This window comes from Amblyraja radiata, chromosome 11 (assembly GCF_010909765.2).
Source record: "Amblyraja radiata isolate CabotCenter1 chromosome 11, sAmbRad1.1.pri, whole genome shotgun sequence".
NCBI lineage: Eukaryota > Metazoa > Chordata > Chondrichthyes > Rajiformes > Rajidae > Amblyraja > Amblyraja radiata.
The window spans coordinates 20,654,297-21,191,580 of NC_045966.1; the positions used below are offsets into that span (position 1 = coordinate 20,654,297).

The 537,284-nt window shown below is 42.7% G+C and overlaps 1 protein-coding gene and 2 long non-coding RNA genes across 3 annotated transcripts; 1 reads left to right on the top strand and 2 right to left on the bottom strand.

The window, feature by feature from the left end:
• Positions 1-4,933: 4,933 nt before the first annotated feature.
• On the top strand, positions 4,934-433,612 carry LOC116978788 (glutamate receptor ionotropic, delta-2-like; the record flags this gene model as incomplete). Its single annotated transcript, XM_033030081.1, has 15 exons — positions 4,934-4,985; positions 187,033-187,317; positions 189,033-189,238; positions 248,140-248,193; positions 275,619-275,792; positions 293,732-293,893; positions 300,898-301,017; positions 308,136-308,237; positions 334,697-334,894; positions 350,902-351,214; positions 365,259-365,403; positions 374,660-374,855; positions 394,924-395,090; positions 431,417-431,654; positions 433,239-433,612. Coding segments are annotated over 15 exons (2,760 nt in total), but the record flags the coding sequence as incomplete, so codon positions are not given.
• LOC116978361 lies at positions 41,318-43,994 on the bottom strand. The gene is made up of 3 exons (XR_004413445.1): positions 43,984-43,994; positions 42,769-42,778; positions 41,318-41,444 (listed from the first exon to the last, which is right to left on the bottom strand). It is a non-coding gene; the product is annotated as an uncharacterized LOC116978361 (long non-coding RNA).
• On the bottom strand, positions 46,326-63,012 carry LOC116978360. The gene is made up of 3 exons (XR_004413444.1): positions 63,002-63,012; positions 59,198-59,199; positions 46,326-46,448 (listed from the first exon to the last, which is right to left on the bottom strand). It is a non-coding gene; the product is annotated as an uncharacterized LOC116978360 (long non-coding RNA).
• Positions 433,613-537,284: the final 103,672 nt, after the last annotated feature.

Consider the following 537,284-nt stretch of genomic DNA (forward strand, 5'->3'; position numbering starts at 1 on the left):
TTTGCCCATCCTGTGGCCGCGAGGATATGGTCTGTTGGAACGTCCAAATCCTTGTCCGACGATGTTGCCTCCGCCCTGGTGGAATGAGATTTAAATTTGTCGTATCAATTCCTGAATCCAATAGCAACTTCTTCAGCCATCTTGAAATTGTTTGTGTTAACACTTTTTTGTGTGTTTTTTTATGGCTGATAAGTAATGCGGATTCTACACCTCTAAGGTGCTTGGTGCTCTCAATGTAGTGTTTCAAATATGTAACCACACATAGTCTTTGATCTGTAGGATATGCTGAAAAAAACAATTTACACCCCGAGACTCCTGGTCTGCTCTGTTTTAGCAAGTCATAGACATAGAATGTAATTTCCTCTGTTGTCATTCCCATTCTGTCTACCCGTAATTTGTGTAATGTCTGTACTCTTTGGGCTGAGACTAAAGCCATTAACATGACTACTTTCATAGTGATTTTGTCTAAAGACAAATTTGAGATTGGGACTCCAATCCCTAAGTAGCGCGAGTACATCCCTCACATTCCAGATTTCCGTATATCTCGGTCTGGGAGGTTTAGCATTAAAGATGCCCTTCATGTATCTACAAATCAAGGGGTGTGATCCTAGACCTGTTGTTCATGATGTGTTCTCGATAAATATGGACAGAGGAGGGCACTAGGGTTACCTTGCAGTGTTGATCGCACTATAACTTAAATTTAGCCATCAAAATGGTAATGTTGACAATGAATTCTACAACATCTGAAGTTGTCTGCTAGTGTGGTATAGAAATTGTTTTGTGTTGCACAAAACTGCTCCCATTTCTTAATGTAAGAAATGTACTGCTTCTGGGTACTATCCCTCCAGGATCCTGCAATTACATCCATAGTGCGATCTGATAGTCTTCTTCCGACATATGGCCTTTTTAGAATCTGCAAATCAACAAATCAATACGATCATGTAATGGATGAAAATCACCAGTTACAGGGTGCACGAGTAGGTTTTCTTGTCTTGAGATATGCATTATAGGTTTTGTCATCATTTTTAACACTAGTGGATACCATGATTGTATGGGCCAATCTGGGACCACCAACAATCTTGAAGCATTATCTTGTTTGATCTTCTGTAGAAATCTACTGATAAGACAAAAGGGAGGAAATGCATATAAAAACATTCCACCCCAATTTAACGAGAATGCATCTACCCCTGTTGCACCTGGGTCTGGTTCCCACAAAACATATTGAGGTAACTGGTGGTTCAATCTGGATGCAAACAAGTCAATTTCTGGGTTTCCAAATGTTTGCACAATGTTATGGAAAATGTCACGATTTAGCATCCATTCTGTATTGTCATTAAATTTCCGTGACCTAGTGTCTGCAATTATATTGAATTTACCTGGTAGGTAAATTGCAGAAAGCCAAATGTTTCTCATAATGCACCAGTGCCAAATCATGTTTGCTAATCTGTCACATGCTTCTGACTTGATTCCACCCATATGATTGACATATGCTACTGCCGTAGTGTTGTCAATCTGAACCTGTACATGCAAATTTTGTACCTTGTGGCAAAGGGCTTTAAGCCCATGAAATACACTTAGTAATTCAAGATAATTAATGCCATGTGTCTCGAGCAAAGGTTCTTCCTCTGTATTCCATCTACCTCCACAGCTTGAGATGGTATCAGCAGCTCCCCAACCTAGTGCACTTGCATCGGTTTGTAGGATGATAGCTGGTGATTCAACCAGAATTTTTCTGTAAGAACAACGAACATTTTTAATCCACCATTTTATATCATCAATTGCTGTGTTTGGTAGTTGCATGGGTCTATCAAAATGCCCGGAATGTCTTTTCAATGCTAAGACCTTTTGTCTTATTTATTTGTCTTTTGTCAATTGCAGTTGTTGGTAATGCAGTGGGCCAAGCTGAACAGCTGGAAAATAAGCAATTAGTTTGCCAAATAGGCTTGCAACTTGCCTGATTGATGGTTGTTTGTCTGAAATTAGTTTGTTACAACCTTCAATTAGCTGCAGTTTTTTGACCTTGGGTAAGGTCACTCCCATGTGCTCTGAATTAATAGTGAACCCCAAGTAATCAATTATTTTGTTGGGTGTCAGTCTAGATTTATCTGGATGGATAAGAAAACCAAAATTTTGACATGTTAGTTTGACTTTTAAAACTGATGCTGTCGTTGTGGCTTCAGTGTCTCCCACAATTAAAATGTCATCCAAATAAGCCATTATCAAATGGCCTTGGGCTCTTAACAATGTTAAAATTGGTTTTAGCAGTTTTGTAAACAATCTAAGGGCTGAGGTTAAATCATTAGGCAATGCTTTGAATTGCCACATTGATTCATCCAGACAAATTTCAAATGTCTACAATCTTTAACATGCACGGCCACAGAGTAATATGCATCTTGGAGATCTATGCTTGCCATATAGTATTCTGTTGAAATGAAATGCAAAGCATTCGTAAATGTCTCCATTTTGAAATGTTTATACTGTACAAAAGGGTTGAGACTTGTAAGGTCTAAAATGATTCTACAGCCACCATCCTTTTTTGGTCTAGAAAAAATACTAGATATGAACTGGTGGTTTTGATAAATTGTTTTCTCAATTACCCCTTTTTTACTCAATATGTCAAGTACTACTTGAATAATTCTATTCTCTTCTTTAGAGAAAGAATGTATTCGTCTTGGGATATGTTGAGTAGGGGGATTTTCATTTTGGTAGAATTCAATTCTAAACCCCATTATACTGCACAGTATATAAGCATCAGATGTTATTTTTTGCGATTCTTTTAGGAAGAATTGTAACCTTCCCCCAATTTGTGAATAGGAAACATCTGATATGTTTCTATCCGAACCAGAACCACCTACCTCAGGGTTTGCTGGTGTCACATTTTGTACCTTGCCCCTTGTGGGAATACCATGTCCTCCACGTCCTGGGGTCGTGCGCCAATAGCATGTATGCGGGTACGAGCAACTTGTTCCTTCACCAGCTCCAGCCACCCTTCGGTATGGATATTGCCTTCGAACTGTTCTGCCAAACATCGGTGGTTTCATCATACCGATCGTTTTTGATTCTTCGTTTAGAACTTTCAGTTTTTGGCAAGATCTTCTCCAAAGAGTAAGTATGGCAATTGTATATTAGATGGTTTACAGAGCCCTGCAAACTTAGTATGTATGCTAGGTATTATCGCAGTTTTACGAATACAGTTTATTTCAAAATGTGCATTACACATCATCCCCATAACATCCTGTTGTGACGTTGTCACATTTCCTTCTTCCAGGTCTGTGGCAAATGCCGTATTGCTTGACCCCATTAATCTTAGTACCCGCTGTAACCTCATTTCTTGAGCACGTACTGCGGTGCCCATATAACTCCATACTTCACTGTTGAGAGCTGGGACTCCTGGCAGAGCGCAATTCTGCGGGATTTCATATTTGTTCACAATCTCATCCATCGTTGGTTCTTCCAAATGATGGGAAAGCAGGTAATTTATACTTTCTGCTATGTCCTCTGGTAGAGGTTGTCCCTTGTGTCTGGGACTATAGAACATTTGGGCCAGCCCTGGTCCTTTGCGTTTTTGTGTCTGGCTCTGGTCTTCATATGATTCATTGTCAGAATCTTCTGGATATTCCTCCTCATAATGGTTTCACCTGGCATTTCTTCATCAGGTATTTCATGCGCTGGCTATCTGATAGGCCTACGCTTATTTGACCCTCTTTTGGGTATCTCAGGCTCTTCCATAGAACCGTATTCTGACAGCCCTCTTTTGGATGCTGCTTCATACGCTGGCTCTCATGTAGACCAACGTCTGTATTGTCTTTCAGACATTTCTGTTGCTGGCTCTGTGCTAGGCCAACATACATATTCATCATCATCATCAGGCATTTCGGTCGCTGGCTCAATTCTAGGCCAACGTTTCCCAGGACCTCTCCTGGGTGTTCCATGCACTGGCTCTCCTCTCGGCCCGTGTTTTTTATACTCCTTCTGGAGTTTGCCTTTATAAATCATTTTACCCATGAGGAATTCCAATTGAGAAACTCTGTCTGACATAACTTCTGGTTCAGACTCGTCCGAGTCTACTGGCCTGTTAGTTTTCTTTTTGGCCTTACCGTGCGGGCGTTTCAACGGGGCTTTTTTCTCCCGTTTAGAAGTGTTGGTTTTTCTTCTACCGTCGACTTTTTAGTCGGGCGCCGCTACTCTCAGACATTTTGTCTTCTTGAGTGCTTACTGCGGTGTGCTTTCCCTTATTCTCCCACCTTTCTCCATATAGTAAGACTTGCCCGTGTTCTCTGCACGCAGTCTCCACGGAGACAAGAGCCTGAACGTGAAAGTAAAAAAGTACTTACCTTCAGGTTTTCTTTCATTCACCGCTTGGAGGGCTTTGCACCTCCTACCCGCGGTCACAGCGCAATGCGTCTGATGATATGACGCACGTGCGCCTGGACGGGCCTTCTTCACGTAGTCACTCACGTGACTCCGAAGTAAAATCAAGGTTTCAGGATTTTAATGTTTATACAAAATTGATATTAAAAGCCTGGCTGAAAAAAATTAAGATATTGTATTCAGAATTACTGTCTAGGACTAAATCAATGCATCAGTAATAGCCTAAAAGGAACATAGTCAATGTGATTCATGCAAATAATTAATTATTATATTTGTGCAAATCAGGCCCTATATTGTGAATATATGTTGTTAATACGGTCTTTTAAAAATTTAATTCAGATTCTGGAACTGCTGTGAAATTCAGCAGCTTAAACTATTACAAAGGAAAAGCCATTCTCATTGTATAATCAGGCACAAATAAATAGGATTATGTTAATTTGTTTTCCTTCTTCAGGTGCAATTTTTGAGGAGACTGCCAGAAAGGATGACAAAAATGTTTCGATTATAGCCGTGGCCGAAATGAACATGAATGAAGAAATATTACAAAATGAAAAGATAACATTCTCGGTCAGATTTATTGATTCCAACAATCCATTCCAGGCTGTTTCAAGAAGGTAAGAAAACAATTTTCAGCCATTTATTTCATTAACCTTTTCTTTTATGAAATTATTGCAGTTTTTGTCACTATTATTGTATATCCTGTAAGATTTCCTATCTTTTGAGGTGGATTTTAATTATGGATAATTTCCATCAAGAGTAAATCGAAATTTTGAACTGGAAATTAATGAATTCTTGAAATAAATTGGGTGTTACATTTTTAAAATTTTAGTCGGGGGATTTTAACATTTGGATTAAATTTAATGATTAAACTGCCAGCTCCCACTTTGTTTAATAAAATCAATGAAGTTTTGAATATATACTTCCTTCTCAATGGAATGGATGTGAACCTTTAACCTTTAAATTATCTTTCTGTAATAGCCTCCAAGTAATTGTTTAGTTTTCCAGATCTTAATTAAAAGCAAGTTAGTTTTGTTTGGCTGTAAGCTGCCTACTTGTCTTTATTTGCAACTATTGTGAAGAGTAAACATTGGAACTATTTTAATAGTAAACTATATATTTTCTTAATTTGAAATCGCTACAACTTGATCACACCATTCTTCAATTCCTCTCTACCATTGCCCAATGAGTCAAAATGCCATTACCGTTTGCCATAAACTAATCAGTCATATCAAAATAATTTCCATTGATGGCTCTTCTTTCCTCTGCAGTGTTCTCAATGAAAAATTGCAATGAGCTAAGTAAGCCAGTGGTGTTTTTACTGGAGTTGGGTTTTGACGAGCATGATGTAAAAATACTCTGAGGCACCAGAGTATTTGCTTCTAAAGCTCTTCTGTGGATGGAAGCAGGGGCGGAAAACCTGGGGGGTGGGCAGGGCAGAGGGGACACGTCTCCTCCATGTTTTGAGAGGTGGGGGACATCCCCCCCCAAGTTTTGTAATCCAGGTTTTTAGAACCCGGTGAAATCTCCACTTTCCGTGAGACAGTGGGGGTGGGACTGATGATCGACAGAGATTGAACGAGAGAGATGTCGGTCAGCAGGCAATGGGGGCGGGACATGCTTCAGGAGGAGGGAGGAGTGGGGGGGTGGGACTGAGGATAGAGCGCGGTGATTGGAGGAGGGAGACGTAGCACTGACCTGGGGGGGGGGGCACTCGGGACAGTGCCGGAGACCCGGCCAGGATCGATCCTGCCTGCGGATGAGACGCAGGTCCAAAGATCCTATAGGATCTTTGCGTAGGTCTGTGCTACGTCTCCCTCCTCCAATCACCACGCTCTATCCTCAGCTAAAGGATCTTTGGTCGGGAATCAGACTGGGCGCAGTGCCCCCAGGCTCACAGCCAGTGCAGAGAAACAGCGCTAAACCCAGCTCAACTCTGCCTGTCCCGCCAGGTGAGCCCACAGTCTTCCTGGACTTGCGGGAAATATGGCCAGCGCAGAGAAGCAGCGCTGGTAACCCATCAGTCCAGACAGTGCTGTAGTTAACCCGGTGAGACAGGCAGAGTTGAGCTGCATTTAGCGCTGGATTGAGCCACCAAAGTCTCGCGCACGTGTGTGTGTGTGTGTGTGTGTGAGTGTGCGCATGCGCGTGTGGCCACCAAAAAATTGTGTCCCCCGGTCCCCTCCATGTTTTGATAGTGAGTTCCGCTTTTGGTCCCAAGGCAATACACTGCTGTGATTCCATGCGTAACATGGATACCTTTGGTTTGGCCTCTGGCAGAACTGAGGTTTGCGGTGTGGGCTGAAACTTGACACCTGAATGATGTTTGTGTGGAGCCTTTGAGGCCACTAAAAATTCAAGGTAGAAATGTGTATGATGTTGTTGGATTTGAGTAAATGCGTGTAGTGACTTTGTAGGAATGGGAAATTTTACATTACAGTTATAGTCGTAGACTGCCAGAACAAGCAGAACCACTGTCATAGTAATAACATAGCCTTCCGGAGGTGCAGCTGAGAAGCCGAGGTCGGAGTCTCGCGAGTCAGAGGTGGAGCATCGATGGTCGGACCCTGGGCCTCGCGGGTCGGAGATGGAGCTTCGCGGGTCAACGAAGCCTGCGGCCACCAAACTCTCGGTTGGTAGAGACCACGGCTGGGGCCTGAGTCAGAGCCATGGAGGCATTCGGAGAGGAGCCGGCAGCATTAGTGGATGGGTCGATGCAGCCATCGATGATGGTGCCAAACGACGAACGGGGACGGACACGCGGAAGTGAGGACGCCATTGCTGAGGGAAGGAACAACGGAGGACCTGGCGTGGTGGGACCGCCATAAGGGAAGGGGAAAACCAATGGACAGTGGAGGACCTTGCGTGGGGGGACCACTATGAGGGAGGGGGTGGAAGAACAAAGGCGGGGGGGGGGGGGGGAATTTGTAACTTTGCAAGTGACCTTTTTGGGTGACTATTTGCATACTTTGGATATGCAAGCAAAGAATGTCACTGACTCGTCACATGTGACAAAGTATTTAATTCCATTCAATTCAATTGCATGTGCAATTATCTCATTCTTGCATTCTCCCCATTGATCTCAGTTTAGACACCTATTTCCCAACAGCATGTTGCTCCTTGCAAACAGTTCAACTCCATTTATAAAGTGATGACAATCAGCTCTGCTTCACCAGCATCTCTCCTGTGTTTTGTGTTTTCAGGCTGATTGTCCAGCATCTAATCATTCTTGTGTCTCAATTCCCTCATTTTGAAGATTGAAAGTATGTTTGGTTCCTGCCTCCAATTTGATTTCCACTTCCCTGGTGGACTAATTGCAATGTTGGAATCCTGTTTGATTCCAGTTGATTTTCTGACCTTATCACATAGATCTGTTGTTCATCTCAACCATTGCCTCATTCCTGAAACCCTCATCTATCTTTCTGCTATCTGGAATGCTTTCTTGCTGCCTGCAATCCACCACTCTCCAGTAACTTCAAATGATAAAGCATCCTCCTACACTTGTTCTAACAGCAAAGTATCAATCTCAAATCTTTCCCGATCAACTGACTTGCATTAACTTGTACACTAAAATGTTATTAATTTGTATCCCTGCATTATTTTAATCACTCCTTGGTCCTGTGACCTCCCCAGCTCTCTAAGATACTCCAGTCCTACATCCACCTAAAACTTTGTTTTTTTTAATCCTCTATTTCATTCGCATTCTGGGATCTCAAGATGTGAAATCTTCACCTTAAACCTCTGCCTTTGCACACTAGCTACGTTTTATAAGAACCTTAAAACCTGCCTCTTTTATTCAAGGATTTAGAAACTAATCTTGTTATCTCCCTCCTTGGCTTAATTGTTACATTGCTGCAGCCTAACCATATATTAATAAAAACCTTTGCATTCCTAAGTTACAGGAGGGGAGAAATAAAAATTATTCTCTCTGCTCACATCATTGTTTTGCTACAGATTCCATACGCTACACACCACACAAAATCACTTCTTCCCCTTGGCATTTTTAATTATTGATATTATATGTACAGAGGAAGAGAGACTGGTAATTTTATTCAGTAACTGCACTCGGCTTAATTTCTCTTATCTTTGGAACTGGAAGCAATGGAAGTAAATTGAAGTGACACTTACTACTTATAATGTCTCATGCTTTTAGACATTTGAGTTCACTCTCCTCCACTTGAATTTTCTGCCATTGGTCATGTATTCCCAGACTGTGTTCTGTCAGTGTATCATTAATACTGACTTAGCCGTTCACCGGAGGATTATAATTGTAACTAGGTAAAGGCATGTTATCCAGCTCTCTCTCCTCATAAAAATGTCAACTCAATTTCATATACTGGAGGATTCCTTCAGGAATTAAGAGTGGATGGGGTGTTGAATGTTTGGCACCTGTAAAGCCAGGTAAAAAAATGCTTGTTTAAACTTGCAACAGGAAGGCACTGAATGCCGATTGTTGTGCGTGCAGGGCCTCAACAAATTCAGTTATTGAGTATCCCAGTAGCGTCAATGAGAAGTTGTTATAAGCTAAATAAGTCTGGGGTGTTTTTTACTGGAATAGGGCTTTGTGAAGCATGTGAAGACACTGAGGCAACACACCCTGAGCTTTGCTTCTAAAGCACTTCTGTGGATGGAATGGTTGAATTGGACTCCTTACCAAGGCAACACCCTGCCGTGTGCCTTTGCGTAATATGGATCCCTTTAGTTTGGCCTCCGGTGGAACTGAAGTTTGCACTGTGGGCTGAAATCTGAAACCACATTGATTTTTCATTTTTGGGGCACTGGAAATACAAGATAGATGTGTGTGTGTGATGTCGTAGGATTTGAATAAATGCATGTAGTGGTTTTGTAGATATGGGAAATTTTACATTGCAGTTATGGTCTTGAGAATTGTAGACTGCCAGAACAAGTAATACCACTTTCGGGCTGTCCGAACAAGTCCCTCTTTATTGAAGGCAATGTCATAATAATTACATTGCATGTGCCATTGTCTCACCCTATTACAATTTTGTGCAATTTGTTTAAATTTTTCCGCACAAATGTACCATACTACCATTCCTCTTTGTTGGGGGGGGGGGGGGGGGGAGTTTGACCATCACAATGGTCTCTCAATCTCTGATTTTGTGTCATGAATTGAGAAATGCATGAAATCAAGTTTCAGCGTACTGTTGACCTGAATCAACTTCAGTGGTTGCTTCCATATCGTCTTCTAGAACGTGTTTGTCATCACATTTCTCTAATAGGTTTTGATTGCATATCTCTCTGCAATGATCTTGTCATTGTGGAGGCTTCTGACCTTCCCTCCACCATGCAAAATGTATGGGTCAGTGCAATAGATTGGTACAGTTCACCAATATGCAACTTTGGCATGTTCTACTTGTTCAGTAGTGTTAATACTCTCACTTACTCATGTTACTTGAATACTTTTCCATTGTTCAGGTGTGAATCAGGATTTTACTTTTGATTTAATTGCTGACCGTTTCTCCTCCAGTTTGGGCTGTAGGAAAATTAAGTATGTTCAGAATCTGTGATGCGTTAACAACTCTGCTGGGGTGAATCTTGTGAAGAAATATAGAGTTGCATCATAACTGTATGGATAATGAACTAAACAAAAGCAGTTAGACTCACAATCATTGGAAAACATTTATTGGAAAGGAAGTGTTAAGAATACTTTCATTCCTTTTAGGTGTATCGTTGATGGTAAAATGGGATTAATGTGCGAATGATAGTCTCTGGTAACTTTTGTTCTCCAAGTGTTCAGGGGTTGTGATCTGAATTGAACTTCATCATCTACTGTCAGTTGAGAAAATTGATCTTGGTTCCTGAATTGCACATTCTGCCATCTGTCAAGAGTGTGTAACTGTAAGGACCAGAGTGTTCACAGAAATGATTGGGTTACTATGTGATGAGCGTTTGATGACACTGGGCCTGCACCCGCTTGAATTTAGAAGGATGACGAGAGACCTCATTGAAACTTACCGTATAGTGAAAGGCCTGGATAGAGTGGATGTAGAGAGGATGTTTCCACTAGTGGGGGAGTCTAGGACCTGAGGCTATAGCCTCAGAATAAAAGGATGTACCTTTAGGAAGGAGATGAGGGAGAATTTATTTAGTTCAGAGGGTGGTGAATCTGTGGAATTCATTGCCACAGAGGTCTGTGGAGGCCAAGTTGATGGATATATTTTTAAGCAGAGATTGATCGATTTTTTTATTAGGTCGGGTTCAGGGGTTATGAGGAGAAAAAGCAGGATAATGGGGTTGAGAGCGAAAGGTGAATCAGCCATGATTGAATGGCGGAAGAGATTTGAAGGGCCGAATGGCATAATTCTGCTCTTATCACCTATGAACTTATGAAAATTATCATTGTAACTTTTTAATAAAAGTTAATTGTCTGGAATGATCGAATCGGCTATCTCCATGACTGAAAAGGGGGCATTTGGTTATGGTGTTTTACTCTCCAGAGAAACCTTTCATATTTACTATGCTAGTACATTATATAATCAATTGGTTCTTTCATGCAGAAATAAGAACAGTACATGCTGGAAATACTCAAAAGATCAGCCAGAATTTGTAGACGGAGAAGGAATGTTAATATTTTTGATTGATAAAGGTTCAAAGGTTTCTTTATTAGTGAAATTCTTGTTGCCAATGCAGCACATAAAAAAAGAATACAAACATGACAATAATAAGGAACTTTAACATAAAAAACATCCCCCCACAATGGTTTCCATTATGAGGGAAGGCACTAAGTCCAGTCCCATCCCCATGTCCACCCATAGTCAAGCCTATTGAGGCCTCCGCAGTCGCCGCTACGGAGGCCCGATGTTCCAGGCCATTCTCGCCGGGTGATGGTGCTCCGGCGTTAGGAGAATCCTCTCAGCGGCTTGAGACACCTGGAACGGTCGCCTCCTTACTCGAGGCCGCGGCTTCCGAAGCCAACAAGGCCGCACCGGATGGAGCTCCACTACTGCCGATCTCGTCGCGAGATCCCAGGTTCCCGATGAAAAGTTCAACGCCGCCGCCCGCAGCTCCGCGATGTTTTACTCGGCGGTCTTCAGCTCACCGGAGCTCCAGCGCGGCGACCCGGGCAAGGCATCGCCCGCTCCTCAATAGCGCACCGCCGAAGCCGAGGTTCTGGGCGGTCCCCTCAGGACACGCCGCTCCAGGCCGTGAGGACGGGTCGACGGTGCAGCCCGGAGAAAAGCTGCCTCTCCGACCAGGTAGAGACCCTGAAAGGTAGTTTCCCCCTCCCCCCCCCCCCCCCCCCCCCCACATAAAAAGACTAGAACTCCATAACAAAAACACTTTAACTAACTAAAAATAAAAAAAAGAGGTGAAAAGACGGACAGCTGCAGGCTGGGCAGCCATACCATACAGGAATTAAGCATTCTAGGGGAATAAGGGGAATGTCTGTGATAGCTTATGTTGTTTTCTCTCATCTAAACTCGCTCAGCTTCAACCTTCCACAGATACATCAGCTGAATCCGAGACTTAACCACCCTCCCTTGAATGCCACCAATGGCGTTTGTTTAATCTAAATTATTTTGACTTGACTCTTTCATATATATTTATTTTTGCTCTCTCCCTTTTTTGAAAATATTAATTCTGATTCTATCTCTGCAGATGCAACCTGATCAGCTAAGTCTCTGATTTTCTGGTTTTCACCGAAATTTCTGGTTTTCACCAGATTTTCCGCCACCTGCATATTTGCTTTTGGGTTCCATTTCTCTGGTCATGAATTTGACCATTTCATGTCCCCACGCCAATCATCCTTGATTAATAGTTGATGGATATCTTCTGTTGCAGAATTGTTGCAAATCATGTTCAGACCTTAATGTAATCAGTGTAATCTCTTAGAATTTGCTCATAGGCTTGTTTCAGTTGACTTGATGCTTCCTGACCCACTGATTCTTCCTCGCAGATAGTCTTTTTTTTGCTCCAGACTCTAGCATCTGCAGTCTCTCGTGTCCCTTGTAACTGTTGTTGTTTCTGTGATTTCTGCAACTGCGATTGTAAATAGCAGCCTTGATAAAACATGTATTTGATCAGTAAAAGCATCTTCCCAATTGATCCTTCCTCCTTTGTAGGTCTTTGCCTCGTGTCATGCAGTCAGCCACAACTGATTAGCAATTTGAACTATTCATCTTGATAGCATGCCATGCATTTTATTTGAATTTCCTCATTTAAATCCAACACAAATGTATCCCTTATGATTCACAGACTCGCAATGCCCTTCACAGATCATTCAATATAATAATATAATTTCCAGATTTTTTTCTGATTTTGACTTAAATCTTCACAATTTCAAAAGGCTGTGCTTGAAATAATCTTTCAATGTTAGTACAATAAATACCTCCGGTGCACATGTAAGTCTTGCTGCTTACCGTAAGGGCAGAATCTTCTGCTGGTGCATTTTCAATGTGAGCTTCAACTTGCAGGCTTTTATTTGCAAAGAAAAAATCTCCTCCCATTTGCACAATGAAAGATGAATACTCTTAAACAATATATGCACCCCGATTTACAATTTTTGACTCGTGCCCTGCATTGTCAGTGTCACTCCGCTCTGAAGTCTTCTCTGCACTATGTTCAAGTCTCCTGCTTTTAATTCTCTTGTCTCACAATGCCACTGATTGCTGATGCCTTGATAAATGTCACAATCTGAGTAGTTGATATCAGGTTGCTGTCTCCCTGCAAGGTCCTGGGAGATCTGAAAATTACACCTTTTATTCTTTCATCTTCATCACTGGTTGTGGTCCATTGAGAGATGGTGTCCTGCACTGAAGTTGGTGGTGAATTTCATCGGTTTTCATTCCTTTAGCGAGATGGGTTTTGAGGCATGAGAAGTGGTCCACGTTTCCCAGGGAGAGTCTTGATGTGAAAACTGTTCTTTATTTGTTGGAGTACAGTGTGGTACAGAAGGTAGAGGTCATTATTCTTTCAGATGTTGAACTAAAGAACCATAGAAAATGGTTGAAGTGTGGCCACTGAATATGCTTCAGTGCAAAATCATTCTCTGCCCCACTACAGCATGACTACTGAGATATCGATAGCCTGGATAACCTGAACAATGTCCCCAATATTTTTTTTTTTAATTACCACCACTCCTGCAGGAATTCCTTTGGACATGAGCTGCAACATTATGGTAAGAAAGATGTAGAGCAATGATGAGCTCTTCATGGTGGATGGATCTGTTATACACTCATTGCTTAACGTTATGATTTGCACGCGGAGCAAGCAGAGGATGGAGATGGATTTCTGTTAGTAGCCAAACCTGAGGAGGATATTCACCTGTCAAATGTGTAGGAAGGAAATGCAGAGGCTGCTTTACACCGAAGATAGACACAAAATGCTGGAGTAACGTAGCGGGACAAGCAGCATCTCTGGAGAGAAGGAATGGGTTCAGTGTGAAGAAGGATCTCGACCTGAAACGTCGCCCATTCCTTCTATCCAGAGATGCTGCCTGTCCCGCTGAGTTACACCAGCATTTTGTTTATCTTCACCTGTGAATTGATTGGTGATGTTGAAGACGGCCAGATACAGCTTTTCCGTGTAGCTTTTTTTAAAATGTTGGAATTATCACACAGTGATGATTATGTAGTGCTGAACAGATTCCACACTCACTGTGATTCAGCCAAATGGAAGGAGAAGTTGTGGAGAATCCCCACAAAGGTTTGTGTGCCAGATGGCAGGGAGATCTCTTGTAACCAATGCAGTCAGAAGGAAATGGTATTTGAAGATCATAACATTTTTGATCTGAGACAAAACTTGTGGCTGCATTGATCCCTGTCTTTCTTTAATCCTTCTGAGATCTATCTTGCCTTCTGCAACCATCCAAAGGTACTGGTAAAGATCATGAATGCTGTCTTCACAAAATCTTCCACATTTATTGGAAGGATAAGCAAATCAACATCAATCCCTTTGTAATCGTCAGCATTCCTAGTTAACATGTCTGACACTAGACTTTTTTTGAAATGGACATTCTATTTGAAGCTCGGTCATGGGAAGATATAACCAGTTGGACAAGGGAAAAACAAAATCAAGGATTTGTTCAAAGCCTCCTTTAAGAAATGCAACATCCTGACTGAATTATTGGGAATTTCTGAGCCATGACTGCTGAAAATGGGAAGGGAGCATCCAGTAAAAAAAGGCTCTGCATTGGAAACACAGTTGAATTGTTTGGAATTTTGCCAGGAGTAGTGGTCCACTTTATAAACACCTATTAGCTTCTTCTTCTTCTGTCATTATGTATTTAGACCTGGCAGCTCCGTTGAGGCGAGCCATGGCCAAAGTGTTATCGTACAAGGTCAATCAGATCTCGGTCACCATTCGGTGGCGGTGTTGGGGACAACTGGTGATAATTGTGCTCCACTTGCCTGTGTTTGGTCCCTACACTCGCTAGGATGCCACTGTCCATGAGGCCCCCACCTCTTCATCGCTGCTCCATAGCATCCGACGCATGTCCTCAAGCGGTTGAGGGTTGTCCACTGCTTTCGGGGCAGGTCCTGGCCAGGGACTTCCATGGGGTCATCAATGTAATGGTGTAGCCTAGATGGTTCCGCTGACTTCCACTTGTCTCTCCATCTCGTCTTGACCCAGGCGGCCTTGGAAGCGTCAGCCGGTGTTGTGCAGAGCCACCTAATAGCCACTGCCTGTTTCATTTGCGGGAGAGGCTGAGGTACACAGTGGTCTCATCAACTTCCTTGCATGCTTTCCCAGTGGGAATGTTAATAGTCCTCAAGCCCAAGGGAATACTAAAGAAACCGAAGATACATTATTCAAGGGAGGATAAGCATTAAGAGAGAGCAAGAGCTTTAGATGGCGGATGTGCGGGAGTGCGCCAACTTCAAGATGGCGGATGTGCGGGAGTGGGCGCCGTCTGTGTATGGCAGCCTGCCCGCAGTCCGCCTCTACACCTTTCTTTATTTTATTTTATGTTAGTGGAGGTCTTCTATGTGGGGGGTGGGGGTGGGGAAGGGGGAAACTTTATTCTTAGTCCCCTACCTGGTCGGAGAGGCAGCATCCCTCCGTGATGTTTCTTTGCCCCGTCCTCGCGGCCTACCACCGAAAGGGGAGCGGCGTTTTCCTGTTGGGACCGGCTGGGACTACAGCTTCGGCGGTGGTGGCGCAGCGCTGGGATACCAACAAGGAGCGAGCGATGCCTACCGGGTCGCCGTGCAGTAAGCTCCGGAGCGCTTTGGTCGCCGACTTCCAACATCGCGGATCTGTGGCTGCGGGCGTTCGGCCGCGGGCGGCGCTGGATTTGGATTTGGAGCGCCGCAGAGCCAGAGATTGAGTTCGCCGGGTCGGAGCTCCAGCCGGCGCGGCCGGAGGACTACGAGTGCCGCGGTCTCCGCTCTCCGGGGAGGGGACAGCCGCTCCAGACTTTTCCAAGCCGCTGAGGAATGTTTCACCCGACGCCGATGTTTCTATCTTTTACGGCAAGAGGGCCCTGAAAATCATCGGACTGGCTGCACGGCCACAGATGGGCCCTGACCTCGGGATGTTTCACAGAGGAAGAGGACTTAACTTTCTGGTGCCTTTCCCCCGCAGTGGAAATGTTTTGATTCTGCTGTGGGGGGATGTTTGTGTTGAACTCTGTAATATGTTGTGTCCATTTTTATTCATTTTTTTAAAAAACCTTTTTCTATGGTTTGCAATGGAACTTATTATTATTTAAATTATGTAAAGCGCTTTGGGGTCAATGCAAATTGGCTTAAAATGCGCTATATAAATAAAGTTTACTTACTTACTTACTTACTTTAGAGCATCTTCTACCAGCTTTATTAATGATTAATTGCATCACCACTTATGAATATGTCTTGCATGTGATGATGTTCCATTTACATGTTCACGTGACTGATTTAGCTTTATACAACAGAGCTGCAACTGGGCTTCGTTCTAGAAATCTACTCCAAAAAGTAAAGGTCAGTTAAAGTTCCAGATGAAGAGAGAAAATGGAAGAAGGCATGTTTGAAATTTTTATTACACTTCTCAAAGCATTTTCATGTCCAGAACTGAAGTGAGAAATGGTGCATGAATGGCTTTGCTTCTCTGGAGAGCCTATAACATGGCTGTTGAGCAGAATTACCAAACAATTGATTGCTCGACCTTCAATTTTCTCACAGCGGTGAATGCATCTCCATCTCACAAAATTCACCAAGTGTATAAGTAATTTCGAATGCTTTGCTTTCATGCTTTCATTCAACCTGTGAGTATGTGGGTTTGTTGCGGGTGACGTATTCAACACTTTTTCCCCACAAATAACTTGTAAGAAAACATTTAGGGTTGTGGGATATACAATGATTACAATCCTCATCCATGTAATAGAGGCTATTGACTGCATCTCAGCACTTTGCAGGATCCTTCCACACATTGCAGCTGGCTTCATAAATCACAACTTTCGGCTCTCTTAATATACAACTGTATAATAATGGTCAATATCCTGTATTCGGATGTAATTTTAAGTTGCTTCATATATCTATTAAACCTTTCTGCTCAGTGATTTTTCTTATTGGAGGGACAGTTGAAGCCTTGTTTTTTGGGGATTGGGGCAGACCTCGGCGACACGGTGGCACAGCAATAGAATTGCTGCCTTACGGCGCCAGAGAACCAAGTTTGATCCTGACTACGGGTGCTGTCTGTACGGAGTGTGTACGTTCTCCCCGTGACCTGCGTGGGTTTTCTCCTGGATCTCCGGTTTCCTCCCACACCGCAAAGACGTTTTGGTTTGTCGGTTAATTGGTTTATTGTAAATTGTCACTAAATTGTTTGTGGGATAGTGTTGGTGTATGGGGATTGCTGGTCGGCATGGACTCGGTGTTTCCGCGCTGTATCTCTAAAACTAAAACTAATACCTGCTTTATACCTTGTCTTGGGAACCCGCAATCTGCATCCTTTCTATTGTGGATGTTCCAGAACAGCTCCAAGTTGAATCAATAAGTTTCTAAGCCTTACCAGAGGTTCTGATGCAAACAGCTTCCATGTCTCCATGGGGTTGCTTCCCCATTTTGGGCTGCAGATTCTTTTTTTTTTAAACTCCCCTTTCAAAGGCTTCAGGCACTTTTAGAATCTGCAGTGATAATGCATTTCACAGCTTCTTATCGGCAAATTGCCTGTGGGAAGTGCTTTATACAGGGATCTGCCTGAACCATATGAATGACAAAGAAACCAGAATATTACAGATCCCCTGTTGATTTCCCTTCAGCAACCATTGCTCCTTTCAATCTATGATTTGACTGTTTTATGAAATGATGACATAATTATAATCCTACACAGAATGAAATAAGTGTTTCTATGCCACATTAAAAAATGATTATCAGGTGATAAGTATTTCAAAAAATATGTTTTTGTTGTGACATGCATACGAAAGTGCCTGCAATACCTTGCATCTATTTATTTCGTGAAGTTGCTTGCCATAAGGTCATAATTGATAGGAGCAGAATTAGGCCATTCGGCCTATCAAGTCTACTCTGCCAGTCAATCATGGCTTATCTATCTCTTCCTCCCAAGCCCATTCTCCTGCCTTCTCCCCATAACTGTTAATATCTGTAGTAATGAAGAATCTATCTCTGCCTTAAAAATATCCACAGCCTGCTGTGGCAAAGAATGCCATAGATTCACCACCCTCTGACTAACAAAATCCCTCCACATCTCCTTCCTAAAGGAACGTTGTTTAATTCTGAGGCTATGACCCCTGGTCCTAGACTCTTCCACTAATGGAAACATCCTCTCCACATCCACTGTATCCAAGCCTTTCACTATTTGATAAGTTTTAATGAGGTCCCCCTTCATACTTTTAAATTCCAGTGAGTACAGGCCCAGTACCGTCAAACGCTCATCGTATGGTAACCCACTCATTCCTGGGATCATTCTTGTAAACCTCCTCTGGACCCTCTCCAGAGCCAGCACATCCTTCCTCAGATATGGTGCCTAAAATTGATTGCAATGCCCCAAATCCCTTATAGAGCCTCAACATTACATCCCTGTTTTGTATTCTAGCCCTATTGAAATAAATGTAGCATTGCGTTTGAAAGTTTTAATTAGAGAAAGATAATATTAATGTAAAACAATTTCTTTTCAGCAACGCTTGCAACTTCTGTTCTATGATATTTTGAGAATTGGTTTTATTGGATTATTTTAATGCACATTTCAGAAATCAGAACATAGTACAAAGAAAAATACAGCGCAGAAACAGGCTCTTCAGCCCACCATATCTATGCTATACATGATGCCAAGTTAAACTAATCTCAACTGTCTGCACCTGATCCATATCCCTATCTGTTCTTAATATCCAAAGACCCTTGCTAATATCAAAATACCCTTGCTTCATATCCAAATGATCCTTTCTAATATCAAAACCTTAATGTGGTTTTCTGGTGTAGGATAGTTCTAAATATGAGGAATTTTATTTGTTGTTTTTAAGTTTCAACTAGACCAAGTGCAGACCCGTTGGGTCTGTCCCCCCAACGTGCGGTTGTGGGGGGGAGGCGGCATGCAGCGTCACACACACTAACTATCCCCCCCCCCCCCCCCCGCACTCACGCTAATTACCCCCCTGTTATTGTATTAATATTATCTTAATTGCTCCTTATACCCCATAACCACCATATCTATGACGCTAGCCCCCAACTTGCAGTCCACACCTAGAGAGGGGGGAGGGGGGGGGGGGGGGGGGGTAGAGAGTGAGGGCACAGAGAGAAGGGGCAAGAGACACAGAGAGAGGGGGCAAGAGGGAGAGGAGACGGGTGGCGAGGAGGAGAGAGGGAGGGGGTGGTTGAGAGGGGAAAGGTGGGGGTGGAGGGGAGGAGAGAGAGGGTGAGAGAGAGAGGGGGGGATGGTGAGGGGAGAGGGGAGGGGGCGAGGTGAGGGGAGGGGGGAGAGGGAGGAGCAGGGAGGATGGAGGGAAGGGGGTAGGGGGTGTGGAGGGGAGTCGGGCGTTAGGGAGGGCCGGTGGGGGAGGGGATGGAGGGGAGGAGTGGAGAAAGAGAGAGGGGAGAGAGGAGAGGGGGGGAGGAGAGGGGGGGAGGAGAGCGGGGGGGCGAGAGGAGGGGGGTTGAGGACGGGGGGAGGAGATGGCGGAAGAAGAAGAGGGGGGATAGGGGGGGGGAGAGGAAAGGGGGGAGTGAGGGGGTGTGCTGAGAGGGGGATGAGGTGGGGGAGGGGGAGAGGTGGGGAGCGGGGAGGGGGGAGGAGGGAAGGGGTTAGGGGTGTGTGGAGGGGAGGGGGATTTAGGGGAGGGACGGTGGGGGAGGGGATGGAGGGGAGGAGGGGAGAAAAAGAGGGGGAGTGGAAGAGGAGAGGGGGGGGGGGTTAGCGGGGGGGGGGGGGGGGGGAGAGGAGAGAGGGGGGGGGAGAGAGAGAGGGGGGGGAGGAGAGAGAGTGCCTTTTTATTTCAACCCAAACCCCCCAAACAACCATTTGCAGGCAGTGCTTTTTTACTTTAACCATATTTTCATTTTCAAACCACATTAAGGGTACTTACTCACAGTTCGGTGAACATATGTTCAGTGTTATTCACAGCTCAGAGAAACGTGACCCTCTGCCTTCCTCCAGCTTGCAGACTCATTGAGGCACATCACTTCCTGGTTTTATAGTCCATCCCCCCTGCCGCCAGCGGGGGCAGCAGAGAGAATGGGGAATTTTGTAAAATCATTAATATCTCTGTCATTTTACATCGACTGGAAAAATCCTCGGCACACATGCGGCGAAGGGGGGCTCTGAGCGAGGTGGCCAAAAATGACGGCCGTAGGTGGCGGCGTTCTCTCGGAAATCGCAGCACAGATCGCCAAAACCGGTCAAGAACACACTTTTAGTAATATAGATTGAGGGTCTCGACCCTGTATGATCCTGAAATTACACCAAAACGCTACACGATAGTGCTACAATTTTTGGCCCACCTTACACCACAGGATAATGGTGCGTATCAAGTTTTGTTCAGATTGATGGCACAAGTGATTCACATTTTAAACTTTACAAAGAACCACGTTGACAAAAATCTCTTCCATCTGCACTTGCAGTTAGCAGCGCTTGACATCACAATGAGATCTCATTTCATAAACTGACCATCAGCAGTGGGATCTAATTTACATTTAAAAAACTCAGTTTTCTAAAACACAGCATTGTTCTACCATTACATCCAAATGGGATCTCATTTACATTAAAAAAAATCAGTTTAAAAAAAACATAGCATCTTCCACCTCACAATAACCTCAAGGGGGTAGGAAGGGAAGGGGAGGGGAGGGGAGAAGGGTTGTGGAGCAAGGGAGGGAGGAGAGAAGGGGAGGGGAAAGAAAAGGGAGGGTGACAAGGAGGCGAGGAAGTGCTGGGAATGAGGGGGAATGGAGGAGGATAGGAAGAGGGATAGCGAGGCGCACTTGGGAAGGGTTACCGTGACTCGCTTCACAACGGGGATCTCTGGCATCACAATGGGAACCCATCAGCCTGTGCAGTTGAGGGCTACGGGTGAGTGGTAGAATATTGCATTTGGGGACCAGCCCTCCCGTGTGACAGGGACCCAATGGAGAGAGAGAGAGAGAGAGACACACACACACACACACACACACACACACACACACACACACACACACACACACACACACACACACACACACACACACACACCCCCCTAAAACTCTCATTTTGTTAGTTTGTTCCCGAAACTCCGCAAAAACGGCACACGATAGCGCGACAACTGTAGGCCCACCTTACTCACCATTGTCTTGCGAAATACATTAAACAAGTTTCGTTCAGATTGATGTTATATTTTACAAGTTATTGACATTTTAAACATTAATAAACCTCGCAGTTGCGTCCCACTTGCTGGCTGCGCCTGCGCAGTTGGGGCAAGGTTGCCGGGCCCGCTATCAGCGCGTGCGCAATTGGGGATTGCCGGGCCCGCCGCCATTTTGAGATTGTCAGCTGCGCCTGCGCAGTTGGCCCACTGCCATCTTGCGATTGCCATTTTAACATCCAGCGTCGTGTGTAGGTGAGTGCTACTGCGGGAATATTGCAATGGGAGAGGGGGACCCAACAGGCCCATGCTTGGTTTAACTTAATATTCTTAATTTGTTCAGACCACTTATCTGCACTATCTTTGTATACACTATCTTTGTATTCAAAATCTCGAATGCTGATAGCCCTGCATGCAGTTACTGGTTTATGCCTCTGAGCCAAAGTTGAATGACTCATCCTCCTGGAACTATAAATTCCGTTATTCATCAGTTTCCCCCTTGGTATAATTTAAACTTGAATTACCATCATTATCCCTGCATATGCCCAAAACTTAGTTCTTCGGTCTATTTTTGTTCACCTCACATATTTTATCTACACCGTTTTTGCATAATTCTTCTAACCTCCCAGCTAATTGTCATCAAATTTAGTTTATTCTCATACTTAAAATGATATAGCAAAGAAAGTAGCCTCTAGTCCTACTGTATCCATGCCGATCATTAAATGCCCATCTATACTAATCCCATTTATCAGTACTCGGTGAGTCAAATGCTAGTTAGTTAGTTAGTTTAGTTTATTGTCACATGTACCGAGGTACAGTGAAAAACTTTTGTTCCGTGCTATCCAGTCAGCAGAAAGATAATACATGATTACAATCGAGCCATTTACAGTGTATAGATACATGATAAGCGAATAACATTTAGTGCAAGGTAAAGCACGGAAGGTCCGATCAAGGGTAGTCTGAGGGTCACCAAAAATGTAGACAGCAGTTCAGTACTCTCTGGTTGTGGTAGGATGATTCATTTGCCTGATAACAGCTTGGAAGAAACTGTCCCTGAATCTGGAGGTGTGCTTTTTCTCACTTTGATACCTTTTGCCTGATGGGAGAGAGGAGATGAAGGAGTGGCCAGGGAGTGACTCGTCCTTGATTATGCAGCTGGCCTTGCCAAGGTGATGTGACGTGTAAATGGAGTCGATAAAACGGGGGTTGATGTGATGGTCTGGTATGCATCTATAATTTGCTGCAATTTCTAGCGGTCTTGAAGAGCTGTTTCCAAACCAAGCTGTGATGCATTTTTCCCAATTTTAAATACTCTGAGTGATTTTTGCCTCCATCACCTCCTCTAGCTGTACTCCGATTCCAACCACCCATGAGGTAGAATAAAAAAACTCTGCCTTGGACTCCCACTAAACCTTCTATCCCTGCATTAAACCAATGCTCTTTGGTTTGACGTGACTGCTGAGAGGAAATGCTTCTAACAATCTGACCTCAATGTTTGATACATCATTTAACAATTTGGGTATGAGAATAGGTGGTATGATAAGTAATATTGAAGATTACATTAATTTGATATTCTAATGTGAAATTATTGTTATTTGCAGTGCAGAGGATAATCATAGCCTACAGGAAGATATTGATTAGATGTTCAAATAGTCAGAAAAATGGCAGATTGGATTTAATTCTGATGTGTGAAGTGATGCACTTTGCTGGACTAATAAGGGTAAGATGTGCAGAATGAGCTGTAGGGGTCCGAGGGAATATTGACGACCAGAGGAACTCTGTACAAGTCCTAGGATCCAAGATGTTAGCAGAGCAGGCACGATTACAAAGAGCATATGTAGTGTAAACAGGTGTTGGAGAAGATGGGAAATGAAATGAAATAAAATATGGAAGTGTGACTATGGGGATCTGGGTAATTATTCCTCCACCTCAAGAGAAATTGAAGAAGGGTCAGTCATCGAGGATGTTAGGTTGGGCTTGCTCCAATGGGGTTGGTGGTCAGGGTAGAGGAAAGGGGTTATGGGAACATGATGATAATGGCTGGATGTTTGACAGGCATTTGTTGTTCAGGGAGGCGTTACTGAGGTTTGTACTGGAGATACCCGAGGGCATTTCAACTGGAGGGTAGTTGGATACTGGGATGATAACTATTCAATGGGAGATCTACCTACAAGGGAGTGCCCAGCAGTGAAAGAATCGAGGTGTAGAAACAAAGAACTGTACATGCTGGTTTTAAGGGGAAAAAAGGACAACCAGGTGCTGCAGTAACTAAGCAGTTCTGGCAGCATCTCTGGAGAACATGGATGGGTGATGTTTTGGGCCAGGACCCTTCGTCAGACAGGGGGTAGAGGAGGGGAAAGCTGGGAGAGAGGAGAAGCAGTACAAGGCATGGCAGTTGATATGTAGACTCGTGCAAAGGATTATTTTACTAGGCAGACAGGCAGATCGTTGGCTTAATGGCCAGAGAATAAAACTGAAAATGTGAGACAAAATGATTAATGAGTTATGAATTGTGAAGACAGAGGAAGGAATATGAGGGGAGATGGGGAGGAGAAAGGTGGGGGGCAGGTGAGGGCAAAGATGGGGAGGCAAGAAAGGGGATGGGGGGGTTATATGGGTTACCTAAAGTTTGGAAATGTCAATGTTTATTGAATCATGGTTAAAACATGTGTTTCAGAAATAAATAAGCTTTGATAACTGACACTTGCTATGCTGAATTTGTCTTGACTTTTCTTTTAAGGATTCAATGCATACCTACCCAGCTTCAAATTGATTTCATCATACTTTAGTTTAGAGATACAATGCAAAATCAGGCCTTTTGGACCATCGAGTTCGCACCGGCTAGTGATCTCTACACATTAACGCCATCCTACACTAGGGACAATTTTTACATTTATACCAAGCCAATTAACCCGTCTTTGGTGTGTGGAAGGAAACCGAGGTTCCCGGAGAAAACCCACATAGCTCACGGGAGAACGTACCAGCTCCATACAGACAAGCACCCGTAGCCAGGTTTGAACGCAGGTCTCTAGCGCTGTAAGGCAGCAACTCTACTGCTGCACCACCTTGCTGCCCATTTAATCCCCATCCATTTGTACATGTATCTATTAATTTGTCTAATGCTAACCTCTGTTCTCTTTTGAGCCAATTATCTCTTCCCTTCTCCCAGATACCTATTTATTATTTACTGCATGAACTTAAGTGGGGTGTTGAATGGATAACTAATATAATTATCTCAGTTTCTTGGTGACTACATAGAGTTTAAACATATCGGGGTATTTCTAATTCACAGCTGTAAATAAATTACATGTTATTTGGTTTAAATGGTCTGCTTTAAGTAACTACCTTTTTGATTAATGCAATATTTCTAATTCATCTTCTGGGCTTTTAATTTCAAGTTTTTTTTAACTAAAATCTCCCAGCTTGTGCTCTGTCAAATAATATTTACCACCATGGAACCAAGTGCATCTTGTATGCTTGCCAAGTTAAAATGGAATACAGAGGCAGAAACTTAAGGTTTACCTTAAAGGAGGAGGTATTTGGAAACACTGCCCGAAAACCTTACCTAATATTTTACAACTTTCATAAGTTCAGAAGTTATAGGAGCAGGATTAGGCCATTCAGCCCATCAAGTCTACTCGCCATTCAATCATGGCTGATCTATCTTTCCCTCTCAACCCCATTCTCCTGCCTTCTCCCCATAACGCCTGACACATGTACTGATCAAGAATCTATCACTGCCTTAAAAATATGCCACCTGTCAATGGCAATAAATTCCACAGCTTTGAGTTAAATTTAATATCTAAAACTTTGATTTCAAGTTTCCAGTAAGGATTCCAGTAAATCTCCAATAACCAGCAATCCGACTGTTTGAATATCCATGGTTTGGTAGTTGGAGCACTGGGTTCTGATAACCACATTTCTTCTACCAGACAGACCCATTTCTCGCCCTACCTTGGAATTTATTGGGGCCCTGGTTCCTATGGCCCTTTAACAATTACCTCGTTCTGGTTTCCATACTCCCTTGAAACCTGCTGAGTTAAATGGGAACATTATTACATTGTTATACTGAAAAATCAATGGTTCAATGTTACTTTATAGTCATATGTGCCGTTAAATTGTATTTTTTTTATATACAGTTCTGTGAAAATCCTACTCTACATTAGACACTAAGTAGAAGCATGTAAGACAGTAGACTGCACTGAGTATGTATGCAAGAGTCGCCACATATAAGCTGCCATCTTGTATGCTTCAAGTTCAATGTTTTTTGTAATGTTAGTCTTTCCTTGGCCATAAAGGCTCGTTGTCCTGGCGATGGCTGCTCTGTGACGCTGCAGTCGGCATCCAATCCAGGAATCAATGAGTTTTCAATGGGCCTTCACCTCTGGTGTGGAGCACTTCAACTTCACTGCTCTCTTGGTGAAGATAATTCATCTTGTCTGTCTTAAATGCCCCATTCCTCATTCTGAGACTGTTGTTCCTGTTTCCTGACCCCTCAGACAGAGGAAGCATCTACTCTATATTCAGTCTGCTGAGTGCAGTATGATTTTCTTCACTTCCGATGATGGTCTAGTCTATCTTTGAATTATTATCGAATATCACAACTATCGAAGGAAAATCCTCAGGCTGCAATTACGGAAGGTATATTATGCCAAATTGAATGAAGAATGTTTGAGAACATTATCAACTAGTCCAGGAAATCTGTCTGTTCAGTATCACCAATGGTCCTGATTTTTCTGGATTAAGGGAGTTTCATTATGTTTGGATATCAGAAATGTAAAATCATCTTTATCCCAGCATAAATGACTATCAAAATAGAACATAGTCGATCATTGCCTGTTTTAAATTAAAATGTATTCACTGGTGTGTTGAATGAAAACCCAATCCATTGCTGACAATAGTTCTGCCACCAAATATAAGCATTTTTACATCCACCTATTTTAAAAAGAGCCGTATTTTTTCAGTATTTTAGTAAGTAATTATGATTGATGATAAAATACTTTGGACACATGGACACAAGCAGAAATACTGTTAAAGAAAATTAGAATTTTCAGTAATTAGTGCACTGAATATAAATGTAGAATTGTGTTCTAAGGGCATGGTGGTTTTCTGTTTTGAGGCTTATCTGACAAATTTAGTTTTAAACCAGCGTTGAAAGTTGTAGAAAACCAAACAATGCTTTATCAACTGTATTTTAAACTCCCAGTATTTTGCCTTTGTTCAGTCCGTTCCCTTTGCTCTAAAGATATGAAAACTCTACATTAAATTGTTTACATTTTAATCAGTGTTCATTGGAATAACGCCATACTGTATGGAAATGGGCCTTTTGGCCCAACTCGTCCTTGTCACCCAGGTTAGCTAGTCCCATTTACTTCATATCCCTCTAAACCGTCCCTATCCATATACCTGTCCAAATGTCTGTTAAAGATTGTTATAGTATCTGCTTTAATTACTTCATACCACAGCTTATTCCATTTACTCACCATCCTCGGTGTGGAAAATAATTGCCCCTCTGGTTCCTATACCCCTCTCACTAACCTATGCCCTCTAATCCTTGACTTCCCCTATCCTGGGGAAAAAAAGAAAATCTCTGTGCATTCACCATATCTAGTCCCCTCATGATTTCACACATCTCTAAAGATCACCCCAGCCTCCTGTTTTGCAAGGAATAATCCCCTAGCTTGCCCAAACTCTCTGTATCGCTCAGGCCCTCAAGTTCTGGCAACATCCTCGTAAATAATCTTGCATTCTTTCGTAGAAACAGCTTGTCATGAGTGCCGATGTTCAGTGAAAAGCTTACATAGCATATGATGTAGGAAACTATGTAAAGAACACTGGTATTAACATTTACAAAAACATGTAAAGCCCCTGTCCCACTTAGGTTATTTTTTTGGCGACTACAGGCGATTGGACTGTCGCCACATGGTCGCGGGGTGACGTCTGTATGGTCGTGAGTAGTCTCCTCAAGTCGCCTAAAGAGTTGTAACATTTTTCTGGTCGCCGCTGGATTTTGAAATGTTCAAAACTTGGGCTTGCGTAGCTTGTCTTCTCCTGTCATAGGTGCTGTCGTAGGTTGTCGCCAGGATGACGCCAGGTGACATTGGTTGATGCCGGGTGCTGACTTCGGTGAATTCCATTGGCGACTACCAACGTCAACCTACGTCAACCGGCGACAGGTACCGGCGACTGAATTGTCTTTAGTTGTCTTCATATGTCGCCGACAGGGTCGTTGCTTGTCGTAGCTTTTCGCGGGTGTCGTAGGTTGTCACCTGTGTGGTCATAGGTAGACGTCCTAATGGGTCACCGGTTTTCGGTAGCTTGTCGTAGACATTGTCGTGGTGGGTGGGGCTGGGGGGGTGGTCCAGTCGCCACTTTTCTGGTGACCTGCTACGACGGTGGCAGTCGCCGAAAAAAACGCCTAAGTGGGACAGGCCCTGAACTAGATTTTTTTAACTTGGATGTACTAATACTAGTTTCTGTACCACTGTAGGCCTTTCATTCATACACTGGACATTTCTGTGTCATCAGATAGGTCTTCTGACCACAGTAACGTCAGATGTAAGCCAGATATTCGATCAGCACTTGTTTCTATCTTGACTCCAGTTAACAGTGCACATAAAATAATACGGCGCCACGGGTGGCGCAATGGTAGAATTGCAGTGTTAGAGACCCGGGTTTGATCCTGACTATGGGTGCTTGTCTGTACGGAGTTGGTACGTTCTCATGACGAGGGTTTCTCCTGCATCTCCAGTTTCGTCCTACACTCTAAAAACGTACAAATTTATAGGCTAATTGGCTTGGCATTATTGTAAAGTGCCCCTATTGTGTGTAGGATGATGTTAGTGTATGGGGATTGCTGGCTAGTGCAGACTCAGTGGGCGGAAGGGCCTGTTTCCGTGCTGTATTTCTAAATTGAAAAAATAATCATAAAAATGTATTCTTAATAAATGCAATAATCGACTTTGAAAGCTCCCTTGAATCACCCAACTACTTGTTCAGTGATGGATTCCACAATTAATTTAAGCAGATGAAAAATCAAATATTTACCTCTAGGTATCTTCCATGGACCAAATATTATTGGCAGCTAACATTTCAAAGACTAACCACAACAAATATATAAGGGAGCATGTATCTACTCTAAATGATGATGGTCATCAAACAGACATTTCATATCCTGAAGGATGCTTGTGTGGCCTCTGGTGAAGAAGGGGATGAAAGGCTTGAAAACGTTTCTGCTTACCATAGAAAATATCATGGGAATAATTAGATGCACCTCATGGTTAACAATGCTGTAGAAAACAGTGGGAAATATGAAGTTGTTTCAACCACTGACAAAGGGAGAGATAGATTTCAGCTTAGTGGTAAATGTAAAACAAATTTATGGGGAAGTAAACAATGTGCTTCTGAACAGTTAGTTATTTATAATTTTAACTGTGAAGAATATATTTTAGCTTTAGGTCACTAACTGTATCGATAATTAATGTGTCATATAATATATATATCATGCAAATGCTGATCATATAATTACAATTATTGTTGCAATTATTAGTGGCACCGACATCAAGTAACGATGAAAGAATTAATTAAAAGGTTGAATTAACATTATTTTCATTCTAAATAATATTGTACTCGTATTGAATTTATGACTGTAAAACATGTTGATTCACTGTCAGTCATGATATGCACTTGTGAACTACAGTAAAGCCTTGCAATAATGGACCACGTGGTGGGGGAGATGGTGTCCATTATTGCCGATTGTCTGCTATAGCTGGGTCTGGGGCGTAAATATTAATGTTTAACCTAAGGCTGATGTTGGAAGGGGGAATTAAACCAGCAGGAATTCACTGGCCGAGGAGCTGCAGAGCCACAGGCCCCACGCGCGGAGCACCGGGAACGGACCCGGTACTCGCGCCTCCTTCATACTGCTCGCTCTCTCTGCTCCCGCAACCGGAAGCAAGCCAGGTAGGGCCAGGTCCCTGGGTAACCTGCCGGACGTTGGGGAGCGGTGCAATGGGAGCCTTGTACCGAGGCACGTGTTGCCAGCTAAACGCCACCTTGAACGGACTCCTCAGTCCGCTATAACCAAAAAATGTTATATTGAGGTCCGTAATTGCAAGGGTTGACTATACCAAGTTTCTGATGGGGAAGTTATCAATGATACCTTGATGCAAGCTCGACTGTAAAATTTCTTGAATACAGACTATCTCGAGCACCAGCATATGCTTTCAAGAGAGAGTTGGATAGAGCTCTTAAAGATAGCGGAGTCAAGGGATATGGGGAAAAGGCAGGAACGGGGTACTGAGTGTGGATGATCAGCCATGATCACAGTGAATGGCAGGGCTGGCTCGAAGGGCCGAATGGCCTACTCCTGCACCTATGGTCTATACCTAGTATTTGTTAAATTCCTCAATTTTTGCCATTATTAGGGTGACGCGCTGAATGCATTGAAGAGATTAGAATACAATAATATTGACTGTTCATTGAAATACAGTGTTGTTTTAATTGCAGCCATGTGAAATATCCACTTAGAGAAGAAATGGAAGTTTATACATATTAAAACAAAACTTAAAAATATATATTTTGTAGTGAACAATCTCTGAGATATTTGGAATGGAACCATTGTTGGGGGAAAAAACGCACATAGTGGGTTGATGCCAGCATAGAAAATGCTGATGTGAGGAGTATGATATATATCTGTGAATATGTGAACAGGTTTGTGGTTCGAGCCAAGTTGTCATCAGAGGATCAATGACATTTTGACCACAGAAGAAAAGTCTCCATGGCTAGCATTGCTCCTAAAACACAGATAATCAAACGTTCAATTGGTACAGTCACTCCACATCAAAAGGCAGATGCATGCTGCCTTACTGCTATGACCATATTGTTGCTTTGCCATTACCTGTCTCTCGTACGTAAAAAATACATTGATTTCTAAAGATGCAGTTGCAGAGAAACCGAATATGAAACCATTTCCCACAATTTGATATCATCCCAATGTGATTGTGGGTCCTGATTTGCATACAAGCATTTTGCAGTGAGGTTGAGACAATGCTGTAGTCCACTCAAGCCTACAGTCAGGAGAGAATTATTTGTTTGGGGTCACAGATGTCTTATCTGGTAACCACTCTCATCACTTCTGCCATTATCTCCTGGAGGCAGTGGGATTTATTTGCCAATAATGCCCACCTCTTTCACTGTTGTGTCTGCAGTGTGATTATAACATTCTATTCCCAATCTCATTTCCGTTGTGTGCCAGCTCCCTCTGCAACAAGTGTAGAATTGAATTAATGTGGTTTTGTTTATGGGTTTCCAAGATTGACGACACAGTTTAATGTAGTGTAGATGATGGCAAGAAGAGGCAGCATTTATCGGTCTGACTCGACCACAAGGTGGAATATACAATTTTCTCAGATGACTTGAGGAGAATCTAATAAATTTTGAAACCGAAATTATTTAAAGGGAAATGTTCATGTTGTTTAGTGTATGGATCTTTCTGCAGAAGCATTCGGGAAGATGAAAGATGAAGAAGAGTTTTACTCTGCACCATGGCCAGTCCTTGAGAATCATGCTGGGAGCTTTGACATTTTCTATAGCTGACTGTATATTTTTTTATTTTCTGTCTGTGGTGCTTCTGTCTGTGGTGCTTCTGCAATTGGGTGAATATTATTCTTTATGTACCTTTTTCGTGTGCCTTCGCATTGTGATCCTATCGCGCTTACTTGCTAGAAGTGATATTGCTGTAGACATTTGGTCTGCCAGCTTAAAGGCTTAAAATGTAAATGGTTTAAAATGTGCTTTCTCGCAAAATAAGAAAGGATACTTCATTGGACTGAGATATGCTACATCTCAATTCACCAGGGATATTTGCGTCTTATCTGTTTACTGTCACAACTCTGGAAAGCTTGTCGTTGTACCTTTTAAGCTATGGCAATCCTAATACATTCCCTGTCCTGTCAATTGGTAAGTTACAAATACATAGTACATTTCGTGCTGTGCCAATGTATTGTAAAAATTACAGTAAGTATAAATGACATACCACTTAACATGATACCAATTTAATGGGGGGTTTTCACCCACATATACAGTATCAATTATTTTCTCCTGTGTTAAGCAACTTAAGCCCCTGCCCCACTTACGTGTCCTTGGCATGCTAATTACGTGACCTCGTGGTCACGTTGAGGCGCGACGGTCCCGCGAAGGTCGCACGCGACTTCATGCGTACGCACAGCTGTTTGGAGCGCATGACGTCATTTGGAGATGGACACAAAATGCTGGAGTAACTCAGCAGGACCGGCAGCATCTCTGGAGAGAAGCAATGGGTGGTGTTTTGGGTCGAGATTCTTCTTCAGTCTGAAAGAAGGGTCTTGACCCGAAACGTCATCCATTCCTTCTCTCCAGAGATGCTGCCGGTCCTGCTGAGTTACTCCAGTATTTTGTGTCTATCTTCAATTTTCTTGGCCCCACTCTGGGAGTAGAAGTGGGGGCGGATCCAGATCCACAACGGCCGTGATCCCCAGGCCGAACTCGGCAATCATTTGGCTGCTTCTGCTGCTGTTGGAGGCGAGATGTTGCGTCGCGCCAGGGTCTTAGGCCTGTCCCACTTTGGCCGTCAGTTGCGCGACAGGCCGGTGGCTCATGAAGATTTCGTTCACTACAAAATTTCGGAACACCGTGCGATACCGCGCACAACTACATACCCCTCCGCGCTTCTCAGTGGGACCGGCTCCGCGCGGCCACACGATGCCCGTGCGCCTCAATGCGACAACGAGGTTGTGTAATTTGCGTGCGAAGGAAATGTAAGTGGGACAGGGCCTTTAGTGTCTGTCTATTCTACGGTATGTGGAGAAGGGACTTACTTGGGAAAGGTTGATAAACTCTTCATAAACTTCTTCCTGCATATTATTCTTTGCCAGGGAAGCCAAGTATCACATTAATAAAGAAAACGTATATTGTTTGCAATTACTATAAATGGAATAATAAAAGCTTTTGAAGCAACATAAATGCCAATTTTGTAAGATGCTGGGCTGGCTCATGCAGACACACTCTCACACTCACACTCACACAGTCCTCGATATGCACTTAACAGGCGTAAATCTGAGGTATACCGAGTGAAAAATTACGTTGTTTCTATCAATTTGCTCTGCCTTGACTACTCTCTTTTCCAGCTTTTCTGCCCCCACCCCTACCCAAATCTGAAAATATATCGCCGTAGATGCTGCCTGACCCTTTGAGTTCCTCCAACACTTTGTTTTTCCCTTAAGTTTCCAGCATCTGCAGTCTCTTGTCTTTACTCTCGATCTTGTTTGGCTAGCTCAGTGCTGGTCAGTCAGTTAGTTAATAATTGTAATTTAATTGAATGTTTTTAATTATTTCAGCATCAAAATGTGCTACCAATTACAATTTAAAACTTTATATTATCTGAATTATATTTATTTAAATGCTACTTGTAAAAATTGTTAAACAACTTGGCTTTTTATTGACAATTTCCAGTTCAGGAATAGAGATTATAATACTCTGTCAGGCCTGAGTGACTTTGGATCACAGAGGCAGATTCCACCAAGGCTGTCAAGTTTGATTCTGCATTATGTCATCTGAGGCTTCCTCACTGCTAAGTTCAGGGGGCCAGAGACCCACGTTCGATCCTGACCATGGGTGCTGTCTGTACGGAGTTTGTACGTTTCTCCTCTTCCCCCCCCCCCCAATGACCTGCGTGAGTTTCTCTGGGTGCTCCGGTTTCCTCCACACACTCCAAAGACGTGCAGGCTTGTAGGTTAATTGACTTTGGTAAAAATTGTAAATTGTCCCTATTGTGTGTAGAATAGAGTTAGTGTGCGGGGATTGCTGGTCGGCGCGGATTCGATGTGCTGAATGGCCTGTTTCCACACTGTATCTCTAATTTAATCTAAAGTAAATTTTTGTCGAGGTGTATACATCTGGCAGAGACTATAGGAGCCAAATCCAGGCAGCAACTTGATTTGAATCTTTTTAAATAAACAATTCTAAAAATCGTCCATAAAATATGGCAACCACATTGGACTGTGCAGTCATTAAGCTCACCAAATTTCAAGCCCACAGCAGCAATGCTACTTTTATAAATCAACGCAAATCTTGAGTTCTGCACGATAAAATCTATAAGCAAGGAACAGCTGTGTTTGACATTTCAGCTGAGTGAGCTAGACATCTATTAACAGATGAGTTAGTTCGAGCTCTAGGGGCTAGTGGAGTCAAGGGATATGGGGAGAAGGCAGGCACGGGTTATTGATAGGGGACGATCAGCCGTGACCTCGCGTTAATCACAATGAATGGCAGTGCTGGCTCGAAGGGCCGAATGGCCTCCTCCTGCACCTATTTTCTATGTTTCTATGTTTCTATGTGATTTTTGAGTTGTGAATTGAAACTATTTAATTCTCCTCTAATAATTCCAGCATTTCATTTGATGATGCGCATTTATCACTCATTCCAAATTTTGGACCCCTTGCATACAATCAACTGGAGTAGTCGTTAAATTGTGGACTTTACATTGTTCCTGATTGATGTGTAGTAATTTGTATAAAGGTTTTGAACAAGGAATGAACTTGTAACATTTAATTTTATATTGCAATAGGGTGTTTCTGCAGTAGTAAAACACAATTTAACTTTTGAATATACAATGCAGCAGGATATCTTTAAATATGTCTTACAGTGGAATTTTATTTTTATTAGTCTGTTTAGCTATTTTCTTCGGGCGACACAGAAGTAGAGTTGTGGCCTTACGGCACCAGAGACCCACTTTTGATCGTGAGTCCGGGTGCTGTCTGCACTGTTTTTATGTTCTCCCTCTGGCCTCGTGTGTTTTCTATGAGTGCTCTGGTTTCCTCTCACATTGCAAAGACGTCAGCTTCGTAGGTTAATTGGCTTTGGTAAACTGACCCTAATTTGCCGGTTGGAACTAGTGTATAGGTGATCATAAGTCGGCGTGGAATCGGTGGGCTAAAGTGCCTGTATCCATGCTGTATCTCTAAACTAAAGTAAAGTCAACTGTTATAAGGAACAAAGATGTGATTGTATTCCCCTAAAATGGTGTTTGATTTGAAATCTTGTAGTTTAAAACTGTTGATATCTTTATACAGTCCATTGGTCTACCACTGGATAATAAAAAGTTTAAGTACGCTGTGCATTTTCACATCCACTTCCTCTGCAATTAGGTTGAAATTTGTGTTTTTGATTGCCGAGTTTCAACCTCCAAGTCATGACAGAATGACGTTGTGAGTACATTTCGACAAAGCTTGGACTTCATGATAGAGATTTCTAATAGCACCCCAGGGACAGCTGCTGATGGAGAATTGACAGGAAGGGAGGAACTCGAGAAAACTATAATGGCCAGGAAGATTCTTGGAACTCTGGTCTGACAAGTCTGTGGATCCAACTGGAGTTCATGGCCTCAAAATAAGTACCTAGTGCGAATGCATTGATGTGCCTTGCTGCATTGAGTTTAATTTTGCTAACGACACAAGATTTGCAAAGGTTTCATTGTATTGGAAATTAGCAAATGTATTTCATTTCTTCAAAAAAAGAGAGGGAGGCAGAAAGCAGGAATCTCTAAACCACTTAGCTTAATATCTGTCTGAGGAATTGTTGGATGCTTATTGAATAGGTTTTAACATGATACCTAGATAACAGGATACCGAGCTAAATATACAAGGTAATAAGAGAAAGTCAATATGGTTTTGTGAGAGGGAAATCATGTCCAACCAATTTATTTGAATATCTTGAATAACTAATATTTTAGAATAGTGAAGGTTAATTTCTGGGATGGTGGGTCTGTCATATGCTGAGAGAATGGAATGGCTGGGCTTGTATACTCTGGAGTTCAGAAGGATGAGAGGATATCTTATTGAAACATATAAGATTATTACGTGTTTGGACAGGCTAGAGGCAAGAAACATGGTCCTAATGTTGGGGGAGTCCAGAACCAGGGGCCACTGTTTAAGAATAAGGGGTAAGCCATTTAGAACGGAAATGAGGAAACACTTTTTCACACAGAGTTGTGGAATTCTCTGCCTCAGAGGGTGGTGGAGGCCAGTTCTCTGGATACTTTCAAGAGAGAGCTAGATAGGGCTCTTAAAGATAATGGATTCAGGGGATATGGGGAGAAGGCAAGAACAGGGTACTGATTGAAGATGATCAGCCATGATCACATTGAATGGCGGTGCTGGCTGGAAGGGCTGAATGGCTTACTGCTGCACCTATTGTCTATTGTCTATTTTTTATTGTCTATTGTCTATTGCTTAGATAGAGTGGATGTGGAGAGGATGTTTCCATTAGTGGGAGAGTAGGACTGGAGGTCATAGCCTCAGACTTAAAGGACGTTCTTTTAGGAAGGAGATGAGGAGACGTGTCTTTAATCAGATGGTGGTGAATTTGTGGGATTCTTTGCCACAGAAGGTTGTGGAGGCCAAATCAATGGATACATTTAAGGCAGAGAGATAGATTCAAGTTCAAGTTTACATTTATTGTCACTGCACCGAATGGTACAGTGAAATTTGGGTTGCCAAACAGCCATACGAATAAAAGGAACACAACACACGATAGAACTTAACATAAATTCTTGATTAGTACAGGTCCCAGCGGTATTGGGGAGAAGGCAGGAGAATGGGGTTAGGAAGGAGGGATAGATCAGCCATGAATGAATGGCAGAGTAGACTTGATGGGCCAAATGGCCTAATTCTACTCCAATCACTTATGATCTTGTGTTGCAGGATGTTAAGGTATGAATACATGTTTGGCTGGCCACCAGGAAAAGAAGTGTAGACCTGAACCGCTATCTTTTCTATTTGAGAAATAGCTGGGATTAATGCTAGGGTCTAAGCATCTTATGGTTTGTATAAATAGCAGCGATGATCGTATTGTCACTAAATTTGCTGACGACATAAATGCTGGTAGGAAAGTAAATTTTAAAGCAAACACAAGTAGTCAACGAAGATATGCAGATGAGCTGAGCGAATGAGCAAAGTAAGGGAAAATGTGAAATTGTTATCCAATTCTGCTCCAAACGTTATTCAACAAGGCAACAAGTTATTGGTCTCTATTTTTAAGTACCAAACTATCAGAGCCTTCTTGCGTCCACATGTACTACAATACTGTGTATGAATTGAATTTCCATGATACAAATTCACAAGTGAAGTTCCACTAAGTGTTAAATGCGAACTAGCCTCACCCATGTGTGTGCTTGTGCATGACATACGCATGGAAGTGCCTTATTACATTTTCCACTTTAATTGGACTATTTCATCATCTTTGTGGGTTGTGATGAATTCAGTGCAATAAATTATTCACATGCCATTTGAAAAATGAAGGAATTTCAGGTCTGTAGCTATTCTGCAAAGGCATGTGATAATTAATGCCAGAAGCCTGTAATTTGATTTTTTTTTAATTGAATATAATCAATGCATAATTGTGTGCGAAAGGTCCAATTGTTACTGGAATGGCATTCTCCCTGTTAATATTTTTTGGCTCCATTACCAATTTAACGTGCCACATTCACCATCATTTTGTAGCAGGATATCTTGAGTGTATTCTGACTGCAAACATTATCTACGAAATTGTATATTATTTTGAAAGTACAATTATCTTGGATTTTATTGACTTGAGAAAAGAATGAACGTGAAGTAATTCTGCAAGGCCAGTACCCTTGGGAATTTTTATTTTTTATTACTGATCTTATCTTGGGTCCTATTACTTCTGTCTGCTATTCTCTGCTCATTTTTTTGATGGCTAGTAATACAAGCAATGGAAAGAGAAACTTACCGTGTCACTTGTTACTTTAAACACTGCTCTGCACAGAAAAAAACCATAATGCAAATTAATTAATCTAAGACCTGTGCTCTGAACGTTCCTTTTACAAACACAAATTCATCTTGTAACCAGATTGTTGAGCAATTTATTTCTGAGCTGTTTATTGAAATAATTGGCAGCCAAAGAATATAGGAAAGTGATTTTTTAGATGCACAGTAACTCCATCAATCTTGGGGATCAGAAAGATATTGTTCTGATTTACAGATTTATTTATTTTTGAACATCAACAAACATTCTGACTGTTTTGCATATAGGTGGAAATCAATCACTGTTAGTCATCTAGTATGGAAACAGGCTCTTCAGCCTACCAAGTCTGTGCTGACAATTTACATCTATCCAAGAGTCTCTTTCCCAGAATAGCTGAATCGAGGAACAGAGGACATTGGTTTAAGGTGACAGGGAAAAGATTTAATAGGAATCTGAGGGGTAACATTTTCAAACAACAGGTGGTGGATGTATGGAACAAGCTGCCAGAGAAGATAGTTGAGGCAGGGACTATCCCAACATTTAAGAAGTTAATCAGATACATGGATAGGACAGGGTTGTAGGGATATGGACCAAAGTAGGCAGGTAGGACTAGTGTAGCTAGGACATGTTGGTCGGTGTGGGCAAGTTGGGCTGAAGGGCCTGTAAATTAAGCCAAACTAAACTAAACCCACGTATCTAAGGGATGTGGGAGGAACCCAGGTCACTTTCTGAAGTCAAGATGGCCACAACGAGTACATGCAAAAGGGGAAGTACAACGGGATCTGGGGGTCCTGGTACATCAGTCTATGTAAGTAAGCATGCGGGTACAACTGGCAGTGAAGAAAGCGAATGGCATGTTGGCCTTTATAACAAGAGGAATTGAATATAGGAGCAAAGAGGTTTTTCTGCAGTTGTACAGAGCCCTAGTGAGACCACACCTGAGTAATGTGTGCAGTTTTGGTCCCCTAATTTGAGGAAGGACATTCTTGCTATTGAGGGAGTGCAGCGTAGGTTTACAAGGTTAATTCCCGGGATGGCGGGACTGTCATATGCTGAGAGAATGGAGCAGCTAGGCTTGTACACTCTGGAGTTTAGAAGGATGAGAGGGTATCTCATTGAAACAAATAAGATTGTTAAAGGCTTGGACACGCTAGAGGCAGGAAACATGTTCCCGATGTTGGGGGAGTCCAGAACCAGGGGCCACAGTTTAAGAATAAGGAGTAAGCCATTTAGAATGGAGACGAGGAAACACTTTTTCTCACAGAGAGTGGTGGGTCTGTGGAATTCTCTGCCTCAGAGGGCGGTGGAGGCAGGTTCTCTGGATGCTTTCAAGAGAGAGCTAGATAGGGCTCTTAAAAATAGCAGAGTCAGGGTATATGGGGAGAAGGCAGGAACGGTGTACTGATTGGGGATGATCAGCCATGATCACATTGAATGGCGGTGCTGGCTCGAAGGGCCGAATGGCCTACTCCTGCACCTATTGTCTATTGTCTATTGTCCACATAAACAACAGTAGATGTGAGGTTTGTACCATAGTTATTGGCACAGTAAGACTGCAGCTCTGAGTTGTGTTAATGATCTTGAAATCAAATATAATCCTTGCACAAAAAGCCGTAATGTACACAATATTATGTGGGGAATATAGCTCGGTATATCACATATCTGTGGGTAATTACAATATCATGCTGGAAAATGTTGCATTAAGTGGCTGTAAACAATGAGCAGAAGTGTTCCCTTAGTATCTTGTATAATATTTGTCTTTCAGTTAGATCCTTGGTGTTAAATGTGACCTATGATACTTCTAACATAGGTTCTTTCATAACTCCACCATCGACCTGTCTTCACACAGAACATCACTGTTAATGAAGGTCCAATCCATTTTTTTCTGACAACCAACTGGGTAAAAATCTGTCCTCCAAAGTAATCTGCAGTGTGAACCTTAACAAAACTTCTGAAAATTCATATAAACAACGATGAATCTTTTCTGAGGAAACTTTTATTGGTCCACAGCTAGTCTTTTATTGCCCACAATCTTCCATTAAAGCTATGAAATATAATTGACCCTGCAATTAATCACTATTACCTTTCCTTGGTGTCTTATGGTTGTTTTAATGGCAAATGTTGTTGAATTGAGCTGACGTGAACAAACTTCTTTCCATGTCACTCCTGTCAATTAAAAAAAAATAACCCCTGTGTTTGGTTTGCCTTTTTATGTCCATATTAAATTGAATACTTGCTTTTAATGATCTTAGAATGTGAGAATCAGGATACCTTTGCTCTTACTGACATTTAGGGTTATAATTTCATCTCGGTCAATGAGGCAAAATGAACTGCACCAGTTGAAAAGCACTTCATGCAATTTCATGTAATTAACGTGTTGCATTTTTGATGTAACTGTCAGATGCCGTGTCTGTTCTTAGTCTCATTATCCCAGCAGAATGTGGGCTCTTTCTTCTTCTTACCAACATTCTTTGCGCTCGGAGCAAGGACCCCAGCTATTTAGACCACTGCGGCTTGCAGGAGGGGGTAGGTCAGTCGCCGAGTCAGTCCCTGCTCGTCCCCTGTGGACAAATGCAAGACCCTGTGTGCTGCGGCCTGAAGGGAGGGAGCCACCGAGCTGGTTCCTGCTCATCCCCCACAGCTGAATGCAGGGTGGAGGACCATGGCCTGCAGGGGGAAGCTGCCAAGCTGGTCCCTGCTCGTCCCCTGAAGACCAGAGACTGGGAGAATGGACCCGGTGTCTATGACGATGATGGGCGAGGAGTAAGGCCGGTGCTGTGGGAGGCGCTCCCGGGGATCAAGCTGGACGGAGGAGGAGAGGGATGTTCGTTCGCTGGATCCACACGTCCAGGAAAGGTGATGGCTGGAGGCCCACAGCTGCATGGAGATTGCTTGGACCAGAAAATGCTCATTACACCTATAGCTTGCACTGGACTTTGAAAATGGTGCCAAAGGACACCTCTTGCAGGCGGGCTCAGTAGACCATATCTGTACATTTTGCTAATCTGGTTGTGCTTGGGTATGACAATACTGTACTGGACCATATGCAAGAAAATAATTTCACTGCATTTGCACGTGTAACAATAAAAGCACCTTTGAAGCTTTCATTTTTATTGTTTTGTAACGTCCAAATTTTTGAGTGTCCATTGGATTATGACCAGTTACTATTCTGTCTAAATAACAAACCTTTAGTTAAATTAGAAATCTGGGAGAAATGAATGCTGCATGCAGTAGGATTGAATTATTATGCCCCTTTTCACTGGTTATGGGATTAAACCTGGAATCTTTGTTCAGTAAAAAGAAAATGTAATGTTTATCACTAGTCTGCAACATCTTACCTTGAAACTGTACCAAAAGACAAAGTTGCCGTTTATATTTCTGCTCAACAGAATGTGAAAAATATTTCAGTAACTAGGAACTGCTGGCGCTGGTTTACAAAACAATGATACAAAGTGATGGAGTAACTTCTAGTCCCAACCCGAAAGGTCACCTATTTCTGTTTTCCAGAGATACTGTCTGACTCACTGAGTTACTCCAGCACTTTGTGAAAGAAATTGTGTTTTGAATAAGCTATATAACCTCTTCTAGAATAATTCCAATATTATTATTGTAATGTCACATTGCATCTTTTAGATTGAGCATGTTCCTTGTTCTGTAATCTAAAGAATATCAAATCAAGAACCTTTAAATAGATTAATGTATTTTGTTCCCTTTTGACTGACAGGGAATGTAGAAATGTCACAAAATTTTGAGATTTTAAAAATCAAGTCTGAAATTTATACCATCAGATAAAGCATAAAAAGAAGTTTAATTTGACTCCTAATTCACTTTCATATCTTCAGTATTTAAAATGTTATGGCCATTTTCATACTCGGAAATTAGCATCTTGTTCCCTATTGCTTTTCCATTGACTTAACTCAAAAGCTGTGATCGAGGACAGTCAAAAGCCCATAACTTTCTTAAAAATTAAGGGAACTGAATGACATTTTCAGTTATCATAGATTGAAGCATTCTGAAACAAATATAAAACAATCCTACTGGGATGACCTGAAATTAAAGCATATAATTAGTTAGTTACTTAATTGTAACTAATTACAAAATTGACCATTGTGACGGAAATAGTAATAAACAACCAGACTGCTATGAAAATTCAAAAATGCGATATTCTCAAGATCAGAACTTTAATATTATTGTATTATATGCTGTAAGTCCGTTATAGATAGGTAAATAATTTACAATTTCAAGCAAAAGACCAAGTCTTTATGGAGATGATCAGTTCCTAGCTGGTACATTGGTATATCAAAATCAGTAGCATCATCATACTCCTCAGATTGCAATCAATAAGCAACACTGTACACTTTGTTTTTCCTCAACCTTTCAATTTTGGCATTGTAAACTACACGTTTTTGCTCTTCAAACCACGCTTGACATGCCTTTCTGCCCACTACTTTCCCATTAAGAATGTCCTGTAGATCATCACATTTGGAGTAGTCCAAATTTGGATAATCTCTGCGAATGCTGTTTAAATCAGTCTCTTTCAATTTTTTCCCTAGGTTTTTCCTCTCTTTCGTGTCCTGAGCATGCTCCTTGCCTTTCTGTCGCTTCATGATATCTGCTCTCAATTCCTTCTGTTTTTTCTTCCGTCTGTTCCTCTGCACTCTCCCCCATGTCACTGCCTTACAGAGCACCTCCTCCCTACGATGCTCCTCGAGATTATCAAGGTAATTGACTGTTTTATTCTTGCAGGCCCGCATCCTACATGACAAATAACACATGGTGGCATTGGGAGATTTCTGTTTCGATGAGCTAAACATCCCCATTATCTCCTCCGCATCAATGTTGTGTGATCTTGCTGATGCAATCTCCTCCTTCAGTTTCTCAGTTACATCAAGTTCAAAGTATTTACTATACTGCCTCTCCAACACAGTGATGGCAGCTTGAAGACAGCTGTTCATCTTTGAACTGAACTGTGGATGTACTGGTAGCTCCCAAAGTTTTGTCAATGTGGCGTCAAAGATGTACCTCCTCACCGAAGAAATCTTCCCTTGCCAATATCAAGTTCTCTGGATTTTCTGTGGCTTCCTTTAGAGCAGCAATCACCCCTTTAACCACTTTGATGCCATCAACATGGTTGATCTGATTCTGGCTTGAAGTGTAGAAGCGCTTCACCCATTTGCCACGCAAGCCCAATATCTGAAGTTCTACGTTTGCTTCAGCCTGGGTGGCGCTTTTCAACCTTTCAACGCTTCAGCATGGAGGATGGCGCTTTTCAACCCCCCACAGGATGTTCCGCTATTCAGCAGTGCAACAAAGTCAAGTTCAAGTGAGTTTATTGTCATGTGTCCCTGATAGGACAATGCAATTCTTGCTTTGCTTCAGCACAACAGAACATAGTAGGCATTGACTACAAAACAGATCAGTGTGTCCATATACCATTATATAAATATATACACAAATGAATAAATAAACTGATAAAGTTCAAATAACAGATAATGGGATATTAATGTTCAGAGTTTTTTCCGAGCCAAGTTTAATAGTCTGATGGCTGTGGGGAAGTAGCTATTCCTGAACCTGGCCGTTGCAGTTTTCAGGCTCCTGTACCTTCCACCTGAAGGTAGCAGGGAGATGAATATGCGGCCAGGATGGTGTGGGTCCTTGATGATACTGCCAGCCTTTTTGAGGCAGCGACTGCGATAGATCCCCTCGATGGAAGGGAGGTCAGAGCCGATGATGGACTGGGCAGTGTTTACTACTTTTTGTAGTCTTTTCCCCTGCAGGCTCAAGTTGCCGAACCAAGCCATGATGCAACCGGTCAGCATGCTCTCTACTGTGCACCTGTAGAAGTTAGAGAGAGTCCTCCTTGACAAACCGACTCTCCGTAATCTTCTCAGGAAGTAGAGGCGCGGATGTGCTTTCTTAATAATTGCATCAGTGTTCTCGGACCAGGAAAGATCTTCAGAGTTCAAGTTCAAGTTTATTGTCATGTGTCCCTGATAGGACAATGAAATTCTTGCTTTGCTTCAGCACACAGAACATAATAGGCATTGACTACAAAATACATGAATAAATAACCTCACGCCCAGGAATTTGAAGCTCTTGACTCTTTCAACTATCGACCCGTTGATATAAAAGGGATTGTGGGTCCCATCCTACTCCTTCCAAAGTCCACAATAAGTTCCTTGGTTTTGCTGGTGTTGAGGGCCAGGTTATTGTGCTGGCATAATATGGACAGTTGCTCGATCTCTCTTCTATACTCTGGCTCATCCCCATCAGTGATACGTCCCACAACAGTGGTGTCGTCAGCGAACTTGATGATGGAGTTTGCACTATGACCGGCTACGCTGTCATGAGTATAGAGTGAGTACAGTAGGGGGCTGAGCACGCAGCCTTGAGGTGCTCCCGTGCTGATTGTTATCGAGTCTGACACATTTCCACCAATACGAGCAGACTGTTGTCTGAGAATGAGGAAGCCAAGGATCCAATTGCAGAGGGATGCGCAGAGACCCAGTTCTGCGAGTTTGGTAACCAGCTTGGAGGGGTTGATTGTATTAAATGCCGAGCTGTAATCAATGATTAACAGCCTAACATATGACTTTTTGTTGTCCAAGTGGTCCAGAGCGGAGTGGAGGGCCAGCGAGATCGCATCCACTGTTGATCTATTGTGGTGGTATGCGAACTGCAGTGGGTCCAGGTTTTTGTCGAGGTAGGAGTTGATTTGCACCATAATCAACCTCTCAAAGCACTTCATCACCACAGGCGTTAGTGCCACAGGTCGATAGTCATTGAGGCACATAGAAACATAGAAACATAGAAAATAGGTGCAGGAGTAGGCCATTCGGCCCTTCGAGCCTGCACCGCCATTCAATATGATCATGGCTGATCATCCAACTCAGTATCCCGTACCTGCCTTCTCTCCATACCCTCTGATCCCCTTAGCCACAAGGGCCACATCTAGCTCCCTCTTAAATATAGCCAATGAACTGGCCTCGACTACCCTCTGTGGCAGAGAGTTCCAGAGATTCACCACTCTCTGTGTGAAAAAAGTTATTCTCATCTCGGTTTTAAAGGATTTCCCCCTTGTCCTGGACTTCCCCAACATCGGGAGCAATCTTCCTGCATCTAGCCTGTCCAACCCCTTAAGAATTTTGTAAGTTTCTATAAGATCCCCTCTCAATCTCCTAAATTCTAGAGAGTATAAACCAAGTCTATCCAGTCTTTATTCATAAGACAGTCCTGACATCCCAGGAATCAGTCTGGTGAACCTTCTCTGCACTCCCTCTATGGCAATAATGTCCTTCCTCAGATTTGGAGACCAAAACTGTACGCAATACTCCAGGTGTGGTCTCACCAAGACCCTGTACAACTGCAGTAGAACCTCCCTGCTCCTATACTCAAATCCTTTTGCTATGAAAGCTAACATACCATTCGCTTTCTTCACTGCCTGCTGCACCTGCATGCCCACTTTCAATGACTGGTGTACCATGACACCCAGGTCTCGCTGCATCTCCCCTTTTCCTAGTCGGCCACCATTTAGATAATAGTCTGCTTTCCTGTTTTTGCCACCAAAATGGATAACCTCACATTTATCCACATTATACTGCATCTGCCAAACGTTTGCCCACTCACCCAGCCTATCCAAGTCACCTTGCAGTCTCCTAGCATCCTCCTCACAGCTAACACTGCCCCCCAGCTTAGTGTCATCCGCAAACTTGGAGATATTGCCTTCAATTCCCTCATCCAGATCATTAATATATATTGTAAATAGCTGGGGTCCCAGCACTGAGCCTTGCGGTACCCCACTAGTCACTGCCTGCCATTGTGAAAAGGACCCGTTTACTCCTACTCTTTGCTTCCTGTTTGCCAGCCAGTTCTCTATCCACATCAATACTGAACCCCCGATGCCGTGTGCTTTAAGTTTGTATACTAATCTCTTATGTGGGACCTTGTCGAAAGCCTTCTGGAGTCCAGATACACCACATCCACTGGTTCTCCCCTATCCACGCTACTAGTTACATCCTCGAAAAATTCTATAAGATTCGTCAGACATGATTTACCTTTTGTAAATCCATGCTGACTTTGTCCAATGATTTCACCACTTTCCAAATGTGCTGCTATCCCATCTTTAATAACTGACTCTAGCAGTTTCCCCACTACCGATGTTAGACTAACTGGTCTGTAATTCCCCGTTTTCTCTCTCCCTCCCTTCTTAAAAAGTGGGGTTACGTTTGCTACCCGCCAATCCTCAGGAACTACTCCAGAATCTAAAGAGTTTTGAAAGATTATTACTAATGCATCCACTATTTCTGGAGCTACTTCCTTAAGTACTCTGGGATGCAGCCTATCTGGCCCTGGGGATTTATCGGCCTTTAATCCATTCAATTTACCCAACACCACTTCCCGGCTAACCTGGATTTCACTCAATTCCTCCAACTCCTTTGACCCGCGGTCCCCTGCTATTTCCGGCAGATTATTTATGTCTTCCTTAGTGAAGACGGAACCAAAGTAGTTATTCAATTGGTCCGCCATATCCTTGTTCCCCATGATCAATTCACCTGTTTCTAACTGCAAGGGACCTACATTTGTTTTAACTAATCTCTTTCTTTTCACATATCTATAAAAACTTTTGCAGTCAGTTTTTATGTTCCCTGCCAGTTTTCTTTCATAATCTATTTTTCCTTTCCTAATTAAGCCCTTTGTCCTCCTCTGCTGGTCTCTGAATTTCTCCCAGTCCTCCGGTATGCTGATTTTTCTGGCTAATTTGTACGCATCATCCTTCGCTTTGATACTATCCCTGATTTCCCTTGTTATCCACGGATGCACTACCTTCCCTGATTTATTATTTTGCCAAACTGGGATGAACAATTTTTGTAGTTCATCCATGCAGTCTTTAAATGTCTTCCATTGCATATCCACCGTCAACACTTTTAGAATTAATTGCCAGTCAATCTTGGCCAATTCACATCTCATACCCTCAAAGTTACCTTTCTTTAAGTTCAGAACCATTGTTTCTGAATTAACAATGTCACTCTCCATCCTAATGAAGAACTCAACCATATTATGGTCACTCTTGCCAAGGGGGCACGTACAACAAGACTGCTAACTAACCCTTCCTCATTACTCAATACCCAGTCTAAAATAGCCTGCTCTCTCGTTGGTTCCTCTACATGTTGATTTAGATAACTATCCCGCATACATTCCAAAAAATCCTCTTCCTCAGCACCCCTGCCAATTTGATTCACCCAATCTATATGTAGATTGAAGTCACCCATTATAACGTTTTTGCCTTTGTCGCACGCACTGGTATAATTGATGCCCTTTTGAAGCACGTGGTAACCTCAGACCTCAGAAGTGAGAGGTTGAAAATGTCCGTAACAACTTCAGCCAGTTGGTCCGCACAGGTTTTTAGAACACAACCAGGTATACCATAGATTTGGACAAGGGTGATGAAACCATGGGCCAAATACCAAGTGACAGTACATAGTGAAAAGGAATCTCCAGGGGGAGATCAATAAGCATCAGAGGGCATGTTGTCCCACTGTCCGAAAATCACAAACTAACCCTAACCCTAATGCCCTAACCCAAAACACACCTTCAGGGGTATCGTTGTCACAACTGACCCGCTGCCACCGTATATGTACAAGAGAGGAGGACTTCAACCAGGCCACAAGCACCCTCTTCACCGCCCTCAGACAGAGAGGTTACTGCAAACGGAAATTAAGACACATTAAGTCAGATTTTCTAAAAAGCATACAAGGGCCCAGACCTAAGCCGGGGACGACACTGAACTTGCCACTAATAACTGGATATGGCAAGATGGCTGTCCAGGCCCACAAAATAGTCAAGGGCCGTTTTGAACAATTCCAAAGGGGATTTGCCACACTAAAGGGGTACAGAGTAATGTCAGCATTCAAGAGGGCTAAAAATCTGAAGGACATCCTGGTCAGTACAAGTCTACACACAGGCTCAGACTGTGGGCAGAGACGGTGTGGAGCCTACACCCACTTGGTAATGGCCAAAAACATAGAGAACAGTGTGACAGGGAAGAGAGGCCAGATAGCACAGAGGATAACCTGTGAGCAAAAGAATGTGGTGTATGCAATTAGATGTAAAGAGTGTAACTTACTATACATAGGCGAAACAGGTAACAGCATCAGAGTCAGACTGACAGGACACCTCAGCAACATCACAAGGGGGGACCAATTAGCAGACACTTCCAGCAACATGGGATACAGTCCCTCGAGATCATGGGCCTGGAAACAAACATAAATTGGACAACAGGGAGATGAAAGAGAGCAGAGAGGTTATGGGTAGATGCGCTACAGACGAAAGAGCCTAATGGCCTAAATCTAGCATAAACTCAAACCTGGGGTGGATCCTGACTGACTCCCACAAATCTATGGAAGGGCAAGTGGAAGGCAAATAGATTTGGACAAGGTTGATGAAACCGTGGGCCAAATACCAAGTGACAGTACATAGTGAAAAGGAATCTCCAGGGGGAGATCAATAAGCACCAGAGGGCATGTTGTCCCACTATCCGATAAATATGAAACAGTATGTGCAATCTGTTGCCACGGTACCATGGGAGGACACCTTGGGGGATGTTCCTGTCATCTAAACAGGCGACAAATCCTTTTGGGTACCATTTTCCGTTTTTGTACCGAAGTTTGCTCATCTGCAGAATGGCATTTACTGCTAGACCGTCTTTCCCAAACAAGAATTGTCCTCCAAATTGTTTCTGCATTTTGAGGGCTGAGCGAACTGATGTAGCAATGGAGTCAAGAGGATGCAAGTGGCAGTAGAGCTCGTCCAAAGATTTACCCCCACTCACTACTCACAATCCTAATAGCAGCATGATTAGCTGCACACCTGTCACTCATTGTGTTTGAAATGTTGTTGATTATCTTTTGTCTGGTATCTTGAAAATTTGCTTGCTCAGTGAACTAAGTGTTAGTTTTACACAGATTTTTCCCATATCCCTTGATTCCCTCAGCACGAAGACCTAAATCTAACTCTCTTGAAAACATCCAGTGAATTGGCCTCCACTGCCTTTTAATAATAATATAATAATAATATATCTTTTATTGTCATTGCACGTCAGTGCAACGAGATTTAGTGTGCAGCTCCACTGATGTACAAGAAAGGTAAATAAATACAATACATAAATAGACAAGCTGAATTGATTGACGTGACCATCTGAGGGAGACTGTCCAAAGGGGGTGGGTGGGGGGGGGGGCACTCATTAGGGCCGGTTCAGAGCCGCTATAGCTCTTGGGATAAAACTGTTCCTGAGTCTGGAGGTTCGGGCGTAGAAGGCCTTGTAACGTCTGCCGGAGGGAAGTAGTTGAAACAGACCGTGGCAGGAGTGTGATGAGTCCTTATGAATGCTGAGGGCCTTCCTGAGGCACCGCGTGTGGTAGATGCCCTCCAAGGCTGGTAGCTCTGTCCCGATGATCCGCTGCGCTCTGTTGACGACGCGCTGAAGAGCTCTCCTCTCCGCCTCCGTGCAGCTGAGATACCACACAGAGATGCCATACGTTAGTATGCTCTCTGTGGTGCAGCGGTAGAACGTTGTCAGCAGCTGTTGGGGCAGACCAGTCTTTTTTAATGTCCTCAGGAAGAACAGTCGTTGCTGTGCCTTCTTGACCAGCGTGGCGGTGTTTGTGGACCATGTGAGGTCTTCTGAAATGTGAGTGCCCAGAAACTTAAAGCTGGACACTCTCTCCACACTTTCCCCATAAATGGAGATTGGGGCATATTCTCCAGAATGGGACCTCCTGAAGTCAATAATCAGCTCCTTGGTCTTGGAGGTGTTTAGTGCCAAGTTGTTATTGGCGCACCAGTCCGCCAGGTTCTGCACCTCCGCTCTGTAGTTTGTTTCATCACCGTTGGTGATCAGCCCAATCACTGTTGTGTCGTTTGCAAACTTCACGATGGTGTTGGTGTCGAATGCAGGGACACAGTCGTGAGTGAAGAGGGAGTAGAGCATGGGGCTTAGTACACAACCCTGTGGTGTGCCGGTGCTCAGGGTGATGGTGGAGGACAGGTGCGGGCCCAGTCTCACTGCCTGCGGTCGCTCCGTGAGAAAGTTCAGGATCCAAGCGCATATCGGTGAGCTGAGGCCTAGCTGGTGGAGTTTGGTGGTGAGCTTGGTGGGGATGACCGTATTGAATGCAGAGCTATAGTCAATGAAGAGCATCCTCACATATGTGCCCTGTCTGTCCAAGTGAGTCAGGACAGTGTGAAGGGCCAGAGAGATGGCATCCTCTGTCGATCTATTTGCCCTGTATGCAAATTGATGGGAGTCTAGTGAGGCAGTGATGCTGGATTTAATATGGGAGAGGACCAGCCTTTCGAAGCACTTCATGGGGATTGGAGTCAGGGCAACCGGCCGGTAGTCGTTGAGGTTGGTGATTTTGGACTTTTTCGGCACCGGCACTATGGTGGCTGTTTTCAGGCACTTGGGGACCGTTGCCAGAGATAGAGAGAGATTGAAGATTCTCGTGAATACCTCCGCCAGCTGTCCAGCACAGTCCTTTAATACTCTTCCCTGTACACCATCCGGGCCTGCAGCCTTGCGTGGATTGATCCTACGCAGAGCGCACTGTACCTCCTGAGTGCTCAGTGTTAAGGCCTGTCCCTCCGCTATGGCCGGGGTTATTCCACACCTGGTGGTGTTGCCAGTATCGAACCGGGCAAAGAAGGTGTTTAGTTCGTTGGCCAGTGTGATATCACCGTGGGGGCAGGCGGGGCTGCTCTTGTAGTCAGTGATGTCCCTGACACCCTGCCACATGCTTCTGGTGTCCGCGGTATTGAAGTGGTCTTTTGTGGCAGAGAATTCGACAGATTCACAACTCTCTGGGTGAAAAAGTTTTTCCTCATGTCAGATTAAAATATTGTCGTGGAAGAAAGTTTTAATCCTGCGGCAGTTTAGTTGTCAAATTCTATTTTCTTTATACCTTCAATAATTTACCAAACTTTATTTTCATTTGACATTCACCCAGCCGCAGAGTTTGAGTCTTTTACCTGATTTTTTTTAAGGTTTTATTTCCATTCTGTCCCATTCCAATTATTAATGACGACAACCTGAATGTGATTTTTAACACCGGGGATCATTTATTAATTCTAGGAGAGATTTGCTGCCACTTCTCCATGACTCTTTTGCCTCTCCATCGTAACTCTTCTTGGCTGCTGAGAGTCAGAGCCATATTATATGCATATAAAATCTCGAGCTGCATTGACAAATGGGCAGGCTGGACAGAAGTTGGAGCAGAGCTGTGCTCAAGTAAAAAAATAGTGTTGGAAATGTCATCCACTGTGTACTGTGTTCATACTTGGTTCTCTGACAGATTCAATTTAATGGGTAAATTGCAATGTAATGTATCGTGGACAAAAGAATGAGAGGCAAGAGATATAAAATAGTTTACCTGTAAATGGGACATAGAAAGAATGAGCTTCACATACAATAACCTTTGAAGCTTGCAGGATAATTGATAAGTGTATGACATCCTTGGTTTTATTAATGGAGGCATGCAACTTGATATTAAATTTCCATCCTAAATAGAAGTAGATGAATGTACTACACATGCCGAAAAAGAGGGGTAATTTTACTGATGTGATTAAATAATTAATAGCCTGCTATCGAATTCAATGTTGTTGCATGAATTTTCTTGGGATCAGGATATGAGACAGTGAAGGGAATGCAAAAGGTTGGGGTGAGGCTCAATGTGAATGGATTTGAGCCTTCCAAGTATTAATCAGACAAATTAAATGCTCTTGATCAAGTAAATAGCTTTAATTTTTTCAAAAGACAATTATGTTAGCTAAACTGAACGTATTAATGAACCACTTCTAAATCAGACAACAGGAACATATACATACTGAACTGCCTATCAAGAAGAAGAAGAAGAAGAAGCCCTTTTGATTAAACACTGGCACCCCTTCATGATACACAACAAACAAAATGTATTCTTGAACAGTGGGAAGCTATTGTGCTTCTTAGATACGATCATTGCTGCCAGATTGTCCAGGAGCAGAGGACTTTTGTGAACTACTGGTGATTTATCACCAGTGCCTTTATAATAAAAAGTCTTGTTAAAAATGGAAGTAAGCAATGGGAATATTTTAAACCCACAACAGTTAGAATTTGTTTTGATACGCAAGGAGCTATTGGTTTACAGAAAAAGACACAAAGTGCTTGTAAAGAGGAGTCATAACACACTGTGTCTTTACTACTGTTTATTCATGATACACATACATTGCTGCCCTAGCTGTTCGTGGTCTGTCACCGGAACCAGAGAGAGAGATCAATGGGTGGGAAGGTTGTAATTATACTTGTGATATGGGGAGTGGTTAGTAGTGGTGAGGTCACTATGTTAAAGGTACATGCACATGTCATCTACATCCTTCCCCTTGGAAATGAAAAGCAATACAGTGGTGACAGGGCGACCACGTCTCATACACTACGAGCAGGTAAGCAAACAGTTAAGCAAAATCACCATAACGGACAGGCGGCTTGACCACCCGCCCGGACCGGGTACGCAGCTCGCCATCTCCCCCCTCTGCAGGAAGAACAGGAGCAGGAGCAGGGGTGGGTGAGCGAACCGGGGACCCGGGAGGAGAAGGAGAAGACGGAGACGGAGGAGGGGATGCAGGCCAGGGGATGATAGACCTGAGAAGGCAGGGAGAAGGCGTGGAGTGGCAGGCAATGTGGCAGACAGCGGGGGGGCAAAGGGGTCAGCAGGCGGTGGTGGGGGCTCGTTGACAAGCCGCAGATGTTGGCGGGACCGGCGGTAAATGTTACCGTCATGGTCGACTAGATAGGACCGCGGCGAACCAGCAGTATCAACGACGATGGCAAGCCTGGAGTGACCGGAGGGGGACTGCATCCGGACGACTTGGCCAGGGAACAGACACGGGAGGGGACGGCAGGACTTGTCGTGGGAGGCTTTTGGATTTCTTGCTTGAGGGCAATGCGCTCCTGAACGGCAGCGGGCTGGAGAACAGAGGGCACGAGGGACCGCTGGGTCACCGGGATCGGAGGTCTCGTAGTGCGAGACATCAGCCGCTGTGCCGGCGAGCCCAAGGCAGGGTCGCGGGAGATGTTTCGAAGGTTGAGGACGGCCAGGTAAAAGTCAGAAAGGGACAGTCTACAATGTTCCAGCAAGTCCTTAGCACTGCGGACAGCGCGCTCCGCCAGGCCGTTGCTCTGTGGGTACTCTGGGCTGCTGGTATAGTGTCGGATGTTCGAGGAGGCAGCGAAACTCCGAAATTCGTCACTTGAGAACTGGCTGCCGTTGTCTGATTGAAGACTTGCCGGGAAGCCAAAGGTTGCGAAGTGGCGGCGCAGCTTCCTGATAATGGCCGAAGAGGTGAGGGAGTGCAGCTGGTCAACCTCGAACCAGTTGGAGTACGAGTCAACAAGGACCAGGAAGTGCTTGCCACGCCGCTCGAAAATGTCAGTGGCGACGGCCATCCAGGGCAGCTCGGGGTCAGGCTGTTGCAGAAGCGGCTGCGGTTGCTGATGGGGAGCGAGGCTATTGCAGGTAGAGCAGGCGGAGACCCTCTCCCGGATGTCATGGGCCATGCCGGGCCAGTAGAACTGACTCTGGGCCTGAGACAGAGTGGCCTGGGCCCCAGGATGACCGCGGTGGGCGGTCTGAAAGTAGTGGTCTCGCAGCGCAGCAGGCACAACGACCTTGTGTCCCTTCACGACCACGCCGTCGTGCAGCACGAGATCGTCACGGACCAGGAAGTAGGGCACGGCACCAGCCGGCAAGGATGAACGAAGGTCTGGCCAGCCCTGCCGGATGACGTCGGCAAGCTGCTGCAGGGCAGGATCCCTGGCAGTGTTGCTGACCAGGGACTGCATCTGCTGTGAAGGCACAATGTTAACATTAAGCGCCATCAGGTCAGACGATTCATATTGATGGCGATCGGTGGACGTTAGCGGTGCGCGAGACAGCGTGTCGGCCACGAACATGTCCTTGCCCTTGCGATATACAATTCTGAATGTAAAACGCTGGAGCTGCAGCATCATGCGCTGCAAACGGGACGAGGCAACGTGGATCGGCTTGTTGAGGATAGAGACCAGCGGCTGGTGGTCGGTCTCGATCGTGAAGCTGTTGCCCAGAATATAGTCCTTGAACTTGGAGCAGGCAAACACCACAGCAAGCAGCTCCTTCTCTATCTGAGCATAGCGCTGCTCGACAGGGGTCATGGTGCGGGACGCGTAGGAAACAGGCAGCTGCAGGCCATCGTGGAGCTGCAGGCAAGCAGCACCAAGACCGAACTTGGAGGCGTCGCAGGTGAGAACAATGGGACGCTGTAGATCGAAGAATTTGAGAGTGGGGGTACTGACCAGCCTGGACTTCAGGACGTCAAAAGCTTTCTGGTGATGCGGGAACCAGGCCCAGGCAGTGTCCTTCTTGATCAACTCCCTCAGGGGCGCGCTCAGCGCGCTGAGGTCGGGGATGAACTTCCCCAGGTAGTTAACCATGCCCAGGAAACGCTGCAGGCTGGGCACGTCGGTGGGTGAAGACATCTCGGAGACCGCAGCCGTCTTTTGCGGGTCAGGCTTCAGCCCCGAGGCAGTAAAGACGTGGCCCACATAGGTGACCTCCGGGACGCGGAAACAGCACTTCTTTGGGTTGAGCTTGAGGTTGATTTCATGGGCCTGGTCCAGGACTTGACGGAGGTGGAGGTCGTGCTCAGCAACGTCCTTACCGTAGACCAAGATGTCGTTAACAATGATGGCACACGGCAGACCGGCGAACAGCTGCTCCATTGTCCGCTGGAAGACCTCGCTGGCAGAATTGATCCCGAATGGCATGCGGAGGAATCGGAACCTGCCGAAGGGCGTGCTGAAGGTAGTCAGGTAAGAGGACCGCTCGTCCAGCGGTATCTGCCAGAAGGAGCTCTTGGCATCGAGAACCGAGAAGACAGTGGCCGGGCCAACCTGTGCAGCGACGTCCTCCACTGTTCGCATGGGGTAGTGCGGGCATTTGATGGCAAGGTTCAGGTCTTTGGGGTTGATGCAAATGCGAATTTCACTTTTGTCCTTTTTCGCAGCAACAACCATGGTGGAGACCCACCGGGTGGGATCGCTCACCTCCTTCAGGATGCCCATGGTAACCATGTTGAACAGCGTTGACTCCACCTTGTCCTTCTTGGTGAAGGAGACGCGGTGTGGTGGACGGATCACAGGTTCAACACCGAGGTCGACAACGATCTTGTAGCTGCAGGGCAGCTTGCCCAGCTTGTCATCAAAGCGGTCAGGGTATTCGTGCAGGGGGTCCATAAGGGTCCGCTCCTAGTGGATATCACGGTGGAAAGAGACCAAGCCGAGGTCCTGGCACGCCTGGGCGCCCAACAAGGTGATGTTGTTTGTATCCAGTAGATAAAAAGTGAGGGGCCGAGAGGCCTGCAGTACCTTGCAGTGCAGGGTAGCCCTCCCCACAGGAACGAGCACGCCTCCCCCGTAGGCATGCAACAGGGAGTTATCGGGAGTAACTTTCTCATCAGTCCTTATCTTCCTGAAGAGGCTTGTTTACATTACATTTGCCACGGCCCCCGTGTCGATTTTTGCGGTGAAGGTCGAGCCGTTGACAGTAACGCGAACCGAAGGGTCCGTTATCAGTGCAGGTGCATCCAACAGCGAAAATATGCTGGTCTCCCCCTGGGAGGAACTTGTATCAGACAAAGGGAGTTCGTCAGGCTGGTACTGGGAACCAAGCACGCTATCAGCCAGAGCAAGGTTGTTTAACATTCGCCGTGGAGCAGGAACAGGCTTCCCACGGGAGCGGCAAGCGGCAGAGAAATGGTTTAATTTCCTGCAAAAGTTACACGTTTTGCCCAATGCAGGGCACACATTAAATTGATGGGAGGCAAAGTTGCAGTTAGGGCAACGCTGTGGGCTGCTACCCCCGGGTGCAGGGGAACCCCGTTGCCGTTGTGGGTCAGCGTACCGCCGGCGGCCAGCAACACTGGCAAAGTTAATGTCATGATCAGCAGGCGACACCGCCGAGGCGACAGCCTCAGCCATGCGGGAGGCGTGCAGAGCCTCGTCCAAAGACTGGTCGTGCTTCCGCAGAAGTTCAGCCCTTAGCTTTTCATCCTGAAGGCCATACACTAGAATGTCCTGGGTCAGTTGATCGGGGATCAGCGCGTCCAGGCGGCAACGCCTGGCCACGTGCCGCAACGCGGCGATATATTTATCGATTGACTCTCCAGGGATCTGATGCCGGGTGAACATTTTAAAACGCTCTAAGATGCAGTTAGTGGGGATGTCGCACATTGCGGTAAACTTAGTCATAAGACATACCGGGTCCCGAGCATCTTCATCTGCACCATAGACAAACGACTCAGACCGTTCCAGGGCATCGGGACCAGCCAGGTTGAGAAGCAGAGAAGCCTGTGTCGCAGGGGTGGCAGCAGGATGGGCGATCGTGACGTAGTGTTGGAAGTCACGTCTAAAGATACCCCACCGATGGGCAATGTCTGAGTCGAAGACAAGCATATCGGGCTTGCGGCAAGAGGTAGCCATGGCACGGGAGATACAAAAAAACACACAGGATAGGGAACTGGGTCAAAAGTAAAGAAAACCCAACAAACAGGAGGCGCAAAGGTACGATTCTGACACCATGTAAAGAGTTATCACAACACACTGTGTCTTTACTACTGTTTATTCATGATACACATACGTTGCTGCCCTAGCTGTTCGTGGTCTGTCACCGGAGCCAGAGAGAGAGATCAATGGGTGGGAAGGTTGTAATTATACTTGTGATATGGGGAGTGGTTAATAGTGGTGAGGTCACTATGTTAAAGGTACATGCACATGTCATCTACAGTGCTGGAGTAACTCAGAGGGTCGAGGCCACCTGACCCACTGTGTCTAGAATTTCTATTCATTGGGCACATGGCAAGAACCTTCTGGAAAGTAGAAAATCTCTTGTTCCCCTTTTCCGTGACTTTCAGTTTGAAGAAGGATCTCAACCCGAAACATCACCCATTCCTTCGCTCCAGAGATGCTGCCTGTCCTGCTGAGTTACTCCAGCATTTTGTGTCTAAGAACCTTCTGGGTCCTTGGTATCATATTGCTTTCAACTGTGTGACAATTGTATGGCCATTATCCAAACATTTCAGATGAAACACTCTTATTTTATATTACAGGCATATTAAGGTTTGTACATTTACAAGGCTTTTCTTGAGGCTCATTCTTTGATATGGAAATGAACCATATGTACCATGACTACCGCATACTGACATTTTTAGCAAAATCAAAGTCAGTGAATTAAAGGGTCGGTGAAAGAATGCATGCAAAATTGATTGAGCAACAAAGCAACGGATGGTAATAAACTGTGTATTTTAAGACTGAAGGGTAGAGAGGTGTTATGTGTGTGTCGCTATGAGGACTTCCTGATTCCTCAAGTAGTATTAATGATGGTACCATTCTTGGAAGCAGGATTTCAAAGTTTTTTTAAAATGTGACATTTTGCAAATGTTATAAACAGTGATGAGTGATGTAGAGGAAGCAGAAAAATTCAAAGTAATACTTTTTGGTAGAGGAATGGGATGAGATTGTAAGAACATATTATACAGTGCATTTTTAAAGAAGATTCCGGAAATGAGGCACCTGGTTATTCACATATACAGATCTTTGCAGGCTGCAGGTCAAATTGTTAAGCATATGGCATCCTCAGTTATTAACCGAGACATTCAGTGCAACATTTTAAAACCCCATCACTCATAAGAAGAGTCTGGGTAGGTACTAAATGATAAAATGTGCTAAATATAATTCTAATCAGCCACTTCCCATTGCCATTTTATGGTAGAATCAAGAATCTGAATCGCTGGTTTACAAAAAAGGACACAAAGTGTTGGGAAATGAGAAAAGTGTCCAGAGCTGAAACATCACCCGTCCATGTTCTCCAGATTTGTTGCCTGACCCGCTGAGTTACCCCAGCAATTTGTGATTATTTTTATGGTGATGGCTTTTGTCCCATTGTAATGTCCTGTGGTGATAAAGAGGGCTATGAAGAGAAGACAGTTAATCTGCACATTTCAAATGGATTGTTATCAAGCATTGAAGAGTCAAGTTTAAAATCGGCTGTTGCAGTGTGAGTTTTCCAGGCATCGGGAAACTAGGGATAGCTATGATGCTCCAGGCAGATCCACATTTACTCTATCTTCTCAAGGAACCATTGAACCTCCTCTGACAACCATAACATGCCTTTGAACTTTTTAAAGTACTGCTCTTCAACCTTGTCCCGTGAAATTATGTCTGCAGATGTCCATACTACATTATTTGAACTATCCTGAACCATACTGCACTAAACACTGTACCCTTTATCCTTCTGTACACTGTGGATGGCTTGATCGCATTCATGTATAGTTTTTGATTGGATAGCATGCGAAGAATAGCTTTTCATTGCACATCGTACACATGACAATAATAATAAACTAACTAATGTCTTCGAGCCCTTCCCTTCCTCTTACCGGAGATCTTATAGAATCGTATAAAATTCTAAATGGATTGGACAGGCGAGATGCAGGAAAAATGTTCCTGATCCTGTGCGAGTCAGGAACCAGGGATTATAGTTTTAGAATAAGGAGTAGGCCATTTAGGACTTAAATGTGGAAACACTTTTTCACCCAGAAATTTGTGAATCTCAATGTTTCAAGGTCAAGGTTTCAAGGTAAGTTTATTGTCACTTGTACTAGTTAAGGTACAGTGAAATTTGAGTTACCATACAGCCTTACGAAGTGAAAAGCAACAAGCAAAAACACACCCACGTAAGTTAAAAGTTTCCATAAACATCCATCACAGTGGATTCCACATTCCTCACTGATGGAAGTTCAAACTTCTTCCTTTTGTTCTCCGCGGTCGGGGCAGTCAATCCATCGGCAGTTGGGGTGATCAAAGCCCTCGCAGCCGACGATCGACGCCCCCACTGTGATCGAAACTCACGTGTCGGGGCGGATGGACCTCCGTGGCATGGAGCTCCCTAGTCGGCCTCTTTTTACCAGAGACACTGCTGGCTTCACAATGTTAAAGTCCACAGGCCCCGCGGTTGCAACTTCGATCCCCGGCAAAGGGATCACAAGCTCCGCGATGTTAAAGTTACGCAGACTCCTGCGGCTTGGAGTGCCGGGTTGGTCTCCAGGAAAGGCCGCACCACTCCACGATGTTAGGCCGCAGTGGGGACGCAGATACGATAAGGAAAAAAATTGCATCTCCGTCGAGGTAAGAGATTAAAAAAAATGTTTCCCCCAACCCCACCACCCACCCCCCACATAAAACAAACCAAGGAACACTAAAACATACTTTTACCACATACTTAAAATCACAAAAACAGAAGAAAGGGCAGACAGACTGTTGGCAAGGCAGCCACTGCTGGTGGCGCCACCTGGTGTGGAATTCTCTGCCACAGAAGGCAGTGGAGGCTAATTCACTGGATGTTTTCAAGAGTGAGTTAGATATAACTCTTGGGACTAATGGAATCAAGGAATATGGGGAGAAAACAGGAACAGGGGACTGATTTAGGATGATCAGCCATGATCATATTGAATAGCGGTGCTGGCTCGAAGGGCCGAATAGTCTACTCCTGCACCTATTTTCCATGTTTCTGTTTAAAGAGTGTCATGTATCCATTTTGTTATTTTCAACCTGGCACATGCCATGCAAGACTTGCATTACCAGACCATCCTCATGAAGATGGGTTCCTCTGTGATAATTGCATTACAGTACTTTGCTCTGCTCCTTGTGCAGTCAGTTCAATGATCAGCTTCTGTACTGTCAGCACTGAGAATGCTGAAAACCAGCTCATTCCTCCCTTCCTGATGTCTTCCTACCTTGGTAGCTCTCTGTAGCTATCAATCAACTCATAAAATTCTCAGCTTCCCATTTGCTCTGTATCCCTGATCCTGTCTCTTTCTATTTTAAACCAAAAAATCTCATTATTTTTTCAGTTTACCTAATTATTGTTTAAGGATTAATAGTTTAATGCAATTTAGATCCCTTTAATGTTGGTGTCCCTTACCTATTCATTCGATCCCCATTATTTAATTAAATGCTCTGATCATTTGTTTACTGTTGTCTTGTGATTTTAATTAATTAAGAATTCCTTTGTTCTCTGAAATTAATTTCAACCCTCATCAAATTCCAGTTTCAAACCGTGATTCTGTTCTACAGTGATACCCATTTCAGTAGCCTGCTTGTCCTCTGCTTTGTGGTTCTCTTCCAGCACAATTTTCTGACCTTCCCACCCCAATTTTCACAATGTCCGATCTTCAATAATCTCTAACTGCTATTTTGCGATGTTGCTTCTGTTGGCAAATAAGAGGCAGAACGAGCAATAGATCACCCTTTATTTGAAGGCAATGACTCTTAACTACACAGCCATAACTGGTAAAATAATACATCAAAATCATATCACATGGTAATGCAGTTTTTGAAGATAAATTTATACTCTCATAAAAAATACTGATCGCCCTTCTAATATAAAAGTAATAAACACTTTCAAATCTTCAATTATTTACATATATAAAATTGTACAATCAGTTCTTTATTTGCATCAGGATGCAGCTATAAATTCAACCAATAATATTGCTTAATCTCTTGGTCTTTTTGTTCACTGAACTATTCATTGGTACAGGTGCACAACCTTTTATCCGAAAGCCTTGGGACCAGACACTTTTCGTAATTCAGAATTTGTCGGCCTTCGGAATGGAAATTTTTTAGCGTAGATTTTGATGGCTGGCTCAGTGGTAGAGTGCTCGGCTCATATCCGCAAGGTCGCGAGTTTGCGCCTCGATCCTGGCAGTTACTCGGTCGCGAGTTTGAGTCTTCAATGTAGTTTTTTCTTGCAGAATAAATGTTTGTATGAAATGCAGTGTAGGAGAGGTGTACTGACTGTGTGGGCAGAACTTTGGAAGTGATTGCCCACCAGTCTAAAAAGCCGCTGTGTCTCCCTGTCCCTGGGATAGCAGGGGGCGATCAAACAGCACAATACCCCCCTCCCCCTCCAACTCCAGAGGAATCCGCTCCACGATGCGCCGCTACGGCGACAAGTGGTAGTTTGCCCACAGCCCGATCTGCGCCCCCTCATCCGCCACCCCAAGAACAAGACGTACCTTGCACACCATCAGCTTCTGCCCCTACGTGTTCCTCTGGAGTTGGAGCGGGGCTGGGCTGGAGTTGCTGCTGGCTGTGGGTCTCTGGGATCTCCGTGCTTTCAGTGGGCCTGGGGGTCGGTGTCCCGTTGGTCCTGATGTCTCCGGCCACCCTCCTGGACTGGAGCTGAGACTGGGAACTGTACCGCCCTTGCCCCCTCCCTCTGCAACTGCAAACAACCCCACTCTCCTGCAAGGGCGGTACAGTTCCCGGAGGATGGCAGGTGGCCGGAGACGTCAGGACCAACAGGAACCCGTTCCCCGATGGGCCCCTACGACGCCCCGAGCTGCGCCCTGTCATCCGCAACCCAGGTTCCTCTGTAGTTGGAGCGGGGCTGGGCTGGGCTGCTGTTGGCTGTGGGTCTCTGGGATCTCCGTGCTTGCAGTGGGCCTGGAGGTCGGTGTCCCGATGAGGGGGCGCAGCTCGGGGAACGGCTTCTGGTGGTCCTGACGTCTCCGGCCAGTTTGCAGTTTTCCTCTGGAGTTGGAACGGGGCTGGGCTGCTGCTGGCTGTGGGTCTCTGGGATCTCCGTTCTTGCAGTGGGCCTGGGGGTCGGTGTCCCGTTGGTCCTGACGTCTCCGGTGACTGGCACTGACCTGCTGGTATCGCCGACGTGAAGACAGTGCAAAGCCCCCGCGCCGGTGCAATGAGCGGGGAGCTGGAGAGGGGAGGGAAGGGGTCACACACATGGCCGGGAAGCAGAGGGGCATAGGTGGGGTGAAACTGAAGGGAGAGACAATCTGCTGCTGCCTGCCCGCTGAGTTAAAAAGTTCCCACGCAAGACTCACGATACACTGTGTATCGTGAGTCTACCGTGGGAACTTTTTAACTCAGCGGGCAGGCAGCAGCATATTGTCAATTATTAACCCTCCCGCGCAATATACCCTCACCTTCACTTTTATGAATGGGGATTTAGTTCCCCTTTCTTCGAGGACCGACCAGAGGTTCCGCTGTCACCTCTGCGGGCCGCCCTCGGTGAACAATTTCAAGGACCTTTCTTCAAGGACCGAAAAAATGTCCGCTATTCGGAGGTTTTCGTTATTTGGATCTTCGGATAAAAGGTTGTGCACCTGTAGTTGCACTTGACATTTCGAAAGATCCAGCTCAGGCCCCGGTAATTCCAATCATCACTTCTACAGATAGTCATTGTACACATCTGGTCACATATTCCTTTCTGTTTTTATTGCAACAAAATAGTTACTTTCAGAACTGAATGCATTCTTTTGCATCCTTCGGGATCACCATCTTCTGATGTCACCTGAATAAACTGTCCAGATCAAACTCATCACAGAGCCTCGTAGTTCGTAACGGTAATTGATAGTAGTTCAAAGTGTATGTTGTTATTTAATACATTACTTTGGAGAAGAACATGCAAGACTACAGACATCATGTGAAGTGGCCAAAGTCCAACAGCAAGAAAGAGTGGGCAACAATCGACGCAGACCTTAGTAAGATCCTAGACTGACTTCAAGGAACAGTGGAGACGAAACTGGAGAAAATTAGTGATCTGATCTACTTCTGCATGGCAGAAAGGTTTGTAACCAAAATGAAGGAAACAACAACCCCTCCCAAGCTCAGAAGGCAGCGAGAAATCGAGCGCCTAATCAAAGAGAGAAGGGAACCGAGGAAACGGTGGAAGAAATCCTCACTGGAGGAAAGAGTGGCCATCAACCTCCTGCAAGCAGATCTAAAGGAACGCCTGGGAAGACTGCGGAGAGCAGAAACCCTCAGAACTCGATGCAAGAAAAAAGAGAGGGCAAGAACATCCTTCTACAAGGATTCCTTCAGATTTGTGAAAGGACTCTTCTCAAAGGAAAAGAGGGAATTGGAGAACCACCTGAAATCAACGTACACAGACAACTAAAGATTTGAGCAGAGGGGGATACCTCCAGACATGCCACCCATTCCTCAACCAGAACACCAGTTGGACGACAGCCTCCCAAGGTGGAGCGAAGTCGAGAAAGCCATAAGGAAGGCAGAGGCAGCTTTAGCTCCAGGTCCAAACGGAGTTCCATACCGGCTGTATAAAAATGCTCCAAATGTTCTACAGTTCCTATGGAGGCAAATGAAGACAGCATGGAAAAAGCTAACCATTCCTAAAGCATGGCGAAGAGCAGGGGGAGTGGTGATCACCAAGGAAAATTATGCCTCAAGCATTGACCAATTCTCGCAAATCAATTTCTTGAATGTTCAAGGGAAGATCTTCTTTAGCATTGTTGCTCAAAGGATGATAACCTACCCGCAACAGAACGACCTGATTGACATTTCAGCACAGAAAGCTGGTATACCAGGCTTCTCTGGATGCTTAGAACAAACAAGCATGATATAGCATCAAATCCAGTCTGCAAAAAGGTAAGGAAGAGATCTGCACGTCTTATTCCTGGACCTAGCCAATGCTTTTGAATCTGTTCCCTATTCTCACCTCTGGACAGCCTTTGAGTTCTTCCATGTGCCAAAGACAATTACAAACCTGGTCAGAAACTACTTCCAAGATTTGCAATTCTGTGTTACAACAACAGAATATACAACCTCATGACAATCACTGGAAGTGGGAATAATGGCAGGATGCACCATCTCCCCGCTAGCCTTCACCATGGCGATGGAAGTGATCATTCAAGCTTCCAAGTGGGTCGTAGGAGGAGAGTGGCTGTAGTCTGGGCAGTGGCTACCCCCCATTCGCACCGACATGGATGACATGACCTCAATCTTTGCATGCACCAAGTGCCTGCTGGAAAAGCTTCATGCGAACATAACATGGGCCTGGATGAAGTTGAAACCCAGTAAATACAGGAGCATATCCATCATCAGAGTAAAAATTGTAGACAAGCGATTCCACATTGATGAAACACCCATTCCGATTGTGTCAGAGCTGCCAGTCAAGAGTTTAGGACGGCGGTACAATGCAAGTCTCAAAGATTCAGACCAGTGTGACCAACTGAGGGAAAAACCCCATCAAAAGCCTTGCTAGCATAGTCAAGACCTCGTTTCCCAGTAAGCTGAAACTGTGGTGCCTGCAGTTTGGATTGCTCTCCCGTCTGCTGTGGCCTCAGACGGTCTACATGGTCCCCATCACCAATGTCGAGAAGCTGGAGAGGACAGTCAGTTCATATATCAAGAAGTGGCTTGGCCTCCCGCGTTGCCTCAGCAATATTTGCTTGTATGGACACATCGCTCTGTAACAGCCTGTCTCTAGTCTCACAGAAAAATACAAATGCACCAAAGTGAGGCTGGACATGACCCTGACTGAGTCTCAAGATGATGCGGTATGCGCGGATGCTCCCAGACTGGCAACTGGGAGGAAGTGGACCCCATCAGAGGCTGTACAGCAAGCAAAATCTGCTCTCAGGCATGGAGACATTGTAGGACAGGTGCAACAGGGAAGAGGTGGGATTGGATTCGGGACAAGCCGGCCCACATGGCACAAGGCAACATCCACCCAGAGAAGAAAGCTGGTAGTTGCTGAGGTCCGTCAGCAAGAAGAGGCGGAGAGATGCGCAAAGGCAGCCTCACAGTCCAAACAGGGCCAGTGGACTACCTGGGAAAACCTGGAGCATCGTAAGCTTACCTGGAAGGATCTGTGGGAGCTGGAAGGAAGCTGCCTTAGCTTCATCATCAGAGCCACCTACAATGTTCTTCCCACACCCAAGAACCTAAACCAGTGGTTTTGAGAAGATCCATCTTGTTCTCGCTGCCAAACCCCAGCAACATTAAGGCACATCCTCACTGGCTGCAAAACCAGTCTTCCACAAGGGCCGCTACACCTGGAGGCACAATCAGGTCCTGCGACAACTGGCGATTACCTTGGAAGGAAGGAGAACTACCACCAATGCCCTCCCTCCCCCAACGCCTGGTTTCTCGAACACCACCCCTTTGGTAAAGGCAGGACAACTTCCAGACGAGCCATTTGCAAGAAAGGAACCGACCCTCCTGGACACTGCCTGGGACTGGAAAATGCAGGCTGATCTAGACCAGAAGCCCATCTTTCCACCAGAGATCATCACAACTAATCTCAGGTCGGACCTGTACTTGTGGTCAACATCACAGAAGTCCCTGTACATCATGGTGTTAACTGTGCCTTGGGAGGCTGCAGTTGGTGAAGCGCATGAACGCAAATGTCTGAAGTATTCAGACTTAGCAGCCGAGGCAGAACAACGTGGCTGGCATACTCAGGTGCTCCCTGTAGAGGTTGGTTGTAGAGGATTTGTAGCCATGTCAACAACCAGACTCCTGAAGGGAATGGGAGTTCAAGGACAGGTCTTCCGGCAAGCCATCAGGTCACTGTCAGAGGCTGCTGAGCGAAGCAGCAACTGGCTGTGGCTAAAGAAGAAGGACTGCAACTGGGCTGAAAAATGACCAGCAAGAGGGGTAAAACGTAGGGGAGCACACCTGGGATGCCAGATGTTTCTGCTGAGCCCTCTGGAGGTGTCGTGGGCCTATCAACGAAACACCAAGGATGGAGGGTGCCCACCTGATGACCCCAATGAAGTTTTTACCCCTACCCCCACTCAAGATATTAAGAAGGTACCAATTATAGTTGGGATTGTAATATCGTCCTATAAGCTCAACTGGAAACCAAGAATTTAGTGGCTACACTTAGTTAAGAGTCAAGAGTGTTTTATTGTCATGTCCCAGATAAAACAATAAAATTCTTACTTGCAGCAGCACAACAGAATATGTAAACATAGTACACTGTAAACAATATAAAAACTAGTGAGAAAAAAGTTCAGTGTGTGTGTATATACACATACTCACAAATACACCGTTCAGAGCACACTGTATGAAATTCTCCAACTATGCATGTCTGCCTTCATCCTGACTCCTTTTAGACACCATACCCTTCTTTTCACTTACCATTCCTTTTCACTCACCATTCCTTTATGAATTAATCTTTTCTGACATTAACTCCACTAAGTATTTTCAATATCTCATTGCACACCAGTGAAACCGCATTGGATAAACATCAGTCGGTACATACCTGTTGTGACATCTAGCAAAGCTTTTCAATTGACTACACACTATAACGCAGCCCTCTTAAAACATAGAAATCAATCTGCAGTTGATTCATTTCATTCAGTAGTTCTGAAAACAATGAGTCTTGTAGACATGCTCAGCTCTTGCCCATAGCTCACATTGTCTCATCAGTGCCAGAGGTAATGCCATTTGACTCACCTTGTGTTCATCCTTTTGCTTATCGACTTGTTCGTGTACTATCAGAACTATTGTTCGGAAAGTCTTGTGATGTAGCTCTTTCAACAAATGACAAGAAATTCCTCTGAGATGCTTGCTAAATTGGTTTGTGAATAGTCTCATTGTTCTGAAATAGCTAGATCACTGTCCAAAAGTAATATCATTGACTCAGGCACCACATAATGGATCTTCTCCCATTGGCCTTGAACTTCAAAAATCTTTTTCATCTGAGATAGTTTACACTGATCCAATTCTTTGACCATTTTGGATCTTTACCAGTCTTTTTCTCAATCTCACAGATGCTCATGTAATTGACACCATCTGCCCCAGTAATTCATTGGCATTGTGATGCAAAACCCAAATTCTATTGTTGAACCATGGTTAAGACAATGTATTGTATATCCAGCCATTATTGACTGACAATAGAGAGAGTACAGAGGAGATTTACTAGAATGTTGCCTGGGTTTCAGCAACTAAGTTACAGAGAAAGGTTGAACAAGTTAGGGCTTTATTCTCTGGAGCGCAGAAGGTTAAGGGGGGACTTGATAGAGGTTTTTAAAATGATGAGAGGGATAGACAGAGTTGACGTGGAAAAGCTTTTCCCACTGAGAGTAGGGAAGATTCAAACAAGAGGACATGACTTGAGAATTAAGGGACTGAAGTTTAGGGGTAACATGAGGGGGAACTTCTTTACTCAGAGAGTGGTAGCTGTGTGGAATGAGCTTCCAGTGGAGGTGGTGGAGGCAGGTTCGTTTTTATCATTTAAAAATAAATTGGATAGTTATATGGATGGGAAAGGAATGGAGGGTTATGGTCTGAGCGCAGGTATATGGGACTAGGGGAGATTATGTGTTCGGCACGGACTAGAGGGGTCGAGATGGCCTGTTTCTGTGCTGTATAGTCTGCACTGTAGATCTTTGACTGCAGATCTTTGACTTTTGAATACTATCCTCAATGTAACTTTTATCTGAAAATATATTCTTAGTTAACATCACATACCAAAGGCATTCTGAAGATGTCACATTTCCATTTCCTATCAAGGTGCTTCATTAGTGTTCCAGGCTTTATATTGTGTTACCTTCTCTTGGTATTTCCTTGACGTGCATTATCTTCATGCTTCAGACAAGATCTTGCATTTAGCCGTTGTTCTGCCTTTTGAAATGAAGTTTCACACATCTTTTCAGATACTCTTTGCAGTGGTGGTGGTATGTTGCTGCCTGAGCCTTAATCACCATATCCAAACCCAGGGAGAGAGTTACCTATACTCACTGCATTCTCATCCAAGGTAGCACTTTCTCTTACTGTCCCAGGAGTTGTACAGAAATAATTGAACTACCATTTTCCACCAGTGTCCAGATCTGCTGCTGTCAGTTGGCAGATGAGTTATTTGGGATTGCCAACCTAACCTGATTGCTGGCCTGCTCTGGACCAAAGTGCAAAGTGCGAGTGCTTCCTGAATCATGTTGGTGCCCAAAGCAATGATCCTTTCCAAAAACTAATTTCATTTTTTAGCCTTGATTTAATCTATTCCAATGATCAGACATTTCTATATTCATTGGCCATCTTCTCACCATGCAATCCAGCAGTTCACTTGCCCATAAAAGAGGGGGTCATATGCTTACATACCGGCTGGTTTGCTCCATGTCAATAGAAAATGGCTGAACCACTTCAAATATGTATCCTGGCTTATGACCAATTGAATCACTTCAAACCACTTCAAATATCCTGGCTTTTGACTGATTGAACCACTTCAAATATCCGCTTCAAATATTTGAACCACTTCAATTTTGTATCCTGGCTTATGACCGATTGTATTAACCCTGATATTGATAAAAATATTTATGGTTGCTTCCCAAGTCCATATTCATTCTTAAATACAAACTTTCAACACCTTCTTCGGGTGCCTTGGGTACTGTTCAATATTCCCAATTCCGCCTCATTATCTACTATATGTTACAGACTCCATCAGGGTTGCACCTGAGCCAGCTGAGAATGTCCGTCTTTACTGGCTAGTAGCTTCTTCATACAATGTGCCTTGCGGCAATAGTAGCACTAAGCCAAAGATGGACATTTGATGCTGGAGTAACTTAGCGGGACAGGCAACATCTCTGGAGAGAAGGAATGGGTCATGTTTCAGGTCGAGAACCTTCTTCAGACTTCGAGTCAGGGGAGGGGGAGATACAGAGATAAGGAAGTGTAAGGTGTGAGAACGAGACATCAAAAGGGGTGGAGATCAAGGAAGTCCGGGGATATGGGGAGAAGGCAGGAACGGGATACTGATTGGGGATGATCAGCCATGATCACATTGAATGGCTGTGCTGGCTCGAATGGACTACTCCTGCACCTATTGCCTATTGTCTATTGAAAATATGGAATAGATCACTGTTAGCTAGGAGAAGGTAACAACAGAGCAAACAGAGATAAAATGTAAACAGGGACAGTCAGACTGGTGGGAGAACTGGGAAGGGAAAGGATGGAGAGGGAGGGAAAGCAAGGGTTAATTGAATTTCTATATTCTATAAGCTTCTATAAGCTGCCCAAGCGACATATGAGGTGGTGTTCTTCCAATTTGTGTTGGACCTTACTCTGACAATGAAAGAAGCCCAGGACAGAAAGGTTGGTGTGGGAATGGGAGAGGGAGTTAAAATGTTTACCAACTGGGAGATCAGGTACGTTTAGCCGGACTGAACGGGGATGTTCAGCGAAATGATTGCCGAACCTGCCCTTGGTCATACCGATATATAGGAGTCCACAGCTGGAACAGTGGAAAGCAACCGGGAGGTCAAGTTGGTTTAGACAGACTGAGCGGAGGTGTTCAACGAAACTAAGCCTGCTTGAATGGACATTGAGGATATGTAGTTTTCATAACATCTGCAACTGGAGCTTTTGTGTAAACAACTTGTGGTCTTTCAGCCAATCACTTGACCCATTTGTTACCTGTCAAACCCACCGATAGGATCCATACAACTCAACTATGAAGAAGAAGAAGGCGACCACACTACCATTACCAATGTTGCGAGTTTATTCCCTTGGCAATGTGATTCACCTTTGTAAGCACGATATTTGTACTGTGATCTGTTCTGCATGCTCCCTCTAATATTATATTTTGCGTGAATTCTCTGTCAAAATATCCAGCTCTCTCTGTGGCATGAACATTTCCTTTTGCTGAAGTTAGTTGCTGTTTAATTTGATCCCAAGTAACAGTGTGAATAGATACCAGCAAATAGGGCTGTCATCAGTTCATGAGTATCCGGTCATGTTAAAGAAGTTTACCAGCCATAAAATCAGAATGGAATAAGCACAATTTTCAGTTTGTATTTGACACAACTTGAAGAATGCAAGCTTGGAAAATTCACTGAAGATTACATTAGTGGCTACAATATCATAAACATAAGAAAATCATCATAAATACCTAATTCCATGGATATAAATATTTAAAAATATGACACAATGTGATGGAGTAGATGAGTTACTCCAACACTTGGTGTCTTTTTTGTAAACCAGCATCTGCAGTTCCTAATGTCTCCATTTAAAAATATATGAGTAATTTGGTCTTATAACTGATCATATGATTAATATATCCAGCAATAATTATGGATGAGTGAATCATTTAATCTTGCTTATGCTTATCCAATCAAGCGTAACATTTCTAGGATCGGTTGCAGTGTGAGTCATTCATAACAACCTGTTTCGTCTCAAATGTTTCAATTCCTTTGATGACACCCAGAGAACACTGTAAAATAATGCTTGCTGTCTGCAAACAAGGAGTCACTGACATTAACTTCTGAATATTCTGTTTAACTGCACACATACTCTAGAAGTTGCTGTCCGGTTCCCAGTTTGATGAATGTGACTGCTGATCATCTCACCCTCATTAGAGGCACACAACCCAGGCTTTAGTCCTTTGCTGTTGCAATATACTGCCTCTGCCTCGACATTGCCTGCTGTTTTTACTTTATGTTCTGAACCAGATCTGTTTGAGATGTGTTAATGTCCAGGCAATAACCATCCTAGCTTGAGTTATTGAACAATTTATTTCAAGTGAGTAGACCAGATTGATCACTATTGCTGAAACTATCTTTTACTGTATGGAGTTGGCAAAGAAGTACAATATGTGCCCCACAAAATCTTCCCTTTGTAAATTTGCCATATTGTCTTCATTACTTTGCAATTTATACAGTCTAGCTGCCCAAAGATACTGCAGCATAGTGGTTATAATACAGGACTACCCATTCAAGTGATGCAAATTTAAATCCCAGCACAACAGTTTAAAAATTTGAAATGATTTACAGAAATCTCAAAATAAAAATATGTCAATTTTTATCTATCTTCAATTAAAAATTTTTTTTTTTAAATTTAGAGATACAATGTGGAAACAGGCCCTTTGGCCCATTGGGTCGCCGCAGACCAGCGATCACCCGCACACTAGTTCTATCCTAAAAACTAGAGAGAATTTACAGAATACAAATTCACCTACAAACCTGCATGTCTATGGAATGTGGAAAGAAACCTGAGCACCTGAAGAAAATCCACATGGTCACAGGGAGAATGTACACAACACCCGTAGTCAGAATCGAACCTCGGTCTCTTGTTGTATAAGGCAATAACACTTCAGCTGCACCACTGAGTCGCCCGATAATTTATTGATCAAAGTATAGGAAGTCTATTGAAGAGATTCTCTCTTTTATTTCTACATTCAAATCAAATGCAGTAATAGACCAATCTTCATCTACTCCCCTATGTATTAAATCCAACATAATCTTTGGATCCTTCTTTGTGCATGATGACAAAGTTAATGTCTCTGATTTTTTTTTTAAACAACACCTCTATTTTTGTCAGTTACATATATTCAGTACCTTAATTAGATATCCAATTATTGGATTAGAAAAGCACAGTAATGATGAAGCTTTCAGAGGATTGGAAGACAAGAGAAAAGTTGATGAGTGGAACAGAATGGTGCTGGGGAAGATGTTGGAGTCAAATCAAACCAAATCAAATCAACCTTTATTGTCATCTTACAAAGCAACAATTGTACAGTGCAAAATGAGAAGACGTTTCCCAAAGAATACTGGAGCATCGCACATAAAACTTAAACATTTCACACATAATAACAGTAAAAATAATCCAGTCCCTGATGAAATAGTATAAATAGTTAAAAGCAGGTAAAACAGCAACATTAAAATACAGTAAAAACAGTAATTAAAATGTCCAGGGCAGCTGATTTGAGTGGCCAGTGCCAGAGTTATTAAATTGTCAGTGCAACGCAGCAGAATTAGGTGGAGTGACTGTTTAGCAGCCTCACAGCCTGTGGCAGGAAGCTGTATAGCAGTCTGGTTGACCGGGCTTTGATGCTACGGTATCTCTTGCCTGATGGCAGGAGATCCAGATGTGTGTGGAGGGGGTGCAGTTTGTGTTGTGTCTGGATTGGACAAAAGACACACAATTATAAAAGATGAAATAGCGGCACATTTGGATGGCAGTAACAGGATCTGTCCGAGTCAGTAGGGAATTACGAAGCGGAAATCATGCTTGACTAATCTTCTGGAATTTTTGAGGATGTAACCAGGAAAATGGACAAGGGAGAGCCAGTGGATATAGTGTAGTGTACCTGGATTTTCAGAAAACCTTTGCTAAGGTCCCCCATAGGAAATTAGTGGGCACAATTAGAGCACATGTATTGGGGGTAGGGTACTGACATGGATAGAAAATTGGTTGGCAGACAGGAAACAAAGAGTAGGGATTACAGGTCCCTTTCAGAATGGCAGGCAGTAACTAGTGGGGTACCGCAGGCTCAGTGCTGGGACCGCAGCTATTTACAATGTACATTAATGATTTAGATGAAAGGATTAAAAGTAGCATTAGCAAATTTGCAGATGACACAAAGCTGGGTGGCAGTGTGAACTGTGAAGAGGATGCAGTGAGGATACAGGATGAATTGAACAGGTTGGGAGAGTGGTCAGATGCATGGCAGATGCAGTTCAATGTGGATAAATGTGAGGTTATGCACTTTGGTGTCAAGAACAGGAAGGCAGATTATTATCTGAATGGTGTCAAGTTAGGAAAAACGGATGTACAACGAGATCTGGGTGTCCTTGTACATCAGTCACTGAAAGTAAGCATGCAAGTACAGCAGGCAGTGAAGAAAGCTAATGGCATGTTGGCCTTCATAACCAGAGGAGTTGAGTATAGGAACAAAGAGGTTCATCTGCAGTTGTACAGGGCCCTAGTGAGTCCACGCTTGGAGTATTGTGTGCAGTTTTGGTCTCCAAATTTGAGGAAGGACATTCTTGCTATTGAGTAGTGCAGCCTAGGTTCACGAGGTTAATTCCCAGGAGGGCGGGACTGTCATATTTTGAAAGAATGGAGCAACTGGGCTTGTATATACTGGAATTTAGAAGGATGAGAGGGTAACTTATTGAAACATATAAGGTTATTACAAGATTGGACACGCTAGAGGCAGGAAATGTTCCCGATGGTGGAGCAGTGCAGTACCAGGGTCCACAGTTTAAGAATAAGGTGTAGGCCATTTAGAACAGAGGTGAGGAAAAACATTTTCACCCAGAGAGTTGTGATTCTGTGGACTTCACTGCCTCAGGAGGCAGTGGAGGCTGATTCTCTGGATGCTTCCAAGAGAGAGTTAGATAGAGCTCTAAAAGTTAACGGAGTCAAGGGATATGGGGAGAAAGCAGGTACGGGCTACTGATTGTGGATGATCACAGTGAATGCCCGTGCTGGCTCGAAGGGCCGAATGGCCTTCTCCTGCACCTATTGTCGATTGACAATCCTCAATGTTGTGCTTTCTAAAGAGAAAAAGGAGGAGGTGGGGGCAGTTTATTAAAGGAGCTGTTCAAGGTCTAACAAAATTGTTTACAATTTCTTAAGTCATTTGTCTTGGAAACACAAAGGAATGTTTGCTGTCGATTGATTTTGTGTGAAAAGGAACAAGGGACAAAAGAGAGGTTTGTAGATCAGATTATCGGGGAGAGGATTCATAAGATGTGGGTGGGGGGAGCTAGTGACAGTTTAAGGTTGGATGGCTGGAGATGAAGGAAGACATAGTTTAATGAACAAGATGTTGGAAGGAATCGGTAAAAGCCGCTGAAAGATGATCTTCATTTTATTTGCGAAGATGACAATTAATCCATCGCAGAAACATAGAACATAGAAACATTGAAAATAGGTGCAGCAGGAGGCCATTCGGCTCTTCGAGCCAACACCACCATTCAATATGATCATGGCTGATCCATCCAAAATCAGTACCTGCTTTCTCCCCATATTGCTTGATTCCATTAGCCCTAAGAACTATATCTAATTCTCTCTTGAAAACATCCAGTGAATTGGCCTCCCATTGCGTTCTGTGGCAGAGAATTCCACTTTTGGGGAAGTGAGAATTTAATTGGGGGAGAGCAAGGAAGAGGGCTTTAATGATTATTAATATTTTGTGATTAGTACTTTTTGGCTGGTGTAAGATAAATAGATATGTTCAACACAAGGGCACATCAGTGATGGATGGCCAATCTAGTCTTCAACCCCATAGTGTTTATAGAATAAAGGAGGTTTTACTCTGAAGTTTGGCAGGAACCAGGGAATGCCGGGGTGAGAGTGAAATATTATGCTGAGAGTTGGGAAAGCATTTCGGTGGAAATGAGGTATTTGAATACATCAACAACCACGATGGTGTTAAAATGAATCACAAACCAAAGCAGGCATGTCAGAACAGTCGATCAAAATAAGATTATGTTCTGTCACAATCTTGTTTGCAAGTGAGCAGCTTTGATTGCCCACTATTTTAGAGTGTGCTGTCATTACGTTCTTTGAAAATATTAATAAATCCTTTCAACGTTGTACAGAGCTTGACATCCAGTGAACAGCTCTGTGCAATACAATAGGAGATCATTCCTTCCCTGTCATGTGCATGTGAATGTGAATGTGCATTTTTGAAGATATTTAAAACAATGCATAGGCTGTACAACTCGTGCCCACAACCCGTATTTCCTATAATTCTGCTTTCTTCTCAACATGGATTGGTATGATTTGCAATCTAAATTCAGGTGCAAGTTCAGCCTTCCTATGATATTTTTTTCCCCAGCTCAACTGTTTACTGATGCTTCTGTAAATGGAATAAGCTTAATGCCTCAAAGTGACCTTTCTGAAATAAAGAGGATACATTTTAGCATTACTGATATTTTTCCGTGTCAGTCATTTTTTTTTATTTCTTCAGATGTATTTAGCGAGCAGTGAAAGAAATAACAGTTTTCCAGGAGTTAAATGAGTTGATTGTTATTATTAAAAACCCCACCATTTAGTAACATCTTTTATAGATACATATTTATTAAATATAATTTACTTGAATGGTTAATGGAATTTTCATGTTAGATTTTAGTAAAATGAGAATGAGGCATGTTTACTGAAAATAAAACCAATGGATGATAATAAATGAAAAGACTTTCTGAAACTATCTTAAAATCCTCATTTAAATTTTTGTTTTTTATTTGCACAAGAATCACATCATTGATTTCCTTAATATGCATTTCTAATTTTACAAAGCTGTAACGAGGTTCTTAATTGATTGAAAAAATATTTCCTGATCAATTTGCACTGGTAATATTCATATAATTAACAACATCTAGACATGCTATCCCTGACCATGTTGATACAGTTATGAGGTTGGGCATGGGGAATACATAATAAGTAAGTAAGTAAGTAATTTTTATTTATATAGCACTTTTAAATCAAATCACGTTGAAGCCAAAGTGCTTTACAGAGAAGAAATTAGATTTCCATACATCCATAGAAAAGAAAAAAGAAGAAAGACACAGTACACTATAGGATTCAACATGAATCGTCCCCCCACAGCAGAATCCACTGTGAGGGAAGGCACCAAAAAGTTCAGTTCTCCTCCTCCTCACAGTCCACCCGAGGGCCTGATTATTGCCTCCTCAGCCAGTCTGATGTTTTCAGGCCCTCTTGCCGGGAACCTTTGAACATTAAAATAAAATAACAATATTTAGCATGGTGACTGCATTTGGATCCAGAATTATTTAATTGCAATTGCAACACTGAAATCTATCCAACAATGTGGAAAATTGCCCTGGAATGTCTTTCTCATAAAAAGCAGGACAGCATTTTGTTTTTAAAAACAGCTGCTGGAGGAATGCGGCAAGTCAGGTGGCATCTGTGGAGGCAGAGGGATAGTTGACATTTGGATTTGAGTCCCTGCATTGGTCCCAACAAATACCTTGAGTGCTGCTAAAGTACTAGGCTCCAATCACTCATTCTTGCTGCTGATGGTTAGGATACTGAACACTTACACCACCACAGACCACAGACTGGGTATTTTGTGGCAGATGACTCGCTTCCCAATGCTCCATGTCCCGATGTCTAAAAGGCATAAATCAGGAATGTGATGGTGTCCTCCATTTGCTTGGATAATTATTGCTCCAACTCGCAAGCAGCTTGGCATCATCCAGAACAAAGACAGCATTGAAACAGGTGCTTCGGCCCAATAATCCATGCTGACCAAGATGCCCATCTACACTCGTCCCATTTGCCCATGTTTGATCCTTATTCCTCTAAACCTGAACTATCCATGATGTTTTTGTATTTTAAATGTTGTTGATGTACCTGCCTCAACTACTTCCTCTGGCAGTTTGTTCCATGTATGTAACGCCCTCTATATGAAAAGATGTCTCTTAGAAACCTATGAAATCTTTTCCCTCTCACCTTAAACCTGTGCTTTTGAATTTTTGATTTCCCCAAGCCTTTGGAAAAGGCTGTATGCATTCACCTGTTGTATGGCTGTCATGATTTTCTATGTCCATAAGATCACCCCTCAGCCTCTAATGGGCCGGTCCCATTTAGGCTATTTTTAGGCGACTGTTGGCGACTGTTATAGTCGTAACAGGTCGCCGAAACAACAGCGACTGGACCCCCCTTTGACATAACATTTGAAATAGAATCATTACTTTAACAACAACAAAAAATGAAGTTAGCACCAGCGACAACCTACATTAACCTGGTGTAGTGGCCATTTGGCCTGTTTTTCATGTTATTGAGGATGGCATGTGCCTTTAAATTTTAGACTGCCCGTAATATTGAGGGTGGGATTTATGACGTGTTTTTGGGCATGTTTGGAGCTTAGATGCTTGCGCAGAAGTTTAGTCTTTTAGATTAGTTTGGAGAAATCATGGGGAAGGTTAACCCTTCTACCATGTGAGATCATGCGGATCTTGCCAGTGTTACGGAGACATGAGGAGTTTTCTAATGTCTAAAGTAATAAGCTGTAGTTCGAAGAAGATTGTAGTAACGAGTCGGAATAAATTTGGATGTATCTCACTGTTTTCTATCAACAATAAACCATTTATTCATCAAAAGACTTTGGATTGAAGTCATATCTGAGAAGAAACTCTGAAGGTCTCTGTGAGTGAGCTTGCATGCGTTTAAAAGACACTCCCTTCAACCATTCTCATCCAAATAGCGGCTAGGGTGCAAATTACCTGAAAGATTTGAAAATTTGCCATTACACCTGGCGACAACCTACGTTAACCTGGCGACAACTACGACAGCACCTACGTCAGGAGAAGTCAAACTACGCTCATTGGCGTTAAACCCACTGTCGCCGACTGTCTCCGAAAATTATTCAACATGTTAAAAATCAAGCGACGACCAGAAAGATGCTACGACTCTTTGGGTGACTGAGGAGACTACTCATGACCATAGTCGCCTAAAAAAAAATCACCTAAGTGGGACAGGCCCATTACATGCAAAGACATGAAGTGCTTGCCTGCCAAATCTACGCCTATAACTCAATCCCTCGAGTCCTGGCAACATCCTGGGTATCAAGGCTTATGGGGAGTAGGCAGGAAAATGGGACAAGGAGGCAGAGATACTCGATGGACCAAATGGTCTAATTCTACTCCTATAACTTGTGAACTTTTAACTTTTTCCGAGCTATTTCCAGCTTAATAGCATCTTTTCTGAAGCAGGGTGACAAAATGTGAGTGCAATACTCCGTGCCACCTCACCAACTCCTTGTATAACTTGTATAACAGGAACAAAGTCCCAACTTCCACACTCAATCCTTTTTTAAATCCCACCCTGTCCACCTGTGGCACCGATTACAGGGAATTATGTATTGGCATAGGTTAGGTTTATTATTGTCATATGCACCGATGCACAGTGAAAGGCTTGGTTTTGCATGCTATCCAATTAGTCCATTAATACAATACTTAAATGCAATCAAATCAAACTCTAGTACAATAGATAGGGCAAAGTGGAAGATAGTTCTCAGCATTGTAGAGCACCAGTTCCACAGACAAAGTCCAATACCTGGAATAGGTTGAGGTGAATTGGACAGTAGCTCTTCTACCATTTCAAATGAGGGAAGCTGTCACATGGGAACACCATCACCTGTAGATTTCACTCCGAATTACACACTGGAAAAATCCAGCCAATTCCCCATCAGTCAGGTCCAAATCCTAAAATCCTAAACCCTAAATCCTAAATCTCCTTCCCCACCAACACTATGAGAGCACCTTCACCAGAAGAACTGCAGCAGTTCAAGAACATGGCTCACCATGACATTCTAAAGGGTATAAGCAATGGACAATAAATGCAGGATCCTGGAAAATGAATTAATTAAAGACAATTCGATTTCAACTCTACTGAAGATAGACACAAAATACTGGTGTAACTCAGCGGGACAGGTAGCATCTCTGGAGAGAAGGAATGGGTGATGGTTTCGGTCGAGACTGAAGAAGCGTCTCTCCCCAAAAGGGCAACCATTTCTCCTCTCCAGAGATGCTATCTGTCCCGCTGAGTTACTCCAGCATTTTGTGTCTATCTTTGGTGTAAACCAGCATCTGCAGTTCCTTCCTACACAGTTCAACTCGACTGGATGGACAAACATGTTTACACTGTTAAATGCTGAGAAACCCATGAATTTTGTTTTCAGCAGACGCCATAAATTCTCTTTCATTGTTATGTTTTGCCTCTCCCTGATCGCTATTGGTGGATTTTCAGCTGCAGCATCCTCCCTGATCCTGAGATGAATTTCCAAACACATTGTTGCTTATTTCCACCTCAATAGCATTGTTAGTAGCGCACTATGGCTATCTTTTGTTCATCTTCTGAAAACATCATTCACGCCTATCATCTTTGGACTGGAAAATCCTAATGCTCTTCTGTGCAGCCTTCCGCATCCTTCAAACTTAACAACATCCCAAACTCTGTTGCTTGCATCCTAACCAGCGTGCAACCCTGATGTTTACTGACCTACTGTATATTGTCTCCCTTCTCAGTGTAATATTGATTTAGAAATGATCAAGTAGTTTTCAAATCTCTTTTGTAACCTTGTGTGTACACAAAAACATCTCAATCTTGCAGTTTTGCTCAAAGTCATGGAGATAATTTAATTTAACTGACTGTTTTATTGTACTCCGATCTTTTCATTACAATTCCACATGTTATTTTTTGCTGCAAAAATACAATTGATGATTCTACAGAATGTGCTATGTGTCACACACTCACAAAATACCACTGCCTTCAACTTGAACATCAGCCTAGTTCTGAGCATACTGTACAGCATCACTTAATATTCCATATGTAAGATTTGTAAGGCTGTGTGGTCCATGAGTTTTATGAGACCTTATCACTTAGACATGGCAAAGTTAAGAACTGTTTCATGAACCATGAAGTGCGTTCCTCATCTGGCAGTAGCTACAGTGCCATGTTGCTGAAAGGATGCAATCATGGTGGCTGGTGGAATGAGATTAGTCACAAAACACTGAAGATAAGGTATAAGCATTTACAAAACCTTATGCAATCAAGGGTATATTGAGCAGAATATAGTTTCACCTGCTGCAGTGAGTCTGTTGGTAACCAGATGGGCTACGTATTTTTCTCAATCAAAAATCCTTCAACAAGGGATCAGCATTGCTTTGCCTGAACAAATCTTTTTTACAGTTCAACTAGCATAACCACACATGGGTTTGTCTGGTAATCAATATCTATTTTGTGGAACTGTATGCCATTTCGTGTGTGTGTGTGTGTGTGTGTGTGTGTGTGTGTGTGTGTTATGTATAAAGGTATATAACAATTATTGACTGGACAACCTACGGTGACTGTCTCGCCTCCAGAAACTGCCAAATCGTCATACTAATTAAAGTGCATAAATCACCAGGCACTTAAGCACCCATAAAAGTGGACTGGCAGAGTGAAAGTCAAATGATCCTCAACCGCTAGGAATTTGCCTCTCTGTAGTTTTTGTATTTGATGCATTCTTCAATATTGGCAGTTAACAACAATATCAACCCATCATCTACCCGAGGAGGCCACATCAAGGACACCAAAGGCAATAGGTAATTTTGGTGGATTCTCTGATCTCGATGTGGCCTCCACATCAGTGAGACCAATTGCAGCCAAGACGACCACTTTGCCGAGAACCGACACTCTGACCACTGTGGCTATCTGCAACTCCTGCTTTCAAGCCGTTTTAATTCCTCTTTTCATTCCTACAGCGACTTGGCTGTCCTAAACCTCTTCTGATACTGGAGTGATGACAAACACAAATTAAAGGAATTTGAAGCATTGACTGTCCATTTTCCTCCACGGATACTACTCAACTTGCCGAGGTTCAAAATAATGGATCAAGCAGGAAGACAGACATGGAAATGATTTCCATTAGAATGGATAATATTCATGTTTTTATGTCTAGTATAACTGATCTGCTTTGATAGCATGCAAAACAAAGCTTTTCACTGTACTTCAGTACAGGTGACAATAATAAACCTAAACATTGTAACTTGCTTTTGATAGACTGGCATTGGGACAGAGGCAATTTTCCTTTTATACATACATACATACATGCATACATACATACATACATATGTGTGTGTGTATGCATTTATATATATGTATATGTATGTGTATATATATATGTATATATATGTATATAAATATATATGTGTACACACATACACACACACACACACACACACACACACACACACACACACACACACACACACACACACACACACACATATATGTGTGTATATATATGTGTATATATGTGTATATATCGTATGTGTGTATATATATATGTGTGTATATATATGTATATATATGTGTGTGTATATGTATGTATATATATGTGTGTGTGTGTGTGTATATATATGTGTGTGTATGTGTATATATATATATATATTATATGTGTGTATATCTCTCTCTATCTCTCTATCTCTGTGTGTGTAATCTCTCTATCTGTGTCTCTGTATATATATATGTATGTATGTATATGTATATATAAATATATATGTGCGTGTGTATATGTGTGTGTGTGTGTGTTTATATGTGTGTGTGTGTTTATATGTGTGTGTGTTTGTGTGTGTATGTGTATGTGTGTATGTGTGTGTGTGTGTGTATGTGCATGTGTTTGTGTATATCATATATCTATTAAAACAGGGGTAAGGATTTAAATTATGATTTCAGAAATCCACTCCTCTCTAGATTTGGTCAATTATTTCCCCAGATTTTGAATATAATTGTTCACAAAACATCAACAAATTTTAAAATCAAACTGCTGCATGAGTCACAGTACCACCTCACAGATGGCCAATCACAATGGATCTCATTTACATATGATATCACAATGGGACAGGGGTGGGAGATCTCTCCCCCTCCCTCCCTCCCTTTCACCCCGTGCCTTTCACCCATTCCCCCCTTCTCGCTCTCTCCCCCTCCTCTCTCCCACTCAATCTCTCTCCCTCTCCACTCTCTCCCCTCCACTCTCTCTCCACCTCTCCTCTCCCCCTCTTCCTCCCCCTCCCCCTCCCCCTCCTCTCCCCCACCCCTCTCCTCTCACCTCCCCCTCTTCCCCTCTCCTCTCCCCTCCCCTTCGCCCACCCCTCTCTACCCCCATCCCCCCCCTCCCCCCTCTACCACCCCGTTCCCCCTACCCGTCTCCCCTTCACCCTCTACGCTCTCCTCCCCTCCCCCATCCTCATCCCCCTCTCTCTCCCTTCCCCCTCCCCTCTCATCCCCCTCCCCATTCTCTCCCCATCACCCCCTCCCCACTCTCACCCCATCTCCCCCTCTCCCTCCCCACTCTCTCCCCATCTCCCTCTCCCCTCCTCCTCACTGATTTAAGTGGCCACTGCCAGAGTTGTTATTAAATTGTCAGTGCAAAAAAAGCAGCAGAATCAGGTGGAGTTACTGTTTAGCAGCCTCACAGCCTGTGGAAGGAAGCTGTTTAGCAGTCTGGTTGTCCGGGTTTTGAAGCTGCGGTATCTCTTGCCTGATGTCAGGAGATCCCGGTGTGTGTGGAGGGGGTGCAGTGTGTCCTTTGCTATGCTTAGTGCTTTTTTCAGCCAGCGGCTCTGGAACAGTTCTTGTACAGAGGGTAGGGAGACGCCAATGATCCTCTCTGCTCCCCTCACTACCCTCTGCAGAGCCTCCCTGACTGATCAGTTGCAGTTGGAGTACCACATGTTGATGCTTTTGAAACGTATCTCCTCGAAAACCAGATGCCGAAACTGGGAAATTTTTACATATTTCAGTAGAGATTTTCCTTGCGAGTTTAGAAATCCACTCCTCTGTACCTTTGATACATTATTTCCCCGACTTTTTATTAAAATTGTTGACCAATTTGACCTTTTTTAAAAAAAAATCTGACCACTGCCCCGCTGCTGACATTACAATAACAGAGACATTATTACATCTTCCTTATGGTTTCAAAAATCCAATCCTCTACGAATTTGGTCGATTATTTCCTGAGATTAAACTTACTAAAGTTTATAACCAAACTGACATTTTTAAAGAATATTAAGGTTGGCCAGCTGCTGACCTCACAATGCCTTTGCCCTGGCCCAACTGCCTTCTGGCCCCGCCCAGCCCTGCCCCACCCCCCCCCCCCCCCCCCCCCCCCAGCCTGCCAGGTTGTTGATTCCATTGTTTTTCATTGAATTGAATTGAATTATTTCTCACTTAACATCACAATTTCTTAACATTAACTTTTAATTTCAAAGACAGTTTTTAAAATGAATTTGCTGTCTTCATTGACAGCTTAGATCTTGGGGGTGGGGGGATGGTTAGTGTGTGTGTGACGCACAGGCTTCGCCCCTGAATTCCATAGAGCTGCTGACAGCTTTGGTTCATGAGTCGCGCACGCTTCATTTCCGGAACATTCTGAACGTGTGACGCACGGTTGCATTTCGCTCTCTCTGACTCTCCCCCTCTCTCCCCCATCTCTCTCTCTCCACATCTCTCTCTCCCCCTCCTCGCCCTCTCCCCTCTCTCTCTCTCTCTCCTTTCTCTCTCTCTCTCCTTTCTCTCTCTCCCCTCTCTCTTCCTCCCCTCCCTCTCTCTCTCCCCCTCCCTCTCTCTCCCCTCCCTCTCTCTCCCCTTCCTCCCCTTCCTCTCCCCCAACCCCCTGCCCTCCCCCACCCTACCTCCCCTAAACACCCTTCCCCCCTCCACACCCTCCCATCCACCCCTCCAACCCTCCCTGCCTCCTTACCTCCACCCCCTCCCCTACCCCCTTCCCTCCACCTCCCCCTCCCTTCCCACCCCCTCTGCCCCCTTCCCTTCCCCCCTCTCAGCTGCCCTTTCCCCCTCTCTCTCCTCCCACCACTTGTTCCCCTCCTTCTCCACCATCCCCCCCTCACCCACCCTCCCTCTCCTCCTCCCCTCCACCCCCCTCCCTCTGTCTCTTGCCCTTCTGTCTCTGTCTCTCCCCATTCTCCCTCTGCCCTCACTCTCTACCTCCCCCCCTCCCCTCCCTCTCTAGACGCGCCTGCGAGTTGGGGGCTTTGCGTCAGTGGGTAGCGCGGCTCTGGGGTAAAAGGAGCAAATTAATAATATTAATATAATATCAAGGGGTGTAGTTAGCATTTGTGCGTGGGGGGGGGGGGTAGTTAGTGTGCGTGACGCCGCATGCCACCCACCCCCCCCCTCCCCCACAACCACACTTTGGGGGAAACAGACCCAACGGGTCTGCACTTGGTCTAGTATATATTAAAGTTAACTTTCATATTACTTCTTGTCACTATGTTGAGATTGTTTATGGATTTCCTACAGTTTTCTGTACTCTTTAACTCCTATTATATTTAGATAGAAAATATAATAATATATTCCCCTTGTCTTTCTTATCATAATGTGTCATTCTAACTGACTGTTTACTAAGACAGTTGAATCATCGGTTGTAATTTATTTGAGTCGATATTCACTTGATAGATTGTAATTATATTGAGTCAAATTCATGTCTGTTTGTTTTGGTAACTGTGTGCCAAACTCATTGGTTTTGTGAGCTTCCTGAAAGGCCATCAAAATTATGGCAAGAATACATCAACAGATACAAGTTAATAACCTGACATAAATATTTCAGTCTTGCAGCATTGAAGCTGTGTTCTCAAGTGCTGGGCTGGTTCTACAGTTTGGAAAAACATTCTGCTAACTTTCAAAACTTGATTGTCCCTGTTTGGGAACTTGTGAACGTGCAAATACGTTTAGTGCCGAAACAAGTGACTGCGGATGCTGGCATCTTGAGCAAAACGCACTGCTGGAGGAAATCAGGACCCGTCTTCGTGTGTTTATTTCAGACTGCTAGTCTCCATGGAGTCTTCACAATGGGTTATACTCATGCACCAACACCTCGAAAGCCGGGTGAAGAATGGGAAGGACAATGATAGAGGCTTGGGAAAAGGCAATAGACTGTTTCTGACCCACCTGCGATTGGACATGAGATGGCGCCTCATTACAGAATCCCAACACATTGAATGCTGACTGCTGTCCAAGCAGAGGTTAATTTCATGCTCTCGTAATGTTAGTAATGCACCCACAGATCACCCAGGGATGTTCATTATTTTCCAACATCAATCAACTTCTCCAAAGCTACAGGGTGATCTTTCTACAGGTGAGTGTGACCTTCCTCAGCAGTAGCCTTGATTAATAGACCCTGCAGCAGAATGACTTCCCTGATGAATGCAGACCCATATGCAAGTTTTGGGGCTGGTTACATCGCTACTTGCCATTCAACACTTCTAATTGTTGCAGACCAGAACAGGTTGCCAGATTTATTTCTATGCAAGTCTAGTCAAAGGAAACACAGCATTGTGCATACCTCCGTGCACTATTTCACTTTACAATAGGTGAAGATTCATTTGAAAGATAATTCAGTCTTTTCTGAATTTCATTTGCACTGTAAACCCAACTGCCATCAGCATGGAGGCACAAGAGATGGTGGATACTGGAATCTGGAGAAACAAGCAGCCTGCTGGAGAAACCCAGTGGGTTGAGTAGCATCTATGGTTGGGAGGTGGGGGGTGGGGGGTGGGGGGTGGGGGGGGGGGGGGGGTTCAAAAAGCTGCTTCATAACTAATGAGTCCTTTGCAACCCCCTTCCTTCCCTTCCCCTCAGAATCCACACAGCCCAGTAAGTTCCTCAATCTGATTATTTGTTCCCCCCATTAGCATGTTCAGGATCACTTCCTGGCATTGACCTGCCAACATAAAGCCTTGGGTATTAATAATGTATAGGAAATCTTAAAAGGTCGCTGATGATTTTAGTGTTAATGAAGCCTGAGATTGTGAAATTGTCCCTTTTAATATCATTACCTGGGGATCCTTAATGGCTTATCAAAGCAGCAGTTGTAAATAATTGCAGCCACTGATTTGTATGCTTTAACATGATATGAATGCAAAATATTATTCTAGTGGTTTGGGAGCTTTATATAATTATTAAATGTGTTATAATTAATGATTTAAGATACTTATTAACAACATGCAAATTTAGAAATTAACCCTTCACTTTTATCCGGCAACTTCACGAAATGGTAAAACAGAAAAATATATGAAATAAAGGCTTGATTGATTGGTTGATTGAAAGATACAGCATGGAAACAGGTCTTTGGCCCATCAAGGCCACGATGACCATCGATCACCTATTCACACTAGTTCGAGGCTATCCCACTTTTCGCATCCACTTCTTACACGCGAAGGGGAATTTAGTCTGAAGAATGGTCTCGACCCGAAACGTCACCCATTCCTTCTCTCCAGAGATGATGCCTGTCCTGCTGAGTTACTCCAGCATTTTGTGTCTACCGGGGAATTTAGAGGTCGATTTACCTATAAACCCACACGCCTTTGTGATGTGGGAGGAAACTGGAGTACCTGGAGGAAGCACATGTGGTCAGTGAGAGAAGCGGCAAACTCCACACAGATCGAAGCCAGATCTCTGGCACTGTGAGGCAGTAATTCTAACAGTTGCGCTACTGTGCCACCTTTATTTAGTATCTTCCATGATCTTGAAGCCCATGGTAAAAAGGGAAGACACGTTTGTAAATGTAAGGAACAGCAAGCACCAACTAAGGCTGATATATCTATGTCAAGATTATTCATTTTAGTGATGTTGCCTGGGGGATAACATATTGACTAGGATAAATATTGGCTTGTTCTTCAAAATATATGTCCGTGAGATCTTTTGCATCCACCTGAAAGAACAGACCTAATCCTGGTTTGATGTTGCATCCAAGATACTCATTGATGTAGAACTGACAAAATGCTAGAAATTCCTCAGTGCCATATCTTTCTTGGTTTTAAGCAATGTTGGGGATACACGCAGAGTAGTTATATGAATCTCTAAAATGACTGTGATATTGCACAGCAGTGATCTGTTTAAAAAAAATTCTGTTCCTTTCTGTCTACTCTGTAGTTAATTTCCTGAAAAGCTGAAAAGTTTGGTTTTGTTCCGCGATACAACATGGAAACAGGCCCTTCGGCCCACCAGGTCTGTGCTGACCAGCAATCCCTGCACGCTAACTCTATCCTACAGACCCGATTGACAATTTACAATTTTACCAAAGCCAATTAACCTACAAACCTGTATGTTTTTGGAGTGTGGGAGATACCCGGAGCTCTCGGAGAAAACCCACACAGGTCATGGGGAGAATGTACAAACACCGTACAGACAACACCCGTGGTCAGGATCGAACCCGGGTCTCTGGCGCTGTAAGGCAGCAACTCTACTGCTGCGCCACCATGCTGCCTTGATAAGCTGCAGTTCAACTATACACCACCTGCACTTGGCCATGCAACTGTGATCTCAACCAATAGAAGAGAGTACATGCACCACCAAGGGTGCACCTGTCACTCCAGTGTGGTCCATGCTTCCCAGTTATTAAATGGACCTGGATAAACTGGTGGATGATATCACTCACTCTATTCAAATGGGTCAGGAGACTTTCCCCGACTGTTAAAAATAACATGGCATATATCACAAACAAATCGCTAATTTGCAAAGCTGACAATGGATATCATCACAGCACAATAATTCTTCTTTGCATTCATAAGTCTTGGCTTGGCTCCAACAATACAGCTTTTATGGTAGTCAAGCTAAACAGTGTGCAGCAGAGCAATACAAAGATGATCACTCAGGTTGCTGAATACAGCCAAGTGCCATTTGAAGAAAAGGTCTAACTTCAATCCCCTACAATGGTCTCCACTAAACTCCTACTTAGTAGAAAGGAACAGCAGATGCTGGTTTACACCGATGATAGTCATTTCCTCATACTGAGAGTCAGGGGAGAGGGTAACTATAGGTATGAAAGATCTGAGAGGGTAGAAGACCATGCACTGGGGGGAGTCCAAGGGGAAGGGGACCCGCGGAGACGGGAGAAGTGGTCATCACTGGGTGGTGAGGACTCTTTCCCATAGAAAAAGGCACAGAGGCAGAGGCGATGGAAGGAAAGCTGTACATCATGGCGGAACCAGAGTCAAGCTCCTACTCATGATTGTGACATCTAATGTGCCTGGGACAGTGAGTAAAACAAGCAGCTAATTGAGCAGGTGAATCTCCCTGCTCAAAGGTGTTGTGTATGAGAGATGAGAAGCAGCTGTGACTGACCAAGAATAACCAAGCACCATAAGTTGGCAACACTCCTGGAATAGGCCATTAAGATCATTTAAAAGTTTGCCATCAAGTTCATGCAGAGAGGATGTAGTATATTATTATTGAGTGATACTGTGAATTTTTGATGGGAACATCACTGTGCGAGCTATGGTGGGCATACGAATGCAGTCTAATAATGGCTGTAATCGCACTAACTCCCAATCCCAGTCTATGTGGTCTTGGGAGTTATTGGGGAAGTAAATACAGTCTTGTCCTATGGAGCAAAGACCATCAAAGATCTCTTTAATACAGCGATCAGCATCAAACTGATACATGACATGTACTAGAAGGCGTGGACTGGAATGATATTAGGTCTAGAGGTGACTTTAACACTTAAGAGTGAGATGACCTTTACATGGACTGTGAGAACAGTACAGGCATGTGTGTTAGCATTTAAATGATGTTATATGAGGTTTAAAGTCTCGTTGATGCCTGCCTTGCTGAAATGCAGCCTGCATTGTCATCATTCCTTTGAGTAGTTGAGGTAAAAGCACGGCTCCAAATAAACCTTGAATGAGTAATGCCATCAGTGATAATGAGCCTTCATCTTCCTCTTGTGAAAGGGACCCATGGATGCCCGTGGGTTAGAAGCTATCTGTTACACATACCCGTCATCCGTTAAGGAGTAGTATGACAAAACACATTCTCATTGTTAGTCAGTTTTTACTCACAGTATAGTTGTTTAAGATGCAAGGAAGGCTCAGTCTTGTGTCCATGGTCAAGAGTGTTTAATTGTCATGTGTACTGAAAACGGAAAACAGTGAAATTCTTACTTGCAGCAACAGAACAGGTCTGTAAACACAGGGGTCATAGATAACACAATAGACAAAATAAATTTCAATAAATTAAAGGAAAGCCTTATTCGTGTAATATTAGTGAGCTGCCAGATTGGGAGTGATGGGCAGCCATCTAGCTGTGAATGGCGATTTGTTGTTATTGTGGCTCTAAGTTCTGAATGATAAACACGAGGAAAAGCTGGTTGGCCGATGTGTGAATATCGTGTGACATTTTTCAAACAAATGTGGTTAAAAGTGTTGTTATTGAAAACTTTTGAATGTGCGGTTCATAAGGGGAAGAATCAGGCTGGAAAAAAGAAATGGTAATGAATATGAAAATCATACCTAAACGTGATGGCAATGTGGAAATGTGCATAAACTGGCTTCACTCTGTTAGTTTTGTGTTTTTTGGTTTGTTTATTTTCGTTTTGGTTAGTCTAATTTTGGTTTTTAGTTTGTGTTTTGGGGGGGGGGGGTTGAAACGGGGCTTGCTGTCTCTCCCTGCGGGGGAATGCGACTTTTTTGTCATATTCCCCTTCTCTGCCTCCGTCTGCGCTGAGGCCTAGTGGCGGAGCTGGCGACCTCGAGGCTCAGGAGGCAGAGCCTGCCGGGACTCGCACTGAGCTCGCTCCCGTGAGGACGGCCCGGCTCGGGGCTGGAACAGGGCTTTCGTGAGGGGCTGTGACGGCCGGCCCGAGGAAGGAACGGTGCTCCCGTCGGAGTAGCCGAGCTCGGGGAGGTACGGCGTTCCCAGCCTGAGGGAGGAGCGGCGCCCGGTCGGGGCGGCCCAGCCTGAGGGAGGAGCGGCGCCCGGTCGGGGCGGCCCAGCCTGAGGGAGGAGCGGCGCCCGGTCGGGGCGGCCTGGCGCGAGGGAGGAGCGGCGGCCTGGCGCGAGGCTGAGACGGTGGCAGTACTCACGTGAGGGCGATCCGGCTCGGGGCTGGAACGATGCTCCGGGGGCTGGGACGGCAGTTCTGGTGGCGGTGGCCTGAGACCGGGGGTTCGGCCGCGGGCCAGCGGCTGCGTCAGCAGGTCTGGTGAGCGGCAGCTTCGACTACCCCGGGCCGCGGTGTTTGAGCCGCGAGGAACATCGCCCGGGGGGTATCGCCTCAGCGCAGAAGGAGAAGAGGAGGGAAGAGACTGCAGCCCTAAGACTTTTGCCTCCATCACAGTGAGGAGATGTTGGGTGGACTCACTGTGGTGGATGTTAATATGTGTTTGTTGTTGTTTTTTATTGTATTGTATTATATGTAATGACTGCTTAAATTTCGTTCAGACTTCGGTCTGGATGACAAATAAAAGGAATTCAATTCAATTCAATTCAATTCAATTCTACCAGACAATGTTTTGTTTTGAGAGTTGGGTAAATGACCTTTGTGTGCTGATTTTTCCATTTAAAAACTACACTTTTCAGTTATTTTGCTAAGATCTATTTAAAGTATTTTTAAACTATCAGTGTACCAATGTTCTTGCAAACCATCTGCTGCATGTTTAGGTTCGAGATACAGCATGGAAACAGGCCCTTCAGTCCACCGAGTCCACAACGATCATCGATCACCCGTTGACACTATTTCCATGTTAACCCACTTTCCCATCCACTCCCTAAACAATTGATAATAGGTGCAGGATTAGGCCATTCGGCCCTTCGAGCCAGCACCGCCATTCAATGAGATCATGGCTGATCATCCCCAATCAGTACCCCATTCCTGCCTTCTCCCCATATCCCCTTACTCCGCTATCTTTAGGAGCCCTGAAAGTATCCAGAGAACTGGCCTCCACTGCCCTCTGAGGCAGAGAATTCCACAGCCTCACAACTCCCTGTGTGAAAAAGTGCTTCCTCATCTCTAAATGGCCCTTATTCTTAAACTGTGGCCCCTGGTTCTGGACTCCCCCAACATCGGGAACATGTTTCCTGCCTCTAGCATGTCCAGATGCTTACGGGCCAGAGCCACTTAGGCGACTTATCAGTGGACTGCCTGCGACCTTCAAGCTCGCGGCACTCGCCTGAAAAACCGCGAACTGGAACGGGGTCCGTCAGAGCGGAACACGCACACACACAAACACACATCGCAAAGGCGGGGGCCAGGGAAAGTGGGGGAGCGCTGTCTGACATTCTGAACAGTGTAAGGTAAGTCTGTAAAAGAGAGGGAAGGGGAAGTGGGGGTGTTGTGGAGGGGGAGGGGGTGAGGAGAGAAGAGGGGAGAAGGGGGGAGGATAGATGAGGGGAGAAGGAGTGGAGACACTTTTACGAAGCCAGACAACTTTTAATAAGCCAGAGATACACAGCTGTGAACTGTAGCGGGCATTTAACATTACCGGTCGGTTTTCCTTGGTTCTGAAAAGTCGTGCTTACGTTTATTTTCCCCAAAGAGCCAATGAAAATTCCCAGTCAGTGAAGGAGATTAAATAAAACTACCTACGGCTACCTCTAGTACCTACAAAGACATGGCGACCCCACTACTACTGCACCTATGACTACAAAAGTATCGGTTTTCTCCATGGCGACCAATGTTTCGTGGCAGAAATATTTTCAACATGTTGCGCCCATACTGAGGTCGTAACTAGTTCCCAGAATGCGGGAACTCCTCTCGACCATGGAGGAGACTCACCGGAGACCACCAGCGACCATGTGGCGACCATATGGCAGTCATGAGGCGAGCGCAGAGTCTCCTGCACTGCCTAAAAAGTCGCCTAAGTGAGACAGGCCCTTTAATAATCTTATATGATTCAATAAGATCCCCTCTCATCCTACTAAATTCCAGAGTATACAAACCCATCTGCTCCTTTCTCTCAGCATATGATTGTCCCGCCATCCTGGGAATTAACCTTGTAAAACTACTCTGCGCTCCCTCAATAGCAAAAATGTCCTTGCTCAAATTAGGGGACCAATATGCATACAATACTCCAGGTGCGGTCTCACTAGGGCCCTGTACAACTGCCGAAGGACCACTTTGCTCCTATACTCAAATCCTTTTGGTATGAAGGCCAACATGCCATTCGCTTTCTTCACTGCCTGCTGTAGTTGCATGCTTACTTTCATTGAATGATGAATAAGGACCCCCAGATCCCAATGTACTTCCCCTTTTCCCAACTTGACACCATTTAGATAATATTCTGCCTTCCTGTTTTTGCTACCAAAGTGGATAACCTCACATTAATCCACATTAAACTGCATCTGCAATGCATCTGCCCACTCACCCCACCTGTCCAAGTTACCCTGCATTCTTATAGCATCCTCCTCACAGTTCACACTGCCAGCCAGCTTTGTGTCATCTACAAATTTGCTAATGTTACTTTGAATCCCTTTATTTAAATCATTGATGTATATTGTAAATAGCTGCGGTCCCAGCACCGAGCCTTGTGGTACCCTACCAGTCACTGCCTGCCATTCTGAAAGGGACCCGTTAATCCCTGCATTTTGTTTCTGTCTGCCAACCAATTTTCTATCCATGTCAGCACTTTTCCCCCAATACCATGTGCCCTAATTTTGCCCACTAATCTCCTATGTGGGACCTTATTAAATGCTTTCTGAAAGTCCAGGCACACTGCATCCACTGGCTCTCCCTTTGGGGAATGGGCTGCGTTGGGATACCAGGCCTCCTGTGTGACTGGGACCCAACGGGTCCCACTTAGTCTAGTATCAGTTAAATGACATAAAAACACCTAGTGCCTTGAGTCACCTTGATATGAAACTAACAGTATTTTAGCTTACGTGACAGCTTGTTAGCATTTTCATTGGGATTAAAGATTTGTCAATATGAGCAATTCCATTAGTTGGAAGGCACAAATGATTCTTCAGCACCAATTGAATCAATTGAAGATTGAGCCTAAAAAAGCTGTTACAAACAATGAAATAAGTGTCGTTTTCTCTCATGGCACTTTTCACCAGAACTGAGATAGAAATTCAGTATTTCCTAGACCAGACATTACTTTCCGCCAACAGCATAAGTCATTAGTATCGAGCTGATCAAATATTAACCAAAGGCAATCACTGAGCTTTAACATTTAATGGATGGTCCTTTATGGAAAAGGTAATAGTAAAATAGATTGTGTTGAACAAGTGAAAAGGGAGATGGAGCTGAGGAGGTGACAGGAAGGAAAAAATATTCTGATAATGGCTGACATGCCCAGCAAATTATTGTAGGATTAGTTTCTCACACCAACAAATGAATTGGAACAACAACTTAAAGGAGCATTCACATGCAAGAACATGGTTCTGATTACATATGAAGGATTTTGGGCATAGTGATTAGGGATTTCAGTTCTTTTCATGCCTTGTCCTACTTATGCTCTCTCAATCTGTCAGAGCAGAATCATTTGTCACGATGAATGAAGAACAATCTCCCATCCTTCTTAGAGTCTGTCTTAAGATAGAAGCAGATGTGATTCAGCAGATGTTGTCACAGCTGGTTTGTCTATGCGGATGAAGAACTGCCACGTTTATGTTAAATAGAGGGTGGTGGGTGTATGGAATGAGATGCCAGAGGAGGTAGTTGAGGCTGGCATTATAACAGTATTTAAAAGACACTTGGACCGGCAATGGACAAGAAAGGTTTAGACGGATATGATCAGACGTGGGCAAATAGGACTAAGTTAGATGTGGGATCAAATTAGGCCAAAGGCCTGTTTACTGTATGATCCTATGGCTACGACTCTTCTGTACACTGCTGAATCCACTTGATCAATTGATTGATGCAAAATAACTAGGTGTCCCACCAAGCTTCCTGCATGTTTGCATTACTGGAAATCATGTGGCATTACAAGGCTGTAAAGTGTCGCACATAAAGTCCACAGTTCACAGTGATATGGACTGCTACTCCCAGGTAATGTAATATAACATGTAAGAGTGTAGGAAAGAACTGCCGATGTTGCTATATACTGAAGATAGACACAAAGTGCTGGAGTAACTCAACGGGTCGAGCACACCTTTGGAGAAAAAGGATGAGTAGCGTTTCGGGTCACAACCCTTCTTCAGACCCTCAGTCTGAAAAAGGGTTTAGACCTGAAAAGTCACCTATTCATTTTCTCCAGAGATGTTCCCTGACCTGCTGAGGTACTCCTGCACTTTGTATCTATCATAACTTGTAAGGGAATCATTCTGAAAAACTATAGCAACAAGGAAATACATTTAGTACATTGAATATTTAATGCAAACTTTGTGATACTTGCTGAGAAGTTTTGCTAACAAGTACTTTTACCTCTGCTTTTCGAAATAATACAGCTCATTCATATGGTTTCTTTGTTTGTAAGCTAGCAGCAAAGTAATGATGCAAGTAGCAGGGAATGATGGAAGTCCGGGCAGTGTGATGCATGTATCTAGTAGTCACCTCATCTATTTATTGTGCCAGAGTCTACAAATAACTGAACACCATCGAGATATTTCATATGGTGTCAAAAAATGTCGCACACTCCCCCTGATCATGTGGCAGATTAATGGCTTCTGTTTTAATCATAGGTACAGTCTCTCCCACCAGGCCAACTGCCTCGTCTGTTGCTGTGAAGGTGACAACAACATTTAACATTAATGGATTTTCAGAAGTGGAAGGTCACATTAATGTAGCAATAAATCTGAAAGGAACCACAACTTAATTACCATGTCAGTTAATTTCCAGGAAGGCAGAATATGAAAAATGTGCATCGTTTCTTTGTTTTTTAATGGCAGCTACCTGGGGAACAACCTTGACCTGCTTCTACTTTAGTCAACTGTATCAAAGGGACAAATCTTCTGCAGTGTTATGCTGGGCAGCTTGAGAATGGAAGTTCTCAATGCAAAACTAGGTGGGATTGGGAGGAGGGAAGGGGATGTGAAGAGACAACAAGGGGATATGGATAAGCTGTGTGAGTGGGGTAGAACTATAGCAGGTGCAACATAATGTGGAAAAAGGCATTGTTATCCACATTGATGCAGGGCTGCCAACTCTCACGCTTTGAGCGTGAGATTCACGCCCTCAAGCAAACTCTCACGCCCTCACGCTCATCAGAAATTTCTCACGCTCAGTGGTAAGAAATTTTGTGATCAACGAAAATTTAAAAACTCGGATAAACTGCATGATCCGCGGGTGTTGGAGAGCCGGAGCTGCAGGAGGGATGGGAGCAGAACTTGCAGCGGGAACAGATGCGGGGAGCCGGGACGGACGAGTGTTTGCCGGGGCCGGCGTGTCGCTCGCTGCAGCTCTGGCCATGGAGCACTCCGGACAGTGCATGTCCCGGGCGTCGGAGGCGTCGGAGGCGTCGGAGGCGTCGGAGGCGTTGCGCCGCTGCCGCTGCCGCGAGAGTCTCTGTGCTGAAGGGACAGACTCTCAAAGGGAGGTGGAGAGAGAGAGAGGGGAAGGAGACAGGGAGACAGTGGGGGAGAGAGAGGGGGGTGAGAGGAGAGAGAGGGGAGAGACAGAGGAGGCGTGAATGGAGAGAGAGAAGAGGGGGAGGGGAGGGAGAGGGGGGAGAGTGAGGTGGGAGGGGGGGGAGAGGGGGGGGAAGTGAGAGAAGGGTGAGAGGGAAGAAAGAGGGAAGAGAGAGAGGGGGTGGAGAGGGTAGGAGAGAATGGGAGGGAGAAGGGGAAGAGAGAGAGGTGGTAAAAGAGAGGGGAGAGGGAGAGAGGGGGAAAGAGAGAAACGGGGGAAAGAGAGAGATAGGGGGGCAAAGAAAAAGAGATAGAGACAGGAGAAACAGAGGAGAGAGAGGGCAAGGGGAAGAGTGAGGTAGGAGGGAGAAATGTGGAAGAGGAGGAGAGAGGGGGGAAGAGAGAGAGATGAGAGGAGAGACAGAGAGAGAGGGGAAAGAGAGAGGGGGGAGTGTGTGGAGAGGGAGAGAGAGGGGGAGATAGAGAGGGAGGGGAATGAGGTTGGGGGGAAGCAAGGGGGAGAGAGTGGAGAGAGAGGGTGGAGAGAGAAGAGGGGGAGAGAGAGAGAAGAAAGAGAGGGGGAGAGAGAGAGGGGGAGTTAGGGGAAAGAGAGGGGAGAGAGAGGGAGAGGGGGGACAAGAGAGAGGGGGAAGAGTAAGATGGGAGGGAGAGAGGGGGGAAAGAGAGGGGAGAGAGGGGAAAAGAGGGGAAAGAGAGGGGGGGAGAGAGAAGAGAGGGAAGGGGAGAGAGTGAGGAGAGAGAGGGGGAGACAGGGGAGAGAGAGGGGGTGAGAGGAGAGAGAGGAGAGAGAGAGAGGGGAAAGAGAGGGGGAGGGGAGAGATAGAGGGGGTGAGAGAGAGAGGGGGGGTTGAGAGGAGAGAGAGCGGAAGAGAGGGGGGAGAGAGAGAGAGTCTCTGTGTCGAATTTGCCCAGGTGACCGGCATGGATCAGGCTGCGGTTCGGTGCATCCTGGAGGACAACCAGTGGCTGCTGGAAGTAAGTACCAAGCACTGGGTAGATACGGTGGAAGATAGTGGACTTCAAATGGGGGTGGTTGGTGAAAGCATCCTGCTTGCCTGCTAGATTTTCACTTATTATAACTGCAGGAAAAATGTTCCCGATGTTGGGGGCGTTCAGAACCATGGGTCACAGTTTAAGAATAAAGGGGGGGGGGGGACAGTTAGGACTGAGATGAGGACAAACTTTCTTCACGTAGAGAGTTGTGAATCTGTGGAATTCTCTGCCACAGAAGGCAGTGCAGGCCAATTCACTGGATGTTTTCAAGAGAGAGTTACATTTAGTTCTTGGGGCTAATGACATCAAGGGATATGGGGAAAAAACAGGAAAGAGGTACTGCTTTTAGATGAATAGCCATGATCATATTGAATGGCAGTGCTGGCTCGAAGGGCCGAATGGCCTATTCCTGCACCTATTTTCTATGTTTCTATGCTTGAATAAATGGCAATAAAACTCGATCACTTGATTTTGAAGCATTCATGCATGGTGGAGGTATAATGTAGTCATAGAGTGATACAGTGTGAAAACAGGCCCTTCGGCGCAACTTGCCCACACCCGCCAACATGTCCCAGCTACGCTACCTGCTTTTGGTCCATAGTTCCAAAGCCGGTCCCACTGAGAAGCGCGAAGGGGTATGTAGTTGTGCGCGACATCGTGCGGGGCTCCGAAATTTTAGTAGAGAACTAAATCTTCGCGCGCCAACGGCCTGTCACGGAACTGACGGCCAATGGGGGACAGGCGCAAGACCCTGGCGCGATGTAACGTCTCACCTTCAACAGCAGCCGAAGCAGGCAAACGATCGCCAAACTCGACCTGGAGCTCACGGCCGTTGCGGTCCGGATCCGCCCCCACTTCTACTCCCAGAGTGGGGTCAAGAAAATTGAAGATAGACACATAATGCTGGAGTAACTCAGCGGGACTGGCAGCATCTCTGGGGAGAAGGAATGGATGACGTTTCGGGTCAAGACCCTTCTTTCAGACTGAAGAATATCTACACGAAACATCACCCATTCCTTCTCTCCAGAGATGCTGCCTGACCCGCTGAGTTACTCTGGCATTTAGCGTCCATCCTCAAATGACGTCACGCGCTCCAGACGGCTGTGCGGTCGAATGAAGTTGCGCGCGACCTTCGCGGGACCGTCGAGGCTCAACACGACCACGAGGTCGTGTAATTAGCATGCCAAGGACATGTAAGTGGGACAGGGGCTTAAGTCATGCTGCAGTTAGGCTGCATTTGGAGTATTATGTGCAGCCTGGTTGCCCCATTACAAGAACGTTGTGGAGGCTTTGAAACGATGAAGGTGGTTCACAAGGATGTTACCTGATTTAGAGTGTATTAGCCATAAGGTGGGAATGGGCAAACTTGGATTGTTTTCTTTGGAACATTGAAGGCTGAGAGGAGACCTGATTGAAGATTACAAAGTATTGAGGAGTATAATTAATGTAGATAGGGATAGTCAAAGAGTAGGGATTAACGGGTCCCTTTCAGAATGGCAGGCAGTGACTAGTGGGGTACCGCAATGGCTCGGTGCTGGGACCGCAGCTATTTACAATATACATCAATGATTTGGATGAAGGAATTCAAAGTAACATTAGCAAATTTGCAGATGACACAAAGCTGGGTGGCAGCGTGAACTATGAGGAGGATGCTATGAGAATGCAGGGTGACTTGGACAGGTTAGGGGAGCAGGCAGATGCATGTCAGATGAAGTTTAATGCGGATAAATGTGAGGTTATCCACTTTGGTAGCAAAAACAAGAAGGCAGATTACTATCTAAATGGCATCAAGTTGGGAAAAGGGGAAGTACAACGGGATCTGGGGGTCCTTGTACATCAGTCTATGAAAGTAAGCATGCAGGTACAGCAGGCAGTGAAGAAAGCGAATGCCATGTTGGCCTTTATAACAAGAGGAATCGAATATGGGAGCAGAGAGGTCCTTCTGCAGTTGTACAGAGCCCTAGTGAGACCACACCTGGAGTATTGTGTGCAGTTTTTGTCCCCTCATTTGAGGAAGGACATTCTTGCTATTGAGGAAGCGTAGGTTTACAAGGTTAATTCCCGGCATGGCGGGACTGTCATATGCTGAGAGAATGGAGCAGCTGGGCTTGTATACTCTGGAGTTTAGAAGGATGAGAGGGGTCTCATTGAATCATATAAGATAGTTAGGGGTTTGGACACGCTAGAGGCAGGAAACATGTTCCCGATGTTGGGAGAGTCCAGAACCAGGGGACACAGTTTAAGAATAAGGAGTAAGCCATTTAGAATGGAGACGAGGAAACACTTTTTCTCACAGAGTGGTGAGTCTGTGGAATTCTCTGCCTCAGCGGTGGAGGCAGGTTCTCTGGATACTTTCAAGAGTTAGCTAGATAGGGCTCTTAAAAATAGCGGAGTCAGAGGATATGGGGAGAAGGCAGGAACGGGGTACTGATTGTGATGATCAGCTTGATCAAATTGAATGGCAGTGCTGGCCCGAAGGGTTGAATGGCCTACTCCTGCACCTATTGTCTATTGTCTATAGTCTATTTTTTTCCCAGCTTCTGTGTCCATACTCCATACTCCCTGAAAGTCGTAACACAAGAAGATAGATTGCTTAAGAAAGCAATTTGTATGCTTGCCTTCATTGGTCGGTGCAGAGCATGACAGTCTTTAAAGGGCCTGTCCCACTTGGCCGTCATTTGCGCCTCATTTACGCGTCATATGTAAAATAGGTCGACGCATCGTGATGCGCGACGTCGCACGCAAATCACGTGTCATCATGCATCAGCACAGTTGTCTGGTGCGCGTGACATCATTAGAATACCCTGCAGGAAGCGGCAGGAGATTAACGCAAGGACGTAAAGGATTTTAACGCACGGTGACGTAACCATGCGTCAGCACGCGATACACGTGAGACGTCGCGACGCCAGCGTACGATGCCAATGCGTCAGCGATCGTACCCAATGCGTCAGCGTGTGTAAGCAATACGTCACGCAGGTGGCACATGAGGATTTAGTCCCTATACTAAATCCTGGAGCGCCGCGTGATATCGCGCGCCACCGCATACGATTCCTCGCCTCACCATGCGCAACGCATGCGCACCCCATGCGTCACGACATGTCGACCTAGTTTACATATAACGCATAAATGAGGCACAAATGACGGCCAAGTGGGACAAAATGGCGGCGGAGCGGGCACATTGCGACGCCCCGTGTCTCCCAAGAATGGGAGAAATAGCGATAATTCCCCTACCTGCTTCAATGCTGCTCACATGGAGCAGTCTTGTATCCATTTCGTACAGCCGACAGGAACTTCTGGACTTCGGTTCCTGCGGCTGCAACAACTTTCTGGGCGATCTCCGTCTCGTTCCTGAGCTCGTCAGAGCAACGGAGCACCGGAGCCGCGGGGCTGGATAAAGCCAGCGGAGCCGCGGGGCTGGAGACCGCGGGGCTGTAGACCGTCAACTGAGCCGCGGGGCTGGAGACCGCCAGCAGAGCCTCGGGGCTGGATAAAGCCAGAGGATCCGCGGGGCTGGAGACCGCCAGTAGAGCCTCGGGGCTGGAGAACGCCACCGGAGCAGCGGGGCTGGAGAACGCCACTGGAGCAGCGGGGCTGGAGACCGCCACCAGAGCCACGGAGATGCGGAGCAACGGAGCGCCAGCGCGCACCAAACCAGCTCGGCCGACCGGAAGCACCAACAGACGGCAACGCGTATGAAAGCACCGCCGGGGATGCAGAGGTGGGTTAAAGGCCAGGTTAGAGCTAGCCCCACACGATTCCTAGCCTTTTCCTCGCTAACGTGCGCTCACTGGCAAACAAAATGGACGAACTCCGGCTAAGGATCACCTCCCACAACTGGATCAAAGACTGCAACATCCTTATCTTCACGGAAACTTGGCTCAACATCGACGTTCCTGATAGTGCCATCCAGCTAACGGGGTGTCATTTACTCCGAGCGGACAGGACAACAGACTCCGGTAAGACAAGAGGTGGGGGTCTGTGCATTCATGTAAATAAAGCATGGTGCACAGACTCCACCATCATCAAGAGTCACTGCTCAGCTAACCTTGAGTTCCTCTTGGTTAGATGCAGGCCGTTCTATCTGTCCAGAGAGTTTACCTCCACTGTTGTGACTGCAGCCTATATCCCTCCTGATGCTAATGCCAAGCTTGCAATGAAAGAGCTGCATACTGCCATTAGCAAAGAACAGACGCACAACCCCGAGGCAACCTTCATTGTTGCGGGTGACTTCAATCACTCCAACCTGAAGACTGTACTCCCCAAATTCCACCAACATGTATCCTTCCCCACTAGAGTAGACAAGACACTGGACAAAGTCTACACTAACATGGCTGAAGCTTACAAAGCCGTCCCCCTCCCCCACCTTGGTCAGTCTGATCACCTCTCATTGTTCCTGCTCCCTAAGTACTCCCCACTCATCAGACGGGTTAAACCAACTGTGAGGACAGTTAAAGTCTGGTCAGAGGAAGCGGACTCCACACTTCAGCGGACTCCACACTTCTTTTGGAAACACTGACTGGAAGGTGTTTGCAGCCCAGGCCACCCTTGACTCCCACACGGACATTGATTCCTACACATCCTCTGTTCTGGACTTTATAAACTCCACCATCAATAGTGTCACCTCCCTCAAACGGGTGACCATATTCCCGAATCAGAAGCCATGGATGAACAGCGAGGTCAGGCTATTGCTGAAAGCACGGGACACCGCTTTCAGGTCAGGCGATGCTCGAGCCTACAGTTCATCCAGGGCTAACCTGAAGAGGGGCATCAAGAAGGCCAAGCACTGCCATAAGCTCAGGATTGAGGAGCACTTCAACAACAACTCCGACCCCCGATGCATGTAGCAAGGCATCCAGGCCATCACAGACTATAGACCCACCAAAACCACCCCCACATCCAGCGACGAATCCTTCCTTGAGGAGCTTAACCACTTCTATGGCTGCTTCGACAGGGACAATCTACAGACAGCCATCAAGGCTGTGCTCCCTGCTGATCACCAACCCCTCACACTCACCCCCTACGACGTGTACGTGGCACTGAGTAGGACTAATGCATGTAAGGCTGCTGGCCCTGACGGCATCCTCGGGCGCGTGCTCAGGGCCTGTGCTGCGCAGCTGACAGACGTCTGGACTGACATCTTCAACCTGTCACTTGCCCAAGCAGTTGTCCCCACGTGCCTTAAAACCACCTCCATCGTGCCGGTGCCAAAACACTCCACTGCGGCAAGCCTCAACGACATCTGCCCAGTTGCACTTACCCCCATCATCACCAAGTGCTTCAAGAGGCTGGTCCTGGCACACCTCAAAGGCTGCCTACCCCCCACATTGGATCCCTATCAGTTTGCCTACCGCAAGAATAGGAGTACGGAGGATGCCATCTCAACGGCACTTCACTCCGCCCTCTCCCACCTCGACAACAAAGACACTTACGTAAGAATGCTGTTCATCGATTACAGCTCAGCATTCAACACCATTATACCCTCTAAACTGATCACCAAACTCGGTAACCTGGGCATCGACCCCTCCCTCTGCAACTGGATACTGGACTTTCTAACCAACAGACCCCAGTCTGTTAGGTTAGACAAGCACACCTCTTCAACCCTCACCCTGAACACTGGCGTTCCACAGGGCTGTGTGCTGAGCCCCCTCCTCTACTCCCTCTTCACCTACGACTGCACTTATGTACATGGTACTAACACCATCATCGAGTATGCAGATGATACAACGGTGATTGGCCTCATCAGCAACAACGATGAGTCAGCCTATAGGGAGGAGGTCCAGCTCCTAGCAGCATGGTGCGCTGACAACAACCTGGCCCTTAACTCCAAGAAGACCAAGGAGCTCATTGTAGACTTCAGGAAGTCTAGGGGCGGCACGCACACCCCCATCCACATCAATGGGACGGAGGTGGAACGTGTTTCCAGCTTCAGGTTCCTGGGGGTCAACATTCTCCGATGACCTCTCTTGGACCCACAATACCTCAACTCTGGTCAAGAAGGCTCACCAGCGTCTCTTCTTCCTGAGGAGACTGAAGAAGGTCCATCTGTCTCCTCAGATCCTGGTGAACTTCTACCGCTGCACCATCGAGAGCATCCTTACCAACTGTATCACAGTATGGTATGGCAACTGCTCTGTCTCCGACCGGAAGCACTGCAGAGGGTGGTGAAAATTGCCCAACGCATCACCGGTTCCTCGCTCCCCTCCATTGAGTCTGTCCAAAGCAAGCGTTGTCTGCGGAGGGCGCTCAGCATCGCCAAGGACTGCTCTCACCCCAACCATGGACTGTTTACCCTCCTACCATCCGGGAGGCGCTACAGGTCTCTCCGTTGCCGGACCAGCAGGTCCAGGAACAGCTTCTTCCCTGCAGCTGTCACACTACTCAACAATGTACCTCGGTGACTGCAAATCCCCCCCCCCCCCCCCCCCCCGGACACTCCTCCCAAAGGAAAAAAGAAGTCTATGACTGTATGCATGTAAACAGATTTATTTATTGAAATCATATTCTATGTCGCTCTTCCAGGGAGATGCTAACTGCATTTTGTTGTCTCTGTACTGTACACTGACAATGACAATTAAAGTTGAATCTGAATCTGAATCTGAATCTGACAAGCCCTTAAGTCTTGATGCATCTTTATCGGACTTTGGTTACGATGCATCTGGAGTATTATGTGCAGTTCTTGTTGCCCCATTACCAGAAAGACTTGAATGCTTTGGAGGGATGCATCCTGATAAAATGCCTTCTGTGGTGCATCTCTCAAAGTTGTTGTGGGCTGTTGGGGATGTGCCAAAATGTTTAAGCTTTTTAAGGAAGTAGAGGCATTAAAGTGCTTTCTTGGCCATAGCTTTGATGTGGCTGGTCAAGAAAAAATTGCTGGTGATATTTATTCCTGGGAACTTGAAGCTTTCGACCATCTCTACTTTGGTGCCATCAATGGTGGCGTGTAATGCTTCACTTCCTGAGGTCCATTACAGTCTCCTTTGTCTCGCTTACATATGCTGTTTCTCTAAACTAAAACTAAACTAAACAAAAGGAGAGACGAGTAAAGTAGCCAATTTTCAGGTGTTGCTACAAGGATTAATGCTGGGGTCCCTGCTGCCAACAAACTATTAATGACTTTCACAAAAATCCTGAGTGTAAGATACCCCAGTTTGCTAACATAAATGAACAAATCAAGGTAGGTAGAACATGTAAGGTTACTTCTAAAGAATATAGATGAAGTGAATAGGCAAGATAGCACATAGTGCATAACATGCTTAAATGTGACATATAACCATATAACCATATAACAATTACAGCACGGAAACAGGCCATCTCGGCCCTACAAGTCCGTGCCAAACAACTATTTTCCCTTAGTCCCACCTGCATGCACTCATACCATAACCCTCCATTCCCTTCTCATCCATATGCCTATCCAATTTATTTTTAAATTATACCAACGAACCTGCCGCCACCACTTCCACTGGAAGCTCATTCCACACCGCTACCACTCTCTGAGTAAAGAAGTTCCCCCTCATGTTACCCCTAAACTTCTGTCCCTTAATTCTGAAGTCATGTCCTCTTGTTTGAATCTTCCCTATTCTCAAAGGGAAAAGCTTGATCACATCAACTCTGTCTATCCCTCTCATCATTTTAAAGACCTCTATCAAGTCCCCCCTTAACCTTCTGCGCTCCAGAGAATAAAGACCTAACTTATTCAACCTATCTCTGTAACTTAGTTTTTGAAACCCAGGCAACATTCTAGTAAATCTCCTCTGTACTCTCTCTATTTTGTTGACATCCTTCCTATAATTGGGTGACCAAAATTGTACACCATACTCCAGATTTGGTCTCACCAATGCCTTGTACAATTTTAACATTACATCCCAGCTTCTATACTCTATATTCTATACTCAATGAATATTTTTGGCAAGAAAATCTGTTTGTGGATGGTAAGAAAATGGTTGGCTATGTTTGTACTTAAAACAAAATGTGAATATGCCGATGTTACATGTTGGAATCCCAAATCTTATGGTGGTATTTTTTGCAAGGAAGCTAAAGTAAGAATGAAGACAGTTTTTTATAAGAACTTGAAAATGTTGTCAGACAAAATCTAATTACATTGGAATAGTTTGGGATTCAGAAGGTGGTGCAGAAAATATTCCCTAGATTATTTGATGAGTGCACATTGAGAAAGATTGAGATAACCTTATTGAAGCATTTAAGATGCTTGTGGAAGTTTAACTTGGTCGGAGAAGCTTTTAGGCACAAAGTGTTCTGTCAAGAACGATGAGGAGAAATTTATTTACTAGGAGATTCTGAGTTGTGGGAATGATCTAATGCTGAGACCTGTGTTCTGAGTATTTATTCTGAGTATATTCAAGGCTGAGTGAGAATTTTAGTATTGTTGAATAGGGGATCAAGTTTATAAAAGTGCAGCCGATTATTTTATTTTGTGCACTTGAATACTTTAATTTTGATAATACAATAAATATGAATCCATTACATGAATATGAAGTGCTATGGATTGGTTTTGAGTTACAAAACTTGTATTCAAGCTTGGTTATAACCTTGACTTAACCATCAGGGAATCACTAGCTACAGAAAAAAAGTGTTGTGAAGAAAATTATACTTGCAAAGGATTTGGTCTACTTTCATATACCTCAAATGTTGCCTCGATTCAGAAGTCAAATGAGACTTTTGGAAGCAGTCCTCTTTACTTTTTTATTCCAAATAATTATTTATTTCATGGACAAAACTTCTCTTTGTTACAACGAGAAATATTACAAAATGGCAGAAGAGAATGAAAATGGATGGATAATAACCTTGTACTTTAAAATTTCTGCCCAGTGAATTTTCCAATCTTGAATTATATAGCAAGCATTTCAGGATACACATTGGAAAAATCTAATGCATGTTTTGCATTATGCTTAAGTTCAAGTTGGAGGTTGTAAAGCTGACCTCTCAATGGAGTGAACAAACATCAGACATGGTCTAAACATTGTCCCTGCACCTAATGTTGTTGCAGATAGACAAGAATTTGTGGAGTGATGTTGTCTGTGTTAATGCAATAAGTGTTCACCACTTTCTGTAATCTCTTTCATTCCTGGGCATTTGAGTTGCAGAACCATATTGTGATGCAACCAGTCAATATGCTCTCTACCATCCACCTGTAGAAATTCAACAAAGTATTCGTTGGCCTACCAAATCTCCTCAATATTTGAAAGGAAGAGATTTAAGATTCAATTTAATTGCCACATGTACAAATTAAGGTACAGTGAAATTTGAGTTACATTGATTTACAGAGAGGCATTGATGGGCTTTCTATACAATTAGATCAATGTACTGGGCCTATGGCAAATCTTCAGAGATACGTGCACCCAGGAACTTGAAGTTGTTGACTCTCTCCACAACCGACTCATCGACGAAGATAGGTTTGTGGATCCTCCGCCTTCCTCCTCTAAACTCAACAATCAGCTCCTTAGTTAAAATGATGTTGATGAGAAGGTGGTTGTTCAGCACCATTAAATCAGACAATCAATTTCCCTCCTATACTCTGACTCATCAACACCTGTGATTCATCTGCCAATTGTGGTATTGTCAGTGAATTTAATCCATGAGTAGTAGCCCTACACAACAACCAAAAACCTGTAGCCTCATTTTGCTCTGGAATTTTATTTAACTCACATGTTTAATCAATAATGTTTTATTATTAATGTTTAACGTTTTATGTGTCATTCCTAACTGTCACTGTATGTCCTGTTGTCACTTGCGGGTGGAGCACCAAGGCAAATTCCTTGTATGTGAATAATTGGCCAATAAACGTATTCATTCATTCATTCATTCATTCATTAAAGCTGGAGTTGGAACTGTCTCCTGCTGCACAGTCATGGGTATGGAGTGAGTAGAGCAGAGGGCTGAGCACAGAGCCTTGAGGTGCCGGGTGCTGATGGTTATCGAGGAGGAAGTGTTGTTGCCAATTTGTACTGATTGTGTTATGTTGAGGATCCAGTTGCAAAGGGATATGCAGAGACCCAGTTCCCTGAAGTTGGTTACAAGTTTAGAGGGGATGATGGTGTAGAACGCTGATCAGTAGTCAATGAACAACAGCCTGACATATGTGTTTTTATTGTCCAAGTGGTCCAGTGCAGAATGGAGAGCCAGCGAGATTGCATCTCACATTGATCTATTGTGGCTAATTGTAGTGGGTCCAGGTTCTTGCTAAAGTAGTTGGTATGCGCCATAGTCAACCTCGCAAGGCAACTTCATCACCGCTGGCGTAATTAAGTTGGAAAGGGTGCAGGGAAGATTTACGAGAATGTTGCCAGTATTCATGGGTCTGAGCTATAGGGAAAGGTTGAACAGGCTAGCACTTTATTCCTTGGAGTACCCAAACCTGAGGGGAGATCTCTTAGAGGTGAATAAATCATAAATAGAATAGATGGGGTGAATGCTGTCTTTTACCCAGAGAAGGAAAGGACATGTGTTCATGATTTAATAGAAATCTAAGGGGCAACCTTTCACTCAGAGTGATGGGTAAATGGAATGAGTTGCCAGAGGAGATGGTCGCGACAGATACCTCACAGCATTTAAAAAACACATGGATAGGGAAGGTTTCCAGGGGGGAAATGACAACCTATCTCGTATCTCTCTATGTTTTTTTTTTTGAAGAATTTGTGATCTTTGCGCTGCTGCCATGAATTTTTGATTTCCTATAAGAAATATACAACTACAAATTGGGCAACAATCTTCGGACCTGCCGCACAAATTTTAACGATGGAAATAAGACCAGTAAACGTATTTGTGGTTTACTCACTCATTCAGTAAGGAGAGTCCATGTGGCAATGACTGATGGAAACTTAATGCTAGGTTAATCGAAATGGAAGGTACTCGGGCTGATAATCTGGTGACAGATATCTGATACAATGGAGCATATTGGGCACTCACACCATGTTGGCCGATGTACAAGAGCAAATCGTGGAGTGCACCTAAAATGCTGCGAAGGAAAACAACTCAAAGACTTGCAGAGCTCTTTGGACAACAGTTTTTATTCCAATCAGGTGCTGTTCTGTTCTGCAAAGTCATTGAGAATGGCTGTGGTGTGTGAGAAAAAACAACATCTGGCAGGCTGTCCAGAAATATAAAATATTTGAAATGTTAAATGGCATTTTGTATTTGAAGTGCAATTTACAAAAAGCAGCTGCAGAGAGTTAAGCATTTGTGCACTCGTCAGAATACTAAAGGCAGTGTAATGTTAGTTACTCCTGCACTTTCTGTTTTCTGACTTTTCGTAACCTTTTGTATTTTTTCATCCCAGTGATGTAAGAATAAGATGAGTTGGGTGCAGATTAGTTTTGGTGCAGGCAGAATGGTACCAGTGTTAGGTACTTGTGTGTCATTTCCGTTATCCATTCTGACAATACAAAAAAAAACTACCTGCAAACACACAGACTTGGATTAGCCATCTCATAAGAATGCAGCTGTGGCAACGGACTATTATTACCTTAATTATCAGGTGTAAGCCACTTGACCTATACAAATGAATTTTTCTGACTCCCCAGAGGTAGTAAGGAGTAGATAATAACATTCACAGCCACAATTTAAATTCTGTACACTACATTTATGCTTGCCAGTGAAATAACCCACAGAATTTCACATTATCTTCCTGACAGGAGGAACCTCTAACAGTATATCCCTGGGCACTAAAAGCCCCACTGAAGATCATTAACTTCATTGGAATATTATTGTCACCATGCAGAAGCTAAAGCCACCTTTATACCTTTTGCTTTTTTAGATTGGATTCCAGGAGAATGGCAATAGTAAAGTAGCTTCTGGCATTTACATGACAATTTTTTTTTTTTAATCCAAGGGACAGGCTTGCAGGCCTTGCAAATATGATCTGGTACAGTTTTGCTGCAATAATATGAGGTGGAATAAAGTCAAGTAAATTCTGGGAATTGACTTCCGAGCATTTGAAGCAATTCAACTAATGAAAACATCAATAGCATATGACTCAACAATAAAAAAAAACCTTTTCATTTGAAAGTAAACACAGCAATTTAATATTGTAATATGAATGCCAATGAATAATGAATTGGCTATTATGGTGTCTGTTCCTCATGCTCATTCAAATACAATGGATATCACATATTACCATTGTCCATTGCGATACTTTTTCCAGGAAGAGTTAGATGACTGCCTGTTGCACAGGTTTGAGGAACATTTACACTTTTAGTTTAAATTAGAGATACAGCGTGGAAAAGGGCCCTTCGGCCCACCGAGTCCGTGTCGACCAGCGACATTAACACTATCCTACACACACTAGGGACCATTTATATTTATAACAAGCCATTTAGCCTCAAACATGTACGTCTTTGGAGTGTGGGAGGAAACCAAAGATCTCAGAGAAAATCCACGCAGGTCATGGGGAGAACGTAGAAACTCCGTACAGACAGTACCCATAGTCCGGATCGAACATGGGTCTCTGGCGCTATACGGCAGCAACTCTATTGCTTCGCCACCATGCCGCCTTTTTCTCTGTCATAATTTATTTCCCCAAACTAAGAAATAAATGGTGTTCTCCCTGTTCTGGTGTCCTCCTTCATTACACAGCATGCTAGGTTGATACAAGTGAATGAATAGTAATTTCAATGAACACATAATGATAGCACTTTACAGTCAATGTACGAGGTGATTGCTTATTATCCATTTATTTTTGTATTTGATCTGTGTGCTAACTTGTTGAACAAAGACAAAGGTTTGTTTTAAATTGCATCCCATCATTCATGGTTACACAAGATAGTACATGGTTTTGTATGTGGGAGATCGTGTCTCACAAATTTGAATGAGTTTTTGGAAGAATGTCGAGGACCGAGTTGTGCATGTGTAAATGGAACAGCAAGGTCTTTGATGAGGTTTTGCCTGGTTAGCTGCTCTGGTAAGTTAAATCACATGGGGTCCAGGGAGAGCTAACTGGATACCAAATTGGCTTCATGGTAGGAAGCAGAGGGTAGTCGTGGAAGGTTGATTTTCGGACTGGAGGCCTGTGACTCCTTGTGTCCCTCAAGGATTGGTGCTGGACCCATTGCTGTTTGTCATCTAAATCAATGGTTCAGATGAGAATGTAAAAGACATGATTAGTAAGTTTGCTAATGACAACTAAAATAGATGGTATTTTAGACAGTGAAGATGGTTGTCAAGAATTACATTGGAATCTTGATCAGCTGTTTATCCTCACTAAATCAGATTACGTCTCATCCTAAGAATTAGTCTAATGAATCTTGTTTGGACTGCATCCAATGTTACTATATCTTTTTTTGGTGAGGGAACCAACACTGTGTGCGCAGTATTCCAGATGTGGTCTCACCGACAACCTTCCTATTCTTAAACAGCCCTTTGCAATAAAACTGTGACCTCGCACATCTTCACATTAAATTCCATTTGCCAGGTCTTTTGCCAAACCACTCAATCTATCCAACTTCTGTTGCAGAATCACAATGTCCTCATTATGACATGCTCTTCCAAAATTTATTGTGAATGTTCCAACATTGTAAGATGTTTATATTGACCTGAGATTATGTGAAGTTGATGCAGTGCATACATAAACCTCAGGAAAGAATGAATTTGGGTTTTCATAAGCACATGAAAGGTCTGCTAAGCAGAGGTACAGTTGTGTTGAAAGCTATAACCTTTGTACCCTTGTTTTTCATTTTGGTTGACATACGACAATGGTGCTGCCAATGGGCGTTTGCATGGGTTCCATGTGTGCCTGCCTTTTGTATTGGTTACATTGGGTATTTCTTGTTACAAATTTAGACCGATACTATCCCCAACTCATTTTCCGCCACATTGGCAACTGTATCAGGGCTGTATCAGGGCTGCCTCCTGTATCCGTGCAGAACTCATTGATTTAATTAATTTTACCATTAATTGAATTGAATTGAATTGAATTCCTTTATTGTCATTCAGACCTTACGGTCTGAACGTAATTTCGTGCCTGCAGTCATACATACAATCATACAATCATAAACAACACTAAACACAAATTAACATCCACCACAGTGTATCCTCCAAGCACTGTGGTGGAGGCAAAAATCTTGAATCTGCAGTCTCTTCCCTCCTCTTCTCCCTATGCGCTGAGGCGATTCCCCACCGGGCGATGGCACAAACAGTCCCGCGGCTCACCGAACCCCGCAAACGGGCCGGTTCAAACACCGCGGCACGGGGTGGTCGAAGCTGCCGCCCTCCAGTCCAGCGGACGCAGCCGCTGGCCCGCGGCTGAACCCCGGACTCAGGTCACCGCCGCCAGAACGCCGTCCCAGCCATCGGAGCACCGTTCCAGCCCCGAGCCGGATCGCCCTCACGTGAGTGCCGTTCCTCCCTCGAGCTGGGCCGCCCCGACGGGAGCGCCGTTCCTCCCTTGAGCTGGGCCGCTCCGACGGGAGCGCCATTCCACCTCGGGCTTGGCCGCTCCGACGGGAGCGCCATTCCACCTCGGGCTGGGCCGCTCCGACGGGAGCGCCATTCCACCTCGGGCTGGGCCGCTCCGACGAGAGCGCCATTCCACCCTCGAGCTGGGCCGCTCCGACAGGAGCGCCACAGCCCCTCCGGGAGAGTCTCAGCCCCTCGCCAGGCCGCCCTCACGGGAGCGTCACAGCCCCTCACGGGAGCGCCGTTCCAGCGCCGAGCTGGGCCGCCCTCACGGGAGCGAGCCCAGGGTGAGTCCTGACTGGCTGCCTCCGGAGTCTCGAGGTCGCCAGCTCCGCCATTAGGCCTCAGCGCAGACGGAGGCAGAGAAGGGGGATACGACAAAAAAGTCGCATTCCCCCGAAGGGAGAGACAGCAAGCCCCGTTTCAACCCCCCACATAAACACAACCTAAAAACCAAAAACTTAACCAGACAAAACGAAAAAAAAGAACACAAAAAAGTAAAGACAAACGGACTAAAACTTCCAGGATGTCCTCTTTCTAGTGTGAATGTGGTAACGTTCCCTTGATCCTCGCCCTGTACGCCATCAACCTATACGTCCAATGCATCACTTTCCGATATCTCCGCCACCTTCAATATGATCCCACCACCAATCACATTATTCTTTCCCCACCCTTTACCACTTTCCACAGAGACCACTTCCTTCAAAATTCCTTAGTTCAATAATCCATTCCCACCCAAACCACTTCCCCCTGTAACCTCAACAGATGTAACATCTGTCCCTACACCTCATCTCTTATATCCATCCAATTCTCCAGTTTTAAATAACATTCCCAACCCCCCCCCGCCCCACCCAAATTCTCCCATATTCCCTGTTTTTCTCCCATCGTCCCATTCCACCTTTATCGCTCCTCCAGGCTCTACATTTCACTCCTTTTCTCACCATCTGACAGCATTTTGTCTCCTTGTCATCTCTACCCATTGTCCTCCAGGCTTTATCCCATCCCCACCTCTTTTCCAGCTTTCTCCACCCTTCTATCATCAGTCTGATGCAGGAATATGACCTGAAACGTTGTCTATCTATTCCCTCCACAGATGCTGACTAAACCATTGACTTCCTCCAGCACTTTGCGTTTTGCACAAGATTCCAGTACCTGCAGTTCCTCGTGTCTCCTAATTGCGTCTGTTTTTTTCTGAGATTACTCCTTTACTTGCTATTTATTTATTTCTTTAAACGATCTTTTTAATTACTTGAGCATATTTTAAATCACTTTCCCACATTATCTGGCAATTCACTCTATTTTCTACCTGCATATTACCACTTCTCTCAGCATCATATATTCACTTTTATATGCATATGATCACATAAATTGGATACAACAGGAAAATATAGTGGAGTGGAATGATACAGATCATGATTGGTCAATTAATTAACTGTTCCTGCCTGGAGCATTTGAATGTATAAGTCGTACTCTGAATTTATTTTGTAATATATGGGATCTTGCCATTTTCTTTAATGAGTCTGCAGTTCAAGCAATTACCACAATCGATAATGTTTAAGTTATTCGCCTTCAGGCTGTTGCCAGAAATGTTTAAAAAAAATAGATGCTTAATTGCATTGGATAGATGAGACAAAGTGTCAATCCAACTTGTATCACTCATTGTGATTAGTAAGGTAAGTATTCAGACACTCAGTTATTGTTCCTCTGAAAGCAACAGGAATCATTCAATATTTTCATCTGAAAAGGAAGTACCTCCATTTGGTTTAAAAAATGAAATTAGAAGCTGAAACCGGTTAGAAACCAAATTTATGAACTGAAGATGAAATGCTCATCACTGTTCAGTGCTCCTGAAATGGGTCAATGACAATTTTTTTCCACACATTTATCTCTGGGGCTGTATGGATATGGTCCAGAAATCTGCCACAATTTCACAGTTAAAAATTGTTACCTCAGTAATGCCTTGGAGGACATAGGTTTAAGGTGAAGGGGGAAATAGTTAATATGAATCTGAGGGGTAACTCTTTCACACAGTGTGGTGGGTGTATGGAATAACCTGCCAGAGGAGGTAGTTGAGGCAGGGGACTATTTCAACATTTAAGAAACAATTAGACAGGTACCTGGATTGGACAGGTTTGGAGGGATATGGGCCAAAGGAAGGCAGGTGGGACAAGTTGATCGGTGTGCGTAAGTTGGAACGAAGGGCCTTTTTCCAAGATGTATGACTATAACTCTATGATTTCTAGGAGGTTGGGTAGAGTTGGGGGATGGGATGAGTGGGTTGGCATCATCAAATACAAAAGCGTAACTGGCAATCCTGGGAAGGGAGGAGGCGGTCATTGGTAGCTGCTATTGTCATTTGAGGAGGTGACAGTTCGTGTGTTTAGTGAAGATAACTACAATTGTGACCTTGGGGGTAAATCAGCGACGCAGGACACACAAAAGGGACCTAACTAAGTTGAATTGGATTCTGCTCAGATAATTCCCCTTCAAGTTGCACAGATGAAAGTTAGGCAGCCATATTGAAATCCTGCCTTTTCGAAAGGACTGCAAATCAGGTGGGGCAGTGAGCATGGATAGCAGCTGATTAAAGGCCATTGATGTATGATTGCCTAAGCTGGAATTTAGTGTTGTCCTCCAGGCTGTCTTTTTCAATCATGCTACAAATGGACACATCAGAATGAGAGAGAGAGAGAGAGAGAGAGAAAGAGAGAGACGTTGAAATTGAAGCCAATCTGATGTTGCCATTCTATGCTACCGGCTTTTATGGTGGAAAGAATCAAGCACAAAAGGAGGGGAAAAAACAGCTGAAACTTTAGTCTGTGTAAATGTGAGTGGATTTCATGATTATACAGAATTTTAGGAAGTTGCAGTTTTAATTTTGGAAAAAAAAAATCTACATTACAAAGGAAATGTCTCTGCTCTGCAACACCCACTTCAATTTTCACAGGGCATAAAGACATTTGGCCTTGTGTAATATTTTGCATCTGTAACATAGTGCTCATAGAAAACATAGAAAAACACAGAAAAATAGGTGCAGAAGTAGGCCATTCGACCCTTTGAGCCAGCATCGCCATTCAATATGATCACGGCTGATCATCGAAAATCAGTATCCGGTGCCTGCTTTTTCCCATATCCCTTGATTCACTTAAGCCCTAGGAGCTAAATCTAACTCTCTCTTGAAAACATCCAGTGAATTGGTCTCCACTGCCTTCTGTGGCAGAGAATTCCACAGATTCACAACTCTCTGGGTGAAGAAGATTTTCCTCATCTGAGTCCTAAATGGCCTATCCTTTATTCATAAACTGTGATCCCTGGTTCTGGACTCCCCCAACATCGGGAACATTCTTCCTGCATCTAGCCGGTCCAATCCTTTGAGAGTTTTATATGTTTCTATAAGATCCCCTCTCACCCTTCTAAATTCCAGTGAATACAAGCTCAGTCAACTCATTCCTTCATCATATGTCAGTCCCGCCATCCTGGTGAATTAACCTGGTGAACCTACGCTGCAGTCCCTCAGTAGCAAAAATGTATTTCCTCAAATTAGGAGACCAAAATTGCACGCAATACTCCAGGTGTGTTCTCACCAGGGCCCTGTACAACTGCAGTAGGACCTCCCTGCTCCTAAACTCAAATCCTTTCACAATGAATGTCAACATGCCATTAGCTTTCTTCACTGCCTGCTGTACCTGCATGCTTACTTTCAGTGACTGATGTACAAGGACACCCAGGTCTTGTTGCACCTTTCCTTTTCCTAATCTGACACCATTCAGATAATAATCTGCCTTCCTGTTCTTGCCACCAAAGTGGATAACCTCACATTTATTCACATTACACTGCATCTGCCATGCGTCTGCCCGCTCACCCCAACCTATCCAAATCACTCTGTGTTTATCGGCGATGCATATGAAATACACACACATGGTGAAATCAAACTTTATTCCATTAAGTAAACAGGAACATTCAAACAGCCAGCTGCTCGCGTCTGACTTCGCTGGCTTGTGAGCGAGAGAGAGAGAGGGAGAGAGAGAGTCTTTATGTAGTACTGTAATACCATGTAAATGGTGGCATGCACATATATGTGGTGAAAGTTATAAATGGCATGAATTGATAAGGGTTAATCTACATCCTTTCTCTTAAAGAAGTAAAGCATATATAGAGGTTAGTGAAGCATATATAAAACATCAGTATAAGGTGCGGCATATGAGAGCATATAAAACTAAACAGGTCATGCACAGTTCAGGTATAGCCAGTAAATTTTCCAATTAGTGGGTTTGGTTTGCCAACATGACCTGCACGTGTGCGATAATAACCTCCAGCATCCACCTAATCCTTCGCTGAGAAAGTAAGTCCCTTATTGGGCGAACGCGGAGGAGAAGACACCGGTGGAGATGGGGGCACTGGGGAAGGCAGGTATGGCGCTGGCACTGGCAGAGGAATCGCTGGAGCAGCATTTGCAGAGCGTGAGGGAAGATTGGCGGGCTGGTGCGGGTAAGGACATGGAGGTGCCGGTTCATTAACCGGGAGGAGGTGTTGGCGGGTAAATGCCGTTGTCAATACTGACCAAGTACCAGCGTAGTTCCGCGGTGGACCCCAGAATGACACCGAGGCGGTCGTAACCTCGGAGTGACTGCAATGTTCCGTAGGTTGAGTGTCGAGATAAACATCAGAGCCAGCCCTGTGTGAGCGTTCCATTTGTTTTTGCACTTTTTACCACGCGCTCAGCCAGGTCGGTGGACTGCGGGTAATCGGGGCTACTGGTAATGTGGTGAACATGTGGCCCATACAATTCACTTCGTCGACCTGAAACCTGCACTTGAGAGGGTTGAGTTTGAGATTTACCTCCATGACACGATCCAGGACCTGTTTCAGGCTTGAGTCATGTTCTTGTGCATTGCGCCCAGTGACCAGGATGTCACCCACAATTATGTCACATGGGCAGCTATCATAGAGATGTTCCATGATACGCTGGAAAACCTCACTGGCTGAATTGATGCCAAATGGCATTCGTAAAAATCGGTAGCGTCCGAAGGTCGTCACGAATGTGGTTAACATGGAGGATGAATGGTCTAATGGCATTTGCCAAAATACAATCTTTGCATCTAGGACAGAAATAAACTGTGGTTTTACCCAGGTTGGCAACAACCTTGCTGTTGTTGATACTGAGCATTGTCATGGGATCACTGTCTGTAGCCGTAGAATCGGGAATACAAGAATGTATGTGTTGGCTGACTTCTTGCAGGTGCTGCAGTTGTGGTTCTGCTGTTTCAGTCAGTGCCTCGTGGGAAAGTGTGGGCTCAAGTGCATAGAGAGATTGTTGTGACTGGGCCCTGTTGGCATGGGCGCGGCAGCACCGGATAAAGTGGCCTTTCGTTTTACAATAGTGCCAAGATTACCACAGTTATTGACTAAATGATCAGTTACCCTCCCTGGTGGTTCAGGCGAATGTTGAGGGGTTAATGTTTGTCGTGGGGACCTATAGAAGGCATGGACGTCATAGGCAGAGTGTGGCCCCGGTCCCAATGCTTTGGTATGGGTATCAGTGTATTCTGCAACCCAGAAGGCATGTTCAACCTTATCAAGTGTAAGCTCCTCATCCCGGAGTAATTGATTTCTCACCTTATCATCTCACCTTACCATATACGAGTCTTCCGCGGATGAGCACGTCGCGGTCTTGGAAGTGGCATCTGGATGCAATGCTCTTGAGGGCACCATTGTAGGATTCAACCGTTTTGCCCTCTTGTTGGCTGCGGGAAAAAAAATCTTGTGGTGCTCCATAATAACGTTGGGGTGAAGTTGGCACTGGTCTCTGAACTTTCGGAGGAGGCAGACCGGGTCTCTGATGGACTCGTGCTGGGGTCACAACATGTGTTCCGGATTGGTATGTTCCGGGGTGTAGTGGAAACCCTGTGCCCGCAGGGCAGCCTCTGTGCCCACCACATTGAGGAGAATTGACGCAACGGTGTGGGGTGCAGCTGCAGGGTGGGCAGCACCAATGAAAATCATGAATGGCACCTCGAAGCTGCGCAACCGTTCAGCAAGCTCACTCTCGAACACCAAAGGATCTAGTCTCCGTAAGGAACTATCCATGATTCGATGTAAAGAAAATAAACTAAAATAAGTTCATGCAAAATATTTGGAGATGTGATTCAAGACTCTGACACCATGTTTATCGGCGACCCATATGAAATACACACACGTGGTGAAATCAAACTTTATTCCATTAAGTAAACAGGAACATTCAAAGAGCCAGCTGCTCGCATCTGGCTTCGCTGGCTTGTGAGCGAGAGTGTTCTTGGTTCTTGGTTTCTTGGTCCTCCAAAATATTCCAAATGGAAAATAAAACTGTGTGTGAGAGAAAGAGAGAGATAGAGAGAGAGAGAGAGAGAAAGTCTGTGTGTAGTACCGTAATACCATTTAAAGGGTGGCTCGCACATATATGTGGTGAAGGTTATAAATGGCATGAATTAATAAGGGTTAATCTACACCTTGCAGCCTCATAGCATCCTCATCACAGCTCACACTGCCACGCATCTTTGTGTCATCCGCAAACGTGGAGATGTCACATTTAATTCCCTCATCTAAATCATTAATATATGCTAGATCAAATGGGACCCATTGGGTCCCGTTCCCCCAACACAATATTCCAGCACTGACCCATAGCCCCCAATTGTGCAGGCGCAGCTGAGGGGTTCCCCACCCTCTTCCTACCCCTATCCTCCTCCATTCCCCCTCATCCCCCAGAACTCCCTCACCTCTCCTTTACCCTACCCTCAGTCATTCCCTCCCTCCTTACATAACCCCTCTCCACTCCCTGCCCCCTTCCCCCCCTCTATCCCCCCCCCCTCATCCCCCACTCTCCCTCCTCACCTCCTCCACTTTCCCCTCCCTCTCTCTCCCTACCCCGTCCTCTCCCACAGTCCCCCCAGTCGCCCTCCTCATCTCCCCAGCATCTTGATGTAAACCACCGCCAGCCCTGTTTTCTCCAGCAGGGCAGTGATGACGTTGTACTTGAGGCAGGAGCTGTCGGGGAGGGGGAGGTTGCTGGAGCCAGGGGAGGGGGTGGGCTTGAGATGGGGCTGTTGGGGGGATGAGCATCCTGCAGCCGGTGGAGGGGGAGGGCTTGAGGTGGGGGCAGTTGGGTGCAGGGGGATGAACATTCTGGAGCTGGGGGAGGGGAAGGGCTTGAGGTGGGGTCAGTTAGGTGCAGGGGGATGAACATTCTGGAGCTGGGGGAGGGGAAGGGCTTGAGGTGGGGGCAGTTGGGTGCAGGGGGATGAACATTCTGGAGCTGGGGGAGGGGAAGGGCTTGAGGCGGGTGCTGTCGGGGGGGGGGGTGTTTCAATTAAAATTGGAAACTTACCCGTGGAGCCGTCGGGTCGCCGTTGTGACGGGAAATAAGATGGTGGTCTGAAATTGTGCAAAGGCCGCACTGAGGACCCGTGGGGTCCTTTGTGACACTGTCAAGGTGCGCTGAGGGCCTGTGGGGTGTCCTTTGTGATGCCTGTCAAGTAAAGATGGCTAGTGGGTGTGGGGCAAGTGGGGGCACTGTTTTATTATTTTTTTAAGTATTAAATGTCAATAACGTAAAATATACCATCAATCTTAATGAAACTGGGTTGATTTTCATCACAGGACAATAGTGAGTAAGGTGGACCAAAAATTGTAATGCTATCGTGTGCTGTTTTTGTGCAAATACAAACCGGGCAAACAAACAGACAAACAAACGAGATGAGAGTTTAGTAATATAGAGATTGTAAATAACTGGGGTCCCGGCACCGAGCATTGCGGCACCCCACTGGTCACTGATTGCCATTCTGAAAAGGATCTTACTGACAACCTGGCACACAAATCATGCTCCATCATCGCTCAATCAATTTTATCTCTTCATCTCAGAACTTGTCATGTAAGAATCTGCACAGAAGTGTAACTGGACCCGTTTTTCAGGCTGAAAGTTTTAAGAATTCAATTTTCCAGTTGAATCATTGATTTTTATCACAGCATATGCCATCATCAGCGTGTAGCAATGGAAAGCTCTGGAGTGCAGACTTGCACAGTTAAATGTGGAAATTAGAAGCAAATTCCCTGCTCCTCCATAGGCTTCAAGTTATCACTACTGATCAGCCTTCATCAATATCCTTATTTACCTTATAAATCCCCTGGTGCAAAGCCATGTTGACTCACGGTGGTGCAGCAGTAGAGTTACTGCCGTACAGCGCTTGCAGAGCAGGAGACCCGGGTTTGATCCCGACTACGGGTGCTGTCTGTGCAGAGTTTGTACATTCTCCCCGTGACCGTGTGGGTTTTCTATGAGATCTTCGGGTTTCCTCTCACACTGCAAAGACGTACAGGTATGTAGGTTAATTGGCTTGGTATGTGTGTGCATTGTCCCTCGTGTTAATGTACGGGGATCGCTGGTCGGTTGGCCACAGGGCCTGTTTCCGTGCTGTATCTCTAAACTAAACTAAAAATTAACATTTTTCCGAATGAATATAAATCCGGTCCCTCAGACTATTCTTCCACAACTTCTCTCCACTGATTGAATGATCACTGACCTCTCATTTCCAAGGTTATCCATGCTGACCTCCTTAGACAAGAGGACACCATCATCTATCCTCCAGTCTGCTTGAACTTCGTTCATGGTTAATGAAGATGCAAACATCTCTGACATTGCTCCAGCAATCTTCTCCCATGTTTCCCTTAGTATCCCGTGATTAATCCTATCAGGACCTGTGGATTTGTTCATCCGACGTGATCCAATATTCTGAGCTCTAGAATAACTATGTAACTTTCCCTAACTCTTCAGCCTCCATGTCCTTATTCATTTAGAAATATGTATATAATTCCCTGGTTCCACAAATAGATTACCATTTTGGTCCTTGAGGGGACCTTATCCTTTCTTAGCTCAGAGGAGCTTCTAATATTCCGAAAATGCTTTTGCGTTCTCGTTGATCCTGCTGAACATTTCATGGCCTTGTTCTTTCCCATATCCACTCTAAACCTCATGTGACTTGTTTGATACCAATGTCCTATATCTGATGGGCCCTACCTTCTTGTCCCTGGTCAAACCTTTCAATCTCCTTTGTTAACCAAGGTTACTTAAACTTACCAACTTTGTCTCTTGTCCTCGTTGGGAAATGCTGACTCAGAAGTTTTTCCATCTTTCTTTTAAACACCTCCCATTTATCAGAAGTTTTTCCCTGTCGCAGCTGCTCCTAATCTACTTCCACCACATCCTATATTATACCTTTGAAATCCACCTTCCCTCAGTCTAAGGTCCTAACACAAGACCAATTTTTTTTTTTACCATGATGATATTGAAGCTTACCAAACTATGGCCTCTGTACTCAAAGGGTTATTCCATAAACACTGATCACTTATCCATCCTCATTCCCTAAAATAAGATCATATATATCACACTCCTTTGCAGGATGCTCTACATATAACTTCAGAAAACCATCTTCAATGCATTTTATGAATCCTTCCCCACCTCAGCCCCTTGAACTAAGGCAATCTCAGCCAATATTGGTAAAGTTAAAATCCCCTACTACTATAACCCTATTGCTTTTGAACCCTTCTATGGTCTGCCAACTTTTTTTCTAATTCCTGCTTCTATTCGGAGGCCAGTAGGGTATCCCGTGTCTTAATCCAAAGTTCAGCCATAAAGCCTCATAGGCTGATCCCTCTATAATAACCTTGGTGAGAACTGCTGTCATGTTCTCCCTGATCAGCAGTACAACTCCCACAAGCTCCCTCCTACCTGCTCTTTACCTTTGCAACCCCATTGTCACATCTGAAATGTGGTTAACATGGAAGATGCTACAAAAATCAATGAACTGATGAAAAAATCAAATAGTTATGCACTATTGTTTTCCCTTCCAAATCCAAACCTTTTTGCAAGTGATATAAGTGAGCTATTCAATGGTGTTCCAAGCTTTAATTATGAAATATAAAAGTGATACAATGGTACAGCTCATGGAGCCACTGCCTTATGGCACCAGATGTCCAGGTTTTATCCTGGCCTTGGGTACTTTCTTTGTGGAATTTGCTTGTTATCTTGTGTGGGGTTTCTGCAGGTGCTCTGCACATCCTTTCCTTCCACATCACAAATGTGTGTGGATTTCTATTTTAATTAGCTTCTGTGAATTGACCCATGTTGGTTTATTTAGTTCACACCAACCAATGATCCCTGCACATTAACACTACACACACTGGGGACAATTTACACTTGTATCAAGCCAATTAACCTACAAACCTGTATGTCTTTGGAGTGTGGGAGGAAACCGAAGATCTCGGAGCACACGCACGTAGGTCACGGGGAGAATGTACAAACATTGTACGCACAGACAGCACACGTAGTCGGGATCGAACTCGGGCAGCAACTCTACCGCTGCGCCACCGTGCCGCCCTGACCGCTGACATACCACCTGAAATAATCATCTGAAGTATCTGTACAAATCTGTAACATTTGTGGTGGCGCAGCGGTAGAGTTACTGTCTAACAGCGCCAGAGATCCGAGGTTGTACTTGACTACTGGTGCTGTGTGTACAGTGTGTGTACATTCTCCCTGTGACTGCAGGGGTTTCTCCCCGTGCTCTGGTTTCTTCCCAAATTCCAAAGATGCACAGGTTTGTAGATTAATTGGCTTCGGTAAAATTGTAAAATTGTCCCCAGTGTGACAGATAGAGGTAGTGTACAGGGATCGCTGGTCTGCGCAGAATCGGCGAGCCAAAGGGCCTGTTTCCACGCTCTTTCTCTAAACTAAACAAAACTAAATTATTGCACGCATGCTATTTCTGTTAAATTATGTATTTTTTCCTGATTTGTAATGGAATAAGACCCCTCCACCCCCCCCCCCCCCCCCCCCCCCCCCCCACATAGAAGGATGAGGAGGGACCTCATTGAAATTTATGATATAATGAAAGGCCTGGATGTTTCCACTAGTGGGAGAGTCTAAGACCAGGGAGCACAGCCTCAGAATAAAAGGATGTATCTTTAGAAAGGAGATGAGGAGGAATTTCTTTAGTCAGAGGGTGGTGGATCTGTGCAATCCAGTCCACTGACGGCTGTGGAGGCCAAGTCATTGGGTATTATTAAAGTGAAGATTGATAGATTCTTAATTAGGAAGGGTGTCAAAGGTTATAGGGGGAAGGCAGGAGAATGGGTTTGAGAGGGAGAGATGGCTAAGCCTTGATTGAATGGTGTAATAATAATAATAATACATTTTATTTTCGGGCGCCTTTCAAATCTCAAGGACACCTTACAAAGATTAACAGAAGAGAAAAAAACATATAGTAGGAGAAAAATAAATAATAAGGACATCATCAATACACAAATTAAAGATAGAAATCGCTCCAAAAACACAAAATCAATAAAAATAAATAAATAAATAAAATTAAAGAGATAAATAAATAAATAAATAAAATGGAAAAAAATAAATAAAAAAACACAATGTGAAGTGAGAGCAGCGGCAGCTAAAGCGCGCCAGCGTCCACTCTCCCTCCCGACAGCCATCTTGGACACAGACTAACATAGTAACTACACACAGAAAAATCATCCCCCCACAGTGGTTACCACTGTGGGGAAAGGCACAGAGTCCAGTCCCCAACCCCAGTTCTCCCAAAAGTCAGGCCTATTGAGGCCACCGCTATTGCCTCTACAGAGGCCCGATGTTCCTGGCCGTTCTGGCCGGGTGGTCTTGCCCCGGCGTCGGGAGAGTCCTCACAGCAGCTGGGCCACCTGGAACGGCCTCGATGGGCTGAATGGCCTAATTCTGCCCCTTTAGCTTATGGATATTTATGGAGCATCATTTTGGTGGGTTTGGCTGAGTAACACTGCACTGAAATTGGTTATTTTTAACCCATCATTCTGATATTGCAAGATGTTGCAATTGTCGGCACGTGGCTACTGTACAAAGGTGTGATCTCCATAGCTAGTTCTAAAAAGGATGTGTCATAATAAAAACACATTTTTCCAGCTGCAGGGAAGTAATGGTCCTGAGTGAATGGGCAGAGATACGATGGGAAGTTGTAGGAGAATGCTCTCAAAGCCCAGGATATACCAGTGAACAAGCTGTGCAGAGACGCCTCAGGGCTTACAGATAGTAAGGAGGTTACCATAAATTCATTACGAGAGCATGATTTGCAGTAATAAACATTTTCCCTTTTACAAATATCTGCAAATTCATGTACCTGCTTCAATGAGCTAATGGAAAAGATTTCCCTAATGCATCAAGAGTCAAGAGTGTTTAAATGACTTGTGTGCCGACGATAGAACAATGAAATTCTTTCTTGTTGCTGCTTAATAAGTGCGTAAATGCAAAAAGACATGGATAGATACAATGAATCTTTAGATGGTGGTGAATCTGTGGAATTCTTTGCCACAGGAGGCTGTGGAGGCCATCGGTGGATATATTTTAGGCAGAGATAGATAGATTCTTGATTAGTACAGGTGTCAGAGGTTATCGAGAAAAGGCAGGAGAATGGGGTTAGGAGGGATGATACATCATCCATGATTGAATGGAGAAGTAAATTTGATGGGCTGAATGGCCTAATTCTTCTCCGATCACTTATGATCTTATGAATACAAATACATTAAATGACCGTAATACTAGTGTCGTAGTGCATGATCATAGTGTGGCATGTTTGTTGTTCTGGCAACCTTCAACTAGATATTTAATCTTCCTCCTGTACTGTGACTCATCGTTAAGCATTAATCGTTAAACAATATCTGCAGTTGTATCATTGGAGTTGCCTTACAGCTGTGTTTCACTACACAATCATGGGCACATAGAGAGCAGGCTGAGCACACAACCCGGGGGTGCTCCTGTGCTAATTGTTATTGGGGAAGAGGATTGTTATCATGGAGTCGCGAACTGATTTGTGGCAAAGATCAGCAGCAGAATGCTGAAATGGCCCTGAGACTGGAAAACTGCGTGATGATGACCTTGATCTCCAAAAACAAAGCAATCAGGACACAATTGTGAGTCTGAATTTTAGATCACAGGAGTTCACAGATCGCAAAGATTGTAGTTTGAGTGTTGGCCCTTTGAATGTCATGAACTCACTAACTTTGAGTGTGGGTAGAGGGCTAATGGGGGAGGGGAAGAAGCTGACATTGTTTAAGGAATGCAAATGATTAGTGATTTAATATCAGTGGGTGGAACGTTTGCATGGGGGGGGGGGAGCCACATGTTGCATTACTGCTGATATAATTTTTGAGAATTTTACAGCCGGAGAAAAATAAATGCCAGGGAAAAAAAAAACTGGATGAGTCAAAACCTGGCAAAAATTGAGGGGACGTGATTTGTCACAGAGAGAAAGAAGGGACTGTGAACATTACCCTGTTCCCAGTTATGCATTTTTTAAATTAACATAATGCTGCTTTCTCATAGTTGTGCAGATGAATTTCTCGCCCATGGACTTGTATATTATATGACATAGAATAGGTGATCACTTTTTCACATAAAGGGTGGTGGGTATATGGAATGAGCTGCCAGAGGAGGTAGTTGAGGCAGGTATTATTGTAACATTTAAGAAACATTTAGCCAGGCACATGTATAGGACAGGTTCAGAAGTGTATGGGCCAAACTGAAGCAGGTGGGATTAGTGTTGATGGGACATATTGGTCGGTGTGAGAAGGTTGGGCTGAAGGGGTTGGTTACGAGCTGTATGACTCCATAACTGTAATTATTCTCAATGTTTGATATCCCCCCCCCCCCCCATTCATTTTTATAACATTATAAAAGTTATTTCTCTTCAATGTTGAATTTCTCCAAAACCGCCAAACTCAAGGAATGGGTTTGTGTTTTCAAAACTGCTAGATTAGATTAGATTAGATATAATTTAATTGCCACACAACCAAGGTCGGTGGAATTTGGGTTGCCAGCAGCGGTACAGTAATAAAGAACACAACCACAATTAAAAAATTACACAAACATCCACCACAGCATTCATCACTGTGGTGGAAGGCACAGAACTTGGCCAGTCCTCCTCCATTTCCCCCCGTGGTCGGGACCTCCACGCTCCACAGCCGTTGCTGCGGGCGTCCAGATGGTAAGGGACAAAGTCAAAGTCAAGGTAAGTCCAGGATCGGCTCTTCCCAACCAGAGACCGCGGCTTCAGGCTGGTGTAGGCCGCAGGCCGGCGGTCAAAGTTTTAAAGTAGCTGCCGTGCTGCAGCCGGAAGCACCTGATCTGATGCTCTCATCTGATGCTTAAAATGGACGGCATGTATTACTCTCAAGCTCGGGCAGAAACTTGCAGCAGGTTCAGTGAGCTGCCCTACAGAAATTATGCACCTATGGAAAGGGAAAAATTGAACTGTTTTGTTGTTGTAGTAGAGATTTTCAATGCTGTAGGATTTGCAATGTCAATTTGTGTCAGTTTGGTTACTAGTGTCTCTGCCTCTGTGTAAAGTTGCCACCAAGTCCAAAGAACTTGAGTAGAAATGCTAATAATTAGAGCCAGGGTTTTGCCATAGATGCCATAAATGCCCTTTCATGCCTTATTTTGATGATTTCACCACGATAATGCCTTTTTCATGATCGAGTGCCTAAATCAGCCTTTTTTGCCATATTTGCTATAAGGTTGTGCTATTTTCTCCAGCTGTACGGTGATTACAATGACGTTTTCTATGTTAACACGTTAATATTAATGTTATTGTTAACATAGTATAACTTACAAGAAAACTTCCACCACCGGGGGCGAAACTGGGGGCGTCACCATCGGTCATTCATTTGTTCATGCCGCTGCCCGTTGATTCAGTTTTCTCCAAGATCTATTTAAGAAAGAACTGCTGATGCTGGAAAAATCGAAGGTAGTATGTATTGTTGATCTATGTACCACTGTTTGTAGCACATTAGTACCTGCACCAATGTAAAGCACTTTGGTCAACGAGAGTTGTTTTTAAATGTGCTATAGAAATAAAACTTGACAAAAGATGCTGGAGAAACTCAGCGGGTGAGGCAGCATCTATGGAGAGAAGGAATAGGTGACTTTTCGGGTCAAGACCCTTCTTCAGACTGATGTGGGACGGGCGGGAAAAAGAAAGGAAGAGGCAGAGACAGTAGGATTAGAAGGAGAGCTGGGAAGGGGGAGGAGAGGAGGGAGAAAACAAGGGCTATCTAAAATTAGAGAAGTCAATGTTGATACTGCTGGGTGTAGACTACCCAAGCGAAATACCCAAGCTTGTCTCCTCACTACAATTACTGCTGGCTCCAGTCGCAAGTCTGAGTTTTTGAGTGATCTGTACATGCCAATCATTGATGCTGGAATTCCACTGTAGAAAATGGAAAACAAACCTCATATAGGTTTTTTAGAGAAATACACAGAGGAACATATACCAAGCGAGTCATTATTATGGATAAATTATGTTGACTGCAACTTCACCATTGTTGTGCAGAAAATTAGAGATGAAGTTGCATGCAACAAAATATGGATCTCAATAAACGAGACAGCCGATGCTGTGGGGAGTTACATTGCCAATGTGGTCATTGGACACTGGAGGCAGGTCAACCATCAAAGGAGTATTTGTTGACATCGGTAATATTGGAGAAGTCAATCAGTTCAACTATTGCTCAGTTGTTTACATCTTCACTTGCTGTACTTGGCCAGAAGGTATAAAACACGAGAATGTACTTCTGTTTGTGACTTAAAGTTTCATTCCCCAAAATGTTGCATTTGACATACTTAGCTCAAGGACTGGGTGGGAGATTGCAACCTTCATGAGTTCGGCCTGTTTCGACAAACGCAATCAGCCTGGCATGCACAATCAAATAAGATCAAATAGAACAAGCTGTCCCACAACTTTAGGCTGCGCACACCATATGCAAGAAGAAGAAGCTTAAGGACTTCATTGAATTGCCAAGCACATACATAGCGTTTTCCAAATGTCGATCGCCTAGTTTTCAATGTCAAGAACATTTTCCTCAAAGCACCGTCTACAGTTGTTCAAGGAAATGGCACCCGAGATTCCGCTACCTCCCCAGCCCATTATGACTAGGCGGAGTACATGGCTCTCTGCTGTACTCTACTATGCTGCAAATTTTGGAAAGATAAAATAAATCGTTAACTGTTTTGAAGAAGAAGAATCTGCTGCAGTCAGGATCTTCAGTGTAATCATGCAGAAAAAGTCCCTCCACCGCGATCTTGTGTTTGTTGCTTCCAATTTTGCAAACTTCCCACAAGCTATCACATCCCTTGAGAAAAGTGGCGAAACATTAGTGAATAACTTGCAGGTTTTCAACAAAGTAACTGACGATATTCGTAAAGTTCCTGGCGATGTAGGTAAATACATACAATGAAAATGTGAGAGAGTGATTTTAGCTAACAAAGATCGTGAAGAAATAGAAAACATAGCTAAAGTTCTCAAAGGTAGTTGTAATGCACAAGATATCGACATGAATATCGAGTCTGTAGCTTGTTTCGGGGATGCACCAGTGACCTCAACTGAGGTAGAAAGAACACACACACACACACACACACACACACACACACACACACACACACACACACACACACACACACACACACACACCCTTGATATCATATTAAAATTATTTCGTTTCTTTTACCCCATCCCCCGCCCTATCCACTCACGCATAACCCCCAACTGCGCAGGCACGGCAGGGTGGAGGGGAAAGGGAGGGGGGTAGAGAGGGAGAGGGAGGGGGGTAGAGATTGAGGCGTGGGGGGTTGCGGCATCACAGGGGAGGGCTGGTTCCCGAATGCAATACTCCACCACTCACCCATAGGTCCCAATATTCACCACTCCTTAGAGAGGGAGGGGGGGGGGGGGGTAGAGAGGAAGGGGGGGGGGGGGGGAGGGGATAGAGAGGGAGGGGGACAGAGAGCGGAGGGCAGAGAGGGAGGCCCCCTCCCCCCTCTCCCCTCTCTACTGCCCCCTTCTCCTCCCCCTTCTCATCAGGTTTGTAGGTTAATTGGCTTGGTACAAATGTAAATTGTCCCTAGTGTGTAGGATAGTGTTAATGAGCAGGGAACGCTTGTAGGTGCGGACTCTGTGGGCCAAAGGGCCTCTTTTGCGCTGTATCTCTAAAACTAAAAAACTAAAACTAATATATCATGGTTCCTATTGCTAAATGTTGTTAACTCTTCTAAATCCCTGAAACACATTATGGACCATAAGCAGAATCATACACATCCTTTAATATCAAGCTCCTATTTATTGTGCAATATTTTGTGATTCTTCTGTGTTTTAGTTTGAACAGATAAAGATAATTCATTTCAGCAGCACAGAGAGCTTCAACAAAAAAATGTTCTGAAGGAAATAGCACAAACAATTAAAATAATGTACAATACAAATGCAAAAGTGTTGAACGTCAGAATCAATGCCTGGTGCTTGAAAATAAGAGAGCTTAACAGCTAACGGCTAATGTTCATAATCTCACCATTTGATCAACAACTAGATGCATCAATTGGCAGTCAATATCAGTGATGGAGTTAGCTTCTTTTGAGGCTGGTCTGCCCAGTTTTAACCATTGTGGTTGAAACAAATGGTGGCAGTCATGCAAGAAAGGAATCTGGCATGAGAAATCTGTAAACAATGGGAAAGGACTCCAATCTTGAGGAAGTTCAGAACAGTGGAGAAATCCAAGATCTACCGAGGCTGGGGTCAACTAGACGCTCTTTCTGAAAACAAAAGTGGGAATAGGAAACCATGATTGCCAGGGGCTGGAGATGAGTCTCATGCACTTGGATGCCGTGCTGCAATAAAGTTCCTTTGAATGAGTGTGGCGTCAAAGTGCTCCAGTAAACATGAAGTCAGTGGATTATAAAGAGAGCTGTATACTAGCTGGGGAGAGATTAGCGCAAAGAAAGATGGGTATGGTTCTTGGAAGTATACTATATCAGTCCCTGAACATTGGTGCAGGGATTTCTCAATGAAAATAGTACAGAACCATTTTCACTGCTTCATCAGTAACCACATGTAAGGAGGACACTGCCGAGCCATTCTGATTTTTATCTTCGATTAAACTCCACTGATTTATATAACTCTGCCAGCACCTGGTCTTCAATGCATAGGGTCAATACTTAAGGAGACTGGTGTTAGCTCTTGCTTGATGTGATAATATAAATTATAACCTGCACCATCTGTATGGATATCCAGGGACATTTCCCCATCCTTTCCTATTCGTAGGTCTGAGTTTGATTTTGATTAAACTCTGCTGAGCATTCCTTTCCATCTTGCTTTCAATTTTCAAAGCCAGTCTTTGCAAATCAGTGTTTAACTAATGGAATCAGTTACTACAATTGGTAGTTTTATTTTCAGACTATTGTGGCTCAGTCCGCATCTTATCTAGCTTTTAGATCTTCAGTACTTCACCTAAATCGGTTTTAAAATTCATTGCTCTCTTCGTTACTGGTACTTCGATGAACAAACATAAATATCCTTGTCCATAATTGAGCTATCTGTTATAAAATCTCAGGTGGATGTATGAACCATTTAACCTTACTTTAGTCTTGATATGGTTCTATTTTCTGCCATTACTACTGGTGGTGTAAATCCTCTTCAAGCCCTACATTCCATTGTTCACACTGGCTTCAATACTGTATAGAGTTCCTCTCTCTGCGTTTTGAATGCCAAAAACGTCTAAACTATGAAGAAATCACAGGACTGCAGTTCCTTTGATTAACTATCACAGTTCTATTCTTGCTGAGGATATATGCCCTTTTTTTTCGACAGTTAAAAGTTTGCCATTTTAATTTGAGATATGCGCAGTAAATGATTCCGATACAGCTATGAATAGTAATTCATACCAATCTTATCCAAATGCATCAGATTCTGATTGGAATTCCAGTCCTTGTTATTTCTTGAAGACACCTATTTGTATTTAGGTGGAACTCTTTAGCATTCCTCAGTACTATTTCCAAGACACGTTGCAATTTTTTATGCAAGATAAAATGTGAGATTGTGTGTGTTTAATCATTTTGATTGAATTCACATCAATTAAACCCGAACAAACTTGTCACGTAGCACACAGCCGACAAAAGCACCAAATTACACTTCCGTGACAAGTGCTTCAATGAGGCGATATATTCTCTGACAGCCTCGTCTGACTACTGATTCTGTGTTTCAGATTTGTAGCTCTCCAAAACTTCCAATGATTTAGGAATAAATTGATCCTGTAATCTTTATACTACTTCACAAAATGAAACATCCTTTGTTTTCTATGGCATTAAAAGATTAACTAATGCACTGTAGTTTTCAAAGCCCATTTCAGTTAGAATTTTCTTTTAGTGCTCCCGCAGAGCATCATTATGTGCAGGCACATTCTCTCCATCAGCATCAATTTCTGTTATGTTATTTTATTCAAAAAATATTTTTTCATGCTTTCTCTGTATAACTATGGCCCCTCTTGCCTTTTCCACCATTGAATAAGATTATGGCTGAACTTTTACTTTGGCAAGATTCATACGCTAAACCCACATCTTTTAAATCCTTTAATACCTAAAAATCTTCAACCTCTTTCTTGATTTTCATCAACAACTGAGCCTCCATAGGCATCCTTCTTAAAGGTTCACTATCCTCTGACTTTCTCTGCCTCTATCCTGAACACTTTCACCCCTTATTTTGAGACGGATCCTTGGTTCTAGACAGGACAGTCAAGGGAAACATTCTCCTTTTGCAAATGTAATACAATGTTTTTAATATAGTTTAGAGATACAGCGCAGAAACAGGCCCTTCGGCCCACCGAGTCCACACCGACCAGCGATCCCTACACACTAACACTGTCCGACACACAGTAGGAACAATTTAAAATTATACCAAGCCGATTAACCTACATAACTATGCGTCTATGGAGTGTAGGAGGAAACCGGAGATCCTGGCGAAAACCCACGCAAGTCACGGGGAGAACATACATACTCCGTACAGACAGTACCTGTAGTCAGGATCAAACCCAGGTCTCTGGCACTGTAAGGCAGCAACTCTACCATGCGCCATTGTGTCACTTTAACTGTTTGTCCAAAATAATAGTCTGCCATTGTTCAATAAAGGTAAATTGGCTCTAAATGTTTAAAAAAAAAACATTTTAAATTCTTCCTAAATGGTTGCGTGGAAATTCCAACAGTATTTCATGCAATGTCCTTCTTTAATGTAAGGATTATGTATCAGACTACATCCCATTTTTCACCCAGATAGTTGTGAATCTGTGGAATTCTCTGCCACAGAAGGCAGTGGAGGCCAATTCACGGGCTGTTTTCAAGAGAGAGCTAGATATAGCTCTGAGAGCAAACAGAATCAAGGGATATGAGGAAAAAGCAGGAACAGGGTACTGATTTTGGATCCTCAGCCACAATCATATTGAATAGCGGTGCTGGCTCGAAGGGCCAAATGGCCTACTCCTGCACCTATTTTTTTATTTCTATTCCAAAGGATACTGCAGAAAGTCCCCACCAAGGAAACTGCATTTCAATTATCTGGGAAGTAAAGAAACTAATGTTATCAGGGAACGGGAGATAAGGACACGTGATTTTGATGACCTGATATTGATTGGCAACTTGAGGCATGATACAGGATCAGTTTGTTGAACTCATTCTGGATTTTGGCAGATCACCAATATTTCTCCAATGATGAATGGTGCATCTGAGAGAAAGAAAGGGAGCGTTTAATTGTCATATGTACCCACAGTGTAATAATGAAATTCTTAGTTAAAGCAGGAAAACAGGCCTGTAAACATGATATACACAGATAATATATATTAAACAAACTGAAAACATAAATTAATGGTCACAATACTAGTGCAAAAAAAACCCCACGGTCCTTAGTGTAATCAATGCTGGGCATTATGATGAAGCTATCCTAAACCTGATGGTCATGGTTTTCAGATTCCACTATGTTCTACCCGATGGAAACAGTGAAAGGGAGACTTCAGGCCAGGATGGTGTGGGTGCCTTTGGCTGAAATTGGCTGCCTTTTTGAGGCAATGCCTCCTGTACATCCCTTAATTGGTGGGGAATTTAGTACCAATAATGGTCCAAGCAGTGTCTACCTCTCTCTATAATCTCCAGCAAGGTAAATGGTTGGTGAACGTCAGATAGGATGATATGGCTCCATGAGTGTATTCCAGAAGTTGACCCCATGTAGGCTGGAAAAATGACATGAGATTCTGCAGAACTGAGTCAAGAAGTGATTTTTCCAAATTGAGGATTGGATACACTGAATAATGGAAGTTCCTTTGAGACGATCAAAGGGATTTAAAAAACTTGGGCCAATCTGTAAAATGTGTGAATCATTGTGTCTTGTTAAAAGTGGAACACCTGCGTAGTATATATAAATTATGATGGAATCAGGCAGGCACAGCATAGTTGGATAAAAAAAGGTGTTTGCATTCCAACTGCTCACCACGATTCTCAGTATTCCCTACATTACCCACAGATAAAACATGTTCACACAAATTATTCCATTTCATTGTCTCGCCCAAAACAGAACACTTCAGAGACCTCCATCTGCAACTGTGGAGAGCAAATCATGATCTGCTGCAAGCACCTTCAGCCCACCTCAAAAGACCCCACAGGTGGTTGGGCCCAATTCTGTGCTGTATGACATTATGAGATTAATAAAAGATGAGAGATTCACCTCAATCGTAATAGCCACTGGCAACACAGTACCTATCATGTTCTGTGCTGTGTTCTGTGGTTGTGGTGGCAGGTTTCCATAAAGACATTTCCGTTTAGTTACAGACATTCCTGGCATATATTTCCTCACTGAAGTGTAAGATGATCTCCCTGTACACCCTGAGCATCTATGATCTGCTCTCCAGAGTTCTTCCCTTCTTTCGCTCCTCGCGGACAGCATCTTGTCTTTTAGTCTGTGTGTTCCCTGATCTATTTTCCCAGCAGCTGGTTTATGCGGCGATTTTGAGACAACAGAAAATCCTTCAGCATTTGCCACAGCTACCACCGTAGAATTTTACAACTTGAAGCAAATATGAGCAAAGAAAATTACTGGTAGAATCATAGCAACAGTGTAAACTGTGAACCGGCAGTTAACATGCAAGTAGTTGATAACCTCTTGAAAGAGCATTGATGGAGAGAGGTGGTAATGAAGTGCCCTCCCTGTTGAACTCGTGTTTCAGTACACAGGAGGGCATCAGCTGGAGAACTAATCTCAAATTCCAACATAACATCTATTGGTGTCAGGAAGGAACTGCAGATGCTGGTTTAAACTGAAAATAGACACAAAATGCTGGAGTAACTCAGCGGGAAGGCAGCATCTCTGGAGAGATGGGTGATATTTTGGGTCGAGACCCTTCATCAGACCTGAACGTCTCGACCCGAAACATCTCCCATTTGTTCTCTCCAGAGATGCTGCCCATCCCGCTGAGTTACTCCAGCATTTTGTGTCTATCTATTGGTGTCATATGAGCTCTACATGATACTGGTGAATTTCACTGGAATGCACAAATGCCTTCACCTACAAGGCATTCACTTCATTGTGCCTAGGATATTTATGTCAGTGACTGGTTCCATTTGAGCTCCAGGGACTAGTGGGATGCAAAAGACAGGCACTCACAAGTTCAATTTCTCCCGGTTGGTTTCTACCCCCAACATGTTTTGTGAATAATAGCAAGTTGTCAGAGTACAGTACACTTTGTCTTTTGATGTTCAATATGCACTGTGGCATTTATAATAACATTTCAGGATTATTATACTACATTTGTAAATGTTTAAATACACTTGAGCTTAGAAACTGATTGTACTATAAAATTGAAAACATATAAGTTTGCAAAGCAATATATTGCAAAAATAAGAAATAAAGGCATTGGAGAGAATGAAATATAAAACTTTTTATTGTCTTTAAAACAATTTAAAAAAGTGAACATTAAAATGTCATGAATTTATTTATTCTCAGACATAACAATTATTTTTTAACTCATATGCTTCAAGTTAAATATTGGTATACAGTGTAGGCTGTGGGCCGAGCATCAAAAATGTGTCTCGAAATCCATTTTCGTGGCCCACGTCACGGAACTACATGAAATTTTCCACAGATTTAGATGAAATATAATTGAGAAGGAAGTCATAACTTGTCAGTGCCAACAGTTGCACATTAAATAATTCAACTAATTAGAAAATGAGATCGGGAGAGTAAGCGCCATCTACTGGCCAATGCCCATATTACACCATGGGCAGCCTATTTCCGTGTTGCAGTCCATTTAAACTATATATTATTGTAGTTATATATATATATGACTTGTAAATATGACTGTAAACATATATAATTAAGTATAATTATATTATATAAAAATAATATGATCACAATCAATCACAATCAGTTTTATTCATCACATTGCACATAAAGTGCAAGTGAAATGAATTTGCCAGCAGCGGTACAATGAAAAAGAACACACAAAAACACACAAAAAATTTAACACAAACATCCACCACAGCATTCATCACTGTGGTGGAAAGCACAAAAATTGGCCAGTCCTCCTCCATTTTCTCCTGTGGTCGGGACCTCAACCCTCCGCAGCCGTTGCTGCGGGCATCCAGATGTGCAGACAAGGTAAAAAGTCCATGTAAGTCCAGAAACGGTGCCTCCCCCACCAGAGACCGCGGCTTCAAGTTGGTGTAGGCTGCAGGCTGGTGGTCAGAGATTTAAAGTTCGCGCCGCAGCCAGAAGCACCGCAGACCGCAGGGCCGGCAGTCGATGCTCCCCTCCAGGGATCCCCGGCGAGGGACCCCGCTCCTGATGGTAAGTCCGTGCCGCGCCTGCGATAGAAGTTGGCCGCGGGCCGGCGGTGGTGACTTCTTCTCCCCGGGTCCCCCACGAGGGATCCTAGGCTGCGGACGCCGCACCGGCCGGAGCTCTGCAGACCGCGGCTTCAGGCTGCCGCGGGCCAGCAAACGGAGCGCTCCCCTCCGGCGAGCCCCGTCGAGGGCTCGCCCGCTCCACGCCGAGAGTCCTCGTTGCGCCTGCCGCTGAAGCCCCGGGCATGTCTCCAGGAAAGGCTGCACCGATCCTTGTTGTTAAGCCATGGGGGAGGCGACATGGAAAATGTCGCGTCTCCGTGGAGGAGGCGACCAAAACAGTTTCCCCCTTACCCCCCCACACCACCCCCCACACAAGACACACAGAGATACATTAAAAACATACATTAAAACACACAAAAAAATTAAAAAAGTTGAAAAAACTAACACGCTGCTGACAGGGCTGCCGACTTGCAGCGCCCCCACCGACCAAGTTGATGAATATAATTGTGAATATAATTGACAATGATGAATATAATTGTGAGGTTTTTTTAATGTCACTGTCGCAGAGGTCCTGCTCCTGAACCAGCCTAATTAATGGGTGAGGGCAGTTCTTGTGGGTTCCTCCCTTTACTGAACCCCACCGACTGCCAGTGTGCAGAGTGGGGGTCACAGCCATAGTGGGACTGGGGCAGTTCCAGGCTGGGGGACAGTCCTGCAAGGCATCTTCCAATCGCTTTAATAGGAAATTTAGTGAGACTGCTGCAGAGGTCCCAGGTTTTAAGGGCTCATGAACCTGCCTAATTAAAGGGTCAGGACAGATCGTCTGGGCTCCCCCGTTTACTGAACCCCACTGACTGCCATAGTGGGGAGAGTGGGGGTAACGGCCATAGTGGGGAGAGTGGGGGTAACGGCCATAGTGGGACTTGGGCAGTGCCAGGTTGGGTGACAGACCTGTAAGAGACCTGTCTTATTTCTGATGTAAATGTCACATCCTGACCAAGAATCGAATGCTCTGATGTTTACTCGATGAGTATTTATTTTAAGCTAAAATGAGCCTATATTTATGTTAGAGACCCCACGATGGTGCCTTTGCAAATGAGGGCTATTACCTTTAACCTAAAATAACCCTAAAAGTGTTGCATTGTTTGAATATCTGTAGTTTGTGTGAGTGTCTGTGTGTACCCTGTCAAACGTGTATCTGTGGATGTGTGGATGCAAGTGTGTATGTATGTGTGGATGGATGTATGTGTGAATGGATGGATGTGTGGATGTATGTCTGTGGATGGATGTATGTGTGCATGAATGTGTACATGTATGTCTGCATGCGGATGGATGTGTGTGTGTGCGGATGTATGTGTGCATGTATGTGTGTGTGTGCATGCATGGAAGTGTGCGTACGGATGGATGTGTGTGGATGTGTGAATGTATGTGTGGATGGGTGGGTGGACTGTCACACTGTCATTCACCAGAACATCATTACCATAAATAATTCACTCATTGTTTAAATAATTTGACCAAATAAACAGTGAAACGATCGATATTAAAATAAAACTATATAATCATTTATTTCTCCAATTTATTTGTTTACATTACATCTGATCATCTGAATATTCTTCATCAGATTCCAAGTCTTTTGATAAGTTTTGATAAGTCCATTGATAAGTTAGTTCAAGTTCAAGTGGAGGGTCAGGCAGAGGCTATTAAAAAACCCCATCTCATAGTCAAGTCTGCATGGACTTCAATTTATAAAATTTCAACCTCTTCGTAATGTTAATGAGAATAACACTGTTACTACCATAGATAAATTAGTTCAAGTTCAAGTTCACATGCACCAATTCATTTCTACATAAACATCAGCCATTTCTGACCATTTCTCACTCCGATGGAAGCCTATCAAATTCAGTGAATATTCCTCCGTTTTTCTCTCGTGGCCTGGAAACGGCCATTATGGACGGCATTATGTACAGCGCCCCCCCCCCCGCGGCGATGATCCAAACACATTCCGCGGCACCGCGTTCGCGAATTGGCCGCTTCTTAACGGAGATCGCGGCTTCACTATGTTAAGTACCTAGGCCCCGCTGTCGGAGCACTTTTACTCGGTAAGCGATCGCAGGCAGTTCCGAGATTAGATGTTAAAGAAAACTTATTAGACTGCAACAAGCTGGCATTAGTGAAAATGTTTAATTTACTTTGTTATGGATACACATTGTTTAGGCCCTCAACTTCATGAATGAATGAGTGAATGAATGAGTGAATAAGTGAATGAGTGAATGAATGAGCGAATGAATGAGCGAATGAATGAATGAATGAATGAGTGAGTGAATGAGTGAATGTACAGCCTCCAAATCTCATTTTTTCACATTATAAAAGGGTGCAATTAAATTAATTAAAGTCCATACAGATTAATTTTCATAAATTCAGACTTTAGATCTTACCTTTCAGTTCCAGTTGATTCTCAAAGTTTGACTGGTTTCACGACTTGGCTGTCCACTTTGTGTTGCAGCACCTTAGCAGCGACTGCTTTCAAGACTTTCTTCCACTTCTATCCACTAGCTACACATTCTTCAGACTTCTTAATGCCTTTCTCACTAAATTCAATTACCCTGCTGCATGTTTCCATGACATGCATTCCACAGAACAACAAAGAACCTTCATCGGAATCTCCAGTAAAACAGGCATCAGTAGAAGCACTCAGCCATGACGTGTGCTCCCTGCCTAGCTAGCCTGAAACAAAGCACGTGATTGGCCAACTGGCGTCCGACTCAATGTTAAACGTGCTTTGATTGAACTAAAAATACCCAAAAATATTCAGTTTTTTCTCTAATTTAATAAAAATGTGCAAGTTTTGTTCTTGACGAGTTTCAGGGATGATTTATATAATATTTTTACACAATATGTGAAAATTTCATGTAGTTCCATGAGTTAGGTCACAAAACAGCTCCTCGGCCCATAGCCTAATAATACAGTCCTTGCATATTGATACAATACAGAAAGAAGAAAAATACAGTTTATTATTTTGATAAATCCAATCAGTACGTACATCTGTAAAGAGCAATGTGTGGTAAAGTAATAATTAGCATGAAAATAATTCTAAAACTAAATTAAAAATAGCATTATCAAAAGGTTGAACCACAGGAAACTTTCAATACCCGTGCATTTATTTTATGACTGATGAATTTTATTATTAAACTGCCAATACAGCAAACCCTGTATTTAACAGACCACTTAATAATGAATATTGGTTATAGCGGGTGTGATGTCACATGCACTTGCCCTGCCACCCCTCGGATAAAAGCCCCAGCTTCCAATGCCACCCTTGGCTCACAAAGTGCACCAGCGAACCCTTCTCACCTACCACATGGTCCAGTTGATGTGGCTGTTGCTGTGGCTTACATTGTGGCCCTTGAGCTTCCTTTGGGCTGTTGCCACTTACAAGACACCCTCGGTCATCATGGTGCTCCCTCCCCTCTCACCAACTGTTGATTCTTCCTGTGGGGCCGTCTCTGTGACCGATTCCCTCTCCATTCCTGCCTTCTCTTCACTGTCCCGTCTCACTGTCCATGGCCTCTTTTACCCCTGCTCCTACTACACCTCCGACACCGCCTCCCCGGAGACGCTGACTCACTCCACCTTGGAAGATCTCGGCGACTGCGGGGGAGGAGGAGGAGGAGGCAGCGGTGGAGCGTGGAGCGGCAGACGACACATAGCAATGGTAGAAAGAGGTGGCAGTGGAGTGGGGAGCCGACAAAGCGAAGGAAGAAGTGGCAGCTGGTGAGAGAGGAGAGAGCCCCATGCGGACTGAGCATGTCTTATTGGTGGCATTGGCCTGAAGAATGCGTTGCCGGCCATGGGCTGCAACAAGAGCCGCAACAACAGGCACATGAACTGGACCATGCAATAGCGGGTGAAGAAGGGCTCACTGGGACAGAACAGTGGCAGCAGCGCCTAGTTTTAGAAGCAACATAAAATGCTGGAGTAACTCAGCAGATTGAATCAGTCTAAAGAAAGCCCCCGGCATCACCTATCCACGTTCTCGAGTGATGCTGCCTGACCTGCTGCATTACTCCAACACTTTATGTCCTTTTGTGTATTAACCATCATCTGCAGTTCTTTGTTTCAACTGCGTACAATGATAATATCTTCCTCGGTTATAGCGGACAATCGGAATAACGGATAGCATTTGCCCCCCTATGATCCGTTATAATGAGGGTTTACTGTAATTACTTGGTTCTAATCTGTCATGCCTCACATCTTTGCCTGTGTGGAGTAATGTTTTTCACCGTCCTTCTCATCCCCAACTGTTGAGAAGCACTTTAACAGCAGATCTGCAATTCTTCCTCGGCAAATATCAACCAAGCATTCAGAGGTTCAATTTGTTTGTTGGTAGAAATATTTTTATATAAACTGACGATCATGACAAATTATTTTAAAATTAGTATATGAGTCTTTCTTTAATTTCCCCAGTTTCATGCAACATTTTAGCCTTGGACTTGAAAAAACAAATGGATCATTCTGCATGCTTTTCCCCGTGTTCACAAAGTATTTATTTTTAAAAGATGCACTCAAACTGTTATTTGATTATTCATTATTCCCTCACTTTGTGTTCATTCATATTGTGGGTGAGCCATATAGATCAGAAATATCCCTTGGCAACCCTTAATTTCTCCCATTTTATATGTGGAAAGAATTGCTTCTGGTTTGTTTCATGTTGATGCAATTCCCTAGAATATGCTTCACTTTACTTGCTTTCCTAGTACTGATAAATGTTCTTCAACTGAAATGTTTGCTGCTGCCTGTTCTGCTGTGCCATCTAAGCATTTATTCCTTTTATAATATCTCCAACATGTTTAGTTTAGTTTTAGTTTAGAGATACAGCATGGAAACAGGCCCTTCGGCCCACCGAGTCCGCGCACATTAAAGCTTTCCTATACACACTGGGGACAATTTTACATTTATACTAAGCCAATTAACCTACAAACCTGTACGTCTTTGGAGTGTGTGGGGAAACTGGAGCTTCCGGGTAAAACCCACGTGGGTCACAGGGTTTCACAAACTCTGCACAGACAAACACCCATTCGTCAGGATCGAACCCCGGGTCTCTGACGCTGAAAGGCAGCAACTCTACCACTGCACCACCATGCCACCCACGTCTATTATGATCTTGTGTAGGAAGGAACTACAGATGCTGGTTTATAACAAAGTGCTGGAGCGGGTCAGACAACATCTTTAGAGAAAAAGGATGAGTGATGTTTCGGGTCGGAACCCTTCGTCAGAGTGAAAGTAGAGGGGAGAGGAAACTGGTGGTTGGAAAATCCAGAACCAATTAGGGCCCTGTGATCTTGTGCTGGGTTGCTGTACAGATGTTCTTGTTTTAATAATACCAGCCGCCTGGACCAGCAACATTTTATCATAGGTTCATAAGTTCATATGTTATAGGAGCAGAATTAGGCCATTCGATCCATCAAGTCCACTCCACCATTCAATCATGGCAGATATATCATTCCCTCTTAACCCCATTCTCTTGCCTTCTCCCCATAACCCCTGATACGCTGATACGCATACTAATCAAACCTGTACTAACCTGTCATCTCCAAAACCTATCCATCGTCAAAGAGTAGGAGGCCTAAATAACTTGGCATATAATATGTGTCATATTTAGTGTTGCCCAGGGAGTCCGTCATGGTCTTCGTGTGAGACCTAGTGTATTCTAATGTAGTTGATGTGCAATGTGCTGTGTGCTTAGGATGGACAGTACAACAATCTTTAACAGTCGATAGGACCTCTCATCATTGGAGGAGGTATGCAAACAGATGTTTGGTAAGGACCTACAAATGCAATAAAATAAAAGTGACTTCTAGAAGGACGATTCCAAAGGCGTCTGGAATGAATTAAATTGTCATTATGCTTACAGAATCACTGATGGCACACGTTAAGACCTTAAAATAACTGTGTTCAAGGCCTCTCACCATTCAAACAGTACATTTACGTGCCACAGAATTACAATCATGTTTTCAAGTGGTCACCGTTGCACAAGCACGTTCCATGCACAGTTTAAGGCAATTAAGTCTCCTGAAGCACATAGGGCATGCACAGAATTGCTGATTTCATAGAAACATAGAAACATAGAATATAGGTGCAGGAGTAGGCCATTCGGCCCTTCGAGCCTGCACCGCCATTCAATATGATCATGGCTGATCATCCAATTTCAATTAATGATTGCTGTTAAACTAAAACTCTTGCACATACCACATAGTTGTTCTGTGCCACGTGATATAATTTCACCTGAACAGTTGTGCTTTGTGATTAAAATTTCTGCACCACAGTCTGTAGACACAGTGAGGCCCTCTATGGCACGGTGGCGCAGCAGTAGAGTTTGTTACCTTACAGCGAATGCAGTGCCGGAGACCCCGGGTTCGATCCTGACCACTGGTGCATTCTGTACGGAGTTTGTACGTTCTCCCCGTGACCTGCGAGGGTTTTCTCCGAGATCGTCGGTTTCCTCCCACACTCCAAAGACGTACAGGTATGTAGGTTAAGAAGGAACTGCAGATGCTGGAAAACCGAAGGTAGACAAAAATGCTGGAGAAACTCAGCGGGTCCAGCAGCATCTATGGAGGGAAGGAAATAGGCAACGTTTCGGGTCGAAACCCTTGGCTTGGTAAATTAAAAAATTGTCCCTAGTGGGTATAGGATAGTGTTAATGTGCAGGGATCGCTGATCGGAGCGGACCCAGTGGGCTAAAAGGGCCTGTTTACGCGCTGTATCTCTAAACTAAAAGAGGAAAAATCAATGAAAAGCAAAACATCATTGGAATATAATGAAAATGAACTGTAGTTGCTGGTTTATACCAAGTTTGACACAAAATGGTGGAGTAACTCAGCGTATTATGAGTAATTAGATAGGTGATGTTTTGGATTGGGTCCCTTCTACATTGGATATGCTTACAGTCTCTCCTGGACAACCAATGAGGCAGATGTCTGCACAGGAATTATTTGTCCTATGAAACTGAGGTAGTGTATAGTATTACTGCATAGAAAACTAATCCACACATGATCCATTGTTAAATATTTCTGTCTTTCTGGTACTCAAGCAGCACTTCATAATATTTAATGGGATCAACCACAGTTATTTATTTGTCAGTCCCATGTCTCACTGGCCAGAGCACAGGGTCATGCAGCATTACATCATGGATCATCCTTCGCGTATTAGAACAAGAGTTAAGAAACATCCTGTTGCAACTTACAATCTGAATTTATAAGTACACTGTAAGATTGCTTTACTTCTGCTTGTGTGTAACGGTGATATTTGTCAGCTATAGTGATAATATCAGGCATTTTGGGTGCTTGACAAAATGGAGGATTTCTGCTTCTGTAAAACCTGCTTGGCATCTTTTGCAAAAACCGCAAAGACCATGAGGATCATGGCTCCAGAGTGTGTCTGTAGCCTGGGACGAGGTTGAATAAAGGGTGATGTCCAGATGGCCTTTAATTGTTAATATGTATGAGGCTTTGCAGAAGGAGCTAGGACCTGTTGCAAATGCATGCTTGGGATTGGTTGGGAAATGATGGGTTACAATAATGTTGCATGGTCTTCACGCAGTTACTTGTGATTGGTCAAGGAGAGGGGCCTTGCCAAAACTGTTTACTTTGCCTTTTATAATGTTTCTTTACTTAATAGAATTGTTTCCCACTAAGTGCTTTCTATCGAAACTATGTTATGTGATGTTTGGTGATTAGGGAACTTATGGGGTTAGGAAACCCCATAAGTTCCCTAACCCCATAAGTTCCCTAATCACAAAACATCACATAACATAGATCCCACCCCCCCCCCCCCCCAATGTATTTTCGCGCCAAGGGTTCGTAAGGGTACAAAAGAGGGGAGAGCACATTGGTGTGTGCCAATCTTCTGAGATAGCGCATTGGAGTGTGCTAATCTTCTGGAGTTGTTTCTATTCGCACGAGGCTGATGGGCTCGAATGAGTAGAGACATGGATCGGACCCATGGTATTGGACTAGGTATTGTATTGGTGTTGTACAATAAAGAAAGTTGGATACCAGTGTTTTGTATTCAGTGTTTGACTGAACCAGACTAGGACCGGAATTATAATAGTAGGTTCTACACTCCTGCGTTAGATTTTTCCAAGAATACAGTTTGTTCTTTGGTGCATGGTGATCAGTTGTATTTTTAGATTAGACATTTTTAAATGTCAATCCTGGCACTTACAGTGAATGCACAGAGCCTAAACAGCATCAGTCATAACTAAATTGGAAATGTAATTCCATTTTCTAACTTTGAATTAATAGAATTCCTTCTGGATTTTGTCTGTATTCATTTATGAGTCATGCTTGTGTTAATGTATTCTTCTATTGGTCTGTTGTTTTATATCATAATCTTTTACTGTGAGTAATGCATAGTAATTATTTTGCTCAAATAATGCGGGCACGTAATATTTTCAGAACCTTTATGATATTTGGAAATTATCGGTGTTTTGGTCATGGATCAGGTGAGCCTCTGCATTGAGGTAGAGGGAAGATGACTACTTGGAAGATTGTGGGTGTGATTGTACAGTGGCAGACCTATTTTAACTTTTTTAAATGGAATTCTTTATTCAACAGCTTTATAGAAGAGTAGCTATAATGTGAGTCATACATTAATGTCACAATAATACAAATCCTTCAAGCAAGTTGACACTTATTAGCATTGCTATCCTTTTTGTTCAGTAGGTGAAGTTAGATATTGCCAGACATTGCTGATGGCGAGTTGTTTATGGCCAAAGAGCAATCATCAAAAAAAGCTATTCAGGTTAGCATGTTATTCATTTCTCAAATATAATACTTGAACATTCAAAATAATATATTTTCTCTGGAGCATCGGAGATTGAGAGGAAACAAAATAGAAGTATATAAAATGATGAGAGGCATAAGTAGGGTCGACAGTCAAAACTATTTTTCCCAGGGTGGAAATTTCCAACATTAGAGGCCACAACTATAAGAGTGAGATGGGGAAATGTTTAATGGAGAGGGTTGGTGAAGGAGCGGATAGAAAGGATGAAGACAAAAAATCTCTCAAAGACTTTCAAATTTGCTAACTTTTCAGAAGAGCCTTGTGGGAAATGGGGGAACATTTTGAAAGGCCATATGGGGAAAGTGGATAGCCTGATTTTGATAAAGTGGGATTAAATCCTGGAGCACCCCAAAAATAGTAAACCTTTAAAGCAGCCAGGAACAGGTTAGATCCCCATGAACTCGAGTTGCACAAATGTGTGAAAGAGAAATGCTTATGATCCTCAAGCCATTCCGGTTAAAATCAAATTTAATTTTTAACATGTAATAATGCAAAACCCTGGTATAAAATGGTAGAGCTTTTAACTATAATATGCAGAAAATAAACAGTTTTTTAATCATTGTTGTTGATTTAGTGTATGTAATGCAACCAAAATCATTGAATTCAGTTTTACTGGTTGGATGATTTGTTTCACCAGATATTATGTGTTCTGGGCAATGTACTTTAAGTGGTCTCCTGTGCATGTACCAGGTCTGTGTCTCTGGCATGTTCTCATGATGATAATATTGATCCATTGCCTCCAATTACAGCATCATGCAACATAGTGTTGTTGTGATTCAGCATGTATTGGTCTCTCGTTCCCATGTGCACAACAGAACATGCAGGGGATTAGATGCTGCCCCATCTGAGCTCCTACTCTGGACTTGCCTGATCTAGCAACAACCTATTCAACTAAAGGGATGGATATATTTTGTATTCAGTTCCTCAATGAACGCAACCAGCCAATCAACCCATTCAAATATAATTGCTGACTTTCATTAAACAAATCCTTCAAAAATGTAGTGCTTTTACTTGGACTTTGCATCATTGTATATTTATGTTTTTAATTAACAGAACGATAAGTAAGTTTGATCCCAGTAATGATTCCAGAAATGATTGGTTTAACATTTATGATGAGCATTTGATGGGACTGGGCTGGAGTTTAGAAAGATGAGCTTTAGAAGGATTAGAAGGGGACCTCATTGAAACTTGCCGAATAGTGAAAGGCCTGGATAGAGTGGATGTGGAGAGGATGTTAGTGGGAGAGACTAGGACTAGAGCCCATAGACTCAGAATAAAAGGACGTGCCTATAGAAAGGAGATGAGGAATTTATTTAGTCAGAGGTTGGTTTAGTTTAGTTTAGTTTAGAGAGACAGCGAGGAAGCCGGCCCTTCAGCCCACCGAGTCCGCGCCGACCAGCAATCCCCGCATATTAACATTATCCGACACCCACTAGGGACAATTTTTACATTTACCTAGCCAATTAACCTACAAACCTCTTTGGCGTGTGGGAGGAAACCGAAGATCTCGGAGAAAACACATGCAGATCAAGGGGAGAATGTACAAACTCCGTACAGACAGCACCCGTAGTCGGGATCGAACCCGGGTCTTCGGTGCTGCATTCGCTGTAAGGCATCAACTCTACTGCTGCGCCACCGTGCCCCCTCTGTGGAATTAATTGCCACAGAAGGCTGCGGATGGCCAAATCAATTTTGTTGGTGATTGATAGATTCTTGATTAGTACGGGTGTCTTGGGTTATGGGGAGAAGGCAGGAGAATGGGGTTGAGAGGAAAAGATAGATCAGCCATGATTGAATGGTGGAGTAGACTCGTTGTGCCGAATGGCTTAATTCTGCTCCTATAATTTATGAACCTCTGAACATTAATTGTTTCAAAAGAATTTAAATATCTGCAATTGCCAACATTATTTTAAAACAATTATACACAAATGATCAAAAACACAATTCTTCACAAGTTTTCAAAGCAGCAATATGGTGCTGTTGGTGGAACTCGAGAATGACTGGAGGTTTGATCACCACCTGCAGTCCAATTCACATGTGGGACTGTTGAGGGTCTGACGGTCAAGGTTGTTGGGAGCAAGTCGCTTGGGTGGCCGCAGGGCTGAAAAGAAAATCAGATCAAGTGTGATTTGCTTTATTATGAACACCTTTACTTTTCATTTAAAAAAATAATCCTAATGAATTATGAATTCCTCCTGGTGCCATTAACTTTTTTTACTTTGTGCACTAGCTTTTTATGGAACACATTAGTAATTATTTTTATAGGGTTGTTATGTTTATGGCTGGAACCCACCAAAATCTCAAAATGTAGAAGGTCAAGATCAGTACATTCATTCAGGGGCGGAAATCGCTATCAAAACATGGGGGGATACAATTTATTTATAGCCACACACACGCACCCATGCGGCTTTGGAGGCTTCAACTTTCGATGTGGGTCCTATGGACGGTAACATCGGGGAGCTGACCTGTTTAAGAAGGAACTGCAGATGCTGGAAAAATCGAAGATAGATAAAAATGCTAGAGAAACTGAGCGGGTGAGGCAGCATCTAAGGAGCATGTGCAGAAGGGTCTCGACTTGAAATATCACCTATTCCTTCACTCCATAGATCTGTCTCACCCACTGAGTTTCTCCAGCATTTTTATCTACCTTCGGGACCTGACCTGATTGGTGACTGACTCCGAACTCCAGCAACAGCTGCTTCGTCCGCCTCGGTGGGGCTTGAATTGGCCCGTCCGCGGGGCCTTTCATCCCCCGGCACGGCTTAAAATTGCCCGCGGGATCTTCCATCGCCCGGCGGGGGCTTCAACATCGGGATCCTCGATCGCCTCGACACAGCAATTTGATCGCTGGGCGATGGAAGATCCTGTGGCCAATTTTAAGCCGCACCGGGCGATGAAAGGCCCCACGAAAAAGGCCGATTCAAGCTCTGCTCTATGATCTTTGCTCCACCAGGACGTCTCCCTCCTCTAATCACCGCACTCTATCGTCTGTCCCACCCCCGTACATCTGCCTCTGACTGACACCTCCCTCCTCCAATCATCGTGCTGAATCATCATGTTCCGCCCCCCCACTGCCTGTTGACCGACGTCTCTCTCGTCCAATCGTTGCCCTCGATCATCAGTCCCACCCCCACTCTAGCGGAAAGCGGAGATTATTAATAGATTTTTTTTCACCGAATTTCTAAATCCGGATTACAAAACATGGGGGGGATTGTCCCCCACCTCTCAAAACATGGAGGGGACATGACCCCCCCTCCCCCCGGGGATTTCTGCCCATGCATTCATTGTATCTGTAGCCATTTTATGGACAGCCTATGATGTGGGCCATCTTGTCCAGATTTCTCAGCCTTTGGTCGCAATAGTCTATAAATTTTCTCTAGTGACAGTGAATGTTTAAAGTTCCTCCAACTCTTTCGATTGCTATTACGATTTATTTTCAAGACACTTACACTGTGAAGGCAGTCAAAAAAACTGTGCGAAGATCTCTATTCTTTCCTTATTTCTTTTAATCAGTTTCCAAGTCTCATCTCTGTGTGACCGAGGTCTATCTTACTCTTTTATAGATCTTGTTTCCTCCTAAATTCCAAAGAGGTGCAGGTTGTACAGGTTAAATGGCTTTGGTGAAAATTGGCCCTCATGTAAAGGATGGTGCTAATGTACGGGGATTGCTGGTCGGCACGGACTCGGTGGGCCAAAGGGCTCGTTTCCATGCTGTATCTCTAAACTAAACTAAACTAATTGTCAGATTTTATATTCCTCTAAATCTATTTTCTTACTTTTTCATAATATTTTATTCTGCCAGTTTGTAAACTTTTCTACTTCAATTCAATAACATTCTTATTTACTTTTGTTACATACAGATGCCTCATTCTTCTTGCAGCATTTTTATTTCTCAAGGAAATATATCTTTGTTGAGCCTATCTCCTTAATATATATATTTCCATTGTATCTACCCTGTCCTTTTACCTTTGTAATTGCCTGTATTTGAATTTCAAACTCCAGTCTCGAGCTGAAGTTTCTTGTTCTCAAACTGAATGACATTTTCACATTATGAACACCCATCCTATGAAGTATCCTTTACATCATCAAATAATTATGAATCATTAGTCATGACCAGTTCTGAGATGATCTGTTTCAGGTTTGGTTCATCAACATGCTGCTTTAAGATACTATCCAAAATGAACTCTTGGAATTCACCCTCTAGGCTGCTTGGCTGATTTGACTTTTAATTTCGTTTAGAGATAGAGCAAGGAAATAGGCCCTTCGGCCCACCAAGTCCATGCAGATCAACGATTACCCATACATTAGTTCAGTCTTGCACACAAGGGACAATTTACAGAAGCCATTTAACCTATAAACCTGCATGTTTTGAAATGTGGGAGGAAACCGGAGCACCCGAAGAGAACCCAGACCATCACAGTGAAAATGTGTAAACTCCGTACAGCCAGTACACATAGTCAAGATCTAACCCAGGTCCCTGGTGCTGTAATGAAGCAACTTTACCTCTGCGCCACTGTGTCGCCCCAGAATTGTCCATTCTGCTCGAAGGTAGTTGCCGGTGTGTTTCTCAATACCTTTATTTGCAGACTTCATTGTTCATCGGCTTATGTTTGAAGAATTGTTGACATGCTTTTTGATCCTAGAAATTATGGAATGAAATCATTCTTAACAGATCATTTGACTTCAAAGAAAAACAAAATAGAGGATTCAATCATATTCTGTTTTGTCAAATTAAGCTTAATATGCTTTTCAACACACCAATGCAGGCAAGCTGCCAATGTAATTTCATGTGTTGCAAAATCTGAACACGTCATAAAATAATGTAGTCCACTGCCTCGGATGGGCTGTTCGAAACAAATTGATCTTGTTGCAAGTTACTTGATGAGTGTTGAAGTATTCGATGAATTCTGACAACTCGTTAAATCTACATCTTTCCTGGGCAAAGACATAGTCAAGCAAGCTCTCTTTAATAATGTGTGATATTATTGCATTGGAAATTGCTCCATCCTGATAAACACACAGCAAATAATATCCTTTTCATTTCACTCACTTCAGCCAGTATTACAAATCATCCAATGATTAGCCTTGACAAAAATATTCACTGAGATATTGTGTTCTGAGTGTGTATCTGCAAAAATATTGACAGTCAAAACCCAACATTGTGAAGGTAAAATAGTAAAATAGACTGTATTCAATTCTGAAAGTCATGTTACACATTTTCTGTATCAACCCTTGTTCATTTGAAATTTCAAATTGAAAGAATGTAAAGTAATGTTTTTTTTAGCATAATTTCATTTGGTTTGGTTAATTTGCATTGGATAATTATTAATAACACTGCAAGAAATAAAAATTTAATTCACACAGCAAAACGGAATAGTTGTGGAAATATGTACTGAGTCAAGATGATTCATTTAGTGGCTGACATCTTCAATAAAATATGGAGTGGGAGTTTGAGACCTCATAGTTTGCAATGATCAAACTCATACATTCATGCAGAAAATAAAACTGGATGCTATTAAAAAAAATAGCTGAAAACCATGATTGTGGAATGAGGGGAGCCTGTTTACAAAGGGGAAATCATGCTTGACTAATCTTTTGGAATTTTTTGAGAATGTAACTAGGAAAATGGACAAGGGAGAGCCAGTGAATGTAGCGTACCTGAACATTCAGAAAGCATTCGATAAGGTACCACATAGGAGATTAGTGTGCAAAATTAGGGCACATGGTATAACGGGTAGAGTGCTGACATGGATAGAAAATTGGTTGGCAGACAGGAAACAAAGAGTAGGGATTAACGGGTCCCTTTCAGAATGGCAGGCAGTGACTAGTGGGGTACCGAAAGGCTCGGTGCTGGGACCGCAGCTATCTACAATATATAACTGTGAGGTGGATGCTATGAGAACTCAGGGTGACTTGGACAGGTTGTGAGAGTGGGCGGATGCATGGCAGATGCAGTTTAATGTGGATAAATGTGAGGTTATCCACTTAGGTAGCAAAAACAGGAAGGCAGATTATTACCTAAATGGTGTCAAGTTGGGAAAACGGGAAGTACAACGTGATCTGGGGGTCCTTGTTCATCAGTCAATGAAAGTAAGCATGTAGGTACAGCAGGCAGTGAAGATAGCGAATGGCATGTTGGCCTTCATAACAAGAGGAGTTGAGAATAGGAGCAAAGAGATCCTTCTGCAGTTGCATAGGGCCATAGTGAGACCACACCTGGAGTATTGTGTGCAGTTTTGGTCTCCAAATTTGAGGAAGGACATTCTTGCTATTGACGGAGTGCAGCGTAGGTTCACATGGTTAATTCCCGGGATGGCAGGACTGTCATATGCTAAGAGAATGGTGCGGGGATCTTATTGAAATATAGAAGATTATTAAGGGGTTGGACATGCTAGAGGCAGGAAACATCTTCCCGATGTTGGAGGAGTCCAGAACCAGGGGCCACAGTTTAAGAATAAGGGGTAAGCCATTTAGAATGGAGATGAGGAAACACTTTTTCACACTGAGAGTTGTGAGTCTGTGGAATTCTCTGCCACAGAGGGCGGTGGAGGCCGGTTCTCTGGATACTTTCAAGAGAGAGCTAAATAGGGCTCTTAAAGATGGCGGAGTCAGGGGATATCGGAAGAAGGCAGGAACGGAGTACTGATTGGGGATGATCAGCCATGATCACATTGAATGGCGGTGCTGGCTTGGAGGGCTGAATGGCCAACTCCTGCAACTATTGTCTATTGTTCCTAGAACTGTGAGACACCTATGAGCAGACATATATTTGTAAAGGTTACACTACGTGAGTAAAGGTAACCAAAGCATTTCACTGACTGGCAATGAAACATACTTTCCTTTTTTTTTCTCACTTTTTAAAATAGTATAATTACTGTATTTGTTGCAATTAAGTTAACATTTACCAAAGTGTTGTTTGAACCAGAGTAATGTTACATTATTTCCTATGTCAAATGGCATTACAACTTTTAAGCCTTTATTTAAATTGGTGCAGGAACAGTAGCAATTTCAAGTGGAACCTTGACATACTTTTACTTTATTACTTTATTGTCATAGTAGTGTGCATACGACAAAATTCAGGTGCACTGAGCTTACTAAAATACATGTGGGATTGGAAAAGGTAAATAGGTTCTAAAGGGACAGCTATCTGCTGTTGCTAAAGAGAAAATCTGTGGCTGGTAGCATAAATGTGCCTTTTTGCCCTTCCTTGTAATCAAATATCTTTTTCAATTTAAATCCAATTATGATGTGCAATTGAAATGCAAAGCAGCCAAATAACAATTATGCAAAGGGCCGTGTCACAAATATTATCATCATTTATTAGCTCTCACAAGCGGTGCACCTGAGATATGAAAGGACACTGAGATTTAATCCAAGTTCAGCCAGAGGGTTGTCCTTGGAGAACATTCAAGTGGGTTTGGACATTGGTAGGACTACTTGCATGGTCCAGATCAATGAACTCAGTACCAGAGGATTTCATTTGAACTTAAATTAACTCCTGCAATACAAGCAAGTGCCAATGCACTTTTCCACAGATAAAACACTACTCAAGGGCCTGCACCACGAGCATGCGACTCCATGCGGCAAGCGCGACCTAATGTGGTCGCTTGAGCCATACGGCCTCGTGGGGCCGGTCCCACTTCGGTCGCCGGAGCCGTATGGAGTTGTGCGGAGCTGGTCCCGACATCGCGCGGGGCTCCGAAAAACTGACCGTGTTCAAAAATTCCGCGCGGCAACGGCCTGCCGGCCTGCAGCCGCCTCGACGCCGTACACACCGCCTCGATGGGCGTGTGCAGCATCTCGACGCCGTACGCAGCGTCTTGACGCCGTACGTCATGCGCGAACTTCCCTCGGACTTCACTCGAACTTCACATCATTCACTCGACCTCCGCGCGGCCCCCGCTTCCGGTTTGGTCGCGCTCGCCGCATGCAGGTGCATGCTGGTGGGACCGGCCCTGTACGGGAATCACTCGACCTCAGCACGGCCCCCACTTCCGGTATGTATGGGATTAATCGATATCTGTAATTGGATTATAAAGAGATCACCTCCATGTGGTTCGGCCCCTCGAGGTCCCGGGACATATAAAAGTCAGCTACCACGAGGTCCCGCATCGATCTTCTGGGAGAGCGCTTGGGACTGCGTGACCTTCTGGAGTGTCTCTGTTTGAGCGAGGCCTAGAGGGCTTGATCAGGCAGATACAAGGATCGAACCCGCGGTGTGATAGGTGCAGTAGTTGAACTGTAATGGTGTTTTGTCAAAATAAAGATTAGTTGATCAAGTGGTTGATTCAATGGTTTTTGACTGAAACTAGACTGCGGTGGAGCTTAGAATGAGCAATTTACACATACAGACAGCAGCCGAGGGCTGGATCAAACCCGGGTCTCTGCCGCTGTCTCTCGCATATACATATATTTTATAAATATATATGTGGTTGTGTATGTGTTTGTGTGATATATAGAGAAATAGAAAGATAAGGAGCTGCAGATGCTGGAATTAAGTAAAGTATACAATGCTGCAGTAACTCAGTGGGTCAGGCAGTATCCCTGGAGGAAAATGGAATTCCTAAGATTTACTGCCCGCTTGTTGAAGACATTTCTCATTTCTATGCTGAATGACTGATTCCCTGAGTCTGTGACCTTTTGTTTTGAACATACCAGGCAGGAGAAACATCATTTCTTCACCTGACCACTCATTCCCAGGATGTATTTTGTGAGCTTTCATGTGATCACCCCTCTTTCTTCCAAATTCTAAAGAGTGTGGGCCCGGAGACATTAAGCACTCTTCACATTACAAACCTTGCATCCCAAGAAGTAAACTGGTGACTCGTCACTGCTCACCCTCCGTTAGTATATTCTTCCTCAGATAAGAATAAGCTTGTACATAATATTCCAGATGATGTCTTAAAATGTGCTTGTATAATTGGAGTAAGACATCTTAAAATCAGCTTCTAATAAAGGCTGACACTCTTTTTGTCTTCCTACAGTAAGTGCTAATTACATCTTCATATTAACAAAGAGCGATTCATGTACTCAGACATTCAAGTCCCTCTAAACACCAACATCCTTCAATCTCTGAAAATCAGAAAAGCTGTATGTGCTGCAAACCGGAATAAAAACATAAAATAGTGAAACACTCAGCAGGTTAGGCAACATCTGTTGCTAGAGATGCAGTTAAAATTTTGGATCTTCAAACTAAAATGTTCACTCAGTTTTTCTTTGTACAGATGCTACCTGAACTGCTGGGGCTTATACCATTGTCTATTCAATTTCTTACAATGTTTTAAAAATTTGGTGCATGACCTCACATTTGTAATATGCCTATTCTTTCCTATCTCAATATCATCGGAGGTCTTCTGTATCATCCCAAGACCCCATGTTGTCATTTTGCTTTGTATCATTTGTTAACTTGGTGTGAGAGAATGTTGTTAAACTTTAACTGTTCTACTTGTTACCACCTATTGCAAAACCACAGTAAAGATGCCACATTGTTCTTAGGAAAGCCTTGGCCGATTGATCGAGGCATTGTGTAAAGATATCTGTTTCTTTGTGCGTGATGTTATTATTTGTTATCTGCAAAACCAACAGTGCTGATGCACGGGTCTGAGTAATGTAATTTAGGCAGTTTCAATAAAATCGGAACTCCCTGACTAAGCTGTTTAAGGAGCTAAGATATGTGCTAGTCTGCACATACATTTGTTTGTTCAGCAGTATGTAAGTGCCGTCTGTACTCTGGAGGAACTGTCTCTCGGGGCTGTTTGTCATCTACATCAATGATTTGGAGGAGAACATACAGGGCAAGATTAGCAAGTTTGCTGATGATACAAAAGTGAGTGGTTTTGCAGATAGTGAAGATGGTTGTGAAAGATTGCAGCAGGATCTGGATCGATTGGCCAGGTGGGCGGAGGATTGGTTGATGGAATTTAATAGAGAAACGTGAGGTGTTGCATTTTGTGATGTCGAACAAGAGCAGGACCTACACAGTAAATGGTAGGCCTCTGGGTAGTGTTGTAGAGCAGAGGGATCTAGAAGTACAGGTACATGGTCCCTTGAAGGTCAAGTTGCAGGTAGATAAGGTGGTCAAAAAGGCTTTTGCTACTTTGGCCTTCATCAGTCAGAGTATTGAGTATAGAAGTTGGGAGATCATGTTTTTTTTATAAGACGTTGGTGAGACCATAATTAGAATATTGTGTTTAGTTCTAGGCACCATATTATAGGAAAGAGATTGTCAAGCTTGAAAGGGTTCAGAAAAGATGAGGATGTAGCCAGGACTAGACGATGGGAGCTATAGGGAGAGGTTGAGTAGGCTGTGTCTCTATTCCATGGAGTGCAGGAAGATGAGGGGGGATCTTATAGAAGTGTACAAAATCATGAGAGGAATAGATTGGATAGATGCACAGAGTCTCTTGCCCAGAGTAGGGGAATTGAGGACCAGAGGACATAGGTTCAAGGTGAAGGGGAAAAGATTTAATAGGAATCCAAGGGCTAACCTTTTCACACTAAGGGTGATGGGTGTATGGAACAAGCTGCCTGAGGATGTAGTTAAGGCTGGGACTATCCTATTGTTTAAGAAACAGTTAAACAGGTACATGGATAGGACAGGTTTGGAGGGATATGGACCAAGTGCAGGCATGTGGGACTAGTGTAGCTGGGACATTGTTGGCCAGTGTGGGCGAGTTGGGCTGAAGGGCCTGATTTCACACTGTATCCTCGATTGATTTCTCTGAGTTGGATATATTGTATATTCTTTGAAAGAGCATGAACATTCTGGGCCATCCCATTAATGCGTCATCCCATTAATCACTGCCATTCATTTATTCTCACTATATTCTGTATGTTATTTGGTCTTTTAATCTACACTGTTAAATTACCTCATTAACATTCCTGAATTTCTAGTTTTCTGTTGTATTTTAACCAATGTTATACATGTCATGACATATAACTTGATATTTGACATAACTTTCCTTTGACATAATTTTTTGTATTTTATAGCACTTTTAATAAAAAATTAAAGGTTAACCAGCTGATGCAATGTATTTGGACTTTTGGATCGTCCGTCTGCAAGTTCAAATAGTCTGATCAATTTTTTGTCCCTCGTATAATCTGCCAATTACAGCCTAAAAAAAAAATCTAACAGATTTGTCAAACATTAATCCCCTTTCATAAATTCATGAATTCTATTCAGTTCTATTACTATTTTCTGTATCCTAATACTACTCCCTCAATAATAGGGCCCTATATTTTTTATTATTTCTTATGTTGAGCAACAAGCCTATAATTTGCTCATTTCTTTGTCTCTCTCTTTTCTTAACTAATAGAATTACATTTGCTATCTTCCAGTCTGTGGGAAATCTATAATTTCTGTACATATTTGGAAGATGGCAACAATCGTCTCCACCATTTACAGCATCAGTTCCTTCAAAAGCCTGGGTACCACTAATTAGATCTTGTAAAAGTTTCCCTTTCCCTTGAGGGAGTGCAGCGGAGGTTCACGAGGTTAATTGCCGGGATGGCGAGACTGTCATATGATGAAAGAATGGAGCAACTGGGCTTGCATTCACTGAGATTTATGGGCTTGTCCCACTTACGTGTCCTTGGCACGCAAATTACGCGACTTCGTCATCACGTTGAGGTGCACGGACATCGTATGGCCGCGCGGGGCCGGCCTCTCTGAGAAGCGCAGAGGGTATGTAGTTGTGCGCAACTTCGTGCGGGGCACCGAAATTTTTGTAGCGAACAAAATCAATGACCTGTCGCGTAACTGACAACCAAGTGGGGCAGGCCCAAGACCCTGGCGCGACGCAACGTCTCACCTCCAGCAGCAGCAGAAGCAGGCAAACGACCGACGAACTCTGCCTGGGGCTCATGACCGTTGCGGTCTGGATCCGCCCCCACTTCTATTCCCAGAGCGGGGCCAAGAAAATTGAAGATAGACACAAATTGCAGGAGTAACTCAGTGGGACCGGCAGCATCTCTGGAGAGAAGCAATGGGTGACATTACAGGTCAAGACCCTTCTTTCAGACTGAAGAAGATTCTCGACATTAAACATCAGCCATTCAGTCTCTCCGGAGATGCTGCCGATCCCGTTGAGTTACTCCTGCATTTTGTGTCCATCTTCAAATAACGTCACGCAATCCAAACGGCTGTGCGAATGCATGAAATCGCGCACGACTTTCGCAGGACCGTCACGCTTCAACGCCACCACGAGATCACGTAATTAGCGTGCCAAGGACACGTGAGTGGGATGGGCTTTAGAAGGATGAGAGGAGATCTCATTAGAAACATATACAATTATTAAGGGATTGGACACGATAGATGCAGGAAACATGTTCCCGATGTTTGGGAAGTCCAGGACCAGGGGCCACAGTTTAAGAATAAGGGGTAGGTCATTTAGAACTGAGATGAGGAAACACTTTTTCACACAGAGAGTTGTGAATTTGTGGAATTCTGTGCCTCAGAAGGCAGTGGAGGCCGATTCACTGGATGCATTCAAAGAGAGTTAGATAGAGGTTTAAGGGCTAGCGGTATGGGGAGAAGGCAAGAACGGGGTAATGTGGATGATCAGCCATGATCACATTGAATGGAGGTGCTTGCTCGAATGGCCGAATGGCCTACTCCTGCACCTATTGTCTATGTATCTAAGTATTAATATCTCCAATATTAACTTCTAACTCGTGCAAGTTTTTCATTCACTTAACCTGGAATCTACTTTTTTGTGAAAGGTTGTTGTCTTCAATGGTGATAAACACAAAATATTTGCTTAATTTCTCTGCTTTTGTTTTATTCCCAAATATAAATTCTCATGTCTCTGTAAGAGACCCACATTAAGTTTAATTAATTTCTTATTTTTTACATACCTGTTCTGGTTTTTTAATGCCAATCTTCATGTTTCTTCATGCACCACTACAGAATTCTGAAACCGTCCTAATCATCCGGTTTACTGATATTGTTTGGCAATGCTATATATCTTTTCCATTTAACCTAGTACTGTGTTTCGTTTCTCTCGATTGCCATATTTTCTGTTCCGCTTTCTTTGCTTTCAATAAATCTACGTTATTGTTATATTATACATTTAATTGTTAGTTGTTCTTGTTTACTGCCAAACCTGTTAATGTAGTTTCAAAAGTAACCACAACCAATTTGTGGTCTGTCCCCAAACTCCCCTCAACTAACTTTTAGTATTCATTACTAACCTTGACAATGGCAAATAAATTATTGGTGTTTCACCTGTTAAAATAGTAGTTTTTTTTCTATTTCCCCATCAATGAACTAAATGAACTATTTTAAGAATACTAGTAATTATTGTAATTAATATAACAAAAGCCCTAAAATGAGTTTGAACCACAGTGACAGTTTACTTCATATTATTATTGCATCATAATTATATGGACCTACAACCGAAAAGCAGCAATGTTCCGTCATTACTTTTGGTGATAATTTTCCCATATTGTTCTATGTTTCTTTGTTTCTATATTTAGGTGCTTCTTTGGTAGAGAGAATACCAAAGATACGTGGATGGATAGCATATAGAGCTAATTTTCTGTGAGTAATTCTGCGGCCACTATCATCAGTTAATAAACAGTTAGTGCTGGGGGGTCTGCAGGAAACCAAGCAATGAAACAAGCTGGAAAAATGAGCAAAAATAGGGACAAGGCAAATTCTCTCCTAACCTTAAAGCAGGAAAGATCCAGAATCAACCAAACCCCACTAGAAAGCAATACAAATAAGTATAATGGTGAAAACTAGTCCCACAGCAGTGAATAATGAGGCCTGAGATTGCACAGAGTACCCATGTTTGTAAACCAAGACTACCAGAGGCCCGAGGAAGAAATCTGAGAATAAAATATATCCAGCCTGCTCCTGGTGTAGCACTCAGCCATGACAGGACAGCATTTCATTTCCCCCCTTGTACAAGAGATAAGGGTTATAAGACACAATGATCATAAGCTGATCACATTCTGATAATAGACATTGGGTGAAGATGTTGTAAAATGCTATACCATGTTTTTGCTTGTGTGTAGAAATGCCATGCTTTGCACAATCAAGGAGAATTGTCCTTTCCCAATTGCAAGCGCAAGAATGATCAAAATAAAGGCTCTTCTTTTTTACCTGATAAATGAACAAAAATTGTGATTCTTGTCACTACAATAATTTTCCAGTATAAACTTACTTGTTGTTTCTTCGCTAAACCTTGTAATTTTGGATACATTCGCTTAAAATGTATTCATAATATTTTATTTCATGTCAGAAGAAATAATCGATGTTTAAGGAATGTCCTGCTTCACTGCTATCTCCCATTTACAATTCATGAGAATAAATGATAAATTTAAATAACTGTTACTGCTAATATAGAAAAAAACAGAAAATTATAGCTCCCCGATTCTGAGAAATTGTCCAAATTAACAGTAGGAATAAGAACAACATTTTAATAAATATTGGTTATTATGCAGCACAAATCACAAAGTTATAATGTAAATATTACATTAAGAAGTTAGCCACGTGGGCTAAGTTTTGAATAACTGGAACACTTTTGGAGAGCTGCTTTAATGATTCTAATTGACCTTCAGATTACTCCAAAGATAGACACAAAAACCTGGAGTAACTCAGCGGGACAGGCAGCATCTCTGGAGAGAAGGAATGGATGATGTTTCGGGCCCAGACCTTTCTTCAGACTGGTTATGGATAAGGGAAATATGAGATACAGACAGTGATGTGGAGAGATATACAACAATGAATGAAAGATATGCAAAAAATTAATGATGATAAAGGAAATAGGCCATTGTAAGCTGTTTGTGGGGTGAAAATGAGAAGCTGGTGCGACTTGGGTGGGGGAGGGATATTGAAGGAATGCCGTGGCTACCTGAAGTGAGAGAAATCAATATTCATACCACTGGGCTGAAAGCTGCCCAAGCAAAATGTGAGATGCTGTTCCTCCAATTTATGTTTAGCCTCACTCTGACAATGGAGGATACCGAGGACAGAAAGGTCTGTGTAGGAATGGGAAGGAAAATTAAAGTGTCCAGCAACTGGGAGATCAGGTTGGTTCACGTGGGCTGAGCAAAGGTGTTCTGCGAATCGATCGCCCAGTCTGGGTTTGGTCTCGCCGATGTATAAGAGTCCACATCTTGAACAACAGATACAGTAGATGAGGTTGGAGGAGGTGCAAGTGAACCTCTGCCTAACCTGAAAGGACTGTCGGGGTCCCTGGACAGTCGAGGGAGAAGGTATAGCGACAGGTGTTGCGTCTTCTTCGGTTGCAGGGGAAGGTATCTGGGGAGAGGGTGGGAAGGGTGGGAAGGGATGAGTTAACCAGGGAGTTGCAGAGGGAACGGTCTCTGGAAGGCGGAAAAGGTTAGAGATGGGAAAATGTGGGTATTTCTGGGATCCCGTTGGAGGTGGCGGAAATTTGGGAGGATTATGTGTTGTATGCAATGGCTGATGGGATGGAAGGCGAGGACGAGGGGGACTCTGGCTCCGTTGTGACTAGGGGGATGGGGAGCAAGGGTGGAGCTGCGGTGTACTGAGGAGACACGAATGAGGGCCTCATCTATGATGGGAGAGGGGAACACCCGTTTCCTAAAGAATGAGGACACCTCGGATGTTCTAGTATGGAACACCTTACCTTGGGTGCAGTTATGGCATAGGCGGATGAATTGGGAGTAGGGGAAAGTCTTTGCAGGAAGCAGGGTGGGAAGAAGTATAGTCGAGATAATTGTGGGAGTCAGTGTGTTTGTAATAGATGTCAATTTATTGTGATGGAGACTATGAGATGAAGAAAAGTGAGAGTGGTGTCGGAGATGGTCCAAGTAAATTTGAGTGCAGGATGAAAAATGGTGGTGAAATTGATGAAGTCCATGAGTTCTGCATGGGTGCAGGAGGTAGCACCGATGCAGTCATCAATGTAACGGAGATAGGGAATAGGGCCAGTGTCAGCCTGGAACAGGGATTGTTCAATGTACTCCACAAAGCGTCAGGCATAGCTGGGGCCCATGCGGGTGCCCATAGCTACGCCTTGGACTTGGAGGAAGTGGGAGGAGTCAAAGGAGAAATTGTTGAGGGTGAGGACCAGCTCCGCTACAAGGAGTAGTGTGTTAGTAGAGGGAAATTGAATAGTTATGCGGTCAAGGAAGAAACAGAGAGCTTTAAGGCCTTCCTGGTTGGGGATGGAGGTGTAGAGTGACTGAATGTTCATAGTAGAAAGTGGAAGTCATTAAAGAGACGAAGGGCTTGTGAGGTATTTTGGACATAGGTCGGGAGAGATTAGACCAGTGGGGATTGGATGGAGTTGAGTTACGTGGAAATCATTTCCATGGGACAGGAGCAGGCAGAAATAATGTGTCTGCCGGGGCAGTTGTGCTTATGGGGAGAAGGTAAAAGCGAGCTGTGCGGGGCTGGGAAACGATAAAGTTGGAGGCTGTGGAAGGCAGACAGCCAGAAGTGATGAAATCAGGCCTGGTGCTCATCTGTGCGTTAATAGGCCAAGGATAAGTAGGAGGAGGAGTCCGAGAGTTGTCGCCTGGCCTCAGCACGGTAGAGGCCAGCGCGCCAGACTAGCACGGCACCTCCCTTTTCGACGGGTTTGATTATAATGTCAGGGTTCCTGTAGAGTGAGCGGAGGGATGTACATTCAGACGGGGAGAGGTTGGAGTAGGTAAGGGGAGTGGAAAAGTCGATGTCAACTTAGAAGTAAAGAAGAAGGTAGAAGGCTGTTCTGGGGAGTCCAAGAGGAGGGGAACTGGTGGATACGGGAGAAGGGGTCATCACTGGGTAGTGAGGACTCCTTCCCGTAGAAAAGGTCACGTAGGCGGAGAAAAGCTCCACGTCATCGTGGACCCGGAACACATTGAGGTGGGGGGCGGAGGGAAATGAAGGTGAGGCCTCTGTTGAAGACAGACTGTTCCGTATTAGATAGGGCGAGGTCTCAGGGGATGATGAAGACACGACAATGGTGGGGGTTGGGGTCAGAGGAGGGCCGGAGGGTGGACAAAGGCCAAGGCATTCTTGCCATAGAGGGAGTACAGAGAAGGTTCACCAGACTCATTCCTGGGATGTCAGGACTTTCATATGAAGAAATTCTGGATAGACTCGGCTTATACTCGCTTGAATTTAGAAGATTGAGGGGGGATCTTATAGAAACTTACAAAATTCTTAAGGGGTTGGACAGGCTAGATGCAGGAAGATTGTTCCCGATGTTGGGGAAGTCCAGAACAAGGGGTCATAGTTTAAGGATAAAGGGGAAATCTTTTAGGACTGATGAGAAAAACATGTTTTACACAGAGAGTGGTGAATCTCTGGAATTCTCTGCCACAGAATGTAGTTGAGGCCAGTTCATTTGCAATATTTAAGAGGGAGTTAGATGTGGCCCTTGAGGGGATCAGGGGGTATGGAGAGAAAGCAGGTACAGGATACTGAGTTGGATGATCAGCCATGATCATATTGAATGGTGGTGCAGGTTCGAAGGGCCGAATGGCCTACTCCACCTATTTTCTATGTTTCTATGTTGCTTACCAATGATTCAAGATAATTGAATACACAAGTCTAGTGAACAAATCTTGCAATTACTTTCATTCTGTCCATTCCAGTCAGTTTCTCTTCTGTACATTGATCAAATTCTGTGCATATTTTTAAAGTCCACTCACAAACTCTTTTTATTAGTGGATCTCTACGGGAAGTTCTGCTCTATTGCACTTAACGTGTGCATCCCTTTTCACTTCCCACATCAAGACTTTTCATGGAGAACCATCCACTGTGGAATTGAGCTTGGAGCTCCTGTACTCAATCATACAGTTGTGTACAAGGAGAAAATTGTTTAGCTTTGTAGCCACTGGAGATATTGCAGCTTTGGGAACTAAGAGTGGCTTATGATATAAAACAATGGTAAAGGACCTGTCTCATAAAAAGCTAATTTAAATTCCTGATTCCAAACACTTTCTCAATTTGCACATAAATTTGCTTTATTTTTGTGAATCCACCAAAAGCAAAAGCAGTGTAGACATAGAAACATAGAAACATAGAAATTAGGTGCAGGAGTAGGCCATTCGGCCCTTCGAGCCTGCACCGCCATTCAATATGATCATGGCTGATCATCCAACTCAGTATCCCATACCTGCCTTCTCTCCATACCCTCTGATCCCCTTAGCCACAAGGGCCACATCTAACTCCCTCTTAAATATAGCCAATGAACTGGCCTCGACTACCCTCTGTGGCAGGGAGTTCCAGAGATTCACCACTCTCTGTGTGAAAAAAGTTCTTCTCATCTCGGTTTTAAAGGATTTCCCCCTTATCCTTAAGCTGTGACCCCTTGTCCTGGACTTCCCCAACATCGGGAGCAATCTTCCTGCATCTAGCCTGTCCAACCCCTTAAGAATTTTGTAAGTTTCTATAAGATCCCCTCTCAATCTCCTAAATTCTAGAGAGTATAAACCAAGTCTATCCAGTCTTTCTTCATAAGACAGTCCTGACATCCCAGGAATCAGTCTGGTGAACCTTCTCTGCACTCCCTCTATGGCAATAATGTCCTTCCTCAGATTTGGAGACCAAAACTGTACGCAATACTCCAGGTGTGGTCTCACCAAGACCCTGTACAACTGCAGTAGAACCTCCCTGCTCCTGTACTCAAATCCTTTTGCTATGAAAGCTAACATACCATTCGCTTTCTTCACTGCCTGCTGCACCTGCATTCCCACTTTCAATTGTAGTTTACGAATATAATCTATTCCCTGGCTTGGTTCATTTTACAATTTGACCTGCCAACTACAAGTTGTGCATGTTATTGTAGTGGACATGAAGAACTTTACTCATTTTTTGGTGTCTTTCATTTTGTGTTCCTTGCCCATTTCACATCTTTTATCAATAAGTGATTCAATGGTCTGAGCATCATTACAATATCTGGCAGGAATTATACAAAGCACTGCACCGGCCAAGGTGGGCAGGCATGGTGGTGCATAGGTAGAGTAGCTGCCTTACAACGCCAGAGACCTGGGTTCAATCCTGACTACGGGTGCTGTCTTTATGGAGATTGTACGTTCTCCCTGTGACCTGTGGGTTTTCTCCAGGATCACTGGTTTTCTCCCACACTCCAAAGATGTACAGATTTGTAGGTTCATTTGTATAATTGTAAATTGTCCCTTGTGTGTGTATGTTGGTGTGCGGGGATCGCTGGTCAGTGTGGACTCCGTGGGCCAAAGGGCCCCTTTCCGTGCTCTATCTCTAAACTAAGCTAGACCTGAGGAACTACGTGTTTTCTGCAGCATTTTGAAGTTTTGGAGCATTGGGGATGTCTTCTATTTTTCCTTTCACTTATTGTGAACCATTAAGATCAACCCTCAAGCCAAGATACCCTACTTCATGTTGTAAATACACATATTTCTTCGCTTTAACTTTCTTCAGAATCTGAATTCTAATGTTTTAGTAGCGCTGAGCAATAATCCATTCATTGAAATCCTGGCCTGGAAATTCATTGGCAACAACCTTGGTCCGTGGGGTAGCCCCGTCTATGAACAAAGCCATTTCTGCATTTATGTTCATGGTCAGGTGCTGTAAACTATCTTTGTCAACATTTAGTTGTGCATTGAAGAGATGGGTGCACAATTCTTTGAATATTTTTTTGATTCTCCTAATTGCAAGAAGTCTTATAACGTTTCCAGGAAACTTAGTACATCTATGGTCGTCACAAAGCTGCCAGCCATATTGGCATCACCCACACAAGCCTGTATTTATAAACACCATTTTGTTCTCGCCTCTCTTGTTCTTTAATTTGAGCCGATGAGCATGTGAGGCTTTGCACACAGGCAGAAGCAAATGTGCATATTGCAGCTGAATATGCCATTTGATCAGTCTCCACTTATGATCATATCTTTCCAAAAATGTGTCAAAGTGCAAATGTGGGGCATTAATACTGAAAATATTCTAATCTCGCTTGAGTTGTTTTGGCCAGTTTATCTCCATTAACATTGGCCTGGTTTCAGAGTTTGCCAGTGATGGATAACTGTGCAGAATATGTGTTGGGTTACACTGCGTATTCCACTTGTCTGTAAAACAAACGTAATCAGAAAATGTTTCCGGTTTGATGGTACTTTCTGTCAATGGTATCTGGTTGAACTTGCTGGAGTAAGTGCCTTGATTCAATATGAACCTATCTCTTGCAGTGTCAATTTGCCTATCAATTCTTCTATCATTAATGGACACCTTTATGTGAAAGTCAATGTCATACAAGCATGGAATTGGGCCATTTGGCCCAACTCATCCATGCCGATCAAAGTGCCCCGTCTAAGTTGGTATGATTTGCTTGGGTTTGACCCCTATCTCCCTAAGTCTATCCTATCAATGTACCTATCCAAGTATCTTTTAAACATTTATAGTACCTGCCTCAATTACTTCCTCCAACAGCTCGTTCCATATACCCATCACCTTCTGAGTGAAAAACTTCCTATTAATACTTGCCTCTCATGTTAAACCTAAATGCCCTCTAATTTATGATTCCCCAACCATGGATAAAAGACTGTATATTAACCATATATATTCCCTTCACAATTTTATACACCTCCATAAGATACCTCCTCAGACCCCTGCCCTGCAAGAAATAAGGTCCGAGCCTGCCCCACCTCTCCCTATAGTTTAGCAACATCCTCATGAATCTCTGCCTTCTTTCCAGCTTAATGACATCTGTCATCTAGCAGGGTGACCAAAACTGAACACAATACTCCAGATGTGGTCTCACCAACATTTTGTACTACTGTAACACATAACATCCTAACATCTATACTCATTAGCCTGACTGATGAAGACCTATGTACCAAAAGCCTTCGTGCTACATTGAACAGTCTCTCAGTTTTACTGTAACTTTTGTTTGTGACATAGAAACCTTATGATTACAGTTCTTCATTATCAATATGAAGTTCCAAACTATGAATCCTCTTTCGTTTTGTCATTTTGGATTTGTGCTGAAATTGTTTTTGTGCTAGTTTTAGCTGTGGATCTGTCAACGTGTGACTTGGAAAAATTGGCTCTTCAAAACTGACAACAAATGGTGATCTATGACCATCGACATAATAGCAACTGATTGATCTGGTCTCATGGATGCACTCAATTCCATTACCTTGCACTGTCAGATGGCTCCGTGACAATGGACTGTAAATATCTTGTTGGGGGGGGGCAAAATTCACAGGCATATTTGGATGTCTTTTACATCAAACCATTTTTCGTAGGATAGGGACATCCCTGGAGGAATAGCGCCTCATATTTCGCTTGATACATAGAAAATAGGCGCAGGAGTAGGCCATTTGGACCTTCGAGCCAGCATTGTCATTCAATGTGATCAAGGCTGATCATCCACAATCAGTACCCCCCGTTCCTGCCTTCTCCCCCTATCCCTTGATTCGGCTAGCCTTAATAATAATAATAATAAATTTTATTTATGGGCGCCTTTCAAGAGTCTCAAGGACACCTTACAAAAATTGAGCATGTAGAGGAAAAACATGTAAGGGGAATGAAAGAGCTCTATCTAACTATCTTTTGAATGCATCCAGTGAATCAGCCTCCATTACCTTCTGAGGCAGAGAATTCCACAAATTCACAACTCTCTGTATGGAAAAAGTTTTTCCTCATCTCAGTTCTAAATGGCCTACCCCTTATTCTTAAACTGTGGCCCCTTGTTCTGGACTCCCCCAACATCAGGAACATGTTTTCTGCATCTAGCGTGTCCATTTCCTTAATAATTTTATATAATTCAATAAGATCCCCTCTGATTCTTCTAAATTCCAGTGAATACGTGCCCAGTCGTTAAATTCAAGTTCAAGTTCAAGTTTAAGTTCATTGGTCACATACTCAATTATCCAGGTATAACCAGTAATGAAATGCTTAAGTGCCTGTCCAGTTGTGCATGGTTCCCCACTTACACATAACCCACATAAAACAATCCCCACATATAACACATAATAAATATGTACCCCATAGATACCACATAACCCACATAAAACAATACCCACATATAACACATACCCCATAAATATACCACATAACAAGTAGTGCTGTTACAAGCAAAGTGACAAGTGCCGTGGAACACCTGTGATGACAGCATGTTCCATCCAGTTCAGTCCCATGTGTGTGTGTGTGTGTGTGTGTGTGTGTGTGTGTGTGTGTGTGTGTGTGTGTGTGTGTGTGTGTTTGATGGTGGCGGGGCGGGGCGGGGGGTTTGGGCGGGGGTGCAGGTGCTGGTGAGGTGCTGGTGGAGGAGGGTGGGGAGGGTTTGGGCGTTGGGGGGCTGGGGGGGGGGGGGGGGAGCGGCGACACTCAGTCCTCAATTCTTTCATCATATGACAGTCCCGCCATCCCTGGAATTAAACTCGTGAACCTACGCTGCACTCCCTCAATAGCAAGAATGTCCTTCCTCAAATTAGAAGACCAAAACTGCAAACAATACTCCATGGGTGGTGTCACCAGGGCACTGTACAACTGCAGAAGGACCTCTTTGCTGCTATACTCAACTCCTCTCGTTATGAAGGCCAACATGCCATTTGGCAGCTTACAACCCAGTATTATGAATATTGATTTCTCTAATTTAAAGTAACCCTTGTATTCCCTCTCTCTCTCTCTCTCTCTCTCTCTCTCTCTCTCTCTCTCTCTCTCTCTCTCTCTCTATTCCTCCCTCACCCTAGTCATTTTACTATTCACTGTTTGTATCCCTTCATTATCACCTCCTCCACTGCCAACAATGGAGCATTTTTGCTCCACCTTCCTTGAGTCATTGGACTCGCTGTGATTTGTTTCTGTTTCTTTTCATACCTCTAATTACCCTCTCCCCTTACTCTCTGTCTGAAGAAGGCTCTCAACCCGAAACATCACCTATTCCTTTTCTCTGGAGATGCTGCGTGACCCGCTGAGTTACTTCAGCATTTTGTGTATCTTCAGTGTATCTGCAGTTCTTTCTTCCACACTGCCAATGTTGCTATTTATTGCCCATCCATGTATGAGGGAACTGTTATGAATCAATGACATTGATGGATTGCCAGAATGATATTACAGATCCAAGGGGATGTTTAAGACTACTCAGTGTTTCGTGGTTACCATTAGCAAATTTCAGATTTATTTAATTCCTTGAGTTTAAATTCCCTATCTGCTGTGCTGGGATTCAGATTCTTGTTATAGAAAAATGGTCCAGAGCATTAGCTGGTTTCAGTAATTTAACAAATTTGTTGCTATAATAGCCACATACAATTTTGAATATCATCTATTGCATAACAATCTTAATAGAATTCATTTGTCTACTTCTGAAAACACTATCCTGTCACCTAAGGACCATATAAAAAAGCCACCAATTTACAATGCACGGAATCTTTAATGGAGCGACTGATTGTCTCTCCATGCTGCTGCTCCTTGTCCTAAACGTATCCTGTTCCTTCTTCAATCTCCATTAAATTATTCCGACATGAAGAATATGTCCATTTATTTGACATACAAAGGTATCAAAGGTATTTTATTAGTCACATTCACATACACCCAGGTGTAGTGAAGTGAAATGCTTTTTGCCATTTTGCAGCAGCACAAAAAAAGAATACAGACATAACACCATTGAGAGTCTTAAACACAAAGAACATCCCCCCACAATGGCTCCCACCATGAGGGAAGGCACAAAGTCCAGTCTCCAACCCCAGTTCACCCATAGTCGGGCCTATTGAGGCCTCCACAGTTGCCTCTATGGAGGCCCGATGTTTCTGGCCGTTCTCGCCGGGTGGTGGTGCTCTGGCGTCGGGAGAGTCCTCACAGCGGCATGGGAACCCTGGAACGGCTGCCTCCGTACTGGAGGCCGCGGCTTCCGAAGCCGACAAGGCCGCGCCGGTTGGAGCTCCACAACTGGCGATCTCGTCGCGAGATCCCAGGCTCCCCGTGTAAAGTTCAGCGCCACCGCCCGCAGCTGGTCGCTCCACAGTCCCGCTGCTCCGCGATGTTGTTCCCGGCAGTCTCAGCTCACCGGAGCTCCAGCGCGGCGACCCAGGCAAGGCATCGCCCGCTCCACGATAGCGCTCCAGCGCTGTGCCGCAGCCGAAGCTGAGGTTCTGGGCGGTCCCTGACAGGAAACGCCGCTCCAGGCCCGCTGGTAGGCCGCGAGGACGGGTCGAAGCTGCAGCCCGGAGAAAAGCTGCCTCTCCAACCAGGTAGGGACCCTGAAAGGTAGTTTCCCCCTCCCCCCCCCCCCCACCCCCCACATAAAAAAGTCTAGACCTCCAAACAAAACACTTTAACTAACTAAAAATAAAAATAAAACGGTGAAAAGACAGACAACTGCTGGCCAACGTGATCCAACTACGTGATCCAACTACCATCATTTTAGGAATTTCTATGTTCTTTTCTTGCCCTCTCTCTAAATTCCATCATTGATGTGCCAAATGTATGATGCCGCTGCAGCTTATTCCTACACCAACCCCAGTCTAAGCCATCAGAGATATTCCTTCTGGCCAGTCCATCCCTTTGTTACCCGCTCTGCAACTGACAAGGAACAATGTCTTCTCTAGCTTCAATAATCACCTTTTAGGTTTAGAGATCCCACGTGAAAACAGGCCCTTCAGCCCATCGAGTCCATGCCAACCAGTGATCCAGGCACATTAACACAAGCCTACACACACTAAGGACAATTTACACTTATACCAAGTATACAAACCAAAGCCAATTAACCTACAAACAAACATCTTTGGAGTGGGGGAGGAAACCAAAGATCTCATGCGGTCTCGGGGAGAACGTGAAAATTTCGTACAGACAGCACCCGTTGTCGAGATCGAACCCGGGTCTCCGGATTCTGCAAGCGCTGTAAGGTAGCAACTTTACCGCTGCGCCACCCTAAATTGTTAAATTCATTTATTTTCCCACAGAGGCTGCTAGTCCTGATGAGTGTTTAGAATTTGTTTTGGTCTATATTATATTTTCTGTATCCGTGTCTTTACAACATGGGACTTTCCTGTCCAGAGGGATCACAACATGAACATCTGTTTCATAGTGAAGATACATTTCAGTCCTGTATTGTGTAATTTTAAGCATAGAAGTTGGATTTCCCTTATCTTTAGTGCACTAACGAAGTGCTGCTAACACCAAATTGGAAGGTACCATAAAGAATGCTAAAATTGGGACGTTGTTGCTCCAGAAGAAATTGCGTTTGCAGTTTATCCCCTTTCATAAGTATTTAAAGCAGAGCTGCTAATGTTAGGAAGACAGTATCAGCTTTATCTATGCACTGATCTCATGTTGTCGACCTCCCCGTGGTGAGCCCTGTCAACTGAACTCAGTCAGGCGAACGACAACAAACAGAGACAACAGCAGAAACAAACCTCAGTCGCCACAACGTGCAGCTCTAATGCTACCTCAGTCACCACAGCTTGCAGCATTAATGCAACCTCAGTCACCGGGGCTTGCCGCCAACCCGGACGGAGCATGCGCCCTTTTTAGGGCAAGCACCTACGGATATCGAACCGGATGGCATCATCCTGCTGCAGCTGAATGCGGAAGTCCTAACTGATTACAGCGCCTGGCATTACGTAACTTCAAATGCAAGAAGAAGATCTACGGGAAATGGATCATCATTCTTGAAGTGTATTGGTTTCAAGATGTCAGGGAACAGAGGTCAAACCAAATGTAGTAGAGAGATGTCCAAAACAGGAATAAAGTGGGAATGTGGGAGGATACGATGGCACATTAGGCTCCAGGACAATAAACCTCATTTCCATTATTTTGCCTAAGACTGCAAAAAGGGATATAAAGGGCCTGTCCCACGGCAATTTTTTCGGCGTCATATCAGTGTCGCCAAAAGATTTTCAACATTTCAAAATCCAGAGGCGACAAAAAAAAAGTCGCGACACTTGAAAAAATACCACCTTGTCATACGTTATCAGGCCGCATCACGCCACGTATTTTTCGGTGACCTGATACGTCAGTCAATGATGCAGACAGTCGCCGAAAAAATCGGCAAGTGGATCAGGCCCTTAAAATCTACATTAAAATGACCATTGACAAGAAGTGCCTAGTCTAATTCTTGAGTGGCAGGCATTCAATTGGATCTGAGTTCAAAATATGCACAAAATCAATTCATGCATTGAAAAATGGTGCATTTGAAATCTGTTTTCTAGTCATTGTTGTTTTCTCACTTCAGAAAAGACATAGGTACTTTAAAAGGTAAGCAAAAGTCTCCATTGATTCCTGGATCGAGATGAAGGAGGCAGGATAAACTGAGCCTATATACCAGTTAATCATTACCTCTCAAATGGATTAAAAGATACTTTGATCAAAAGCGCGTAGACTTAATATCTTTTGGTGAATTTAGCTATTATATACCACACAATACAATGTTTTCAACTCATCACTTAAAATTGTTATAGAAACTACACACACACAAGTTTGTAAGCACCTTGTACCCATTATGATCAGTCCACTGGCAACAAAATGCTCCATGCGTTTGGTCTTTACAGAAAGGAAAAAAAGGAAAGGGTGAAATTACATGTTACACATTTCACCAGAAGCATATTATTCCATGAATTCTTTACCCATACCTTCTCCTCTCATTTCTATAATCACTAATGTTGAACATAATTAGTCCATTCACTTATTCATTTAAAATATAAGCCTCTGTACAATTCTCACTTTGCTCACGCCCCCACTAATCTATTACTGTTCACCTTTCAAAAGGCACATAAAATATATTAACAGCTCCTATAAACAGCTGGCTCTGCAGCTATGTTTCCATTCAAAGTGAATAAGCTACAACATGCTGGAATTTATAATTAAAAATGTCTTGGTATGCTGCTGATAATATCAATCAAGTGTAAAGATTTAAAAATATATTTAAGACAATATACTCTGATTTTGGTTTCTGACTCTTCTGCCCTAATTTTACTTTGAACTCTAGGCAAAAATAATGTATACTAAACTTTAAATATCTCCATAGATGTCCGACCAAGTTACAAGGGGAGATCAGAAAAACCCCTGCAGAAATGCTACCCATCGTGTATTCCGCACTCTAATCTCTTAAGGTTCTGTTATATTCCTGTCTAATACATTCAGTTAAAACATATGTTTGTTCAAGTATTATTGACTACTGCTCAAAGGTCTTTTTAATTTCCCTTTATAGAATTCTCATAGAACTCATTAAGGTCATGAAAAGTCTGGGGAAAATAGCCATTTTGATGAAAATTAATAAATCATATCTAACAAAATGATTCCCTGGAATGAGGTAGCTTTCAATAAAATACCAAGCATGAACAAATACGACTGTGTCCACTAAATTGCATATCAAATATATTGCAAAAATCATGCAAATTATTTTTTCCAATGTACCTTTTCATATTGGTTAAGAAACAGATCTGTATTTCTTCATATTTTCCTACAAATATCAGCAACAATAGATTGTACACTAATTTTACAGATCCTTTTTGTCAGACATACAATGAGCAATCTACATTAAAAGCATCATTAGCTTCAGCAGTGAACCATGTATTCTCACCAATGACCTACAAACAAAATCACATTTACCGTATGAAATCTCCCAAGATCACCTTGCTAGCTAAAGCCGGCTCCAAAATCAGCAGGGAAATGCAGTGTAACTTCTGTGTATAAATCCTTTCAAATGGGAATTGAGGGTGGTTGGGCAGGAGGGAGCTTTGCCTGGCCATGAGATGCTGAAAATCTTTAACAGAATCTTTCCAACAGTCCAAACCTATTAAAAACATTTACAGCATTATTAATGTGTAGGAAAGAATCAGAGATGCTGGTTTAAATTGAAGGTGGACACAAAATGCTGGAGTAACTCAGCGGGACAGGCAGCATCTCTGGAGAGAAGCAACGGGTGACTTTTCTAGTCGAGACCCTTCTTTAGACTGAAGAAGGATCTCGACCCAAAACGTCACCCATTCCTTCTCTCCAGAGATGCTGCCTGTCCCGCTGAGTTACTCCAGCATTTTGTGTCTACAGCATTATTAAAATACATAGGACTAAAATGTAATCAAAGCATGGATCTAAACATAGGGATAGACAGAGTTGACGTGGAAAAGCTTTTCCCACTGAGAGTAGGGAAGATTCAAACAAGGGGACATGACTTGAGAATTAAGGGACTGAAGTTTAGGGGTAACATGAGGGGGAACTTCTTTACTCAGAGAGTGGTAGCTGTGTGGAATGAGCTTCCAGTGAAGGTGGTGGAGGCAGGTTCGTTTTTATCATTTAAAAATAAATTGGATAGTTATATGGATGGGAAAGGAATGGAGGGTTATGGTCTGAGCGCAGGTATATGGGACTAGGGGAGATTATGTGTTTGGCACGGACTAGAAGGGTCAAAATGGCCTGTTTCCGTGCTGTAATTGTTATATGGTTATATGGTTATATATTTAAAATACTTAAAGAATTTAAAATATTTAAATAATCTAAAACAATTTAAAAAATAATCTTTATATTAAAACCTACCTAGCTGTTCCAATTTGCTGTACCCTAACATGTGTTGAGAAATCATTGTAACTTCACACTTGGTTTGGTAACAGACTGTCTTTGGGAACATGCTGGCAAACATTTTCCCGGATGCTTGCAAGCTGCATTTCTGCACCTATCATGGAATTCATGGTATATTCTGTGCAAAATTCAGGACATTATACTCTGTTTCCAAAGGTAAGATAATATCAAAAATTGATTAATGCAAGAGTGATATATGACTCGCTTTTTGTCACTGAGTCATAGAGCTACACAGCAGAGAAACAGCCCGTTTGGCCCACCAATTCTATGCCAGCAATTAAGCCAACCTTTACTAACCCAATTGCCTATAATAACTCCATATTTCTCTATGCCTTGCTCATTATCTGTCCTGTCCTGTCAAGTATCTTTCCTAATGCCTCTTAAATGTTGCTACCACCTCATCTGGCAGCTCATATTAGATACCCACTAATCTTTGTGTGAATAATGTATCCCTAAGATCCCCTTTAAACTTTTATGCTTTCTAGTTTTAGTCATCCCTACCAAGGAAACAGAGTCTGGTTATTTTTCCCGATTTTCATCTTGCATCTGCTCACAATACTTCAACTGCCACATTATGTCCCAATTCAGAGTTTCATTGCCTCGGGCAATGATGGCAAGCATGCCATATGCCTTTTTTACCATCTTGTATTGGCACTTTCAGGGATCTATGTACCTGTACCCTGCAGTCTGTCTGTTCAATAACATGTCACAGGGCCCTGAAACCTACTGTGCATGTCCTGTCTGGATTTAATTTCCCAAAATGAACTTCTCACTTATCTGAGTTAAATTCCTTTTGCCATTCTTTGAGTTGATTTAGATCATGATGTAACCATAGAAAACATCTTTCACTGAACACTATATCATCAATTATGGTGTCATCTGCAAATCTACTAATCATGCCTTTCTCTCGCTCTCTCTCCTCTCTCTCTGGACCAGCTTACCATGCAGGACTTTGACAAAGGACTTGCTAAAGTATATTCACACAGGGCTTATATTCACTGGAATTTAGAAGGAGGAGAGGGCATCTTATAGAAACATATAACATTCCTAAGGGATTGGACAGGCTAGATGCAGGAAAAATGATCCCCATGTTGGGGAATACAGAACCAGGGGTCACAGTTTAAGAATAAGGGGTAGTCCATTTTGGACTGAGATGAGGAAAAACTTTTTCAGCCAGAGAATTGTGAATCTGTGGAATTCTCTGCCACAGAAGGCAGTGGAGGCCAATTCACTGGATGTATTCAAGAGATAGTTAGATATAGCTCTTAGAGCCAATGGAATCAAGGGATATGGGGAGAAAGCAGGATGATCGGCCATGATCATATTGATGGTGGTGCTGGCTCGAAGGGCCGAATGGCCTATTCCTGCACCTATTTTTTATGCTTCTATGTTTCTATGTCTTCTGCCCTGTCTTGATCTATCTTCTTGGTTACCTCGTCAAAAACCTCAGTCAAATTCGTGAGACATGATTTCTCATGGACAAAGTCATGCTTACTATACTTGATCAGCCTTTGCCTTGCCAAACACAAATAAATCATGTCTATCAGAGTCCCTTCCAATACTTTTTCCACCACTGATGTAATGCTCACCTGCCTATGGTTCCCGAGCTTATCTCTGGTGCCCTTTTTAAATAAACACAGAGAATTAGGCTCTTTAAATCTTCTGGTACCTCACTTGTGGCTAATGATGTTATAAAAATCTCTGGGTTCCAACAATCTCCACCCTTGCATCCCATAACATTCTAGGACACACCTGGTCAGGTCTCAAGGAATTATCCCCCTTTGTCTCCTCCTTACTCCTTCATTGGTATTTAAAAGTAGCATGTAAAACTGCGACTCAGTAATCTTGTAACCTAGCAGGTGCAGCTTAATGTGAACTCCTCCCAGCAGCTTTTCACCTCACCTTGTCAGCATATCACGAGTTCACACTCTTGCGTATGGTTGCATATGGATGTCCTTTCACTTGTTACCAAAGTGCTGCCGTTCCTCCTTCATTGTCACAGATGAGAGTCCTACCAGCTTTCCTGTTTAGTATTTAATATGAAAAGGAATTCAAGAGTCATAGTGTCACGGAGTCATATAACAGGGTGACCAAATTTGAACACAGTTTTAAGCTGAATAAGTGGAGCCTCACCAAGATCTTGTACAACTGTAACATTATATCCCAATTTCTATATTCAATATACTTTCCGATGAGGGCCAATGTACCGAAAGCTTCTTGACCACCCTATCTATCTGCGACGCCATTTTCAGGGAACTATGACCTGGGGTCTTACATCTCTGCTCTACAACACTCTCCAGGACGCTGCCATTCACTGTGAAGGTAATGCCCTGGCTTGATTATCCAGGAAGCAACACCTTGCACTTCTCTGCATTAAAGTCCATTAATTATTCCTCCACCCACTTGGCCAACTGATCAAGATCCTTCCATAATTTTTAATAACCATCTTCACTGTCTATGATGCCACCCACTTTTGTATTAACTGCAAACTTACCAATCAACCTTTTTAGTTACTTTTTCTTTATCATCTTAGAGGGGTGACTGGTAGATCAGAGACAATATTCTTAGATAATTGAGTTCCGTCCTTCAGTCTGGTTGCAGGGTTTTGACTTGAAGTATCAACAATTCCTCCTCCCCCCCCCCCCCCCCCCCCCCCCCCCCCCCCCACACACCCCAAGCCACACACATGCTTGCTGATTCTCCGTCTACCTGGAGCAGATTGTTTGTTGTTCGAGTTTCATTCTTGTTTGCTTGTGCAATACATACTTGCATAGTTTTTGTTGTGCACTGTACTCCCTGTCTGAAATTCAGTTTCTTTGGCTGATCAAGGTACATCTCCATTCTTAAATGTTGCTCCAAAAAGTGTTAAAATATAGCATGCTTAAGGAACCCTGATGAACTCCAGGCTAAAGGGGCTGTAGAAATGTCCTGATTCCATTTCTTTTTTTTTGTGGGAAAATCATTGTTCCTTGATTGGGGTTGTACAGCAATCTCAATTGATATTTGAGGGATGGTGTGTTTTGTTCAAAGAGGAACGGTTGTGGCTCCTTGATCTTCAGAAATGTGGAGGGAAGCTCTGGCATGAAACTTACCAGTCAGAAAATCACTTAACTGGGCCTTTGATGTGTTCCAGTTATAAATGCAGTGTAGACAGCAAATCAAATTCAATTTAAGCTTGTGTACCTACATCTAATTGATAGGAGAATTAATTAATCATATAGGACTTTATTAATGTTATGACCTCAGGAAGCTCCACTGAAATACTGAGAGATGTTTCAGGAACATAGGAACTTGCAAAGTGTAATTCAAGAGTATGTATTCAACAGTGCCATAACGATAAAGATTAACAACTTATTATTTCAGGTTACTCGATGTTTAGAAAAGCACAAAAAAAGGGGGATTGGAATTGGGTTGGCGATGGGATAGGGAGGGGGGCATGAACAATAATAATAAGGGATAGGCAACACGGTGGCGCAGCGGTAGAGTTGCTATCTTGCAGCACCAGAGACCTGGGTTCGATCCCGTCTATGGGTGCTGTCTGTATGGAGTTCGTACGTTAACCCCATGACCTGCAGGTGTTTCTCCGGGTATAGGTGGCTTGGTATAATTGGAAATTGTACCCAGTGTGTGCAGGGTATTGTAAGTGTGTGGGGATCACTAGTCGGCGCGGAACCGGTGGGCCAAAAGGTCTGTTTCCGTACTGTATCTCAAAAGTTAACAAAACTAAGATGGCGCCAAAGCAGTCACGAAGAATGATCTTGGCCCGAAAGACAAAGATGGGCAATGATCATAGGACCACCTCATAATGGGAGATGGAATTATCCAAATCAACCAGTACAGATTGGATGGGGTGAACTACCTCCTTCTGTGCTATAACCATTGCATGATTCTGTGAATGAATGAAAGTAATCTCTGTCAGTGAAGTTGTAACTGTGGTCTGGCAATGTGTGCACTAACAAAATGTCTGTTTTTGGTAAAATGGCAATAATTTAAGGATGTTTATTATTTTCTTTTGTAGAAAGGGGAAAAGAAAATTCCTCTGGAATTTCATTGTAAATTTAAGTTGACCAATTCCTCGGAGGGTAAAATATAAATACCATCCTCAGCTCAGCTATTACTTATCCACCAGTCAAAATTTGTTTCAGAACAAAATAACATATTATTTTATCAGACTAAGATTGGGGAGGGTGGAGGGGGGCAGGTGGGGAAGTGGAGTGGTGAGGAAGAAAGATAATTGTCTAAACTGGGTAATAATTATATTTATATTTAAAGATATTTTCCTCTCATTTTTTTCTGATTTGAAGATAAAAATTTACAAAGGAGAATAAGTTATGGTTATTTTTAGTGCCTGATAAGGGAGCAATACATATTTGAGTTATTCTACAAAATATAGATTTTCATTGAAACAGGTATTCAAGCTTATGAATGCTAAATTTTACAATACATACCCAGATTCGCCCCAATGATTTGTTTTAAATAATCCTACAATGCCTCGGAACAGCTAAAACATGATTAACTGGGCATTTTGCCCAATTATATGACATTGCTAGACCAAGTGCAGACCCGTTGGGTCTGTTCCCCCAACGTGCGGTTGTGGCGGGGGGGGGGGGGGGGAAGGCGGCACGCAGCGTCACACACATTAACTATCCCCCCCCCCGCACTCACGCTAATTACCCCCTTGATATTATATTAATATTATTAATTTGCTCCTTTTACCCCATAACCACCCTATCTACTGACGCATAGCCCCCAACTTGCAGTCACATCTAGAGAAGGTGGGAGGGTGGAGAGTGAGGGTGAGAGTGAGGGGGAGAGAGAGGGGGAGCTGAGAGGGGGTGAGGTGGGGAGCAGGGAGGGGGATGGAGGGGGGAGGGTGGAGGGAAGATGGTAGGGGGTGTGGAGGAGAGGGGGTTTAGGGGAGGGAGGGAGGGTGGGGGAGGGGAAGAGGGGAGAGAGGGGGGAGGAGGGGAGAGAGGGGGGAGAGGGGGGAAAGAGGGGGAGAGAGAGGGTGTGCTGAGAGGGGAGGGGGAGAGCTTGGGAGCAGGGATGGGGAGGGAGGGTGGAGGGGAGGGGGTAGGGATGTGTGGACGGGAGGGGGTTTAGGGGAGGAATGGTGGGGGATGGGATGGAGGGGATGGGGGAGAAAAAGAGGGGAGAGAGAGAGGGGGGAGGGGGAGAGAGGAGGAGGGGGAGAGGAGAGGAGAGGAGAGGGGGGGAAGGAGAGGGGGGGGAAAGGAGAGCGGGGGAAAGGAGAGGGGGGAGAGGAGAGGGGGGGAGAGGAGAGGGGGGGAGAGAGGAGAGGGGGGAGAGAGGAGAGGGAGGGGGGAGGAGAGGGGGGAAGAGGAGAGAGGGGGAAGAGGAGAGGGGGGAGGAGGAGAGGGGGGAGGAGGAGAGGGGGGAGAGGAGAGGGGGGGGGAGAGGAGAGGAAAGGGGGGGAGAACCTAAAAAAAACATTTTAGAACCAAAGACACATTCTGCAAGCATTGTAGAACCAAAAGAGACACTTTTTGCAAACATTTTAGAACCAATAAACACTTTTTGCAAACATTTTAGAACCAATAGACACATTCTGCAAGCGTTTTAGAACCACTAAGGACACTTACATTTGAGTAGACATGTGTTCAGTGTTATTCACAGCTCAGAGAAACGTGACCCTCTGCCTTCCTCCAGCTTGCAGACACTGATTGAGGCACACCACTTCCTGGTGTTATAGTGTCCCCCCCTGCCGCCAGCAGGGGCAGCAGAGAGAATGGGGAATTTTGTAAAATCATTAATATCTCTGTCATTTTTCATCGACGGGAAAAATCCTCAGCACACATATGGCGGAGGGGGGCTCTGAGCAAGGTGGCCAAAAATGACGGCCGTAGGTGGCGGCGTTCTCTCGGAAATCGCAGCAGAGATGGCCAAAACCGGTCAAGAACAGACTTTTAGTAATATAGATATAGAGATTTCTTTAAATCGACATTCCTCCAGTGGATAACTATTCAGGATATCGTTCGTAGTTTCATTTGATTACATTTAAGGTGGAATAAATAAAATCCACTCTTGTTTAATTCATCTTCCCAATTGTGGAGTAGAAAAATAGCGAAACATTTAATATTGGATCTTAATTCTTAATCAATTAAAATGTAATGAAACCGTAATTGTGGATGAAATTATAACAAATATAAAATATTTAAGAAAACACTTTAGTGAGCAACCTGAGGAGGACAGATAATTCTCTAGGTGAAGATAAATTATAACCAATCGGCAACTTCATATAGTGTAGCTTTAGCAGCAGTGTTGTTTACTTGTGGAAAAATTAGCTTTGGAGATGTTAGTTTAAGAGTTCAAGAGACATTTATTATCACATGCACCAATTGGTACAGTGAGATTTGAATTACCATACAGACATACGAATAAAATCATACAATACACAATAGAATTTAACATGAACATTCCCACACAGCAGAATCAACGTTTCCCACTGTGAGGGAAGGCAATAAAGTTCAGTCCTCTTCCTCTTTGTCTATCCGTGGTCGGGGCCTTCAGGCCCTCTGGCCGGGATGATCAGAGCTCTGGAGAACACTCTCAGCCGCTTGGATTTTCCGAATCGGCCACTTCCTACCGTAAACCACGGATCCGGACGACCACAGGCCAAGCTGAGTGGAGATTCAATGATGGCGACTCCGGCAAGGGGTCCCAGGACTCTGCGATGTTAAAGTCAGTGCCACCCACGGCTGGAAGCTCCGCAAACCACAGCTCCACGATGATAAACGGCCCAACATGACGATCCCCGGTAAGGCATCGCCCCGCTCCACGATAGAATCCAATGCTGCACCGCTGCTGAAGCTCTGGCCGGTCTCCAGCAGGAAAGGCCGCGCCAATCAAGATGGTAGGTCGCGAGGAGGGAGTGAAGATGCAACTCAGAGAATAGACGCATCCCGACCAGGAAGTGACTGAGAAAACGGTTTCCCCCTCCCCCACCCCCCACATAAAAAAGACTAAAAGACCTCCAGAAACATACTTTTAGACAGACTAAATATAACAAAAAGAATGAAAGGATGGACAGCTGCTGTTGAGGCTGCCGCACGCGGTGCCACCCAATGACATAGTTGCTCAAGAAATTATAAGTACATTTTACTGTCCAGCAGATAATTTATATTTGAATAATAGAATGATGTAGTTAATTAGGGAATAGAGATGTGACGGACTTCTGAGCCAGAACATCCTAATAACCATATTCCTGAAAAAACATTGCTGTCAAACTAGTCAGTTGAATGAGTGTAAGAGATAGCCCTTGTTATTACGAACTATGGGGGTCGGCTGTGGGGGGGGGGGGGGGGAATGGTCTCCATTATTGGCAATTGTCCTCCATAACCAAGCAAGGGGGGTAAATATGTATAGTATTGGAAAGACACACAATCAACAGGTAAGGACACAAAATACATAATACTTTAAGTATCGTTAAAATAAATTTTAAAATTAATGAGACAAGATTTGCCCCAACCACGTAGGGGTCGCTGTGAAACAACGAACTTGATCCTTTTTTCTCAATATGAACGGACACTTCGGTTACAGCAGATTTAGTCTGCTATAACCAAAATCCATTATAAAGAGCCCCATAATAACGATGGTGGACTCTTAGAGTTCTGGGTATATTTCCAAAGTACAAATGAGAACTTTCCACAAATGCCCTTTTATTTCTCATCTGAAAATGGATGAGCAGCAGCTACAAGTATGGTGGAGAACGTGCACATTCATTTGCATGGGAAGGAACTGCAGATGCTGGTTTAAACTGAAGATAGACACAAAATGCTGGAGTAACTCAGCAGGATAGGCAGCATCTCTAGATAGAAGGAATCAGTGATGTTTCGGGTCGAGACTTTTCTTCAGAACCTGAAGAGTCTGAATAACCTTCTGTCGAAGGATCTCGACCCGAAACATCACCCATATCTCTATCCAGTGATGCTGTCTGTCCCACTGAGTTACTCCAGCATATTGTGTCTATGTTCTGTGCGTATTCATTTGCCTTGCTGGTTGCACTTTCAAATCTCTTAGTTCTAAACAAGCAGAAGGATATGGTAACTGTGAACATTGAAGGTCTGCAGTTGCAACATTTTCAATGGTACTCTATTCTCACGTATGCGCAGTGAAATTATTTTGCACAACCACAAATGCACAATCACCACAATTTTGGTGCTGTTTAAAATTAAAAAAATAGAAAACACAACCAGTCCAAAGTTCAGTCGACAGGTTGGAAGTCCTGGAATGCCTGCGACCCAGCGTACCTCTCCTCTGCCGACCGCTCAGCGTACCTTTCCTCCTGTGACCCAGAGAGTGTCCCGTACCACCGATCTGGAGGTAATACTGGTGCTGGAGTTAATACGCCGGTCTGTCTCCTACCAGTTCATCGCCACCAGTAGCTCCCACAAGTCTTCGATGTCGGGCTTCCAAGTTTACCCAGCAGGTGGCTGTTGGGTCTTTCGGCGGCCAACGGGTTTTTATTCTTTAAGGTACACAAAATTGCTGGGGAAACTCAGCGGGTGCAGCAGCATCTATGGAGCGAAGGAAATAGGCGACGTTTCGGGCCGAAACCCTTCTTCAGACTGGTTTTTGTTCTTTATACTGCGTAGTATATGGACAGCACATGCCAGTCCCATTTTTACATCCAATAAAGTCTAAATGGACCAATCTCAGATTCAAAACAAAGGACATCTATCTTTCTCTCTGCATGGAAGCAATAACACTTGAGGAACTGCAAAAATCCTCTATTACAGTTACATCTTACCTTATAGGCGGATGCCAATTAGCTAATCAGTTTTGCTCTGCAGCAACAGACGAGCTGCACAAGATGTCATGGCCTGTCTGCAGCTCAATGTAATGATGTCTAATGTGAAATATCTTTGTATCTGCCCACGGTCAAATTGGTCAATGGACCATGGAACCATTTGAATTTGGGACATGTTCAGCTGCCAGACATATTATTTTCATTTTTATCATGTCAGTTTAAATAAATATTTGCAGTTCAATTTCTCTAGTCACTTATGTACCAAAGGAAGATAGTTAAAAGTGAATATTTACTTTTCCCACCCATCTAAATTGACATTTTGCTGTGGATTAAGTGCAAGATTTATGAGTAATGTTAGCATATTTAATTAGTGGACAACTAGAAACAATGTATACTTGATCATGGATAAGCAAGAGAGAGGGGGAAGAAAAATAGTTGATTGTGACAGGATACATGCTTGTTTCCAGACCACTTATTTATTATACATTATTATTATTACACTTAAATTGTTTATTCATTTGTCTTTATATAACTTTAACTTAATTTTTGTTGTTCTTTATTAAGGGTATTAAAGAGTACCGTGATTTGCAACGTGATCTCCAACCTCATCTATTGCATCCGCTGCTCTAGATGTCAGCAGATCTATATTGGTGAGACCAAGCGGAGGTTGGGCGATCGTTTTGCCGAACACCTCTGCTCAGTCCGCAATAACCAAGCTGACCTCCCGGTGGCTCAGCACTTCAACTCCCCCTCCCACTCCGTCTCCGACCTCTCTGTCCTGGGTCTCCTCCATGGCCACAGCGAGCAGCACCGGAAATTGGAGGAACAGCACCTCATATTCCGCTTGGGGAGTCTGCATCCTGGGGGCATGAACATCGAATTCTCCCAATTTTGTTAGTCCTTGCTGTCTCCTCCCCTTCCTCAGTCCCCCTGCTGTCTCCTCCCATCCCCCAGCCTTCGGGCTCCTCCTCCTTTTTCCTTTCTTGTCCCCGCCCCCCCCACCCCCGATCAGTCTGAAGAAAGGTTTCGGCCCGAAACGTTGCCTATTTCCTTCGCTCCATAGATGCTGCTGCACCCGCTGAGTTTCTCCAGCTTTTTTTTGTACCGTGATTTGCATATCTGTTGTGCTGCTGCAAGTATGAATTTCATCGTTTTGTTTCGGGACATATGATAATAAAACTGTGTGCGGACGTGGCGTCGAAGGACGAGAAGCCGAAGCAAAGAAGTGGAAGTCAAATAACGGAACGGAAACTAAGCCAAAACGCCAAATAACTGAAAGCGTACGAAGCCGAAACGCCAACTAACCGAAGGGGTGGGACGCCTAAAAGCAAACTAACTGAAAGGGTGGGATGCCTAAAAACAAACTCACTGAAAGGCTGCTCTGCCGAAACGTCAACTCACTGAAAGGCTGGGTTGCCTACAAGCCAACTCACCGAATGGCCGCTCTGCCGATAAGTTAAATAACGGACATGACGTCGCCGGGACTTGACAGCGATTGACCCAGACCCCCGCGTCCATCACATTACATCACATCAGTGGAGATGGGAGGGAGGAGGTCATTTTCCCACACAAGCCATGGGTGACTGGGCACTCTGAACCCGAGCACCAAGTTGTAAGCGGCTGAAGGAGCGCATCCCTCGGGACAGCCCCCACTCTCCCACGGCCATGGCCACCCTCTGCCTCTTCTCCCCCGTGCGGCTGCACTGTGATGGGCCATGTGTCGGCAGCACCGGGTGGAGCAGTGGTGTGTGGCAGGCTGGTCCCTCCAGCCCACCCTGAGTCACTGACCGCGATACACCGGCATCACCCCCCGACACCCACACCGAGTGATTCACCTCCCACCCTGGCCGTGGGGACAGACGGCTCAGGGCATTGGCAGCCATAGTAAATCACTTTTAAAACATGGGGGTGGCGTTGGGGGGGGGGGGGGGGGGGGGGGGGGGGTGGGAGGGACACAAATTCCCTGGTGGGCTGATGACAAGTGTTCATGACAACGAACAATTTTATCTCCTCGCACTCCCTCCCTTGACAACAAGAAGCACGTTTTATTTATTGTTTAAACACAGTAATACCATCTGGTTGCCTTCGTAATGCACGCAAGCTCCCACGCTCAAAACACCAGATAATCTGTAATCTGTTTTAACCGAAGATGGACACAAAAAGCAGGAGTAACTCAGCGGAACAGGCAGCATCTCTGGAGAGAAGGAATGCGTGGCATTTCGTGTCGAGACCCTTCAGACTCAGCCTTCAGGTCTGAAGAATGGTCTCGACCCGAAACGCCAATAGAACCGTATGCTGTTGAGGTTAAATGAACATGTTTTTGTTCAGGAAGGAACTCCAGATGCTAGTTTAAACCGAAGGTAGACACAAAACGTTGGAGTAACTCAGCGCGACAGGCAGCATCACTGGAGAGAAGGAATGGGTGATGTTTCAGGTCGAGACCCTTTTTGTTTCTTGTTTTCAAGAGAATAATTGGCAAGGCTAGCATTTATTCCTCATTTCTGGTTGTTTTTGAGATGTTGCTGATGAGTTGTCATCATGACTACTATTGTCCTTCTGATGAAGATAACCCTTCAACCATAGTGTTGGACAGTGTGCACTGGTACATAGAACCAGCGAATATGAAAATGAAGAGATAGGGTCGGAATGACTATTTCTAAGTCAAGATATTATTTACCTTGGAGGGCAAATTGCAAATGGTATTATTCCCATGTACCTACTACCCCTGTTTCTTGGTTATAGAGGCATTGATATTTAGGAGATGCTGTTGAAGCAGCTTTGGGCAGTAATTGTAGTGCATTTTGTAGATGCACATTGCCTTCGTGGTACATCACTAGTAGAGAGGTGAATGCTTAGATGGTGGATTAGATGTTAATCAAATGACTGCTTTTTTTGCGCTGGTGCAAGCTTTTTGAATGTTGGAACTGCTCATTGTAAATATCTGCATATAAAATAGGTAGCTATGCAGTGAAATAAAGGCTTATGTATTTATTTTGTGTGTATTTATGTGCCTTTAATTAATAATCAATTTCTACCTATTTTAAAAGAAGATCATTTGCTGGTTACATCATGAAACATGGCAAAAGCTGATTTGAATGTAAAGCTAGTTACGACATTTGGATTTATCTAGCTCTAAAACTGTTCAGCATCAAAGCAAATGTGACGGCACAAATGTAGCCTACAGTTACACTTGCAACAGTAAAAATGTGTGATGAATTGAAGAATGTAACAAAAATAAGCTAAATAAAATAGCGTCTTTAATATTCTGTGTCAGTTTCCACAGTAAAGAAAGAGGAAAATATACTTGACATTTAGACAATAATAAATCGTGGGTAGCAACTAATTTGTTAACATAAGCGAGAAAGTAGGATTTATAAAAAATGGTTGGAAAGCAATGACTAGTGGAGCTGGATATTAACAGGAATGGAGAGGGGTAAGCGTCTGAAAGTATTAAACTCATAACTTGTGTCTTTTCTCACTGCCAAATTCGCTGCACACATGTCACCCTGATTAACAGGTCAGGGTTTTAGATTGCTGGGGAAGATTGTGAAACAGGCCATTGGATCTGATGTGTCTGATAAAAGACTCTGGGGGATGTGGAGGTTTATGTTCTCCATCGCAAATCTCAAGATGGGGTGTTCAATAATCCTTAACCTGGTGTATCGTTGTCGGCTGGTGACCTGACAGGGGGATAGGGTGGGAGAGCATACCACCCAGAGTAAAGCAGTACTGCTTGCACAAAACCAGTACTGGGAAAACATTCAGTTGTGGGAGATCACTTTACCTCTCTCCAACTGCCAGATTCCCCAAAGATTGAGGAACCCAACAAACTACATGTAGAACTTGCAATATCAGAGCTCAGAAACGTGTCTCTGGAACTCTCTGCCACAGAAGGTAGTTGAGGCCAGTTCATTGGCTATATTTAAGAGGGAGTTAGATGCGGCCCTTGTGGCTAAAGGGATCAGGGGGTATGGAGAGAAGGCAGGTACAGGATACTGAGTTGGATGATCAGCCATGATCATATTGAATGGCGGTGCAGGCTCGAAGGGCCGAATGGCCTACTCCTGCACCTATTTTCTATGTTTCTATGTTTCTAAATTATCACTCTACCCATTGGAGAGATGTCCGCTCTAGGTTTGTGTTTTATAAGCAAAAAGGATGGAGATTGAGACGGGTTGGCGTGTGCACGATATTTTTAAAAGTGTTGATATTTATAATCAGCCAGATCCTTTTCTTGAAACCAGGAACTGCAGATTCTGGTTTACACAAAAGGACACAAAGTGTTGGAGTAACCCAGTAGTTCAGGCTGTATCTTTGGAGAACATGGATCGCTGATGTTTTAGGTCAGGATCCTTATTCAGACTGATTCTTTTCTACCTTTTTTAGGTGTCAAAATCTCATTTAACGTGTTCTGTGGGATTTAGGTACTGACCTTTAATTATTCACCATCACTTATTAATTTATTAATGACTTGGGTAGTCCAGTAAACTGAAAACTTCCATTCTCTGCTGGCACAAAAAAAAATGATATCATATCATGTAATATATGAATGCACATAATATTATGATAAGGCAGCAATAGATTACACACACAAACCAATAGTGGATGATGTTGAACATGGGTAAGTGTGCCCTATATGGGCCAAAAATAGACAAATTATACTTAATATGGGAAAATATAAGTATTGGAGGTATCATAAGGTCATCTGATCACACAGCACGGAAATACAGAAAAATACAGAAAATTAAGGTCCATTGAAACATCGAAACAATTAATGACCAGCGAGCTGGAATATAAAAGGGATATTGGTTTGTTGCAGCAGCACAAACGCTGGTTAAATCACATCTAGATTTGTGTACGAATCTGGAACCATATCTGATAATATGGTATCGTACAATAAAATGAAATCGAAATGAATTCAATGTAGAATCATCATACAGTCACCAAAGCTCTAAGAGTTAAAATAGGAAGAGAGATTACAAATTAGTTTTAGGTTACATGGAATATAGAAGATTAAGGGTTACATTGATAGAGATTTTAGGGTTTTGAAATCAATCAATTAGATGAACAAAATCCAATGTTTTACTGCTTGGGGAGTCTTGGGCAAGGAGACACGATCTTCAAATTAGAACCAGGACAGTCAAGTAAGAAGTTGCAAAACTTCAACGCATAAAGAGTTGTGCAAAAGAAACAGATGCTGGTCCAATTAATAATTTTAAAACTGAGATCATATTTTTTTCTTTGCCTACAGTATTCAGGGATTTGGAGAGAAGGCGGTGGATGGTATAATACAGATCAGTCATTATCTCAATGAATAATGGAAGAGGCTTGACATGCTCTCCATATAAAATATCTGCATCAACAACAAGTGATTTAATAACTAGTTGGGTGGGTGAAAAAATTTGAAAGAAAGAATAGTAAATCAGCTCATCTGTTTCAAACTTTCACTGAACTGTGCCTTCTCCAATACGGTTTTTTAAGCTGGATGTTGACCAGCGGCTGCTGCAAATTGGCAGAGTGCTACCTGTAAGAGAACAATGGGTTTGGAGATGCTAAGCCTTAACAGCAAGCCACATATTTGTGTATTTATTTAACCTCATAGATCATACCTTATACCATCCATCTCACCTCTCATTTAAAATGTCCACTCTGTTATCACTGCTCTTAATATTGTGCCACTGAAGTACTAATGTCACGGCAGATTTGATTTACGGCAAACTCATTGTTATACTTTCCTCTCTGAATCCTTTATAAATACGTCCCTAGTTTAGTTGTAACACATTTTATATCAATCAATCAATCAATCAATCAATCAATCAATCAATCAATCAATCAATCAATCAATCAATCAATCAATCAATCAATCAATCAATCAATCAATCAGTCAATCAATCAATCAATCAGTCAATCAATCAATCAATCAATCAACCTTTATTGTCATCTTGCAAGCAACAGTTGTACAGTGCAAAATGAAAAGACGTTTCCCAGGGAATACCGGAGCATCGCACATGAAATTTAAAACATTTCACACATAATAACACTAAAAACAATCCAGTCCCTGATGGAACAGTATAAATAGTTAAAAGCAGGTAAAACAACAATGTTAAAATACAGCAAAACCAATCATAAAAATGTCTGGGGCAGCTGATTTGAGTGGCCAGTGCCAGTTATTAAAGTGGCCAGTGCCAGTTATTAAAGTGTCCGTGCCAAGCCGCAGAATCAGGTGACTGTGAGTACAGAGTGACTGTTTAGCAGCCTCACAGCCTGTGGCAGGAAGCTGTTTAGCAGTCTTGTAGTCCGGGCTTTGATGCTGCGATATCTCTTGCCTGATGGCAGGAGATCCAGGTGTATGTGGAGGGGGTGCAGTTTGTCCTTAGCAATTCTCTGAGCTTTTTTCAGACAGTGGCTCTGGAACAGTTCTTGTACCGAGGGTAGGGCGACGCCAATGATCCTCTCTGCTCCCCTCACTACCCTCTGCAGAGCCTTCCTGTCCGAGCAGTTGCAGGTGGAGTACCACGTGTTTATGCAGTACGTGAGTACAGACTCCACCCTACCCCTGTAGAAAGTCCTGAGGATGTTGGTGGGGAGTGAGGCCTGTTTGAGTTTCCTCAGGAAGTGCAGTCGCTGATGGGCCCGTTTGACGGTCCCAGTGGTGGTCCTGGACCAGGTGAGGCTGTCTGTAATTTGCACACCGAGGGACTTTATGCTCTCCGCTCTCTCCACTGTGGTGCCACTGATGTTGAGGGGTGTATGCTTTGGCTGCGCCCTCCTGAAGTCGACAACCATCTCCCGACCACCCACCATTTGTTGTAGAGGCATAGGAAACAGCAGATGCTGGAGTTTGGAGCAAAAACAAACTGTTGGAGGAATTTGGTGGGTCAAGCAGCATGTGCAGGGGCAAAAGGGATATTGATACTTTGGATCAATGCTCTGCATCAGAAACCTCCTGAATCAACCTGAAGCGCCAACTAACCCTTGCACTACAAATGCTCCATGACCCACTAAGTTCCTCCAGCAGTTTAATATTTTGCAACATTTATTGTGTATGTCTGCAGCTGCTGATTTGAGTGTTTGAAAGATACAGAGTGGAAACATGCCCTCGGCCCATCCAGTCTATACCGATCATCATTAGTGTTATGTTATCCCACTTCCTCATCCACTCCCTACACACTAGGGGCAATTTACAGAGGCCAATTAACCTACAAACCCGCACGTCTTTGGGATGTGGAAGAAACCAGAACACCCGGGGGGAAAAATGCAATCCCAGGAAGATTGCGCAAACTCCATCCAGACAGCACACGAGGTTAGAATCGAACCTCGGGCTCCGGTGCTGTGCACAGCAGCTCTTCCATCTGCACCAACCTGTTGCCTCATGCCAAACTACAAATTTTGCACATCATTAGCAGACGCCTTTGATTCCCATCTTGGTTGGCCTCGAAAATGATTCTATCTTTAGATCCTTAGAGGCACATTATTACGTTTAGCTTGGCCCATAACATTAGATAGTTTTCCTTCTGCAAGAACCCAGCATGCCAAGATCATCCTAAAACAACCCAGACTCTTTTTATCTGTTACCAATCCAATAACTCCCATGTTTAGTTCACTAAATTCTTCAAGGTTGAACACCCTTATGACTTTAGCTAATACTACAAGTGCCTAACATCCACACAAAATGCTGGAGTAATTCAGTGGGTCCAGCAGCATCTCTGGAGAAAATGGATAAGAAATGTTTCGGGTCGGGTCCCTTCCCAACCCATAACGTCACCTTTCTTTTTTCTCCAGAGATGCTGCAAGACCCGTTTTCTAGTCAATTATTTTGTGTCTATCTTTAGTGTAAACCAGCATCTTCAGTTTTTTTTATTACTATAAAAGCCCATCTCTTTCTGGACAATATTTTGTTAAGTTTCAATGGCGGTTTCTCCATCAGTTTTTGCTAATGATGTGCAAACTGTGTAGTTTGGTATGGGCAACAGAATGGTGTAGCTGGTAGAGCTTCAAGTTCTCCTGAATCCATTTATTAAGTAGTGTGTCGCTCCAACACCCTTCCACGTCATCAGGTGCACCCAAAGACCAACATTTCTCCTCCTTTTGACTCAGAAATGTGTTGGATCACCTTGAGCCATGGCCCTTTGTTTAAGGCACGGTATTGGGCAGCATGGTGGCGCAGGGGTAGACAGTGTCAGGAGCCCTGACTACGGGTCCTATCTGTACAGAGTTTGTACGTTCTCCCCATGAACTACGTGGGTTTTCTCTGGCTGCTCTGGTTTCCTCCCACACTCACAGGTTTGTAGGTTAATTGCCTTTGGTAAATTTGTAAATTGTCCCTAATGTGTGTAGGACAGTGTTAATGTGTGGGGATCGCAGGACGCCACAGTGATGCAAAGAGCCTGTTTCCGTGCTGTATTTCTACTAAACTATCGAAACTAAACCAAACAAAAAAGTTAATGCAGTTGCAGTTATTCATTATTGATTACTCTAATAGAAAAATGTATTATTTTTTCAGCCTGTGACCTTGCGTCGCAAGGGATCTTGGCACTCGTCAGTTCCACTGGATGCGCGCCTTCTGCCTCACTTCAGTCGTTTGCAGATGGAATGCATATCCCTCACCTTTACATCCAACGCACATCAGCCGGAACTCCCCGCTCACAATGTTCTATCGCAAGGAATATTAGAAAAAACGATTACACCCTTTCTCTACGCCCTCCTGATTATTTCAACGAAGTCATCCTTAAAGTCATTACTGAATTTTCGTGGCAGAAGTTCATGATCTTCTACGATGATGCATATGGTAACAACATGGTTTTCTTGGCCATCTATTTGTATTGTACAAACAATATATGGAATTTATAGCATTGAAATTGATCTTAAACCCATAATGGTTCCGTTTAAACTAGTTTGGTTGATATATCTTTCAGAAAAGGATATTTAAAAGCTTATGTCTACATTCATTTCAGTGTAGTAATACAGTAACTCCACAATTCCAATGTCTGCATGTAATACAAAAAAAGGGAATGAACTGTAAAGTATAGCTTGTCACGTAGGAAATTTGATTTTATTCTGTGGGAAGAAGCTACAGTGATGTGTGATTCTGAAGAAACATAACCATTCTTGCTTTCCCAACATAGAAGTTATGTGGCTTGCCTTACCAATAGCATAGGATAACATATCAGGACTAATACTATAGATTGAGGTGAGAGATGCAATCACTGGTAACATAACACTATGGGCATACAAACATGAGAGGCTTTCTTTTGTTTCTCAGTTTCACATATCAGGTTTGGCTTCAACATCTGGTGCTACATTTTGCTGCATTCAGAATGGGTGTATTTGAAAGCGCAAAGAATATTATGGTATAATAATGTGACATGCCCAACATCTCATAAAAGGAAAGAAAATTACCCGATTTGTTTTGGATTTGGTGAACCTTTCCTATTCCTAAGGCAAAATTCTGATGGTGGTTAAAGGCAATTTTCAAGTAAGCAGTTCTTTTGAAATTATCTTTTATTGCAATTACCCGATTGGATATATCTTCCCGAATATGTTCTGTGGGATTTCATTTCCTTTGGGCGCTCCCTTTAGCATCTGGTTAACATGTTTGCATTGGATTTTGATGCAGTTCGTAGCTAATTTGTTTTACATGGATTATCAGCTGCAATAAAGTAGCGCAAGATATAATTTAGCACAAACATATAAACCCATGCATTAAATAGCTCATAGGAAACCCCGCTGAATACACAGATTGTGGGAGCAGGGGGCGTACTGGTGACTTTATCATGACACCCAGTGTCGGGCACACATAGGATGAGCTATCAACTAGTTTTATAGCCATGTTTTTTGTAATGCCAGGTAACACATCTGCGTTACTGGTTGGACTATTTCTGGGGAAATTGACTGCTTGTTAAAGTACTAAGCAGTGATTATTACGGCTGAGGTCTGATTTGTTGGCTTAAATTCTTTAAAGCTGGTATCATTATACTGCCAATGTGAGTCTGCACCATTTGGAAAACAAGTGCCTTACACATTTACTCTACATTATGAACACATGTTAACAAGATCACCTCTACCAGTTTATCTGTCGTTCAATTCCCTGTTAATAAATTCAGCTGCCAGATGAATTCAAACAATGAGGAAATTAAAGCATTTCAACTTAATTAGCTGGTACCACAAGAGGCCACGAAACCATTAATTAATTAAGAATATTTAAGATTCCCAACATAGAAGTTATGTGGCTTGCCTTACCAATAGCATAGGATAACATATCAGGACTAATACTATAGATTGAGGTGAGCGATGCAATCACTGGTAACATAACACTATGGGCTGTTATGCCAATATATTATATCGTATTTTACTGATATATGAATAGTGATTACTTGCAGTTATCTTGCAGTTATTGTATGTAACAAGGTCATAAAGCAGTTAATAAGACAACTAACTTTAAAAAAATGTTAAATCAATGATCCAAATGTATTCTCACACTTACCTTTTTGATCATTTGAACAGACATTCGTGGGATTCAAGAGTTTTTGGGTCAAGCAGGTCAGCAAGGAATAGAGGTTTCCCTTCAAAAGGTAGAGACCAGCATAAGTAATATGTTCACTGGTCTTTTCTCTACACTTGGATTCGATGAGCTCAGCCGTTTTCGGGACATGCTTCGAAGAGCCCTTCTTTTTCTCAACCCACGTACTGCAAAGACCTTCATTAGTGAGGTAACAAATGTTATTTCAATTGTGAATTTGTCTTATAAATATTGATATTTGACTTTCAGCCTAAATGAGTGGAAGAAACGGAGCTAGTTGTTAAAATGTCAAAGTGAACCAAGAATGGTAGGAAAAGTGCAAAAGGCTATCATCAGAATTAAAGCCAATTGAAAGCAATTTTCAACTAAGCAGTTCTTTTGAAATTATCCTTTATTGCAATTACTCGATTGGATATCTCTTCCTGAATATGTTCTTTGGGATTTCATTTCCAAAAAAAAAACAATTTAAATTTAAAAATGCTCTTAAATAAAAAATACTCTTAAAAAATGTTGAGCAAGAAATTATTTTACATAACACAATATTCTCCTATTTTATACAAAAGAATATCAACAAAATGTAACTGCAAAATGTGATTAGACAGTGCGTGTGTGCGTGCCTGTGTGCGCAACCCCATTCCAAATATGTGATCTAGGTCCTTTGTGCATGAATGGCTGTCAGGCATGAATAGAGATTTCAAATCGTGCACAGTTTTTGATTGGGGAACTTGTTCAAGGCCTGCAAGCGGTGTGGGCCTCAAGTGCTGGAACTAACTTTAGCTGTTGAGTTGAGACCTGCTTTGACATTAGATGAAATGCTCCAAGCTGTCTTTGGCTGTTGCTGAGCAGTCCAAGGCATTGGTCTTCCTCATGGTACTGTCCTTTATACTTTTTCATTCCTTTTATAATATGACCCCTGAAACCCCCCTCAGATCCTTTCCCTAACCTCCCCAATCGCTATTCCAGCTCTGCAGCTCTTCTGTCCATAACCCTGGTCAATATCTCAGCCCTCCTACATCCGAACATCAAGCCCACCCTTCCATATACTATCTTTCCTCTGGGGTACTTTTCCCAACCCAAGCTCCCAGAAGATCATCTCTTCACACCAGTCATCACCAGTAATCATCTCCATGTTCATCCTCCTGTTTAGTTTCCCCATACACACTCCTATAAGCCCACTCTCTGCAACTGCAGGACATTGCAGGAGAAAGGCATTTTGCATGTAATTGTGTTCGGTCCTTGTACTCGATGTATTGGAGTGTTAAGACCTCTCAGTGAACTCTCGGATCTCCTTCTATTAGGTCATTTCAGATTTTCCATCCTGTCATCTTCTGTTTGATCTTGATATTTGGAAGAGTAAATGTGGAGATTACTCATACGGATTCAGAAAATGCACTCATCACTTTTTTTGTGATGCTACACTTAGGAACTCAGTTGATGTATTGTTCAAAAATACCATTCATTTATTACTGCAAACGGTGTAAAAGATTATGATCCAAACACTGTTTCAAGTGACAAGTATAATTTTACATTGTTATTGCTGGTCTATATTATATCACATCAAAATACAATGCAATGTGATATTGATTGTCATTTTCCCAGTTTCTAAAATGTATACACGGCAAAACCATAATTTAACATATTTATTAAATGCAAAAGAAGGCAGTTTGAAACATATATACAGGTATTTGCAAAGAATTACCATGTTGAATCTCAGCATCATAGACCACCTGCATCCTCCAACAATTTTCCTCAATAGATATTTGTTATATTCGTTGTAGCGATGTGAGCTTCATAAACTGAGCCAGGTAGTGAATCTGTGGAATTCTTTGCCACAGAAGGCTGTGGAGGCAAAGTCAGTGGATATATTTAAGGCAGAGATAGATAGATTCTTGATTAGTATGGGTGTTAGCGTTTATGGGAAGAAGACAGGAGAATGGGGTTAGGAGGGAGAGATAAATCAGCCATGATTGAATGGCAGAGTAGAGTTGATGGATGAGGATAGGGCGGTGGATGTTGTTTGCATGGATTTTAAGAAGGCATTTGATAAGTCCCCCATGGTGGGTTGATCCAGAAGACTAAGGTGCATGGGATTAACAGCAACCTGGTCATATGGATTATGAAGTGGCTTGATTGATGGATGACAAAGCATTGTGTTGGAAGGACAAGATTCAGGCTGGAAGTCTGTAAACCATGGAATTCTGCAGGGATCGGTGCTGGGACCTTTTTGTTTATGATATATATATATATATACATATATATATAATATATATATATGATTTGGATGTAAACATAGATGGATTGGATAGTAAGTCAGCAGATGACACAAGGATTGCTGGGGTCATGGACTAGGAGGAAGGCTATCAAAGTATACAGCAGGATATAGATTAGCTACCAAAATGGGCATAGACATGGCAGATGGAGGTTAATCGGAGCAAGTGTGAGGTGTTGCACTTTGGATGTCAAATGTTAGGGGAAAATATACAATTATTGGCAAGATACTTAAAAAAACACTGGCGTAGAGAGGGATCTTGGGGGTCCAAGTTCATAAATTCATGAAAGTGGCAACACAAGTAGATAAAGTGGTAAAGAAAGCATGTGATATGTTTGCCTTCATCAGTCAGGGCATTGAGTATAAGAGTCAGGCTGCAGCTTTATAGGACTTTGGTTAGTTTGTATTTGGCATAGTGCATGCAGTTCTGGTCACTCCATTACAGGAAGGACGTGGAGGCTTTGCAGAGCGTGCATAGGAGGATTACCAGAATGATACAAGGATTAGGGTATTAGCTACAGGAAGAGGTTGGATAGATTTGGATTGCATTACCTGGAACACTGGAGGTTGAGAGGACACCTCATGGAAACATATAAAATTATGAGAGGTATTGATAGGGTAGACGGTCAAAGTCTTTTTCGCAGAATCAAAATATCAAACACTAGGGTGCATAGCTTTAAGTTGAAAAGGTTGAAGTTTAATGATGTGTGAGAAATTTTTTTTTTCACAGATATAATTTAATATTGAAGACCATATGCTGGAATGTGTTGTGTGGCGTGGTGTTAGAGGCAGGTACAATTGTGACATTTAAGAGACTTTTAGATACACATACCGTAGGTATCCAAGGAATTGAGGCATATGGATCATGTACAAACAGATAAGAGTTGGTCTTGGCATCATGTTCAGCACAGACGTTGTGGGCAAAAGGGCCTGTTCCTGTGCTGTACTCTTCTGTTCTGATTTATTTACATATAAGAACCTTGGAATTTGTGTTTTTTAAATATTTTTTAGAAAACGCATAGCAAATTAAATGTTTTCTTATGCAAACCAGTCAATTTATGCTCCTTGTCTTCTTCCCATCCTTCTATACCTAATTCTATCAACATAAGTTTTGATTCTGTTCCCAGCTTTTCTATAATTGCATTTGCACAATTCCTCTGAAGTACTTCCAATGGCATAAAAGTTGCACAGTGACATTACTCTCTGGGTGCTTGTTATTCATGAATTCTCTGTTTGTATTCATGCTATTTTAATATTGAAGACCATAGGTTTTGTTCTTTTCCTTTAATTCTTTGAAAACTTTTCATAATTTATATTTGTGTTAAGAAATTACTGGGGTATTCAGAGAGATAAGATATCCATGCATTTAGATGGAGAAGGGCTAATTAGGGATAGTCAGCATGGTTTTGTATGTGGGGGTCTCATGAATCTGATTGTGTTTTTTGAAGGTGACCAAAAAAGGTTAACGAGGACAGCGCTGAAGATGTATATATGGATTTCAGTAAAGCATTTGACAATGTTCTGCATAGTAAGCTGCTCTGGCAGGTTAGAGTGTTTGGGATCCAAAGAGAGATAGGTGAATGGATAGAAAATTGGCTTCTTGAAAGGAAGCAGATGGTTGGTGTGTGTCAAAGTTTGGTGGGTGAATGGAATGAGCTGCGGAGGAGGTAGTTGAGGCAGGTACTATTGCAATGTTTAAGAAACATTTCGACAAGTATATGGCTAGGATAAGTTTAAGGGATAAGGGATATAGGCCAAACACAGGCAGATGAGACTAGTATAGATAGGGGCAGTGGCGGACTGGCCAGGGTGTCAGCTTGCCCGATGGCAAGTGGGCCCCTGATGAAGTGGGCCCCCTATATCAAATGGGCCCCAGATGAAGTGGGCCCCCTTTGTCTCCTGGCAACCAATATTTTTAGACCCAGTCCGCCACTGGATAGGGGTCATGTTGGTCAGCGTGACAAGTTGAGCCAAAGGGCCTGTTTCCACGCTGTATGACTCTATGATTCTAAAGGCAAAGATATGCACCACTATGCATCCTTTCCTGATATATCCTCACAGTTTTGGTATTACACCCATGTGTATTTCTTGCAGCTCACATCATGTTCGTAAGAAGACAACTAAAATTGTATGCAGTACTCAAAATGTGGTCGAACCATTGTTGGAAGCATTATGTAGTGTAACCTCTCAAACTTTCATTTCTACCTCACTAGTAATAACCTTACATATAGGTTTGGGTGTTTTTGAGATTATTTTTATCTCCATCTAGTTATTTATGTTTATACTTCTAGGTCCTATTGTTCCGAAACTAATTTAAAATCCTATTTGCTGAGTAATAATTGACCTCTTTATATTTCTTGTCAGAAGTAAAATCTTACACTGAGCTGAAATTAGGCATTTGGTATATTCTGGAAATCACTAATATAATTCTGTAATTAATTGCAACCATCTCTATATTGACAATCACCCCCTTTGTAATTTGACATGATTTGGAAATTTAGAAACATTATTTTTGATTTCAAATTCATTAATAAGTGATGCAAACAGTGATTTTTAGACTAATCCTCGTAGGACTTCCCATCTTGTGACTTTTTCAAATTATTTTCTGCTTCATTTTTATGTGCTAGCTAAGTATTCATTCTACTGTCTGCCCTAACAGCAATAGCTCTGACCTTATCCATTTGTCTATTATTTTACACCAAATCAAAAGCCTTCCATTGTACAGATAAATTACATTTACTGCATTATCCTTACTTGCCTTCAAAGTTAACATTTCAAATAATTTAATATGGGTGAGATTTTCCATTCACAATCAATATAGACTAATTTTTATTATATTTTTGGCAAATACGTGTTGTTCTGTTCTTCAGAAGAAATCCTTTTCTTTTTTTTCACCATTGATGGCAAGCCAATTATTCTACAATTCCCCAGACCTGTCCTATCTCTCTTCTTCAATATAGGTTTAACATTAGTTTTCTGAGACTGCATTTTTCTAATAGATTATTAAATATTAAATATGTACCTCTGCTGTCTTCACTATGGCTCCTTTTAAATATAATCTGTCAAATCCAACAGTTTTATTCTTGGAATTGCTCATGTATTTGTATTTTAAATTAAATTACATCACCTTTTATCTCGCTTTCTGATATCATGTCTGCCTGACACATCTCCCAGATAAGTAATGAAGCAAAAATAATTAAAATATTTCTGCTAGTCAGCTATAACTGCCCCTGACTTTATATTCTCCATGCTCTATTCCCTTCAACCCATTTCCTGTGAATTATTATTTTCTGTTTTAATATAATTGTTCTTCTTTATTTTTCTAATTATCGTTTTTTTTACTTTTCATCAAGTTTCTTTGTATTATGTCCAGCAATGTTCTTCCCTGCTGCCCATGTGCTAAGATTTTTCCTCTTTCTTTCTCCTCAATTTTCTGATTAGGTCTTTATTCATCTATAGTGCATAATTAGAGTTCAATTTAATTTATTTTTCTTTGTAGGAAATATTGTCCTAGATTTTGTTTTTTGTTTTTGTTTTTGATGTGTCCCACTCCTTATTTCCTTGGGCTTTTGTGTCTCACAACTATTATATTAAATTGTATTCTATTTGGGTTACTACTTGAAGTGGTTCACCTAATTTTACTCACTTTATCAGCTCTGACACATTTGCTGTTACTACCTCTCAGCTGCACCTTTTGTGAATGAGCTGAGAAAGAAGGCCTGAACACATTCCCTTTTGCTTTCTTCTTCTGTCCAATTAATTACAGCATGGCTTCTGTCACCCACTCTCATTATTCTTTCATATTCATTTACTTCCTTAATTTGTTGTTTTTTTTTCAATTTTATTCTAATATTTGGTGCTCTATATACTCCAATTAATATGATAGGTTGCAGATGAGCTGAGGAATTTGATTACACAGCAATGTGTTTTGTTCAGAATTACATCATTAGAAACTTTTTTTCTGGAAGGAAGCTTGGTAACATTCCCAGATAATTTAATATTGCACTGGAAATCAGACTGGCAATTTCACAATGATTCCCACTGTCATTTGGTGCTATGTTTCCACCAAATGATAGTGGGACATATCATTAGTCCCACTAGTGACGATGCATAACAACCCAGTTACACCAGTCCTCATGCAATACTATTTGTCAATGTCCGAGGTGAAATTGTTTGCATTTTGACAGAAGGCACCAGTTGTTGTACACACAGACCAGAGATGTTTCTGTAATGCTGTTTGCTTCACATAATTATTTCCACAGATGTTGCCTTATCTATGTCATATTCCACCGTTCTCTGTTTTTATTTCTGATTTCTAGTATCTGTTCTTTATTAAAAAATTTCAACATGCCAAACATTACGCCATGTTAAACTAATCTCCACTGCTGCACACTATCCAGATCGCGCCATACCTAGCATATCTAGTAACAGTTCAGGAACCACACAAGCAAATACATTGTGCCTTCTGAATCCTTTCTTTTTCCTTCTTGTGGTTCAAGAGTGATGCAGTGGAGCAACTAATTGAGCTGCGCCCTTGTGATGCCACAGATGCGCGTTCAGTCCTAACTTGATTGCTATCTTAGGTACACAAAATTGCTGGGGAAACTCAGCGGGTGCAGCAGCATCTATGGAGCGAAGGAAATAGGCGACGTTTCGGGCCGAAACCCTTCTTCAGGCTATCTTGTTGGAGCTTGCACTCTCTCCCTATGGCTATGTGGGTTTTCCCCAGATGTACCAATTTATTCTCTCACTTAAAAGATGTGTAGGTTGTTCGGTTAATTGGCCACTGTAAAATGCCCCAATGTATAGGTGAGTGATAGAAACTGAAGGAAGTGATGAAAATGTGGGGAGAATAAAATGGGGGATTAGTGTAAATCATTGGTAAAATGTTAGTGCCGATTCTGTATGCCGAAGGGCCTGTTTCCATGCAGTGCCTGTCTTTGACTGTTTTCTTTGGGCTAATGTTGCTGTGTGGAGTCACCTTCCAATTAGTCAATGTAATAGATGTACTACTCTTTCTGCTTCACTGCAGCTTGTTGGTGCCAAATGTTTCCCTTGAGCACTGTGTCACTCTAACAATTGCCCTGTCCTCTGAGTGCCTGTATCTAAATTGGTGATTAGCAAGGATTGCTGGAGTGATGCTGCATTGCTCTCCATCTGCTGCTGTTGCTCCATCTCCAATTGTTCTTGGACATCTGGGCTTGGCGTGGGGTCCTTGCACACTGAGCCTGCCATTAATAAGAAAAACACCATGACAATACCGAGTGGCCAGCATTCATTTCTGACAAATGTCATTTAATTGAGGGAGCAATAGGGAATAGAAACAATGTGCAACTTCATTCCAAACTTGCTCTATCTCAGCTAGAGTTTTTAGGCCATTGGACAAGATCCTAATCCGTCCCTTGTACAGTGGAATCAAAGGTTCTGCCTTCGGCCCAACGGGTCCACGCCAATCATCAATCACCCGTTCACACTAGTTTAATATGGTCCTAATTTGATCAGTGTCCATGTTATCCCACTTTCTCATCCCCTTCCCTACACACATGGGGTAATTTACAGAGGCCATTTAGCCTACAAACCCGCACGTCTTTAGGATATGAGAGGAAACCGGAGCACCCCTGGTGGACAGCCATGCAGTCACAAGGATAATGTGCAAATTCCACATCGATAACGCTTAAGGTTAGGATCGAATACACGTCTCAACGCTGTGAGGCAGCAGCTCTAAGAGCAATGCCACTGTGCTGCCCTCGATCTGATGGTTTTTTGCTGACTGATGCTGTTAGAAACACGGTTTGCTAACATCTACAATACTAAAAAAAATTAACGACTGTGTAACAACTTTATTTAAAATCATATGAATTATATTCACTAATAAAATGCACAAATATACATTAGAGTGAAGGGAAAAAAACTTGGCATTTAAATGAAGATCAGTGGCCCAGTTCAGATAAATGGCAATTCTAGGGTGCAGTAAGAAGTCAGAAGCACACACATCTGACCTCCTGGCACATTCCCCATGCTCACTCCGCAGTTAGCTGGAGGGTCTCTGTACACCCACTGACTAATTAACAGGGTATCACAGATCATTATCTTTTATCTCTTTCTCTATAATTTCTATTTCTAGCTTACTGATTAATGTGCCACTTTTGTTCTGTGGCATTATGTTAACCCTAATAAAATGTAACTCCATCTCCTCTTTGCCCTCTTTATCATTACTAAATACATTATACCCAGCAATATTTAATTTCTACTCCTTTATCTTTGTCAAATGCTTGTAAATGCTATTTGATTTGTTTTCTTGCAACATATTACTGCCTCCAAATTCTGTTTCATTTACTCAACTGTAAATGTATATGCAGAAAATGTAACACATTTTCTAAAGTTTTACTTTCATTTTATTTTTAACCATCCTTTTACATTTCTGTTGTTTGCAACTATTTATTCCCTAGCTGCTTGTTTCTTGTAGCTGGTGTATTCTGTCTGATTTGATTCCATTCAGTACAGGTAGAACCCATCCACGGTTCCTTGAAAACTCCTCGTCTCCATGCCAACTATTTAGAGTCATGTGAAATCTCGTTATTGCTCATTTTATATGGTAGTTCCTTTGTGATTTAGGCACTAATCCAAAGATTATTACCTTTGAGCTAAACTAACAGAAAGTAAATTAGTTTCTGTCCCTTGAGACTTTCTCGACAGAACCTCCTCCCTATTATGAATGGATACCAGCAACCAGTTTTCCTCTTTCCCAAATGCCTGTCCACCTGTCTCAAGATGTTCCTTAAACTGGCATCAAATTGACAACAATAGTCCAGAAATTGCTCCTATTTGACAATATATGTTGATTTTATCTAACCCTTGCAGGAAGGCAGAGCTTGATGGGTCAGTACCTTATTGACTGGGATAATTGAACAGTAGGATACAATGATCCTTCCCACCATCAGAGGTAGCCCATGGTGCCCATGCCCAGCTTTATAACCTGTAACCGCTACCTCCTGTGATTATTTATTTCCCCTTGCTATGATCGGCCAAGATGAAGTGTCCTCTCTATTTGGTTTAGCTGCAAGCCTGGGCAAATAATTTGGAACACAGACTTGCCCTGCATCTACATTCCCTTCTTGACCTAATAGACTGATTCCAGAGCAACCACTTGGCTTCTACATCTGGGGTCCACTTGGATGCAGGAGTTGCTGGAAGGTGAATGCACGAGGCATCAGTCGACCACCTGTAGGGACGTCAGGTCCAGCACCTTTGGTCTCCTGAGATGTACCCACAAGGCAGTGGTGTTCAATTTGACCCATTGTCATCCCAGCTAGGGGTCAAATAGCACCCCACTGACTTGTAGGTAAGCCTCAGAAAAGCCCCAGTCATTAAGTTACTGTCAACATTTGCCTTCCTCTGTGGGTGCGTGGGCCAACTCAGAGAATGATGATCAGACTGCCTTGGATATCATCGTGTTGGAAAGATCACCATTAGAGAATGGACACAGAATTCTGGAACTATGTATGCAAAATAATCTCTTCATCACATATTCCTTTCTCCAGGGCAAGCCCTGCCACAAGGTGTCATGGCATTATCCCTGTTCTGGTTACTGGCATCAACCTGATCTACTCACCTCTAGAAGAAAGGTTCTGGTTTGTGTAGCATGCACTCAAACTTGCGACACTGTCACTCGCTCATCAAAAGCAAAGGTGAAACTACTCCTGCGTAGGGTACATACATCCAAACAGAAAGGCCAGACCCATATCAACATCTCCAATAACATGGGTGAACATCAACATTTCTCTGAACTGCTCGCCTGAGCGCTCCCAACACAGGACCCTTCAAGGAATGTCAGCGAACTCTGGAAATCCCTAAAAAAGATAATCTGTGAAGCAGCATCACTTGCCTTCAAATAAGAAATGCGTAAGAATACTGACTTTGAGGGTTGCTCAGATGAAATGTCACCCATCATTGAAGCTAAACGTTCTGCTCATCTCACGCATAATGTACAGCCAAACACCAACATGCAAAATGGCTTAAAGCTTGCAAAAGCAGCCACACACAGAGCCCCAAGGCATTGTGCACACAGGTACTGGAGTGAATTGTGCAAAGAAATTCAAGTTGCAAATGACTGTGTAAACCTTTGTGGCATAAACCAAGTTATAGGTCTCTAAACATTCTCTAAAAATTGTGCATTTGAAACCTGCAAATGGTGCCATCATCACTGATGAAAGGAAGGAGATGGGTCACTGTGTCGAACATTACTCTCGGCTATATTCATGCGAGGGTGACACCTCCATCACAGCTCTTGATGCTCTCCCTCAGGTGCCAGTGATGAGTGAGCTCGAACCCGAACCACCCCTGCATGAACTGGATAAAGCCATCAATCGCCTGGCAGCCAGGAAGACTCCTGGAGGTTGGTATATCTGCTGTATCTCCTTGAGTATGGAAACCGTCAACACTTGCCATACCTCCATACCATTCTCCTGGGCTGCTGGAGAGAGAGTGGTGTCCCTCAAGACATGCGTAACTTCCTAAAAGCTCCCTCATGTATAAGAACAAGGAAGATTGCAGCAATTGCAACTACAGGGAGTGTTACAGGAAAGGCGTTTGCCAGAAAGATTCTGGAACAACTCCACAGACTCGCTGACGGGATATACCCTGAGGCACAATGCGGTTTCCGCAGACGTGGATCCACAATAGATCTTCATCAAATACAATTAAATGTAGAGAGATGGAGAGAACAAATCCCATTATACATCGTCTTTGTGAATCTTATGAAAGCTTTTGATTCCGTCAACAGACACGGCCTCTACCAGGTACTGGAGAAGATTGGATGCCCACCACATAGTACAGTGCAATTTGATGGTGCTACATCGGACAGTTTCCCTATGAGAAATGAAGTGAAGCAAGGCTGCGCCCTAGCTCGCACTCTCTTTGGCATTTTCCTATCTACCCCTCTATCCTTTACCCTCCCAACAATCAAGGAATTAATTTGTCTTCACAGCAGAAGCGACCAGAAGCTCTTCAGTGTAGCAAGGTTGGAAGCCAAGGCAAAGGTAAGAACCATGCTTATAAGGGAACGCCTGTACGCCGATGACGCTGCACTCATCGCCCCAATGGAAGAAGGACTTCAGGGGCAAATGAACAGACTGTCAAGACTGTTTTATTGTCAAATGTCCCAAAAGAGAACAATGAAATTCTTACTTGTAGCAGCAGAACATACTTATTTACTTATTTTTTATTACAAGGTCCAGATAACAGATAACAGATATGTAAACATAGTATTTTGTAAACATCATAATAATAGTGCAAAGACAAAAACGATGTCCCCATGTCTATGTAGTTTGTAGCTTATTTGGAGGTCATAGTGTTTAATAGCATGATGGTCATAGGGAAGAAGCTGCTCCTGAACCTGGACATTACAATTTTCAGGCTTGCAGCGAATACCGATTAACGATTAATGTTAAGGCTGTTGTCATGGATCAAGGCACTCCACTCTCCCTGAAATTACTCTAAATACCACTCTGCTGGAAACCTTCAACAAATTCTCCTACCTAGGATCTATGGTGACTGATAGCCACTTCCTGGATGAGGAAATCAACTCGCGTAAAGGAAAGACAGCCATCTTCGGGAGGCTATCCATGTGGGCATGGAATAACTGGAAACTCACAATCAAGACCAAGATAACTGTCCACAAAGAGTGTGTCTTGAGCACTTTACTGTACAGTAGTGGTTTGGATGACTTACCTACGTCAAGAACAGAAACAGAATAATTTTAATTTCCTCTGAATTTGTCGCATCCTACAGGTTTCTTGGCAGGATTATATCACCAATTAGTCTGTACTCTTCCTGGCTAGCACCCCATGTGATCCCAAAGCCAAAGTGTCCCCCCTAACTTGGATATGTGCACAGGATGGCAAATGGACGCATCCATAAAGATGTGTTATCCAGGGAGGCCGCCAACGCACGGAGATCAAAAGGAAGGCCAAAGCTTTGCTTCAGGATTACAATTAAAAGAGATATGAAACATATTTTAACATTGGCACTGATAAGGAAGCAGCTGCTGAGGACCGGGGGAGGTGGAGAAAGGATCTCCTGGTGGGTTTAAATCATCAACACAACATATGGTTCAAGACTCTGGAGATCAGGCCACAAAATGATCAACAGCAGCAGTAACACACTTCTCAAACCAACGGCCAGTGATAACTTCACCTGTGGAAGCTGTGGGAGGTCTGTCTGTCAAGGATCGGACGAGTTAGCCATAGTAGGAAATGCAACCAGAGATGAAACAGTCCCCTCTTCAAACAGGACATCAAAGGCACAACATAATCTCCTGCAGATGGATGGATGCTAACAAAACACCTAACCCTGGATCATTTTATAAATAAATAATTACCTTTTGCTCAATCTTGTGTTTGCATGTTCCCGTGTCACGTATACAAAAAGCTAAAAATAACATATTAAAAAAACTGCTTTATGCTTATTCATAATCAATGAAAGTTTTATTCAAACTACCTATCAATTTGCGATCCAAACTTATGCTCCCATGGGATTGTGGCCCAGTCTTGTTTAAGGGGATGTCCCACTTGGGCGACATAATTGGCGAGTTTAGAAGAGTTTGAAAAAATGATATGTTGAAGACCTCCTTCGACCTCCTTTGACTATGTTGAAGACCAGCTTCGACTAGCTACGACTAACTTCTGGAAAATTGGACATTGAATAGTGGAGAGTGAAGACGACCTCCTTCAACCTCCCTTCAACCTCCCATTGACTATGATGAAGACTATCTAAGACTATCTTTGACTACCTTTGACTACCCTTGATTACCTACGACTAACATGCCGACCTACTACGACTTATTACGACTAAACCTACGAGTAAAAAAAGTATCGATTTTTTCCATGAGAACCTTTTTTTACTTGCGGGCATTTTTAAAACATATTGAAAAAAACGCCACGACCTAGCTGAGGCCTCGAGTACGTGGAGACCACTCTCGAGCATGAAGGAGAGTTAGGATGACCTCCTACGACCTTGTGTCGACCATGCTGCGAATATCAGTCGAGGGCAAACTCGCCAGAACTCGTGGATTAGGTCACCCCAGTGGGACAGGTCCTTTACTCTCCACTCAGCAGGGTGGTCTATAGTTTGTTTTTGTCTGCTCCAGTGGATGTTTCTGCATTTACCTCAGGTTTAGTTTAGTTTAGCGATACAGCGGGGAAACATGCCCTTCGGCCCACTGAGTCCACGCTGACCAATGATCACCTGTACACTAGATCTATCCTACACACTTGGGACAACTTACAGAAGCCAATTAACCTACAAACCTGTACATCTTGAGAATATGGGAGGAAACTGGAGCACCTGGAGAAAACCCAAGAGGTTACAGGTACAAACTCCATACAGGCAGCACCCATAGTCAGGATCAAACCCAGTTCTCTGGCGCTGTAAGGCAGCAACTCCACCACTTCACCACTGTGCCGCTCAGGTTGATGGCTTGGGAAAATGAAATAGCTTCCACATCTCTATTGTTAATTTTAATAACTTGATTTCTTCTCTCAGTGTATGTTAGGGTGGTAGATGCACACCAATTGCATTTGTGAATAAAAATGACACATTATGCACCACTTGTAACCTTGGCCTCAGCTGCAGTCTCTCTGCACTACATTTAAGTTGGTTGTTAAAAGGTGCTTCAGAATAATGCAAGTTGATTTATGTCCCATTTTCATTTGCACCTTCTGAGAATGTACTTAACCTCTACCCCGCCTCATGATTCAGCTGCAGCCAAATCTTGATGTCAGCAGTTGAAATATAAATGTGCTCTATCACCAAGAGGATTTAGTGCAGTGGTCTGACCACCATGGGCAGCAAATACAAATTGGTAGAAGATTAAAGGATCAAATTTTACTGATGGGCAGTTAGCAAATAGTCAAACAATGTAGTAATGAGAGATTGGTGACTCAGTCAGGCCTTAATTAACATTGGCTCCCCAGAGTACTTATAGAGGGGAAGCTCCCATTGGCAACTGCTATTCCCCCACCCGAGCCGCAGGTAGAATAAAAGTCATATGATAACGGCGTGAGAAGTGGCCTTTGCTTGCTGGAAAGAAGATCCAGTCATCTCAATCAGTCTGAAAGAAAGGCCCTTACCGGAAATGTCGCCTATCCATGTTCTCCTGAGATGCTGCCTGACCCGCTGAGTAACTCCAGCAATCTGTAACTTCTCCAGTTGCCTTTTCCTGAACGTCCTGGTCGGGTGCAATGTAAAACTGCCAGAAAGTGGAGCTGCAGATGCTGTTTTATTTACCAAAGATAGACACAAATCGCTGCAGTAACTCTGCAGGTCAGGCAGCATCTCTGGAGCAAATGGATAGGCAAAGTTTCAGGTCGGGACCCTTCAGTCAAACAAATCGTGATATGAATGCAGCAATAGGATCTCTTCTCTTATTTCACTACCTGCTTGCCCAGGTATCTTCTGTAACGGTTACATAAGAAATCAATGCTGCAGTATTAGAAATCCAACTTTAATGAACTAGATTTTGCAGGTGAAGTGCCTGGGGAGGGGGAGGGGTAGGTAGTGAGTTACTCCATTTCCACTGCATCCACTCTTAAAATGAGACTATATACTCCGACATCTGAGAAATCCAATTTCCTCAGCAAATATAGTTTTCATCCCCCTCCACCAAATTTGTGAGTTTTGTCTTTAGTTTACTTTTAGAGAAACAGCGTGGAAACAGGCCTTTTAGCCCACCGAGTCCACGGCAAACAGCGATCCCCGCACACTTGGACTATCCTACACACACTAGGGACAATTAACCTACAAGTCTGTACGCCATTGGAGTGTGGGAGGAGACCGGAGCTTCAGGAGAAAACCCACGCAGTCACAAGGAAATAGTACAAACCCCATGCTGACAGCACCCACAAATTAGGATCCAACCAGTGTCTCTGGCGCAGTAAGGCAGCAACTCTAGCACTGCACCACTGTGCCATCTTCTCCATTTCCCATAGCTTTGCTCTTGCACATTCCCCCCTTCCTCCAAGATGAAACACGGATAGTTTTAACATAAATCATAACCCCTACCTTTCACTAACCCTCCACATCCAACATGTTATTATCTGACATTTCTGCCAACTTCAATGTGATCCCACCACCAGTCAAATTTTCCCTTCCCCATCTATTTCCGCTAAGCTGCAGAGACTGCTGTCTTGGTGACTCCTCGGCTCACTCATTGCCCACCGCAGGAACTTTCCCTTGCAACCAAACGAGATGCAACAACTGACGCTGCACCTCCTCTCTCACTTCCATTCAGGGGTCCCAATGGCCTTTACAGGTGAGACAGAGGTGTACATCCGCGTCCTCCAACCTTTGGGTGCTTTTGATGAAGCTTCTTCTACATCGATGAGACCAAGTGTCTGCGAGGTAACCGTTTTGTTGAACACTTGCATTCCAATGTCATGTATCCCCCTTCTCCAGCTTTTACATCCACCCAGCTTTACTCACATTCCTTCTTTAAACATTCCCGATCCCATCACACAGTTCTCTTCCCCCCTCTACATCTTCAATCCTCTCATTTCCCTCCCCTCCCTACTCTGGATCCTCAATTTTTCTCCCCCTCTACCCCACCCATGACCTGCCCTCCACCATTCCTTTTACTCCCACCATCCCTCCCATATTTTGGTCCCCACCATTTCCACCCTTCTGTCTACTCCAACTCCATCTTTGGTTACAAACTCCACCCTTCTCTCACCCCCACAACCAATTTGCCAATCGAACCTTCCATGATTGAATGGCAGAGTAGACTAGATGGGTCAAATGGCTTTATTGTGTTCCTAGAACTTATGAACTTCCCATTACCTAAATCCACCTATCACTTCAAGGGTGGCACAGTGGGGCAGCGGTAGTGTTGCTGCCTTACAGCGCCGGAGACCCGGGTTCGATCCCGACTATGGGTGCTGCCTGTATGGAGTTTGTACGTTCTCCCCGTGACCTGCATGGGTTTTCTCCGAGATCTTCGGTTTTCTCTCACATTCCAAAGATGTACAGGTATGTAGGTAAATTGGCTTGGTAAATGTGAAAATTGTCCCTAGTGTGTGTAGGAGAGTGTTCATATGCGGGGATCGCTGGTCGGCGAGGACCCGGTGGGCCGTAGGGCCTGTTTCCACGCTGTATCTCTAAAATCTAAACTAAACTAAACTAAACTTCTTCCCAGTTCTTGCCCTGGACATTCCTCACGCCTCTCTCTATCAGCTCTCTTACCTGCTACTCCAGAGTCCTGACCCTGTCTACTTCCTTCCTCAGTTGCTACCTAACACATTGTTCTTCCAGCAGTTTGTTATCTGCTCTACATCACTATGCGTATTTGCTCCATGTTTCACTTTTGAGCTTATTCTCCCAGTGTTGCTGTTTATCATGCAGCACCTAAGTATTGAAATGACCGCTATAATATTCACCGTTCCAATGGATACGATTTTCAAGCGTGTGAACAAACTGAGAAACATGTTTTACTATGTTTCTGAAGACACCCCTGTTGACTATAAGCTGCCAGCTGCTTTGGTTCCCGTGATTGCTCATTTTATATTTAGCAAGAATAATTATTTGAGCAATTTTCTTTTAATATGCCTACAGATAAATCAAAGTGTGGCAAAGAGATTAACTGCTCCAGATGATAAAGCTAATCCTGTGCATGTTGTATGGCATTGCACAAAATTCTCATTAATTTCATGTAATTTTATATGATGGCTGATCTCTTAAAAATTAAAATCAAAATGAGGTAAATTTCTGGTTTGCCAAAGACTTCAAACCTAGCTTCTTTTGTTAGAACGTTGCAGAAAATGTTGTTAAAATTCTCCTTGTTGCAGACCTAACAAGGAATCTAACACGTTTTCAAGCATCTACAAGCAAAAGGTTGAAAAACAGTAGCCTTTTGTTCTACTCTCAGCGGAAGGTGGAAGATTCCTGGAAATCTCATTAACTTCTTTTTCCCAGGTATTCAAAAAGACTGCCAAGGCCAAATCAGCCACTGTTGAGCAGCAGTTAGAATTTTCTGTGAAAGGAGAGAGTTTGAAATTTCAAGAAAAGAGAGTATTTAAGAATCTCACAATAAACAAGATAACTTTCTTGGAATTAAAAAGAATAATTAAGGCTAGGTATTGTCTTGAGTAATGAAGCATCTTTGTGCATGATGTTGTGTACTGCAGTTTGATTGCTGAATGTGATCAGCTCCTTTGTACAAAGTTCTACTAGCTTGATCTGGGTCCCTCTAGTGTACGACTTGCACACACCTGGTGGCTAGCAGGCAAGCATAGTGACAACAAATAGCATGCAACAATGTGCAACTTAAGGGCCTGTTCTAGTTGGGCGTTATTTGCGCGTCATTTATGCGACATTTATGCGTCATGATGCACAACGCGCGTAATGCGTGCGCATGGTGAGACGTGGTGGTGTAGGCAGTGACGCGCGGTTGTGCACGGCGCCCCAGGATCACCAGCATGACACACAAATGACGCCCAAGAGGCCCTTGAGGTATGAGAAAAGACCAAAGGCAACTCACTTTTAAAGCTTACCCTTGCAGGTGAGATTACTTATTGGGGATTGGATTACAAGCCAGTTCGTGTTCAGCCCCCTCTCCAGACCCCAGCTTGATGCAATGATAATCTTCCAACCCTGCTCTTATTTTAATTCCAGTATCTGTAACACTGCCGGCTGCAATGGTAAGTTGTAGATCTTGTGGGTTGGTGAGGCAGGAGAGAAAAGTCAGGTGTGAATTGTGAATGGAGATGAGGAGGATCAGAAGAATCTAGGGTGGTGTATTGATTAATGGAAACACTGGTGGATGGACATTCAAAGTCAGATATTTGATCATATATCAGACACATGATCAGGGTGCGGTGGTGGAGATATCTTCAAGATTGGATTGTAGCTTACTCAGATGTGCAGCAGCAGCCAACGATTACGACGTGCTAGCCATCATGTTTGCAATACTGTGGATAGCATGGATTGCAACATGTTAAGCTAAATTCAGCCTGATAAGGGATCTGCCCAAGCTGGTCTAGCCTCTGCAGTCCAATATTTGGTTCCCAAATCTGATAGATCTTCTTTAGCTTACATACCTCCAGCACTAACGAAACGATACGACACAATAGAACTTTATTTATCCCAGGAGGGAAATTGGTCTGCCAACAGTCATAAAACAGAAGTTACATGAAATGAAATTGACGAGTGGAAAGTCCAGAATTTGGGATGTGCAAAGATTGGGGAGGGGGGCAGGGGAGTCAGTCTACCCCACAGCAGAAGGGGGAGGAGTTGTACAGATTGATAGCCACAGAGAAAGAGGGTCTCCTGTGGCATTCTGTGCTGCATCTTGGTGGAACCAGTGTGTTGCTGAAGGTGCTCTTCAGGTTGACCAGTGTGTCATGGAGGGCATGAGCTATATTGTCCAAGATGCTCTGCAGTTCGAGGAGCATCCTCCCATCCAAGACCACCTCCAGCACCTACCCCTAGAAATCAATACTCCCCCACTACCCAATTACAATCCAAAACATTCAGTAACTTCCCAACCAACAGCCTAGCCCTGGCCCCTCTTAAACAATTGCAATCCTGACCTTTGCTTTTTCTGTTCAGTCACCAGAATGTATTCCTCTCACTCTGTTAAGCTGATCTCTCACCATCCTTATCTGATTACAGGTTGAACCCATGCCATCTCTCATTAACATAAGCCTTATCTTCGCTGCCATCCTTCTTCCCCAATTAAGTTTCTAACTAACCCAATCCTCAATTAGTTAGTTTAAACCCTGACCTTCCCAAACCTCAAGCTCCCAGTACACCCGCTGAAACTATAATCTATTCCATCCTCAACCTTGACCTCTCTTCCCACAGTCACATCAAAATGAAGCAGCAGATAAAGAGACTGGTCGTGTTCAAGGCTGGATCAATGGTTTAAGATATTCGGTTAGTCACATTGAAAAATTCTTCAGCAAAAGTCCTTCAACAAAAATGCACATTGGTTATCAGTGTTTCACATTTTCAGTGTCTCTTTCCAAAAAAAAAATGAATGTGCATGTAGAGAGATATAAAAATATTTTTTCCTGATGTTGAAAAATATTGGTCCCTCCAAGGAAAGGAGTGGAACTAAACAGATGCTAATCTGGGAAAGTTTCCAACAGAAGCACTAATTTGCTTCAATTGACCTCAAAATATATCTGTTAGAGTGACTTTGCCAAAGGTAAGCCCTTAAAAAGCTTAACCACTGGGATTTATATGGAAAAGTGATCATATCAGAATCTTTGGATAGAACCAAGGATTAGCAGGGAGCTAATCGCACAACAGGAGTACATTGTAGAAAATGGAGCACTTGTAGTGAAGTCGAGATGATGTGTGTTAAACATTTTACAGAGGCGTATATTAACAAATATTATAAATGCAGTAGATTTCTACCATGCAGAATATATTGGGATAAGTAAAATGTCTGAAACATAGAAACTAGGTGCAGGAGTAATCCATTCGCCCCTTCGAGCCAGCACTGCCATTCAATATGATCATGGCTGATCATCTAAAATCAGTACCCCGTTTCTGCTTTCTCCCCATATTCCTTGATTCCGTTAGCCCAAAGAGCTATATCTAACTCTCTCTTGAATACATCCAGTGAATTGATCTCCCTTCTGAGGCAGAGAATTCCACAGATTCACAACTCTCTGGGTGAAAAGGTTTTTCCTCATCTCAGTCTTAAATGGCCTACCCCTTATTCTTAAACTGTGAACCCTGGTTTCTGGACTCCCCCAACATCGGGAACATTTTTCCTGCAATTAATGTAATCTGGAATGAAATAAAGATCTTTGTAGTATACAGACAGAGTCTTCATTAAATAACAGAAGCACACTATTATCTCTGCAGCAATGAAATGGTACCTATTTGATTCAAGATGGGGAAATATTTGGAAACCAAAATCTGCCTAAGAATGGAAAATAAATGTTTAAAGTAATGTAAGAATTACTCACTAATAAGAAAAACAGATTATCACAAGGTGAGTAAAATGTGCACTAGGCCTAGACTAAATGTAGGAAACAAATCTGTCAAATAAAGCTGCAAATTAGCAGTGGGTAATAGTTGGACTAAAATTGAGATGTATACAGACTAAATATATTCCCAGGACATATACTGTATACAGGTACATTGAAGGCTTGGGTTTCAATGTTGAAATATCGAAACTGACTACAAATTTATTTTTCTAGTGATCAACTCTTTTGATCAAGTTCTACAAGGTTGATCTGGGTCCCTGCGCCAGTAGAAAAAGGAGCTTAATAAAATTGCTATATAAACATTTTTAATGCAAAATTAGAGATTAGAAAGATGAGGAAATGTAAATAACATTTGGATAAAACATAACCGGCAATCAAATCAGAATAAAGTCGTAAACAATCAAGATGAAATTCAGAGGAATTATAATTTGGGGCTTGCAGTAAATGTACTGTCTATATCAGTGTGGTCAGTCAGCCTATAATGTGCCTTTTATTCAACATCCGTTAACACAAAAGCGTGAACCAATGATGTAACTATAGTACCCTCTTGTGGAATAGTGAGGTATCAGAGGAGAAAGAGGTAGTTATGGGCAATAATAGTGCAAAAGAGCATTAATATTAATTTGCAAAGTCTGATTCGGGGAGGCAAGAAACGTTAAATATAGTTACAATGATTAGAACACACAAATTTGCTCTAATAATGAAATATTGTTATAAAATAAACACCCCATACGTGTATATGATACCAGGAGATTTACTAGCACTTGCAAGCTACTGCAAAGATTGCAGATGGGCTCATTAGCAGGAATCGGAATGCAGAAAATAATTCAACTGTATTTCTGACCATGAATATGCACAGCATAGAACAATGTTGTGCAAAAATGTTTTGTTTATTGGAAGAGAAGTTTTATGATTTGTGGTTTCCATTTAGATCTTTGATTATTTCCACCCTATTACCTGTGCACTCAAATTTGTTTTGTTTGTCTTTAAAGCTGAGAGCATGGCATATTGCACATACATTTGGAGATACAAGGAACAGCAGATGCTGGAATCTTAAGCAAAACACTGCTGAATAACTCAGTGGTCCTGGCAGCATCTGTGGAGGGAATGTATATGTAACACTTTGAGGCACGACCCTACTTTAGTTTTCCCTGGCTGGAGCAATGAGAATATGATCATGATTGTGATCCTGAGAGATGTCTTTTATTAACACATGCAACATGATGCTTGAGAACATTCTAATACGTTTTTACTTTTCAAACATCTTTTTGCAGTACAATTACAGTTTATGAAATAACTTTAAATCATTTTACAAAACGGGGAAGAATGATAACATTTTAAATTATTCATTAAATATAACATTCGTTATAATTGTTTTCATGAATCTGTCTATATTGCATTGATTTTGAGTACCATTAGCTAAAGTTATAATGGCCATAAAGTTGTCTTCACTATAAAATAGTTTATTTCTGGTTAATTTTTTTAAATTAAACTGGACCAAGTGCAGACCCGCCGGGTCTGTTCCCCCAACGTGCGGTTGCGGGGGGGCGGCATGCGGCGTCACACACACTAACTACCCCCCGCACACATGCTAACTACCCCCCTTGATATTATATTAATATTATTAATTTTCTCCTTTTACCCCATAACCGTCTTATCCACTGACATATAGCCCCCAACTCGATGGCCAGTCTAGAGAGAGGGGGGGGGGGGGGGGGAGGTAGAGAGTGAGGGCAGAGATCGAATTGGGAGAGACAGAGAGAAATGGACAGAGACGGGAAAGGGGAGGAGGAGAGGGTGGGTGGGTGAGGGGGGGGGGGTTGGTGAGGGGGGGGGTGAGAGAGATGGGAGGAGAGAGAGGGGAGAGAGAGAGAGGGGGAGAGAGAGGGAGAAGGGGATGGAGAGCGAGAGAGGGGGAGAGAGGGGGAGAGGGGGGGAAGGGAGGGGGAGGAGGAGGGAGGATGGGGAGGGGTCCCCATGGGGTGGGGTCCCCCCCCCCCACACACACACTCACAGCGGGTCCGATCTAAGCTGTGAATGAAGACAGCAAATGTATTTTAATGTTGTGATGTTAAGTGAGAAATAATTAAATTCAATTCAATGAAAAACAATGGAATCAACAACCTGGCAGGTTGGGGGGGGACCCCTCCCCATGGGGACCCCACCCCATCCTCCCTCCCCTTCCCCCCTTTTCCCGGGCGGGGCCAGGAGGCAGTTGGGCCTGGTGTAAAGGCATTGTGAGGTCAGCAGCTGGGCAACCTTAATATTTTTTTTAAATGTCAGTTTGGTTATAAATTTTAGCAAATTTCTCAGGAAATAATTGACCAAATTGATAGAGGATTGGATTTTTGAAATCATAAGGAAAATTTCTACCAGAAGATGTAAAAATGTCACTGTTATTGTAACGTCAGCAGCTGGGCAGCGGTCAGATTTTAAAAATAGGTCAGATTGGTCAACAATTGTAATAAAGAAATCGGGAAAATAACATACCAAATGTACAGAGGAGTGGATTTCTAAAATCACAAGGAAAATCTCTAATGAAATATGTAAAGATTTTCACGCTTTGGCGTCTGGTTTTCGAGGAGATGCGTTTCACATGCAAAATGACACACACACACACACACACACACAAACACACACACACACACACACACACACACACACACACACACACACACACACACACACACACACACACACACACACACACACACACACACACACACACACACACACACAGTTTTAATAGATATATGATATGATATATGATATGATAGATAATTCATACATGCTAACATCACCTATCAAATAATATGCACAGATTTTATTTTAAAATCATTCGGAAATTCTCAAAACCATGTTCGGTCTGCGCTCTGAATTCCCTTGATGCCCGTGGGAATCTTCAAATACCTTACACACTTAAACATCAAAATGAAAAGCAAAAAAAAACATATATTTTCATTTGATATTTATGACATTTAACAGCTATCGCTTTAGATGTAAAGCTTAAAGTTCGAGCACAGGTTTTTTACTCAAATAAAAATCATAATGTACTCTGACAAAATGGTTGTTTTTTTGTAAAGTCTCTTTTGATGTTGCTGTCTTTGTTGTGATATCTCATCTTGAACTTCTGTGTGTTGAGGAAGAAATCACATCTGAATGTTTATTTTTCATCTGAGTGATTGAAATTACTTGATCAAGATACATGGCTGACTTCAAAGAAGTTAATAATGACCAACAAATAATGTTAACCTAAGCTCCTAAATGTAGGTATCAGTTGAGTGGTGAAATTAATTAAAGAGGGGGGGGGGGGTGGGAGGGGAGAAGATGGCAACATTGACACAGGAACCTCGATGTGCTGCTGGTAATAATGGCACAAAGGCAAGCTAACCCAACAATCTACAGCTCAAGACCTACATGACATATCATTAAAGTAGATAAGTCTGCTAATTATATGTTGGCAATAGACAATAGTTGCAGGAGTAGGCCATTCGGCCCTTCGACCCAGTACCGCCATTCACTGTGGTCATGGCTGATAATCCACAATCAGTACCCCGTTCCTGCCTTCTCCCCATATCCCTTCATTCTGCTATCTTTAAGAGCTCTATCTAACTCTCTCTTGAAAGCATCCGGAGAATTGACCTCCACTGCCTTCTGAGGCAGAGAATTCCACAGCTTCACAACTCTCTGGGTGAAAAGGTTTTTCCTCATCTCTATTCTAAATGGCCAACCCCTTATTCTTAAACTGTGGCCCTTGGTTCTGGACTCCCCCAACATCGGGAACATGTTTCCTGCCTCTAGGGTGTCCAATCCGTTAATAATCATATGTTTCAATAAGATCCCCCTCATCTTTCTAAATTCCAGTGTTTACAAGCCCAGTCACTCAATTCTATCAACAAATGACAGTCCGACTATCTCGGGAATTAACCTTGTGAACCTATGCTGTAATCCCTCAATAGCAAGAATGTCTTTCCTCAAATTTGGAGACCAAAGCTGCACACAATACTCCAGGTGTGGTCTCACTGGGGCCCTATACAACTATAGAAGGACCTCATTGCTCCTATACTCAACTCCACTTGTTATGAAGGTCAACATGCCATTAGCTTTCTTCACTGCTTGCTCTACCTGCATGCTTACTTTCAGTGAGTGATGAACAAGGACACCCAGATCTCATTGTACTTCCCCTTTTCCTAACTTGACGCCATTCAGATAATAATCTGCCTTCCTGTTCTTGCCACCAAAGTGGATAACCTCACATTTATCCACATTAAACTGCATCTGCCATGCATCTGCCCACTCACCCAACCTGTTCAAATCATCCTGCATCCTCATAGCATCCTCCTCACAGTTCACATTGCCACCCAGCTTTGTGTCATCTGCAAATTTGTTAATGTTACTCTTAATCCATCTAAATCATTAATGTATATTGTAAATAGCTATGATCCCAGCAACGGAGCCTTGCGATATCCACTAGATACTGCCTGTCATTCTGAAAGGGACCCGTTAATTCCTACTCTTTTTTTCCTGTCTGCAAACCAATTTTCTATCCATTCAGTACCCTACCCCCAATATTATGTGCCCTAATTTTGCCCAGTAATCTCCTATGTGGAACTTTATCAAAGGCTTTCTGAAAGTGCAGGTACACCACATCCAGTGGCTCTCCCTTGTCCATTTTCCTAGCTACATCCTCAAAAAATTCCAGAAGTTTAGTCAAGCATGATTTCCTCTTCATAAATCCATGCTGACTCACACCGATCTTGTTACTGCTATTCAAATATGCCGCTATTTCATATTTTATAATTGACTCCAGCAACTTCCCCACCACCAATGTCAGGCTAACTAGTCTATAATTCCCTGTTTTCTCTCTCCTGCCTTTCTTAAAAAGTGGGTTAACATTAGCTCCCTCCAATCCACAGGAACTGATCCTGAATCTATAGAACATTGGAAAATTATCACCAATGCATCCACAATTTCCAGAGCCACTTCCTTAAGTACCCTGGGATACAGACCATCAGGCCTTGGGACTTATCAGCCTTCTGTCCCATCAGTCCACCCAACACCATTTCCTACCTAATGTGAATTTCCTTCAGCGGTTGAGCCTTGCAAGTAATTGAATTATCAGAAGAGTTTGCTGGTTCAATAATGTCTTTAGCGGAGTGAACCTTTTTGCTCTTACTCTGAACTACATATGACTCTTAATAGATTTGGACAAGGTCTACAAACTCTGGCATTTTAAAAGGCTGATAGTTGACCACAAAATCCCCTTGGTTCATGTTCAGAGAGGCCAAAATCATCCTATGCTCATCACTTTCCAACAGTCCATCAACTGGATTCCTACACATGGAACATATAATAGAATGAAATGTTTTCTAGGTGGAAGAATTTAACACACCAACCAGTATATTACAAGCCATTGGCCTGATAGCTTAGGACTAGGCTTCAACCAAATTAAATTACAACACCAGGTTGTCTGCATTCTATATGCCAAACTCACATTCAGTTGTGAGTGTTGAGCAATGGAGAAGGTGATAGATCACTGCAAACTGTCTCCAGGGCAGATGGCTCTGGGGATTTAGACAAATGAAAGAGTGGAATAATTCCCATCATCAACCATGGGAGAGATGTCTAGTGCAACAGACTAGGCCAATCAGTCTGCTAACATCTTCAGCCACAATTGGCAAATGGATGATGCTATTTGGCCCCTTATCCTACATGTTGGTACCTATCCAATTCATCTCACTGCAGATGGCACGAAAAGATGGCTGAGAAATCTGGACATCGCAAATCCTATGAACCCTTAAACCATACCAGCTGTACTGAAGACCTTTGGATAGGAACTCTCCAATCAAGCTGTTCTTGTGCAGCTGCGATCCTGGCATCGGCTGACATGTGAAAGATTTCCCAATAATACACTATTGGGAAAAATAACTAGACTAAAATATTCAGGTTAATTTTCTGCAGGTTTTTAATAAATCAAAAGTAGCAATGGAAGGGATTTCGTTTTATATATAGTTTATAAATACAGTGCAGCAACAGGCTGTTCGGCCCAACGAGTCCAAGAGTCAGATGTGCAATCCCTGCACATTAACACTATCCTCCACACACGAGGGTCAATTTACACACGTATACCATGCCAATTAACCTACAAGCCTATACGTCTTAGGCGTGTGAGAGGAAACCGAAGATCTTGGAGAAAACCCACGGGGAGAACGTCCAAACTCCATACAGACAGCACCCATAATGGGGATCAAACCTGGGTCTTTGGAGCTGCAAGCACTGAAAGGCAGCAACTCTACCTCTGTGCCACCATGCCACCCCTAAAAGTGCTTATCAAAAGGTTATCAAAAGTGCTATCACATGACAACTACTCACTGTTACCACCACTCACTGCTGTTTAGTTTGGGTTCCGAGTGGCATCACTACTTGATACATTAATGAATGCAGCTGGATCAGGGCAGAGATTAACTGCACACATCATCAGGCCACCATTTAGTTTAACATGGCATTGAGAGCCTCAGAAAACTAAGATTAATGAGTGCCAATGGAATAAACGCAATGTTGGAATACAATCTCTTCTGTACAACACTCTTAGGTTTGACAGGGTAGTAAAGAAGATAAAGATAATTAAATATGTATGGATTTTCAGAAGGCCTTTGAAGTTGCAGTCAGTGGGAAGCAAAGATAAAACCCATTGAGTAAAAGAGTTACTGGCAGCATGGATAAGACATTGATTTGGCAACAGAAGTATGAGTGAGAGCAAATGTTTAATTTTCAAACTGGAAGAAGTTTGTCAGAGATATTTGTTTGAGGTTGGAGCTTGGATCAAGGTATTATTTTTATATACATAGATCCTAGTCATAGGATATCTATGATCTGCTGTCAAAATGCATGATGACACAATGTTCAAAGTTGTGATGGATGAATAGTAGTGGACTTCAGGAGTACAGAGACAGTGCTAATAGAATTGATTGACCAAATTTAATGGAGAACTGTGGAAGAAAGAGGAAATGAAATAGATTCAAAATTGCAGTTGTGCAATGATAAAGCATTTTAAAAGAGTGAGTAACAAAGTATATGGGAGCATGGATTTCATTAATAAAGCAAACATTACCAGAGCGGGGAGTTAATACACAATGTAGACACAAGGGAATGCAGATGATGTTTTACAAGAAAGGACACAATAGAACAAGGGAATATAATTGATTGTATTGTTCTGCAAAGACGCCTAAGTGGGACAGGCCCTCAAATTACCCTCTTTCTGTGCTACATCAAATGTATTCTGTGAAAGATTGTTCTTGACTCCAAATATGTCATCATCTATATTGGCCCACAAAGAAACATCGAAAAATAGGTGCAGGAGTAGGCCATTCGGCCCTTTGAGCCAGCACCGCCATTCAATATAATCATGGCTGATTATCTAAAATCAGTACCCCATTCCTGTTTTTTCCCCATATCCCTTGATTCCTTTAGCTGCCTTATGTGGCAGAGAATTCCACAGATTCACATCCCTGTGTGAAAAGGTTTTTCCTCATGTCCTTGTACTAACCAAGGACACTAATCGCCATGGATTTCCTGCAGAGATTCTATGATCCTGTGACATCCTGTGTAGAGAGGTTATCTTTAAGAGATCATTTTAGCAGACCATTTGTACCTTATCTATACAGCTGAACCTTTTTGCTCAGTGCTACTGCAAATGTTAAGATTCAAGATGGTGACGGACACAGGGAAACAAAGATACCGGTAAATTGTTTGGGTTCTTGCCTCCCACACCCTCACAAATGCTCTGTATCCTATGAGGTCACCTACTGGAGGTCCTCCAGAGGCACAAAGACTGAATGGTGGCTGGGTGAGGTGATGGACGATGGTTTATGGGTCGATGTGTCTGGGTTGAGGCATTAGCGGAGCAGGCTGCTGGAACTCCTGCAGCAGCCTGGGGTTCGAATGCATCGGGCGCCACTCTAAGAGACTGAGAATGCAGGTCAAATGTGGCATGGACCAGTGGTGGAGACACCAATAACTTCACTTGGCCAATGCCACCAGAACAATGGGGATTTATGGCCAAGTTAAGAACTCTACACTTATAACAACTTGGACTTGAATCATGATGAATGATGCCAAAACATGGCGACTCTTGTATACTGACTCAGAGTACTATTCCTATCCACTTATACTTAACAACGATTGCACTTGTGTATAGCAATACTTTTGCTGAACTGTATGATAAAAGGAATTTTATGGTTCATGTGGGTGTGGGTGTCACGGTGGTGCAGCAGTAGAGTTGCTGACTTACAGCGTTTACAGCAGCGGACACCCGGGTTCGATCCCGACTACGGGTGCTGTCTGTACGGTGTTTGTACGTTCTCCCCGTGACCGCATGGGTTTTCTCCGAGAAGTTTGGTTTCCTCTCACACTCCAAAGATGTATAGGTATGTAGGAAAATTGACCTGGTATAAGTATAAATTGTCCCTAGTGTGTGTAGGATAGACTCGGTGGGCTAAACTAAATAAAGTACCATTATACCAGTAAAAAACTACCATTGTACCAGTAAAACAAATTCATCTTTTATAGGGCAGAAATTAGACTTTCACCAACATTGTCTTTACATTTGAAAGTACAAATAACTGTCAGGATTTTTCTTTTTTTTTGCCAACGTCATTTTTGCTCCACAAATCAAAATCTTAACAACATAAAAGCTCATACACTTCAAGAAATCCTTACAGGGTAATTAGGCGTTTCTTGCATTCAGTATTTGAAATGCTTCCCAATCCTCTTAAAATGTTTTTTTTCCAATTCTTCTGGCCGTGTGAGTGTATGCTCACTAGGTTCCATGCAAATTTATCTAGCAATAGTCAAACAATCACCTGCAATTACTTTTCTTACCTTTTCCCACCATTACCTCTGTTGTCTTCCATGGATTTATCGTTGTTGTTGCTTACACAGCCACACCTTGCAAATGCATAGCACAGATATGCTGATATCACTCAGCTGTAGCTAACCACTACCTATCTTGACATGCTCATTGCATCCAGCTTGTCATACTGCTTGCCTGAGAGGTAGCAGTGGAGGAATAGAATATGCGGCACGGTGGCACAGCGGTAGAGTTACTGCCTTACATTGCCAGAGACTGGGATTCGATCCTGACCATGGGTGCTGTCTGTATGTTTGTATGTTTTCCCCGGCTGCTCCGATTTCCCCCCACACCCCAAAGATGTACAGGTTTCTAAGTTAAAATGCAAGTGTATGGGGATTGCTGGTCGGTGTGGACTCAGTGGGCCGAAGAACCTGTTTCAGCGCCTCTCTAAACAAAACCAAACTAAACTAAATCTTGGTAATTTACTGAGACTGAAATAGTCTGGTGCAGTGTGTGACCTCAAGGTGAGTTTAGAACAGCCTTCGACACATCATTAAACCCTTATTTTCTGCCTCCAAAACAATTGCATAACCTTCTTCCTGCTGCAACCTCTCTGCTGCTGAAACCTTCATATGGACATGACTATGGACTTGACTATTCCACTGTTTTCCCACTTGGCTTTTTTTGGCTCTGCTGCTGGTGTATTAATGTGGATCATGTCTCACTAATTCATCATACTCATGCTTGCTGAGATGAATTAATCCCTTGTTGAGAAATCCTATCATTTGTCATATCCTTTAAAATCTCTGTAATCTCTTTCCACCATACAAACACTTCAGATTTCTTCTATATTCCAATCTAATCACTCCTTATCCAAATGCTGAGCTCTCATCAAGCAAGCCTTTCACTCTGAAACTTTCTACACATCTCTATATATTTTAGTCTTGGAGGCATTGCTTAAATCTGGCCTCTTTGACGGATGTTTTGCTGATCAGCTATAATATCCACTGGATGATGAATTTAGTTGGATAATCCAGTGAATTTAAAGGTATCTTAAGAATCGCCTATTGTTTTTGCTTTTGTGTGGGCATTGCCAGTGTCGACCGTATTTTGAGAAATATTTGTAGTCATTATATTCTTGTAAAGTGACTCTCAAATCTTTTATACTGCTTCTGATAAATTTGAAAGTGTATACTGCTTCTGATAACTGTTGAAAGTGTATGCCTTTTGCTAAGTGTATGCTCGACAACTGTTAACATCTGGAATTGTATGAAGATCAATTAAATTGCTTTTGCCATATAACAGTGGGGGCTGGAAATGGGAACAACAATAGCACACTAAACAGTTGCTGTACATCTGGCCAGTAAACATTATGTTTATGGGCCACTGGTTGTGAATTTAACATTGCCGGAGCTGCAAGGTTTTGAATAGGTTAAGTTATGGTCACAACCACACTATGTCCACTTATGTGCAAACATCAAGGGAAATGAGATAAGTTCATAAGCCTGTATATCAGGATCTTGATCCAAGGCTAAAGTGGTTACAGGGGTTGGGTATCAGGCTGGTAAGTAGAGGCTCAACATGATGTTTAGTAGATTACTTGTGCTGCGAAGTATCAATGTTGAGAGGAGAAGGAGGAACTGCAGTTGGGAGGGGGGGTCAATGAATCGAGGTGGGGAGAGTTTCACAGGAATACAAATGTACACGTAGTGTTAGTGGGTGGATCAGTGAATGCAAGGAGGACAAAGGACAAAAGCCAGGAGGAAGCTTGTATGATTAAATTATTTAAAGGCATACTGTGGTGCGTGGGTCTCAAAAGGAAGCACGAAGTCCAGTGTTTTGAGAGGCACCTTTTATTATGTTCCTCCCGGTTGTAGGGAAGACCAAACAAGAGAAAGATGGCACCCAAACCCCTGCCTTTAAACCCTCTGGCTAAGGGCCGCCTCCGGACTGAACCACTCCCGTGCCGAGGGGTTCGACAGTATGATGGCACGACCCTTGGGAGCCGCCACAGGACCCCCCCCCCCCAGAACCAGAGGCACGAAACGCACCGGCGGGCGCACGACTCGGCCGGCCCGCGTGTGGAAGCCAGCCGATCGTGGGGCTTGTGGAGGCATAGGTGGAGGGACAGGTCGAGGGATAGGTCGAGGGACCGGCGGGAGGACAGGTGGAGTGACAGGCGGAGGGAGCCGTGAAGGGGGGCACCCTCGAGGCCGAGTTTGGGCAACCAGCACTGGCTGGTCAATGTCCAGGTGTGCCGGCTTCAAACGGTCAATCGACACGGCCTCCGGCCGGCCCCCCCATGTACAGGACAAAAGTCGACTGCCCGTGTTCCAGCACCCGGAACGGGTCCTCATACGGCCTCTGGAGTGGCGTCCGGTGGGCATCACGGCGCAGGAAGACGTATGGGCAGTCCCTGAGGGCTGATGGCACGTGTGGGCGAAATGTCCCATGGCGGGACGTCGGGACGGGTGCGAGCCTGCCAACTCGCTCGCGAAGGCGCTTTAGGGTGGATGAGGGCGTTCCCTGCTGCCCCGGCGCCGACGGCACGAACTCCCCGGGCACCGTGAGTGGCGACCCGTACACGAGCTCCGCCGATGATGAGGCCAAGTCATCTTTGGGAGCAGTCCGGATGCCCAGCATGACCCACGGCAACTCGTCCATCCAGTCCGGGCCGGAGAGTCGTGCCTTCAGTGCTGCCTTCAGCTGCTGGTGGAATCTCTCCACCAGACCGTTAGCTTGCGGGTGGTAAGCCATGGTGTGGTGTAGCCGCACCCCCAGCAAGCGAGCCATGGCTGACCACAGCTCGGAGGTGAACTGTGGCCCCCGGTCTGAGGAGATGTGCGCTGGAACCCCGAAGCGAGCAATCCAGTGCACAGACAACGCACGAGCACACGTAGCCATTGAAGTATCGGCCAGCGGAATGGCCTCCGGCCACCGCGTGAAGCGGTCCACCATTGTAAGAAGGTGGGTGATGCCCCGGGACAGCGGGAGAGGCCCTACAATGTCTATGTGGAGATGGTCGAATCCCCGGTGAGGTAGACCAAACTCCTGGAGAGGCGCACGGACATGGCGCTGGATTTTTGCCGTCTGGCACGGAATGCAGGTGCGAGCCCAATGGCCAACCTGCTTGCGCAGACCATGCCACATGAAACGAGCGGTCACTAGTGCCGTTGTCACCCGGATTGATGGGTGAGCCAGTCCGTGGATCACCTCGAACACCCTCTGGCGCCAGGTGGCAGGGACGATGGGGCGCGGCTGACCGGACGACACATCGCACATGATTGTCACTCCCCCAGGACCAAGAGGGACATCCTCAAGGCGGAGGCTGGAGATGGCAGTCCGGTAGGCGGGCACCTCATCGTCCGTGAGCTGTGCCTCTGTCAGAGCAGAATAGTCAATTCTGGGTGCCACCTCGAACACGGCGTTGATAGCGGGGCGGGACAATGCGTCGGCCACCCGGTTCTCTTTCCCCTCGATGTAGCAAATAGATGCTGTATACTCGGAAATGTAGGCCAATTGCCGCTGCTGTCGTGCGGACCGGGGGTCGGAAGCCTTCGCCAGGGCGAAAGTGAGCGGCTTGTGGTCCGTGCAGGTGGTGAACGGGCGGCCCTCCAGGAAGTAGCGAAAATGGCGCACTGCCAGGTACAGAGCCAGGAGCTCGCGATCGAACGCGCTGTATTTCGTCTGCGCATGGTTGAGGTGCCGGCTGAAGAAGGCCAGGGGCCGCCAACCTCCGCCCGTCAGTTGCTCCAGCACAGCACCAACCGCCGACTCCGAGGCGTCCACCGTGAGAGCAGTCGGGGCATCTTCCCGCGGGTGTACCAGCAGTACGGCCCGAGCAAGGGCCTCCTTCGCGCCGTCAAAAGCTGCCCCTGCCTCGTGAGTCCATTCAACGTTCTTGTTCTGCCCACCCGCATGATGTGGGCCACGGATGGCACGAAACGATGGTAAAACGCCACCATGCCAACAAACTCCTGCAGGCCATGCACCGTGCGTGGGCGGGGAAACCGACGGATGGTGTCGACCCTGTCAGGCAGGGGAACCGCGCCTTGCACAGTCACGCGGTGGCCGAGGAAGTCAATCTCGGTTAAACCAAACGGCACTTGTCGAGGTTGATGGCCAAACCATGCTCGCTGAGCCGCTGACAGAGCTGCCGAAGGTGGGCGCAGTGCTCCTGCTGCGAGCGGCTGGCCACCAGGATGTCGTCCAGGTACACAAACACGAAATCGAGGTCGCGACAAACCCCGTCCATTAGGCGTTGAAAGGCCTGCGCAGCATTCTTGAGGCCGAACGGTATCCGCGTGAACTCGTAAAGTCCGAATGGCGTGATGATCGCCGTCTTGGGTACATCATCCGGATGAACCAGGATCTGGTTATACCCCCGTACCAGATCCACCGCCCCAGCCAAATGGGCGGTGAAGTCCTGGATGTGGGGTACGGGGTATCGATCCACTGTTGTTGCGGCGTTCAGCCATCGGTAATCCCCGCAAGGTCACCAGCCCCCGCTCGACTTAGGGACCATGTGGAGTGGAGAAGCCCAAGGGCTGCTCGAAGGGCGGACGATCCCCAAGGTCTCCATTGTGCGGAATTCCCGCAGTGTCAGACGCAGTTTATCCGGCGGCAGTCGGCGTGCTCGTGCATGGAGAGGTGGGCCGGTAGTCTGGATAAAATGTACCACTCCGTGGCTGGGGGTCGATGATCGAAACTGTGGGGTCAGAATGTCTGGGAACGTGGCCAAGATCCATGAGAAGTGGGAGTCCATGGACGCCAGGGGCCGTCCCACCGGTTGATACAAACGCAACGTGATCGGCTCCATCGTAGCGGCGTTGACCAAATGCTGATGCCTGACGTCCACCATGAGGGAATGCGCCCGGAGGAAATCGGCCCCGAGCAATGGCTGGGAGACGTCGGCAATGGTGAACTGCCACGAGAAATGGCAGGAGCCGAACACGATCGGGACCATGCGCACTCCATACGTGCGGATGGGGCTGCCATTCACCGCGGTGAGGACGGGCCCCCGCTTACCGGAACGAATGTCGGCCAGCGAAGGGGGCAGGACGCTGAGCTCCGCTCCAGTATCAATGAGGAAGCGGGTCCCGGAGCGCCGATCCCAGGCGAAGAGGTGGTGAATTTGGGCCGGCCGCCGTGGAGACTATTGGCAGCCGGCCCAGGCGTTTCCCGGGAACGTGCACGGCTGGCGGCATTGTCGTGCTGCAGCACCTCAGCGCTGATGGAAATAGCACCAGCGCCTCGTGTTGGTGTTACTTGGTGCTTGCCTGCTCCCGCTGGTGGTGCCTGCAGCTTGCTGGCGCTGGACTGTAAGTGCAGTACCCCTCACTGCCGCTGGGGGCGATCGTACGGGCCGTCGGGCTGGAGCTGTCACTCCTTCCACAGCTCCCCCGCCCCACCGGAGGAAATCAGGAGCTGTCGGGGTGACGTCATCGGCACGCCTGCCGATGGCCAGCGCGTTGACGTCATCAGGGCGCGTCATCCACAGCGCGTCGGCGCGCCTCCCGAGGGCCCTGAGGTCAGCAAAGGAGGCGTCTGTGAGCTGCAGACGAATGTAGGCCGGCAGCAGATGCAGGTAGGTGTACTCGAACAACAGGCACGGTGTGTGCCCATCCAGTAGAGCCACCATCTCCTTTAGGAGGCTAGATGGCCGACGGTCGCCTAGGCCCTCCATATGCAGGATCCTAGCAGCACGCTCCATCCTGCTTAGGCCATAAATCTGGAGCAGGAGCTCCTTAAGGCCGAGATATTTATCAGTGTCCGGGGGGGCTGCGAGGAAGTCCGTGACCTCTTCAACCGTGTCCTGGTCGAGGGTCCCCACCAGGTAATAGAAGCGGGTGGCATCGACCGTGATGCCCCGCAGGTTGAACTGGGCCTCCGCCTGCTGGAACCAGAGGAGCGGCCGGGTGGTCCAGAAGTTGGGCAGTTTCACCGAGACCGCGTCCAAAGACAGGGCCGGGCCGGCCTGTGAGGAGGTAGGACTTTCTCTTCTCTCCACCATGACGCCAATGGAGCGTCGGGGTCACCAATGTGGTGTGTGGGTCTCAAAAGGAAGCACGAAGTCCAGTGTTATGAGAGGCACCTTTTATTATGTTCCTCCCGGTTGTAGGGAAGACCAAACAAGAGAAAGATGGCACCCAAACCCCTACCTTTAAACCCTCTGGCTAAGGACCGCCTCCGGACTGAACCACTCCCGTGCCGAGGGGTTCGACAGTATGGTGGCACGACCCTTGGGAGCCGCCACAATACACCTGAATCAAGTTTGCTGCACCATCTGGATTGAACCACTAATGCAGGCTTGTGGAAGTGTTTTTCTGCATGAATAGTCTGTAGACCACACTTGGACAGCTGTAAATTACAGAAATTATGATACAGTGAAATTTACGACTTGTTGTATGTTGATCACAGAGTCAGTGATTTTGTTCTGGGCACTGCACATAATTGAAAGCCATTTAGAATGCCTGGCTCTTCCAAGGATGCACACCGCCATGCACTTGGAGCATGTTGTACAAAAAAAAAAAACTACTTCATAATGAGCATCTTAAGCCTGGGATTTTTAATGATGGATTATTTTAATGATGGAATTCTCTGCCACAGAAGGCAGTGGAGGCCAATTCACTGGATGTTTTCAAGAGAGAGTTAGATTTAACTCTTAGGGCTAACTTTTAGGAGTGTTATTAGAGGGTTGGCTCTTAGGGGAACTGATTTTGGAATATCAGCCATGATCATATTGAATGACAGTGCTGGTTCGAAGAGCCGAATGGCCTACTCCTGCACCTATTTTCTATGTTTCTATGTTTATCATGGAAATTTGAAATGCTCGGTGCACAAACGCATGGCAATGCTTAATCTTATTCCCATGCATGGGGACTCTGCAAGAACCCTCTCTTAAATATTTCTGGCTCTAGAGAATATCTGTGCTTAGTAATTCTGGGAATATGGCACTTTGCAGTAGATGTATGAAAACGGAATATTATTCAATTTTATGTGTCAATGGTTCTTTATTGCCACGTATGCATGGCACATTGAAATTCTTTTTGCAAAGATCGCACATGCACCCGTCACCACATTTTGGCACCATTAACAAAACGTCTGGCCCATGTGTTCGATGTACTGGAGAGGCATCTAATCCAGGTAAGCCCAAAGCCACTGCAGGGCCTCCTCCATCACGCTCGAAAACCTCTGTCTTCCGGGGACATCTCCTGCAGACAATCTTGAAGGCGCTGGAGGCAATACCTAGGTCCCTCTGCTACCAGCCCACTCCATTGTTGTCAGCAGCTCCATGACTCTCCCTGACCTTCGGGTCTGCAAGCCTCGGCCCATCGGGTCTTCCTTCGCTGTGGCCCGCCGGGTCTTTCTTCAAAGCATGTGCGGCTTTCGAGTAAGAGGTCAGGACACCCACCACCACCCACTCACAGGAATCATTAGATGCACATTCTTTGGGAGGTGAATGCTTGGCATATCCACAGTCAGACTTCAGTTGGAGATCCACAATTGTAGGGTGCATATCAAATAGGACTTGGATGTGTATTGGTTTTCACAGCTAGATTTCTGAAAGATTGATCCAGAGATATGATTGTCAATCCTAAATTCAACTGGGTAATTTAAATTCAAGTACTTAACCTTTTGCAAAAGCCATTCTCCACAATGGTAACCATAAAACTACCAGATTGTCAAAAAGAAAAATGATCAGGGTAACTAATGTCTTGCAAGGAAGAAAATCTACTTTCCTTTTCTTACCCGGTGCAGACCTTGTACGAGTCCTAACACATCTGTGAGTCTGAAGAAGGTTCTCGACCCGAAACGTCACCTATCCATGTTCTCTAGAGATGTTGCCTGAACCGCTGAGCTACTCCAGCACTTTGTGTCCTTTTGACAATTAACAGGCATCTACAATTCTTTGTTTCTACATGTGAGGTTCTTGTCAGTGAAAATCCGAATCCAGTAGCAAACATGGTTGCAACAATTTATTTTAAAATGGGTTTAATCAAGTTTTTCTATTTGCAGTCTTTGAAAAGTAATAGTCTTTGAGTGAAGAAATTAATGCAAATATTCTGTATCTGCCTGGCTGAAAGTACACCCTTCATAAATCTGACCGCATGTTGTTAAGCAAAGATCACGATCACTGCAGACCCATAATTACGCACACTGCCCTTAATGATTCTTTATGCTATAAAAGGGATATAATGAACCAACTTTTGAAAAGTAAGTTACCTTCTAGAAAATGCCAGATGCCAATTTGTTTACTAACTGGGGTGTAACTAATTGACTTGAGCTCCATTTCCTTGCCTCTTATCGTAGATTTCCCTTGTTGATCTTGTTTCGCAATGTGGACACAAAATTAGTCAACAGATATGAATCATGCATCCTGCAACCTAGATCCTGGATAAGGTAAACAGCGCAATCGGCTCAATTATGCCTTCATGCATTAAATGATTCCAGAACTTTGGCAAGTTAAATTTTGTAGTTTGCAGCTCATATCTAAAGGTATTTGAATCAAGCTACACAAAAACCTTAGTTTTTGTAAATACCTGACTCCCACACAGGTAAAGGTTTAAGCATATTTAATGTTCATTCCATTATCATATGAGCCGTACATCATACATTCAGTCTACTGCAGCTACTCAAGACAGTAGGTGAGTTCTTACACTATAAAGCATGCACTAGGCGGAGTTATTATTACTAAACATTCTGATTGGCTAACAATGCAATACCCAATCGACATCTCTTCTTGTAGAAATGAAAAGGCAACTAAGGCACTTTAAACGATGAGCTGAGGGAATATATTGGGGTTAAACATAATTGCCATATCTAGTGGATGGCCTGCTAACCCGCCCGATCCTCGTGTGGTAGGGGGCTGCCTCATCACCCTTTCCTTCCGAAAAGATGGGGACTGGGGTTGGTAATGCCGCGGGAGACCCAATGGGCCTGAGGGGAGAGACCGCCACGCGGGAACCGGGGGTTGACTGATGCGGGGAACCCGGGATACTGGTTACAACGGGAGACGCAGGGGCAGACCGACGCGGGGAGTGAGTGGACTTGGTCGCGGCAGGTGATGGAACGGCTGCAACAAGCGTTGGCGAGAACACGAGCGGTGGGGAATCAGGACCCGGAAGGGCCAGACGAGGTTCATTCACTGGAAGGAGGTGTTGACGGTTGTGTCTGTAGAGGGCACCATCCATTTTAACCAAGTAGGAGCGTGGTTCCTTTGAGGGGCCATGAATGTGTCCCAGTTTGGTATGTCCTTTGTCAGTTTGTTGGTGCACCACTTGTCCTTGTATAAGTGGTTTGGGCGGCTTGCTGGTCTTGTAAAACCGCTTTTGCGTGTCTCGTTTAAACTGCATTCGGTTTTGTATCACGGTGGGAGAGCGGACCTGCGGCTTCAGCTGTTGCTGGGAGACAGGCAGTGGTGGACGCGTCTGGCAAGATATTAGCCGTTGGGCGGGGGAGTCGAGAACGCTATCCCTTGAAATGTTCCGCAGGTTCAGTAGGTCCTGGTAAATGTCAGATTTTGCCAGGTAGGAGCGCTCCATGAGTTGTTTAGAGCTCCAAACAGTGCGTTCGGCAAGTCCATTGGACTGTGGGTGCTTTGGGCAGCTGGTGACGTGTTGACAGTTCCACCGCTTGGCAAAGTTCTTGAACTTTTGACAGGTAGGATACTGCTGGGGGAGATGGCTCATCAGGGGAAGGCAGCAGCAGCCAAGTTCATGGCACCATGGGTGGCTCTGCAGCACAGGAGGGGAGAAAAAAGAGCGCAAGGGCAATAGTAACAGGGGATTCAATTGTAAGGGGAATAGATAGGCGTTTCTGCGGCAGCAAACGAGACTCCAGGATGGTATGCTGCCTCCCTGGTGCAAGGGTCAGGGATGTCACTGAACGGCTGCAGAACATTCTGGAGGGGGAGTGTGAACAGCCAATTGTTGTGGTGCACATTGGCATCAACGATATAGGTAAAATAAGGGATGAGGTCCTACAAGGTGAATTTAGAGAGCTAGGAAATAAAGTTAAAAGTAGGACCTCAAAGGTAATAATCTCTGGATTACCACCAGTGCCACGGGCTAGTCAGAGTAGAAATAGGAGGATATTGCAGATGAATACGTGGCTTGAAAAATGGTGCAAGGGGGAGGGATTCAAATTTCTAGGGCATTGGAACCAGTTCTGGGGGAGGTGGGACCAGTACAAACAGGACGGTCTGCACCTGGGCTGAAATGGAACCAATGTCCTTGGGGGAGTGTTTGCTAGTGCTGTCCGAGAGGATTTAAACTAATGTGGCAGGGGGATAGGTGCAAGAGCAGAGAGACAGAGGGGTGTTAAATGAGGGTAGAAGCAATAGGTAGCAAGGTGAAAAGTAAAAGTGGCAGGCAGACAAATCCAGGGCAAAAATCAAAAAGGGCCACTTTACAACATAATTGTGTAAGGGGTAAGAGTGTTGTAAAAACAAGCCTGAAGGCTTTGTGTCTCAATGCAAGGAGCATTCGTAGTAAGGTGGATGAGTTGAATGTGCAGATAGTTATTAATGAATATGATATAGTTGGGATCACGGAGACATGGCTCCAGGGTGACCAAGGCTGGGAACTGAACATCCAGGGATATTCAATATTCAGGAGGGATAGACAGAAAGGAAAAGGAGGTGGGGTAGTGTTGCTGGTTAGAGAGGAGATTAACGCAATAGAAAGGAAGGAGGATTGGAAGATGTGGAATCGATATGGGTAGAGTTGCGAAACACTAAGGGGCAGAAAACGCTAGTGGGAGTTGTGGGACACTAAGGGGCAGAAAACGCTAGTGGGAGTTGTGAACAGGCCACCTAACAGTAGTAGTGGAGTTGGGGATGGCATCAAACAGGAAATTAGAAATGCATGCAACAAAGGTAAAACAGTTATAATGGGTGACTTCAATCTACATATAGATTGGGTGAATCAAATTGGCAGGGGTGCTGAGGAAGAGGATTTCTTGGAATGTATGCGGGATAGTTTTCTAAACCAACATGTAGGGGAACCAACGAGAGAGCAGGCTATTCTAGACTGGGTATTGAATAATGAGGAAGGGTTAGTTAGCAGTCTTGTTGTGCGTGGCCCCTTCGGCAAGAGTGACCATAATATGGTTGAGTTCTTCATTAGAATGGAGAGTGACATTGTTAATTCAGAAACAAGGGTCCTGAACTTAAAGAAAGGTGACTTTGAGGGTATGAGACTTGAATTGGCAGGGAACATAAAAACTGTCAGGGAACATAAAAACTGACTGCAAACGTTTTTATAGATATGTGAAGAGGAAAAGATTAGTTAAAACAAATGTAGGTCCCTTGCAGTCAGAAACAGGCGAATTGATCATGGGGAACAAGGACATGGCAGACCAATTGAATGACTACTTTGGTTCTGTCTTCACTAAAGAAGACGTTAATAATCTGCTGGAAATAGCAAGGGACCGGGGGTTAAATGAGATGGAGGAACTGAGTGAAATCAAGGTTAGCCGGGAAGTGGTGTTAGGTAAATTGAATGGATTAAAAGCCGATAAATCCCCAGGGCCAGATAAGTTGCATCCCAGAGTACTGAAGGAAGTAGCCGCAGAAATAGTGGATGCATTAGTGATAATTTTTCAAAACTCTTTAGATTCTGGAGTAGTTCCTGAGGATTGGAGGGTAGCTAATGTAACCGCACTTTTAAAAAAGGGAGGGAGAGAGAAAATGGGGTTTTACGGACCAGATAATATAACATCGGTAGTGGGGAAAATGCTGGAGTCAGTTATTAAAGATGGGATAGCAGCACATTTGGAAAGTGGTGAACTCATTGGACAAAGTCAGCATGGATTTATGAAAGATAAATCATGTCTGACGAATCTTATAGAATTTTTCGAGGATGTAACTAGTCGAGTGGATAAGGGAGAATCAGTGGATGTGTTATATCTGGACTTTCAGAAGGCTTTCGAAAAGGTCCCACATAAGAGATTAGTATGCAAACTTAAAGTACACGGTATTGGGCGTTCAGTATTGATGTGGATAGAGAAATGGCTGGCAGATAGGAAGCAAAGAGTAGGAGTAAACGGGTCCTTTTCAGAATGGCAGGCAGTGACTAGTGGGGTACCGCAAGGCTCAGTGCTGGGACCCCAGCTATTTACAATATATATTAATGATCTGGATGAGGGAATTGAATGCAACATCTCCAAGTTTGCGGATGACACAAAGCTGAGGGGCAGTGTTAGCTGTGAGGGGGCTGCTAGGAGGCTGCAAGGTGACTTGGATAGGTTGGGTGAGTGGGCAAATGTATGGCAAATGCAGTATAATGTGGATAAATGTGAGGTTATCCACTTTGGTGGCAAAAACAGGAAAGTAGACTATTACCTGAATGGTGGCCGATTAGGAAAAGAGGAGATGCAACGAGACCTGGGTGTCATGGTACACCAGTCATTGAAAGTAGGCATGCAGGTACAGCAGGCACTGAAGAAAGCGAATGGTATGTTAGCATTCATAGTAAAAGGATTTGAGTATAAGAGCAGGGAGGTTCTACTGCAGTTGTACAGGGTCTTGTTGAGACCACACCTGGAGTATTGCGTACAGTTTTGGTCTCCTAATCTGAGGAAAGACATTCTTGCCATAGAGGGAGTACAGAGAAGGTTCACGAGACTGATTCCTGGGATGGCAGGACTTTCATATGAAGAAAGACTGGATAGACTCGGCTTGTACTCGCTAGAATTTAGAAGATTGAGGGGGGATCTTATAGAAACTTACAAAATTCTTAAGGGGTTGGACAGGCTAGATGCAGGAAGATTATTCCCGATGTTGGGGAAGTCCAGAACAAGGGGTCACAGTTTAAGGATAAGAGGGAAGTCTTTTAGGACCGAGATGAGAAAATCATTTTTTACACAGAGAGTGGTGAATCTGTGGAATTCTCTGCCACAGAAGGTAGTTGAGGCCAGTTAATTGGCTTTATTTAAGAGGGAGTTAGATGTGGCCCTTGTGGCTAAAGGGATCAGGGGGTATGGAGAGAAGGCAGGTACGGGATATCGATTTGGATGATCAGCCATGATCATATCGAAGGGCCGAATGGCCTACTCCTGCACCTATTTTCTATGTTTCTATGTAAATTGAGCTCCTTTGTCAGTTTGAAGGCTGATGGGTGCTCCATGCACAGACAGGTGGATTGATAGTTTTTGGATAACTATTTCAGACGTTGTCGTTGGGAGTAGGTCGATTTCGAACCAGCCCGTAGGAGTCTACCAAAACAAGGTAGTGTTTCCCGTGCCATTCGAAGATGTCGGTGGCCAGTGATGAACACGGAAGGAAGGGAGCCGGCTGAGGCAGGAGTGGCTGCTTCTGTTGGTGTGGTCTCAAGCTGTTGCAGATGGCGCATGATTCCGTCATTTCACGTATGTACCTTGTCATCACGGGCCAGTAGATCATGGTCTGCGCCTGTTTTAGAGTGGCTTCTGTGCCGGGGTGGCCTCCATGGATGTTGTCGTAGTACTCACTTCGTAGAGTGGGAGGGATAACTGCCTTGTGGACTTGGACGATTATTCCGTCCTGTAGCACTAGTTCGTCACGAACCAGGAAGTAGGGTCGTATTTCAAACGGTGTGCTTGAGTGTTTGTTTGGCCATCCATTCCTTATAGAAACATAGAAAATAGGCGCAGGAGTAGGTCATTCGGCCCTTCGAGCCTGCACTGCCATTCAATATGATCATGGCTGATCATCCAACTCAGTATCCTGTACCTGCCTTCTCTCCATACCCCCTGATCCCTTTAGCCACAAGGGCCACATCTAACTCCCTCTTAAATATAGCCAATGAACTGGCCTCAACTACCTTCTGTGGCAGAGAGTTCCAGAGATTCACCACTCTCTGTGTGAAAAATGTTTTTCTCAACGGAGGTCAGCAGTTGTGAAGTTTTGTCCGCAGCTGTGCGTTCGGCAAGGCGGCGTAGACGGTCAGTGAGCACGAACGAGACCTTCAGAACTGAGAACTCATCCTGTTCGATAGAGTGACGTTCGCTGGTAGTGCGCGGGGCTCTGGAGAGCGTGTCTGCGATGTGCATGTCTTTACCTTTCTTATATACGAGGCGGAATTCGAACCGCTGCAACTGCATCATAATGCATTGTAGACGAGCTGGGGTGGCATGGATGGGCTTGTTTACGATGGTGGCTGGTGGTCAAGCTCGACAGTGAAGGTTTTGCCAAAGATAAAATCTTTAAATTTTGAGCAGGCGAAGACGACAGCGAGCAGTTCCTTCTTGATTTGGGCATAGCGTTGTTCAGTGTCTGTTAGGGTGCGTGATGCATTGGAGACAGGCATCACATCGCCGTCGGTAGTTGTCTTTAGGCATGCTGCGCCTAGGCCTTACTGGGATGCATCGCAGGTGATGATGACTGGCAGGTTGAGGTTGAAATATGCAAGTGTTGGTGCGCTGGCTAGCTGGAGCTTGAATGTCTCGAGGACTCTTTGGTGCTGGGGGTACCAGGAACTGCGTTGTCTTTGTGGGTCAATTGTTGCAGGGGGGCCAAAAGTTCGCTGAGGTTAGGAATTAATTTGCCCAGGTAGTTAACCATGCTGAGGAATTGTTGCAAGCTGGTGACGTCGGTTGCAACCGGCAGCTCGTTGGTGGCTGCAGTCTTTAACGGATCATGTTTTAATCCGTTGCTGGTGAATATATGACCGACGTAGATGACTTCCGGAACCCGGAACTTGCACTTAAGAGGGTTGAGTTTGAGGTTGATATCTCCAGCACGGTTTAGTATCTTTTTTAAGTTGGCGTCATGCTCGGCCAGATCGCGGCCGTAGACCAGGATATCGTCAGCAATGATGGCACATGGATATTCTGCGAACAGTTGTTCCATTGCACGTTGAAATACTTCACTGGCTGACTTGATGCCAAAGGGCATTCTTACAAATCTGTAACGGCCAAATGTGGCAAAAGTTGTTAGAGCAGATGATGCCCGATCCAGTGGTATTTGCCAGAAAGATCTTTTGGCGACAAGGACCGAGAACACCGTTGCGTTTCCAATTAGCACCGCCACGTCCTCAGTGGTTCTCATTGGGTAGTGTGGCCGTTTAATTGCTGTGTTCAAATCTTTGAGGTTGATGCAGACCCGCAATTCTACTTTGTTTTTCTTGGTGGTTACGACCATGGTGGAGACCCAGTCGGAGGGTTCGCTGACCTCGGCAATGACGCCGATGGAGACCATGCGTTTCAGTTCGGTCTGTTTTCTTTCCCGCATGCCATGGGGAAAACGGTGGGGTGCACGGACCACTGGTGTTACTGTAGGATCTACAGTAATTCTGTATGTTGTGGGCAGCTTGCCAAGTTTGTTGTCTTTGTACTGGGATAGCAACTGCTGTCTGTTGGCTTGTGGCATGTCCAGAGTCTGTGGACAGCACATCGAAATAAACCAGTCCTAAGTCGTGGCAAGCACCTGACACCAAGCAGGGTTTCAGTGCTCCTGATCTTGTTGAACTTCCTGAGTGACATTACGTTGACCTTTGCACCCATGTCGACCTTGGCGGTTAGGGCCTTGTTGTTTATCACCATGGTCACTGCAGGATCCAACAGTTTGCCTTAGGAGCGCAGGAGAGATAGTAGTTGTCTGTGTTATCTGAATCGTTCCAATGGGAAGCATTGTTGTGTTCTTATGAATCGGAGTCAGACGGCTCTTGTTGAAGCAGGTCCAGATTTGTCCTTGAAGCAGTGTTCCCACGAGATCGACAACATGTAGCAAGGTGATTAAGCTTCTTGCAATTGTGACAAACTTTCCCATGGGCAACGCAAAGCTGGTGCCCTCTAGAGTGGAAATAATTGCAGTTGGGGCATCTCGTGGCGGGCACATTAGGACTTTTGCAAGGCGCGTTTAAAACACTCCGGGGAGAATAGTTGGCAAGATTTACGTTATGTTGCTGTTGTGGGCTGGCAGGGTCAAAATGTGCGAGTGGGCCCAAAACCTCTGCCATTCGACACGAATGAATGGCTTGATCTAAAGTTAGTTCAGCATTCCGAAGCAGTTCTACTCTTAGCTTACCGTCGCTCATTCCCCCCACAATCTTGTCGTGTACTAGTTAATTAGTTAACTCACCGAAATGGCACCATGTAGCCATGTGTCTTAAGTCACTGATAAATCGTTTCACAGGTTCATCGACCTGCTGCTGTCGGGCGAAGAACAATGTTCTCTCGATGATGCGTTTTGAGGGCAGGTTGCATAGCTCTCTAAAGTTTCTGAGTAGGACCGTCGGGTTGTCGATAGTTTCTGCCGGCACCAGGACTTGCCCCTTAGCATCGTTGAGTGCTGGGGCGAACTTGAAGTTGTCTGCGCGAATCATTGCTTCTGGACCCGCTACATTGAGCAGTGGCGATGCCTTCAGATCATCGGGGTCATTCCGGTGAACGATGCGAATGTAGTGAGCATAATCACGTTCAAACATTCGCCATCGCTCGGCTATGTCAGAATCAAACACGAGGTGACTCGGCTTTCTGCAGGAATTGGCTATATCGTCGAAAAAAATCACGAATAAAAACTGATAAAGAAAATAAATTGTGGTTAACAGATGGGTTTTAGACCCAGTTTTCTGCCACCATGGAAATACCTGACTCCCACACAGGTAAAGGTATAAGCATCTTTAATGTTCATTCATTTAACATATGAGCAGTACATCATACATTCATTCTACTGCAGCTACTGAAGACAGTAGGCGAGTTCTTACACTATAAAGCATGCACTAGGCAGAGTTATTATTACTAAGCATTCTGATTGCCTAACATGCAACAGTCAATCTACAGTTTTGGATGGGTAAACTAAGTCCTAATTCTCTGCATAAATATATACACAATATGGCACCAGTACACCAAAAAGTGGTATTGGCAGTGATTTGATGGAATTGACACATATGAGAGGAGCAAATATGGATAGTGGATGTGAAGAGGATGCTTCCACAAGTGGGAGAGTCTCGGACTAGAGATCATAACCTCAGAATTAAAGGATGTTCTTTTAGGGAGGAGATGAGGAGGAATTTCTTTAGTCAGAGTGTGGTGAATCTGTGGAATTCTTTGCTACAGAAGGCTGTGGAGGCCAAGTCAGTGGATATTTTTAAGGCAGAGATAAATAGATTCTTGATTAGTATGGGTGTCAGGGGTTATGGGGAGAAGGCAGGAAAATGGGATTATGAGGGAGAGATAGATCAGCCATGATTGAATGGTGTAGACTTGATGGACCAAATGGCCTAATTCTGCTCTTATCACTTACGATCGTATGATATGAGATTAGTGCAAAAACTGGCTTTAAGTCATTCACTTCAAAATTATTTTTCAATCTTGCACTGGAAATCAACATTTCCCAGCATTGATAATTTATAATTTGCATGTTTTCAATCAATATTAAGCCATAATTTAAAGGGCAAGTGAAGAAAAGAGTTATGGAAATAGGTGCAAGACCAAACTTATTTGCTACTTGTGTTTTTCTTTACTAAACTCTAAAAATTTGTTCTACAATCATTCGGGTTTTTCAACTGAAATGATGGTGCTTTATTGTCAGCAGTTACCACCATTGTGCTGTGAATTTGAATGCAATATCTAGACCTTGTATCTGTTTGGTAAATGGGGGATTCCAGAAGGTAGCTATCATTGGTCGGTGGGGGCGCTGCAATGGCGGCAGCCCTGTCAGCAGCGCGTTAGTTTTTTCAACTTTTTTTATTTTTTTTGTATGTTTTAAAGTATGGTTTTAATGTTTCTTTGTGTGTTTTGTGTGGGGGGTGGTGTGGGGGGGTGAGGGGGAAACCGTTTCAGCCGCCTCCTCCATGGAGAGACGACTTTTTCCAGGTCGCCTCCCCGTGGCCTAACAGCAAGGATCGGCGCGGCCTTTCCCGGAGACGCGCCCGGGGCTTCAGCGGCGGGCGCAGCGTGGACTCTCGGCGTGGAGCGGGCGAGCCCTCGCTGGAAGGGAGCGCTCCATTTCGCTGGCCCGGGGCAGCCGGCAGCCTGAAGCCACGGTCTGCACAGCTCCAGCTGGCGCGGCGTCTACAGCCCGGGATCCCTCGTGGGGGACCCGGGGGAAGAAGAAGCCATCACTGCCGGCCCGCGGCCAACTTCTACCGCAGGCGCGGTGGCGACTTACCATCACCCCTGGAGGGGAGCTTCGACCGCCGGCCCTGCGGTCTGCGGTGCTTCTGGCTGCGGCGCGGCGGGAACTTTAAACTTTAAATCTTCGTGTGCCGGCCAGCGGCCTACACCAACTTAAAGCCACGGTCTCCGGTAGGGAAGAGCCGACTCTGGGCTTACCTGGACTTGTACCTTGTCCTTTTACCATCTGGACGCCCGCAGCAACGGCTGCGGAGGGTTGAGGTCCCGACCACGGGGGAAAATGGAGGAGGACTGGCCAAATTGTGTGCCTTCCACCACAGTGATGAATGTTGTGGTGGATGTTTATGTTAAATTTTTATTGTGTTTTTGTGTGTGTTCTTTATAATTGTACCGCTGCTGACATATTCATTTCACTTGCACTTATGTGCAATGTGACAAATAAACCGTATTGTATTGTATTGTATTGTATTGTAATGATTTCTTTTCTCCCCCACACGATGTACTTTTGTGCACTATCCTTCAGCACAGTCTTCAGGAATGTGTGAAAGGGTAAACACTTCAGACTATCATTCACTAAAATAAACTCAGAAAATCTTTTGGTTTGTTGTATGAAATGTGAATTTTACTAGCAGATAAAATAAGACAATTATTGTTTAAAAATCTCTCTGGCCCGTTTAAAACTAATTTTATGGGTGCAGATTATATTTCACTTACATAAAGCACTCAAAAAGTGATGGATGGTTTATGAAGAAAGTGAAACTTTCTCACTTAATTGTTTGTGGCACTTGTACAAAATATAAATTTCCTCTTCTAAAGCCTCAATAGCCTGAATAAAGCCTGATTATGGGTCTCCACCCATAATCTCACTGTGACAGCATTATTGTTCCATGATTATTAAACTAAAAGAACTGGTATATTGTGGAGTCCTGCTGTGCTTACAGAAATGTCTTTAAATTGCTAAGCTGCAGATCAAAATTGAAGCATGGAAATTGAAGCATAGAATTTGAAGTTGGGTTTTTGCTCCCTGTCAGATATGGTGCAGCCAAACTGTGGGCATAGCCATCTGTCAATGAAAAAATAATTAGCATTTGTTGTGTTAATGAGGTGCCATTCCCACTGTAAAAACACATCCCATTTAATGATTGCAAAGATGCACACACTTTACTTTGTGTATCTAGAAGTTTGTTTACTGATTAATTCAAGTTCTTTTGCGTGTTTTGCTATAATTTTATATTGCAGTTTAGTACATTGTGGAATTGATTTATACTGAATGAGCAAGTTTAGTAATTGGAAAGTGAATCGATTTATGAAGGTATGAATGTAAAGTAACTGCAATATGTTGCAGACTTTTGTTTATTTCACATTAAGTAAATCAACATTTTGCAATAATGAAATGCATAAACATGAAAAACATGTCATTGAATGCCCAACCAAAGATTAACTAATCTCAAAGAGCGTGCAGTAGTAAATCTTTGTAACATTAACATGCATGGCAAAAAGGTTTTCCTTTACCTTTATTTGATGCAGTCTTGCATTTATTGGAGATACAGTAGATAGGTATGTTGTTCAAATAAAATAAAATTCAGCAAATACTAGGCATAAAAACTAGCAGTCAGTACAGTTCAGCAACTCACCATCTTAACTGCCTCTTTAATCAGTACAATATCTCTTATATTTCTCTGAAATGCTCCTGAGCCAAGGAGAAAAGTGTCACTGCAAGTGATAAAAATGGCATGAGGATTAGAGTGATAAAAATGATGGGTGAAGAATTATATACTGAGCAACCTCTGTGGGTCCTCCACCACTTCTTTCTTCATTACTAACTGTACTGCCAATGCTTTTAAAATGATGAGAATTGGCTTTAAACAGTCAGTATCGAATCAACTGTCTTTGGATTTTCTATGGAAAATAGTTAAAATGTCTCAAGATGTGAATTTTAAAAGATCATTCCAAGCAGAAGAGGAACAGAGTACATAAGATAAATATCAAAGGAATATCAATTTCAGCTTTGTGGAGAAGATACAGCATATTTTAATGTAACTTGCCTGATGGAAAAATGAAACCCTATTACAATTGCAGTTGCAATTGTTTGATGCTATCAGCACTGGACAGGTAGCTACTCTTTCATGATTTGGGGCTCATGATTCAGTGATGGGTACCTTAAGGGCCTGTCCCACGAGCATGCGACCTGCATGCGGCAAGCGCGACCAAACCGGAAACGGGGGCCGCGCGGAGGTCGAGTGATCCCCGTACAGGGCCGGTCCCACCAGCATGCGCCTGCATGCGGCGAGCGCAACCAAACCGGAAGCGGGGGCCGCGCGGAGGTCGAGTGTGTGACGTGAAGTTCAAGCGAAGTCCGCGCGTGACGTACGGCATCAAGACGCTGCGTACGGCGTCCAGACGCTGCGCACGTCGAGGCGGCTGCGGGCTGGCAGGCCATTGCCGCGCGGAATTTTTGAACACGGTCAGTTTTTCGGAGCCCCGCGCGATGTTGGGACCAGCTCCGCACAACTCCATACGGCTCTGGCGATCGAAGTGGGACCGGCCCCGCGAGGCCGAACGGCTCAAGCAACCACGTTAGGTCACGCTTGCCGCATGGAGTCGCATGCTCGTGGGACAGGCCCTTAACAACCATGACATGCATTTTGCATTATTGCTATTTGGCCTTCATCAGTCAAGAGTATTGAGTATGGAAGTTGGGAGGTCATGTTGCAGTGGCATAGGACGTTGGTGAGACTGCATTTAATGTATTATGTTCAGTTCTGGACACCGTGGTATAGGAAAGATATTGTCAAGCTTGAAAGGGTTCAGAGAAGATTTACGAGGATGTTGTCAGGACCAGAAGTATATCTGAGCTATAGGGAGAGGTTGAGAAAGCTGGGTCTCTATTCCTTGGAGCGCAGGAGGATGAAGGGTGATCTTATAGAGGTGTATAAAATCATGAGAGGAATAAATCGGGTTGATGCACAGAATATCTTGCCCCGAGTGGGGGAATCAAGGATCAGAGGACATAGGTTTAAGGTGAAGGGGAAAAGATTTAGTAGGAATCTGATGGGTAACTTTTTCACTCAAAGGATGGTGGGTGTATGGAACAAGCTGCCAGAGGAGGTAGTTGAGGGTGGGACTATCCCAACGTTTAAGACACGGTTAGACAGGTACATGATTAGGACAAGTTTGGAGGGATATGGATCAAACGCAGGCAGGTGGGACTAGTGTAGCTGGGACATGTTGGCCGCATTGGACAAGTTGGCACGAAGGGCCTGCTTCCTTACTGTATCACTCTATAACTCTATGACTCTATGAAGCAAGAATATGTAACATAAATAGGAACCCTTTTCCCAAGGTGGAAAGTCAAACACTAGAGGATAGGCTTGCAGGTGAGAGGGGCAAAATTTAAAGGAAATATGTCGGGCATGTTTTATTACAGAGTAGTGAGTGTGAGGAATGCACTGCCAAAGGTGATGGTGGAGGCAGATATAATAATAGCATTTAGGAGGCTTTTATGTAGGCACATGGCTATAGTGGGATATGGATCAATGCAGGCAGAGGAGATTAGTTTAATTTGACATCAAGTTCGCCATAGGGCCTGGTCCTTTGCTGTTCTGTTCTATATAACATCTTGCCTTGCTTTTGAAAATGCATGAGCCAGAGACAGCAACACTTGTTTATCACTTGAATGTAATATAGCTTGGAACAAGTTTCAACCAGATCCATAATTGAAGCAGATCGGTCCACTTTTCACACAGATAAAGGCTGATAGATTTTATTTCCCAATCATAATTAACTATTACTAAACCCGTACTAATAGGCAACATAGAAATGGTGATGAAATACAACACCGATGCCCATGCGACAAGCTGATTTTCCCTTAGCAGATAACATTCATCTCACCATAGTCCAACTGACAATTGGGAAAGAATCTCACAAATTTAAAGCAGATAATGGGGCTATTTTCTATAATGTACTTGTATCAGCTTTCTAAGAGAATATCCATAATCCCATTTTCTAGCTTTTCATTATTTGATTTTTCAATATAAATCCACTATCCAGAGTATAAAAACCACTATAAAAATCGCTCAGTGTGGTCTGCCAGGAAAATCCATTTAATTGCAGCCATTGTTAAAAAAAAATCTTCATTATTATGGATCAATTTATCATCCTTAGTTACCATTTGATATGGTTGCTTTTTGTGCACAACATTGTGCAGATGGCCACATTGGGTGTTGATTGTGCCAATGGAACAGTGCTATTGCAACAAGTGAGTTGATTTGAAGGTGATTGCTTTACAATTATTATACAGAAATTAAACAGCAAAAGTGTCAATCTAGGAGGAAAATTATAAGGAAGAACAGCTGTTCCGCTAAATATTGTGAACCAAATGCATTTGCACCGTAGGACAGTTGTTTATTTGGTTTGATGAAATGGAAAATAAATTTATTGAACTGTCAAGGCTTGGGTAAGTAAAGTGCTGAGTATGGAACATTGTTTTGTACTAAGTTTCCAGTCAATAGTTTCTTACAGTAAAATGCCAATATTTCCTGAAACCTTAACTCTGCATTTGCCATTTTTGACATATATTTGAGCAGACAGCTGTTTGACAGGAGCTTTGAGCTTACTGTATATTTGATACCATTTTGGGCATCAGGCTGATGTTCTGCAGACATAAATCAGCCGCCTATGAAAGTCATATAGTAATGGTCCTCTATTCATGTGGAATAGTTTAGTTTAGTTTAGAGATACAACGCGGAAACAAACCACTCAGCCCACCGTGTCCATGCCAACCAGAGATCCCCGCATATTAACACTACCCTACACACGCACACACACACACACACACACACACACACACACACACACACACACACACACACACACACACACACACACACACACACACACACACACACACACACGGGATAATTTACAATTTTACCAAGCCAATTAACCTACAAGCCTGTATGTCTTTGGAGTGTGGAAGAAAACTGGAGATCCTGGGGAAAACCCACGTAGATCACAGGAAGAATGTACAAACCATACAGACAAGCACCTGTAGTCAGGATCAAACCCGGGTCTCTGGCGCTTTAATGCAGCAACTCTACCGCTGTGCCACCTACATGGGAGACCTACAGAATGAACCCTACAATTAATGTGCTCTATCTTTTACTTCAATGCTTAGCATTGTAGCAAAGTTCAAACTAGCAACTCACAACCGCCACACAACTGCATTAACCATTAATTCTGTAGAACATTCCTTGGCACAATTCCCTGATGCATGAGCAGAGAGCTGGAGGGGACAAACATGTTAAGGGGACAAGCATGCTCGAACATCTGCGGTGGAGGTGATACCAGCCATCTGTGAGAGGGGCATCAGTGAAGTCAAAGGGGGCACATTGGCAATCAGTGGTGAGGGATGAAAACTAAATGTCGGTGACACATAACAGATTAGGCAGCATCTGTGGACAGGAAGCATGTTTCCCAGCTCTGTTGAAGGAAACTATAAGGAGCAGTGAAGGTCAGATTATGCTTCTTTGCATATTACATTGCTACTGATAACGCTATGGGGTCATGCTCAGTAGTATAGGCTGTAGACACTGAAAGAAAAATGGAATAAAACTGAACCAGCTTTTTTTTCCAATTTCCCCTGATTAGTCTGAAGAAGGGTCACGGCCTGAAACATCACCTGTTCCTTCTCTCAAGAGATGCTGGTTGTCCCGCTGAGTTACTCCAGCATTTTGTATCTATCTTGAGCCAAAATAACGATGACAAGCAAAAATTACCAGTTCAGAAACAAACAGGAAAAAAAAGTTTGAGCTACTTCAAGTTGGATAAAACAATATTTATTCCTGGAGGGCACAACATGCCAACACAGAGGATGATGAGTTGTTTCTCGAGTTTGTAATGGATGCATCGTAACAATGCAGGAGGTCAGAGAGGGATGGTGGATTAAGGCAACCGTCCGCACATGCAGACAGAGCAGACGTGCTTTGCAAAGCAGTCACTCTTTCTACCTTTGCTTTCTCCATTGCAGATGAGACCACATTATGAACTCCCAATGCAGTAGAATAGATTGAATGAAATACAGAGGAATTGCAGCACCACCAGGAAAGACAATTTGAGTTCCATCTTGAGGAAAGGGAAGTGAAAGGACAGGGATGGCACCTCCTGTGTTGAACATCTCATGTCTTCTTGGAGGTCTTCATTCACTTCCCGTCAACCGAGGAGCCAGCTTATGAAAACACTAAAAAAGGCAAAGCAACATTGAAAGCGGGCTAAAGCGTGATACGTTTAATTTTTGTTTGCATTTTGCCAGAAAAATAAAATAAAATAGGATTAGAATGTGCATGTTATGAGAGATGTTGTTTATGAGGTGCCAGTATGATGGTAAGTGATCAAGCAATGACCATGAGTTTGGGAAGCTGATGAACGAGGGTAGGCTATGGGATTTGTGTGAGAAAGAACTGCAGACAGGGGCGGAAATCCCGGGGGGAAGGGGGGGGGGGGGCATGTGGGACACTCCCCCCCCCTGTTTTGAGAGGTGGGGGACAGTCCCCGCCAAGTTTTTGTAATCCGGATTTTAAAATCTGGTGAAATCTCCGCTTTCCACGAGCCAGTGGGGGTGGGACTGTTGATCGAGGGCGCCGATTGGACGAGGGAGACATCGATCAGCAGGCAATGGGGGCAGGACATAATGATTCAGCACGATCATTGGAGGAGGGAGTAGTAGGGGGGGTGGGGGTGGGACTGAGGATAGAGCGCGGTGATTGGAGGAGGAAGATGTGCCAAATCACTCTCGGCACAGACCTCATCCGCAGCCAGGATCGATCCTGGCTCTCCTGCGCTGTCCTGTCACCACCTGAGTGCCCCCTCCCCATGGGTGGCCAGAGACATCGGGAGTCAGATGGGAGTGTACCCCCAGGCCCACAGCCAGCACAGAGAAGCAGCACTAAACCCAGCTCAACTCTGCCTGTCCCACCAGGTTAACCTGCAGCCCTGGGCTTGCGGGAAATATGGCCAGCATGGAGAAGCAGGGCTGGTGTCCCGTCAGTCCAGGCAGGGCTGTAGGTTAACCTGGTGAGACAGGTAGAGTTGAGCTGCATATAGCGCTGGACTGAGCCTCCGAAGCCTCGCGCGTGTGTGTGTGAGTGTGCGCATGCGCGCGGCCGCCAAGAAATTGTATCCACCCTGTCATCCCCCGGTCCCCTCCATATTTAGATAGCGATTTCCGTGCTTGACTGCAGATGCTGGTTTAAATCGAAGGTAGACACAAAATGATGAAGTAACTCAGCGGGTGCGGCAGCATCTCTGAAGAGAAGGAATGGCTGACGTTTCGGGTCGAGACGAGACCCTTCTTCAGAATGAACAATGGTCTCGACCCGAAATGTCACCCGTTCCTTCTCTCCAGAGATGCTGCCTCGCCCGCTGAGTTACTCCAGCATTTTGTGTCTACCTCGGCTATGAAATTAATGGATTAGCTGAATGTATTATTTCACTGTGCAGTTCTGGGGCATTGTAACCTTTCCTTTTAATTTTGTTTTACTTCACCTTTTTCTGCTCTTCATGTTTTTGTTCCTCAACTTGCTCACAGGCCATGATGAGTTATTACTTCAATTTGTACAACTGGTCCACTATGTATCTTGTTACTCCATTAAGCTGAATATTGCTGGGCTACTTCAGTCAGGTCTGGTTAGTGAATGAGTTAACTGAGGGTATCAGGTGCATACTCTATAAAGTTCCTTGTTACTGTCTAGATATCACTGCATGGATTCTGGAATGGAGTTATGAAAAATGTCATGAGTCAATACCCCTTGTCACTTAGCAGGTAGCCTTGGGTGAATGTGTGAATATGATTACTGCCAAAATAAGAGGCATTCTTCTATAAGAGGATGTGGTGGAATGAAGCATTGATCCTTCAGGAGACAATTGCTCCTGAAAGAGTTATTTGTTCAGTGACCTTTTCTGCTCTTAGCTCTTCTTAAAGCTTGTCCTGTTCTGCATGGTTTTTATTTATTTTCAATGATCACTGATCAGGTCACAATGCGTAAGAAGGAACTACAGGAATCGGGTGTAGGCTGGGGCCTCCACCGTGGACTTGAAGAATCGAAAGAACATTGATTGGGGTTAGCACAAAATGCTGGAGTAACTCAGCAGGTGAGGCAGCATCTCTGGAGAAAAGGAATGGGCTGCGTTTCGGGTCGAGACCCTTTTTCAGACTGATGTCAGGGGAGGGGGCGGGACAAAGATAGAATGTAGGCGGAGACAGTAAAGGGCTTGTCCCACTTGGGCGTCAATTGCACGTCACGCAGGTCGCGCGCAAAGATTTTGTGAATCCCAAAATCCTGGGGCGACGCATGCGACCGAGCGTCACTGCCTACGTCACCACGCACCATGTGCGCATAATGCACGCCATGTGTGTAATGCACGCCATGCGCGCATCACGTGGGCGTCATGACACATAAATGATGTCGCGTAAATAAAGCGCAAATGACGCCCAAGTGGGACAGGCCCTTAAGACTTGTGGAAGAACTGGGAAGGGGATGGAGAGAGAAAGCAAGGGACTATCTGATGTTCGAGAAGTCAATGTTCATACCACTGGGTGCCCAAGCGAAATATGAGGTGCTGTTCCTCCAATTTGTACTGGGCCTCAGTCTGATAATGGAGGAGGCCCAGGACAGAAAGGTCAGATTGGGATGGGGGGGGTTGAAGTGCTGAATCACCGGGAGATCAGGTAGGTTAAGATGAACTGCACGGAGGTGTTCAGCGAAACGATCGTTTAGCCTGCGCTAGGCGATCAATTGATCGGGGTGGCATTGGAATGGATTATAAAACAAAATCTATCAAAGTTGATACATTAGCTACAAGACTAAATATTCCTCTCCTCTCATTGTTTTCTTCATTCCTAAGCATTGTCATTCATAATATCATCCAAAGGAATCTAAGTGCTGTGTATTTTGTGACTTAAATGTTCCATTTGTAATGGGATTGTTTGTGAGTCAAGACCATAAGAGGATCAAACCTGGAACTTCAGGATGGGGTTGGTATTTGTTGTCTGTGGACTGGGTGGGTTATATATTTTAAAGGTTGGTAGTGGAAGTTTGGATTAGGGGTGGAAGAGAGGATCTGAAGGGCAAATATAAGTCCGCTGACAAAGATCCCATTGTAACATTGTGTTAATAAAGCTTGTTTTTCCTGGAAATAATTAGATGATTGGTAAAACAATTTGAAAAGTGCATGTTTAATCATCTCATTACAAACAGGGCATTAAAGGCAGGAAGGACACAACACTTGGGCGGTCATGGTGGCGTAGCGGTAGAGTTGCGCTGGAGACCCAGGTTCGATCCCAACTACGGGTGCTATTTGTATGGCGTTTGTACGTTCTCCCCGTGACCTGCATGGATTTTCTCCAAGATCTTCGGTTTCCTCCTACACTCTAAAGATGTACAGGTTTGTAGGTTAATTGACTTGGTAAATGTAAAAATTGTCCCTAGTGGGTGTAGGATAGTGGTAAGTGGTACTCGGCCCCCTCCTCTTCATCATCTACATCCTCCCCCTTGGTCAGATACTCCGCCACTTCAATCTGGACTTCCACTGCTACGCCGATGACACCCAGATCTACCTCAGCACCAAATCCCCCCACAAACCCCCCCTCTTCCATATCAACTCCTGTTTGTCAGCTATAAAAACCTGGATGCAACATAACTTCCTCAAACTCAACAGCGATAAAACAGAATTCCTCCTCATAGGCTCCAAAGCCACACTCAGCAAAATCAATAACCCCACTCTCACCATCGACGGCACCATTGTCTCCCCGTCTCCCCATCTCCCCAGGCCCGCAACCTTGGCGTGATCTTTGATTACACCCGCTCCTTTGAGCCTCACATCCGCCATGTCATTAAAACCTCCTTCTTTCACCTCCGCAACATCGCCAAAATCAGATCCTCTCTCACACCCCCCGCTGCTGAAAGACTCATCCATGCCTTCATCTCCTCCCGACTGGACTACTGCAACTCACTTCTCCTTGGCATCAGCTCCACCTACATCAACCGACTCCAACTGGTCCAGAACGCAGTCGCCCGACTCATCACCCACACCAAATCCTGGCATCACATCACTCCAGTCCTCAAACAACTTCACTGGCTTCCCATCTCCCACCAGATCACCTACAAAATCCTGGTCCTCACCTACAAAGCCGTCCACCATCTATCCCTCCCATATCTCACTGACCTCCTCTCCCCTTACCAACCCTCACGGTCCCTCAGATCCACATCAGCCGGTCTCCTCTCCATCCACAAATCCAACCTCCGCAGTTTTGGGGACAGAGCCTTCTCCAGGGCAGCTCCCAGGCTCTGGAACTCCCTCCCCCAACTGATCCGCAATTCTGAGACCCTCACCATCTTCCAGTCCCGCCTCAAGACCCATCTCTTCACCTCTGCCTATCCTTAGCCCCACGTCCCCCTCCCTTTTCATCTGTGCTTGAATTGTTGCTCATTTTTTGGCTTGTTTTGTTTTGTTTTTGTTTTTTGCCTTGCCTTGTAAAGCGACTTTGAGTCCCTGAAAAGCGCTATATAAATTCAATTTATTATTATTATTATTATTAATGTGCGGGAATTGCTGGTCGGCATGGATCTGGTGGGCCGAAGGGCCTGTTTCTACGCTGTATCTCTAAACTAAACTAAACTATACTTAGAATTCTAGGACGACGCTATGAATGAACAATCCATAGAAAAATCATTGAGATGCAAGGAATATTTCATCTTGAGGCTAACAGAGCAACTTTCGTAGATTTCACTTTAATTGATGTGAATTTTGATTGATCATAAGTTATAACCTTGCCATTATGAAGGGTGAAAAAGGAGATCTGAATAAATATATTTATCTCGAGATTCTGGAAACAAGAGCTTTGCCACAGGGAGTGATTGCGGCAGACCATTGAATCATGGAAGCGAAAATTGGATAACTGTTTGAACCAGATGAAGACTGATTGCAGGGAGGATACAAAATAAAAGGATTTGTTTTGTATTGCCGCAGCATCGAGTCAGCAAAGATACAATAAAACAAATAGTTGGCTTCTGGACTCTAAATTCCCTTGACTGTAAAATGGTTTAACTTTAGGCTTGAGATTTAGCTGTATTTTACAGCATCAATTTAATCATTCTATACTTTTGCAGAATATAATAGACTGGAACTTTTATATCACTTTTTTTCTAAACATAACAAAGATATTAAACTGTTTGCAGTTATTGTGTGAAAGTAGGCAAACTAGGATCTTGGTCTTGTAAATTGAAAATTAAAAAATCGAGTAATCCATGTATGATTCTTATACTCATGTTAATTTATATTTTTACTAATTTGCATTGTAGCTATCGGAAATCAATTTTAACAGTAATTTTTTAAAAGAAGCAAAGTACTGTTATAAATTCACATTGCGAGTGGAATATGCCCTATATACATTTATATATTATATATTGGTAAACATACAGTATCAATTAGTTTGATTTGTATTCATCAGGTAAATGTTGTGCTTTCTTGCACACTGAAACTAATTACTGGTGTTCATAGTGCCTGATATTCACTGTGTAAGTTTTTTCTTTCTTCCATTATAATTTACATGGCAGTACAAACTGAACTACCTAATGGAAATGGAGCAAATTACATTTCTAAGCAACAGATCTCATATTTTCCACATGATTATATCTTAAAATGCCAATGCTTGGGCTGGCTTTGATCTCAAAATGGAAAATAAAAACATTTTTAAAATAGGAAGTGAGTTAGCCACGGAAAGATTTTCTTAATGTCCTTGTTGCCTAAAATTAATTCCGTATTTATTAGTTTGGATGTGAAGAATGTCTTGTGGAAGAAATAAGCCTGATTATATGTTGCAAATGTTGTATAACTTATGAATTATTACTTCCCGTTCACAGGCTGTTGATACCAATTTGGCTGCTGTTGATAGTCACTGGATCTTCATAAATGAGGTAATTTGAAGTTGTGTGGAACGTCATACAATGTACCATAACTTTCTAAATTGAGTGTAAATTGTATTTGGGGTTTATATTGTATACCTGGGCAGTATACAAAATGTGTTGCTCATTCCTCTAGAACTAAGTTTTATATCCACATGCAGAGGAATGTTTACTTAAGGCACCAATTTGTCCTCTAATAACCCACTGTTTGCATTTTATGCCATTTGTGAACATGTTCAATTATTGCTTTATTGAGTCCAAAGTTTGTTTTTACTTTGTTGAACTGATTTGACTTATCGGTCAAGTAGTTAACATCAAAGAAGTGTGCCTCTTCAAAAAATGTAAAATTCCTATTTCAAAGCTGTGTATCCTACTTATATTTTGCTTAAATTTACATTTTGGAATAAAATAACAGCAACATACCTTTAAAGCCCTAGAGTTTTTGAAACTATTCATGTGGATTATGATGTATATACATCAATGTATGTTAGTTGCCTGTGGTTCACATACATGAATACTCTTATCCTACTTCAAGTGATCATTCTCAGTTTTTTTTATAAACTCGAAATAACCCTGCATTCAAATATTCTAAGGGATGTGAAGTTCTAGATTTATGTTGTCCTTTATATGTGAAACCAAGTGTCACGCCGAGGACTGTGGTTCATTGTTCTGAATTTCACTGCCAAAAAGGAAATACTTTCTCCTTACCAAACCTTTTAACTTCTTTTTTCCAATTTAAACACCTCAATTGTACAATTTTCTACATTTTTGGTAATGTAAGGCATGAAAGTGCCTTCCTTTGATTTTGATCCTTGTGATGTAGCTTATTTTTAGTCACACAAATATATTGTATTGGAGTTCATAGTGTTAAAATACTGCACTGCACTAAAGTAAACATCGATAGTATTTCTGATAAATGATAAATATCTATAGAACTCACAACAGATTTTTGACTGATATAAGAATTGTTATTGTTCATATACCAAATGGCTAATAATTCCAATAAGCTTCTTTGAACTTGAAGCTGTGCCATCTTATCCCAATCATTCAAGCTGCATTATGACTACATCCCATCTCAAAACCTTGTCGGTATAGTCCTGAACCCATGTAGACCTGAACAATTTCTGTCCAAGCTTGGGTCAGGGACTTGAGGAGGGAGAGAGGAGAAGGTGTAGGTCAGTACTCAAGAGAAGAGTAGATTGAGAGTTGAGAGTTGGGGTCAGCATCACTTCATGGGCTTGGCCAAAGTGTGGAGAATTAGACAAACAGCAGGTTAGAATGGGGAAGCAAAGTAACTCGTTGGAGGCCAAGTGAATCAGACAGTGTGAAATATAGGTACGGTAATTTTGGATGGGATTAGGGAGAGTGGAGTTTGAGATACAATAGGTACAGGAACCATGAGATCCAAGTAAGAGTGGTTGCAAAATCCAGGATTGGAGGGAGTTTGGGAAGGATTTCTCATTCACTGGTCTTACTCTAAAAAAACATTTACCTTTGGCAATTCCGGCAGGTCTCATTGTCCTTTTTGTGGCTTGTCAGTCTCTTTAAGCCTCAGCGCGTCAGAATGGGCAGTCCAGATCCTGTTTCATATTGTTGACTCTCCAGATACCACTTAACAAAGATTACGATGACTTCTGCCTCCACTGTGGTCTCAGATTTGAAATTCTCAATCTTATGTTCATATATCTTCATGAGTTCTCTCCACATCATCCCACTACCTCACTGGTCATTTTGACTTTTAGCAGCCACATAACATTCCCTGTGCTAGACTCTATTTGGTTGACTCATGATATGGTGCAGCTCACCTCCTTCAATCTACTATTAATGACCAAACCTTCAACTGCTGCAGTATTTTGCCCAGAACTTCCCAAAATGTTGCTCTAACTCTCCATCTCTGTCCTCTTTTAAGATCCTCAAACCCATCGTTTTGACTATCACAATTAAAATCTGTCACATTATTGCTTCAGTAAATCAGAATCTAGTCATGCTTTTATCAAGTGCAATGGCCATTTTTCAAGAATTAATGTAAATAAAATATAACTACAATTTGTTGCTTGACATCATTTTGCATTTCATCCTCTTGATCCAAAATTTAACAATGCATAATAGAAAATGATTAAATCACCCATGTTACCTTGTGCTTCCCCTAACCTGAAGGATACTTTCATCTGTCAAGCAACTTGAGAAGAGGATGTTGTTTTCAGTCATTGTCTTGGTTGGGTTTAATTTAGTTTAGTTTAGTTTATTGTCACGTGTACCTAGGTACAATGGAAAGATTTTGTTGTGTGCTAACCTGTCAGCGGATAGACAAATGTATTGATTACAATTGAGCCACTTACAATGTACATGATATACCAAATGTTGAGAATGGACATGTAGCATATCTACAATAAATATAAAATTGCAGTGCCTGCCAAAGTTTCATGGACCAGGTCATTACTGTAACAGGGATAATAACAGGCAAATGATTCAGTAAAGCCCTATATTGGAAGGTTATGAACACTGCTGCACAAAGGCCATCTATTCTGGGAATGTGTCCATCTCAAATTGAATTGAATAATGTTAATTACAAATTTGTCATGGTGGGTTCACTTGCCCAAAATGGTCTTTAAATGTCTTTTTCAGTCTCATGATGGCATAGATGGCAGAATTCCTGAGATTCTCAGGGACACCATCCAAAAACCTAACACCAAACTTGGGTGCCAAACTGAATTCAAATTTAATGAATGCACCAAAGAGGCTACTTTTATCAAAGACATTTATTCAAACTTGTTGTTTCTAAAATTGATCTAACATTATTTTTTCATGACGGGAGCTTGAATTTCTTTTAATTTCTTTATCATTTATTTATTTTTTGGTTTCCAGACATTTATGACAAATTTATGATTCAATGAGGAAAATATGGGAAAGAAACACATGCACTTTTTATTACCATTTTGTTCCTGTGACCACTAAATTGCACGAAAACCACAATGAATGGGATCCTTCCAATGGGTCAGTGTTAAAGCCCTGTCCTACGGTATGAGTTCATTCCAAGAGCTCTCCTGAGTTTAAAAAAAAATCAAACTCGTGGTAAGCACGGAGAATAAATGTAGCGGGTACGTCGGAGCTCGGGGACGTCTCTTCGCGACTCGTAATGCTAACAGCAGGTACTCGGGAAGATTCGCTAACGGCAGGTAAGCACAGGAAAACTCGTGAAGATTTTTCAACATGTTGAAAAATGTCCACGAGAGCCCCAAGTACCGACAAGTGTCATAACCGTAAATCTCCGAGTTTGAATCAGGGTCAAACTCGGGAGAGCTCTTGGAATGACTCGTATCGTGGGACAGGGCTTTTAATACACTTGTTGACAAACTCTGAATAGATTTCGCTCATAATTGCTACTGAATCATTCTGGCAAAATGCTCCATATTTCCATTTGAGTACGAGCAGGATTAGAAACAAGGGTGATGCCCTGTAATCAATTACTCTGCCCTTTTTTCACTGTCAGTAATCACTTATGACTATCTCCTACTTAGACAGCATATTGATGAGTGCATTGCTTCGAACAAGAATCAATGTCATCCTTAAGTAAGAGAAAATGTAATGAATCAAATGTGTGTTAGATGAGTAGGTATCTTTGATTTTTCAAGTTGATTGACTTGAGTGTCTCACAATTATTTTTGTTAAACTAGCCAGGCAGGCCAATAACTCATAAGGCGTTCTATGAAAGTAGTGGTATCCAGGGACTGAGAAGTGGGTCTGTATGATGTGATGATGCCATAACACAATACCTCATAAACCCATTAAGTAATGAACCAGAAGATAATTTAGTTTCAAGTGGCATTAGACCCTAAAATATGTGACGGGCTGATTAGGGACCCAGGACACTTGATAGTCAAGTCAAGTCAAGTCAAGTCAAGTCAAGTCAAGTCAAATTTATTTGTCACATACACATACGAGATGTGCAGTGGAACAATGGGAATGGTTTAGCATAGTGGAGTACTAGGTAATGCAGCTATCTCTAAGCTCTTATGAGTTGGGTTCAATCTTGATCTTCAATGGTGATTTTCTGGAGTGTGCATAGTCTTTCCATATCTTTGTGGGTTTCCCTACTCCCAAAAATGTGCTAATTACTAGGTTAACTTTAAGTTACTCTTAATATAAATATATAGGGAGTTACTGAGAGAGAATTATATATGGGGAAATTTAACAGACTAAATTAACTCCCTCTATGTCATGAGGAAAAATGGTAATATGAAATTTTAATATTCTTTTCTCTTGTGGTGTCAGGTTTAGAACCCAAATTTTTTGAAACACTACTTGCAACCCCCTTCCTGTATTTGGTCCTTCACTCTCACTCGCCAGATCTGATTTCAAAGCTGGTGAGATTAGGAATATATTGGGGCAGTTGTCTAACCTGCCTCACCTCTTGCTGTGTCAGTAGCTTTGGAGCTACTCTTAAAACTGAGCTTTGGACCACCTGGTAAGATACAAAAACAGTAATTGCAAGAAATACCCTGTCAGGAGTTGTGAGATTCAAAATCACAAACGCTCTTGAGACAAACTCAGGCAAAGAAGTGTTTTTATTAAGTTCATATTCTGCAGAATAGGTGCCTCTCCACTGATGTCCCCTAGAGGCACACCGAGGATCGGGATGTCTTCTATCTTTATACATTTCTTTTCACTATTTTCACACCCACTGAGCTTCTTCCAATCATAACATAAAACCCAGATTCCCACGAGAACGTCGTGGAACGCCCACCCAAACTTCTACTGAAGTATTTCTATTGCTACTTTTTATCTAGAATTTCTCTCTGTTCTTTATATCGTTACTTTCTATTCTACTAGCAGTCTGGCTTCTGCTGACATCTTATTTCTTTCTAAGTTATTTTTCTATCCCTAGTCTAAATCAACCATGTCTGTTAACTCTTTCCTCACAATCCATCCTTTTCTTTTTGCTACGCACCCTTGATTTACACTATCTCCTCCTTTTCTAATGCTAGCAGCAGATTCTTCACCTCCCTATCCTCCTCTCGTTGGTCATACTATGTTTTGAAGGCCATTATGGTGGCAGCATTGTTCTTTGTCAGGGCTGTTTCTATCAATCGCTGAGCCAATCCCCGTACGCAGGGAATGATACAACATCCGAACAAACACAGTAACCCCACCATGACTATCACTGATGTTAGGGCTGATATAAAGATGTGCTTCCCTTTCCCAAACCAGGAGTCTGGAAACCCGGTCCAGGAGGTGTCTACTCCAGAGTTCTCAGCCAATTCGATAGACAGAGAGGTGAGACCTGCTAGGGCTCTTGACACTGACCCATCCGGAGCAGTGTTGTTGGGGATGAATGTGCAACATTGTTCGCCAAACATTACACACACCCCTCCCTTCTCAGCCAGTAGCATGTCCAAGGCCATGCGATTTTGCCAGGCCATTTGGCTGGTAGCTGTCAGTTGTTCCGCTAATCCTTCAACTGCATCTCGAGTGTAATTTATAAAGCGTTGTTGATTGTAGTATAAGTAGTTGATCCAGTCCACATTTTTATTAATTGTGGACCACCAGAAGAGTATCACCTCAAAGCCCGCAGCTATCTGATTTCTGGCTTTAAATTCATCGGGTACCGCTCTTGGCACCCCTATCGCATCTATATAGATGTGTGTGTCGAATGATCCTTTCACCTTTCTCTTTTGTCGTCGGCTTCCTTTATTGAGTTCTACAGCATGTTCTACTGCTATGGTGAAGGACATCATCAGTTGTATGAGGGTACAGGTTCCTGTCCATGACCCTGGTAACCGGGGCCACAGGGTATTCTCCCCGCACCACCACCAGACATCGGCTCTACTGACTATCTGCTTTTTCAGTCAGGAGCTATTGAACAGTGGCCCCTGTTCCTCAGCCGTTATGTTATACGTCTGATTGCAGTTGAGCACCTCCCCCATGTCCTGTCCCTCTGGGTTATTTCTTGTATAGCACTCAAACCCCTCCTCCCCAAAAGGAATAGTAAATGGAGGAGGTCGAGGGTCTTCCCTTCGGCCCTTCGTATTGTTGTTGCTGGTCGGAAATAGGTAATGATAACTCTGGCATATTGCATTTTTTGGTAAGAGGGGATTCGTGAATAGCTGTAGTATACATGTCATAGCCCTAGGTGTTCTATCCCAATTCAGGGGAAATGGTACTGGGACCAGCTGAGGCCTAGCTCCAGCGCAGGCGTAACAATTGGTTCGTTGCATCCAGGCAAGCCAGGTGTTGGCTCCTTTTCCCCCTGTTGGTATTCCCTTCTCATACAATTGCCTTAATCCTGTTTCTCCTGCTACTATCATTATCTTCAGATCCTTAGACTCATTTTCCCTGATGACATTGCTGACTACTGGTGGTGCTGGTGTTACCCCGGGATCCCTATTCTGACTGTCATCTATCTTGAACACCTCTCCCCTATCCTCGTATCTTACCATCTTCCCATCTCGCTTTACTTCTATCTCAAACTTCAGACATGCGTCCTTCCCTGTTTTATCTGCACATATCCAATACCTACCACTTTCCTGTATTTGGACACTCTGTATGCTCACATATACGCGTCCTGGCAATTTCTCGTTCGGGTTTTGATATACTCTCCACCTATCAGTTTGATAGGTGGTCCGATGCCACCCATATTTTGATGAAGTAAACACCGCGTGCCAATCTTTACAGGGATGGGTGCATACATACATTCTATGGCCGCACCACCATTTTCCTTTACATACATCAAATGGGATGGTGGTGAACCTTCTATTCTGTGGTATTGTGATTTTTATGCATGTTACATTACTTACAAGTTGGGTAACCACCCAACACACGACCCACCAACACGAAATCTTCATTTTTCCTGCGGGTCCTTGGTAAATATTAAAGTCAATGGTTCCTCTCCTTTGCGCACAGTCCACGGGCTGATATCGTCTGGTGGGGCCTCCACAGGACCCTTAACTCAACTTGCGTGCGTCCACCCTTTCTCTTTTGTTCGTACTGCTGTCTCGGTGATTAGTAACACCAGGTAGGGTCCAGTCCTCTTAGGTTGCAGCTTTTCTTCTTTCCACGTTTTTATTAATACCCAGTCTCCAGCCTTGACTGAGTGAATCGGAAAGTCCAGTGGTGGGCTCTGGGCCAGCAATCCTTTAATTTTTAGTTCTGCAAGAGATTGGGACACTGACAGTAAATAGTTCCTCAGGAACACATCGTTCCCTTGTATTGTTGGGACTCCTTCTACCTTCCCTAAGTATGGGAGCCCGAATAACATTTCATATGGTGATATCCCTATGTCTTTTCGAGGTGCCGTTCGGATTCTCAACAGGGCTATCGGAAGACACTTAGTTCAGGGGAGTCTCGTTTCCTCTATCAACTTGGTGATTTGGGTCTTTAAGGTGCCATTCATTCTTTCCACCTTTCCTGAGCTCTGGGGATGCCATGGTGTATGCAATTTCCATTCTATTCCCAGTGCTTCACATATCATTTCATGTGTTTTGGAGGCAAAATGGGTCCCTCTATCTGAGTATTGTTTCCACAATCCCATATCTGGGTATAATTTGTTCTAATAATATCTTGGCTACCGCCTGTGAGGTGGCAGTTGCCGTGGGGAATGCCTCTACCCATCTGGTGAAATGGTCCACTATCACTAACAGGTACTTCCATGTTCGTACCCGGGACAGCTCGGTAAAATCTATCTGTATTCTTTGGAAGGGCCTAACTGCTAATGGTTGTCCACCTCCTGGGACTACTCTCATGATTTTCTTATTAATTCGCTGACATATTACACAGCCCCTTATGACTTGTTTGGCCATGGTAAACATCCCACAGCAAGCGTAGGTTCTGAGGAGGGTGTCACAGAGGGCTTGTGTTCCCCAATGGCTTTGTCCATGTAATCTCCCGAATAACTCCCTCATTATTTCTTTGTTCAATAGTAGCTTTCCATTTGGTGTCCACCATTTCCCATTTGAAGTACGCTGAGCCCCCATTTCTTTCATGTTCTCCTGTTCTTTCTCACTAAAGATAGGTTTCTTTTCCTCTGGTTCCCTTAAAGGTATTAGTGACTTCATTTCTACCATCTGTTCTGTGGCTGCTCTTTTTGCAACCTCATCCACTGCCCTATTTCCTCTGGCCTCCAGGGTGTTACCCTTCTGATGCCCTGCCACATGTGCTATGGCTATTCGTTCTGGTTTTTGCAAGGCTTCCAGTGTCTGTCCTACCAATTGCTCATGCACTCATTCTTTACCCCGAGTTGTTATCATTCCTCGCTCTTTCCAGTTCTTCCCAAAGGTGTGTACTACTCCAAAAGCGTATTTGGAATTGGTATATACTGTTCCTTCCTTCCCCTCCAATAATTCTAAAGCTCTCATTAATGCATATAATTCACAAGATTGAGCTGACCAACTACCAGGCAGCCTGCCGCTTTCAATTTCCTCCATCGTTTCCCCGTTCACTATACCGTACCCACTATGTCTTTTTCCATCTATGCACCTGGAGGGTCCATCTATGAACCACCGGCTGCCCTCAGCCAGAGGTTGCTCTTCTAAGTCTTCTCTACTTTTTGTCTGTAAATCTATTATTTCACTACAGCAGTGTACTGGGCCCTCTTCCTTGTCACCCTGTTTCTCTGCTGGATACAGGAATTGGGACGGGTTAAGGTTCTTATCCGTAATTATCATCAAATTGTCTTTTTCCATCAGGATGGCCTCATACTTTAAAAGTCTAGAGTCTGTTAACCATCTGTTGGATTTCTGAGTGAGTATGGTTCTTACTGTGTGTGGTGTAGAAACAACCAGAGTGCCTTCAAAGGTTAATTTCCTACTCTCTTCCACCAATATTGCGGTAGCTGCTACCGCTTGTATGCATCCCGGCCATCCCCTGGAGACTGGATCTAATATTTTCGAGAGGAAGGCCACTGGCTGTCGATTTCCCCCTCTTTTCTGGGTGAGTACCCCTAGTGCCACCCCCTTGTCTGAATTTACAAACAGGTGGAAAGGTTGTTCTACTGAGGGCAGAGCCAACACGGGAGCAGTAATCAAACTGTTCTTTAATTTCCCAAATTCCAACTCCTGTTCTGGGGTCCACTGAACTTTGTCTTTTTCTTCTCCCAATTTATCATACAGGAATTTTACTTGTCTGGAGTAATCATCTATCCACAGTCGACAGTATCCTATCAATCCCAGGCATTTTCAGATCTCTTTCTTATTCTTTGGTAGTGGTACTCCCGTGATCCCAGCTATCCTTTCGGGGTTTATTCGTCTCTCTCTGTTCCTGCACTCTTGTCCCCGGCCTTTGCCGTCTTCTTATCGGCTACTTTCGGGAGTAACTCCCTCATCATCCTGTCTCTCTCTGTTCCTTAACATCTACCACTCGCTTTACAGCCTGCATCATAATCAGTGCCTTCCCCTTCTGTTTTATCTCATCTCTCCGCCTGTACACTTTCTGGGCCTCTGTAAGCAACTGAGGTCGTGGTTTCTCATTCCAGTCATCCATCTTTTCTAATTTCTTCCTCACATCAGACCCGGATTTGGTCACAAAATTGGCCCTAAGCAATTGTTGTCCTGTCCCTGAGTCCGGGTCTATTCCGGAATACTGTTGCATGTTCTTCCTGAGTCTCTGAAGGAACACTGTCGGGACCTCATCTTTCTGCTGTCCATTCTCAAATGCTCGTTCAAAATTCTGTCCTTTGGGTACTGCCTCTCTTATCCCTTTTATAATTATATCCCGCAGGTCCTTCATATTCCCTCGTCCTGCTGCTGTTCCCTTGTCCCAATCTGGCTCTTGTATTGGGAATTTATCTGCTGCCGCTGCATTCTGCTGCCCTGGCGGGTTCTCCTGTTCCCACTTTTTCATTGCTGCTGCCCTAATCATTTGTCTCTCCTCTGATGTGAAGAGATTCCCCATAATGGCCATCAACTCCTCCCATGTATAAGTGTTTGGCCCAAGGAATTGATCTAACTGCTCTGCCAGACCTAAAGGATCCCCTAGGAGGCTTTTCATTTCTTTCTTGAAATTCCTCACTTCAGTACTAGTTAAGGGGACATTAACAAACCCCATTCCCCCGGGGTCCTCCCATGGGTACCTCTCTTAGGGGTCTAATTTTAACCGATCTTCTTTTTACTCTGTCTGACCTTCTGACTCCCTCTCCTGGTGACGGGGGATTTAATTCATCTACCCTGACCGCCTCCTGTCTCTTTATTCCCTTTTCTTTCTCACTCCTGAGGTCCGGTAGGTCACTGTCGGTGTCATCACTGTCAGTAACATCATCATTAAATTCTTGTTTTACCCTGACCTTTCTCTTTACCGCCAGAGCGGACCCAGGTGTCACCTCTTCCACTCCCGTCGCCACGAGTGGGGGCGGGGGTTGAATTGGCGGCGCTACTTCAGGTAATTGATGTACATAGGGAGGAGCTAGGTTCTCCAGTAAATTCCATGAGGGTGCAGAGGAATTTGACTGTTCAACACCTTCTTTTAATTTCAACAGATTACATCCCGTTTCCCATACTGCGGCATACATGGTTTCTTCTATCATTGGATTGGGTTTATTTTTCACATATACATTCAATGCCTGCTGTACCCAATCCTCATCTGACCCATCCTCTGGCCACCAGACCGAAGCTCCTTTTATCGGGTGTTTTGGCCATTCAAAATAACAATACCTTAGCATTGTTGTCTTCTCCAACCCCTGGGTATTTCCTGCCCCCCAGCGGTTCAGCATTCGCCCCAACGGACTATTGGGCAGAATGCGGGGATTTGGCTTACGGCCTTTCCCCTCCCTTTCCGGTTTTTCATTGACATTTCCCATTCTCTCGATCGGAATTCCTCTCCGATCTCTTATCAAATTGCCCAGGTAATACTATAATAGTCAAAGTTTCTTACCGGGGTCTATGCACAGAATCACTTGATTTTCGCGATCTCCTATCTCTCTCACTTCTTTGCCGAGTCTCTATCTGGTCCGGATACTACTGCTCAAACAGCTGACGGCAAGCAAGGAGTCTGAGACCGCTGAACTCAGCAGGGTGCACCTTCCCTTCGTCCGTCTACTCTCGTTAGCTGTCCAGAGTATTTGATCTCGGAAACCGAGCCCCCAAGTTGTGAGATTCAAAATTACAAACGCTCTTGAGACAAATTCAGGCAAAGAAGTGTTTTTATTAAGTTCATATTCTGCAGAATAGGTGCCTCTCCACTGATGTCCCCTAGAGGCACACCGAGGATCGGGATGTCTTCTATCTTTATACATTTACTATTCACTATTTTCACACCCATTGAGCTTCTTCCAATCATAACATAAAACCCAGATTCCCACGAGAACGTCGTGGAACGCCCACCCAAACTTCTACTGAAGTATTTCTATTGCTACTTTTAACTTGAATTTCTCTCTGTTCTTTATATCGTTACTTTCTATTCTACCAGCAGTCTGGCTTCTGCTGACATCTTATTTCTTTCTAAGTTATTTTTCTATCCCTAGTCTAAATCAACCATGTCTGTTAACTCTTTCCTCACAGGAGTGAAAGAGAAAAAGTTCATATTATGGACCAATCCTCCCTTGTGAGAAGGGAGGAAAAGTTCACATTATGAAACAACGACCTGATGTGAATTCTTTAAGGGGAAAACTATAACATAGATTGTATTCTGAGGAGCATAGGTTTTTCGAACAAGCTGAATTGAATGAGAATAAATGAAATAGTGAGCTCTGAAACTTCTCCCTTACCCCAGTATAGAATAATCACAATTTAGGCAGTTAGGAATTTAGCATGGGTTCTGATTCTGATGGATTGTCCATGAACCACGATTTAATTGCAGAGATGGAGGAGGTGGAGGGTCTTTCGCTTGTTGGTTGTATCGCAAAATATGATTTGAGCTCAGATCTCATTCCAGTGTTTGAGTTATAGGGTCTGGAAGGATCAGAAGTGCTGAAGTGCCTGTCCCACTAACGTGACTTTTCATCGACCGACCTTCAAGCTCGAGGGCACTCGCCTGAAAAACCTCGAGCTGGATCAACCGTCAGCGATGAAACCGCAAGCTAGACCAACCGCACACACACACACACACACACACACACACACACACACACACACACACACACACACACACACACACACACACACACACACACACACACACACACACACACACACCTGCGATGAACAGAAAGGTAAAAGACCTTTGCCAGCCGTCTTTTACCTTCCTTTTCATCGCGGGTGTGCATTTCAGACAGTGCTTCCCCGTTTTCCCTGGCCCCCGCCTTTGCGATGTGTGTGTGTGTGTGTGTGCGCGGTCAGTCGATCCAGCTCGTGGTTTCATCGCTGACGGTCGATCCAGCTCGAGGTTTTTCAGGTGAGTGCTCTCGAGCTTGAAGGTCGAAGACAGTTGCGTTAGTGGGACAGGCCCTTTACCTTTTTTTTCTCAACGAGCTTTACCTTTTGACTACCTTCAATTATCTTTGATTACCTACGATAGCATTATGACCTACCTCGACTAAACCTACGAGAAGAAAAATGTAGATTTTTCCCATGGTGACCTTTATTTACTCGCGGGCATTTTTCATCATGTTGAAAAAAACGCTGCAACCTAGCTGAGGCCTCGAGTACGTGGGGACTACTCTTGAGCATGAAGGAGAGTTACAAAGACCTCCTAGGACCTCATGTCAACCATGCTGCGAGTCAAGGGCAAACTCTTATAAACTCGCAGAGGGACAGGCCCTTTAGGGTTGATCCATTATGCTGACGTTGACATATTTTACATAATTTTTGGAAAATAATTTTGTTGAGCCTTTACAATGGTTGTCATTTGAGTCTAAAGTAAATAAATAAGTTCAGGCCTCTGTAAATGTAAGCCAAAAATTGAGTGTGATTTTTCAGTGGTTGGTCGGAAGATAAGCTGTCGATAGCCTGCTCTGTTTTGGCGACAAAGAATGTGTTCATAAAACATCATTAGAACTAACATAGGGATATTGTGCAAACATAAAGTATGACTGCTGATGAGAAAGAAATGATCTTAAAGTTTGCCAAGATAAATTTGTTCTCACTTCTTTGACATTGCTTTAGAATACATGCCAGAAAAAAATCTTCATTGTTTGTCTTGTGGAGCAGCACAAAGTAAACTTGCATAACACTTTTTTCCAAATGTTTTGGCATGCCCATATTTTGTAATTTATCAGTTTTTCTACAGTACCAATGCATGTGTAAACATAATGCATGCTTGGAGGGGAAAATGTATTGCCAGCACAAGTGACCCATGTGCAGATATTTATACCTTTGTGTATGATGATTTACTAGTCATATACCCATTATTAGTTCAAAGCTATAAGATTTTAGGTGGTAGGGAGTGTTTAAGTTTTTTTTTGCCTGTAAGTTTGAAAGAACATAAGGAAAGAATCCCATCCTAACATGCGCGGGGTTTGTACCCTTGTTAATTCTCTGCACTTATTAATCTAACCCTACTAGCTAACCCTACTTGTTAATCTAACCCTGCTTTTCATTTAGGAACCTGCTTTATTCCCATCCTCCCAATGGAATGTAAAATGACAGCATCTCACCAGGCCTTCCCCCATTTGCTCTGTAGTAGTGTTCAATTTTCCACACAAACCTTTATGAAGTCATCTGATCCTATGAGGATATCTTTCATAAATTGACATACTTTCCTGAAACTGCCTCTTTGTTTTAAGATTAGAGCTATACATTCACTTGTAATGCTACATATTCCACAAGCCTGGAAAAAAAGTTGTTAAAAAATAATAATGGCACTGGTGTATCAAGAGTACATGTTTTTGGAGAAAAAAAAAATCATGCCAAGTAATTGGTGTAATGCCATTAGGACCTGGACCATTTACAACAAGCACTTCAAAACATTGGAAAGAAACCACCAACACTGTTTCTACAAAATCCTCCAAGTTTACTGGGGGGATAATTGAACAGCAGTGTCTTCCCTCAGGCCAACATCCCAGCTTTAAAGCACTTCTTGTACTCAGCCCATTATGTTTGGCAGGTCACTTATCTCACTTTATTTCCAGCCCTGCCTTGGGAAGAAATTACCTGGTAGATGGAGATGAAGATTCAAGGATGTCCTCAAAACCTCCTTGAACAAAGGGAACATCCTCACTGACTCCTGAGAATGTCTAGACCATGATAACACATAGTGAGAAAGAAGCATTCAGAATAGTATAGAGAGCCATGTATTGAGAGCTCACAGAAGCAGTAGAGCAGACCATCTTATGAGCTACCCATTTACTCATCTCACCTGCTGCCACAGAACCTGTAAAGTAGAAATAAGACACCCTTGATCCTGAGAGCCTAATGGAAAGCAGAAGATGGTGGAATGGTTAAGTTGCTGCATTAGCAGATCTGGATCATTGATTTAGAGGCATGACATGACAGGGAGGCATGAGGCAGTTATTATAAATGCACGGAATTCATAAATCTTAAATAAAAGTGTGTTTCCATGAGCATTGATCATGAAACAACAGGATTATTGATTAGGATGCATTTATATGTGAATCCAGTCTGACAAATGTGGTAGAGGTCAATTAGTGATGAGCAATAAATTTCTTCCTTGCCAGTGACATCCATTTTATGAATGGTGTGGCTAATTTCCTGAGTGCAATTGCATTTCTGTGCTCTTTCTTCTTCCAAAGCTTTGATGCATCCCGATACAGTGAATCAGTAGAAGTTGGTACGGGTTGTTGGAGACGTGCTAAACTTCCTTTGTGTTCTGAGGAAGTAAAGATATTAGTGTGGTTTCTTGACTTCAATGTGGTTGACCCAGGACAGATTGTCGGTGATATTTACACCTAGTACCTTGAAGCCCTCAACCATCTACATGATAGCACTCTTCATGCTAACTGGGGCAGCTACACCATCTCTTTTCCTGAAGCAAAACAAGCATAAAATGCATTGCGCTCATCGGGGAGGGGCACATTGTTGCTAATGATAGGGCCTAATTTCACTTTGCAGCCTGATCTAGCCAGCAAGCCTTGTCACAATCAATCGATGTCCGTATAGTTATCCTAGGAGTCTAACATGGCCCAGATCTCACTCTTGGAATCAATGATGGCTTTGCTAAATTCTGAACTAGATTTTATGTACCGCACGGGATCATTTGATTTGAATGCTGCAGACTTGATGTTCACCTAGGAACAAACTGTTGCTTAACTCTGGTCTCAGGTTGGGAACACTCATTGACTTCCTTGGCACACATTCATAGAACATTGAAGAGTACAGCTCAGGTATGCCCCTTTGGCCCACAATCTTTGTGCCAAACATGATGCCAAGTTAAACTGATCTGCCTGTACATGATCCATATCTCTCTAATCCTTGCACTTCCATATACCTATCTAAAAGCCTCTTAAAGTCCTCTATTGTATCTGCTTCCACCACCGCCCCTGTCAATGAGTACCAAGCCCAACAACTCTGTAAAAAAAAACTTGTAGTGCACTTCTCCATTAAACTTTCCTCCTCCCACCTAAGCCTTCTAATGATGGATATTTTCACTGAGAAAAGCGGTTCTGACTGTCTGGCCTATCTATGCCTCTCATCATTTTATATTCCTCCATCCCCTCAACCTCCGACATTCTAACAAATTACTCCACATATTTACTGTGATGAAATGACATACTCGCTTAGGTTGGCTGCAGAGTCCTTAAATATGAACCATTCCACAAAGTTTAGTTTAGTTTAGAGATACAGTGTGGGAGCAGACCATTCGGCCCATCAAATCTGTGCGGACCAGCGATCCCTGTACAGCAACACGATCCTACACACAAGGAACAATTTAGAATTTTTACGGAAGCCAATTAACCTTCAAATCTGCACATATTTGCAGTGCAGATTCCCCCCAAGAACACACATGCACACAAAAAATGACACATGACAAAGCGGACTGCCTTGATTTAGCCTTGGGGAGTTATTGCTCCCACTTAAGATATTGCAAAATGAAATGTGGCTGCAAGGGGAAGTATACTAAACACATTTAAATGAGGCATGTCAGCCTAGACATTACAATATAATTACATTCTCAGCTTTTTTTGATTAAATTAATCATCCCAGAACAAATATTAAAAAACAGAAATTAGGCCAATTGCCAACATTATCTATATTTATTTAACTAATCTATTGATTAGGAAAGTGATATTCTTGCAATGGTTAAATTGCCTTTTTGGGGTGATAATCTGTGATATTGCAGTTGAAATCATGTTTTGATATCAATCATGGATGAATTCAAGCACTTTGCAACATCCACTGATCGCAGACAGACACAGACGATAGAAGAACTTTTTATTCCCCGTGTGGATAATATATCCTTGATTATATATATTACTAGTTTGCTGCCATAGAAAACTAACTGTTGACCAGAGGAAATTTTTGTAAAGAATAAATCTTAGCTGTGTATTCCTGATATAATAATGATACAGTCTAGGTACAGCTGGCTAGATGAGGGTCTGAACCACAGCCGAGCTCTCTGTGGCATGCTCTAATTATTTTCTAGCAGATTTTGAGATTAATTTGCCACTGGAGGATCATGCAGTACAGCTGTCTACTTATGCTATTTGCTGCCAGATTACACATTGCAGCCAATTCCAGGCCATTATCACGTCTTGTTATTTAAGCCTTCATAGATGAGGCTACGCTGTTGACTGAAGAGAATTCTAAAATAGGTATAAAGCTAATAATGTTGAAGTTAAGAAAAGGCAAAGCCCAGTTTCTGCCCTGGCCTCTGCAATGCTTACTTTTCCTGGGGCAAGCAAGGATTGTTGGTCGTATCCTCTGAATCGGCCAAGAGGGAGCAATTGCTGGAAGAATTATGATGAAACAGAAGGAGTAAGTGGGTTCTCAACCTGATGGCTTGAAAGCCCGATTTCGGGTCTCATTCTAGAAATTCAAATTTAGCAGGAGCTGTCTATGTTAAAACGCTGCATAATGCTACATTTTGCTGAGAATAGACTAAACTAACCAAACAAGCTTACCGTGGACCCATGACTGCATAAACAGCTTATTCATGTTTTCCAGAGATGCTATCTGTTCATACTGACACTTCTGTCCTGGCCCTCCTACATTTCTCGAGGCCACATAAAATCTGGAGGAACAGCACCTCATATTTTGCATGGGTAGCTTACAACCTAACTATTTGAACACTGAATTCTCCAATTTTAGGTAACCTCGAACAAATCCCTCCCTTAGCCTCTTGTTACACCCCCCCCCCCCCCCCCCCCCATCTCCACTCCTCCTCACATAAAAAGCCATTGCCTGTGTCAACATCTTGGCCTGCCTCTTCTTATGTCCAGCTTTTTCTCTCCCCTTCCCCCCCACCCTCCTCACTCCATAATCAGTCTGGAGAAGGGTCCTGACTTGGAACATCACACATCCATGTTTTTCAGAGATGCTGCTTGACCCGTTGAGTTACTCCAGCACCTTGCGTCCTTTGGTGTAAACCAGCATCTGCAGTTCATTGTTTCAAAATGTAACCTGACTCACTGAGTTACTCCAGCACTTTGTGTCCTAATTTTGCAGTCTGTGACCACAATTACACAGCCAAAATTTTACTGTCAGACCCAAATATCCCAATGAAGCTCTATCATAAACTCTGGTGTTTACTGCATACTGCATCATTGGTATGCAATAGGATTTATTTTCAGCATTTATCATGCTGGAAATCAAGTTGTAATGAAATAGAAAATGCTGGAAACATTCTGCAGTCTTTAGACTTTATAGGTACAGAGCAGAAACAGGGCTTTCGCCCAACGGGTTCACAAGAGACTCTCAGTCTGAAGAAGGGTCCCGTCCCAAAACGTCACTCATTCCTTCTATCCAGAGATGCTGCCTGTCCTGCTGAGTTACTCCGGCATTTTGTGTATTACTAAAGAGCCTGTCCCACGAGCATGCGACTGCATGCGGCAAGCGCGACCAAACCAGAAGCGGGGGCTGCGCGGAGGTCGAGTGAGTGACATGAAGTTCGAGCGAAGTCCGCGGGAAGTTCGCGCGTGACGTACCGCGTCGAGACGGTGCGTACGGCATCAAGACGCTGCGTATGCCCATCGAGGCGGTGCGTACGGCGTCGAGGTGGCTGCGGGCCGGCAGGCCATTGTGGCGCGGAATTTTTGAACACGGTCAGTTTTTCGGAGCCCCGCGCGATGTCGGGACCAGCTCCGCACAACTCCATACGGCTCCGGCGATCGAAGTGGGACCGGCCCCGCAAGGCCGTACGGCTCAAGCGACCACGTTAGGTCGCGCTTGCCGCATGGAGTCGCATGCTCGTGGGGCAGGCCCTTTAGGTCGCGCTTGCCGCATGGAGTCGCATGCTCATGGGACAGGCCCTTAATGGTACAGCTGTGAGGCATGCCTGACAGTTGGAATGTACAAAACAAAGAAAAATGAGAAAAAGAGAGAAACTGAGCCAAAATGATGACAGGCAGTGTTGATACAAATGGAAAGAAAGATCGATTTAACTGGAATCGAAGAATTCAATATTGAGTTTTGAAGGCTGCAGCGTGCCAGGCAAGGTGAGGAATTGTTCCTCAAGCTTACATCAGGTTTTGTTGTATTGGTGCAGAAGCCACAGACAGAAAGTCCAAGAGGGAGTGGGATGGTGAGGCACCAGGAAGGGTCTCAACCCGAAACATAACCTATTTCTTTTCTCCAGAGATGCTGCCAGACCCACTAAGTTACCAGACCCGCTAAGTTACTCCAGCTTTTTGTGGCTGTCTTCAGCTCAAGGTCATGCCAGCTGAGCACAGGTACTTCACAAAACAGATGCGAGGTGTGAATTCGAGGTGTGAGTTTAGAAGAAATGCAAAAGGTGCTTCTCTTGGAAGGATTGTCTTTGTTCCAATATGGTGGGCACAGGAGGTGCAAGGGTAGGTGTTGCATCTCCAGCATTTGTCTGCAAAAATGCCATAAGATGGGGGAGAGATAGGTGGGAATGGAAGAGATTACTTCAAAATGCTGAAAGGGACGGGGAAGGGAATATGTGGCTGACTGTGGAGACACTGCAACTTTGGCTTTCACTGATTATATTCCTCTTTAATGGAAGCTGTAACAGGCAATCATTTATTTAATTCCTCTTCAATGGCATATTCATGCACTAGTCTGTGGATCAGCTGAAGGACTGCAGAGCTGCAGGGAATGACAGAATGTGCCTCGGGGTAGTGCACTGATCTATCACCCTGCTGCCAGACCCAAATGCCCCCAGCAGCAGCAGTGATACACAGGCCCAGCTATTCACTGCAGCCACTTACTGATCACTATGCTTGCTGTGGTCAGAGCATCTGGTACCACAGCCTAGGGATCAAAACCATTTGCCGAGGCACATCCTGCAATGAGCAGCCATGTTTCTTTCTATTACATTGGAAACTCACTTGGAAAAGGCATATGTTTTGGAGTTAGTAGGTGCTTCACAAGGTATCGTAAGAGGAAAACATTCACATTTCAACACATAGAGCTCACCTGTAATCACACTAGGTGAATAAATGTGGGCTAATTGATATTCATTTGAGTCTCAAGATAATTTAGGATGAAGCAGAGAAGGCTGGTGATGCAACACTTTTTATGATCGAAAAGGGAAAACTAAGTACTCATCCTATTTAAGTATTCTTGGCACTAAAAGAGAATAGAAAAGATACATGTAAATATTTTACACAACCATCAATTCTATTTTGAGTTAATATTTGCCAACTTAAGAGGAAGCATTAGTTGACAGTCCTAAATGCAATAATTTATGATGGCATATTTGGAATGTATTACCAAGAGACGATGCAGATTGGGAAGACTAGTCATGAATGCTAATTTCGCACAGCGTGATGGAAAACCAAGGTAATTTAACTAACACAAACTGTACTTTTCAACTGATGCAAACATGCTCTTCAGTAGGATGCCCAGCTCATCACAATCCTGCATAGTGTGCAGGAAGGAACTGCAGTAGCTAGTTTAAACCGAAGATAGACACAAAAAGCTGGAGTAACTCAACGGGTCAGATAGCATTCCCGGAGAAAAAGAATAGATGACATTTCAGGTCAAGACCCTGCTTCAGATTCAGACCCGAAACATCACCTATTCCCTTTCTCCAGAGATGCTGTCTGACCCGCTGAGTTACTCCAGCTTTTTGGGACATTCTTGCATAGTATGGATGAGATTCAACACGTGAAATAACTACAGCCTGAACAAGAAAGATTTGCAAATGAACTTTGACAATGTCACATTAGTATTGGACAGACCGCTATAAAGAGAGGATGAAGCACTGGAAAATCCACCTGGTCATTTATGTGTGTACTTGATGCAGAGATGTCAAGCAATCTGATCAAGCACTCGGAAAATAGGAGCCACAACTGGTAATCTAGATGGCGTAAATTGTAAATTGTTTATTGCAATTTTGCTCTTTCGTGCCTCGGGGAAAAAGCACAGAAACATTTATTTCAGAGTTACCTTAAGTGTTTCTGCTGCACATTTTTCAAGCATGCACACAGGATACAGAGTAGGACATTGAGTAAATGACTCATTTGGAATCAGACCTTGAACATGCAAGAGCTGCTACAAAGGCATTGGGTTAGGTTGATTTTCACTCGGGCCACAACATCTTGCTCCTCTTACTATCACCATCTCTCGCACCCCATCACTGCACTGATCAACAATAGGCTGAATGGTAAATCAAAAACAAAATTAATGTTAAACTTGATCTATGTTTAAAGAGCAAAGCAGAATGTAGCCTATGGGATATGACAGTAGGACTCTTTGGACGTTTTATATTACAATAGACTGGCATAGTTAAGGTGTGTTAAATTACTTTCTTCAAATCCACATGATGCTATGATGGCTGGTATACCTCTGTAGGATAAATTGTGTAGCATCTTCTCATTCTCAGATGAATGCGGAATTCATGTATTTTTCCTTTATTTGAGGATGGGCGAGAAAAACAACGCAATAATAACAGTGACCATATTAAACCAGAAGTGACTTTCATAGTCAACAATTATTTTATGATGTCACAAGTTCTCAAATTATATGAGTAGAATTAGGCCATTTGGCCCATCGTGTCTACTCTGCCATTCAATCATGGCTGAGCTCTGCCTCTTAATCCCTTTTACCTGCCTTCTCCCCAAAACCATTGCAACCCATGTCACTTGCATTTGAACTAAATAAAAGTTCTGGTCATGAATTTAACAATATCCACAATTAGCATGTTCAATCACCCATGTGCAAATATTTATTTGTATATGTTATACAAACCACAGCAAGCTCCAACTAGCCGTGATGCATTGGGAACTAATTTGGATAATCTCTGAAACTAAAGCACATTTGAATAACCTCTGCCAATTAATTGCAGTGAAGGCAGTGCGCCAATTCCTTGCTGCCTTGATGCAAACATTATGATTTACTTTGTGTGTGTGTGTGTGTGTGTGCGTGAGTGTGTGAAGCAAAGGCTAACTGCAAAATTAAAGAGATACATGCTCCAGCAGGGATCCAAAATTAACTTGTGAGCATCAGCTGTGCTGTAAGCTTGTCTGTCTGTTTGTCTGTCTGTCTGTCTATCATTAAAAGTCTCATCTTGTTTGTCTGTCTGTCTGTCTGTCTGTCTGTCTGTCTGTCTGTCTGTCTGTCTGTCTGTCTGTCTGTCTGTCTGTCTGTCTGTCTGTGAGATCAAGGAGCTATGTCAAAACGGTACACAATAGTGCAAAAGCTTTTGCAGAATCTTACTCAACTTTTTCCCGTGGTCGTTAGTATCAAGTTTCTTTGCATTTAATGTTATATTTCACAAATTATTGATATTTAAAGTTTTTAAAAAGCCCATGTTGAGAAAAATAACTGACTCTGCGGTGAGAGGTTTAGAGCAGCTTCCAGGTACGACGTCACAATGGCATCTCGCAGTCCTACAATGACAATAGCATTCATTTACATATGCTGCCGTGAACATTTCTGAAGCCGACAATGGCATCACAATGGGATCTCAGCTGCCACAGCCTACAGCCCAATTCCCACTCCCCACAGCCCACTCCCCACAGCACAGCTTCCAGGGGGGTAAGGAGAGGGTGAGATTTGTTTTATTTTAATCTGTCGTGCTGCCAACGGTAACGGCAGCCCCATGTGCATCGCAGTCGCTGCCCTTAATGCAACCAGCTGCGCGCCGCCATCTTCAGTCTGATTGGGTCGCGCACGGGAACGCGGCGTCATCGACAACAAGAGCAACAGCGATGACCAATCGTTGAGAAGCAGCATCAGCAGATACAGAGAGAGAGAGAGAGAGAGACAGACAGAGAGAGAGAGACACAGAGAGAGAGAGAGAGACAGAGACAGGTGGGGTTAGTGTGTGTGGGTGGGGGTTTAGTGTGTAGGGTGGGCTAGTGTGTGTGGGAGAGGGGGTTAGTGTGTCGGCGGGGAGGGTTAGTGTGTGTGTGGAAGGCCCGCTAAACTTTATTAAAAGTTGTCTGGCTTCTTAAAAGTGTCTCGACTCCTTCTCCCCCCTTTCTCCCCCCTTTCTCCCTCCTTCTCTCCTCCTCTCTCCATGCTCTCTAAAGGACTTACTGGAACTGAGGTTAGGAATATACTGGGGCAGTTGTCTAACCTGCCTCACCTCTTGCTGTGTCAGTAGCTTTGGAGCTACTCTGAAAACTGACCTTTGGAGCACCTGGTAAGATACAAAAAACAGTAATTGCAAGAAATACCCTGTCAGGAGTGAAAGAAAAAAAGTTCACATCATGGAACAATTCTCCCTTGTGCGAAGAGAGGAAAAGTTCACATTATGAAACAACGACCTGATGTAAATTCTTTAAGGGGAAAACTATAACACAAATTGTATTCTGAGGAGCATAGGTTTTTAGAGCAAGCTGAATTGAATGAGAATAAATGAAGCAGTGAGCTCTGAAACTTCTCCCTTACCCCAGTATAGAATAATCACAATTTAGGCAGTTAGGAATTTAGCATGGGTTCTGATTCTTATGGATTGTCCATGAACCATGATTTCAATGTAGAGATGGAGGAGGGGGAGTGAGAGTCTTTTGCTTGTTGGATATATCTCAAAATATGATTTTAGCTCAGATCTCATTCCACCGTTTAAGTTATAGGGTCTGGAAGGGTCAGAACTGCTAAAGGCAAAACTTCTAAACACACACACACACACACACATCCACTTGGTCTAGTATTTTATTAAAACTCATCTTGTTTGTTTGCAGGTTTGTGTTGTACCTCTATTTGCGCAAAAACGGTACACGATAGCGCTACAATTTTAGCCCCACCTTATTCACCATTGACCTGTGTTGTAAATGAAACAAGTTTTGTTCAGAACGATTGATGGTATATTTTAAAAGTTCTTAACGTTTAAAAAAAAATTAACTTAAAACAGCGCCCCAACCCCACCCACGCATGAACAGTTGGAGGAGAGTTCCCCTGCGCATCTTTACTGGCATTGCAAAGTGCACCCAACAGGTCCTCAGCTGCACCCACGTAGTTGGGGCTTTTCCAGAATTCATATTGCCACCTTTTTTCACACATGAGTAACATTACTTCAAGTTTACTGTTGCTCCGGCCCTACGGGGATCCACCGCCTTGGCGCTGTGGCTGGGGCTGCGTTTGCGGGCAGCAGTGGCTGCCTGCTCCAGGGGCGAGGAGAGGCCATGCCGACAATCTGGGGCCTGGGCCCTGAGGCTGGCCCTGAAGCCTATGGCTGATGCTTCTCTGGGCCCGCGTGGTGGGCTGAGGCTGTGCCAAAGAAACGAGGCCCGGACGCTGAGCCTGGCACTGAGCACGGCGGTGCAGCTGCTCTGGACACGCAAGGAGGGAAAGGAGCAGCACCTCTTAAGATCCTGGGAAGGTGAGGAAGGAGAGTGGGGGGATTGAGGGAGGGGAGGCATAGGGAGGGAGCGGGGGAAAACTGTGGGAGGGAGAGTGGGGGAGGAGGAGGAATAGGGGAGAAGAGGTGGAGTGGGGGAGGTAGGGAGTGGGGAATAGAGAGGAGGGCAGTGGAGGAGGTCAGGGGGGTTAGTGGGGGGTTAGGGGGAGGTTAGGAGTAGGGTTAGTTGGGAATAGAGGGATAGGAGGGGGGTAGGGAGGGGAGAGGAGTTATGGAGGGAGGGAGTGACTAAGGGTAGAGGGAGGGAGAAGTGAGGGAGGAATTGGGGGAGGGGAGGAGGAGAGGGGAAAGAAGACGGAGGGTGAAGAGGATGGGGAGGGTGTGCTGGGGGATGGGGGCAAATGAGCCGCGTCTGCGCAGTTGATGGCTATGGGTGAGCGGTGGAATATTGCATTGGGGAACGGGTTGTGTTGGAGGACCAGGCCTCCCGTGTGACATGGACCCAACGGGCCCCACACTCTAATATTTTATAAAGGCAAAATGTGTTATTGCCGGAGCAATGTCTGTAAAGCAGGCAATAAATTTGATCTGTAGAACATGGAAAATGGCGCAAAATGAAAGATGAGTCAAAAGATTTTGGATATTGCACTGGATGTCTTAATCGTGAGATAAGGATGGATATGTGATGCCTAGACCCATCTCAGAAGGCAGTAAGGTTCAGATAACTATGGAGACCAATGGCAGAAGTAAGGTGCAGAGTACATTAAGGGGTTCATTGATCTTACATGAGTAATCAAAGTGAGCAAATGCATCTTCAAACACCATTTCCTCTTGGTTTCAACTATAGCTCACTGGGTAGCGCTCTTTGCACTGAGGCAGAAGATTATGGTTCATCCCATTCCAGCAGCAAGAATGTAGGAAATTATAGATCCTTATGGGCCAATCCCACTTAGGTAATTTTTTGGGCGACTACAGGCGACAATCTTCAACATGTTGAAACATTTTTGGCGACAGTAGCGACAGTTTTTGCTGTCATAGGTTGTCGTAGGTGTTGTCGTAGGTTATCGCCAGGTGTCGTCTAAACATAAACAATGCTTTAGACCACAGCGGGGGGGCAGGGCCAGGAGGCAGGTGGGCCTCGATTGGTGGGCATGTGGGCATTGTGACGCCAGCAGCTGGCAAGCGGCGATTATATTTTAAAAATTGAGTTTGTGAACAATTTTATTCAAAATCTGGGGAAATAATTGACCATAGAGTGGATTTCTGAACTAAATTCTAAATTCCTATCGAAATATGTAAAAATCTCCGTGTTTTTGCTTCTGGTTTTCGAGGAAATACATTTCAAAGGCAAAATGATACACACCCACACACGCACACATAATGCGCATCACGTGCGCATCATGCGTAAATGATGTCGCGTAAATGACAGGCCCAAGTGGGACAGGCCCTTTACTTGCATAATCTGTATATTTGGTTTCTATAAGATTCAATAGTAGGTGTGATGCATTAACCCTAAATATTTTCCACCCCACCATTCTCAGCTAATATTACATCTCTGTCTTTTCAATAATTATGTGCAGGTATAAGGAATGTTACAGCTTATTATTGGTGATCCCTTACGAGGGAGTGGTGCAATGGTGTGATTTTGTGTGCTGATAATCAGCCTACCAGAAATAGTCAGAAGCAACTTCAAAGTGTTATTTTAAATGTTTGCTTGCAAGGTTGCAAGGTTATGTTCTCAGCAGAATTTGCCAGTGTAACTCTTTACAGTCTCTGATTTAAGTTGATCATGACAATAACTGCAAATGAGGGTATTCATTAAACCAGACAGCTGGAGTTTCATGGGCTGGTTTGCAGGAGGTACAAAAGAACATATGGAAACTTTGAAGAGTTGTAGTCATGGAGTGAAAAGCCATTGGTGGCAACTTCTGGCCCATTTATGGTGAAGTACAAAATGACACCTGTATATTTACACTGCAGAATGCCACTTTAGTTTCTGGACCTAAGCTTTGTTGGGAACTTTATAATGAAGCTATCCATTATTGTAGATTATATACTGTTGCTGTTGAAAAGAGGTGAAAGGTGTAAGGAGTTTGTATTCCCTGAGATGAAAAACATAATTATACTAAAATCAGAATCTCCATAGTTATTGTGAACATTCTGCCAATTTATTTTCTTGGATACATACAAAGGGTTGGTTTGCACACTAGTCTAAGATTAATAGGTTTAAAGTTTTAGCTAGGTATCCCATGTGAATATTTCCCCTGCTGCTTGGACAGAGCTGCACAACAGTCCTGATCCAATTATAGACTGGATTGAAATGCAACAGTTGAAAATTAATGAATTAATGAATCTCCCCAAGGCTAACTTTTTTACTAACTAGATGTAATATTTTAATTCTGGACTAGATATACTTTCCAATCATCAGCAAACATTAAAGAAGGGACATTAATCCTGGGATGCTTCACACTTTACTAATGTGAGGTTAATCCTCAGTTCTAGATTTACTGGTTTTATTGCTCATTGTTTGTGCAGAATATTTGCATGCAAACTATTATATATGTAACAATTGTGCATTTTCAATCATTAGAAATAGCAAAGTACTGTTCACATATGATATACCACTGTCCACTCGTTCACTTGATAGATATGAAAACAAATCAGAACTTTTGAACACTTGACAAGAACATAAGAAATGGGACCAGGAGTAGCCCACAATTCATCAGGAACATGACTGATCTTCCACCTCCTCCACTGCTTGGCTTGCGCTGTCCTTATGTTCCTTCATTCCCTTAATAAACTATCAATCATGGTTTGGAATGAACACCTCCTGTTATCTAAGCTAGAAAATGCCAAGTTTCACCACCTGCACTTCATCCTGATTATTTGCTGCACCTGCATGTTGGCTTTCACTGACGTGCGGATAAACCAAAATCCCTTTGATCACCCATGTTCTCTACCTTTGTTTAAAACATATTATGCCTCTCTGTGTTTTGTGTATCATGATAATTTAACATTTTACAACATTTATAGTGGGCCTGAATTGTTCATACCTATTCACTTAACTTGCCTACATCCCCTTGAAGATTATTTAATTATACTTACACTCACCTCGTTTTGCATCACCAGAAAACTTGAAATTATAATAGCTAATCCACTAGGCAAGTAGTTGATATGGATTGTGAATAGTTCAAGCCCAAGCGCGGATCCTTGCGGAACCCAACTAATCACAGACTGCCCAACTGAGAAAGGTCCAACATATTCCCATTCTTTTGTTTCTACCACTGCTCATTCCAGATCTGTTTCTTATCCCCAATTCCATGTACTCTGACATTGTTAACCAGTATCCTGCTCAGGATATTATCAAAAACCTTCTGAAATCCAAATACATCCCCTACATTGATTTCCCCCTTGTAAATTCAACTCGACACATTCACAAAGTGCTCCAATCTATTAGTCAAGTATGATTTTATTTTCATGAATACTATGTTTAGCAACTTTTGCATATCTGGGGTGGGGAGGAGTGGCACTAGGTAGGTGCAGCAATGGGATTCTGCTGTTGAAAATTCTCCCAGTACTCTTGCCCCAAGCTTTTCTGTATGACAAACTTTAATGGGATTGAATTTACGAAGTAATGTTGCTTTAACAAACAAATTAGCTAATTTGTCATTCTTTGTTAACCCAAGGAAATAAACGATGCAGATATTCGAGAACTGGCAAGAAGATTGACTGGAAGACTGACTGTCATTCGCCAAACCTTCCCCATGTCAGAAAGCAAGAGCCAGTACTGTTTAAGAAGCAATCATAGATTTTCTTCAGTTATGTGTAATCCTAAAGACCCCTTCACACAGCACATGGAGGTAGGGGATTTGGCTAATAGCATTTTAATGACTTTGCTCTTTAGGTAATATCATATCTGGATGATATTTCCATGGAAAAATAACTAAGTGATGATGATAATTAATATTGGATAAAGAGCAAATGAATATTATGTACAATTTTTAAAGCTAGACTGGATGAATGTACACACGAACGATATTTTCAGATGCTACTGTTTTAATATGAAATGAGAATTGATTAATAATTTACATTAAAAAAACTATGAAGAAATATGTTGCTTCATACCATTAGTTTCAATATAATTATGGAGAGGGTCAGAACTGGACCTAGGGTTGTGATTTTTGATTGGAGAAAGGCTAACTTTGAGGAGATGCGAAAGGATTTAAAAGGAGTGAATTGGGACATTTTGTTTTATGGGAAAGATGTGGAAGAGAAATGGAGGACATTTAAAGGTGAAATTTTAAGAGTACAGAACCTTTGTGTCCCTGTTCGGTTGAAAGGAAATAGTAAAAATTGGAAAGAGCCATGGTTTTCAAGGGAAATTGGACACTTGGTTCGGAAAAAGAGAGAGATCTACAATAATTATAGGCAACGTGGAGTAAATGAGATGCTTGAGGAGTATAAAGAATGTAAAAAGAATCTTAAGAAACAAATTAGAAAAGCTGAAAGAAGATATGAGGTTGCTTTGGCTAGTAAGGTGAAAGTAAATCCAAAGGGTTTCTACAGCTATATTAATAGCAAAAGGATAACGAGGGATAAAATTGGTCCATTGGAGAGTCAGAGTGGACAGCTATCTGCAGAGCCAAAAGAGATGGGGGAGATATTGAACAATCTCTTTTCTTCGGTATTCACCAAGGAGAAGGATATTGAATTATGTGAGGTAAGGGAAACAAGTAGAGTAGCTATGGAAACTATGAGATTCAAAGAAGAGGAAGTACTGACACTTTTGAAAAATATATAAGTGGATAAGTCTCCAGGTCCGGACAGGATATTCCCTAGGACATTGAGGGAACTTAGTGTAGAAATAGCAGGGGCTATGACAGAAATATTTCAAATGTCATTAGAAACGGGAATAGTGCCGGAGGAATGGTGTACTGCGCATGTTGTTCCATTCTTGAATTTTTTGAAGAGGTTACTCGGGAAATTGATGAGGGAAAAGCAGTGGATGTTGTATATATGGACTTCAGTAAGGCCTTTGACAAGGTTCCTCATGGAAGGTTGGTTAAGAAGGTTCAATTATTGGGTATTAATGGTGGAGTAGCAAGATGAATTCAACAGTGGCTGAATGGGAGATGCCAGAGAGTAATGGTGGATGGCTGTTTGTCAGGTTGGAGGCCAGTGACTAGTGGGGTGCCGCAGGGATTTGTGTTGGGTCCACTGTTGTTTGTCATGTACATCAATGATCTGGATGATGGTGTGGTAAATTGGATTAGTAAGTATGCAGATGATACTAAGATAGGTGGTGTTGTGGTTAATGAAGTAGATTTTCAAAGTCTACAGAGAGATTTATGCCAATTGGAAGAGTGGGCTGAAAGATGGCAGATGAAGTTTAATGCTGATAAGTGTGAGGTGCTACATCTTGGCAGGACAAATCAAAATAGGACGTACATGGTAAATGGTTGCGAATTGAGGAATGCAGTTGAACAGAGGGATCTAGGAATAACTGTGCACAGTTCCCTGAAGGTGGAATCTTATGTAGATAGGGTGGTAAAGCATTGGTGAGGCCAATTCTGGAGTATGGTGTACAATTTTGTTCGCCTAATTATAGGAAGGATGTCAACAAAATAGAGAGAGTACAGAGGAGATTTACTAGAATGTTGCCTGGGTTTCAGCAACTAAGTTACAGAGAAAGGTTGAACAGGTCTTTATTCTTTGGAGCACAGAAGGTTAAGGGGGGACTTGTCAGAGATCTTTAAAATGATGAGAGGGATAGACAGAGTTGACGTGGATAAGCTTTTCCCACTGAGAGTAGGGAAGATTCAAACTAGACGACTTGACTTGAGAATTAAGGGACATAGGTTTCGGGGTAACATGAGGGGGAACTTCTTTACTCAGAGAGTGGTAGCTGTGTGGAATGAGCTTCCATTGAAGGTGGTGGAGGCAGGTTCAATTTTATCATTTAAAAATAAATTGGATAGTTATATGGACGGGAAAGGAATGGAGGGTTATGGTCTGAGTGCAGGTAGATGGGACTAGGGGAGAATACGTGTTCAGCATGGACTAGAAGGGCCGAGAGGGATCTGTTTCTGTGCTGTAATTGTTATATGGTTATATGGTTATAAGAACGGCACGGTGGCGCAGCGGTAGAGTTGCTGCTTTAAAACGCCAGAGACCCAAGTTAGATGCTGGCTATGGGCGCTGTCTGTACAGATTTTGTAAGTTCTCGCCGTGACCCGCGTGGGTTTTCTCTGAGAACATCGGTTTCCTCCCACACTCCACAGATGTACGGGTTTGTAGGTCAATTGGCTTGGTATAAATCATTTTAAATATTGTCCCTTGTGTTAATGTGCTGGTCAGTGCAGACTCAATGGGCTGAAGGGCTTGTTTCCGCATTGTATCTCTAAACTAAACTAAACTAAATTTATTTGTGTAAAATGTCAAGCAACCACGGAAACCCATGTGGCATAAGGTTAGAATTGTGATATTATTGCAATAGTTGTCTGGTGCTAAAGATTCATACAGTTGGGCAGCTGAATCAGAAATATGTCTGCAGAGACAGGTGTGCTGAATTTGTGAAAGTGAGCAGAGTTCTTGCATGTACATACACCTCTGGTGTCTAAGATGCTTTCCATAGTTTCCTTGGTCAGTGACTTTTTTTAAGCCATTTCCATTTTTTAAGAATGCACTCATGCTTGGATTATGTAATGTCTTAAAAATAATTGCAAAATATTTAAATGAATATATTATCCATTTACATTATTTGTCCTTAAATGGGTTTGTGTAAATTTCCTGTGGAAGATAAAACCATTAGAAGGTGTAAGTAATTAGAAAATGGACTGTCCTTTTCTCATCATTTTCTGGCAAGTATCAGCATGAATGTTCATCTATGATGAATATCTGGTGCAATTTCTTGCCAGAATTACAATTCAAATCCTATGTGGTAATGTTGCAAGGAAATACCATTAGCTATTCAATTCCGAGCACCATTGTGGTTAGATTATGTATAGCTGTCATCTGTTGCACATGTAGATAGCATGGTAAAGAAAGGCACGATTGGCAGCCCGACCAACAGTCTGTCTGTTTTTTCGTCTTTTTTAAAATTTTAGTGTGTGTTAAAAGTTTGTGTAAATGTTCCCCAGTTTGTTTTATGTGGGGAGAGGGGGAGGGAGTCAGGGGAAACTTAGCTTCAGTTGCCGGAGATGTAATTGTTTTCCGGGTTGTATCTCCTGCGGCCTAACATCGATGGAGCTGGAGGGCTCCTCGGATTGACTTTGAGCCCCATCACGGGGCGTGGACTTAACATCAGAGCGATCCCTTGCCTGGGATCGCTCCAACCGCTGCCTGCGGACTTTACTATCGTGAGCTCACAGTCTCGGGAGAGGCCGAGTCAGGAAGCTCCTCCGAGGCAGAGGCTCGACTAGCCCCGACGCGGGGTCCGATCATCGGAGAGGGGGAGCTGACATCATCGCGATGCAGGAGCTGATTGCCCCGATGCGGAGGGCCCAAACGCTGCCAGCTACGGGAATCAAGATTGTCCCCATCAGCGGAGAGCTTGAGGCCCCCGACCGCGCTGGAGCAAAGAAGCGAAGAGAATTGAACTTTCTTTTCGCCTTCCATCACAGTGAGGAATGTGGAGGAGTCACTGTGGTGCATGTTTATGGTAAAATGTGTTTTGAGTGTTCAGTTGCTCTATATTTGTATGACTGACTTGACAAATGAAATTCCTCGTAGGTTGCAAAACATACTTGGCGAATACAGTATTATTGTGCTTGTGATTATTGTGATTGTGATTGTGATTGTATGGTATGCATGTCTCCATTGGTTGGGGCATTGTGTATAAAAGTCTTGACGTCATGTTTTACTTTGGTTATGCCACTTTTGGAGCATTATGTGCAGTTCTGGTCACCCCGTTCCAGGAAGGATGTAGAGTCTTTGGAGAGGATCCAGACCACTGCTTGGATTACAAAGTATTATCCAAAAGGAGAGGTTGGACAAATTTGGATTGTTTTCTCTGGAACTTCAGATGTTGAGGCCTTTGTATAGTAATACGTACTGAACTGTATGCAAAAATGAATTTCCTTGTACCTCGGTACATGCGACAATGTAGTACCATTGAATCATTGATATTTGAAAGAGGTTTATAAAATTATGAGAGGCATAAATATGGTAGATAGAAGCTTTTATCCAAGTGAACTGGACTAGAGGGCATAGCTTTAAGAATAAATTAATTAAATTAATATTTATTGACCAAGTATGTACACATACAAGGAATTTGCCATGGTTTAAAATTTAAAGGAGATTTCTAGTTTTAGTTTTATGGATACAGTGCAGAAATAGGCCCTTTAACCCACAAGGTCCATTCCGACCAGCAATCCCAACACATCAACACTAGCCTACACACACTAGGGACAATTTTACATTTTATACCAAGCCAATTAATCTATAAACACGAAGGTACACAAAATTGCTGGGGAAACTCAGCGGGTGCAGCAATTTTGCAGCAATGCAGCGGGTGTTTCCCCAGCAATTTTGTGTACCTTCGATATTCCAGCATCTGCAGTTCCCTTTTGAACAATCTATAAACACGTATGTCTTTGGAGTGTGGGAGGAAACCGAAGATCTTAGAGAAAACCCAAGCAAGTCACGGGGAGAACGTACAAACTCCGTACAGCCAAGCACCTGTAGTCAGGATCGAACCCTCTGGTGCTGTTAGGCAGGAGCTCTACCACTACGCCACTACACTGCCCTGTTATTAATTAATTTAAAATTCATTTGGGGGACATTTTTTTACACAGAGAGCAGACTGCCTGGGATGGTGGTGGAGGCAGATACGATTGTGGCATTTAAGAGGCTTTTAGAAAGACACATGGATATGCTGGGAATGGAGGGATATGGATCATATGAAACAGGCCATTGTTAGCTTTACTATTGCCAAAGGGTCTGTTCCTGTGCTGTTGTGTTCTATTTTCTGTTTACTTGTTAGCGAAAATGTTTTTTTTTCTGCATTGTTATCTTGTTTCAACATATTAGAAAGTCTGACAGTAATTGTTCTCTCAGGCCCACAAGGACAAAAAAAACAGAAATGAGTTTTAGAAAAGACAGACCTGAGTGAAAGACAATGTTTGTAAAGAACGTAAGAATTAAATTTGCACTGTCAGACATAACCCACAGGAAAAATTCCTCCTTCAGATTTTTAAATGAGAAATCCATGAAATAAAGTATAATTAGGACACTTTAATGCAGAATATCTAGCAATTAACAGCAGAATGCATGAATGCTTGATGAAGGCAATCATTACAAAGGACACTTTTAAAGTTAATTTGACATGGCAAAACAAAATAGAAGATGGTCTGCAGTTTTAGTCATAATATACATCATTATTTATTATAAGCAAAGAGCAGATACAATTTATTGGATCCTGGAAGCAAGGTTTTCCTCATGCTAACATAAATGGCACTTGAGAATAATGGCATTTGCATTTGTAACGGTTTTATTATGCAAAGCTGCAAAAAAAAGGAATGTGTGTTGATTTTTTGGACAATAATGTTTTTACTGAGCCAAATTTACAGATGTTAAATAATAACTTCCATTTATGCAATTTTGCAGCTTATAGAGATTTTTGTTCAGAATTTGTATTACTTTGAAAAGCAATATTAATGCATGTTGTATTGTATTGTATTAATAATGTATATATATATATATATATATATATATATATATATATATCTATATTACTAAAAGTCTGTTCTTGACCGGTTTTGGCCAACTGTGCTGCGATTTCCGAGAGAACGCCGCCACCTACGGCCGTCATTTTTGGCCACCTTGCTCAGAGCCCCCCTCCGCCGCATGTGTGCCGAGGATTTTTCCCGTTGATTAAAAATGACAGAGATATTAATGTTTTTATAAAATTCCCCATTCTCTCTGCTGCCCCCGCTGGCGGCAGGGGGGAGGGACTATAAAACCAGGAAGTGGTGTGCCACAGTCTCTTCGAGATGGAGGAAGGCAGAGGGTCACGTTTCTGTGAGCTGTGAATAACACTGAACACATGTTACTCAAATGTAAGTGCCCTTAGTGGTTCTAAAAAATGTCTATTGGTTCTAAAGCTTGCAAAAAAGTGTCTACTGGTTCTAAAGCTTGCAAAAAAAAGTGTCTATTGGTTCTAAAGCTTGCAAAAAAAAGTGTCTATTGGTTCTAAAGCTTGCAAAAAAAATGTCTATTGGTTCTAAAGCTTTAAAAAATGTCTATTGGTTCTAAAGCTTGCAAAAAGTCTCTCTATTGGTTCTAAAGCTTGCAAAAAAATGTCTATTGGTTCTAAAGCTTGCTAAAAAGTGTCTATAGTTTCTAAAGCTTTAAAAAATGTCTATTGGTTCTAAAGCTTGCAAAAAAATGTCCATTGGTTCTAAAGCTTGCAAAAATATGTCTATTGGTTCTAAAGCTTGCAAAAATATGTCTATTGGTTCTAAAGCTGGCAAAAATATGTCTCTATTGGTTCTAAGCTTGCAAAAATATGTATATTGGTTCTAAAGCTTGCAAACATATGTCTATTGGTTCTAATACTTGCAAAAATATGTCTATAGGTTCTAAAGCTGGCATAAAAATGTCTATTGGTTCTAAAGCTTGTAATAAAATGTCTATTGGTTCTAAAGCTTGCAAAAAAATGTCTATTGGTTCTAAAGCTTGGAAAAAAAGTCTATTGGTTCTAAAGCTTGCAAAAAAATGACTATTGGTTCTAAAGCTTGGGTGTGGCTTGAAGTTGAAAGGCACTGCAAATTGTGGCTTGAAGTTGAAAGGCACTACTTACTGCAAATGGTGGCATGTAGTTGAAAGGCACTACTTACTGCAAATGGTGGCTTGGGAGCTTTGGCTTGAATTTGAAAGGCACTATTACTGCTAAATGGTGGCTTGGTTGCTTTGGCTTGAAGTTGAAAGGCACTACTTACTGCAAATGGTGGCTTGGGTGTGGCTTGATGTTGAAAGACACCACTTACTGCAAATGGTGGCATGCAGTTGAAGGACACGAATTACTGCAAATGGTGGATTGGTTGCTTTGGCTTGAAGTTGAAAGGCACTACTTACTGCAAATGGTGGCTTGGGAGCTTTGGCTTGAAGTTGAAAGGCACTACTTACTGCAAATGGTGGCTTGGGTGTGGTATGGGTGCATTGGCTTGAAGTTGAAAGACACCACTTACTGCAAATGGTGGCATGGTTGAAAGGCACTAACTGCAAATGGGGGGGGGCGTGGGTGCATTGGCTTGAAGTTGAAAGGCACTACTTACTGCAAATTGTGGCTTGAAGTTGAAAGGCACTACTTACTGCAAATGGTGGCTTGGGTGTGGCTTGAATTTGAAACACACCACTTAATGCAAATGATGGCTTGGGTGTGGCTTGGGTGTGGCTTGAAGTTGAAATACACCACTTACTGCAAATGGTGGCATGGGAGCTTTGAAGTTGAAAGGCACTACTTACTGCAAATGGTGGCTTGGGTGTGGCTTGAAGTTGAAAGACATCACTTACTGCAAATGGTGGCATGAAGTTGAAAGGCACTACTTACTGCAAATGGTGGGTTGGGAGCTTTGGCTTGAAGTTGAAAGGCACTACTTCCTGCAAATGGTGGCTTGGGTACTTTGGCTTGCAGTTGAAAGACAGTACTTACTGCAAATGGTGGCTTGGGTGCAATGGCTTGAAGTTAAAAGGCATTACTTACTGCAAATGGTGGCATGAAGTTGAAAAGCACTACTTACTGCAAATGGTGGCTTGGGTGCTTTGGCTTAGTTGAAAGCACTACTTACTGCAAATGGTGGCTTGGGAGCTTTGGTTTGAAGTTGAAAGGCACTACTTACTGCAAATGGTGGCTTGGTTGCTTTGGCTTGAAGTTTAAAGGCACTACTTACTGCAAATGGTGGCTTGGGTGTGGCTTGAAGTTGAAAGGCACTACTTACTGCATATGATGGCTTGGGTGTGGCTTGGGTGTGGCGAAGTTGAAAGACACCACTTACTGCAAATGATGGCTTGGGTGTGGCTTAAAGTTGAAAGACACCACTTACAGCAAATGGTGGCTTGGGAGCTTTGAAGTTGAAAGGCACTATTTACTGTAAATGATGGCTTGGGTGTGGCTTGAAGTTGCAAGACACCACTTACTGCAAATGGTGGCATGAAGTTGAAATGCACTACTTACTGCAAATGGAGGCTTGGGAGCTTTGGCTTGAAGTTGAAAGGCACTCTTATTGCGAATGGAGGCTTGGTTGCTTTGGCTTGAAGTTGTAAGGCACTATTACTGCAAATGGTGGCTTGGGTGTGGCTTGAAGTTGAAAGGCACTACTTACTGCATATGGTGGCTTGGGTGCAATGGCTTGTAGTTAAAATGCATTACTTACTGCAAATGGGGGCGTGGGTGCATTGGCTTGAAGTTGAAAGGCACTACTTACTGCAAATTGTGGCTTGAATTTGAAAGGCACTACTTACTGCAAATGGTGGCTGGGGACCTTTGGCTTGAAGTAGAAAAGGCACTATTACTGCAAATTGTGGGTTGAAGTTGAAAGACACTACTTACTGCAAATGGTGGCTTGGGTGCTTTGGCTTGAAGTTGAAAGGCACTACTTACTGCAAATGGTGGCATGAGGTTGACAGGCACTACTTACTGCAAATAGTGGCTTGGGTGCATTGGCTTGAAGTTGAAAGGCACTATTTACTGCTAATGGTAGCATGAAGTTGAAATGCACTACTTACTGCAAATGGCGGCTTGGGAGCTTTGAAGTTGAAATGCACTACTTCCTGCAAATGGTGGCTTGGGTGTGGCTTGAAGTTGAAAGGCACTACTTACTGCAAATGGGGGGCGTGGGTGCATTGGCTTGAAGTTGAAAGGCACTACTTACTGCAAATGGTGGCATGAAGTTGAAAGGCGCTACTTACTGCAAATGGTGGCTTGGGTGCTTTGGCTTGCAGTTGAAAGGCACTACTTACTGCAAAGGGTGGCATGAAGTTGATAGGCACTACTTAATGCAAATGGTGGCTTGGGTGCTTTGGCTTGCAGTTGAAAGGCAGTACTTAGTGCAAATGGTGGCTTGGGTGCAATGGCTTGAAGTTGAAAGGCATTACTTACTGCAAATGGTGGCATGAAGTTTAAAGGCACTACTTACTGCAAATGGTGACTTGGGTGCTTTGGCTTGAAGTTGAAAGCACTACTTACTGGAAATAGTGGCTTGGGAGCTTTGGTTTGAAGTTGAAAGGCACTACTTACTGAAAATGGTGGCTTGGTTGCTTTGGCTTGAAGTTGAAAGGCACTATTACTGCAAATGGTGGCTTGGTTGCTTTGTCTTGAAGTTGAAAAGCACTACTTACTGCAAATGGTGGCTTGGGTGTGGCTTGAAGTTGAAAGGCACACTGCAAATGATGGCTTGGGTGTGGCTTCGGTGTGGCTTGAAGTTGAAAGACACCACTTACTGCAAATGATGGCTTGGGTGTGGCTTGGGTGTGGCTTGAAGTTGAAATACACCACTTACTGCAAATGGTGGCTTGGGTGTGGCTTGAAGTTGAAAGGCACTACTTACTGCAAATGATGGCTTGGGTGTGGCTTGGGTGTCGCTTGAAGTTGAAAGACACCACTTACTGCAAATGGTGGCATGAAATTGAAAGGTACTATTACTTCAAATGGTGGCTTGGGTGTGGCTTGAAGTTGAAAGGCACTACTTACTGCAGATGGTGGCTTGGTGCAATGGCTTGATGTTAAAATGCATTACTTACTGCAAATGGGGGCGTGGGTGCATTGGCTTGAAGTTGAAAGGCACTACTTACTGCAAATTGTGGCTTGAAGTTGAAAGGCACTACTTACTGCAAGTGGTGGCTTGGGAGCTTTGGCTTGATGTAGAAAAGACACTATTACTGCAAATTGTGGCTTGAAGTTGAAAGACACTACTTACTGCAAATGGTGGCTTGGGTGCTTTGGCTTGAAGTTGAAAGGCACTAATTACTGCAAATGGTGGCATGAGGTTGACAGGCACTACTTACTGCAAATGGTGGCTAGGGTGCATTGGCTTGAAGTTGAAAGGCACTATTTACTGCTAATGGTAGCATGGTTGAAATGCACTACTTACTGCAAATGGCGGCTTGGGAGCTTTGAAGTTGAAAGGCACTACTTCCTGCAAATGATGGCTTGGGTGTGGCTTGGGTGTGGCTTGAAGTTGAAAGCCACTACTTACTGCAAATGGTGGCTTGGATGCAAATGGTGGCATGAAGTTGAAAACCACTACTTACTGCAAATGGTGGCGTGGGTGCATTGGCTTGAAGTTGAAAGGCACCACTTACTGCAAATGGTGGCATGAAGTTGAAATGCATTACTTACTGCAAGTGGTGGCTTGGGTGCTTTGGCTTGAAGTTAAAAGGCACTACTGTGGCCGTCGATCCAAACATCGCGGAGTTGTGGCTGCGGGCGTCCGGCCGCGGGCGGCGCTGGATTTGGAGCGCCGCGGAGCCAGGGATCGAGTTCGCCGGGGTCGGAGCTCCAACCGGCGCGGCCTGAAGTCTACGAGTTCTCCGGTCTCCGGGGAGGAGGCAGCCGCTCCAGACTTTCCAAGCCGCTGAGGAATTGTTTCACCCAACGCCAGTGTTCCATCTTCACGGCAAGAGGGCACTGAAAACATCAGACTGGCTGCAAGGCCACAAATGGGCCCCAACCTCGGGTGTTTCAGAGGAAGAGGACTTAACTTTCTGCTGTCTTTCCCCACAGTGGAAAATGTTGATTCTGCTGTGGGGGGACGTTTGTGTTGAACTCTATAATGTGTTGTGTCCATTTTCTTTCTTTATTTAATTTTAACCTTTTTCTATGGTTTGTATGTAAATTTATTATTTAATTTATGTAAAGCACTTTGGTGTCAATGCAAATTGACTTAAAATGTGCTATATAAATAAAGTTATTATATTATTATTATTACTGTAAATGCACACTTCCTGTTTGCACTGTATATTGATGTTAGATAAAATGCTACCACATACGGTTGTGATTTTTGGCCATCTTACTCAGTCCCCCTCCGCTGAGCAGGTGCAGAGAATTCTTCCCAATGAAAAATAAAAGTGTTATTAGTTTTTAAAAAAATGTTGAGAATCTCTCTCCTGTCAATCACTCCATGAAAGCCACACCTTTTCCTGTGGGGGGGTGGAGGGGTTATAAAACCCGGAAATGTGGGTGTGGCTCAGTCTCTGCAAGATGGAGGAGGGAGAGGTCACGTCTCGCTGTCATTAGTGGCTTTGCACCCTACTTCAAATGGTATGAAACTGCACTTGAATTTGGTGGCCTTGCACCCTGCTAGAAGTGGTAAGGAACTGCACTTGAATTTGGTGGCCTTATACCCTGCTTGAAATAGAATTTCAAGGATTAGCCGTGAGTCAACTACCAGCCCAACAGCCGTGAGTGAGTGAGTTGCCAGCACAACAGGCTTGGTTGACTGAGACGCCAGCCCAAGAATCCATTTGGCGCACAATTTGCATACTAGCCCTCTGGAAACCAGTCCCTTCAGCCCATAACACACATACTAGTGCTCCAGAAAGCCCCCCCCCCCCACCAACTGGCCATCAATATTAGAATTGGTGGAGAGGTGGAATATTGCGTTGGATGACCAGCCCTCCTGTGTGATGCTGGGACCCAACGGGTCCCACTTAGTCTAGTATATGTATATATGTGTATATATATATATATCTATACATATATATATATATAAGTTGCACTGCATAAATGTGATAACTGATAGGAAAATCAAAACAAATAAATTAGTCAAAAGGCAAAATATTGTCAATGCCAGAAGCTAAAAGAATGAAAACATTCATGAAAAGAAAACAGAATAATTCTGACATTACTCTTTGAAGGAAAATATTACAACATTGCATAGGCGCATGAATATGCAGGGAATGGAGGGATGTGGATTATGTGCAGGAAAAAGGGAGCAGATTAATTTGGCAACATGTTCAGCTCAGACATCATGGGCTGAAGGGTCAGTTAAGGTGCTGCACTGTTCTTGTACTGTGTTCTATTTGAACATTAGTTTAGTTTAAATTGAAGATACCACACAGAAATAAACCCTTCCGCCCACCGAGCCCATGCCGACCAATGATCCTGATTGTGGATGATCAGCCATGATTACATTAAATGGCGATGCTGGCTCGAGGGGCCGAATGGCCTACTCCTGCACCTATTGCCTATTGTCTATTGATCCGCACACACTGACACGATCCTACACACACTATGGACAAGGTTACATTTATACCAAGCCAATTAGCCTACAAACCTGTACGTCTGATGAGGATATTTATAGGCCACGACATATGCTGTATGTACAGGCGAATATTCTCTCACGTAAGTTTGGTGCATGTACAGATGTGGTGAAGATGTCTCTGTTTAGAGCATATTGCACACCACTCTATACTGCACACCTGTGGTCAAACTACGGAAAAACAAGTTTACAGAGACTATATATAGGTGGCTTATAATAATGCCATGAGAACACTGCTAAGGAAACCTAGATGGTGTAGTACAGGTGCACAACCTTTTATCCGAAAGCCTTGGGACCAGACACTTGTCGGATTTCGGAATTTTTCGGATTTCCGAATGGAAGATTTTTAGTGTAGATTAGGTAGGTAGCGCGGGCGGCTTGAAAAGTCTGGAGCGGCTGCCTCCTCCCCGGAGACCGGGGAATCATTGTAAATCATTGCATAAATGTTAGTCAGTTAGTTTGGAGGGATTTTATGTGGTTGGTGGGTGGGGGGTGAAGGGGGAAACTTTAATTCTTAGTCCCCTACCTGGTCGGAGAGGCGGGGAGCTGGCAATGCCTTACCGGGTCGCCGTGCAGTAAGCTCCGGAGTGCTGTGGCCGCCGACTCCCAACATCGCGGAGCTGGGGGCTGCGGGCGTCTGGCCGCGGGCGGCTCCGGTTGGAGCTCCGACCCCGGCAACACTACCCCTGGCTGCGCGGCGCTTCAAATCCAGCGCCGCCCACGGCCGGACGCCCGCAGCCCCAGCTCCGCGATGTTGGGAGTCGGCGGCGTCGCAGCGCTGGGATACCAGCGGGGAGCGGGCAATGCCTTACAATGCCAACATGTCGGCGGCCACAGCGGTGCTGGGGCTGCGGGCGTCCGGCCGCGGGCCGCGCTGGATTTGAAGCGCCGCGCAGCCAGGGGTAGAGTTGCCGGGGTCGGAGCTACAACCGGCGCCGCCCGCGGCCGGACGCCCGCAGCCCCAGCTGGGAGTTGGTGGCCACAGCGCTCCGGAGCTTACTGCACGGCGACCCGGTAAGGCATTGACATCTCCCCGCCTCTCCGACCAGGTAGGGGACTAAGAATTAAAGTTTCCCCCTTCACCTCCCCCCCACCTTTTTTCACATAAAAGCCCTCCAAACTAACTGACTAACATTTAAGCAATGATTTACAGATGTTTAAGTGTCTCCCCGGTCTCCGGGGAGGAGGCATCCGCTACAGTAGTACAGACCTGGGTTGACCGTGGGTCGTTTCGGGTCAAGTTTGGTGCCAAACGCGAGCTTTGGTGTGCAGACGACATCCTGGAAAAAATGGCCGGTTTTCAGAGTTTTTCGGTTTCCGGAACTCCGGATAAAAGGTTGTGCACCTGTACTAGTGAAATGTCTGTGGCTGCAGGAGTAAGTACTTTAGAAGCTATCCTAAGAAATCATATGTATAAATTCATTTGTAGGATTATTGTCTCTGAAAATTTAATTATCGTGGTCTTATCAAACATAAGGTTTAGCACTACATGCTATGAATCCTGGATGTGGAGACATTGCTATAGTTGTCTCGTTGTAAGACACTGATCTTTTTTATTCTGGATTTTAAATCATGTATTGTGTTTTTGTAGATAATTTATGATGCTCTTATAAGTAATTTACTAAGCTTTTATTTGTATTTTATGGTGTTTTTATAGTCAATGTATTTTATGTCGTCTCTTGTCTGAAATAAAGTTTAATAAATAATAAATATGGGTGGAAACCAGAGCTTCCAGGAGAAAACACACGCAGGTCACTGGGAGAACGTACAAACTCCATATAGACAGCCCCCGTAGTCAGGATCTAGGATCGATCTCAGGTCTCTGGCGCTGTAAGGCAGAAACTCTACCACTGCGCCACAGTGCCACCCTAATGTTTAAGGTTTTTTTTGAGTTTCGTATTTTTTCATAGCTTTAATCCTTGAATGACTCATTTCTGATGGATTTGTTCTTTAGACCGTGCTTTAATTCTAAACTCTTACAGTTCACATGTTGTTGGTAAAGACACAGAACTAATAGATTTGGAATCCATTTGCTATTTCCAAGTAAATTTAATAGGGACTAAAACTGAGAGAGAATGAATGTTCTTATCCAGTTGCTGTTTTGATGTATGTTAAAGACTATTTGTTGTACAATTTTCCATCCTAAATGCAGTACTTTATATATTTTTTTTTTCTTCCAATTTCATAGGCACAAATATTATTAACTTAGGCATAAATATGCTATGAATTTAAGATAGATAATTGGCAAGTAGTGGAAGGATTAATGTAGCTCTTATTTTGACCAGGCCTCATCAGCATGTTGACAATGAATGCATGGCCCAAATGGTCAGTTTCTCCAGAGATCCATAAAAACGGTTAAAATTGGGGAATTTAGTTTTGTATTATACATGATGTACACATACAAAAGTCTCCAACTAATTTCCAGCCAATATAGTTTGCAAAGGGACATAGAAGGGATACATGAGCAGGCAGGAATAGCAGACAGAATGTATGCGATGAGCGGAAACATGAGATTGTCCAGATTGGTAGGAGGTCTGAGTGGCGAGAAACTCTATGGTGTTGTAGTACCCAGCATGTTGGCATTTTTACAAAGAAAATTATGTATAAAATTAGGGATATTTTGCAGCTCGAGAATTCATATGGGACCTCATCTGGAGCAATCTGTATATTCTGATATTAAATGATGCATATAATTTAATTGGAGGTATCTCAAAAAGGTTGTTTCCTGATAAGGAATATCTAATCAATTTTCTCTTTTGAGGAACAATTGAGCTGGTTAGCCATTTTCTTTTGGAGGTCAGAAGGATGAATGGTGAATTTGTTGAAATGTCGACATTGTCAAGGAGAATTGACAGACACAAAGTGCTGGTGTAACAACGGGTCAGGCTGCCTGACCCTCTGAGTTACTCAGCACTTTGTGTCCTTTTTAAACCAGCACTTGCAGTTCTGTGTTTCTCGACAGAGATGATGTTGAAAATATGAACTGGCAGGTTTAGTTGTAGTACAGAGATGCATCCATTCATTAGGTGAGGATAAACCTCTTCTCTTAGAGATTTTGAACATTTGGAATTTTCTGCCCCAGAAGTCTTTGGAGACTGAGCTGTAACATTTTAAAGCTGAGAGCAACATATTTTACTTTGGTTGCAGAGAATCATTGCTAATGACAGGAAAACAGAGAACAGTCTAAGGTCGCTTAGTTGAAGAGGCTGGATGATAGATTTCTTCTCATATTTCCTGTGTACAGATGCTCCCCGATTTACGATGCTTCGACTTGCGATACTTCAAATTTACGATCGGCAAACGCTCGGCAATGGCAACGAGCCGCATGTCACCTCCGGTCACGTGATCGCATTGTATTAAATGCATTTTCGACTTGCGATATATTCGATTTACGATGGGTTTATCGGAACGTAACCCCATCAGAGGTCGAGGAGCAGCTGTACATATGTCTGAAATGATACTAATTAAGGGATAAAAATTGGATAATGATCATTGCTCTTGCCTCACTGCCACGAGTCAGAATGTGACTGTTTTCCCCTTGCTGACTGTTTACTAATGCATAATGAAAGAGAAAGTTTGAGTTACTGACCTATTTCTTTCCGATTCATCCCTTCTTTTGCTGCTTCTGGAGGCCAATATATTAAAAACAATCACATATTAGCTCCATAGTAATGCTCTATATTTGGCAGATGAAAGAGAGCCTTTTAGCAGCCCTTTTCTCCCTGAATTCACTCACCAGTAAAATGTCTTGGATTTGATCTTGACTCTCAATGACTATTCAAGATTTTATAATGGTTTAATGCCACATCTGCCTACATCATTGCCAGCACAGGTGTATTTGTCCTCCAATACTTGTCACTGGGATGCATCTTTGGAAAGCCATCAAGAAAAGCCAGACAATTGGGCCTGATAATCATGGCAGGATCGGTGTAGCAACCAGAATGATGGCGCGTGTCTGCAGATGCTGGTTTCCAGAGCTAACAAAAAGAGAGCTGTTGGGGTAACTCAGCATGTCAGGCAGCATCTGTGGAGGGAATGGGCTATTGATGTATGGATAGGATAGGTTTAGAAACATAGAAGCATAGAAAATAGGTGTAGGAGTAGGCCATTCGGTCCTTCGAGCCAGCACCGCCATTCTATGTGATCATGGCTGATCATCCACAATCAGTGCCCTGTTCCTGCCTTCTCCCCATAACCCTTCATTACTAGGCCGAAGAGCTCTATCTAACTCTTTTAGAATGCATCCAATGAATCGCCCTCCACTGCTTTCTGAGGCAGAGAATTCCACAAATTCACAACTCTGGGTGAAAATGTTTTTCCCCATTCTTACCCCTACCCCTTATTCTTAAACTGTGGCCCGTGATTGTGGACTCCCCCAACTTTGGGAACATGTTTCCTGCATCTATCTTGTCCAATCCTTTAATAATTTTATATGTTTCTATAAGATTCCCTCTCATCCTAAATTCCAGAGAAAACAAGCCCAGTCGTTCCATTCTTTCATCATATGACAGTTCCGCCATCCCGGGAATTAACCTCGTGAACCTACACTGCACTGCCTCAATAGCGTTTAGAGGGATATGGGCCAAACGCAGGCAGATGGGACTGATGTAGCTGGGGCGTGTTGGTCGGCATAGACATGTTGGGCCAAAGGGCCTGTTTTCGTGCTGTATTATTCAATTACTCCATGTGTCTGGTCAAGAATTTACATCAAGACTGAAAGTGTAGAGGAGAAATGGCCGTTATAGTGAGGCTGGGTAAAGGGGTGGGTGAAAAGCTCTTCCCCACCGCTTTATACTGGCTTTTTCCCTTCTGTTTTCTCAGATCAGATGCAGGGTCTCGATCTGAAATGTCGGGACAATCTAAAATGTCAGCTCTCCATTCCTCTCCTAGGATGCTGCCTGACCCTATAAGATCCTCCAGTGCTTCTCATTATATTTTTAATCGGAATGCTGTTTTGATTTGTTTGGAAAAGGACCATATTGTGACATTTACTTTTTCTGATGCACCCACATTTGTTTTTTCAGATTGCTGAAAATCTACTGTTATGGACTTGCAACATTCAGACCAAGTTCCTGTCTCGTCAGTCATGAAATGATTTAAGTTGATTGATATTTCAACAAGCTGCAATAATGCAGATGCTACCTTGACCAAAAATCAGAGCAAATCGCATATAAAACTACTTAAAGCAAAATATTGATTATACGTTGACTAATTGCCAAAGTCCCATTTAATTATTTTTATGTGTTTTAATCAGGATTTTTTAGTGAGTGCTCTGGTTGGTGAAATTGTTTGATATTATTAATGCTCTTGGTGTCGACTTCTCAAAGTCATTTAACGGTATGATTCTGTGCTATCCCAGAGGACTGATAAATTTTCACACTCAATCTTTATTGATGTGAGGTGAAGAATTCGTTAGAGAAATTAAATGCTTGTCTTTGGCTTGAGAGTTTCATTAATCTGCAGTCCCCTTGTGTCAGGTAACTCATCATTTCAATATCATTATTTTTGCTGAAAGTTATTCTTTGGTCTAATCCATGCAGATTTCCAATCTCTACGTATATGACAGTGTTTTGCTGCTGGCTGATGCCTTCCATAAGAAGCTAGAAGATCGAAAGTGGCATAGCATGGCTAGTTTGACATGCATAAGAAAAAATTCTAAGCCATGGCAAGGTGGAATATCTACATTTGATGCAATTAAAAAGGTTATGCATGTTTAATTTCAAAATTCAAAAGTATTGCACGTATGTAAGTAGACAATGCATGCAGTGGAATAATGCAAGAGAATCTATGTAGAAAATTAATTCACTCAAGAATATAAACTTGTACAAAGGTTAACGGGGAAAATTTTGCAGGTATGTTTCTATGCACGTGACTTACTACTTTAGGTGATCATCAGCGATATTAAAAATAATACTTGATCTTATTTCTGATTAACTGTCTCTCATGCATCCTATGTGCATAATATATGCATAGGTCCCCAAATTGCTCCGAACTGTGCTAATTTAATGCATATAAAGTTGAGTGTCATTTTTATGTCAACAAGCTGAAACTTTCCTTTAATCCCCATATATATGAAGTGAAAATGTTCATGTCTTTACTCACTTCACATAAAGGTTCCTTAGGTTTGTCACATAATAAATATTTTTCACTGTATCTTGGTACATGTGACAATAATAAATCAACACCAATATTGACTATATGTTTTCATTTTAGTTTTAATTTGTACTCAGTATTTCCAGGTGGCTTAGACACCTCAAGAGTTCAAGAGACATTTATTGTCACATGCATCAATTGGTACAGTGAAATTTGGATTTCCATACAGCCATACGAATAAAAAGAACACAACACACGATAGACTTTAACATAAACATCCCCATACAGCGGAATCAACGTTTCCCACAGTGAGGGAAGGCACCAAAGTTCAGTCATCCTCCTCTTTGTTATTCACCCGTGGTCGGGGCCTCCCGGGCCCCCCGCAGTTGCCGCTACAGGTGGCCCGATATTCAGGCCCTCTCGCCGGGATGATGGAACTCCGACGTTGGAACAGAAGAACATTCTCAGCGGCTTCGACTTCCAAATCGGCCACTTCTTACCGGAGACCGCGGCTCCCGAAGTCTACAGGCCGAGCTGGGTGGAGATTTACACTGGCGGCCCTCGGCAAAGGGATCCCAGGACTCCGCGATTTTTAAGTCAGCGCCGCCCGTGGCTTGAAGCTCCGCAAACCACAGCTCCATGATGTTGAAGCAGCAGGCCCAACACTCCGGAGCTTCAAATGGCAATCCCAGGTAAGGCATCGCCCTCTCCACGATGAATCCAGTGCTGCGGCGCTGCTGAAGCTCTGGTCGGTCTCCAGCAGGAAAGACCGCGCCAATTCAGTTGGTAGGCCGCGAGGACGGGGGCGAAGATGGGACTCGGAGAATAGTCGTATCCTCGCAAGGAAGTGACGAGTAACAGTTTCCCCCTTACCTTCCCTCCCTACCCCACATAAAAATGCTGAAATATTATTTTGTGTTGCACAAGAAGTTATGGGCTTTCTTGCTGTGGTTCTTGTCCTCCATCTGATTGCTTCCAGATTCTAATTCACCTTTCACCAAGCTTCAGTCTCTTTCAGATCATTTTTCACTTTACCTCAAAGTATCCTTTATTGTCATTCAGACCATTCGGTCTGAACGAAATGTCATTGCCTTGCAGTCATACATATAATAAAAATAACAAAAACACACAATAAACACAAATTTAACATCCACCACAGTGAGTTCACCAGGCACCTCCTCACTGTGATGGAAGGCAAAAGTCTTAAAGTCTTTGTCTCTTCCCTCCTTGTTCTCCCTCTGCGCTGAGGTGATCCAGGCCTCCGATGTTGTGACCCCACCGGATGATGGTAAGTATGTCTCTGCGAACGGGCCGGTTCAAAGTCCGCGTCCCGGGGTGGTCGAAGCTGCCGAAGCTGCCGCCCTCGAGTCCAGCGGACAAAGCTGTTGTTGCGGGAGCTCCGGAAAAACAGGTCACCAACCTGTGACCTGCAAGCTCCCGATGATGTCGTCCACTGGGCCCGCGGCTGAACCTCCGAAGTCGGGTCCGCCGCCGGAACGCCAGAACGCAGCCACAGCTCCAAGCTGGATCCAACGCCAGAACGCCGCCACAACTCCGAGTCAGGCCGCCGCCGGAACGCCGCCACAACTCCGAGTCGGGCCCGAGGCTGCCAGCTCCGACATTAGGTCTCAGCGCAGACAGAGACGGAGACGAGGGACATGACAAGAAAAAGTTGCACTCCCCCCGAAGGAAGAGACTAAAACCCTGTTTCTCCCCTGCAAGAGAATTTGGCATGGCTAATATATTCAATACAGTTGATAAAATGATAACTTAATCAATTTTATTACTTTTGGATTAATTAATTACTCTAACAAACAGATTTAGCAGACATCCTGAAAACTGACAAGTTATATAAAAACACACATAAATAGATATGAAAATCCATAATATACCAGAGTAAATAGGCAATATTTGAAAGTTATCTATGCTATAGCCAGGTACAAAGTGAATTTGGGCAATATCGCTGGCAACAGTGTTCCTCCTTGACGAGAATGCATTCTATATACACTTTGAATAAAGATTTGGTGGAATTACATCATCCCCATCAATTGCTTCAGATGCATCTGTATCCCCGGTCAGTGTCTCCGGTCAGAACAGTCTTCCTGAGAGTGAACCCACGGAAAACAACTGCCTGTATGGAGACCCTGACCATGTCCTCAGGACTTGCATGTATCAGTTGTCAGGAGATCTTTAAACTCTCCCTACACCATTCAGAGGATTCCACCCCCTTTAAGAAGGCCACTATTGTCCCGGTGCCAAATAAAGGCAATTAAGTGTGTATTAATGACCACAGTCCAGTGTCGCTGACATCCACCATCATTAAGTGCTTCAAGAGGCTGGTCATAACACACATTAACTCCAGCCTCACAGATGACCTTGATTGCAGTTCATCTAAAGCTGCAACAGATCCACATCAGATATCATCTCCCTGGCATTACACTAATTACGGGAATGTCTGGATATCAAATACAACTATATCAGACTCATACTTATTGAGTACAGCTCTGAAAACTAAATCACAACCAAAATAATCTCCAAATTCCTGGACCTAGGAGTCAGCGAACTCTTCCTCCCTCCCCTCTGCTACTGGATCCTCAACTTCTTGTTCCAGATACCACAATCAGTGAGGATAGCCAACCTCCATGAATATCCTTGGAAGCATGTACCTCCAAATTCAGGTACAGTTTTCCCCCACTGTTATCAGACTACTTGAATGGTCCTCTCATAAGATAACGGTGTAATCCTGATCTCCCAAGTTACTTCATTGGTGCCTTGTACTTTTCTCTGTAGCTGTAACACTATTATGCTGTAACACTATACTCTGCACTCTTTTGCTCTTTGCACTACTTGTTGCACTTGTAAAAGTGGCTTAATTATTTTCATGTAGTATGATTTCACTGGAAAGCACACAATGTTTTCCACTGTATCTCAGGACATGCAATAGTAATATACCAATACTAATTATCATGGAATATGCAACCATAGTCTACAGTTATGCAATACGCATACACGCACTGTTATTTTTTTTAAAATTTGAAGCCAATATAATTAGGAAATAAATTGGTCCTCCTTCACAAATGCTGGATTAGTTAAATTCAAGCTGGCAGTATGTCAGGTTGCAATTTGAACTCAAGACCACCTTCATGATCACTTTATTTCTATTCTCAAGATTGGAGAATTTTGTTTTCTCAGATACCAAACACGTTGTTTCATCTGATAATAACATATTGTGTTGGCACCTGGTGGTAGTCCACGGGCAGAGCGAACCTTCGGCTCTGGAGGGAGGACTTAGGTGTCTCGGTTTGGGAGGGTCAGATCATGTGGTTGACCCTTAGGTGGGACTGGGGTGGTCTCGGTGTGGGAGGTGTGTCTCGGTGTGGGAGGCGCAGGTCACGGAGTTGACCCTTTATCGGTATTTAAGGTCGGACAACGCCGTGCCCATTGAGGAGTAGGGAGCAACACTGTAATAGTAATAAAATATGTCTCGTTCACACAACTTTGTGTTTCGACTGATTCTTGGCTGGACTCCTGCGAGTCCCCGCTATAATATCAAGAAGAGGATCAAGATATTTTTGCTGAATCATTCTGACCATAAAAAAACATGTGATGACTCCTATAAAACAACGAAGCACTTCTAAAGGTAGACAAAAATGCTGGAGAAACTCAGCAGGTGAGGCAGCATCTATGGAGCAAGGGAAATAGGCAACATTTTAGGTCGAAACCCTTCTTCAGAGTACTAAATGCATTCAGACTTCTAAATGCTATTGAAAGCTGTCTGAAGAAGGGCCTCGGCCTGAAGCGTCATGTGTTCCTTCTTTCCAGTGATGCTGCCTAACCCGCTGAGTTATTCCTGCGTTTTGTTTCTATCTTCGGTGTAAAGCAGCATCTGCAGTCCCTCCTACGCGCTATTAAAAGCTTGTTTTTTTTTTGTACAGATTGTCAGCCTCTCTCAAGTTACAAATTTTGCATAAATGTTAATTATATCCTCAAAACACATCAAACTTAAGTGATACTTGCATGGAGAGTCTGATGTTAACGTTAAAACTTTCCAAATCAGTCACATTTCTGTGCTTTCACAAAGCAGCTTATCCTCTGACCAAGGGCAAGTTACCAAGTGTTCTTCCAGATTTAAGGTTATATAGTAATACATTCCTGGTATGCTGTATATTTGTTTATGTTCTGCTGTGTTCAGCAGTATGCTGTAGTAACTCCTCTGTTCATGGCATTGATACTGGGCCTACATTGCAGTGCATTTGTGTTCAAATCCCACCATGGCAAATTGTCAAATTGAATTTTTTTAAACCAATGATTTGTGCAACATCGCTGATTAGATCCCTAATGTGTCTAGCCTGCATCTGATTCTAGTCCACGTTACCTAATTGACTCTGAATGACAGTTTAATAATTCATCGAGGCTCTGGGCAAAAACACTAAATTCAGCAGATTTGTTCAGAAGATTAGACTGTCCTATTAAAATCACCTTAGGCACCATATCACGAAAAATTACTGGCAATCTCAGCCCAGTCAACCCTGCAAATGTTCCATGCTAACAACAGGATATTACGGCTCAAGTTGAGAAGATTGTCTTGCGGGCAAGGCATGCATTGACTTTGCATAATCGGTCTTGCAGATTCCTAACCAGCCATCAATAATCCAAATTCCTCCATTGCAATATCTACACATGACTGAGTCGGAATTCTATGCCGTGGTCCAGCTGGCCATTGTTGAGGGCTCCAGTGACCATACCAACACCAACAAAACCCAAACCAATGCAGGTGGTGCTGAATGCATGAATCTGAGCAACAGGTGGAATTGTCACAGTGTTCTAGCATTTCACAGGGCAGTACGGTGGTGTAGCGTTAGAGTTGCAGTGCCAGAGATCCGGCTTTAATCCCGACTACTGGTGCTGTCTGTGCAGAGTTTGTACATTCTCCCTGTGGGTTTTCTCCAAAGTCTTCAGTTTCCTCCCACACGTACAGGTTTGTAGGTAAATTGGCTTGGTAAAATATTTAAAAATTGTCTCTGGGGTGTGCAGGATAGTGTTAATATGCGGGAATCGCTGGTCGGCGTAGACCCGGTGGGCCGAATGGCCTGTTTCTATGATGTATCTCGAAACTAAACTGAACATCCAGCAGCATTACATTGGAGTGTCACCTCTCCCACCCCACAGCAGGTCAAACTTGAAGAAGAATCAAATACCCATTGATTTCAAAGATTTCTTTGGGTTTGTGGATTAAAAAGCAATAAGGATTGTATAATTTGTAAAATTATATTTTGCTAAATATTTTAAATTATGTCAACGTGTTTTCATGAGATTTAAAGTCTTTTACTTTTCTTATACTTCCAATTTTGATGGTTTTTAATCTTATTGTTTAAAATTATAATTGATTGATATCTTTGACAGCTTTGAAAGATGGCAAATTTCCACCTCCAAATTTGCCTCCTGTCTGTGATTTTCCATGGGTGAGGCCTCTATCTCACACTACCTGAGCCCATCTGCATTGTGGCTTTACTGCCAAACTAAAGCAGAGCAGTGAGATGGGTCTTCGATAGGGTAACTGCAAGGATGAGGGGATTCTGGTTGACTGATTGGATCAGCAGAATTCATCTTCACAAGATCTGTAAAATCAAAGGAAATTTCTTGCTGATCACCAGTCTTCATTGCGACTTCACCACTCCCCTCCTTAATAATAAAATATAATTTTGGGGAAATACTGAGGAATTTATTTAGGGTGTGGGATTTCATGTGGTAACAATTCATCCTTCGCACATGGGCTGGGCTTCCAATTATAGTCAGTTTTGTTTACAGAAGTGAAGCACAACTTGTACACATATACACACACATAGCCCACCCAAATGAGACAAAGGTTCAAACCAGTGTTTCCATACAATGTTAATCTCGTAAATTATAGGAGCAGAATTGGACCATTCAGTCCATGAAAGCCCATCATGCCATTCAGTCAAGCCTGATCTTTCAATGTAAAATTAAGAAGCCACAAGTTCAACCATTCATCTTTGGGCTCGTGTATAGAGCTGTGAAAACAAGTGCAAATTGCACATCACCCCCAATATTGAGGGAGCTCACTGTGCAAAAAGGTCATAAATGATAGGAGCAGAATTAGGTCGGCCTAATTCTCGGCCCATCAAGTCTACTCCGCCAATCATTCATGGCGCATCTAATTCTCCCTCCCAACCCTATTCTCCTGTCTTCTCCCCATAACCCCTGACACCTGTACTAATCAAGAATAGAGTGCAATTTGCATCGGCTTCTGCACCACACATTTAGTACATTATCACATTTATCTTGTGTGGTCCAAAAATGTAATTGTGCCACACTTGCATTGTTCATAATGTTATTAAATAAAGAAATAATTTGAATTATCAACACAAAACATTTTCCTTTCTACATTGAAAAACAATGTTATAATGAAATAGCAGGTCCTTTCACAAGTCGTGAATACCAATGGGAGAGGTTTAGCCTCATGATAAAAATATTGGGTTTTACAGAAAGCAATAATAAGATGTTGTATTTCCTTCTTTTTCATATTTGTTATTTATGTGGATTTTTAATGTCAAAATTCATATCTTATGTTTTTTTTTAATTTTGTTTATAGGGAAAAGTGAATGGATTAACTGGAATGCTCAGTTTTAGAGATGATGGCACAAATGAGAATGTCCTATTTGAAATTCTCGGTACCAGCTACAGTGAGGAGAAGGATAGAGGGATTCAACGAGTAAGTGACATTTTTCACTCTGCAATTAAGCAAAAATAAAATAAAGTCGGGATAAATTATGCTATTTCCAAGAATGTATTTTATCCTGGATTTATTTCAATTGTTAGAACTCTTTTTTAAGTTAAAACACTTTTCAATCATTTTTTGCTTCAGCTGCAACTTCATGTAGATATAATATTAATTTCAAATACAATTAAATAGCAGCCTCCCACTGTGTGTGCAAAATTCTGTTTCAACCCTGAACAATACTCGGGCAGGTGAAAAGCAAAACAGAAACCGGCATCTCAGGGATTCAAATGGCCAACCAATATTATCAAATTGGCCCCAGTAGTTACCAATAATGCTGGCCTCTCATTGACAGTCAACCAGTGATAGGGATCAGAGCAACATTCAAGGGAAAGGGTGTTGTCAGATACCAGCACCCTCTCCACCCTCTTGACGACAATCCCGAGACTTGAGAGAGTTCTTTTTTTGTTACTTGGACACCTTACAACCCGGCGGTATGGATATTGATTTCTCTAACTTCAAGTAATCCTTGCTTTCACTCTCTTTCTGTCCCTCTCTCCGACTAGTTTTACTGTCCTTCTGATTAATTTTACTTATTATATGCCCCCTTGTCACCTTCCCCGCAGGTAACAATGAACCATTCTACATTTCCTTAGCATCATCTGCTTTGATCTGTCGATTTCACACCTTACCCTTTCATATCTCTAGTCTCCCTCTACCCCGACTCTCAGTCTGAAGAAGGGTCTATACCCGAAACGTCACCCATTTCTTCTTTCCAGTGATGCTGCCTGTCTGGCTGATTTACTTCAGCATTTTGTGTCTACCTTCATTTGTCAACTTCTCACCATTTTCTCTTCACATTTTCAGCAGCAATTGTCGAGTTAGTTAGTTAAATATCTCTAAAAGCAGGAAATGTTACTTGGAGAATTCTGGAGATGCAGAGTTCTACTGTGAACATACCCGTGGCAGTATGCTTGCTCAGCAATAGATACTGTGACATCATTCAGCCTCAAAGTGATTTAAAACATCAAGATAACTTTGGCAACCCTCAATTTGAATTTATGACAGAAGCATCCATTCTGCAAGTGGACAGTGTGATCTTAATGATTAACGTATCCATAATAATTTTCTCCTATAATTTTAATTGATTTAACTTGGGGGGAAATTTATTGTCATTCCAATACTTCTCCGTTGGTGGAGTTGTTATAGGAAAATTCTGTAGCCACATACAGTCCATATATACTAAGTAATAAACGTAAATTCCGTAATGTATTTCTCAAATTCAGCAGAAAGTACAAAATGTTCATATTATGGGTATTTAATGTAACAATAAGATACCCTTCACCAAGTTTTGTTCAGCTGATTACATATAAAATGTCCAGATAATTGTAATTGAAGTCCATCAGAGATGAAAGCAAAGATAATTAATTGGAAGTTGCTGATAATTGAGTAGATAAATTCATCATGATGCATGACAGAGGAACAACAAAAGCCAAAATCAAACTTTGCTCCCTGCTCCCTGTTCTGTTCTGACTCCAGCCAGGATAATTTGCTTCAGGGCCATTACACTTAGCAGGTTGAATAATTTGTCATGGTTTCCTTATTTGAATGTTTTGTTCTAAAGGCTGTGCAGTCCCCCTGTGGAAAAACATACATTTATATTAATGTGGTGCACAAGAGACCACGACTTACCTTGCTTGATACTACACCTCTCGACCCCTATGTAATGTAAATATGCATTGTTGATCTGTGGAGATTATACACATCCAGCTGACAGTGTGATGTTGTAAATCAGGTGAAGGTGTCAACATTTCCATTCCATTGGAACTGTGCCCAGTCCTCCCTTCCATATGCTGAAGAACTACACATTCACTTGTGGTGTCATGTTCTTGCCCAAATTAAATGCAAATCTAGGTTTTTCTAAGCACTGCGAGAAGGATCAATTTAATTTTGAGATCCTCAACCTTATCTGGAGCATTATGTGCAGTTTTGGTTGCCCCATAAGAGGAAGGATGTGGAGGCTTTGCAAAAGGTGCAGAAGATAAGAAAGCTGCTTCGATAAGAAGCGTATTGGCTAGAAGGAGAGGTCGAACAGACTTGGACTTTTTCTCTGGAACACCAGAGATTGAGGGGATACATGATAGAAGTAATTATAGAAGGCATAGATCAAGTAGTCAGAATCTTTTTGTCGAAAATGTCAAAAACTAGAGGGCGTACATTTTAGCTTAAAGGAGATGTTTTTTGTAGACAGAAAGTAATGGGTGCCTGGAACGTTCAGCCAGGTGAATGGTGGAGGCAGATTTAATAATGACATTTAAAAGGCTTTTACAGTAAATGAGCACATGGATATGCAGGGAAAGGAGGGATGTGAATCATGTGCAGGAAGATAGGATTAATATATCTTGGCATCATGTTGGGCATTGTGGGCCAAAGGGCCTGTTCCTGTGCTATACTTTTTTTATGTTCTAGGTTTTATTTGGTAATTACTTCCTTAAAGTACTGAAAATCTTTGTGTTCCACAAAGGATCCAATGGAAGTTCAGGTCAAAAATCCTAATTTGTACTCCTGCAGATCAACTCAAGAGTATTTTCTTATATGGTGCCCATGTAAACTCAAGGAATTTCCCTTTACAATCCTGCCTGCTTTCTCAGTAATATACCAAACATTCTGAATCCAGAGTAAACTGGTATCCCAATCTCCAACCACCTCAATAAACCACCTCCTCCCATAAAAAATATGACAAATAGTTAAGTTTGAAATTAACTGATTATTATCAAAAATGCAACGTGAAACTTTGTCTTTTCCTAGAATGCCATTCAGAAAATGAATTGGGCATTACTTCAGCTAAATCCATGCAGCCAGCAAAATCACACCCATGCTTGCCATTGAAGATATTCTTAAGATCTGAGGGTCAATCTAGCAATGACTTGCAATATGGTCCAGCTGCCATGTCAGGTGTTAAAGCAGAGTACGCTGGAAACACTTCAGTAAATCAGGCAACATCTATGGAGAGGAAGACAGAGTTAATATTTCAGCTTAAATATTCTTTGTCAGGCAGCACAGTGGCGCAGTGGTATAGTTGATGCCTTACAGTGCCAGAGACCTGGGTTTGATCCTGACTACAGGTGCTGTCTGTAGATAGTTTGCACATTCTTCCTGTGACAGATGGGTTTTCTCTGAAAGCTCCAATTTCCTCTCGCGTTCCAAAGACATGCAGGTTTGTAGATGAATTGGCTTCAGTAAATTGTCCCTAGTGTACACCATAGAACTAGTGTACAGGTGATCATCGCTCACGCTCCATAAATTCAAGATATAGAATATTATCATGGAATTGATGTGAATTAAAGTAAATAAATAAACACAACATTTTGATTCAAGTAATAATAATAATAATAAATGTTATTTATGGGCGCCTTTCAAGAGTCTCAAGGACACCTTACAAAATTTAGCAAATAGTGTAAAAACATGTAAGCGGAATGAAATAAATAGTAAAGACATCACCAGTACACAAATTAAAGACAGAATTCAATCCAAAGACAAAAATCAAAAACACAATATGAAGAGAGAGCAGCGGTAGCTAAAGCGTGCCAGCGTACACTCTCCCTTCCGGCAGCCATCTTGGACACAGAATAAAATAATCATTTACACACAAAAAAACATCCCCCCACAATGGTTACCACTGTGGGGGAAGGCACAATGTCCAGTCCCCATCCCCAGTTCTCCCATAGTCAGGCCTATTGAGGCCTCCACAGTTGCCTCTACGGAGGCCCGATGTTCCTGGCCGTTCTCGCCGGGTGGTGTTGCTCCGGCGTCGGGAGATTCTTGATTCTTGATGCATGCACAGATGATGCAGCTGTGCATTATGGAAAATTTTCAAGAAACAATCCCCCCTGCTCAAAGGTAGACAAAAATGCTGGAGAAACTCAGCAGGTGAGGCAGCATCTATGGAGCAAAGGGATAAGGTGACGTTTCGGGTCAAGACCCTTCTTCAGACTTCATATCTGGCCACTGCTTTAGGACATCTAGTTACATTTTCCCTGTTCTCTCTTCAATAATGTTATCGCTGACATTCACTTCACAGTACAGGTGCACAACCTTTTATCCGAAAGCCTTGGGACCAGACACTTTTCGTAATTCAGAATTTGTCGGTCTTCGGAATGGAAATTTTTTAGCGTAGATTTTAATGGCTGGCTCAGTGGTAGAGTGCTCGGCTCATATCCGCAAGGTCGCGAGTTTGCGCCTTGATCCTGGCAGTTACTCGATCGCGAGTTTGAGTCTTCAATGTCGTTTTTTCTTGCAGAATAAATGTTTGTATGAAATGCAGTGTAGGAGAGGTGTACTGACTGTGTGGGCAGAACTTTGGAAGTGATTGCCCACCAGTCTAAAAAGCCGCTGTGTCTCCCTGTCCCTGGGATAGCAGGGGGCGATCAAACAGCACAATACCCCCTCCAACTCCAGAGGAATCCGCTCCCCGATGGGCCGCTACCAAAGATCATAGAGGAGCTCCTCTATGATCTTTGGCCGCTACGGCGACAAGTGGCAGTTCGCCCACAGCCCGAGCTGCGCCCCCTCATCCGCCACCCCAAGAACAAGACGTACCTTGCACACCATCAGCTTCTGCCCCTACGTGTTCCTCTGGAGTTGGAGCGGGGCTGGGCTGGAGTTGCTGCTGGCTGTGGGTCTCTGGGATCTCCGTGCTTGCAGTGGGCCTGGGGGTCGGTGGGCGGCGGTGGGAGCTGTGGACCTACGGACCTACCTCCGTGGAGCTAGCCAGCTTCGGAGCATGGAGAGTTGCGGGGGCGAGCTGCTGCGACCCGACTCCGGTGGATGGTGACACCGGGAGCTCGCGGGTCTCCGGTGGGAGACTGCTTTGCGGGGCACCGGCAACGGCGACTTCTCCCGCCCGAATTACGGGGTTGAGAGCAAACATCATAGAGGTTGAGAGTGACCTGGAGGGGGGCCTTACAACGCCCGGCGCGGCTGTAAATTGCCGCGGACTTGCTAGAGCCCACCGGGGGCTCCAACATCAAGACCGGGGCAGGGCCTTACAACGCCCGGCGTGGCTTTGAGTGGCCGCTCCCCGATGGGCCCCGAGCTGCGCCCCGTCATCCACAACCCAGGTTCCTCTGTAGTTGGAGTGGGGCTGGGCTGGGCTGCTGTTGGCTGTGGGTCTCTGGGATCTCCGTGCTTGCGGTGGGCCTGGGGGTCGGTGTCCAATTGGTCCTGACGTCTCCGGTGACTAGCACAGTCCTGCAATCGCCGACGTGAAGACAGTGCAAAGCCCCCGCGCCGGTGCAATGGCCGGGGAGCTGGAGAGGGGAGGGAAGGGGTCACACACATGGCCGGGAAGCAGAGGGGTGTAGGTGGGGTGAAACTGAAGGGAGCGACAATCTGCACTGTGTATCGTGAGTCTACCGTGGGAACTTTTTAACTCAGCGGGCAGGCAGCAGCAGATTGTCAATTATTAACCCTCCCGCGCAATATACCCTCACCTTCTCTTTTATGAATGGGGATTTAGTTCCCCTTTCTTCGAGGACCGACCGGAGGTTCCGCTGTCACCTCTGCAGGCCGCCCTCGGTGAACGTTTTCAAGGACCTTTCTTCAAGGACCGAAAAAATGGCCGCTATTCGGAGGTTTTCGTTATTTGGATCTTCGGATAAAAGGTTGTGCACCTGTACTTGGAAACTCAGCTACACTCCCCATGATCTATCTTTTCAAAACAACATGTTGTATGGGTGCCATCTACACCATATCTTCGCACAGTGGTTCTTACTCAAATTGTGCACGTGGGCGTTTATATGAAAAACTTTAATGCTCCTTGAGTGAGAACAATGCATGAGGTAAATGACTGATTTATGCATGTGAGCCTTTTGTAACTCAAGGTGCTCTTTCCCGATAGAAGATATTCCAAATGCTTCATAGACAACCTGGTCCTATCTCCATTCTGTTATGTATGCAAGCATGGACCAAGCTTAGTGAAGCCAGATATATGCTGATAGTGCCTAATACTTCAGATGTCGCAAGTTCTGCCGTAATATTTTGTGATATCAGGAGTATTTGCAACAACAGAATAATTTTAGTAAGCGTGACTACAGAAAGCACAGGGGATCAGTGCACAGGTCTCTAGATGTTTTAATTTTGTCCCTGCAATACTTCCTTCAAGGAACATGCTCGATCGGAAAGACTTAACTTTACCATTTAGAACTATAACTAAGGTATTGCTTTATTTAAAGAAACCCTTTGTATTTAATGCAGGCTGGTGGTTCTTGATATTTCATACTGTAAAGCAACTCACCACCTGTTTTAAATATTTTAATGTTTTTTTTAAAATACTGATCTACAATGTCATCTTCAGTTGCCCATGCTAAACACGTGATATAGCAACATTTATCTGTTGTACTCTGCTTCTGAGGTTAATGGAGCTGAATTTCCGAGGTAGAGCTTGGTCCACAAATGCTGCTGCATCACTTGTTTGGTGCTTGTGGTGAAGGACGAATATTTATTCCCTTACAGCTTGCAAACTTATTAATTTATCACACTTGTACCATTGACATTCTGCCTCACAATGGGGGGCATGGGATTTACTGATGTCCTTCTCAAAATTATTTTGGAAAATTAAAACAGTTAACTGTTAAGGCTGTGCCAAATTACAGCATTAAAACTTAGCAGGCTGGCAATAATTCCCTGCTCATCACTACTAAGTGCATGATATAATAGCAACAGTATATGGGAGCTGGCGCGCAAAGGCACTGAATATTGCACTACCGCTCTATTATAACATATTTAATATTATTGACTGCAGATTAATTTTGAAACAAATACCTTTTGAAGGCATTAACCATACTCCTGGCAGGAGAACAAATGCATCTCACATGTTATGATTCCTGGATCTCCATAAAATGCAATATATTCTTCAAATTTCTATAGCTAACATTGCAAAGACTGATTATAATTTTATTTGATATACGATTATATATAAATCATATTATTTATTTCTGCCAACAAAATGAGCTGCAACAAATACAGAATTTTTGGAGAGTCAAACAGTGAAATTATATTATCATTGCACTTAACATTATTTTAATACTATTTGTTTACTATGCCCTATGCAGCTTGGTCTTTGGAGTCCGACTGCTGGATTGAATGGTTCTCTAGTTGATCAAAAATTGGAAAACAGCATGGAAGGAGTGACACTGCGGGTTGTAACAGTGCTGGTAAAGTTAAATTCCTTGCCTTGGTGTATGTTTGTATATTTTGCAGCTTCCAATCATGCCAGGTATTGCAACTGCAAGTTATCATTTAGGGTAGGTTAATGGCAGAAGAAAAATCAATGGGGACTTGGTGGGAACATCTAAGAGAGACATGATACAGAGAAATAACGAGGAGGGGAATAGGTCTAATGGGAGTGCTCACCTGGGAGCTGGCATGGATCATTGGGTCAAATTACTGCCTTTTGTGTTGTAAGTATAAGCAATTTTAGAAATAAAATGTATCTAACAATGTGTAGATCAGTATTATTACAATGTAACAAAGATTTTCGGAGTCTAAGCTTATAACTTTGGCAGCTTTTTCACTTTAAAATTAAGAACATGATGTTAGGAAATTATTTCAGACTACCCCAATGTAGTTGAACATTGGACTCTGCTCTTTGTCCTGCCCTAACACGTCAGCTAATATGCTCATCCTGCAGAATAGTCCCCATTTTCCATCGTGAAGCAAGTAGTAGCCAGGGTATGAATGCAAAGAATCACTAAAGACCACTCAGCCAACCATTTTCCATTGACCATGTAAAGCTATATCCTATTAGTTAAGTCCCAAGTAAAGCTCAGGACCCATGATTCCTGTAAGGTAATTAAGTCATCAGCAGAATATTTTCATTTTTACTGTGGGTTATAATCCTTTCTAAACAACAAATTCCATATCCAACTTCTGTTGGAGGCATGTGGTTCCACAGAATATATGACCAATCAGTCCCTACTCTTTCAAGAAACAATTCCTATGTCCAACCAGATTTTTATCAAGCCCTTTTTTTAATCAAGACTTAATCAACTCAATATCAGCAGTTTTTGCACTTAAAAAGAGAAAAAGTGCTAGAGTAGACACAAAACATTGGAGCAAATCAGCAGGTCAGGCAGCATCTCTGGAAAAAAGAATAGTTGATGTTTTGGGTCGACAGAAGGGTCTTGACCTGAAACTTCACCTATTCCTTTTTTCCAGAGATGCTGCCTGGCCCAGTGAGTTGCTCCAGCTTTTTGTGTCTGTCTTCGGTTTAAGCCAGCATCTGCAGTTCCTCCTTACACAAAGTCCTGGAGTAACTCAACGGATTAGAATGGATAGGTGATGTTTTGGGTCGCGTCTCTTCTTTAGACTGAAACATCACATATGTTGAATTACTCCAGCACTTTGTATTTTGTTTTGTAAACCAGCATCTGCAGTACTTTGTGTCTAAGATTTCCCTCTAAATCCCGGAATCCTTGTGTCATCCTCTATGTCTGCTCAGTTCATATCTCTTTTTGAAGGTAGGGTGCTTAAAATATTTCAATTTAACCTCATTAGTATGTTAACTAACTCTCTGACCTATTGACAAACATCCTTGAGTCCTGGCCAATATTGCATTAGCTTTGCTAAATGCAGTCTCATATTGATGGCATTGTGATTTATTTTCAAAATGGTGAATTTTCCATGTTTGGAAATAGATATTCCTTCACATACCTAATGCTTCCTATTCAAATATCTATTGCATTAAATATGCATATTAGGAAAGCATCATTTTCTCACACCACATATAATTTTCTTTGATTTGCCTGATATTTTTTTTAACTTCTTCATGTGGTTTGATATTTTCAATAATTGAGTGCAACGTAATCCAGGAGAAAGATCAATTTGGCTAGTGTTAGTTTAGGACAAAATAAATAATCCCTTTAAAAATAGTTATGTTGAAATTGGCTAAAATTAGAAGTGCTTATAATAAGTCAAGACATAGACAGCGGAAATTGAACTGCATTTTAATCTGCCCATTAGTGCGATGCGGTCTTACAGACCTCAGAGTAATTCAACACAAAGTTAACTCTTTGGATTGGCACAAATCAATTAAAAAGCTACATATTTTATACATACTGATTTTCACAGCTTTAATTTGAGGTGTCACACCCACACGATCATTTCAAAGGAACGTCGCTGTGTGTGGAAAATGGAGAACAAAAGCCTTCAGTGGAAGCCCACTTGTTCTTCTTGCTCTCCAGGCTCTGCTTTCAACATAACTTTCTGCTATCAATCGAACCATCTAATTTGGCATTCATTACATGCTCATCTTTTTGATGCTGAACATTTAACTACATCAAATGAATAATGTCCAATGAGCAGCTGTCATCTTTCAGTATAATCGTTTCCACATAAATCTCAAGTAGATTAATTAAAACGAAACATTCTAGTTTTAGGTAACATCTACAAATAAGCTTGCTCTTCTTCACCTAATCCAACCTCCCTCACCCTTTCTTCCCCCTCCTCAGTCCCCTCCCCTGAACCCCAGCTGACCTTGCACACTTCACTGTGCTGTCCTTGCACTAAAGAAGCAAAAACATCCAAATTTATAGCAAAACACTAAGTGCTAGGATAACTCAGCTGGTCAGGTGGCATCTCAAGATTCCAGCATCTGCAGTTCCTTCTTGCTCCATCCGAATGACAAAGTGTCTACTGGCATGAGTGTGAAAATAGTCCTTCAAATGCCTGATATTCTTGACCAGCACGTCACAGAGCACATTTCTGATTATCTTAAATCAAGTGCGAGTTTTTTTCATTCATAAATCTTTATAAAGAAGCCATAGATGTGTAAATAATTGCAGTATGATGGGAAATGTTCTAAGCATTCATATTCAAAATTAGATGTAGGCCCATTTATATTATCTAAATTATGAATAAGTCTCTGCATCAATGAAGGTCTATCATATATAAATTAATTAAATTGGGAATTCAGAGTGCAAAGTGGCAGGAGGACACTATTAAGAGATTTCAAATGCAGATTTTCTGCCACTGAGTATTGCAGGCAGATATTGAAGTAGCTGATAAAATAAAATTGTAAATACAGTGGAATGGAAGTCATGAGCTTCTGCAGGATCTGCTCAAATTCCGTCAGCTGTCTGAACCGGCCCATTCGCGGAGCATGGTTGAGCCGCGGGACTTACTTACCATCACCCGGTGGGGTCACAACATCGGAGGCCTGGATCGCCTCAGCGCAGAGGGAGAACAAGGAGGGAAGAGACAGAGACTTTAAGACTTTTGCCTTCCATCACAGTGAGGAGGTGCCTGGTGAACTCACTGTGGTGGATGTTAAATTTGTGTTTATTGTGTGTTTTTGTTATTTTTATTATATGTATGACTGCAAGGCAACAAAATTTCGTTCAGACCGAAAGGTCTGAATGACAATAAAGGATACTTTGATACTTCGAGGTAAAGTGAAAAGTGATCTGAAAGAGACTGAAGCTCGATGAAAGGTGAAATAGAATCTTTTGTTCAGACCGAAAGGTCTGAATGACAATAAAGGATACTTTGACTTTGACTTTGAGACTATTAGCAGCAATGTTTCAGGAGGTCATGGTTCATAAAAGGACAATTTGGTTGTGTGCACCACCAGGTTCATAAAGTCTTGTTTAAAATATTCAGAAACCAACAATGCTGGGGAAATGTCTACTGGAATTTGCTACTTCATTAAGTTAATAACTTAGGCTTTGTAGTCATATGGAGCAGTAGCAGCAATAGTATGTGATAAGAATGCTGCTTAATATGTAATGTAGTCCCTGTACAATTGTTCAAGAAAACACTATACTTGGAGAGTATGAGTTTAGTTTAGTTTAATTTAGTTTAATTTAGAGATACTGTACAGTGTGGAACTAGGCCCTCCGGCCCACCGAGTCTTGTACCAGCGATCACCGTACAAGAGCACTATCCTACACATTAGGGACAATGTCAAATTTTTACCAAAGCCAAATTAATCTACTAACCTGTACATCTTTGGGAGGAAACCGGACCACCCGGGGAAAACGTATAAACTCTGTACAGACAGCATCCAACCGGGGTCTCTGGCACTGTAAGGCAGCAACTCTACTGCTGTGCCACCATGCCGCCTCGAGTGGCCCAGAGTTTCCTTGGTATAGTGAGCCATCGAAGCTAACTATCCATAAACACGCTCTTACCTTGAGTGAACATCCCCAACAATGTTGCCAATGCTGAAATACTCAGACAGCTGGTTAAGTCGTGGAGAATCAATTGAGAAAGCTGCCATCAAGATTCACAAATTATTAAGAAATAAATATGCTATTACCATATAACAATTACAGCACGGAAACAGGCCATCTCGACCCTTCTAGTCCGTGCCGTGAATTAAACGTTTTTAAAGTTTAATTCAAACCCTTTAAAACAATATGAAAACATTTGTAAACAATTAAAGGGTGGCACAGTAGTGCAGCTAGTAGAGATGCTGCCTCTCAGTGCCAGAGATCCAGGTTCCATCCTGACCTTGGCTGCTGTCTGTGTAGAGTTTGGACATTTCCCTCTGACCACGTGGGTTTCCACTGGGTGCTCTGGTTTCCTCCCTCATCACAAAGTAGAACGGATTAATTGGCCTCTGTAAATAGCCCCTAGTGAAGGATTCAAAAATGGAACTCATAGGCCTGTTTACGTGCCGTGTCTTCAATCATGTTAAATCATGATTTGAAAATTATCTCTCTTTTGCAATAATGCCTCTCCATTAAAATGAATGATGAACTGACAGGTCCAACCAGGCCAAAGTTTGACCAGGCAGATTCTCCCAGTGTAACTGCTGAGAACTGCAGGATGTTCATGCTCCACCACTGGACTCCAAAATCAGTGCTGTGAGAACAACAGCAGCAATTAGCTCGGGACTTTAGGGATTTCTACATTAGTACAAAATTGTACAGGAATTACATGTTTCCTGGCAGTTTTGGAGGCAAACACGTCAGTGCCATGCAGGTTTGCCAATTCTTTGGTGGAAATTTCAAGTTGTTTTCTGATGCTGATTTGGACCAGGATTCCTCTTGACTTATTTACCCTTTCCAAAATTAGTTCAGCTTGCAAGAGGCTAACACTTGCGTTCTATAGAATGAAAGGATGGCACATTTTAAAATGCAACAACAACAAATATATTTAATTTAATTATGCGGCAGTGATTGTCTATATAATGTATTTTGCAGTTGGATTTGCTATTGAGCCTTAGAGGTTGGCAGAAGAAACAGACAATAATTGAGGAACAGAAATAATAGACGATTAATAAGTTATATGTATGGAGATATGAGTTAAAATTAGTAATGGACTGCATTTCTGAGTAATTATCTTTGCAAATGGTGACGGATGATTTAAGTTAGAAGCTATTTGTCAAGTTTGCATCCGTAGTGATGGCTAAGCTTGTTTTGATTTGGTATTTAAAAGTACAAGCTGGATTTGAATTGGTTGACTTTGCTGCTTGAGTGGATTTAATTAGTGTGCAGGCAAGCAGAAGCAATTGAGCTGTAAGAAGGCTTTACATGGAGGGAGTTTGACTAGAACTGCTGTACATCGCTGAGACACAGTTGTCCTGATTCTACAGGATCAGAGGCTAAATGGAAATTCACTTCAAATATTGCTTCACAAACAATAATGAAACAAATGAGCACTTTCCTCTGAAATAAAAAAAGAAAATGTTAAGAATGCTCAGCATATCAGGCAACATCCATGGACAGTGAAACAGAGCATTAATGTTTCAGGTCTCCGGCTGTTCAGCAGAATTTTCTTCCAGAATCTTCAGATTTTATTTATTGGTTTAATTTAGAGATACAGCGTGGAAACAGGCCCTTCAGCCCACCGAGTTCGCACTGACGAGCGATCCCTGTGCACTAACATTATCCTACACACACCAGGGACAATTTTTACATTTGCACCAAGCCAATTAACCTACAAACCTGTACGTCTTTGTAGTGTGGGGGGAAACTGATGACCTCAGAGAAAACCCACGCAGGTCACGGGGAGAACATACAAACTCCCTACAGACAGCACCTGAAGTCAGGATCGAACCCGGAACTCTGGCGCTGTAAGGTAGTAACTCTACACCACCGTGCCACCCTTGAAGTTTGTATTATTCTTTACAAATTAATTGTTCTTCTTCTCTCCTTCCGCTTCTTCCTCTGCTGTTATTCTGATTTTCAAATAGTTGCTTTGTGTTTGATAACTAGTAAAGACAATTTTATGTAGTCAGTTAGAATATATGGTGAACATTTTAATCTTCACCCAAGTCAACAGTAAATATCACAGGCATCAATTAACTTAATTGCACAGAAGCAGATAATTGACTCCCCTTTATTAATATCAGTGCGATAGGCATCCCCTTGTTTCAATATCTCATCCATCAGATATTTATTTGAAAATTGAGCATTTCTGCAGCATTACAATGAAGCATTTCTTCATAGAAACATAGAAACATAGAAATTAGGTGCAGGAGTAGGCCATTCGGCCCTTCGAGCCTGCACCGCCATTCAATATGATCATGGCTGATCATCCAACTCAGTATCCCGTACCTGCCTTCTCTCCATACCCTCTGATCCCCTTAGCCACAAGGGCCACATCTAACTCCCTCTTAAATATAGCCAATGAACTGGCCTCGACTACCCTCTGTGGCAGAGAGTTCACGAGATTCACCACTCTCTGTGTGAAAAAAGTTCTTCTCATCTCGGTTTTAAAGGATTTCCCCCTTATCCTTAAGCTGTGACCCCTTGTCCTGGACTTCCCCAACATCGGGAGCAATCTTCCTGCATCTAGCCTGTCCAACCCCTTAAGAATTTTATAAGTTTCTATAAGATCCCCTCTCAATCTCCTAAATTCTAGAGAGTATAAACCAAGTCTATCCAGTCTTTCTTCATAAGACAGTCCTGACATCCCAGGAATCAGTCTGGTGAACCTTCTCTGCACTCCCTCTATGGCAATAATGTCCTTCCTCAGATTTGGAGACCAAAACTGTACGCAATACTCCAGGTGTGGTCTCACCAAGACCCTGTACAACTGTAGTAGAACCTCCCTGCTCCTATACTCAAATCCTTTTGCTATGAAAGCTAACATGCCATTCACTTTCTTCACTGCCTGCTGCACCTGCATGCCTACTTTCAATGACTGGTGCACCATAATAATAATAATAATAAATTTTATTTTTATAGCGCTTTTCTAAGACTCAAAGTCGCTTTACAATAGTAACAGACAATAGCAAACGGAGAAGCGGCGAACAAACAGCGCCAGCGTCCTCTCCATGCAGGACATAAAGAAAGAATACAGACATAACAATAATAGACATTTAATCGGAATAACATATAATCGGAATATAACAAATAATAAAGACATCACAGAGACACAAATTAAAAACAGAATTCAATCCAAAAACAGAAAATCAAAAACACAGTGTGAAGAGAGAGCAGCGGCAACCAATTCGTGCCAGCGTCCACTCTCCCTTCACGGCAGCCATCTTGGACACAGACCTACAAGACTACAGTTAGACAACAAAAAAAAAAAAAAAAAAAAAAAAAAAAAAAAAAAAAAAAAAAAAAAAAAAAAAAAAAAACCATGACACCCAGGTCTCGTTGCATCTCCCCTTTTCCTAGTCGGCCACCATTTAGATAATAGTCTGGGCTTAATGCTGGGCTTAAGGCGGAACCAACTCTTCGTTGGAAGCTATCACTCCAATCTTCTCTCTCAGAAGCAGTGCTTCCACACCTCAAAATAAAATCCTGAAATAGAATTCCAAATTACCTGGATTTGATGGTATTTCTCAGCCCAGTAAGCCTTCCTCAACTGCGCGTGTGCAACTGCCGCCCCAACTGTGCACGTGCGGATACCTGGCCCACTGCGCATGTGCGGGGAGTCAGTGTCCCTACCGCGTCACTGGCGCCATTTTCAATTGTGACGTGGCTGACAGGCCTCCCCCAACTGTGCAGGCGTGAATGGTCGTAAATATACAGGTACATACTTTATTTCCGTAAATCATCCCGCGGGCCTGATTGGACCTATAGGCGTCGGATTCCGCGTGTGCGCAGTTGGGGAAGGCTTACCGGGCCAGGAAATTTCCCGAAATTATTTAATTTCCCCAAAATTACCCGAAGACAACCAGAATTTCCTTCAAAGTTGAAACACTGCTCAGAAGTTATCTTTATGAGAAAGCATTGTAACGGGTACTGATGCTATGGCAACTCAACTCCCATTTGTACTGTAGATATTTTCTAGGGATGCTTCTTAAGGAGATGAATATCAGAAAAATAGGTGCGCTGCAGACATTGGGTTGCTTATGGGCCTTTGCAATACTCTATCTTTTTCCACAAATAAATTTTGATCAGAAAAAAGCAACTAAATGAAAGAAAAAATGTATTTCTGTTTGCCACAATCACATATTTTTCTCTTTGGTGCTGGATATATTTGAAATTGCCCGGATTACCTACAATCTTGAAAAACAAAACGATTAGCTCATGCAAATACTATTATTCCGAGTCATTATCCGAATCTTCTTTTTATTTATTTATTTATTTTTATTAGCAGCAGTGTACAAAAGTATAAACCGCGGCATATGACATAATACATTTATTGTACAGCGTCAATTTTAATTTTAGCTAAGATGAAATAGAAAAAGAGAGAAAGAGCAAGAAAGTAAGAAAATGAAACAGATAGTGAATGTGTAAGAATAGAACCCGTAAACTACCAAATGAGTGTAGTCGAAAAGTGGGTAAGTAAAAGAAATAGGAAAAACGTAAAGAAATAAAAAGACAAAGGCGGTAAAAAAATAAAAAATTGATGATATACCCGTTTCATTTCTTTCCCCACCCATCACCCAGTCCGTAAATCGGTTTAATTCCGAAGCTGTGTTGCACCATACTATCCTTGTAATGAATCAATGAATGGAATCCATGTCTTCGAAATTGCTCTGATTTTCCTGCTAAGACAAGTCTCATATTTTCAAGATGTAGCGTCTCAGACATGTTTGTAATCCACATTTTAAGAGTAGGGACAGATGTATTTTTCCAAAATTTAAGTATAAGTTTTTTTCGCTGTTATCAGGCCATAATTAAGGAAATGTCTTTGAAATATTGATAGCTCAGGGCAGGCTTCTGCTGTTCCGAAAATAATCAGCTCTGTATGGGGGTCCAGTTTTGTTTTTAATGTTTTTGAGAAAATTTCAAAAATTCCTTTCCAAAAGTCATGTAGTTTTATGCAAGAGGCAAAGGAATATGTCATAGTTGCTTTTTGAAGGAGACATTTGTCACAAATAGGAGATACATTTGAAAAAATCTTAATCAGTTTAGTCTTTGAGTAATAGAGTCTGTGCAGTGTTTTGAATTGGATTAAAATGTGTTTAACATTAATTGAACAATTATGTATATATAAAAGATTAGACTAAGTGGGACCCATATAACCATATAACCATATAACAATTACAGCACGGAAACAGGCCATCTCGGCCCTACAAGTCCGCGCCGAACAATTTTTTTTTTCCCTTAATCCCACCTGCCTGCACTCATACCATAACCCTCCATTCCCTTCTCATCCATATGCCTATCCAATTTATTCTTAAATAATACCAACGAACCTGCCGCCACCACTTCCACTGGAAGCTCATTCCACACCGCTACCACTCTCTGAGTAAAGAAGTTCCCCCTCATGTTACCCCTAAACTTCTGTCTACCCCTAAACTTCTGTCCGTTGGGTCCCATGTTCACACGGGAGGGCTGGTCCCCTGACGCAATTTTCCACCTCTCCACCAATTCCAATATTGGTGGCCAGTAGGGGGGCTTTCTGGAGTGCTGGTATGGGTTCTTGGGGTGGCAGCTCAGTCCCTCAAGCCTGATCTGCTGGCAGCTCACTCACGGCTGGTGGGCTGGCAGTTGACATGACTATTCCTTGAAATTCCTTTTCAAGCAGGGTGCAAGGCCACCAAATTCAAATCCATGTTCCTACCATTTCAAGCAGGGTGCAAGGCCACCAACTTCAGTGCAGTTTCATACCACTTCAAGCAGGATGCAAGGCCACCAAATTCAAGTGCAGTTTCATACCACTTCAAGCAGGATGCAAGGCCACCAAATTCAAGTGCAGTTTTATTCAATTTCAAGCAGGGTGCAAGGCCACCAAATTCAAATGCAGCTTCATACCATTTCATGCAGGGTGAAACCACCATAAAACCACACAAAACACCAAACTCACACTTCAGTAGACATTCAGTGTGTTCAGTTGATTCCCAGCTCAGACAGAGTCATGACCTCTCATGCCGAGACTGAGCCACACCCACACTTCCGGGTTTTATAACCCCTCCCACACCCCCCCCCCCCCACCGGAAAAGGTGTGGCTTTCATGGAGTGATTGACAGGAGAGAGATTTTCAACATTTAAAAAAATAATAATAACACTTTTATTTTTCATTGATGGGAAGAATTCTCTGCACCTGCTCAGCGGAGGGGGACTGAGTAAGATGGCCAAAATCACAGCTGTAAGTGGTAGCGTTTTATTTAAAATCAATATACAGTGCAAACAGGAAGTAAATGCATTTGCAGTAGTGCCTTTTAACCTCAAGCCAAAGCACCCAAGCCACCATTTGCAGTAAGTTATGCCTTTCAACTTCATGCCACCATTTGCAGTAAGTGGTGCCTTTCAATTTCAAGCCAATCCACCCACGCCACCATTTGCAGTAAGTAATGCCTTTTAACTTCAAGCCATTGCATCCAAGCCACCATTTGCAGTAAGTAGTGCCTTCCAACTTCAAGCCACACCCAAGCCACACCCAAGCCACCATTAGCAGTAAAAGGTGCCTTTCAACTTCAAGTCAAAGCTCCCAAGCCACCATTTGCAGTAAGTAGTGCCTTTCAACTTCAAGCCAAAGCAACCAAGCCACCATTTGCAATAATAGTTCCTTTCAACTTCATGCTACCATTAGCAGTAAATAGTGCCTTTCAACTTCAAGCCAATGCACCCAAGCCACCATTTGCAATAAGTAGTGTCTGTCAACCTCATGCCACCATTTGAAGTAAGTAGTGCCTTTCAACTTCAAGCCAAAGCACCCAAGCCACCATTTGCTGTAAGTAGTGCCTTTTCTACTTCAAGCCAAAGCCCCCAAGCCACCATATGCAGTAAGTAGTGCCTTTCAACTTCAAGCCAAAGCAACCAAGCCACCATTTGCAGTAAGTAGTGCCTTTCAATTTTAAGCCAATGCTCCCAAGCCACCATTTGCAGTAAGTAGTGCCTTTCAACTTCAAACCAAAGCTCTCAAGCCACCACTTGCAGTAAGTAGTGCCTTTCAACTTCATGCCACCATTTGCAGTGCCTTTCAACTTAATGCCAAAGCACCCAAGCTACAATTTGCAGTAAGTAGTGCCTTTCAACTTCAAGCCAAGCACCCAAGCCACCATTTGCAGTAAGTAGTGCCTTTTTTACTTCAAGCCAAAGCTCCCAAGCCAAAATTTGCAGTAAGTAGTGCCTTTCAACTTCAAGCCAAAGCAACCACGCCAGCATTTGCAGTAAGTATTGCCTTTCAACTTCAACCACAATTTGCAGTAAGTAGTGCCTTTCAACTTCAAGCCAATGCACCCTCGCCCCGATTTGCAGTAAGTAATGTCTTTTAACTTCAAGCCATTGTACCCAAGCCACCATTTGCAGTAAGTAGTGCATTTGAACTTCAAGCCACATCAAGCCATCATTTGCAGAAAGTAGTGCCTTTCAACTTCATCAAAGCTCCCACGCCACCATTTGCAGTGCCTTTCAACTTCAAGCCAAAGCTCCCAAGCCACCATTTGCAGTAAGTAGTGCCTTTCAACTTCAAACCAAAGCTCCCAAGCCATCATTTGCATTAAGCAGTGCTTTCAACTTCAAGCCAAAGCACACAAGCCACCATTTGCAGTAAGTAGTGCCTTTCAACTTCATGCCACCATTTGCAGTAACTAATGCCTTTCTACTTCAAGCCATTGCACCCAAGCCACCATTTGCAGTAAGTACTGCCTTTTAACTGCAAGCCAAAGCACCCAAGCCACCATTTGCAGTAAGTGGTGCCTTTCAATTTCAAGCCACACCCAAGCCACCATTTGCAGTAAGTAGTGCCTTTCAACTTCAAACCACAATTTGCAGTAAGTAGTGCCTTTCAACTTCAAGCCAATGCACCCACGCCCCCATTTGCAGTAAGTAATGCCTTTTAACTTCAAGCCATTGCACCCAAGCCACCATTTTCAGTAAACAGTGCTTTTCAACCTCAAGCAACACCCAAGCCATCATTTGCAGAAAGTAGTGCCTTTCAACTTCAAGTCAAAGCTCACAAGCCACCATTTGCAGTAAGTAGTGCCTTTCAACTTCAAGCCAAAGCAACCAAGCCACACCCAAGCCATCATTTGCAGGAAGTAGTGCCTTTCAACTTCATGCCACCATTTGCAGTAAGTGGTGTCTTTCAACTTCAAGCCACACCCAAGCCACCATTTGCAGTAAGTAGTGCCTTTCAACTTCAAGCCAAAGCAACCAAGCCACCATTTGTAGTAATAGTGCCTTTCAACCTCAAGCCAAAGCTCCCCAGCCACCAGTTGCAGTAAGTAGTGCCTTTCAACCTCATGCCACCATTTGCAGTAAGTAGTGCCTTTCAATTTCAAACCACACCCAAGCCACCATTTGCAGTAAGAAGTGCCTTTCAACTTCAAGCTAAAGCTCCCAAGCCAAAGCTCCCAAGCCACCATTTGCAGTAAGTAGTACATTTCAATTACAAGCCAAAGCACCCAAGCCACCATTTGTAGTAAGCAATGCCTTTTAACTTCAAGCCAAAGCACCCAAACAACCATTTGCAGGCATTGCCTTTTTACTTCAAACAAACCATATTTTCATTTGCAAACCACATTAAGGGGACTCACAGTTTTGTAGACATTTGTTCAGTGTTATTCAGAGCTCAGAGAGATGTGACCCTTGGCTTCATCCATATTGAAGAGACTGAGTGAGGCACACCACTTCCTGGTTTCATAGTCCCTCCCCCTCCCTCCAGAGGGGCAGCAGAGAGAAGGGTGATTTAAAAAAAAACATTAATATATCTCTGATTTGTCATCGTTGGGAAAAATCTTCTGCTCCTTTAAGGCGGAGGGGGGCTCTGAGCGAGGTGGCCAAAAATGACGGCCGTAGGTGGTGGCGTTCTGTCGGAAATCGCAGCAAAGTGGGCCAAAAGCGGTCAAGATCAGAATTTTACTAATATAGATATTTTTCCCATCTGTCTTTGGACATTTTTAGGCCTAATTCCTCTTCCCATTCTTTTCTAATTGCGTCTGGCAATGGAATTTCTATATTTAGAAGGGTATTATACTGGTATGATGTTAGATTGTTTGAATCTGAGTTTGTATTCATATCTTCGTCTAATATATCTGGCAGCAGAGTTTGGTAATCATGGGTATATGTTTTCAAATAATCACGAATTCGAAGATATCTAAAATTTTGATTACCTTTCAGACTGTATTTCGACTGTAATTTCTGAAATGACAGGAGATTTCCCATCTCGGACAGATCTCCAAGCTTTTTAATTCCTAGTCTTTCCCAATAAGTAAACGTTGTATCTATAATAGATGGCTTAAACGACGGGTTATTAGCTATTGGTGAAAGAAGAAATAAATTTCTTAGTTTAAAAGTTGATTTTACTTGTCTCCAGATTTGTAAAGTGCTGAGAATAATTGGATTTTTATCATATAGTAATAATAATAATAATAAATTTTATTTATGGGCGCCTTTCAAGAGTCTCAAGGACACCTTACAAAAATTTAGCAGGTAGAGGAAAAACATGTAAGGGGAATGAAATAAATAGTAGAGGCATGACTAGTACACAAAGTAAAGACAGAATTCAATTCAAAACACAATATGAGGCAATTAATGCACAGATGAAAAGGAAGGGGGATGTGGGGCTAAAGATAGGCAGAGGTGAAGAGATGGGTCTTGAGGCGGGACTGGAAGATGGTGAGGGATACGGAATTGCGGATCAGTTGGGGGAGGGAGTTCCAGAGCCTGGGAGCTGCCCTGGAGAAGGCTCTGTCCCCAAAACTGCGGAGGTTGGACTTGTGGATGGAGAGGAGACCGGCTGATGTGGATCTGAGGGACCGTGAGGGTTGGTAGGTCAGTGAGATATGGGGGGACCAGATGGTGGAGGGCTTTGTTGGTGAGGATAAGGATTTTGTAGGTGATCCGGTGGGAGATGGGAAGCCAGTGAAGTTGTTTGAGGACTGGAGTGATGTGATGCCAGGATTTGGTGTGGGTGATGAGTCGGGCGGCTGCGTTCTGGACCAGTTGGAGTCGGTTGATGTAGGTGGAGCTGATGCCAAGGAGAAGTGAGTTGCAATAGTCCAGTTGGGAGGAGATGAAGGCATGGATGAGTCTTTCAGCAGCGGGAGGTGTGAGAGAGGGTCTGAGTTTGGCGATGTTGCAGAGATGAAAGAAGGAGGTTTTAATGACATGGCGGATGTGAGGCTCAAGGGAGAGGGTGGAATCAAAGATCACGCCAAGGTTGCGGGCCTGGGGAGATGGGGAGACAGTGGTGCCGTCGATGGTGAGAGTGGGGTTATTGATTTTGCTGAGTGTGGCTTTGGAGCCTATGAGGAGGAATTCTGTCATCGCTGTTGAGTTTGAGGAAGTTATGTTGCATCCAGATTTTTATAGCTGGCAAACAGGAGTTGATATGGGAGAGGGGGGGGTTGTGGGGGGATTTGGTGCCGAGGTAGATCTGGGTGTCATCGGCGTAACAGTGGAAGTACAGGTTGAAGTGGCGGAGTATCTGACCAAGGGGGAGGATGTAGATGATGAAGAGGAGGGGGCCGATTACGGAGCCTGGGGAACGCCTTGAGTGACTGTGGCTGTAGCAGAGGTATGGTTGTGGAGAGAGATGAAGTGGGATCTGTTGGAAAGGTAGGAACGGAGCCAGCTGAGTGCAGAGCCTTCAATGCCGAGGTCTTTGAGTCTGGTGAGCAGGATGTTATGGTTCACTGTATCGAAGGCTGCACTCAGGTCGAGGAGGATGAGGATGTTGAGGGAACCAGTGTCAGCAGAGGTGAGGAGGTCGTTGAGGACTTTGAGGAGAGCAGTTTCTTTGCTATGGAGCGGGCGAAAGCCAGATTGGAGGGGTTCAAGTAGGTTATACGCAAGTGTGTATATAGTGTGTTCTTCAACTTTGTTGAGGAGAGAAGAATCGCACCTATATTAAAAGGCGAGCAATCCTCTCTCCATTATTAACCAATCTACCTGTTGGCATGCATTATCCAGCCAATAAATTACATTTTTAATATTCGTTGTCCAATAATAGTATAAGAAATTGGGGAGAGCCAATCCATCCATTTCTTTGGGTTTACATTGATGTCATTTATGAATTATATGTGTTTTATAATCCCAGATAAAGTTTGTAATCTGGGAATCAAGATTTTTTTTTTTAAATTTAGGTAGGTATATTGATTGAAATAAATAGAGAATTTGCGGGAGGAAAAACATTTTTATGACATTTATTCTGCCTATGAGAGACATCGGAAGTGTTTTCCAGAATTGAATAAGAGCGTTTAATTTAGTAACGAAAGGCGGGAAGTTTGCATTGAATAAAGATGTATATTTTCTGGTTACCTGGACACCCAGATATTTTAATTTTTCTGTAGCAATTCTGAAATGGAATTTTAAAAGGTGTATCGGCTCTTGAGGTTTTATTGCCATAATTTTTCTTTTGTTCCAGTTTATTCTATATCCTGAGAAGGAACCGAATTCCTCTATAAGATTTAATATATTTGGAATACTACCTTGGGAATTGGTGATATATAATAATACATCATCTGCATATAATGATATTTTATTATTGGAGTGTTTAGTATTATAGCCATGAATGTTTGGATATACTTTTTACTTTCCGCTAAGGGTTCAATCACAAGGGCAAATAACAGGGGTGATAATGCTGTCTATTGCCCCTGGATAGCTGAAATTTCGGAGAAAGTATGTGGTTGGTCAGTATTAGAAACATAGAAAATAGGTGCAGGAGTAGGCCATTCGGCCCTTCGAGCCTGCATCGCCATTCAATATGATCATACTGCCTGATTCTGGCAGTAATTTAGTCATTTAGTAAAATAGTAATTTTATCCATGAAATAATATTCTCTCCCATCTGAAATGTTTGCAGTACTGTGAAAAGGTATTTCCATTCTACTTGGTCAAATACTTTTGCTGCATCTAATGAAATAATTGATAAATCTTCTTCTTTAGTTCTGTATGAGTACATTATGTTAAAAAGGCATCTCAAATTATTAAATAAATGTCTCTTGTGTATGAACCCCATTTAATCCGAATGTATTAAGTTATTAACGTATTTACTTAATCTTCTTGTCAAAATTTTTGCTAATATTTTCTGATTATTTTCTGTATTTAGCAGGGCAATTGCTCTGTATGAACCAGGGTCTTCTAGATCTTTATCTTTTTTGGGTATAAGTGTGATAGTTGATTCAGCTAGTGTTTGTGGTAATGTCTATTCTTTAAATGCATATGTATAAAGCTTGTGTAAACGTGGGGAAATTAGCTAGTGAAATCTATATTACTAAAAGTCTGTTCTTGACCGGTTTTGGCCATCTGTGCTGCGATTTCCGAGAGAACGCCGCCACCTACGGCCGTCATTTTTGGCACCTTCCTCAGAGCCCCCCTCCGCCGTATGTGTGCCGAGGATTTTTCCCGTTGATGAAAAATGACAGATATATTAATGTTTTTACAAAATTCCCCATTCTCTCTGCTGCCCCTGCTGGCGGCTGGGGGGAGGGACTATAAAACCAGGAAGTGGTGTGCCTCAATCAGTCTCTGCAAGTGGTGTGCCTCAATCAGTCTCTGCAAGTGGTGTGCCTCAATAAGAGCTCTGAATAACACTGAACAAATGTCTCCACAGCTGTGAATACCCATAATGTGGTTTGAAAATGAAAATATGGTTAGTTTGAGGGGAAAAAGCATTGCCTGCAAATGGTTGTTTGGGTTGAAGTAAAAAGGAACCCTCTCTCTCCCCCCTTCCTCTCTCCCCCCCACCTCTCTCCCCCCCCACCTCCCTCTCCCCCACCCTCTCCCTCTCCCTCTCCCTCTCTCTCTCCCTCTCCCCCCCCCTCCCCCTTCCTCTCCCGCCCGCCCCCCTCCCCCCCTCTCCGCCCTCCCCCGCCCCCCCCCCTCCCCCTCCCCCGCCCCCTCCCCCTCCCCCCTCCCGCTCCCCCCCTCCCTCTCCCGCTCTCCCTCCCTCTCTCCCCCCCCTCTTCCCTCCTCTCTCCCTCCCTCTCTCTCTCCCCATCACCCCCCCTCTCCTCTCTCCCCCCTCCTCTCTCCTCTCCTCCCCCCCCCTCCTCTCTCCTCTCCCCCTCTCTCCTCTCCCCTCTCTCCTCTCCCCCTCTCTCTCCTCTCTCCCCTCCCCCTCTCTCGTCTCCCCTCTCTCTCCTCTCTCCCCCCCCTCTCCTCTCCCCCCCTCCTCTCCCCCCTCCTCTCCCCCTCTCACCCCCTCTCCTCTCCCCCTCTCCTCTCCCCCCTCTCTCCTCTCCCTCCCTCTCTCCTCGCCCCTCCTCTCTCCTCTCCCCTCCTCTCTCCTCTCGCCCCCTCTCTCCTCTCCCCCCTCTCTCTCCTCTCCCCCTCTCACTCCTCTCTCCTCTCTCTCTCTCCCCTCTCTCCTCTCTCCCCTCTCTCCCCCTCTCTCCCTCCTCTCCCCCCTCTCTCCTCTCCTCCCCCCCCTCCTCTCCCCTCTCTCTCCCCCTCCTCCCCCGTTCCTCCCTCCCCTCCCCTCTCTCCCCTCCCCTCTCCTCTCCACCCTCCTCTCCCCCCCTCTCCTCCTCTCCCCCCCTCTCCTCCTCTCCCCCCCTTCCTCCTCTCCCCCACTTCTCCCCCTCTCCCCCCCTCTCCTCCTCTCCCCCCTCTCCTCCTCTCGCCCCTCCCCTCTCCTCTCCCCCCTCCCCCTCTCTCGCTCCCCTCTTTTTCTCCCTCTCCTCCCCTCCATCCCCTCCCCCACCATCCCTCCCCTAAACCCCCCTCCCCTCCACACACGCCTACCCACTTCCCTCCCCCTCCTCCCCACCTCTCCCCCTCACCCCCCTCTCAGCACCCTCTCTCTCCCCCTCACACCCTCTCTCTCTCCTCCCCACCTCCCCCGCCTTTCCCCCCTCACCCACCCTCCCTCTTCTCCTCCTCTCCAACCCCCATCCTTCTTGCCCCTCTCTGTGTCCCTGTCTCTCTCTCTGTCTCTGCCCCTTCTCTCTCTGCCCTCACTCTCAAACCCCCCCCCCCTCAAGATGTGACTGCAAGTTGGGGGCTATGCGTCAGTAGATAGGGTGGTTATGGGGTAAAAGGAGCAAATTAATAATATTAATATAATATCAAGGGGGGTAATTAGCGTGAGTGCAGGGGGGGGGGGGATAGTTAGTTTGTGTGATGCTGCATGCCGCCTCCCCCCACCCCCCCCACAACCGCATGTGGGGGGAACAGACCCAACGGGTTTGCACTTGGTCTAGTCTTCGTTACTGAACCCGTCTGGTCCTGGTGTTTTACCATTCTTCAGTGAGTTGATTGTCTCTTCTATTTCTTTAATTGAAATCTGTGCTCCTAATTCCTCTTGTTCCAGCGGGTTAAGTGTTGGAAGTTAAGAGTTGTCCAGAAAGTATGTAATTTTTCTGCTATCTGTTGATGTTTTGGGTGTGTATAAATGTTGAGAAAATTGGGCAAATCTTTTATTAATTTCTTTTGGAAGCGTTAACAGTTCACCTTTAACTGATGTAATTTTTAGAATAGTCTGGTCCTTTTCAACTTTTCTCAGCTGGCGTGCTAAAGGTTTGTGTGGTTTGTCGCCAAATTCGAAATGTTCCTGTTTTGTAATTTGAAATAATCTGATAACTCTTGCAGATAAAATTTGGTTTAGTTTAAATTTCAATAATGCTATCTTGTTGTGTTTATCTGTAGTTGGATCTATCGCGTTTTCTAAATCAAGTTGTCTAATCTGTTCTTCTAGTTGCAATTGTTCTGTCCTATTCTTTTTATTTTGATAAGCTTGGTATGAAATGATAGAACCTCTAATAAAAGCCTTAAAAGATTCCCATAATAGGGAGGGCGAGATGTCTGGAGTATCATTGGTCTCAAAAAGAGTTCCATCTGTTGTTTTAAATATTTACAACAGTCCGGATTGTTGAGTATTTGAGGATTGAACCTCCAGAACGATTTTTTATTAAACATTCCATCTAGTTTTAAGGAGAAGGTTAGCAGAGAATGACCGGAAATGATACTATTATGGTATTTAGGGTTAGTTGTAAAGGGTATTAATTTCGTGTCCACTAGGAAGTAGTCAATACGTGTATAGGTTTTATGTACTGATAAGTAGAAGGAGTATTCTCTTCCGGCAGGGTTTGCAATCCTCCATAGGTCTGTTATATTTGGTTTTTTTATATACGTATTTAAAAGTTCACTGGATTTTGATTTTATGTTAAGTCTCTTTTGTTGGGCAGATTTATCGAGGTATTAATCCAAAACGCAATTGAAATCTCCCCCGATTATCACGCTTTGCTGATTGGACTCAGAAATTATATTCAAGAATTTGTTAAAGAATTGTGGGTTATCAAAGTTAGGAGCATAAATACTTATCATGGTGAGTGGGATAGAAACATAGAAACATAGAAAGTAGGTGCGAGAGTAGACCACCAGGTCCGTCGAGCCTGCACCGCCATTTGCTCATGGCTGAACACTAAACAGACACACTTACCCACAAACAGTAGACACAAGACACAGAACACAAGACACTACCCTCCCCTTTATACCGCTATCACCCCTCTCCACCCCAAGAACCTCGTGATCTCCTGGGGGAGGCAAAAAAACGGATAAAAACCCAGGTCCAATTCGGGAAAAAAATCCGGGAAATTCCTCTCCGACCCCAATCCAGGCGATCGACACTTGTCCAGGAGATCACTCAGGTCTTACTATACTAACCATACCTAGGTCCATATCCCTGCCCTCTCCCCGTAGCCCCTTATCCCCTTGGCAGCTAAAAAACCAATAGAATGTATCTCTCGAGAGACTATGACATACTTTCCCTCTTTGTCTGCAATGATGTTTTTATGTTTAAATGGTATGCCCTTACGGATTATAATTGCTGTACCTCTGGATTTAGAGAGATAGGAGGAGTGATATGTTTGACCGATTCAATTGGCCGTCAGCCTGGTCTGAGCTTGAACTTTCAGATGTGTTTCCTGTAAAAATATTATATCGGCATTGAGTGATTTTAATTGGGCAAGAATCTTACCCCTTTTTTTAACTTATTAATAATCGTCATATTTAGGTAAGAATCATCTGGCTGGAAGGGGTTAACTAAGACCTCAGTCTTGAATCCATGTCTTGGCTGCCTGCCAGGTTCATCTCAGTCTGTCTTTTACTGGCTCCTTGCCAGCTTTGATGATTCTCTGTCGGTTTGGTCTGAGCGTTTCTGAAAATTTGCCCACACAAATCGATTAACCATATTTTTGATATATACCGATACAATGAACCTTAACTGGAGGTCATAAATCTAGAGATTATTCAGTGTTAGCTTTAAAGAGGAATTAGTCATTATTTGGTTATGATATTACGTTTTAGGTTAAAATAAATGATTTTGTACAATTATTTATGTGTTAGTATATAATTGATTGTATCGTTTGTTAGTAGATTATTACGTTCCGCTCCGTTTAATTTGTTTTCTATACGGCATAATTCCATTTTATTGAATCTTTCTTTAGTAAACACAATGGCCTTGAGTCCGCTTACGTTCCATTCCAACCCTGATAAGGTGTCTAGACATTAGCACGTGCGAGTTAGTCGGCCATCTTATCTGCAACTTTTGTACATCTTTTTATGTAAAGAAGCATATTCTCTCAAACTACTTCTTATAAATATATATAAAAGGTATACATCAGCAAAGCCCTAGCATTTTACTTATCCTCTAATGTCCTTTTTTAAGTCTTGCGTGTATTTGAATGTTTCTTCTGGATCAATAAAGAAACGCTCCGAGTCATTATATGTGACCCTCAGTTTGGCAGGATATATTATTCCATATCTCAGGTTTGGAATTCCTTTAAGAATCAGCAGGGTCTTTGTAAAAAGGGCACGTTTCTTCTGCCGGGTAATCTCTGAAGAATCTTACACTTTCTCCTTCGAACATCAGGTTTTTTTCCAATTGGTACTTTCTTCATAATGTCTTCAAGAACTCCTATGTCATTAAGTTTCAGGATAATCTGTCTTGGTGGAGCTCCGACCATTAAGTGTGCTCTCAGAACTCGATGTGCAGAATCTACTTTGGGTCTTTCAGACAGCTTGAATACTTGTTGAAGTAAGTTGGCAGTGAAAACCCGAGGGTCTGTTCCAGTTTTCTTCCCTTCTTTCACTCCAACAATTCTTAAGTTTTGCCGTCTGGACCGAGCTTTGAGATCAAGGCATTTGTCGGTCATTCTGGCCAGTTGCCCAAAAACTCGGTCTAGATCTTCTTGCATTCTTTGCATCGCTTCAGACATATCCAAAGTCATAGTTTCCAGATCTTTAATAGCTTTGTTTTGTTCTGTAGAAGTAAGGAGAACGGGCTCCAGCTTTTTACTGAAATCTTCTTCAACCCGTTTAATTTCTTCTCTTAGATCGGTATCTACTTCTTCAATACGGTCCTGTAGAATACCAATTCTATCACAAATATCATTGTTCCCAGCATCCATACTTGTTTCTATCTTTCCCAGCTGAGTAGACAGCTTGGAAAGCTCTTTATGCAGAATCTCACCAAAGTCCTTTGTCACAGCTTCTCTTAAAGATTGTTCTTGTTCTTTTACTTTTCGTTCCATAACAGCAATACATTTTTGTCCTTCAGTTTCTTCTTCAGATTCTTCAGGTGTTGTTTGAGGTGTTGTTTTCTCCAACTCTTGAGCGAGCCGCAGTCTGGTTAGAGGTCTTGTCGGGGGCCGCTTCGGTAAATTCCGTTTGCTCATTTAAAAGTACCGGTACCCCTGTCAGTTTGTGGCGATTTCTGATGACGTCACTTTCGTGACGTCAGGTATCTCCCGCTGAGTGTTTTTAAATCGGTCCCGTTTTCTCTTGCAGGCTTTTTAGCGCTTTTAGCACATTTTCAGGAGCGGAGCTAAATGGAGCGCTTCTTACTACTCCATGGTGCCACCGGAAGTCCCCCATTTTTTTTTGAAATAGTTTAGTTTTACCTGAGTTTGATTAATTTGGATCAATTCATTGGTGATGAATATTGTAACATACAACCTATAAAAAAAGGTACCTTGAAAGTGGCATCACAGGTAGATAGGGTGGTCAAGAAGGGTTTTGGCACTTTGGCCTTCATTAGTCAGAGTATAGTAGTTGCGTGTTAACTTACAGTTGTACAAGACATTGATGAGGACACATTTGGAGTATTGTATTCAGTTTTGGTCACCCTGTTATAGGAAAGATGTTAAGCTGGAAAGGTTGCAGAGAAGATGTTGCTTGGATTCAAGGACCAGATCTATGGGGAGAGGTTGAGCAGGCTAGGACTTTATCCATGGAGCACAGGAGGATGTGCAATCTTATAGAGGTGTATAAACTCAAGAGGAGAATAGATAGAGTAAATGCACAGTCTTTTAACCAGAGTATGGGGATCAAGACCAGAGGACATGTTTAATGTGTGCGGGGAATGATTTAATAGGAACATGAGAGGAAACTTTTTTTACACAAAGGATGGTGAGTACCTGGAACGAGCTGCTGGAGGAGGTAGTTGAGGCAGGTATCATCACAACATTTAGAAAACATTAGGACAAGTACATGGATAGGTTAGGTTTATAAAGATATGGGCCAAACACAAGCAGGTAGGAACATTGTAGATGGAGCATGTTGGTTGGTGTGGACAGTTAAGGTGAAGGGTCTATTTGCATACAGTATGGCTCTATGAACAAGTACACCTTGTTGAGAAATCTACTCAGAATGCAGATATGATTAATTTAATCAAATTTAGTTTTATTTTAGACATACAGTATGGAAACAGGGACTTCGGCCCACCAAGTCTGTGCCGACCAATGATCGCCCGTACGCTTGTTCTATCCTAAGTATCATTTACAGAGGACAATTAATCCACAAGCCAGCACGTCTATGGAATGTGGGAGGAAACTGGAGCACCTGGAAAAATCTTACGCAGTTACAGGAAGAATGTACAAATGTGATGTAGATAGTACCCATAGTCAGGATGGAACCTGGGTCTCTGGTACTATAAGGCAGCAACTCTACCCACTGTGCCACTATGCAGCCCATAATTAGAAAATGACTCTTAACAAATGGTACTCTGCTAGATGTTCTTACGTGTTTAACTTCTTGAAGCAGGGATTAGCACACAACGTTAAACATAACTATTTGCTGTTATGTTCTTGAACAGGGCTGCCAACTCTCACGCTTTGAGCATGAGAATCACGCCCTCAAGCAAACTCTCACGCCCTCACGTTGATCAGACATTTCTCACGCTCTGTGGTGAGAAATTCTGTGATCAACAAAAATTTCAAAACTCGGATAAACGGCATGGTCCGCGGGTGTTGGAGAGCTGGGGCTGAGGGAGGGATGGAAGCAGCAGGCAGATACAGATGCGGGGAGCCGGCGCTGGTGAGTTTGCGTGGCTGACGAGTATTTGCACGGCTAGCGAGTCGCTCGCTGCAACTTCAGCCATGGAGCACTCCGGACAGTGCGAGTGTCCCGGGCCGTCGGAGGCGTCGGAAGCGCCGCTGCCACGAGAGTCTCTATGCCGAAGGGACAGACTCTCAAGGGAGGTGGAGAGAGAGAGAGGAGAAGGAGACAGGGAGACAGTGGGGAGAGAGAGGGGGGTGAGAGGAGAGAGAGGGGAGAGACAGAGGGGGGGGGGGTGAATGGAGAGAGAGAGAGAGAAGAGGGTGAGGGGAGAGAGAGGGGGAGAGTGAGATGGTAAAAGAGAGAGGGGGAAGAGGGAGAGAGGGGGAAAGAGAGAAACGGGGGAAAGAGAGAGATGGGGGGGCAAAGAGAAAGATGAAATAGAGACAGAGAAGAAAGAGAGAGGGGAGAGAGAGCAAGGAGGAGAGTGAGGTGGGAGGGAGATATGGGGGGGAGAGGGAGAGAGAGGAAGAAAGAGATGAGAGAGTGGGAGGGAAGAGAGAGGAGAGACAGAGAGAGAGGGGAGAGTGTGTGGAGAGGGAGAGAGGGGGAGATAGAGAGGGAGGGAGAAAGAGAGAGAGGGGGCAGAGAGAGGGGGAAGCGAGGGGGAGTGAGAGGAGAGAGAGAGAGGGGGAGGGAGAGAAGAGGGGGAGAGAGAAGAAAGAGAGGGGGGAGAGAGGGGAGAGAGAGTTAGGGGAAAGAGAGGGGAGAGAGAGTTAGGGGAAAGAGATGGGAGAGAGAGTTAGGGGAAAGAGAGGGGAGAGGGGGAGAGAGAGGAGAGAGGGGACGAGAGAGAGGGGGAGAGTGAGGTGGGACGGAGATAGGGGGAAGAGAGAGAGAGGGGGAGAGAGGGGGGAGAGAGAGAGGGGGCGAGAGAGGGAGAGAGAGAGAGAGGGAGAGAGAGAGAGGGAGAGGGGAGAGGGAGAGGGGGGAGACAGGGGAGAGCGAGGGGTGAGAGGAGAGACAGAGAGGGAGAGAGGAGAGAAAGAGAGATGGAGGGGAGAGATAGAGGGTGTTGAGAGGAGAGAGAGTGCATCCTGGAAGACAACCAGTGGCTGCTGGAAGTAAGTACCAAGCACTGGGTAGAAACGGTGGAAGATAGTGGACTTCAAATGGGGGTGGTTGGAGAAAGCATCCTGCTTGCCTGCTAGATTTTCACTTACTGTGGAAACTGCAGGAAAAATGTTCCCGATGTTGGGGGCGTTCAGAACCATGGGTCGCAGTTTAAGAATAAAGGGGGGGGGGCAGTTAGGACTGAGATGGAGGACAAACTTTCTTCACGCAGAGAGTTGTGAATCTGTGGAATTCTCTGCCACAGAAGACAGTGCAGGCCAATTCACTGGATGTTTTCAAGAGAGAGTTAGATTTAGTTCTTGCGGCAAACAACATCAAGGGATATGGGGAAAAAACAGGAAAGAGGTACTGATTTTAGATGAATAGCCATGATCATATTGAATGGCAGTGCTGGCTCGAAGGGACGATGGCCTATTCCTGCACCTATTTTCTATGTTTCTATGCTTGAGTATATGGCAATAAAACTCGATCACTTGATTTTGAAGCATTCATGCATGGTGGAGGTATAATGTAGTCATATAGAGTGATACAGTGTGAAAACAGGCCCTTCGGCGCAACTTGCCCACACCCGCCAACATGTCCCAGTTACGCCACCTGCTTTTGGTCCATACCTCCAAACCTGTCCTATCCATGTATCAGTCTAACTTTTTCTTAAATGTTGGGATGGTCCCTGCCTCAACTAACTCCTCTGGCAGCTTGTTCCATACATCCATCACCCTTTATGTGGATAAAGTTACCCCTTAAAAAGTTACCTCTTAAAAATACTTCATACAAAAAACATTGAAATCATACTTCTACAGTGCACTAAAACATGATTTTAGTACATCAAATTTCAAAAAGTTCCTACCTTTGGAGGGTGGACCCCCTTCTTCCACACCCTCTCCCCATTTGGTTGATTCACTCCTTCACAATTTCTCACTCCCAACTCTCACCCAATGTTGGCAGCCCTGTCTTGAATGATTTGAGGATGCCATTTTCTTTTCAAAATGTAAGATATTTTTGGTCATTTTCTTCTGTCATATCTTCTCTCAGCTGGTGCAGGCCTACAGTTACAGTGATATGTGGTTTACCAAATTGTTATTATTCAACAGTCAACAATGACAGTGTGTCAGAGGATATGTAGATATTGAGGCACAATTGTAAGGCTCAATCCTGTACCAACCTGATCCTGATATATGTGCACAATTGGTGGTGAAATGTCTGTATATATGTGTGCGTGTACGTGCGATGATGAGTCTTTGTTGATCTCTGTCCTTTTCAAAGTTAGGAATACCAAGGTCAAGAATTGTATCTGTTTTCAGTTATCATACTCTTCACAATTTGGGGATTAAAGCTCCTTATTGTATATAACATTGTATATACTTGCTAAGCCAGCAGACTAATCTTTATTTAACTATTTAAACATTACTGCTGTGCAACATTAAGAATCACTTCTTGAATGGTCTTGTGGAGATTCCATTAGCAGAATGACAGAATCATTGCAATGAAAATGTATTTGTGGCTCAATAGAAATGTTTGTAAAAATAAAGTGGAAGTAAAATATATTCTGCTTATTATACTGTTTCATCCAAACACATATCTATATATTCCTGCATGGTAACCAATCTTTCAATTGCATGAAAAATCAACCTTATATTAATAAGCAAGATAGATCACTGTGTGAGGTTTCATGCTTAGCATCACTCGATGAGGCAGCTTTTGAGCTCTTCTTTGCTAATTTGGAGATAACATTTCTATTACATATATTAGATCTAGATGAACTTGAAGACAATATTTATTGTCAATTTTCCTTATTCAGTCTGGATAAATGTACATTCGAAAAGCAAACAAAGTATACTGGAGAATATTTTTTGGGGGGATCTGCATTACTTGAACATTAACTTCAAAATTATTGTTGGACCTGTTGTTTTTTAAATAAAGACAACAGCTTACTCTACAGTCTGATCTTTTCCTTTTTTTTTCCAGGTGACTCCATTTGTTATGATATCAGAGAATATATTTGGTCAACCTAAAGAATTTTGTGGGTTTTCTATTGATGTTCTGAATGCACTTTCAGAGCATCTTGGGTTCAAATATCAAATCTATCAATCTCCTGATAATCAGTATGGAAAATTACAAAATAATGGAAAATGGGATGGCATGATAGGAGAACTTGTTAACAAGGTAAGCAGATTACTACTGACATATTATTAATATTGTATTCATATTCACTTTGCGTAATTCACAGATTAAATAAAGTAAAACAAACCTCATGCTGACTTTTGGAACCTTTCATCTTTTCATTTTAGTTTATTTACTATTAATATATGTTGTTTTTCTTCCTGCTTCGTGGTAACTCATGGTTGTTTTACCTGTACGTGCCTTCATATTTTTAGTAGAGCTCAAAGGATTTACAAGTGGCCTTCTGCAGTGCTATGTTTACTTTGACATTATTCATTTGATCCAGAAGATAAGGTTATAAAATTAAAAGCAACAGAATTTGACATTTTCAGTTCTAGATTTCTGAAAGAGTATAATCAGATGCTGTATTAAAAAATCTTCAGCTTATTAAGGGTTCATTTAGTGACTGTCAACTAGCGATAGATCAAGCGATATATCCTCTCAATGGACTCAATTGGTGGTGGAATATTGTATACTCTGGTTGACCTGTATGCCCCTTCACCACTTCTCCTGTTCAGTAAATGACCATTATATCCTCTAAGCCCAATATAATTATAATTACATAAATATGTTTAGGTCTATGAATATATTTTTTCATCTATAAATGTATAACACCCATGTTGATTATAAAATTTACATTTACAAAATGTAATTTGGAACAAGATTGTCCATTTTGTGTTTGAATCAATAGACAATAGGTGCAGGAGTAGGCCATTCAGCACTTCGAGCCAGCACCGCCATTCACTGTGATCATGGCTGAGCATCCACACTCAGTACCCTGTTCCTGCCTTCTCCCCATATCCCTTGACTCCGCTTTCGTTAAGAGCTCTATCTAACTCTCTCTTGAAAGCATCCAGAGAATTGGCCTCCACTGCCTTCTGAAGCAGATAATTCCACAGATTCACAACTCTCAGGGTGTAAAAGATTTTCCTCATCTCTGTTCTAAATGGCCAACCCTTATTCTTAAACTGTGGCCCCTGGTTCTGGACGCCCCTAACATCGGGAACATGTTTCCCGCCTTCAGCGAGTCCAATCCCTAAATAAACTTATATGTTTCAATATGATACCCTCTCATCCTTCTAAATTCCAGTGTATACAAGCCCAGTCGCTCCATTCTTTCAACATATGCCAGTCCCGCCATCCTGGGGATTAACCACGTGAACCTATGCTGTATGAATGTCCTTCCTCAAATGTGGAGACCAAAACTAGGCACAATACTCCAGGTGTGGTCTCGCTAGGGCCCTGTACAACTGCAAAAGAACCTCTTTTCTCCGATACTCAGCTCCTCTTGTTATGAAGGCCAACATGCCATCAGCTTTCTTCACTGCCTGTTGTACCTGCATGCAGACTTTCAGTGACTGATGAACAAGGACACCCAGATCTCGTTGTACTTTTCCTTTTCCTAACTTAATACCATTCAGATAATAATCTGCCTTTCTTTTCTTGCCACCTTGCTAAGTGAATATCCTCATATTTATCCACATTAAACTGCATCTGCCATGCATCTGCCCACTCACCCAACCTGTCCAAGTCACCCTGCATCCTTATAGCATCTTCCTCACAGTTCACATTGCCACCCAGCTTTTTGTCATCTGCAAATTTGCTAGTGTTAAACCCCTGTCTCACGGTGCGCGTTGACCCACGAGGTACACAGAGTTAAAACTCGTGGTAATAACATATGACTAATGTAGCTGTAACGTCGGAACTCGTGGACGTAACTTAGAGACTCGTGGCGCTAACGGCAGGTACCCGTGAAACTTGTTAACTCTTGGAAAAATTCAAACATGTTTAAAGTTTTCCACAAGTAAAATGTACTGCTGAAGTTAAAAATTGAAACATTTAAACTTGTTTTAAGAACGTAGTGGCCCGTGCGTTTCCTTAGTGTCTCGTGAGTCTACCGTGGGAACTCTTTAGGGATTTAAGCAAAAAGCACGACGTGGATGCGTTTGTGTTTTCCATACTTTATAACCACACTGGTTCATGTATAAATCTTCACAGAATTCATACTGTGAAGATTTCTATAGATCAGGAATCCATCATTTTTGTTAGTTCAATTCCAATAAGCCGAATCCTTTTGGGGGAAACCCCCCCACGTTATATTCTTGTGGGTAGAGCAAATGACATTGTAAAATTAAATTGAACTATTTAAGCATTGATTTTTAAAATAAGATTATCGAGGTGTGACAGGAGAATTTATGAATTTTATTTTCCGTTACTGTGCAAAATATTGTGATTTCAACACTGACCACACAAACAGAAACGATCATTTCCCTCAAATAATATAGAAAACGAACGTGTTTTAAACCGCTGATAATGTTGTTCCAGGCAATTTTCTGCTGGGTAGAGATACTACTCGCTATATTTCTAGTTGTATAGTTGGCTAGTAATTCTAGTTCGAATGTTTTATTGTCATACGTCCCAGACAGAATAGTGAAATTCTTACTTGCTGCAGCACAACTTAATGCAAGCACAATTTAATTATATACACACACGTAACGATACGAATGAACAAGGAGGCTTTGGTGTGGAGGCAGAGAGAGGTTCTCTGCCTACCGTCCTTGCCTGGGACGGTGAAAGATAACACTCCCCACCCGCTGTAGTTGTGCCTCTGGTCCAAGGGTTGACATGACATACAACATGCAAGCACTGCAGCCGCCTTCCACCTGACCCCACCCCCCCACCCCCACCCCCTCCCCTAATGCGTGATATGGTGAGACCGTTTGTGATAAGCCGGCAATTTCTCGTGATTCTGTACCGCTCTGCTAGTCCAAACCTTTATCGACTGACAAAAAACCCCCCTACTTTTCAACAAATTCGATTCTATTTATAGCAACGTGATTTTATTTTTTTATTGTTTCTTCCGAACTCATTTTAAGAAGTGAACCAATTATGTTCCTAATACACTGGCGATTATGCCAGTATCGGTCTCTAACGAGTTAATTGTGTGCATTCCATGTTCTCTCTGCTTGTATTAGCCAAAATCGTCTCCGTGGCAAATTTCCAAGTTTTTTTTAAACTCCTGTCTAAGTCAAGACATGAATTTCAAATTCTGGGCGTAATTGTACGACTTTTCATTGTTGAAAACGCGTAACTAAAATGCGCAAGCTTCCCGTTTAAAATCTTGCGGTTGTTATTAAATCGAATTTCGCAACAAATTTGCCGCCCCCTCGGTCCAACTTGTTCATGCCAAGCTAGGTCTTTCCTGGAGGCTTGGGTTGCAAGAAGAAGGTGGATAGGTTTAAGTTTTTTTTTCTTTGCAGTGCAGGAGGCTGAGGGATGACCTCGTCTCACATTTGGCCTCTATCCCTCTAAACCTGTCATTCCCACCAGGTTTCTGCAGAGTCTACAGTACAGCAAGGCTTGTGTTCCATTCAATATTCCCCCCACCATCTCCCACTACCCTGGTAGTTACTCAAGAGTAACTCGGGAGATGAACATGGAACATCGCAGAAAACGGCAAACTTGTCATACCCGTGGGAACTCGGTTAAACTCTTGACCATACTCTTGGAATCTCGTACACAACCACGAGTCTTTCACTCGGGGTACCTCGTGGGTCAGCTCGCACCGTGAGACAGGGCTATTACTTTTAATCCTTTCATCTAATTCATTAATATATATTGTAAATAGCTGCGGTCCCAGCACTGAGCCATGTGGCACCCCACTAGTCACTGCCTGCCATTCTGAAAGGGATCCATTAATCCGTACTCTATGTTTCCTGTGTGCCAATCAATGTTATATGTTTCTATAAGATTCCCCCTCATCCCTCTAAATTCCAGTGAATACAAACCCAGTCGACCCATTATTTCATAATATGTCATTCCCGCCATCCCCATTACCATGTACTCTAATTTTGCACACTAATCTCTTGTGTGCATCCTTCTCAAAGGCTTTTTGAAAATCCAAATACACCACATCCATTATCTCTCCCTTATCCATTCTATTTGTTACATCCTTTTGTGTGAAAAAATTACCTGTCAGATTCTTATTAAATCTTTTCCCCTTCACCTTAAACCTATGTCCTCTGGTCCTCGATTCACCTACTCTGGGCAAGAGTGGACGTTTGTAACTTATTCGCCACCAGGAACTTGATGACACTTGTGCAATGCCTGGGTGAGGTCTGCTATAAGATTTTACCAGGTTGTATATAAAATAAAACAATTTACTGTAACTAGATACGTGTAACAATAAAGTATAATTGAATCATATGATAGCAATTGACCAAGCAGTTCCTGACTCCTTTAACCATCTCCAATTATCCATTTTTGTCTTGACTCTTAGATAATAACATCAATTAATCTCAGTTTTAAAATGAACAGTTACACAAGAAGAAAAGACACTTCCAAACTTTTACTATTTTCTTCATGTAATAGTTTCTACTGAGCACACGTGGAATTCCTAGATCTTTTCATGAAATCTGAAAGTCAATTTATAAGATAAATGCCCAGGTATCGAGCCACTCAACCAGTATTTTCTCTATAGATCCTATCAATTTGCCTTATTGGTAGATAAATTCACTAAAGGTACCCCTGACCATAAATTCTAAGGATTAACATTTTTATTGCATTTCTCATAATTTATCTGCTGAAGAGCAGGAGAGTGAATCCAGTGAATCTATGGTTCTATTCTACCAAAGCTAATGGACTTCTGGTGATGTGTAAAAAGGAACTGCAGTTGTTGGTAAAAAAATAAAAAAAAAGACACAAAAAGCTGGAGTAACTCAGCATCTCTGGAGAGAAGGAATGGGTGAAGTTTTGGGTCGAGATTCTTCTTCACTTCCGGTGATGTTTAGAATGGCTGACTATGCTTACTGCAGTTGTGATAACATTATTCAGCATGGCTATGGGAGAGTGTCAACCCACTCATTTTGCCTCCCAGATATAAATTTTCTGTAACCGCCAATTATATTTCTCATAGGTGAGCCCATAAGTTTATTTGGTACACCATTTTTTTTAGCTTAATACAAAGTGCTAGAATAATTCAACGGGTCAGGCAGTATCTGTAGAGGGAATGACATGTAACGTTATGGATCAAGTCCCTTCTACCCGAAACGTCACCCATTCCTTCTCTCCAGAGATGCTGCTTGTTCCGCTGAGTTACTCCAGCATTTTGTGCCTATCTGCCCTCCACTGAGCCTAACCTGCTCAGTTACTTCAGCATTTTACAAATTTCTTAAGATTCTAACATCTGCAGTTCCTTATCTCACCATTGTTTATACATTTCTGTGTTCAGTAAATAGCTTATTTTACAGAATCCACTGATTTGCTTATCTCCTTATTTTCCTCTGATTGATTTTTTTTGTCATTCTTCAACTTGTTAAACTTGAAAAAGGAAGGCATGTTTTTAACTCATTGACAAACTTGAATATGTGGTTCTTTATCCCATTATCTAAGTGGATAATTTAATAGCTGAAGCACCAAGACATAGGGAGACGCCAACCACATCTCGTCAATTACAGCACCCATTCATTGTTCCTATTGTCAGAACCCTACCGCATAGCCAATTTCCTTCCAAGATCAATAATCTTACATATGGGCTTTATCTAATCAGGACTTTTTCAATTGTCTTCTGAAGATCCATATAAATAACAACCATTCACATACTGGTCCACTTTCCCACAAAATGAGAGATAACTTGACATGTACAATTTAAACTTTTGAAATAGTCTGTCATGCCATTCTTGAGTATTTCCTGACAATTGATTTGGGTCAATTGATTTATAATTTCCTGGTTCGCTTATCTTATCCTCAAATAATAGAGCGCCTTTACAATTTTCTAACCTAAATAAAAGAATCTGAATTGAGACCATTTGTATAATTTGGCAAAACATCCCCAGTTATTAATCCTCAGTTAGTCGATGAAAACTGAATGTTCTTAGGATCTGTCACTCTTAAGCACCATTATTTTTTATTGTTATTTTACTTGTGGAATTATGTAAATTCTTAAAGCTGATTCAATATTTATTTCCATGGCATTTCTTGCATGAATTAGGGTTAATAAAATCCTCTTGTGTCGTAAATATTGTTAGAAAGTAATTATATGTCATACACACCATTTTATTTACAGTAATCTTTAATTGGGGGGGGGGGGGGGGGGGGGGGGGGAGATTGCAACCTTAACGTGGTCCACCCTGTTTCGACTAATGTAATCAACCCGACATGCACAAACAATTAGATCAAACAGAACAAGTTGACCTACAACTTTAGGTTTAGGCTGTGCACGCCATACGCAAGTAGAAGAAGCAGATTAATTGGGGGACATTTTGCGTCTGGATAAATCGTTTTTTTTAAATTAATGCTACTAATTCTGTTGATTTTGTTATCCCTTGAAAGTTTATTTTCATTCTTCCTTCCTGGTGTCCTTGGCTACATTGTGTATTTTTACCAACCAGTCACTAAGGCTTCTGTTACTTTCTTGCCTTTATAACTGTCTAATTTTACTTTAATACCATTACAGCAAAGTAATGACATTGAATGAGTACAGTCGTTCCCCTCTCCACAGAATTGTCACTCTCACAAAATTCTCCTTATCTTGGTTTGTTTGCAAAATACTCTGTTGAAAGCAACTTATGCTTCATCAATTAAACTTTCACTTTTCATCTGTTGCACACATAGAAACATAGAAACATAGAAATTAGGTGCAGGAGTAGGCCATTCGGCCCTTCGAGCCTGCACCGCCATTCAATATGATCATGGCTGATCATCCAACTCAGTATCCCGTACCTGCCTTCTCTCCATACCCTCTGATCCCCTTAGCCACAAGGGCCACATCTAACTCCCTCTTAAATATAGCCAATGAACTGGCCTCGACTACCCTCTGTGGCAGGGAGTTCCAGAGATTCACCACTCTCTGTGTGAAAAAAGTTCTTCTCATCTCGGTTATTTATTTCATAGCAATGACTATCTGCACAGGCATTACTTTAAATGTTTTAGTTTAGAGATACAGCGCAGGTACAGGCCCTTTGGCCCACCAAGTCTGAGCCGACCAGAGAGCCCCATACACTGGCACTCTCCTACGAACGAGAGACTATTTCCATTTTTTATCTAAGCCAAATTAACCTACAAACCTGTCCATCTTTGGAGTGTGGGAGGAAACCGAGCACCCATGGAAAACCCACGTGGTTAGGGGGAGAAAGTCCAAACTCTGTACAGACAGCACCTGTGTTTGGGAATGAACCCAGCGTCTCTGGCGCTGTAACCCAGCAACTTTATCGCTGCACCACCATGCTGCCCTTGAAAACTGATTATTAATAATTAACAGTTCCAGACTTCTTAATTCCCATTCCACTAATAAATACACATCATTTGTTTTGTATCCTATGCCATTTCCGAGATACCTATTATTCTGGATTAATCATGTATTGTGTCAATTTTTTACAATATAATTTCCTGTGTCCATGAAAATGTGTGCTTCACACTTAAAGCATGGTATATTGAACTGCGAATTCAGGAAGTGTGTTAGACATGATAATAAAATACAGATTGTTTATACAAATGGCAACAATTAGAAATTTGATCCATGTTCTGATTGTTGGAAAACCAATTAAATTTAAAGTATTGGCAAACATAATTAAATTATCATTCTAACACACACTAAGATACATTTTTAAAATTACATTCTTAATGATTTTTAATCTTCCAAAATGTAACAGGTTACATGTTCTGATAGGATAACATTTCAGGAGAATTACACGACTAATATGTTTTGCCTTCAAAGAACCTTGATAGTGAGTTGTGTTATATTTTACTTGCATTATAACAATGTACATGCTAGATCAGAATGATTACATTCGATAATCTCAGCAATTTCTATTTTATTCAAAAATAAAATGTTCTAATTTTCTAATTTTATGCATTGCATTGGGTTGTGGAACATCTGCAAACATCAATTCTAAGGCTTCAAGTTTTTATGAATAATAGAAAAAAAACTGTGTGAAAATATCAGAACAGTTGAACAAACTGTATGGATTTTGAATGGAACAGAGAACATTGAAACATACAGCACAGGAGCAGGCCCTTTGGTCCATAATGTCTTTGCTGAACATGATGCTAAGATATACTAATCCTATCTGCTTGCACATGATCCATATCCCTCCATTCACCTATATATCTATTAGATTAACCAAAAATTAGCATTAGAGAAACATTAGTTTATCATATTTTTATTACTTTATCAATTGGTTTGACAGGTTGTTTTCACATTATTTTTTCATAATGTCATGTGGAGAATTTTTTTTATAAAACAAATCTGTTGAAATGAATGTTGTGCTTGGTGAATATAATGAAAATACACATTTACGAGTGACATTTTTCACCTTCCTGAAATTTCAGTCAGGCTAATGGAAATAATGTGATTCCAGTACTGAATTGAAAATATTCCCATTAGACATACATTGAATCATAGAAGGGTTACAACATTAAGGAGCCTATTCAGCCTGTGAAAGCCAGACCAGCTCATGGCAACTACTCACCCCACTACCTCTCCACCAGCCCTTTTGCCCTGTAACCTTGAAGTTGATTTCCATTTTGGTACATTTTCAACTCCTTGTCAAATGCTATAATTGAATCTACATTGTGCTGTATTAAATAGTTCATTCTAGATCCCACCATCTTAAGCAAACTGTAACAATTTAGGATATAGTACACTGTGGTAGATGTGGTAGGCTTCCTCTTATACTTGACTGAGTGTAATAGGCTTATTAGAGATATAGTTAATAAACATACAAATCACACAGAGGTTGGTGGGTGTATGGAATGAGCTGACAGAGGAGATAGTTAAGGCAGGTAGTATTGCAACATTTAAGAAACATTTGGACAGGTACATGGATAGGACAGGTTTATAGGGATACTAGACTAATTGGGACCCATTGGGTCCCAGCATCACACGGGAGGGCTGGTCCCCCACTGCAATATTCCACCTCTCCACCAATTCCAATATTGCTGGCCAGTGGGGGGGGGAGGGGGGGAGTTTCTGGAGTGCTAGCATGGGTGTTGTGGGCCAAAGAGACTGGTTTCCAGAGGGCTAGTATGGATATTGTGGGACAAATGGATTCTTGGGCTGGTAGCTCAGTAACTGAGGCCTGGCAGCTCAGTCACTCAGGCCTGGCAGGTTGTCTGCTCAGTAACTCAGGCCTAGTGGGCTGGCAGCTCAGAAACTGCCAAAAATTCTGCTGGAAACAGGTGACAGATGCTGTGAGAGAGAGAAGGGGAGAGGGTGGACAATCAATTTTAGACATGTTCAGCTCTTTCTTGTTGTGTCTCTTGGTGTGTTCTGCTGCTCACTGCCTCTTGATTTCTCTTTGCTGTTTAGAAAAAAGAGACAATTTTAATGTAGAGAGATTGAGCAGTCAAATTTTAACAAAGAAAATCTGAGAATTTACCTCAAAAGTTATCATTCAGTGCCAGCAGCTAACCCAATCTCACAGCACTTCAAGCAGCAGCAAATCTAATCTCACAGCACTTCAAGCAGAGTGCAGGTGGCAAATCCAATGTCACAGCACTTCTAGCAGAGTCCAGCCAGCAAATCCAATGTCACAGCACTTCTAGCAGAGCGCAGGCAGCAAATCCAATCCCACAGCACTTCAATCAGAGTGCAGGTAGCAAATCCAATCTCAAAGCACTTCAAGCAGAGTGCAGGCCATCAAATCCAATCTCACAGCACTTCAAGCAAAGTGCAGGCCAGCAAATCCAATGTCACAGCACTTCAAGTGGAATGTAGGCCAGCAAATCCAATCTCACAGCAGTTCAGGAGGAGTGCAGGCAATAAATCCAATGTCACAGCACATCAAGTGGAGTGCATGCCAGCAAATCCAATGTCACAGCACTTCAAGTGGATTGCAGGCCAGCAAATCCAATGTCACAGCACTTCAAGTGGAGTGCAGGCCAGCAAATCCAATGTCACAGCACTTCAAGCAGAGTGCAGGCCAGCAAATCCAATCTCATAGCAGTTCAAGCGGAGTGCAGGCAGCAAACCCAATCTCACAGCACCAAGCAGAGTGCAGGCAGCAAACCAAATCTCACAGCACTTCAAGTGGAGTGCAGGCCAGCAAATCCAATTTCACAACATTTCAAGTAGAATGCAGGCCAGCAAATTCACTCACATACACACCGTCCACCTCACACACACACACACGTACACTCACACACACACACATACACTGACACACACACACAAACATACACTCACACATGCACACACATACACTTACACACGCACACTTATACACACACACACGCATATACACTCACACATACACACACTCACACATACACACACACACTCACACACTCTCACACACACACATTCACACACACACACAGATACACACACACACACACACTCACACACACTTATACACTGACACACACTCACACACACTTATACACTGACACACACACACAGACTCACACACATACACTCACACACACTCACACTCACACATACACTCACACATACACATACACATAAACTCACACATACACTCACTCACCCACACACACATACACTCACACACACACATACATACACTCACACATACACTCGCATATACACATACACTCACAAACACACACATACACTCACACACACACAAACACACACACACACACTCACAGACACTCACACACACACACACACACACACACAGGCACTCACACACAGACGCTCACACACACAAGGCCACTCACACTCACACATACATACACTCACAAACGCACACACTCGGACACACATACACTCACAAACACATACACTCACAAACATATACTCACAAACATACACTCACAAACACATACACTCAAATACACTGAGTCGCGTTCAGGCATCCGGAGTTTTATAGTCCTGAACTCCCTCCCCCTCCCCCCCGGAAGGGGCGTTACCTTATTTGCGGTGATTGACAGGCAAGAGGATCTCAAGGTTTTTTAAACACTCATAACTCTTTTATTTTTCATCGATGGGAACAAATTCTCAGGGCCTGATCAGCGGAGGAGGACTGTGAGTAAGATGGCCAAAAATTATAGCAATATATGGTAGCGTTTTTTCTAAAATCAATATACAGCGTAGACAGGAAGTGGTCAAGATGAGACTTTTAATTCTATAGATGGCAGCCCAAATGCAGGCAATTGGGACTGGTATATGTGGGACATGTTCATCGGTGTGGGCAAGTTGCTTGAAGGGCGTGTGTCTACATTGAATAACCATGACATTCCCTTTAAAAATGAACATCTCTGTATAAAATATGCCTCTTCATATTGCAATACTAGCCTATTTAAAGTGTCTAATATATATTACTTAAATGTATATGCATAGCGACCGAATTTCCCACTTATAGGGAGAGTCAAAACAACATTTCTGCAACACCCTGCTGCTGCATTAAGATGGTAATCTACCTGGTATTCAATTTCAATTACCATGGGAGACAATGAAAAAGGGGCCACGAAGAATCCATTGAAGCAGGTCATACCCTAAAAGGTCATACCCCGAAAGAAAACTCTTCACGGTAGCTAAAGCACAGTATATGAAGCATGAAAAGTTGCCTTTAAAATGTGAGGAACCATGGAATGTGGAAGACAGCAATGGGGCCCTTAGTTTAGTTTAGTTTAGTTAGTAGATACAGCATGGAAACAGGCCCTTCAGCCCATCGAGTCTGCACTGACCAGCAATCACCCATACACTAGTTTTATCCTACACCTGAGGGACAATTTGCAGCAACTAATTAACATACAAACCTATGTCTTTGGAGTGCGTGAGGAAACCGTAGCAACCGAAAACCCATGCGGTCACAGGAAGAATGTAAAAACTCCATACAGACGGCATCAGTAGTCAGTATTGAACCCAGGTCTTTGGCGCTGTAAAGTTGCAACTCTACCGCTGTGCCACCATGCCACCCCACTTGTTTTCAATGTGTGTGGCTAGTCACCTAATCCTCACGATCAACCTCACAGATTGACCAAAACTGTGTGTGACCCCATATAATCTGAAGCCTGGACTCATTATTCTGCAGCAGCTTCTCTATGTGGACATTGTTGATGGTAATAAGGACTGTGAAGCCGAGATGTTGTGTAACAAGTATCTCTGCACTGAAAATATAATAACATTTAAATTCAGATGCAAGACTAAGCCAAACAAACTTCCCTCACCAAATTTATTCATGATTTTTAGGCCACATGCCATGATTTTGGAGATAGTACTTTTACAAAATTAGATAACATCCAAAGGCTTTATTATTGGTACTGCATGTTAAAATACAGATTTAAATATAATTTTTATTTCAAATGAATAAAATAACAATAGTATAATTTGTTCAGGTTTTAGGTTTCTTTTAAAATATATATTTTTATCTCTGTCAATGTTTTTGTTATTTTTGCTATCTAACTTGGCATCAACTAAGCTATTTTCTTATACTTCTACCTACCATATAACCATATAACCTATCATACCATCTACCTACAATATAACCATATCTACAAAGAAAATCTAATTTCAAAACAGCACAACCAGTTTATTTTCCTCCTTCTTCGAGCAATTTCCAAAAAAACTATTGAATGCAAGGTTGCTAGTTTGATTGCAAGAGCTTCCACAAAAACAAATTGAAACAGGAAGTACTGCCATTCAATGATAAAACTTACTGAATTCAAATGCATTCATAATGAATAAATTCATCTGCAATGCAGTAAGGATTGAAATAAATGATGAGATTTAATATATTTGGAAAGAAGCAATAGAGGGTGGATTATGAATGTTACATTCAGAGGAGAGTCATGCCCTCATGTTTAATGGTAATAAAGCACCACTGCCATCCATATTCCACTTCAATATTCTATATGCATCTGCCCTTGTTAAAGTTAAATTCATATTTTGTTTGTTTGCAATGTTACTATTTATTACACTATTTAGTTAAAAGTGAACGTTAGCTTTGTGATCTAATTTCATGTGGATTAATCAATGCATTCATGGTCAGGATTTGAACATAGTAAATAGAACAGTATAGCACAGGTACAGGCCCTTCTGCCCTCAATATCGGGCCAAATATGTGCCGATCATGAAGCCAAGACCACCATCTGCCCACACAAAATCCATATCCCGCCATTCTCTGTCTATCCAAAAGTCTCTTAAATTCCAATCGTATCTGCCTCTTCCACCATCCCCGGCAGTGCTTTCTAGCCATTCACCACCCTCTGTCTATAACTTGCCCCGCGCATCTCCTTTAAACTTTGCCACTCTAACCATAAAGATATGCCTGCTGATATTTTTTATTTCCATTCTGGGAAAAAGATTCAGACTGTCTACCCTATCTATGCCTCTCATAATTGGATATACATTTGTCAGGTCTTCCCCCAACCTCCAGTATTCCAGGGAAAATTGTCCAAGTTTGTTCAACTTCTCCCTGTAGCTAATATCCCATAATCCAAGCATCATTCTTGTAAACTTCCTCTGCACTCCTTCCAAAGTCTCCACATCCTTCCTGTAATGGGGCAACCAGAAGTGCTTGTAATACTCCAAATATGCCCTAACCAAAATCCTATAAAGCAGCATCTTGACTTTCTGACTCTTATTCTCAATGACCCAACCAATGAAGGCAAACATACAATATGCTTTCTTTGCCACTCTATCTACTCGTGCTGCTACTTTTAAGGAGTTATGGACTAGGATCTCAAGATCCCTTTGTACATTAATGCTGTTCAGGGTCACATTATCTATCCATGTTCTCCAGAAATGATGTCTGATTTACTTTCTCAAGCACTTTGTGTATTATTTTATAAACTAGCATTAGCAGTTCCTTGTTACTATCTGATACCAATATAACAAAATCTCCTCTTCTCAACTATTCAAGTTGTTTTGATACATCAGTGGCAGCATATGCATTTAATAGTGACCTTAAACACAAATACATTGGGCAGGCATGTATAGAAAGTGTTACAATTCATGGGGGGAAAAGGACTGAAGGACATTTGCTGAAAGATCTGATTACAGGAAGAAAATTTAACACATCAGGCAAATGTGTTAAATCTCTCAAATGGCATCACACCAGATAATGTGGTAATCTAATGGCTTTATCCTACAATGGAAGACAATGGATGTTGTGTAGTGTCGTGAGAGGTGCCTACATGGAATTGCACCAACGCAACTTCATCTGTACCATTAAATTATATGAGACATTTTAAAATGTAAGTTTCCACAGCTCTTTTTTTAATTGAAAGGCACTGATAAAGAACAATAGCATTGGTCCTTGTAATAAGATGTCTATGCACTTACATTAAAAAAAAACTGGCATTAAAAGCTAATCTATTAATTTATGAGTAATTCCTCCAAAATTAAAGTAAAATTTACATTGCTATATTATAAAGTAGAATACATTGTATTGTTATTTTGTTTGACCATTCTATAATTTATTATCTCCTTAAATGTAGAAGCTAATAAAATGTAATTTGTCAATTAACACATTAATTTCAGTACTCTCATTTTGCAGGGGATGTAGCTACATTTTTATGCTATTAGAATGTGACATATTAATGGAACATAAGATATGAAGATAAACTAGCTTTGTTCTTTACTCTCACTTTTCTTAAATGTGTTTTATAAATTTGTCATTTTTAATCACGAAAGTAATTCAATGTTAAATTGCAGTAATTGAGTTCAAATGCAAAACATGTAGATTGTGGAAACCTAAAACGCTGGAAATGTTAACTATTTTTCCTTCCCTGTTGAAGTAGGCTAATGTAAAATTATCCACTTGGGTGTAGAATAGAAGAAGGCTGAGTGCTCCTTTAATGCGAATAGTGTGGAAATATGTATATACAAGGGGACCTGGGTGACCTTTAGTTACTAAAAGCAAACATACAAGATAGCAAGTGGTGTGTCAGCCTTCATTGCAAGAAATGTTTAGTGTTGAATAAAGGATGTATATTTACTATTATAGAGGGCTTTGTTGAGATCACGTGCGGACTATTATTTGCACTTGGTCTTAGCTAAGTCAAGACCTTGCTAAAGACCGAATACAGAAAAGGTTTACCAGGATGTTTTTTTGGAGGGCAGACTATTATATGTTGTGTCATTGGGTTGATTAGCTCTATATTCATGGGGAGTTTCGAAAATGAGAGGAAATCAAGAACAGAAAGGGCTAGATAGACGAGATGCAGAAACTCGGTCTCCCCTAGTTGTGGAGAGGGAGAGGTGTGGACAAGGATCTGTGTAGATAGGATTGAGGGGAAATGTCACAATCCCAGGATATTGGGATGTAGAAAAAAGTCTTTACTCAGGAGACTGTAAACCTGTGGAATTCACCACAGCAAATCACAATGGAACTAAGTCACTCAATATATTTGAGCAGGGGATAGATAGATTTTTAAACCAAAAATATCAAGGTATAGGAAGAGAGTTTGGAGTGCGGTAGTGTAATCAGACATGATTGCATGAATGGTGCAGCAGGCACGATGGGCGAATGACCTACTCTTGCTCTTATTTTCCGCATCTGTACTGAGGAATAGTTAATGTTTCAGGTTTGTGTAAATGAAATAATATATATTTTTTTTAATGTTTGCCTTTTATCTGGTGCTCTAATGTTTGACCTGGCCTATAAAGTATAATGAATTGTATATAAGTTACATGGGAATAATTGTACCGATTAAAAAATAAACAAAATCTATGCCTGTGTCAATACCAATTGTTACATGCTTTATCGTGACAATATATAAAGTACAAACATATTTTGTACATGAACAAGAGGTTTGATTAGTTTGACATATTATGTCTTCATTTGGCATATTGTAGTGCTTCAGTTTGTAATATAAGGCCTTGAGTTGAAAGTTATTGATTAGTAATCAATATTAATATTAACATCGCATGAGTCATATCTACAATAATGCATCATTATCAGTATAAAATTAGGTAAATTACCCAGATATTTATGTTTAATTCCTAAACAATCAATGCAATTAGCATAATTCCATTATTATTCTCTGTAACATAAAAATCAACCTAATATGCATGTATTTTGTTTAATTTTTCTCTACAGCGAGCTGATATAGCAGTTTCAGCCTTGACAATTACCCCCGAAAGAGAGAATATTGTGGACTTCACTGGTCGATTTATGGATTATACATTAGGATTTCTACTTAAGAAGCCAGAACACAAAGTTGACATGTTTACCTGCCTTGAACCATTTGATCTAACTGTGTGGGCATGTATTATTGGCACTCTGTTTATAATCGGCCTGCTTGTTTGCATGTTCAGCTGGGTAAAGCCATCTCCACTTCAAATAGGATCTGTGACATCCACAACTTTGTACAATGCTGCTTGGCTTGTTTATGGATCATTTGTACAACAAGGTAGGGAGTTTTTTTTTAAATGTCTTAAGATGTTTCAGCATGATGCGAATAGAATTTAATATAATGCAGATATTAGTGATCTGTTGTCTTGGTTATTTTATTTTGTTCAAATATAGTTCACATGCTGTTTGAATTCTTCACATGCCGTTGAACAGCATATCTTCCCTACTCTAGACATGACTGGGGAAATAATCTGTAAATTACCATCCAGAATTCTAGCAGTCAAGCCTGCTTAGCGACCTCCCAAGTGTATTTTGCTGTACTTCAGATCCTTCCCTTCGATATCATTAGTTCCCGAAGATAAACTGCCCTTTCAGCTGCACAATAGTTTTTCCAGTCCTTCCTTGTCACCATGATTTTGGTGTCCGGTGTACACCTGGAAGTACCCAGGACCTTTAGCCACTGAGCATCATATTATTGCTCAATTCCTTAATCAATTGTACCCTCTATCATTGAATTCATTTAACGTTCATTTTAGTGGCAATGTAATCAGCTTCATGGTTCAAAAATTCACTCACAAAAACCTTGCACACCACAAAAACCGCCAAAGCAGGATGCCTTACCATGTGAACAAGTTCCTGGCTAATTGTGATGAGCGTGTGGACCCTGCACTTTGCTATACTGGCCACTCCCTCTTCTTCCCTCTCCCAAGAGACAAAAGGTATAGGTGTGAAAACGCACACCTCCAAATTCAGGGACAATTTCTTCCCTGCTGTTATCAGAGCAACTGAACCAGCAACTAAGTAAGTAAGTTTATTGGCCAAGTATTCACATACAAGGAATTTGCCTTGGTGCACCGCGCACAAGTAACAACATGACTTACAGTGATAGTTACGAATGGCTCAGAAAACACTAAACATTAATAATAATAAAATATTAATGATAAAACACAATTGATCAAGCATGTGAACCAACAAAATACCAGATCAAAGGGAGGTTACAGATTTGATCTGTTGAGTAGAGCAACTACTCATGGATAAAAAATGTTTTTATGTCTGGCTTTGGCAGCTTTGACAGTCCGGAGTCGCCTTCCAGAGGGAAGTGATTCAAAGAGTTTGTGGCCAGGATGAGAGGGGTCAGAGACGATCTTGCCCACTCGCTTCCTGGTCCTTGCAGTGTAGAGTTCATCAATGGAGGGAAGGTTGCAGACAATAACCTTCTCTGCTGATCGGACGATTCGCTGCAGCCTCCAGGTGTCGTGGTTGGTGGCTGAGCCAAACCAGACCATGATGGAGAAGGTGAGAACAGACTCCACGATGGACCATCATTGCCTGTGGCAGATTGTGCTTCCTCAGCTGCTGCAGGAAGTACATCCTCTGTTGTGCCTTTTTAACTGTGGAGTCGATGGTAGCCCCCCACTTAAGGTCCGTGGAGATGATGGTTCCCAGGAACTTATAAGACTCCACAGATGTGACTGTGGTGTTGTTGATGGTGAGTGGGGTGAGCTCTCCTAAAGTCTACAATCAATTCCACTGTCTTATGAGCATTGAGCTCTAGGTTGTTGCGATGGTACCAGGATGCCAGCTGTGACACTTCCTGTCTGTAGGCAGATTCCTCCCCATCCTGGATCAGTCCAATCAGGGTTGTGTCATCCGCAAACTTGAGAAGCTTGACAGAGGTGTCTGTGGAGGTGCAATCGTTGGTGCTGTGAGAGTAGAGTATAGGACTTGCGGTGCTGAGCGTTTGCAGGTTTGAGATGTGCTTTCCCAGCCTCACGTGCTGCTTCCTGTCTGTCAGGAAGCTGTTGATCCACCGACAGAGGGGTTCAGGCACAGTCAACTCGGAAAGTTTGGAGTGTAGTAGCTCTGGCACAATGGTGTTGAGTGCAGAGCTAAAATCAACAAACAGGATCCTCGCATAGGTCCCCTGGCGGTCTAGGTGCTGTAGGATGAAGTGCAGGCCCAGGTTGACTGCATCATCCACAGATCTATTGGCCTGATATGCAAACTGCTCCTGTCACTTACGAACTTAGAACTAGACAGCAGTCCTGTTGCTATCTATTTCACTGGAGACCGTTGACTATCTTTGATCGGACTTTACTGGTTTTTATCTCGCACTAAACATTATTCTCTTTGTCATATATCTGTACACTGCGGATGGCTCGATTGTAATCATGTGTAGTGTTCCCTATTCACTGTGAATAAGGCTGTGGAATAAAATTCAATGGATATTTTTATGGCAGAGATAGATTCTTCATTAGTACGGCTGTCAGGGGTTATGGGGAGAAATCAGGAAAATGGGGTTAAGTGGGAGAGATAGATCAGCCATGATTGAATTGTGGAGTAGACTTGATGGGCCAAATGGCCAAATTCTGCTCCGGTCACTTATGAACATACAGTATGAACCATGTAACATTCCTCAATACTAAGAACCCTTTACGTTTTAGTGGACTGTATTTTTACTCCAGAAATGTATCTTCTTCCACGATAAGCCAAGTGGTCTCAAAAGTTCTAATTAGTGAAATACTGCAGCTACCATCACTGTACAAATATCTGAAAAAGTAAATAATTTATGTTTAAAGATTTATCATGAACAATATATATATATATACTAGAAACATTATTACAGCAGTTTCTTCTGGAGTATTGAAGTTGCTAAGGATGACAAATGTGAATGTGATGACAGTCACTCATTCAACTGGAATAATATTTGCAACTTCCTGCCAGTTATCAGATTTCTAATGCATTATTTATTTTGTTGGATGAGCCTTTCCATTTTTTTCAGGAATCTCAGGGTAGACTTAATGCAAACTGCACTGGTACTAATGCCGGTTCTGAAGGCAATTTTTCATAGCATTAAAACATATTTTTATATATGGAGACAAATGTTTTATTGCTCCAATGTGAACAGGGTAAATTACCATTTGAAAGCATCTGTGTAATGGTACTGCCATTTAGCTTTCCACTTCAAAACTTTACCCTGCTGAAGTTAGACATGTTGCTATAATTAGATGGTTCAAACATGGAACATATCTGTCATGATGCTATGGAATGAGATCCTGTGTAGCACTGTGTAATTCCATGCACAAATTTGGTCATGATATTCTCTTGCACTGCACCATTAGGACTTCATTACATTGTTATGAAAGGATTAGCCAAGATGCTGTCTTGGAAAGGAAAAGTTCAGAGCTCTTCTTTTGCAACAACATGTTATGTTATACACCTGAGAACTGATGGATTTAAGTTTTAAACATACTGTATTTGCCAAGAAATTCGTCAAAAGCCAGGAGTGTTCAATGTGCGGTTAAGTTGTGGCTGCAAGTTCTAGCTATGAATTCCATTGATGTCTGTTGAATTCCACAAAGATCCCTTCAGGCTATCCAGACCAACTGACAAGGACATAAGATACACTTCAATAAGATTCTCTGCTTGGTACAAATCTGAGGTTCATAACTTGTCCCTCTTGAAAAGATGCAGTCAGCATGTCCATTTGTACCTGTTGTTATCCCCTCTGTAATTAGTTATTCTGTTCCTACCAACTCAGACAACATATATTTCTATGTCACTGGTTTATATATTTTGCATATAAAATGACTGCTTTTCCTGTAAATGACACTTATCAAAATCTGTTGCACTTAACTCAAAACATTTCCACTTACAAACTACATATTATACATTTCCCATAATTTCTATGTAAAGACTGATTTATTTATTCTATATTCTTGGAAAAGGCTCTGCTTTACATTTATTCCAGTAAATTTAGTTTAATTATCTCTGAGATTAAGCGATTATTATTGCTGTTTAAGATAAAGATGACGCAGAAAAGATTAATAAGGATGTTGCCGGGGCTGGAGGGCTTGAGTTGGAAGGAATTATTGAATAGGACTGTTTTTCCTGTGGAACAAAGAGGTTCATAAAATGATGAGGGGCATAGAGAGGGTAGATAGTCACCATCTTTTTCCCAGGATAGAGTAGTCTAAAACTAAACAGCATAGGTTTAAAATGATGGGAAAGACTTAATGGGGATCAGAGGGGTATGTTTTTCACACCAAAGGACGATGAGTATATAAAATAAGCTGCCAGAGGAAATTGTAGAATGAGGTACAATTACAATGATTAAACTATATTTGTACAGGTATACGGATAGAAAATATGTGGAAGGATGTGGACTAAATGTAGCAAATAGAACCATCTTTGGTAAGAACCGTGGTTGGCATGAACATGTTGAGCTGCAGTTTCCATGATGTAGAGATTTATGATTATGACACAATTAATAATATAACCTAATTGTACAATTGGAGGATCTCCAGACCATGATATTTATAAAGGTTTTTGGAAGGTAGTGCTATTCCTTTCAAAGACAGTTATGTTTTCAACAATGGAAATAGCTTTTTTCCAGTAACTTTATTGAAACTTTTGTTCTGAACCTTCTTCCCTCAACTAAAAATAACCCCAGTTTGTCCACATTCCACCTCATGCGCAGGACTCGCATGAACAAACCTGTTCTACCCTCTCACGGTCTTGCGAACCTTTCTTGAGTAGCACGCCCAAAATTAGACAAATCTATATACTTAAAGTCTGATCATGACCACTTCCTGTTGCTCTGTATATTGATTTTAGAAAAAACGCTGCCACTTACGGCAGTGATTTTTGGCCATCTTACTCAGAGTCCCCCTAAGCTGCGCAGGACAAGAGGATTTTTCCCATCTATGAAAAATAAAATAGTTATTAGTGTTTAAAAAATGTTGAGATTCTCTGTCCTGAAGGCCATGCCCCTTCCGGAGGGATTATAAAACCCGGAAGTGTTGAGTGCCTCAGTCAGCCTCTGCAAGGTGGGGGAGCCAGAGGGTCACGTCTCTTAGTCTGAGCTGTGAATAACACAGGCCACATGTCTACTAAACTGTGAGTGGTTTTACTGACCTGTCGTGCCCTTAATGTGGTTTGAAAATATAGTTTGAAAATACTAAAGCTGTGCTGCCTTTGGTTTGTAAATGCTAAAACTGTGTTGCCTTTGGTTTGGAAATGCTAAAGCTGTGTTGCCTTTGGTTTGGAAATGCTAAAGCTGTGTTGCCTAATTAAAGATGCGTTGCCTAATTAAAGTTGCCTTGCCTAATTAAAGTTGCCTTGCCTAATTAAAGTTGTCTTGCCTAATTAAAGTTGCCTTGCCTAATTAAGTTCAAGTTCAAGTTTATTGTCGTGTGTCCCTGATAGGACAATGAAATTCATGCTTTGCTTCAGCACACAGAACATAATAGGCATTGACTACAAAACACATGAATAAATAAACTGATAAAGTGCAAATAACAATTAATGGGTTATTAATGTTCAGAGTTTTGGCCGAGCCAGGTTTAATAGCCTGATGGCTGTGGGGAAGTAGCTATTCCTGAACCTGGTCGTTGCAGTCTTCAGGCTCCTGTACCTTCTACCTGAAGGTAGCAGGGAGATGAGTGTGTGGCCAGGATGGTGTGGGTCTTTGATGATACTTCCAGCCTTTTTGAGGCAGTGACTTCGATAAATCCCCACGATGGAAGGACGGTTAGAGCCGATGATGGACTGGGCAGTGTTTACTACTTTTTGTAGTCTTTTCCTCTCCAGAGCGCTCATGTTGCCGAACCAAGCAACGATGCAACCGGTCAGCATGCTCTCTACTGTGCACCTGTAGAAGTTAGAGAGAGTCCTCCTTGTCAAACTGACTCTCCGTAATCTTCTCAGGAAGTAGAGGCACTGATGTGCTTTTTGATAATTGCATCAGTGTTCTCGAACCAGGAAAGATCTTCAGAGATGTGCACGCCCAGGAATTTGAAGCTCTTGACCCTTTCAACCATTGACCCGTTGATATAAACAGGACTGTGGGCCTTGCCTAATTAAAGTTGCCTTGCCTTCTATATAATTAAAAGTCTAATCTTGACAACTTCCTATTTGTGCTTTATATTGATTTTAGAAAAAACACTACCACGTATGGCTGTGATTTTTTGCCATCTTACTCAAGAGTCCCCCTCTGCTCATCAGGTGCTGAGGATTGTTCCCATCGATGAAAAATAAAAGAGTTATTAGTATTTTTTAAATGGTGAGATTCTCTCTCCTGTCAATCATACCATGAAGGCCACACCCCTTCTAGTGGGAGGGGGAGGGACTATAAAACCCGGAATTGTGGGCGTGTATCAGTCTATGCAAGATGGAGGAGGGAGAGGTCATGACACGCTATCTTTAGTGGCCTTGCACCCTGCTTGAAATTGTATGAAACTGCACTTGAATTTGGTGGCCTTGCACCGTGCTTGAAGTGATAAGAAACTGCACTTGAATTTGGTAGCCTTGCACCCAGCTTGAAATGGAATTTCAAGGAATAGCCGTGAGTCAACTGCCAGCCCACCAGCCGTGAGTGAGTGAGCTGCCAGCACAACAGGCTTAAGTGACTGAGCCACCAGCCCAATAATCCATTTGGCCCACAGTGTCCATATTAGACATCTGGAAACCAGTCCCTTCAGCCCACAACACCCATACTAGGGCTCTAGACCCCCCCCCCCCCCCCCCCCCCCCACCCACCCACTGGCCACTGTACTTCCACTGTACTTCCACTGCTTCACAAGGGTATGAAGTGGGTCGAGTCAACTAGGATAGTCTTCTGGCCAAGAATGTATCCTCTATCGCCTTGCTATGTCATCTACGAGTCACATCCCAAGTTACAGAGTAAATATTTTATAATTCCACCCTGGTTCTCTTGAGTTCATTATTTCGATACATGCAAAACATTCAAAGTGCATAAAAGTGAAAAATCAAGTAAGAATTCAACTGAGAATTAACTGTGTCAAGTGAACGACAGGAATGCACTAAAAAAAAGCATACATTTTTTCAGCAAAATTTACCAACATTAAAGGTCAACAACCTTCCAAGCGACTTTCAGAAGAAGTAAATGAGAATGTTGAAAATGTCCCAATTTCTTTCAAGATTCTTTAATGTTAAGAACCAATCTTGGTTTCCTCTGCATTGAAAAGTTTCAAATGTTATTCTGCTATTTAAGGAATTCTGAGCATAATATCAGGGAATTATAGACTAATTAATATTACTACAGTTTGTAATTAAGAATGAAATCACGGAACATGTTGTAAATTTTTAGCTGAATGAAAAGTACCAGCATGGGTCCGTAGAGAATCTAGCAGAATCCAGAATATTTTTTTTTTAAATGGGCAGTCTTGTTCGTGTACTTTTTATAAAAGCTGAGAGATTCTATCACCACTGGCCTTTCACACTCTCAATGCTCACCAGTGCAAAAGGGCAGAAACTCAATTGGGAAGAAGTTATGGCATTGTTCCACACTGATAATATCATGAGCAATTCTTGACATTACACGTTAGGAAAGATGTACTGATGATGTTGGGAATCTGAAATAAAATGATTGAAACATTCAGACGCCAGGCAGCACAAGTGCAATAGGTAACGCATTAACATTTTAGACCTGAGACCCTTTATCAGAATGGGAACAAAATATAACAAATTAGTTTTCAGTTTTAAAGAAGTTGGAAGATGGGTGGGTAGAACAGAGGGAAAATCTCATAAACTGCAATCAATGCGTTAATGTGGAGTTGGAACCAGATTATCTTTCCATTTCTGCATTATGTGTTGCTATAGAATGCCCCGCAGGCAGGGAAAATTAGTAGAGAGATAAAAACGGATTCACAAATCGCAGAGGGCCTACTGACAGAAATAGTCAGTTCTGATGCAGAGAGAAAAGAAAAAAGAGATACCTGAAGTTGGAAAATTCAATATTGAATCTGGAAGGCTGCAATGTGCCCAGCCAGAAGATGAGGTATTGTATTTCAAGCTTGCATGCACCCTCATTGCTACAGTTCAGAAGTCTGTAGAGAAATAGGTGCAAATAGGAGTAGAGTCACAAAGAGTTAAACAGCCAGGAAATATGATCTAAGGCCCAACTAGTCAATTCCACCAAGATGTCCTATCTAAACTAGATACATTTCCCCACATTTGGTCATTATCCCCCAAAACCTTTTATCCGTGTACCTGTCCAAACCAGCCTCAACCATTTTCTCTGGCAGCTTGTTCCATTTATCCACAAACCTCTGGATGAAATAGTTGTTCCTCGGGACCCCTTTAAAATGTTTCCCTCTCACCTTAAATGTATGAGCTCCAGTTTCAGAATCCCCTGCACTGGGAAAAAGATTGTGCCCACCACCTTATTTATGCCCTTCATTATTTTATATATACAGGTGCACAACCTTTTATCCGAAAGCCTTGGGACCAGACACTTTTCGTAATTCAGAATTTGTCGGCCTTCGGAATGGAACATTTTTAGCGTAGATTTTAATGGCTGGCTCAGTGGTAGAGTGCTCGGCTCATATCCGCAAGGTCGCGAGTTTGCGCCTTGATCCCGGCAGTTACTCGGTCGCGAGTTTGAGTCTTCAATGTCGTTTTTTCTTGCAGAATAAATGTCTGTATGAAATGCAGTGTGTTGAATGAATTCCTGAATTTGTAAATGTGCCCGCAGCATTGAATCACCTCTCGCACTCATGTCACCCTAGCGGAGCTACATGCCCTTAGGTGGTCTAGCTCGGGGATTCTTGAATCCCCGAGCTAGGTCGCGAGTTTGCGCCTCGATCCTGGCAGTTACTCGGTCGCGAGTTTGAGTCTTCAGTGTCGTTTTTCTTGCAGAATAAATGTTTGTATGAAATGCTGTGTAGGAGAGGTGTACTGACTGTGTGGGCAGAACTTTGGAAGTGATTGCCCACCAGTCTAAAAAGCCGCTGTGTCTCCCTGTCCCTGGGATAGCAGGGGGTGATCAAACAGCACAATACCCCCCTCCCCCTCCAACTCCAGAGGAATTCGCTCCCCGATGGGCCGCTACGGCGACAAGCGGCAGTTTGCCCACAGCCCGAGCTGCGCCCCCTCATCCGCCACCCCAAGAACAAGACGTACAGTGCACACCATCAGCTTCTGCCCCTACGTGTTCCTCTGGAGGTGGAGCGGGGCTGGGCTGGAGTTGCTGCTGGCTGTGGGTCTCTGGGATCTCCGTGCTTGCAGTGGGCCTGGGGGTCGGTGTCCCGTTGGTCCTGACGTCTCCGGCCATCCCCCTGGATTGGAGCTGAGACTGGGAACAGTACCGCCCTTGCCCCTCCTCTGCAACTGCAAACAACCCTACTCTCCTGCAAGGGCGGTACAGTTCCCGGAGGATGGCAGGTGGCCGGAGACGTCAGGACCAACAGGAACCCGCTCCCCGATGGGCCCCTACGACGCCCCGAGCTGCGCCCCGTCATCCGCAACCCAGGTTCCTCTGTAGTTGGAGCGGGGCTGGGCTGCTGTTGGCTGTGGGTCTCTGGGATCTCCGTGCTTGCAGTGGGCCTGGGGGTCGGTGTCCCGATGAGGGGGCGCAGCTCGGGGAACGGCTTCTGGTGGTCCTGACGTCTCCGGCCAGTTTGCAGTTTTCCTCTGGAGTTGGAACGGGGCTGGGCTGCTGCTGGCTGTGGGTCTCTGGGTTCTCCGTGCTTGCAGTGGGCCTGGGGGTCGGTGTCCCGTTGGTCCTGACGTCTCCGGTGACTGGCACTGACCTGCTGGTATCGTCGACATGAAGACAGAGCAAAGCCCCCGTGCCGGTGCAATGAGCGGGGAGCTGGAGAGGGGAGGGAAGGGGTCACACACATGGCCGGGAAGCAGAGGGGTGTAGGTGAGGTGAAACTTAAGGGAGCGACAATCTGCTGCTGCCTGCCCGCTGAGTTAAAAAGTTTCCACGCAAGACTCACGATACACTGTGTATCGTGAGTCTACCGTGGGAACTTTTTAACTCAGCGGGCAGGCAGCAGCATATTGTCAATTATTAACCCTCCCGCGCAATATACCCTCACCTTCTCTTTTATGAATGGGGATTTGGTTCCCCTTTCTTCGAGGACCGACCGGAGGTTCCGCTGTCACCTCTGCGGGCCGCCCTCGGTGAACGTTTTCAAGGACCTTTCTTCAAGGACCGAAAAAATGTCCGCTATTCGGAGGTTTTCGTTATTTGGATCTTCGGATAAAAGGTTGTGCACCTGTATAATCTATTATATATGTACTATTTTCTATACAGTATTATATAGTGTATATAGAATATATATCTATTCTATATATACTATAAATTAGTATATATTACTTAGAACATAAGAGGCTTAGGAATGAATGGATTTCAATTTTCAAGATATTAAACAGAATTGATTGTTGGGTAGGAAGAAGCTACTTTAATAATTAAATAACTTAAGATTAGGTTCACAATCTAAAAATTAGAGCCACATCATTCAAGTTAGAAAATATGTCTACATTTAGAGAGTGGGAATGTTTTGGAACTATCTTCCATAAATAATGCTAATTTTAATTTAATTTAGTTTAGTCTATTGTGACATGTGCTGAGGTACAGTGAAAAGGTTTTTAATGCCAGATTAATTGTAAATTGTAAATCATATATATTTGGTACTTTTTCTTCAGAAAGGCATCAAGTGAACTAAAGCAAAGACAACGGTATTCATTTTAGCCACAGATCAGCCATGATCACATTCATTACTCAAACAGATTTGAATGGAAAAGCAGCCTCCTCCTGTTTCTTTTAACATGAACATCCTCCGTCACACATCAGTGGTCTGTCTCGCTCTAGGTGCTCTCACGCCAGTTATTCTTGAAGAGTAACGTGAAACCCCTATACAATTTGTTGACAATCAACCGGCTTAGCCTCATTAGATGTGTGCAGGTTTTTTTGTGTTATTGCTTGTTGCAACAAAGGCACAAAGAGAGCTTGAAACAGAGCCATACTTCCTTGAAAGCAATTACTCTTAACGAACAGCAATATCTGGTACAACAATATGTCAATGTCATATCACAAGGTGCACACAGATGTTGAAGGCATACTTTACACATCTGCAATTTCATCGACTTATGCTCTGTTCCTGAGCCAATTTCCAAACACCACTACATTTCATCGATGGTCTCTAATTTCCCTGCACATCAGATTAAGCCATTTTAAGTCAATACAATACAATTCAATTTATTGTCATTTGGACCCCATGAGGTCCAAACGAAATGCCGTTTCTGCAGCCATACATTACAAACAAATAGACCCAAGACACAACATAATTTACATAAACATCCATCACATTGCTGTGATGGAAGGCCAAAAAAACTTATCTCTCCACTGCACTCTCTCCCCCCCGATGTCAGAGTCAAAGTCAAAGCCCCCGGCGGGCGATGGCGATTGTCCCGTGGCCATTAACGCCACGCCGGGTGATGCAAGGTCGCACACCGGGTCTTGATGTTAGAGCCCCCGGCGTGCGCTCGCAGCCCGCCGCCATTCCAAGCCGCGCGGGGCGGTGCTGTAAGGCCCCGCTCCAGGAGCTCTTCAACCCCGCAACTCGGGCAGGAGAAGTCGCCGCTGCGGAAGCCCCGAAAAGCGGTCTCCCTCCAGGGACCCACGGGCTCCCGGTGTTACCGTCCGCCAAACCCGCAGTTGCAGCCACCGAATCTCCGGGGGTCGGGTCGCAGCAGCGTCTACAAGAGTGTTTTATTGTCATATGTCCCAGATAGAACAATGAAATTGTTACTTGCAGCAGCACCAGAATGTGTAAACATAGAACACTGTAAACAATATAATAAATGAGAAAAAAATGTTAGTGTGTGTATATATACACATACTCACATACCCATATATATATGTGTGTGTGTGTGTGTGTGTGTGTGTGTGTGTGTGTGTGCGTGTACACGCCCACGTATGTACACATTAAAACAAACAAATAATAGTGCAATAATAATAATAGTCTGCAGTTCAGAGCTTATTTAGGGTTGTATCTCAGCCTCCAAGACTGCACATGTGCACACAACATCTGTATGCTACAGCTTAATGATGGAGGTTGGAGTGACATGGTTCTGCAGTGGATGCAATGAAGGATGAACACTTTACCCAAGTCGGTCACATTTGTTCCACTCCAGAGAGGAACATGTAGGAAGTGAGGTGTAAAATTGAAACAAAGAACAAGTAAAGGAATGTTAAAGCAATGCCACAGCCTTAGCTGATCCCATTCCACACTGGGCTTGCAATGTGCTAGATGCATTAATTAGAATCAGAGCTTCAGGGGCGCCGCTAAATTGGCAGCCCCGCCAACAGTCAGTTTGTTTTTTCATCATTTTTTAATCTTCAGTATGTGTTAAAAGCTCGTGTAAATGCTTTCCGGATTGCTTTTTGTGGGGGGAGGGGTCGGGGTCGGGGGAGACTTTTTTTTTCAGTTAGTTACCTTGCCGGAGGTGTGATAAATTTTCGGTTCGCATTCTCCAGTCGCTCTGCGGCCTACCATCAATGGAGCTGGAGGCCTCCTCGGACTGACCTTGGGCCCCACCGCGGGGCGTGGACTTGCATCGGAGTTGTTCCCTTGCCTGGGATCACTCCAACTGCGGCCTGCGGACTTTACATCGGGATCTTGCAGTCTCGGGAGAGGCCGTGGATGTCGGGAGCTCAAACGTTGTGGAAAGTTCGACCAGCCCCGACGCGGGGTTCGATCGTCCGGCGCGGGGGAGTGATGTCCTCCCGATGCAGGAGCGGATCGCCTCGACGTGGAGGGCCTGCCGCGGGCTATGGGTGTCAAGATTGTCCTGTCAACGGAGGGCTTGAGGCCCCCGACCGCGGGAGAACAAAGGGAAATGATTGAACTTTTTTTCGCTTTCCATCACAGAGAGGAATGTGAAGGAATCTCTGTGATGGATGTTTATGTTGAAATGTGTTTTGTGTGTTCCGTTGCTTTTTATTTGAATGACTGACTTGGCAAATGAAATTTCTCATATGTTGCAAAACATACTTGGCTAATAAAGTATTATTGTGATTGTGCGTAATTCATGCTATAGCCGAGAGAGATGCACTTCTGAGAAGGACTATATTTGAGATGGATTCTTGATGATGAGAGGTGAAAGTTCTGGTATGGTTGAATAAGGCAGTGTACTGGTTGATGTTTCCCTCTGCATTCCTCTTGGGTGTTGTGTTGGAATGAAGATCATTTCCATTATGTCACTTGACAGATGGAATACACGCAATGAATCAACAAGCAGTTCTTCTACCACTGGGCGGACTCTCATCCCCTTGTAATGGAGGCTAATTTGCTATTTGCCTTACTGATTATGTGGTGTACCAGCATATTGGCTTTCAGACTATCTTTAATATCTCATAGCCCTCCATTTCAAACTACTACGGATCCAGCACATTATGCTAATCACACATTAGGGCGACATGCTGGGTCAGTAGTCGAGTTGCTGCTTTACAGTGCTAGAGACCCGGATTCGATCCTGACTACGAGTGCTGTCTGTACAGAGTTTGTATGTTCTCCCTGCATGGGTTTTCTCCGGCAGATCCAGTTTCCTCCCACATTCCAAAGACATACAGGTTTGTAGGCTAATGGGCTTGATTTAATTGTAAATTTTCTATAGTGTGGATAGTGCTAGTGTAAGGGATCGCTGGTCGCCATGGACTTGATGGGCTAAGGGCCTGTTTCCACTCTTTATCTCCAAACTAAACTATATTAAACCCCACTACACCCTAACCATGCAAACTTTAATGAAACCCACAGTCATGACCATCTTCAGGAAAATGGATGAATCCAATTGCAGTTAATGCAGAGGGAATAAGGCAGTTTGTCTGATTATAGAAAACAATTGTCTAGAAATTTAAAATGCTGAATGGTTTAGGTGGCAAAATGGTTGCATTATGGCAGCATATGCCAATCCAGAAGTACATTTTCAAATTTATTTGAGAGGGAGTCAAAAGACGTAACAAAGGAGTGCAGTTGTTCCTTTGCCTCACTCACTAATTCGGTTTGTCCTAAATTTACATGTAGTTTAATAAGCAGTCCTCAAAAAATCACTCACAGAATCCAGAAGTTAAACTTCCAATGTGCCAGTGAACCAGGGTAGGAAAAGTTAAAATTGGTGAAATTAAATGGTATGGAGCTGTGAATATTAGAGATTAATGTAAAGAAATATTCCAACCAAATCTTACAAATATCAACAGATTCATTTTATGATTTTGTAATTATAATACTTAAAATCCATGAGGTTACCTAGAAAAATGCAAATGCTAATTTTGTGCTTTACTTTTCTAGGAACAGGAGGTGAAATTCCTCTGAACACTTTGGCAGTTCGCTTGTTGATGGGTTTTTGGTGGCTCTTTGTGTTTATAATTATCTCTACATACACTGCAAATCTAACTGCCATCCTGACCACCAATCGAATTGAAAACCCTGTTCGGTAAGACATTGTTATTATTTGAAAAGGCATATCCATGTCTTCCAGAGATTCTCCTTGACCTGCTGAGTTACTCCAGCTTTTTATGTCTTTTTTGTAAACCAGCATCTGTAGTTCTTTGGGTTTTGTTATTATTGTTAATTTTATATCTGTGTGTAAGAGAAAAAATCTGTGATAGAAACATAGAAACATAGAAAATAGGTGCAGGAGTAGGCCATTCGGCCCTTCGAGCCTGCACCGTCATTCAATATGATCATGGCTGATCATCCAACTCAGTATCCTGTACCTGCCTTCTCTCCATACCCCCTGATCCCTTTAGCCACACGGGCCACATCTAACTCCCTCTTAAATATAGCCAATGAACTGGCCTCAACTACCTTCTATGGCAGAGAATTCCACAGATTCACCACTCTCTGTGTAAAAAATGTTTTCCTCATCTCGGTCCTAAAAGATTTCCCCCTTATCCTTAAACTGTGACCCCTTGTTCTGGACTTCCCCAACACCGGGAACAATCTTCCTGCATCTAGCCTGTCCAACCCCTTAAGAATTTTGTAAGTTTCTATAAGATCCCCCCTCAATCTTCTAAATTCTAGCGAGTACAAACCGAGTCTATCCAGTCTTTCTTCTGACGAAATCTTTTTACAAGTATATCATCTTGCAGTAAAAAAAAACATGAAGCCTTTTAATTAAACTATCTTTAATCAAAGCACATACTATATCAAGGGTTCATTTAAACATAACCTACAAAATGGAATCACTCAAATCTGTGTTTTGCAATATTGAACTTTCCACTCATCACATTAATTTCATGTTCTTGTATCTTGTTGTGTTTTATGACGGCTGGCAGACCAATTTCCCACCTGGGATAAATACATTTCTATCATATCATGTCGGATTACCACTAATCCCTGGAAATATTGGTCTTGTGTGATAATAGATTGGATAGATACATGGAGTCTCTTGCCCAGAGTAGGTGAATCGAGGACCAGAGGACATATGGTCAAAGTGAGAAGTGAGAAAGGAACATTTTTGGTGCTTTCAATATCCTCAAGCCCATGGATTGGAAGAGCAGTGCAAATGCCAGAAGGGGTATACTCCCTCACAAACTACCAATGAACCCCATCCACAAAAATCTGTGGTGCCCACATTGGCCTTATAACTCACATCAGGATCTTGATCGATTGGCCAGGTGGGCAGAGGAACGGTTGATGGAATTTAATACAGAGAAATGTGAGGTGTTGCATATTGTGAAGTCTAACATGGGCAGGGCCTACACAGTGAATGGTAGGGCTCTGGGAAGTGCTGTAGAGCAGAGAGATCTAGGAGTGCAGGTGCATGGTTCCTTGAAGTTAGAGTCGCAGGTAGATAGGGTGGTCAAAAAGGTGTTTGGCACATTGGCCTTCATCAGTTAGAGTATTGAGTATAGAAGCGGGGGTCATGTTGCAGTTGTATAAGATGTTGGTGAGGATGCATTTAGAGCATTGTGTTCCGTTCTGGGCACCATGTTATAGGAATGATGTTGTCAAGCTGGAAAGCGTACAGAATAGATTTACAAGGATGTTGCCAGGGTTAGAGGATCTGAGCTACAGGGAGAGGTTGAGTACACTGGGACTCTATTCCTTGGAGTGCAGGAGGATGAGGAGTGATCTTATTGAGGTATATAAAATCATGAGAGGAATAGATTGGATAGATACACTGAGTCTCTTGCCCAGAGTAGGTGAATCAAGGACCAGAGGACATAGGTTTAAGGTGAAGGGGAAAATATTTAATGGGTATCTGAGGGGTAGCTTTATCACACAAAGGGTGGTGGGTATATGGAACAAACTGCCAGAGGAGATAGTTGAGGCAGGGACTATACCAACATTTAAAAACAGTTAGACAGGTACATGGATAGGACAGGTTTGGAGGGATTTGGACCTAATGCGGGCAAGTGGGATCAGTGTAGCTGGGACATGTTGGCCGGTATGGGCAGGTTGGGCTGAAGGTCCTGCTTCCACACTGTATCACTATGACTCTATGACTAATTTAATCTATAATTTGCAAAAATGGTGTACACTCAACTCAGTCTTAATCACATGGGACATGCCGAAGGGGAAAGTGTTTGTAGGTTAAAATTGCCTTCGATTTTGGAAGTTGTGAGATGCGTTTCATTATTCTGAGCATATATTCACATAGAATGAACATTGCTGTGTTAATCTCATTAAAAAAATGTTAAATTCCTCTCTCCAATGCCTTAATTGGAATTATAAGCCATTTATCATCTGAATATAAAAAATTTAAATGGCTGAATGACAAGTTCTCGCTCATCCCATAAGTCATCTCACCCCAGGAGAGCCATGTGGAAAATTATGAAAGGGTTCCTAATAACAACATAACATAAATAATATTTTAAAGTTTCATCACGTAATCTATCTCCACTAAAGGATCAGAACCCAAGTGATGATGTTCCTAACTTGCTTCCTCGGATTTCACAACAGTCATTAATATGATTATGATTAGACATATAATTAATTTCCTAACATTTCAATACATGTTATAATCACATTTAAGAATGTATACATTCATTTTCCTAGTGGATTCCAGATAATAAACATAATATGTTCATTTACAACATTAGAAAGTTCATTTCTAATATTTTCTCTACGCCATGAGACATTTTTACTCATCTTCCCATTTTTCCAACAGATTAGAATTATATCTCCTGAAAGATTTTGAATTAGTTGGACTGTTTAATTTTGTATAATTAGAGAAAATTCATAGTCCAAATATTTGGCCCATTATGTCAGTACTCATTGATTAAATATGAGCCATTGCACCTAAATCACACATTTCAGCATTAAGGCTAGTTATGCAGGTCACACCTCTTCAATTTGTACAAATATTAAAATATAATTTTCATTGTGATGTGGCTGTCTGCTTTTACACACCATCGGGCAGTGAATTTCAGGAGACAATCAATCAATCACAGTTTGAAAATGATAATGTCCATTTAACTCTTCTCAAGGAAAAACAGTCACTGGATTGGAGTAACCTTTTTTTGTGCACAACATGTGTTTAAAAATCAATATGAAAACTTTAAAATTGCAGTTTACATAGGAAGTGCTGCATTTCCAGTTAATGTTCTGTGCAAGAGTAGGTCAGATGTGCATATTCACTGTTCCTCCCGGTAAATAATCCTCACACAATCATGATATTTAAATTCTATTTAGCATTCGGTTTTAGTATAAAATATTAAAGTTGGCTTGTATTTGGATCTATTGAAAAAGCTGTAAATACTGGTGGAAATGTTCAGGCATTTGTAAAGAAAGTGCTTTAAATTGTATAATCCCCTCTTGCATTGAAATTCAATGGCTGTAGAAGACATTCACATCAAAAAAACGACTGAGTCATTGTCATAGAGTCATATGATATGATACGATCAGCCATGATCACATTGAATGGCGGCGCTGGCTCGAATGGCCGAATGGCCTACTCCTGCACCTATTTTTCTACGTTTCTATATTTCTATGATATAACTTTATTTATCCCAGGAGGGAAATTGTTCTGCCAACAGTCATAAAACAAAAAAAACATGAAACATGAAATTAAAGTGATAAGTGGAAAGGATTGGGGATGTGTAAAGATTGTGGGGGGGGGGGGAGTTAGTCTACCTTAATTAAAATGTTGTCTCTCAGAACAAAATCAATGGCATGCAGAAAAAGACATCTGCCAGAGAAAGGCTAGTCTAAAATGTCTTTTAGACATTTTGTTCTGAGAGACAACATTTTAATTAAGGTTCGACAGCTTGTCCATGTTTTGATCTCTCAAAATTACCCTGATTACCATGTTCACTGAAACCTTCCACATCCAGTGGAACTATTTCTGACATTAGGGAAGAGGGGATGAAAGATGTCAGCATATAAAAATATGCATAAGAGGGAAAATGATGAGGTGAATATTACAATAGCAGGATAAAATAATTCCATGGGAGACATGCAAACATTTTACATCTTACAAGACAAACAGATAGGCATTGGATTAATTAGGTTATATCAGCATTGTTGGGTTCAGAGCAGGGAGAGTGAAGAACAAGGATGTAGTTGGGGAGTCATTTAACAGATAGAGATATAGATATGGTATGGAAACAGATCCTTCGGCACATCAGTCCACACCAACCAGTGAGCACCCTGTGCACTAGCACTATCCAACACACCGGAGACAATTTACAATTTACAGTTAACCTAAAAAACCTGTACGTCTTTGGAGTGTGGGAGAAAACGGGTCCACCTTGAGAACCACACGGTCACCAGGAAAACGTACAAACTCCGTAAAGACAGCAACCTTAGCCAGGATCGAACTGGGTCTCTGGTGCTGCAAGGCAGCAACTCTACTGCTGTGCCACTGTGCCGCCCTGACAGTTTCAATGTCTTCAAATTGCACGTCTTCAACATTCAGCAGTCCTTTCACTTCTGTATATTTCCACTGAGGGTTAGCATACAAATGAGGAGAAGAAAGTGACCGAGGATAAAATCTTATAAGACTCCAGAAATAAGAGTGTAGAAATAAAAACAAGAATCATTGCTGTTTCTGAAAAAGCAAGGAGAGGAGCCTAGCTATATCAACAGATGAAAACTTGAACGCTGCATGAGGGAAGGAAAGAAGGACAAAATTCAGTGGAAAGGTGGAGCAGAAAGATGGCTTCACAGTCTCAGCTATAGGTGATCTCATTCATCACTTTGACAAGGACACATATGATATCATTAGTGATTTTGGCAAGGATAATAGTGTGGTATGAATGAATTTGAACTGCAGAGATTCTAAGAAAATAGATATTAAATTGCAGTGGGAGTGTTTTCAAATGATTAATGTTCTCTTATCTTGTATAAACTACATTGTTTCTGTATTCAAAATGGAGAGCCTATGAATAGACAGCAGGAATTCTGAAAATGCAGGAGTCATTGATTTCAGGGCATTATTTTCCAGGGGCCAGCAAAACAGAAACAGTAGGAGGCATTGGGATGCGGAAGGGGTTATGAATGGAAAGCAATATAACAAAATGATGGGAGATGACTATCTGGGATTGAGCCAATGTGAATAATGAGTCTACATGAGGTGCCAACATCAAGGATCTTTTTGAGAGCGTGGGTCGAGCAGTTTATTTTGAAGGACAGGTTAAGAGTTCAGAAGTAGAAAAATCAAGTTGAATTAAGGTGGGCAAATCCCATGAAAATCAGAAGTGATTGATATCAGGATGAAGAAGAACACCCTTGTTGCACTTGTTTTGGGAATAAGAGTGAGGATTATAAATGTTATGCAGAGGACCGGAGTTGGGTGAGATCCCAAACGGGGAAATGGGGTTGCAGACAAAGATACGTCAGACCCTCACCACCATGGCATTGGTTTGGGCGAAGCAAATTGTGGATTGTACAGCCAAGCAAGAAGACTGCATTTACGAAAAACTGTTGTCACATATGAGTTAAGCATCCTCTAAGGTCTACCCCTGTCCTGTCATCCACATATGGACGGAGAGAGTCTTTATGACACAAACCAATGATACTGGAAGATGTCACAGAGAAAGGATGGGGGAAGGGGGAAGGGGTAGTTTAGTTTAGAGATACAGTGCAGAAACAGGCCTTTCGGCCCACTGAGTCTGCACCGACCAGTGATCCCTGCACATTAACGCTATCCTACACACACCAGGACAATTTACACTTATAACAAGTCAATTAACCCATAAACCTGCACGTCTCTAGAGTGCGGGAGGAAACTGAAGATCCCGGAGAAAACTCACGCGGTCACAGGAAGGACAGACAAACTCCGCAAAGACAGCACCTGTAGTCGGGATCGAACCCGGGTCTCTGGCGCTGCAAATGTACAGACCAGAAAGACAGCACAATAGATAGATGAGTTGGGAGAGAAGGAAACGGGCAGGATTAGCTCTTTGAAGGCGCACAGAATAGTAGTGGGGAATTGCTCAATGAGGCATTCAAGGGATGCCAAGGAAATCTTGAGCTTAATTAAGAGAGGTTTTAATCTCAGACAGTAACTGGACAGCTGGAAATTCTGGGACAATGGAAGAATACAATGAAAAGAGATTTGACAGGGTTAGGTACCTGATCTTTTATGTACATCATTGTCATCTCTCTCCTTAAAATAAAAACTATGGAACTCGTTACTCCAGCAAATGTCCATCTACTAACCAATGAAGCAGGATACCTTTAAATTGTTGGAACCGCTCATATCCAGGCAAGTCAAATACCTACCATCTGACTTCTACTCCGTAGATGATGGGAGAGTTCTGGAAATTGGTCCTCCTATTACTGTATTTATCTGACTGGGTCTGTTAAGTTTCTCAACAATAGTAACCCTCAACATTTTGAAGGTAGGGATATTGGCACTTAATCTCTGGGGAAGACAATCAGTCTCCCCCATTTCATTGCCCAGCATGTGTATGCCACTTTGAAGACATTTTCCCTCTCCTGCTGCAAGCAAGAGGCTGAGAATGGAACCGAATGCTTTGCAATCATTTGCAAACAATTCCTCTTCTTTCCTTTCAATGGAGGAATTGCTGGAGCAGCTAATAATATCTTGGCACTGCATATTGCCCTGAAGAAATCTTGCCACTGTATCCTGGAGCTCCGTTACATATCCATTGTTCTTGGCACGTCTTCCTCTTGATTCTCATTAATTACAATTTTATTGAGGTTTCATAATGTCACAATCATTCAAACACTGCCTTGATGTCAAAGCAATCAAAATAGCCCCATCACTGGATTCCACTCCTTCTATTCATCTTGTGTCTATTCCTGAAACTAATTGTTCAAAATGGAAACCAACCTGAGCATCAGAGAGTTGGTTGGGGTGGGAGATTGCAACCTTCACGTGGTCCGCCCTGTTTCAATGAATGCAATCAACCTGGCGTGCACAATCAAATAAGATCAAATAGAACAAGTTGTCCCATAATTTTAGGTTGTGCACACCATACGCAAGAAGAAGAAGAAGATAATTGGTTTTGGACGTGATCTTTGATAGCACAGGCAATGACACTTTCCATAACTTTGCAACTGATTCAGAGTATATTGAAGAGGCAGTGCTTCACAAGAACACGAGAAAATGGGAGGAAGGATAGACCAACAGATCCCTCAAACCTGCCCTGCCATTCAAAATGATCATGTTGATCTTAGCTAATCACAGCTTCTCTTTTAGTTTACTTTAGTTTAGAGATACAATGCAGAAACAGGCCCTTCGGCCCACCTACTCTGCTCAGACCAGCGATCCCTGCACACTAACATTATCCTAGGGACAATTTCAATTATATCTAGTCAATTAACCTAGAAACCTGTCCATCTTTGTAGTGTGGGAGGAAACGGGAGGTCCCGGGGAAAACGCACGTAAGTCACGGGGAGAACGTACAGTCAGCATCCGTAGTTAGGATCGAACAGTCAGCATCTGTAGCCAGGATCTCTGGCATTGTAAGGCAGCAACTCTACTACTGCATCATCGTGCCGTCCAGTGGCATTTCTCTGGCATTTCCCAATAACCCGCAGTTTCTCGAGCTTGTTAATATTTATTTATTGCCACCTTATCTAATGATCTGGCCTGCATTGTCCTCAGATGCAGAGAATTCTAGATATTTACTCCCCATGGACAGAAGAAATTCCTGCACACTTCAGTTTTGAATGACCAACCCTTTTTTGTAGCTCTGTCACCTTATTTGTTACTCTCCCACCGGTGAAAACATCTCAACATTTACCCTGGCAAGCTCTCTTTGAATATTAAGTTTGAATAAGCTCATCTATCATTCTTCCAAACTCTAAGGAGTACTATTCCAGGAATTTATCTGGTCATTCTCCTTTCCACTGTCTTCAATGCTATTAAATCTTTTCTAGGTAAGAGAACTAAAAATGTGCTCAGTATTCGAGGTGTGGATTCATCAGCACCATGTACAACTGTTATAAACCTCCTAATCCTTAAACTCCAAATCTTTTGCAATAAAGGTCTTATTAACTATTTGGTGGACCCGCACAAGCTTCATGATTAATGTTCACGAGCACATGGGTTCTGCACACATTCCAGCTGCTACGGTCAGGCAAACGCCTCCGTTGCCATGCTGTGAGAACAGAGAGGTTGAGAAGGAGTTTCTTCCCAGAGGCCATTAGGACTGTCAACTCCCACCTCACAGGGACTAACTTTACTGTACCATTCTACTGTTTTTTTTTTTTAATTGCTGTTTTTTTCCTTTTTCCTTCCTCCCCCAATATGTAATATGTAAAAGAATATGTGATTCTCTTCCATTCTGTTTGTAGTTTGTCGTTTGTTTGTTTTTTGCACAAAGTCCGCGAGCATTGCCACTTTTCATTTCACTGCACATCTCGTATGTGTATGTGACGAATAAACTTGACGACTTGACATTTGTAGTCCCTCTCTGTTTAGATAATAATCTGGCTTTTGATTCTTCTAACTGAAGTACATGACCTCACACTTTCCCACATTATGCTTCATTTACCAGGTAGTTGCCGAATCACTCAATCTCACCACATCTCGTTGCGGTGCTCTTCCACCTATTTTCATATCATTACCTTACATTTTGTTGCATCCTCCAGTCATTAATGAAAACAGTAAACCAATTAGATTCTACCAATAACCATTCTACCAACAACTAGAGAGTCCTGTACTACTATCGACCTCATTGGAGACCCTTGGACTATCTTTGATTGGACTTTACTGGCTTTATCTTGCATTAAACATTATTCACGTTATTCCCTTTATCATGTATCTGTACACAGTGGGTGGCTCGATTGTAATCATGTACTGTCATTCTGCTGATTGATTAGCACACAACAAAAGCTTTTCACAATAAACTAAATTCAAACTCAAATTCATGTTATTAACTCAAATTAGGCAATGTTTCCACATTATTGACTAGATATCAGTGTTGTGACCGTACTGGAACAATTTGCTGGTGGCACAGCTGGATCTGGAGCATGTCTTCAGCACAATAGACAAGGTTTTGCCACTTTTCCTAGTCTAAATGTTCAGCGCACTCAATTACTTCTTGAAATCATGTGGACTGATACAACCTCAAGAGGCGACTAGGTTGGATCATCCACTTGGTTCTTCTAACTAAAGAAAAATGCCCCATTCTTGTTTTCTGCTAGTGGTACACATCGAAGCAAGAAGCTATTTTAATGTAAATACTTTGAGGCTGAAATAATTAAAATAATGATAATGGCGATGTGGACAATTGCTGAGTTAACCAATTGTGTTTTCCATCATGCAGATCTTTTCAGGATCTTGCCAAACAAACAGATGTTCCATATGGCACTGTCCTCGATTCAGAAGTTTTGCAAATAATCAAAACCAAGGGTCAAAATCCATTTGAACTTGAACAAACATATGCTAATTTGTGGAACATGATGAACAAAACAAATGGTTTGGAGAATTGCGTGAAGAAAATTCAGGATGGGATTCAAAGGGTGAGTGATCAAATGCATGCAAAACATTATTTGCTATGAACATTTAAATAATACTGCACTTTGAATAATTTCAGCCAGTAATTCTGTTTACTAATTTAGAGAATTACATACAGTTCTGGTCCTACATGAAGGATATGCAGAATAGAGATTACAGAAGAGATTTACTAGAATGTTGCCTGCAATGGCCGGCTATAGTTATAAGGAGAAATTGGATAGATTTGTTTTATTCTCATTGAAACATAGGAGGCTGAGGGGTGACATTATAGATGTTTATAAAATTATGAAAGGTATAGACAGGATAGACATAATATTTTTCCCAGGGCAGGAGAGTCTAGAATTAGAGGGCACAGATTTAAGGTGAGAGGGGAGAAATTTAAAGAGGATCTGAGGAGTGGATTTTTCACACAGCAGGTGATGAATATTTGTGGCAAACAACCAGAGGAGGTGGCAGAGGCAGATACAATTACAATGTATTAAAAGGTGTTTGGATAGGTACTTGGATAGGAAAGACATACGGTATAGTGATAGGGGCTAATGGGGGCAAATGGGATTAGTGAAGATCGGAACTACAGTGAGTATGGGCAAGGTGAGCAATAAGGGTCTGTTTCCGTGCTGTATAATTTTAAGATTCTATCATACCTTAGAAATGCTTTGAGATGACAAAAGTATATATGCACACTGGATAAAACAATCTAGTGTTTTATTTTCTATATTTTGAATCAGAATCCAAATCTTTTTTCTATAATCTGTATTCAGGATCTTGAATCAGATCTATCCTGAGTAATAAATAAATGTACTTTACTGAAACTATTAAAAAATTGAAGATTTGTCCTGAGATAAACTTGGAAAATAAATCTTAAATTGCCTGGACTGTATCAGACTCAATTACATCATTGTACTTACTCAGACACATATCCCTGGACGTGCTGAGAGAGTACCCAGTATCAGGTGAATGACAAAACTGGGCTCGAATATGGGCTCCTGCTCTCAGAATAAGACACTTCCGTGCTCCTCAGCATCCTGTTCAAATGACCCAAAGTGGGGCAAAAGATAAGGAACCTCATAATGCTACCACAGCAGAACCTAGGATATTCATAGTTTAAGAGTCCATTTAATGAGATTGAGCTTGGTGCTCGTACGAACCAGTGAACATTGGAGAAAATGCAGACTTCCTTTCTTCATGTTGTCAAAGTCAAAAATAACTGGTTTGGTCCCTATCCAATGTGATAAAGTCTGGAGTGGTAATGTGAATAGTACAGGTGTCAGAGGTTATGGGGAGAAGGCAGGAGAATGGGGATAGGAGGGAGAGATGGATCAGCCATGGTGGAGTAGACATGATGGGCCGAATGGTCTAATTCTGCTACTATCACTTATGACCTTATGACTTTGTACATGCCATACAGTAACGTGGCAGGTTAGAACACGCCCAACCCACAAAACAGCTAAAAAGCTATTCAACAGCAAGTAAAACCACGCTGCGAAGCTTAATTTGTTGTCAAACGTTCAACGGTTTTATATCTTTAACTTTCAGAAATAGTGCAAACCACAAATGTAATAATTTTAAAACATAAATGCATTTATAAAAATTCCATAGTCACTTAAAAAACTTTTGATCAATCCTAAACTTTAAAGCAAAATGTGATATAAATTTTACTTCGGAGTCACGCGAGTGACTACGTGAAGAAGGGCCGTCCGTCTGCGTGCGCGTCATTACATCTGAACGCAACGCGCATGACGGACTGGAGAGGCACTGTGTCCTCCCAGCCGTCAGGATCGGCAGGTAAGGAAAGTTGAACTACTTACCTGCGTTCTCTCGGACTTGAAGCTTTTTGTAGTTTCAGAGCCCAGATGTCGAGGAGACGGTCCGCGGGGAAGTCGGCTGCCGAAGACCGCAGCATTCCCAGTAGCGGGCGACGGTCTTGTTCCCGACATTACCGCCGGCAGAACCGGCAGGAAAGACTTGGTGCAGGAGGAGGAGCTCCGTGGTGGTCCTGCGGGACATAAAAACCACGCGCAAGTCTGACACCCGTTGACTCAGATGAGTCCGGGGAAGAGGGATACCCTCCCTCAACGGAGAGCGTCTGAGGACGACTCTCCCCCATGGAGCAACTTATGGAGAAGTTGCTCCAACAATGATCTGCTCCGAAGGAGGGAGCAGTATCAGCACGGGCCTCTACAGCAGGCCGTGCCAGCAGCCTCACACATGGGGAAAACAAAACGGGCCAGGAGCACCTAGGCAAACCCAATTGGAGGGTAGGCCAGGAGGATCCCGGATGGAGAGGATAACCTCCTTCATGGGTAACGTGTTTAAACGTTCAAAACCCACATGGAGCACCTGATGGAGAGGTGCTCCACAATGATATACTCCTAAGGAGGGAGTTATCAGCCCGGGAATTATGGAGAACCCGCAGGCAGTGGCACCTGTTTCAGGGCTGCACAAATGTCTCCTGCTCTGAGGAGAGGAGCATCCACGGTCAGTTTCAGTCTGACCCAAAGCAAGAATCTCATTTAGGTCCGCTGGAGGGGCCATGTCAGCCCAGGTATCCTCAGGGGCCTGCGGCAGCACCTGTTTTCAGGGCTGCCTACAAATCTCACTCTCAGTGGAGGGGAGTGCGAGTGATCAGTAGGTAACTGATCTCGAATTTAAAGTATGAACATACTGAAGCACATGCATATGGCCTCAAGAGCCAGCAGTTGGCAGAATATCCGCACAAATGCCGGCAAGGGAACAGCGCTATCAGGGTGACTTTGGAGAAACCAGCCGCCGAATCCTCTCTTCAGGTAAGACCAGAAGAAGGAAGCAAAAGCTGTCGGACCAATCAAGGTACAATGACAAGCAAACTTCATCAGTAGGCGACAAACACACCCCACACCTCCATAGGGGATAAGCAATTCACTGAAGCCGGTGGTAGCTTGAAAGCTGGGCACGGAAATATGATCAGAGTCGTCTTTCAAGGCAGAATCAGAATTATGGCCAGAATTGTCTTACAAGGCAAGCTCAGTATGATAAGGTTTTCAGACCAAGACCCAAGCAGAGGTCAGAAGAAACATGGAATCCACACTCCCTACCAGTCCTACTCCCAATCAAGGAGAGAAAAGGAACCCGCATCAGGGGCCTTTGGGCTTACCACAAGACCACCGGTAGCCATAGAGGTAGGTGGGTCTGGGTTTACCGAAACAAGGGATTGTGGACCAGTTACATGTTGGTAATTTTACTCTTGTGTTTTTGTTCAAAATGACAATAGCATGAATTTCTGATCTGGTTTTAAAAAACAGATAACAACATGTGATTATTTTACTGCACAACATACATAGGTTCCAAGCAGACTTGGAACTCGGACCGGAGTTGTCTTCGAGGCAGGCCCAGTATTATGGGCAGGATTGCCTTCCAGGACAGGTGACAGATGGAGGATGTCACTTCATCCAGGTTTAACTCATTTGTGCAGTATAAACTTTCAGAACAGTAAAATGTTGTTATGGTCTAACAACTGTTTTATAGGAGCTTCCTATAAAATGGTCACATGGCATGCATCAACCTCAAAGATGCATACTATTCGGTGTCTATTCACTAAGAACAGGAGATATTTGAAGTTTAACTGGAAGGCATGGCTCTGCCAAATGGGTTGACAGCAGCTCCTAGACTATTGACTAAACTACGTAAACCAATTCTGGGTCTACAAAGGTCTCAAAACCACATAGTAATGGCATATTTGGAGGACATTTTAAATTTGGAGTCACCAAGAATTGGCAGAAGCATCAGTCAAAGCAAACCAAAACCCTGTTTGAAAGAATTGGTTACCTCATCCATCCAGTTAAATCAAAATTGACACCTACAAGGGTAATTGATTACCTAGGATTTACTATTAAAAACAGTAAATATGTTGGTGACTTTGCCTAGGGGCAAACAAGTAAGCCTGCTATGACCTGATAGTCAAATACTAGCCATCTATCAGGCAAACAGCGAGTTAATTGGCAAATAGTACCTGCATTTCCAGCAGTACGTCACGGGCCTTTGCATTACCAGAATTTACAGCGAGCAAAGGAACGAACACTCAGATTACATGCAGGCCAAATTGGCAAAACTATGGATTACCAGCAGAGGCCATTGTTGATAAACTATGGTGGATAACGAATGAGAGACAGCTCAAGGGAAATTTTGCTCGAAAGCCATCGGTGGTTCAGACCAATGCTAGCGGCTAAGGATGGGGAGCCACAAACACAGTCTAGACCTGTGGGGGCAGATGGAATGAGCAGAAGTCTGTAATTCCCCAACACCGGGAATCAATTACCCAGAATTGTTGGGGGCACAATATGGACTCAATGTTTTCTGTAGCGATATGCAACCTGTGCTTGTTCAAATTCAGATTGATAACACCACTGCTGTGGCATATATCTATCACAAGGGTGGTGTAAAATCTGTATCTTGCGACAGATTGTCGAACCTCATTTGGCACTGGTGCATCGAGAGGAATATTTGGGTTACAGCGGTCTATCTACGAGGTAGATATAACACGGTGACAGATGCTGGATCACGAATGTTTAATAACAACACAGAATGGATGTTGAATCGGGCAGTATTTAACGAAATAACTACACGATTTGGCATACCAGATATTGATCTGTTTGCATCTAGACCAAACCATCAGTTACCCAGATATGTGTCCTGCGAGCTCGATCCAGGAGCTAAGGCAGTGGATGCTTTCTCCCTCAATTGGGGAGGAATGTTTATGTATGCTTTCCGCCAATTTGTCTCACAAACCGATGCTTGACCAGAATCAAGCAAGACTAAGCCACAGGCATATTGGTAGTGCCAGATTGGCCTACTCAAGCCTGGTTCCCAAAAAAATTGGGAATTATAGTCCAGCCAGTTATGGCTGTACCCAAGAGCAGGGACCTCCTAGTGAACCCAGTTACAAGGGAGCAATCATCCACTACATGAACGTATTAACTTGTTGGTCTGCAGATTCTGAGGAGGCCATGTCAAGGCATAGGACTGTCCAAACAAATACAACACAGTTCGGATAACGGATGTCTTGGAGTTCCTATCAACTCTGTACCATAACTATAAACAAAGTTATAGTGCAATCTATAGTGCCAGAGGCGCACTCTCCTCCTATCTGATGCTGGAAGCAGGGCACGGGTCGATAGGAACGCACCCCTTTACAACAAAATTCATGAAGGGAATTTACAACTTAATACCTCCAAGGCCAAGCTACATGGACACATGGGATGTGAGCGTGGTACTAACCCTACTTTGACAGTGGGGACCGCCTATAACTAACCCTGAAGGTGGTATGCTGACAAAGAGTCCAGACACTGCAAAAGTTACAGTTGGACTACATGACCACCAATATGAACAACATAACATTCCTAATCAGGAACCTGATAAACAGAGCAGGCCAGGAATGCCAGGGATGGAGATCCAGTTCTTGGCAACGGTTGTGTGTGTGGTAACGTACTAACACCACTATCTGAGAGTTACGGAGAACTTCAGAGGCTCAGAACAATCGGTCCTCATCAGCCATAAAAAACCACACCAGAAGGTATCAACTCAAATCATCTCCAGATGGTCAAAGGAGGTAATGGCGGTAGCAGGAGTGAACATTTATATCGTTAAATCTCACTTCACCAGGGCTGCATCTACATCGGCAGCAAGAGCTATGGACGTGCCCCTTAACGACATCCTAGTGGCTGCAGGATGGACGAATGAAATAACGGTCCACCGGTTTTTATAACAAACCCATAACTGGACTGGGGGTGTTTGCACGTACTATTTTAAGTTCTATCCCTTAGTTTCCCCCCAAGGTTGGGAGGGGTAACTTTTTTTTAAACTTTTCTTTCATTTAAAGCATCAGTTTCTTTACATAACTACGTAATGTCTGAATGCTTTAATGATTACACGCATCCATGGTCAATCCATTCAGTGTGACGCTTGGATTCGTAACCGGCGTAAAATCACAGAGCTTTGAAATCTTCACGTAGTCACTCACGTGACTCCGAAGTAAAATAGTAAGATTAAACGAGAACTTACCAGTTTGAAGTTTGATCTTGATTTTATGAGGAGTTACGATGAGCGATTACGTGCCCACCGCTCCCACCCTCATATTATCAAGGTCATATGGAAGTTCAAGTTTTTCACAATCTTACTATTCTCAGGTCTTCGTTTTTATCTGTGATTTAACACCGCTGCTTTGAAGATTGACGCGCACGCAGATGGACTGCCCTTCTTCACGTAATCGCTCATCGTAACTCCTCATAAAATCAAGATCAAACTTCAAACTGGTAAGTTCTCGTTTAATCTTACTATTATAGATATAAATTACTTTTTAGACAATAGACAATAGACAATAGGTGCAGGAGTAGGCCATTTGGCCCTCCGAGCCAGCACCGCCATTCAATGTGATCATGGCCGATCATCCCCAATCAGTACTTCGTGCCTTCTCCCCATATCCCCTGACTCTGCTATTTTTAAGAGCCCTATCTAGCTCTCTCTTGAAAGCATCCAGAGAACCTGCCTCCACCGTCCTCTGAGGCAGAGAATTCCACAGACTCACCACTTTCTATGAGAAAAATTGTTTCCTCGTCTCCGTTCTAAATGGCTTACTCCTTATTCTTAAATTGTGGCCCCTGGTTCTGGACTTCCCCAACATCGGGAACATGTTTCCTGCCTCTAGCATGTCCAAGCCCTTAACAATCTTATATGTTTCAATGAGATACCCTCTCATCCTTCTAAACTCCAGAGTGTACAAGCCCAGCTGCTCCATTCTCTCAGCATATGACAGTCCCGCCATCCCGGGAATTAACCTTGTAAACCTACGCTGCACTCCCTCAATAGCAAGAATGTTCTTCCTCAAATTAGGGGACCAAAACTGCACACAATACTCCAGGTGTGGTCTCACTAGGGCTCTGTACAACTGCAGAAGGACCTCTTTGCTCCTACGGACGACAGATGGCACAATGGGCTAAGTGTTCGGCTGGCAACCTGAAGGTGGTCGGTTCGAATCCTGCTTGGAGTGTGTACTGTCGTTGTGTCCTTGGGCAAGACACTTCACCTACCTTTGCCTGGGACTAGAGACGGAAATTAGCTACTGATTGGCTACAATCTCGCATATTTACATGCAAATGTTCATTAATATGCACTGTCCCTATAAACAAATTATTATTATTATTATTATTATATTCGATTCCTCTTGTTATTAAGGCCAACATGCCATTCGCTTTCTTCACTGCCTGCTGTACCTGCATGCTTACTTTCATAGACTGATGTACAAGGACCCCCAGATCCCGATGTACTTCCCCTTTTCCCAACTTGACGCCATTTAGATAGTAATCTGCCTTCCTGTTTTTGCTACCAAAGTGGATAACCTCACATTTATCCGCATTAAACCTCATCTGCCATGCATCTGCCCACTCCCTCAACCTGTCCAAGTCACCCTGCATTCTCATAGCATCCTCCTCACAGTTCACACTGCCACCCAGCTTTGTGTCATCTGCAAATTTGCTAATGTTACTTTGAATCCCCTCATCCAAATCACTGATGTATATTGTAAATAGCTGCAATCCCAGCACCGAGCCTTGCGGTACCCCACTAGTCACTGCCTGCCATTCTGAAAGGGACCCGTTAATCCCTACTCTTTGTTTCCTATCTGCCAACTACTTCTCTATCCATGTCAGCACTCTACCCCCAATACCATGTGCCCTAATTTTGCCCACTAATCTCCTGTGGGACCTTATCAAATGCTTTCTGAACGTCCAGGTACACTACAACCACTGGCTCTCCCTTGTCCATTTTCCTAGTTATATCTTCAAAAAATTCCAGAAGATTAGTCAAGCATGATTTCCCCTTCGTAAATCTATGCTGACTCAGACCGATCCTGTTACTGCTATCCAAATGTCAGACTATCTCATCCTTTATAATTGACTCCAGCATCTTCCCCACCACTGATGTCAGGCTACCTGGTCTATAATTCCCTGTTTTTTCTCTCCCGCCTTTCTTATAAAGTGGGATAACATTATCTACCCTCCAATCCACATGAACTGATCCTGAGTCTATAGAACATTAGAAAATTATCACCAATGCATCCACGATTTCTGGAGCCACTTCCTTAAGTACCCTGGGATGCAGACCATCAGGCCCTGGGGATTTATCAGCCTTCAGTCCCATCAGTCTATCCAACACCATTTCCTGCCTAATGTGGATTTCCTTCAATTCCTCTGTCACCCCAGATCCTCTGGCCACTACTATCAGGAAGATTGTTTGTGTCCTCAGTGAAGACAGATCCAAAGTACCTGTTCAACTATCTGCCATTTCCTTGGTCCCCATAATAAATTAAACTTTTTTGGTCTTCAAGGGTCCAACTTTGGTCTTAACTAATTTTTTCCTCTTCACATACCTAAAGAAGCTTTTTACTATCCTGCTTTATATTCTTGGCTAGCTTACCTTCGTACCTCATCTTTTCTCCCCGTATTGTCTTTTTAGTTATCTTCTGTTGTTCGTTAAACATTACCCAATCCTCTTGCTTCTGCTCATCTTTGCTATATTGTACTTCTTCACTTTAATTTTTATACTGTCCCTGACATCCCTTGTCAGCCATGGTCGTCCCTTTCTCCCCTTGGAATCTTTCTTCATCCTAGGAATGAACTGATCCTGCACCTTCTGTATTATTCCTAGAAACACCTGCCATTTTTGTTCCACTGTCATCCCTGCTAGTGTATCTTTCCAGTCAACTTTGGCCAGCTCCTCCCTCATGCCCCCATTACTTATCTTTCTGACTCGCATTTCATTGCTGTGCATTGAAATTACTGGACATGATGTTCCTCCAAAAATTCTAACAGTTTTCTGAGCGTATCTGATCTTAACATTTGGAGATAAAATACAAGATGTTAAAAACAACATGAAGGAATATTACAAACAAATGAAAAGTCGATTTTCACAAATAAATCATTATCCACAACACCCAACCATTTAGCAGATATTACACATCGACAAATTCTTGCAAAATATAAGTAATAGAAGTGTGTAACAAAGTGTAAGGCATGCTACAAGTAAGAAACTGAAGAAAGCGATTTAAGTATAGTTTAGTTTTGAGATGCAGTGTGGAAACAGGCCCTTCAGCCCACCTAATCCATACCAACCAGCAATCTCCATATACTAGCACTATTCTACACACTAGGGATAATTTAAAATCTTTACCCAAGCCAATTAATCTACAAACCTCTATGTCTTTTGAGTGTGGGAGGAAAGCAGAGCACCCGGAGAATACCACGCGGTCAAGGGGAGAGCGTATAATTCTGTACAGACAGCACCAGTAGTCAGGATTGAACCCGGGTCTCTAGCGCTGTAAGGCAGCAACAACTGTACCACCCTAAATGTATTATTATATAAATATACTATTCTTCCATTATTTTGGTCATGACATTAGCAAGCAGAAAAATCTCAATGTTTTCTCTGATGACACTGAAGGGAATACAAGATACTCCTTATTATTGATAAAGGCAGCAAATGCAAAATTAATTGGCATGGCTTCTCCTCCTAATGTTCACCCTCTCAATCAACTACTTTATGTATGTATCTGTTGTATGTACATAAGCTTTAGGAAAGCTGATATTTTAGCGATTGTCAACTTGCTAATAGACAACAATCATACTTATGTTATAACTGATATGTTGAACTAGGTGGCAAACACCCATTGTAACACCTACATTTGATAGGAGATACCGATCATATAATGGAGAGCAGCTGTTGGTACTTGAACAGGCAGCATCTATGGAGAGGGAAATGGACAGTTCTGGGTCAATTTCTGATCAAGAATCCTCATCTAGACATGCCTCAACATGAAACGTCAACCGTCCATTTCTCTCCACCGATGCTGCCTAACTTGCTGAGTTTCTCCAGCTGCTCTCCTTGTGTTGCTACAGATTCCAGCGTCTGCAGTCTTTTGTGCCTTCTATCATATTATGCTGTAAACATCGAAAGGGCATGCACAATCCAGTAAGTTTTCCATCTGGGTATACATTTTAAACATTTTTGAAAATTAAGATCCATAGATGAAATGGGAAATTTAGGATTCATTCATTGAAAGTGTTTAAATAATTGGAATGGATTACTTGAATGAATTGTGGAACATGAAATTTAAAGGGATTTTAAAAAGCTAATGGATTTAAGATCATTAGAAGTATACCAAAGAAATATACAAATTTATAGAAGCTATGCTGGACCTTAAATCTGATAGTGCTACAATTCATTTAGATTGTTACTGTTCATCTTTGAATCACATGATTCAGCTAACATATCTGGAGGGAGTGATAACAAGCAATTTGATTAATCAAATGCCCATGAATAACCATTAATGATGCAGCCTATGGATGCAACATAAAACAGCGCTTAGATCTGTCCCGAGCAGATAGACTGTTCAGAATAAACACCGGTTGCTGGTTGACAGCATGTTAAATGGCTTGGAAATGAGTAAGATTCGGGCTTCAACTGTGGGAATGCCTTTTTGGGAATACGAGCATTATTGCCAGGGAATGTTATCTGTCACCATCTGAAGTTGTGGGTCTTGACAACCTTGAGGAGCACTAAGAAAGTCGGCCAAAGTTTGTTTCAAATGGTTTTTTGATCCTCATCAATTTGTTGAGGATTTGTTAACGAAATGTCACATGACCTGATACAAATTTAGATGAGTTGAAATCCATATTACTTCTGGTGATTTAAAAATTCAGCTCAGCATCTGTGCAATGACCTTGTAACTTGCAATGGAATCCAACAAAATACAGGCATACCCATGTACTTCTTCCTGTGCAGTCACACCAAAAAGATGCATTGAAATACAGACCAACGATTGTTTGCTGCTTTAAGATTCCATCTGAACATTGCCACTCAAGGCTCTGGCGCTTTCGCAGTTAAATTTGCTGTGAAACATATTTCATGTGGCTATTCTGTAGCTCAATTAATATTAACTCGAGGATCTGAATTCCACATTGAAGCCACTTTACAGGCAATCCTGTCCCATTTTGCTTCTAATATTGATAAAAATCATAAAAGGACACGTAGTACTGGATAACTCAGCAGGTCAAACAGCATCTCTGGAGAACATGGATAGGTGATGTTTCGGGTCGAGACCCTTCTTCAGACTGACCCTGCAGACTGACCCACCGTTCTGGTCCCGATCCGAAATGTCATCTCTCCTTGTTCTCCAGAAATGCTGCCTTACCCACTGAGTTGCTCCAATACTTTGTGTCATTTTTTTGTAAACTAGCATCTGCACTCCCATGTGACTCTTGATATTAATCGTTTTGTTTTGCTCTACAACAGAAATACATACAGGGAATGAAAGAAAGCAAAGAAAGGCAGAAATATAAAAGTAAACAAATGTAATTCATTAAGAGGAATTGAATGTTATAAAGATAAATATGTATTGCCCATTCCTAGCTGACATTGAGAAGGTTAGAGTAAACCACTGAACCACTGCAGACCTTCTTCTGAAGGTACGTCCACGATATTATTGGCAGGGAGTTCCTTAATTTAGGAGCAGACATGTTTCCATGTTAGATGGTGCATGACACGGTGAACTAATAGAAATGATTCAGTTTGGCAGATTTCCGCTTGTGTTAGCTTCTTTATTTAGTTTGCATCAGTTGTATGATAACTCAGAACCATGCTTGTGGAGTGATTGATGAGCTGGCAGGAAAACAACTGTAATTATGGGATTTATATTGTAAATAAGCAATATTATACAATTATCTATAAAAATAGGCCATATTTCAAAAGGAGACTGTTGGTATAAAAATTATCTGGGAAATTAAAAGTTGACTGAATGTTTGTTTTCAATTGATTTGGATTTAGTACAAGAGGAATGATTTTGTTCTAAGTGAACGATTCAGACATTTTTATTATAATTAAACATTAGGAACAAATTGGTTCCAACTAAATCAATAGAACTAAACATTTTGGAACAGGGTTTGCTTACTTGCATGGAAAAATAAGTGTATTATATCGGAAGTGGGAAAGAAACTATTGATGAGTGTCATTAGGAAATTAATATCTTCTGTCAAGTAACAAAATTCAAATTAGAGAATTTGATGCTGTTGCAACAAAAGCATTTGTAATTAGGAAAATAATCAAAGCAATTGTGTTCGTTCCAAACTATGGTGATAGATGAAAATAAAAAGACTGCAAGTGCTGGAAATACCCAGCAAGCTGCCTATGTTTGTATGAAGAGAAACAGAGTTAATGTTTTAGGTTGAAGGCCCTTCAACAGAACTGTGAAGGAGACAAAAGAATATATAACATAAAACAGATCAGCACAAGAACAGACACTTCAGCCCACAATGTCTGTGCTTAGCATGATGCCAATTTAATTTAATCCCTTCTGCCTGCACGCCATCCATATCCCTCCACCATGTGCATCTCTAAAAGCCTCTTAAACACCACGACTGCATCTGTTTTCATGACCATCCCTGGCAGCACATTCCAGGGCAGCATAGTGGCGCAGTAGTAGAGTTTCTGCTCTATAACGCCAGAGACCAATGTACCGGATTTCCCGGCAATGAAGACGCTATATTTTACCCAAAAAAAAGGCACAAAAATTTACCTGCGTCTTGGAAGCCGGAGGTTAGGTTGTTAGTCAAGAAATATAGACTTGGCTATCCTTCAGTATAGTAACATCAAGAACGATGTTGCTGTACTGAGGGATAGCCAAGTCTATCTCTCATTGCTGGCAGCTGAAGGGAAACGGCTGTAAAGTGGGAAGCAGCTGTAAAAGGACAGCGCCGCTTGCAGGGGGGGGGGGGGGGGGAGGAGGGAGAGTTATTTCACAGCATGTGGGGAGCCTGGCCCAGGTCAACATGGCCTGGGTTGCAAAAATTGGCTGGGCTGCCACGGGTGAAGTTGCAGGGTCAGCAGGAGCAAAGATACTAGAGCATCTTGATCTGGATCTGGATAAACAGGGTCTGATTAGGAACAGTCAACATGGATTTGTGCCTGGAAGGTCATGTTTGACTAATCTTCTTGAATTTTTTGAAGCGGTTACTAGGGAAATTGACGAGGGTAAAGCAGTGGATGTTGTCTATATGGACTTTAGTAAGGCCTTTGACAAGGTTCCTCATGGAAGGTTGGTTAAGAAGGTTCAACTGTTGGGTATAAATGCAGGAGTAGCAAGATGGATTCAACAGTGGCTGAATGGGATACGCCAGAGGGCAATGGTGGATGGCTGTTTGTCGGGTTGGAGGCAGGTGACTAGTGGGGTGCCTCAGGGATCTGTGTTGGGTCCTTTGTTGTTTGTCATGTACATCAATGATCTGGACAAAGGTGTGGTAAATTGGATTAGTAAGTATGCAAATGATACCAAGATAGGGGGTGTTGTGGATAATGAAGAGGATTTTCAAAGTCTACAGAGTGATTTAGGCCATTTGGAAGAATGGGCTGAAAGATGGCAGATGGAGTTTAATGCTGATAAATGTGAGGTGCTACACCTTGGCAGGACAAATCAAAATAGGACGTACATGGTAAATGGTAGGGAATTGAAAAATACAGTTGAACAGAGGGATCTGGGAATAACCGTGCATAGTTCCTTGAAGGTGGAATCTCATATAGATAGGGTGGTAAAGAAAGCTTTTGGTATGCTAGCCTTTATAAATCAGAGCATTGAGTATAGAAGCTGGGATGTAATGTTAAAATTGTACAAGGCATTGGTGAGACCAAATCTGGAGTATGGTGTACAATTTTGGTCGCCCAATTATAGGAAGGATGTCAACAAAATAGAGAGAGAGTACAGAGGAGATTTACTAGAATGTTGCCCTTGGTTTCAACAACTAAGTTACAGAGAAAGGTTGAATAAGTTAGGTCTTTATTCTCTGGAGCGCAGAAGGTTAAAGGGGGACTTGATAGAGGTCTTTAAAATGATGAGAGGGATAGACAGAGTTGATGTGGACAAGCTTTTCCCTTTGAGAATAGGGAAGATTCAAACAAGAGGACATGACTTCAGAATTAAGGGACAGAAGTTTAGGGGTAACATGAGGGGGAACTTCTTTACTCAGAGAGTGGTAGCGGTGTGGAATGAGCTTCCAGTGGAAGTGGTAGAGGCAGGTTCAATGGTATCATTTAAAAATAAATTGGATAGGCATATGGATGAGAAGGGAATGGAGGGTTATGGTATGAGTGCAGGCAGGTGGGACTAAGGGAAAATAATTGTTCGGCACGGACTTGTAGGGCCGAGATGGCCTGTTTCCGTGCTGTAATTGTTATATGGTTGTTATATGGTTATATCTTTGGGCAGGAGTGTTGAGAAGGAGGGGGTCGGGGATCATGCCAGCAATTCACTCACTCACCACTGCCACGGCACGCCTCTCTCTCTCTCCTCCTCCCCCCCCCCCCCCCCTCCCAAGTTGACTTTCCTGAGTGATCTTGGGAAGTAAAGCCATGGTTGTGCCTTAAACCTGAAACTGGAGACTCTGTCCGCGTCACGACCCACGTGTGTTATTCAAAACCATTGATTCTGTTTTAAATGCCCCACAGCCTGTCTGCCTGGAAGCATCGTCCGAATTGTGCAATGACTTCCTGCACTTCTTTATCAATAAGGTTGTTTCTATAAGGGCTCTCATCTTAGCTCCTGCCTCTGACCCCTCTGTTCCGGCCCCATGCCTGGTGGCATTCGATAAGTTTGTGCCTCTGACATTGTCGGGCCTAGAGGATGTGGTTAGGCATATTAAGCCGTCGGGTTCCCCTTGTGATGCTGTCCCTCCTCTTCTTTTTAAAGAGGTTTTCCCGAGTATAGGGCAGTCGGTTCTCGCCATCATAAACAGTAGCTTGTGTTCTGGGGTTGTCCCCGTAAATTTTAAACATGCAGTAGTGCAACCACTACTTAAGAAACCTGGCCTGGATCAAACTGTTCTGGCCAATTTTAGGCCGATCTCCAAGTTGCCATTTATCTCTAAAATCATGGAGAAAGTAGTTTATGCTCAGCTGAAACTCTTCCTGGATGAGCACAATATTTGGGAGGTTTTCCAGTCTGGATTCCAAGCTATGCATAGCACAGAGTCGGCTCTGCTAAGGGCTTTTAACGACATCCTCCTGGCAAACGACTCCGGTAATTATGTGGTTCTTGTCTTGCTGGACCTATCTGCCGCCTTCGATACAGTGGAACATGGAATTTTAATTTCCCGATTACAGCACCAAGTGGGCATTTGTGGCAGTGCCCTGGGATGGTTCAGGTCCTATCTAGCAGACAGAACCATGCGTGTAAGCCTTGCTGGCTTTGAATCCTCCTCCACTCCCTTGGCATATGGGGTTCCACAGGGCTCAATTTTAGGGCCCTTGCTCTTCTCTCTATACCTACTTCCTCTGGGCTCAATTTTAAGAAGGCATGGCATCTCCTTTCACTTTTACGCAGATGATAGCCAGGTATATATGCCACTCAGGAAAGAAGACGACTATTCTCTAAAATCACTTCTGTCTTGTCTTGAGGACATTAAGTCCTGGATGGCCTTAAACTTTCTGGGACTTAATGAAAAAAAGACAGAGGTGATTTTGTTTGGCCCCAATGGCTGCCGTGAACCTCCCTTTGTTGACTTGGGTCCACTGGCATTGTCCGTAAAGCCAACAGTTTTAAACCTGGGTTTTAGGATGGACGGTGATTTTAAACTAGATAAACAAATAGGCGCGGTGGTTAAGTCCAGCTTCTTTCACCTAAGGAAGCTGGCAAAGGTGAAGCCCATCCTCGAGCGGCAGCATTTTGAAACAGTAATCCATGCCTTTATTACATCTAGGCTGGATTACTGTAACGCACTCTACTCTGGAGTCGCACGAGCTTCATTGGCTCGTCTCCAGCTGGTTCAAAATGCTGCCGCTCGCCTTTTGACCGGAACTCGAAAGAGGGAGCACATTACGCCAATTTTGGCCTCCCTTCACTGGCTCCCAGTGCGCTTTCGAGTTCATTTTAAAATTCTTTTATTTGTTTTCAAATCGTTGAATGGGCTCGCCCCGCCTTACCTCTCTGAGCTGCTCCACCTATATGCTCCTGCCCGGTGCCTCAGGTCAGCTGATCAGCTGCTCCTTGAGGTACCACGGTCTAAGCGGAAGCTCAGAGGGGATAGAGCCTTTTCTGTTGCTGTTCCGCCACTTTGGAACACCTTGCCGTTGCATATCAGACAGGCCCCCTCGCTGTCCATCTTCAAATCCTCCCTAAAAACACATTTTTATTCTCTGGCTTTCGACACTGGCTGAGACATTGCTCCTGTTCTTAGTGCTTTTAATGTCTTTTAATTTTAACTGTTTTTAGTCCTTCGTTTTACGGTTTTTAATGGTTTGTAATAACTTTTTGTCCATGAGTTCTCATGTACAGCACTTTGTGGCAACTGCGGTTGTTTAAAGCGCTTTATAAATAAAGTTTATTATTATTATTATTATTATTATTATTATTATTATTATTATTATTATTATTATTATTATTATTATTATTATTATTATTATTATTATTATTATTTCTCCGTTTATGTGCAGTGGGGGATGGTCACCGTGCTTCATCCTGGTCAATGATGAGCTCTTTTTTTTTGTATTGAGTGCTAAGTTGTTCTCTGAGCACCAGTCTATTAACCTCTGTACCTCCTCCCTGTAAACTCACTCATCGCCCTCAGTGATCAGCCACGCCACTGTCGTGTCTTCTGCAAATTTTATGATGGTGTTTGTGCTGTGGGTCGATATGCAATCGTAGGTATAGAGGGAGTAGAGGAGGGGGCTCAGCACACAGCCTTGTGGAGCTCCTGTGCTGAGTGTCAGTGTGGGAGAGTAGCAGGGTCCCATACTGACTGAGTGTGGCCGGCCCGTGAGGAAGTCCTTAATCCATAGGCAGATGTTGTGTTCGAAGCCTATGTCGGAGAGCTTGGAGCCAAGTCTACTGCGCACGGTTGTGTTGAATGCAGAGCTGTAATCCACAAATAGCAGTTGTGTGTATGCTCCCCGATGTTCTAGGTGGAGGAGTACAGTATGGGGGGCAGTGGCAATGACGTCGTCCATTGATCTGTTTTTCTGTACGCATATTGGTGTGGATCCAGGGTTGATGGGAGAGGGCCTTGATGTGCTTAAGGACCAATCTCTCCAAGCACTTCATAATTATTGGTGTTAGTGCAACCGGCCTGTAGTCTGTGAGGCAGGTTATGGCTGTCTGCTTCGGAACTGGCACTATTTCCGATGTTTTTAGGCATGTGGGGACCATGCATTGTGCCAGGGATTAGTTGAATTTTTTTGTAAATACGTCAGTTAATGCCCCGTCCCACTTAGGAAACCTTAACGGAAACCTCTTGAGACTTTGTGCCCCACCCAAGGTTTCCATGCGGTTCCCGGAAGTTCCCGGAGGTTTTTGTCAGTCTCCCTACCTGCTTCCACTACCTGCAACCTCCGGCAACTACCTGCAACCTCCGGGAACCGCACAGAAACCTTGGGTGGGGCGCAAAGTCTCCAGAGGTTTCCGTTCAGGTTTCCTAAGTGGGACATGGGCATAACTCAACAGCATTGTCTCTGAGAACCCGTTCTGGGACTCCGTCCGGACCGGCTGCCTACCGTATGGTAACATGGTAACGTATGTGTGTGTGATATCAGCAGTCCGTATGATGAGTGTGGTACGGTAATTCCAACAATTTTTGTATCATCTTCAAACTTACTAACTATATATGTCACAAATAACTGTGGTCCCAGCACTGATAGATATCATGTGGAAAACCACTGGTCACAGACCTCCAGAATAATACCTTTCCACCATGTCCCTCGCTCTTCAATGGGTATGCCAGTTCTGAAACCAATCTACGAAGTCACCATGTATCTTAATCTTCTGGATTAACCTACCATGAGGGACTTTGTTAAATACTTCACTGAAGTCCATGTTGACAAAAATACACTGCCCCAGCCTCATTAATCACCTTTGAAACTTCTTCAAAAAGCTCAATCAAGTTTACAAGGCATGACTTGCCATGGGCAAAACCATGCTGATTGCTCTTTATTTCATGTGTACCAAGGAACAGTGAAATTATTTTCTTTTACATACAGATCAGTAAAATGATTGCCATAATTAAGTTAAATCCCCAATTAAGTATGTAATGCATAGAAACAGTCCACTGAGTCTATTAACAAGAGTTGCCCATTCTTGTTAATCTTCAGGGATGGTGGTAGAGATGGAGATTGCTCTGACAGGGTAAAATCATGTGACCATGGGGATTAGGTGAAAACAAATGAAGGGGGTGCAGTAATCAGTGAGGGCATAGATAAAATAATGTAGGAGTTGTGACATGCAGAACAGGAAGGCATAGAGAGAATAAAAGAAAAAGTAAAGGAAATAGAAAATAAATATTTGCTGTGCAAATATCACAGTTGGACAATTAATGCATGAGGTTGTTTAATTTTACATTGAATCCAGGTGAAAATGAGGTGTTGTTCTGCAAACTTGTACTGGACCTCATTGTGATTGTACAGGAAACCACACACTCTGATGAATCAGAGATGGCGGGATAACGAATTGCAGTAGCAGCAAACAGAATGCTTAGGGTTACCCCTGCAGACTGATTGAAGAGTCATCAAAATAGCTGTGAGAAATGAGTTTACAATAAAAAAATAACCTAATTAATGACTTAATTTATGTATAATTCAGTTAGAATTTCCATTATTGCAGTACTTTAGCTGGATGAAAGTCAGCAAATGTGAGGTTAACCTTTGCTGCTTCCCCTGGTTTATTATCACATTCCGAGAATGCTCATCATAGAATGTGCTTTTGCTGCAGAAATTCACAATGGTTTTAATGTGCAATTTCAATGGCATTCAAGATCATGTGGAATTAGTATTCATGATTGCACATAATCCTGTTTGCCTTTGAAAAAAAATCACTAATGCAAATATGACGTGCTATTTACAGCTACAGATGCTGGTGTACTGCTATTGCTGTAGTTGATACTAACAGAATTGCCATTACTTTCATAAGATAGTGTTTTAGAGTCTGACAACTGATCATTTACCTTAAACAAATGCATTATCATCTCATTACTGAGTCTGAAGTTAGTGAATACTGTTTATTACTAGAAGAAAAGTAAATATATCCTGCATTTGGTTATAAGAAAAGTATTCAATTACTGTATTGAACTAAAAACATAGCTCTATGTGCCAGAATTAATCATACAGTATGTATAAAATAAAAGGTTAACATATAGAGCAATGAAACAATATCCTTAAACATTTGTTTAAGAAAGAACTGCAGATGCTAGAAAAAATCGAAGGTAGACAAAAATGCTGGAGAAACTCAGCGGGTGAGGCATCTATGACAATAGACAATAGACAATAGGTGCAGGAGTAGGCCATTCGGCCCTTCGAGCCAGCACCGCCATTCAATATGATCATGGCTGATCATCCTCAATCAGTACTCCGTCCCTGCCTTGTCTGCATATCCCCTGACTCCGCTATCTTTAAGAGCTCTATCTAGCTCTCTCTTGAAAATATCCAGAGAACCGGCCTCCACCTGAGGTAGATAATTCCAGACTCACAACTCTCTGTGAGAAAATGTGTTTCCTCGTCTCCGTTCTAAATGGCTTACCGCATATTCTTAAACTGTGGCCCCTGGTTCTGGACTCCCCCAACATCGGGAACATGTTTCCTGCCTCTAGCGTGTCCAAACCCTTAATAATCTTATATGTTTCAATAAGATCCCTTCGCATCCTTCTAAACTCCAGAGTATACAATCCCAGCTGCTCCATACTCTTGATCCGAAACGTCACCTATACCTTCTCTGCATAGATGCTGCCTCACCCGCTGAGTTTCTCCAGCATTTTTGCCAACCTTTCTTAAACATTTGATACATTTTGCCTTGTGCCAAGAATGTAAATTCTTTCTATATGAATTAATGCATTTTTCATCGACATATTTTGAAAAAAAGTCATAATATTATTTAAACCAAAAAGTAAACAGTGGAGGGCCAACTTTTGCATGTATTATATAAAGATTGTTTCAGGTAATACACCATGTATGGTTTCTAGAGGCCTAGTATAGAACTATTAATTGTGCAATCCATTTGATAACACGCTTTCTTATTTAAAGGTAAAGTCTGGAAATTATGCCTTCATCTGGGATGTTGCAGCTCTAGAATATGTGGCAGAAAATGAACCGGACTGTGCCTTTGTCACAACTAAGAATTCGAAAGTCGATCGAGGTTATGGCATTGCTCTTCAGGATGGCAGCCCGTACAGGGACATGTTTTCACAAAGGTATGTTGCTTCTGTTGCTTAACACATTAAATTTGAATATTGTGCATACACACTGATGTTAAAGAAGTACTTAAATTACATCTCAGTAATGTGCTATTATATTTTATTGATGTCTTTCAATTAAAATTAAATTTGTATTTTATTATGTTACCTGGTTAAGATGCTTTCAGAATTCAAAGTGGATATTATGCATTCAGCCTGTATTATGCAACATGAGCTGTCTGTTATTTTTTTACTTACCACACTTTGTCCTGCCTCTCCCCTCTTCCAGCTTTCTTCTCTCCCCTCCCCCCACTACAATCAGTCTGAAAAAGGGTCTTGACCTGAAGCATCACCTCTCCAGCATGCCAACTGGAGTTACTCCAGCACTTTCTGACTTTTTGTGTATTAAACCAGCATCTGTAGTTCCTTGCTTCTACTTTAATTTTTTAATATGTTTGGCGAGGAAATGGGTATATGATAGTTAAAACAGCAGGTTGGTTAAATTCACAAAGGGGAGATTTTTTTTCATCAGTTTCACCTGCCAGGTGACGTAAATTGCAAATCACCCTAGAGGCAATCTAACTTGAATCTTCCATTAAGAAAGCTTTAAATCGTGAGCTTAGTGACCATCTGAGATTTTTGTGTCAGTATGTGGAACTGGACAAGCTGCAAAGCTCTACCCAGCTGATGGCTGCTGATGGGATATCTGCACTCTAATGGTAGAGTCCTCATGGAGTATGCGAACTTCCACAGTTTCCCAGTAAATCTAGTGATGTTGGGCATAGTAAAAAACACATTAAATTTATGTTTACTGAACCAGTTGTATTAAATGGAGAAACTAAACTATGTAGACGAAGGAACTGCAGAACCTTGTTTACACTGAAATAGACACAGAATGCTGGAGAAACTCAATGGGACAGGCATCTTCTCTGGATAGAAGGAATGGGTGACGTTTGGGGTTGTAACCCTTCTTCAGATTGGCAGTCTGAAGAAGGGTCTTGATCCAAAACATCACCCATTCCTTCTCTCCAAAGATGCTACATGTCCTGCTGAATTCCTCCAGCATTTTGTATACTTTGGCAGAACTAAACTATATTATTTTCTATGCCCAGTGCAATTTTGTTGAATCTTACATAATTAAACCCTGAAGGACTGAATGGACTTCCCAGAAATATACAAGTCAAGAGCACTTGAAAAGATGGAGGGATAAATGAATTAGATTGGTTTCTATTTTGATTTCCTTCATCTGTTCTATCCCTCAATAGACGTTAACCTGGAAACCAGCATGCTCTTCTCTTCTTGCAATATGACTTACCAACTCATTTAGGGTAGGAAATAGATAACAACTTCACTTCCCTATAAAATATTGTTGGGATATAGGGAGAAAAGACTCTGAAAAACCTGGACAATATTCTGAATGTTGTAGATATGTCACTGAATATAAAACCATGGAACTATTAACTTATTTCCGTCAGACATAGTTCGGGCTACATTTTGAACAATTTATGTTTCTCGGCACCCCACTATATAAAAAAAACATTAAGTCCTGTTGTAGTGCAGGGGACATTCAGTAGAAATATAGTGAGAATGGAATTTCAGCTATGGAGAAAAATCAGAAACTGTTTTTCTCATTAAAATTGAGGACGATAGTTAAAATTTGTGAAGGAATTTGTAAGAATAGATATTGAAATATTGTGCGACTGTGCCTGCAATTTGGTATCAGTTGTAAGGGCTAAGGTTTATCAATAGACGTACTGAAGGGAATTTAAAATGTTTATTTGTACATGGATTTTTATAACAGGGGTTATTGAACAAAATACTGTAATATCAATTCATGGTATTTGGTAAAGAAAACTATGATGATGCAAGGAAAGGACATCAAATTGATGTGAACTTATGGCTCAATAGAAATAAAAGCACCAGATTGGGCAAGATAGACCAAAATGGGGTAATGTCTTTTGATATCAATTTCCTAGAATTTATTTAGCCTTTCATTATTTAATCATTTTCTGTCTGCTGCACTACAAGTAAGAAAAATAACGGTCTTCATAGATAGTGAGTGTCAGGAATTTTGCTCAAATGTAGCAACTGGATTTACGCCGGGCAATTCTGCTCTCTGAATTTTTAACCAAGATTAATATGTCATATAAATACTCAAGTGTCGTATTAGTTTCAATAGTACTTACAGAAGATGCATGGAAAATATTTTTTTTTAAATGCAGATAATTTCACAAATGTCATTATGCATTTAAAGATTATTAAAAATAAGGGTCTAATCATCAATTGTGCAATTAGGTTTTATTTCCAGAGCAGTTTGAAAGTACATGAAGTGGTGCAATGAGGAGAACAAATAAAACTTGCAGAGAAAATATCTATAAACAGCACAGCTACCTTTATGGGCAGTGATTTTACATAGATTGTTGTGACTGAGGCAAGATTGTTCCTAATTTCAATACTATCATGTTATTCTTTATTGCATGCCATCTTATCAACCCTTGTAGGAATTAAAATGACGGAAAAAAACCATAATTATATTCTCCTAATGCATCATTTCCCTCCAGTGTGTTTAATTTTCTTTCAGGCTGCTTCTTGCTGAGCTTCTGTCGTACCATGGCAACTGTTGCCTGGTTACATGAAGAATCATTTTTAAAAGTTGCAATTGCCAGACTACCTGTAAACCTACTTAAATGTTTGGAACCAATATGCATTTGGTTTGTTGATAAATTTGTCTGATTTGTACTCAGTGCATTTTTTCTCCAAGTGCATTGATAGGATAAAGTAAAATGAGTTGTTTACTGTTAACATTTAAAACTATTGCTATGGATGATGAAAATGCAAATATGAGCAGTTTCTATCTACTTGAGATTAATTAGCTGAAGCTATTGTGATTCTATTTTATCTAGGAAGCTAATTGCCAATAATCTTTAGATTTTTATGCTAGATGAGACATTGCAGCATTGCGTTGATCAATAGTCATGCTCATTTCTGGCAGGCTTTTGACAGACATAAATGAGAGGAAAATAGTCCAGCTATAGAACTTACATAAAATTTACAATATTGTTGATGAAAGTTACAAGGCAGAAAGAACATCAACGGATGAACATCACTCGGGGGGAAAAGACCACGATCTCGATGTGTCAGGCGTTCACTTTAGAGATACAATATGGAAACAGGCCCTAAGGACCACTGAGTCGGGGCCAGCCAGCGATCACCCCTTAGACTTATCTAACACACTAGGGACAATTTACAATTTACAGAAGCCAATTAACCAACATACCTCGATGTCTTGGAGTGTGGGAGGAAACCGGAGCGCCCAGAGGAAACCCACGCCGTCACAGAGAGAACGTACAAACTCTGTATAAACAAACTCTGTATAAACAAACTCTGTATAATTCAGCAGAATTGAACTCGGGTCTCTGGTGCTGCAAGGGACCAACAACAGTGGGAACGCTGCACTACCTCTTTGGGGATTTTCTGAAATCCATTCATGTAGGAGAGGTCAAAGTTGGCAATCTTCAAGTATAAAACTTTCTGCATAGATTGTATGTGGCAAGTTAGTGTCTACAAGTTGCTGGTTTTAACATAGGATACCGTTGGCATTAGCAGGGCCACTCTGAAGTGTGAGCATAATGTAGTCGACAAGGCAGCAGACCCGAATTTGTCAGCTGTATTTTCTTTTTGGATGTAAAACGATAAAATTGCAGAACCAAAAGAGGAAAATGAAAGTTCTTACAAGAAAAATAAAGGGAAGAGTTGAATCTCTTGGAAATCCATTATATTTTATACCATTATCCAGCTGAAATCTAAGCCACAGTGCATTCACTCCAGCATACAAATTGTAGATAAACAATTTTGGACAGGCTGGATGTTACAGTATATTATCTGTTAAACGGATTTTTGGTGGAAATAAAGTTTGTGGCCATGACAACCTTGAACTGCTACCATGTAATTTTTCTTTGAGTAAAGAAAATTGCATCCGGGATCTATACCTAAATAAATGTCTGTTAGACTGTAATGAGAGATTATGAGAAGGAAGAGGATAAAATGTAGAAGGTTATCGGAATTTGGGGGAAACTGGAAACAAGAGGAAAAACTTTTACCAAGAACTTTCGTTTTTAGTTTAGTTTAGAGCTACAGCGCAGATTCGGCCCTTCGGCCCACCGGGTCCGCACTGATCAGCAAACCCTCCCTGCATATTGACACTATTCTACACCCACAAGGACAGTTTTTACATTTACCAAGCCAATTTACCTACATACATACCAATGGGAGGAAACCGAAGATCTCGGAGAAAACCCACGCGGTCACTGGGAGAACAGACAAACTCCGCACAGACAGCACCTATGGTCACCACAGACAGATCAAACCCGGGTCTCTGGCGCTGCAAGCGCTGTAAGGCAGCAACTTTACCGCTACCGTGCCGCTCACTTATTGTAACTTATTTTAATCTAATCCATGAAAAATGTACTGGCCAAATATAAACTAACAAAACTGGCTGGCACAGACCAAGCTGATTTGAACCAAGAAATTATCTTTCCTTGACCGAGAACACTGTGAAATTATTAAGAAAGCACATCAGCGCCTCTACTTCCTGAGAAGATTACGGAGAGTCGGTTTGTCAAGGAGGACTCTCTCTAACTTCTACAGGTGCACAGTAGAGAGCATGCTGACCGGTTGCATCGTGGCTTGGTTCAGCAACTTAAGCACCCTGGAGAGGGCGTGAGTATTTACGTATATAATGGTATACGGACACACTGATCTGTTTTGTAGTCAATGCCTACTATGTTCTGTTGTGCTGAAACAAATCAAGAATTTCATTGTCCTGTCAGGGACACATGACTATAAACTCTCTTGACTTCTTGACTTGACTTGATCTGCTGTGCAATGAGCTCCATACTTGGGATACTTTTTAGAGTGCAGTTTCTCCCCTGAGGTGCTTATGAATTTCTAATGTAATTTTACAAGCAATTGGTGAAGGAACAACTAATCCTGGAGGTAATTATTTTGTATTTTCATTAGTTATAGTTGTAATATTATAAAATAAAATCATGTTTGTGGAATTGGTTCACTTTGGAGCCATTTGAATCCAAAGGTTGTTATGATCTTAAATCCATGGAAATGGACATTAGTGCTTTAAAACCAACCTGTAAAACTAATCTTTTGGTGATTCTTTAATAGCCCATACAAGCAGATTGATCACCTCAGCCTCAGGTCTTCTCTGTAGGAGTTCCTCAGTGTAATGTCCTAAGGGGCAACCATCTTCAGCTGCTTCATCAATGATCTTCCTTCAGTCCTATGGTCAGAAGTGGAGATGTTCACTGACTGGACAGTACCATTCATGACTTCTCTGATAATGAAGCCATCCACAGCAATTTCAGCTAATGCAGCAATATCAGTAAATTATCCAGGCCTGGGCTGATTGGTGATAAATGATGTCATTTCACTAGCTAGAGTATAGTCCTGACCTCCCATCTACCTCATTGGAGACCTTTGCAATATTTTTAATCGGACTTAATATGACTTTATCCTGCTCTAAATGTTGTGCCCTTTATACTTTATTTAAACTGTGGACGGGTTGATTGTAATTATGTATAGTCTTGTCTTTGACAGAGTAGCATGCAACTAAAGTTTTTTACCTCGGTACATGTGATAAAAGCTGGGAAGATACTGTCCCTGAATCTGAAGGTATGCGTTTTCAAACTTCTGTATTCCTTGTGCGATGCAAGAGGGGAGAAGAGGGAGTGAGCAGGGTGAGTGATCCTTAATTACTCTGGTGGCCTTGCCGAGGCAGCGTGAAGTGTAAATATTATCTGTCTATTTAATTCACACTGATTGTGTTGAGGAGGTCTGGAATATCTGTGATGAGGAGGTCATACAACTACTGAAACTCAACTAGATATTGGTGAGCAGATTGTTGGTGAATAGGTTTTATGTGATATTATTGTCAATGACACCTCCCATCAATATGCTGATGATTGAGAACAATGATGAGCTGGGTTGGATTTGGCCTGATATACATACCTGGGGAATTGTTGGATTGTTTACAGTTTTGCAGCTGTACTGGAACAGCTTGGCTTGACACACAGCTAATTCTGAACTGCACACCTTCACATTGCAACTTGTATATTGCCTGGTCCTTGTGTCTTTACAGTCCCGTGCTGTCAGTTCATTCTTAACACAATGTGAAACTGAATCAAAGTGCCTGATGACTAACTTTTATTGGAAAGACAGATCATCTTTGGTTTAGTTTAGTTTATTATTGTCACATGTACCGAGGTACAGTGAAAAACTTTAGTCACATGCTATCCAGTCAAAGAAAAGACTGTACATGATTACAATCAAACCATCCACAGTGTAAATAAAGAATAAAAGGTACAACATTTAGTGCAAGGTAAAGTTAGATCGTCCAATTAAAGATAGATCAAAGGTCTCTAATAAGATAGATGGCAGATCAGGACCACACTCTAGCGGGAGGGCGGTTGGTCCAATTGCCTGATAACAGTTGGGAGGAAAGTGTCCCTGAACCTGGAGGTGTGTGTTTTCAAACCTGTACTTCTTGCCTGATGGGAAAGGGGAGAATGAATAATATCCAAAGATAAGAAAATCCAGCTATCAGCCCTTCACAATCAATGGCATAACCATCAATGAATCCACAGCAATCAATGTCCTGGGGTTACTATTGATGAGAAAGTGAACTGGAGTAGCCATATACACAGAGTGACCACAAGAGTATGTCCGAGGCTAGGAATCATGATGTGAGTAACCTCATCCCCAAACCTTCCAAAGCCTGTCCACCATCCACAAGGCTCAAGTCATGAGTATGATGGAGTACTCTTACTGGATGAGTGCAGCGTCGAACAACGTTCAAGAAACTCAACACCTTGGACTTAGTAGGTCACTTGATAGGCAATATAACCACAACCATTTACTCAGTTGCAACAGTTTGTACCATCTACACGATGCACTGTAGAATCTCATCAAGCCTCCTTAAGGGCCTGTCCCATTGACACGATTTTATTGCGAGTGCCTTCGACCTTCAAGCTCGAGGGCACTCGCCTGGAAAACCTCGAGCTGGATTGACCATCAGCGATAAAACCGCGAGCTGGATCAATCGACCACACACACACACACACACACACACACACACACACACACACACACACACACACACACACACACACACACACACACACACACACACACACATCGCAAAGGCAGGGGCAAGGGAAAGCGGGGGAGCGCTGTCTGAAATTAACACCCGTGATGAACAGGAAGGTAAAAGACGGCTGCACAGTTTCCTTTAGAGAGCGCGGAGGGGGAGGGGGGAGGGAGAAAGAAAGGGAGAGAAGGGGAGAGAAGGGGGGTGGGGGAGAAGGGGGGGGTGGGGAGAGAAGGAGTGGAGACACTTTTAAGAAGCCAGACAACGTTTAATATAGGTTAGCGTGCATTTAACTTACCGGTTGGTTTTCGTTGGTCCTGAAAACTCCAATGAGCCAATTAAAATGCCCGGTCAGCGAAGGAGATTGCCTCCGACTGCCCTCGACTGCCCGTAACTACATAGCAACCCCACTCCACTATGAGTTGAAAAGGACCATGCCGACCAATTTCTACTCGCGGAAAATTCTTCAACATGCTGAAAAATGTTTCTCGACCAAACTGAGGTCGCGAGTATGAGGGAACTTCCCTCGAGCATGAAGGAGTATTCCAGTGACCTCATAGGACCTCCTAGGACCACTTGTCGACCATGCTGCGAGATTGAGTCGAGGGCAAACTCTTCTAAACTCGCAGATTAGGTCGCCGCAGTGGGACAGCCCCTTTAGACAGCACCTTCCAAACTTTCCATCTCTATCAGCTTAAAAGACAAGAGCAGCATTGGGAATGCCATCACCTGGAAGAACACTCCAAGCATACACCATTCTGATGTAAATATATCGCCGTTTCTTCACCATGTTGGTATTTTCTTCACAATGTCAAAATGTTGGTATTTTCTCCCGAACAACATCGAGGGTACACTCGCACATCAAGAACTGCAGTGATTCAAGAATATAACACACCACCACCTTCTGAAATGCAACTGGGGATAGGCAGATAAGTGATGGTTTAGCTTCTGAATCCCAAATATCATGAATGAATATATAACAAGATATATTTTTGTTGCTGATTCCAGAATATGCAAATTTAGAAGTTCTTAAATGCCCTAATTTTTAAATCTAAAGTTTAACCCCATAATATTTGCCTTTATTTATCTTTAGATAAATTACTTACATGAGAGATTTGTGGCAGGAGAATCTAAATCTCCCAAGCTGCACTTTCCTGACATTAACTTCTTGGATCATCTGCTATCATCCTCTTAAAAAATGGATCATAAAGAAGAAATCTCCTGGGGCAAAACCGTTCTGCGGTATCCCCCTACATTTAATATAGCTCTATAAATATAAAATAACCTTGAAGAATATTTACACATTACGCAAGGACCTTCAAGGATGAGGAGCATTAGTTTAAAAAAAAAACCAATCTGAGGTGAAGTTTTTACAGGCTGTTTCACAGCACCATAAGACAATAATTCAACATCAAAATCCTCACATTAATCTTCCCCTGATACCCTACTGTTAAAGATCTTTTGCAGAAGCAAACATAATCCATAATTGGAACTAATGTGTCTTACATTTTCCTTAATTTTCACCAAAATTTAATATAATGCTTGAATGGGATATAAACCTCGCTGTTTAAATTTTATCCTCCTGTTTAGTGAATATTATATTTTAAACCAAAGGGTATTCTTCATCAACGTGGGTAGTTTTAGCAGAAATACTCAATAAAATTGATGATATAAGCATTGTTTTCAAATCAATGGACGAAAATCCATGTTGAAACAGTATTTGATTTACATAGATTTCAGCTGAAGCCTTCATTTTTGTTCTTGTAAGACTTTGGAAGGTTTATAGTATAACACTCTAAATATAAGATTCAATGGTACAACACTCTAAGCACCCATTCCTTCTCTCCAGAGATGCTGCTTGTCCCGTTGAGTTATACCCGCATTTTGTGTCTATGTTCAGGAGAAACAAATTCAGATTACTATTTCACTCTTAAGTAAAATTTCACAAAGAATAACTTTGCATAATCAAGGGTTAGGATAACTCAGCAGCCATCTTGAGCTTCCAGTTTGACATCATTTTAACTCTCCTTCCCACTCCCACACCGACATGTCCGTCCAAAGTCTTCTCTATCCCTCCAGTGAGTCCAAACACAGAGTGGAAGAGCAACATCCCATGATCCACTCAGGTAGCCAACTACATAATGGTAAGATTAATTAATTTTCCCATTTCAGGGAAGAAGGTTTTCAGCCTGAAACGTTGCCTATTTCCTTTGCACCATAGATGCTGCTTTACTCGCTGAGTTTCTCCAGCATTTTTGTCTACCCCCTAGTAATCACCCACTTACATACTCATGTTGGTCTTGTAGCTTTGTTCAACTTGTTTCTCCCTCCCCTGCCTGACTCCATATGTCCATCGTCCCTTCCCCATCCGGCTCCACCTATTACCTATCAGCTTCTATCCCACCCCCACAGGCGATCTTTTCTCTTCCCTCCCGGTCCCGATTCATGGTCTCAACCAGAAATATCAACTTGCACCGTTTGTCTCCCAAAATCTTTTTTTTGTGACCATCAAATGCAACTTTTGACATATTAAAATTAAAATTTTGAGAGACTGCTTATCAGTGCACTTGAATTTTGAGAGAATGCGTCCAGATCTAGCACTTTTCTAAATTGCATTCCATCTACCTATATAACAGTTATAGACTGTGGGACCCGTTGGGTCCCAGCATCACACAGGAGGGCTAGTCACCAACGCAATATTCCACCTCTCCACCAATTCCAATACTGCTCGCCAGTGGGGGGGGGGGGGGGGGGGGGGCTGTCTGTTGCGCTAGTATGGGTGTTGTGGGCTGAAGGTACTGGTTTCCAGAGGGCTAGTATAGACATTGTGGGCCGTATGGATGCTTGGGCAGGCATCCAACTGTTGCAACGATGTTAAAAGCCAAGCCAAGGCTAACAATTGGGCTGCAGCCACCCGACAACCAAAATTCATCTTGTGAACACAAACTTGTTAAAAAAGGCGAGGCAAACAATTGGGCTGCAGACACCCGACATCCAAAATTCATCTTGTGAACACAAACCTGTCAAAAAGGCGAGGCAAACAATTTGTCTGCAGACACCCGACAACCGAAATTCATCTTGTGAACACAAACCTGTCAAAAAGGCAAGGCAAACAATTGGTCTGCAGACACCCGACAACCAAAATTCATCTTGTGAACACAAACCTGTTAAAAAAGGTGAGGCAAACAATTGGTCTGCAGACACCCGACAACCAAAATTCATTTTTTGAACACAAACTTGTTAAAGGCGAGGCAAACAATTGGGCTGCAGACACCCGACAACCATAATTCATTGTGTGAACACAAACTTGTTAAAAAAAGGCGAGGCAAACAATTGGGCCGCAGACACCCGACAACCAAGATTCATTTTGTGAACACAAACTTGTTAAAAAAGGCGAGGCAAACAATTGGGCTGCAGACACCCGACAACCAAAATTCATTTTGTGAACACAAACTTGTTAAAAAGGGCTGCAGCCACTTTACAGCCGCATCGAGGGGACTCACCGTGGAGTAGACGTGCGTTCAGTGTTATTCGCAGCTCAGAGTGCCGTGACCTTCTCGCTTCCTGGTCTGGCAGAGACTGAGGCACGACACTTCCTGGTTTTATAGTCCCTCCCCCTGCTGCCAGCGGGGGCAGCAGAGAGAATGGGGAATTTTGTAAAAACATCAATATCTCTCTAATTTTTCATCGACGGAAAAAAATCCTCCGCACTCATACGGCGGAGGGGGGCTCTGAGCGAGGTGGCCAAAAATGACGGCCGTAGGTGGCGGCGTTCTCTCGAAAATCGCAGCACAGTCGGCCAAAAGCGGTCAAGATCAGAGATTTAGTAATATAGATTTTGGCATTTGTATGACTAAAAAATTGGTCCTCTTTCTCCTGCATTTTTGTCATGTAACAAGATCCTTTTCAGTATCGCTGTCATTACCTTATCCATTTCAATCATATGTATTTTTCCTCCTTTCAATGACTTGGCATTTTCTTTGAACTTTATATATTTATGCAAATTCTAGATGTGAGCCTTGTTGCCCAGTAATTATTGCCCATCTATAATTGCGTTTGAGAAGCTGGTAGTCAGCCACCTTGAACTGCTGCAATCCAGCTGGGGAAGGTATTCCCGCAGTGCTATCGGGTAAGCAGTTATAGAGTCATAGAGTGATACAGTGTGGAAACAGGCCCTTCGGCCCAACTTCCCCACACCAGCCAACATGTTCAGCTACACTAGTCCCACCTGCCTGCACTTGGTCCATATCCCTCCAAACTTGTGCTATCCATGCACCTGTATAACTTTTTCTTAAACGTTGGGATTGTCCCAGCCTCAGCTACCGCCTCTGGCAACTTGTTCCATACACCCACCACCCTTTGTATGAAAAAGTTACTCCTCAGATTCCTATTAAATCTTTTCCTCATCACCTTAAATCCATGTCCTCTACCAAAATTAGATTGCAATTTTCTCGATGATTTTCTCAAATGTAGATCTAGCAAAAAAAAACTCTGGTATATTTTCCATGTTAAGATATTGCATGACTTGGAGGAAAACCACAAGGTGACATTGTTCCCCTGTGCTTGCTGCCTTTGTCCGTATTAAATTGGATTTGTAAAGTGCCATTCGAGTGGCCTGGGTAACTGTGTTAGATGGTCCACAATGCAGCCACATTGTGCTGGCAGTGGAGAGAACTCATACTTAGGATGGTGGGGGGGGGGGGGGGGTGAGGTATATATTTTTTAAATTTCAAAATAGACTTTATTCAGGTAATAAATATACAATATATGAACCATGCAAAAAATTCATCCGACATTTTTGGAGGCTATACGAAATATTCAATACAGTCCACATACATTGCTCAGATTTCACAAATTTATCCCCCGCCCTTGCCACTCATGTGGCCCACTGGCGTGGAATCCCTTCCCTTATTTTGAGGGGCGTCTCCACCACACCCTGCCCCCCATGTCCAGCAGCGGAAAGAATTTTGGCTGTGGTCCTCCCCCACCGAGTCTTGGCGTTGGCTGGACCGAGCTTCAGTGCGTCCCTCAGTACGTACTCCTGCAGTCTGCAGCGGGCCAGTCGGCAACATTCCCCGGCGGAAATCTCGCTCCGCTGGGTGGTGAACAATGCTCGGGCAGACCAAAGAGTGTCTTTCATTGAGTTGATGACCCTCCAGCAGCACTCAATGTCAATCTCTGAATGCGTCCCTGGGAACAGTCCATAAATCACAGAGTCCTCTGTGACGTAGCTGTTTGGAATAAACTGTGACAGGAACCCTTGCAGACCTCTCCATAATTTCCCGAGGGCAGAGTGCGCTGGTAGTGAGGTTCCGACGGTGCAGGAAGGATCTGACTGGGAGGGCTCTCCTCACCGCCAGCCAAGCCAGGTCTTTGTGCTTTTTGGTGAGTTCTGGCGATGAGGCATTTTGCCAGACAAGCTGGGCGGTCTGCTCTGGGAACCATGCCACAGGATCGATGGAGTCCCCCATCTCCCCCTTCTGCTTGTAGATTAGGGTGATGCTGCCCTTTCTCATGGAGTCCGACATGCTGCTGGCTAGAAGCATGTCGTTGTACACTTCCAGCAGGTCCGGGCCCACCCAGTCCCACAGAGCCGAATTTAACTCTGCCGGTAAGCCATCACTTCTGGGAGTTTTACTCGAGTCAAAGGAACGGATGGAGCCAGTCAGCTCCTCTAGCGTCAGTGTTTGGTCCAGACTCTCCCGCTTGCTGTCCTCCAAGACCTCCATGATAGAGGACAGGAAGTTCTGGGAGGCGGTGCTGTCTGTGGCCTTTCTGTCATACAAATCCATATAAAGGGATTTGCAGATCCTCAGCATGTCCGTCTGCAAGGATGCTACCGAGCCGTCCTCCTCCCTGAGGCTGTTCATCACAGAGCTCCCCCTGTGAACCTTATGGAAGAAGTGTGAGCACGTCTCATCCTGCTCCACGTGGCAGACCCTGGATCGGAAGATGATCTTGGAGGATTGAGAGATAATGAGCCGAGCTTGCCGGCCCTTCAACTCTCTAAGTTCCTCCCTCACATCCACCTCTCTCGACTGCAGAAGGAGCAGTTGCTGCAAATCTGTCTGGAGTTGACACAATTCCCTCTCACTCTGTCTTGCTCTCTGAACACCTTTAAATATGAAAAACCTCTTAATGTTCCCCTTGGTTGCTTCCCACCAGTGTGTCGGGGAGTCAAAGAGGGCCTTCACCGTTCTCCAACATGCGTCGTCCCTCTTTAGCTTTTCAATGTTCTCTGGGTCAACAGCTTCGCATTTAACTTCCACGTCCCTCTGCCTGCTTTCCAGTCCTCCTGTAGGTGACAGGAAGCCTAAAGGAGGCAGTGGTCTGAGAAGAACACCAGGAAAATGGCGACTGGGACCCACCTGCAGGGTCGTTGAAGGCGTTGTGCAGCTTTGCGTCTTTTACTATCTCCAGCAGGTACTTGGACGTGCTGTCCAGTCTGTTGTCGGCACTGCCGGATCGTCCAGCCGCATCAATGATGCAGTTGAAGTCACCGGCCAGAACGAGCTGCCGGGACGTGACCAGCAGCGGTGGGAGCTGCTGGAGAACGGCCCGCCGCTCGCTCTGCATGGGTGAGGTGTATACATTAATCAGCCGGAGCGGAGAGCCTCTGTACATTACATCCACCACGAGGAGACATTCCCCAACCATCTCCCTGACCTCAGTGATGGTAAAGCTCCCATCCCGCAGCAAGATCCCCAGACCAGAAGCGCGACAGTCATATGCGCTCCTCATCACAGGGAGGAGGAGCCATCTTGGGGAACGGCTGCTAACCAGCAGCCGTCTGTTTAATTCTTTTTGTTTTGGAAGTTTATAGTAAGTCTTGTTCTTCGTCTGTTGGAGAAATGGACTTCTTAATGTGGGGGGAAGGGGGTAATTATACTTCTAGGTCCCTACCTGGTCGGTGAGGCAGCTTTTTCTCCGGGCTGCCCCGTCGACCCGTCCTCGTGGCCCCCGTGGCTGCTCTCTCTTCACATTGTGTTTTTTGATTTTTTGTCTTTGGAGCGATTTCTGTCTTTAATTTGTGTATTGGTGATGTCATTATTTATTTTACTCCGACTATATGTTTTTTTCTCTTCTGTTAATTTCTGTACGGTGTCCTTGAGACTTTGAAAGGCGCCCGAAAATAAAATTTATTATTATTATTATTATTATTGCCCCCCGACCACATTATTGCTCCGTCTTCTGTAACTGGGGTACGGTGGCTGATTCAGTGCTCCCGGTCTCCCGGAGCTGAGACCCATTGGTCGCTGCACTGCACCCGGTCTCCCGGAGCTGGAGCCCATTGGTCGCTGCAATTCTCCCGGTCTCACATAGCTGGGACCCATTGGCCGCTGCACTGCTCCCGGTCTCCTGGAGCTGGGGCCCATTGGCCGCTGCACTGCTCCCAGTCTCACATAGCTGGGACCCATTGGCCGCTGCACTGCTCCCAGTCTCCTGGAGCTGAGACCCATTGGTCGCTGCACTGCACCCGGTCTCCCGGAGCTGGAGCCCATTGGTCGCTGCAATTCTCCCGGTCTCACATAGCTGGGACCCATTGGCCGCTGCACTGCTCCCGGTCTCCTGGAGCTGGGGCCCATTGGCCGCTGCACTGCTCCCAGTCTCCTGGAGCTGGGGTACAATAGGCATGGCCTTTCCCTTTTCCTTACCCGTTTTCTTCCTCTGCCTCCGTCGTCGGGTCCTTGGTGTTGCGTCATCCTCCAACGAGGAGAGGTTGCTGGCGTCTGTCTGGGAAATAACTATTTTCTTGGACTTACCCGTCCTTCGTTTAAGGATAAGGGGGAAATCTTTTAGGACCGAGATGAGGAAAACTTTTTTCACAGAGAATGGTGAATCTCTGGAATTCTCTGCCACAGAAGGTAGTTGAGGCCAGTTCATTGGCTATATTTAAGAGGGAGTTAGATGTGGCCCTTGTGGCTAAAGGGATCAGGGGGTATGGAGAGAAGGCAGGTACAGGATACTGAGTTTGATGATCAGCCATGAACATATTGAATGGCGGTGCAGGCTCGAAGGGCCGAATGGCCTACTCCTGCACCTATTTTCTATGTTTCTATGTTTCGGCTTTGGCTCTTTGGGCGGAACCCTCCGGTGTTTCTTCCTGTTCACCACCTGCCATTCCTCCTGCTGTTCCCCTCTTCCATTGACTCTCCCTCCTGGGCAGGGCGCTGGGGGTCTCTGTCCGGCGCTTGGGGGCTCGAGGTGGTCGGGCTGTCCTCATCCCTGTTCTCCCTTTCTGCTGGAGTCTTGCCAGTGGTGGAGGGTTGTCTTGCCCACCCTGGGGGTGTTGGTATCGGCCCCTCCTGACACCCGTGCATAGATGCATGCTCTTTTAGGGCTGGCCCTGTAAAGGTGGGCTGCCTTCACACACAGGTTGCAGTTCTTGCTGACTTGGCAGTCCATTGTCTCGCTTATATCCTCCAGCTTGCAATTCTTGCAGACAACTGCAACTTGTTGCATTTCCTGCACAGCCTGGGTTGCCTTGCGTAGGTCATGTACCCTTGGTTCCCTCCAATAGCGAACACCGGGGGAGGGTGGAGGATTGCTCCCTTCTCATTCACTCTCAGCTTTACCTTCACTTGCCTCTTGCTTACCCAGATCCCGAACTGGTCTTTCACATCCACACAGTTCCTTGCTCCCTCAACATAACGAGCAAGGAAGGTGAGGACATCCACGACGGGCACATGTGGATTAATCCGTTCCTTCTGGGTGGGGGGGACGAAGAGTGGCTGCACCTTCAGCAGCGACAGCGGAGCTTCGTTCCCCTTCTCCCGGAAGTCTTGCATCCATTTCTGCCATCCAGTCGGATACTTGAAGGTAACGTCAAAGTATCCATTACCCGGGAAGTCCTGGAGGCAGAAGATGTCCTTGGCCTCTAATTTGCAGGCCTCTAGCAAGACCTTCCTCATGAACAGGTCCCGTGAGAAGGGAGTCCCCTCGCTGAGGTCCTTCACACTGACTCGCAGGGTATTGTGGATACCCTGTCCTCCCGCTCCAGTTGCTGCTGCCATTGTGACTGGACGAGGTGTTAGGTTGGTTACCCAACCAGCATGGATCCACCTCTAAGCCAGCAAATGACAGACTTCTCGTCACCGACGTGACCTCCAATTTTGATCCGTGATCCACGACCATTGTACCGGGAGGACCGCCAGAACTGTTCTGATAAGAACAGACAGTCTCTTTTACTCAAGTAGTAACAGATACCCCATCCTGGGAGAACCGCCTTTTTGATCACGGTCTCGCCCCTGCCCGGTAACCAAACCCGCTTTGATCCGAATGCTGTTCATTATCTTGAATGAGGTTGGAATTGCACTCCTGTATGCAATTCTGTCACATTTGAGACATTTCTTGTGGACTGTGGAATGCGTTTTGTATATCAGAGGTTGAGTCACTTGCAACAATATACCAAGTCTCTGACCTCTCCAAATGGGCATTGTATTTATGTGGCTGGTCGAGTTAAGCTTCTGGTCAATGTTTACTCCCAGGTGTTGATGTTGGTCGATTTGAAGATAGTAATGGTATTGAACATGAAGATTAAGTAATTAAACTCTCTCTTGTTGGAAATAGTCATTGCCTGGAACTTTTGATGCAAATATTACTCGCCACTTATCATCCCATGCCTGAGAATGGTCTTGGTTTTGTTGCAGGTAGGCATGGGCTGTTTCATTTCCTAAGAAGTTGAAACAAAAATTGAAATTTGTACAACCATCAGCAAACATGCCACTTCCAACCTTACAGTGGAGTAGAGATTATTGATGAAGCAGCATTCTTTGTTCTGGGCAACCTGCGGCTGGGAAACCGAGTAAAAAAGATTTGACTCTAATCCGTGGATTGTTTTTATTTGATGCCATGGTCTTTAGTGTTACCAGAACACGTGATGCTATCTTTGATTAAATATCAGGAATAGGCGTTCATACCTCACCTTTTTTTTAATGTTTAGTTTATTAGTGTCACTTGTACGTGTCCCGGGCCACAATCTAGCTGGTGACAGGACGGTTCAGTTGCCTGATGAAAGCTGGGAAGAAATTGTCCCTGAATCTGGCGGTATGCTTTTTCAAACTTCTGTACCTCTTACCTGATGTAAGAGGGGAGTAGATGGAGTGAAACAGGTCCTTGATTACGTTGGGGCCCTTACCTAGGCAGCATGAAGTGTAAATGTTATCTGTCCATTTAGTTAACACTGATTGTGATGAGGCCTGGAACAAAATACATCTACTGAAACCCAAATTAGATATTGGTGAGCAGATTATAACCATATAACAATTACAGCACGGAAACAGGCCATCTCGACCCTTCTAGTCTGTGCCGAACACGTATTCTCCCCTAGTCCCATATACCTGCGCTCAGACCATAACCCTCCATTCCTTTCCCGTCCATATAACTACTGTTGGTGAATAACTATTACCTGATAATTTTGTCAATGTCATCTTCGATCAATTTGCTGATGATTGAGAACAATGATTAGCTGAGTTGGATTTAGCCTGATATACCTGGGGAATTGTTGGACAGTTAACAGTATTGCAGCTATACTGAAACAGCTTGGCTTGACACACAACTAATTCTGGACTGCACGCCTTTATATCGCAACTTTTATATTTCCTAGGCCTCTTGACTTTAAAGCATCCTGTGCTGTCAGCTCATTCTTAATGCAAAGTGAAACTGGATCAAAGTGCCTGAAGACTAACTTTTTTGAAAGACGGATCATCCACAGCTGAATATGATATTTAATATTTAACCCTTGTCTTTAGCACTCACGTGCCGTATTTCTGGAATATTAAAGGTGAGGATGTCCTTGGAGCCTTTACCTCCCATTAGCTGTTTAATTGACCAACACTACTCATGATTGACCGTGACAGGGACACGGTTCTTCGATCAGATGCTTTGACATCTGTAGCTCTGCCTACACATGCTATTTCTCAGCCGTTTACTCATAGAGCATGAAATCCCTTTGTCGAATAAGGTGGAAAAGAAACTGGCGCATTATCCACTTCGGGGGGCAAGGTGTCGACTGGGAAACATTCGCACTTTAGGCTGGAAGAGTGTTCTGCTATCTCCCCGTAGTGCTGAGTAGGGAGACCACACCCAGCTCTTTGAACACGTAGTCACAACTTCATCATGCTCACACAGCCCCCCAACCCCCACACCCCCCAACCCCCACACACCCCAACCCCCACACCCCCCAACTCCCACACACCCCAACCCCCACACCCCCCAACTCCCACACACCCCAACTCCCACACACCCCAACTCCCACACACCCCAACTCCCACACACCCCAACTCCCACACACCCCAACTCCCCACACACACCGCCAAGCTCGGGACTCACCAACACCTACCCCAACCCCCAGCACCCCCGCAACTCCCACACACCCCAACTCCCCACACCACCCCAACTCCACAACACACCAACCCCACACCCCCAACTCCACACCCCAACCCCACACTCCCCGCACTCCCACACCTCCAACTCCCACACGCCCCAACCTCCCACACACCCCCAACTCCCCACACCCCCAACCTCCCACAACTACCCCAACTCCCACACACCCCCACCCCACACCCCACCCAACTCCCACACACCCCAACTCCCACCCACCACCACCGTCCCACACCCACCAACCTCCCACACACCCAGCTCCCCACCCCAACCCCACACCCCAACTCCCCACACCCCAACCCCCACACAACCCCAAACCCCACAACACACCCCAGCCCCCACACACCCAGCCCCCACACCCCCCAACCCCCACACACCCCAACTCCCACACACCCCAACTCCCACACACCCCAACTCCCACACACCCCAACTCCCACACACCCCAACCCCCACACCCCCCAACCCCCACACCCCCCAACCCCCACACACCCCAACTCCCACACACCCCAACCCCCACACACCCCAGCTCCCACATCCCCCCAACCTCCCCAACCTTCCCCACACACCTCTAATGACCACCATGACCCTGTCCCATCAGTTCTAGACTGCACAGGATGTTTTTCTTGTCTACTAATGGCAGTGCCTGCTCCTTCACAGCTACAGTCTGAAGAGGCCCTCGGTGGTTCTGGGGGACAAATCTGCCATCAATTCCACAGACAGAGCCTTATCCTACCTCTGCTGAAGTCACAAAATATGCACTGTGCAAAAGCCATAGGGAATATAAATAAGCCATTTCACCACCAATTGTTTGCACATGGCTGTTTAATTTTTCCCACCCAATACAGACACTCCCCGACTTATGTAATAGGTGACTTATGTAAACTCACACTTATGTAACCAATTCTTTAAGCCCTTTGCTTTATTTCTGAGTTGTGCATTTAGGTAGCAGTGTGCATGTGGCTGCTTCCGCCAGCTAGTCAGCTAATCTCGTGGATGCTCTCAGATGGTCTCCCATATGGTCTTCCTATTGACGCTCATATATGGTTTCCATGTCGGACCTCCCATGTGGATTCCACGTCGGAGCTCCCATTTGATCTCTGTGTGGGAGCGCCCACGTGGTCTCCATGCCGGAGTTCTTATGAGGTCTCTGTGTCAAATTGTAAATTTATGCATGCACAGTATTACTTCTGTTTTGGTCTAACATAACATCTGACTTATGCTAGGGTGCATGGGTTGTAACCCTTATGTTCTGTAAATTGGGGAGCGTCTGTACTATGTAAATACCAGACTCTGACTGAGCATGCCAAATGATGTAACACTGCAACTCTGATGGACCTGTGGACTATTTTGGATCTTTGTTCTGCCACGGTGGCACCATCAGCCAGGATTTCAATAAGTTTTTTAATTTGCTGCCAAACCTCCAGTCTGTTTGTCTCTTCACATAGTGGTGGCATTGACAAGAGCTGCTTAATGAATATATCATGTTGTTGCTTGTTAACAAGGACTAGTTCTCAATGTTAGAGGCCTTTAAAATTACATGGTGTTATGTTCTAACAAATATTCACTGGCAAAAGTTTTAATTGTGGAAATCTGAGTAGAAACGTCTGCAATGCCATTTTAACATTTCACTCTCAAAGCCCAGTGTACACCAAAGATTTTGGCAAGTGTGATATGATAATTAAGCATGGATACTGGAGTGTATTTATACTGATTATATCCTGATTTGTCCTTTGATGCACACTATTTGTATTTTGTGTGAAATGGCTTTACCTTTGATGTCAAATTAGGCTTTTATGTTAACAAATCAATTTTCTCTTTACAATCTATTCCCTTGTGTTTATTTAATGTCAGGTAGCAATAACATTGAATGTTCAAAGTGTTGCAAACCAGTGCAATGAATAAACTCATTCATATTTTGCAGCATTATTAAGGGAAACATTAATGTGTAAGGACAAATAACGTGATAAATATGCAGAATCTGATTTTAATTACAAACATTTTGACTATATAGTCAAGATGTTCCTCATATTGATTCCCGGAATTAAGAGGTTATTTTATGAGGAAGAATTTAGTTAATTGTGTCTACAATCCATGGTGGTTGAAAAAACAATCAGTTTGATCTATGGAGGAGGCTTGATAAGTTGTGCAAGGATATTTCCGTTGCTGGGAGAATCTATAATTCTGTGGCAAATTTCAGGATAAATGGTACCTCAGAATTTGCTGTTGGTAGTTTGCAACTTCTTCAAAAGAAGGCAATATTGTGAAGCCTTCTCTGGTATAAAATTCAGAAATCAGTGTACCGACATAAAGTGCCAATATTTACGAAATATTCTCCCTGTAAACATTTCCTATAAACATTACTCTTTTAGATGACCTGAGGTGAAATTGTTTACCAATTGCTGCTCAAGAAACCTGCAATGATAAAAACCTAATGTTTCATAAATAATGTTTACATATATGTCACAATTCGCAAGCCACCATGACGGCACAGTGGCGTGGTGGTGGAGTTACTGACTAATAGCACCAGGGACTCGGGTTCGATATTGACTACGGGTGCTGCCTGTACGGAATTTGTACGTTCTCCCCGTGACCCGTGTGGGTTTTCTCCGGGAGCTCCGGTTTCCTCCCACACTCCAAAGGCATACAGCTGTAGGGAAATGGGCTTGTTACAATTGTAAATTGTCCCGTGTGTGTGTGTAGGGTAGTGTTAGTGTGTAGGGATCACTGGTCAGCACATGCTCGGTGAGCCAAATAACCTGTTTCCTGTATCTCGAAACTGAACTAAATTAAATAATTCAATTAATTTTACAATAAGCAATGTATTTTATTGTTTAAAGCTTGTTTATGATGAATAATTATCAGGTTACTCTCTGAGAATGAGACCATGGGTAATTTTGAATATTTGTGGGAATTATATTAAAGTTGTGTTTCCTAACAAGCAGAGGGACTCCGTGCAAGGTAGAATATGGCAGCAGAGTTTTGAATGACGTTATATACAGAGAGTAGAAGGAGAGAGGTCCACCAGAATGGCTTTAGAATAATATAAGAATGTAAGCAAACAAGGACGTGAGAGTTTCCATAGCATCTGAACTGAGGCTTAATGGAGACCAGTGCTGTCACTGAGGTATAAAGCCCACTATAATAGATATAGTGACTTTAATTTCAACTTGGGCTCAAACATAATGTTGAGGTAAATCATGCAGACTTTGGTGAGATAACATTTGTAGTCCTGTGTGTAATTTTAGTTTCTGTGCCTGAGGTAGGATATGCTAACGGATGATTCTTTTCCGTATTGATTCATGGAATTGATTCATATATCAATAATAATTACAAGGAAATTGAAGGCATCATCTCTGGATAAGGAGTCAACCATCCAGGGCAAAGGTGTGGGAAAAAAATTGTTATCCAGGAGCGGAATAAAGGTTTGCACAACCTATGTTTTAACTAATATGTTAAATATTCTCCAGAAAAATCTTGAAAATATTCTCAGACTGGGTATGTTCAAATGCCAGGTTATTTTTTATATTAAGCCATTCAACGAGAATGTAAGGAGCCACGAGTTCAGCTATGATCTTATGGAATTGGCAGAATAGCCTCTAAAAGCAATACAGCCTGCACCTATTTGTCCTTTGCTCTTATTTCTTGCAGTGAAAATTGTTTTTTTCAGTGTGAGATATTGGAAATATATTTATGTACTGAGCAATGCACAGTGTAAACGATGTGCGAATGATAGTTAATGATATGAGTGAAAGAATGGTGTTCCAGCAAGCGGTGTAGTCTGCCCTCTGCAGGAATCACACCCTTAATTTACCCTCTATCATTGCCAAGTAAGATTTCAGCATCTTAGAAGATGAACTGACAGCACATTGCATCATTACAGATTGTGTGCCAAATACAGAGTGCTAATTATGGTCATTAGGAATCATCATTTACCGGAGTGCCTCCAATTCAAAGTATTAATATAAAGGAGGTTTATCAAAACAAAAAAAACTCAAATTTTATTTAATAGGTCATATTAAACATAAAAATATACATTATTTTATAATTTTGCTTAAATGGGAAATGTTAAACACACAGCATTACATTGTAAATGTATCCCAAGGTGATTATTTAAATGATGTGTTTAAATTATTCATGAGTGTGAATGCTGTGACACTTCATCAGAATATCCCTGAAAATTTATTTGCCATGCAGTTATAGACGACACATTACAGTGTGCGATGGTAAACATAAAATTTTAATTCGTAAATCTGCTGAGCCCTCTGGAGGGAGATCGGTTAATGCTTGTTTCCTAATGGTCACGGCATCATTGTCCCGATAAAGTAAAGGCAGCATCAATCTAATGTTCAATCCTGTCAGAAAATATATTAATAACAATCACAGGGCAGTAAAAAGTGGCATCTTAATCTGAAAAATGCAGAGATACTTGCCTTATTTGTGCTGCAGAGCGATGCCATTTTAGTTTTAAGGAACCTTATCACCTTAAGGTAGGAGAATAGGGTTGAGAGGGAAAGATATTTTAATAATGTACTGTAAAAGCGATGAATGAATGGCAGAGTAGACTTGATGGGCCGAAAGGCCAAATTCTTTTCCTATCAAATATGAAAAATTAGTTATCGAAATCAAAGAAGATCAAATAAATTTATCTGAAGAAGGGTCTCGACCCAAAACATCACCTACTTTCCTGTGGAGATGCAGCCTGATCTGCTGAGTTACTCAGCTTTTTGGGCCTATCTTCCTACAAAAATAAGTATCCATTCCTCACTCAACTGTGATCACTCCAGTCCATCCTGCCTTTTGCTCAAAAGAAATGAAAGATGGAATATGGATACCTGAACTAAAACACAGAAAGAGCTGGAAGAACACTGTGGGACAATCGGTCATGTTAGACGATAAAGATGATCAGAGTTCTGGACAAACTTTCCATTGGAAATAAAAAATAAAGGTACAAATGGGAAAGGAGGACAAAAATAAACCAGGAAGAAAGACACAAAGTGCAGGAGTAACTCAGTGGATCAGGCTGCATCTCAGGAGAAAAAAGATAGGTGATATTTCAGGTCGGGTCCCTTCTTCAGAATTGGGAAAACTGGATTGCAGTCTGAAGAAGTGTCCCGACTCGAAACGTCACCTATCCTTTTTCTCTAAAGATAGACAATGGACAATAGGTGCAGGAGTAGGCCATTCGACCTTTCGAGCCAGCACCGCCATTAAATATGATCATGCCTGATCATCCCCAATCATTACCCCGTTCCTGCCTTCTCCCCATATCCCCTGACTCCACTATCTTCAAGAGCCCAATCTAGATCTCTCTTGAAAGTATCCAGAGAACCGGCCTCCCCGGCACTCTAAGGCAGGGATTTCCACAGACTCACAACTCTCTGTGAGAAAAGGTGTTTCCTCGCCTCCGTTCTAAATGGCTTACCCCTTATTCTTAAACTGTGGCCCCTGGTTCTGGACTCCCCCAACATCGGGAACATGTTTCCTGCCTCTAACGTGTCCAAACCCTTAATAATCTTATAAGTTTCAATAAGATCCCCTCTCACCTTTCTAAATTCCAGAGTGTACAAGCCCAGCCTCTCCATTCTAGAAACATAGAAAATAGGTGCAAGAGAAGGCCATTCGAGCCAGCACCGCCATTCATTGCGATCATGGCTGATCATCCCCAATCAATAACCCGTGCCTGCCTTCTCCCCATATCCCGTGATTCCACTAGCCCCTAGAGCTCTATCTAACTCTTTCTTAAATCCATCCAGTGATTTGGCCTCCACTGCCCTCTGTGGCAGGGAATTCCACAAATTCACAACTGTTTGGGTGAAAAAGATATTTCTAATCTCAATCTTAAATGGCCTCACCTTTATTCTAAGACTGTGGCCCCTGGTTCTGGACTCGCCCAACATTTTTGAACATTTTTCCTGCATCTAGCTTGTCCAGTCCTTTTATAATTTTATATGTTTCTATAAGATCCTTCTAAACTCCAGTGAATACAAGCCTAGTCTTTTCAATCTTTCCTCAGATGAAAGTCCCACCATCCCAGGGATCAATCTTGTTAACCTACGCTGCACTGCCTCAATCACAAGGATGTCCTACCTCAAATTCGGAGGCCAAAACTGTATGCAGTACTCCAGATGTGGTCTTACCAGAGCCCTATACAACTGCAGAAGAACCTCTCTATTCCTATACTGAAATCCTCTTGTTATGAAGGCCAACATTCCATTAGCTTTCTTCACTGCCTACTGTACCTGCACGCCATCTTTCAGTGACCGGTGTACAAGGACGCCCAGGACTCGCTGCACCTCCCCCTTACCTAACCTAACCCCATTGAGATAATAATCTGCCCCCTTGTTTTTGCCACCAAAGTGGATAGCCTCACATTTATCTATATTATACTGCATCTATCACACATCTGCCCACTATCTCAACCTGTCCGGGTCCCCTGCAACCTCCTAACATCCTCTTCACAGTTCACACTGCCACCCAGCTTTGTGTCATCCGCAAACTTGCTAGTGTTGCCCCTAATTCCCTCTTCCAAATCATTAATATATATGGTAAACAGTTGCGGCCCCGACACCAAGCCTTGCGGCACTCCACTCGCCACTGCCTGCCATTCTGAAAAGGGCCCGTTCACTCCTCCTCTTTGCTTCCTGCTTGCCAACAAATATTCTATCCACGTCAACACCCTACCCCCAATACCATGTGTTCTAATTGTACTCTTGTGCGGGACCTTATCAAAGGCTTTCTGAAATTCCAAATTCACTACATCCACTGGCTCCCCTTCATCCCTTTTACTTGTCACATCCTCAAAAAATTCCAGAAGATTAGTCAAGCATGATTTTCTTTTCATAAATCCATGCTGACTTGGACAAATCCTTTTACTGCTATCCAAATGCCCCATTATTACCTCTTTAATAATTGACTCCGGCATCTTTCCCACCACCGAAGTCAGGCTAACTGGTCTGTAATTCCCCATTTGCTCTCTCACTCCTTTCTTGAAAAGTGGGATAACATTAGCTAAACTCCAATCCATAGGAACTGATCCTGAATCAATTGAACATTGGAAAATGATCACAAATGCATCCACTATTTCTAGAGCCACCTCCTTGAGGACCCAGGGATGCAGTCCATCAGGCCCCGGGGATTTATCATCCTTCAGTCCCATTAGCCTACCCAATACTATTTCTCACCTAATGAAAATTTCTTTCAGTTCCTCGACCCCCTCTGTCCTCCCGTACTTCTGGGAGATTGTTTGTGTCTTCCTTAGTGAAGACAGATCCGAAGTACCTGTTCAACTCTTCTGCCATTTCCTTGTTCCCCATAATAATTTCACCCGTGTCTGCCTTCAAGGGACCTCCATTTGACTTTGCTACTCTTTTTCCCTTAACATATCTAAAGAAGCTTTTACTATCCTTCTTTATATTCCTGGCCAGCTTCCCTTCGTACATCATCTTTTCAGCCCGTATTGCCCATTTTGTTTCCTTCTGTTGTCCTATGAAAGCTTCCCAATCCTCTGGCTTCTGGCTACTCTTTGCTGTGTTATACATCTTTTCTTTTAGTTTTATTCTATCCCTAACTTATCTTGTCATCCATGGTTGCCTCCTACTCCCCTTATAATCTTTCTGCCTTTTTGGAATGAAATGATCCTGCGTCTTCCGGATTATGCCCAGAAATTCCTGCCATTGCTGTGCCACTGTCATTCCTGCTAGTATACCTTTCCAATCTACCTTGGCCAGCTCCTCTCTCAGCATATGACGTACTAACATTCCGGGAATTAACATTGTAAATCAACGCTGCACTCCCTCAATAGCAAGAATGTTCTTCCTCAAATTAGGGGACCAAAACTGCACACTATACTCCAGGTGTGGTCTCACTAGGGCGCTATAGAACTGCAGAAGGACCTCTTTGCTCCTATACTCAACTCCTCTTGTTATGAAGGCCAACATGCCATTCGCTTTCTTCACTGCCTGCTGCACCTGCATGTTTACTTTCATTGACTGATGAACAAGGACCCCCAAATCCCGTTGTACTTCCCCTTTTCCCAACTTGACGTCATTTAGATACTAATCTGCCTTCCTGTTTCTGGTACCAAAGTGGATAACCTCACATTTATCCACATTAAACTGCATCTGCCATGTATCTGCCTACTCACCCAACCTGTCCAAGTCACCCTGCGTTCTCATATCATCCTCCTCACAGTTCACACTGCCACCCAGCTTTGTGTCATCTGCATATTTGCTAATGTTACTTTGAATCCCTCCATCTAAATCATTGATGTATATTGTAAATAGCTGCGGTCCCAGCACCGAACCTTGTGGTACCCCACGAGTCACTGCCTGCCATACTGAAAGGGACCCACTAATCCCTACTCATTGTGTCCTGTCTGCCAACCAATTTTCCAACCATGTCAGCACTCTACCTGCAATATCATGTGACCTCATTTTGCCCACTAATCTCCTATGTGGGACCTTATCAAATGGTTTCTGAAAGTCCAGGCACACAACATCCACTGGCTCTCCCTTGTCCATTTTCCTAGTTACATCTTCAAAAAATTCCAGATTAGTCTTGCATGATTTCCCCTTTGTAAATGCATGCTGACTCAGACAGATCCTGTTACTGCTATCCAAATGTGCCACTATTTCATCTTATGATTGACTCCAGCATCTTCTCCACCACCGATGTCAGGCTAACTGGTCTATAATTCCCTTTCTCTCTCCCACCTTTCTTAAAAAGTGGGATAACAGTAGCCACCCTCCAATCCACGGGAATGGATCCCGAATCTATAGAACATTGGAAAATTATCACCAATGCGTCCACAATTTCTAGAGCCACTTCCTTAAGTACCCTTTGTTTCAGACCATCAAACCCTGTGGATTTATCATGCTTCAGTCCCATCAGTCTACCCAACACCATTTCCTGCCTAATGTGGATTTCCTTCAGTTGCTCCGTCACCCCAGATCCTCTGGCCACTACTATATCAGGAAAATTGTTTGTGTTCTCCTTATTGAAGACAGATCCAAAGTACCAGTTCAACTCGTCTTCCATTTCCTTGTTCCCCATAATAAATTCATCTTTTTCAGTCTTCATGGGTCCAACTTTGGTCTTACCAAATGTTTTCCTCTTTACATACCTAAAGAAGCTTTTACTATCCTCCTTTATATTCTTGGCTAGCTTACCTTCGTATCTTTTCTCCCCGTATTGCTTTTTTTATTATCTTCTGTTGGGCATTAAACATTACCCAATCCTCATACTTGCCAATTTCTAACTGAGCCTCAAGCTCGTCCATTTATTTCATATACTTTGCGCATTCATATACAACACTTTGACTTTGGTAATCACCTCCCCTCTCACACCGCTCACAATTGGCCCTGACCTTACTCTCTTATCCCTTCTCGAACTTTCCTTCCCATTAATTTGGGAGTATTTTGTAATGTTTCCTGTACCCACTACCCCTTTAACTCCATCTTTAAACTCCCAATTTGTCAATCCCTGCCTGACCCACTGAATTTCTCCTGAATGTTGTGCCTTTCTTTAGTAAAAACCAGCATCTGCAATTCTTCGTTTCTACAAAAGCAAAGACAATAGACAATAGACAATAGGTGCAGGAGTATGCCATTCGGCCCTTCGAGCCAGCACCGCCATTCAATGTGATCATGGCTGATCATCTCCAATCAGTACCCCGTTCTTGCCTTCTCCCCATATCCCCTGACTCTGCTATCATTAAGAGCCCTATATAGCTCTCTCTTGAAAGTATCCAGAGAACCGGCCTCCACTAAGGCAGAGACTCACAACTCTCTGTGAGAAAAGGTGTTTCCTCGTCTCCGTTCTAAATGGCTTACCCCTTATTCTTAAACTGTGGCCCATGGTTCTGGACTCTCCTGGACAAAGCAAGTATTACTTGAACAATTGAACACTAGAATGCAAGAAAATAGGAGCAAGCGTATGCCACCAGGCAACTGAAGCTAGCCACAACATGGAATGTGATCATCGCTGATCTATGCTGCCCTCAACCCAATTTCCCATAACCTTTAATTCCACAATCATTCAAATATTTACCTATCCCTTAATATTTCTTGTCTAGTAAGGATGTCAATGGTTATGGGGAGAAGGCAGGAGAATGGCATTGAGAAGGATAGATAGATAGATCAGCCATGATTGAATGACAGAGTAGACTTGACAGGCCAAATGGCCTAATTCTGCTCCAAGAACTTATACACTTATCTCCACCTTAATTATGTGTACCGATCTGACCTCCATCATCCTCAGGGGTGGAGCACTCCAGCACTTTGTCACCTATCCATGTTCTCTAGAGTTGCTGCCAAACCCATTGACTTACTTCAGCATGTCATTTTTGGGAATTTTTTGTAAACCAGTATCTGCAGTTCCGCTTGTCTTTGAATTTTTGGTGATTGTTAGCTAATATAACAAATCATTTGACTAAAATAAATTGAAAATAAATATGAAGAAAGTATAGATACAAAGAATGTGTGAATACCCAGAGGCAGTAGAAAACCAAGTCAGAGACAGGAAAAGGGACTGATGGAAAACATTGAATACAATACAGCATTTTGCTGATATTTTCCTTCCTTGTCTCCTATGAATAATACAAATCTACATTTTTCATGTCTGAATGTCATATTCATTAATATTACTTAACACAGTCTGTTTTTGCAGCATCTATAGGTTTTACTTCACAATTTCCACATTAATCCTTGTCTATAATCCACTGCCAATCCCTCAATCCATTTGCCTCTCTGTTGCAAGTAGTCAGCGAGATCAGTCATTTCACTGAAATCAATCGCAATCGTACCTACTCCCCAGATAAGTTATTATTCAGTTAACCTCTCAGAACAGTAATTGGTGATATTGTTGGCACTGCCGATTATCGTGCTTCAGAGATAAGCCACAATGATTTTAATTTATTCTTCTGTGAAGTGTGCATGTCATTGGAAGGGCAGAATTTACTGCACATTCCCAAATCCCCTTGAGAATTGGTACTGAGATGCCTACTTGAGCTGTTGGAGTCGGTGTGATGAAGGTACTCACACAGTGTTGGCAGGTGAGGAGATGCAGTGCAGGTAGTTATCTTATAACGCTATACAGATCACCCTTGTTATAACAGACCATGGGGGGGGGGGGGGGGGGAGGGAATGGTGTTTGTCATTACTGATTGGCCACAATAACAGAATCAGGGGGTTTGCACCAAACACCTAGCTCATGTTATTTCCAAATACAAATTTCTTCGAAACAGCTAAAAAATTATTTTTGTTGCTGCAAGCTAAAAGTCTGTTTGTAACATGGTTGAATAGAGCATCATTGCACGTGTCGATTGAAGCAATTGCTTGCCAATTTCAGCGGTATAATCGGCAGCCTGTGATCTTAAACAGAATGTCCGATTACTATGAAGATACTCTGTCCACTATAACCAAAGTCGCAAACCAGGTGGGGGAGACATTGGTTGTCGCCAGTTCAGTGAATTCCATTGGCGACTACCTACGTCAACCTACATCAACCGGTGACAGGAACCGCCGATTGAATTGTCTTCAGTTGTCGCCGACAGGGTCGTTGCTTGTCGTAGCTTGACGCGGGTGGACGTAGGTTGACTTTACTTGTCATAGGTTGTCACTGATTCCTGGTGGCGGCGCGACTCGTTGCAGCGGCTCCTACAGCCTGTCTGTCTTTTTTTATTTTTTTGTCTAGTTAAATGTAGTGTTTGGTGTTTTTTAAATACTGGTTTTTAAATGTGTATATGTGGGGGGCGGGGGGGGGGAGGGGGAAACCGTTTAAAATCTCTTCCCTGTCCGGGAGACCCGACCTTTTCCCTGTCGGGTCTCCGTTGTCGTTGGGGCCTAGCACCGTGGAGCGGCCTCCAACCTGAACGACCCGGGGGCTCGGGAGACTGCGGAACTGCGGACTACACACCATCGTGGGGCTGGCCGGCCTCGGAACGTGGGGAGCGGTGGTGACTCGCTGTTGCGACTCGACTCCTGGGGCTCGGAGGCTCCAGCAACGCAGCCGCAGGTCCGGTGGACTGGGACATCGGGAGCTCGCGGGTCCGGGGGGAGAGAGAGACCGCTTCCCGGAGCTCCCGCAACGCGACTTCTCCAGCCCGTGTCGCGGGGTTGGAACGACCCAGAGCGGGATCATACATCACCCGGCACGGCTTCATGGCCGTGGGACATTCCAGCGCCCGCCGGGGGCTCCAACTTCGAGACTTCTAGACCGGGAGCGGGGCCGTAAATCGCCCGGCACGGCCTAAAATGGCCGTGGGACTTATCATCGCCCGCCTGGGGCTTGGACATCGGGAGAGACATGGAGAGCAGGGGAGAGAAAATACTTTTGCCTTCCATCACAGTGGGTTCACTGTGATGGATGTTTGTGTGAACTTAATTGTGTGTATGTCTGTAGGACATTGTTTTTGTTTGTATGGCTGTGGAAACAAAATTTTGTTTGAGTCTCACTGGGGCTCAAATGACAAATAAATTTGTATTGTATTGTATTGTATTGTGTGGTTGTAGGTGTGGTTGTAGGTGGATGACCTAATGGGTCGCCGGTTGTCAGTAGGTTACCATAGCTTGACGTCGACTAGGTGGTAGGTTGTCGTAGCTTGTCGTAGACATTGTTGTAGGGAGGGGGTCCAGTCGCCGCTTCTTCGGGGACATGTTACGACTGTGACAGTCGCCGATAGTCGCCATAAAAATCGCCTATGTGGGACAGGCCCTTAAGTCTTCAAGAATGTCCCAGATGTAGTATTTAACACCTGGTTCCAAAACTAGCTTTGGCTCATGTTAAGCTGAAATGGTACAGTTATGCATCTATCCAACAGCTGTTAAGCTGAAATGGTACACATGCATCTATCCAACAGTGACACATTACCCAGTTAAGTATTATTCACTAGAAGCGGGACAAACTAATCCAGCTTTTGGTCCACACTCGATCATTAATAAAGTGATGGAAGCTGTCATCAACCATGCAGTCAAGCAGCATTTAATCATCAATAGTGTGCTCACCTAGCAAGCTTTCACGAGGACCACTTGGCCCCGGACCCCATCAAAGCCTTGATGTAACTGTGGGCTGTAGAACTGAAATCCAGAGATGAGGTGAGATGGATTATATGGTACCCCACCCATCTCTCTAAACATTTATAACCAGTAGCTTCAGTGTATACCAGATAAAACACTTGCACAATAGTTATTCCAGGCTACTCCAACTGCACCTCTGAAATCTGTGACCTGCACTACTAAGGACAAGATCAGCAAGTGCTTGTGAACACCGTTATCTGCAGGTACCCTTCCGAATTGCATTTGACCCTGATGTTTTTTTGGTATGTCCAAACGTGTGTTTTAATGTATCTTGGTATGTCTTGTGTGGGGGATGATGAGGGGGGAAAGGGAGGAACCGCCATTGGTCACCTCCTCCATGGATAGGTGACTTTTTCCATGTTGCCTCCCTCGTGGCCTAACAACATGGATTGGTGCGGCCTTTCCCGGAGTCGGGCCCGGAGCTTCAGACTTTTTTCATCACGGAGCGGGGCAAACCCATGTCGGGGTCCCCAGAAGGGAGTGCTCCGATCGCTGGCCCGCTGACTGTTACAGCCTGAAGCCGCAGTCTGCGGAGCTTCTAGCCGTGGGCGCGGTTTCCGGAGCCAGGGATCCTTCATTGGGGATCCTCGGAGGAGAAGAGCTCCGACCGCCGGCCCGCGGCTTACAACATCTTGAAGCAGCAGTCTGCGGTGCTTGGACTTACCATCCTGAGTGGGATCCCTCGCCGGGGATCCCTGGAGAAGAGCTCCGACCGCCGGCCTGCGGCCTACGACATCCTGAATCCACAGTCTCCGGAAGGGAAGCACCGATTCGGGATTTACCTTACAGATGAAAAGGCCTGTACATCTGGCCGCCCGCAGCGGCGACTGTGGAGGTTTATAGCCCCGACCACAGCGGAACAATGGAGGAGGACTGACTGTACTTTGTGCCTTCCACCACAGTGAAGAATGCTGTGGTGGATGTTTGTGTTAAGCTTTTATTGTGTATTGTGTGTTCCTTTTGATTGTATCGCTGCTGGCAAGTTCATTTCACTGCACTTTATTGTGTAGGTGATGAATAAATCTGATTGATTGATTGATTTAGAAATATGTCGTTGCTCCTTTGATGTCTACAGTGTTGGAGTACCTTTACTGGAAGGACTGCAGCAGTTGAAGATGGCAGCTCACCAGTACATTCTCGAGAAACTGGGGGTGGACAATAAATTATGGCCTAGCCAATGATGCTGATGTCGAATAGAATTCATTAATAACAAGGAATATTATACAATTACCTCAACTGTGCCTCATTGTATTCTATTGTCACTTATTTGATTAATCCTTATTGTCCTTATTCTATCAATGTTTCTGTCGAATATAAAATTGGACTATTATAGTATGGATGATTTAGTATCTGATCGACTGAAACTCTTAAGATGTGAAATTGATTTAATTCTAACTTGCAGAAATGTGCTGGCGAGATCGTTAATGCAGCTTTTAAGTATTTGACCCCCTGACAAGCACATCAAAACTAAGTAAAATTACCAGAATGAAAGCAAGAAAATGCATCGGTCAACTGCAGACTTTGTGATTTAATCAAAAATATTACTCGTTATGCAGCTCACAGTATCTGTAACTTCTCTGACCATAATCAAATTTTATATAGCAGTGTTCTTCATATACCTCCGCATTTGATTTAAATTTGGACATATTTTATAACATTTGCTGACCATGCAACTAATGGGAAGATTAAACGAGTTTAGATTAAAAAAAAACACATCAATTATCTGAACTGTGATTTGCTTCAAGGTTTATTTGGCTCAACAGCTGTATAAAGCTGAAATATTTGTTACTCGTTGGGAGACTCGTTACATTAAAAAAAAAATTTAGAATACTTCAAATTCTGATTGAAATGAACAGCTATTTTTAAAATCAACATAGGAGATCACGAGGTTCTTGGGGTGGAGAGGGGTGATAGCGGTATAAAGGGGAGGGTAGTGTCTTGTGTTCTGTGTCTTGTGTCTACTGTTTGTGGGTAAGTGTGTCTGTTTAGTGTTCAGCCATGAGCGAATGGCGGTGCGGGCTCGACGGACCTGGTGGTCTACTCTCGCACCTACTTTCTATGTTTCTATGACTGAACAATGTCCCCTACTCCAGTTTACATATCTGAGACTTGTTGACAAAGCGGGGAAATACAGGCAACCCTGTGATATGGCTATTCAGATAATGGAAGTTTACCCTTACTGAATTCACAAATCATTACCAAAATATCTGGAGATGCAGAATAAAAATTCACTCATACAAAATCCATGTGTAAATAAGCACTAAATGTATTTATTTTCAACACGCAATTCTCGAATTCTAGGATACTGGCAGATACTGTTTTTAAAATCTATTGACAATGAGCTGTTGATATATTTATGCTGGTTGGCAAAAGGAATGTAATGAACTGAATTGCAAATGCATTTCTGAACTGATCCTGAAATAAACCTGCACTAGAATTGAATCTTTTGAAACTGTGAATAATCATCAGTGCAGGCCAAACTGTCGGTCTGAGATAAATCTGTGTAGTGTTTGTTCTATTCAGGCAATGTGGGAACATAAGGCATTTGTTTTTTATTGGTAAAATATTGAGTAATTGCTTCTGTGTAACCTACACAGACAATCCAATAACATTAAAATTCTGAAACCTAAATAGTCATCTGTTTTAAACAGTAAAACTATCCCTGAGTGACTCACTACTGCATGAGAGTAACAATTACAGCAAAATCAGGTTGGCACAATCCCATTTCTCTACAAAGTTAAAATCACTGACAGTGAATGCCATTATTTTATTTCTCAACTCATTTTCTACATTATACTAATCAATGTGTATTGATATATCACATAACTCCACTTGCATTTCCAAAGAAGGAAACGTAAGTTTTTGAAGTCTCCAAAGTTTTTGAAGAAAGGTCTCGTCCCAAAACGTCACCTATTTCTTCTCTCCATAGATGCTGCTTCACCCGCTGAGTTTCTCCAGCAATTTTGTCTCCCATCAATATACTATTGTTAGCTTATGTTGATTAGTGTCATGTCCCAAGTCTAAAAAAGTTCATGGGACTGTCTTTAACTATTCTGCATTTAAAACATAAACAAAACATAAATACATTTTGCACATGTAAATTTGTGCAATGGTGAGATTTTTGGTCCTTTTTAAAAAAAATACTTTCAATAAATGTTCTTCTCGCAATGTATGTTTCCCTGCAGTGACACATCCCATATCAGCTAATGACAAAAAATATCTCATACATTTTGCCTCCCTGGTCCATTACAACTAACAAAAAACAATTCCCACATTTTGGTTAAAATTATCGTAATGATTAAAAATAATTTGCCCATTGAAGTTCAAAAGAAATTGGTTGCAATAAGAAATTAATATTTGTGGATTCATTTTGATCAGATCAGTCTAAACTAATTAACAAGCCATTGCAAAATACATATAATGTCAATTATATACAATAAATAAATTACCGTAAAATAGGAAACGTAAAATATTTGAAGGAAAGTAAACACAAAACACTGATGACACAAAGAACAGCAGATGTTTGTTTACACAAAGAGATACAAAGTGCTGGAGTAACTGAGTGGGTTAAGCAGCATTTTTGGGGAACATGGGTGGATAACATTTCAGGCCAGGACCATTCTTCAAGGAGAACCCGACCCGAAAAGTCAGCTATCCATGTTATCCAAAGATTCTGCCGAACCTGCTAAGTTACTCCAGCATTTTGTATTAACACTGATATCACCTAGATATACATTTCCACCATGTCCTTCATTCCCTCTACTATCTTAAATTCTGGCCCTTTATTTTTCTCCATCAACTACTACACTACTACAGATTTCTTCTTGATCACTTTCTCATCTTCCCTTTGATGGGAAAACTAAAACAAATTAAAAGAATGCATGGCAGATCACCTTAGTTCCATATCCATGCCCATTACTCCCTAATCCAGGCAACATTAAGATAGACATTTTCTGCACTCTATCCAAAGACTTCAATGTACCCATGGATTTCAATATAAACTATAGAGGCTGTGTGCCTTTCCCTGAGAGCAGTGTCAAAGTGAACAATAACTTTTCATGTTCCAAAAAAAGATTTACATTTTCCAGCACCTTATGAAATGTTCATTCATCTCCTGTTTCCAGTTTCCTGATCCAGACAAGACCTTCCTTTTCAATTATTCCAGTGACCACTTTGGTTCTGTCAAGCTTACATGTTATCATTTTTATCCAAGAGCTTAAATCCCTCAGCAAAAAACGAAGTGCTTGAGGAACTCAGCAAACCAGGCAACATCTGTGGAGGTATATGGACAGCACTTTGTCTTTTGCTCACGATTCCAGCATATACCGTCTATTGTGTCTGCTTAAATCTCTTCAAGTCTCTTACATATATATCCTCGTCCCTTGACACGTTAGCATTAATGGTTGTGCCTTTAGCTGCAAGATTTGCAGGTTTTAAATTGCTTCCATGAACCTCTATACTCCATTTGTTTCTCCTTGAAAATTCTCTTTACGAACTACCTCTTCGACCAAATGGTTTGTTACATCTTCTTGTATCTATGTTACTTTTATATTTATGTGTATCATTTATTTTCTAATGATGTTTCTCTTTGATATCTTGGGATGTCTCTCCGTTGTAAATGATACCCTAGTGCAAGTTTTATCCTGAAATGATCAAATCGTATTGATCATTGAGTAGGTTCTGTGAACAGTTTTACCTGAATAATGTATGTTCTGCATTTTTTAATGCAGCCTTCTAGAACTTGAGCAAAATGGTGAACTGGACGGACTGAAGCAGAAGTGGTGGCCCAAAGCTGGGAAATGCGATTTGCAAAGCCATGTTAAAACACATGGAAAGGGAGGCCCTATGGACCTACAAAACTTTGCCGGAGCCTTTGTTTTTCTTGCTCTGGGTGTTATTTTGGCTTTCGTTGCTGCCATGGTAGAGACTTGGTGGAAAGGCAAAAAGAAAGGAGATGCTGTTGGAGAGGTAATATTTTTAGATTTCTCAAAGATAATTTATTGTATTGTATCTAATTGCAAACATTAGCTAATACTTAATACACAAACTAATCGTTGATATCCTTTCAGTCACAATGCAATGAAATTAGATTGTCTTCAGTTACAAGAAAAGAATTGATTACATTTACATGATTTTTAAAATCTAGATATTTTGAAGATTAGTTAACTTCAGCATATCTTATCTCTTTTTGTTTCACTTGCTTTTTGTTTTGGATAATTATTTTAAACTATGATAGGCAGTCCAATCAAACTGGAAATGAATGGACCATATAATGAGAGCTAAATTAAAATATTCATGACAATTCATAAAAAAATTAAGTTGGACCATGCTTTGGTGTAAATGGTAGTTCCTTAGTTAATACTCTATTGTGCAATATGTTTTCAACTTCTTCATATACAGTATACACTACAGTATGGAAGAACAGGACATTATCCTGTTTTATAAATAGAGATCTTACTGCGGTTCTTCATTTTCTTCCATTTGGACGTTTACTAAAGCCTTACCCTTTATTCCCTCACTCCTTTGTTTAAGAAGAAAAATATATACTTTGAAAATGTGTTTTAGTAATCCAGTCTGTTCCTACCTCAAATGGGCTATATTTTGTGATATTCTTTAATACAGCTATTCTATCGCATTGGTTTGATAACACACTAGATACCAGAGCAAGACATGTCTATTTCTGCTATCCTGAAACCTCCCAATGATGGTTATCAGCACCAGAAATATCTTCCTTGTTTCTTTAAATGGGATGCGATACATGTGACCCATTGAGGGAGATTTATTAGCTTTCATTACTTTTTGCCTGCTCAGAACTACTGTTTTGCTTGCCCTGAATGTTCAAACCCATAATATGCAAATACATTTCATAAGTTCATAATTTATATGAAGCAGAATTGGGCAATTCGACCCATCAAGTCTACTCTGCCATTCAATTATGGCTGATCTATCTTTCCCTCTCATTCCCATTCTCCTGCCTTCTCCCCATAACTCCTGACACCTGTACTAATCAAGAATCTGTCAATCTTCACCTTAAAAAAATCTATTGACAACCTCCACAGCCTTCTGTGGCAATGAATTCCACAGATTCACCACCCTAAAGAAATTCCTCCTCATCTCTTTTCTAAAGGTATGTCCTTTTATTTTTAGGCTATGGCCTCTGGTCCTCGACTCCCTCACTAGGGGAAACATCCTCTCCACTCTAACAAGACCAGGCCAATACATTTTCAAATATGTATTTGATGTTGAAGCATTTTTTAATGTTATTGTGCCCCTGTCTGTGTTACGTATCCTTCACACTGTCATACATCTTCCATCTGAAGTTGAATGACTGGGCTTGGCAAAGACTGCAATCAAATGGCAGTTCCCATTCCCTTAGATTATCTTAGGGAATTAAACCAGGAAACATCTATACACTAAACTTAAACCTCTGTCGCCCTTTACAAAAAGCAAACTGTGTTAAGCTGCAAGCATTTTTAACATTAGAAATGTTTCAAACTATTAACTCTGCAGTGATCTTCTGTTAATTACATTTTTCTCCTTATCTAATTGCAGGAGGACAATGAAATTGAAATTGATCAGTTTCAGAAAAAGACAGACAGCATCTCTAAAATAGATGAGAATTCTCTTAAATTTTCACCATCCTTTGTAGACTTAAATTCGTTTGAACTTTCTATGATACCAACTGGTGAAAATCAGGAAGAATTTAATGACTTCAGGAACACTAATTTGACCATGTCAACTTTCATACCTGAGCAGATGCGGAGGACAAGCACATGTAGTTTATCAGCTAAGACTTTATCTGGAATGCCATTGAGTGGCACATCTTCTCAACAAACTGCACAATACGTATGCACGCCACAAAATGAGAGGGATTGTAGCAGTCCTTCATCTTTTCTTTGAACTAATTAAACTACAGCTCCATGAAATGTGAGTTTTTGACCATTGTAAGGTAACTTTCTTTCCGAATGATTGATCACACGATGTTATGTTTTGTTGGATTAAACTGATCACATTGTCAATATAATATCTGGAAAGTTAACAATCACTTACATATTCTGATCACTGGATCCAACATAATCCTCATTTCTGTTTTGCCGTGACCGTGTACATTGTTTGATGTAACAATCTTTTATTCTTTATATTCTAGTTTAAACATTTCTCCTACCTATTGTCCAATATCTTGTCCCCTATCCTACGAACCATTCACAGCCTAAGAAAGTGGAAGGTAACCCTCCTTAGTCTCCATCGGGATCTGTGCAAAGGCAAGGGGAAGAGATGCCTGCAGAGAAAGTGCCTGGTCTTAGATATTCAGTAGACAATGAAAGTAAGCTACGTTCACAATTAAATGTAAAGTCAAACTTGAATTATTAAAAATGAAAGAAACAGAAAGAAAATAAATGAATACATACTTAAAACCAATAAATCATACAAAGATCAGATGAAAGTAGAAAGATGACTGACTTAATCCCACAACTAATTATCTCTTAATCAGTTTGGTTAGTAAGTTAGTTGAAGGATATTGTGCATTGGCCTGGTTTGAAAAGTTTTGTGTGGATTTACATGTGCTGCTTAGTCTAACTGAAATGCTTCAAACTAAAAAAAATGTCTATTACGTGAGTTCGATAAAGGTACAAACTGATGCACTTTAAAGAAGGTAATAGACATAGTGTTAGATTTAACAATTTTATTACAAGTGAGATATAAATGGTGTAGCAATGAATTTGCTTCACTGTAATGTACATAAAATAAAATTGCAAACTCTATTGTTCATAATCAATTGGCAGTATGTGATATGGTAATTTTTTAGTGAAGTAGCTTTATGAGAATTTTTGAAATATTTTCTATGAAGCACAACTTAAAATAATTGATTTATCTGGGTAAATTAATTAGTAAACGTCTGTTCCTGTATCAAAAGTTTCAAATGCAAGTACTCAAGTTTTCAAAAAAAAATCCATATAGTCCCATCAACGGAACAATAGACAATAAGTGCAGGAGTAGGCCAATTCAGCCCTTCGAGCGAGCACTGCCATTCACAGTGATCATGGCTGATTATCCACAATCAGTACCCTGTTCCTGCCTTTTCCCCATATCCCCTGACTCCGCTATCTTTAAGAGCTCTATCTAACACACTCTTAAAAGCATCCAGAGAATTGGCTTCCGCTGCCTTCTGAGGCAGAGAATTCCACAGATTCACTACCCTCTGTGTGAAAAATGTTTTACTCACCTCCGTTCTAAATGGCTTACCCCTTATTCTTAAACTGTGGCCCCTGGTTAATGATCTGTTTCTCTTGGGGCTAGTGGAGTCAAGGGATATGGGGAGAAGGCAGGCGCGGGTTATAGATAGGGGACGATCAGCCATGATCACAATGAATGGTGGTGCTGGCTCGAAGGGCTGAATGGCCTCCTCCTGCACCTATTTTCTATGTCGCTATGTTTCTATGATGATGACATTGAAAGGGTGAGCTAGGTGGTAGCATGTTGCTATATCAGATATAGAGCAAGTCTTGTTTAAAATTTTCTCCTGCCTATTGTCCAATCACTTGTCCCCTATCCTATGAATCATTCACAGCCTGTCTGTAAAATCGGTCAAGTTATTCACAAAATCTAGCCATAATAGTTATTTAAAACATGCAGTGATAATCTTATTGTAACTTTCAAGTCACTTCTACATAGTACTGATTTATTTCTAATAAACAAACCTTAATAGAGAATGTAGGCAGGATGATCACAACCATTGAACAATTATAGACACAAGGTGCTGGAGTAACTCAAAGGGCCAGGCAGCAGTTGTGGAGAAAAAGGAAGGGTCATTTTTTGGGTTGGGACTCTTCTCCAGACTGAGAGTACTTTCAATCTGAAGAAAGGTCCCGGCCCATAACCTCATCCATCCTTTTTCTGCAGAAATGCTGCCTGACCCGCTGAGTTACTACAGCACTAAATATTTATCTTTGGTATAAACCAGCATCTGCTGTTCTTAGTTTCTACAATCATTAAACAAGTGATCATGAATTAAATTGCTTTAGACCCCTCAATTAAATTGATTTAGACCCCTACTTGATTAAGTTCAGGAAATACTGAAGTTCGAGATGATTACAATCTTTCAAAAATGTTGGTTCTTTTTCTGGTTGTTTTGTTGAACACTATGAGTGCATATAACAGTCAGAGAAGACATTTTGCTTTTGATAATGGCTTGAATAAATCTTCATGTCGTCTTTGGAAATAAATGTTACCTGCTACCTATGGCCAATACTGGTATATCATTAGAATTATGTGATTGATTTTTTTTGAAGAAAAAATACACTATCTGGCATGTCACATTTTATTCTATCTGTAAAAAAAGTGAGAGGAAGGATATAGCTGACCAGATGTTCCAAAGAAGCTAACATCAATTCAAGGATGGGAGCTCAATAACATAGATGCAAGCAACATTATACCACAGAGGAATATACTGTAATGGCAGAAGAGTGGTATTTTTCCACAGCCAAATGGTTTGCATGATTTTAAAGGAAGTAGGTGATTTCAATTGAAATATTTATTATTACTCAACTATTTAAGAATGCTGAAAGCAGAGAAACATATCCTAGTTAGCCTAAAGATAATTGTCAGGAAAGTTTATTAACAGTAATTCAGAATTAAGACATTGATTGAATACGAAAATCTTCCACTGGTCAAAGAAAGCCGGCACAACTTTGTAAAAGGTGGACCATGTCTGATTAACCTGACGGCATTTTTAAAAGAAATTAATAATGCAGTTGATTATGCAATGTCCAAGGAAGTTATTAGTATAGAGGCATGCATCCAACAAAGTCCATCATAGTGAAGACAAATTATTGCACTGAATAAGAAATTTACTGAGAAGCAGGAAGTAGAGATAATAGGCAGCCTCTCTAATTTGGCTGGATACAATCAGCAGTATCATATGAGGAGCTCTGAGGTATATTGAAAGATACATATATAGAATAGAATAGAATAGAATAGAATAGAATAGAATAGAATAGAACAGAATAGAATAGAATGCCTTTTATTGTCATTCAAACAGAGAAGGTTTGAACAAAATTTCATTCCTACAGTCACTTATATGGGGAACAATTGGATAAATAACCTATGATAGGTGGATTACAATACAGTATATATTTGACATATAAATACATGTCTTCACTATGATGGACAAATGCACCCAAGTTGTTTTTTTCCAAAACAAAAGCTAATGGAGTTTTAGACTGTGTCTGGAGAACGAGAGTACAATGAGCAAAAAATAAAGTTGCACCTACGCACAGATTTGGTTCTACCTCAGTTAAAGTTTTGTGAGCAGTTCTGGTCACCACAGTGAAAGGAATACAGTACAAACCTATCTCACCATTACCTTGGACTCCGACTACAAACTATTAACTCATTCCCAGAGAGGTTTTATGTTTGTACTTCACTTTATCTTTTTAGATGGATAACAAAATAGTGACTTGATGAAAGATTTTGAGATATCGAGGTACTATTAGGCTAAAGAATACACTGAGAGAAATTATGTTTATAGTGGGATTCCACATCTTGAGCATTTAGCTGAAAAAAAATTGGTGTTTTCTTTCAAGAATGAAGATAAGAAATAATTTTACAAGCAGGAAAGTATGATAGAAATATGGAACTCTCTTCCACAATGGGAGACAATGTGAGATTATTTGCTAATTTTAAATCTGAGATTGATGGCTTTTCATTTGCCAAATTATTTATGGATGTGGGAAAATATGCTTATTCAGAAATAAATTACAGATTTCTTGTTGTCTCATGGCATAACTGAATAATTGTAAGAGACTAACTAATCTACTCTAACGTCTCTACTCTTATTTATAACAATAAACCTTCTGTCCTCTTAAACTCTAGCCTCTATGACAAATCAAGTTCATGTACAGGTCACCTCCATCTTTGGAATGCCCGACTTATGTACAGCCCATACAAACGATCCAGTCTTAAGGAGAGCGTGATATTGATTTGCTTGCCGCAGTTGGGCTGCAGGTATCTTCTGCCGTGTAGGTACTCGGTTTGCAGCCACTTGTCCAACTTGCAAACTGTTCAGGTTATGAACAGTTCACTGGAAGGAAAACCTGCCATAACTTGGGGATGTCCTATAAACAAAATGCATTCTTCTAAACGGGATTTATGCAAAAATGTGTTAATTTGTACATTAATTTTCCTATCACCTCCTGTGAAAGAAGTGGGGGGAAAACAGTTGTTACTTTTCACCATGCCACAATAGTTGGAAGTGTAAATGAAGGATAGAATTTCACTGTATTTAAATCTTAAGGTTACATGTTAATGTTGAATTTTGCAGCACACTGGAACTTTAACATAACTCATTCCCAGTCATTTTTAACTTCATTAACCTTGCAGAAACTGAAGCCTGTAGGGGCTGTCCCACTGCAGCGACATAATTTGCGAGTTCTGGCGAGTTTGCCCTCGCAGCATGGTCGACACAAGGTCCTAGGAGGTCTTTGTAACTCTCCTTCATGCTCGAGAGTAGTCCCCGCATACACGAGGCCTCAGCTAGTTCGCGGCGTATTTTTCAATATGTTGAAATATGCCCGCGAGTAAATAAAGGTCGCCATGGAAAAAATCGATACATTTTTACTCCTAGGTGTAGTCGAAGTAGGTCGGCATGTTATTCGTAGGTAATCAAGGGTAGTCAAAGGTAATCGAAGGTAGTCGTAGATAGTCTTCAACATAGTCGAAGGGAGGTCGAAGGAAATCGAAGGAGGTCGTCTTCACTCTCCACTATTCGGTGTCCAATTTTCCCGGCTACTCAAAGCTAGTCGAAGCTAATCTTCCACATAGTCGAAGGAGGTCTTCAACATGACATTTTTTCAAACACTCCTAAACTCTTCTAAACTCGCCAATTAGGTCGCCGCAGTGGGACAGCCCCTTGTGAGTAATGACATTAAAATTGATGTTAGGAACATGTAATGTTAGAATTCTCATCCTGAAGTGACTTTCATTTCTTGAAATGCCTACAAATCGTTGTGTAGAATACAGCTTCTCTTAGTGTGTTGTGCAACCATTGGACTGTTGGGTTGTATTTGATGAAACGCCCAATCTGATGCTGTTGTCAATGACATATGAACTAAGAGTACGATAGTACCCTTATGTTAGTACAGCCTATGTCACATACACATTGTCATACCGATTGAAAGCAGTTGTGTTCCCTTTTCAAGATTACGTCGCTGTATATATATCCTTTCGATGAATTGTTCTTTTTCTTGCCTCTGATGTGCTAAAAGTTTCAATCTCTGTGAAGTTTAAATTATTTCTTTTGTTTGCTTTTCTGTGCATACTTACCTTTGATTTTTTTTAATGAATGGTTTTGAAGAATTTATATATTTTCCATATATCTCTTGCATTTTTGATTGCCACAATTTTAATTAATTATTTTATTAAATCCATCACATCCCAACAGAATGCAATATTGTAAAATCTTCCCATTTTGTCACTGCTCATTCTGAGATAAATTGCAACAAAAAGTGTGGAGGCAATTATGAAATATTTGCATTTTTATGGCAAATATGTTGAATATTCTATAAGAATGAAGACCATGGACTGAGAATATTTAAAGTATGATTTACAAGTGCCACAATGTACTTTAATGTATGAGAAGATAATTTTAAATCACATTAATTAAATGTATTCCATAGTTATTTACTTTTCCTGAAGATATTTTGCTTCATTAATTTGCACTATATTAATCTGAAATATTTAAAACGCTCTCTGCAGAAAGCTGAACATGTCTGGTAGGAAGATTACTGGAGAGGATTCTGCAGAATAAAGTATACATGGGTTTTTTTTAAAGATGGGTTAATTATGGATAGTCAGCATCGTTTTGTGTGTGGGAGATCATGTCTCACGAATTTGGTTGAGCTTTTGAAGAAACATTCAAGAAGGTTGATGAGGGCAGTCTGTAGATGTAGTCCATATGAGCTTCTGCAAGGTCTTTGATAAGGTTCCGCATGTTTCCCTGCTCCAATGGTTGGAGGGCATGGGATCAAGGGAGAACTAGATAACTAGATACAGAATTAGCTTCATGGAAGGAAACAGAGCTGGAAGGTTATTTTTTGGACTGGAGGTCTGAACTAGTGGTGTGCCTTAGAGATTGAAACTGATCCTATTGTTGTTTATAATCTATAACAATGAATTGGATGGAATTGCACAAGGCATGATTAGTAAATTTGCAGATTACACTATCGTAGACAGTGAAGATGGTTATCAAGAATCACAGCTGTATTTTGATCAGCTATGAGCCAAGGAACGACAAATGGAATTTAATTTAGATAAGTGTGAGGTGCCACATTTTGGGAGGTTAAAACAGGACAAGACTGTCACAGTATAAGGTAGGACCCTGGGAGTGCAAGAAGGATCTTGGAGTACAAGTCTCTTAAAAGATGGGCATTGCGGGTCGATAGGACGATGAAGAAGGCTTGTGACATCCTGGCTTTAATCAGACAGGAAATTGAGAATAGAAATTGAGACGTTATGTTACAGTTGTATAAGACGTTGGTGAGACTGTACAGAGTATTCTGTTCAGTTTGCATCACGCTGCTAAATGAAAGATGAATTAAGCTGCAAAAAGCGCAGAGAAGATTTATGAAGATGTTATCTAGACTTGAGGACCTGAGCTGTAGGGAGAGGTTGGGCAGGCAAGGAACACAGGAGGCTGAGGGATGATCTTATAGAAGCATATAAAATCATGAAGGGAATAGATAAGGTGAATGTACAATGTCAGAGAGAATCAAGAAACTGACTTACCTTAAACATAATTTTAAGGTAAGATGTGAAAGATTTAACAAGAACCTGAGAGGGAAGTTTTAACAACCATGCTAGTTTTTCACATAGAAGGTGCTGTGTATATAGAATGAGCTGCAAAGGAAGTTGTTGAGACAATTACAATGACAACATTTAAAAGACATTTGAGCAGATATATCAACTGGAAAGGTTTTGAGGGATATAGACCAAATATGGGCAAATGGGACTAGCATAGATGGGCATTTTGATCTGCGGGGCCGGATTGGGCCAAAGGGCCTGTTAACGTGCTGTATGACCATGACTCTAAAAAATGAATTAAGTGAATTTCTAATTATCCCAAAATTACAGAACTAAATGACTAAAATGTTTTAAGATTATGAATTGGATGTTCTCACAAATTTGTATGGATTAATTAGTTTTAAACATATGGCTGTTGCAGTCTATATAAGTACTACCAATCAGTTATTAATTAAAACAGTTTAATAATATGTTCTTGTTAAATAGTGCATTGCAAGGATAAACCACTGAGGTTAGGCTCAAATTAAAATCTAGTTCAAAAAAAAACTACTACTTAACTAGTGTATGAATCAATCATCCACCAATACTGGAAAAGTCGACATCCGTTAAAATGAGAAAATGTGTATTTGTTTCTTTATTCAATTCAATTCAATTCAATTCAACTTTAATGTCATTGCACAAATACTAAGTATGGGTACAACGAAATGCAGTTTTGCGTCAGTCCGTAATAGTAGTGCATATAGAAATTTAAAAAAAAAGAAGATACAGAATAATCAAAAATACAGAATAATTAAACAATGGGGACGGAGGGACCGGAGAAATCTATCGGCAGGACTCCGAGTTCAGCAATGTGATGGTATAATTGTAGAAGCTGTTCCTCATCCTGCTGGTACGAGACCTGAGGCTCCTGTACCGCCTTCCTGATGGGAAGAGGGCAAACAGTCCATGGTTGGGGTGGGAGGGGTCTTTAATGATCTTCCCAGCCCATCTCAGACACCGTTTTCGGTGGAGGGCATCCATGGCAGGGAGCGGGGCACCGATGATGTGCTGCGCGGTAAATTCTGTATCTTCTGTAAATTCTTAGTTCTTGCATTAAATGTTACTGCAAAAAAAAATTAGTTTGAAAATGTCTGAAAGTAAATATAACTGAATATTTTGTTATCCATCTAAAAAGATAAAGTGAAGCTGCTATTTATTTTGGAGGAACTGTGTTCCAAAATAAGGGGCAAGGGTATGTGCAGGATAGGAATACAAACTTATGAATACTATATATATATATTACGTGTTTAATTTCAATTTTCATTAATAGCAGATGTTATTTACAATGTTTAAAACTACTGCTAAACCAAACAATGTACGCCATTTGTATGTAATATGACAGAAAGAAATTACTTTGATAAATATTACATATCCAATATTATTAGATAACACTTTACATGTTGTTCTTGATCCTGTGCCGCTATATATATTGACAACAATCTTCGTGTTATAATCTTATAGAAATAGTGTGCAGAATATTGGAAACAAAAACAAGGTGGAACCGATCCAATGATGATGGGCTCCTGAATTTATTTGGGTAATGGTAGAGGGAATGAAAAAACTGGGATAGTTAATGGTGAAGTGCAGATGTAAATGAGAAAAAGTAAATATGAAGGGAAATCAATCCTTACTAGAAGGTTCAATCCAGTAGAATGTTCTAATCTCTGACTAGGGTCCTAATTATTAATGGCCAAAGTTCTTCATCAGTAAGATATGTCAGGAAAAAGACAAGACAAATCTAAAGATAGTATGGAGGAATGAAGGTAAAGAAGAAAGTTCAGAAAAAGAAGGGTCTTCTGACATTTATATCAGTGTTTTATTCTTTTAATTCTAGATGCATTTGCTGAAAAAAACTCAGAACTCATCCAATAATGCAGTACACACAGTTTGCATTATAAAACCAATAGCTTTTTTGGATTTGTTTTTGCAGTCAGTATAGATATTTTTTATCATTAAAGTTTGAAATAATTAATAGGTAAATTGCCCCCAAACAATTTATCACATAAAATAGAAGTATGAAATCATTAGAAAGTAAAGGAAATAACGCTTAATTTTAGGAATAAGGAAAGTTTGTTTGTAATACCATGCCAGACAGAAAGGAAGTGCTGCAATGTGTCATAATTGTGCCAATTAATGTGTAATAATTGTGCCAATTTATTCCATAGATCAGTCAATCTAGGTTTGCTTCCCAGATTCCTCCCATGATAAAATGCTGATATTGGTTTATGACCAGATGAATATTGTACAAGGCAAGGTTCAGCATTTCCCTGCAGGGAGAATAGACATGTTGAAGGAATTCTAGCAAAAGCTTTAAAGTTCAGGTTAAGGGGTATGTTGAAAAATAAGTATCCAATTAGTTGAGAAGTGATGTAAGGTGAAAATAAGTTTAATTATTTTTGTTTAAGAATATGAAACCAACAACTTACATCATTTTATGTTTCAACTTTTGTAATAGGCAGTTGCAAATGAAGTTTGTTTTCTGAGAGGTCTTTATCAAATGTTTGGATTTTTGCTTAAATTGCTATAAAAAGTTGTGACACTGTAATATGTAAACAACAGTTTACTGCTGTTACTGTATAATTATTCAGATCTAATTAAAAATTGTAAGACATTGGGGGCCGTTTGATCAACTGCTCCTGATTCTAATATTATTGTGAAGAAAAGTTCAAATAACAGATTTTTCAATTACAGCTTTATATAATACACAAAAAGGTTCTTAGTAGCGAGGAAATGTAAAATAATGAAAGTTGCTGCAATTGTTGTGTTGAAGTTGCTGCATTTTTACAATTTACTTATTGACAGTTTAGTGCATTCTTAACAATACAGTAAATGATTTATTATCATAAAGATATAAATGGTGTGTTCTTAAATGATTAATGTAAAAAAGGAATGAAGTGCTATATTTATAACATTTCCCTGAGGTAATTATACACTTATGTGACACAACAAAACACTTTTACTCATATTCATTTGACCCTGTCTTATTGTGTACATTGTCCTTAAATTTATGATTTTTCAAGGCTATCAGTACTGAGAACTGATCTAAAGCAAAGATATGTCAACCATTATCAGGTATTCACAGCTGCAGGTGATTTATGCACCATGAGGTCCCAAGAGCAACAATGAGGTAAGGTTGGTAAAGAATTAAGTATTATCCAAGATATTGAGAGGAAACAACATCATTTTATTTTGGAATCACTATTTCAGAATATTTAATTTCCATGTGAAAGGCCAGGAAGAATCTCATTTTAAAGACTCACCTGAAAGATGGTCCCTGCAACAATGTGTTCTTCTTTAGGTACTGCGTTGCAGAGGGAACCAATATTATAGGTTCAAGTCTCTGGAGTGGTATTGAAACCCACAACCAAGATTCAAAGACAGAAATACTACCCACTAAATCGAGATTAACACCTATTTTTTATATGAAATTCACGCCCATCAGAAATCAAATGTTGTCATTTGGTCATTGAGGTTTGAACTTAAAATTGGGCACAGGATGTTTTGTGTTGCACTTGGGCTATAACCTTTTTGTATTGTGCCATCTGAGAGAATAGATCTAAGTTTTAAAAATAACTGTTGTATATCAAACAAAAGAGAGAAATTTAAATTAATTTTCCTTATTATTGAATTCAAAATTTGCTCCAACATTTTAAACAAAAATAACTGGTGCATTTCATACATAAAAGAATAAGTTGAATTATTATTTTTTCTTTGTCATTATTATCATCCTTCCAAATTAAAACTACAGTTCAAACGATATTGGCCCAAAAATCTTTGAGTCAAAAATTAGTTCCAACTTACCTGTTGCGGTAACAAGATTTGGTGTTTGTGAGTCAGCGCATTCCCTCATGATTGGGCCCTGTGAGGTATCTGGTCCATTCGGTGATTTAATAACCCCCTCCCACAAAACCAGAAAAAACTCTGCCCATCTAGCTGGAAGATTGTTCCTCCTATTTCTCTCTTCATTGCCCTATTCCAGCTTAACTGGCTCCCAAAGTATCCGTTAACTAAAAGTTTCTAACTTCCAAAAACTGCAAAAATATATTTTATATGTTTTCCTTCAAAACCCAGGACATTATTTCATAATAAATTCCTTTTTCGCATAATTGGATTTTTTAATAGTTGATTCAAAGAATAAATTGTACATTTTATTCGCGAAACGTGGCTGGTAAGCCATTAATCGGCAGCCATAAAATAAAAATCAACAATCTATCAAAACACAACCGGAAGCTATTTTTTGAGCTTAATTCTTCAACTGTAGTATTTACATCAGAAGCTGTTAATTGCTGTACAAGATATGATGAGTTTGCAACTCTGATACAAATCCATGTAATGCACTGCCAACATGCTCGTTAGTCAGATATAAAATCATGAATTCAATAATTATCTAGTAGTTATAACTGCTTAACCTAAGAATTATCATCAGCCAAAGGATTAATTAATTTTCTCAATGCCATCTGTTATTTCATGTCATTTACCAAGCAACCTTTAGCTAAATTTGTGAATTGTCATTTGAGACTCATAATGTTCAAAACATGATTATTCATGTGATTTTCCACCAGCAATCTCTTAATATGGAAGGAATAAATAAAAGATTAAGGACATAATGGTTATATTGCATGATCTGTGTTTTATATTCAGCACTGAGGGAGCAATGCTCTTCAGTCATCTCACTGACTGCTGCTGCAGAGTTTTTTCTGGCTTCTAACCAGAAGCCTGTTCAATTCCACCCCTGATGTAAAGTAGAACACTATATATGTTAAAGATAGTCACAATGTGCTGGCATAACTCAAGAGGTCAGGCAGCATCTCTGGAGAAAATGGACAGGTAACATTTCAGGTTGGAACCCTTCTTCATATTGATGCTGCCTGACCCGCTGAGGTCGGCAAATTGTGCCTATTTTGGTAAAAACCAACATCTGCCGTTCTTTTTTTATTACATTTTTATTGTACTATATATGTTACCTGTTAATTGCTACAACATACACAATTTAATTTCATCTTCAGTTGGTATCGTTCAATGTGCACTGCCTTAACAATAGAGTTTTGTGCTGCCAAATGAAGATAACATTTTTGTTTCTTCAACCAATGTGAAAAATAGTTCTTTGTTTTACATTCCATCAACTGGTCGGTTTAAGAAGGAATTCAAAATTAAGTGCACTTGAAGTAAAAGCAGGCCAGACTTCTGATTTAACCTTGGTGTAACAGGTTGTGTGCACATAAGCTCTCTAGCAGACATAAGTCGCCAATTTTCAATATGTTAACAACTTTTGAATAAGAGTTTTGAACTTTTAACTCGGCTCACAAAGAATTCCAGACCTTCATGGAAGATGCCAGTGAAAGGTGTTTGTGTGTCATCCCCATGCCTCACGGTGAGGCCTCTGTGTCGACTGGGCCTTCTACTACTTAATAACCCTTCACACATAAAACATCCCAACTGACTGGGAGATCGTGGATGCAAGGAACTGCAGATGCAGTTATGGGGGAAAAGACACAAAGTGCTGGAGTGACTCAGTGGGCCATGCGGCACTTCTGGAGAAAAGGAATAGGTGACCTTTCAGGTCAGGACCCTTCTTCAGACTGATATAGTTCAAATTTACTGTTTTCTGTGTGCTTATTTGTCTGTCTGTGTGGGGTCGGGATGTGTGGGTTGGGCTGAAGTTGCAGTGTAGTGAGGGAGCGAAAGTTTTTAATGAGTCGGCAGACAAATCTGTTGAAGCATTAAGGTGTAGCAATTGCTTTTATGAGAGACTGTGAAGGACTGATCATAGAAGATTCAGTGTGAAATAGCTTTGAGAAAACTGGCAGCAAACTCTCCAAAATTCAGAGTTAGGTTTGTAAATGTTGCAATTTCTAAACATTGCAGATGACTACACGTGAACACACTCTGCAGACTTTATTAAATGCATCAATTTGAAACTCAGCAAAATGATAATGGTCATAAATCGGCAAAGACTCAGGAACAGCAGCAGGTTGTTGCATAAATATCTTGAACCGCATGACAAGGGTTGATGGCATCAGCTGATGGCAACATGTTTTTATCCAATACAACACTTTTCCACTTGACTAACTAAATTATTTTTTAACACTGATTTTCTGACTAAGCCTTTGGTCATTTGCTCTAATCCCTTCTTACGCCACACAATGTAAATATTTTCAAGAGTCAAGGATGTTTAATTGTCATGTTGTGTACCAGCAATGGAACATTGAAATCTTATTTGTTTACAGGCCCATTAATGCAACAACACACAAATAAATGTGTAGTAATCAATAATATTATGAATTAATAACTGGTAATCAAAGGCGACAGGACCATATTAATGCAAAAACTAATGTCCGTAATGCAAACAAAGCAAAGTCCAAATTAGATCATAGTTGCTAAGATAGTGGTTAGTGTGTGCAGTGTTCAAGACCCTGATGGTTGCTAGAAAAATGCTGTTCCAGTACATGGAGTTCACATTTCATCAGTGGTAGTGAGATGAGAGTGTGGCTATGGTAATCTTTGATGATATTAACTATCTTTTTGAGGCAACACCTCCTGTAGATCCCTTCGATGTTGGGGAGATCGGTGGGTGAGGGGGATGGAGGGGGGCGGAGGGGGTGGTGTCGGTGCTGATGATGGGTCCGGCAATATCTGCCACTACGCAGCCTCCTTTGTTCCTGAGCATGTGAATTACTGAACCAGGACAAGATGCAACCAGTTAGTACCTTCTCTACCATAAGCCTATGGAGGTTTGAGAGAGTCAAGGCATAATTTTGTGTGATAATGCTTCAGTGCAACACTAAGGAGATTTTATTCTACATTAAATGGACAAAAAAAAAGCCTTTGCAGTTGACCTCTGACCACAAATGTCAGAGTTTTACCAATTGTTGCCGAAATGAGCACTTCCCTCAATTACCTAGTATAGGGATCATTCAAGGACATTGCTGGAATTACTAGCAGGATCATGCAGATGTTGGTAAAGCCCAGGAATGTTCCTCACTTGTCAGGGCTTTGACCTCAGTTGGTAAGAAGCTTGTTTGTAAGAAACGCAAAAAACCCTTAATGCAGAAATGTGCAAGGTTCTTGGGCACCTGCCTTGATGATCTCATTCTACATCCTGAACAAACCTTGATGGCGACAAGGGATACTTAGTAAAACATGGTTGATGACATGTGGTAACAAACAAAATAATGGTACCAAGTGGTGATACATCTACAAGTGCCAATGTAAATGCCATTGTTATGCTGGAAGTGTCTTTCAATAATTGTTGGGCAACATGTCCAGAATAGTGCTGAGCTCATTTTTTTAACTGGAGGCACATATCAGAGATCTTTGAACCTCTTTAGACAATGATGAGGAGAAGGAGGAGGAAGAAGGTGGTTCTACCAAAATTTGCGCCAAAAGTTGCCCCTTTTTTGTAAAGTTCACTTCAACCCTATCAATTCAACTGCTCCCACCAATACCAAGCAATTCTGTTAAACAGCCAGATAGACCTTTAAAAGACTCTGATGGTTTGAATCAATCACAACATTCCACAGAAGTTAAAAGGCAACGTATTCACTATCCAGCCAGTATCAACTTCATTGAACACCAGTCTCCTGAGGCAACCACTCTGTTGTGAGCTTTGTGTTAAGAGGATATTACTAGGCTGACAGAGAAAAAGATTCAGTGATGTGTTCAAAACTGACGTGGAATATCCTCATCGACTCTTGGAAACCACAGGCCCAACACTACTCAAAATAGAGAAGGAGCCCACAGAAAGATATTTAGGACCGTGAGGAAACAGAGTGCAAAAGGAATGGAAGGAACAGGTCGTCTCACAAACACTCAGCCGCCAGTCCCATCAGCCACCTCCTCTATGAATGGAGGAGCCTGGAGTTTTTACAATGGCCTCAATAGCCATCTGATAATCCGCAAACTGGAGAGGAAGCAAGTCATCTTCGATCCAAAGGGACTGCCTAAGAAGAGGAATAAATAAATAAGGTATATGTGTACCTAGGTAGCATAATCTTAATAATTGGAATTTTTATAAAACATATATTTACATGCTATTCTGCAATTAAAAGCATATTCCTCCTAAACCTCCTAACCAGTGCACCAGAGATAGAGAGAGACACTGTTGAAGTGTTTTTGCAATCCCTGTGATAACCTTTCACTTGCACTTATGCAGGGCAATCAGCAAGCTGAGCACAAAGTCATTTGTGGGGTTTTAACTAATTTGAGGCAGGGAGGGTACAATGTCCAAATAGGTAAAAACTGATCAGAGTTGATCCACGTTCCTCTTCTTCCCTCTAAGTGGCATTATTTATTTGAATGTGGCATTCAGGTAGATAGGGGGGTGAATAAGCCTATTGACATGTTGGCCTTCAACGATCAGGGAATTGAGTATAGACATTGGAGCATTATGTTACAGTTGTGCAAGATATTGGTGAGTTGGGGGACAGTATTGTGTTTAGGTTTGGTCATCCTGCTCTAGGGATTATACTATGAAGCTGGAAAGTGCAGAGAAGATTTATGAGGATGTCAGAACTTGAGGACCTGGCCTGTAGGAAGAGATTGGCAGGCTCGGACTTTATTCCTTGGAGAACAGGAGGCTAAGGGATGATCTTATAGAGGTGCATAAATCATGAGGGGAATAGATAAGATCAAACTTTTTTTCCCAGCATAGCGGAATCGAGAATGAGAGAGTATAAGGTGAGAAGGAAAAGGTTTAATAGGAACCTGAAGTTCAACTTTTTTCCACACAGGGTATATGGAATGAGCTGCCAGAGGAAGCAGTTGAATCAGATACAATAACAACATTCAGAAGTCATTTGGACAGGTACATGATTGCTAATGTTTAGAGGGATATGGGCCAAATGCAGGTAAATGGGACTAACTTAGAAGGGTAATTTTGACCAGCATGGATGAGTTGGGTCGAAGGGCCTATTTCCATGCTGCATGACCCTATGACCCCGCAATGTGCATGGTTTTCTTATCTTCAAGCTCATGGACCTTCTACAATTTGCTGCTAACTGGGAACTGTACAGCACTTTACTGTAATTGGGTAGGGCAATGAATTTCCAAGACTGGAGAATCATGTAACCTAACCCAGGCAGTGTGCATGGTTGGAAGAATCTTAGCAATAACCCATGTATCCTGTCTCACTGCTGTGTTTGATGCTTAATGCAGGTGACCATGCTTATTATAGGTGAAGACATCATCACGACCTATTCAATATGATGCCACGTGATTGTGTGCAAGACAGCTGGTAAGTCCTTCTACATCCTTTCATGAATAGTGGTGGGTAGTTAAGCAATGAAGAGGAGAACGTTCATCAAGTGAGTGACAAAATCATGGTTGAAGCACTTCACTCTAACTTCAGCCAAAATCTCTAAGTGTGATCTTTTTTACACTCCCCCTGACTTATCCACCATTACAGAATCCAGCCTTCATCCAATTCTGCTTAATTCAATAAATATTATGCGAGGACTGAGCAGATTGTATATGGCAAATGGTACGGGACCTGACCCTGTCCAGCTACAATGTTGGAGACTAGTCCATTTACTTGTCCATACAAGTCATGCCTGTAATCAACATGTGTAGGAAGGAACTACAGATATTGGTTTAAACCGAAAATAGACATAAAAAGCTGGAGTACCTCAGCGGGTCAGACATCATCTCTGATGCACAATTCGTCTTCTCCACTGCGAAATCTCCTCAAGGTATCCTTACTTTGAAGAAGTTATCCTCTCACTGACGAGAGTTCTTCATCCTTACCACCTGGCTGCACCTGCCCATCATTTGCTTACCTATCCACCTGGGTTTCTTGTTCCTCCTGTGATTCACCTCCGTACACTCTCTTCCACCTGATCCCATAAGACCATCATATTGCACCCCCCTTATCTGGTTTTACCTACCATATGTCAACTTCTGTCTTACCCCTCCCCCTTGCATCCATATGCAGGCTATGTCCCCTCTACACACTCAGTCGTGTGTAGACGGTGCATAGTAGGGGATAGAGAGCATATCCTTGCAGGGCATCATTGTGAGAGAATCATTGTGGAGGAGGTGTTGGCACCTATCCTCGGTGTCTGAGGGTTAGAAAGTTAAATAAATGAATGAATTAATTAATTAATAATACTTCATTATCATATGTACCCAAGTACTGTGAAATGCTTTCTTTTGCCTACAACCAAGGCAGTGCATAAATGTCACCACATTTTGGCGCCGACAAAGTTACAAAAGTACCGAACAGTCCTATCTACTGCCTGCCGCCACGTGGCAGCTGGGCCCAACTCCTGCCTCCTACGGTTCCCCTTTAATCCAATTAATCTCTGCATCCACCCCCCCCCCCCCCCCCCCCCCCCAAACCAACAGGACCTCCCCATTGTTGTCAACGGTTCACGTTTCTCTTGTCCATTGCTCCATTGTCGGTCCGCAGCAACGAGCCAGGCCTGTTTACCAGGACACTCCTGGTTAAAATTGCAGAGGGGATGCTGACTCCTAGGTTCAGGTGTTTGGAGATGATTTTTTTAGGTTGGAAGTTGGCACGAACAGTGAGATCCAAAGAAGAAAAAAACACACACACATTGTAGCCATAAGTATTGAAAAGATTGGGCACATTGTTGGCAGGTTGAGTTCTAATGCTATTCCCCTCAGAAGGTTTTGCTGAAAACTACACTTCTATCAAATAATCATTAGCCTAATGACCATCAGCATTTATTAAAACAAAAGCAGGAAAGTAAACCAAGATTAAGTTAAAGTTATTCTGGTGCCATTTTTTATAATTGGTATTTTATTTAATTCACATGTTCAATCGATAATGTTTTATTATTAATGTTTAATGTTTTATCTGTCATTCCTGACTGTCACTGTATGTCATGTTCTCACTGATGGGGTGTGGGCGGGGGAGCAGGGGGTGGGCGGGGGAGGGGAGGTGGGAGGGGGTGTGGACAGAGGAGGGGGGGTGTGGGGGGGGGGGAGGTCGGGGTGTGGGAGGAGATGGAGTGTGGGGGGGGAGAGGGAGTGTGGGAGGAGGGGGTGTGGGGGGAGGGGGGTGTGGGCTAGAGGGGGGTGTGGGCGAGGGAGGGGAGGAGAGAGTTCGGAGAAAAGACGGCGGAAGAGCCATGGGGGAGAGGGGGTTATCACGGGGGAGCGACCTTCGTGTGGTGAGTTAAAAAACCCAACGCGGGGCTTGTCTCAACAGAGGCCCAGGAGCCATTACAGAGGGAGGAGCGACCTTCGTGTGGTGAGTTAAAAAACCCATCGCGGGGCTTGTTTCAACAGAGGCCCAGGAGCCGTTACAGAGGGAGGAGCGACCTTCGTGTGGTGAGTTAAAAAACCCATCGCGGGGCTCGTTTCAACAGAGGCCCGGGAGCCGTTACAGAGGGAGGAGCGACCAAAATCTGCAACGTTCTATTCGCAGATCACACTTCAAATTAAGGGGGCTGGTGGAAGCCTCTGATTGGTCGAACGGACTAGAGGAAGCAGCCGTTACAGGACTAGAGGAAGCAGCTGATTGGTTTGTATCCCGGGTAAGGCTTTATTGTATGTGGTTAAGGGGGAGAATGAGGGCCAGGGCAGTTTACTGTTCTGGATGTCAGATGTGGGAGGTCATGGAGTCTGAGTGCCCTCCAGATGTCCACATCTGCGCCAGGTGCGTCGAGATGGGGCTCCTAAGGGACCGTGTTAGGAACCTGGAACAGCAACTCGATGACCTCTGTCTGATCAGGGAGAGCGAGGAGGTCATAGATAGGAGTTACAGGGAGGTGGTCACTCCAAGACCACGGGAGACAGAAAACTGGGTCACAGTTAGGAAGGGCAACGGGCAGAGGCAGGGACTGGTGAGTACCCTGGTGGCTGTACACCTTGAAAATAAGTACTCATGTTTGAGTAAGGGTGGGGGAGACAGCCTACCTGGGGGCAGCGACAGCGGCCGGGCCTCTGGCATAAAGACCGGTCCTGTTGCTCAGAAGGGTAAGGAAAAGAAGAGGAGGGCAATTGTAATAGGGGACTCTATAGTCAGGGGGTCGGATAGGCGATTCGGTGGACGCAGACAAGAGACCCGGATGGTAGTTTGCCTCCCTGGTGCCAGGGTCAGGGATGTGTCTGAACGGGTCCAAGAAATCCTGAAATGGGAGGGAGAGGAGCCTGAAGTTGTGGTACATATAGGTACCAACGACATAGGTAAAAAAAGAGAAGAGGTCCTGAAAGAAGAATTTAGGGAGTTAGGTAGAGAGTTAAGGAGAAATACTGCAAAGGTAACAATCTCAGGATTACTGCCTGTGCCACGCGACAGTGAGAGTAGGAATGGAGCGAGGTGGAGGATAAATGAGTGGATGAGGGACTGGTGCAGTGGGTATGGATTCAAGTTTCTGGATCATTGGGACCTCTTTTGGGGAAGGTGCGACCTGTACAGAAAGGACGGGTTGCACTTGAACTCGAGGGGGACCAATATCCTGGCGGGGAGATTTGCAAAGGCTACTGGGGAGACTTTAAACTAGTATGGTTGGGGGGAGGGACTCAAATTGGGAAAGCTAGCAGTCAGTGTGTGAGGCAGGAGGCAGAGAATGGTAGCACTCTGACCCAAAATGTAGGGGAGAGAGAAGAAAAAGACAATAAACAGAGAATAAGAGAGGGTGGGTTTCTTAAATGTGTATATTTTAATGCTAGGAGCATTGTAAGAAAGGTGGATGAATTTAGAGCCTGGATTGACACCTGGAAGTATGATGTTGTGGTGATCAGTGAAACATGGTTGCAGGAGGGCTGTGATTGGAAACTAAATATTCCAGGATTTCGTTGCTTCAGGTGTGATAGAATTGGAGGGGCAAGAGGTGGAGGTGTTGCATTGCTTATCAGGGAAGATATTACAGCAGTGCTTTGGCAGGATAGATTAGAGGGCTCGTCTAGGGAGGCTATTTGGGTGGAACTGAGAAATGGGAAAGGGGTAGCAACACTTATAGGGGTGTATTATAGACTGCCAAATGGGGAGCGAGAATTAGAAGAGCAAATATGTAAGGAGATTGCAGATATTAGTAGTAAGCACAAGGTAGTGATTGTGGGAGATTTCAATTTTCCACACATTGACTGGGAAACACATTCTGTAAATGGGCTGGATGGGTTGGAGTTTGTAAAATGTGTGCAGGATAGTTTTTTGCAGCAATACATAGAAGTACCTACTAGAGAAGGGGCGGTGCTGGACCTCCTGTTAGGAAATTAGACGGGTCAGGTGGCAGAGGTATGCGTTGGGGAACAGTTCGGGACCAGTGATCACAATACCATTAGTTTCAATATAATTATGGAGAGGGTCAGAACTGGACCTAGGGTTGAGATTTTTGATTGGAGAAAGGCTAACTTTGAGGAGATGCGAAAGGATTTAAAAGGAGTAAATTGGGACATTTTGTTTTATGGGAAAGATGTGGAAGAGAAATGGAGTACATTTAAAGGTGAAATTTTAAGAGTACAGAATCTTTATGTCCCTGTTCGGTTGAAAGGAAATAGTAAAAATCGGAAAGAGCCATGGTTTTCAAGGGAAATTGGACACTTGGTTCGGAAAAAGAGGGAGATCTACAATAATTATAGGCAGCATGGAGTAAAAGGAATGTAAAATATTGAGGAGTATAAAGAATGTAAAAAGAAACTTAAGAAATAAATTAGAAAAGCTAAAAGAAGATATGAGGTTGCTTTGGCAAGTAAGGTGAAAGTAAACCCAAAGGGTTTCTACAGCTATATTAATAGCAAAAGGATAACGAGGGATAAAATTGGTCCATTAGAGAGTCAGAGTGGACAGCTATCTGCAGAGCCAAAAGAGATGGGGGAGATATTGAACAATTTCTTTTCTTCGATATTCACCAAGGAGAAGGATATTGAATTATGTGAGGTAAGGGAAACAAATAGAGTAGCTATGGAAACTATGAGATTCAAAGAAGAGGAAGTACTGACACTTTTGAGAAATACAAAAGTGGATAAGTCTCCAGGATATTCCCTAGGACATTGAGGGAAGTTAGTGTAGAAATAGCAGGGGCTATGACAGAAATATTTCAAATGTCATTAGAAACGGGAATAGTGCCGGAGGATTGGCGTACTGCGCATGTTGTTCCATTGTTTAAAAAGGGGTCTAAGAGTAAACCTAGCAATTATAGACCTGTTAGTTTGACGTCAGTGGTGGGCAAATTAATGAAAAGGATACTTAGAGATAATATATATAAGCATCTGGATAAACAGGGTCTGAATAGGAACAGTCAACATGGATTTGTGCCTGGAAGGTCATGTTTGACTAATCTTCTTGAATTTTTTGAAGAGGTTACTCGGGAAATTGATGAGGGTAAAGCAGTGGATGTTGTGTATATGGTCTTCAGTAAGGCCTTTGACAAGGTTCCTCATGGAAGGTTGGTTAAGAAGGTTCAATGGTTGGGTATTAATGGTGGAGTAGCAAGATGGATTCAACAGTGGCTGAATGGGAGATGCCAGAGAGTAATGGTGGATGGTTGTTTGTCAGGTTGGAGGCCAGTGACTCGTGGGGTGCCACAGGGATCTGTGTTGGGTCCACTGTTGTTTGTCATGTACATCAATGATCTGGATGATGGTGTGGTAAATTGGATTAGTAAGTATGCAGATGATACTAAGATACGTGGGGTTGTGGATAATGAAGTAGATTTTCAAAGTCTACAGAGAGATTTATGCCAGTTGGAAGAGTGGACTGAAAGATGGCAGATGGAGTTTAATGCTGATAAGTGTGAGGTGCTACATCTTGGCAGGAGCATTGAGTATAGAAGTTGGGATGTAATGTTAAAATTGTACAAGGCATTGGTGAGGCCAATTCTGGAGTATGGGGTACAATTTTGGTCGCCTAATTATAGGAAGGATGTCAACAAAATAGAGAGAGTACAGAGGAGATTTACTAGAATGTTGCCTGGGTTTCAGCAACTAAGTTACAGAGAAAGGTTGAACAAGTTAGGGCTTTATCCTTTGGAGCGCAGAAGGTTAAGGGGGGACTTGATAGAGGTCTTTAAAATGATGAGAGGGATACACAGAGTTGACGTGGATAAGCTTTTCCCACTGAGAGTAGGGAAGATTCAAACAAGGGGACATGACTTGAGAATTAAGGGACAGAAGTTTAGGGGTAACATGAGGGGGATCTTCTTTACTCAGAGAGTGGTGGCTGTGTGGAATGAGCTTCCAGTGAAGGTGGTGGAGGCAGGTTCGTTTTTATCATATAAAAATAAATTGGATAGTTATATGGACGGGAAAGGAATGGAGGGTTATGGTCTGAGCACAGGTATATGGGACTAGGGGAGAATACGTGTTCGGCACGGACTAGAAGGGTCGAGATGGCCTGTTTCCGTGCTGTAATTGTTATATGGTTATATGGTTATATGGGATGGGGGGCAGGAGCCAGTGAGGGGCACCAGAGGGGAAGGGGCTGGAGCTGGGGGGTGGTGCGACTGGCCCTACCAGCACCCGGCCCCACCAGCACCCGGCCCCACCAGCACCCGGCCCCACCAGCACCCGGCCCCACCAGCGCCTGGCCTCACCAGTACCCGGCCCTGGTTCTGGCCGCACCACTGCCCGGCCTCGGCCCCACCAGCGCCTGGTCCCGGCTCCATCAGCCCCCGGCCTCAGCCCCACCAGCGTCCGGCCCCACCAGCGCCCGGTCCCGGCTCCATCAGCCCCCGGCCTCAGCCCCACCAGTGCCCGGCCCCACCAGCGCCCGGTCCCGGCTCCATCAGCCCCCGGCCTCAGCCCCACCAGCGCCCGGCCCCACCAGTGCCCGGTCCCGGCTCCACCAGCTCCCGGCTCCCTCAATCCCCCCACTCTCCCTCCTCACTACCCAGGATCTCCGGATTGCAGCAATGAGCCTCGCAGTCCATCATGCTCTGGGCCGATCCGCACTCTGCTCGCTCCGCTCCTTCAGCTTTATTGTGACAGAGGAGCCGGACAATCAGTGTAGCGATGGCGCACCGGAAGGGGCGTCACCATCCCGGGTGACCGACAGGAGATGAGACCAATCTCCTGACAGGAGAGGAGACTAATCTGCAGACGCGTGGTTTTTAAGATTTTGAAACCTCACTAACTTTTACAATATGCCACCGATCAGATGAAACTTGTTTCATTCGCAGCACAGAACGGTGAGTGAGCTGGCAAAAAATTGTAGTGCTATCGCGTACCATTTTGTGCAAATAGATAATCCACGCAAACCGGAAGAGCACAAGATCAGAGTTTTAGTTTTCTAACCCAAACAAAGAGAGATAGATAGATTCTGAATGTGTTAAAGTTAACTGCTTTAGATATTCAGATATTCAAAAATACAGATTTCTTATTATCACATTTTGACTTTTATGAATTATTCAATGATAGGATGCCATAATCAGTTGAAAATATGTTTTTTAATACATATTGTTATATATTAAATAATACCTTTATCATATCTTATGCTTTAAGGGCCTGTCCCACTTATGCGACTTTGTCCAGCACCCGTCATAGGTCGTTACAGGTCGACGAAAATTTAAAACGTGTTAAATTTAATTAGAATGTTATACCTCCTCCAAGGATTATGATTAACAAGAAAGATCAAATTGGCGTTAAGAACCTTGCCATGTATTAGACATGTTAGGCATAATTAGATACTGATGTGGTTTAGTACAATTGTATACATGTGTTCTTAAATTAATATATGTTCATAGGCGAGATTTTAATGGCAATATATTTCAATTATTAATATACAGGCCAAGATAAATAAATCAGCTTTTTCTGTTACAAACAAAAAACTATTTGTTCAAAGCTCCTTTTGAAAGAAATATGATTCAGTATGTGGTCAAACCAGTAACATTATTAACAATAGACACAAAAAGCTGGAGTAACTTAGCGGTACAGGTAGCATCTCTGGAGAGAAGGAATGGGTGACCTTTTCTGTCAAGACCCTTGTTCAGACTGGTTTGGAATAAGGGAAACGAGAGATATAGACGGTGATGCGGAGGGATAAAGAACAATGAATGAAAGATATGTAAAAAAGTAACGATGGTAAAAGAAACAGGCCATTGTTAGCTGCTTGTAGGGTGAAAGCGAGAAGCTAGTGCGACTTGGGTGAGGGAGGGATAGAGAGAGGGAATGCCGGGGTTACCTGAAGTGAGAGAAATCAATATTCATACCGCTGGGCTGTAAGCTGCCCAAGCGGCTTATGAGATGCTTTTCCTCCAATTTGCATTTAGCCTCACTCTGACAATGGAAGAGATCTGGGACAGAAAGGTCTGTGTAGGAATGGGAAGGAGAATTAAAGTGTCCAGCAACTGGGAGATCAGGTAGGTTCAGCTGGGCTAAGCAAAGGTGTTCCGCGATACGATCTCCCAGTCTGTGTTTGGTCTCACCGATGTGTAAGAGTCCACATCTTGAACAATGGATACAGTAGTTGAGGTTGGAGGAGGTGCAAGTGAACCTCTGCCTAACCTGAAAGGACTGTTCGGGTGCCTGGACAGAGTTGAGGGAGGAGGTATAGGGACAGGTGTTGTATCTTCTGTGGTTGCAGGGGAAGATACCTGGGGAGAGGGTGGCCTGGGTAGGAAGGGATGAATTAACCAGAGAGTTGAGGAGGGAACGGTCTCTGCGGAAGGCGTTTTGGGTGGGAAGGGATGAGATAACCAGGGAATTTTGTGTGCTGTATCTAAATCGGCAGAGCGAAGTAAATTGTGCAATCATTACCCCAGGTATCTATATATACCACAAGTATAACCTTATTTTTCAACCTGCATAATCAGGTAAATGGTTAACCACTGTTTTTATGATTGTACAATCAAATATGTAAGGAAACCAACATTTATAGTATTGACAACAGTTTAGTTTGTCAGTTTGTGTCAATAATATATGATGATTTTATATCACTTGGATTTTGAATTCTTTGCTGTTAAAACAATAGCTCCTGATTTTCCAAAAAAAAGAGCAATTTAGTAGAAACAATGTTTCACATCCACAAGAGATCTTACAGATGCAGATGTAAATTTGGAAAGAAGTAGATTCTAGATTCCTTATTTTCTAAGTTACATTTTTAATACAAATTGCTTATGCATTGATTAAAATTATTTTTCTCATGTTTGTTCAGTTCCATTCGGAAGAATAAAACAGGGCAATAAATTAATAAATATTGAATAAAGGTTCTGAGTAATTTGCCACGTATGACGTAAAAACTACATTTAGTTTTTATTTCATATTTAAACACATAGCCTTTAATGTAAACTTAAAAGCTTTCTTGAAAATAATTACAAATATACTTGATCAAATCTGTTAAACAAAAATTATCACATGAAATTCAAACATAATCTGATTTTATTTGAATAAGTATGCTCAAGTCCCAAAGGCAAAATTAACATAACACTAAATGACAGGAATTAAACATTAATTTAAAAATTATTGATTCCTCAGTTATTTTCATGTCCAGGTGTACATTTTATCTGACAAATTATTATATTTGTGCCTACAATGTATGCAGTGACATTTAAAATACTAAATGTATTTGTGTTGAGAGTAATCAAATGTAAGTCTATACACAGCCAATCTTTGCAATTGCCACGTCCATCAATATAATTATGAATATTGAATATAGTTTAAAAAAATACACCCAAGTCAATGAAGAGCAATCTTTATTTCTATCTACAGAGTAAAAATATATATCCATACTGTGCAATGGTTATTGTTTGCTCTGAGTGGACTATATTCTAGCCTTATATGAAGGGGAAAATTTGGGATGCATAATTTCTTATTTAATTTGGTTTAGCAAGGAGGTACATTCAGGAGAATACCTCTGAATTCAATGGATGAACATATAGAATATTAACTTTTCAAAGAATGAACAAGCTATTATCATAAAACAAACTCACCTTGGGTAAATAATTTGTTTGATAAATAACCTTCAGTAGGATTTGTGAAAGGAACTGTTATGGTATACATAGCTATGGTTCTATAGAACTTAAGTTAATTAATTTCAAGTAGCATTTTTCAAATTTTTTTTAGTTCTAACATCTCTGCCCATGCTTTGTGTATCTCAATTTTGAGAACTACCAAAGAAAAGACATGATTTAAATAACAGGGACAGGTCATGCTGAATTATTTACAACTGTAAAAAAAGGTCTGGTTGGTGATTACACGTTCACAGTCTATGCTCAAATCTCTGTCATTTGGCCCAAATATAGCCATCAAACTAAATATATAGTCATCAAGCTAAAAATTATTTATTACTTGGAAAAATGATCGCATTAATTTTGACATCCAATGAACTTTGAAATTTGTTTGAATGAATGCACAAGCCCTTTGCCAATCATTCTAAATGCCTATATGCTTAACAATATAATGTTGCTTGTTGGTTACATTCAAGCGGTTTGTGGAAATTAACCTTGTAGCGTAAGGTTACTATAGAGTAGAAACAAGAACTGCAGATGCTGGTTTACTGAAAGATACAAAGTGCTGGAGCATTTCTGGAGAACATGGTTAGTTAACGTTTCAGGTTGGGACCCTTTGGGACCCTTTTTTTTTTTAATGTAACCAATCAAATATGACAAACACGTGAAGTAATTTTCCCAATTTACATTGTGAATGAATGAATGAATGAAAACTTTATTGTTGCTTGTGACAAGTCACAGTGAAATTCCTTGCTTGCATAAATGAATATGCAAATAGTCGCCCATAAAGGGTGCAAGGAGGTAAAAATAAAGAACACTTCTCCATGCAGCTTGTTAGATGGTTTTAATTGCACTTCTTGGTGCATCCAAGACTGCAAGAAAATGCAGAATTTTGAATGTATCCCAAACCATTGCACAAACCAGCCTCCCTTCCATTGCCCCCATCTACACCACGCTGCCTCAGAAAGGCCACCAACAATCATTCTCACCCTGTTCACTCCATTTTCTCCCCTCTCCCAGCAGGCAAGAGGTACAGAAGTTTGAAAATGAATACCTCCAGATTAAGGGATAATTTCTTCCCAGCTATTATCAGATAACTGAATGATCCTTTCATCAGCCAGTGTGGTCCTGACCTCCCATTTACCTCAGTGGAGACCTTTGAACGATCTTTATTCTTACTTTGTCAGACTTCAATGTTATATCTTTACACTAAAGGTTGTACCATCTATGCACTGTGGACAGCTCCATTGTATTCATAAGAATTTAGACACAAAATGCTGGAGTAACTCAGCTTAACAGGCAGCACATCTGGAGAGAAGCGTTGGGTGATGTTTCGGGTGGAGACCCTTCTTCAGGCACATTGTATTCATGCACAGTCTTTTATTTGACTTGATAGCAACCAAACAAAAGCTTTCCACTGTACCTCGGTACACGCAGCATTACTAAACTTTATTGAACTTTATTGAACTTTACTGAACTTGACTAAACTTTACCAAGCAAAATTTTACTAAACTTTACTAAACAAAACTTTATTAAACAAAACTTTAATAAACTTAACTTTACTAAACAAAACTTTACTAAACTTCACTAAACAAAACTCTGCTAAACTTCACTAAACAAAACTTTAATAACCCTTCACTAAACAAAACTTTAATAACCCTTTATTAAACAAAATTTAAATAAACTTTGCTAAGCTACACTTTACTAAACTTTAATAAACTTAATTTACTAAACTTAACTCGTAGTGGTGAAGGTGGAGGTGAAATGTCAGTGCGACCCGGCGGGTGTCAGGATGGAACCCGAGCCCGGAGCCCTCATGAATGATTCACCGAGAGGCCATTCCGCTGCTTCTCATTGGACAACCGCACGCGTGCAGCGCACGCCATCAGGTACCGAGGCCGGGGCCGCCCGAGCGGTTATACCGATTGGTCAGTCACACGCGCAAGGAGCACGACTGATTGGTCGCCCTTCCCCATCCCCGGGTCCCCCCGGTGTATAAATAGCTGGCGGCGGGAGTCGGGACAATCACTGGGGAAGTACCTGGGCGCGGCATCACTGGCTTGGACTGCGCTCACCGACATGTCCCGCAGACCTGCACAGGGGCTGGCACAAGACTCCAATGAAGCCAACACAATTTCTCCAGCAAGCACAGAGCGCCTTACCAAAACCAACCCCCGGCCTTGGCTCCCACCCGCTTTCCAAGCAACCTGCCCATCCTATCATACCTGTTTTCCGCCCGGAGAAAAGCTCGCAGTCTTGTGCCATCAAGACGTTTGTCACGGAGATTTGCCCAGCTTAATTTCAAACGCGAAACTCCCCATCGTGGCGGCAAGGAAAGGTAACGATCTTTGCAATCTCAAAGGTCAGACAGGATTTCCAAGCCAACAGGTGGCCAAACCACCAAAGCACCGGCGACTTGCTGCAAATGCACGCGAAAGGAGGAGGATGCATGGTTTAAACTATGCTTTTGATGAATTGCGAAGCGTGATTCCAGCTCTGGATAACGACAGGAAACTGTCGAAGTACGAAACCCTGCAGATGGCACAAATCTATATCGCAGAGTTAGCCGAACTTTTGCGGAATGTCAGTGATGGGGAATCATCTCCTCGCTCGCATTCCAGTGACTGGGAGGAAGATCAGCCACAAGGTCCGACGTGCCAGGACACACAACCTCTCACATGTCATCATGGTGCGGAAAGCCGAACGGGCTAACATGCCTTCTTGCAACTGAACATTTAATCAACCACACATTGTGTTTTTAACTTCTCATTGTAGAGATTGGGAACATAATTATTTTTATACGGTCCAAATGGCGAGAAAAAAGGTATTCTCACCCAATTTTGGGACGGTTGCACACTTACGAATACTGCCGCCGAACCAGTGGATAGGAAAACCACCAGCAGAATAGTGAAGCAGAATAGCCCATTACACTGTGTGGGAAGGAACTGCAGATGCTATTTTACACCGAAGAAAGACACAAAATGCTGGAGTAACTCAGCGGGTCAGGCGGCGTCTCTGGAGAGAAGGAATGGGTGACGTTTCGGGTCGAGACCCTTCTTCAGACTATTGTGATACAACGAATCTCAGTTTTGAACGTGTGTGATGTTCCATTAGCAATTGTTGCGCTGTTTTCACCGCCGGCTTCAACACTGACATTGAAATTCAAGTCGCAGCACTACTAGTCCATGCCACGATCGTGTTATGTAACATCATTCCCCCTCAGTGCAACCTGGTCCAGGAATAATTATTGGAACTTAATCATCATACCTGAATGAATCTGGAATGAATTCGAGAGACGTATTCAGAAAATTGTTTGCTGTAGAATAAAATTATGCTTTATTGGTCAATAAATTCACCTTTGTATATCACGCCGGAATTTGATATTGTTATTTTGCAAAGAATGGCGTTCCGAGGGCAATCTAACATCCACTATGTTGGATGTACGCATTTAACTTTTTACAATTTAACTATTCTGCTCACTGAAAACTTTTTTGAAGTTTGAATCGTTAAGGGTTTAGGACGGTGAATTCAATTCACAAACCTATAGCTTCAAAATATATCCTATCAAAATAGTATTTGTCAAGATACATGGACTACAAAGTATCAGTTACGCATTTATCAAAGGGCGACAAATTTATTTTAAGCGTATAATGTACGCTTCGAAGAAAGTTGAAGCCCCTTTTCAATTGCGGAACGGATACTTTAGCGTTGACAATAAATGTAGATGGGTTATTGGAACAATTTGTTAATGAACAAGAAATTCATAATTTATTATTTGGGGGATTTGCTGAACTGGATACTTCAATTAGACTTTATTAAAATGGCAAAAAGGCAATGTACTCAATAACTGAACTTAAGTAAATGAGTGTAAGCTGTAAAAGAGCAGGTGCGTTGCCTGCACAGACCTGCACCTGTCATCGAGAAACGAACTTTGTCCTGCCCTGTCTATGCACTTAGATTAATCAAGTTTAAATAAATTAAGCGAAGACGCCAACAGCAAAGGTCAAAAATTGCAGTTTGGTCAACAATATTTATTCTGTATTAACTCAGCGGATCAGACAGCATCTCTGGAGAAAATGAATATGTGACATTTCGGGTCGATGTGAAGGGTAGCGACCCGAAACGTCACCTCTTCCTTTTCTCCATGTATGCTGTCTGACCCGCTGTGTTGCTCTGGGTTTTTTGTGCTACCTTCGATTTAATCCAGCATCTGCAATTTCTTCCTACACTTTATTCTGTATTGTGTTAGTTCACACAGATCGATATAATTTCTGTGAAAACCATCAATAATTTGGACGAACACAGGCAAAGAACTACAGATGTTGGTTTATACCAAAGATAGACACAAAGTGCTGGAGTAACTCAGCGGGTCAGGCAGCATCTCTGGAGTAAAAAGGATGAATGTCGTTTCGGGTCAGGACCCTCCTTCAGACTGAAAGTAAGGGGTGGGGGAGAGAGAGAGAGAGTTGGAGGCGAGTAAAGACCTGGACAAATCAGAGCCGGTAATAAAGCCGGCAATAACTGGGATAAACCTTATGCGTTCGCACGCGCAAGAGATTGTGAGACAGGTTTTATTATGTCTTAATCTAAATAATAAAATTCCGAGTTTATGTCAGAACATAACGACTATTAGTCTATTTCGTGATTTTATTTTTGGAGATATATTTTAAGTTCCATGATTGGAATTCCGTAAGAACATACAAGAAAAAACACCACAAATTATAATTTCGAAGTAAAATTGGAAAGCACGAAAACTCAACATAGAATAATACGATTTATATTTCACTAGTAATTTCTAAGAACTGAAACACACGACTTCGACAGTCCAACGATGGAGTTCAGATAGTCCCAGAAAGAGAGATTAAATGAGAAAGGAAGTTATACAGTGACAAATCATCTAAACGGGAGTGAATCCCAACATCATAATAGCTGTATTCCGGGCCCCGTATCACCACACGCGTGTGGTAAGTAAAACCTGGTGGACTGTATTGAAGAAAGAGTTAGATCTAGCTCTTGGGACAAACGGAATCAAGGGAAAAGGCAGCCACGGGGTACTGATTTTGGATGATCTTATGAATGGCGGTGTTGGCTCGAACGGCCGGGTGGCCTTTTTTTCTATGTTTCTATGACTGTGTATCGTGGTATGTGAACCTTTGTGTTCAAAAGCACCAGTTATTGCAGGGGAGCAACTGAATGCGAACGTTGTGTTCGCTGGTGAGATAAGCATTAAGGACAACCCCGAGGTTGGGAGGTCATGTTGCAGTTGTATAAGACGTTGGCGAGATTGCATTTAGAATATTGTGTTCAGTTTTGGACACCATGTTATAGGAAAGATATTGTCAAGCTTGAAAGAGTTCAGAAAAGATTTACGAGGATGTTGTCAGGACCAGAGGGTGTGAGCTATAGGGAGAGTTTGAGTAGACTAGGTCTCTATTCCATGGAGCACAGGATGATGAGGGGAGATCTTATAGAGGTATACAAAATCATGAGAGGAATAGATTGGGTAGATGCACAGAGTCTCTTGCCTAGAGTAGGGGAATCGAGGACCAGAGGATACCGGTTCAAGGTGAAGGGGAAAATATTTTGAGCGGGAGCATTTTCACACAAAGAGTGATGGGTGTATTGAACAAGCTGTCAGAGGAGGTAGTTGAGGTTGGGACTATCCCATCGTTTTAAGAAACAGTTAGACAGGTACATTGATCGGTTTGCAGGGATATGTACCAAGCGCAGGCAAGTGTAGCTGGGACATTGTTGGCCGGTGTGGGCGAGTTGGGCTGAAGGTCCTGTTTCCACACTGTATCACTATCTATCTTCTATCTATCTATCTATCTATCTATCTATCTATCTATCTATCTATCTATCTATCTATCTATCTATCTATCTATCTATCTATCTATCACCAAAAGTCTGTTCTTGACTGGTTTTGGCCATCTGTGCTGCGATTTCTGAGAGAACGCCGCCACCTACGGCCGTCATTTTTGGCCACCTTGCTCAGAGCCCCCCTCTGCCACATGTGTGCCGAGCATTTTTCCCGTCGATTAAAAATGACTGATATATTAATGTTTTTACAAAATTCCCCATTCTCTCTGCTGTCCCTGCTGGCGGCAGGGGGGAGGGACTATAAAACCAGGAAGTGGTGTGCCACACAGTCTCTTCAAGATGGAGGAAGGCAGAGGGTCACGTTTCTCTGAGCTGTGAATAACACTGAACACATTACTCAAATGTAAGTGCCCTTAGTGGTTCTAAAATGCTTGCAGAATGTGTCTATTGGGTCTAAAGCTTGCAATAAAAGTGTCTATTGGTTCTAAAGCTTGCAAAAAAAGTGTCTATTGTTCTAAAATTTACAAAAATGTGTCTATTGGTTCTAAAGCTTGCAAACAATGTCTATTGGTTCTAAAGCTTGCAAAAATATGTCTATTGGTTCTAAAGCTTGCAAAAAAATGTCTATTGGTTCTAAAGCTTGCAAAAACTTCTCCATTGGTTCTAAAGCTTGCAAAAATATGTCTATTGGTTCTAAAGCTTGCAAAAATATGTCTATTGGTTCTAAAGCTGGCAAAAATATGTCTATTGGTTTTAAGCTTGCAAACATATGTCTATTGGTTCTAAAGCTTGCATAAATATGTCTATAGGTTCTAAAGCTTGCAAAAAAAATGTCTATTGGTTCTAAAGCTTGCAAAAAATGACTATTGGTTCTAAAACTTGGGTGTGGCTTGAAGTTGATAGGCACTACTTACTGCAGATGGTAGCTTGGGTGCAATGGCTTGAAGTTAAAATGCATTACTTACTGCAAATGGGGGGCGTGGGTGCATTGGATTGAAGTTGAAAGGCACTGCAAATTGTGGCTTGAAGTTGAAAGGCACTACTTACTGTAAATGGTGGCATGAAGTTGAAAGGCACTACTTACTGCAAATGGTGGCTTGGTTGCTTTGGCTTGAAGTTGAAAGACACCACTTACTGCAAATGGTGGCATGAAGTTGAAGGGCACTACTTACTGCAAATGGTGGATTGGTTGCATTGGCTTGAAGTTGAGAGGCACTACTTACTGCAAATGGTGGCTTGGGAGCTTTGGCTTGAAGTTGAAAGGCACTACTTATTGCAAATTGTGGCTTGAAGTTGAAAGGCACTACTTACTGCAAATGGTGGCTTGATGTTGAAAGACACCACTTACTGCAAATGATGGCTTGGGTGTGGCTTGGGTGTGGCTTGAAGTTGAAAGACCACTTACTGCAAATGGTGGCTTGGGAGCTTTGAAGTTGAAAGGCATTACTTACTGCAAATGGTGGCTTGGGAGCTTTGGCTTGAAGTTGAAAGGCACTACTTCCTGCAAATGGTGGCTTGGTAACTTTGGCTTGCGGTTGAAAGACAATACTTACTGCAAATGGTGGCTTGGGTGCAATGGCTTGAAGTTGAAAGGCATTACTTACTGCAAATGGTGGCATGAAGTTGAAAGGCACTACTTACTGCAAATGGTGGCTTGGGTGCTTTGGCTTGAAGTTGAAAGCACTACCTACTGCAAATGGTGGCTTGGGAGCTTTGGTTTGAAGTTGAAAGGCACTACTTACTGCAAAGGGTGACTTGGTTGCTTTGGCTTGAAGTTTAAAGGCACTATTACTGCAAATGGTGGCTTGGGGCCTTTGGCTTGAAGTAGAAAAGGCACTATTACTGCAAATTGTGGCTTGAAGTTGAAAGACACTACTTACTGGAAGTGGTGGCTTGGGTGCTTTGGCTTGAAGTTGAAAGGCACTACTTACTGCAAATGGTGGCATGAGGTTGACAGGCACTACTTACTGCAAATGGTGGCTTGGGTGCATTGGCTTGAAGTTGAAAGGCACTATTTACTGCTAATGGTAGCATGAAGTTGAAATGCACTACTTACTGCAAATGGCAGCTTGGGAGCTTTGAAGTTGAAAGGCACTACTTCCTGCAAATGGTGGCTTGGGTGTGGCTTGAAGTTGAAAGGCACTACTTACTGCAAATGGGGGGCGTGGGTGCATTGGCTTGAAGTTGAAAGGCACTACTTACTGCAAATTGTGGCTTGAATTTGAAAGGCACTACTTACTGCAAATGGTGGCTTGGGAGCTTTGGCTTGAAGTTGAAAGGCACTATTACTGCAAATGGTGGCATGAAGTTGAAAGGCACTACTTACTGCAAATTGTGGCTTGGGTGCTTTGACTTTCAGTTGAAAGGCACTACTTAATGCAAAGTGTGGCATGAAGTTGATAGGCACTACTTACTGCAAATGGTGTCTTGGGTGCTTTGGCTTGCAGTTGAAAGGCAGTACTTACTGCAAATGGTGGCTTGGGTGCAATGGCTTGAAGTTGAAAGGCATTACTTACTGCAAATGGTGGCATGTAGTTGAAAAGCATTACTTACTGCAAATGGTGGCTTGGGTGCTTTGGCTTGAAGTTGAAAGCACTACTTACTGGAAATGGGGGGTTTGGAGCTTTGGTTTGAAGTTGAAAGGCACTACTTACTGCAAATGATGGCTTGGTTGCTTTGGCTTGAAGTTCAAAGGCACTATTACTGCAAATGGTGGCTTGGTTGCTTAGGCTTGAAGTTGAAGGCACTGCTTACTGCAAATGGTGGATTGGGTGTGGCTTGAAGTTGAAAGGCACACTGCAAATGATGGCTTGGGTGTGGCTTAGGTGTGGCTTGAAGTTGAAAGACACCACTTACTGCAAATGGTGGCTTGGGAGCTTTGAAGTTGAAAGGCACTACTTACTGTAAATGATGGCTTGGGTGTGGCTTGATGTTGAAAGACACCACTTACTGCAAATGGTGGCATGAAGTTGAAAGGCACTACTTACTGCTAATGGAGGCTTGGGAGCTTTGGCTTGAAGTTGAAAGGCACTATTACTGCGAATGGTGGCTTGGTTGCTTTGGCTTGAAGTTGAAAGGCACTATTACTGCAAATGGTGGCTTGGGTGTGGCTTGAAGTTGAAAGGCACTACTTACTGCAGATGGTGGTTTGGGTGCAATGCTTGAAGTTAAAATGCATTACTTACTGCAAATGGGGGCGTGGGTGCATTGGCTTGAAGTTGAAAGGTACTACTTACTGCAAATTGTGGCTTGAAGTTGAAAGGCACTACTTACTGCAAGTGGTGGCTTTGGAGCTTTGGTTTGAAGTTGAAAGGCACTACTTACTGCAAATGGTGGCTTGGGAGCTTTGGCTTGAAGTAGAAAAGGCACTATTACTGCAAATTGTGGCTTGAAGTTGAAAGACACTACTTACTGCAAATGGTGGCTTGGGTGCTATGGCTTGAAGTTGTAAGGCACTACTTACTGCAAATGATGGCATGAGGTTGACAGGCACTACTTACTGCAAATGGTGGCTTGGGTGCATTGGCTTGAAGTTGAAAGGCACTACTTCCTGCAAATGATGGCTTGGGTGTGGCTTGGGTGTGGCTTGAAGTTGAAAGCCACTACTTACTGCAAATGGTGGCTTGGGAGCTTTGAAGTTGAAAGACGCCACTTACTGCAAATGGTGGCATGAAGTTGAAAGCCACTACTTACTGCAAATGGTGGCGTGAGTGCATTGGCTTGAAGTTGAAAGGCAACACTTACTGCAAATGGTGGCATGAAGTTGAAGTGCATTACTTACTGCAAATGGTGGCTTGGGTGCTTTGGCTTGAAGTTGAAAGGCACTACTGTAAATGCACACTTCCTGTTTGCACTTTATATTGATTTTAGATAAAACGTTACCACATACGGCTGTGATTTTTGGCCATCTTACTCAGTCCCCCTCCGCTGAGCAGGTGCAGAGAATTCTTCCCATCAATGAAAAATAAAAGTGTTATTAGTTTAAAAAAAAATGTTGAGAATCTCTCTCTATTGTCAATCACTCCATGAAAGCCACACCTTTTCCGGTGGGGGGGGGGGAGGGGTTATAAAACCCGGAAATGTGGGTGTGGCTCAGTCTCTGCAAGATGGAGGAGGGAGAGGTCACGACTCGCTGTCTTTAGTGGCTTTGCACCCTACTTCAAATGGTATGAAACTGCACTTGAATTTGGTGGCCTTGCATCCTGCTAGAAGTGGTAAGAAACTGCACTTGAATTTGGTGGCCTTATACCCTGCTTGAAATAGAATTTCAAGGATTAGCCATGAGTCAACTACCAGCCCACCAGCCGTGAGTGAGTTGCAAGCACAACAGGCTTGGTTGACTGAGACGCTAGCCCAAGAATCCATTTGGCGCACAATTTGCATACTAGCCCTCTGGAAACCAGTCCCTTCAGCCCATAACACCCATACTAGTGCTCCAGAAAGCCCCCCCCCCCCCCCAACTGGCCATCAATATTAGAATGGGTGGAGAGGTGGAATATTGCGTTGGATGACCAGCCCTCCTGTGTGATGCTGGGACCCAACGGGTCCCACTTAGTCTAGTATGAATCTATAAGGTGGAAAGGGGTAACTAGGGAGAATGTGGGACACCTCAGCAATCAAAGAGGTCAACTCTGTTTGGAGCCACAGGATATGGGCAAGGTCCTCAATTCCTTTTTCTCCTCTTCATTCACCGAGGAGAAAGACAGGAAGACGGAAGAACTTGGGGCAGTCAATGGAAGTGTCTTGAGAGCAGTCAGTGTTACGGTCGAAGAGGTCTTCCTCACCAATGCCAGTTCCATCGGCCACAAAACAGACGAACTGGAAAATTGCTGCAAACACCTATGTTCACGAATGCTGTGTGATGATCATAACAGAAACCTGGTTACACCCGCTGATCCCGGACGCTGCGGTACGATTGACGGGCTGTCCCACCCATCGCCAAGACAGAAACGGTGACTCCGGTAAGAAGAGAGGAGGTAGTCTTTGCATCTATGTACATTATGACTGGTGTACAAACAGCAAGATCATATACACCCATCGTTCTCCTCACCTGGAAGTAATGACTGTCATTTGCAGACCCTTCCATTTGCCTAGAGAGTTCACAGTAGTGATGATGACAGCTGCCAATATTCCACCAGATGCTAACGTCAGCACAGCTCTTGCCCATCGGCATGACACCATAAATAAACAACAGCAGGCTCATCCAACAGTCTACATTGTTGTGGGGGATTTCAATCAAGCATGTTTAAAGTCAGTGCTTCCTAATTTCGTACAATACGTAGTGTCCCACCAGGTGGAAAAACACACTGGACCACGTCTACTCCAACTTAAAGCATGCATATAGAGCAGTACCTGTACCTCTCCCATATTTGTGCCTGTCAGACCATCTCTCACTGCTCCTCATCCCAGCATATACTCCCCTAAGGAGGAAAACCAAGCCGGACATAAAGTTCATATAACCCTGGCCTGAGGGAGCACTCTCTCAGCTGCAGGATTGCTTTCCACATACAGCATGGAATATATTTGAACAACAGGACTTACAAGAATACTCAGAAACTGTACTGTTCAACATAAAGAACTGCACCGATAATGTCACTGTTGAAAAACGCGTCCTGGTTTATCCCAACCAAAAACCCTGGATGCCTAGTGAAGTACAGTCACTCCTGAGAACCCGCAACTCTGTCTTTAGATCGGGTGACATGGCCCAATACAGCATGGCAAGAGCAGAACCGAGGAGAGGCATCAAAGCTGCAAAGGAGGCCTACAAGAAAAAAGTGGAGGACCATCTCACACACAAGAACCCACGGCAGGTGTGGCAAGGATTACAGCAAATCACCAATTACAAAGGCAACACACCCGTGACTGATGGTGCTAACGCCTCGCTGGCGGAGGAACTAAACCATTTCTTTGCTCACTTTGAGGCAAAGAGACCCCATGCAGTCACGCTGCTCCCAACGACCTCCAGCTCCCATTCGCTCACTCTCCAGGAACACCAAGTGAGACGCGTGCGTGCGCGCGCAAGTCGGTGAACCCAAGGAAAGCCACTGGACCTGATGGTATACTTGGCAAAGTACTTAAAGCTTGTGCAGACCAGCTATCAGGGGTCTTTACCAAGATCTTCAATCCTTCCCTGACACAAGCCACCATTCCACCTTGTCTGGTCAGCTACCATCATCCATGTCCCTAAGAAGCCAGTCATAAACAATCTTAATGGCTACAGACCAATTGCATTAATATCAGTGGTCATTAAATGCTTTGAAAGACTAATTTCACAGCACATCGAAGCCAACCCTCCAAATCTTAACCCTCATCAGTTTGATTATAGAGCAAACAGATCGATGGAGGACGCCATCGCCACTGCCCTCCACACTGCACTGAGCCATCTGGAACACCCGGGGAACCATGTAAGGATTATTTTTATTGACTACAGCTCAGCTTTTAATACGATCATCCCTGACATACTAGTCAACAAGCTGTTGGACTTAGACTTCCCCCCTCTCACCTGCGCCTGGATAAAGGACTTTCTTACGAACCATCCACAAACAGTCAAAATGGCCCCCCACTGCTCCTCCACCTCACACTCAGCACTGGTTCTCCACAGGGCTGTGTGCTGAGTCCACTCCTTTTCGCTCTGTACACTTATGACTGCACTCCCATCCACTCCATAAACTCCATTATTAAATTTGCGGAAGACACCATGGTGGTCGGACTCGTATCAGGAGGAGACGAGGCAGAGTACAGAGATTCAAGATGCAAGATACATTTAATTGTCACGTGCCAGATAGCACAGTGAAATGAAATTCCCCTAGAGCCATACAATCGGACCGGGAACCGGACCGGGGCTGCTACAGCGGCGGCGCAGCGCTGGAGTCACCGCGGAGCGGGCGATTCCTACCTGGGTCGCCGTTTGGAGCTCCGGAGCGCTGGGCCATTCCTCTAGAGGCGCTGCACTGGCAGCAGCCTCTACCTACTGTTATTTCAATCTTTTAAAAAAAATTTTAGTTAGTCTAAAGTTTTGTGTTGGGGGAAACTTTAACTTTTCTATGTGGGGGAGGGGGGCAGGGTAAGGGGGAAACCGTTTCACAGTCTCTTCCTGGCGGGATCCCGCAGCCCCTTCCTCCTCCGAGTCGCGTCCTCGCCCCCCACCTCACGGCCTACCAGCTGGATCGGAGCGGCCTTTCCTGCCGGGGACCAGGAACCGGACCGGGGCTGCTACAGCGGCGGTGCAGCGCTGGAGTCACCGCGGAGCGGGCGATGCCTACCTGGGTCGCCGTTTGGAGCTCCGGAGCATTGGGCCGTTGCTCCAACATCGTGGAGCTCTGGTGCGGAGAGCTTCCAACGCGGGCGGCGCTGACCGTCATCGTGGAGTCCTGGGGCGCCTTGCAGAGGGCCGCCAGCAGCAGTCTCCACCCGGCGCGGCCTGCGGACTTTGGGAGCCGCCGACTCCGGTAGGAGGGGGCCGACTGTGTCCACGCCGCTGAGGATGTCCCGCAGCCCCGACGTCGGACTTGTATCACCCCGGCGAGCGGTCCTGGACATCGGGCCGCCCATAGCGGCAACTGCGGAGGGCTTGGGGAGGCCCTGACCACGGGGAACAGTGACCTTCTACCGCTCCACCATTGAGAGTGTGCTGGCATATTGTATCACGGTGTGGTATGCCGGCTGATCAGCAGCAGACAGGCGAGCCCTGCAGAGAGTGATCAAAACTGCCCAGGAAATCATCGGCTGCCCTCTGCCTTCCCTGGAAGACATTTCTAGCTCTCGGTGCCTCTGCAGAGCCAGGAAAATAATCAAAGACTCCTCCCATCCTGGACAGTTCCTGTTCAACCTCTTGCCCTCTGGTAGGCGGTACAGGTGCGTCAAAAGCCGGACAAACAGACTCAAGAACAGTTTATTTCCCTGGGCCATCAGAACTATAAATTCCTCAAATATCCACACGACATGAAGTGATGCTGTCATCCATTCCACTATAAAACAGACCACTCAGCTAATATTTCTTATTTTTTCATTCTTTTAAAGTATTTATTAAATTTATAAAGTGCAATATTCTCCCAGTGCAATGTTCTACCTAGGTGTGATAAATATAATGTATCTACTATTTCAAGCAGTTAAATAACGTATTAGATGTAATTGGTTGTAATGTTATCTTGTTTTAACTTGTTTTGGTTGCACTGATCAGGAGTAGCTCTCCTAATGTTGTAGTATTTCTAAGTACAATGACAATAAAGGCTTATTATTATTATTATTATTATTATTATTATTATTATTATTATTAAAGAAATCTCAATTTAAACAAGGTGCTAAAGTAATGGGTATCCTGTAAATTTATTTCATAAATAATGCAACAGATCCATGAAGCAGCTGTATTTGTTCATGGTGCATTAACTTCATTGAGCTATCCCTTGAAACCAGCATAAAAACACGAACATAATAATAGAAAGAAATCCACCTACTATTTTATGCCAACAGCACAAACATTTTAACCGATTTCTAGCCTATTTCCCATCATGAATTTTTAACTCTTCCACTCTCTCGCTGAATGTTAGGTCCTTTGTACTTGGAAGGTCCTACTGCAGTTGTACAGAGCCCTGGTAAGACCACACCTGGAGTATTGTGTGCAGTTTTGGTCTCCTGATTTGAGGAAGGGCATTCTTGCTATTGAGGGAGTGCAGCGTAGGTTCACCAGGTTATTTCCAGGGATGGCGGGACTGTTATATGATGAAAGAATGGATCGACTGGGCTTATATTCACTGGAATTTAGAAGGATGAGAGGGTTTCCTTGAGAAACATATACAATTCTTAATTGATTGGACAGACTAGAGGCATGAAATATGTTCCCCATGCTGGAGAAATCCAGAACCAGGGATCACAGTTTAAGAATAGGGGGTAGGCCATTTAGGACTGAGATGAGGAATAACTTTTTCAGCCAGAGATTTGTAAATCTGTGAAATGCTCTGCCACAGAAGGCAGCTAAAGCAATTCACTGGATGTATTCAAGAGAGAGTTAGTTATAATTCATAGGACTAAAGGAATCAAGGGATATGGGAAGAAAGCAGGAACAGTGTATTGATTCTGGATGATCAGCGATGATCATTTTGAATGGTGGTGCTGGCTCAAAGGTCTGAATGACCTACTCCTGTCTATGTCATGCAAGTTTATTGTCCTTATTTTTGCTTGAATAGAAAATATATTATTTTCACAAATTAATTTAGGTTCAATCGAGTTGTATTACAGGTCCTTGGAATTGATGGAGTCAAATAGTTTAGTGAAGGTGAAAGAGGAACATTGGATTGGTTCGTTGTTGAAGATGGTGTCCACTGTGCTTACAGTTGAACTGGATCCACAACGTGATTGGGGAATGGTTTGTTGGTCATTGGGATAAAGCAGATGGGGAGGGTTTTGGCAATGACTCTTCCTGTGTCAGAATGCTTTATACTTATCACAGTTTACTTGTCTCCCAACTTTTAGAAAGAGAGAGTCAAGAGAGAGTGTCAAGAGTCAAGAAATTGAACAATGAAAATCTTACTTGCTTTTGGTCTCGATTAAGGAGAGTGGTCCCAATTAAGGAAGCTGATAACCTTTGATATCTCCTTCTTGTTTGCAAATATGGACAATGAGAATGCCATGTTATTTCAGGTTAGGCTTGTTTAGTGTCATCTGCACAAGTACTGGGAGGTACAGGTACCATGAGAATCTTGCAACATCACAGGCACAGAGACTCAGGAAACACCACAAAGCATAAATGATACACAAATTATACAAGGAGTAAAAAGAAACATACTTTGCAAAAATAAGGCATTAGTATAAATAAATTTGAAAACAAGTCTGTGATAGTGCAAGATGTGGTCCATAATGTTCTATTGCTGATTTAGAATAAGCATTGTGAGGATCAGTTCAGGTAAGAAATAAACCATGTTCATGCTTTTATTTCTTATGTTCTATAGGTCCTTCCCATGCTGGCAAGAGTCCCTCCTTCTCCTTCTTTCTGCTTGCCATGTTGGAAGCCCAATAGTATTGAATTACAATTTCTGAACAGAATGGACTCACTTGTCCCATGGCAATAGTACTGTAAGGTTCCATAGATCGCTTAACTGATCGCTAAAAAATATTGTAGTCCTCTCCAAAAATGTCTAATCCTGCTCATTCGCTTTTAAAAAACACTGATAGAGTGGGGTGTTGGGCTTCTTCCTGTAACTAAATGACTGTTGGCAAATATGTAGACATACCATGTCATTGGCTGAATCAATATAATGCTATTTGGTGAGGTGAAAGTCCAATCAGTATTGTATGAGGATTGATTTAATTAATTACCTTACAAGTGTAATTCTGCCATATAGATTTCAAGTTACCCAGATTGCTAAACTGCATATTTATGATTCAAGATATAGAGTGCAAGCAAATTGGCACAAGGCGTGCATCCCAATGTCATGGTCATAACTTTTTAAATGCCTTTAATTTATTCTCTTCTGCTTAAAACAAACTATTCTGGTTTACATCTTACTTTCAAAATCAGCATTAACTTTGCATTGTGTGATTTGATTGAATTTCTGCAGAAATGTTTAATATGCCACTGGATGTAAATTCTGCAAATACCAATTGTTAGAGATATGTTTATGTTATGAAAAATTTGGACCTAAGTTGCAGAGTGGTCATGGCAAATTGGTTCAAAATAAATGTAAACATTTCGCTGAGGGAGAATAAAGTCATAGAAAATAAAACAAATATACAGACACATTCAACTTCAAAATATAACATTTTATGTTAAACAAAAGTTTCTCTAATTTTTTTTCCATAGTTTGCTATTTGTGGTCTACTCGAACATAACCAGACTATGCATAAGAGACATTTAGACAGGCACTTTCTGGAGGAAATCATGGAAGTATCCAACATAATGTAGGAAAATGGGATTGGTATAGATGGTCAAAAAGGCCGGCATGGACACAGTGGGCCCAAGGGCCCATTTCAGTCAAGACAGTACATTCTACTTTTATGAAATATTATTATGCATGTGCTTTTATGCTGATATTTTCTTTTACCTGTTTTGTCAGTGTCAACATCAAGGGCAGCAATAGTTCTCACAAAGTAAGTTAGCTTGGTCAATTCAAAATAGATAAATGCTGCAATAAAATGCACTTTCCTGGAAAATAATAAACTTCAAAAACTATATTATCTGAGATAGTTGTGCCATCTGTAACTAAATGATAATCTCAATCAATGCAAATGGAACGATTTTATAATACATTCAATTTTTAAAATGTTCCCTTCTTCACACACCAAAACGACATTTTTGAGTAATGAAACTATGTGCATTTTGTTTAAAACATCTTGCAAGTGGGGTTATCACTGAAGTAGAGCTTTTTTTTTTAACCACAGTGCCTTTTCATCACCTGAGATGCAGTAATTAATTAATTAGAAAGAATTATATTCCAAAGCCTTTAAACACTTTTCTGTTATTGTCTGCATTGAAAATAACTCATTTATTTTTTAGAGTGTATTGAAAGATCAGTAATGAGTACAGTTAGCTGAAACTCCCATAGCTCTTAAATTGACTCACCATTTCACCTGTGGTGGAGAATGGGAGTAAAGCCAATTCTGTAAATGGTGGTTTTAGTATTCTTGCAGAAGACTGTGCTTCACTGATATTAAATGTAATTTACACTTGCAATTTTATCATTTTTGTTGTGCTGGTTATGTTGATTTCTTATTAAATTATGTCCAAAAAAAAGCTGATCTTATTATGTGGATGCCTGGGGCCATTCATTTTAAGAATTTCTAAGACAATGGTTCTAAGCAAATGGGTGCCAGTATTAGAAATTTGAAATTAATTTGAAACTTGGTTAGTTTGTTAGTATGTAGGAACAAATTTGAACATGAGAGCACAAGATTTCAATATTAATACTGTCGTAAATATTAAGGTGATTTTAACAAGCTTAGCAAGTTTTCTGACATCTAATACATCATTTATGAACGGCTTCTTCGAACTTGCTGTAAATATCTGGGAGCTGAATCTTGGGCAGTATGGGGCTTTGATGTTGACTTTTGCTTCATCATTTATAGACTTTAGAGATACAGTGTGGAAACAGGCTCTTTGGCCCACCGAGTCCATGCCAACCAGCGATCACCCCATACACTAACACTATCCTAGAGACAATTTACAATTTTACTGAAGCCAATGAACTTACAAACATGTACGTCTTTGCAGTGTGAGAGAAAACCAGAGCACCCGGAGAAAACCCATGTGGTCACAGTGAGAATGTACAAACTCCATACAGACAGCACCCGTAGTCAGGATTAAACCCAGATCTCTGCTCTGCTGTTGTAGCATGGTGCCATCATGTCAGCGGGGCAGGGTAATACTTAACTCCCATTCATTTAACATTTATCCTACATAATCAAAGACTAGTCTATCCTGGTCATTTCTTCTTCTTGCTCCCATCCAGCAGAAGATACAGAAGCTTGAAAGCTAGACCAAGGAACAGCTTCTCCTCCTCTGTTATCTGGCTTCTGAATGGTCCTTCCTCATGCTAGGGTTCTGCCCGATACACCTCCACCACATTGTGGACATTGGACTTCGTCTATGCGCCACAATGTTGACAAATATATTCTGCACTCTGAAATTTTCCCTTTGCTCTTTTTGTTGTACTTGTTTGATTTGATTGTAATTATATACAGTACTAGACTAAATGGGACCCGTTGGGTCCCAGCATCACACAGGAGGGCTGGTCATCCAACGCAATATTCCACCTCTCCACCAATTCTAATATTGATGGCCAGTTGGGGGGGGGCTTTATGGAGCGCTAGTATGGGTGTTATGGGCTGAAGGGACTGGTTTCCAGAGGGCTAGTATGCAAATTGTGCGCCAAATGGATTCTTGGGCTGGCGTCTCAGTCAACCAAGCCTGTTGTGCTGGCAACTCACTCACTCACGGCTGGTGGGCTGGTAGTTGACTCACAGCTAATCCTTGAAATTCTATTTCAAGCAGGGTATAAGGCCACCAAATTCAAGTGCAGTTTCTTACCACTTCTAGCAGGATGCAAGGCCACCAAATTCAAGTGCAGTTTCATACCATTTGAAGTAGGCTGCAAAGCCACTAAAGACAGCGAGTTGTGACCTCTCCCTCCTCCATCTTGCAGAGACTGAGCCACACCCACATTTCCGGGTTTTATAACCCCTCCGCCCCTCCCCCCCACCGGAAAAGGTGTGGCTTTCATGGAGTGATTGACAGGATCGAGATTCTCAACATTTTTTTTAAAACTAATAACACTTTTATTTTTCATTGATGGGAAGAATTCTCTGCACCTGCTCAGCAGAGGGGGACTGAGTAAGATGGCCAAAAATCACAGCCGTATGTGGTAGCGTTTTATCTAAAATCAATATACAATGCAAACAGGAAGTGTGCATTTACAGTAGTGCCTTTTAACTTCAAGCCAAAGCACCCAACCAACCATTTGCAGTAAGTAATGCATTTCAACTTCATGCCACCATTTGCAGTAAGTGGTGTCTTTCAACTTCAAAGCTCCAAAGCCACCATTTGCAGTTAGTGCCTTTCAACTTCAAGCCATTGCATCCAAGCCACCATTTGCAGTAAGTAGTGGCTTTCAACTTCAAGCCACACCCAAGCCATCATTTGCAGGAAGTAGTGCCTTTCAACTTCAAAGCTCCCAAGCCGCCATTTGCAGTAATTAGTGCATTTCAACTTCATGCTACCATTAGCAGTAAATAGTGCCTTTCAACTTCAAGCCAATGCACCCAAGCCACCATTTGCAGTAAGTAGTGCCTGTCAACCTCATGCCACCATTTGCAGTAAGTAGTGCCTTTCAACTTCAAGCCAATGCACCCAAGCCACCATTTGCAGTAAGTAGTGTCTTTCAACTTCAAGCCACAATTTGCAGTAAGTAGTGCCTTTCAACTTCAAGCCAATGCACCCACGCACCCATTTGCAGTAAGTAGTGCCTTTCAACTTCATGCCACCATTTGCAGTAGGTGGTGTCTTTCAACTTCAAGCCAATGCACCCATGCCACACCCAAGCCACCATTTGCAGTAAGTAGTGCCTTTCAACTTCAAGCCAAAGCTCCCAAGTCACCATTTGCAGTAAGTATTGCCTTTCAACTTCAAGCCAAAGCAACCAATCCACCATTTGCAGTAAGTTGTGCCCTTCAACTTCATGCCACCATTTGCAGTAAGTGGTGTCTTTCAACTTCAAGCCACACGCAAGCCACCATTTGCAGTAAGTAGTGCCTTTCAACTTCAAGCCAAAGCAACCAAGCCACCATTTGCAGTAAGTAGTGCCTTTCAACTTCAAGCCAAAGCAACCAAGCCACCATTTGCAGTAATAGTGCCTTTCAACTTCAAGCCAAAGCTCCCAAGCTACCATTTGCAGTAAGTAGTGCCTTTCAACTTCAAGCCACAATTTGCAGTGCCTTTCAACTTCAATCCAATGCCCCTACGCCCCCCATTTGCAGTAAGTAATGCATTTTAACTTCAAGCCATTGCACCCAAGCTACCATCTGCAGTAAGTAATGCCTTTCAACTTCAAGCCACACCCAAGCTTTAGAACCAATAGTCATTTTTCTGCAAGCTTTAGAACCAATAGTCTTTTTTTGCAAGCTTTAGAACCAATAGAGCCACTTTTTGCAAGCTTTAGAACCAATAGAGCCACTTTTTGCAAGCTTTAGAACCAATAGACATTTTCTTGCAAGCTTTAGAACCAATAGACATTTTATTACAAGCTTTAGAACCAATAGACATTTTTTTTGCAAGCTTTAGAACCAATAGACTTTTATTTGCCAGCTTTAGAACCTATAGACATATTTTTGCAAGCTTTAGAACCAATAGACATATGTTTGCAAGCTTTAGAACCAATAGACATATTTTTTGCAAGCTTAAAACCAATAGAGACATATTTTTTGCCAGCTCTAGAACCAATAGACATATTTTTGCAAGCTTTAGAAACAATAGACATATTTTTGCAAGCTTTAGAACCAATGGACAAATTTTTGCAATCTTTAGAACCAATAGACACTTTTTTTGCAAGCTTTAGAACTGTAAAGGATTGATGTCCAACACACTGTAACCTTTACTAAGCGTTTATTAAAGCACATGGCACACACGTCCCAGCACTGACTGCATCCAGCCTTCAGGCATACCAGGACCAAGTGGTAGGAAACAAAGAGAGGATATCACAGTTATACTGATATGATGGGGCGTGTTAATGGTGGTGAGGTAACTACATTATAGGTTGCATGCATAAACCATCTACATCCTTTCCCTTACAAATTAAACAAGTTACGGCAATGGCAGGTTGGTTATACAGTACCTGCAAAGCTAAACGAAGTCTCCGTATCGAGCCGGAGGTTTAACAATCCGACCCGAGCGAGTGCGCACAGCACCCTCACCCTCCCCACCCGAAAGAAGAGGAGGAGGAGCAGGAACAGGAGGGAGAGAGAAGGCGGGTGGAGACCCCGCCCTGAAAGGGGAACCGAGAGGCACAGGTGAACCAGGTGAAACAGAAGGGGTAGAATGAGCAGAAGTCGGAGAGAGAGAAGACCTGACAGGGGACGACTGGGCCGGAGAGGCGAACCCTGGAAGAGCAGAGGGAGGAGACGGAGGCAAGCGGACCGACCGGGGCATGCAGTGGGCAGAGGGTAAGTTAGTGGAGGAGGGCTCGACACGCGATGGAGGGGTATAAGGAACCGCAGGAGGAGGTTTGGGCTCGTTGACCGCTAACAGGTGCTGGCGGCTACGCCGGTAGATAGTCCCCTCAAAGTCCACCAAGTAGGACCGTGGCGAACTGTCGACCCCAACCACGGTAGCGAGTCGGGAGAAGCCGGTAGACGTCTGCAAGCGGACGACCTGGCCAGGCAGCAGTGGGGGTAGAGGGCGGCAGGACTTGTCATGTGAGCGGCGCTGGATTTCGTGCTTCTGAGCAATCCGTTGCTGGACAGCAGCAGGCTGTAGGACCTTGGGCATCAGAGACTGCTGGGCGATCGGCATCGGAGGGCGAATAACGCGGGACATGAGGCGTTGGGCAGGGGATCGCATTGTACTGTCCCTGCAGATGTTCCGAAGGTTCAACAAACCCTGGTAGAAATCACCGTTGGAGAGACGGGATTGTTCAAGCAAGTGCTTTGCACTGCGGACCGCACGTTCAGCCAGTCCATTGCTCTGCGGGTACTCCGTGGTCGGTCTGCAACCGAACCGGGGAACCAAACATGGCGAAATGACGTTGTAGCTTACCGATGACCATCTCCGAGGTGATGGCAGGGAGAAGGTCCACCTCGAACCAATTCGAGTAGGAGTCGACCAACACCAGGTACTGCTTTCCACGCCATTCGAATATATCGGCAGCCAGCGATGACCAGGGCATGTCAGGGGCAGGCTGTTGTAGAAGCGGCTGTCGCTGCTGATGCGGGGCAAGAGAGTTGCAATCCGGTCAGGAGGCCACCCTGGCCTTGATGTACTTTGCCATGCCCGGCCAATAGTATTGTTCCTGGGCATGCGAGATGGTGGCATCTGCCCCGGGATGCCCCATGTGGGCAGCGTTGAAGTACAAGCCGTACAGCGAGGCAGGGACGACCACCTTGTGGCCCTTGATGATAATACCGTCCCGGAGCACCAGCTCATCGCGAACCAGAAAAAAGGGGTGAACGCCAGCAGGTAATGAAGTCCGTTTGATAGGCCACCCACGCTTGATGACAGCAGCAAGCTGTTGCAGGTCAGGGTCGTTGGCGGTGTGCTCAACCAGGCACTGGAGCTGCTTGGAAGGGACGAAGTTTACGTTCCGTACCTGTAGGTCTTCCTGCTCGAAGCGGTGCTGGTCGCAGGAGGTCCGGGGGGCCCGGGACAGCGCGTCAGCCACATGCATCTCGGTGCCCCTCTTATAGACAATTTTAAAGTCAAACCGCTGTAGCTGCAGCATCATCCGCTGTAGCCTGGCTGGAGCGACGTGTATAGGCTTGTTGAGGATCGTCACCAGGGGTTGGTGACCCGTCTCTACAGTGAACCTGGTGCCAAAGAGGAAGTCCTTAAACTTTGAACAAGCGAACACAACCGCCAGCAGCTCCTTCTCTATCTGCGCATAGCCCTGCTCTGTGTCCATCATGGTCCTAGAGGCATAGGAGATAGGCTGCAACGAACCATCATCATGGGGCTGCAGGCAAGCAGCACCCAGTCCAAAACGAGAAGCGTCGCACGTAACCACAACTGGACGTTGTAAATCAAAGAACTTCAGAGTAGGTGTGCTGAGCAGCTTCTTCTTTAGTAGGTTGAAAGCCTGCTGGTGGTGTGGAAACCAGGACCAAGCAATGTCCTTTTTAGGAAGTTGTCTCAGGGGTGCGCTCAGCTCGCTGAGGTCAGGGATAAACTTGCCCAGATAGTTGACCATACCCATGAAGCACTGTAGACTGGTAACCTCTGTCGGGGCAGGCAGCTCGGAGATGGCGTTGGTCTTTTGCGGGTCGGGCTTCAACCCGTGGGCCGTGAAAACATGGCCAACATATGGGACCTCAGGCACCCGGAACCTGCATTTTGACTGGTTCAGCTTTAGATTGATCTGCCGTGCGTGGTCCAGAATCCGTCGGAGGTGGCGGTCATGCTCAGCCACATCCCTTCCATAGACCAGAATGTCGTCCACAATAATCGCGCAGGGCAGACCTGCAAACAATTGTTCCATAGAGCGCTGGAATACCTCGCTGGCGGAGTTGATGCCGAACGGCATCCGCAAAAATTTAAACCTGCCGAAGGGCGTACTGAATGTGGTCAAGTCCGAGGAGCGTTTGTCCAGGGGTATTTGCCAAAACGAACTCCTGGCATCGAGGACGGAAAACACCGTGGCTTGTCCGACCTGGGCGGCAACATCTTCAACGGTCCTCATAGGGTAGTGGGGCCGTTTAATCGCCAGATTCAAGTCCTTAGGGTTGATGCATACCTGTATTTCATTCTTCCCTTTCTTCATTGTGGCGACCATGGTGGAGACCCATTCGGTGGGATCGCTGACAGCCTCCAGCACCCCCATGTTAACCATATCCTTCAGCATAGCCTCCACCTTACCCTTCATGGCGAACGATACTCTATGAGGTGGGCGGATCACAGGCACCACGGAGGGGTCTGTCGCGATTTTATACACAAGCGGCAGCTTTCCCAACTTGTCGTCGAACAGGTCCGGGTACTCGGATAGTGGATCCATCACTGCTTGCACCTCGTGGACCATACGGTCGAAGGACACCAGACCAAGATCCTGGCAGGCCTGGTTGCTCAGTAGAGTTACACAGTCGCAATCCAGAATAAAGAACGACAGGTCACGGGATGATTTCTGTAGCACACAATGGAGGGTCGCCCTCCCCACAGGTGTTAGCTCCTCTCCCCCATAGGCACGCAAAACAGAGCGATCTGCAGTCAACAGCTCATTATTTCTCATCTGGTGAAACAGTGATGTTGACATTACGTTCACTTTTGCTCCAGTATCCAGCTTCGCAGAGAAGGACTTATTGTTCACAGTAATGAGCACAGATGGATCGGGGAGGCCAGAACGGCTGTGGAGGACAGTGTAAATACTCGCATCTCCCATGGAATAGCTGAGCTCAGAGTCGGGGGCAGTGTCGACAGAGGACTGAGAATCCATCTCACTATCAATTTGCTGAAGGTTGTTTAAGAATTGTCCAGGAGCTGAGGGCACATTCCCACGGGACCTGCAGGCAGCTGCAAAGTGGTTCATTTTCTTACAGAAATTGCAAGATTTTCCGAGAGCTGGGCACTGTGACTGCATGGGGTGGACATAATTACAATTGGGACACTTCTGAGACCGCGGGACCCGAGATGTACGAACGGGCCGCGGTGGAGGGCGAAAGTTGTCCTGCATACGACGTGGTCCTGCAACGCCAGTCAGATTTATGGCTCGGCTGTCAGATCCCCTCTGCCCATGCGGAGGGGCAACCACTTCGGTGATACGGCACGCAAGCATTGCCTGAGTCAGGGTTAGGTCAGGCCATTGCAGGAAGTCGGCACGTAGTTTCTGGTCGAGCATGCCAGTGACGAGAATGTCCCTGGTGAGCTGGTCACGCATGGTCTCAAAACGGCACCGCTGAGCAAGGTAGCGCAGGTCAGCGATGAAGCACTCGACAGGTTCATCCGGCTGCTGCTTCCGTGAGAAAAACCGAGCCCGCTCCAATATGCGGTTGGAGGGCAGGTCGCAAATCTCTGCAAACTTGCGCAAAAGACATACCGGGTCATCAGCAGATTCAGCTGGCTCGACGAGCTGGTCGTTGTCATCCAGGACCGCTGGATTGTAGACGAAAGCCTGAGCTCTCTTCATGGCGTCGGGACCGGCCAGGTTAAGCAGGAGTGAGGCTTTGACCGCAGCTGGGTCATTCCGGTGCACAATGTTAACGAAGTGAGTGTAATCCAACACAAAAGTAGCCCATCGCTCCGCAATGTCAGCATCAAAGACAAGGGGAGATGGTTTTCGGCATGAGGATGCCATGTCAAGGGAAACCCAACACTGGGCACACAGGGGACAAATGAAAAGAAAACCGGTAAACGGGAGGCGAGCGTTTAACTAGCTGACACCATGTAAAGGAGTGATGTCCAACACACTGTAACCTTTACTAAGCGTTTATTAAAGCACATGGCACACATGTCCCAGCACTGACTGCATCCAGCCTTCAAGCATACCGGGACCAAGTGGGAGGAAACAAAGGGAGGATATCACAATTATACTGATATGATGGGGCGTGGTTAATGGTGATGAGGTAACTACATTATAGGTTGCATGCATAAACCATCTACAAGAACCAATAGACACTTTTTTTGCAAGCTTTAGAACCAATAGAGACACTTTTTACAAGCTTTAGAACCAATAGAGACACTTTTTGCTAGCTTTAGAACCAATAGACATTTTTTGCAAGCTTTAGAACCAATAGACTTTTTTTTGCAAGCTTTAGAACCAATAGACACTTTTTTTGCAAACTTTCGAACCAATAGACACATTCTGCAAGCATTTTAGAACCACTAAGGGCACTTACATTTGAGTAGACAGTGTTATTCACAGCTCAGAGAAACGTGACCCTCTGCCTTCCTCCATCTTGAAGAGACTGTGTGGCACACCACTTCCTGGTTTTATAGTCCCTCCCCCCTGCCGCCAGCGGTGGCAGCAGAGAGAATGGGGAATTTTGTAAAAACATTAATATCTCAGTCATTTTTAATCGACGGGTAAAATCCTCGGCACACATGCGGCGGAGGGGGGCTCTGGGCAAGGTGGCCAAAAATGACGGCCGTAGGTGGCGGCGTTCTCTCGGAAATCGCAGCACAGATGGCCAAAACCGGTCAAGAACAGACTTTTAGTAATATAGATAATCAAATTAATTCTTATCAAGTAAAATGTGTAGGTTTTTTTCGATTTCTGTAATTTTTTTTAAGAGCATAATTTGAAGCTTGTTGAGTATATTTGTCATTGTTTTTGGCTAATTGCCAAACCTTTTAAAAAGCTGACAAAAATAATATGTTTTCACACTGATCAATTTAACTGAGTAATCACATTGGCTGAATATTGGTGAAATTTGATTTACCATCCAGCCATACAAAAAAAAGCAAAAAGACACACAACTACATAAAAGTTAACATAAACATCCACCACAGCGGATTCCACATTCCTCACTGTGATGGAAGGCATTAAAGTCAAATCTTCTTCCCTCTTTATTCTCCCGCGGTCGGGGCAGTCGAACCATCCGCAGTTGAGCGATAGAAGTTCCCGCAGCCGGGTTCGAAGCCCCCACATCAGGTCGGTCAAAGCTCCCACGATCGGGGCGGTCGAATCTCCTGCGTCTTGCCGTTCCCGAAGTCGGTCCCTAACCGGGGAACGCGAGCTCCACCATGTTAAAGTTCACAGGCTCCTGCGGTTGGAGATTCTGAGGTCGATCCCTGACAGGGACCGCCAGCTCCATGATGTGAAGTCCCGCAGGCTCCCGCTGTTGGAGCTCCCAAAGACAGTCCCCAGAAAGAGGCTGCCAATTCCACGATGTTAGGCCATAGTGCAGATGGAGATACGATACGGAAAAAGTCTCATCTCTGTCGAGGTAAGAGATTTAAAAAAGTTTTCCACCCCCTCCACCCCTAACATAAAACAAGCTATAGAACACTAAAACATACATTTAACACATACTATAAAACAACAAAGAAGGAAAAGGACGAGACAGACTGCTGGCGAGGCAGCCACTGCGGCGCCGCCTGGTGGTGATGTTATTAACTTTATCTGCATGTTCTCAGTTAATTGCAATTTTCCTCAGAAATATTTGTAGATATTTTTCTAATAAAACAATTTATTTGAATCATGAAATTAAGTGACTATAATAATTTTTAGAAGACGCTATTGATTGCCAATTGTGTTATTTGTCTGACAGTACTTTAAGTAAATACTGAATAAAAATGTTTTTCTCAGTGAATATAACATTGATAAGTCACAAGAAAGGTTAAATCAATGTAGTATTATGTAATATATGAGGCACATGTGGAAAATCAGTAAGGAGTACTGTTTAGTGTTCGGCAAGGTCTACTTAATTTTACTGAGGCAGAAAAGGAAACTAAGGTCCCATTATCTTTGATGGATTTTATTATGCTTGACTTGTTTGGAGTTAAATTGTATCATTTATCTTTTGGTTGTATAATCAGTCCCACTGTTAATCTTGATTAGTGCAGAGTTACTACTCATTTTGTTGGTTATATTTATTAACACTGGCCAAGTTAGCATCCTCCACTCCTTTCATTGGCAGTGGATATGAATAAGCATAGAAACAAGTATTTACATTTATACAAAGCATTGGCTAAAGACACATTCCACACAACAGCTTTAACACTGAAGAAACTTGAGTAATTTCTCTTTTAAATTTGTCATATTTGGAGATGGGATATTTCACATTTTTGTCTGAGAGATATTACACTGATAATTAAAGATAATTTTCTGTGATTACTTTAATTTAAAAAAGTTATTAAGTGTAGAATAAATATATCCACCATATGAATTTATTGAATAAATATAGATTAGTCAAACATTTATTTTGCAATGCTGACATTTGGAGAATTAACCATGATCAGAGGAACATTCTAAAATGTCCTGCACAATAATGGATTCAAATAACTTGATATAATGTAATCATTTCACAGAGAAACGTAGTTGATTTGTTTACCCTCATCTTATGGTCCATTTCCCCAACTTAGTCAATTATTAAATGGGAGCAGTAGGTTTGATACTGTGAACCTGGTGGAGGGTCTGCATCATTTGACATCTGTATCTCTTGTCCCCCTTGTGTCGTGACAGCCACTGTGTTGCATCCTACGGATCTTAGGAAAATATACATGAGTCATCACACACAGATAAATGATGAGCATTTGATGGCACTGGGCCTGTACTCGCTGGAAATTAGAAGAATGAGGGGGGGGGACCTCATTGAAATGTATCAAATAGTGAAAGTCTTGGATAGAGTGGATGTGGAGAGGATGTTTCCGCTAGTAGGAGAGTCTAGGACTAGAGATCATAGCCACAGAATTAAAGGACGTACCTTTAGGAAGGAATGAAAGTGTGGTGAATCTGTGGTATTCTTTGCCACAGATGCCTGTGGAGGCCACCAATGGATACTTTTAAGGCAAAGATAGATAGATTCTTAATTAGTACAGGTGTCCGGGGTTATGGGGAGAAGACAGGAGAATGGGGTTAGGAGGGAGAGACAGATCATGATTGAATGGCGGAGTAGACTTGATGGGCCGAATGGCCTAATTCTACTCCTATCCCTTATGACCTTACGCATGTATGCACATGGAGACATATATTTTGGTTCAATTATTCCATGAAATGTGAAAAGGAAACATTTCTCACAATATTTTTCTTAGATTTCTAATTTTGTCATCTGAGAAGAGCTAAATGCATGTATTTTCTGGTCCTGGCAACGAAATAACAGGACACAGGTTTGATAATCTTTACAACTGCTTGTTTATTTCACTTAGGGCCTTGTAGAGGCTTGCAGAGAAATACTGGAGTCATTTTGTTAGAAACTGCTGATTCCTTGTAAAGTCCATAAAGTGCTGAATTACTATCTACATCGGATGTCCCTTGGACTATCTTTGACCGGACTTTGCTGGCTTTACCATGCTCTAAACACTATTCATTCATCATGTATCTATCTATACACTGTAAATGGATTGATTGTAATCATGTATTGTCATTCTGCTGACTGGTTAGCACGCAAAAAAAAGCTTTTCACTGTACCTCAGTACACATGATAATAAACTAAACTGAACTGATATAACTTGAGCTTCCAGACAAAGAACAGGCTGTAAACTCAGGTAACCCAAGTCCGGCTACTAGCCTGAACTAGCTAGAATTGATAAAACCAAGGCAGAACTGTGAACAATAACCCCTTATTATGATACAGCTAATGAGGTAATGCCAATCTGCCCCTTGGGATCAGGACCAAAAAGGGAGGGGCACAATCAAGGTGATTGGTTTTAAGTCAGTGTAAAATGGTGCAGAGATTGATTGTCTAATTATTTTATATAGATAAGAAGGCCTGTGCACCAGTGTTATTTTGTAGATTTTTAATTTGTTTTGGTGGATTTATCTCTTCTCACCTGGAGATGTAACAACTGCAAGCTGCGAATAAAGAAACCTTGAAACCCACTGTGTAGGAAGGAACTGCAGATGCTGGTTTAAACCAAAGAAAGACACAATATGCTGGAGTAACTCAGCAGGATAGGCAGCATTTCTGGAGAGAAGAAATGGGTGACTTTTCAGGTCAAGACCCTTCTTCAGACCTCCTGAAACCAACTAACTGACTCTGAGCATGTTTAAAAAGCACGTTCTAATTGGCCTGGATTTCACAATCACTCCTGTGACATATGCATAACCCACATACCTCACTAATTGTACAGCACTTTCTATTTCTTATGTTGTAACAGCTAAGGTAAGTGATAAAACCCAAGAAGAAGCACTAGTTCCCCTAAACCAGGCGTAAGAAATATGCTTTAAAATGAAACTGCTATGTTTTCAAATGTCACTAGAGTTGCTTACTGCCATTTCTCTATTGGGGTCCTCCAAATGTGTCTTTGGGGCCCTCTTCCATCAGGCAAGAGGTACAGAAGTGTGAACATTCTGCCCCCAGATTCAGGCACATTTTATTTCCAGCTGTTAGAAACATAGAAAATAGGTGCAGGAGTAGGCCATTCAGCCCTTCGAGCCTGCACCGCCATCCACTATGATCATGGCTGATCATCCAACTCAGTATCCCGTACCTGCCTTCTCTCCATACCCCCTGATCCCTTTAGCCACAAGGGCCACATCTAACTCCCTCTTATCAGGCAACTGAACCATCCTATCATCTACCTCATTGGAGACTCTCGGACTCTCTTTAATCAGACTTTACTGGACTTTATCTTGCAGTAAACATTTATTTCCGTTTTCCTGTATCCACACACTGTGGATGGCTTGATTGTCATCATGCATGGTCTTTCCACAGACTGGATTGCACGCATCATAGAAGATTTTCCCTGTACATGTGACAATTAACTAAACTAAACTAAGCTGCTATGGTTGTCTGACAAATTCATAAATTTTCACAGAAGTTTGACAAAATTGGGTGCCAACCCCAATAATTTATTACGTACAAGAATCAATTGGAATGGTAAATACAGACAGATTGAAAAATAATTCACCGTACGTTTAAAATGATAAAGAGGAACATGCCTAACTGCCACTGAGCATCTTTTTTCTTTATAAATGACACTAGAACAGTTTTTCTCTCAACCACTTCTGCTGAAGATTTGAGTAAAGGTTTCAGAATGGGTTTATCCATTGTAACCAAGTGTAAGGAAAGGATTAACTCTTCTAAAAAGGGCTTGACTCTCTGCAAACAGTCACAATGTCTGTTCTTGCTGCATAAGCTAAATTTTAGAAATTGGAAGCACAGGAGACGCTGTATGACAATAGTGATTTAAAAAAAACCACCAAAAAAACGAGATACCTCAAGGTGATGGCTCATATGTTCATCAGTTCTGGGAGCAGAATTAGTCCATTAAGGCCATCAAGTCTACTCTGCCATTCAATCATGGCTGATCTATCTTTGCCTCTCAAACCCATTCTCCTGCCTTCTCCCCATTACTCCTGACAACCTTACTAATCAATAATCTGTCAATCTCTGCCTTAAAAATATCCATTGATTTGCCTCCATAGGCATCTGTGGCAGTGAATTCCACAGATTCACCACCCTCTGACTAAAGAAATTCCTCCTCATCTACTTTCTAAAGGTACATCCTTGTATTCTGAGGCAATGGCCTCTAGTTTGAGACTCTCCCACTAGTGGATACATCCTCTCCATATTCACTCTATATCTAGACGTTTTACTATTCGGTGCTCCAAGATAATCATGCTCCAAGTCACGTTACCTGTGGTCAGTGATTTGCCACAAACCAAGGATAGAAGTCTGGAAACCAAGCATAATGGAGGGCAAGCCCACAAAAATTGGGATTTCTCCTTCAGGCTTGATCGTGACCGGCGTCAAGAAGATGACAACAGACAAGACCGCCTACCATCTTGGATTGGGGGTCCCCGGGCATTGATTAAGTATCAAGAAAGGGAGTTTGTGGAGTGCCTCCATGATGGATTCTTAGAGCAGATTGTAGTGGAGCCTACCAGGGAGAAGGCAATTCTGGATTTAGTGTTATGTTGTAAATAACTCGTTCTAAGCTTCACCAGTCTAGTTTCAGTCAAGAATCAGTGTCAAGCACTTGCGCAACTAATCTTTATTTTCTCTCTCTCTGGTGTCTTAGGTACCAGCAGCTTCTTGAATTAATGGACCTCCCATAATTCCTTGGATTTCAGATGTGTCTATATTCTCTAGGATCTCTAAGTTCTACATAATCCTGGAAATCCCTTCTTTGACCCCTCTTTCATTCGCTCCTTTGTTGGACAGGCCCGATTCCAATGTTCCATTCCCCCACATGTATAGCACTGATTAGGCAACATGGTTGGTCTTATTCTACCCCCAGGGTCCATTGGAATGGGTTCTAAATTGGGAGTATAGTTGTAAAAATAATCAGAGTAATCTCTAATGCTAATTTCTCTCAATCCGTAATTTGCTGGTACTCTGGGAATCCATGGTTCAGCGTTAGATCTTGGCAATTCTTCCTTGGCTCTGCGTTCACTTTCACTCCAAGTTAAAGGATAATTTTCCTGGTTCCTACCTTCCTTCCAATAATATCTCACAGCTTTGGCTATTTGACTGGCTCGGTTCTCAGACCAATTCCTGTTATTAGTTTTAATTAAATCCGCTACTTTAGTGGGGAGACAATTCAACAAGATAGCACAATATTGAGGGGAACTTGCTCCATTCTGATAGTCTAAATCACCTGATTGGTCCATATGTAATTTTGAAAAATGGTCTAGAAATTCGTCTGCTCCTTCACCCTTCTCTGGTTTTATTTCCAGAACTCGACTTAAATCGCCTGGTTTCTGAAACGTTTTTGCAAGGTCCGTTAAAACAGCCTCTTCTTTTGCACTGTCATCCATTACTGCGTTTGCCAATGTTTCATAAGTCGGATGTCCTAGGGCTACTAGAAATTTGGTATTCTCAGCTGGATGGTTATCTGTTTAAGAAGGAACAGCAGATGCTGGAAAATCGAAGGTAGACAATAAGTGCTGGAGAAACTCACGGGTGCAGCAGCATCTATGGTGTGAAGGAAATAGGCAACGTTTCGGGCCGAAAGCCTTCTTCAGACTGATGAAATAGGCAACGTTTCGGCCCAAAACGTTGTCTATTTCCTTCGCTCCATAGATGCTGCTGCACCCGCTGAGTTTCTCCAGCACTTTTGTCTACCTTGGAGTATTTATCTGTTGTATGGTCTCCCACAAATCCCAGGTATCTGCATGATATACACACATTGTGGGTCTTAAATAATCTATAAAGGCAGCAGGTGACCTCTTCCTATTGGGGATTCTGTTTAATACTACCATTATTTCATGGGGCTTCCATAGAGTATGGACATCTGTGGCACAGGGATTATTCATACTTACTACGCTGGCTGAATCTGATGTATCTATCCCTTCCCTTACTGGTAACTGCCTAAGGGATACTTGTTTAATTTGTAAGCTTTCGGTTACGTCAAAATCTATCTTGGTATCTAGAATCACTGTCTCACCCTCAGATGAATTTTCCTTGTTCGCTAGGGGTTTCCCCATACTGCCCAAATAAATCATTCCTTTCTACTCGAGTAATCTGTCTAGTTTTGGCTCACAGAAATACTTTGGCGGTTGCACTACATCTAACATATTTTTTGTTTCTTTAAACACCCGGAGCTGACCTTTTCATTCTACTCTGGGTGCCGTAAGCCACTGGACGATCTATCAATGAGGGTGTGGATGGAATCGAAGAATCTGGTACCCCAGTATCTGTTGTTGGTAGAATCTGTTCAGATGTAGAATCTGCAGGATTGTTATAGATTCTGCAGACCTAAAATATTTATTACGGACACAAGTCATACACGATGCTAGTGAAGCATGAGAAACGCAACAGGAACATGATGGAAGCTGCGAACTTTCACTGACGTTAACATTTGTCCACTCTTCTAAATGCTCATCTCCTTCGACCTCAAAGTCAGCTCCAACCATTGGATTCCTAATCTTTTATTTTACAGGGACTAATTTTCTTCCAGGAGATCCACCTTTCCCTTGTTCTGAGTGTTTCCCTTCATCTCCACCTGTCCTTCCCATTGCCTGGAGGTCGATCTACTTTACCTTCTTTTAGTTCTATTCCAAGTTTAGCGATCGCTTTTCCCCAACTAGTCATTCTCTTAAACCTCCTTATTCGTCTTCCGTTCATCTAAATATTTTCTCCATAACCTGATTAATTATTTGGCACCTTCGTTGTTACTATGCTGTCAAATGATCCGTTCCATGTATTTTATCCCTTTTACTGTTCTAATTCCCTCCGGCGGCCATAACCTATTTCCTAATTTCTTATTTAACGCTCCTGATAAATATCTTAATTTCTCTGCTTTGTGAGGGCTCATTACAAATTAGTTGCAACGGGCTCTTTTCCTCTTCTGTCACAGCCCTATCTACATTATTCCCCATGGTTCTGAACACCCTGAACAGAATTCCTAAGTCCTTCCTTTTGATTCCTAAATTTACCAAGCTCGCGCCTAGACAATGGCTAATGGTTCAAAGCATTCACAGCCTTGCAACTCGTTACTCCTTTACTCCACCAATCCTATTCCCCTATTCAAATTCTTCTCCTATCTCCCACAAGTCCACAACCTTTCAACCTTACTAATCTTTCTTAATCCCCAGTCATTCAAGAATCAGAGTACTCCAGGGAACAATCAAACACATCCAAACACAGTCAAACACGTTCTTGCTCTCCATTAATCCTCAATCGAAACACCCCAAAATGATCTTCAGCGTAAGTAATACTGTACACAAGCTGGATAACACGCTACCTATTACTATCAGGCACAACCGCACTCCTAAATAAACTACAAACATTCGTTGATTATAAATCACTCACTATAAGAAATCCTCCTCGTGGCACATTTGATCAGCGGAATGACTCCTCCCCCGACGCAATGATCGAAAGAGTACAAGCCCTGATCGAACCACGACTCAGATTCTCACATTACTACGATCTAAACAAACACAAATATTTAACTCAAACACACTCTTACTTCAAGTATCTAAATCCGTAAACACTCACACAAGTAGCAACATAAATAATGGTCTGCGGACTTAACACAATCTAAATCTTAACTTCTAATTCTTAATACACTCTAAGTTTATGTACATACTCAGAATATTTACACAATCCATTTCCTATGACAATAGGAAAAGTTAGATTTTTACAATTTACAAAATGATTTAAAGCACTATCGCACGGTTCACGAACACGCGATCTCGATACCGTGTCACGCTGTTATCATTCAGTGAACCTTTCCCTCTGATACTGAAGATTTTCCTCTTCCTATTTTACTCTTTTCTGAGGTGTACTACCCCTTAAATGACTACTTTTCCTACCAAATGTTACTATCCCTCTGCTAAGACTAAGTGGGACCTCTATCCCTCCTCTCTACGTTTGACAGAATTAGGGGTACCCTTCGCTATTCGGATTACTTTACATCAAGTAACAGGTTCCCGTCTCTCAGGTACCATTCGCTACCAGGAACTAGTCAACAATCGACTATAGGGTTACTATTCACTGTTGATCAGTCGCTATTCGGAATCGATCACGGGACATGCACCAACTCCGAAGTTCTATATACAGGAATTCGAATTCCACCTTACTGGCAGAACTTCAATATGAAATTCTGTATTTGGAAATTTGGCTTTGCAAATATAGACTCGTTCTCGAATTCCTAATTTTAGCGCGTATCTCTCCTCATACGCGGGCACTCAAATCAAACTGAAATTGCCCAGTATATATATGTATGTTTGTGTGCGTGCATGGATATATATACTGTATGTGTATGTGTATTGCATAGTACACACACACATTCATAGATCTCACCATACCATTTATGACACTCAACATTAGAATTAATTCCAGCACAAACTTCTAAATGTCTCTTTTTTAATGCACTAACTATTCAGGTGTGTCAGGCACACACAAGTGGCAATATGTTTTCCAATAGATTTTATACTTTCTTAATTAAAGTGATAGGCAAAGTGAGAGATTAATTTAAAGTGTGAACCAGGATAAGTCCATGACAGAGTGAAATAATGGAGCTAAAGAGAAAAGTAAAAGAGTTTGCTTGTGTTACTGATCTAAGGTAGTAAGTATGGTAGTTTAAAAAATCTTAAATATCTCGGCAATATCCTTAATTATAGGCAGTTCAAAGCATATAAAAACTAGTATTTCACATGGAATACATCAGAGCTAGAAAAGGTTCAGAAGATCAAACAATTTAATTTTAGTTTTGTAGATACAGCATGCAAACCGGCCCTACAGCCCACCGAGTCCGCGCTGACCAACAATCCCTGCTCACTAACACTATCCTACGCACTAGGGACAATTTATAATTTAACTGAAGCGAATTAACCTACAAACCTGTACGTCTTTGGAGCATGGGAGGAAACCGGAGCACCTGGAGAAAACCAATGCAGGTCACGGGGAGAACATACAATCTCAAGTTCAAGTTCAAGTTTATTGTCATGTGTCCCTGATATGACAATGAAACTCTTGCTTTCCTTCAGCACACAGAACATAATAGGCATTGACTACAAAACACATGAATAAATAAACTGATAAAGTGCAAAATGACAGATAATGGGTTATTAATGTTCAGAGTTTTGTCCGAGCCAGGTTAAATAGCCTGATGGCTGTGGGGAAGTAGCTATTCCTGAACCTGGTCGTTGCAGTCTTCAGGCTCCTGTACCTTCTACCTGAAGGTAGCAGGGAGATGAGTGTGTGGCCAGGATGGTGTGGTTCCTTGATGATACTGCCAGCCTTTTTGAGGCAGCGACTTCGATAAATCCCCTCGATGGGAGGAAGGTCAGAGCCGATGATGGACTGGGCAGTGTTTACTACTTTTTGTAGTCTCTTCCTCTCCAGGGCATTCAAGTTGTCGAACCCATACAGACAGCACCCATAGTCAGGATCAAACCCGGATCTCTGCCGCTGTAAGGCAGCAACTATCCCGCTGCGCCGACGTGCCGCCCAATTTAGTTGTAAGTGATAGTTCATAAGTGATAGGAGCAGAATTGGGTAATTCGGCCCATCAAATCTACTCTGCCATTCTAGTCAGTATTCTCTATCTTGAACTACCATTCTCTTTTGGTTCTTTTCTCAAACCCTCTTTGGCTGCACCCTGACGATATAAGCCAGTGCCTGATCCCTTGGCCCAATTTCCTCTAAATCTCTGTCCACCCAATCCCCCGTTGTAGATTAATGTTAACTGATCCATTAAACGTTCTCTCACCCAACACACAGCCCCTCTCACTTTTGAATTTGCCATTACACCCCTTTCCTTAAAAATACACGAATTCCACATCCTTCCAAATCACTATGCCATTCTTCCGCAGAGTTTTTTAATCTGCCAACATCTTCCAAATGCACTGTATTTTTTACTTTACCAGTATGGTTTCCGTAGTGCCCATATGATCTGGTCAAAATTAAAGCCATAACAAAGATCTTTTTACCCTTCCCAACCTGCATGTAGTCTTTCAAATGTTGACCACATCCTTCTTCTCCAGTCCCACCACTATGTTAAAAATGACTGCACCCACCCAGTCAATTCTTTATCGAACCAGAATCATGTAAAATGCTTATTTTGCTTTCTTGCTCCAACCTCCAGCAAAACCTTTATTATCTCCATGATGTCATTCTATTGTTCTCTATATGTGGCTCGTTGATGAAATGACCCAAAAATAGAGTCCCTCTTTAAACATGTCCAGTGTTGAAGCCCGGTGGACTCCCACACCAACTCTCCCAACCCTTATTTGACTTTGTCATATGAAACTGTTTGCCTGATATTCAGTACTGGATGACCTTTAAACTGACTATTGGCAAGAGCAGTTCAACTTCCCCAATACAAAATCTCTTCTTGCAGTTGCTGATTTCATTTACATCTTTGACAGGTGCCTGAGATTGAATTAAACTGATGAAACAGTGTCACGTCCGACCTTGAGTTGAGCTTGCAATCACATCTGGAACATTGCCCAATAATAATGCTGCCTTTGCTCATTTGCTGCTCGAGTCAACATCCACAGCGTGGTATTCCTCATCTTGACGGCTTTGGCCACCACTGTGTACCTTATATAAACTGGGAATTATCCAAACCTTTCATATATCACCTAGCATCCCTCACTCCTCACCCCTCACTCATACTTACTTAAATCAGCTTCTTTTTAGTTTAGTTGTAGAGATTCAGCGTGGAAACAGGCCCTTTGTCCCACTGAGTCCACGCCAACCAGTGATCTCTATGCACTAGCACTATCCAACACAGGAGGGACAATTTACAGTGTCTACCAAAGCCAATTAACCTACAAACTTGTACGTCTTTGGAGTGTTGCAGGAAACTGGAGCACCCGGAGAAAACTCAGACAGGTCATGGGAAGAACATACAAACTCCGTACAGACAGCACCCGAGGTCAGGATTGTACACGGGTCTCTGGAGTTGTAAGGCAGAAACCTTACCACTGCGCCACCGTGCCACCCTTCAACTGATCACAACCACTCCAGTTTTAAAATTCGATGGCTGAGGTGTGCATCTTTTTTGTGAAGAGGGTTAGACTTAAATTTTAAGCCATTTTCAAGGACCATCAACAAAAAAAATATTGCCTTTGAAAAGTTTTGAAATCCCCAGTTCTCAATGTTCATTTATCTCTGCACAATTATCTCTTTATTGCTCCAATCTTGCTCTTTCACTGCCCCTCACTGTTTCACTCACTCTCTCCTCATTGCTCCACTAAATTCAGTTGAAATATACTATTTACTTTCAGCACACTGCCCTCCAACTTGCCCTCAGTGACCCCTCACTGACCTCCCACTCTCCTCTGCAGCCCTCACATTCTCTCTTACTTCTCCTCACAATCCCTCACTGCCCTTTCACTGGCCTCACATCCCTCTTTGCACACCCCACCTATCGTTCCTCCCTGCCCTCTGAGTGCCGTCTCACTGACCTCTCACTGGCTCTATCGTTCACCTCATTGTCCCTCACTTCTTCTCATTGTCCCTCACTTCTTCTCATTGTCCTTTCACTGCCCCTCACTGCTCCACTCATTACCACCTCGGCTTCCTAACTGTTAATACCCATTGGCAGACTCCTTGTGTGCTCTTCATAACTCACTTCCCCACCTTTTCTGTGTCATCCTTTCTTTTTTAATACAGTCGGACATCACACTCATGCAGCAGTTAGTGCTGCTACTGCGTGACTCCACCAACCCAAGTTCATCCCTGATCATCACTGGTATCCTTGAGGAAATTGGACATTCACCCTGCCAATGTATGGTACTCCGGTTTCCTCTCACATCCCAAAGATATAATTGTAGGTCAAATGGCCAGTGTTAAATACCCCTAGAATGATGCCTGCTAGGAGAATCAGGGTGGTTGAGGCACGTTCAAGAGAGATTAAATTATAGGAAAATAATCTGAGAGCTTGCCTAGACTAAATGGGCCAAATTACCTTCTTCTCCATCATGTTAAAATATAAATGTAAAACTTACACATTACTCATGATCATAAACAGCTATAGTCTCAGTGCTGATTAGAAGCAACCACCTGACAGTTACAACCTGCCAACTTGAAAATGGTCTGACTATTCCTGCTTTGTACTTTTAATCTGGCAATCTATAATGCATCGTTACATAACCCTTCGTCCCTTGAGTCCTTATATTGTGAATTCACCTTTTAGGTTATCAAATATCTTTTGTGAACCCAAATACATGGTTTTCACTGTTTCCATCCAACAAGTTCCATCCTTGAAGATGCTTTTGTTAACATGATACCTCTTACACAAAAACATGTTGACTTTGACCATTCTTGGTATTTCTGCATTCATTCCCTTAAAAATGGAATCCATTGCTTCCCCATCAAATTATGTTGTTAGTTGACTTGCAATTCCACATTTCCCCCTCCTTTGTTTCTTGAACAGTGATATAATGTTTTCTATCTAAAAGTTCCTTCCAAAATCAGGGGAATTTTGATGATCATTCCAGTGAATGTGCTGTTACGGAGTCATCTAGTTTAGAACTTTAAAAAGACCAGGGCATTTTTCAACCTTTTGTCCCATTAGTTTGCAGCGCCTAAACAGGCCCTTCGGCCCACAGAGTCCACACTGACGCTATCCCCACACATTAACACTATCCTACACACACTAGGGACAATTTAAATTTATACCAAGCCAATTAACTTCCAAACCTGTAGGTCTTTGGAGTGTGGGAGGATGCCGACGATCCACACAGGTCACGGGGAGAACATACAAACTCCGTAAAGACAGGCACCCGTAGTCAGGATCGAACCCGGTTTCGGGCACTGTAATACCACTGTGCCACCCTGAAGACATACAAAAGGTTTATAAAGTGCTGGAGTAACTCAGCAGGTCAAGCATCTTCTCTGGAGGACATGGATAGATGATGTTTTTGGTCGGGACTGATTTCTATCACAAAAAGAGTAAAGGGTATCTTTAATATTTTTCACATGTGGAATGAATATTTCACAGATAAAATAATCTCATTACTCAAATAATTTTCAATATTAAAAATAAACAGAAAATGCTGTAATTACTGAGCATGCCTAGAGAGAGAAAAAGTTTACATTTCAGGTGGATATCATTTCATTATTTAATTTCCAGCCACTATTATTTTTTTGCTTAGGTCTAAACGCATCATTTGCAAACTAAGAAACAAAATGACAGGTCAATTCTGTGCCAAACTTCCCAATTATACTTAACAATAATAATTCTATTTCGACATTATTTCTGTTCTGTAATCTCAGAAAAAAAAGTATAAAAGTATACATTTTCCTTGGCAAGTAATTATTTTTATATCTAAACATAGTTTTGTTTAATAAATTCAGAATATGTTCAAGCTACAAAGACTTTTGGAATTTTTAATATTTCAGAGTAATTAATATTGTCTACATAAGATGTTTTTCCTAGAGATAGTTGAAGATGATAGATTGTGTAATAAAAAATTAAACTTGGATTTGTCAGTAATAAAGAGCTGATACTACAGACCATGGGTGGTTAAACAAGGATAAGTTACTTGGTAGCTGTTTAATTCACCTATGAATATTTCATAAGGTTACAACAGCCTTTAGCCTGCAGGCTGTAATGGTGAAGAAAGAAGTGGCAGCTTCCATTCTCCATCTGGCAGAATATGTGGGTAGACCTGTGGGAGATACAAGAGGTAGAAATTCTGACAGAGTTAAGGTCAACAAACCTGAGACATTCTTTTGTTTTTCCTACAAGGCATAAAGTAATTGATAAAAGCAAAGCTATCATTGTGCAAATTGGACCTGCATGTTCATCAATTTATTCCTTACATTTTATAACAGAAATCTTCTGTTATATCCCATTTATTACATTAAACAATTTCACCAGGTACAGATAGGAAGATCAGCTTCTTGTCACATACACAGGGTGCAATAAAATATCTTGCTTGCATGAAGCTCACAGAGTAAACTGTACACATGATAATGACAATTACAATGATAAATACAGCAATGGGTGAGTAGGGCAAAATAATATTAAAGTACAATAATGGAATAGCGTGGCAGAATTAAGAATAAGAATACATTTTAGTTTAGTTTATTATCTCGTGTATCAAGGTTAAGAGAAAAGCTTTTTGTTACGTGCTAACCAGTCAGCGGAAAGACTACACATGATTACAATCGAGCCATGCACAGTGTACAGATACATGACAAAGGGAATAATATTTAGTGCGAGATAAAGTCCAGTAAAGTTTGATTAAAGATAGTCCAATGGTCTACACTCAGGTCGATAGTAAATCACGACCGCTCTCTAGTTGGTGATAGGATGGTTCAGTTGCCTGATAACAGCTGGGAAGAAACTGTCCCTGAATCTGGAAGTATGCGTTTTCACACCTGTACCTCTTGCCTGATGGGAGAGGGGAGAAGAAGGAATGACCAGGGTGAGACTCGTCCTTGATAATGCCGGTGGCATTACCGAGGGAGAGTGAAGTGTAGATATAGTCAATGGATGGGAGGTCGGTTTGTATGATGGTCTGGGCTGCGTCCATATCCCACAAGGAACTTGAAGCTACCAACCAGCTCTACTTTGGTGGTGTTAATGTATGTGTATCGATTCATTTTCTGGGGTCGATCACTACCTCCTTTGTCTTGCTGACATTGAGAGAATGGTTGTTGTCTTGAGCCTCTCAATCTCGTACCTGTACACCAAATCATCACTATTTGGCCCACTACTATGGTGTTGTCTGCAAATTTATGAATTTAATTGGATTTGCAATTGGCTGCAGAGCCGTGGGCGTATAAAGAGTAAAGAAGGGGGCTGAGAATGCATCCTTGCGGAGCACCAGCGTTGAGGATTATTGGTAGAGGATGACAGCATCTTTGGGAATGAAAGGTGAAAGAGATGATTGGTTTAGAAGTTGGATAGCAGTGGGGAAGACCCTTTTCTTAAATCTGGATGTCCGAGCTTTAAAACATGTGTTGAAGACAGAAGAGAGGAAAGAGAATGGCCTTGGTGATGCTTCCAAACTATCTGATGCAACACACTGGGAAGCTGGACTTAATGAATGAAGTGATTAGCTTGTGATGAACTGGACTGTGTTCAGCACTCTCTGCAGCTTCAAGCAGTCAAGAGCAGAGCAGTTGCCAAACAGTCTGAGATGCACGGTCTGAAGAAAGGTCTCGACCTGAAACGTCACATATTCCTTTAAATCAAAGATGCTGCCTGACCCGCCGAGTTACTCCAGCATTTTGTGTCTATCTTTGGTGTAAACCAGCATCTGCAGTTCCTTCCTACACAGGCTAAGATGCATCCCGTCAGAATACTTTCTAAACCAGATCTATACGAACTCAACTGCGGGTGTGGACTGTAATGCTAATTTATGGTCCTTCCATTGAATTAGAATGTTTCCTCAGGTATCTGGATGCAATGTTAATTTCATGTTGACAAGAAAAGATGCTATAACAACTTTGTCTTAATTTCATGGATTAGGTTTTCTGTGTCTGTGGGTGCTGTGTTTACATTATTATCATGGAAATAATTAATTGTTCCACAGATGGCATGCACATCTAATTTATGAGGAATAATTTTTAAACCAAAGAAGATCAATTCAATGACTGTTGAGTTATGAACTATCTGTCTAATATCCAGCAGCATCAATAGTCAGTAGATTGATGTCCCTGCTATTACCACACCATGGCACCCACTCAAATAGTCAGTCCAGTACAATGCCACTGTCCTGATTTATTAGACTGCTTTCTCTTTGTCATAATTCCTTCTGAAGTTTGTATAGCTCACTCATTTTCTAACCTGTTAGCTAAATAATTTTGCTGTTGAAAGTATTAAAACAGAAGCTGGCTATTCATTTTGGTTCTGTGTTAATCAATTTGAAATGGGAAATATTGAATATTACATCATCTATCAAGTTCCATGTTCCTGCAACATGGATAAAAGTTTTTTTTTAATTCTCCTTGCAACGTTTTGTTAGCTTAGTGAACAATGAAAATTAAGATGTCTTGTTATGTGAATCCATGCTACTTCATTGACTTGTGGTAGGAGAATTATTTTGAGATTCCTCAATTTTACCATAACTAACAGCTCTGCACTTTCAAGCCGAGTAAAATAGGATTCATAATTTCTCTTCCAACAGATTTGGAATTATTAAAGGTATTAAGTGACATTGCCCGTTACGCTAATTACATAAATCTAAAATGCATTTTGCAATTTTTTAAATAATACTTAATGTACCATTTAACTTTCAAATATGTAAGCAAGTGCAAATATATTTCAGATGTTATAAACCTTGGTGATACCTTTCTACCTTGTATTTATCGTAGTCAGATTCCAATGTATAGGCTCAAAGATCATATCTTAGTGTAACTAGCAAAAGGATCCAAAAGTAGATTCTACATTGTAAGCCCAGGAGATCTTAGCAAGCTGGACCACCCAAGGTTGGAGGTTATGTGTAAGAAACAACTACAGATGCTGGTTTAAAACAAAGATAGACACAAAAAGCTGAAGTAACTCAGCGGGACAGGCAGCATCTCTGGAGAGAAGGAATGGGTGACGTTTCAGGTCGAGACCCTTCTTCAGTAGGTTAGTCAGCTGTACTGTGACTTTCCCATTTGCATCCGAGTTTGGCCATTGGGGTGATGGGGGGGGGTGGGATGGGGGGTGATGGGGGGAGGTGGGATGGGGGGCGTGAGGGGAGGGGAGGGGGATGGGGGGTGATGGGGGGTGGATGGGGGTTGGGGGATGGGGGGGGTGAGGGGGGGGTGATGGGGGGGTGGGGGTGGATGGGGGGGGTGATGGGGGGGTGATGGGGGGTGGGGTGTGGGGGTTGATGGGGGGGGGGTGGTGGGGGGGGTTGCTGGGGGGTGGTGATGGGGGTGGGGGTGTGGTTATGGGTGGTTGTTGTGTTCTTGGTGGGTGGGTTGTCTGGGGGGATTTGGGTGGGGTGCCTTGGGGTTGGTTTTGGGGGTGGTGATGGGGGTTGTCTTTTTTTTGTGGGTGCTGGGGTTTGGCGTTGGTGGTGGGTTTGGGGGGGTGTGTGTGTGGGGGGGGGTTGGCGGAGAGCCTGAACCGGCCCACAAAGTTTGCCTTGGAAGTTTGACTAAGGGAACGGATCTGCCACTCGCGCCGGCCGGAGTTCCATAGCCACGGCCACAGACGGCAAATGTGATCAAGCGAGCGGCCGTGGGTGTAGGTTAATGAACCTTCTGAACCTTCTGAATTTTGTAGTCGGCAGGGCAGTACTCTGCATATCGCCAACTTGGACAATTTAACACTTTATCAGGCCAATTAACCTACAAACCTGAACGTCTTTGGAGTGTGGGAGGAAACAGGGATTTTAATGTTCCCTGGTAAATTTCTTGGAGTCATCCAAAATGGGTCATCCAAATTAACTCATTCTGAAATATATTTCTATCATTTCTACCATGAAGGGTTCATTTTTTTTCCAAGGAGATATTTCTCCTACCAGAGTTACATAGATAACAACATTGTAAATTCAGCAACATGCCAGAAAAACCTTGTTTTAAATGGAGTTTTCACCTTTCCCTATTGTGGTGACTTATTCAAACCACGTCTCCCACTAGAAGAGCTCATGTCCCACAGAAGCCTTTGACTTTCCTCATTATGTAATTGTAACCACTGTCACCACTCCCTAGTTAGCTTGATTGGTTCTAACATGCTCCTTGTCATCTTTAACTGCATGGGTCCCTTTGTAACTTTCTCGAGAGCTATTGACTTCTTGTTATATGAACTGTGGCATGAATAATCTATGAATGACATGGAACCTGTCAAACTACAATGGCAGAAACTTCTGGGTCTTCTTTTTTAATGTTATAATTTAAACATTTACATTTTAAATATTTTAATTACTATACAGGTAGTAATATTTGCCATAATAGGTTCTTACTTTTGGTCATTTAACTGCAGGCATTTACTGATTCCGCTTGGTATTTAATATTTTACCTTTTTATGGTGTGTTGGTTTGATTTTAAGACCAGAACATTATTGGAGTGCATCATTTTGGACAGTACAATACATTTCTTTTCTAAAAAATCAAAAATGTATGTATTTCTGGATTTGAAAAATGTTTAAATATTATAATATTTGGGACAACTGTTTAATTATTACACAAAAGATCTTACTTTTGTTCTTTTACTGCAGGCATTTACTGATTCTGTTTAATGATTAATATTTTTGTAACATTCTAATAGTTTAGTCTTCCTGATATTTAAGTATGGGTTTGCATCTGGCTTTATAAAATACATAATCCGTGCTTTGCCTTAAGGACAATTATTTGCATGCATGCCAAGTAGGTATGTGTTTATATTATTTTTTTAATCAAATCACCATTTAATTTATTAAATTTAATGGAATGCAAGGATAATTCTGCCACCTCCCCTGTAATTTGATCCTTGAGCCAATACTCTTTTAAGAAGCATTACCCAGGTCTGGTCACAGTGCACCAGGCAGTGGCTATCCAAGCAGTTGTATTGTTGTGACAGAGGTTTTATCTCATTTTACTTTAGTCCTCCAGGTATATTAGGCTTTTGATTACTTCTGCATCTGCCCAAGAGATTTAGTTGATTTAATTATCTTTGGAGCTCCATTGCTTTTTTCATATTATCCTTTTGCCATTTAGAAAGTACCTTCTTCTGCACTGAAATGTGGGTGACCTTTTATTTAATTTTGCTGCATAATTTGTTCATTTCCTTAATAAATATCTCTTTATGATTTAACTCTTCCATTTTACAATTTGTATCATTGTGCCATTAGCAAATTATACATGGGATTTTCTACCGATAATTTATGTCAATTGGAAATACAGTGAATAGTTGTGGCAGCCATACATCACATCTTGCCAATTTACAGACCTGTTCTAAATCCCTGAACTCTGTTTTCTGCTGCTTTACCAATTTTCTAGGTCAATAATCTGCCTTAATTTTCATGAGATTCAACTTCTGCAATAGCCATGTAAGAATGAATCAATCAAATACCTCCTGGAATTCCATTTCTACAACTTCTGCAGATATTCCCCTGTCACTACTTTCACTACCTCTTCAAAAATGTAATCAGTTTCTTCAGCCATTAATCAGTTTTACAAACTAATAATTTGGGCCACTTGAGGAAAATTTCATTGAAAAGTCTGCTTGAATTTCAACCATTAATTTATGTGAGATAACATTAAACAGATTCCTTTAAGCCATTTTGCTGGACACACATTATCTGCTGGACACTCAATATCAGTAATTGAGTGTTCTTGGATCCAGCACTAGGCTAATCACTGACTCCAGAGAACAAAATATGTACTTTTTTAAAAATATAGCAAGCTTTGAACAACTTTCATTGCCTAGCTCATCAAAACTATTATTGAATTTCAAAAAAATCGCATGAAAGAGGTTTATGGTAATGGTTCAGTGGTTCAATGGTGCTTTATTGCCACTGGTGCACTGCACTGTGAAGTTATTTTTTGCATGGGTCGCTATATTCTGGCACCATGTACAAAAATTCCATAGTCCGGTCCACACTCTTGATGTACTGGAGCAGCTCTCATCCAGGTAAGCTCCAGGCTGCTCTGTCCACGAGCCAACATCCCTCAACTCGCCCGACCATCTTTGGTTTCCAGGAGCACCTCCTACAACCGACCTTCAAGGTGCTGGTGGCAATACCCCATCCCTCTCCTCGCATCCGTCATCACCGTGGCTTCCTCCTTCTCGGCTCGCTGGTCTTTGGGGCCAAGTTCAGCAACTTCCTATGGGTCTTTCCTCGTGGTGGCGAAAGATTTGCTTATAACTCCGGTCGATTGATCTGTAGCTGCAAGGAATTTTGCTGTCTTTCATGGAATGATAGAAGGCTATGAGACCATTCCATCCTGTCTTTGCCAGCAATTACCTACAAACATGTACGTCTTTGGAATGTGGGAGGAAACCGAAGATGTTGGAGAAAACCCATGCAGGTCACGGGGAGAACGTACAGACAAGCACCCATAGTCAGGATTGAACCCAGGTCTCTGGTGCTGTAATGCCCCTGTCCCACTTAGGAAACCTGAACGGAAACCTCTGGAGACTTTGTGCCCCACCCAAGGTTTCCGTGCAGTTCCCAGAGGTTCCCGGAGGTTTTTGTCAGTCTCCCTACCTGCTTCCACTACCTGCAACCTCCGGCAACCACCTGCAACCTCCAGGAACCGCACGGAAACCTTGGGTGGGGCGCAAAGTCTCCAGAGATTTCCGTTCAGGTTTCCTAAGTGGGACAGGGGCAAGCTCCACTGCTATGCCACCTTGTCGCCTCTAACTGAATTCTTTAGCTCCAACCATCCTCATAGTTGAATACAACTTTATTTTAACAAAGAAATATGACATGTTTTGAGCATGAACTTCAAGGTTTAGCTTGGGGTTGAACTAAACTTTATTTTCAACTCAATTTGAGGCCTTTAAAATCTTTCTTGTGGTTCTTTGTCTTGGGTTGTACAGAGAAATCGATGAAAGCAAATTGGCAGCCAGTTTTATTCTCCATCCAATTCTTGCTTCCGTGGTGCAATCAATCTTATGAAAAAGACAATCAGACAGTCTGCAAAACAGCCTGCCATTTTTCCATTGTCCACTTTCTGCTTTGCTGAGATGACCTCTGGATGTTTCTCATCTTTTCTGTCCCTTCATTCATATGGTGTCTGGATAAATGGGGGCTGATGCATGGATTGTCAAGGTTACTTTATTTTAACTTACTTTATACTATTTGTTTGAGGCTGATCCAAACACACCTGATGTAAAGGTAGTCTTTAAAAATAACTGGAAGTCTTTACAGTCAAATATAGAACAGAGAACATAGAACAATACCGCACAGAAACAGGCCCATCAACCCATAATGTCTGAACTGCATAGACTTGGGGGCATTGGTTTTGTCTTTTAGCACTATTATTGTTTGTTTATTATGTATATATATATACACCTGTTGTGCTGCTGCAAGTAAGAATTTAATTGTTCCATCTGGGACATATGACAATAAAACACTCTTGATTCTTGAAATCTTATCTGCCTGCACATAATCCATATCCCTGCATTTGAGAAAGATCGTTCAAGCCATATTATTAATGGCAGAGTTTTAAGAAAATGACATTTGAGATATTGTTTTGGGGATTGGTATTGCTCTGATATTGTCACATGCAGGAAATACAAACATTGTTTTGCCTGTTATCATTCTATACATGAATTTTGTACATGTATAGAATTCATTTCAACAAAAAGAAAACAAACATAACACAAAATATAGTGTTACACCTGCAGAGGAAGTGCAGATTAACATAAAGTGCACATAAATCCTTAATTGATACTTACCAATATAAGAGGTCTATTCAAGAATCTGATTACAGCAGGTAAGAAGCGTTCCTTGAACTACAGGCATTGAAGATGAGGTTGGAGTCCTGCCACCACATTACTAAGCTTCCTATCTCCTTCCTAAACACCATCTTGTCATTGTTTGAGATCTAACCCACTATGATGGTGTCATCTGCTAACTTGTAAATGGAATTAGAGCAACATTTAGCCACACAGCTTTGAGTGTCTAGGGAGTACAGTGAGCTGCTGAGACCTAAGACTTGAGGAACAACAGTATTGAGAATTATCATGGAAGATGTTTTGTTTTTTATCCTTACTGATTGCAGTCTGTGGATCAGGAAATCAATGATCGAATTGCAGAGGGGGTTGCTGAGTCCTAGGACCAGGAGTTTGAAAATTAGTTTGTCTGGAATTATGGTGCTAAAGGTAGAACAATAGTCAATAAAAAATCTGATGTAGAAACAAGGAACTGCAGATGCTGTTTTACAAAAAGATACCAATTGCTGTAGTAACACAGCAATTCAGGCAGCATCTCTGGACAACATGGATAGGTGACGTTTCGGGTCAGGGCTTTTCATCAGACTGATTGTAGGAGGAGGAAAGAAGTGGAAGGGCAGGACAACGTCTGGCAGGTCATAATTTGATAACTAAGGTGAGGGGTTGAACAATGGCTAGAGATGAAAAGACAGAAAGTGTGATACAAAAGGTATGAAGAGCTGTGAAATAAGGATATGTAGAGAACAGGCACAAAGTGTGAAACCAGAGGAAGGAATAGCGGTGGAAGAGGAGATGGGAAATGTAAAAGGGGGCAGGATTGTACAAATGGGGGCACATCCGGGCGAGTCACAGGGAAGAGGGGGCAGAAAACAGAAGGATGATTGTGATTAGTTAACTAAAATTTGAGAATTCAATTGCCTCTGAAAGCGGTGGAGGCCGGTTCTCTGGATGCTTTCAAGAGAGAGTTAGATAGAGCTCTTAAAGATACCGCAGTCAGGGGATATGGGGAGAAGGCAGGAACTGATTGTGGATGATCAGCCATGATCACATTGAATTGCGATGCTGGCTCGATGGGACAAATGGCCTACTCCTGCACCTATTGTCTATTGTCTATTGTCAATGTTCACACCATTGGGTTGTAAGCTACCCACACCGAATATGTGATGCTGTTCTTACAGTTTGCGCTTGCTGTCACTTTGACAATGGTAGTGGTCCAGGACAGAAATGTCAGTACGAGAATGGGAACGGGAGTTAAAATAGTTAGCAACCAAGAGATTCAGTAGATCTTGGCAGACCGAGCATGTGCTCAGCAAAATGGTCGCCTCGACTATATTTGTTCTCGTTGATGTAAAGGAAGCCACATTGGGAGCACTGAATGTATTTGGTGAGGTTAGAGGCAGTGTATACCAACCACTGTCATCAAAGGAGATTACCTTGACTTCCTACAACGACATGGCAACCCCACTACCACTGCACAACGAGTTCAAAAGTATTGATTTTCTCCATGCCGACCAATTTTTACTCGTAGAAAATGTTTCAGCTTGTTGACCATCTATGATCAGGTGTCGACCATGGTGCAAGCTTGAGGCGAGCGCAAACTCTCCTAAACTCGCAAATAAGGTAGCCATAGTGGGACAGGCCCTTTAGTTTCTTATTAGATACAGTCACTTTAAGATAGCATTCCGGCTTGGATGGAACCACACAGAACTATATGAAAGCTGAAAACTGCACATCTATTACCTAATGGATTCAATATTTGTAGTGCATCCTGCAGATGGAAAACATCTACATTCAATTCCCACTCTCACTGACGAACTGATCAGTAGTTTAATGAATAACCACTTGGTTTCAGTCCCCAAAACAACAAAAAGGAAAATCAGTTTTCCTCTCACTATCTTTTGAACTTTTCTGAAAAAATACATGTGTGTGTGTTGCGTTGCTGAGGAAAAGATTTGGTTTAGTAACAACCCATCCCATGGGTTAATTCACAAAGCGATATGTGTTTTTTTTGTGTGAGGTGTTGAAATGCCTGTGGATCCACACTTCTGTTTCCATTACCACTTTCATGTGAAGAGTAAAATAGAAGAGAAACTTAGATAAAAATAACATGACAACGGAAATTAATTTAATATTTTCACACCGTTTGTAATTGTTAAAAACTGCAATTTGCAAATAATTAACATAATTATGTTTGAGATAAATTCATGCTTAAAATAATGTGCAACCAACAGTTTTAAATTCGCTCACTGCATCTGGCCCTTTTGTTATATTAGCTGAGCAAAGTGGTCATGTAGATGGGTGATGCAGGTCAAATGCCTTTTGGGAAGTATCAGGAAATGAAAAGATGGTATGGATTAACAAGAAGTCTGAGACCAATTACATAATTTCCTGGCAGCACAAGAGCAAATAATCAAAAGCCTAAAGTGATTTGCCGCAACTCAGATTTCATGTTTAGACTTATTGATTCAAACAGTTGCTACAAAGTAAAGTTAAAAATGAGATTGATAGAATTTTAGGCCAAATGAATCAAAGGATATGGAGATGAAGTAGGAAATGGGGATTGATGTAAAAATTCCAGTAATGATTATAGTTTGGCAGAACAGGTTCAAAATACCACATTTTCTACTCCTGCTCCTATTATAGAGTAAGGGGTTTAGTTAAATTATATTGAGATATTTCTTAGGTAAATACTATATCATTCCTTTTCAGAAAAGGCATTGAAATGAAAGGGAGCATAGTGGACATTCAAAAAGATGGTAACATATTTGAGATTTTAGATCGACAATTTCTGCATTGTAGAGAAGGGCCAAATGAAGATTTGGAAATGTTTTGAAATTATATGTGAATAAGGTAAGAACATTTCCTTTGATTGGAAACTCAGTGACAAGGGTGGGTAGGGGGAGGGGAGTAGACTGGGAGTGAGGAGAATGTTGCAAATGACTTCTAAATCAGTTGATGGAGGTAGCGTGAAATGCTTTGAAAGAGAGAGAGGTTGAGAAAGAGATATTGCATTTTACAAAAGAACATTGATAAAAGAGCAAAATGAAGGTTAATGATTTAATAGTGAAGCAACTGAGTGAGTTTTGATTGCTTTAGCAAAGATGTGCTGAAGGTGCAATCATTATCTTCTATGTTATAGGATTCTATTTCTCCTATGAATAATCAAAAATTCCAACTTGCATCCAAGATCCAGTATTCAATTTGCAGATGCTCTAACATAGCATAAAATGATCCCAGTGCTCATCAAAAAATAAGATATTCAGTGATATTATTCTACGTCCGAAGAAGGTAATGACCAATATTTATGTGGTTCATGCATAAATATAAGGCCACAGTGTTCATGCATATAGATCATACCTCAGTCCCAGCTACAATGTGATTCCACCACCAGCCACATCTTCCCCTTCGCCCTCTTCTGCTTCCCACAAAGACCATTTCCTCCATGACTCTTTGGTTTACTTATCCCACCTCATCCATCACACCCCTCAACAGGTATTTTCCCCTGCGACCATAGCATATGTAACACTTGTCCAGGGATCTGAACAGCCTTGCCAGGTGAAGCACAGATTCACATGAATCTGCTCCAACATTGTCTTTGACATCCAGTGCTCTTCTATTACCTTCTCTACATCAGTGAGACAAAGCACATACTTGGTCTCCACCTTGCTGAGCATTTGCGCTTTATCAGGAACTCCAAGTTGCAAGTAATTTCCATTCTCATTCTCATTTCCATGAAATGGCCTTGGCCACCTCCACTGCCAGAGTAAAGAACAAGACTTCATATTCTGCTTGGATAGCCCACAACCCAACAGCATGGGCATTGAATCTCCAGTTTCAGATAACCTGCTCCTATTTTGTCCCTTTCTCTTTCATTCTGATCTACCCATTCACACCTTCCCTTCCAACCCATCCTTATCATCCAGTTTATTTTCCTTCCCCTATTCACTCCACCTGCCCATCACCCACATAGTTCACCCACTCCGCCCCCTGCTGTTGCCATCTGCCTGCCCTACCTATACGTATTTGGTTCCATGCTTTGCCTTAATTTCCTGGTGGATTACATCATCTGCAGCCTCCACCCATCATCTCCCAGCTTCTGTTGGTATTTCCATCCTTCTCTCCTGTACCTGACTCAAACTACTTGGATCACCTATCAATTTGCCTGTTTTGTCCCAACCCTCCTGTTCAACTCTTCATACCAGCTATCTCCCATCTGTTCTTTGCTCAAATGACGGGGCCAGACCCGAAACATCGACTGTCCATTTCCCAGACATTATTATAAGAATAGTGCCTGACTTGCTGAGACCTCCCCACCAGCTTATTTTTTGTTATGCAATTCCTTTGAGTTGAGCAGTACTATGCTTGCTACCAATAGAAGGAATAAGATACCCCTGGGTCCTAAAAATTATTTTATTGGCCAGTGTGCATCACAGTTTTCAAGCAGTTTATTTGAATAAAGTGCACAATTCAGAGACAGGATTTAGCAAGAAGAAGGTCTCAAGGAAGACAAAATATGAATGGAATATATTGGGCCGAACAGCCCTCTCAATCCAGGAACATCTTCATTTAGTGCAGATTACCAGAATATTGGAGAATAGCGTTTGAATTTACAATGTTTTGTTATTCCAGACATATTTTGAAATGGTTCAATGATCCAATTACTTACTATAAAATAGTCTATTGAAAATGTTTTGAAAATTGCGTGATTTATGAATTTGATTGTAATGAAATTGATTTAGAATGTACGTTAAAACTGAGTAAACACTGCATTAAAATAGAAAAATGGTGCTTCAAGTCTATAAACTCCATCATATTTAGGAAAATTCGACAACTTGTCTTAATCAAAATAAATGTGTACTTTACAAGAGCAACAGTGATATTGATACATCTTTAAAAATGTTATCTCCAATTTATTATATATTTTTTTAAGTATATGAAAATATTGTTTCAAACTTGAAAAAAAAACATAATTTTAACATGAACAGATTTTTTTTCCTGGTTAAAATGTCTTCTGCGGTAACCTGTGATCAGTGGAAGTATTTTCAATTTCATTCGCTCTGTGGGGAATTCTAAAGGTAATAACCATGAAGGGCACCAGTAATTGCTGCCATTGCTTCATGTGTGTCATTAATAAAGAGGCTGTGTGTAAATGAAAGAGATAAACGGTAACAATTTGCATTCTAGCTTGTTTTCAGTGCTTCTGACAGGGTTCACAGTCCATTGTTACCTTGAGCAAGCTTTATACATGTTTGATCCTATCAATTGTGAGCAACTCAGTTCTTGCTAGAATATTGTCGCACCACTGTAAGTATTCTCAATGAACTAGAATTAGAATTAGAATTGACAGTTACATTTACTGCTCGATTTACTGTATTGTCAGTTAATCCTTTAGGATGGTGAGGGAATAAATATACTGTTACTTTATGTTTTGTGCAAAGCAATTTAGAGTTCACGTGAATGAGGCAGTATTAATATAACAGAAATTTAAGTCCTAATGTTACTTTCAAGTGCCGTAAAAAAATAGAGGTAGCCTCCAACTTTGCCCAAAATCAATCTTAAAAAATTAAGTTTAAAATTGCTTGCATCAAAAATGAATGACCCTAGAATATTCAGGCTCTTTTGTTATTAACCTACATGCAACCTATAATATGCATGTCATTCAATGGAAGTGAAATGTAATCATAATTCCATAAATATGGATTTACTTTAATTATTTTTCTCTTGGAATTCCATTGCTGAATATTACAGGTTTTTCTAACAGATCTTTTTAAAGCTTTTCTTAATGTATATTCCTTCCCATTTAAGTAACTAATCGAAGGAATTGTCAAAGGTAATTTCCATCATTGCAATTCTGTTATCAATTCCAAGACACAATAACATTCTCAAGGTAACAGAAAACAAGCAATTTGTGTAACACACTGCAAGAGATTAGGACCTTATCTGGGTGATCCTGTTACTATATATGGGTGTCCTACAAGGATGTCATATGCTTGGTTAGAATTTCAAGTACAGTAATCTGGTTAATGAATTGTATGGCATAATCCAATACTATAATAGGAAATATTCATAAGTTTCAAGGAGGCAGAAAAGACTGCAGATGCTGGAACCTGGACCAAAGCAGAAGAGCAGAGCTGCTGGAGGAACTCAACAGGTCAGTCAGCATCTGTGGAGGGATGTTTACTGTCCATTACTCTCCACAGATGCTACCTGACCCACCAACTCCCTCAAGTCAAAAAGTCAAACACAATTCCTTAATACTGTAACTACTTGAATTAAAACCTGTTTTCAGTTAATAACGTGCAGAACCAATCAATGGTTCAATGGTGTTGGATGGCCTTCAACAGCAGAACCTGACCTCATGGTGAATAATGATAAGAGAAGATCAGCTCCATAGTCATAGAGAGTCACAGAGTCATACAGTGTGGAAAACAGGTCCTTTGGCCCAACTTGCCCACATCGGCCAACATGACCCAACTACACTTGTCCTACCTGCCTGCATTTGGCCCATATCCCTCCAAACCTGTCCTATCCATGCACCATTCTAACTGTTTCTTAAACGTTAGCATAGTCCCTGCCTTAACTACCTCATCTGGCAACTCATTCCATACACCCACCACATTTGTGTGAAAAAGTTATCCCTCAAGTTCCTATTAAATCTTTTCTCCTTCACCTTAAATCTATGTCCTCTGGTCCTCTATTCCCCTAATCTGGGCAAGAGACTGTGTATCTACCCTCTCTGTGTATCTATTTCTCTCAAGTCCCATGGTTTTTGGACTTTGCAATTGAGGTCCAAGAGAAAGATGTGGATAGTAAGGAGAGATATCATTAATCTGTGCTGGGCAAGGAGCCCTCCTGATGCACACTCTGAAAGTAATGAACACATAAACCACTGGAGATCAATCTCCCTCATCTCCAGCACAAAGACTCTCTCTTAGCATGTCAGTAATTAGGACTCTAGTATTCCTCTCTATCTTTCGGGGAGGTCTCTATTCTTTCCTGCATCCTCTCTTCCTTGCGGCAACCATGATGGTAATTCGAGTTTCACTGTACCTTAATTGGTACATGTGACAATAAACTGAACTTTGAACCTTTGATATGTGTTGCTGATGTTAGGCTGACTCAGAAGTGCAACTTTAATGAGATGACTGTGCTTGCAATTTTATTCACTTGAGTCTGGACTGGAGAAGAACACTACAGATCCTGTTTCAGTGCTTCTTTCTAATTCATCCAATGCTGCTTCAAACTTATAAAACTGGCCAATTCATGTTTTATTTTGTGGGGGACCATTTTGGCAATAGGGCTTAACTCAACGATGTTTTAATGCACTAAAAATAGGTAAAATTCAAATTGTAATCCCTTGTTCTTCATTTGGTCCCTTGATACTTTGGGCACAAGTGGCATCCTTATTAACTCCACTTCTCTCTTCCAACTTCTTGTCTCGTTCTGTGTTCCCGCTGTTCATTTCCAAGTCATTCTGGATACCAAGGAGAATGCCTGCTATTGTTTTGTTTGGCAGCAATCCACGTGCAGAAATATGAAATCAACAAAAAGTCTCTCAGTTCCAATTACAATACTCCCTGCAATCTTCTGAAACTTGGACCGATTATAGTAAACATTAAGATAGATGGAATCAAAACAGTAAAGTCAATTACCAACCAACATGCAATTAATGATGATGTTTTTACTAATGCATCCAGATTTAAAGATAGGATGGGTCCTTCCCCCGACTTAAGGTGTGTTCAACAGTTTAAGCATAAGACTGGGCATTAACTTGAGCATTGATCACCAATGTGACAGCACAGGAGTCAAATCAGTATTGCAATCTTTTTATATCTCTCTGCATACATCCATCAAGTGCTTATTGTTTAATTGGTAATGGTCTTACCATTGTGACACATGTTATGATTAGAACAACAAATGTGCTTGTGCAGAGTGGAGCTCAGTTTGGCATCCAAATTGTGATGGTAACACCCAAACAAAATGTCCTAGCAATTCACGTTTGAACGTACTTGCGCTGAACCATTGAATCATTTTAGTTCTGGGAAAGGATAGGATATAATTACAATACAAATACAAATACAAATTGCCTTTATTGTCATTCAAACAGACATTTTGAATGAAATTTCGTTCCCTGCAGTCATAACAATAAAATAAACATAACACACAATTAGCACAGTTTCACACAAACATCCATTACAGTGAATCTCCAAACAACTCCTCACTGTGATGGAAGTCAAAAGTCTTATCTCTTCCCTGTTCTTTGTTCTTAACTGGCGTCGAGGCGATCGTGGCTCCTGATGTTAAAGCCCCTGGCGGCCGTTGGAAAGTCCCGCGGCCGATTAAGCGATGTAAGGCCCTGCGACGGGCCGATTCAAACCCCGCGATTTGGGGCGGGCGAAGCTATCATTGTGGGAGCTCTCGGAAATCGGTCTCCCACCAGGGACCTGCGAGCTCCCGATTTTACCGTCCACAGGGCCTGCAGTCGAGGCCTCCGAAGCTCCGCAGTCGGGTCGCCGCCGCACCACCTCAGCCTCCGAGTCAGCCAGCTCCGTGATGGTAGGTGAGTAGTAGGTGAGTCCGCAGGCTCTGCGACTGGAGCCCTCAGGTCGATTCCGGTTGGAGGCCGCCAGCTCCACGATGTTAGGCCCCAGCAAAACAAAGACACGACAAGGAAAAGGAAGGGATTAAAAAGGTAAAAGTTCCCCCCCCCCCCCCCCCCCCCCCCCCCCCCCCCCCCCCCCCCCCCCCCCCCCCCCCCCACCCACATATACACAACTAAAATTAAACTGAAAACATACTCTAACAAGACGAAAAAAAGAAAAAAAGACGGACAGACTGCAGGTGAGCCGCAGACACAAGGCGCCGCCACACCGAAGACAGAAGATCTTGTACTCTTGTTTGCCATCTACATCAATGATTTGGATAAGAAAATACAGGGCAAGATTAGCAAATTTGCTGATGATACAAAAGTGTGTGGTTTTGCAGATAGTGAAGATGGTTGTGAAAGATTGCAGCAGGTTCTGGATCGATTGGCCAGGTGGACGGAGGAATAGTTGATGGAATGGTAAGCCTCTGGGATAGTGTTGTAGTGCAGAGGGATCTAGGATCTAGGAGTACAGGTGCATGGATCCTTGAAGGTCGAGTCGCAGGTAGATATAGTGGTCAAAAAAGCTTTTGTCACTTTGGCCTTCATCAGTCAGTATTGAGTATAGAAGTTGGGAGGTCATGTTGCAGTTGTATAAGACGTTGGTGGGACCGCATTTAGAATATTGTCTTCAGTTCTGGGCACCATTTTATAGGAAAAATATTGTCAAGCTTGAAAGGGTTCAGAAAAGATTTACGAGGATGTTGCCAGGACTAGAGGGTGTGAGCTATAGGGAGAGGTTGTGTAGGCTGGGCCTCGTTTCCATGGAGCACAGTAGGATGAGGGGGATCTTGTAGATGTGTACAAAATCATGAGAGGAATAGATCGGGTAGATGCACAGTCTTTTGCCCAGAGTAGGGGAATCGAGGACCAGAAGACATAGGTTCAAGGTGAAGGGGAAAAGATTTAATAGGAATCCGAGGGGTAACCTTTTCACACAAAGGGTTGTGTGAAAAATCCGAGGGGCAACTTTTTCACACAAAGGGTTGTGGGTGAACACGCTGCCAGAGAGGGTAGTTGAGGCAGGAACTATCCCATCATTTAAGAAACAGTTAGACAGGTACATGGATATGGACCAAACGCAGGCAAGTGGGACTAGTGGAACTGGAACATTGTTGGCCAAAATGGGCAAGTTGGGCCGAAGGGCCTGTTTCCACACTATATCACTCTATGACTCTATGACTCTACTCATGCCACTACATTGTTTGTTGCTTGGGCCATCATATATAAGGGCGATTTTTGAGTGACAACATTGCTGTTTACCTAAAATTAACTTTAGTTTCTGCAAGTTAACTCCAATCTGACCCATTTACATCTTACATCTATTTCTGTTTGATTTCAATTACCAGTTTCTATATTGGCCTTTTCGCCCAGTATTTTATGACAGCACAATCATTCACAGGCCTGCAGTGCTCTAAAGTAATTGATGTTAACCTGTAGCCAGAGTTCCTCTTATTTCACCCTCTTTAAGGTAAAGTACTACATTTTTGCAAGCAACATTAATTTAATAGATTAATTTATAGATACTGCATGGACACAGGCCCTTCGGCCCAACGAGTCTAAACTGACCATTGATCACCCGATAATACTAGTTCTATGTTACCCCACTTTTGCATTAATTCTCTACAAATTAGGGCAAAAATACAGAGGCCAATTAAACTATAACTCCACATGTATTTGGGAAGTGAGAGGAAACAGGAGCATCTGGAAGAAACCCACAAGGCCACAGGGAGAATGTGCAAACTGCACACAAACAGCACCCAAAGTCAGGCGCAAACCCGGGTCTCTGACACTGTGTGGCAGCAGCTTTACCAGCTGTGCAGAGGATGAAAATAATGTAATAAAAACGAGCTGCTGGTTTATACCAATGATAGACACAGAATGCTGGAGTAACTCATCGAGTCAGGCAGCATCTCAAGAGAAAATAGAAAGGTGATGTTTCAAGTTGTGGCTTTGCTTCAGATTGATTGTAATAATATAATATAATAGTCTTGTCAAATGTATTGTCTTATCCTGTCAATATAGGTAAGCAGAATTCTATGTCCAGTAAATTCAATAATATGGAAACCAAAAGTAGAGCTTTTTTTTAAACAATTGTTTCAGAAATTTAATAAAACATTCTAGAATTGTGCAATTATAAAACAATATCACAGATCCTTGCTTTTAAAAAAATATATCAGTGACCCTTATCACCTGAGGTAATGTCCAGAGTTAGAATAATATTGTACAATATTTTCCATATAAATAGATCAACATAGACAAAAGTAACAATACCAGAGTGAAGTTTTGAAATGACAACCTTAATAAAAAGACATCTTTGAGATTTTCATGAAATTGCTTTGACTTTTATTTTATCTTGAAGTGTTTATCAGATGTGCTCTCTTTTGGTTTTTGGGGTATAAATTCTCCAGGGAACAACACAAACACTTTTTATTGGAAGAATTGTTTAGAAATCCTTACACCTTCCTCAAATCAAAAGCATGCTGTCTCCAAAATTAAATCAGTGGAGAAATGCTTGCATGTGTATTACTATCTAAATCACTCAAGTGTTAATTTGTTTATTTGCCCACACAATAAGCAAACTAAGTGGAACAATCCACAAATCAATCATTATGAATGCCCCAGTTGAGATGACTATTTCATCTGCAAAGAAAATAGAGGTTGTTGAATTAGTTCTTTCAGGGCATTATAATGATTTAGTACATATGAGGGAGGTAATGCTTCTGTTTGTACACTTGGCCCGGGAAATGCAGGCAAGGCTGCTATAATAATAGAATGGCACTCTATTCTGGCACTTCTAACAGCCAGAGTTTTTGAATAGTTTCCATGGCAAAAATCTTCATTAATGACACTAAATGAATGTGCTGTCCATTAGTTGACTTAAATCCACAGCTTTTGTTGTCAGAGGGCTTGAACTTAAATTTGCTTATTTAGCATGGTATACATTTGTTTGTTTCACTGTATACATTAAATAATAGAAGTTAATTGATGATGAATTGGAAAGTATGCACAGTTTCAGAGTTCTGCCAGCAGGAATTATGTAAAATTAGTTGTTATGTGTGCTTTTAGCCAAATTCATATTATTTTCACAACATGAGTAAAACAAAACATATTACACATTTTGTACTTATTAGTGGAAAAGTCACAGATTTGCATTTATGGGATGAATTAAACATGTACTTCTAATCGAAATTATTTATTGTAAATGTGTGTTATTTGTTTGAAATTTCCTGCAGTGAAACTGAATACTAAAACCTGTAACAATGGGACCAAGCTGACATGATTATGGGTGTGTGTTGAAAGGAACTGCAGATGCTGGTATGTACTAAAGATAGACACAAAGTGCTGGCATTACTCAACGGGTCAGCAGCATCTGGCAACACCAGCAAAATACTGTCTGATCCATTGAGTTATTCCAGCACTCTGTGTCTATCTATAGTATGATATGGGTATATTTTATATTCCCTTGGAGATGTTAGGAAGGCATCTCATTGTGCTCTGACATGCATTTTGCCATTAACCTTTGATATTTGACCTTTCCACCCACACACAATGTCTGATCTCTGTAGGTGCCAGGAGCCAGTTGTTCAGACATCTTTTCATTTGCACAATTGATTTTATTGTATTAATTTTAATATCTATATAATTAAAAGTCTCATCTTGACCATCTTGAGTTTTACTGTAGGTTTGAAAATCAGAAACGTAACCCTGGTACCCCCTACCCAACCAACACAGCCAGACCCCAGTCTACAAAGAATGGATCCTGCACCCTCTCCTTCTCATTCTCATTCACCACTTCACACCTACATAAGGCAAGACTGCAGTATGAAAAGACTGGACCATTTCCCACCCCAACCAACACTTCACACCCACTCACAGTCTGACCTCAGTCTGCAAAGACTGTGCCCTTCTAAACCCACCCCCCCTCCAATCACCACTTCACACCCAATCATCCACACCCTCTGTGCTGCACAACATAACTTATCCAATATATAGGTATGTTGCAAAACTTACCTTCAGCGGCGCTGCAGTTCTTCCGCCGCCCGTGTTCGCGACTTTGGCGCCTTTGAGAGGGGGGCAGGTTTAAAACGCGATTTTCTCTAGGCTATTGAAATCGAGGTTGTTCAGCCTGCCTAGTTGCTGATGAAAAATCGCTGCGAGGTACGTTCGCTGCAGCTATTTTTAAACTAAATTGGATTATTTAATTACTATAGTAGATTAAAAATCATCCTCTAAAGCCGCGACCGCCAACAACGGGACAGATCTTATGTAGGGGACAAGGCAAGGTAGGTTGTTTAATTTTACATTAAAAAATGCTTCTTAAGATCCCTTTATACAAAGTTTTATGTTGCGAGTAGCTGACTTGGGGGCCCATTCAATCCCGCAGTGTTTTCCATGCCAAAAGGGGTTCAAATCCACCGCAATGGCAACGTTCCAAACCATCGCGTTCCACAAAATCCCTCTCGCAAGCTGATTTAAATGGCCATTAATTTACAGCAATTAAACACTAAATTCCTTCCATTTGGCCTATAAATTAATTTCAATGAGATTTAAAAATCATGTTTTATTGTGAATTCTTGTGTGAATGTTCTTTGGATACTTAGGCTATTTAAAAATGTTAATCTTTTCTTAAGAAATTGATAGATGTTTAGATCTAGTAATTGAATTTTGGAATTAGCTACAATTGGGTAACTAACTAATTATATGCTTTAAATTCAGGTCATCCAAGTAAGGTTGTTTAATAATTGTTTCAGAATGCTTCAATCTATAATAACTGAAAATGTATTTCAGTTCTCTTAATTTTTAATAAAGTTATGGGCTTTTGACTGCTCTTGATCACAGCTTTTGTGTTAAGTCAATGGAAAATCAACACGGAACAAGATGCTAATTTCCGAGTATGTAAATGGCCATAACTTTTTTAATACTGAAAATATGAAAGTGAATTAGGCGTCATATTAAACTTCTTTTTATGCTTTATCTGATGGGATAAATTGCAGACTTGATTTTTAAAATCTCAAAATTTTGTAACATTGCTACAATATCAACAATAAAATTAGAGGAGGCTTTTTAGAGGACTAAAGAGCCAGAAATCTCCAGGACCTGACAATGTTTCCCCCTCCACTCTTAAACTCTGTGCCAAACAGCTGGTATATACAGACATTTTTAACCAGTCCCTGCAAACATGTACTGTCCCTGCCTGCTTCAAAGTCTCCACTATTGTCCCTATACCCAAAAAGGCAAGGATTACTTGTCTTAATGACTACAGGCCTGTCGCACTGACCTCTGTTGTCATGAAGACACTCGAAAGGCTTGTGCTGGCCAAGCTGAAAAATATGACAATCACAATCACAATCATTGCTTTTGAATTTGGTGGCTTTGCACCCTGCTTGAAATGGTAGGAAACTGCTTTTGAATTTGGTGGCCTTGCTCCATGCTTAAAATGGTAGGAAACAGCCTTTGAATTTGGTGGCCTTGCACCCTGCTTGAAATGGTAGGAAACAGCCTTTGAATTTGGTGGCCTTGCACCCTGCTTGAAATGGTAGGAAACTTAATTTGAATTTGGTGGCCTGCACTCCGCTTGAAATGGAATTTGAAGGAATAGCCGTGAGTCAACTGCCAGCCCAGCAGCCGTGAGTGAGTGAGCTGCCACCACACCAGGCTTGAGTGACTGAGCTGCCAGCCCGGGAATCCATTCGGCCCACAATGTCCATACTAGCCCTCTGGAAATCAGTCCCTTCAGCCCACAACACCCATACTAGCGCTCCAGTAAACCCCCCCCCCCCCCCCCCCCTCCACTGGCCACCAATATTGGAATTGGTGGAGAGGTGGAATATTGCATTGGGGGACCAGTTAATACTAGACTAAGTGGGATCCGTTGGGTCCCATATTCACACGGGAGGGCTGGTCCCCCAAAACGCAATATTCCACCTCTCAACCAATCTCCAATATTCCAAAGGGACTGGTTTCCAGAGGGCCAGTATGGACATTGTAGGCCAAATGGATTATTGGGTGGCAGCTCAGTCACTCAGGCCTGGTGGGCTGGCAGCTCAGTCACTCAGGCCTGGTGTGCTGGTAGCTCAGTCACTCAGGCCTGGTGGGCTGGTAGCTCAGTTGCTCAGGCCTGGTGGGCTGGCAGCTCAGTCATTCAGGCCTGGTGGGCTGGCAGCTCAGTCACTCGGGCCTGGTGGGCTGGCAGCTCAGAAACTGCCAGAAATTCTGCCCAAAGCAGGTGAGGGTCTGTGAGAGAGAAGGGAGAGAGGGTGGAGAATCAATTTTAGACATTGCAGTTTCAGGCACAGGGCAGGCCAAACAGCTCATTGCATTTTCATTTCATTTCCATTTCCATTGCAGTTTCAAGCACAGGGCAGGCCAAACAGCTCATTGCATTTTCATTTAATTTCCATTTCCACTGCAGTTTCAAGCACAGGGCAGGCCAAACAATTCATTGCATTTTCATTAAGGGCTAACAAATAATTTATTGCAAGTACATTGCAGACTCACAGTTCAGTTGATTCACAGCTTAGATTCACAGTTGTGGCCTCTCCCTCGCAATCTTCCAGAGTGAATGTCTCACGTCCAGGCATCCAGGGTTTTATAGTCCTGCCCCCACCCCTCCCCCCCCAACCACCCCGGAAGGGGCTTTACCTTCATCATGTTGATCGACAGGTGAGAGGACCAATCAGCTAATCTCAAGATTTTTTAAACACTCATAACTTTTTTATTTTTCATCGATCGGAAAAATCCTCCGGGCAGAGGAGGATTGTGAGCAAAAATCATATCGATATAGGGTAGCGTTTTTTCTAAAATCAATGTACTGCGTAGACAGGAATTGGTCAAGAGAGACTTTTTGTTATATAGATTTTTTAAATCCATGCATTGAAGGAAGAATATTTTACACCCCATCTGTGGTCCCTAACCCCAACCCTAACCCTAAACCTAACTGGGCGTCACCCACACGACAGCAAATGTCAGCGTGTGACAGGGCGCACGACATGATGAGACACCCAAATGTCGCCCCAGGATTTTGAACATTCCAAAATCCTGGGGGGACAGGGAAGCACTGCGCGTCACTGCATGTGTCAGCACGCCTCACCAAGCATCACGACAACCTATTTTTTGACTGTCACCTACATGTCATCCAAATGACGCCAAAGTGGGGCAGGCCCTGAACTGCTGGAGCTCCCTGCAGAGGGACTTTAATCCTACCACTGCAAACGACCAGGAGGATGCAAATGAGACTGAAGAATCATTACCATGGCACAAATGTATACTAATTAACACTGACATTTTTCCAATTAACTACTTCTGCCATTGCAATGTGTGGCTTGTAGTACAATTTTATAACATGACTTTCTCCTGCTTTTCATTGTCAAGTGGCACAGAATAAGTTTGAATGCAAGTCAAGCGGCACGGAATAAGCTTATATGTAAGTCAACCGTGCATTTAGATTAAATGTACATACAAGTCAATTAACTTTTATCGTGAATTGTAACTTTCATGTACTGAATACAAAATTAGTTAAGTATATATCAAGAATATACCAAGGTAGTATTATTAAACCAGAGCCACTTTATCCCTTTACATTACATGATAATACATTTGTGAACCATTAACACATAGTTATATTTACCTTCAGACTTCTTGTATTAACTCCCATTAACTTCTGAAGTTATTTATTGTGAATAGAAATTAGTTCAGCAAATTCCTAATGCAGAATGAAGCCTAGAATTCAGGTGTACTTTTGAAAAGCCATTGATAGAAAGTTTGGAGTAACAGAGTATCCATTATATCTGAAGATTGCCACTAAGACATTTTGCTATATGTTGTGGTAATATTTTGTTTCTTGTGATTTGTCCTAAGTATGGTATCTGCAAAATAGCACAAGAACTTAAACGCAATGTGGTGAGTAAATCTATATTAATTTTATTATTCTTAACACGGCCAAATGCTCTGAAATCTAACTTTCATGCTTCATAAATGAACCAAATAAAACAAATTTTATCAGATTGCATATCAAGTAAACCTTCTTGCAGTTTACCATAATTGGTTTTATTTAATTAATTTGTAACCTTCATAAAATATTAATGTTTTTACTACTAATTGTAATACCATACTGCTTAAGAGAATATATTACTGTAGCTATCCAATTAACTGCTCCAGATAAATATTTTGCATCAAATTTTAATGTAAGCTCTTAACTGGAAGGAATATATTTGAAACTCACACAATTGGTGTCAGAGCCAATCTGATATAACAGATTAACAATGCCGATAAGAATGAAAACAAAATAATCCATAGCTGGTAGAGGAGCTTTGCTATGTCTTTAGACAGAGCCAGAGTGTTCTCATTTATAGTCACAAGGAACTGCAGGTGCTGCTTTACAGAAAAACATATACAAAGTGCTGGAGTAATTCAGAGGATCATAAGGTCATAAGGCCATAAGTGATAGGAGTAGAATTAGGCCATTTGGCCCATCAAGTGTACTCCGCCATTCAATCATGGCTGATCTATCTCTTCCTCCTAACCCCATTCTCCTGCCTTCTCCCCATAACCTCAGCATCAGGTAGTGTTTCTGGAGAACATGCGTAGGATAGGGTGACTTTTTGGATCTTGACCCTTCTTTAGGCTGATTGATCCTTCTTGTGCAATCACTGGTTCAGGTCAATCGGTCTTGACCTGAAACATCACCTATAGATGTTCTCCAGAGATCGTGCCTGACCTGCAGAGTTACTCCAGCACCTTGTATCCTTTTTTTTTTGTCTTCTCATTTATGGTTTGTTTAGTTTTAGTTTAGGGATATAGCATGGAAACAGGCCGTTCAAACCATCAAGTCACATCGACCATCGATCACCTGTTCACACTAATTCTATATTACTGTATCCCATTTTTTCAGCCACTGCCTACACATTAGTGGCAATCTTCTTTTTTTTTTTACAGAGGCCAATTAGCCTACAAATTCACACTTCTTTGAGAGGTGGGAGGAAACCAGAGCACCTGCAAACTCCACGCAGAGAGCACACGAGGTCATGGTTGAACCTGTGTCTCTGACACTGTGAGGCAGCAGCTCTACCAGCTGCATTAATATAGTTTGAAACTATCAGAAAAGGCAAAGACCATCCTGTTTCAAGAATTTGGGTGGATATTAATTATCCTATGGGAGGAAATCCTATCAGGAGGAAATAGTACTTTGCTTATTTAGTAGGCAAACTAAAGCACCACCACCACAAATAAACGAATTGGAAACAAATTAGCTTACAGCTTATACCTTCCAGGCTATATGAAGCCAGTGGAGTTATTTCTGAAATTTGTAAATTATAATATAAATCCACATCTTTAAGATTTTTTTTCTGTGTGAATCACAAATGGAAGACAATTATTGTAAAATAGAGCTTTATGTGATGAAAAAATATTAAACAAACTAAACAAACCATTAGCCACACTTGTGAAAATTGTGACTATACTTAATAAGAATGAATCAAGAAAATGACTCAAAGATGAATACAATAAGTTCACAATGTGGTAACAGTAAATACATCAACTGATATATTTACAACTCATATAATGCTAACTTCTCAGACGTTGTGAATGATATGAGTGTGAGTGAGGAGTGCCGGCAAGAGTGTAGGGGGACCTGTGCTGCAGAGACCGTAGAAGGATCCACAGCGATGAGAATGAGGAGTGCCGCCAACAGTAAGGAGGGCCGAATGAAGGAGAGACCCGGCCGGGGGGCACCAAGAATGAGGGGGATGGGGGGGGGGTTCGCAGCGGGGAGTTGCAGGAACAAAGGGGGGACCTGGCAGGAGGTCGTCAGCTGCCACGTGCGGTGGCAGGCCAGATCCACTGCTGCAAGAAGATAGCATTGTTCGATAAACTGTTTGTCATTTTGTCAGCACCAGAAATGTGGCGACTTTATGTGTACTGCCTCGGTGAGGTCTGCTGTATGATTTTACCGGAATGTATGCAAAAACAAAGAATTTCACAGCACCCACGTACTGTGATAATAAAATATTATTGTATCACTGAATCATTGAGATCTATATTCCCTGTTGTGACTATAGCATGTATGTCCCATATACAAGCTATTTAAGCAGAAATATAAATATTGAATTCTTGATAAGTACGACAACTCAATAGATGATGACAAATCTCTTCTACATAAGGCATCTGGCAAGTGCAGTTGGTAAGATATAATAATCCTGGCGTCTTACAGTGAGCACTACAATCTGAAATAAATACACACACCCTTCTATAAATGGTTAGTCATACAAATTAATGATATGAATACTTCGTTACTTGACAGACTTACTGCACTTTTAGGCCATTTCTCGGGACACAATACATGTTGGAATTATTATTGTTTTATGATCATTTTGTTGTCATTCACAGCAGCTGCTTTATCTATCACAGTCGAGTTTGGCAAATAGCTATTTTGTTTGCATTGGTTGATCCTGTGAGAGAAGTATTTACTTAACCAATATTTGAGGAACGTAAAATGAGAACAGTAGAATTTTATGACTTCTGTGGTTGGGCAGATGAAAAATTGTAAAGATTCAGATAGGGAAGGGTCATTGATTTAGGTAGTTACAAGGCAGTAATGTTGAAAATAATTCACTTGAAAGAAGGCAGCAATGGCACAATAGTGGAGCTTCTAACTCACAGTGCCAGAGACTCGGGTTTGATCCTGACCTCAGGGACTGTTTGTGCAAAATTTGATCATTCTCCCTGTGACCATGTGGGTTTTCTCCAGGTGCTCCGGTTTCCTTCCACATTCCAAAGTAATTCAGTTTTGTGGGTCAATTGGCTTCAGTAAATTACTTCTAGTGTGCACGATGTAAAAGTAAGATAGTATAGAACAAGTGTACGGGAGATAAATGTGTACATGGTAGGCCGAAGGGCCTGTTTCCAGGCTGGACATTATTCTCACATATATTTGGAGTATGGAGGTGTGAAAGGTTCACCTGAACCAAGGTGTTAAGTCAAGTTGAGTTTATTGTCATATGCACAAGTATGGTGAGATACAGGTACAATGCATCACAGGCATACAAGAACATGTTCTACACAAATTATACATAATTGCATGAACATTTTATAAGGCAGGGAAAAGAAAAAGACAGAATAAACAGTAATAAACAAAATATTAGTGCAAAACACAATTAGTAAACACTATGGTAGTGCAAGCTATGGCCCGTAGTGATCCGTTGCCGTGGTAGGATTAGGGTTGTGCAGGTTGGTTCAAGAACTAGATGTTTTAGGGAATTGGCTGTTCCTGAATCTGGTTGTGTGGGACTTCTGGCTTCTGTACTCTGCTCGATGGTAGTCACGAGAAGAGGGCATGGCCTGGAGAGTGGGGATCCTTGATGATAGATGCAGCACTTGAGGCAAGATTTCTTGTGGGTGCTTTCGATGGCGCAGATGGCGGTTCCATGTTGGACTGGGCTCAACTCTCTGTAGCTTCTTGCACTCCAGTGCATTGGAATTGCCACACTGAGCATCCAGTCAGAATCTCTGTAAAGTGCATCTTTTTTTAGTTTAGCTTAATTTAGAGATACTGCATGGAACCAGGCCCTTTGGCCAACCGAGTTCGCACAGCGATCCCCGCTCATTAATATTATCCTACACACACGAGAGACAATTTTACATTCATACCAAACCAGTTAACCTACAAACCTATATGACTTTAGAGTCATAAGGACATAAGTGATAGGGGCATAAGTGATAGAATGTGGGAGGAAACCAAAGATCTCGGAGAAAACCTATGTGGCCGACTTCCGGTTGGCGCCACGATGTGAGTGGAATCGCGCCATTACAGCTCCGCAAAAAACTGAATTTAAAACGGGGGTAAAAGGGTCAAACAAACGCACTTACCACAGGAGATCGATTGCGAACGGCTCCGGCAGCGTTTAAAAGGTGCGTGACGTCATCAGGCACGCGATTTTAAGAAGAAATTATGACCCAGCGCTCCCCTCCCCCCACCACTGGAAAAAAATCTACGAGAAAGGAAACTGGCCTCAGCTCGGGTGCAGCTGCTGCTTCTCAAGAAGATGTCTCACAGAGGAAAGCTGAAATGGAGGAACTCAAGACTACCATTCTAGGTGAGATAAAGAAGCAGAGGAAGGAGTATATGGAGGAGATAAAGAAGCAGAGGAAGGAGTATATGGAGGAGATAAAAAGTTTAAAAGCGGATATGCTGGTGTCTCACGAGAAAAATAAAGAAGATAAAGAAGACTTAATAAAACAAGTTATAACGACGGTAAAAAGTATGATGGATGAGTGGAAGGAAAAGGCTAATGCCGAGTTACAAACTCAAATTGAGGAGGTAAAGGATATAGCTGCTGGGATGGAAAGAAAGCTGGATGACAAGATAGATCCTACTATAATTTCGCTAGACCAACAAGGTGAAGCAATTAAAGAGCTAACTAAAATTGCTGAAGTGAATACTAAGGAGACCGAAAAACTCCGTGCCGAGAACAAACGCCTCTTAGAATTATTACGTAAAACAAACGAGAAATGTATTGATCTGGAGGGACGCCAACGCCGTAAAAATTTGCGTATAGTTGGTCTGAGCGAAGGTCGTGAGGGGAGTCAAGATCCTCGAAAATTTGTTGCAAAACTTTTAATGGATATTCTGAATTTGGATCATGAACCCCTGTTGAGCCGTGCACATAGGACTCTAAGACGGGCCCCTGGGATAGGTTCATCGCCCAGACAAATGATTGTAAAAGTGGCCTTTGACCATGTCTTCGAAGAAATGATGAAGATAATAATAAAAAAGAGAAACCTGAAATACGAGGGAGACAACATCAGTATTTTTAGAGACTTCCCAGCAGAAGTGGCCAAGAAAAGAGCACTATTTAAAGAAACAAAAGGTATCCTGAGGAATTTACAGAATACTAAGAATCTGAGATATGGCTTGATGTACCCAGCAATACTGAGAGTAACTTATGATGACAAGGAATATCGTTTCGTTAAGCATACTGAAGCATTGAAATTTGCCCGAGGCATACAGCAGAAGCCAGAAGATGAAGAGAGAGAAGATGCGGAGGAAGAACCCGAGGGAGAAGGAGAGGACTGAACTTTTATCATCGACCTGTGGTTATGAAATACTCACTTAGAAGGAAGTGGAATAATGGGCATTTAGTAGTAGTTCTGTATTAATTATTAGAAAATATTTAATTATTCCATGATAATAGTATTACATATTATAGTATTAAATACAATTGATATTAGTAATTAGCAAATAGTAATATGAATAATAGAAATAATTACTAAGTACTAAGTATATAAAGTTAGTACCCCACCCCAATATATATAGCATTTGAGATAGGAGCTGGAATAATTAACATCTTTTTTTTTTATTAAAAAAACGGAAGTCTTTAGATTAATGGCCACGTTAGTGTGGCTTTCACTTTCACATACTACACACTATACAAGTGTAGTTTCTTTTTTTTCTGAGCACCCTATTAACACCCTTTACTTTTTTTTTATTATTGATATTTCTTATTGTTTTTGTTTTTTATTGATCTTATATTATATATTATTTGAATGTAGATGTGAAGGATATTGTGTATTTAGTTTAAGAAGACATAGATGCGGATTAAGGTGGATAGAAATTCTCATTGGATTGATGTACGGGTGCAACGGGGAGCTGGGGGAGTCAAGAAGGCTACTCCAAAAAAAGCCGCCCTAATAGTAAAATGCATGATATAAAGGTGAAGACTGGGGGTGATGGAGTAACCTTCTGCAGTTGGAATGTAAAAGGAATTAATGAACCAATTAAAAGGGGAAAGGTGTTAGCTCAGTTGAACAGATTGAAGACAGATGTCATTTTCCTTCAAGAGACTCATCTTAAAAAAGATGCTCAACATAGATTAACAGCTAAATGGATTTCTAAGGTGTATCATTCTACATTTATTCATAAATCTAGAGGAGTTGCAATAATTATTCGCAAAGGTATACCTTTCATACAAAGTTCTATTATAGAGGATAAAGAAGGCAGATATGTAATAATTACAGGGGAATTATATTCAAAAAAGGTAATTTTAATGAATATATATGCCCCTAATTTTGATAATCCATTATTTTTTAAGAAAATATTTAATAATATTCCTATATCCACTCAACACAATTTAATAATTGGAGGTGATTTAAATTGTACTTTAGATAACTATCTAGATAGATCATCTGCAAAAAGGAAAGCTGCCTCGAAATCAAGTAAATTCATAAATGCTTTTATCAATACATCTAATATTAAAGACATCTGGAGGTTAGATAATCCATCCGGACGAGAATATTCTTTTTTCTCGCCCGTACATGGAACCTATTCGAGGATAGATTATTTTTTAATAGATTCTAAATTACTTCCTTTTACGTATGATGCAAAATATCATAATATTATCATCTCGGATCATGCGCCATTAACATTTAAGATAAAATTAAAAGATATATCTAATAAAACTACTACCTGGAGATTTAACCCTCAGATATTAAAGGACAATGACTGTTGTAAATATGTGATGGATCAGATTAAATTATTTTTTGAAACTAATGATAATCCTGAAACTTCTCCATCACTATTTTGGGACACATTTAAGGCATTCATGCGTGGCGCAATAATATCTGCACAAGCACATCTCAATAAAGAAAATCGAAAAATAGAACAAAATTTAGAAAATGAGATAAAACGTCTAGATAATGAAAATATAAAACAGCCTTCCAAAGAGTTAAGTAATAAAATTGCATCAGTAAAATATAGATTAAATAAAATATATTCTAATCAAGTGATTAAACTTTTTCAACAAACTAAGCAAGTGTATTTTGAATTTGGAGATAAGCCACAAAAATTACTAGCACGACAGCTTAGAAAATTAGAAGATGAGAAGATGATACACGGAATTAGATCTGAGTATGGAAATATATTAATTACTCCAAAAGATATTAATGATAGATTTTTACAATATTATAAAAATCTTTATTCGTCAAAACTAACAGGACAAACAGATAGTATGGAAATATTTTTACAAGAATGTCAAATCAATAGCTTAGATCAGGAAGGTAGAGAATTGTTAAATGCTGAAATAACAGTAAAAGACATTATAGAATCAATTAGTTCGCTAAAGAACGGAAAAGCAGCGGGCCCAGATGGCCTGAGTGCAGAATTTTATAAAAAATTTCAAGATCTGATTTCCCCAAGATTACAAATAATGTATAGATATGCATATGACCAAGGAAAATTACCAGAATCTTTAAATGAATCCACAATTACACTCATCCCTAAAGTAGATAAGGATTTGGAAGATCCTGGATCATATAGAGCGATTGCCCTTTTAAATACAGACCAAAAAATATTAACTAAGGTCTTATCTAGGAGATTAAGTTTAGTGATCTCTAAATTAATACATTATGATCAAACAGGTTTTATCCCAAAACGTTACTCATCCCATAATCTCAGACGTTTGTTTAATATTATATATTCAAAAAGAATACGAGATACGGAACTAGCGGTTATATCACTAGATGCAGAAAAAGCGTTTGATCAGGTGGAATGGATGTATTTATTTAATATAATGGAAAAGTTTCAATTGGGGGATAGATTTTGTAAATGGGTAAGAATTTTATACTCGAATCCTATGGCAAGAATTTTGACTAACCAAATTTTATCAGCCAAATTCAAACTCTCTAGGGGATGCAGACAGGGATGTCCGTTATCACCCTTATTGTTCGCATTGGTGATAGAACCATTGGCGGAAAAAATTAGATCTGAACCTGAAATATATGGCTATAATACTGATACAACAATTAATAAAATTTCTTTATATGCAGATGATGTTTTGATTTATATTACAAAACCGGAAATTAGTATTCCCAACCTGCTAAACATTATAACTAAGTTTGGTGCATTTTCTGGGTATAGGATTAATTAGGATAAAAGCGAGATTATGCCAATAACAGGAATAAATCTAAATACATTACAACAATACCCATTAAAAGTAGTTACAGACAAACTTAAATATTTAGGGATTAACGTAACTAAAACTCATAACTCATTAATAAAATCCAACTATCCTCAACTATTAGATAAACTTAGAAAAAATATTTTATATTGGAAAACACTTCCTATATCCATGATTGGTAGAATAAGTGCCATAAAGATGGTATTTCTACCGCAGTTGTTATATTTGTTTCAGGCTATTCCTTTTTTTCTTCCGAAAACTTTTTTTTTTTAAATTGATAATATTGTCAATAGTTTTATTTGGGATTATAAAAATCACAGAATAAATAAAAAACATCTATGCAAAGCGAAGATAAATGGAGGATTAGCACTTCCAAACTTTTTATATTATTTTTGGGCTGTTCAGATTAAGAATATGAATTTCTGGTGGGTAAATATGGATCATGAACCGACATGGTTAAATATAGAAAAGGAAGACTGTCTACCTTTCAATGTAGGTTCGATAATTTTTGCACCAACGGAAGTACAAAAAAAATATTATAAAGACAACCTAATAATATATAATAATAGACGTATTTGGAAACAAATAGTTAAGACTCTACATTTGGATAATCTCTCATTTAGATTACCAATTATGAATAATCCATCGTTTAAACCTGCTATATTAGATGGGGGGTTTAAACAATGGGATGATTTAGGAATTACAAGGATAGAACACCTTTATAGAAAAGGAAAATTTCTTTTATTCCAGGAGTTACAAGATATTTATGGATTGTCTCCACAACATTTGTTTAGGTATTTACAAATTAGAGATTATATTAAATCCAATACACAAGATTATAAAAATAAAGAAGCAGGATTGTTAGACGAACTGTTTAATTTATATCCAAATACAGAAAAATTAATAGCCTATATATATAACATCATTTTGGATAAGGAGAATCCAATAACGGAAATATATCGTCAAGCATGGGAAAATGAAATGGGATTGGCTATAACAAAAGAAAACTGGGAAGAAAGTCTACAACGAATACACCGGTGTTCATTAAACGCCAGACATATACTGATACAATTTAAAGTATTATATAGGTTACATTATTCGAAAACTAAATTAAATAGTATTTTTCCGAATCTCTCCGCTATTTGTGATAAGTGCAAGAAAGCAGAGGCAAATTTAATACATAGTTTCGTTACATGTCCTAAATTGAATTATTACTGGACAGAAATTTTTAAAGTTATTTCTGAAGTCATCAAAGTTAAATTGGACCCTAACCCAAAGCTAATAATATTTGGAATTCCGGATTTACATCTATCACTTACAGTAAATCAAAGAAATTTCTTTGATTACTGTTTGATAATTGGGAAAAAAATCATATTGAAATTTTGGAAGGGAACATTATCCCCCACAACCAAAATGTGGGCAACAGAGATGATGGAGACGTTACATCTGGAAAGAATTAGATTTGTCCTATTGGACAAGTATAATTCTTTTGAACAGATATGGTCTCCATATATACAGTATTTAGAGAAGTAGCTGTTCTTGGCAACACAGCTCGGCGTGCACCCTGCGGGATTTGGTGAGAATAATTCATTTTTATATTGGAATTAACATATATGTCTTTATTGATACTATCACTTGTAGTAGTGTTATTAATAATACATATTGTGGTTACTCAAATTTTTTTTTTTTTTTTTTTTTTTTTTTTCGTTTCTCTTTTCTTTCTTATATATAATCAAATTATTATTTAATCACTCTCTTAATGATTTATAACTGTTCTATTCTTTCTCTATCATTATTTCTAAAAAAATAGTAGATAAGTATTACTAGTGTTTTACTTAATGCAAATTGAATTAATTTGATATAAAGTTGTTTGAAGCATTGTAATTGATTACCTTTAATAAAAAAATATATTAAATAAAAAATAAAAAACCTATGTGGCCACGGAGAGAACATACAAAGTCCGTACAAAGAGCAGCCATAGTCAGGATTGAACCCGGGCTCTTGGTGCTCTTGGGCAGCAACTCTACCACTGTGCAACCATGCCACCCATCTGTAGAAGTTTGCTAAAAGTATTTGGAGACATACCAGATATCTTTGTGATTCAAAGAAGGTAGAGGCATCAGCATGAAGAGGCATCAAATATATAGATGCAATCTTCATGATTGCATCTATATATTTATATATGTTCTCCCTCTTTGCCATAGAAGAGAGTACAGAACACAAAGTTAAAGAGAATAGATTGTCTTCCAGGCATCCAATACCTTGGAGATGTGAGAGATGCTGAAAATCAGTTGAATCTCAGAATGACCCTCAACTAAAATGGAGAGGTGGTGCCACCTGGTGACAGAATGAAGTACATAGAGAGCACTTACATTGATATAATGTCTGCAACAAATGAAATGTAGTCATATCCATGCTGCTATCATTCTTTCCCTGATATTTTTTAATTCATGCCTTTTACCTCATATAAAGCATTCATACATCCTACAAGAGGTGGTTCAACTAGTCACTGACAATGATGACTCCTGAAACAGTCAAATATCTGTCAGGTTTTGTAGATTGTGGGGCCTGTCCCACTTGGCCGTCATTTACGTGACAGGCCAGTCGTGACTGTTGCGTGCATCATCACACATCTTCATGCGTCAGCACAGCCGTCTGGAGCGCGTGACTTCATTAGAATACCCAGTTTATGATATTTACCCAGTTTATGATATTTATGGTGATTTTCTAAAATGTTTCAGTTTCTTGAGTGGTGCTAGCAATTGGAAAACTGCAGATGTAATAATGCCCTTATTCAAAAAAAGAGGTGAATGAAAAGTAGGAAGCTGCAGATCAAATTAATCTGTCGGAAGGAACTGCAGATGCTGGTTTAAATTGAAGATAGACCCAAAATGCAGGAGTAATTTGGCGGGACAGGCAGCATCTCTGGAGAGAAGGAATGGCTGATGTTTTGGATCGAGACCTTTCTGAAGAAGGTTCTCGACCCAAAACGTCACCCATTGCTTCTCTCCAGAGATGCTGCCGGTCCCGCTGAGTTACTCCAGCATTTTGTATCGCTTATCGGGTTTGCTCTTCCATTTCTACCAACCGCACCCCTTCTCATGTCATTTGTTCATCCAGCTGTAGGAGATACAACATTTGTCTTTTTAACATCTTCCTTACCCATAATGCAGGGACCCAAGCAGTCATTGCAAGTGAAGCATCAATTCACTTTTGCACTTTCCGGTTTAGTGTATTTTGGTGTTCACCACATAGTTTTCTCTACGAAACTGGGCACATTTAAAAATCGCACGCGCTTATAACCATGACGCGTAAAAAGCAGGCCGACTGCGTATGGGCGGCACACGGCGGTGCATGGTTACGCACGGTGACATAATCATGCTTCACCACGCGCTACACGTACGAGGTCAGGACGCCTGCTTGCGACCGCAATACGCTCACATGCATACGCGATACGTCACGCCGGAGGCGCGCAAAGATTTTATGCCGTACAAAATCCTGGAGCGCCGCGCGATACCGCACGCAACTCCATACCCCTCTGCGCTTCTCCATGCGACCGTCCCGAGTGACCCACACGCTAACCGTGCGTCTCAACGCGACGCCGAGGTCACGTAAATGGCGCGCAAATGACGGCCAAGTGGGACAGGCTTTTAACTCTCTTTCTTAAAGGTTTTCTTTGTGTTTTGGAAGCCAGTGTCATTCAGTGAAAATGTCATGGGTAATGACGCTGTTGCCTCAGGCATTGAATTGTACCCTACTTGATGATGTTTTTGAACCCCACCCTCCAACCAACTTGCACTGCTGTTCTTCCTCCCAACTCCTTAATCCCTGATTCCTGATACCTCTTCTCCACTGCCTCCAGGGCTGGGAGTGGCTAGATGTCAGAAAGACTGATGCTGAGTCATTGAGAATTATGTCTGGTACCAATTGTCCCATTTATAGGAAAGCAAAACAGAACAATTTAGAGTGTTTAAATCCATGCCACAACATTATTGATCCTGAACCAGGCTCAAATATCTTCAACCTTTTGCATTGTCAAAAATATTACTCTCTCATTATTGTTGAATTGTGTATTTAAAAGCATAATCAAGTCACAATTAAATACAAATACAGTTTTTAATCAATTCACAATCCTAATTATAATGTTATAATATTGAAGATGTTAATAATGTCATGTTGCAATCATAATTTAGTATAGTTTGGTTTAGAGATACAGTGCGGAAACAGGTCCTTCGGCCCATCAAGTCTGCGCCGGGCAGCGATTCCCATACACTAGCACTATCCTACACATTAGGAACAATTTACAATTTTTACTGTTGCCAATTAACCTACAAACCTACAAATCTGTATGTCTTTGGAATGTAGGAGAAAACATCTCTTGGAGAAAATCTACATGGTCACGGGGAGAACGTCCAAACTCCATACAGACAACATCCATAGTCAGGATTGAGTCCGTGTCTCTGGTGCTGTAAGGCAGCAGCTCTACCGCTGTGCCACCGTGCCACCCCATCACTGTTAAATATGTTAATATAGAAGAACAAATAATATATTTTTGAATATTTCTATATTTTATCAGTCATGTTTTAACATCACAATTTCATGATTTTATAAATTTCAAAATGTTCTAGTCACAGGCAAATAGTATTTTAAATGTTTTTTTAAAGCTTGTTTGACTCAGATACACTTCGATGGGTAAGTTAGGGCTCTTGGATTTGCCTCTGGTGACTCACACATCACAAGTGGGCGACACGGTGGTGTAGTGCTAGAGTTGCTGCCTAATGCCCCTGTCCCACTTTGGAAACCTGAACGGAAACCTCTGGAGACTTTGTGCCCCACCCACGGTTTCCGTGCGGTTCCCGGAGGTTTTTGTCAGTCTCCCAACCTGCTTCCACTACCTGCAACCTCCGGCAACCACCTGCAACCTCCGGGAACCGCACGGAAACCTTGGGTGGGGCGCAAAGTCTCCAGAGGTTTCCGTTCCGGTTTC